This window comes from Felis catus, chromosome E2 (genome assembly GCF_018350175.1).
Source record: "Felis catus isolate Fca126 chromosome E2, F.catus_Fca126_mat1.0, whole genome shotgun sequence".
Lineage (NCBI taxonomy): Eukaryota > Metazoa > Chordata > Mammalia > Carnivora > Felidae > Felis > Felis catus.
Window position 1 is genome coordinate 8,680,683 of NC_058382.1, and position 408,123 is coordinate 9,088,805.

Here is a 408,123-nt window from a genome sequence, read left to right on the forward strand (position 1 = left end):
TTTGTGAGTTCGCCCCGCATCTGGCTGTGCTAACAGCACAGAGCCCGGAGGCTGATTCAGATTCTGTATTTCCCTCTCAGCTCCCCCCCCGCCCCCACTGTGTGTGTGTGTGTGTGTGTGTGTGTGTGTGTGTGTGTGTGTGTGTGTCTCAAAAATAAACATGAAAAATTAAAAAAAAAATAGTAATAATCCTGGGGCACCTGGGCGGCTCAGTCTGTTGAGCTTCTGACTTCCGCTAAGGTCAAGATCTCACAGTTTTGAGAGATGGAGCCCCACATCAGGCTCTCTGCTTGTCAGCCTGTCAGTGCAGAGCCCACTTCGGATCCTCTGCCCACCCCCCCCACCCGCCCCTCGTACTCTCCCCAAAATAAATATTCTTAAAAAATAGTAATAACCTTTATTCCTCGATCTGCAGACTGAGCCACTGGGTGATTGATGGTGCTATTTATTTACTTTTATGTTTTTATTTTATTTTTGAGAGAGAGACAGAGCACAAGCAGGGGAGGGGCAGACAGAGGGGGAGACACAGAATTGGAAGCAGGTTCCAGGCTCTGAGCTGTCAGCACAGAGCCCGATGCTGGGCTTGAACCCACAGACCATGAGATCATGACCTGAGCCGAAGTCTGACGCTTAACCAACCGAGCCACCCAGGGGCCCCGGTGCTGTTGATTTAGAGAGGGGAGATGTGGGTGGAGGGGGTTATTGAGGAAGATTCACCTGTTGATCGCAGGTTTGGACATTGCAAAGATGTCTGACCCTCAGGTGCCGTTGTGGCATTGGAATATATGGCAGTCACGGAGAAGTCTGGGGCTGGAACCCTAGATCTGGGAGTCTTTGGGTTAGAGATGGTATCTGGAGCCATGAGACTGAATGAACTCATGGTTGGTTAAGCGTCCGACTTCAGCTCAGGTCATGGTCTCACAGTTGATGGATCTGAGCTCCACGCCGGAGCTCACAGTGCGGAGCCTGCAGGGGATTCTCTCTCTCCCTCTCCCTCTTTGCCCCTCCCCCATTCGCACTCTCTCAAAATGAATAAACTTAAAAAAAAAAAAACTGATTAAAAAAAAAAAAGTAAGAAGGGCCCCTGGGTGGCTTAGTCGGTTAAGCGTCTGATTCTTGGTTTCAGCTCAGGTCATGATCTCACAGTTCCTGAGTTCGAGCCCCACAAGGGGCTCGGCACTGACAGTGCGGAACCTGCTTGGGATTCTCTCTCTCCCTCTCTCTCTCTCGGCCCCTCCCCTGCTCACTCTCTCTGTCTCTCTCAAAGTAAATAAACTTAAACCAATTTATTTAATTAAAAAAAATTTTTGTTAAAAAATAAAAAATTCTTGGGGCGCCTGGGTGGCTTGGTCGGTTAAGCGTCCCACTTCAGCTCAGGTCATGATCTCACGGTCCGTGAGTTCGAGCCCCGCGTCGGGCTCTGGGCTGACAGCTCAGAGCCTGGACCCTGTTTCAGCTTCTGTGTCTCCCTCTCTCTCTGCCCCTCCCCTGTTCATGCTCTGTCTCTCTCTCTCTCTCTCTCAAAAATAAATAAACGTTTAAAAAAAAATAAAAAATAAATAAAAAATAAAAAATTCTCATGTAAGAAACAAACTGGGAGACTCGGGTGTCCAGGAAGCCAAGAGGGCAAAGGCTTCAGGGAGGCAGGGTTCGAGTCCAGTGCTGCTGGGGAATGCAAAAGATCCCGGCTGAAGTTTGGCAACTGTGGGAGACCTTAACAAGGCAGTGGGAAATCCAAAGAAGACCTCTGGTGGGGAAAAGTCTTTAGAGAGGTTTTGTGGCAACAGGAGCAGAGAGAGACAGTAATACCAGAGGAGGGAGGTGAAGTCAAGGAAGATTTTGTTTAAAAAAAAAAAATAGTGGGGCGCCTGGGTGGCGCAGTCGGTTAAGCGTCCGACTTCAGCCAGGTCACGATCTCGCGGTCCGTGAGTTCGAGCCCCGCGTCGGGCTCTGGGCTGATGGCTCGGAGCCTGGAGCCTGTTTCCGATTCTGTGTCTCCCTCTCTCTCTGCCCCTCCCCCGTTCATGCTCTGTCTCTCTCTGTCCCAAAAATAAATAAACGTTGAAAAAAAAAATTAAAAAAAAAAAAATAGAAAAGAGGGGTGCCTGGCTGGCTCAGTCCACAGAGCACGTGACCCTTAATCTCAGGGTCATGAGTTCAAGCCCTACGTTGGGTGTGGAGCCTACAAAAAAAAAAAAAAAGACATTAAGAAAGACTTGCGATGCAAAAAATAAAAGTCTTATGATGCAATTGTCTCCTGATGGCAAAAAAAAAAAAGTTAAGCATCCACTCATCATACAACCCCAGCAAGCCTATCCTTTTTTTTTTTTTTAGTTTTTTTTTAATGTTTATTTATTTTTGACAGAGAGAGACAGAGTGCAAGTGGGGGAGGGACAGAGAGAGAGGGAGACACAGAATGTGAAGCAGGCTCCAGGCTCTGAGCTGTCAACACAGAGCCCGATGCGGGGCTGGAACTCATGGACTGTGAGATCATGACCTGAGCCGCAGTTGGATGCTCAACCGAGTCACCCAGGCGCCCTTATACATGGATTTCTGTTGCGGCTTTATTCATAATCACCCAAAACCGAAATGGAACTCAAATGTCTATACTGTGGCTAAGTAGACAAATGAGCATCCGTCCGTGTCTTGGAACACTACAGTCACAGACACAAGAGGAATGGGTCTTCAATGCATTTTGCCAAGCGAAGGAAGCCTGATTCACAAGGCTACACGTCGTATTTGACATTCTAGAAAAGACAGTGCTGCAGGGACGGAGGGAGAGAAAACAGCGCAGTGGTTTCCGGGAGCCGGACGTTGGGGACCGGTTGACTAGGAAGGGCAAAGCGCAGCCTTCGAGGAGTGATAGAACGATTCTGTATTTTGATTTGTACTGGCAGTGACACGACTGTATACATTGGCCGGAACTCACAAGCATACACTGTGAAGGGTAATTTTTATTGTATGTCAAGTCCACCTCACTAAGCCTGACTGAACAACAACAACAACAAAAAGGCTCCCCCATTCATTAATTACAGATGGAAAAAAATAATGATAATGGAGAAACCCAGCAGATACTACCGTAACCAAGTGACCCAAATTCATCTCACCTGCAGTAAGACGTAGCCTGTGTCTACACCATATGAGGGGAAGAGAATTGCACCTCTGTCCCCGTCGAGAAAAACCCTCCATAATCATTATCTAGTCAAGATAAACCACCAGGTAAACAAATTGAGGAACAATCTACGGTGTCAATGACCAGTATTCTCACACTTTTTGTTTTTAATGTTCATTTACTTTTGAGAGAGACAGAGACAGAGACAGAGCACGAGCTGGAGAGAGCAGAGAGGGAGGCACAGAATCCGAAGCAGGCTCCGAGCTGTCAGCACAGAGCCCGACGCCGGGCTTGAACCCACGGACCGCGAGATCATGACCTGAGCTGAAGTTGGACGCTTAACTGACTGAGCCACCCAGGCGCCCCTAAATGACCAGTATTCTTAAAAAAATGTTGAGTTCAAAAAAAAAAAAAAAAAGAAAGAAAGAGGGGCGCCTGGGTGGCCAGTCGGTTCAAGTCGGTGAAGCATCCGACTTCAGCCAGGTCACGATCTCGCGGTCCGTGAGTTCGAGCCCCGCGTCAGGCTCTGGGCTGATGGCTCGGAGCCTGGAGCCTGTTTCCGATTCTGTGTCTCCCTCTCTCTCTGCCCCTCCCCCGTTCATGCTCTGTCTCTCTCTGTCCCAAAAACAAATAAACATTGAAAAAAAATAAAAAAAAAAATGTTGAGTTCGTGGGGCACCTGGGTGGTTCAGTCAGTTAAGCATCCGTCTCTTGATGTCCGCTCGGGTCATGATCTCACAGTTGGTGAGGTAGGGTTCAGGGCTGACAGCCAGACCCTGCCTGGGATTCTCTCTCTGTCGCCCTCCCTCAAAATAAATAAATAAATATTAACAAAAAAAATGTTGAGGTCATTAGCAAAGATAGTAAGATGCCAATATTAGAGGAAACTGGGTGAAGGGTATTTACGAACTCTTGTGCTATCTTTACAACTCTTCTGTAAGTCTAAAAATATTTCAAAATTTATTTTTTTTTAATTTTTTTAAATGTTTATTTTTTGAGAGAGAGACACACACACAGTCAGGGTAGAGTGGAGGAGGGACAGAGAGAGAGAGGGAGACACAGAATCCAAAGCAGGGTCCAGGCTCTGAGCTGTCAGCACAGAGCCCAACGCGGGGCGTGAACCCACGAACTGTGAGATCATGACCTGAGCCGAAGCTGGACGGACACCCAACCAACTGAGCCACCCAGGCGCCCCTCAAAGATTTTACTTTTAGGGGCGCCTGGGTGGCCCAGTCGGTTAAGCATCTGACTTCGGCTCAGGTCATGACCTCACGGTTTGTGAGTTCAAGCCCCATGTCGGCCTCTGTGCTGACAGCTCAGAGCCTGGAGCCTGCTTCGGATTCTGTGTCTCCCTCTCTCTCTGCCCCTCCCCTGCTCATGCTCTCTCTCTCTCTCTCAAAAATAAGTGTTAAAGAACATTAAAAAAAATATTTTATTTTTAAATAATCTCCACACCCAACTTAGGGCTCGAACTCACAACCCTGAGATCAAGAGTCACACATTCCACCGACTGAGCGAGTCCGATGCCTTTCCCCTCCTCTCTTTTTTTTTTTTTAAGAATATTTATTTTTATTTTTGAGAGAGAGAGAGAGAGAGAGAGCAGGGGAGGGGCAGAGAGAGAGGGAGAGAGAGAATTCGAAGTAGGTTTCATGCTGTCCGCATGGAGCCCGAAGAGGGGCTCCAACTCACGAATGAACTCATGAGCCATGAGATCATGACCCGAGCTGGAAATCAGGAGTTGGATGCTTAACCGGCTGAGCCACCCAGGTGCCCCCTTTCCTCCCTCTTTAAAGCTGGCATTGTAGCATCCTTTCCATCTGACCTTGACTCCTATCCTCACATCTTCTGTGAATCTGACCTTCCCACCCTCCTCTTATAAAAACCCTTGATTTCATTGGGCCCACCCAGATCATCCGGGAAATCTCCCCAACTCAAGAGCCTTGATTTAATCGCATCCACAAAGTCCCACTTTTGCCATATAAGGTCACGGATTCAAAGGTCCCTGGGATTAGGAGGTAGACATCTTTAGGGGTTCTGGTAACTTCTGTGTTTTCAGTAGAATGAGTGAGGTGATCAGCTTACTGAGGGTGAGGAGGGCCAGGGTGCTATGGGGGATTTAAGAACAAAGATGGGTAACAGCCATCTTGGGGAGGCAGAGGGTATACTGATGAGGGAAACGTACCAGGGTCGCAGGCAGGGCTGGGGATGTAAGGTCCAGCCCCCGTCAAGGCCCCCCCAGGGCCAGGCACAGAGTAGATGAGAGAAGGATTTACCAGAAGGATTTGGAGTTCGGCTACAACGGTGCCTTGGAGGGGGTCATAGGGCAAGGGAGTTTAAGACATAGGAAAGTGAGGGATTTTATCGGTGGCCCATGAACAGTGGAAGTAGGAGAAAGAGGGAAATGAGGACAAGGTGGGGGAGCCGGAGATAATGAAAAGGCAACAGGGTCGGGGCGCCTGGGTGGCTCAGTCGGTTGAGTGTCCGACTTCGGCTCAGGTCGTGATCTCACAGTTCGTCGGTTCGAGCCCCGAGTCGGGTTCTGTGCTGACAGCTCAGAGCCCGGAGCCTGCTTCGGATTCTGTGTCTCCCTCTCTCTGCCCTCCCCGACTCACGCTCTGTCTCTTTCAAAAATGAATAAACGTTAAAAAAAAAAAATTGAAAAAAGGAAAAGAAAAGATAACAGGGTCAATGTACTGTGATGTGCTGGCAGGCTCAAAAGTTTCTCAATTCAGTTGACGGGAAAAAGGAGAGCACGGGATGATGAAAACAGTTTGTTTGGAGGGTATGTCGTTACCGGCAATGACAAGGACGAGCATATGACCATGAGCGCGGGTGGCACGTTTAGAGGGTGACAGATAAGGGGTGCAGAGTTTCTTTGCGGGTTACCAAAAATGTTCTCAAGTGGACTGGAGGGATGCGCAACTCTTAGGAATACGCAAAAAACCCAGCGTCACACAGGTGAAATGGGTGAATTTTATGGTATGTGAATTGCGGCTTCATAAAACTTCCAGAAAAAAAAAAAAAAAGAACGCAGATGGCTTGGGGTAGGCGAGAGAGCACGATGGGTGACATGATGGGCTCTGTGTACCGAGAGGCCATGATTCTGTTATCTATTGCCACAGCGTGTCTGACAAACCACCCAAAGCCTGCGTGGTTGAAAACAACAAAGATCATTTATTACAGTCCCAGGTCTGCGACCAGGGCAGGGTTTGGAGGGGGGTGGGGGGGGTGGGGGGCTGAGGGAGGTCTTACCTCTGCTCCCAGAGCATCAGCGGGGCAGGAGAACGTGGCCCTTCAGATGGCTCACTCAACAAGCCTGATTTATTATCAACTGTGAGTTTAGCCTCGGCCGGGAGCCAGGAACCCAGGGTCCTCTCCACGTGGACCTCACCATCTGGCCTGGCCTGGGCAGGTGTCCCAAGGGAAAGAGTGGGGCTAAAAGTTGCCCGTTTTTTTTTTTTTTAATGTTTATTTACTTTTGAGAGAGAGAGAGAGAGAGAGAGAGAGAGAGAGAGAGAGAGAGAGAGAGACAGAGTGCAAGCAGGGGAGGGGCGGAGAGAGAGGGAGACACTGAATCCGAAGCAGGCTCTAGGCTCTGAGCTGTCAGCACAGAGCCAGATGCGGGGCTCGAACTCAGAACCACGAGATCGTGACCTGAGCTGAAGTCGGAGGCTTAACCGACTGAGCCACCCAGGCGCCCCTATGACAGTAGTTTTAGGAGGGATAGGAAGCCAGGTTCTCAAATCTCCCATGAAAGAGTAGGAGTGGCCAGAAGGGAAGGGGTGAGTTCAGTAGGGAAGGATGGGAAGTGTCCGTGGATAGCTTAAGCTTCAAAAGAGCTGAGGGAGGGGGTGCCTGGCTGGCTGGGTAGAGCACAAGACCCTTGATCTTGGGGTTGTGAGTTCAAACCCCATGGTGGGCGTAGAGCTTACCCAAAAAAAAAAAAATAAAAGTCAGAGGGAGGAAGAACGGTCTAGAAACGGCAAGGCGGAGCACCTGTGCGTTAAGGAGGGTGTAAGGCATGGCTGCAGGGAGAAGGGTTCAGTTCACAGAGTTCAGAGACCCACAGAAAGGAGTCTCCTTGTGGGTCTCTGAGAATGACAGAGACATAGTCGCAGAGAGAGGTAAGACAGAGACCCAGAAAGAGGGACACAGAAATCCAGAAGGATGGTGACATAGCTTCCCAGAAATTACACACGGAAGAGGGCCTACATTCGGAGGGAGTAACCTCAGTGCTTCTCTGCACTTGCCCAGCAGAGGGCGCGCGGGACCCCATTCCCTGGAGTCCGGGTAACCTATCCCCACCACTTCCCCCCAAGCCTATTTTTACGCGGTGTCATAGGATACCGGTGGCTGGAAGGCCATCGTCTGTCTGTCCTTTGGTCCCTTCGAGTGACCCTGCGGCATCTCCCCAGCCCACCCCCCACCTGTTCCTGGCAGGCTCGGCCTCTGTTTCCACTATCCAGGGTTACAGCTCAGGCTTCCCTGGGTCTCGGGATGTCTGACCGAGAAGACGGGGGGAGACCTCGGCGAGGGAACCGGGTGTGGGGCGCACAGGCTCACGGTTTGCAGTTGCTGGAGCGTCTCCAGGACGGGGCAACCACCAGGCCGGTGGCAGAGCCGATCTACAGTTTTAGTCAGAAAGAGATTCAGAGAGAGGACTCCAGAGACTCGGAGTCCTCCAGAGGCCCTGAGACAGAAACTCGCCATAACTCCGAAACACAGGGAAACAGACCCAAAGGGGAGCCCCCCCCCCCCCCGGAAACCCAGGGACAGAGAGACACAGAGTCCTAAGAGATTATGAGAAGAGACTCCGACGGAGGGGGGAGACAGATAGCAAGGGAGATAGCGATAGACAGACACACCCCTAAGATACAAGCGTCAAAGACGGAGATCCAGACAGACCAAGATACAGATTACTGACAGAGACCCCCAAGCACTGAGTCTTCAGAGATAACTGACCCACTGAGATACTCAGAGATACACCCCTTGACAGACACCCAAAATGAAGACATAGCCAGACGCAGAGATGTAGAAGATAACAGAAGGAAAGACGTGGAAGTTTGTGACTTCAGCACAGGGGCTGGGCAATTCACAAAAAGAGACGAGAGACACACACGGCAACCCGGAGAGACGAGGGATAGAGGTCCCGGACGAGAGCGAAACCCAGGGAACGGGGACCCGAAAGCGGATGCGCGCGGAGAACGCAAGCTCAGCGCGGCGGCGGCTGGGGGGGAGGGCGGGCGCCCCGGCAGAGGGCGCGCGGCCGCCCTCTGCCCCTCCAGGGTCAGGCGCCCCCTCCCCCGCGCCCTGGCCGGACGGCCGGGCTATTTTTACGCGTGGACACCGGACACCAGCCTGGGGCGGCGGCGGCGGCGGCGGCGGCCGAGGCGGGGCCGGGCCGGGTCGGGCGTCGGGGCCACACGTCCGTCCGCGGGTCGCCGGGGCTGCGCGCGCCATGGAGCCGCGGTGCCCGCCGCCGTGCGGCTGCTGCGAGCGGCTGGTGCTCAACGTGGCCGGGCTGCGCTTCGAGACGCGGGCGCGGACGCTGGGCCGCTTCCCGGACACGCTGCTAGGGGACCCGGCGCGCCGGGGCCGCTTCTACGACTGCGCGCGCCGCGAGTACTTCTTTGACCGGCACCGGCCCAGCTTCGACGCGGTGCTCTACTACTACCAGTCCGGCGGGCGGCTGCGGCGGCCGGCGCACGTGCCGCTCGACGTCTTCCTGGAGGAGGTGGCCTTTTACGGGCTGGGCGCGGCGGCGCTCGCGCGCCTGCGCGAGGACGAGGGCTGCCCCTTGCCGCCCGAGCGCCCCCTGCCCCGCCGCGCCTTCGCGCGCCAGCTCTGGCTGCTCTTCGAGTTCCCCGAGAGTTCGCAGGCCGCGCGCGTGCTCGCCGTCGTCTCCGTGCTCGTCATCCTCGTCTCCATCGTCGTCTTCTGCCTCGAGACGCTGCCCGACTTCCGCAACGACCGCGACAACCCGGGGCTCGCTGCGGTGGCGGCTGCCGGCCCGGTGAGGGGGCGTGTCCTGGGTGGAGAGGGGCGGGGCTTGGGAGGAGCTGAGCGGGGTCCACGGGGATCTGGCCAATTACAAGACGGGGGTGAGGGGCACTGGGAGGCGGGGCCTCTCGGGAAGGTGGGGCCTGGCTATGGGCGGGCGGGGCATTGGGGGGGCTTGTTGGAGGAGTGGCCAATCACAGGTGGGGCAGGAGGCTTGAGAGGTGGGCAACCCAGGGACCGGGCCTGACCAGGGGAATTTACCTTTAAAAGCTGGGCTGGGGGCCGGGAAGGGATAGCTTAATGGAGGCGGGGCCTGAGGATATGAATAGGAGGACCTTCCTATCACTGGGTGGGGTTGAGGCAGGTGAGAAACGGGCTGGCCGAGGGCGGGAAGACAGGTACGTTAAGAAATGAAGCAAGGGAGGAGAGACTGAAGAATCAGGGGTCCGTGCGGCTGGCAGCAAGCAAGAGAAGGATGGGCTGGAGGGAGCTGGAGACAGAAGAGTGAGGCCTGAAGGCTGAGGTAGGAGCAACCCAGCACAAAAAAAAGTCAGGCTGAGGGCCATGAGGGCAGGGTTTGGTGTTCAGAGAAGGCCTTTAACCATTAGAGTCTGGGCTGGGGGTAGAGAGGGCAGAGCACGAGGAAGTGGGACCAGGGTGGCGACACTCCCCATCTGGAAAATCAGTGCTGCGGTGGGACTTTGGGAAGGAAGAGACTGAGTCTCACTCAGGCACCATTCTAGGAGGCCCCACCAGTGAAGGATCAGGGACCCTGCAGTCAGCCACGCAGGGAGGATCCCCAGGGTTCTGGAAAGGAGTCTAGGACAGCTGGGGCACTGGAGGCCTGGGAGCAGTGACCACTGACCAGTTTGCACAGAAGCAGTTGGACATTTAAACCATAAATGTGGCCGTTCTAGTGTGTTCCAGTCTTGGTGTGGTCCTCTCTGACCCCCTTCCTCCCTGCAGTTCCCTGCTCGGCTGAATGGCTCCAGCCCAGTGCCTGGAACCCTGTCTCGCATGCCCTTCGATGACCCGTTCTTTATGGTGGAGACGTTGTGCATCTGTTGGTTCTCCTTTGAGCTACTGGTGCGCCTGGCGACCTGCCCAAGCAAGGCGGCCTTTTTCAAGAACGTGATGAACCTCATCGATTTCGTGGCCATCCTCCCCTACTTTGTGGCGCTAGGCACCGAGCTAGCCAGGCAACGGGGCGTGGGCCAGCCGGCCATGTCACTGGCCATACTACGAGTTATCCGACTGGTGCGCGTCTTCCGGATCTTCAAGCTGTCCCGGCACTCAAAGGGCCTGCAGATCTTGGGCCAGACACTACGGGCCTCCATGCGTGAGCTGGGTCTCCTCATCTTCTTCCTCTTCATCGGTGTGGTTCTCTTCTCCAGCGCGGTCTACTTTGCGGAGGCCGACCGGGAAGATTCCCATTTCACCAGCATCCCTGAGTCCTTTTGGTGGGCGGTGGTCACCATGACCACAGTCGGCTATGGAGACATGGCACCCGTCACTGTGGGTGGCAAGATAGTGGGCTCTCTGTGCGCCATCGCTGGTGTGCTGACCATTTCCCTGCCTGTGCCGGTCATTGTCTCCAACTTCAGCTACTTTTACCACCGGGAGACAGAGGGCGAAGAGGCCGGAATGTACAGCCATGTGGACACGCAGCCCTGTGGCCCACTGGAGGGCAAGGTCAATGGGGGGTTGGTGGACGGAGAGATGCCTGAGCTACCACCTCCACTCTGGGCCCCCCCTGGGAAACACATGGTCACCGAAGTGTGAGGGACTGTGGAGGTCAGCAGGACCTCACGTTTCCTTGGAGGGAGGGAGGGAGGGGGAGAAGGGAAGGTAAGGGGGAGGGGGTTGGGTAGAGGAAGAACTAGGTTAAGTGGTAATGAGTTGGGGAACACTGAGTCTTGTTGGGTCTTGAGTTGCGGTTTGGCAGCTCCTATGGGTACTTCCTTAAGTGACCGTGAATGGCAACGAGTTATACTGAGTTGATGGAGAGACTCCATTGGTTTAAATTGCTTTGGGTTGTGCAAGACTTACGGAGCCTTTTGTGGTAAGTGTTGACATAGATTTGATCCCATGGTTGTGTTTTTTAGGTCCTCACTGGGCTGGGCTGTGTTGTTGAGTCTAGGCGAATCTTGTCCAACTGCATTGTGCAGGATTCTGTGGTTTTATGAGTCCCCTGGGGCCATTTTGGGTCAAGTGAGGTGGTCATCCACGGCATCGTTGGGACTGACTGCATGTTCATGCATGGTGTTGTGGAGTTGAGTTGAGACACGTTGGAAGTTGTGTGGCTTTGTGACTCTTGTAGGGCTATGTCATTTTAGATTCTGTGAACTTGTGAGTCATGTAGAAATCCAAAGAGTCAAGTGGTCGCATGTGAGCTTTCCAGGTCACGTTAAGTTGGGTTGTAATGTATGACTGTGGGAATCTTTCAGGGTTCTGTTGGGTTGAATTGTGTAAAGTTACATAGCTGGAAGTTTAGGGGGCTACACTGAGATGAACCGTATTGAATTGTATAACCACGTGAGTCTTGTAGGGCCGTGCTGAGTTGAGTTACACCAAGTTGTGTCATTGTGAGTCCTGTAGGAATGTTAGGTTGAGGTGGACTGTGTGTATGGGCTCCATAGGGCCATGTTGGTTTGTTCTGCATTTACTGGTAGCACCAGGACCCAAGAATAAGAGCACTTGGTGGTGGGGGGGGGAATCATGTATCAGGGAGCAAGTGTGGGGTTATGGAGTCTGAGAGACGAACTGAACTGACATGCCTGGTGTCACTTACCATAAGGGGCAGGGCTGGGTTCTGGATCCATGGATTCAGTTGTTCACGCAGAGGGCCTCTGGGGGAGCTAGGGAGATGCAGATGCTCCCTCCATTTACCCTACACCTGCATCGTTTTGCCATTCAAACCCTGTCGATCTGTCTGTCCTCTCCTATAGCTTTGCTTCCAAACACGGAGATCAGAGCCACAAGGGGAGAGAAAAGGGGACAAACTGTATGTACTGCGTATAGACATGTTAGGGGGACAGAAACACAAATGAGGGGACAGAGACCTGGGAGGTAATGGAGACTCAGAGAAAGAAAGAGATAGAAACCCAGAGAAGAGGGAACAAAGACCCGAAGAGAGAGGAAGAGAGATTTAGGGAGAAGGAGACAAAGACCCAGAGAGAGGAAACGACAGAGACTCAGAGGAAGGGGGGGGGGCAGAAAATCCAAAGGGAGAGGGAGACAGAGATCAAGAGTGGGAGACAGAGATGGGGGGGGGGAGTGTCAGGCACCCAGAGAGGGACAGACATCAGACTTAGAAACAGACCGGAGCGCCCCCAAGAGAAAGGTAACCAAGAAAGAAAAAGGCAGAAAAAGTCAGCGCCTCTGAACCCAAGAGATACACACAGTCTGTCTTCCACAGAATCACAAAGATCTCAAATCAGGGCGCACCACCCCATCCTCCCACAGCTGAGGAAGGCTGTCAGACAAACGGGGGGGTCCACTCTATTTTCCAGGGGAGAAACCAGAGTCTTAGATCACGGGGGTGGCTTCCTAAGGTCTCGTGGCACATCCCCAGGGTCCAGGACTGGGGGCAGGCTGCCTGACCCCACGGCCGCATCAGCCTGCTGGAAGGCACGGGTCCTCCTTGGATCCTACAGCCTCGTTTCTCACAAAGTACCCGAGGCTCAGAGGGGAAGGTGTTACCCTAGGTCACGAAGCCAAACATTTTCAGAGGACTTTCGGTACTCAAAGGGCATTTGGAGGAGGAGGACGCAGGATGCTTCAATCGCTAACACATATAGGGCTTCCTATGTGCCAAGCATCATTCAAAGTACTTTACTTGTATTAATTTATTAAAACCAGTGGTTTACAGAATGTTGTTGTTGTTATTTTTAGCTATTGCCACCCCCCCCCACTTGCAACTTACCTAGATTCAATGTGAGGCATCCGAGGGGATCTGGTCTGAGGGACACACACCTCTATGGGGTCCCTCTTGGCAACTCAGAATGCAGCTAAGAAATTCAGCGTGGGTCGGGGGAGGGCCACCTGGGTGGCTCAGTGTATTGAGCATCCAACTCTTGATTTCAGCTCAGGTCGTGATCCCAGGGTTGTGGGAACGAGCCCCACGCTCAGTGTGGAGCCTGCTTAAGATGCTCTCACTCTCTTTTCCTCCCTCTGCCCCCCCCCCTCCCCTGCACCTGTGTGCACACTCTCCCTCTCTGAGAGAGAGAGAGAAAAAAAAATCAGTTTGGAAACCCCCGATTTAACCCAACCACCTTTTTATACAGAGCGATGGAAGAAAGTACAGATTATTGTGGGCAGGGTTTGATAAAGATAGAAAATAATAGAATGTTTAGGTAGTCACTTCTCTCTGAGACGGAGAGAAAGACACGTTTGGAGACAGAACTGGAGAACAGACCTCCTCACAGTGACAGACGCAGGGCGGAGTCCAGGACCCAGGACAGAGACCCAAAGAGGCGAAAGCCCATGCAGAGAGGAGCCAAGACTCGGAGAGAGGACACCCAGGGGGAGGAGGGAGAGCAGACAGAAGGAGGGCAGTGACCTGGGAGGGGGTCAGAGGCCGGGGTGTGTGTGTGTGTGTGTGTGTGTGTCGGTGGGGGGCGGGGGTAGGGAAGGGATCCATAGAAGCTGGAAGGCAACCACGGAGGAAGGGCCAGATATCCAGAGGGAGGGGCACAGAGAGTGTTTTACTTTTCTTTGAAAACTCACCTGTATTACTCCATCAGAGGCTGGAAGTTACTTAGAGTCTCTCTGGTAGGGGGTGGGATATGTTGGGTGCTTAAGGAAGAGGTGGAGAAGCCGGGAGAGGTCATGGAGGTGACCGGAGGGGACATTCGAAGGCTGGGAAGTGCCCCTCCCCCCCCCCCAATAAACAACTGTAGGCGCCTTCTATGTTGCCTTGGCTAGGCTGGGGAAAAGGAGGGAACACCCTAATCCGGGGACACCCTTCCTGCCACCTTGCCATGTTATATTTAGGCCGGGGAGGGGTATGGGATGACCCCCCCCCCCCCAGATGGGCATCAGCTTTCCTCCTGAAATAGCTCCCGGGGAGGGGTGAAGGGCTCTGCCGGTCCCAGGACTCCGTCTGACCTCAGTCTGTCTTAGGGTCTCTCTCTTTTCAACGGGGTCTCCGTCCCCCTTCTGGGATTCTGTCCTCTTCCCTCTCTGGGTCTTCTCTCTCTGGGTTTCTGTCCCCCCTTTCTCTCTGTTTATGTGCCCTTCCCATGTCTCCCTTTGTCCCTCACTATTCATTTTCTTTCTCTGGGCAGAGGTCATCATCGTGTTCCCAAGTCATACCCTTGGCTGTCTCTGTGCCCTAGAATACCTTGAATTTCTCTTATCTGAGCTCAGGACAGACCCTCTCCCCAGTCCCCACCCAGGAAATTCCAGCAGACAGGACTCTGTGGGAGAGCTCCCCCATATCCACTGTCTCCCTGGGCCTCGGGCCTTATCGCTGCCCAAGTCCAGCTGGTTAATGTCTAGCCTGGAGCTCCTGGGAAAGTGGGGATGAGAGCAGAGGGGGGGAATCTGCCCAGGGATTGACACTTAATTGGCAGCACAAGGCAAGGGAATCTCAGGCCCAGACTCCTGGCTCTAAGGAAGGAGGGAGCTGCTGGTCCGGAGCCTCGGGTCTGCGGAGGGAGGGGGCTGGGGGTGAGGACTCCTGGGTCTGAGGGAGGAGCGCCTTGGGCGTCCCGACTCCTGGGCCTGAGGGAGGAGGGGCTGGGGACCTGAATCCCGGGTCTGACGGAGAGGGGGCTGGGGGTCAGGGCTCCTGGCTCCGCGGGAGGAGGGGGCTGGGGGCCGGGACTCCTGGGTCTGAGGGAGGAGGGGGCTGGGGGGGGGGTCCCGGCTGCCGGGGCTGAGGGAGAAGGGGGCTGGCGCCTGGCCTCCCGGGGCTGAGGCGGGCCAAGAGCTGAGCGAGCCAGGCCGGGCTCCCGAGGTCTCGGCACGCGTGTGGAAGGCGGGATCCCCCGGCCCCTCCTCCGCCGTCGGGCGCCGCCCCGCCCCCGCCCCCGCCCGGGCCCTCCGGAGCGTGTGCAGCGAGGAGCTGGCGGGCGAGCGGGCGTCCCCGCAGCCAGCGAGCGGGAGGAGGAGCCGCGCCGCGCCAGGGGCAGCCGAGGAGCCGAAGAGGGCGCCCCAGGTGAGAGCCTCGGCGCCTCCTCCCCCGGGATTCCGGCGTCCGGGTCGCCCTGCCCCCGGGTAGGGAGGGACGGGGGCGGGGCCTTCGGGGGCGGGGCTTGGCGGAGGAAACTGAGGCAGGAGGGAAGTGCTCCAGCCATGCAGCCGCTCGCCCCCGTCGGGGTCTCGGGAGACCAGACCCCCCGGCCTAAATCTTCTTCGGGAGGAGGGGCCTGGGAGTACGTATTCGGGGGTCCCTGGGGAGGAGGGTCCTAAACTCCAGAACTCCCGGGTCCGAGGGAGGAGGGCGCTGGGGGGGGGGGGTGGGTCTGGACTCCTTGGTCCGAGGGAGGAGGGCGCGGGGCTCCCGGACCCCTGCATGTGAGAGAGGGAGCTGGGGATCTGGACTCGTGAAAAAGGGGAGGCAGCTGGGAACCAGAGCTCTAGGGTCTGATCAGGGGAGGTGGGAGCTGGGAGCTAGGACTTTCTGGTCTGAGGGAGGAGGTAGCTGGGGATCTACACTCCGGCTCCAGGTTGGATCAGCGTGGTTGGGTCCCTTCACACCCCTTTTTCCATTTCCCCATCTCCGAGCCAAAGCAGGCAGCCACTCCAGGTATGTGCAATAGAAGTGTCGGACGGGCCCTGGCCTGTCCTGTGAGGATAGAACATTCCAGGAAGCAGCCTCAGGGACCCAGGGCTTCTTGAGTGTGGGCCCTCAGGGACCCGGGGGTCCAGACGAGCACCGCCCCCGCCCTGTCTGGGAGATGAATGGGCCGTGGAGGATGTAATCTTTTCCAGCCTCCTCTACCCCTCCCACCCCTCCCCCACCGCCCTCCTCCTCGCCCCTCCCCACACCTCCCCCATCTGCTTCCCATCCCAGCCAGGAGCCATCACCTGGTCAGGGAAGGGGCCCCAGGGAAGGGGGCGCGGCCTTGACTCCTGGGTACCCTACACTTTAAGAGGAACACAGAGAAGGGGAGTGTTCGCGTCCCCTCCCCCCACTTGCCCATATAACTTGCCTGTTCCCTTCTTCCCCTAGGTGGCTGCCCCTACCCTCTCCTGAGATGTCAGGAAGGAGGGGACCACCTGTGTCCCCCACCGGGGCCCCCCAGAGCCTGGGGGCCCCCAGCCCTGGAGCCTGGAGGTGGAGGAGGTGCTGACAGGTCTGGTAACCACCTGCTGCTTCCCAGTCCCCTCCACACCACTCTTTCCCAGAGCCAGAGACTTCCAGAATAGTGCAGAAAAACTGAAGCCTCCACGCCCTCACCGCTATCTCCCAGCCCCTGGCCGATTTCTGGGACAGGGAAACTGAGGCCCCGCATAGCAGAGGAAATGTCTCGCCTTCTCAGTGGCAGTTTTGAGCTGAACTTGGGTCTTGCTAGGATTCCAGAACATGGCCTGTCTCAGCATTTTGAGACCTCCAACCTCCTCTAGGCTGCGGGACTTAGGGTTCTTCGGGGGTGTAGAGGTAGGAGGCAGAATGGAGTTGTTCCGACGGGGCTCAAGTCCTACCTCTGGTATTTGCTGGCTGTGTGGCCTGGTATAAGTCACTCACTTCTCAGCCTGTGTTTCTCCGTTCGTTGATTTGTTGGCTATTATTAGCAAGAGTAGTAGAACCATTATGATTAATCTAGAAGCTGGGCAGTATCTAAGTCCCAGAGTATAAGGTCCCCCTCCTAAGGTTCTAGAACAAGGGCCTCCCCCTGGTTCTGGCATCCAGGTCCGCCTGGAGCTCCCAACTGCTGTCCCCCGTCCCCTACTCAGTTTTTACCCCATCTCTAATGCCGGCTCTCCCCTCCGTCCTCAGGTGCTCAGCGAGATGCTCGTCAGCCCCTCCTGCTCCCTCCCCATCCTCCTCCTTTTCCTCCTCCCCAGCGTTCCAATGGAGCCCCACCCCCCACCCTTACCACTGCCCCCCTTTCTAGCCCCTGAGTGGGACCTCCTGTCTCCCCGAGTAGTCCTGTCCAGGGGCACCCCCGCCGGGCCCCCTCTGCTCTTCCTGCTGGAGGCCGGGGCTTTTGGGGAGCCCGCAGGCCGCCCTGCCAACCGCAGCCGGCGAGGGGCGAGCGAGACAGCACCCGCAAGTCGCCGGGGAGAGCTGGCTGTGTGCGATGCGGTCAGCGGCTGGGTGACAGACCGCCGGACGGCCGTGGACCTGCGTGGGCGTGAGGTGGAGGTGCTGGGCGAGGTTCCCGCGGCTGGTGGCAGTCCCCTCCGCCAGTACTTCTTCGAGACCCGCTGCAAGGCTGACAGCACCGAGGAAGGTGGCCCCGGTGGGGGAGGAGGGGGCTGCCGGGGTGTGGACCGGAGGCACTGGGTATCTGAGTGCAAAGCCAAGCAGTCCTACGTGCGGGCACTGACCGCTGATGCCCAGGGCCGCGTGGGCTGGCGATGGATTCGAATTGACACTGCCTGCGTCTGCACGCTCCTCAGCCGGACTGGTCGGGCCTGAGGCCCATGCCCAGGAACTGGGCGGGCAGAGGAAGAAGACGGCTGGATCCCGAGGGACCTCAGGGGTGGCCTGACCGCTCCGGGCCTCAGTTTGGGAACTTGTGAAATGGTCACACAATCACAGCTTTCTGATTCTGAGAGCTCAATCCGTGCCAGACAGGTGGTGGAACCAACTGGGGTTTTGAAGGATGAGTAGGAGTTCTCCTGGATGAACTTGAGGGTAATGATGATGATAATAATAGCCCAATTTTGCCGAGTGTCTACTGTTTATCAGCGCTAATACACAATTTGTCAGATCAACTCTAGTGGATTCAACCATCAGAGGCCCTTGGCTTCTCGGTGGCTAACCACTTGATCTCAGAAGACATCTTGCTCATCCTGGAGAGAGTGACGAGGAAGTGATCTGTCAAGAAGTGGGTGGGGGAGCATACAAACTGGAACACATAGGCAAGTAGCTGGGAGGTCGGGTTTGAATGAGAAATCTTACTCGGTCACATGGGGCAAGTGTTGGCTTCGAACGTTCTCTTTTGAGGTAGTGAGCCACCTGTCACAGAAGGAGCAAAAGCAAGGTTGACTGACCGGAGGTCAGGAGACTGGAGAATTTGGCCCTACTGGGGAGCTGGAGTCAGGTTTCTACTCCCTTTTCTGTCCCAACTTGTACCCATATTGGGAAAGAAATAGACCTTAGAAGTGTCCAGCTTGAGTGTGGCACGAGGTTCTGACCAATTGACCTGACTCCTGGCTGGAATCAGGGGTCATGTGGACAGTGAATGGGCCAGGAAAATCCAAAAGGAGAAGTGGCCCCAGAGGCCTGAATGAGGGGGTCAGTGGGACCCTGTGCCAGGCTGCAGAAGGTAGCCTCACTTTTCCCCATCTGAAGAATGGGTCAGTGGGGTTGAAAGAATGGGAGCCGAGGAGGCAGAGGCCTTGACGAAATGGCCTGTAAAGTGAGGAAGTACCAAGGGAAGTCAGGGGTAACCCTTCACATATCACCAGTCCATATCTTAAGACTTAACACACACACACACACACACACACACACACACACACACACACACACACTTTTAGAACCAATTTTCCCATCCCCCACCAACCCAGACTGGGCCCCTGGGAAGGGTAGGGGTGGCAGGGCCAGGCGGGGACTGGCTGCCTCTGTTTCTACATCTCCGTGTTTCTAGATCTGTGGTTCCCCACCCTCTTTTTTTTTTTTTTTTTTTTTTTTTTTTTTTGCCACCTCTCTCTTCCTGTCTCTTGTCTCTGGCTCAGTAGCTCTCTACCTCTGTTTCTCATTCAGTGCCTCTCACCCATTCTTGAGTGCATTTTTCTTTCTCCTCAAAGCTCTCTCCACATCGCCTCCCTTCCCCTTTTTGCTAAGTATTTCCCTGTGCGTTTGCCTGTGGGTCTCTCCCTCTTCACCCACCCCCATATCCAGGTGGAAGTTTTCAACCAAATCAAAGGCAGGCAGGACGCACGAAGCCAAAGCCCAGGCTGAGTCCTTCAGCAGACCGCGGGGAGGGAGGGAGAGCCCTGGGGAAGTCTGGAAATCGTTACCCCTGAGGTAGGCAGGCCTGGCAGAGGGAGGAGGGGGCTGAGTGAGCTGGGACCCTGTAGGAAAGGGGGGGGGGGTGTCTCTAAGATTCCCTAAAACTCTGATCTATTTCCCCTTCCCCTCCGCCCCCTTTTCTGGCCATCCTCCTCTCTCTGGGACTCTTCTCCACTTCTCTTGCGTTTCTGTGCCCCCTCTCTCCAAGTCCCTGTCACTTGTTGCCTGGGTCTCTTTCTCATTCTAGCCAACCATCCACACACCTGCAGGCCCTCCATTGGCTGGGTTCAGGGTGGGCGGGTCCTGTCACCTGGGGCAACAGCGACAACAAGCCTGCTCCCGCTGGGCTACCCCGGGGGGTGGGACCATGGCTGGTCCGACCCTGGCTGTGCGCTATGGTCTGCCATGGTCCCCAATCTCTGGGACCGAGGTGCCTGGATCCTGGCCCAACTGGCATCTCACCAGCAGTGGTGTCGCCCACCACATTATCCCATCTGTTCCCTTTCCCCCGCCCACTGTGCAGGTAAGAGGACCCTAGGTTCCTGGCCAGGAGGAGACTGGGAGCCCAGACTCCTGTGTCTGAAGGAGAGGCCTGGGGATCCGGCGGATAGGGCGCTGGGGTTCCTCTCTGACTGAAGGAGGAGGGAGGGTCCCAGAGTCCTGGGTCTGAGAGAGGAGGGGCCAGCGAACGTGGACGCCTGGGAGGAAAGGGTTGAGGACTGCCGGGGAGAGATCGGGGCTCGCGGGCCAGACTTGAATCCTTTTAGCCGACGTCCTTGTCCCCAGTCCACGGTCGCGGAGCCCCTGCCCCCGGCCGCAAAGCAGGATTTACACATCTGGGATTTTGACGAGGTCATCAGCAGATGGGAGACCACCTATGGCTCGGCTTCCGTGCCCAAGACCCTCGGCGGGCCCTACGCACAGCCCAGGGCCCCAGAGCCTTCCGACCCCACGCGAACTGTGGGGATCAAGGGTTTAGGAGAAAAGGTGAGGTGCGGGGATGCAGAGGTCCGCGGGGGGGGGGGGGGGGGAGGAGGAGGTCAGGGGTGGGGAACGCGCTGGAGCAAGAGGCACCCTCACGTTGGGTCCCCGCGTCGCCTTCCCGCAGCTCAGACGCCGCGGCTGGCGCCTCCCGCTGGTCACAGAGCACCAGTGCAGTGAGACGAGGGCTCAGTACACCGGCCGGCCGGGCCCGGACCGGAGCCCCACCTCCTACGTCGGGCCCCAGCCCCTGGAGCTTGCGGACCACCACCGCGGAGGCCCTTCCCAGGTAGCGGAGAGGACCCGCTGCCACCTTGGGGCAGAGCCTGTAGCGCCTGAGGAGGGGCCGGAGGGGCTTTGAAGCTTGGGACCAGACTAGGAGAGCCTGGGGCGGGGAATTCTGAGTCTGGGGTCGGGGTTAAATGGTCTGGAATGGAATCGGGTTACAGAGCCTGGGGGTGGAGCTTGGACGTCTTGAGGTGGGGCCAGAAGGAGGAGGGGACTGAGACCGAAATCGCAGCTCTGAAGCCGGGGCCGCGACCAGTAAATCCCGGGGCGGGGCGGGGCAGGGAGGGGGTTCTGAGGCGGGGGGTCGGAGCGAGGTAGCGGAAGGTGCGTGGGGCGGGCCTTGAATATTCTGAGACCAGATCGGGTCGGGAGGCGGCGCTAGGCTTCCTTAGAGAGAGGATGAAGCGAAGAGGTACGTTTGTCCTACCTGCGACTGAATTCCAGGGGCGGGACGTGGAAGCTGAGTCTGGGGGCAGAGCTGGGAAAGTTTTGGGGGGCGGTGGGGGGGGGTGGCGGATGGGCCTTGTGTTCGACGACCCGCAAGTGTTTGGATTTTGGAGTAACCCTCATAAGGGCTCTGATTTGGGGGAGCGAAGATAAAGCGTTCTGGCTTGCGACTGGTCAGGAAGGATTCGGATTCATCCAAGGAAGAGGGATCCTGAGCCTGGGACCCCGGGCTTGGGATGGGTATGAAACCTTGCTTCATCCCTCCTCCCCCCGATCCTCCCTCCGCAGGCTTTAATCCCTTGGACAAAGAACCCCGAGCTGTCCGGCCACCCTTTCACGGTATCTGACCAGGGCGTCCTGGACCGCCATCAGCTCTATCTGACCACCTCGGCCAAGGACTTCCGGGCCTATCCGAAGTGAGTCTGGGTCCTCTCTCGGCACCGCCGCCGGCACACCTAACCCCGGCGTCGGCTCCCCCTGTCCGACTCAGCATCCTCATCAGCTCCAGCACGTTCGCGAGAACCAGAGGTTCAGACCCCAGCCCCTACCTCTTTCAGCGCCCAGGTATTCCTAGTGTCAGCTCTCAGGAATATGAGACCTGCGGCTCGTCCTACAAGCGGTTCTGGACCGGGGGCGGGGCTCCAAGGGTCTCGGGCGGGACCTGCTTTGGTTCCCAGATACTTTTCCCCAAGGATTCGAAAATTCTAGATTCCCGGCCCTTAAGGACCTCGAGGGCCCAGGAATCGAGGCTAGGCATCCCCGACTCCCATCCTTCATAAGGGGTCCCCGAGTCCTGCAAGTGTGTCCTCGCCTCGGAACGCAGAGTTCGCGTCTACAGGCTCCCCAGGAGCCGAGGTCTGAACCTCAGCCTTGTCCCCAGGATCCAACGGTGCCTTCCCTCTCCTGCCTTCCCCCCCAACAGGAAGGAGTTGTCTGGATATCCCCGCAAGGACTCGCTGACCTGCTGGAGCTTTCAGAAGACGCCTCAGGTCTGGGGACGGGACCCACAGCGGCCGCCAGGGATCCGCGTGCCCCACGTCCGCCCGGCGACGCTAGCCGTGCCGCACCGTGGGGCGTTGTCTCTGGCTCAGGAGTCCTACAGACCCCCGCTGCACCCGCTCCTCCGGCTCGATCGTTTCTGCCCTCTGGAGCTGCCCTGGGGCGGCCCCCACTGGAAGCCGGTGTCGGGCATCTACAGCGTGCCACAAGCCTACCGCACTGAGAACTCCAGCTACGGCAGCACGAAGCTGACCCCGATCTGAGTCGGCAGCGCCGGCCCCGCCCAGAACACGCCCCCGGGCGGGGGCGGAGCCGAGTCTGGAAGACCCCGGCTGGGGGGCACACTGGGCGGGGCTATGGTCGGGAAGCCCGCCCATCACGCGGGAGGGAGACGGAGGCCAGGACCCGCCCACTAGGCGCGAGCCGGACGAATCCCACCGGAGACTGACTAGGGTGACCGGGTCGGGGACGAGGATGGATGCTGAGCCTGGAGAATATACTTTGGGGCTGGGGGCTCGCGGGCGGGACACGCCCTCTACGACACAGCGGGCGAGTTTACCTTAGTCAACGACAGAGTTAAAATAGCCTTAACCGTGCTCATTGCTGGGTTCGGCTCCGGGGGCCCGAGTGTGCGGGAGATGGGGCTCCCGCTCTACCCCTCGTGGAGGGAAGACACGTCTGCGTACAGGTGGGACTCCGCCCCTGAGCACAGAATCCAGTATTGAAGCCACGCCCCCTCCGGGGTTAGGCTGTGGCACAGGAATGGCTTTCAGCGTGTGGCAGATGGAGTGGGATTGAGGTCTGAGCCGATCACCATTCGAGGGTCCTTGGAGGGACAGCTCCAGCCTTCCCCTGGCTCCCACTCTGAGGAGCGGAGGCGGGGCTACGCCATCGGGGGCAAGGCCAGGGTCTCCCCATAGCCTATTTCCTATGACCCCAACAGGACTTCGCTGGCACCTGACATAGCATCTGACGACTGAGTCAGTGAAGTCAGCTTCACCTTGGGCGCACCGAGAAGCAGGAGCCACTCAGGGCGTGGGGGGCAGGGGCCACTCCACTGAGCCACTCCCGCACACTTCCCTGACCTTTTCCGTTTCTCGCCCCCGGAAGGATTAGTGTCCAGGTTACCCCATCAGGCCGCCACCCCCAGTGGCCTTGCCGCCCCCACAGCCTGCAAGTATAAGACCAGGTAAACATCATAGGGGAGGCACCCAGAATGGAGATGCTCCAGGTAAGGCTGTGGGGTCCCCGAGGCCCTTTGCAACTCCATCCAGGTCACAGCTGGCACAGAGGGAGAGTCCTGTGACTTGATGGAGGAGGCTTCTTTGTGGAAGGGTGTGGACAGCCAGCAGGCTTCCGGCCAGGAGGAAGCAGGTGGAACAGGGCCTGAGGGTGGGAATCTGCGGGGTTGGGACGATCTGGGGCTTCTGGGGCTCCTGAGTATCGGGGCAGGGGATCCAAGTGGGATGAATGGGCCCTGAATGGATGACGTCAGGCAGGGGAGCTGGGCCCCTGAACGGGTTCGTGTGAGGGATGGGAGGGTAAGGGCCCAGGGTATTGGTGTCTGGCAGGCCCTGAGACGCTGGCCTTGTCCCAGGGGCTGCTGCTGCTGTGGCTGCTGCTGAATGTGGGTGGGGTGTGGACATCCAGGGAGCCGCTGCGGCCGCTGTGCCGGCCCATCAACGCCACCCTGGCTGCTGAGAACGAGGCCTGCCCTGTCTGTGTCACCTTCACCACCACCATCTGTGCCGGCTACTGCCCCAGCATGGTGAGCTGTGGGGGTGGGGATGGACGGGCGGGGGCCTGGAATGGGTGCTGCCACCTCGGCTCCAGAGTGGATCACTGAGGACCAAGCCCACAGAAAATGGGAAATGGCAGCCTGGACAGAAGGGTGGCCTGCCCCCACCTCCCGCAGGGGCTGGGCACGAGGGAGGGAGGAAGAGCGCAGAGGGTCGGCTGCAATGCCCAGCCGGACCTGTGGGGGGCGGGGGGATGGGCACAGCGGGGCGGAGCTCGAGGGAGGGCCTGACCACGCCCCCCTCATCCCCGCCCTGGCCTCCAGATGCGAGTGCTGCCCGCGGCCCTGCCCCCTGTGCCCCAGCCCGTGTGCACCTACCGTGAACTGCGCTTTGCCTCCGTCCGGCTCCCCGGATGCCCGCCTGGTGTGGACCCCGTGGTCTCCTTCCCCGTGGCCCTCAGCTGTCGCTGCGGGCCCTGCCGCCTCAGCAGCTCCGACTGTGGGGGTCCCAGGGCGCAACCCTTGGCCTGTGACCGCCCCCCACTCCCGGGCCTCCTGTTCCTCTAATGACCCCTCACCCCAATGCCTGGAGCCAGCAGCCGCTCTTTTTTCTACCCCTCCCAATAAAAGCTTCTCACACTGCACTGCAGTTGTCTTTTGTCAGGCTTAGGGTACGCGTATGAGTATGTACACACACACACACACACACACACACACACACACACACACAGGCTCAGAATGGGTCCGATATCAGAACCATTTTATACAAAGTCACAGTGTCAGAACTCCAATAGAAAACAGAGTGGGGAGGCGGGGAGGGCGAGGGTCACATCAGCTCAGGAGGTGTCCATGGTTTCGCCTTCTGTGAGGAGAAGGAAGGCCATGCGGTCAGGGGGCTGGGACTGAGCCCTCTGGGACTGGGGGGGGGGGCGGGGGGGGAGGGGCAGGGGCAGCAGGGGACACTCACTGAGCTCATTGAAGAGAAAGGCATCCTGGTACTCCTTCATGTACTGTGTAGAGCGCGACTCGTCCAGAAAGAGCGAGTAGACCCGCTTAATGTCATCTACCTGGACTTCTGTGCCCTGAGAGGGGATGACAAGACCTCAGTGCCCCCTCGCCCCCCCTCCCCCACCAGATTGGTAGGTCACGGTGGGGACGGGGGGGGGGGGGGGCTGGGGTTAGCACGCATCCCTCCTCGGCCACCTCCCCGCTGTGGGCCCAACCCCTCCGGTCCTCAGTCTCTTCATCTGTAAAATGGACCGAACGGCATTAACTTCTAGCTGCCAGACATTTACTAAGCACCTGCCACGTGTCAGGCCGGGAGATACAGGTATAAACTCGACAGACCACAGTTCCCCCCCCCCACCCCCCGCCTTTGCAAATGTATGTTCTAGGACTAAAGGCGACGACCCACTCTCAGCCCTTGGAGCAGTGAGCGCGCCGTTCACTTGCTCAGGCTGGCCCCCCGCGTGCTTACTCGGCGGGCTGACCTTGCGCTTCCGGCACACCAGGCTGGCGGCCGTGATGAGCTGGATGGCGTAGCGCAGCGATGTCTCCAGCCCAATGCGGGTCAGCACCGTGTAGGCGTCCTCACTCATCTCTACGTCTTCCTCCTCGCACCTGCCAGCAGGCGGGGCGGGAGCAGGGGTGAGCCGGGGCTCCCCCCCCCCCCCCCCGGCCCTGGGCGCTGCTGGGCGTCCTGGGGTCGCGTGGAATCTAGGTCCTTGGCCTCCAGACCCTCCCTGTCCAGGGTCCTACCCCCCAGGGTCAGCCACTGGCTCGTGCCCTCCCTTCTCTACTGTGGCCCCCCCCACCACCCGCCCCCAGATCAGAGGCCACTGCTTGGATGCCCAGCCCAGCCTAGCCGCTTGCAGGCCCAGAGGCCTCCCCTCCTCAGACCTCGCTGCCCCCACTTGCCAGACAGGGTGGACGCCGGCCCTGCCGCCCAGGCCCACGGCCTGGTCCCGCCCCGGGACGCCAGGCGGCCCTGTGCATACCGGATGCGGAGGATCTGTTTCGTGTCCTTCTCACTGTAGGGCGAGGTGGAGACGATGAGCAGTCGGTCCAGGAGGTCGATGGGGATGCCGTGGGGGCTCTGGTAGCTGGTACCCCGGATCCTGGGGAGGAGGGGGAAGGGAGGGCTGTCAGGACGATGCGCCCAGAACCCAGCGCTCTGTGCCCTCTACTTGGAATACCCCACCCCCTCCCCTCCACCGCAGCCCACTCACTGGGCAAATACCACTTAACCTTCAGCTCACGGCTGCACCACCCACCAGGCAGCCGTCCCTCGACTGCGTCACCGCCCCTGTAGAGCTGGGGTGGCTTTAGCTACGTGTCTATGTCCAGGATTACTGGATCAAGGTCCTACTCCCCTGCGGGACGCCCAGCTCCATAGGGGGAGGGACTGCACCGGTCCTGTTCCCTGCTGTACCTGGCCCAGCACAAGCCCGGCACATGGCAGGTGCCAGGGAACTGAGTGGGGCCTCGTTATTCGTGACAGTTACGTTCTGAATAGGGGGGCAAACGCTCATTAGCAAACGATGAACCCCTGCTTCTAGGGGAAATCCAGTCAGGTTCTTGTGGGCCTATGTGGTCACGATACTTTTGTCGACCAACATATAACCTGGTTCTATGTGTTCCCGCATTTTTTTTAATGTTTATTTATTTTTAAAAGACAAGAGACAGAGCACAAGGCGGGGAGGGGCAGAGAGAGGAGACACAGCATCCGAAGCGGGCTCCAGGGTCTGAGCTGTCAGCACAGAGCCCGACGCGGGGCTCGAACCCACAAACTGTGCCATCGTGACCTGAGCCGGAGTCAGATGCTTAATCAACTGAGCCACCCAGGCACCGCCGAATTCCTGTTTAAAGACATCTTATTTGGGGAACCTGGGTGGCTCAGTCAGTTAAGCATCCAACGCTTGACTTCCTCTTGGGTCACGATCTCATGGTTCATGAGTTCAAGCCCGGCGTCTGGCTCTGTGCTGACGGTGAGAACCCTGCTTGGGATTCTCTCTGTCTCCCTCTCTCTGTCTCTCTCTGCCCCTGCCCTGCTCACTCTCGCTCTCTAAAATAAACTTAAACAAACACGCCATCACCAACAAAGAGCATAAAGTGTGACAACGTGGCAATAAATAGATCACAAAAAGAACACACGTTTGCAGCATGCGAGCTGAGACTAGAAGGCAGAATGTCACCTTGTCGGACCTGAGTCTGGGGCGTCCGCAACAGGGGACTCAAATTTTTTGCCACTCTGCGCGCGTCTGCACAGGAGCACAACAGTGCCACGGATCCTGACTCGGGAGTTACAAGTAAATTTCAGGGAGAGTACGCAGACTCCCAAATAGGTCACGTGCAAATAACGAGGAGCAAGTGGGTTTGCTGCCTGTCTCAGAAGGCGTCCTGTGCAGACAAGGCAGACAAGAGAGCACCAGGGCCAGGGGTAGTGGCAACACCCGAGGGCAGACGTTCCAAGCTTTACCAGAACCTGGGGCACTTCGTGTGTCCGGAATTTTTCCGTGGCGTCCTTAGGGCCCAAAGAAATATGAAGTGCTATTACGCAGTTTGGTCTAAGTGACCTAACTGGAGTGATTTATGCAGTGTCCAACACGGGTCACCGTGCTTCCCTCAAAAACTTAAAACGTCCCGCAGCACTTGTGCGTTTTCTGCAGCGCCCCGGGGATGCCCTGGCACACAGCTTGGGAACCGTAGCCGCAAAGGGTACAGAAACAGAAAGACAGAAAGAACAGGGTCCCTCGACTTCCTCGTGGAACGGAGTTGCCTGCCTACCTTGTTTAAGGTCCCGGCAGGGAGCTCAACAAACAGGTCCTGTTTGCCCTGTGGCTACACCCACCGCCCGGGGCACCCCGTTTCCCCGGGGGCCGTCGAGGGGGCTCACCGGGTGATGCCTCGGTTGGTGGCCATGATGAGGACCGGCGCCATGTCACTTTCCAGGGCCCGATTGAGGAAGGAGAAGCTCTCAATGTCCAGCATGTGCACCTCATCGATGAACAGCACCTGGGAGCCACTGAGGGTCAAACCCACCGCCCAGGCCTCTCTGCTCCCGGCTCCCCCGACCGCAAGCCACCTGCCCTCCCCCAGTACTCACTCCAGGGATGATCTCCGCCTTGCCCTCCTCACGCCACTCAGCCACCTTGGCGTTGATCTGCTCTCGGACTTCTGACTTGATCTCCCCGGTGTCGCCTGTGGGAAGCGGGAGTGTCAGGGGACAGGGATCCAGGGCCGGAGGGCGGCCAAAGATAGAGACGGGACGCCAGGGACAGAGGGAAGAGAGACCAAGACCGGAGTGGCAAAGCGACAGAAGGGCCGGGAAACGTCCCAGAGAGGAGGAGAACCAGAGACAGAGACCCCAGGGAGAAGTGATGGCAGGACACGCGTGCCCCCCATCGGGCAACCCTAAGGGGCCCCACCTGAGAAGAGAGCCAGGAAGCCCTGGGTGCGGGAGTTGATGACGTCGATCTCATGCAGGGACACCGTGTGCACCACCTCCTTGCGTTTCTGGAGCTCCCCGTCTGGACACTGCACAAACTTGGTCTGTGGGGCCGGGAGGGGTGGGAGAGACAAGAGCAGAGAAGAGCATGAAAGGGGGGCCCGAAGGGGCCGTCTGGGGGTGGGGGGTGGGGAGACCGGATCCCTGAAATGGAGCTGAGGATCCAGAAACCCCAGGTCCAAGAGGCAGTCGCGGCTAGGGCATTCGAGAGCACTGAAGGACCGGGGGTTCCTGGAGGACCTCGGCCTTCACGAGCAAACCGCTACGTTGGAGGGCCCTGGCTGTCCCAGAGGGTACAGGGAAGAACCAGGAGTGCCGGGGACATGTGGTTCTGGGCCATGGGGGTGAGGGAGGAGATGCAAACATCCCAGAGCCTGGAGCGAAGGGATCCCCAGAGCCCTGGCCCACCTGGGAACCCATGGCGTCATAGTCGCGAGCGCGTGTGAAGGAGCGGCCCAGCTTGGAGATCTTGCCCGTGGCCTTGTCGATGGTGATCACATCCCTGCGGAGGGGGGGAAGGGCAGGAGTGAGGACAGGAAAGGGCCCAAGCTCCCCTACCCCGGCCACCCAGCGTAGCCCCCGCCGCTTACCCGGCCTGGACCTTGTCCTTGGTCAGGGACTCGATCATCTTGGTGCCCAGGTCGTATATGGTCTCCATCTCCGTGGTCTTAAGGGTCAGCTTCCCTACCTTAGAGCCCTGAGAGGGGGGACATGCCAGCCAAGGAGTTTCAGAGGGGGCCCAATGTCTCCCCAACACAGCCTCAAAATGGGCACGACGCAGGGATGCTTCTGGGGGTGGTGGATATAGTCACCGTCATGACCGTGGTGATGGCCTCGTGGGCACACACGTATGCCAAAACTTAACACCCTGCAAACTTTATTATTATTTTTTATTTGCTTTTAACATTTATTTATTTTTGAGAGACAGAGACAGAGCGTGAGCAGGGGAGGGGCAGAGAGAGAGGGAGACACAGAATCCAAAGCGGGTTCCAGGCTCCCAGCTGTCAGCACAGAGGCCGATGCGGGGCTCGAACTCATGCACCGTGAGATCATGACCTGAGCCGAAGTCAGACGCGTAACCAACTGAGCCACCCAGGCGCCCCGTCCTAACACCCTGCAAACTTTCGATGTGTGCAGCTATTGTAAGTCAATTGCACCTCAGGAAACCGATGACTAAAATCCCAGGAAGCAAACACCCAACAACCTACCTAAAAGATCAAATCCATAAAAACAACACGGACTAGGGGTCCCACGACATGGGGGTCACACTCTCCCATCCTTTGTTTCATATCCAAATAACAGGTGTTTTTTGTTTTTTGTTTTTTTTATTGATCACAAACCCAGAAAACAGAGCTAAGCTAAACACAGCTAAGGAAACAAAAACGCCACACTCCCTCCCCACAAGATAACACAGTCAACATCTTTAAGGCTTTTCCAGCAGATCCACCTGTCTCTTCTTTCCAGTTCTTTCTGCAGGGACAGGTGGCAGGATAAAAGAGTTGGGATTAAGGAGGGAGATAAAGGTGATTTCGGTTTTACGCCTTTATTTTTATTTTTAAAGATTTATTTGTTGGGGCGCCTCAGTGGTTCAGTCAGTTGAGCATCCGACTTTGGCTCAGGTCATGATCTCACGGTTCGTGAGTTCAAGCCCCGTGTCAGCCTCTGTGCTGACAGCTTGGAGCCTGGAGCCTGGAGCCTGCCTTGGATTCTGTGCCTCCCTCTCTCTCTCTGCCCCTCTCCCGCTTACTCTCTGAGCAGGCTCAGTGCTACCAGTGCAGAGGCCGATGCAGGGCTCGAACCCACAAACCATGAGATCATGACCTGAGTTGAAACCAAAAAAGAGGTGCTTAACCGACTGAGCCACTCAGGCACCCCTGGTTTTACATTAAAAAAAAAATTTTTTTTTTAACGTTTATTCATTTCTGAGAGAGAGAGAGCACAAGCGGGGGAGGAGCAGAGACAGAAAGAGGGAGATACAGAATCCAAAGCAGGCTCCAGGCTCTGAGCTGTTAGCACAGAGCCCTACGTGGGACTGGAACTCACAGACCATAAGATCATGACCTGAGCTGAAGTCGGCCGCTTAACTGACTGAGCCACCCAGGCGCCCCCCCGCTGTTGTAAACTTTTAAGGAGAGGATGTATTCATGTATTTCTTCTGTAATAAAAATTGAATTTTTTTTCATTTTTCTTTTAATGTTTGTTTATTTTTGAGAGAGAGAGAGAGAGAGCGAGCACAAGCAGGGGAGGGGCAGAGAGAGAGAGAGAGGAGACACAGAATTCGAAGCAGGTTCCAGGCCCTGAGCTGTCAGCACAGAGCCCGACGTGAACTGTGAGATCATGACCTGAGCCGGGGTCGGATGCTTAACCAACTGAGCCACCCAATAAAAACTGACTTATAAAGAACCATCTTGGGGGCAGGACACCTGGCTGGCTCAGTCGATGGAGCCTAATCTTAGGGTTGTGCCTTTCAGTCCCATGTTGGGGGTAGAATTTACTTTAAAACAAAACAAAACAAAGAGAACTCTCTTGGGACTAGTTTTCTCTATATTCACACACCCTCCTACCATATTTCTTAAATTCAAAATGTAATTGCCGATGGATGGGACTAATTTAGAAGACTGCAGACAGGTGTTAAAAGTGCAAGTCAACTGGGGCTCCCGGGCGGCTCAGTCAGTTAAACGTCGGACTTCGGCTCAGGTCACGGTCTCGCGGTTCGTGAGTTCGAGCCCCGCGTCGGGCCCTGTGCTGACGGCTCCGAGCCTGGAGCCTGCTTCGGATTCTGTGTCTCCCTCTCTCTCTGACCCTCCCCCGCTCATGCTCTGTCTCTCTCTCTCTCTCAAAAAAAAAATTAAGATTAAAAAAAAAATTAAAAAGTGCAAGTCAATGTAATTATACATCTTAAATCTATTTCCGCTGAAAACTATGAGCAACCAAGAGACGGTGTCCACAGTATAAGACACAGAGACAGAAGGTGACTCTGTGTGAGGTCAACAGGCTTGAGGCATGTCTCAGTGTCCTTTTGTTTAGCATGTTTCTCGAAACCGTCACTTAAGCGTGTCAAAGAGAACGACAAACCAGAGACAACGACAAACTCAAAAACACTGTGTCATGTGAAAGAAGCCAGCCACGAAAAGTCACTTATGCTGCAGGGCTCCACTTACAAAAAAGAAATTTTGCTTTTGATAAAAAGAGAGAGAGAGAGAGAGAGAGAGAGAGAGGGAGGAACAGAGAAAATCCCAAGCAGGTCCCGTGCCGTCAGCACAGAGCCCGATGTGGGGCTTGATCCCACAAACCTTGAGATCATATCCTGAGCCGAAATCACGAGTCCGATGCTTCACCAACTGAGCCACCCGGGAGCCCCTTCATGGTGGTTTTAAGGGTATTTGCCTTAGAAGAACTTACCAGACTACACACCTATTTTACGTGGTTCTTTATATCCGTTTTCTTTTACGACAAAAGTGTTAAAATTCTTAGCTTCATAAAAAGGGAGCGACTACGGATGACGGGGCGCCCGGGGGGCTCAGTTGGCTAAGCGTCCGACTTCGACTCACGTCATGATCTCCTGGTTGGTGAGTTCGAGCCCCCGCATCAGGCTCTGTGCGGTCAGCTCAGAACCCGCTTCGGATCCTCTGTCTTTCTCTCTCTGGCTCCCCCTCCGCCACTTGCGCACACACGCTTGTGTGCTCTCTCTCTCTCTCTCTCTCTCTCTCAAAAAAAAAAAAAAAAAAATTAAGAAAGAGAAAAGGCAGCGAATCACAACTACCAATCATAGCTACGTAAGCTGGATAGGAAAACTTTTTGCTCTAAGCTGTACAGATGCCACAGAACAGGTTCTTAGGTTGAACCATTAAGGATTCACGGTGAGAAACTTCCAGAGATTCTCTGTCATGACACCACTTGGTTTAACTGCTCACGGTGTCGCTCACAGATGGGATAAACCGTCAACTCAACTGACCCCCTACCGTAGGCACGCAGAGGGGTCCAACCCGCAGCTCAAGAACATTCCATGGATGCTGACCTCAGCCAGGACCGGCCGCCACCCGACCCTTCAGCCGACTCACCGTCCCTGTCGCTGGCCGATCGATCTGGATCTCCACCACCTCGCCTTCGATGATCTCGGTCTCCTCCCTGGGCAGAGAAAGGGCGTGATCAAGAGAGCCCAACGCTCGGGCCCTCAGGAATCGCTAACTCCCATGAGCCCTTGGGCACAGGACAAGCCGAAGAAGGCAGGGGTCATCCGAGGCCGCCGGAAGCTGGCTTCTTGCCCTGCACCGGGTCCTGGGCTTACTTGATGCGAACCCCGATAGACCGCCGGAAGGCCTGCGTCAGCGCCTCTGTCTTGCTCATCTCCAGGGAGAAGATCTCGCTGCCCGCGATGGCTGTGAATGGGGTGTCAGGGCCCAGGGCCTGTGCCATGCCTGGGGAAGAGGTGGCCTGGTTAGGTGGGGGCAGCCTGGCACCAGGTCCCCAAAAGCTACTCGGGGTCAACCCAGCTCTTCTCGCTCCTCGGGAAGGAGGGTAGTTGAGGTGGGCTCGGCGCTGGGGGTGGTCAGGGAGACGCAGAGGAAGCCAGTGACGACTTAGAGCCGTCGCACTGCCCGGGGGGCCAACCTCCTGACCCTATAATCTGGCCAAGCCCCTCTCCCAATCTCCAGGATCTGTTTAGCCTCCAGGCTCAGGGGTAATGAGCAAGAGTAGAGGCCAAAAGAGGGCTGAAAGGGTAGTTAAGGGTGGGGGCTCGAGCCAGACCCAGGTTCGAGTCCTGGCTCCACCACGAGGCACGGGAACCACCACGAGGACGGGTCTCCTCTCCGGCTGGAGGACAGTGGGGCTGTTCTTACAGCCACTTCAAGCACCGAGCCACGTCTCACAGACAGGAAGTCACTGAACCTTTCTGACCAATGGGAGGCGGGAACCCTTCTTGGTCCCTTTTTCGTGGGCCGCGCTCGGTGCCTGGACAGCCTGTTCCCTATTGTCTGTCCCAGGGACTCCGCGGCATCCTGCAAGTCTTAGCTGTGCTCCTGATTCATCTGGAAAGTCTCCCCTGCTCCCTCCTCAGGGCCAGGAGTCTCTTCTGTCCATCACAGCACACTGTGTCCCGAGAATGGAAACTCCCGAAAAGTCAAGGCTTCGGTCTTACTCATCTAAGTGTCCTCAGTGTCTGGCCCAGGGCCTGGACCCCCATTTTATTAAGGAAGCAATGGCCCACATTCAAACACAAGAAATGTTTTAATGTCTCAGCGTGTTGCAGTGGAGACGTGTTGTGGCCAGACGATTAAGCTCTAGTCAATAAGACAGAAGCAAAAGTGTGTGGGAGCCCAAAGGCAGCCGCTTAAAGGGAGTGACGTTTAAAGGGAGGGAAGTACACCCTCACTGCAGGTCCCCTTTCTCCTACATGGGAGCACGGGCGCAAAGGCTGGAGCTTAGGCAACCCTCTTGGAACATGAGGTGACCCTGACATGGCAGCGAGTGCCTAAATGGCCTACATTCAGACTCTTCTATGTGAGAGAACGAACCAGAGAGTTTAAGACCCCGCCATTTTGGGTTGCCGGTTAAATGTGGCTGAACCCAAGCTTGATTTACACAGGAAGGATTATCTTCCTGTGTAAGAGACCAGAAAAGCTCCTGCCCCGAGAGGCCTCTCACCCATGGCGATGGCTGTCTTCCCCGTGCCCGGCTGGCCAGCGATGAGGACCGCCCGCCCGGCGATCTTCCCTTCCCGGATCATCTCCAGCACAACCCCAGCTGCCCGCCGGGCTGCGAGCTGCCCCACCATGCCCTGGGAAGCCTGCAGGGGGGGAGGCGAGAATACACCAGGTTACCTCCTATTGGGCTGCAACCCCTTTTCCAGCCCCTCCTGCCTAGTGACATGAAAGGGCACGGTGTTAGCTAGGACTTGGGGAAAAGGGAAGAAAGCCTTTTCCTCCCCAATATCTTCAGACGATTCAGACGCTAGGGGCACCTGCGTGGCTCCGTCGGTTAAGCGTCTGACTCTTGGTTTCGGCTCAGGTTATGATCTCATGGTTCTTGAGTTCAAGCCCTGTGCCTGGCTCTGTGTTGACAGCACGGAGCCTGCTTGGGATTCTCTGTCTCCCACTGTCTCTGCCCTCTGCCCCTCCCCCCACAAATAAACAGTAAGATAAAAAAATAAATTAATTAATTAATTAAAAAAAATCTCTACGTGGGGCTGAATTTTATCAGTAAGTAGCCAAAGTTCCGGGAGCTCCTAAGTCACCCCAGGGGCCTAGGTGGCCCTCCCCGCCTGAGGCCTCCGCGGATCAGCTTTCCCATCCCACTGCCCTCAACCTTACCTGCCGTGGCTCCAAGGCGTCATCCAGCCCCAGCCCCCGGATGTGGGAGTGCGCGCCTGCGTTGGGGGAAAGAACCAGGAGACACGGTTACCAGCCGGCTCGTGGTGACGTGTGGCCCAAGGAGAAGGGCTCCTTCCCTCAGCCCTGGTTTCCTCCTTGGCCAAATGGGGGGCCCGAGTCTCCCCCTCACTGGGAGGATGGCTGGTGGTGGTAAATGCTCAATAAACTGGAGCTGCCCTTAGGATACGGCACAGCAGGACCAGAATCACCGAGACCTGGTTAACTACATCATCAGATCAGGAACTAACCGTGACAGCGAGCGGTCACAATTATTTTGTGTTTATAGCCTAATGGCCTCACAGGGTTCTTATTTCGTTCCATGTAAACCCCGAGAAACAGTGAGTCCCAGCGATGATCACCCCGGAGTGCTTCTGGGGTTCAGTCACCGCCTCAGGCCCTCGACATGAACTTGAGGGAACCCAGAGACATTAAACTCCTTGCCCGAGATCACACGGCCAGTAGGAGGTAAAGACGTGGGATTTCAATGGTGCACACCAGACCCGGGCTGGGAAACTACAGCCTGGAGGCCAGTCACTTGTTTTTGTAAATCAAGTTTCACTGGGGGCGCCTGGGTGGCTCAGTCGGTTGAGCGTCCGACTTCAGCTCAGGTCATGATCTCACTGTCCACGAGTTTGAGCCCTGCATCGGGCTCTGTGCTGACCGCTCAGAGCCTGGAGCCTGTTTCGGATTCTGTGTCTCCGTCTCTCTCTGCCCCTCCCCTGTTCATGCTCTGTCTCTCTCTGTCTCAAAAAAATTAAAAAAAAAAAAAAAAAAAGTTTCATTGGAACACGGCCACGCCCATTCACTTACATACTGCCTGTGACTGCTTCGCAACAGAAGAACTGAATATTTTCCCCAGGGAAGAGATTTACTGTCTGGCCCTTTAAGAAAAGATTTGTTGACCCCAGCACTAGACCGTAAGCACCTTGAGGGCAGCTTGTGTCGACTGGGTCCTCAGCTCCAATAGCGCCTGGGCCTTGGACGCTGAACACAGTGTCAGCACCTGCGCGTTACATGCATGTGCTCGTGGAATCTTTTATTGAGTGATGAGGTTAACTACCTTTGCTCCATTTTGCAGATAAGGACACCGAGGCAGAGAGCAACTAGCCTCTTGCAACGGAAGTGGTCCCAGCAGCGGGCCTCCAGAACCCACGTTCATGGCCACGAGGGCCTTTGCTTCTAGGGCCTCCCTTGTAGGCACTGAGTGAACGGACATGAAAGAATGAGAATGGTCCTGGGGCGCCTGGGTGGCTCAGTCGGTTAAGCATCCAGCTTCGGCTCAGGTCGTGATCTCACAGTTCATGAGTTCGAGCCCCGCGTCGGGCTCTGTGGTGACAGCTCAGAGCCTGGAGCCTGCTTCGGATTCCGTGTCTCCCTCTCTCTCTGCCCCTCCCCCCGCCAAAATAAATACACGTTAAAAGAATGAGTACAGCCTCCTCCGTGCAGGTAAAGCACTTTTTGGAGGCTGCACCCTGCGGGCCCCGCCGCACCCCAGCTTCGTGCTCCTGCCTTCACAGCTTCCTCGGTGCGTGAGCCAGGACCAGTGGCTTGGCTGCTCGGAGTCTCGGTTTCCTCAGCTAAAAATGGGATAAGGGTCGCCACACACCCTCTCCGGGGATAGTGAGAGAATTCGGCAGGAACTCACGCGTGCGCTGGTTAGCTGTGGAGCGCCCACTCTGCCGAGGCCCCTGCTGGGGACACAGCCAGAAACGAGCCAGAGCTGGTCCCCGCCCTCGCGGAACTAATGGCACGGCGTGGGAGGGGTGCACGGGCCGACCCCAGCGAGCGCTCAGCAAACATCCGCTTTTACGATTTCCTAGCAAAACGTTGGTACGCCCAGGAGCCTAACCGGGCTAGGCCCCCACGTGCCTTGCCGAGCCCGCTCTGCAACTCGGGATTCTCTGCATCATCATCAGACAGGGGGACAGGGTGGGAGGCAGGCCACCCCCCTCTCAGGGTTCCTGGGCAGGGCTCTGTTGAAGGCAGGCAGGGTCTAGGTCCCTGTTCGTGACCCACACTCACTCACCGATACGTTCAATCCTCGTCACGTCTCGGATCTCTGGGACCTTGGTCGTGGCTGTCTGGGAGCGGAGGAAGACACATCAGAAGCGCGCTCGCGGTCCCCGTTTTCGCCAGCTCCTCTGTCCCTCCCGCCCACGGCCTGGGAGGAAGTCCTTTTCGTGCCTCTTCCCCGTGGGCAGGCCAAGAGCCCCCACACCTGTCACTCTCATCCTTCTCGTTGGTCACCAACTAAATGCTGGTTGACTGACCACAGTCCACCGAGTTCCAGAAAGACAAGGACCGTGTCTGTCTCGTTCACACCTCTGTCCCCGGGGCCTCAGCCCGTTGTTGGGTGCCCAGGAATTACGTGGTTAAGAAAGAAGCCCCCCTCGCTCTCCCACAACCCTGATAACGGACACAAGCGCGGAATAGCAAGCTGGACGTGGCCTGGCCCCCGACTGCCCAGCCCCCTGTGCCACGCTGCCTGGATCTTTGTCACTAGGCCTTTGCACGTGCACATCCCAGAGTCCTTTGCCCAGGCCCGACTAGTTCTGGGGTCTCTGGACATCCGGACAGAACAAAAGGTCTCCTCTGGGAGCCTGCTATCTCGCTGTGCGATCTCACACATAGGAGGGAGACTGTCAGATCAATGTTCTCGGCTCCAATAGACGGGACTCCCATGAAGGGTACAGCCCACATCTCGCTTGTTCACTTGGGGTGCAGTGTTTGCGGGGTGGGTGAATGATGTGCTGTACGGAAATGCTGAGCTCATTCAACAAGCCAAGTACCAAGTCCTCTGGGATCGCCAGCTCTCCGAAAAGAGAGGCCGGCCACCATCTCTTGTCCTATAGCGGAGAGAGAGGAGTAGATACCTCCCCGGGACAATTTGAGAACGCCCAGAAGATTCACACAAGTGTCCACGGCAGCCTTATCCACAAGAGCCATGTACGCTTTTTTATTTTTTATTTTTTTTAATTTTTTTTTCAACGTTTATTTATTTTTGGGACAGAGAGAGACAGAGTATGAACGGGCGAGGGGCAGAGAGAGAGGGAGACACAGAATCGGAAACAGGCTCCAGGCTCTGAGCCATCAGCCCAGAGCCCGACGCGGGGCTCGAACTCACGGACCGCGAGATCGTGACCTGGCTGAAGTCGGACGCTTAACCGACTGCGCCACCCAGGCGCCCCAACATACGCTTTTTTAAAGCTTATTTATTTACTTGGGAAAACCCAAAATGTCCGCCAACAGATGCATGGATAAACAAAACGTGATACGTCCATGCTTGGAATAGCATTCAGCCATAAAAAGAAAGTTCTGGGGTGCCTGGGTGGATCAGTCAGTGGAGCGTCTGACTCTTGATGTTGGCCTAGGTCATGATCTGACGGTTCGTGATTTCAAGCCCCACGTCGGGCTCTGTGCTGGCAGCATGGAGCCTGCTTGGGACTCTCTCTCTCTCTGTGTCCCTCCCCTGCTCTTTCTCTCTCTCTCAAAATGAATAATCTTAAAAAAAAAATGAAAACATCATGCTAAGCGAAAGAAGCTAGACACAAAAGGTCACAGATGGTGTGCCATCCTTGGCCTGAAACGTCCAGGATGAGCAAACCCACAGAGGCAGGAAGCACATTAGTGGTGGCCTAGAGGCCTAGAGCCAGAGGGTACGGGAGGGCTGGGGGATCGTGGCCAAGAGGTACAGGGTTTCCTTCTGGGGAGGATGAAAAATGTCCGGAAACTGATGGAGGTGATGACTGCACAACTGTGAACGCACCAGAGACACTGACCTATATGTTTAAAGTGGGTAACTTGTACAGCAGGGGGATGATATTGCAATAAGGCTGTTAAAAAAAATCTGGGCGGTGGGTCTTAGGCTGTATTATTTGCAGACACTGGAGTGTCTCACAACTTCTTTCCTTTTTTTTTTTTTTTTTTAAACCTTATTTATTTAAGTAATCTCTACAGTCAACGTGGGGCTCGAACTCAAGACCCCGAGATCAAGCGTTGCCGCTCCGTTGACTGCGCCAAGCACACGCCTCTCACAATTTCTAATAAGGAAAGGAAAGCCTAAGAAGCCAACCTGTTGATCCAGTGCCTCGGTCACCTGCCTCCAACACCTCTTCCCTCCTATAGGTCTCTCTTCTTCCACCAGGAGAGGAGACTGAGGCATCCAACCTAGTGGAGCCTCCAGTCTCCGGAACCGAGTTTAGACCCCCACACATCTCCACACAGCCCATCAGACCCCACTTGAGGCAATAAATGGACGTGGATCCAGAAATCCCAACCCCCCCCCTTTTTTTTAGCATTTCTTCTTCTTATTATTATTATTATTAATGCTTATTTATTTTTGATAGAAACAGAGCACAAGCCAGGGAGGGGCAGAGAAGAGGGAGACACAGAATCCGAAGCAGGCTCCAGGCTCCGAGCTGTCAGCACAGAGCCCGAGGCGCGGTTCGAACTCACAAGCTGTGAGATCATGACCTGAACTGAAGTCAGACGCTTAACCGACTGAGCCACCCAGGCGCCCCCAGAAATCCCAACCCTTAACGATCCCAACACAAATAGACTTGCGTCCTACAAGGCCTTCCGTTTCACGAGAAGCCTCTCCTACGCTGCGCTGTCCACTGACCCCATGGAAGCAGAGATCATTTAAAAAGCTTTAAGTTTATTTATTCATTTCGAGAGAAACAGAGAGAGTGAGTGGGGGAGGGGCAGAGAAAGAGGGAAAATCCCAAGCAGGCTCCACACTGTCAGCACCGTCAGCAGAGAGCCCAATGCAGGGCTTGAACTCAAACTCACCAATCGTGAGATCATGACCTGAGCAGAGACCAAGAGTCTGACGCTTAACGGACTGAGCCACCCGGCGCCCTAAGCAGAGGTCATTTTAAAACTCAGCACCCACCATCCCTTTCAAACTTCCAACAGTTCATCCATGTTCCTGGGAACTGGGTCTCAGGAGTGTGGCCATTATCTTTCCTCTTCTTCCCTACCCACCCCCTTTTGCCGTGGCAGCAGCCACAGACTCAAGTCCCGCCCCCATCCCTCCGGGTCGCTATGGGAACCCAAGTAGCTGGAAACCCAGTTCAACCCCCAAGCTAAGGCCACATCCCTTCTTCTTCCAGATGTTTCTCGGGCGAGTACTTGGTGCCTGGGCCAGTGCCGCTGGCGTCTCCATTACAGAGCTCACATGCACTCATTCATTCAAACATTCAAGTGATAACTTAACTGAGCATCCACACGGAGTATGAGGTGCTGCAACAGGAAAATGGCCAAAACAATTCCATGACGAGATCCCACACCTCTGGAACCCCATCCCCACGGACACCCTCCAGGTTCTCAACACCCTTGTGGCTCAAGGCTAAGCAACTTCACGCTCTCAAGCACACAGGACAGGTCCCCACCCGGGCTTTCTCCTATAGTCAGGTGCCATTTATACAACCCTCATTAGACTCCAGGGCAAAAGACTGGAGAACTGGCTGCTGATTGCACTCAGAAGATGGGAAGCTGGAGTTCCCATAACACGATGTAGTCAGATCTGATCACCGAGCCCTTGAACATCCACTTGAATCCAGGATAATAGGAGTCCAGTCCCCAGCCCCTCCTCCCTCAGCCTCAGGAGTCCGGGCCCCCAGCACCTTTTTCCCTCAGATCCAGGGGTCCGGGCACCCAACACCCTCCTCCCTTAGATCCAGGAGTCCAGTCTCCAGCCCCCTCCTCCCTTAGACTCAGAAGTCCGGGCCCCCAGCACCTTCCTCCCTCAGATCTAGGGGTCCGGACCCCCAGGCCCCTCCTCCCTTAGATCCAAGGATCCAGGTCCTCAGTCCCCTTCCCGCTCCGACTCGGGAGTGTGGGTTTTCCCCTCCGCTCTCCGCACGCCGCACTTACCACGGTTGCCATGATGCTCACCAACCGCCAATATCCTAGCGGAAACGGAAACGCGCTAGAAACGAGGCGTTCTGGTCCCTCTAGACGGCTAAGGTCCTCCAAAGATCTCGGCGTTCCTTCATAAATATGCAAACTCTCCTTGTGTGGGCGTGGCGTCACTTTTCAGGACCCGCTCTTCCGCCGAGGCTGAGCTGGTAAATGGGTGCCCGGAACTCCTGGGTCGGTTCCCAACGCCTCCTGACCCCTCCCTTTACCCAGGCCTCCTTGCCGAGGCTGATTGCAAAATTCTTAAGACTTCTTTGGGCAACCCCACGTCCCCCACGCTCCCTTTCCTCCTTATTCCACCCTCTCCTCTCTCTGCTAACGCTGGAGCCTCAGGTTTAGGATTGACAGAGCTGAGGGCCAATCCGCTAGCGCAGCGGCAAGCCGCGCCCCCTGAGGCTCTCATTGACCGCTGGGGGGGGCGGAGCAGAGCAAACCCTACCTTGTCCACCAATGAGGAGACGCGGGCGCTCCCTCCCCCGGGCACGGACCAATGGCTCTGGCCGGGGGGCGGGCCCCGCCTCCTGGCGGCCGCAAGATTTCACTGCAGGGGCCCCGCCGGCCTCAGTGACGCTGCGGCCGCCTCCAGCCTACGGCCCAGAGCTCTGGGGCGGGGGTGCGGTCGTGCAATAGGAAGCCGAGGGCGTTGCAAGCTTCCCGTCGGGCACCAGCTACCTGGCCCCGCGCCCTGCCCTTTGCATTCCCCAGACACCTCGGGAGCCCCCACCTGTGGACCCTGGAGCCCCCTTCACGCGTCGGCCATGCCTCTAAGCCGCACTTTGTCCATGTCCTCACTGCCAGGACTGGAGGATTGGGAGGATGAATTCGACCTGGAGAATACAGTGCTCTTCGAGGTGGCCTGGGAGGTGGCCAACAAGGGTGAGCACGCCAGGCGATGGGTCCTGGACCAGGAGGGCAGTCGGGGATGGGGGCGCGAAACTCTAGAGTCCTAGAGGACGGAGTTACTTGGCATGATACTCTTGGATTCTGGGCAAGGAACCTATGACTCCTGTGTCCTTGGGGAGGGCCGGGGTAAGTCTCCTGTACCCTGGCGGGGTGGGGATGGGTCGCCTGACTGTGAAGATGAAAGGAAGCTGGAAGTCCAATTGCTGGGTCCTAGGGAAGAGGGGGCCAAAATGAATGATTCCTAGGTCCCGGAGGGAGGCTTCCCAGAGACCAGAGACCTGGGTCCTGAACCGGGAAGGAGATGGGGGGTTGGCACTTTCTAGTGCAAAACTAGGGAAGTGGCTGGGTTTCAGACCTGTGGCCCTGGGGGAAGAGTCTGGGGATATAAACTCTGGATCTGGGAGAGAGCCAACAGGGAGATAGGATGCATGAGTCGTGGTGGCAGAATCTGGGGGCTGGCCACTTGCGAGTAAAGATGGGAAGGGCCGCAGACTCTAATTCTTAGATCTTAGGGTGGGAGAGAGTTGGTCTGAATGCCTAGACTCTGAAGGAGCCGAGGGTGTGAGCTCTGTTTCTAGGAGTACAGAAGCCTGCGGCCTGAGACACATGCGTACTGGAATGAGGGAAGGCTGGGAAGTCCTAAGTTGGTCAGGGGCTGGGCCCTAGGATGGGAGTGGCTGGGGACCTAGATTTCTGCGTCCCAGGCTCTGAAGGTCCTAAAGTTCTGGGTTTGGAAAACCAGCTGGGGTTTTGCTTTGCTGAGTCTTGGGAGAGAATGGGGCTGAGTCTCACCCCATGGCAAGCAGCCCTCGAACTGGGAGCCATGTATCCCCAGGGCCCAGGCTCCAGTAGGTAAGGAGGCTGAGAGCCCAGACTTCTGGGTCTGGAGTGGAGTTATGGGCAGAGCGGGGCCCTGCACGTGTGTTCTCAGTTGGGGAGAGGAAACTGGGGGACAGGTCAGCAGAGTCCCTGGGGGCAAGGAATGACAATTCAGGCTTCTCTTGGGCAGCTGTGGGAAGCTGAATCGGGCTATGGAGAGAGATTCTCCCCTACCGTGACCTAGAGCCTGACTGAGATTATAAACCCAGCTCCCAGAAGCTGGGAACTCAGGGACCTGAGTCCTGCTGATCCTTGCCAGCTTCTGTCATCCTTGGGACCCCGGCCCCTAATTCCCTCAGACCCAGGAGCCCGAGTCCCTAGCCCTTTCATGTCTCAGACTCCGAAGTTTAGCCTGAGCCCCTTTCTCCCCCTGAGTCCCAACCCCAGCCCCATTCTCCCTTAGACCCAGGAGTACTGCCCTGGAACTCCTATCCCATCATCTCTCTGACTCAGAAGTGTGGGCTCTCAGCCCCCTCCTCCTTCTAAGCCAGAGGTGTGGGGCCCCAGTACCTCCCATGGCCCCCTACCCTGCCCCAGGTCCCAGACCCGTGGACCTCGGCTGGGGCCTGCCCTCACGCACTTGGGCCCACAGTGGGCGGCATCTACACGGTGCTACAGACGAAGGCGAAAGTGACAGGGGATGAATGGGGTGACAACTACTACCTGGTGGGACCGTACACGGAGCAGGGCGTGAGGACCCAGGTGGAACTGCTCGAGCCCCCAACCCCAGCCCTGAAGAGGACGTTGGACTCCATGAACAGCAAGGGCTGCAAGGTGGGACATGGCCTGGCCGAGGGGAGGGGAGGTGGGTGCCCAGAGTCAGGGTGGGAGCGGCAGGTGGAGAAGGGACGGCGGGGAGAGGGTGGGTAGCCCCACGGGGAGAGGGAGGCATGGACAGAAACATGGGATGAGCCAGAACTTTCCCAGATAGACACAGAGGAGGTAAGATTGACAGACAGACAGACGCAGGACCCCATGAAGTGGGTGGGTGAACCCCAAGCTGAAGACATTGGTGAACGGACAGACCGACAGCAGGTGCATAAGAAAGACTGAGAGATGGCTCCCAGAGGCCAAGATCCTCAGACCCACAGAGAGAAAAAGAGCGAGACGGAAAGACAGACAGCCAGGTGGAACCCGGGGGGAGATGGGCTTGGGGTGAGGCAGGAGTGCCAGAGTGGGGGTTCTGGAGCCTGAAGTTCAAAATCACCTTCTCCACTTCCTGCCTGTGTGACCTTGGCTAATAAACCTACTAATAGCACCTACCTTGTTCGTTTTGGGGGAAAGGATTAATTGTTAGTTAATAAAGTCCTCAGCCCGGTTCCTGGCCTCAGTTAGTACTGTGTATGAGCTCTTGTGACCACGGCCATCGTCATCATCGTTATCATAAACAGCCAAGCCGGCAGTGAGGTGGACAGGCCGACCAAGGGAGAGAGATGGATGGAGAGAGATTGAGTGTTCCAAAAGGTGGCGATCGCCCCAGGGGCAACAGCAATAGAGAGAGAGGCAGCCTGAGATTTCCAGGAGAAGGAACTAGGAGGGAGAGGAGATAGAGTACCGATGGAGGGAAGAGAGACAGGGGGCAGAGTTTCAGAGGAGCAGACCCGGGACTTAAAGATAGGAAGGGAGAGTCCCAGAGCCCCGGCTGAGGACTGACGGATGAGCACTGAGAGGCGGCTGCCTCCGGCGGAAAAGGCCATGATGTAGCAGGGTGGAAGGACAGACAGGTCTGGGAGGAAGAAGTACAGTGGTTCCTTCATTCATTCACAGCCTCTAGTCTGGGGTGGGGTCTGGAGTCCAGAGAGGCCGGGGACCATGTCCCTAAGGAACCCTAGATCGGCCCAGCCCTCCCCCATGGCAGCTGCTCCCCACGTGCTGGGGGCCTAAGAATAGCGCCCCCCCCCCAGCAAAAGGGCAGACGACAGCTGGGAGGGGGAGGGGTATCAGAGTCAGGCTCCCCAGGCCGGGCAAAACCAGGTCCGGGAGGCGCAGGACTGCTTGCCGCCCGCACAGGGCTGTGGCAGCTGGCCCAGAACCTAGGCCATCATCTCAGGAGGAAAGCAGCCGCCCGGAGAAATGTGGCAGCAAGGTTTAGAAACATGGCAGCGGGGCAGACAGCAGCTGGTGTTAGAAAGGTAGCTGCAGAGTCCAAAGGGTAGAGGAAGGAGACAGCAGGTGACAAATTTATAGTGAAAGCATCGGAAGCAAGGCAGCGGGCGCGGAAGAATGTGGCAATGAGAACAGTAAAAGAAGCATCCAGTGGGAGGAATTAGCAGCAGAAGGAAGAAATAACGGGAGAAGGCGACAGGCGGGTTGGCAAGACGGAAGTGGCAGGAAACACAGAAACAAGGCAGCACGTTGGAGAAATGCTAAGGGCGGGAAAGCAAGGCAGCGGGGGACACAGAGACAGGACCGTGTGACATTCATGGTTATAGGTAAGAGAAAGGAGGCAGTGGGTTGGGAACCAGGGTAGCGGTTATAGAAAGGAAGCAAGGTTTTCAGTTAGCAGTAATCGCTCCTCTAATAAACCTCATTGGCTACGATACCGCCACTGCGCAAAGCTAGAAAGGAAGCGAGGCACAGGGAAAATGTAACAGCGATGGACAAAGAGTGTGGTGGGAATAACTAGCAGCACGTGGAGAAATACGGCAGCGGGGGAGAAATTAGCAGCAGGTACCGAAACAGGGTGGAAGAACTGAGGCTTTAAGCCCCGACTGCTGCCTGCGGGTGGGCGAGCCACCGAGGCTGAGCCCAGGGAAGTGTGGCCAAAAGCCTGAGTCTTCCTGTGGGCCCCCCCAGGTGTATTTCGGACGCTGGCTGATCGAGGGGGGCCCCCTGGTGGTGCTCCTGGACGTGGGGGCCTCAGCCTGGGCCCTGGAGCGCTGGAAGGGGGAGCTCTGGGACACCTGCAACATCGGGGTGCCTTGGTACGACCGTGAGGCCAACGACGCTGTCCTTTTTGGCTTCCTCACCACCTGGTTCCTGGGTGAGGTAGGCCCCATTGCTGGTCGCCATGTCACTCCTGACCCGGGCCCCAACCTAGGATGGCCGTTAGTCCCTGCCAGAGGGGGCGGGGTAGGAAGGGGTGGCCGGCCGGGGGCCTTGGGGTGGCTGGCTTCTCCCAAGGCATTCTGGGATTGTAGGTCCTTTTCCAAGCCCTAGCTCTGACCTTTGGGAACACAGACACCCAGGGGCCCAGAGGCTCAAACTCCCAACCCCAGCTTCATTCATTCTAATTTTCTCAGTAGAGAAATTTTGAACTGTTAGCTTTGGGGGGTGCTGGCCGGGCTAGAGGGCTTGCACCAGGACATTCTGGGAGTTGTAGTTCTGTAGTCTGATAGTGGCTGGACTTAGCTCTCAGAGGGGGCCCTGGACGGTTGGGGGGTCTCCAGCCTATATGAGAACCAGGGATCCTGGTTCTGACCCCCTTTTAGGTTTTAAAAGGCTGAAGAAACTTCACATCTCCTGCCCCAGGGAAACCAGTTTACGAATGGGCCAGTCGTAGGGCATTCTGGGAGTTGTAGTCCTTTAGTCAGTATTGGATGCAGCTCCACTCTTGATTGAGACAAAAGGCTCTCCAGGAATTGCGTCCGGGACTTGGGGACACTACAACTTCAGACCTTCCACTTCAGCCCTGCTGGCACTTAGAAGGTGGGGCCAACCTCTCCACCGCCCCCGGCTCCCATCAGCCTTGAAGGATGGGGTCAGCTGGCCTGGCGACCCGGAGATGTACAGTTCCTTGTTCTAGGGGAATTGCAGTGGGCTACCATCCACTCTGTGCAAGAATGACGCTAGATTTACCTCTCCCCTGCTTCCCTGTCCACCTTGGGGATTGTTGGTTGTCCGCACAACACACGTGGAGACACAGTGGCCCTCTTCCTGTTGCCCCATAGTTCCTGGCCCAGAACGAGGAGAAGCCACACGTGGTTGCACACTTCCACGAGTGGTTGGCGGGCATTGGCCTCTGCCTGTGCCGGGCCCGGCGGCTGCCCGTGGCCACAATCTTCACCACCCACGCCACACTGCTGGGACGCTACCTGTGTGCCGGTGCCGTGGACTTCTATAACAACCTGGAGAATGTGAGCCGGGAACGTGTGGCAGATGGGGGCTGTGAGTGGTTCGGGACAGCCCAAAGCTGTCCGGGAAGCCCAGGGGCGGGGGGATCAAGCTTCCTCTTCTCCCGTGACCCAGGGGTCCAAGTCCTCCACCCCCTCCTCCCTCTGACAAAGGAGTTCAGCTTCCAACCCCAGCCACCTCCGGGACCCCGGAGTCTGGGCTGCCTGAGTCTTCTCCCCAGTTCTTCTAACCTGACTGCCCTCCCTTCCCACCCAGTTCAATGTGGACAAGGAAGCAGGGGAGAGGCAAATCTATCACCGCTACTGCATGGAGCGGGCAGCGGCCCACTGCGCTCATATCTTTACTACTGTGTCCCAGATTACTGCCATCGAGGCTCAGCACCTGCTCAAGAGGAAACCAGGTAAGGAATAGGCTGGGGTCCCTAGACATGAATGAGGCAGTCTGTGCTCAGGCCGATACTTAGCTGGTTTTTTTTAACTGTAGAGAGCAAAGAACTACACCCCCCAGCCAGCCCTAAGTTGATGACCTGAATAGGGAGCTGCCTGGTTATACGCCCTAGAGGCTAATGGGAGGTGTAGTTCCTTTGACATTCATTTCAAAATGGTAAAGTTACCTTATCGGCTAATGTAGTTACTGGTCTTCTGAAAGGGAATGGAGTTTCACTGGGTTTTGATTTTGAGAAGAGTGGTGTTGGAATCCGTTATTCTTTTTTTTTTTTTTTTTTTTTAAGTTATTTATTTTGAGAGAGAAAGAGTGAGAGAGCATGGACAGGGGGAGGGACAGAGAGAGAGAGAATCCCAAGCAGAGCCCGACGCGGGGCTCGATCCCATGAACCGTGAGATCATGACATGAACCCAAACCAAGTTGGATGCTCAACCGACTGAGCCACCCAGACACCCCTGGAATCAGTTATTCTTTTCGGGTTATAGCACCCATTCTCAATGGGTGTATTGTGAGAACTACAATTCCCAGGAGGCCTTTGGCTAGCCGGCTCCTTCTACTCCTGGAGCTGATGGTGGTTATAATTTTTCATTGATGTATTTTAATTTCAAGGAGGATAGGAAATGATCGGGACCCTAAAAGAGGCTTGAAGGTTGAGGGTATATTCTGGGAGAAGCAGGATGGGGATGTTTAAATCATCCCCAGTATAGGGTGGGATAGGGGAAACAAAAGAACTACAACTCCCAGAAGCCCCAAGGTAGTTCATTTCCCTGTGTGGTTAGCCATTTGCAGGGGCTGCTGGGAGTTGTGGTCGTGCTTGTGAACATAAGCAAGTGACTTGGGGCAAGAAGGCCTCTGAGTGGCAGGGCAGCGGGGCCACCAAGGGAGCTTCTAAAACTAAGAGATTGTGACAGGAAAGGAGTCTTTCCTTTGTTTATTCATTCAACCACACTGACGCGTATGAATAGATGAAGATATGAAACATGGACCTTCTCCCCACAAATCCCAGATATCGTGACCCCCAATGGACTGAATGTGAAGAAGTTCTCTGCCATGCATGAGTTCCAGAACCTCCATGCTCAGAGCAAGGCTCGAATCCAGGAGTTTGTGCGGGGCCATTTTTATGGGTACGTGGACCAGGTACCTAGGTCTTGGGAGAGGAAGGGGTTGGGAACCCAACTCATGAGTGTAAGAGATGGGATAGCTGGGGGCTCAGCCTCTTCCATTCCTGAGCACCAGAACAATGGTGGAGTATTCAAGTATTGATCCCCATCTAGGGAGAAGAGAACTTCAACTCCCAGGAGCTCCCATGATGCCTCTGTACTGCCTAAGACGCTCTTTGCCCCTGTAGCTTCTGGGGTTTGTAGTTTCAAGGCCAGGGCTAGCGGGTCCCCACCCTTGGCTTCACCAAGGTGGCTTCACCACCATGCCTTATGGCTTTTTTAGGCACCTGGACTTCAACTTGGACAAGACCTTGTATTTCTTTATCGCCGGCCGCTACGAGTTCTCTAACAAGGGGGCCGATGTCTTCCTAGAGGCCTTGGCCCGGCTCAACTATCTACTCAGAGTAAGGCCTGGGCTTTGAGAAGACAAAAAGAGGAAAAGGAAATCCGCACATAACTGGGGAGGGCGGGGGCGGGAAGTAGGGAAACCCCGTGTGTGAAGGGAAAGTGTAGAGACCCAGAAAGAAGACCAGAGTCCCAGTGGGGATGATGACTCTAATTCTCCTTGACCGGAAGGAGCATGGCAGGGCCATAGTGGTCTTGATGGGTGGAAAAGGGTAGGTGGCTTCAGCCTTCTCGCGGGTGATCCTGACCCCCTCCCCCCACCCCACGCCTTTTCCTCTGCCCAGGTGAACGGCAGTGAGCAGACAGTGGTCGCCTTCTTCATCATGCCGGCTCGGACCAACAATTTCAACGTGGAAACCCTCAAAGGCCAAGCTGTGCGCAAGCAGCTTTGGTCAGCAGCCCTCGGCCCAGGATCCCTGCCATTCCCGCTCCCAGCCATGCCCTTCGGGAGGCTCAGTTTTGTTATCTGGAACACGAGCGGTTTGCCCCCCAAAAACTCGTAGTGAAGTCACTTGCTTAAGACGCCTCTAGGTCAGGGGCAGTAAGGAGTCGCACACAGGACAAGTGTGACCGTACAACCAGGGCCCTGACATCAAACTGGCGAGGTCCCACTTGGGCCACTGACCCTTGGTGGCTTTGTGATAATTTCCTCATCTGCAAGAGCCATGCATTAGCCATCAGATAGTCACTGAGCACCTACCGTGGACCAGGCGCTGTTCCAGGCCCTGGGGACGCAGCTGTAAATGAGGACGATAAAATCCCTGCCCTCACCGAGCTCCCATTCTAGAGAGTTCTATAGAAAGTGCTCTGGGGTGCCTGGTTGGCTCAGTTAGAGCATGTGGCTCTTGGTCTTGGGGTTGTAAGTTCGAGCCCCGTGTTGGGTGTAGAGACGACCGCTTAAAAATAGACTCTTTAAGACAACAACAACAACAAAAAGAAAGTGCTCTGACAAGAAAATAAAGCAGGACTGGAATGCGAGACAGGACATGGAATGGACAGGCCACACTGAGAAAGTTGCCATGGGGTAGAGACCAGTAGAAGAAATGAGGGAGGGAGCCCTGTGTGTATCTGGGGAATAGCATTTCAGGCAGAGGAACACAGATGCAAAGGCCCTGAGGTATGTCTGAGAAACCACAGGGAGACCAGCGCGGCTGGAGCAGGGCGCTTAAGGGAGATGGGGTAGAAAATGAGGCCAGAGCTATGAGAAGATTAGGATTAGAGGAATGTCATCGAGGCTGCAGGGTGTCACTAGTTGCTAGCTTCACTTGTGCACATAAAATTTCCTCTCTCGGAACATCGTTCTCCCTTTTTATAACATGGGGCTTAGCATGGCCACCACCAGGACTAGTGCACGTCCTAATAATAGCTGACATTTCTGGAAGGTTTGCTGTGTGCCAGGCACTGTGCGTTGTTTGTCGTGACTTCATCAAGTTTTCCCTGCAGACCTCTGAGGTCGGTTCTATTTTTATCCCCGTCTGAGAGATGAGTCACCAAAGTCAGAGAGGGAAGGCCACCTGTCCCCCGCCACACAGCTGATGAGGGGCACAGGGGATTCGAGCCTTTCAGGGCCTGTCTCCCAGGTCCCCGTCCTCCAGCTCCAAGTCCCCAGGGCCTCTCCGCCCAGACCTCAGTGTAGCAGCTGACAATAAATGGCAGGTGGCATATATGTGATGCTGTGTCTCTGCCCCTTCTAGGGATACGGCCAACACCGTGAAAGAGAAGTTCGGAAGGAAGCTTTATGAGTCCTTGCTGGTGTGAGTGTCCCTCCCCCAGCCCCGCATCCTCCTGGGCCCTGACTCCACGGATCACCCATTCCCAGATGCATACCCTGTCACCTTGCAGGGGGAGCCTCCCGGACATGAACAAGATGCTGGACAAGGAGGACTTCACTATGATGAAGAGAGCTATATTTGCCACGCAGGTACGGTCTGGGGCCCCGAACAGAGACATGGCGATGCCCAGCACCCGCCCCGGGGGCAGCTTGCTGTCTTAGCTCTGACCCCAGAGATTGCTGGGGGCTCCGCGTCACCGGCACCCTTATCAGGGAATCAATTGATTTTTTTTAAGGCTTATTTATTTTTGAGAGAGAGAGAGAGAGAGAGAGAGAGGAAGACAGAGCGGGGGAGGGGGAGGGGCAGAGAGAGAGGGAGACAGAATCCGAAGCAGGCTCCAGGCTCTGAGCTGTCAGCCCAGAGCCCGACTACACTGGGCTGGAACCCACCAGCTGTTAAGATCGTGACCTGAGCTGAAGTTGGATGCTTAACGGACTGAGCCCCCCCCCCGCCCCCCCCCCCCCGAGGCGCCCCCCCCCCCAGTGACTTATTCTGCTACAGGGGCTGCTAGGAGTTGTACTTTTTTTTTTTAATTTGTAATTTCGTTGAGCCACCGGGGTCAAAAGATGAAAGAGAACTTTAGGAAGTCAACAAAGCCCACAGGAGGAGAATTACAAGCCCCCGCTGTCCCTGGGTCTTGCTGCTGACTAGTTTCATACTCATTAGAGCCAGAAGGTTTTAGCTAAAACACTAGCCGTTACCTGAAGAGCATTGAAAACTCTCAGCAGCTGCTGTTTTTCTTATCCCATAGGCCGTGTGTCTTAGTCCCCAGACATTCCTGGCAGTTGTAGCTTCTTTAGATTCCGGAGGTTAATGGAATTCGGTGGATGGGAAACCTTAGAAGAATGTGGCAATAACAAAATGAGGACTACAAGTCCCAGCAGCCCCTGCTTCAGGCATGCTTCCCTTGCCCCAGAGGCTCCTGGGAGGGAGAGTTCTTTGATTCTCTGGGGTCAGGAATCTTTGGTACCTGTGGTCAGGGTGGGTGAGCCACTTCCCGGCGAATGGAAACCTAGGTACCCACGCTGCACAAATGAGGTGTGATGTGCTTTGGGCCAAACTACAATTTCCTTTTTTCTTTTTTTAAGTTTATGTATTTATTTTGAGAGAGAGAGAGGGAGAGAGGGGATCCCAAGCAGGCCCCGCGCTTCCTGCACGGAGCCTGACATGGGGCTCGAAGCCAGAAGCCGTGAGATCATAATAAAGAGCCAAAATAAAGAGATGACTGAGCCACGCTGTGACCCCAGATTACAATTTCTAATAGTCCCTATGGCAGTCAGCCTCACTGAGGATGTGTATGCATTGCCACGGGGCTGCTGGGAGTTGTAGTTTCCTGAGCCCCTGGAGCTGACTGAAGGCGAGTAGAACTTTTAATGAGATGGAAGAGTTACAAATAACTACATATCCCAGCAGCCCGTGGGATTTCCTAGCTCTCGCCCCTCCAGTCACTCTTGGGAATTGTGGTTTCTCTGGGCCTTGGGTGGGAGCGGAAGTGGAGGGAATTACAGGATGGAGAGTAAAGGGAACTTGGAAAGAAGGCAAGACAGGCTTTTCATAAGAGAACTACAACTTCCAGCAGCCCCTGAAGCTTGCTGCCATATTGACCAAGTCTCTGCCCCCCATTGACTTGGGGGAATTTTAGTTCCTTTGGGTTTCTTTGATGATGGAGCCCAGAGTACAGAACCCAATAACTACAACTCCCGGTCGTCAGGGGAGGCAGGTTAATGCTGGCTTTGCCTCAAAGACAAATGGGAATTGTAGTTTCTTTTCAGCTCATGGTGTGTTTTTGTTTAGTTGGTTATTTTTTATGTTTATTTATTTTTGAGAGAGAGGGAGGGCTGTCTGGCTGTCAGCCCAGAACCCGATATGGGGCTTGAACCCATGAACCGTGAGATCATGACCTGAGCCGAAGTCGGACACTTAACCGACTGAGTCACCCAGGTGCCCCTCAGCTCATGGTGTTCAAACAGAAAAGTGAGCCTTTACAGAGAGAGCCAAGGAGGATATCTATGACTCCTCTTTTTTTTTTTTTTTAAGTTTATTTAGTTATTTTGAGAGAGAGAGTGAGAGCGCAAGCAAGGGAGGGCCAGAGAGAGAGAATCCCAAGCAGGCTCTGCACTGACAGTGGAGACCCAACTCGGGGCTCGAACTCACGAACCAACTGTGAGCTCATGACCGGAGCCGAAATCGAGAGTCGGCCATTCCACCTACTGAGCCCCCCAGGCGCCCCAGATATCTACAGCTTCTAATCTCTTGGGCTTGTGTCCCCACAACCTGGTGGGAATTGTGACCTCCTCCCGGGTCAGCGTGGCTCACAGGGAATGAAGGAGCCCTCTGTCCCTTCTCTGACCCCCATCCCTCTTGTGGCCCCTGCAGCGACAGTCTTTCCCCCCTGTGTGCACCCACAATATGCTGGACGACTCCTCGGATCCTATCCTGACCACCATCCGTCGAATCGGACTCTTCAATAGTAGTGCTGACAGGGTCAAGGTGAGGGCAATGGCCAGGCTGGGTCAAGCATGGAGGGGTGGGGGGTGGAGGTAGGGGGAGCTGGGCCTCACGTCCCCCGTCTCCCCTGGTTTATTAAGGGATCGCTATGTTTAGAAAGGGCCTTAGCACTTTAAGCGGACAGACTTGGATTCAGTGCTTTGTCCTACCGCTGACTTGTGTGACTTTAGACAGGCTTTTCGCCCTCTCTGGGCCCCTCTGGGATCCCAGGGAGTTTGGGCTGAGCTCTTCTTTTTCACTGCTAGGTGATTTTCCACCCAGAGTTCCTCTCCTCCACGAGCCCCCTGCTCCCCGTGGATTATGAGGAATTTGTCCGTGGCTGCCACCTGGGGGTCTTCCCCTCCTACTATGAGCCTTGGGGCTACACGCCGGGTGAGTGCAGCATGGTGGTCGGCTCCTGGTCAGACGGGGCACCAACCCCGGGCACGGCACTTGCCCGCTCTGTGCCCCAGGCTCGCCTTTGCAAAACCGGGACGATGGCCACAGTCTGTTGGCCTGCAGCATGTGTTTCTGTGACACGGTCGCTCGTGTGATGTGTGACTAGAGGGCTGAGGTCACAGGTCACACGTGATTTCCCCCAGTTTGCTGCTGATTGCCCCCCTCCCCCCCGATATCAACAGCTGAATACGTAGTTCATCAACACGACTGAATGGGGCCAGGTCTCTCAGAGGTGTCCCCAGCGCCCATTCGCTCCGCCGTCCTCTTTTACGAAGGCGTTGGCTCCCTTTATTATTATTATATTTTTTACATTTATTTATTTTGAGAGAGACAGAGACAGCATGAGGGTGGGAGGGAGGGAGGGAGAGAGAGAGAGAAAGAAAGTCCTGAGCGGGGATTCGATACGGGACTCAAACTCACAAAACTGTGAGATCATGACCTGAGCTGAAACCAAGAGTTGGATGCTTAACCAACTGAGCCACCCACGTACCCTGGCGTTGACTCCCTTTAGACACAGGCTCCGGGTTGGGGCTTATTTGCACTTGTCCCTCATTTGGGGACATTTTGCCGTGGCCCCAAACTCAACCCTTCCTCACACTCTTCAATCAAGATTGGTTTTGAGGCTAAGTAAATATCACAGTTGCTGTAGTATTTCTTTTTTTTTTTTAAGTTTATTTATTTTGAGGAAGAGAGAGAGAGAGTGTGAGCAGGGGAGGGGCAGAGAGAGGGAGGGAGAGAATCCCAAGCAGGCTCCATGCTGTCAGAGCAGAGCCTGACACAGGGCTCAATCCCAGGAACGATGAGATCGTGACCTGAGCCGAACTCAAGAGTCGGATGCTTAACCGACTCAGCCACCCAGGCGCCCCCATAGTATTTCTTAACTTACGAGCAATTTAACAAACCTTTTTAAACTGTGCTTGCATAATAATTGGGGTAATGATTTTGCCAGTTTCATTTCGGCCATGGTTACAGTGATGCATAGGTTTTGTGTGCTTGGCCCCAACCCTCTTTTTCTCATGAAGCCCTGTTACATTTGGTGCCTGTGTTTGCAGGTTATGGAGGTTTTTCGGAACACTTACGTGAGAATTATTTTTTTTTTTAATTTTTTCATGTTTATTTTTGAGAGAGAGAGAGAGGCAGAGTGCAAGTGGAGGAGGGGCAGAGAGAGAAAGATACAGAATCCAAAGCAGGCTCCAGGCTCTGAGCTGTCAGCACAGCGCCCGTCACAGGGCTCAAACCCACGAACGCCAGATCATGACCTGAGCCGAAGTCGGACGCTCAGTGGACTGAGCCACCCAGGCGCCCCTACCTGAGAATTGTAATAAACTACGTGAACCATTTTTCAGGTTTGTTTAAGGTGTTCAGTGAGGCAGTGATGAGAATTTTTCGTGTTTCCTGTCAAAACTACGTCTGGCACAAGAAAGTATCTTACAGGTTGTGAGGATGGAGTAAAATGGTACACATTGGCAACCAGTACATACTTAGTAATTTACATCCTATCACCTAGCTCTAGATTTGTCCTCATTCTGAAGTCCTGGGACGAGTAAATTCCCTTTTCTGAGCCTCTTCGCTTCCCCTGCGAGAAACAGACTGTAATCAAACGCACTCACGTTCTAGTTTTGCGGGCTCAGTGATTTGCTCAAGTTGTCAGTAGACGGCGCTGTTGGGGCGTCTATTGCGATTTCAAAGCGCAAAAGGGGAAAGCTTAAGTAGACCTTTCTCACTCCTTCCCGCAGCTGAGTGCACGGTTATGGGCATCCCCAGTATCTCCACCAACCTCTCCGGCTTCGGCTGCTTCATGGAGGAACACATTGCAGACCCCTCAGCTTACGGTCAGCGCCCAGACCGAGAGCCGAGACTCTTGGATCCCGGGTGGGGGAAGGGAAGGGCTCCTGGGCCCCGGGATGGGGAGAGGGGTCCTGGTGCCACAGAGTCCCCGGGAGAATGAAGGTTTCCTTCGTCTGATTTCTGAGCTCTGCCCCGTCCTGGCCCCCACAGGCATCTACATTCTGGACCGGCGGTTCCGCAGCCTGGATGATTCCTGTTCGCAGCTCACCTCCTTCCTCTACAGCTTCTGCCAGCAGAGCCGGCGGCAGCGCATCATCCAGAGAAACCGCACGGAGCGCCTCTCAGACCTTCTAGACTGGAAATACCTAGGCCGGGTATAACTGCCTTCTTCCGGTCTCTGATTTGTCAGCTTCCAAGGCTGGCGCAGGGGGCCAGGGGTCCCCTACGCGAAACACTTGCGCTCCCTTTAAGAAATTAACCATCTTTTGCTGGTAGACCGCATTGGCCAGCGTTACCTTACTTGCATGAAGTGCGTGGCCAAGAGGTACCTGACCTAAGACCTCTGCCCCTGTGAATGGGGGCGTGGCTCAGAGACTGTCCATTCACAGCTCTGCTTATCGGCTTCAGGGGTGGAACCAGAAAGATAATTGGTATAGGGGCCGACTGGAAGGTGCCAGAAGGTGCTCCTCTGCCTAAAGAGTGTGGGCTAGGGTTTGCCACCTTCTACCTCTGCTGGGGGCGGTGTCTGGTTCCCTTCTGCTGACGCTCCCCCCCCTTCTTTTCCCCAAGTACTATATGTCCGCGCGCCACATGGCGCTGGCCAAGGCCTTTCCAGAACACTTCACCTATGAGCCCCACGAGGCTGACGCGGTGAGTGGACCCCGATCTCTCTGATGGGCCCGGAGCTAGAGGGCTGGGGTGGGTGCGCGTCCTTCCGGGAGTGGGAAGGCCCCGGGGCAAGCTGTCGGGCCCTCCCACACCCCACCTGCTCACTCCGGGTTTGTGCCCACACCCCCGTAACGCAGACCCAGGGCTACCGCTACCCTCGGCCGGCCTCCGTGCCGCCATCACCCTCGCTGTCGCGACACTCAAGCCCTCACCAGAGCGAGGACGAGGAGGAGCCACGGGACGGGCCGCCCGACGTAGACGGGGAGCGCTACGATGAGGAAGAGGAGGCCGCCAAGGACCGGCGCAACATCCGCGCCCCAGAGTGGCCGCGCCGCGCCTCCTGCGCCTCTTCCACCAGCGGGAGCAAGCGCGGCTCCGTGGACACAGCGCCCTCCAGCTCAATCAGCACTCCCAGCGAGCCCCTCAGCCCCGCCAGCTCCCTGGGCGAGGAGCGCAACTAAGTCCCGCCGCCCCACACTCCCCGCCCATCCTGCCTCCCTCGTCCAGAGGGCGGACGCAGAATGGCACCGTTCCGAAACCCCACTCCACATCCCGAACCCGCCTTGGGGTCCGCAGCCCCGTCCCCTCCGCCGTACACTCCAGCCCTTCTAGCTCCTCTCTGGGAATCCCCGACACTCCGGAATCACAACGCCGTGCCTTTCCTGGGTTCCAGAATGCATACACTGTGCCCCGGAGCCCTTCGGGCCTGGCCTGGGCCTCCTCCCTCCCCGGGAGGGCCGGGCACCTGCCGTTACCCTGCCATGGTGCCAGGGGTTTTAGGAAACCTGGTCTGTTGTCACACAGGCAGGAGGCTCCTGGAGCCCTTGTGGCTTGCTGATTTTTCAGCACACCGAAGATGCCATGCTCAGCTGTGGCCTGGGGGCCACCAAGCTCTGGAAACCATGTGGTGTCCCTGTTAATGGGGCAATCAAGTCCACAGCTGGGGCACTTTCAGGGACTTAACTGAATCCAGAAGGTCCTCCATTTCAACTCCAGAACTCGGGCTCCAGACCAGGGCACTCGCGTCCTTACTCTGATCTTAGCCCTTGTTGGGGTGTCTGGCTCTGCCTGGAGGGCCCCCCCCCCCACTCCTGCTCTTTTTCTCCATATTTTGGCCAAGGGGAGGTGGGGGGTGGTACAGAACCACTTGACTTCTCATTCCTATTGGAGAACATGCAGTCTGGGTCTAGATGCCTTTCTGGCCTTTTTTGAACCAGACCCTGTACCTCCTTCCCGGAGAGTCTGAGCTCTCCCCCCTATCTTGAGATTCCTGTGCCCTCCAGGGAATCCCCTTGCTGAGGACTGAAGGGGCCCGTCTTCCCCTGCCACAACCTCCGACCCCTAGGCCCACCGTAAAACCACTGGGTGCTAGGTCCCGGCTGCCAAATCTGGAACCTCACCACTGTGCTGCTTCCCGGTCCCTTTCCCCGGTCTAGAATGGAACCCACTTGGTTCTAGAACTTTCATATTTACCTCGAGGCTCTTCCATCCTTAAGCTGTGTCCTGCCCCCCAGCTTTGGTGAAAGGGAGGGGCCCTTCACGCGTGCTGTGCTGTGTCTGACGCACTTGCTTTGCAAGTTGGGAGGGCAGAAGAGGTGTGATTGATGTGTGTCCAGAGATGAAAAAAAATACATCTATATTTAAGAATCTGAGGTTTGGTCCACTCTGAGGGCTTGCTGGGCCTCGCTGCCGGCCCCTCCCTCCTCTTGGCTTCTCTCTTTCCCTCCTCTTCCCCTCCTCCCGCTGCCGCACTACTGGGTCTCTGATACCCTGTCTCACTCCACTGCAGATAAAATATTTCCATCACTGCAAAAAGTTCTGTTGGACAGAACTAGCTTAGAACGTGTCCCCAGGGCACTGGTCTCTGGACTTCAGCCCTACTGCCCCCCTGGATGGCTCTATTTCTGGGAAAACGGTTTTTTTTTCACTTCTCGTCTTCACTAGAGTGCATCTCCAAGCCAATCACATTTCGGGGAGTAGAAAACTAGATTCGCACGTGTGACCATCCTTCCCGTTAGCCACGGTGTTTGTGATGGACGCAGAAATCCCTTTCCCCTGCCAGAATCACGAGTGGCCACCGAAGTTGGGAGACAACAGGTGTGGTGTCAGAACAGAAGTCCAGGAGCCACTTCCTGTTAAGATTCTACCAGAAACGGAAGGGTCGGGGGGGGGGGGGGGGTCATAGTTTTGTAGCTTGGACCCAGTAGCTGCCTGCTAATCCTCCTCAAGCTTGTTCAGTCCCCGTTTGGAGAATTTAGCCCTAAGTTTCACATCCCATTTCTGTGCGGAGCCCCACACCCCCAGCTCCGCACCTCTTGCACACTCTGTGCTCCCGCTGCTGGACATTAGTCATCAGAGCCCGTTTCTGGTTACTGTTTATCGTCTCTAAATGCCTCCTTCCAACTACCAACAGTAGGTCTTGCTAGACTCCTTGGGAGTCTGGGCTCTCCCCTGTAGGAGGGGCAGTTGCCAGCCCAGCAAAGCAGAGAACCTGCTACCCCACCCCACCCCCTGGGGAAGATCTGGCGAAGAACAGCAAAGACCTGGGGCCAACAGCACTCCCTGCGGGGGCGGAACAGCTAGAAGCCTTGCGAAAATCGGTACCACCTCATATCACACACGCCCCAAACCACCAGTTGCTGCAAAAAAGCTTTATTGTTTTCATTTGGTCCACGGCTTGGGAGAGGGCTCCAGGTTGGTTAAAAAGCTGCCTAGTGGCTGCAAGGAGAGACTCAGGCACAAGCCCTGACATCTGGGGGGAATGCCAGAGGGACCCTCTCGAAGGCTGCTGGGCTCCAGAGACTTCTAGTCGTGCTTGAGGGTGAGTCTTTCGAAGAGATACTCGCCCAGCTCGGCCTGGGGGCCGGACAGCCTGCGGAGATTAGTCAGATGGTCGCCCATCTTCTTAATGAGTTTCACCTCCTCATCTAGAAAGTGATTCTCCAGGAAGTCACAGAGCTGAGGGACAGGGCAGGAGAAAATATGGTCAGTTACACATTACCGGTGCGACGGAGGGGGAAACGAGGCTCCAAAGGAAATTTGCCCAATTACATGTGGATGAAGGGGGTACTCACATGGGGGTCTGCGCGGGCAGAACCCAGGGCATGCAGATCCAAAAGGCCCTGGTTCAAGTTCTTCTCCAGAAGCAGGGCGGCTTCCATGGCGTCCAGGGTTTTACCCCACTCATCTTGGGACGGCTTCTGTACAGAGGACAGAGGGCTCAGGACTCGCTACATACGTGGCAAAGCCGTCCAAGATCTCGCATCTTATCACCCCCAGTCTCCCACAACCACCCATGCGACGACACCACGTTGCGGCGTGGACAGCTACGGCTTTGGGAACCCGGGGGCGCCTCCATTTTGAGCAGCACAAAAGCGAACACAATCGCCCAGAAGCCCACGCGGTGCCTAAACCGCTACGCGCGCGCGCGGGCTGCTGGGATATGTAGTCCGCCGCCCGCGCACTATTTACCTGCACGTCCAGGAAGAGGGCGCGGCCGCCGCGCTGGTTTTGCATCTTCAAGAGGCGCTCGGCGCCCTCCCGCTTCTCCTCGGCCAACTCGCGGAAGAAGTGGCCCACGCCCTCCAGAGCCACATCGTCACGGTCGAAATAGAAGCCCTGCGGGAAGAGATGGCGCGAGCACGGGTTACAGGGCAGAAAGGCCGGCCAGGCGCCCCGACTCCGCCCCCCGACTACCCAACGGGACAAAGAAAGCCAGCGCGTGCGCAGAGGGCCAGAGGTGCGCACTTGGGGGAAACTTGGGCTGGGGGCGTCCTGGGGACCCTCACCAGAGAGAGGTAGGTGTAGGAGGCCCGCAGATGCATGTTGACCAGGCGGTTGACGGCGGCCTCCACCTCGGTGGAATAATTCTGACGAATCTGGGAGCTCATGGTTGGTTGGTAATGAGGAGCTAAGTTCAAAATCGGGTGTTGGCTGGTCCCGGAGGCAGAGGATGGGCAAGAAGATGGCTCCGAAGGTGGCGACTGGAAAAAAGGTTGGAGGGTGGTCGGAGGCAGGTAGAAGGGGCGTCCCTGGGTCTGTTCCGTCCAAACACTGTTGAAGCAAGAGACAGATCCGCAGGACCGCCGGGCGCACTGCAAAAGGCCGTGGCCAGGGCGGCTTCTTTTATAGCGCGCGGGGCCGCGGAGGTGGGGCGCTCAGGGACAGCGGTCAGCCAATCTGCGGTGTCGGGAGGCGGGGCTTGGAGCCTGCGCTTGACCAATCCGAGTTGATAGGAGTCCCAGACCCCCGCCCAGAGGTGGGGAAGTCACGCGCCAGTGCGCGAGGCTGTTGTGAAATGGGGAAGTGGGGGTGGGGAGGTTACGGGGTGCAAGGGTCCTGGGGCTGGTTCTGGACAGTCAGGGGATTGTGTGTGGGGGGGTCTCTCTGGTGGGTGGAAGATTAATGGGGACACTGGGAGCCCTGGAAAATTATGATTCTGGGGTCTTGGGAGTGTCTCAGGAAAGTAGATTGGATTCTGGGGTTGTCTTAGAGCATGGATCTTTCTGGCGCCCTGGAGGTTCCTCAGAGGTGTGGATACCTCCAGATGACTGGGGGTTGCTCTGGAAGATAAGGGGTCTCTGGATCATTACGAAGTTTGGAAGTCGGTGCGGTGAGATACTTCTGGAATCTTCAGGTATCTCTCTGATAGATGGGTTGAGAGAGGGACCTGGAGCCCTGGAGTTCACTAAAAGATTGGGAATTTCTGTAGCCCTAGAGCTGACAATGGAAGTTCATATTTTCTGGAATCTTCCCCTAAGAGGTTTGGGGGTCTTTAGGCTCATGAAGTGATCTTCAAGATGAAAAGGACATTGTTCTTGGGATCCTCCCCCTTTAATCCCCCCTGTAACAGGGGAGAGGGATATTTCTGGAAGCCTAGTAGGGGCTTTTCTAAGAGGTAGGAGGACTTGGAGAGCCCTTTGGAGCCTTTGAAAGATTGGGCCACTTGGAATATCTTGGGGAAATGACACTCAAACTTTGGGTCTCTCTGAGGCTGCATTTCCTGGAGACTATTCTGAGGGCAGCCAGACTTGAAATTCCCTTTGGCTCTGAAGCAGTCTCTCTTGTCCCTGTCTTGCCTCACACGCGCTTCTTCAAAGTCACAAAGAGAAGCCCTGCATCCTAGGGACCCAAGGAGGGTCTGGGGACCTGTGGATGGGATGTGTCTTTGACCAATGGACGTTTAAGTGTGTCAGTTCCAGGCTGGTGTCTGGAAGCAGATTGGCTCAACCAGGACCTGCCCTCAAGGAGCTCCCCGTCCTAGTTGATGGGGGGGAGGGGGGGAGACAAAGACAGGAACTTGAACCTATTGCAGTGCCCTAATGGAGGTAGCAGGCAGGCTGAGCAGGGGAGCTAAAGCTACTGAGGCCTGCTTTGCAGAGGGGGCCCGCTCCAAGCAGCCCAGGCAAGGTGTCCTCTGACCAAGGGGACGCTGGACCAGGCTGGTATCTGGGGTCCTCAAGGGGCCCCTGGGCCAGTGGCCAGGAGAGCAGCGGTGCTGAGTCATGCTGAACTCAGCGGTAAGGGTCTCAGGCAGAGAGACGGGGTGGGGCCACTGACTGACCTCACGTCCTGCCAGACTGCTGACTGGCGGGGACCCCGGGAACTAGGCCTGGCTGGGATCCAAGTCTGGCCCCCTCCCCCCAGGGTGCCACCTCGAGTGTGCTTTGTCTCTGCATCTTACGGTCTTTTCGAGTTCCTCCGGCCTGTGGCCATATTGTCTCCTCTCTGGGCGGTGACTCAGTCTCCCTTCACTATCTTGTCTGACAGCTCTCCCCTGACTTGGTGTCTCTGGGGAGAGTCTATGGGGGAGGGGCAGGTGCTCCAGGCACACAGTCACAATGGGGCCTGAGTTACTCATTCACCAAATTTCAAACCTCAGCCTAAAGACCTTTAGCCTCCACCAGGCCCCACCTGCAGAGAGGGGTGACTTTGGAAATGCTCACAGGTAGAGGGAGAGGAAGGGGGGAGACAAAGATGATCTGAAGAAGGACCCAGATCTTGGGGGTGAGGGGTAGACAGGGGATGGGGGAAGAGGCCCAGAGACAAGAGGACAGAAAGACCCAGAGAGAAGGGACAACAGACGCTGTGACTAAGTGATTTCAATCTCTGATTTCCTCTTCTGTGTCCAATCTACTAGGCCATTTTGCAGTATCTGCACCCGGGCCTGTTCTCCGGGAGGGCCCCCCCCCCCCAGCCCATCCAGCCTTGTCCCCTCCTCTCCGGCCACTCAGCACAAGCTCAGGCCTTGACCTCTCCCTTGGATCTTCTGGGCCCAGCCTTCTGACCTCGGGTAGCTTCCCCACAGGGCTCTAGAGCCCTCTCCTGGCCCACTGAGTCCTGCCACCTCCCCCCCGCCCCGCCCCATTCTCCACCTAAGTGTGCGACTTCCTCTGGTCCCATATGGTGGAAGCTTCCGAGGCCTAGTTCCCCAGGGCCTGCTGCCCTGTCCTACAGCCTGGACTCCACTGCCTGAGGGCTTGTCTTGCCCACTGCTGCCTGGAACACAGCACCACCATAGACCTCAACGCAAGTGATCTTCGGTCCCCTCCCAATTGTGGGCTTTTGGAGGGCAGAGCGGGGACCTAATCCCTCACTAACCCAGAGGGCACTGGGCTCCCTCAAAAGATTTGCCGGCACATGAAGTCTGGTCTCCTGTGACAGCCAGGGAGAGGGCTCAGTGACTCAGACTCCGAAGTGAGGCCTGAAAGAGGTTTATTGCCCCCCACCAGACCTCTCCTCCCCCACATCCCCCCCCCCAATAATTACAAAAGTAAGAAAAATGCCCATGGCCCCCAATTCCCACCCCTCCCGGAAAAATGCCATAATTTATGCAGAAAAGACACAGTCCAAGGCAGCTGGTGGCCTCAGCCCATCTTTTTCCAGATGGTGAGTGACGCAGTCAGCACTCCGGCCACAAAGATGGTCACTGTCTGCCACGTGGGTGTCCCAAAGTAGGAGAGGAGGCCGTCCTGCAGACAGGTACATGAGTCACTTCAGCAGCTGGGCCAAGGGGGAGCCCCTGCGCCAGCATGTGAGGAATCAGGGAGGGAGAGGGGCCTGGGAAAGGTCAAAGGGCATGAGTGGGGGTAAAAGCCTAAGATTAATGGATACTAAAGAGTTGGGGTCGTAGGGTTATCAAAAAACTTGACGGATTCCAGGGGAAGTGGAGGCACCAGGGAGAACAGGAGATACTAGTTAGGTCAGGGGTCACCGAGAGGTCAGGGGTCACCGAGAGGTCATGGGGTCACTGAGAGGTCAGGGGCGACCAGATGAGTCAGGAATTGATCAGATGTGTGAGGAAATGCATTATAGACCCCATCTGATGATCCAGAATCAGGGAGGACAACACTGTGTTGGGCTCAGGAAGACTCAGGGGTCTCAGAGTAGTAGGGGTGGGAGGAGGTTAGGGGCCTCACCCAACCACCCTGGTCCTGGATCCAGCCCAGCAGCCGCTCTCGAAGGAAGTCCAGTGTCCAGCCCATGATGGTCCGGATCAGCTCGGGCACCTTGGTACACAGGGCCTGCAGGGAGTGGAATAGGCCTTAGGGATTCAGCCTTGTCCTCACTGTTGGGACAGTGGCCCGACGCCTTTCTCAACTCTGCCTCCCCTCCTGCCCCACTGCAGTCTCTTTTCCACTCATAATCAGAACGAGCTTCGTAAATTGTTAACTGGATCTTTTTACTGTCAACTGCCCTGCTCACATACCTTCCATGGCTCCCCAGGTGGTAAAGACCAAAAGGCATAGCTCAGCCCACAAGGCCCTGTATGAAGGCTCTGACTTGATCGCATTCCATTTTTCCACTTCTTTTCTGTGTCTCATTTACCTTCTTCCACATCTTCATTCCCACCAACTCTTCCCTGCCTCAGGACCTTTGCACATGCTGATTCTTCTACCTAAACAGGCTTTAACCAAGCAAATTTTTACTCCTCCCTCAAAGCTCTAATGTCAGGTCTGATGTCATTCTCCAGAGAGGGGTTTTCTGACCTTCACACTAGGTAGGACTAGCCATCCCCCCCTGCCCATGACTCTCCAACAACCTGAACTTCCCTTTCCCACCCTCTATCTGGCTGTCTCTTCCCTGTTGTCCACCTCATATCCAATATTCAAGCCCCATCATTAATCTGGCAAACACATTAAGAAATCTGCCCCCCCCCCACCTCCACTGCAACCACTAGAGTCAGGGTTAGTCATCATTCAGCAGGACTATTACAGGTGCCCCCTTCCCACATTTCCCAGGTTTTGCCCCATAATCTTTCTTTTCTACCCACAATGGCCAGAAAAAAATTGTCGGGCTTCTGCTTCCCCCATATTTTATCGTGACAGACTTCTGATAGAAAAGTTAACAGAATTTTACAGTGCATAGCCACATACCTGGAGCCTAGATTGTACAATTAACATTTTGCTTGCTAGAACAGTCCTTTAGATTTAGAAGTCAGGTCACCCCACTCTCCTGTTTCTAACCACCCAGTCACTCGCATCTCACTCAGAGCAAAGCTAACATCCTTGCAATGGCCCAGCGGACCCCTCACAATCTGCCCTCATTTCCCACCCATTCCCCCTCCTCCCTGCCCTCAATGCATCAGCCTTGGTCCTGCCTCAGGGCCTTTGCACTTGCCGGGGCCCGTTATCAGATGCCTTTTCCCCAGTCTTCACAGATCGCTGCAACTTTGGCTTTGAGGTCATCCCCTCTCAGAAGTCTTTCCCGACCACTTTGCACAATTACATCACCAAACTCATCAGACATCGTGGGCTCCACGAGAGCAGGGACCTAGCCTGCTTTGTTGGGTGCCGCTTCTTGGGTCAGGCACATAGTAGGCCCAATAAATGTCTGCTGCACGAGTAACTGAAGGAGCCAACGCACCAGCCCGTAGCCCTCTCCATTCCCTTTGCGCTTAGTGGGCTGCCACAGGGGTTGACCTCACGACTCCCAGGTCCTCCTAGGTCTGAGCGGAGCATCCCTGGGGGCTCACTGCCCGGCAGCCGCCCACCTTGAGCACCAGTTTGCTGGCAAAGTAGAAGAGGGCAACGACCCGGCCCCAGTTGAAGTTGCCATCGGAAAACATCTCCGCTGCCACTCGGAAAAAGACCTCGCGGGGGGAGTCTGTGTCCACAGCTGCGATCATCCTGCAGGAAAGAGGAAGGCCAGTGCTGCCGAGGGAAGACCAGGCAGGGCGTGGGGGAGACTCTGGGATTCACCTCACACCAAAGACAAGGATGCCGAGGCCCAAGTTAGGCTGTCATGAAAAAGAACGGGCCAACGTGGGGGAAAGGGACGAGATGGACATTCAGGAAAGTGGGGAAAATGACTCCCTGAGGGAGGGTTTCAGTAGCCTAGAGGAAGGGCGGGCTTCTCAGCCAGGGAGCTGGGTAGAGTGGTGGGGCCCTGGACGCCTGGGTCCGAGGGAGTAGCAGACTGTGGATCCGAACTCCAGGCCCAGGGGAAGAGGGGCCTGAGAGCCGGGGCTCTGGGGAACGTGAGGGAGAAGGGGACCAGTGGCTGGATTCCTGGGGCCCAGGGGCCACACCTCTGCAATTCCATGTTACTGTCCAGTTCATCTCCGATGCGCTTGAGACACTCGCTCAGCTTCTTGGTGGACGCGTCCTGGGGCACCTGCTCCAGGGCCAGCTCGGGCGTCTCTCCCCCCATTCGCCCTGCTCGATCTTGGATGAAACTAGAGTGGGAATGGAGTGTGGAGGGTGCAGAATCAGAATGGGGCCTCACTCCTCCAATCCGCTCGGCAATAATCACACCTCAGACTCACCCCTGAAGCAAAAGGGCCCCTGTCTTCATGATCTGCTCAGAGCTGGTGGGCCCTAGAGGAGAAAGGAGGGAAGACGTGCCTGGACTCTTGGGTCCTAGGGGATTCAGGGAACTAGGGTGGCTCATGATCTCTGAGGGAGGACAGCACTAGGGGGTCCTGCATTTCTGGGTCCCTGGTAGATACAGTGCCTAGGGGCCCGGGCAGCTGAGTCCCTGGTGGAGATAAAGGCAGGGAGCCTCGGCCAGTATCCTGCGTTCTTCCGGCGGAGGAGGTTGAGGGAACACTTCATGCATCCAGACCCCTGGCCTGAGGGGGCAGAGGAGAGACCCGCCCCTCCCACCAGGAAGTGGTGCCGGCGACAAGCCCGGGCCTGCCCCGGGGCTTGGGATTCTGGGGTCTCCAGCTTCTCGGGGGTCCGAGAGCGCCAGGCAGAAAGGCATCGGGACGCGGAGGCCAGAGAGCCGGGAACCCCCGGGGAGGGAGGGGGCTGGAAGCTGGCAGCGCCCGATCCGGGAGTTTCTGCCCCGGAGTGCTTGGAGATCGCATGGCCCCAAGACCGGCAGGAGGGATCGTGGGGCCGGCCGGCGAGGGGGCTCGCCCTCCTCCCGCCCGTCCGCCTCCCGCCTCACCCCCGCCTCTGGGCTGCTCCCCGGACCCGTCCATCACCGCCGCTCCCGCCGCCGCCTCTCGCCGGGTCCGCCCGGGCGGCCGCAGCACGCCCCTGGTCACGTGAGCGCCCCGCTGAACGTGCGTGCTCTCACGTGACCGCCCCGCAAAATGGCGGCCCGCAGGCTGTCGCCCCGCAGGGCTGTTGGGTCACGTGACGGCACCTGCCTCACCTGCTTGGGGAGGCCGGGCCCCTATCACGTGACTATCTAATCTGCACCTACAGGTAAGAACCCGTCGTGGCGCCCTTCCACCCGCCACTCATTCAATGGCAGCTGTAACTTTCATTCATTCATTCATGCAGTATTTTTGGAAGTTTCAGGTGACTTTAAGACCTTCCCAGGGCAGAAGCAACATCGGAGGCCCAAAATCTCACTCACTGAGGCAGGACGTTTTAGACGATTAGAGTCTGTGAGCTGTTTTTGTGACAAGGAATATGAAGTTCAAAAAATGGCAAAACTAACCTGTGGTAGCAGATTGGCAGGGTATGAGCAGGGAGGGGCCCCAAGACAGGCACCCGGGGTGCCTGGAAGATGCTGTATCTTGATCGAGATGATGATTACTCGGGGATACACGTGTTGAAAAATTCATGGAACTGTGCGTATGCAATGTGCACTTTACTGCGTAGAAATGATATTTCCTCTTAAGAGGACAAGAGAATTCGGATTAGAAAATAGGTCGGGGTCAGATAATGAAGTGGGGGGAGCATACAAGAGAAGGGGTCTCTGTCCCAAGGGTGGCTGGGAGCCATAGCAATAGAAGATTATAGGAGCCCTAGTACATCAGCCCAACACCGCCAGGAACATAGTGTGACAAAGTCAAGTTTATTGACCCATTGCGATGATGGAGACCGCACAAGAGAGAAACCATGGAGCATTTTGACGAAGGAAAAGGTAGAGTTCTCACAGAATCTGCAGGAAGGGCAGGGCAACACCAGGTGCAGACTGTGAAGAGGAACCGGGTGCTCGTGCCCTTGGAAACTACAAGGTGAATCTAGATATGGAGTGGTCCCTAAACCCGTTGTGTGAGGCTCTGCACCAGGATTGGAAATTGAGGCTGCTACTCTGTTTCAAATGCCTACAGGCAAGAGTGGGATGTTTCATTTTTACTGAGGGAGCGGATTCTAGGGAACAAAGTTTCTCTGTAAGAAAGCATGTCCTTGGGGGAAAGTGTTTCCTGTTAACTTTGAAGCGAGCTTTATCTTTGCCTGTTATTTCCGCCCAATGAATGAGCCCTCCCTTTGCCTTAATTACAGAGAAAAGAAGAAAGGGCTTTTTGATGCCCACCTCTCAACAGTGCAGCCTTTGAGCAGGAGGGAGAAAACTTTTTATTTTATTTTTTTGAGAAGGTGAGAGCACGAGTGGGGGAGGGGCAGAGGGCGAGGGAGAGAATCTCAAGCAGGCTCCATGAAGGGCTTGATCCCACAACTTGACAATCCTGACCGGAGCCAAAATCAAGAGTTGGGATGCTTAACTGACTGAGCCACCCAGGGGCCCGGAAAACTTTTTAGCTAGTTCTGAAGTCAAAACTGTTTATAATAACAAGGATGCTACTTTGGAACTGTGAAACCCTCTTCCAAGATGGTCCCCAATGACTTTAGTCCCCAGGTATATTCATGCCCCCTGTGTAGGGCCCTCCCACACTGAATAGGGCTAAACAGTGTGGCCAGTAGGGTATTGTGGAAATGACAGTGCGATTTCCAAAGTTAACTCATGAGTCACTGCAGCTTCAGGGTGCCTGGGTTAAGCGTCCGACTTCATCTCAGGTCATGATCTCATGGTTCATGAGTTCGAGCCCCGTGTCGGGCTCTGTGCTCACAGCTCAGAGCCTGGAGCCTGCTTCGGATTCTGTGTCTCCCTCTCTGTCTGCCCCTCTCCCACCTCTGTCTTTCTCTCTCAAAAATAAGTAAGCATTAAAAAAAAAAAAACTTTTTAAAAAGTGTTTCTGTGAACAAGGAAGAAATTGCAGTGCCTTTCCTACCAGCCTCGCAAGTCATGGAGCATCCGTGTGGCAAGGGTTACGAGTGAGTCATGAGAACCCTCCATTTTCAGGGAAGAGGAACTAGACTCCAACTCTCTCTCTCTCTCTCTCTCTCTCTCTCTTTTTTTTTAAGTAGACTCCATGCCCAGCGCAGAGCCCAATGCAGGGCTTGACCCTGAGATCGAGACCTAAGCTGAGATCAAGCAGACTCCAACTCTTAACGGGGGAAGTAAGCAGGGACAGGACATATCTTTGGAAACTGGGAAGTGGCACCCCAATTCAGCTGCTCTAGCAATGGCTAATGTAAGAGTGGCTTAAATAACAGTGAAGTTGATTGACCTCTTGTGTAACAGTCCGAGAGAGTATGCAATCCCTGGTGACATTAACAGGGAGTGAATTTCCGGTGTCAGGGACTGCCTGCTTAATTTTCTCTGTCAACTTGACTGGGCCACAGGTCGCCCAGATATCTGGTCGAACATTCTCCGGGTGTTTCGGGTGCGATTAACATTTAAATTGGTGACTTGGTAAAGCAGACTAGGCTCCCTGCTGTGGGCGACCCCATCCGATGAGATGAAAGGCCCATCCTCCTCAGAGGGAGAAAGAATTCTTTCTGCCTGATTGCCTTCGACCTGGGACATGGGCTTTTTTTTCCTGCATCCAGACTCTCACTGAAACATCAGCCCTTCCTGCATTTCCAGCTGCCTGCCTTCTGATGAGACCTACACCATCAACTGTCCTGGTACTCAGGCCTTTGGACTCGGACTGGAACTAAACATCGGCCCTCCTGGGTCTCCAGTTCACCAACTTGCCCTGCGGATCTCAAGGCCTGCCTACCTCCATAATTGTGTTTTTCTTCTAGCCTTCTAGCTTGTGGGTCCACCATCTGCAACACGTGGTTTCCATCTCGCGGGAGAAGAGGACACGCCAATGCCCGACACAGCTCTACTCCAGTCCCAAGAAGGGAGAGGTTGAAAGGGAGGCCATCCTCTTTGCCTAAAAAAGGCCATAACGCAGATGCTGCACACATCCCATTGGCCAGAACCCATTCACGTGGTAAGACCTAGTTGCAAGGGAGCCTGGGAAATGTAGTCTTTAGCTGGGCAGCCATATGTCCAGTGAAAACTTTCCTATCGTCCATGATTGAAGGGACATCTAGCAGTGTTTGCCACACAAAAGATTGAAACCAAGCAAACAGAGGGCTGAAGCCAATGTAGTGATACCTGAATGACGTGTAAAGAGACTTGCAATAGAAAACGCATTTGATTGACATCTAGTCCCTCTCGTTTGCCCACAGTGAGAATTATTCGTGCAAACCCAACGTATCCATCTCAATCTTCTAGAACCTGGCAGAATTGAACTTCCTGGACTCTCTGTGACTCACCAAGGTCACGTGACTAGTTGTTGCCAATGAATTTCACGAGGTTATGTATGTTGTTTATGTGTTAGGGCGCGTTTTTTTTTTTTAACGTTTATTCATTAGAGAGAGAGAGAGAGACAAAGCATGAGTGGGGGAGGGGCAGAGAAAGAGGGAGACACAGAATCCGAAACAGGCTCCAGGCTCTGAGCTGTCAGCACAGGGCCCGACGTGGGGCTCGAACCCACCAGCTGTGAGATCATGACCCGAGCCAAAGTCAGACGCTCAACTGCTTGAGCCACTCAGGCGCCCCCATCAGTTAACATTTTTTGAGAACCTACTGGATGCTGGAGGCTGTTCATATACTATCGCATTTATTCCTCCCCAGAGTGTGGTTGGTAGTATGTCTCTTCTTTACCGATGAGAAGACGGGGGCAGGGAGGAGCTGCGGCAGAGTGCAGTTGGGGACACCTCCTACCCACCCACTCTTCCTTGCCCAAGGTCACAGAGTCTATGCTAGGCAAACCAAGGATCTGCCCACAGGTGTCTGCTCCAAAAACTTGTGAGAAATGTGGTCCTGACTCTGCCTTCCTCCCCTTCCCCACATCCTTCTACCAGATTTACTCACTAGTGACCCCTTTGATGGGTGGGCTTGCTCCAGCTCCCACCAAACCACCATTGCTAAGATTTCTGTGGCAACCATGCCTTTATTTATTCGGGGCCTGCATCAGCATTTGTCTTGGGGGAAGGTGACCCCAATGGCCTTCCTCGCTTCCTCAAGGATGTCAGCCAGGAGTTCACTTTCCGCCAGGGGAATCACGGGACTCTCCTTCAGGCCTGGGGGAGAGTACAGTTAGGGACCCCCCCATGCACGCCTCAAAGATCGAAAGAACTACCATCCCCAGAATCCCATGAGGCACAAAAGTAATACATGGGTTGTGCAGATGGATGCCCCAGGGGATCCTGGGAGTTGTAGTTCCAGACAGCTATTGAGAGTGGCCAAGGGGTGAGGAGTGGCCCACTCCCCTACCAGGCTTGCCTCTCTCCGCCCTGCCACCCTCTCACCCCTCCTCCACATCCTTACCCTTTCGTAGGCACTCCCGGACATGCTTGGCCTCGTAAGTCATGCCCACTCCATGCATAAAGTTGAACTCCTTGCCTGGGGCTGGGGGCAGCGCAAACTCCTTATGCTCTCCCTTCACCACCAGCTCTGTTGGGCACCAGCAGGGGCTGAGGATCTGGGGACAGGTAAGAGGTGGCTGCCTGGGGGGCTCCAGCCTAATGATGCTTAGGGGCCTCCCTCTCACACCTGGCGGCTAGAGGTTGGTTACCCTCCAACCTCAAGAGGGCCTGCCCCCCTACCCCCTCACTGGGGGATTTGTTCAACAGCATGACTGTCCCACTAGAAGCCTGTCTGTTCATCTCCCCCGGGGCAAACCCCTCTCTCACCTGATGCTTAGGCCCAGTGAAGACAGCTTATCTGTGTGCGAATCCCCTCTCCCAGGAGGAGACTTAGATAATCCAGCACCTTCTTATCTCCTGGGTGACTTGAGTTTTTGGCCCCAGAGCCCTGGGAAGCCTCCATTATTTCCATACCCAAGTCTAGGCCCAACTGGAAATAGAGATGTGGCCAGGGCAAGGTCCAAATTTTGCAGTTCAAGTCTGGGGCGAGGCCCAAACCCTTCTGCTAAGAACAGGATTTCTTTCTAGCGACAGGGCCCCACGAAGCCCAATGAAGCCGCTCTTTGGTCAGGCGCAGATCCCGTCCTGGAAGCAATCTCAAAGGCCACAGCTGCCCTCTAAGCACGGTCGATAACGGTTTCTCCTCAGGCCTAAGGGTTTCTGACGGACTAAGTTCGCGGTCAGGAGGGAGCCCGGAGAGCCAAACCCATCCCAAAGCCTGGTGGTCAGGGATGGATTCCTCAGCAGTGCTGGGGAAAAGGCTCGCAGCCAGCTCCGGCAGCCAGAGCGGGCCCACTCCTGTTGCCAGGGGCCACGGTTCCCGGTTCCCAGTTCCCAGCACTTGGGACCAGTCCCCACTGGCTTGGCCAGTCCCACCTCACCTGGGCCGTGCCCTTGGTACCGCTCACAGAGTTCACATTGGAGAGCTCAGCAGTGATGCTGCAGGTAAAGCTGCCGTGGACCCCTCCTGGGTACTGGAGGAGCACAGTGACGGTGTCGTCCACCCCTGCGGGAGGCACAGCACGGGAGAAGGCCTGGCCTCAGAGCCTGCCTAGGGCGCCCTGGGCAAGAGGTCTCATCTCTAAGGCAGCCGCGAAAAAGCACCAGGCGAAGTGACAGAAGCCAGACATAAAAGTTGGCCTGCTGTCGGGCTCCACTTGTGTGAAGTGTGCAAGATTGGGTGGACCCCGAGACAGGGAGGAGATCGGCGCCCGCTTAGGGCTCAGGGCCATGGGAGGACTCGCTGTGGGGATAGGTTTTTGGGTGTTGTTGTTTTGTTTGGAGTGATGAGAATATTCTAAAATGGATCCTGTTAACTGCGCAACTCTATGGATATACTAACGCCATGGAATTCTACATTTGGAATGGATAAATTCTATGGTGTGCGAATTCTATCTCAGGAAAGCTGTTAGCAAAATAAAAGAAAAAGAGAGGGACGGAGACTTAATGTGTCAGAGCCTCGACATCATCCTCTGCAAATACCCGTTGTATAGGTTTGGGAGAATCCGTTTCTTCGGCTCTAAAATGGGGATAATTGGGGCGCGTGGGGGGCTCAGCTGGTTGAGCCTGGGACTTCGGCTCAGGTCATGACGTCACAGTTTGTGGGTTCAAGCCCCACATAGGGCTTTGCACTGACAGCGTGGAGTCTGGATTCTCTGACTCTCTCTCTCTCTCTGCCCCTCCCCGACCAATGTGCGTGCGCGCTCTCTCTCTCAAAAATAAACACTTAAAAATATTTAAAAATAAAATAAAATGGGGATAATAGAGGGGGGCACCTGGGTAGCTCAGTCGGTTAAGCGTCCAACTCTTGATTTTGGCTCAGGTCATGATCTCCCGGATTGTGAGTTCCAGCCTCCACACCGTCAGCGTGGAGCCTGCTGGGGGCTCTCACTCTCTCCCTCTCTCTGTCCCTCCCCCACTTACTCGCTGTCTCAAAATAAATAAATAAACTTAAAAAAAATAAAAAATTTTATTTTTTAAAGTTTTTATTTATTTTTGAGACAGAGAGAGACACAGCATGAGCAGGGGAGGGGCAGAAAGAGAGGGAGACACAGAATCTGAAGCAGGCTCCGGGCTCCGAGCCGTCAGCACAGAGCCTGACGCGGGGCTCGAACTCACAGACTGTGAGATCATGACCTGAGCTGAAGTCGGATGCTTAACCGACTGAGCCATCCAGGCGCCCCCAAAATTTTTTAAATAAAATGGGGATAATTGAAACTGTCTCATCCAAGTTATTACAGGTATTACATTAAATGACGTAAAATGCACAAAGCACTTAGAATGCTATTTAGATTACAGTAAGTGCTACATAAGCATTAGTTGAAAATTAAATACAGCTTGTGGAGTAGCAGCCTGGTTCGGGAACACATCACGCACGCCATAGATGGAAGAACCTACTGACCTAATTCTCTTTGGTTCCAGATAAGCCCAAGTCCTTATGCTGGATCGACTCTGTGAGCCTGGATAAGTCACTGTCCCTGTCTGCAACTCAAGTGTCCTCATCAGCAAAATGGGGGCAACTATAATATATCTATCTCAGGGGGATCATCCTTATAATAACCCTAATGCAGAAGACGCACTTGATAAATGGAGTCTGTCATTTATTTATTTATAAATTCTATAAAAAAAATTTTTAATGTTTATATTTGAAAGAGAGAGAGAGAGAGAGAGAGAGCTCGAGCATGGGAGGGGCAGAGAGAGAGACAGAGGCAGAATCCGAAGCAGGCTCCAGGCTCTGAGCTGTCAGCACAGAGCCTGATGCGGGGCTCAAACCCACGAACCTTGAGATCATGACCTGAGCTGAAGTCGGACACTTCACCAACAGAGCCACCCAAGCACCCTTATTCTTAAATTATTGTGTTGAACTTTATTTATTTATTTTTCAACGTTTTATTTTATTTTATTTTATTTTATTTTATTTTATTTTATTTTTTGGGACAGAGAGAGACAGAGCATGAACAGGGGAGGGACAGAGAGAGAGAGGGAGACACAGAATCGGAAACAGGCTCCAGGCTCCGAGCCATCAGCCCAGAGCCTGACGCGGGGCTCGAACTCACAGACCGCGAGATCGTGACCTGGCTGAAGTCGGACTTCAGCTGGCTGAGTCGGCGCTGAGTCGGCGCTTAACCGACTGCGCCACCCAGGCGCCCCTTTATTTATTTATTTTGAGAGAGACAGAGAGCCTGAGCAGGGGAGGGGTGGAGAGAAAGGGAGAGAGAGAATCCCAAGCAGCTTCACACTGTCAGCACAGAGCCCCACATGGGATTTGAACGCGCGAACCGTGAGATCATGACCCGAGCCAAAACCAAGAGTTGGACGCTTCACTGACTGAGCCACCCAGGTGCCCTGATAAATAGAATCTGTTTTTAGAGCTACTAGTTAGCCTAAAAGTTGGCCAGATACTAGCCTGAGAAGGTTTTCTAGGGTGTGACCTTCACCCATATATATTTTCCTGGTTAGTCATTGCCTCCTGGGGTACTGTTTGCAAAGATGGCCGCAGAATTCCTCTCCTTACCCTGTGAGGGCCCCTCTGCAGTAGGACTTTGTAGCTCCTTCCATCAGGAGGTATAGTCTATTGGCTCACCTCTGAAATCAGGTGACGTTGGGCCATGGAACAGTAGCAAACAAGGGACAAAACAAAAGTTTGAAAAATGCTTGCACGCTGCGCCCTGCCTTCTGTTGCACCGACAGCGTGCACGAGGCCGAACCAGCTAGCTGAAAAGACTTCGTTGATGAACTCTTTATGACAACCCTAGTACTATCTTCCTTCCTCCCTTCCTTCCTTCTCCACTCCCAACACGAGTCTCAAGCCCAAGACCTCGAGATCAAGAGTTGCATGCTCTACCGACTGAGCCAGCCGGGCGCCCCTACGACCACCCTATTGTCGACATTTGACCAGTAACCAGGACTCAGAGCCGTTGAGTCCCTTGGCTAAGATCACACAGCAATTCCCAGTGCAGAGCCTGCCCACACTCTCAACTCTGATCCTCTTTGACGTCAGGAAGAAAGTTCCTCCAGCTGTCTAACCTGACCGTCATGGGCCAGGAGACTTATTCCCGGCTCAGGGCTCCCAGCGAGAGAGGATGACTCTTACCCCCATTGTATAGTCCGGGATAGACGGTACCTGTTTCATGGCGCCTTCCCATGGCTACAATCTTCTCTGGCTTCTGCCCACCGAAGACCATAGAGATGAACTGGATACAGTAGATGCCGATGTCCAGTAGGCCACCACCAGCCTGGGCCCAGTCTAAAGCCCGGGTGAGGTGGGTGAGGTCCTTCCCAAATTCTGCCCGAGCCACCCGGAGTTCCCCCAGAGTTCCCTGAGACAGAGTGGACCTCAGAGCTTCAGTGGCAGGAAAGAAGCGGGTCCAGATGGCCTGCACACCACAGGGGAGAGAGCAAGACCATTGAAAAGAAAGGAAGGGCGTCAGGACCCAGGAATTAGCCAACCAGTTCCTCTCCCTTCTGCAGCCCAATCTTGAGAGGGTCCCCGCTCCTCCCCACTATCCAAACAAGACCCCTCCCCCTTCCTTGCACAACCCATCCGTCCCCGAGTTGTGCCCCTAACTCTCCCTGGCTCCACCTCGCCTCTCCATTCCCGTAGGAGCAGCTCTAGCCTTATCTTTTCTCATCTGGACCATCACTCCAGTCCCCCGATGTTATAGACTCAACTGTGCCCCCCGCCCAATTCGTGTTGAGGTCCTAACCCCCCAGGACCTCCCAAGGTGAATGTATCCAGAGACCAGGTTTTAAAGAAGTAATTAAAGTTGGAATGAGGTCATCACGGTGGGCCCTGATCCAACAGGAAGAGGTTAGGACGGCGACACACACGGGGAAGGCCACATTTAGACACAAGGAGAAGACGGCCATCAACGAGCCAAGGAGAGAGGCTTCAGGAAAAACCAACTGTACTGATACCTTCCAGCCTCTGACTTCTTCTAGACTTCTAGCCTCCAGAAGTAGGAGGAAATAAATCTCTGTTGTGTAAGCCACCCAGTCTGTGGTGGTACATTGTCTCCCCCCTCCGGTTCGGACCACCCCCGACCTGGCCCCAGAGGCACCTTTCCTTCTCCTAGAGTTGCCCCTGTCCCACCCCTGCCCATGGCTCCCCAATGCCTAATATCAATTCCCATTTACAGAGTATGTATTAGGGGCAAGACACATACTTTGCATAATGATTCCTCCCAATCTCCCTGCCAGGTAGCTATCATATGTCCCTTTTATAGCCGAGAAAACTGAGGCCCGGTTGGGTCAAATTACTTGCCCAAGATCACAGAGCTAGGAACTGGTGAGAAGTCTAGAGTCCTCTGACTCCAAAGTCTGTCCAAGGTCAAGTTCACACTAAATAGGTGACATCTGCCCATTCTTGTCCTCTTTAAGTCTTAACTCTGCGTTTCCTCTCTGGCCCATTTCCCTGTGCAATTTACTTTTCCTTTAAGGCTCAGGTCAGCCCCTACCTGCACGAAACTTCCTTGACTATCCCCTACACTGGGCTGGTGCCCCCGTGCTGTGTCAACCGCCCGGTGCTGTATCCACGACAGTCCGTGCAACTGGGCATTGGGAGAGCCCACTTCTGTGACCGTAGCAGATCTGCAGCTCGTGGAAATCTGAGCCTGTATCTCACACCTAATGAACCCCGGCTCCTAGGGTTGGATCTGAAATGTATTAGGTGCTAATAAAAATGAGGAAGCAATAAATTCAGAATCTTAGCACTGTCCAGGCACAGTAAGAACCAGAAGCCCTGAGTAACCCTATCAAATCTTGACCGTCTATTTCTGAGGCATAGGGAACTTCGCAGACTAGGAGCAATATTGGGGACAGGGCAGCTAGATAGAACCTGGGGAGGTAAGAGGCAGCCGTTGCTACTACTGGCAGAACCTACCGCGAGGTAGCATTTAAGAACCAAGAGACTCCTTAACATGAAAATAGCTTCTAGAGGTCATTTGGCGGCCATCTTAACTGCTGGCGCTATCCGTTGCCATTTGGCAGCCATCTTAATTACTGGCATTCTGCAAGCTGTCAAATGGCCCCTGTAAGTAGCCGTGTCTGATAAGGGCGAAAACAAAGGCAGTTTGACCTTGAGAGTTGGTAGGTGTGCCCTCGGCCTTCTGCCCACTATCCTTGGAAATCCACCGAAAGTAAGCCCATTGCTCTTCTGTGCCATTTTCACGGCTGGCATCTCTCTTTGAAAAGCTGAGCAAAGATCTTTCAGGCTGCCATGTTTGCTAACGGCCAAAAGCAATGGCTCTCACGCCTCACAGATGTTGCTAGTAGGTTTCATGGCATCGCTCAGCCACGTCCGGGAAAACACACCAATCCCAGTGCACTTTGTGGACAACTTAATTCTTGACAACCCCTGCCTTTGTGTTCTTCCAAAAACGTCCACTGGCAACCATGTTTAGTAATGGCGACAAGCGCTACATTGGAGGTTGGAAGGTCGCACCCTCACCTCCATAAGGAAGAGACCTCGGGACCGGGCTTCGGCAACCATTTCTCGAACTTCCGCAGCGTTCACGCCCATGGGCTTCTCACACAGGACGGCCTTGCCCGCTGCCAGGCATAGTAACACCGCGGCCTTGTGCTGGGGATGCTGAGTGCCAATGTAGGCCACCTCTAGTTGGAAGGGAGAAGGTCAAGAGATCAGAAGCCCTGCCCACCCCGGACTTCCAGGACCCGCCCCCAACATCCTGAGACCTTGGGCAAAGTTCTACGCCAAGAGGTAGATACCATTATTTTGCCCGTTTTACAGATGAGGAACCTGAGACGGGCAAGCAGGAGGGGACAATGCCAGCTGAGGCAGCTTGACTCCGGTCAGGCTGCTGTGCAACTACACTGTCTTGCCTTTCCATCCAGGCCATTGCAGAACACAGCAGCCCTGGCCCCAGAGCTTACTTAAAGCCTGAAAGGGCTCTCTTAGAAACTCAAGCCCCTCCTGGACTGGTCCCTAAATGCAATTTCGTACCAGGCCGCTAATCCCAGACCAAGCCCGTTCTTACAGTTCTGCCTGCCAGCCCCAGATCCTTCCAGAAGCACACAGGGATTGGCCCATCCCGCAGAGCCTTGCTTATCCTACGGAGCAGCCTAGCTAGAGGCAGCGCCGCGGGGCCTCGGAGGCCCTTGTCACTCACCCACATTCGGGTCTTTGGCCAGCTCCTCATAGGACCCATAGGCCTTGGGGATGTCATGTTTCCGCGCAAATTCCTTCGCCCGGCTCAGGTCGCGGGCTGCTACCGCCACCACCTGGAGGGGCGCTAGGGTCAGACTAGAGGGACTGGGGAAGGCGCAGGCGCGGGGCAGGTGGCTGGGAGAGAGGTGATGGAGAAGGCCCCGGGTAAGAAAAACTCTATCCCCCAGGGCGGAGGCGGGGAGGTACGGTCCTGGGGAAGGAGGTGAGGGGGGCTGGACACGGGTCCTGGGAAAGAGAGATCTGGGACAAGCGATTATTTGACCCCTTAGTACCTAAATTTCTTCTCTTCACAGTAGCTCAGAACAAAACCCTCCCAAACTGGACGAAACTCCAGTTTCGGACAGAAGTGGAGAAAAGACTAGGGAACCCTAACTCCCTCCTCCCTCAGACCCAGGAGCCCCGGCTCCCCGGCCTGCTCTTCCACAGGATTCCGGAGGGAGTGTGGACCTGGTGCTCGGAGCGAGGCAGCGTCCGCAGCGCCGTCGTGAAGTCGCTGGAGATAAGGCCGACTGACACGATGCCCCAGCGCAGCGCCATCGCAAAAATGCTGAGTCCCAAAGTCCAGCCGCCTCTTGTTGCAAATTGAAAGCCCGACACCCCGCCCACAGGGGGGCGTGGTCATGTCTCCTCCCCCGTTGCCCCTACGCCACTTCTCATTGGCCACTAGGCCTGCGCGCCCCTCCAGTCCCAATGCAAAGGAGGAGGTCTTTTAAATGTAGCATCCCCATTGGAAGAGCGCACCGTTGGCTCCGCCTTGCAGGGGGTGGGATCAGAAATGCTTCATACCTCGCAGAGGGCGACTTCTCACCACCTGACATAATGGGAGGTGCTTTTTTTTCTTTTTGCTTGTGTAAACTCTATGCCAGATATAGGGCCCAGGGATCAAGAGTCTCATGATCTGGGGCGCCTGGGTGGCGCAGTCGGTTAAGCGTCCGACTTCAGCCAGGTCATGATCTCGCGGTCCGGGAGTTTGAGCCCCTCATCGGGCTCTGGGCTGATGGCTCAGAGCCTGGAGCCTGTTTCCGATTCTGTGTTTCCCTCTCTCTCTGCCCCTCCCCCGTTCATGCTCTGTCTCTCTCTGTCCCAAAAATAAATAAACGTTGAAAAAAAAAATTATAAAAAAAAAAAAAAAAGAGTCTCATGATCTATGGACTGGGACAGCCAAGCGCCCCAAGAAGGGCTTTTTTTCTTGTCAACCTTCCACCCTTAGGGGCTGTCCCTATTCCTCCTTCTCCCAACTCTTTTGCTCAGAAAGCTGCCCACCCTTAGGAATTGTTCAGAGGGAGGGACAAGATAGTAATAGAAAAGATAAGAACCACTAATGTTTCTAGAACACATGTCGTGGCCCAGGCCCCCAGCTCCAGGCTTTACTTTCGTCATAAAAAAATAAAAATTAAAAAAAAAGTTAATTTATTTATTTAGAGAGAGATAGGATAAGCGAGCTGGGTAGGAGCAGAGAGGGAGACAGAGAATCCCAAGCAGGCTCCACGCTGTCAGTGCAGAGCCGGAAGCAGGTTTGGATTTCACAAAGTCGGAAATCAAGACCTGAGCCCAAATCAAGAGTCAGATGCGCAACCGACTGAGCCACCCAGGTGCCCCTTACTTCATTTCTAATTTCTCACCACAGGTCTGCAAACTACGTTCTACTGCTCCCTGTTTACAGAGGGAGAAGCAGCCCCAGAGAACCATGGGATATGAGGGCTTGCAAATTGGCTGCTTCCAAAAATCATAGCTTATTTTTGAGAGAGAGAGAGAGAGAGAGAGAGAGAGAGAGAGAACGCATGGGAGAGGGGCAGAGAGAAAGAGAACCCGAAGTGAGCTCCAAGCTGACAGCAGAGAGCCCAATGTGGGGCTCGAACTCACCAACCGCAAGATCATGACCTGAGCCAAAATTGGACGCCCAACCAACTGAGCCACCCAGGCGCCCCAAGACTATAGTTTTAGAAACCAGGCTATACTGCTTCTTAGGAACCCTGGAGCCAGGCTGATGGGTCCCTTCTTGCCACTGCCTGACTGTATTGCTTTGTACAATTGCTTTCCCTCTTGGAGCCTCAATGGCATCTACCTGCTGCAAACTGTAGTAAATTATATTCTTCAAGTCAACTGGCAGAGACTGGCCAACTTTACCCACAGCAAATCCGTCCACTTCTCTTGCCTTGTCGACATTCAATTAAGATCTGACTTCCACAGACTCAGAGGTTCCAAGTACACACAAACTGCTGAATAAAAATATTAATGGATCGCACCGAGTACGTGAGATCACTGCTGTGATGAAGAAGAAAAAAATACGGGAAGATGGTCTTTGAGACATTAGTCCACCAGCTCCCCAGGTTGCCTGCTTCCTGAATAAAAAACTTCCCTTTCCCACCATCGCTTGTGTATCGAGTATTGGTTTTGTAGCAGCGAGCGGCCAAACCTGAGTTTGGAACCTATTCTCTATCTGGTAACAATGGTGAGAGAGAACAGACCAGCGGTGTCAAGGGGTTAAAGTTTGGGGAAGCGTGCTGTTAGTAGCGGGTAACAGGAGGGAGTGTCCCTTGTAGGGATGAAACATTTCTGTATCCTGATTGTGGCAATGGATACTGGAATATTCACATTTGATAAAGTTTCATAGAACTGTATACCAGACATTTTGAAAGTGCATGTAAACCCAAAGAAATGCTGGAAAAATCCAAATCAGATCTGTACCTGATTAAACAATGTAGCCATGTCAATTTCTGGCTTCCACAATGCACTGTATTTACCTAAGATATCATCCACATGGTGGGGTTTGAGGGGCAAGCTAGGTGTAGGGTACGAAAGGACTGTCTGTACTAGTTCTGTAAGTTCTTAAACAGTTTCAGAATAAGATGTTATGACTTAAAATTGTTGGCAGTGAGTTCGTGTGCCCAGAGGAATCATTTTTGCAATACCTGGTCAAGAAAAAAATAAGGGTATCTTCATGGTCCAGTGATCTCTGTTGTGGGTGGAAGATACATACCCGTGAGAAACTGTCAAACTTGCGCTTGAGATGTAAGCACGTTTACTGCAACATCGAGTGTCACAGCTCAAAACTGGGAACGGCCATCAGTAGAAAAACGTATGACTAAATGGTGGGAAATTTAACAACAGAAAGAAATCTCATCGCAAGAAATCTCAAGAACTTAAACTTCACTGAAAAAAAAAAAAAATCAAGGGACATCACAGAGATATAGCCCATGCACTGAACCGTGTCGGCTGTGTTTAACTTAATTCATAATTGAGTTTGGAAAAATCACCGACCTGGGACGGGAACCTGGTGCTCAGCAGGTCAGGCACCTTCTATTCCTGGGAGGCAGGCCACGAGTGTTAAGCACATGACTGCATTTCTGGGACCCAGAGCGAGAGCCAGGAGATTAACAAAGGGCGTAAGACAAAGTGAAATTTAAAGCAGAGCATTAAAGGGCGCCTGGGTGGCGCAGTCGGTTAAGCGTCCGACTTCAGCCAGGTCGCGGTCTGCGAGTTGGAGCCCCGCGTCAGGCTCTGGGCTGATGGCTCGGAGCCTGGAGCCTGTTTCCGATTCTGTGTCTCCCTCTCTCTCTGCCCCTCGCCCGTTCATGCTCTGTCTCTCTCTGTCCCAAAAATAAATAAACGTTAAAAAAAATAAAATAAAATAAAGCAGAGCATTAAAATAAACAAATAAATAAATAAGCGAAATAGAGGCAGAGCATCAGTGAATAAAAAGTTCATTCTCTCTCCCTTTTTTTATGTTTATTTCTTTATTTTGAGGGAGAGAGAGTGGGAGGAACAGAGAGAGAGAGAGAGAGAGAGAGAGAGAGAATCCTAAGCAGGCTCTCCACTGTCACATCAGAACCCAATGCTGGGCTCGATCTCATGAACCGTGAGATCACTACCTAAGCTGAAACCAAGAGTAGGAGGCTTGACCTACTGAGCCATGCTGGCACCACGAACCCATTCTCTTGATGTCTGCTGACAAGGGCTGCTTGACTGGGCTCAGGCTGCCACACTGTGGGGGCTGTAATCTTAGAAAGACACCCACCTCCTAGCTCTCTTATTCTCTTTATAGAGTCAAGAGAAACAGTGGTGTTGGAAGTGTGGCAAATGCAGCCCGAGCTTGGGCACCAGCACTTTCCGGGACTTGCTGGAAACATCACGTACAGACCTTGGAGGAAGTTGAAGTCGTGACCCTGTCCCAGTCAGCTCATAGCCAGGAGTTCCAGAGAGAGCCTCCAGGATCGTTCCACAGACAGTCCTCCCGACAGAACACACATATTTGTTGAGCATCTAATTTGTTCTGGGTCCTGAGGACACATCAGAAATGAGACAGACTCTCTCGGTCTTCACTCAGCTATCAGTCCGGTGGAATTGATAGTGTGGGGAACAGCATGACCAAGAGCTCTAAGGTGGAAAAGAGCCGGTTGTGTTCCAAGAGCTGAAACTGGGCCAGTGTGGTTGAAGAAAAAAGACGGTGGGCAAGTGGGATGGAAAACAGGATGAGGGGGCGCCTGGGTGGCGCAGTCGGTTAAGCGTCCGACTTCAACCAGGTCACGATCTCGCGGTCCGTGAGTTCGAGCCCCGCGTCAGGCTCTGGGCTGATGGCTCGGAGCCTGGAGCCTGTTTCCGATTCTGTGTCTCCCTTTCTCTCTGCCCCTCCCCCGTTCATGCTCTGTCTCTCTCTGTCCCAAAAATAAATAAACGTTGAAAAAAAAATTTTTTTAATAAAAAAAAAAAAGAAAGAAAACAGGATGAGGGACGCAGGCAGGGGCGGAGTCATGAAGGGCTTGGAGAGGACACGAGAGGGCTCTCAGCAGGAGCAGGGGCAAAGATCTAATGTGGGCAGCTTTCTTGTTTCAGCACGTACCACTGGCCTGACTCCCATATTCATTCAGCAAACATTTTTTACTCTTGACTTGGCCCTGTGCTGGTTGATGGTGGGTACCCAGGGATGGTGGGTACCCAGTGAGTACCAGGGTACTCACTCCACTTCCTGCTGCCCTCCAGTCGGGGAAAGAGACACGCCCACCCCCTAAGCCCCCCCCCCCCCCCCCCCCCCCCCCGCACAAAGATGTTCACGCTCTGATCACCAGAACTTGTGAATAACGTGACCTTAGGTGGTAAAAGAGATTTGGCAGTTGGGACTGTTAAGGCTCTGGGGATGGGGAGATTATTCCGGCTTTTGTGGTGGGCTCACTGTAATCACAAAGATCCTGGCAGGGAACTCAATCAGAGAAGATGTGACAACAAAAGAGAGTAAGGGATTTGATGGGGCACCTGGGTGGCTGGGGGCGGGGCGGGGGGGGACGGGGAGTCGGTGTTAAGCGTCCGACTTTTGATGTCGGTTGAGGTCATGATCTCTCGGTTTGTGAGGCTGCTTGGGATGCTGTTTCCCTCTCTCTCTGCCCTTCCCCCGCTCATGATCTCTCTCTCTCTCTCTCTCTCTCTCTCAAATATAAATAAATATTTTTTAAATCTTTGAAAAAGCTGTGCTGCTGGCTTTGAAGCTGGAGTCCGGAAGCGGCCATCAGCCAAGGAATGCAGGCGCCTATAGAAGCTGGAAAAACAAGGAAACAGATGCTCCCCTAGAACTTCCAGAAGGAATGCAGCCCGGCAGACATCTTGATCTTAACTAAGGAAGACGCATTTTATACTTCTGACCTCCAGAACTGCGAGATGATACATTCCTGCTTTAAGCCATGAAGTTTGTGTTACTTTGTTGTAGCTGCAATAGGAAACTAATACACAGCTCCAGACCTTGTAACCAATACACAACCCTGGACACCTGCCATATGGTGGAAACACTAGGCAGTGTAGAGGCGGGTGGGGGGAGTGGGGCTACCCTTAGCTCAACCTGGGGACCAGGGAAGGCTGGGCAGATTGATGCCCGAACTGATTTTTAATTTTTTTATTATTATTTTTTAATGTTTTATTTTATATTTGAGAGAAAGACGGAGACAGAGACAGAGAGTGAGCAGGGGAGGGGGCAGAGAGACCCCCAACCCCCCAGAATCTGAAGCAGGCTCCAGGCTCCATGCTGTTAGCACCTCGCCTGGTGCAGAGCTCGAACTCACGAGCCGTGAGATCATGACCTGAGCTGAAGTCAGACACTTAATCAACCGAGCCACCCAGGCGTCCCCCAAACTGATTTTTTTTTTTTAAAGTAGTATTCATGCCCAGCATGGAGAGCCCAACACCGGGCTTGAACCCATGACCCTGAGATCAAGAGACACTTAACTGACTGAGCCACCCGGGTGTCCCTGCATTTTGAAAGATTTTGGTGGAGGTTTAGAAGGAATAGAAGGAGAGATGGCATTCCAGAGGAAACAACTCTTTCCAGCAAGAGAAAGCTGGATCATTCAGAAGTGAGAGCCTGGGGGCGCCTGGCCGGCACCTTAGGTAGAGCCCGCGAGGACTCTTGATCTTGGGGTCATTGAGCTGAAGCTCTTTTAAGCAGAGCTTACTTAAAAAAAAATAAAGTAAGTGAGAGTCTGGAACCCAGGATGGGAGTGGGTAAAATGAGTGAAAGATAAACCTGGAGGGGTCAACTGGGCCATTTGGGAAGGGTCAGGAGCTCGCCCGGCAGGCGATGGAGTGTGAAGGTGAGAGCAAAGGAGGTGAGGAATAGGGTCTTACTTAAGTGTTAAAAAAAAAACACCGATGAAATCAAAGGTCACACAGAAACTGTCAACCACGTAACAGACGGGTGGGCAGCATGGCAGGAAGAGAGCAGAGCATTTATTCATTAATTCATTTATTTAAAAAATTTTTTAAAAATATTTTATTTATTTATTTATTTATTTATTTATTTATTTATTTTGAGAGAGAGAGAGAGACAGAGCGTGAGCAGGGGTGGGGCAGACAGAGAGGGAGTCACAGAATCCGAAGCAGGCTCCAGGCTCCGAGCTGTCAGCACAGAGCCCGACGCGGGGCTCGAACCCACAAACCACGAGATCATGACCTGAGCCGAAGTCGGTCACCCAACTGACTGAGCCACCCAGGCGCCCCAAAAAAATTTTTAATATTTTATTTCTTTATTTATTTATTTTATTTTTTTTTTGAGAGAGAGAGAGAGACAGAGCGTGAGCAGGGGAGGGGCAGAGAGAGAGGGAGTCACAGAATCCGAAGCAGGCTCCAGGCTCCGAGCTGTCAGCCCAGAGCCCGACGTGGGGCTCAAACCCACGAACCACGAGATCATGACCTGAGCCAAAGTCAGACGCTTAACCGACTGAGCCACCCAGGCGCCCCTATTCATTAACTCATTTAAAAAAAAATTTTTTTTTTTTTAAAGTGATCTCTGTGCCCAACATGGGGCTTGAACTCACGATCCTGAGATCAAGAGTTCCATGCTCTGATTGAGCCAGCCAGACACCCCTCATTAACTCACTTATTCACCAGATTTTTGTTTTTTTTTTTTAAGCACAGATTCAGTGCCCAAGAGAACTTAACATGATGCTTCAGAACATGAACTTTGGATCCAGCCTGCCAGTGTTCCAATCCCAGCCCTGCCACTGGCCAGAAGCCACTTGGCTTTCTCTTGTTAGCTTCATCTGTAGAATCGGGTTGATGAGGGTAATTACCTCGCAGGGTTTTTACGAAGAGGAAATGAACTGCTATTTATAACGGGGGCTCCCGGGGGCTCCGATGGTTAAGCGTCTGACTCTTGGTTTTGGCTCAGGTCATGAGCTCACCGCTTGTGGGTTCGAGCCCGGCCTGAGGCGCTGCCCTGGCAGCTCGGAGGCCGCAGCCCGGAGCCTCCTTTGGATTCTGCGTCTTCGGATTCTGCGCAAGAGGAGTGGAGCCCCACATCTACTACAGCGGAAACTAGGACATTGGGAGAACGTGGTTCCCTGCAGGCCCCGGAGCCACCCTACCTTGGGACGTCTTGTGTTGGGAGATAATACTTTCCCTAGGCTCAGTGCAGAGCCCTATGTGGGGCTCGAACTCACAAATGGTGAGATCATGACCTGAGCCAAGACCAAGAGTCAGACGCTTAACGGACTGTGCCATCCAGGCGCCCCTTTTCTAAGCTTTGCGGTCCTTGTGACTGAGATCCTCCTGAAAGGTGTGTGTGTGTGTTCACACTGGACACATCAGGAGAGGACAAAAAGATGCCAGGATGTGGCCGCTCAGATATTATGCTTGAATTGAATTTTAATGAGGAAGACTTGAGGCGCCTGCTTGGCTTAGCGGGTTAAGCATCTGACTCTCGGTTTCCGCTCAGGTCATGATGTCACGGTTTGGGAGTTCGAGCCCCACATCGGGCTCTGCACTGACCGCAGGGAGCCTGCTTGGGATTCTCTGCCTCCTCTCTCTCTCTGCCCCTCCCTGCCTTGTGCTGTCTCTCAAAAATAAATGAACTTTAAAAAGAAAATAAAACAGGGGCATCCGGGTGGCTTAGTCGGTTAAGCGTCCGACTTCGGCTCAGGTCATGACCTCGCGGTTTGCGAGTTCGAGCCCTGTGTCGGACTCTGTGCCGACAGCTCGGAGCCTGGAGCCCGCTTCGGATTCTGTGTCTCCCTCTTTCTCTGCCCCTCCCCTGCTCGTGCTCTGTCTCTCTCTACCTCTCAATAATAAATAAACGTTTAAAAAAAAAAAGTTAAAAAGTAAAATAAAACGACTTAAAAAAAAAAGAATGAGGAGGACTTTAGCAGGTGAATTGGGGATGGGGCTTCAGAGGGAACAGTATATGCAAAGACACAGAGGCATACGTTGTTCCAGAAAGTGTATTTGGATGGAACCGGAGGATAGAGCAGAACTGGGAGCTGTAGGAGATAAGGCCAGAAAAGGGGGGGGGGGAGGCAAGGCCTCCCACATGAGGCCGAGGGGCTGGAACCTGATCCTGGGGCAGGGTTGGCTCCAGGGCCCTTCTGGGGCTGTGGGGGGAAGGGGCGAGGAGCCAAGCAGCCAGGGTGGAGGTGGAGGTGGCTGGAAGCCAGGGTTGCTAGTTATCAGAGCTAATCAGCCCTGCTTAGGACTCTGCTGGCCTTCACACCCAGCCCAGGGGAAGACCCCGCCTTTGAGGCATCGGTGGTCCCACAGAAGGGAGGGAAATCTCTCGAAGGACCACCCAAACTGGGCGGCAGGCAGAATTCCAGCCGCTGTGGGGACGCAGGGTGCCAGCCCGAGTGGCCACAACCTGGGCAGCTGAGGCCTTACCATCTAGGGAGGCAGGCATGAAGCAGACCCTTCCCGGGAGGGAGGGGGCTTCTCTAAGTTGGGGTGACCCAGTGAGGGCCCCGGGCAGAGCTGAGAAGGTAGGTCCTTGGAGGGGATGGGCAAGAAGGGGCCGCAGACTGGGAGGCTGTGAAGGAGGAGGTGAAACACGCTGAGAGACGCGGGCTCAGGAGGCATCATGTCACATGCCACTCTCCCCTCCCCTCCCCTATAGGCCACCGGCATATTGCTGGCCCCCAGAGGGGGTGGACTGAGACTCCTCATCTCCCTCGCATCAGCTGCCTCAGTAGGAACCCAGAGTGCCGTGGGGGGTGGGGTGGGGGGTGGGGAGGAGTCCCAGGAGGATCACAGGTGCTGGGTATCCAACCGGGGCAGCTCGGGGGGCTGATCGGGAACCTTCTTTTCTGAAGGGTCTACATCCTTCTGGTCACCGGCCGGCGCTGGGACAGGAGCATCATCTGGAAACGGAGGGAGGAAATGGTGGCGGTAGACATGTCAGTGTCTTTCTCCCGCGGACACCGACTGGCTCCCGCCCCGTGCGCCCCGGGGCCCACCAGAGCACCTGTGTCCTGGCTGAACTTGAGCTGTCCCTCAGGGCCAGGGGCTGGGCCGTTCTGGCTTTGCTGCTGCTGTTTCCTTTGTTCCATTTGCAGAACGGCCTGCAAGGGGTGGGGGAGATCGCACAGGCTAGAGGATAAGGCGGCAGCTTGCTAAGTGGGGAACCAGCCCCTTCTCTATGGGCATCTTTTTTTTTTTTTTTTCTCTCACTGAGAGTTGAGCTTCATAACAGTTAAAAAGACCCAGTTCTCCCTCCTCTGGCAGGGCTCGGGTCAGACGCTGGGACAGGGAAGCCTTCCCTGAACCCTGGCTGAGTCTAACCTCCTCCTCTGTCCTTGGCCTCTTCCTCCTCCCTTCCTGCTTACAGCCCCACTGCCCTTATCCAATATGGCAGCCACAGAGCTGTCAGGGATGGGGACGACGTCTGCCCTTACTCAAGATGGCGGTCACCACCTGAGGCTCTACCAGTGATCAACACGGGAGCCACAGGCCTTCCCAGCCTCTGAACACATACGGATAAAGGCCACCAGACTCAGAGGATGGGCCCAGCCTCCCTGGCCGGTCACCTGCTGCAGCTCTCTCTTCTGGGCCTCCAGGCGGCCCTGGGAGCGCCCTAGAGCCTCTGTCTCCTGGCTGAGGCGCTGAGCCTTGGCATTCAGCTCTGCCTCCCGGGCGGCCAGCTCCTCCTCAAAACGCCTTAGTTCCTCCTCTGTGTAGGCAGGGTGCATCTCCACTGTCTGCCGGAGAGGCGACAGGGGCCATCAGCAGGGCCATGCCGGCCTTGGCCCACTCACGTTCGAGACGGCGCCACTAACAGGAGGTTTGGGCAAGGCTGGGAGGCCTGGGCCACGCGTGTGGATGGAGGAGACTGAGTGCAAGCCGGAGAGGGGGATAAAGACCCAGAGAAGTGGGGGGAACAGAGACCTAGAGGGGGCACTGAGACAACCCAGAGGCAGAAGGAGGCAGAGACCCATGGTAGGCGAGCAGAGGCCCAGACAGTAAGAGGAGTGGCCAGAGAAGGGTCAGGGCCGGGGGCCAGAGGTATTCAGGACCCAGAGAGTTCCTCAGGTCCTCACCTCCCAGCCTTCCCCGGTGTCCCCGAATTCCTTCCTCTGGGTGGATGCGAGGAACTCCTCCAGGGTCACGAGGCGGTCCTGGTTGGTGTCCACCTACGGAACCAGGGTGACAGAGCTGGGCCTCCCTCCAGCCCTGCCCCCTCCCGCCCCATCCATGGCCCCGGCCCCCTCCTCTCACGTTCTTCATCACGTGCTCCCTCATGCGAAGCCGCTCCTCCTCCATTTCCCTCATGTCATCTTCTTCATTCTTTGGGTCATACACCTTCTCCAGCTGCAGGGTCAAGTGACAGGCAGGACATACTGAGGGGTCCAGGACAACCTCTTTCCTTGGCTACTCCACCTCCTCACGCACACAGACAGGCAACTTCAACTTCCAGCAGCCCTCGGGGCACCTGGCCACGCGCGGCAGCCTCTTTTTGCCGTGGGGGCTGCTGGGAGTTGTCGTTTCCCCTGGATTCACCTCCAGGGGCACCCGAGGGGACGCAAGGCTGACTGGGCATCTTCTGCACCCATGGCTTCCAAGATGCTCACCTCCTTGGTGAAGAGGGCCTCCAGCTCCTGCTCATCCAGGACACCATCACTGTTGATATCTGAGGGGGAGACAACAAAATATCTTGGGGGACTGCGTACAGGGTGGGTACAGGTGGGGCTAGAGAAGGAATTTGGGGTTGGTGTGGGCTCCGTGTTCAGAGGTCAGGTGTCCCTGGGTCCCCAACGACAGAGTGATGTCCTTCCAGCTTCAGCACCCCATTGGCTCACTGCTTGGTCAGCCAGTTCCCTACCAACCAGGGTCCCAGGAATGGAGTAAATGAATGTGGGCTTCACCAGGACTGTTCTTGGGGCAGTTGTCACACAAGACAACTTGATCCCTAACGCCTGGTGATCTGGGTACAGGATCAACCCCCTTGCCCAGGATCCAGGGTGTCAGAGGCCTCTGCCTCCCAGAGAACCAGGCCAGAGGAACCCCTACCTGCCTCTCCGCGTGTACAGCTACAGGGCTCCCGGCTTCTCAGCCACGCGGGCCATGTTCACTGTCTCCCCTCCTCTGCTTACTCAGATCAGCACCCACCCTGGTCCTTCAGAGATGGCCAAGAACCCTGACCTTGCAAATCCAGCGCTTAATTTTTTTTAAAGATTTTATTTTTAAGCAATCTTTACACCCAACGTGGGGCTCAAGCTTAAACCCTGAGATCAAGAGTTGCACGCTCCACCGACTGAGCCAGCCAGGTACCTTGCCAATGGTCAATTTTTAACTCACATTTTACTGGACTTTCTGCCCTTGGCCTCTAGAACATCAAACGTTTTCCTCCAGATGCCCCTCGTTCTCCTTCATTGGCTCCGTCCTCCTCCTGAATGCTACATATTGGTGCACCCCAGGGCTCAGCCCTGGGACCTCTTGTCTAACTAAGCTTCAAGTCCAAAAGTAGGCTTCATGCCCAGCACGGAGTCCAATGCAGGGCTTGAACTCACGACCCTGAGATCAAGACCTGAGCTGAGATCAAGAGTCAGACGCTCAACCGACTGAGCCACCCAAGGCGCCCCTGAATTTAAATTGATTAAGATAAAAATTTCAGTTTATCAGTCCCACTTGTTACATGTCAAGCATTCAGTAGCCACACGTAGCTGGTGGCTGCCATATTGGATGGGACGGGACATTCTCCATCATTACAAAAATAGTTTGATTGGCCAGTGCTTCTTTAGATGGGTTCCTCCAATCCCTGGGCTTCCAATGCCATCCACGAGCTGCTTCCACACCTGAATATCTGACTCCCAACTCTCATCTCCACGTGACTGTCCAATCGACATCTCCAATTTGACCTGAACGGACATGGTTCCCAACTTCCCCTGCCAAAGATGCTTGCTCTTCCCCATCCATCCTTCCAGTTGCTAGGGCCAAATACCTTGGTGTCACCCTTGACTCTTGCTCACTCATACTCCTCATCCAGTCCATCTGTGAATCCCACCAGCTTGACCTTCCAGATAAATCCAGACTCCAACCATTCTTCCCTACTCCCCATGATGCAGCCACCAGCATCTCCAGCCTTCTCCTGGCTTTGGCCCTGACCCCGCCAGCTGGACTCTGTCAACCCTTAAGGCAGATGGTGTCAGTCCTCTGCTCAACACCCTTTTGCAGTGTCCGATCTCAGAGAGGATAAAATCCAGATTCCTTAACCCAGCTGGAAGGCTTGGAGCAAGCTGGCTGTTACCTTGGAGACCCACGTTCACTCTTCCCTGGGTGTCTGCTGTTCCCACCACCTAGAACACTCTCCCCCCCAAATGTCTGCAAAGCTCAACCTCAGTTCACTGAAGTCTAAGTTCAAACGTCAACTCTCTGGAGCTGCACCGCCCAATAGAGTAGCCACTGGGACACGTGAAATTTAAATGAATAACAATCACATACAATGAGAAATTCAGTTCCTCGGTCATTGCAACAGCCCGGTAGCCAGATGGGGCACTACACGCTCCAGGCCCTTTAATGGGCAGCTTATGTACAAATTCTAGAGTATCTCACACTCCCTGGTTTCTCAGATTCACTGGAATACGGCGTGATCTATTTGCCTGATCACCGGCTCTGTGAGAGGGGGGACCTTTGTTTTGTTCGCAGTAGTATCCATGGGGTCTCCGTGAAGCTGGGTCTTTAGAGGGAGCTTAGTAAATGTCTGCCGAATGAATCAGCCATGCCCTGTTAAGCCCTGCTGACCGCCTGCAGCCTCTGGGACAGGGTCCTAGGCACATCTGAGGTGGCCTGGCAACCCCAAGCTATGTTTCTAGATGGGAAGAGAATGAAGGGGAAAGTGCCTTTAAACCACCATGGGGAAGGTGCTTCCCAGGTCCCTGGAGGCCTGTTTAATTAGGGAACGGCCCACTGTTGGCAATAGGGCTCCTGGCGGGGACTGGGGCTTCTGGGCTGCTGTGGGAAGGGGGGACCCAGGCCTAGCCAAGCCTGAATTGCTTACTTGGTGGACATCAGCCAGTCCCGAGGACAGAGAAGTCTGGTGTATCCCAGAAAAGAGGCCTAGCTCTTCTATGGAAGATCCTAGCAATGGGGAGGGGTGCAGCCTTCTAGACCAGCAGGAGAGATGGGCTCAGGTCTCTTTGGCCTGCCTAAGCCCCAGTGTCGGAGCTCCCTCCTTAGTATTCAGGCCCCAGAAAGGCCAGAGGCTCAGGATTCAGCCTGGGTCTTGGGGCTCCCTCCCCACCTTACCATGCAATATGAAGAAGGTCTTGGGGTTAAACCTGTTGGGGTCCAATCCATCCAGCTCCTCCCACACCTCCTTCAACTGGGCTTGGCTGCCCTGTGGAAGGGAGAGCCAGGGGCTCATGAGCAAGAAGTCTGGGTCCCCCCCCATCCCTCAAATGTCATTTTCTTCAAGCAAGAAAGCCAAAAAAAAAAAAAACAAAAAAAACTCCCTAAAACTACAACGCCCAGCAGCCCCTGGAGTGACTGGGCATATTTAAATGGGCTTTTGGCCTCGGGGCCTGCTGGGAGTTGTAGTTCTTTAGCTACTTGTTCATCTTATGGCGCTTGGAGAGTTGAACTCAGCTGTGGGGTGGGTACAAAAGGGGGTCCTTACAGGTACATTGACTTTGGGATGCTCTCGGTGCCGGCGCTGTTGCTCTTCCAGCTTCTTCTCTGCCTCCTTTCGCTGTTCCTCTCCCAGTGACTCCAGATAACGGCGTCTCTCATGTTCCTTGAGCATCTCGTAGCGTTTGAACTCTTCGTGATGGGCTGCGTCATACTGGGCAAGGTCTCGGGTAGCCTGGGGAAAGGCAGACGGTCATTCTCATCTCACTGCTGTACACAGGCCCTAAATTTCAACCTCCAAATTCCAAGCCCTCAGCCTTGAACCTGGGCAAGGGCCGCCCCGACCTCCATCCAGTCCTGAGTTCCATGTCCTGAGCTCAGTTCTTGATCTCTATGACCCACTCTTGCCTCATGACATAGCCACCTCTATTTGTTCAAAAGAGATTAGGATGGGGGCGCCTGGGTGGCGCAGTCGGTTAAGCATCCGACTTCAGCCAGGTCACGATCTCGCGGTCTGTGAGTTCGAGCCCCGCGTCAGGCTCTGGGCTGACGGCTCAGAGCCTGGAGCCTGCTTCCGATTCTGTGTCTCCCTCTCTCTCTGCCCCTCCCCCGTTCATGCTCTGTCTCTCTCTGTCCCAAAAATAAATAAACGTTGAAAAAAAAATTAAAAAAAAAAAAGAGATTAGGATGGTTACACAATAATGATTGTTTTTTTAAGTTTATTTAAGTAATCTCTACACCCAACACAGGGCTCGAACTCACGACCCCAAGATCAAGAGTCACACACTCTTCTGATTGAGACAGCCAAGCACTCCTACACAAATAATAACTTTAACCCACCTCTTTCAAGTCCTCCACAATCTCAAGATCTCGGAGGAACAGGGCACCTGGCTGGCTCCATAGGTGGAGTGCGTGACTCTTGACCTGGGGGTTGTGAGTTCAAGCCCCACATTGGGTATAGAGAGAACTTAAAAATAAAATAAAGAAAGGGGCGCCTGGGTAGCTCAGTCAGTTGAGTGTCTGACTTCGGCACAGGTCATGATCTCACGGGTCATGGGTTCAAGCCCCGCATTGGGCTCTGTGCTGACAGCTCGGAGCCTGGAGCCTGCTTCGGATTCTGGGTCTCCCTCTCTCTCTCTGCCCTTCCCTCTCAAAAATAAATAGACATTAAAAAAAGAAAAGAAAAGAAAGATCTTGGAGGAATAAGCAATAAGGAACAACATACGAGGCAGACTATGGAGAGCAGCACAGCTAAATGGTAAAGAACCCTGGGTCTCCAATTGTTTTGCCCAGGGTTCAAATCCAGGCTCTGGTGTGTGAACAAATTCCACTAGGCTGTGTGATCTTGGGCAAGTTACTTAGCCTCTCTGTGCCTGTTTCCTCCTCTGTAAGATGGAGATAGCGATACCACACTGGGTCGAATAGTATCCCCCACCCCCCAAATTCATGTCTACCCAGAATGTCGGAAAGTGAACTTATTTGGAAATAGGACTTTGTAGATGTAATTAGTTACAATGAGGTCCTACCAGACGGGTGTCGGCTCTAAATCCAAATGATTGGTGCCTTTATAAGAAGGGCACAGAGAAGATGCAGAGACACAGGGAGAATGCCATGTGACAATGGAGACAGAGGCTGGAATGATTTGTCTACAAGCTGAAGAGTGCTGGTAGCTTCCAACAGCTGGAAGAGGCAAGGAATAGGTTTCCCCCTAGAGCCTTTAAAGAGAATAGCTCCGCCAAAAACAAGGTTTTAGCTCAGGGATACTGATTTTGGACTTCTGACCTCCAGAACTGAGAGAGGATACATCTTTGTTGTTTTTTAATTTTTTTAAAAAATTAAAGTCATCTCTACACCCAACGTAGGACTCGAGAACTCATGACTCCCAGATCAAGAGTCGCATGTTCTAAGGACTGAGCCAGCCAGGTGCCCTACATTTCTGCTGCTTTAAGCCACTGAGTCTGTGGCAATTTGTTACGACAGCCACAGCAAACTAACACACCCGATAAGGTCCTTCCTGGCTTCTGATCTATACTATAAGATGATAATTTCAAGTTGTTTTCAGCTACGAAGTTTGCGGTAATTTATTTGTGGGCAGGGCAGGAAACTAACACAGCTGTTATGTGGGGAACAGAGCACTGCAGGGTTCTCAACCTGGGGAGACTGGCCCACAGGACACCACTGTCAAAGGCTGAGGGTATTTTTGGATGCCACAACGGGGGTAGGTCTACAGGTGCCTAGTAGGTAGAGACCAGGGATGCAGCCAAACATCATACAACGGGGCGGGGGGGGGGGGCGCCTAGGTGGCTCAGTCAGTTGAGGGTCCAAGTTTGGCTCAGGTCATGATCTCGCAGTTCATGGGTCTGAGCTCTGCATCGGGCTCAGTGCTGACAGCTTGGAGCCTGGAGCCTGCTTTGGATTCTGTGTCTCCCTCTCTCTCTGCCCCTCCCCTGCTTGCACTCTGTCTCTCTCTCTCTCTCTCTCTCTCTCTCTCTCTCTGTCTCAAAAATAAATATAAGCATTAAAAAAAATTTTTGTTAACATCATACAATGCACAAGACTTCTCCCACAACAAAAATTATCCAGCCCCAAATGTCAAGAGTGCTAGGTTGAAAAGTCTGGCTGGTGAACTTGGAAGGCAGAAGCAAGGAGCCCAGGGAGGAACTGGCGATGAGAAATGATGGGAATTAAAACTAGGAGATGACTGAGGGCCTGGAGAAAATGGACAGTTTCTGGAATGTTCTAGAAATATGTGGCAAAAACATCCCTCAGGGATGGAGTCCAATGCTGCATGGACTCAAACGGCTGCTGCTATTATCTTCACGGCCACTAGATGGAGCTCCAGTAGGCCAGAAAAACAGGGCTCAGGCCAGGAGGAGGGTGGGGGCTTTGCACTGGGGGTGTTGGGGACTTGCAGAAGAAAGGCGAGGAGGGGAGAGGCAGGGGCAGGTCTGGGCATCCCCTTCCACTCCCCAACCCCGTGGCCCTTGGCCTTCCTCATGAGGCTGGGCTCGAGATCCCATTTCTCAGATAAGGTCTCTATTACTTCTGTGCCTGGTGTAGCAAATTATCATAAATTTGGAGCCTTAAAACAATACACATTTAGGGGTACCTGGCTGCCTCCGCCGGTAAAGTGGAGGACTTTTGATTTCAAGGCTGTGAGTTCAAGCCCCACACTGGGTGTGGAGAAGAAAGAAAGGAAGGAAGGAAGAAAGAACAATAGGGGCGCCCGGTGACTCAGTCGGTTAAGCGCCCGACTTCGGCTCGGGTCATGACCCCACAGTTCGTAGGTTCGAGCCCCAGGTCAGGCTCTGTGCTGACAACTCGGAGCCTGGAGCCTGCTTTGGATTGTGTGTCCCCTTCACTCTCTGTCCCTCCCTCGTTCACGCTCTCTCTCTCTTTCAAAAATAAACATTAAAAAAAAGAAAAAAGAAAAAAAAGAAAAAGGATGTGTAGGGTGTGACGTCTTTGGTGCGGGGGGGCCACTGTTCTGCCTCCCACAAGGACACAGAGGAGACAGCCCCACGCCCCCCACCCTCACAAGTCATAGGGGAAGGACGAGCCAAGGAGGGATTTGAATCGGGGTCTGAATGGAGCCAAGCCCACCTGCCTGTATCTGTTTTCCCAGAGAGAATCTGGGGAGGCCTTTTGGGCACCACCCGGCCCTCTGCAGCCACCGGCCTCACAGAACACCAGGCAGGGGTGAGCGGGCTCACGTCCCAGGCTCCCTTCCCTGCTCCCCTTCCACAAAGCCTCCTTCAGTCCCTCTGCCTGTCGGCCCCTTCACGGCTACCGTCTGGATCAGCAGCTCTAGGTCCCGAGCCTCGAATGTGTGCTGATTCTGAGGGTCCAGGTGTTCAAACTGCTTCAGGAGGCTCAAGTGATCCAACTGTACATCTGGATGAGGGAGAGGTATTAAAAAAACAAAACAACAACGACAAAAACTCAAAAAGAACACCCCGTGGAACGTTCTTGCTTTTAAAATCCCTACCCTGGGCTAGATGTGCTCTAAAGGAAGTCAGCTTAATATAACAATAACCATAATAATAACTAACACGTATCGGGGCGCCTGGGTGGCTCAGTCGGTTGGGCGTCCTGACCCTTGATTTCGGCTCAGGTCACGATCTCACGGTTCACGAGTTCAAGCCCTGCATCAGGCTCTGCGCTGACTGTGCTCTGCCTGCTTGAGATTCTCTCTCTTCCTCGCTCTCTGCCCCTCCCACGCTTTCTCTCTTTCTCACTCTCAAAAATAAACATAAAAAAAAAAAAAAAAAAAAAAAAAAAAAAAAAAGAGAGAGCCCAGAGAAACAATGTCCCGGCACAGGGAAATGCATGGAGCCAAGGTCCAGAGGTGGCCGGGGTGTGTTGTTAAAACTAAAAAACACTGACATGAGAGGATGGGGGAGAGGGCGCCTGTGAAGGGGGGGCAGAGGAGCAGGGATGGCTGCGGGCTTGGTCCTACAAGCACTGGGGAGCCATGGTGGGTTCTAAGCAGAGGAAGGACAGGACTTGGGTTAAGTGCCGTGGCGGGCTGGGTAACGGCCCCCACGATGCCCACGCCCTAATCCCAGAACCTGTGAGCACGTCACATGGCAAAAGGGACTTTGCAGCCGGGATTAAATCAAGGATCTTGGGATAGGGAGACCACCCCTAACTACCCAGGGGACCCTATGGCATCATAAGGGTCCCTATACGTGGGAGGCAGAGGCAGACCCGACCACAGGAGAAGACCGCGAGACTGAACACAAATGCGACACGGCTGGCTGGCTCTGAAGATTGAAGAGGAGGCCACCCGCCAAGGAAGGCCGCGGGAGCAGCTGGACAAAGCAAGGCAGCAGGCCCTCCCCTAGAGCCTCTGGAAGCAGCGCAGCCCTGCAGACGCCTCGATTTTCGCCCCGTGACACTGATTTTAGTCTGATCTCCAAACCCGTGTGTGTCGTTTGAAGCCACTGGTTGTGCCAATCTGCTACGGTGGCCACGGGAGACCAACACGGGTGTTAGCAGCACCCCACTGGCTGCCGTGCGGGAAACAGAACAAAAAGCCAGCGCGGCGGCAGGGGCCCGGGGAGGAGGCGACCACGGGGCTCCAAGCAGGGCCCGAGGGGCGGCAACGGACGTGAGAAGCGGTCAGATTCTGGAGATGCCCCGAGCTGGTGAAGGGTTAGGGTTAGTAGTGCGAGGGACACAACAAGCCGCCAATTCACAGGCGGGATTTTTTCCCATTAGTGACGAGGGGACGTCTGGTTTCCTGGAGAGCAAATCGGGACTCTGAAACTGTACTAATTAAAACAGCACGACAGGGGCGCCTGGGTGGCTCAGTCGTTAAACATCTGACTTCGACTCAGGCCATGATCGCACGGTTCATGAGTTTCAGCCCCGCGTTGGGCTCTGTGCCGACAGGGCCTGCTTGAGATTCTCTCTCTTTCCCTCCCTCTCCCTCTCTCTCTCTGCCTCTCAAAATAAAGAAATTAATTACAGTAAGTAGCAAATAAAATACACAAATAAAACCGAAGGACGGAGAAGGCGTGGGTGCATAGTGTGGAGGAGGCTGTCGGGTCAGCTTCGAGATCTGGGACCCGCCTGGTACCCAGCACACGGTAGGACTCAAGGCATGTTTGGAGGATGGATAAATGGAGGCAGACAGAAATGAAAACAAAGTTCAGTTGTCCCGTTGACCCTCAACGCCATCCGCGCCATCCGCCAATGCCCGCCATCCCCATCCCGTAACATGGGAGCCTCAGGGGGTGTCAGGAAACGAAAGCAGGGGCGTGGGTGAATCTCCGTAAAAGGGCCACGTTCTTACACTTAGCGACAGGCGGGAAGCTGTCCGAGCGGCACCAGAACACCACAAAGCTATGGGAAGTATAGCACCACGGCCCGTCATGGCCAAAGCGGGCAACCACCGAGGAGCCCATCAACCGATGAATGGAGAAACCCCGGTGTGGTCTATGCACACCGTGGAATATTACTTGGCCCTAAAAAGGAACAAAGGGCCGATACGGGCTACGTTTCGGCTGAACCTTGAAAACATTATGCTAAGTGAAAGAAGCCGGGCGCAAAAGGTCACAGATGGCATGATTCCATTTCTATGAAATGTCCAGGAATAGGCGAATCCAGAGAGACAGGAAGTAGGTTACTGGTTGCAGGGGCTGGGTGGGGGGTGATAGCTGAGGAGTTCGGGGTTTCTTCTTGGGGGCGATTACAACGTCCCAAAATTGACTTGGGTGATGGTTGTATATACCTGTGAATATACTAAAAGCCCATGAATTGTACCTATTAACTGGGTAAACTATACGACATATGAGTTATATTTCAATAAAGCTATTAAAAGAAATAGTGTGGGGGGGTGCCTGGGTGGCTGTTGGTTAAGCATCTGATTTCGGCTCAGGTCACGATCTCAGGGTTTGTGAGTTCGAGCCCCACATCAGGTTCTGCGCTGACAGCTCAGAGCCTGGAGCCTGCTTCGGATTCTGTGTGTCCCTCTCTCTCTCTCTGCTCCACCCTGCTTGTGCACTCTCTCTCTCTCAAAAATAAATAAATAAACATTAAAAAAAAAAAAGAAATTGGGTGGGATCTTGGAATCTAAAACTGCCTCTCTCCTCCAGGTACTTTTTTTTTTCTTTCTTTTTTCCAACCAAATCATTAGACTATAAAATATAGTCTCAGATACAAATGCCTACAAATTAGAATCACGCCAGCTGGGGAGATAGAGAATAACAGAGCAAGGAAAAATACAGTGCACCCTTTGAAACTTCCCGACTTTGATCACTGCATTGTGGGTATGCAGGACCATGTGGCCGTTCAGAGGAAAATCACACTGAAAAAGGGGGGAGAAAGAGATACAGTCTGCAAGGAACTAGCGAATGTCGCTGAAAGGCAAATAGAACAAAAGCTAATAACTGGAGAATCCAGGTCAAGGGTATTCAGGGACTTTGCGCACTATGCTTGCAACTTTTTTTCTGGAAGTTTGAAGTTACATCAAAATTTTGAATGACCATGGTTGTTTAAAATAAAAATTAAAAAAAAAAACCAAAAGACTGAAAACAAAAAACCAAAAAACCCGGTGGCTCAGTCGGTTGAGTGTCCGACTTCCCCTCAGGTCATGATCGCGCATGCATGGGTTTGAGCCCCGCATCGACAGCTCAGAGCCAGGAGCCTGCTTCGGATTCTTTGTCTCCCTCTCTCTCTGCCACTCCCCTGCTCATGCGCTGTCTCTCTCTGTCTCTCCAAAAACAAAACATTAAAAAAAAAAAAAATTAAAAAAAAAAACAAAACGAAATAAACCCACCAAGCAGTTATGTTAGCGGTAGAATGTTCTAGAAAGAAAACCCGATCCCTCTTCTATGTGTATTATGGGGCAGGGAGGCCATCCCACCCTACCTGCCCCTGCTTACTGGGCTCCTGCTCGGCGTCCATCTTGGCCTTGAGGAGCATCCGCAGCCGGGACACCTCTTGCCGCTTCAGCTCGTCCAGCTTGGTGCGGACATGATGGCTGACAAAGTCCAGCTCCCGGCTCAGCTTTCCACTCTGCCCGAATAGGGACGAGACACTGGTCAGGCTGGGAGCCTGGGAGGGGGCACACTGGGCGGCCTCATCCTTTCTCTGCCCTCTCTGGAACCTTCTACCAGCTTTTGGATGCCTGGAAAGCTTATAGACCCATACCTGCCCCCAGAGCCTCCGACATAAAATCCCAACCCCTCAGCCTGGCATTTGAGGCCATGCCCACCTCTGTAGCCCCATCTCCCGTCATCCATCAAATCGCACTTGCTTCCAGCCACACTAACAGGGCATTGGCGCCTACACTCAAGGCTCCTTCCCACCTCTTGGCCTTTGCACATGCTGGTTGGTCCCTCTGCCTAGGATTCTCTTCTGCCACCACTTTTCAAGTCTAAGCAGATCCTCACTGCTCTTCACAATTCAAAGGGCGGGGGGCGCCTGGGTGGCTCAGTCGGTGAAGCATCCGACTTCAGCTCAGGTTATGAACTCATGACTCGTGAGTTCGAGCCCCCTGTCGGGCTCCGTGCTGACAGCTCAGGGCCTGGAGCCTGCTTCGGATTCTGTGTCGCCCTCTCTCTCTGCCCCTCCCCCACGCACGCTGTCTCTCTCTCTCAAATAAATAAATAAATAAACAAACTTAAAAACAAACAAACAAAAACCCTCAAAGCAGATGGCACCTCCCTTGGAAAGAACCCCCCCCACTAATTCCCTGCCCCCCAACACACACACCCCTGAATAGGGTGCCTTCCCTGAGCCCCCTCTACTGTCGCTGCAGATTATGTCTGTTTCCCAGAGTCGACCCCACCCCTCTCCGCTCAAGGCCCCCAAGCCTCCCCAGTGCCCACAGGACAGAATCCCTGTCTCAATAAAATCTCAATTTATTGAGAGAGACAGAGTGCAACTGGGGGAGAGGGGCAGAGAGGGAGGGAGACCCAGAATCCCACGCAGGCTCCGAGCTGTCAGCACAGAGCTCGACACGGGGCTCGGACCCACAAATCCTGAGATCGTGACTTGAGCTGAGGTCGGACGCTTCACCGACTGAGCCACCCGGGCGTCCCCGACTACTTCATTTGTACACACAGTTCCCACTGTCTGAAATGCCACCGCCCCACCCCCCCACCGCAACTCTACACCACAGACCTTCCCACTGAGACTTTATACCTCACTTGGGGGCATCCATTTTCTAGAAACCATCTCTCACTTGTCAGACTGGCCTTGGCCCTCCCTGAGGCCTCCCCAGCACCCTCTACCATCTGTCATTGCTCAGCCCGCTTTCTCAGTCACTCGAGACTCACACGGTCTCTCCAGCCCGCCTGGGGCGTGGCCCTCGAGAGGCAGCAGTGACAGTCATATTAACCTCAGCCAGTGAAGCATCTACTATGGGTCAAGCCGTGTGCTGGACTCCTTGGGTCTGTCCCCTAATCCTGCCTACAACCTCATTTTACAGCTGGGTAAACTGAGGCCCGGGCGGAGACACCACTTGTCCCAGGGCTCTCAAACAGTGACTGGTACCAGATCATGTCTCTCCACATCCTTTTCCTGCTCTGGACCTCAACACTGGAGCGGAGAGGCGCCTGGGTGGCTCAGTCGGTCATGCGTCCGACTCTTGGCGTCGGCTCAGGTCATGATCTCACGGTTTCATGAATTCGCGCCCCACGTTCGGCTCTGCGTGGACCCCACGGAGCCTGCCTGGGATTCCGTCTCCCTCTCTCTCTCTGCCCCTCCCCAGCTCGTGCACTCTCTGACTCTCTTAAAATAAATAAACTTAAAAAAAAAATGAGGATTACCTCAGTTCCTCGGGAGGCCTTACGCAAGCTAGAGGTGGTGCTAGCTAGTGCCCCCAACATGTCCAGGGTTTGAATTCTTCCCGAGCAGAACACACGACACTGAACATTCCGGGGAACCAGCACTCACACGGCAGGTCCAAGGACCGCTACCCCGCATGCCTCAGCCCTTTGTGCGTCTTACCCTCGGATGATCCTAACCGAGCCCTGTCATGCAGGTTCTAGTTCTAACCCTCGGTTTTACAGACGGGGAAACCGAGGCACCGCGAGGGGCGGTCACACAGCGTGTAACGGAGCCTGCGCCCTCTGCAACTATGCTTAACCCCACGTTCTGTGGCCCCTTGAGAGAATCCACTCCGTTCCTGGACTCGGTCCTCCGAGCGTGCACCCTTCCTCCTCTTCCCCGCCCAACCTGGCTCGCGCCCAGCCGCACCTTGATATCCTCGGCGTTGGCAGCCTGCAGCTTCTCGCGGAAATGCCCATCTGTCTCCAGCACATTGATGACTTCCTGGAGATACCGATGGTAGTAGAGGCCTGTGTCCTAAGGCAACAAGGACGAACATAGCAGCCCAGCCTTCACCCTTCTCCGGCTCCTCCCTGCAGGTAGGACCCAGGCCCCGCTCCCCTGGGCACCTGCTGAAGGACCCAGAGACACCCTGCTTGGAGCAAGGGGCAGGCCTGCGCCGTGGCACAGAGGCTCTGGGGCCAGCCGACCCCAGTTCCAATCCCCATCTGCTCTGTAACCCCAGGCAAACGGCCCGATCTTCGGGGCCACGGCTCTCCTCTCTTCCCAGGCCTGCAGTGGAGACGAAGTGAAAATCACGTGGGTGGATACCCAGCCCCAACACCGAGCACGGAGTGGGTGCTTAGAGTGGACACACCAGTATTTGTTTGCAAGTGAAATATACCCTCGTTCATCATTCATCAAGTGCTCACCGAGCCCCTACCGTGTGCCAGGCACTGGTACAGGGGATATAGCAACTGAACAAGACAGACAAAAACCGCTAGGCTCCTGGACCCAGACCTGCCCCGTGTAGATGGCCAGCACGCTCTTCTCCCGGGCCACACTCTTCCATTTTAAAATAGGCAATAAGGGGCACCTGGGTGGCTCACTCGGTTAAGCCTCTGACTTCGGCTCAGGTCATGGTCTTGCCGTTCACGGGTTTGAGCCCCACATCTGGCTCTGTGCTGATAGCTCAGAGCCTGGAGCCTGCTTGGGATCTGTCTCCCTCTCTCTCTGCCCCTCCTCTACCGGCGCTCTGTCTCTCTCTCAAAAATAAATAAACGTTGAGAATAATAAATAAGATGAACATTAAAAAAAGAGAGAGAGTACCCACCGAAACTCTGAATAATCTACCCCCAGGCTCACTCTGCTCTGGTCACACTGGCCACCTCCATGCCCTTCTACTTGCTCTGCTCTCCCCACCACACAGCCTTTGCTCAGGCTGTTCCCTCTGCCTGGAATGTTGTTCCCTGCACTTCAGATTTCAGCTCGTGACCCTTCCTCCTTGACTACCACACTGATGTCCATTCTCGGGGAGGCCCAATGTCTTCCTGGTCTGTGATGGCCCAGGGCTTGTGTTAGCACTGTGTCTGGCCCACAGGAGGTGCTCAAGAAACGTGTGCAATGAATGAAGGGAAAGGGAAGTCAAAGGTGCCCTTCTGGGCCTGCAAAGATTTCACCAAGCAGAGGCCTAACTCACAAGGTCTGGACTGCCACACAGGAGCACGGGATGATATGTTCCAGAGACAGTAACGTGCTCTTTACTGATAGGTGCTATGTGCGGATTCAGGCCACAAATCAGGGCACTGGCCTTGAGGATCTTTAAAGTTCCAAATTCCCTAAGAGAGAAGGTTTCCTAGCATTTGATAAACACATGTTGGAATTAACACATGGGCGGTTTACCCGTCCCTTCCCAGGAGCTCCATGAACTGAGAACACCTCAGTTGGCTAACATCACCTGCCCCAGGTGCTACTGGGAAATGTAGTTCTTTTTTTCCCTCCATTCCTGCTTGAGAGCAGGGGGGCTTAAAACAACAGAGGTTTAGGTAGGGGGTAATGCAGATTTGCCACTTAAAATCTGACCTGATTTCCCACACCTCAGGGCCAGGGACTTAGAAATATGCAGTCCCCCCCCCTCCCCAAGTTTTTCACCACGTCAAAGCCCAGGCGACTGCAAAGAATGTCAGGCAAACTTCAAGCTGCGTCCCTGGGGGAAGTATCCACCCAGGGGCGACGGGGATCCGCGGGAATTGTAGTACCACTTGCAAACACCTGGCTGGAGAGGAGGGCAGGGCCACTCACGGGGCTCTCGGTCGCAGGGCTCTCCTGCTGGGGCGTCCCCCGCTCCAGGGGCACCGCCAGAACAGCGCGCAGCAGCAGCAGCGGTAGCAGGACTGCGCGGGGCCCGGAGGAAGGCATGACGACGTGGCCTGTTGGGGGCAGAGGGGTGGATGTCTGTCCCAAGTCGCCTACTCCCCTGGACCCAGGAGTCTGGGCCCCCAGCATCCCCCCCCCCCCCCCCGCCATCTAAGAGTCAAGACTCAAAGCGTCTCGTTTCCCGAGACACAGGATTCCGAACCTCCAGTTCCTCCTTCCTTAGACCCAGGAGTCCTGGCTCCCAGCACCCAGCCTCTTCGCTCAGACTCAGGAATCCGGGATCTCAGTCCCCTTCGCCAGAACCGAAGGTTCAGAACCACCCCCCGCCCCCCCCGCCCCCCCGCAGCCTCCTCTTCTGTCAGGATCTACAAATACTGGTGCCCAGTCCATCCTCCCCGAAACCCAGTTTTCCAGCCTTCTGGGCCCCTTCCTACCGCTCCTCCCAGGACCCCATCTGGGACCCCCCAGCCCCTCACCTTTCCCTCACCGCAGAGGGCGTTTTCCCGGGCTCGGACCTCCGGTGCGTTCGGGTGATTTCCCCCCTAGACCACGCCCACTTTCCCGCAGAGGACCCGCCCTCGGCGGCCTGATTGGTCCGCGCTGGCTTCAGTCCCCTTGGTCCCTGTCTAGGGGCCCGCCCCTTGTGGAAGTCGCTAGCCTGTTCTCGAAAGGCTCTCCTCCTTTCTCGGAAGCTCTTACCTCTTGACGCCGCATTTCCTGCCTTTTAGGCGAAAGGAAAGCGGAGGGTTTCAAAGAGAACTACATTTCAAAGAGAACTACAATTCCCTGCAGGCAGGGGAAAATGAGGCCACTTCCGCGGGCCTCTCGGCCCCTTCGCCTCATGGCTGTTGTAGTTTTCCCATTTATTTTTCCCCCAGGAAGTGGCTGCGAGTTACAGATAGGTCGGTAGCTGTTGGCACAGGTCATATTCTAAGTTTTAGCATATAAACCGAGAGAGAGAGAGAGAGAGAGAGAGAGAGAGAGAGAGAGAGAGAGAGAGAGAGAGAGAGAGAGAGAGAGACCCTGCGATGCTGTCTAGGGTCCCTTTAAGGAGCACCTGCATGCCCTTCCAATTCAGAACCCCTGGAGCAGGGTTGCCCGGCTGCAGCTGGAGGCCAGGGTTCATTGCTTTGTTGGAAGTGGAGTGTGGTGGGCCAGGAGGGAGGGGATTAGGGCAGGTCCCAGTGGGAATCCCCGTCCCTCCCTCTGAGCCCTCTTTCTTTGCCTGCTTACTTCCCAGAGACCCAGAGAGTAGGTCCCCAGCTAAAAAGAGGGTCAGGTATGTTTAGAAATTGGCCGGAGAGGCAAGGTATGGAGGCGTGAATGTGAAAAGCTTCTCTGCAGGCAGGAGGAGGGGAATTTCCAGGATTCCAGGCAGGTGGGTGCCGGAGGCCTGGGGTCGCTGAGGGTCGAGTGTTGGGGGTCCAGGGTCCTAAGTTCCCATGCCTGGGTATAGAAGAGTTAGCTCTTTGGGGGAGATAAAACCAGATTCCTGTGCCCCTGAAAGTAACGAAAGCTGGAAACAGGCTGCTGGGTCCCTGGAATGCCGGCTGTCTGGGTCCAGGAGAAAATTTAAAGCATAAGATCAGGTGTTGGAGGGCAGAACATCCACTGGGATGTTGGATCTGTGTCCTGACGCCTCACTCTTGCTTCTCCAGGATGTCTCAGGAGAATGACACATGGACGAAAGAGTGAGTGGGGAGAACAGGATGGGGAGAGCAGGGAGGGAAATGGGGGCTCAGGAGGAACTCAGAGTTTGATAATGCCCACGCCCATTTAACTCTGGCTTCTTAACCTTGTTGGTGGGTCCGGCACCATCAGCCTAGCAGTAAGGGGCAGGGGGCCTGGACTCCTGAGTCCTGACAAGGAAGGGCTCGGGGTCTCTGACTCCTGGATTCCAGACAGGCCAGTGCTGGGAAAAAAGTTTCAGAACTCTTCTGTGACCTCACAGAGTGCTCAGCACCCTAAGTTGGGCCTGGAGAGGGAAGGGAAGGAGAGGCTCTTGGACAGTTGGGGGGCGGGGAGGGGAAAAGTGGGGGGAGGTGTTGCCCTGCTGTTGCCACCATGAGCCTGCACCTCTCTCAGGTTGCTGGGGGATGAGCTGACCGCCATGAGGCTGCAGAAGCTGGAACAGCAGGTACTATGCGCGGGAGTCCTGCCAGCCCCTCTTCCGTCTTCCATAGCTTCCAGGAACACCACCCCCAGGACTTGCTCTGGGACTCCTGGCCCTCTTTGTCTCCCTCCAAGCCTCAAGTCTGCAAGCGGGAAATGAGAAAATAGGAAGTTGGGCTTCTAAAGAAGCAAACCTTGGTGACGAGAGTCCAAAATTTCTAAAGAACTAAGGTTCTGGAGGGCAGGACTGCTAGGGTCCTGGGGGAAGAGGGGATTGGGTGCGAGGACTGCTGGATCTGAGGAAGGAGGGACTGAGAGCCTCCCATGCATGCCTCCCCTTGCCCCGGGCCCTCTTTCACCCCCGTCTTCCGGTCTGGTTCCTGGTCGCCACCCCCTCACCCCCTTTTCCCACTCCTGCAGCGGCGGCTTTTTGAGAAGAAGCAGCGGCGGAAGCGCCAAGAGCCCCTCATGGTTCAGGCCAATCCCGACGCTTCCCTGCGACCCCGGCTACCATGGAGGCGGAAGGAGCGCCTCGCAGGGGACCGCGGTGAGGCAAAGTTCCCAGTGTCGGGCAGGAGCCTAGGCCTAGAGGGAGGGGTCTGCGGGAATTTGGGACGGGGCCTAAAGGGCTCAGGGTGGAGGGGCGGAATGGAGTCCAGAAGAGCCCAGTGCAGGCCCCTCGGGGGCCCAGGAGCAGGACCCGTGTGAGCTCAGCGGCGGGATAGCCAGAGCGCGGGGCAGGGCCCGGTACAACTGGAGGGTGGGGCCGGAGAGAATCCTTTGATTGGGCTTCTTGGAGCTCTGGGGCGGGGCTTGAAAAGCCCTAGGGACTTGATTCGGGAGCGCCTGAAGGCTGGAATTAACAAAGCCTGGGGGGCGGGGCCTGGATAATTTAGAGACAAGTCCTGGAGAGACTGAGAGCCCCCAGTGGGATTGTGTGCCCGCGCTGAGTCCGCAACAATTTAGCCGTAGAGCTGTGCTTGCTTGAGCCTTAGGACGGAGTTAGCGTTCTGAATGGGTCTCAGGGGTTTGGGTGGTCAATCAGAGACAGTGCCTGGGAGTCTGTGAGGAAGCAGCCCTGCTCAGAGGACGGAAGTTTGTACATCGTGTTAATGGGATGCGCTGCACCTTCTCCCAGGCCTTGGGAACCCTTTCCTCCAGGAGAACATGCCAGAGGCACATCTGTGCTCTGGCCTCCACAGTGCCCTGGGCTTCACGATCTGCCGTGGAGATGGCAGCGGCGAGTGTGACCCACTGGTTTCGCCGACAAAAGCAGGTAATCTCGAGTCCTTGGACCTGCCTATATCCTAGAACTACACTCCCTCAGAATTCAGGACTCTGGAACCTTTCTCTCCAAAGGACCCAGGAGTCCAGCCCACTCTGGGCTCTGTCATTCCTCACAGCAAGGAGTCTAGGTCCTGAAACTCCTTCTCCTCCAACACTCAGGAATCTGAATCTACAGGCCCCCTCCCCTGCCCAGCCCAGCCATCCTTGTCTCTAGTCCTTGTCCTTCTCCTGGCTTCCAGACAGTTCCGATCTGGAGTTGGAGGAAGTGTCCATGGAGGATATTCCTGTTTCTCCACCTCCTTACAAAGAGCCTCCCGGGATTCGCCGCAGGGGTTGGCCAGCCCTCCAACGACCTGGTAATTTCAGGGACACTGGGTGAAATCCTCTTCCCTTTTTTGTAACAGCATTATTGAAATACATTTCACATACCATACAATTCATGCATTTAAAGTTTACCATTCCGTGGTTTTTAGTATATTTACAGAGATGAGCAGCCATCGCCACATTCAATTGTAGAACATTATCATTGTCCCAAAAGAAACCCTGTACCTTTTAGCAGTGACACCCCCCTCCCCAACACACACACCTCATTTCTCCAGCCCTAGGCAAACACTAATCTGCTATCTCTTTAGATCTTCCTATTCTGGACATTTCCTTTAAATAGAATAATATGGTATATGAACTGTGGCTTCTTTTACTTAGCATGTTTTTAATGTTCACTTTTGTTGTAGCATTAACAGTACATCATTACTTTTTATTTCTTGATATCGTATGACAATTCCTTCTATTCTTATAGACCAATGATTCAATATGACCAATTGATTCGTATGACCAATGATTCAACAACAGGACTCCTTTTGAAAAAAAATTTTAATGTTTGTTTACTTATTTTGAGAGAGACAGAGAGAGCAGGGAAGGGGCAGAGAAAGAGGGAGGCACAGAATCTGAAGCAGTCTCCAGGCTCTGAGCTGTCAGCAGAGTCCAACGCAGGGCTCCAACCCATGAACCTCGAGATCATGACCTGAGCCGAAGTCGGAGGCTTCACTGACTGAGCCACCCAGGTGCCCCAATAACAGAACTTTTAATTATCGTCCCAAACTTCATCCCTCCGCTCCATTTTAGCTCCTAGTCTCTCTGATGCGGTCTTTGGGAGAAGGGAAATGGAGGACTTTAACCCCTCTCTATTCTTAGATCCAGGGATCTAGAGACTTCTCAGCCAGCGTAAGTACCCATGTACATGGGGAGAAGGAAGATCTGGCAAGTGTGAGGAGTCATACAAAGAGGCCAGAAACCCAGGATATCTGGCCTTTTCCAGGTGACCTTGTCCCAAGTTCCTGGGACCCGGGTGTCCTGAGCCAGCCTTCTTCTGGCTTCTTCCACCCCTTAGGGGCCAGTGCACAGGAGGAGAGCAAATTCCAGGATGTTGGAGACGAATATGAGGTACCCAGTCCAGGACCAAACACTGGAATGAATGGTGACGGGGGACATGGAGACTTGTTAGCAGGAGGGCTAACCTGGGACTCTAGAGTGAGTGGGTGTAAAACTCTGCAGCCCAATCAGAGGCCCTTTTTACTGGTGGGCGGAACCTGTTATGATTGGTCTAGTAGTTTCTCTCTGTGTGTACCATTTATGAAATCAATCTAGAGGATTTAAATTTATGTAAGCACATACATTAAAATCCAGCCCACCAAAAAGTAGCGAGCTTTGGAGAGAAAGGGTGAAACAGTGATAGGGAAAAGCTAGTTGGCACTCGCTCTGGTATTGATGAAAGTAAGTTAAATAGTTTCAAGTGGGTCGCTCTGGGCCATATTATGTTATCTAGACCGAATCAACACTGGTTTTAGTCGAAGGGACGGTGCTTTCAAAGGGATTCTCCAAGCGGTAGGTGGAGTGGGCGTGGCTTCAGCGGGACGTTATTAGTGGTAACCAATGAGGACTTGGCTGGGTGGGCCCCTTGGAGGTACTGGCCAATCAGCAGGTGACCGGGATGTTTGGCCAATAGGCAGAAGACATGGTTGAGGGAGGGCGTAACCCTGAGCTGGCGTGGCCAATCAGTAGTTGACAAGCCTGGGGTGGGGGCGGGTCTCAGCTCTGTCCCCTAACTTGAATTTGGCGCGTGGGCTAGGGCAAGCACCCGGAAGAGAAGAAAGAGGAGTCGGAGTCTACAGTGAATTCCTCAGGAGCGGCCGAAGAGGAGGTGTCGGAGGACCCGGAAGGCGAGAAAGACGCAGGCAGCAGTGATGTAGGAAGCTCGTCCTGCTCGCCTCCCCGCGCCCCAGGCCCTCAACTGGGAGAAGACATGGAAGCCTATGTCCTGCGGCCAGCGCTGCGCGGCCGCATAGTGCAGTGCCGCATCAGCCGCGACAAGCGCGGCGTAGACAAGGGCATGTTCCCTTTCTACCATCTCTACCTGGAGGCGGCCGACGGGCGGAAGGTGCGGTCTGACAGCCTCTGGAACGAGCTCCACCTCCCAGGGACAAGCCCCGCCCCTTTCTGAGCCTTGTCGAGACTTAAACGATTCCAGGCCTTGCTCGTCTTTGAGCTAGGACTTGTGAACGCCAACGCCAAGCCCCGCCCTTCGCAGAACTTTCTGTGAAAGGCTCCTTTCTCAGTGGCCTTAACCAAGCTCATTACTAGGCTTCGTCCCCTCTTGAGATAAGCCTGCCTTTCTCAAAGTCTCAGCCTTGGTCTCAAAGTCTCTTTGAGTCTCAAAGTCTCAGCCTCCAAAACTCCACCCCTTACATACCCTCTCAAGGTATTGGCCCCATTGTGTTTGGCCCCTCAAAGAGCCTTCTTATCTATCAGGCCCCACCCATGCCTGGGATAAACCCGGCCCCCTCGGGAACCAAGCCCCTCCCCCAGAGCCAGACCATGTCCCTCTCAAGCTGGCCAGGTCCCCCTCAGTGTGGTGGTCTCTCTTCAAAGTACTCTCCCCAAAAGAGGCTATTTCCCTTCTCGGTAGTGCCAGACTTGCTCTTCCCCGGTGAAATGCCTACCAAAGTCCTGCAGTGTTCCACTTGAGGCTCTTCCCTATTCTCCAAAGCGGCCCAGCCTTGCCACAGTTGGGCTGCCCTCTGCCTGGGCTCAGCCCTGACCCAAGTCCCAGTTGCGGAACGGATGAGGGGGAGATATTAAGATGTGAAGCACCGCTTCGGGACCTAGCAGATGACTTCGTTCAGAGAGAACTACATCTCCCAGCAAGGCTTGAGATATTTATTGCTCCATTACCCTCTCCTCTGTCATGGGGACGTGGTGTTTCCTTGTCTTAGACCCCTGACCCTAGCCGGATACCAGAAATCAATCCTGATGGGCTGTTTTTCCTATCCACAGCACTTCCTCCTGGCTGGACGCAAGAGAAAAAGGAGCAAAACCTCTAATTACCTCATTTCCCTGGACCCCACAGACCTGTCTCGGGATGGGGACAACTTTGTGGGCAAAGTCAGGTGGGCAGAGCCCTGATATGTGTGAAAAACGGGGGCGGGGGAGGGGCGGCGGCAGGGGAGAAGGGCAAGTGAACTACATTTCCCAGAAGGCCACAGAGCACAAGTTCCACCTGTTCAAGGACCTTTTGTCTTAGACTGATGGGTTCTGTTATTTCTTCACGTGGTAGCTCCAGGGTGGTTGGGAATAGGAGAACTAAGGGCTTTGGAGCAGAGGTTGACATTTAGGACAAGTTCTGGGGCTGCCTGGGTGGCTCAGTCTGTTAGGCCCTCGACTCTTGATTTCGGCTCAGGTCATGATCCCATGGTTGGTGAGATCTAGTGCTGAGTCAGGCTCTGTGCTGACAGTGTGAAGCCTGCTTGGGATTCTCTCTCTCAAAATAAATAAGTAAACTTAAAAACAAAAAACAAAAAACATTTGACTTCTGGAGAGGCAAGGTGGGGTAGGACTCCTAAGTTCCTGTGGGAGAGGGCTGTAATGTATGGATGTAATGTAATGCATGCATTCTTGAATCTTTGGGGGAAGAAGGTTCCTAAAAGGCCAAGGCAGGAGGCTAAAAGTCATGGCTTATCAAAGAAACAAAGGGGCTGGGACTGTGGATACATGGAACACAAAACTTAAATCTCAAGCAGAGGGGGGCGCCTGGGTGGCGCAGTCGGTTAAGCGTCCGACTTCAGCCAGGTCACGATCTCACGGTCCGTGAGTTCGAGCCCCGCGTCGGGCTCTGGGCTGATGGCTCAGAGCCTGGAGCCTGTTTCCGATTCTGTGTCTCCCTCTCTCTCTGCTCCTCCCCCATTCATGCTCTGTCTCTCTCTGTCCCAAAAATAAATAAATGTTGAAAAAAAAATTAAAAAAAAAATCTCAAGCAGAGGGTTAACGGGAAGAGTTGATGACATGGGAAAGCACTCAAAGTACAGCAAGACAGTAAACAGTAATTATTATTTTTACTCTGACCACCCCCCCCCCCCCTCCTGGAGCAGATCTAATGTCCTGGGCACCAAGTTCACCATCTTTGACAATGGAGTGAATCCTGAAAGGAAGAATTTTGTCCCGGAGACCACTCGGATCAGAGAGGAGCTGGGGGCTGTGTGCTATGTGAGTTTCCTGGAGACAAGAGAGAATGAAGCAGGATGGTGGGGAGGAGGAAGAGCCAGGCCAACTGGAGCATAATTCCCACAGGAGACCAACGTCTTGGGATTCCGAGGGCCCCGGAAAATGACTGTGATCATTCCGGGAATCGATGACCAGAACCAGAGACTCCGCGTCCAGCCACAAAACGTGAGTTGGCTAAGGCTGAGACTGTCTGGGTCAGTGGGAGAGGAAGGTCTGGGTGACTGGCCATAGGTCCTAAGGGAGAAGGGGGCCCATGGCTTGCAGAAGGTCATATGTGAAGCCAGAAGGACTTTGTTAGACTTCTGTGTTTCCCAGAGAAGAGAGACTAGAGACTCAAAAATCTTCATCCGGAGGAAAAAGGCCCATTGGTGGTAGGTTAAACACTCCCCCGTACTTTATCTTCTAGGAGCAGGAGTCACTACTGTGTCGCCTCCGACGGGGAGCTAGCCAGGGACTGGTCCTGCTACAAAACAAAGCCCCTTGGTGGAGCTACAGGAGCGGCGCCTACGTACTCAATTTTCACGGTCGAGTCACTCGGGCCTCGGTCAAGAACTTCCAGATCGTGCATCCGGATGACCGTGAGCTCCTAAGAACCGTTTTACCTGGGCGGGGGGGTAAGGGGAGGTTGGAGGGTGGCATGAGCCGACAAGAACTACGTCTCCCATCAGCATTTGAGCGATTGTCTAGGTTGGGCCGAGTCCATGCTGTTGCAAAGCCTGTTGGGAAATGTAGTTTTTTTTTAACGGCCCTCGGTTTCTGGGCTTAGCGGGTGCACCGCCCAGCCTTTGTGTAGTTCTGGAAGCTCAGAGGACCGCGGAAGGGAATTGAGGGGGGGGGGGGGGGGGGGGCTGGGCTTAGATCCTGACTTCCTCCTCAGCCGATGCCCTCGTGCTCCAGTTCGGCCGCGTGGCCCCAGACACGTTCACCATGGACTTCTGCTTCCCGCTTTGCCCCCTCCAAGCCTTTGCCATCTGCTTGTCCAGTTTCGATGGAAAGCTGGCGTGTGAGTAGTCCAATGAAATACCATAGCCTCGTCAGCTTCTGTTGCCTGCTCATTGGGGGAAAGGGCCCCAGTGCGCCTTCTTTTGCACCACCTTACTATTAACACCTCGTACGCTGCCTGGGTGCCCAGTCGTGTGATTCAGGGAGTGGGCTTTTCAGCAGCACCTGCTTTCCCGGGACTCAGAGTCGTGGGAGATGGGTCTTAAACAACAAAAAATCAAAACGCATCTTAAGAATCTCGAGGACCGATTCTGGAATCGCCAGAGGGGGTCGGGGGTGGAACATCAGGCGGGTAGGCACCGCTTATACAAAGGTCTGAAAGTGGAAAGAGACTTGATTGGCTTGGGAATATGAAAGCCTGGGGAAGCAATGGAGAGGGGCCAGGGCCTGAGGCTGGACAAAGGACAGGATGTTTGGGCCATTCTCCTTTGAACTGCTGAACAGATCTGAGGTCAGAAAAGACTTCTGAGTTGGAGGCAAACTTGAATTCAAGACACATGCATGGGTGAGAGAGTAATTACAATACTGGCTAACACCTGTATAACATTTGTTATTTGGGGGCGCCTGGGTGGCTCAGTCGGTTAAGCCTCCGACTTCGGCTCAGGTCACGATCTCATGGTTTGTGGGTTCAAGCCCCGCGTCGGGCTCTGTGCTGACAGCTCAGAGCCTTGGAGCCTGTATCAGATTCTGTGTGTCCCTCTCTCTCTCTCTGACCCTCCCCCGTTCATGCTCTATCTCTCTCTGTCTCAAAAATAAATAAACGTTAAAAAATAAATAAATAAAGCTCAAAAAAAAATTTGTTATTTGGCAAGGATTATTTTTGCCAGTTTTTTTTTTCAATTTATTTTTTACTTTTTTAATGTTTATTTAAGAGAGAACACGTGTGAGCAGGGGAGGGGCAGTGAGAGGGAGAAAAAGGATCCAAAGCCGACCCTGCACCCAAAGGAAACAGCCCGATGCGGGGCTCGAACTCACAAAACGTGAGATCGTGACGAGCCGAGGTCAGATGCTTAAGCAACTGAGCCACCCAGGCGCCCCAATTTTTATTTACTTATGTTTTAAGTTTATCTATTGTTTTGAGAGAGAGCACAAGCAGAGGAGGGGCAGAGTGGGAGGAAGAGAATCCCAAGCAGGCTCCATTGCCAGCACAGAGCCCAACATGGGGCTCAGTCTTCTGAACCACGAGATCATGACCTGAGCTGAGTCATTTGCTTAACCAACTGAGTCAGCCAGGCACCCCTGGCAAGGATTGTTTTCCATATGAACGTCTTGGGGTGTCTGGCTGGCTCAGTCATGAGAGGGTATGACTCTTGATCTCAAGGTTGAGTTCAAGGCACACATTGGGTGCAGGAATTACTTAAAATCACTAAGAACTCCTTTGGGGCCTTACAATCCTGTAACATATGTGCTACTGTTAGTCACAGTCTCTGGAACAGGGCTTATAAATATGAAATTGGACAGCTGGGAGCCTCAAGCAATTCACCATTTTTTTTTTTTTAATTTTTTTTTCAACGTTTTTTTATTTATTTTGGGGACAGAGAGAGACAGAGCATGAACTGGGGAGGGGCAGAGAGAGAGGGAGACACAGAATCGGAAACAGGCTCCAGGCTCCGAGCCATCAGCCCAGAGCCTGACGTGGGGCTCGAACTCACGGACCGCGAGATCGTGACCTGGCTGAAGTCGGACGCTTAACCGACTGCGCCACCCAGGCGCCCCACAATTCACCATTTAAATGGCCAATAGGAGGATGGGTATATTCCGGGGAGGCATGGAGGACTAGAAATGACCCCCCCCCCCATTTTTTTGAACGTTTATTTATTTTTGAGAGAGAGAGAGTGTGAGCGGGAGAGAGGCAGAGAGAGAGGGAGACAGAATCCAAAACAGGCTCCTGGCTCCGAGCCATCAGTACAGAGCCTGACACGGGGCTTGAACTCACAAACCGTAAGATCGTGACCTGAGCCAAAGTCAGATGCTTTACCCAGAGCCACCCAGGTGCCCCTGAACGCTTGTTTTTTTGAGATTACTGAGTCCAGCTCCTAGCCCTCCTTGGGGAGATAACTGTCCCAAGTTTATTTGAGAGAGAGAGAGAACGGGTGGGGTAAAGGCAGAGAGAGGGGACAGAAGATCCGAAGCAGGCTCCATGCCAACACCAGAGAGCCCGATGCAGGGCTTGAACTCACCAACAGGGAGATCATGACCTGAGCTGAAATCAGACTTACCTGGCTGAGCCACCCAGGCGCCCATCCCAAGTTTAATAAAATTTAGGCAGAGGCCAAAGAAAAATTAACAAGACCCACCAGCCCTTAGTTCAAAAGCCTTAGGACAATGGGGCGCCTGGGTGGCTCAGTAGGTTAAGCGGCTGACTTCGGCTCAGGTCATGATCTTACAGTCCGTGAGTTCGAGCCCCGCGTCGGGCTTTGTGCTGACAGCTCAGAGCCTGGAGCCTGCTTCAGATTCTGTGTCTCCGTCTCCCTCTCTCTGACCCTCCCCCATTCATGCTCTGTCTCCCTCTGTCTCAAAAATAAATAAACGTTAAAAATAATTAAAAAAAAAAACACAAAACAAAACAAAAAAACAAAAGCCTCAGGACAAGAAGCAAATTTGAGTGATGATGGGAAATACAGTTTATTCTCTATTGAGTACTCCCCTTTATCCCGAGGGTAGTGGAGATTGTCAGTTCAGATACACACAGTGGCAGGGACATTGCTTGCTACAAATCACAAAGTTTTATTTCTTATATAAAACAATATACAAAAAATAAATAATATACATGAAACTACATGATCTTAGCCACGCCTCCCACTGAGGTCCAAGCCGGGAGACAGGGACAGAGGGGCGAAGGGAGATGCCGTAACAGGGCTCAAGGCTGTGGCCTGGACGGAGGACAATGGTAAGATCTGGGTAGGAGCAGGTGTGGCGGCCAGAGGCGGCGTAGGGTTCCCAAAGCGTGCCCAGGCCCTGGCCCGGGCAGCAGGAGTGAGACAGGGGCCCAGCTGCTCCTGGGCCTGAGCAATGCGACGGGCGAAGCGACTTCGATCTCGGGCTAGCTGCTCCCAGGGTCCCCGGCGGGCGGCCCGGGCTGGTCCTGCCCAGACAGCCAAGAGATGGACAGAGACCTTCTCAGAGAAGCGTACCTGAAGGGGGACCAGCACAGACACAAGACACACATGTCCACAGGGAGAGGGGCGGGGGGAAGGGACCGGGAAAAGAGAGAGAGAACCAAACAAAAATTAGTTACACAAGAATGCTTGTGGTCTGGTTAGTCACCTGCTAGCCATTCACCCACCAGATCCGGCCCCCTGCAGATGGAGGCGGTTGGTTCCCTGATGCTGACAATGAACCACAGCTGCCCCCTCTCCTCACAGGGGCCCAGCCTCTTTGCAAAGGATTGCGTTACCTTGAACACAGCCCTCCCAGCGGAGTTCACATGCAACCCTCTGCAACACACAGGGGACCCAGAAGTTGGGGCGTTCAGCCCCTCCCCCGCCCCAGCCCAGGAGCTCCAGGAAGGAAGATAAGAGTTCCAGCTCCTCCCTAAGACTGGAGAACTTGAGCCCTCAGCACCCACCTTTCTGGCCTTTACGGGAGGCTCAGGGTCAGGATGCCGGGTGGGGGTTTCCGTGGACTTAAGTCGCCTCTGCAGTCGGACGGGTAGCTGAGGGGGAGCCCAGGGAGGTGGTGGCCTTTCTCCAGGTAAATAGATGGCCACTCGGAAGGGGCGGGGCTCGGCTTCTCCCTGCTGCTTAGCAACTTCCCTTCCTTCTGTGTCCTCTCCCGGCCGATACATCCAGCCCCTGAGGAGGGCGCTCTGAGCCTGAAGGGAGGGACTCAGCACCGAGTCAGTGGCTTCTGAGTCATCATCCTCCTCATTCTCATCTTCCTCTTCTGTGTCCTCTCCTGGCCGATACACCCAACCCCTGATGAAAGTATTTGTGGATGGGATGGAAGAGGGACCCTCAACTTCTCCCCCCTCCTCAGCTGCTCCTAAGTCACTGAATTCATCTTCCTCCTCCTCCTCGTCCTCCGTGTCCTCTCCTGGCCGGTACACCCAGGCCCTGACGAAGGCACTTGTGGATGGGATGGAAGAGGGACCCTCAACTTCTCCCTCCTCCTCAGCTGCTCCCAAGTCACTGGATTCATCTTCCTCCTCCTCCTCCTCCTCCTCCTCCTCCTCCTCCTCCTCGTCCTCCGTGTCCTCTCCTGGCCGGTACACCCAGGCCCTGACGAAGGCATTTGTGGATGGGATGGAAGAGGGACCCTCAACTTCTTCCTCCTTCTCAGCTGCTCCCGAGTCACTGAATTCATCTTCCTCCTCCTCCTCCGTGTCCTCTCCTGGCCGGTACACCCAGGCCCTGACAAAGGCATTTGTGGATGGGATGGAAGAGGGACCCTCAACTTCTCCCTCCTCCTCAGCTGCTCCCGAGTCACTGGATTCATCTTCCTCCTCCTCAGACTCCTCTCCTGAACCACGCTCCCAGGCCCTAGCGTGAAAGCCTGAAGGTGAGGGGAAAATGGAGCTCTTTGTGGCTTCTTTATTTTCTGTTCTTCTTTCCTCTGTCGCTTGACCCTCTTCCTCCCCAGCACGATACCCCCGAGCTCTAGGCTTGGATCCTGGAGACAAAGGAAAAGCAGGTGCTCTGGCAGCTTCTTTCTTGATAGCTCCTCCTTCCTCTTCCTCCTCCCCTGGACAACACTCCCAGGGTGATGGAGGAAAAGAGAAAAACGTGACCATTTCAGTTTCGGCAGCTCCTCCTTCCTCAGACTTCTCCTCTCCGGGAGGGTCCTGCAGGGCTCTTACTGGAAGGGTAGGGGAGAGGGGAGCAGGCTGGCCACCTACAAAGTCACTTGCTTGCTCTTGAGGGACACTGGTTGTTTGATCCTCTTCATCATCAGCATCTGAAAGTCCCCAGGCTTCAAGGAGAGAACTACTGGCTTTTAGATCGTGGCAGGCCCCCCGGAATGCGCCTCCATCGTCCTCAACTGCTTCACCGTCTCCAGTCTCCCCTTGAAAGTGCCTGCCCTCCGGGGCACCGTGGATGCCCACAAAAGTCTGAGCTGCTCCCTCCAGACCAGCTTCTCCTTGATCGGCTCTGGCTACCGGTTCCAACAGCCAGGGTTCTGGAGGTCCTGGGCCCCTCAGGTGGCTCCAGGCCCTGCTGAGAAGGCCCATCAGCGGGGACAGGAGGAAAAAGGGGTGGGTACCCCTCCAGGGGGCAGACTGATGGGGCGCTTGGCCTGGGGCCATCGGTCTGTGCTGGGACAAAAGGAAACAAAGCTCAGAAGCCATTTAGGGGAGAGCATCATGGGATGACTGTGAGTCACAGCCATGGAAATAGTGACACAAACAGCAACGTGAGAGTCCCTCCCCCACATTCCTTTCTGAGCCCTGCCACTCCCCTCTCCAGCAGAGCTAGACGGTTCCCACCTCCTCCCCACCTCCGTTCTCTCAATACCCAGGAGTCTGAGTCCCCACTTCTCCCATTTTTCTTAGGCCCAAGAGTCCAAGCCCCCCAGCCTCTTCTCTCAGACTAAGAAGGCTCAGTTTCCAGAACTGAGAATACAGGGTCTCTACTTGCTTCCCTTGGGGACAAGGTCCTAGCCCCTGGTTCTCTTATCCATCCTGAGGACTGACATATCGGGCCCTCAAGACCTTCCTCCCTCTGAGACTCAAACGTTCCGACCCCCTGCATGGTTCCATCACTGGGGATCCAGGAGTCTGGCTTCCAGAGCCCTCCTCCCGCCAGGCTCAAGGCTCCAGGCTCCCAATCCTTTCTCCTTCCTAAGTCCGAGCCCTGGAGTCCGTCCTGGCCGCACCTGTTCCCAGACGCAAGAGTTCAGGCTCCCAGGCCACCCTTCCTCGGAACTCACGAGTCCCGGCCTCGAACCCTCCCGTCTACGTACCTAGAAGTCCAAACTCCCTCCTCATTACTGACCCGGAGTCTGATTCCCAGCCCTCAACCCCTCAGGGCCCTGGCGTTCCGACCCCTCACTCACCGACTCCGGGCTGCGCGTCACCCTGGGGGCAGGAGGGCCGGCTCGGGCTGCCACAAGCGATCGCGGATCTGGATGGCTCGGGAGGCCAGCGCGTTCATCTCGCCCTCCGGTGTCGGGCTCTGGGACTCACGTTGTCACCGGCTACTGCAATCGCTGTCGCTGCAAAGGAGATCTGGCGTCCGGCAGGTGCATGAGCGTGATCCACAGCTAAGCTTCTAAGAACTGACGCAGCCCGCAAGGCTTTTATAGTCCGACGCGACCGGGCGTGCAGACGTCACGGAGAGGCGGGGTTTCGAAATCTAGACGTAAGGGGTGGGTAAAGGAAAGTTGGAATTCTCGCGGAGATTCCGGGTTCTGTGACGACACGGGGACGTTTCCCAGCGTGACCACGCCCCGAAACAGGCGAGCTGTCAATCAAACGCGGCGAAGGCGTAAGCGGCCGGGCCGCTCTCCCAACTCCTGCCGGGGTGGCAAGACGCCTTCCCACCCCTTCCCAATTTAACCAGCAGGCCCCAGTCTAGAGTCTTCCACCTTCGCAGCCGGTCCGTTTCCTTCCCGGTGAGGGAGAGCATCGGTTCCATTTCACAAATGAGAAACTGAGGCTGGGGAACGAAGTCGCTTGCCCAAAACGGTCATGGCAGAGCCTAGACTTGATTGTGAATGCAAACAAGCATGTAAGCACCCTGAAGTCAGGCATTTGACTTTGCTCACTGCTTTTTTTCCTCAGCGCCTGGCACAGAGTAGGTACTCAACAAATACCTAGTGAGTGGATTTTTTTTTTTTTTTTTTTTAGTTTTTTAAAAGTTTATTTACTTCGAGAGAGAGTGCACCTGGGAGCAGAGGGCGTGGCAGAGAGAGGAGAGAATTCCAATATCGAGGTGCCCCAAGCAGGGCTCGAACCCACGAACCATGAGATCACGGACCTGGGCTGAAATCAAGAGTCCGAGGCTTAGCCGACTGAGCCACCCAAGCGCCCCTGGTGAGTAGATTCTAACCCCCAAATTCAGACTCCTTCCTGGTCTCAAGCACAAGGCTCCGCACCTGGATTTCACCCACTTAAAACTCATACAAAAGCTCACACACAGACTGAAATTCCGGCTGGGTACCATCAACTGAACCTCATGGGAATGGGGTCTCCTGCCACAAGTTCCAGGCCCAGGGACACCGTCCCAGTTCCTTGGCCCCTCCCCCCTACCTGGTCCAGAATTTTGCTCCTCCAAATCTGCCCAGGAACCATGTCTCCCTCCCGAGGGGGGCATCCTCAGTCTAGAACACAATTCTCACCTGGATCTGGGGTAGATGTTTGACCGTGGCCGCTTGACCCTGCCCTAGCCACTACCCAAGAATCCGGGGTCACTCCCTCCTCCCTGGAAAACCTGGACCCGTCCACTCAAAAACACACTTCCGGGATCCCCGGCTCCATGAACAACTCAGGAGTCCTGACTCCGGGCTCACACCTTTTCAGGTACCCCAGAAGTCTGAGCCCCCTCTAGTTCCAGGATCCCAGCTCCCTTCAGGGTGCCAATGAATGACCCGGGCCCTGGAGTCCAGGCCACAGCTCCTCCTCTCCAAACTGTTAGGAATCCGGCCCAGCAGGGACCCAGGAGTCAGGGGCGGGGTGGGGGGGGGCAGCCCCTCCCCTTAGCGGTGGGGGCAGCCGAGCCAGGGGTCAGGCTGGCGGGGGGGGGGGGGGGGGGGGGGGGGGGAAGAGGGGCGGGGTCAGCCGGGATTGGAAGGGGAGACAGCAGCGTGGGCGGCTGGCGGACCAGCAGAGAGGAAAGAGAAACGGAGAGGGAGGAAAAAAGAAGGGGAATCTGAGGGAGAGAAGGAAACAGCGGCGGTGGGGACTGGGGACGGGGAGAGAGAGAGAAAGAGGAAGAGCTTGAGTGTGAGGGAGAGAGAGGGGGAGAGAACGAGATGGAGATCTAAGGAAAAGAGACTCTGTGAGTCAGAGAAGAAAAGATCTGGAACGGCAACAGAAAGACTGGAAGAGAAAGTGCTGGTGGGGGGGAGGGGGGAGAGGGGGTGCGGGCAGGGGAGAGAATGAGCCAGAGAGAGACTGGAAGAGACAGATTAGAGACAGACAAGCTGGGGCCAGAGACAAGGTGTTAGGAGCCTAAAAAAAGGCAAGAGGGACCAGAAGTGACACAAAGCAAGAAGTGTGCGAGTGAGCAGGTGAGAAGGCAGGTCTGAGAGGCAGCACCCAAGAGCCGGAAAAGGAGGGAGACTGCAGCTGGGTGCCCCAGCGCCCGCACGGCCCTCTTACCCCCATCCTTGGGACCCCGGAGCTGGTAAGTTCCCTGGCTGGCCTGGGAGGGACTGCCTGGGTGTGCATTCCTGGCGTCCGGGCTTGGCAGGGATGGCCTAGGGGGGCTTGGCCGGGATGGCCTAGGGGTGCGTGTGGAGGGCTGGAGACAGGTAGCTGGGGGCAGCCGCGAAGAGGCAGGGAATGGGGCTCCCTAAGCACAGAGAGGGTCAAATTCCTGGCGAGAGTGCAGGGGGCAAGAATAAAGGAGCCCCTATTCCCTGTCTTGGGCGGCAGACAGCTGCCCCCCTCCCCGCAGCTGCCAATGCCGCCCACCTCTCTTGGCATCGCTCTTGGTATGCAGTCCCGGGCCAGGGCCTCCCCCAGCCCCCCAGTCCCCAGACAACAGGCTCTTTCTCCTCAGCCTCCTCCGACCTGCGAGCTCCTGACCCCGTCTCTGTCCCCAGCCGGGTCAGCTGCAGAGACACGCACACAGCCCCTTTCTTTCTCTCCCCAAGCCCTTGATGGAGGAGGGCAGACCCCGGAGCAGCCTCAGCCTGGCCAGCAGCGTCTCCACCATCTCCTCCCTGGGCAGCCTGAGCACCAAGGTTTGAGCTTCTTGGAAGGGCCGGGGAGGTAGGCGGGGCTCTGGGCTGCCCCATCCTCTTTTTTCCCAGCCCTGGTTCGGTGCCAACTCAAGGGATTCTGTTGTTAGGAGCCAGGAGCCTTAGCGATGGGATCTGCCACACCTAGTAAGGTCCCCAGTTGCCCACTAGCCCCAGCTAGGAATTTAGAGACGCTCCCAGCTGTCTCCACCCCTCCTGTTTTCCCAATTCAAAGCCAGAGTCACAATCTCGCTTGACTTGGTTGCTAAGTTAAGGCTACTCCCCAGCCATGAGGCTCTCCCCAGGAATTCAGGCGGTGACTACCCTTGACTGGGACTGAAAACTCCCTGTCCCAGCTCCAGGCATCCAATCTACCCAGTTCTGAAACCCGAGAAGGAAAAGACCTTTCTCAAGAGGGCTGAGATAGTTGCCTCCCCAGTCATCGCCCCAGCCCCAAGTTCAGGGACACTAATTTCCTTGTCCTCTGCCATTCTCTTCACTCATTTAGACTTTACCAAGCTCAGAATGTAGAGATTCAATCCCAACTCAGTGCCATCCCCAGGGCAGGGCATCCTGGGGGACCCTGGCTATGGATGCTGGAGATGCCTGGGTGGACAGGAGAAGGGGCTCCTCTCCTATTGGGAGGGACGGATTTGGAACCGTCTGTCTCTGGTCATGGGTGCTCAGGGATGTCACTCCCTGGCACTGAAACATCCTTCCACTCAGCTGACCCATCACCAGGGACTCTGCATGGAGATCTTTCTTGATTATGGGGACCTCCCAGGCAAGATCTCCAATTCAGATCCCAAAGACTGCACTACATCTCTGGCTCAGTTAGACCCTTGATCCCCAAATTCCTTCCTCGTCAACCAGTAGTCTCTTCCTTTCCCCCAAACAGCTCCGTCCGCCCATTAAAAGCGTCTGTTAGCTCTGTAACGCGCACATCCAATTCTGATCTCAGAATTCAGTCCCCTCCTTGGGTGGTTTCTAAGGGCGGCTGAGGTTGGGTCTTGGGTTGCCTGACTCCCAATGCACCGCCTCCCCCAAGCCCATCCAAGGCCCCATTCACATCTGTCCTCCTTCTCTCCTCAGAAGCCTACCCGGGCAGTAAGCAAGGTGCACGCCTTCGGGAAGAGAGGCAATGCACTCAGAAGGGACCCCAACCTCCCGGTGCACATCCGAGGCTGGCTTCATAAGCAGGTGGGGTGAGCGGGTGAAGGGAAAGGACACCGAGTGATGCTAGAGGCTGTCCCCCTGGCTGTCCCCTGTTTCTCTTCTTCCAAGTCTCCAAATGTGTTTTGTTTTTCTTTTATTAAAAAATAGATATTTATTTAGTTTTGAGAGAGAGAGAGCACAAGTGGGGGAGAGGCAGAGGGAGAGGGGGACAGAGGATCCAAAGCGGGCTCTGTACTGACAGCTGCGAGCCCGATGAGGGGCTCGAACTCATGAACTGTGGAATCATGACCTGAGCTGAAGACTGAGCCACCCAGGCGCCCCACCCCTCGTTTTTTTCTAACAATCCTTCCCCCCTTTTTCTGTCATTGTTCTATGCACCCGTTCACTCAGCAACCGCTTCCTGAATATTTACAAGGTGCCAAGCCCAGATAAGACAAACAAGTATAGTATATTCAGGATGGGGCAGGGCAGAGACGGATAATACATTAGCTTGTTTCAGATTGTAGGAATTGCTTTGAAGAAGTAACACAGGAGGATGTACTGAAAAGTGACAGAGGGGGGCGCCTGGGTGGCTCAGTCTGTTAAGCCTTCAGCTTAGGCTCAGGTCCTGATCTCACAGTTCGTGAGTTGGAACCCTGCATCGGGCTCTCTGGTGTCCGTACAGAGCCTGCTGCGGATCCTCTGTCCCCCCCTCTCTCTGCCCCTCCCCAGGTCTTGGTCTCTCTCTCTCTCTCTCTCTCTTTCTCTAAAATAAATAAAAACCAGGGCCCTGGGTGGCTCAGTCAGTTAAGCGACTCTTTTATTTAAATGTGTTTTTTAGGTAATTTTATTTATTTATTTACTTACTTATTTAGAGAGGGAGAGTGCGTGAGCGGGGGAAGGGCAGAGAGAGAGGGAGAGAGAGAGAATCCCAAGCAGGCTCCGCACGGTCAGCGCAGAGCCCGATGCAGGGCTCGAACTCACGAACCGTGAGATCGTGACCTGAGCCGAAACCAGGAGCCGGACGCTTAACCGACTGAGCCACCCAGGCGCCCCAAGCGTCCGGCTCTTGAACTCAGCTGAAGTTTTGATCTCAGGGTTGTGAGTTCAAGCACCAAGTCGGGCTGTGCACTGGGTGTGAAGCCTACATTAAAAAGAGAGAGAGAGAGAGAGAGAGAGAGGGTAAATAATTGGAGATTTATTCTAGGTGTGACTGTAAGCTCTGTTTTGAGCGGGGGGCTCCCCCAATCTGGCTTCTAATTTCAAAGGATCATGCTGGCTTCTGCGGGAAGAGATTGAAGAAGAGAAGAGGGGCAGGAGGTTGGAGAGAGAGTAGTTCTGGCAGAGGAGATGGGGAGATACAGGATTAGGGTTGTGGCTCAAGCCACCTTCCTGGCCTCTCTGTGCCTCAGACTCCAGCGTAATCAGACCGAGTCGAGGTATGTAAAGTGCCTGCCCACGTGTTGTATAGTATCTCGTTCCAGCCTTCCAGGAACTTCTCAATCCCCAGTTGACAGATGAGAAGACACAAGTGGCCTCGCCAGGAAATGACTAGTCTGATGGCATAGTTTGAGAGGGGTGGAGCTAGGAACCAAACGCAGGTCCGACTGTCCAGAATCTATGGTCGCTCGACCGCGACGCTCTGGCTTCCGGCTCTCCAACTCAATCCATTGCATCAAACGCGTTTCTGTTGCGCCCTCTCTATGGGTCCCCGTCCCCAGGTGTCACTGTCTCCGTTCCCACATTTCCTCTCCCTACTTCGCATCTCCTCAGGCCTCCCCTCCTGCTCTGTTTCCCCAGGACAGCTCCGGGCTGCGCCTCTGGAAACGCCGCTGGTTCGTCCTCTCCGGCCATTGCCTCTTCTATTACAAGGGTCAGTGCCCTGACCTGCGTGGGGTGGACGGGCCCCCCCACCCCCCACCGCCTCCGTTTCCTCTGGCCTCTTGGCCTCCAGATCCCTGTGTGATCCCTGAGCCCAGCCCCTCGTTTGCAGACAGCCGCGAGGAGAGCGTCCTGGGCAGCGTCCTTCTGCCAAGCTACAGTATCAGGCCAGATGGGCCAGGAGCCCCCCGAGGGCGGCGCTTCACCTTCACCGTGAGTCCGTCCCTGGGGTCACTAAGGCACTAGGCAACGGGGGCAGTCATTGGGGCATCCGTTATTGGAGATAAAAAGTCTTGACCAGGGTCCGTGGCATCCTCCTTTCTAGAGGTCGCGGGCGTCCACGTCCCCAACTGTCTTTCCCCGCAGGCTGAGCACCCAGGCATGAGGACCTATGTTCTGGCCGCTGACACGCTGGAGGACCTGCGGGGCTGGCTGAGGGCGCTGGGCCGGGCCTCTCGCGCAGAGGGGGACGATTGGTGAGTATAGGTCCTGGCCGTGGCCCTGACCTCCAATCTGGGTCCACCTAATCCCCAGCCCCTCCCCTTTAGGCGCTGCCTCGTCAATGTCCAGTCACTTGTCTTGTAGCTCAGGAGACTCCGCCCTTCAAGTCCCACCCCCAGGGAAATTCATCTCCTCCAATCAGCAAAGTCTTTCTCTTCTAGCCCCCACCCACCACTTTGTCCAGCCCCCGCCCATCAATATTCCACCCTCCCTGGTTGGCTCCCTCGGAAGTCTCCATCCCTAAGGATGCCACTTAAAGAATGTCAAATATAGAAAGACCGTCACTGCCCCAGCCTGACCCACCTTTCAGGCTGGAGACTCATAGTCGGGGACACTGGGTCCAGAGACCCGGATGGACCTTGTTACACTCCCCCCTCCCCCCTCCCCCCCCACTAGTCACTGCCACACTCTGGGCCTCATTTTTCCCATCTGCAAAATGGGAACAATGATTTATACTGCACCACCTTCGCTTTATTCTGTGTATGTTCCCGTGTGTGCTCGTCCGTGAAGTGGGAATAAGGGTTGTTATGAGGCACAAAGGAGTGTTGTCTTTTTCTGTACCCACTTGTTAGCGGGCGACCCAGGTCACCTGCACTTCCCCAGCCGGGAGAGGGCCCTGGCGGCCCCGGTGGCCCCCCGGAGGTGAGCAGAGGGGAAGAGAGGCACAGCTTAGAATCACCGGAGGTGGCTCGGCTGTCCAGAGGTCGCGGACGACCTGGGCTGCTCACTCCCAGCCCCACAGCCGACCTCCAGTCTGGACCTCGGATCCGGAGGACTAGGAGCCCCGAGTGAGTTGACGGAGTCTGGGACAAGAAGGTTTTACAGGGCCGAGCATCGAGCATCGGAGGGGAAGAAGAAGGGGGTGGGGGGTGGGGGGGGGAAGAAAAGGGAAAAAAAGAAAAAGAAAAAAGTTGGGGGCGTGGCCTAAGAGGAGGGCAGGGACTGGGACTGCTTCCCGGTAAGGCTTAGCGCTTTCTTTCTTGAGTAGGTGGGAGTTGCTGGAGTTCTTATGGGGTCAGAACCCATAGGGGGCAAGTCCTAAGGAGGAGATGCCACAAAGGGGGAAAATATTCATGCTCTGGCTAATAGAGGGGAGTTCTACTCCAGAGGGACCGTCAGACACATTGGAAGGAGACGCACACATGATGACTGGGTGGGTAGTGGGGTGAAGGGGCTCTAGTTGACCTAGTTCCCCTATTCTCTCTTCCCAACAGCCTGTTCACACCCCTCTCTCGCCCTCCATCCCCTCTGAGCCTCCCCCGGCCCCGTTCTGCTCCTGCGCGCAGACCCCCTCCGACCTCGGGTGACATAGCACCTCTTGCCAGACCCCATACCCCTCTGAGTCGCATCGATGTCCGGCCTGCCCTGGATTGGGGCCCCCAGCGCCAGACACTCTCTAGGCCCCCCACTCCCCGGAGAGGACCTTCCTCTGAGGCTGGGGGAGGAAGACCCCCCAGGAGTCCCCAGCACTGGAGTCAGGAGGCCAGAACACAGGTCAGCAGAGAGGTAATGGGGAGGGGGACTACATTTCCCATATGGCTACAGGCTGTCTTTCCAGGCTGGTCTGCGGGCCATGGCCCCTTGAGCATCATGGGGATTGTGGTTCAGCATAATCACAGCTGGGTTCAGATGTGAGGGAAAGTGAACTTCATCTCCCATCAGTCCTCAGGGCTGTCTTTTCGGGCTCGTCTCTGGCCATTACCCCTTAAGTATTATGGGGATTGTAGTCCAAAATACTGTCCTCCAAGACCATGCTGGGAGAAGCAGTGTGGATTACATCTGTCTTGTGTCTCCAGTTTCTTTCCAAGATGTTCACTTGCTATTTTTCTCTGAGCATCATGGGATTGTAGCCCAGAATATCTACAGTTCACCAAAGATGTGAGAGTGAGAGTAGATTACAACTTCCTTTGGTCCCTGGGGCTGTTTTGCCAGGCTTGTCCCATTAGTATCATCCTATGTGTCCCCACGGTGGCACATAGCTGGAGGACAGGTAGTTGAGAAAGTTGTGGGGCTCAGTTCTGAACCTCAGTGAGTCTCCTGAGTCACATCAATTCTGGACACATCTACTCTAATATTTGTTACTAAAACATGCCAATTTCTAACCATCTCTGTTTCGATATTCCTCCCAGGCCCCCTCTGGCTCCACGTATCTCCAGCTCCCCCCGAGAGCTCCCGGGACCCGGGCTTCCATGGTTTTATTGGTAGGTGTCCTGGAGCACCTTGAATCTGCCAGAGCCCCCTTCCTTGCTTTCTTTGCTATGGAGAATGTCATCTCCCGGACTTGTGTGCCTAGAGAAGACTGGGTATTTCCAGGTCCCTTGGCAGACTCTTCTGTTAGTTTCCTAAGACTGTTGCAAACTGGGTGGCATGCATATAGAATATCTCTCCATTCATTCATATCATCTTCCGGGTATATATTTGAGTTTTAAGTTTTTTCCGCAGGGATCTTGTGTGCTCTTAGTTAAGGTAATTCCTAAATTCCCGATAGTTTTTATAGCTATTTGAATGGTATCTTTTTCTTTTTTCTTTTTTTTTTTTTAACGTTTATTCATTTTTTGATAGAGAGACAGAGCATGAGGGGGGGAGGGGCAGAGAGAAAGGGAGACACAGAATGCAAAGCGGGCTCCAGGCTCTGAACTGGCAGCACAGAGCCCAACGTGGGACTCGAACTCACGGACCGTGAGATCATGACCTGAGCTGAAGTTGGACGCTTAACCAACTGAGCCACCCAGGTGCCCCCCCCCTTTTTTTTTTAAATTCTCTTTTCTATCTATGGATGCTATAGAGATATATGATTGATGTTTGGAACTTCATCTTTCCTCTGGGATCCTTTCCGAATTCTCTTATTTATTTATTTATTTATTTATTTATTTATTTATTATTTTTTATTTTTTATTTTTTATTTTTTTAAGTAATGTCTACACCCATCGTGGGGCTTGAACTCACAAACCCCAAGACCAAGAGTCACATGCTCCACTGATTGAGCCAGCCAGGCGCTCCTGAATTCTCTTATTCTGATCACTCTTTGATTTTGTTGGTTTCTCTGGGTAGGTGAGCATATCATCTGTACATAATAGTGGCTTGACTTTTCCCTTTCCTATCCTTACACTTCGTTTTGTTTTCTTTTTCTTTTCTAATAGCATCCGTCAAGATCTCTACTAGTGTGTGAAACTGTAACAGTAGTAGGGAGCACCCTTATTTTATTTTCTCTTGTGAAAGAAATGTCTGTGTGGTGCCTGGGAGCGTCCGACTTCGGCTCAGGTCATGATCTCACGGTCTGTGAGTTCCAGCCCCGCATCGGGCTCTGTGCTGATGGCTCGGAGCCTGGAGCCTGCCTCGGATTCTGTGTCTCCCTCTGTCTCTCTGCCCCTTCCCTGCTCGTGCTCTGTCTCTCTCTTTCTCTCTCAAAAGTAAATAAACATTAAAAAAAAAAAGTTTTTAAATAAAAAAAAATAAAAAAGGAATGTCTGAATTTTCTCCCCGAGTCATAACATGGCTATAGCTGTTTGGTAACAGAGCCCATTGGATCTCCCTAAAGCCAAGACTCTGGCGGTTGGTCTACTGAGGTTTGCTAAAGCTTGGAACAAAGCTAATAAGGAGAAAGGTGTCTGTCATTAGAAACAGGGCTTGATTCAGCACTGAGCTGCAACAAAGACCTGTCTGTCCATGTGACCCCTGGCTTTTCTCTTTCTCCTCAGCCGGGTCCCCCCCTAGACTCAGCTTTTCACCAAAGCTTGGAGACAGATGTAAGTCCTCCCTGGCCCAACCCCTGCCGAGTTCACAGAGGCGGGAAGGGAACGCTTTAGACGGTGGCGGTGGTGGTGGCCGTGGCCGCAGGGAGGACAGGGGAAGAGCCAGATCTGGTCCAGAAATAGCTCCTGTCCTCCTCTTTCCAGACTCTGTTGACCAAGTTGTGTGGGCAGGACCGGCTCCTGAGGAGGCTACAGGAGGAGATAGACCAGAGGCAAGAGGAGAAGGTATGAGGCTCTGAAACGGGGGAGGACTCTTGGCCTCTCCACCCATCTCTCCCTTCCCGAGCCCCAGCGTGCCCCAGGATTTGGGAGGACACCGTCTCTCTCTCCCTGGGGCTGTACGTGGATTCAGAAGTTGAACCACCTTCCGTCTCGGTGCAGGAGCAGCTAGAAGCAGCCTTGGAGTTGACCAGGCAGCAGCTGAGCCAAACAACCAGGGAGGCCGCGGCTCCAGGGAGGGCCTGGGGGCGCCAGCGCCTCCTGCAGGACCGACTGGTCAGTGTGAGGGCCACTCTGTGTCACCTGACTCAGGTGAGCGTCTAGGAAGGAGCATGCCCTCCCAGGAGGCCTGAGGATGCTACAAGTTGTCAGTGAAGGGAACCTGCCAGCAGAGGCTTATGGGAAGGTGGTTCTTGAGCATTCTCCTCTTTCCAGGTTTTAAACCAGTCATCTTGACGGTCTTAGAGAGTGAGGGGCAAACAGCCAACAAACAGCAGACTTAATTTAGTGGTTTGAGAGGGTGAATTTGACATGGGCTTCCTGGTTTTGAATCTCAGCTCCTGCTGTGTGACCTTAGAAAAGTTACTTGACCCCTCTGGGCCTTAGATGCCTCTCTCTCTCTATCTCTCTCTCTCTCTCTTTTTTTTTTTTTTTTTTTTTTTTTTTTTTGAGAGAGAGAGAGAGAAGATGAGTAGACAGAGAAGGAGAGAGAGAATCTTAAGCAGGTTCGACAGCCAGTGCACAGCCTGACCCGGGGCTTCCTTTCACAAACAGTGAGATGATGACCCGAACGGAAATCAAGAGTCAGACGCTCAACCAGCTGAGCCACCCAGTTGCCCCCTCAGATGCCCCTTCTATGAACTTGAAATGATAAAAGTAGTATTTAGTACATACAGTCGTTGTAAAAATTTCTTAAATACATACATATTTAAACATATAGTCTATATATATAAATATATAGATTATATATGTTATATATATATGTTATATATATATAACATTAAATGAGTGATGATTTAACACTTCTATATTATGTAATATATTTTCTATATATATCATGTATATATCATATATTTGTGAATATTTAAAAGTTAGGTGGGGCGCCTGGGTGGCGCAGTCGGTTAAGCGTCCGACTTCAGCTCAGGTCACGATCTCGCGGTCGGTCCGTGAGTTCGAGCCCCGCGTCGGGCTCTGGGCTGATGGCTCGGAGCCTGGAGCCTGTTTCCGATGCTGTGTCTCCCTCTCTCTCTGCCCCTCCCCCGTTCATGCTATGTTTCTCTCTGTCCCAAAAATAAATAAAAAACGTTGAAAAAAAAAAAAAGTTAGGTACCTGGTAGATGGTAAGAAATATTTAAATGTTAGCTGTAATTATTGTCATCTGTAAAATGGGGACATTAATAATACCTACCTCACAAGAATTAAATAAATGAGAGCTAAGTGTGGTGCCTAGTACATGGTAAGCACCTAATAAGAATTAGCTGTGATGATAATGATTCTTCCTTGGGGGTGCTTAGAGACCCTGGGGGTCTCTCTCTCTCTCTCTCTCTCTCTCTCTCTCTCTCTGTCTTGACTGTCCCAAGAATTTATTAGATCTGTAGACTCTTCCACCCTAGGGGAGTTCAGAGGTAATCAGAGAATTTAGGGAAACCTGTTACTTGTCTACACTAGCAGCTCATTGGAATGGCAGGTTCCTTATAGACTCTGGGGAATCCTAGTAGTCTGAGCAAAGGGGCTCTTGGGAATTGTAGTCCATATGTGTCCTCCCCCCCCCTCCCCCCCCCAATCTGGGCACTGGAGACCAGGCCTTCCTTCCTCCTCCTCGGGCTGGGAAAAAATGGAGTGGGGAAAGATCTGGTGGGTGGGCGTACTAACCCTGTGTTTCCCTGTTTTGGGCACCTGAGGAGCGAGAGCGGGTTTGGGACACATACAACAGCCTGGAACAGGAACTGGGCAGCTTGAGAGAGACTCTGGAGTACCTGCTGCACCTTGGTTCCCCCCAGGTATACATACCCCTGCCCCAAGACCCCACACTCCACCCTCGGCTCCTTGTCCGCCATTGAAACCCTTTTGGCATTTAAGCCCCTCCCACTTCGTTTCAAACTCCTCCCCTTACATCCTTTCCTTACATTTTGAACCCTTTATTGTAGTTAAGACCTTGCCCTTCGTTTTAAGACACACCTGTTTGGAATCACTCTCTCTTCTGGTTCTAAATCTCTCCTCTAGTTTTGAAGCCCTGTCCTCTGGTTCAAAATTTCACCCCTCAGCCCTGCCACATCCTGTGTCCTGACTTTTGCTGTTTCATTTATCCTCCGGAATTTCTAGTTTCAAATCCAATCACTTGGTTCAAGCTTCACTACTTTTTTTTTTTTTTTTAATATTTATTTATTTTTGAGACGGGGGGGGGGGGGGGGGGGGACGGGCAGAGAGAGAGGGAGACACAAAATCCGGAAGCAGGCTCCAGACTCTGAGCTGCCAGCACAGAGCATGATGCGGAGCTTGAACCCACGGATCGTGAGATCATGACCTGAGCTGAAGTCGGAGGCTCACCCAACTGAGCCCCCCAGGTGCCCTATTTTTTTAAATGTTTATTTATTTTGAGAGAGACAGAGAGCGCAAGCAGGGGAAGGACAGAGAGAGGGAGGGAGAGAATCCCAAGCAGGCTCCGAACTGTTAGTGCAAAGCCCCACTTGGGGCTGGATCTCACGAACCACGAGATCACGACCTGAGCTGAAATTAGGAGTCAGATGCTTAACTGAGCCACCCAGGTGCCCCTAAAGATTTTATTTTTAAGTAATCGCTACATCCAACATGGGGCTTGAACTCACAACCCTGAGATCAAGAGTCACATGCTCCTCCAACTGATCCAGCCAGGCTCACCCCCTACCCTACTTCTTCATTCTAAACCTAATAATCAAGTTTCTAGATCATATATCTTTAGTTTAAAACGTTGACTTCTAGTATTAAATGCATATTCAGATTTAAGCGCTGCTCTCTGCATGTTAACCCCCTCCCCCTTCTTCCTAAAATCCACTCTCACTGCTAACCCCCCTCCCCACTGGTGTTAAAAATCACTTGGCACCAGCAGTATATGCAAAGAACCAAATTAGGTTTATTACAGGAATTCAAGGTTACTTTAACACTTGAAAATCAGTCCATGTATTTTTGTAAAAAGGAGAAAAGCCTTCATCTCAAGTCTAGCAAATAAAGGTATGAGGAGCAGAGAAAAAGAAGTAAACCTATTTTCATTTAGAGATGACATGATTGTATATATGTAGAAAATCCAGAATAATCTCTGGATAAGCTAGTAGAATAAACAAATTCATCAAGGTCACTGAATGCAAGGATAATACGCATAAATCACTGGTCTTCCTGTATGTTAGTACCAAATGAATAGAGAATATTTATAAACAATAGTGTTTGTAATTGACATAAACAAGTAAAATATCCAGGATGAAATCTAATGAAAGATATGCAAGGCATCTATTCGGCACGCCATAAAACATCACTGAGAGAAATTAAAGAAGACTTATATAAATGGAGAGATATACCATGTTCATGGATAGGAAAGATACCATAATATAAAGATGTAGTCTCTCCAGATTAATTTCCCCAGTGGGGATTTACAATCCCAGTACAAATCTGGAAGGTTTCTGTGTAGAGATTGACAAAATGACTCTAAATTGTATCCATCAGGGCAAAAGACTAAGAGTAGCCAAGGCAGCCTCCAAAAACAAAGCTGGAGGACTAAGGCAAGTGAATGTCATGTCTGTCTGCAAAGCTACAGTTAATAAGACAGTGTACTAGTGTCACAAGTTTAGACAAATAGACAAAAGGGATAGAATAGGATATTCAAGAGCAGATTCACATATATTTATATGCTCTCAAACTTATAATGGAGACAACTGCAGAGCAGTATAGAAAAGACAGTGTTGGGGCGCCTGGGTGCTTAAGCATCTGACTTTGGCTCAGGTCACGAACTCACAGTTCATGAATGCAAGCCCTGCGTCGGGCTCTGTGTTGACATTTCAGAGCCTGGCACTTGCTTCAGATTCTGCCTCCTTCTCTCTCAGCCCCTCCCCTGGTTGCCCTCTTTCTCTCTTTCTCAAAAATAAACATTAAAAAAAAATTTTTTTTTAAAAGAGTAAGATAAAATTATCCGAGTAACCTCACTTTGTGCAGAAATCTCTGTCCCCACCCATTGCCCCGTTCTCTCCCACTCTCTCTCTCAAAAATAAACATAAAAAAGTTAAAAAAAGAAAAGAAAAGAAAAGCCAGTGTTTGTGATAAATTGTGATGGGTCAAAGGGATATCTGTATGGAAATGGGTATCCACAAATAGAGCCTCCACATGCACACATCATGCGTTTATGACTCCATAAATACAGCCTCGCTGATTTCAGACCCATCTTTAACCCTCCTGGCATTTTCCCACCTTTTGAGTAGCGGATTTCTCTCCTCCCCCCCAGGACAGAGCGTCTGCTCAGCAGCAACTATGGATGGTGGAAGACACGCTGGCAGGTCTGGGGGGCCCCCAGAAACCACCCCCCAACGCTGAACCTGACTCCCCATCCCCTGCACTCCAAGGCGAGGAGTCCTCAGAGAGGGAGGTGAGACGCACAAGCCTCTCTCCCCGCCCCCAGCTCCCTGTCCCATCTGCCCTGGCCCAACTCATCACCCACTCCCCTTTTTCTCTCTCCCTTTCTTTCTCTCAGCTAACCAACCCCAGGCAAGTATCCTAGGCTCTGGAAGTATCTAGGATACTGTGCTGATCAGCAGAGAGCCCTACATGGGGCTCGAGCTCATGAACCGTGAGATCATGACCTGAGCCCAAGTCAGACCCTTAACCTACTGAGCCACCCAAGCACCCCTCCCCTTATGTTGAATAGGGATAATAATTGCCACCTTACAGGAGGGGATTCAATGAGATAATGCGAATAAAGTGCTTATCACAGCACCAGATGCATAATCAGTATAAAACCTTGCACTTAAAATGCCTTGCTATGTGCCAGGCACTGTTCTAAGTGCCTTACATGCATGGATTCAATCTTCAGACATGGATTCAAAGGTGAAATATGGCCCAGAGAGGGAAAGTAACTTGAAGAAGGTTGCACAGCTCCTAGGTGGCAGAGCTGAGATGTGAAACTAGGACGTCTGGCTCCTGGTTTTCAGTCTTAACTCCTACTCATGCTGTGTCTTGATGGCCGAGTGCCTGAAAAATGACAATGACAAGCATTATTCTCCTTTCCCGACCGTGCCAGAGCCTGCCTGAGTCCTTGGAACTGAGCTCATCCAGGTCCCCTGAGGCTGACTGGGGGCGGCCGCCCGGGGGTGACAGAGACCTCCCCAGCCCTCGCTCAGGTGAGTGTCCTGGCCCGGGTGGGACTTGCTTGGCATTTCCTGTCCTCACCAAGTCCCGTCCTGTCCTCCCAGGTCTTGGATCTCCGAGGGTCTCCCGGGCCTCCAGCCCTGAGAGTCGTCGTCCTGTTTCCCCACCGCCAGGAACCAAGGTAGGCAGCCCATCCAGCCTCCTCGGGTCCATCTTGTAACCCTTTAATTTTTTTTTTTTTTCAACGTTTATTTATTTTTGGGACAGAGAGAGACAGAGCATGAACGGGGGAGGGGCAGAGAGAGAGGGAGACACAGAATCGGAAACAGGCTCCAGGCTCTGAGCCGTCAGCCCAGAGCCTGACGCGGGGCTCGAACTCACGGACCGCGAGATCGTGACCTGGCTGAAGTCGGATGCTTAACCGACTGCGCCACCCAGGCGCCCCATCTTGTAACCCTTTAATCTGACCACCCCCCACTCTGGGGAGACAGCTGCGAGAAAGGAGTTCTAGGGCCACACCCCAGAGCAGAGAGAGAGATTGGTTGAGTGTTGGGATTGAATTCTGTCTCTGCTGCTTCTAAGCTGTGTGACTTTGGGTCAGTTATTAAACCTCTCTGCCTCTATGTTCTCATCTGCAAAACGGAGCTAATAGGAGTACCTACCGCCTAGAGCTGATGTGAGTATTCAAACTAAGTGAATGCCCACTAGGTTGAAAATAGTGCCTAGATGTAGTATCTCATTCATTCATTCAACAAATGTTTATTAAATATCCCTTTGGCTGTCCAATAAGGTAGCCAGTCGCCACATGTGATTATTTAAGCCTAAATGAATTATAATTTGGGGCACCTGGGTGGCTGAACTCTGTTAAGCATCCGACTCTTGATTTCGGCCCAGGTCATGATCTCACGGTGCGTGAGTTCCAGCCCTGCATCAGGCTTTGCATTGACCGCACGGAGCCTGCTTGAGATTCTCTCTCCTTCTCTCTCTGCCCCTCCTCCTCCTCTGTCTCTCAAAAATAAATAAGTAAACACTTAAAAGAAATCAATGAATTGGGGCGCCTGGGTGGCTCAGTCGGTTAAGCGTCCGACTTCAGCTCAGGTCACGATCTCACAGACCGTGAGTTTGAGCCCCGCGTCGGGCTCTGGGCTGATGGTTCAGAGTCTGGAGCCTGCTTCCGGTTCTGTGTCTCCCTCTCTGTCTGCCCCTCCCCCATTCATGCTCTGTCACTCTCTGTCTCAAAAATAAAACTTAAAAAAAAAAAAGAAAGAAATCAATGAATTAAAACGAGGGGCTGGCTCAGCTGGCTTAGGCAGTAGAGCGTGTGACTCTTGATCTCGGGGTTGTGAGGTCGAGCCCCATGGTGGGTGTAGAGATTACGTAAAAATAAAATCTTTTAAAAAATGCACTAAAATGAAGTAAAATGAAAAAATTCACTTGCACTCACTGCATGTCAAATTCTTAGGAGCCACACTTGGCCAGAGGCTACCCTGTTGGACAGGGCAGATACAAAACATTGCCACCATCACAGAAAGTTCTATTGCACAGAGCTGTTCAGGCGCTGAGGGCACAAACGTGAACAGAACGAGGAAAAAAAAATCCTTCCCTCAGGAGTCTGACATTCTAGTGGGAAGAGGCAGATTATAATTTACTGTACATTATTTTATACGTTATAAGTGCTGAAGAGGTAAAAGCAAAAAGGTCTGGAATGCCGGAAGAAGGGGTGCAATTGTAAATGGCTTGGTCTAGGGTAAGCCTCATGCAAAGGTGACGCTTCTGCAGCTACCTGAAGGAGGTGAGGGAGCGAGCCTTGGGGATATCTGGCGGAAAAGCATTACAGGCAAGGGGAACAGCCTTTGCAGAGGCTCTGGGGCAGGACTGGGCCTGCGGTGTTGCGGAAGCAGGTAGAAAGTCAGTGTGTCTGGAACCGAGTAAGCCAGCGACTGGGGAGAGGGGGAGAGGGCAGGAGAGATGGGTCAAGGGCGTGGATCGCGCATGCGTGGTCCTGTGGCCCTAGGTGAGCCCGGAGCCCCGGAGGGTTCTGAGCTGCCCGAAGCGGAAACCGGCGCCCTCTGACGGCCGTGCGGGGAACAAGCCGCAGGGCGAGCGCTGAGGCCGGGACCCAGTGAGGACAGTCCAGGCAGGAGAGAATGGTCATTTCCACTAGGTTAGAAGGAGTGGAGATGTTGAGAGGGAGGCAGATTCTTGTCACACCGGTTTTATCCAAAACTGTCGGGACCAGATGTAATTCAAAATGCAAACATTTGCAGATTCCAGGCTGGTAATATGCATATACTGTGTATTCTATAATATCCCCCCACAGCGCCACCCTTAATCAAACACGTTACATTTCTCTAGAAATATGTATGAATGTTCATACTTAAACGGGATTTGGTTTATAAATAACGTCTGAATTTAAATGTCAAGTTTTTAAAAATATACCAACGAACAACCGAATGAGCGATTGAGTTCCGTGGAATAAAAATTGATTATAGGGGCCCCTGGGTGGCTCAGTCGGTTGAGCATCCGGCTTCAGCTCAGGTCCTGATCTCACAGTCTGTGGGTTCCAGCCCCGCGTCGGGCTCTGTGCGACAGCTCGGAGCCTGGAGGCTGCTTCACATTCTGTGTCTCCCTCTTTCTCTGCCCCTCCCGGGCTCCCGTTCTGTCTCTCTCTCTCTCTCTCTCAAAAATGAGTAAACATTGAAAAAATTTTTTAAAATTGATTATAAATACCAGGCACTTTAAAAAAAAAATTTTTAATGTTTTATTTATTTTTGACAGAGAGGGAGAGAGAGACAGAGCATGAGCAGGGGAGGGGCAGAGAGAGAGGGAGACACAGACTCCCAAGCAGGCTCCAGGCTCTGAGCCGTCAGCGCAGAGCCCGACATGGGGCTGGAACTCACAAACTGCAAGATCATGACCTGAGCCAAAGTCTGTCACTTAACCGACTAAGCCGCCTAGGGGCCCCAAACGTTTATTTATTTTTGAGAGACAGAGAGAGAGAGACAGAGTATGAGTGGGGGAGGAGCAGAGAGAGAGGGAGACACAAAATCCAAAGCAGGCTCCAGGCTCTGAGCTGTAGGCACCGAGCCCGACGCGGGGCTTGAACCTACAAACCACAAGATCATGACCTGAGCCGAAGTTGGCCACTTAACTGACTGAGCCTCCCAGGCGCCCCTGGGGTGTCTCATTTTAATTGAGCAAATCGGTTGGTCACTTAATAAATCCACACTGTTGAAGGTCAGCAATGAACTGTGTAAGGGCTGAGGGCAGGCCTCCCCAAGATGGGCCACTTTAGCATGAAGATTATTCTGAGCTAAAGGCAATCGAGACCCTGGGGGCCCAAGAGAAACAATGGTGCCTCCCTTAACTACATAGAAAAATCGAAATCGGAGCTCTTTCCCAGAATAAGGGTTATTGGCTGAGATAAGTTTTATCTGAGTGGCCCATCTGTATGGCAGGACAACCATCTCATTACCAAATATCTCCTCCTCTTCTCGTCTCTCTGTGAAGTGCGTCCCTTCCCTCTAGAGTCCCAGGCCCCTACCCCCTTGTCCTTGGTTCGGAATGATATGCATACCTCATTTTGCCTGACTGCCTCTGGAATCTCCACGTCCGTGCGGACTCCCCGTGCGTCCGCTGTTACATTTGGATTTCTCCGCTTAATCTGTCTTGTGTGAATTTGATTCTTGGCCCGGCTGGACGGACCCTTGAAGGGGCTGGGGATTCTTGCTCCCTGAGAACTGACCACGTATTTCGTCTTTTTCTCCACCCCCAACGTGGGGCTCGAACTCACCATCTTGAGATCAGAGTTGCCCGGTCTTTGGACTGAATTCACCAGCCAGGGCGCCCCCTGCAGGGCCATTTGAAACATTCTCGGAGCCCTAAATCTGTGCTTGGATTTTTCTTCTGAGCTCTTAGAAGTCACAGATATTTCTTTTTTTTTTCTTTACTTTTCTTTTCTTTGTAAGTTTATCCATTTATTTTGAGAGAGAGAGAGAGCCAGGAGCGCGAGCGGGGGAGGGACAGAGGGAGAGAGAGAGAGAATCCCAAGCAGGCTCCACACCCAGGACAGAGTCTGACACGGGGCTCAATCTCACTAACTGTGAGATCATGATCTGAGCCAAAATCGTCGGTCGCTCGACCAACTGAGCCACCCAGGTGCCCGTTACCAATATTTCTGTTGCTTCTTTTCACCGTAACCCACGGGGCCGTCTTGGGCTCCTTCGTTTATCTTGGAGATCAGTTTAAACCAAAAGTCATAAATAACAAAAAGCAAGAAAGTAGCCACGGATGGCAGGGGCCCGCATGACAGAGGATGTGCTGAGACTCAGGTGACGATGCTGTACGTCATAATACTAGGTGGATATCGGCACCAAGTTTAAGAAAACGTGTCCGTTTTTAGGTTTTTTGTTTTTTTGTTTTTGTTTTTGTTTTTGTTTTTGTTTTGCAGTGGCAGGGGAGGGAGGGGGGAAGTAGAATTGCGCATAGGAGATTTTTGGAACTGATCTGGAAGGTGGAGCCAGTAAGATTTCTTGGCACATTACAGGTAGGGTATGAGGAGTCGGGGAGTGACGATTGGGTCCTTGGCCTGGGCCTCTGGGGCAGTGCAGTTACCATGCAGGAGATGGTGGAGGGAAGGTGAGGAATCCAGGTTTGAGTATGCTGATTAATCCCGAACTTCAAGTTTGAGATTATTCAAGTCATCGGCGCTGTTGTGGGCCCTGGGCTCGTGTGTACTGGGTTTCGCTGGACGCTGTGATTGCTGAGCTGAATCAGGCCACATCTCAGGCTTTGGGGAGCCTCAGACGGGATCACGATGAGAAGAGAGGGAGGCGTGTGCGTGGTACAATGGCAATAGATCAGGGGCTCTGGGGGACACCAGCGGGCAGCTCCCAGACTCAGCCTAGGCGTGTTGCGGGACGGTTTCCTGGAGGTAGAGAGACCTTCAAGAGTAGGTTAGAATTTACCAAATGGGGAATTTACTAGGGAAACAGTTGGTACAAATGCTTCTAAAGCCAGCATCTCTGCTAGCCTACAGGAAGCCTTTTTGTGAGTTCGGAGACAGGCACGCACCCCCTCTGGGAGGGCAGAGCATGACTTGGTCGGTGGAGGGCTCAGCCCTTGGGCAGTGAGCAACACATACATCTGTACAGGGCCGCTCAGGAGCCCAGAACTCTGGCCTCCAGAACCCCATCCGCCAACTGCAGGGTGGTCCAATTCAGAGCAACGAACATCTCCTGTGGGAGAAGTCCCTCACAGCCTGGGACACTCCAGAGGTCACTGCCTGGAGGTCATGGCCCAGAAGCTCGGATGGTATGTCTCCGGGTCAGAGAGCTCTGCTTGGGGTCTTATAGCTGCAGCTTTGTTGTGTCTTATCTGTGGCTAGCTCCCTGTATGTGTCTGTGTCCACACGGCCCCCTTTCCTTAAGGACACACGTCTGCGGCTGGAGAGCCCCGTCTGCCTGTCTCCTGCCCGGAGAAGCTGACAAGTCCTGACAGCCTTCCTGCATCTCAGTCCCTCTCTGTCCCCTCCGGTTCAAGCTGGCAGTGTTCCTGCTGAGATGATTTCCTGGATCCCCATGTCACATGCCTAATCTCTTAGCAAACGGGTTGTCTGGCCACACCCTTGGGGTTCTCTCCAGACTTCTAGTTTCTTTTTAGCGCACTTTTCTTCCCTCCCCCCCCCCCCCCCCCGGCCTTTGATTTAGCTCTGTCCTCTTGCGTTGTTTTTTTTTTTTAATTTTTTTTAATGATTTTATTTATTTTTGAGCAGAGCATGAGTGGGGGAGGGGCAGAGAGAGAGAGGGAGACACAGAATCCGAAGCAGGCTCCAGGCTCTGAGCTGTCCGCACAGAGCCCGACGCGGGGCTCGAACTCACAGACCGCGGGATCACGACCTGAGCCGAAGTCGGACGCTTCACCGGCTGAGCCACCCAGGGGCCCCTGTCCTCTTGCGTTTTAAGCTCTTCAGGCTAGAAGCCCATGATCAAGGTGTGAGCAGGGCCGTGTTCCCTCTGAAGGTGCCAGGATCTGTTTGAGGCCCCTGTCCTAGCTGCTGCTGGTTCCTTGGCTTGTGGGGGCTGACTCCAGTTACACGAGGCGTTTTCCCTGTGTGTGTTGTTCATCTGGTTTTGACGGCCAGAGAGAGCTCCCCAGATCCTTTCAAAGGCCAACCCAAGTCGATCCTCTTGACAATTTAGTTAATGCATCTCCTTCTTGGGGCGCCTGGGTGGTTCAGTCTGTCGAGCGTCTGACTCTAGGTTTCGGCTCAGGTCATGATCTCATGGTTCATGGGATCGAGCCCCACATTGGGCTCTGCACTGACAGCACAGAACCCACTTGGGATTCTCTTTCTCCTCTCTCTCTGGCCCTCCCCCAACTTGTTCACTCTCTCTCTCAAAGTAAATAAGCATTAAAAAAAAAATTTTTTTTTAAATACATCTCATTCTTCCTTTTGTTGTGTCTAAGTTGACTCAAGAGTTGTTTCTTGGGGCGTCTGGGTGGCTCAGCTGGTTAAGCGCCTGACTTCAGCTCGGGTCGTAAACTTGTGGTTCGTGAGTTCAAGCCCCACGTCAGGCTCTGTGCTGATGGCTCAGAGCCTGGACCCTGCTTCGGATTCTGTGTCTCCCTCTCTCTCTGTTCCTCCCCTACTTGCACTCTGTGTGTGTCTCTCTCTCAAAAATAAAGACTGGGGCACCTGGGTGGCTCAGTCGGTTAGGCATCCGACTTCGGCTCAGGTCATGATCTCGAGATCCATGAGTTAGAGCCCCGTGTTGGGCCCTGTGCTGACAGCTCAGAGCCTGGAGCCTGCTTCGGATTCTGTGTGTCTCTCTCTCTCTGCCCCTCCCCAGCTCGGACTCTGTCTGTCTCTCTCTTTCAAAAATAAATAAGCACTAAAAAAAATAATACATAGATAAACAAACAAATAAATAAAGAGTAAAAACAAAACAAAACAAAAACAAAAAAAAAAAACAGAATCTCGACTACTCATGCAGAGAAGCTGGATATGTCCAGGAAGTGTGGGTGCTTGTCGGGCTGGGGGTTTGGATTCAAACAGGGCAGCTGATGGAACTGAGGCCAGAGAGGCCAGTTGGGCCTTAAACATCCTGAGGGTGCTCGGAGCCGCGGGAGGACAAAGTCTGCTCTCGGCGCAGAAAGATCGCCCTGAATCTGGTGGGGACCTTAACGGGAGACGGCAAGACTGGAGGCCGAGAGAGGTTCAGGGAAGAGATTAAGGGGAGCACCAAGGTTGGGGCCTCACGCGTTCCTCGTCTCCCCAGGCCCCCCTCGCCCGGCCTCGGATGAGTGCCCAAGAGCAGATGGAGAGAATACGCAGAAACCAGGAGTTTGGACGGCCTCTCCCTCGCCCTGCTTCCCCCCGGCACCTCACTCTGGGGAGAACACTGTCCCCAGCCCGACGCCAGCCTGACAGAGAACAAAGGGTGAGGGGAAGAACGGAGGGCGCAAGGTGGGGTGGTGACGGATCCTCTCCTTCAAGTTTGAGGCTCAGTTTCCTTCTCTGTAAGATGGGGATTTCTCTCCCGCTTTACCCAGAACTGGGTTTCCAGACTCACCCCTGATCTGTGTGCCCATGAGATGGCTCCCCTAGTGGGGTGGGGGTGCGGCAGGGGAGGCAGAGACAGTGTCGCTTCACCAGTGTTGTTCTTCCTCCAGAATGGGGGTCACAGGTCTGGACTGTGGGCCCAGGTTTTCTTTTTTAGTTCCTCTGCGTGACCAAAGCCGGGGTGGGGGTGGGGGCAGGGGTTGGGGAGGGAAGTGAGCAAGTAAGGAGATGATTATATTCATACTGTTGCAATGGGGAGAGCATTCCAGAGCTGAAGAAAGGATCAGCACGATGTGTGTGAGACTCTTCTAGGAGGAATTAGACAAGTCCTAGGTGGGGCATTTTCCAGCTGGGATTGTTTTTGTAATCAGAAGGTGTCTCAGCCAGACACCAACAGCTCAGGGGTGTTAGAGGGGGTTAGAGGGGACCAACAGCTCAGCTACTCCATTATGAGGCGTAAGTTGTGAATTTGGAGGGTCTGTTTCTGGCCTTGTCTTGTCATAGGTGAACAAGAGGGTGGTCATTTGTCAGTCTTATGTAGGTCATATGGAGAAGGGTGCTTTGCAGTAAGCCATTTCCCCGAATGCAAATGGCTGGGGGCGGGGGGGGGGGGGTACTTTCTTAACCCTTGCTGTTTTCCAGGAGTGCATGTAAAGTTAAACATTGTCAGTGTCTCTGGGGCAATTTCATTCCCTCTCTGAGCCCCCTTCATTTCACCCTCCAAATCAGACCATGAGGACTTCCAGGTGAGGAATTTTAATACCCCGATTCCTTTGCAGCCTGCCCAGGGACACTCAGGAGCCCCCAAATGGCTCAGAAGCTCTGGATCCTGGAGCAGGTAAGGAAGTGGAAAGTGAGGCAGGAAGCAGAAAATCAATTTGCCAAAGGCTGCTTGCTGTCTCTTGAGTACTAAGATATACAGACTGCAGAAGCTTTTAGAGATGCTTGAATTCCTGGGCCACCAGAAAGGCCAGGATCCACAGTGAGAACTGGAGTTTCCCAAACTGCAGAACTGGATAGATATGAAACTCCTTTTCTCTGTTAGGAAAGCGGGTGAAATTTAACAAGGAATAGACTATGAATCCCATAATGCAAGCTCTGTTTAAAGTCCTTTAGAGACATGTGCTAGGGACTACAACTCCTGGGAGGACAGGCATGGCCCTGTGGTACTGGCTAATTGTAGACGCCCCCCCCCCCCTCCAAATCTCTTTTTTTCTAGTCCGAGGACCACCACCCCTTATTTGCCAACATCCGAAGGTCACCGGGAGAGAGTCCTCAGCCTCTCTCAAGCTCTGGCCACTGAGGCTTCGCAGTGGCACAGAATGATGACAGGTGAGGAGGGGCTGGGGAATCTTGGACTCCTGGGTTTTAGGGAAGAGGGAGCCAGACAGAGCCTGGAATCCTTGGTGCAGGTCGGGAGGGGTCTGAGAGCTGCTGGAAATCCTTTGTCTTGATGAGGAAAGTGCCCTTGAGGGCTCCGAAGTTCCAGATCCCAGGAAGGAGGGGACAGGGTTTCAGGACTCCTGGGTCTGGGGGAGGAGAGGGTGGGGACTGGACTCCTGGGTCTGAGAGGAAAGGCCTGGTGGTCTGGACTCCTTTGTCCCAAAGTTTGCCATTCTCATCCCCCCAATCGTGCTATGCAGGTGGACATTTGGACTCCCAAGGAGACCCTCTTCCCCCCGCGCCACCGCCTCCGTCAGATCCCACCCCCCAGGTGACCTCGCCCCCGAGGTCTCCAGTGGCTAATTCCAGTAATTCCAGCTCGGCTGGGTGCTCCCACCCGGGTAGTAGGCGTGGCGCAGGCCCCGCCTCCTGGGAGCCCACGTGGGAATCCGGGACCGCCCCTCCCGCCCTGACCCAAGAGGAGGGGGCGTGGCCTCTGCGGGTCACTCTGCTGCAGTCCAGCTTCTGACCTGCCCCACGCGAGCGCCGCAGCCAATCAGGACGTGAGGGCGTGGCCTCGAGGTACCGCCCGGAGATCTGGAGCCACTCAGGGCGCAGTGGGGGCGTGGTCTGGTCCCCAGGGTGGCCTGAGAAGTGTATATCGCCAAAGTTTGATTTTTCCCAATACTTGTCCAAATTCGGATTAAAACTTTGAACTTTTAGTCAATAGCTTTCTCTCTGTCTGTCTGGGGTTGTGACACTGGGGTCTCTCAGGGGCAGAGCTGGAGTCGTGGACTCCAGCGTCCCGAGGAGTGAAGAGAGCAGGGGCCTCGAACCTGTTGGTCTAGAAAAGGAGGCAGCTCCAGCCTGGCTTTCTGGGTCTGAGGGAGGAGGGGTCTGGGGCCAAACTTCCAGGCTTCTGCCCTTCCTGGCAACGCCCCCCCCAGGGCCGGGCTTCCAGGATCCAACCCCTATTTATGGGCTGACTCCACGGCCTCAACCCTGACTCTGGAGGTGGAAAGAGGCACCGAGCGAGTGACAGCGAGAGAAGGACAGAGCAGAATGGCCACGGGAACGCGCTATGCCGGGAAGGTGGTGGTCGTGACAGGGGGCGGGCGCGGCATCGGAGCCGGGATTGTGAGAGCCTTCGGTGAGTAGGGGGTCTGACTGTGCGGGAACGTTGGAATCCGGGAGAGGAGAGACCCTGGGAACGAGTGGGGGTGGGGACCTTCAGTACTGGAGTGGAGATTTGGATCCTATAAAAACTCATTTTGCAACGCTAATGAAGGAGTAGGCAGTGTTAGCCTGGGGCCTGAGGTTTTGGCAGGACTCCAAAACTGGTTAGTCCCCTTCTCTGGGTCTCAGTGACTGTAACTACGAAGTCGGTGGTTGGAGAATGTCGCTTGCAGCTTTGGGGTTTATTCTGGAACCCAGGGTTGGGGGCTCAGGAACCCCAGCAGGCACCTGGAGTGGCCAGGGAGAATATGGGTCAAGTCTTCTGCCCTTTGCTCTAGAGGATCGTCATGAGACTTTGGGGTCACGAGGGGGAACCGCTGGGAAGATAGGATAGGCCCCCCCACTCCAAGTGGCCACCAGAGGGCAGCAGAGGCCTTTGCCAGGTCTGTGCTGGAGTAACCTGTTCTCCTATTCTCAGTGCAAAGCGGGGCTCAAGTGGTCATCTGTGACAAAGATGGTGAGTGAGCTTCCCTCAGTCCTCACCTCCTCCCTCAGACCCAGGAGTCCTGACCCAGCCCCCTCCTCCCTCAGACCCAGGAGTCCAGGCCCCAGCCCCTCCTCCTTCAGACCCAGGAGTCCAGGCCCCCAGCCCCTCCTCCCTCAGACCCAGGAGTCCTGCCCCCAGCCCCTCCTCCCTCAGACTCAGGACTCCTGCCCCCAGCCCCCTCCTCCCTCAGACCCAGGAGTCCTGTCCCCAGCTCCCTCCTCTCTCAGACCCTGAAGTCCTGACCCCCAGCCCCCTCCTCCCTCAGACCCAGGAGTCCTGCCCCCAGCCCCTCCTCCCTCAGACTCAGGACTCTTGTCCCCAGCCCCGCCTCCCTCAGACCCAGGAGTCCTCACCCCACAGACCCTCCTCCCTCAGACCCAGGAGTCCTCACCCCCCAGACCCTCCTCCCTCAGACCCAGGAGTCCTCACCCCCCATACCCTCCTCCCTCAGACCCACGAGTCCTGTCCCCAGCCCCTCCTCCCTCAGACCCAGGAGTCCTGTCCCCAGCCCCCTCCTCTCTCAGACCCTGAAGTCCTGACCACCAGCCCCCTCCTCCCTCAGACCCAGGAGTCCAGGCCCCCAGCCCCTCCTCCCTCAGACCCAGGAGTCCTGTCCCCAGCCCCTCCTCCCTCAGACCCAGGAGTCCTGTCCCCAGCCCCTCCTCCCTCAGACCCAGGAGTCCTGTCCCCAGCCCCCTCCTCTCTCAGACCCTGAAGTCCTGACCCCCAGCCCCCTCCTCCCTCAGACCCAGGAGTCCTCACCCCCCAGCCCCTCTTCCCTCAGACCCAGGAGTCCTCACCCCCCAGCCCCTCCTCCCTCAGACCCAGGAGTCCTGTCCCCAGCCCCTCCTCCCTCAGACCCAGGAGTCCTGTCCCCAGCTCCCTCCTCTCTCAGACCCTGAAGTCCTGACCCCCAGCCCCCTCCTCCCTCAGACCCAGGAGTCCTGCCCCCAGCCCCTCCTCCCTCAGACTCAGGACTCTTGTCCCCAGCCCCTCCTCCCTCAGACCCAGGAGTCCTCACCCCACAGACCCTCCTCCCTCAGACCCAGGAGTCCTCACCCCCCAGACCCTCCTCCCTCAGACCCAGGAGTCCTCACCCCCCAGACCCTCCTCCCTCAGACCCAGGAGTCCAGGCCCCAGCCCCTCCTCCTTCAGACCCAGGAGTCCAGGCCCCCAGCCCCTCCTCCCTCAGACCCACGAGTCCTGTCCCCAGCCCCTCCTCCCTCAGACCCAGGAGTCCTGTCCCCAGCCCCCTCCTCTCTCAGACCCTGAAGTCCTGACCCCCAGCCCCCTCCTCCCTCAGACCCAGGAGTCCTGCCCCCAGCCCCTCCTCCTTCAGACTCAGGACTCTTGTCCCCAGCCCCTCCTCCCTCAGACCCAGGAGTCCTCACCCCCCCCTCCTCCCTCAGACCCAGGAGTCCTCACCCCCCAGACCCTCCTCCCTCAGACCCAGGAGTCCTCACCCCCCAGCCCCTCCTCCCTCAGACCCAGGAGTCCTGTCCCCAGCCCCCTCCTCCCTCAGACCCAGGAGTCCTCACCCCCCAGCCCCTCCTCCCTCAGACCCAGGAGTCCTGTCCCCAGCCCCCTCCTCCTTCAGACCCAGGAGTCCTGCCCCCAGCCCCTCCTCCCTCAGACTCAGGACTCTTGCCCCCAGCCCCTCCTCCCTCAGACCCAGGAGTCCTGCCCCCAGCCCCTCCTCCCTCAGACCCAGGAGTCCTCACCCCCAGACCCTCCTCCCTCAGACCCAGGAGTCCTCACCCCCCAGCCCCTCCTCCCTCAGACCCAGGAGTCCTGTCCCCAGCCCCCTCCTCCCTCAGACCCAGGAGTCCTCACCCCCCAGACCCTCCTCCCTCAGACCCAGAAGTCCAGGCCCCCAGCCCCCTCCTCCCTCAGACTCTGAAGTCCTGACCCCCAGCCCCTCCTCCCTCAGACCCAGGACTCCTGTCCCCAGCCCCTCCTCCCTCAACCCAGGAGTCCTGTCCCCAGCCCCTCCTCCCTCAGACCCAGGAGTCCTCACCCCCCAGCCCCTCCTCCCTCAGACCCAGGAGTCCTGTCCCCAGCCCCCTCCTCCCTCAGACCCAGGAGTCCTCACCCCCCAGACCCTCCTCCCTCAGACCCAGAAGTCCAGGCCCCCAGCCCCCTCCTCCCTCAGACTCTGAAGTCCTGACCCCCAGCCCCTCCTCCCTCAGACCCAGGACTCCTGTCCCCAGCCCCTCCTCCCTCAACCCAGGAGTCCTGTCCCCAGCCCCTCCTCCCTCAGACCCAGGAGTCCTCACCCCCCAGCCCCTCCTCCCTCAGACCCAGGAGTCAGGACCCCCAGCCTTTCTCTCCCTGCAGAGTCTGGGGGCCGGGCCCTGGAGCAAGAGCTTGCTGGAACTCTCTTTCTTCCATGTGATGTGACTCAGGAGGAAGATATGAGGGTGAGCTGTTCTTGTCCCTGCCTGGTCACAAAGTCTCGGCTCAGCCTCATATCAAGGCTTTCCCTGATTCTGCTGGCCATGTTCTGGGTCTCCTGGGAAGGTTCTCCTTTGTATCTTCCTTCTTCAAGGCTCACGTCACACCAGTCACGTAGATCAGAACAAAAACATCCCTCCCGGTGGATCTCCAGCTGTGAGAGTTTTTCCCTTCTGCCTCTGGAGTTTTTAAGTTGACTTATTTCTTTTGAGAGAGGGCGAGAGCACGGGCACGGGAGGGGCAGAGAGAGAAGGAGGGAGGATCCCCAGCAGGCTCTGCACTGACGTGGGGCTCGAACCCAAGAACGGAGAGATCGTGACCTGAGCCGCCCAGGAGCCCCTCTATCCCTTCCCTTTAGTCAGTGTCTCTCCGATGTCCCCACCGCCAACCCCCACCCCCGTCCCAACACCCCTCCCCCAGGTCTCTGGAGTCATGGACCCAGCCCTCTGCTCTCTGGCCTCCCTGGCTTCCTGTCTCCTCTTCTCCTGCCATCGTTAGTGACTTGGGGGAGTCCCCCACTTCCTGTCCCCTCGGCTGTGACTCCAGCTTCCCCCTCCCCACCTTGCCTTTGGGAGTCCGGGCGTGTCAAGCCTGGGCGCCAGTGCTGCTCCCTCACAAGACGGCTTTGTCCTCAGGACCTCATTTCTGAGACCATCCGCCGATTTGGCCGCCTGGATTGTGTGGTCAACAACGCTGGCTACCGTGAGTTGTGAGGCCCAAGGCCATTCTCCGCTGGTGTCAGCCCGCTCCCTGGCTTCCCGTCCCTTCCTCCCGTGCCTCAGTTTCCCCTTTGTCTTCCCCATTCCCCTCTCTGTCCACTTGGATGGGGTGGTGTCGCTCTGGAACCCTCGATGCCTGGAGTTTTCATCCCGGCTCCGTTCTCTCCCTGCCGTGTGCCCCCAGCCCTGTGCCCTCACCTCTTCAAGCCTCAGTCCCTAGATTTCTAGAATGGGAATGCCGATAATGATCATCACCATCGTAGCGCTGTTGGGAGTCAGGTAAACCACCCAGCCTCGTAATTACGAGAACCATCTGGGGCAAACAGCTTCTGTCTTGTAGCCTGACGTCATCGTCGGCCCTTCCCTCCGCTGACGACTGTAAAGACACACTCATGCGTGTCGTTGTTAGGTCTCAGTCTGGTGGCTTTGAAGGTAAAATGCCATGGGCTTAATGACTACCTTTCATAAGGATCCCTCATGTTGGCAAACCAAGACTCAGAGAGGTGAACTGATGACACTGAGGGCACACAGCAAGGCCATGATAAGAGAGACGCCTCCCCCCCTGGCCCCTTCCTTCCCCTCCCTCCCCCCACGCCTTGCCTGGCTGAACAACTTTAAGCAAGTGGCTTACCCTCTCTGGGCCACATTTGCCGCCCTATATTGTAAGGATCAAGATGTCAGATAACCAGTTCATCCTCTCTCTCTGTGCCCTTTGTGCAGTCAAGAGATACTTACCGAGTGCCTCCTATGTCCCAGGTTCTTTCCTAGGGACTAGGGAGTTAGCAGTGAACAAAAGAGGCAAAACATTCCGGCCCTCGTGGGGTTTACCTTCTAAAGTAAGAAAACAGACCGGAAAAGACACGGTGAATCCTCCTTGTTTGTGGACTTCGTGTCTGTGAACTCACCAAGCCACAAGAAGAGCTTCTGTGCCACCCCAGGAACCTTCTAGGTGTTCGTGGAAGTGGCAAAAACTCAAATTGCCTGCAGTGCGTGTACCCAGTTGAAGCCAAACAAGGAAGACCTGTGCCCTCTGGTTTCCCATCTCAAACAGAGAGATGCCCAGGGGACAGACACGGGTGCAGCGCACAGAGCTGGCTGGCTTAGAACCCCAGTTTTGGCACCTGTGTGCCAGGCAGCCTCAGGTCAATCACTTAGCGCTTTTTTTTCCTCGCTAATATTTATTTACTTTTGAGAGAGAGAGAGAGAGAGAGACAGAGGGTGAGCAGGGGGGCAGGCGAGGGACAGAGGGAGGGAGACACGGAATCCGAAGCAGGCTCCAGGCTCCAAGCTGTCAGCAGAGAGCCTGATGCGGGGCTCGAACTCAGGAGCTGTGAGATCGTGACCTGAGCCGAAGTCAGCCACTCAACGGACTGAGCCACCCAGGCGCCCCTGGGGTCTCTTTTCTAAGAGCGCGAATCCCATTCATGAGGGGTCCATCCTCAAGGCTTAAAATCACCTCCCCTAGACTTCACCTCCAAATGCCACCTGGACGGCTCAGTAGGTAGAGCATGTGATCTCTGGGTCGTGAGTTCAAGCCCCATGTTCGGAGTAGAGCTTACTTTAAAAACAAAACAAAGCAAAGCAAAAAAACCAAAAAACAAAAAACAAAAACCGATTGAGGGCCTACAGAATGGCAGGGGCTGTGTTAAACAGGATCCCGTGTGGATTCTCTGAAGATGTTTGAGCAGATCCCTGAAGGAAGCAAAGCCACGAGCCCTAGGCCCCGGGGGAAGACAACCCAAGAGCCCGTCAACTTTCCACCCGCCATATTGAGTTTTCTACCCAGCATCCTGGGTTTTCTTCCCCTCTGTGCCTTCATCCCCCTGTCTCCCAAAGCCTTTGGAGCATTCAGGGGGCGTTCCTCCCACTGCCTGTCTTGCCACCCTGTTCCCACTCCCCTATCTCTCTAACTCGTTGTCTTCTGAACATTGATTTTTCTGTCCCTCTAACCACTACCCCTCCCCCCACCAATTCCTCCTATCTATTTAACAACTACATTTTGGTGCAAAGCGTCGGGCACAAATACTGACTCAGGACACATTTTAATTTAAGATTTTATTTATTTTGAAAGTGAGAACCAGTGGGGGAGGGGAAGAGAGAGGGAGAGAGAGAGACTCTCAAGCGGGCTCCGTGCTGGCAGCACAGAGCCCAGCAAGGGGCTTGAACTCATGAACCGTGGGATCGTGACCTGAGCCGAAATCGAGAGTTGGTCGCTTAACCAACTGAGCCACCCAGGCGCCCCCAAACTCGTGAAATTTCTAAGCCCAAGAGCTACATGTTATCCTTGTTCTGTAGATGAAGAGACCGAGGCACAGAGAGGCAAAGTGACTGGCCCGAGGTCACACAGCCAGGAAGTGGCAGGGCTCATATTGGAGCCTGCGTCTGCTGGCCTGAGACTGCTTTTTGATGAATTGTTATGCAACCTTCGTTCCTTTTCAAGATCCCTGACCCTCTTGTCTGCCACACTGCCACCCTGTGACCCCTCCCTCCCATACCCCTATTTCCCTTCCCTGGTTTCTGTGTCACTCCCTCATTCTCTCTCTCTGTCTCCCACCCCTACCCTTAGATCCGCCTCCACAGTGGCCCGAGGAGACCTCTGCCCAGGGCTTCCGGCAGCTGCTAGAGGTGAACCTGCTGGGGATGTACACCCTGACCAAGGTGAGGGCTGCAGGCCCGGGTGGCCTCCTGACGATGAGATTGTCAGACCCACTTTCCCTCAGAGCAGAGCGTTTCCTCTGCCTCGGTTTGATCCGACTCCAAAAGGACTCCGTTCTTTGTAGAAAATAGGTGGGTGCAAACCCCCGTTAGAACTGACCGCGTGGCTACGCAGCCCGGTGTCCTTGAGGACCTTCCAGAACCTTCCTTTTAAATTTTCATTTTTATTTATTTATTTTTAATTTATTTATTTTGAGAGCGAGAGAAAGGGAGCAAGTAGGGGAGGGACAGAGAGAGAGGGAGGGAGAGAACCCGAAGCAGGCTCCGCACTGTCGGCACAGAGCCCGATGCGGGGCTCGAACTCACGAACCGTGAGATCGTGACCTGAGCCGAAACCAAGAGTCGGACGTTTAACTGACTGAGCCAGCCAGGCGCCCCAAGGACCTTCCAGAACCTTCCAAAGTGGTGTGCGGATAGCCTTGAGGGATGTTAGGAACATGGGGGAAGGGGTTGAGACGGGGAGTCTGTGATAGGCGGTTAGAGCTCTGTCACCCTATGGAGAGCAGTGGGTCACAAAGAGCTTTTCTGTCTACCGTCCTGCCTTCTGAATCTTCCCATAGTGGCCTCCTGCTTTCCATCTCAGTTCAAACCCCACCTCTTCAGACCCTCCTGTCCTTCCCGGCCACCCTGACTTACATGGCACCCACGTGTACATATTCATCCTGTGCAACAGCTTATTTTTTTAAGTTTACTTATTTCTTTTGAGGAAGAGAGAAAGCATGAGCGGGGGAGGGGCAGAGAGAGGGGGAGACACAGAATCCGAAGCAGGTTCCAGGCTGTCGGCACAGAGCCCTCCACGGGGCTCGAACTCCCAAGCCGTGAGATCATGAGCTGAGCTGACATGGGGCGCTTAACCGACTGAGCCATGCAGGCGCCCCTTGTTTTGTTTTTTGTTTTGTTTTGTTTTGTTTTTTCGGGTATGTGTGTACTCTTTTAGACAGGGTGGGGTGGTCAGAAGACTTCTTTGAGAAGTGACATTTAAGCCAGACTTCAGGAATGTGTGTGGGGCAGAGCAATCCAGCAGAGGAAAAGCCAGTGCAAAGGCCCTGGGGTGGCGCTGATCAGGGTATAGGAAGAGCAATGTGGAGGCCAGTGTGACTGAAACAGGGTGAGCAAGGGGGAGAGGGCCGGAGGTGAGGGCAGAACGGGGGCCAAAGGGCCTAGATGATATCGAACCTTGTCAGGCTGGGTGAGGACTTGACTTTGACACTTGAGCCTGAAGGCAACGAAGTGAGCGCCGTAAGCGGAACTGGCGCCCTCTGGTGGCCGCATGAGGAACAGGCAGGGGCGAGGGCGGAGGCCTTGGGCCCAGCCAAGGGGTAGGCCGGTGATTCGAATCCCACCAGGCTTGTGGCCGTGGATTTGATGAGAACTGGTCTGCTTCTGGATCCCTTTCGAAGCTAGAATGTCAGGATTTCCTCGCAGACCAGATGTGCGGGTGGGCTTGAGACCGAAAGGCGTGGGGTTTGGGTTTTTTTTCCCCCACCCCTACCCCCACCAACTGGTAGGACTGAGCTGTCATCCACTGTGACCCGGAAGCCTGGGGAGGAGCGGGGGGGGTGGGGGACCTTTTGCGTGGGGCGTGGGGCAGGGGGGTGCCCACCCGATGTCTGAGTGGGATTCTCGGGCCTGGGGTGAGAGTGGAGGCCTGGAGGCTGGAGTTGGTCAGAAAAGCCGGTGTAGACAGACAGGGGAGGAGGCCCGGGAGTGGGCCAGGGGTCACGGGTGTGGGGAAACTCGGGCGCGACCTCCAGGTCTCACCTGAGGTCTAGGCGAAGTGGTTCCGGGCTGCTGGGCGTCCTTGCTTCACCCATGAACCCTCGTTCCTGTGCCTAACTTCCGTTTGCCACTGAGATTGCCACCCCGGGACAATTAGACACGCATGAACATCAGCCCCGTAAAGGGCATATTGTATATACGGCGAAACCTTGGGTTGCCAGTGACTCGTCCCGCGAGTGTTTATTTATTTGCTTGTTTGGAAGACGAGCAAACGTTTCCAATAAATTTTAACTTGATAAACGAGCGACGCCTTGCATTACGGGGTCGCGCGTGACGCGGAGCACGATCACGTGATGACGACTGAGCCGCTGGTGCTCGAAACCCCCCTTTGGTATTCAGGTGCCTTGGATCACAAGCCTGTTTCTGGAACGGACTAGGCCCGCGGCCCAAGGTTTTACTGTATATAGTATCTCAGTATATAGTATCCAGTTCCCAGCGTTTCCAGAGAGAGAGATTTCCCACAAACGGCCAGATTTCCTGTTGTTCTTGAAAGGGTGGCACACGGGACCCCCAGGGGGCAGAGCGACAGTGTGCTACATGGGGCGCGGCTCTCCGTGGTACCCCAGTCCCCACCTCCCCCTCCTGAGCGCTCCGACTCTGTTTCCCGTGAGCGGCTGGTACAGAATCCTCATGGGGGAGTCAGCGGCCCAGATCTGAGGCCCGCCTGCCGAAGTTCCCGACACTTCCTACCTGCCGCGTCTCTCTGTGCCCCAGGTTTCTCACCTGCAAAATGAGGCTCGTCGTGGTACACGATTCGCGGGGCTGTTCTGCGAACCAAGCGAGGGTAAATTGAATAACCCGGAGCCCTTAGAACATGCCTGGCACCGAGTTTACCGCCTGCACATTTTTATTGCTTATCGCGAACATCACCCCGTTCTGTTTCCTGTGGCCAATGTATCTAACTCAGGTTGAGGTCACTGAGATACATGTTGGGCAAATGAAGCCTGGCAGAAGCGAAAAGGCGAGGGTTGAGCTAAGCCCTGAGTGGGAGGGAAGGAAGCGGAGAAGTAGGGCACAGAATGTTTTAGTCACAAAGGAAAGAGTGTGCAAAGGCCCTGGGGCAGAAACCACTGGGATGTGTTTCAAGAACGAAAGACAGTCCTCTCCGTCTCCACTACCAGCTTGGCAATTAGAAGCCTTTTATTAAACTGTTCTATCCATTGCCCCTGCCATCCCCTACCCAGACATCATATAATTTCATCAGTGGGAACTTCATAAACTCTACCAACGGATTAGAATGTTTACTGATTTTTGTTGACATAATTTAAGACTTACAAAATATTGTCAGTACACCCAGACTCCCAATTGTCAATATTTTATCCTGTTTGCTTTATTTTCCTACCTCTCCTTGAGGGTAAATCGCAAGCATGATGTCCATTTACCCCTCAGTATTTTGGGGTCTATTTCCTAAAAACTAGAACATTCTCCAGGCGCCTGGGCGGCTCAGTCGGTCCAGCATCCGACTCTTGATTTCGGCTCAGGTCATGAGCCCAGGGTCGTGGGGTCGAGCCTTGCGTTGGGCTCTGTGCTGAGCTCGGATCCTGCTTAAGATTCTCTCTCTGTCTTTCTCTCTCCCTCCCTCTACCCGCTCACTCTCTCTCTCTCTCTCTCTAAAATTAAAAAAAAAAAAATAGAGTAGTATAGGGGCTCCCGGGTGGCTCAGCTGGTTAAGCATCTGACTTCCGCTCATTCATCTAGTTATTCACCAAATCCTGAGCATTCGGGAGGTGTCGGGCAGCGTTGTGGGTGCTGGGGACGCACCGCGTGGTCTTTGCCCGTGTGGAGTTTACGGTCCCGAGTAGTCCGGCGTCTGTGCCTAAATGCAGAGATGAGTTTCTATGGGTGAGTGTTTCGTGCTAGGAAGGAGACACGTCTGGGTTCTGGGAGGTGTGTGACAGGGATCCTGGCTCCTTCTGGGTCAGGGTGGGCTTCCCGGAGGAAGTGAAAGGCGAGCAGCGTTAAATGGGGGGTGGGGGGGGGGTGGCCCTCCAGGTTGGGAGCAGCGGGCAGGGAGAGGCCGGGCAGGGAGAGAGCCTGGTGCCGTCGAGGGGCTGAGTGGAGGAAGGGGTTGTCGGGGAGCAGATCACAGGAGGCCTGAGGGCCATGCTGAGATGTCTGGTCTTTATTTCAGGATCAGTAGGGAGCCATGGGAGGTATTTGAGCAAGAGAGTGATGTGATGCCGTTAATACTAACAGATCGTTCAGGTTCAGAGATCACTCTGGGGGCACCTGGCCGGCTCAGTCGGTAGAGCTTCCAACTTGACCCCAAGGTCGTCCGTTCGAGTCCCACATTGGGTGTTGAGATTACTTTTACTATTTTAGTTTTTATTTTTATTATCTTTTTAAGTTTATGTACTTATTTGGAGAGAAACAAGAACCACCAGGGAAGGGCCAGAGAGAGAGGGTGACAGAGAATCTGAAACAGGCTCTGTGCTCACAGCACAGAGCCTGGTGCAGGGTTTGAACTCACAGACCGTGGGATCGTGACCTGAGCCGAAGTCAGAGGCTTAACTGACTGAGCCACCCAGGCGCCCATAAAAATTGTTTTTTGAAGATCACTCCGGCTCTGGCATGCAGATCAAGTCAGAAAACAAAGTGTGGCGGGTAGGAAAACAGAAATCAGGAGACAGTGGCAGGACACCTGGGTGGCTCAGTCGGTTATGCGTCCAACTGTGGCTCAGGTCATGATCTCACGGTTCATGTGTTTGAGCTTAGGCTCTGTGCTGACAGCTCAGAGCCTGGAGCCTGCTTCGGATTCTGCGTCTTGGTCTCTCTGTGCCCCTCCCTTGCTCGTACTCTCTCTCTCTCTCTCTCTCTCTCTCTCTCTCTCTCTCTCTCTCAAAAATAAATAAACATTTTATTATTATTTTTTTTACATTTTTTTTTCAACGTTTATTTATTTTTGAGACAGAGAGAGACAGAGCATGAATGGGGGAGGGGCAGAGAGAGAGGGAGACACAGAATCAGAAACAGGCTCCAGGCTCCGAGCCGTCAGCCCAGAGCCCGACGCGGGGCTCGAACTCACGGACCGCGAGATCGTGACCTGGCTGAAGTCGGACGCTTCACCGACTGCGCCACCCAGGCGCCCCAACATTTTAAAAAAATTAAGAAAAAAAAAAAAAGGAGACAGCAACATTTGTGCAAGTAAAAAGAGGTGGCCTTCAAGGCCCCTAACATGGTCTGGCCCCTCTTCCTCCTCCGACCTCACTTCCGGCCACAGTGGCCTTGTTGAGCGGAACAGGCAGGTCTGTCCTGCCTCGGGGCATTTGCATATGCTGTTCCTTCTGCCCGGCCCAGACTTCTCCAAGACCTCCCCGCAGCTCCTGCCTGAACACCCTTTTTGCAACCGCACCCACCCCAATAGTCTCATTCTCCTCATCTTGCTTTGCTTCTTGTTCCTTATCCCTGATCACATTCTAGCACATTCCATTAGGCACTTTTATGTGTTTGCTGTTACCTCCCCCCAGAATTTGGGCTCCACGAGGGCAGAAATCGCTCCCCATCGCGTTTCCTGTGGTATCCCCGGCACCTACCACAGGACCTGGCACGTACTAGGGGCCCAGTGAATGTTTGTTGAGCGAATGAATGAGGTGGAGAGAATCGTATGGGTTAAAGAGGTCCTTAGAAAGCGCAATGGCCAGGCTCAGTGACGGATCGGATGAGGAACTTTGGGAGAGGGAGGAGGCTCTGGAAGGCCCTCAGGTCTCTGGCTTGAGAAGCTGGGTAGGAGGGGACCCCATGTCTGAGGCTGGAAGTGAGGGAGAGAGGCAGATTCTTGGCGACGATGGAGGGGGTTTTGCACTGGAGACAGACAGACGGAGATGCCCAAAGGGGGCAGGTCAGGAGCTCCGGAAGGCAGTTCCGATGTAAACGGGAAACCAGCAAAGTGGGGGCTCCCCTGGCAGAGCTCGGAGAGCAGACCCAGGAACCCCAACATTTAGGGGAGATGGGAGTCAGGCCAGAGCGTGGCTGCACAGCCAGGCTCTCCTGGGCAGGTGTCCAAAGGGAGGCCATTAAGGTTCCAGCTGGTCCTTGATACGGCTACACTGATGCGTGCTAGGTGACCTTGGTTGGGAGCGGAGTGGGGGTGGGGGATATGGGCCAAGGAATGTGTGGGAGGGTTGAGCAGGGGTCACAGGGAATGTGCCACAAATATTTATTGAGCGTTAGCTGTGTGCCCAGTGCCACAGCCCTCAGGGACCTCGCATTTGCCAGGTAGGGGTGGGGAGGAAGTTCAATACCTACGTGGAGAGTGATAAGGTTTACAAAAGAAATGGGCAAAAAAAAAAAAAAAAAAAAAGAAAGAAAGAAAGAAAGAGGCAGGGGCGCCTGGGTGGGTCAGTCCCTTGTTTGGTTGGTTGGTTGGCTGGTTAACGCGTTGACTCTTGATTTAGCCTCAAGTCATGATCTCAGGGTTCAGGAGTTCAAGCCCTGTGTCCGGCTCTTCGCTGACCGTGTGGAGCCTGCTTGGGATTCTCTCTCTCTTCTCTCTCTCTCTCCCTCTCTGTCGGCCCCTCCCCTGCTTGCGCCCTCTCTGTCTCTGGCTGAAAATAAATAAACTTAAAAAAAAAAAATTGAAAAAAAAAGTAGGCAGGGACGGGGCCTGGGGTAGGGGTTGGGCAAGCCTCAGGGCTGAGGGAGGGAAGGTTCTGAGGCTGATGAGAGAGCGTGGAGAAGGAAAGGATAGAAGTGTGGGTGGTGCCTGAGAAATTGGGAGGATCAGAATTCCGCCCCCCCCCCCCCCCCCCCGCCCACCCCTGCCCAGGGCCACATACTCCTGGCACTTATGCTCGTAGTATCTCCAAGTTATTTTCCTTTTGTTTCTCACTCTCTCTCTTTTTTTTTAATGTGCATTTTATTTTTGAGAGAGAGAACATGAGGAGGGGAGGGGCAGAGAGGGCGGGGGACAGAAGATCCAAAGAAGTCTCTGCACCGACAGCAGTGAGCCCGACGAGGGGCTCGAACTCACGAACCGCGAGGTCACGACTTGAGCCGAAGTCGGGCGCTCAACCGACTGAGCCCCCCAGGTGCCCCTTCTCTTAAAGTTCTTACCACTCAGAAATTCTTTTTCTTGGTTACGGGTTTTGGTCCCTGACTACTCACTGCTGGGCCACAAGTGCTGGCCCTGACATCATCACAGTGACAGTCCCCTCTGTCCCCTGGTCAGTCTCCTCACCTGGAAAAAGGAGCTATGGATAGTCCCTCCTTCTAGGGTTGTCCTCAGGATTAAATGAGTCAATACGTGTGAAGAGCTGACAACAGGGCGGGGCACGTAATAGAGCCTCAATAAATTCATTCATTTCATGCAAAAGATATTTGTTGAGCAACTATTATGTGACAGACACCTTAGCACTTCAGTTCTGAGCACACTGGAATGGCTGGTCACCCTAGGGGTGAGTCCCCTGGCTATGTCAGGAAAAGTATTCCAGGCAGAGGGAACAGCAAACGCGAAGGCCCTGAGGTTGGAAGGCTCAGGGCGTGTTTGAAGCTACAGTCCTCAGAATAGGTGGAGGCTGTTTTTGAGGGAGTGGAGAAGGTTTGAAAGGGCTGGTCAGGTGGGGCATCTGGGGGGCTCAGTCGGTTGAAGACCGACTCTTGGTTTCAGCTCAGGTCATGATCTCACAGTTCATGAGATCGAGCCCTGCATCGGGCTCTGTGCTGACAGTGTGGAATCTGCTTGGAATTCCTTCTCCCTCCCCCATCTCTCTCTTTCTGTCCCTCCCACTCACCCACTCTCTCACTCTCAAAATATTCATTTTTAAAATTTTTTTAAAGGTTATTTATTTTTAGGGGCGCCTGGGTGGCTCAGTCGGTTGAGCGTCCGGCTTCGGCTCAGGTCATGATCTCACGGTTTGTGAGTTCGAGCCCCGCGTCGGGCTCCGTGCTGACAGCTCAGAGCCTGGAGTCTGCTTCGGATTCTGTGTCTCCCTCTGTCTCTACTTCTCCCCCGCTCATGCTCTCTCTCTCTCTCTCTCTCTCTCTCTCAAAAATAAATAAGCATTAACAAAAATAAAGTTTATTTATTTTTGAGACAGAGACACAGAGACAGAGCATGAGCGGGGGAGGGGCAGAGAACGAGGGAGACACAGACTCCAAAGCAGGCTCCAGGCTGTGAGCCATCAGCACGGAGCCCGCCGCGGGGCTCGAACTCACGAACCGTGAGATCATGACCTGAGGTGAAGTCGGTGGTTCAAGAGACTGAGTCACCCAGGCACCCCTTTAATATTACGTGGCAGGAACAGGTCTTGCCTCCGGCCAGCTCAGCCGTCAAAGGAAAGAGAGGGGAAGGACAGAATTTGAGTTTATTCAAGGTCATGTGTAGTCCAAGAGCTGAGAGACAGAGAGGGAGGGAGGAGAGGGAGAGAGAATTAGTTTAGGGGCCTCCAAGGAGGTAGGGAGCTTCATGAAGTGGGGGGCATGTCACGAACCCCCCCCCCCCATCACATTCGGACCACAGGGCTTCCCCTCATGGATAAAAGAGTCTCCTCTCATTTTTGCAAAATATGCGGCCATCTTGCATTTTCCTGTCTCGATGTGGACAGGAGTCTGAGTAACACACAAAGACCCAGAATGGGGAGACAGAGACCTAGAGAAGGGGGGACAGGGATGGGAAGGAGGACAAAGACACAAAGGATGGGGGAGAGAGAGAGGGAGAGGGGTAGTAGAGGTGAGGCAGAGAAAAATGCCTTCCAGGCATGGAGAGACTCCTTAAGCACTGAGACCCTGGGGCAAACCAGTGAAGGTGCTCTCTGGGGTTCTGGAATGCTGTCCCTACAAGGCACAGAGACCCAAGCAGTGAACATACCAGAGCAACGGCCATTGTCCCAGACATCAGGGTGTGTTTCAGTGTGGCTGGGGGCAGCTCTAGGGGCTCAGGTGACTTACTTGGCCTTCTGTCTCCCCAGCTTGCCCTCCCCCACCTGCGGAAGAGCCAGGGGAACATCATCAACATCTCCAGTCTGGTCGGGGCCATTGGCCAGGTCCAGGCAGTTCCCTATGTGGCCACCAAGGTACCCTGCCCCTTCCTTCACTCCCCACCAGGGCCTTCAAGGACTTCAGCCCTGAGGCATGACAACCCGCAGCCAGTGCCTCCCAGGAAACAGAGCCTGGGGCATCCCATAGAAGCCCTCGGGGAAGGCATGGCTACCCCATTCTGAGGCCCCAGCTTGACACCCCCTGGTTGGAGGTGAGAACAGGAGGAACCTCAACTTCCCTGGACTGAACTCTCCCCCACATCACCTTCCGCAGGGGGCGGTAACAGCCATGACCAAAGCCTTGGCCCTGGATGAGAGTCAATATGGCGTCCGGGTCAACTGGTGAGCAGCTCCAATGGGCGGAGAAGGCAGGAAGTGAGCCCACGAGGCCGTGTTTGTGGCACACTTCCCTGATCCCCTCTTCTCCCTCCCCACAGTATCTCCCCGGGAAACATCTGGACCCCACTGTGGGAGGAGCTGGCCGCCGCCACGCCTGACCCCACAGCCACAATCCGAGAAGGCATACTGGCCCAGGTAGGAGTGGGGGGGCCAGAGCCATGTGGTATGGGAGGCTTCGGGTGTCGCAGTCAGGCGGGGGCTTCCCTTGATCTCCTTTTTCCCTTGTCTCTCCCCAGCCCCTGGGTCGCATGGGCCAGCCAGCCGACGTGGGAGCGGCAGCCGTGTTCCTGGCCTCTGAGGCCAACTTCTGCACTGGGACTGAGCTGTTTGTGACCGGGGGTGCAGAGCTGGGGTACGGGTGCAAGGCCATTCCCGGCACCCCCTTGGAGCCCCCCACCAACCCTTCCTGATTTCTCACGTTTCCACTTGGGCCTTCCTAACTAGGACTCCCAAATTTCAGCCTCGACCCACCTGCTTCTTAGATTGCACACCCCAACTCTAGACATTAAGTCCACTAACCAACGTGCCAAACCACCCCCCGCAGGTTCCCATAAAAGTAGTTTGCAGCCAGAAGGAAGAAGGCTTCATGTCATTGATCTGCTCTTTTGAGTTCTGCCACGCCGGGAGCGCGTCCCGCCAACCCCCGCCCCCCGCCCCGCCCCTTGCAGCCCCACGCGTTCCCACGAGTGGTCTTGCCCCCAGGGACTACGACTCCCGGCAGGCCTTGCAGCAGGAGCCCGTCCCGGAGGGCTCCTGAGAAAAGTATTGCCGGTCGGCTTCACCCCTGCTAATAAAAAGGCCCGCAGGGGAGAGTAAATTAAGCTCTATTAGGAGATAATGGTAGAGGAGGCGAAACGAAAGGGCCTCCTCTTGGTTATTCTTGGTCCTCAGGGGAAAGGAATTTTGACCTCGCCGGCTGAGGAATAGGAGGGTGGTGGGCTCCACAAGTTCTGAGGGAAGAGGCAGCTGGGGTTCAGACTCCTCTGAGTCAGAGGGAGGAGGGGCTGGGGCCCGAACTCCTGGGTTTGGGGGACGGGGAAACTTAGAGGGCGTGGACTCCCTAGCTAAGGAAGAGCGGGCCCTGGGTTCCCGCTGGGGCGCGGGGCGCGGGGCGCGGTAGGGGGTTAGTCTCCCCGGCCAGGGGGTGGGGCTGCATAGCTGCTGCGGATTGGCCGCGGCGGGGGTGTGCGGCAGTCGCTGATTGGCCGAGGCGAGCCGGGCGCGGTCGCGGCCCCCGGGCCCCGGGCCCCGGGCCAGGTGGTGGCCGAGGAGGACCGGGGCGGAGGGAAGCAAACGGGACTCTGAGGAGGAGGAGGCTTGGGAATTTGCCGAGACCTGTGGCTCTTAGGGCCGGGGGACAGAATTTGGGGGCAAAATATCCCAGGGTGGGATTACGGAGGCACAGCGGCCCAGGAATCGGAGTCTGAGGACACAGCGCGAACATTTCGGTGTCACAGTAACCCGGATGCAGGAGTTGGGGGAAACTCTGACCACGGATGGTTTTGGGGCCACAGTGGCCGAGGAGTTCGGTATAGGGGGCACTGATGCAGGTTTGAATCGCTAGGGATTAGGTGGATCCTGGTGCGCTGTGATTAGCTAACTCTGTCCTTCGGGGTCCTGTGGGTGGGGAGACACTCATGAAGGGGCATAACCAGGGAACCCTGCCTGAGGGGCTGTTCTTAGAGGCTCACTGACGCGGTGGGGGATTAAAATTTTCCGGGCCTCGCTGATGACAGGGACTGGAAGGAGGCATGATGAACCACGTGCGTTGGATCTCCTAAAAAGTTACAAAGAAGACACATTTTCCCTTGGAAAGAAAAAAAGTATATTCAAATATGGGTTGACTGCGGGGCGCCTGGGTAGCTCATCAGGTTGGGCAACCGACTTGGGCTCGACTTGGGCTCGGGTCATGATCTCGCGAGTCACCAGTTCGAGCCCCGCATCGGGCTCTGTGCTGACAGCTCGGAGCCTGGAACCTGCTTCGGATTCTCTCTCTCTCTCTCTCTCTCTCTCTCTCTCTCTCTCTCTCTCTCTCTCTCTCTCTCCTCCCCTGCTCACGTTCTCTTTCTCTCAAAAATATATAAACGTTAAAATTTTCTTGAAAAAAAAATAGGGGTTGATTGCAACCCCCTCATTCATCCCTACCTGCTACCCTCTTCCGAGGCCTTTTTCCCAAGTCCTTTCTCATTTACGTGATCTATTTACAGACGTTTACAGCGAGAGCTTTTCCTTATCACCCAGGGATCGAGATATGCGGAGGTTTCTTTGTGTTCCTGGCCTTTCCTCTCTCACCTCGAACTGCTTATCCTCGTTAGCGTTCCGTGACAGTACCTATTAAAATGCATGAAAGCGAAAGAACGAACAGAAACAAAACTTCCACGTACGTTCTGGTACCCCAGTTGCGTGGCTGGAACAGAAACTGGGTGGGGGTGGGGAGGAGGGCGGATTTCAAAGGACTCCCCTTCGCCTCGCGGATTCCAGCGCATGCGCTCTCCCGCAGGGCCCAGCTCCCCGTGGGCGCCCTATAATCGGGGAGGCCCGGCCGGCCTGGGGTGTCAGAGGAGGGGCCCTCCCGCGTCGGGGGGCGTGAGCGGGGCGGGGCCGGAACGTCTTTCTTCTGGGCGGCGCCCCGGGCGGGTACAGTTTGCCCGCCGCACCGACCATGGCCGCAGCCGCGCTGGGGCAGGTGGGTTCGCGGCCCCGGGCCGGGGCAGGGTTGGGTGGGGAGAGAGGCTGGGGGAAACCCCTCCGGGAGGCCCACTTCCGGGAGGCCCACCAGCTCCCGGCCCGTCCGGCTTTGCGCCGCTCCCTCGGTGCTCGGGTTCCGCTGCGGGGCGCCGAGGAGGAGGGGGCCCCGTGGCAGGGAGCACGAGGCTGTAAAAGGACAGGGTGGTGGGACCGGGACGCCGACCGGAGTATGTGGGGGGAAACACGGAGGAGGGCAGAGTAATGGGACAGGCTCTGGACTGGGGTGGGTGGGGGGGACTAAGGAGGGAATAGTCAGCGCGTGGGGGCGTCGGGAAAAGACACCCCGAACCCCGAGGGCTGGGGGTCGGACGAAGGCACAGATCTCAGGTCTGGACTGGGAATTGGGCCCAAGGCCCGATTTTCTTGGAATTAAAAGGTTGAGATCTATGTGGAATGTTGTGTCCCAGAAACCTCTTATCTGAAAGTCTGCGTCCGGGTTGGAAGTCGAGGCAGCTTCGCACTGTCAAAGTGACAGATCGTCCTGGCAAGAATGGGAGGGGCTGTTCTTCCTGATAAGATGCCAGTGAGCAGAGTTTTGGAGAGTATGATTTTAGAGAATCAAGTTTCTCGGCGAGGAGAGAAATAGTAACAACTCAAAGAAGGGATCTTTAGAACCCGGGACGGCTGCTGCTTAACCTTGGGGAAAGTGTTTTTCACGATTAAGTCTGCACCTGACTCTGTCTGGGACTCTTATGCCAGCGCGGTGGATAGATAGGGCAGATTTTTACGTTTCGGAGTCTTTGGTGACGGATGCTGGGCTGTGACAGGGACAACTGGGGCTTTGATGGGGACATTCCTGGGCTGTGGTGGGAAAGGCCGGGGCGGTGATGGGGACAGTTTGGGAGAGTCTTGAGCTATCGTGGGACAGACCTGGTCTGTGATGTGACAGTCCCAGGCTACAATGGGACGGTTCTCCATGTGATGGGATCAGTCCTGGGCCATGACAAGGACAATTTGGGGGCTTTGACTGGGAGAGTTTGGGGCTGGGGTAGGGACAGTCTCTGGCTGAGACAAGGACAGCACTGCATTATGAGGGGGACTCTTCCTGGGCTGAGATGTGGGGGGCCGTCTGAAGTGTGAAAGACAGGGCTGAACTATGACAAAAGACAGTCCTGGGCCTTGCTGGGAGGACAGTCCCGCCTGGGGACAGTCCTAGGCTGTAATGGGGACACAGGGGAGGCTCCATCGCGTTGCAGAGCCCTGCCCTGTGCCCCTCCGCTCCCCCCCCTCCTTGTTTCTTAATTCAGCCCCCACCCTTTTACACCCTTTGTCCCGACAGCCCATCTACCATCTGAGGGTATCCCTTGGGTCCGATCCCCGTGGCGTGGGGTGTCAGAAGGTGGAGCACCTTCCCTGAGCTGAGCCGAGACCCCTGTGCCTGCAGAAATGTCCTGGGAAGACGAAGACAGCTTCTCTCAGGACAACAGGGTCTTGATGGCCAGTGCAGATTTATAATCTGGACGCTGTCCGGCCCCTTCTCTGTGCCCTGTGGGAGAGGTAGAGATATCTCTACCTCCTGGGTATCTCTGTCTGTAAATATCCCCGAGACAGCTTGTTTCCTGGTGTCGGCTTCGCTCGTTTCCCCGGGTCTTCTTTCACTTTGTGCTGTCACCTGAAGCCTGGTCCCTGTCCACTTCTTCCTCCTTCCCCCAGCTTCTCTATATCTCACCCTCGGAATTTTGCTGGATTTCTCCAGACTTGACTTGACGTGAGTTTTGTCTCCCTATCTGTCTCTCGTATCGGTCTGTCTTTATGATCGAACCTCTTTTGGCATCCCTTGTTCCTGATTTCTTGTCCTTCTCAGTTTTGTCTTCAGTTTGTCTTTTTAAAGGCTTTATGTGTAAGTAATCTCTCCACCCAGCGCGAGGCTCAACCCTCCAGCTCACCAACCCGAGATCAAGAGTCCCGCGTTCCTCCGGCTGAGCCAGCCAGGCGGCCCCTGAGTTTTGTTTTCTGTTTCCGTCTGTCTCTTTCTCATTCTTGCTCTTCCCTCTCTTTTATTTTGTTTTTCTCCATGTGACTCCTTCTGAGGGCCACTCTCCTGCCCAGAGACCGCTGTCTCCACCCTGGGTGGCCATGCTGTCTCCATGCTGTGCAGTCCGGTTCCCTCCGGGACGGAAGCCTGGCCACAGACTTGTGTGGGCGACACAGCGCCACCTAGAGGCCATGCCGCAGACCCACGCCCTGCTCAGCCCGGGGGGCTCTTGGGCCCCACGCTCTCCAGCCCCACTCCTCTGACTTCAGGGCCCAGACTTTAGGACGTGGCAGCCCAGCACCCCCCATTTCCCCAGGACTCACCTACTGACCAGTGACTGCTGCCATTCATGCTCACGTCCGCTCACCCAGCGCACAGGGCAGGAGCAGGCTACGTCCGCTGTTGTGGTGGCCCGAACCTCATGACCCGGCTGCTTTCCTGTCAGGCTGGGAAGGAGGCACTGTGAGGTCAAAGAATACTGGGGAGAGGCCACCCTGATGGGCACAGACAGACCTGCTCTCCCTTGTTTGCCTCAGGCAGGACCACAAGTGTTGATCTGAGCAGGGTCTCTGTCAATGACTAGGGGACGCCCCCCAGGCCCATGTGGTCGCCTCAGCCCTGGGATCCGTAGGGAATTAGAATCATTGGTGTCTGAGGTATGGGGTTGGGAGCCTCAGGTAATCTGAGGCCTGAGAATAAGGCCTTGGAGTCCTGGGTCTGAAGGAGAAGGAGCCTGGGGCCTGGACTCCTTGATCTGGGGGAGGAGGGGCCTGGGGTCCTGGACTCTTGGATCTGAGGGAGGAGGGGGCTGGGAGCCCGGATTCCTGAGTCTGAGGGAGGAGCAGGCTGTGGGCCTGGACTCCTGGGTCTGGGGTAAGGGGAAGCTGGAGGTCAGGACTCCTGGGTCTGAGGGAGGAGGGGACTACAGGCCTGGGCTCCTGGGTTTGGGATAGGAGGGGGCTGGGGGTCTGGACTCCTGGATCTGAGGGAGGAGGGGCTGGGGACTGGGTCTCCTGGGTCTGAGGAGTCCAGAGTTCTGGGTCTGAGGGAGGAGGGGGCGGGGGGCCCAGCTTCTGGGTTCTGGGGAGTTATGGCCTATAGGTTCCTCAGTTTTCTAACTCTTATCAGGATTTGGGTCCCCCAGGGAGGCCTTCACTTACCGGTGCACTTTCCCTCAGTCGGTTGTCTTCTGTCTGAGCTGATTTCAGGGCTGGGGACAAAGTTCCCCGGGGGTGGGAGGTGCCTGTGTTTAACTTTGCCCTGGCAAGGAGGGAACAGGAGCTGATTCAGCTTTTTCTAGGGATTTCCCTCGCGAGGCAGGGAGGGGACTTGGCCTCCTTTGGGATTCCCTCCCACTATACGCTGATCTGAGAGGGGGGCAGACTTGGCCAGGGCCACATGCCCCGTCTAGAATGCACCGGGCCTGGGATAGAGCAGGCCAGAGGGACCTCCCAAATGCAGGAAGTGGCAAAGTGAGCGCCAGGGTCCCCTGCTCGCTCTCTCTCTCTCTTTCTCTCTCTCTCTCCTGGCCTCACTACCTTTCTTACTTCTGTCCCCCCCCCTCCAGATTTGGGCCCGCAAACTCCTCCCTGTCTCTTGGCTTCTGTGTGGCCCCAGAAGATACGCCTCTTCCAACTTCAAGGTGAATGGACGGGAATATACTTTTGGATCTCAAGGAGGGGCTGGGGCCTGGACGACTTACTGGGTCTGAGGGAGGAGGGGACTGAGGGCGAGGACCCTTAGGTTTGAGGGAGGGGCCGGCAGCTGGATTTGGGCATCTCCAAAAGGGTCCAGGGTCCAAAGGTGAAGGTGGTTGGCAACCGGCTGGCCTCATAATCCGCCATAAGGCTGTGGGAGAGATTGGATACTGCATGTCCCAGAAGCCTCTGGGGCCACAGGGGGTCTCTTCTCTCTAGGTCTTAGCCCCAGAGATTCATGGGGGTTGTAGTTTTTCAGTTGGAGGTTGGGCCCAGAGTTCAGGATACCCAGGTCCCCCGTCTCTTCTCAGGCTGCAGACCTGCAGCTGGAAATAACACAGGAGCCTCATGAGAAGCCTGACCCCAGCAAGCCCCTGGTGTTTGGGAAGAATTTCACTGACCACATGCTGATGGTGGAATGGACCGAGCAGAAGGGCTGGGGCCAGCCCCGTATCCAGCCCTTCCAGAACCTCATGCTGCACCCAGCCTGCTCCGGCCTCCACTACTCGCTACAGGCATGGCGCCCGACCTCCGTCCCCGTCTTTCTGCATCTGTTCCCTCTGGCCGGGTGCACCGCCCTGGGTTTGTTTTCCGTGTGTCCCTTCCTTCTCAGGTCCCTCGTATTCCAGGCCGAGCCCCGAGCTGGGTGACGCTGGGTTCCCCGAGATGAACAGACCCAGTTCTCTCCTTTGAAACCCCCGTGTTTTGGTTACAGCCCAGCGTGATCGTGATGGCGGGTGGGGGTGGGGAGGCACCTGAGGCATCGTGGAAGCCAGAGGAGGCACCGATCCTGCCTGTAACTTGAAAGAAAGTAGGGTCTCTTCTGGCGGAGGGAAGCTTAGAGGGTGTTAGCAGGAGACAGAGCAGCTAGTACAAAGACTCGGGACAAAGGAGAGCCCGGCGTACTGGGGGGACTTGGGGACTGGAGTGAGGCAGGGGAGGCTAAGGATACCCTCAGGGCCACAGAGGAGCTGTGGGGCCGGCACCTTGTCGAGGGCCCTGGGAGCCACGGAGGGCTCGAGCGCAAGCAGGGGAGGGTCAGAGAGACACGGCGACAGAATCCGAAGCAGGGTCCGGACTCTGAGCTGCCAGCACAGAGCCCGACGCGGGGCTCGAACCCACGAACCGCGAGCTCACGACCTGAGCCGAAGTCGGACGCTTAACCGACTGAGCCACCCAGGCGCCCCTCAAGGCATTACATTTTAATTAAATAAATTTACTTTGGAAGAAAAAAGAATGCGATAACTGCCCCCCCCCTCCCCACTTCATCGGCTAGCACACGTGTCGATCACTGTCTCATTTCATCAGGACTCCATTTTTTGTCCCCCTTTCTGTAAGATTTTTGAAGCAAATCCTGGAAGTTGTATCATTACATCCGTAGCTGTTCCAGTGCTTCTCAAACACAAGGATTCTTTAAAACCAGAGCTTCCACACCGTTGTTGTTCCCGAGAAACTGTACCATGTAACGTGGAAGGGGTTTAAGTAGGGTGTTGTCTCTGCACCCCTGTCCCTGGATCTCTCTGGCTGTTACTGGTGTCTCTGTCTCTTCTCTGTCCTTCCTCTGTTAGTCTCTCCCCAGCCCCGTCTCTGCATCCGTGTCCATATCCTTGTGTATCAGGCTCTGATTTGGTGTCTCTCATGGCTCTCTGAGGTGGTCTCTGAGCTGAGTCACCTACGCCCCTGTCCCAGCAGCTCTTTGAGGGCATGAAGGCGTTCAAAGGCAGCGACCAGCAGGTGCGCCTCTTCAGACCCTGGCTCAACATGGACCGGATGCTGCGCTCGGCCCTGCGCCTCTGCCTGCCGGTGAGGGGCCGTGGCTGGCCCCCGGGGGTGGGGGTGGGGGGTGGGGCGCAGGGGTTCCCCCTGACTCATGGGAATCCTGCCCAGAGTTTTGACAAGGTCGAGTTGCTGGAGTGTATCCGCCGGCTGGTGGAAGTGGACAAAGACTGGGTCCCTGATGACACCAACGCGAGCCTCTATGTGCGGCCTGTGATCATTGGAAATGAGGTGGGCCTGACTCCAGCGCGGGATGGATGTGGGGCCGAAGGCGGGGGGTCTGCTGAGGGGCAGCGGTGGGAACTCCAGGGGAGAGGGAGGGGCTGGGCTGGGGGCCTGGACTCCTGGGTCCCTGATGCCCCCTTCTGCCCACTGCAGCCCTCACTGGGTGTCGCCCGTTCCTCGCAAGCTCTCCTGTTTGTCATTCTCTGCCCTGTGGGCCCATACTTCCCTGGAGATGCCGTGGACCCTGTCTCCCTCCTAGCCGACCCGACATTCATCCGGGCCTGGGTGGGTGGGGTCGGTGACTACAAGGTCGGGGGGTAAGTAGTCCCTCCCCCAACCCCACATGTCGTGTGCCCTGGATTTCAGAGGCACTGGGTGTCGATTTGCGTCTTTGGATGTCCACTGTCCTTCCCCTTACTTCACATACCTGGGACAGCTCTGCTTGCCCGTGGGATGCGATGTTGGCACTGGGGGGGGGGAGGGGGCTCTAGAGGAGAGGGTCTGTGCTAAGCATTGTGGACAAGTCAGCTCAGAATTAGGAAAGGGTGGGGTGCCTGGGTGGCTCAGTCGGTTAAATGTCCAACTGCCGCTCAGGTCATGATCTCATGGTTTGTGAGCTCGGGCCCTGCATCAGGCTCTGTGCTGACAGCTCAGAGCCTGGAGCCTTGCTTCAGATTCTGTCTCCTCTCTCTGCCCCTCCCCTGCTCATGCTCTCTCTCAAAAATAGATAACTGTTAACATAAAAAAAAAAAAAAGTATTAGGAAGGGGTTGGTTGAAAGGCAGCGGGGAAACCAGGATCGGCCCCCTGGGAAGCCTCCGGAAATGATGTTTATACTTAGCTCATTGGTGTCTCCCCCACGCAGGCTCCCCTGAACACCCAAGCTCAGCCAGCACCCCACCTCCCGACCCCCATGCTCAGCTCTCACAGTCCCCTGGGGCCTCCAGTGGTCATCCCCCCCCTGTGTGGGCTTTCTGTGTAAATCTGTCCTGCCAGGGGCCTTGGCCTTGGCGGGGAGGGTCTCCCACGTGGTGATCCCGACAGAAGGTGGGGTACAGGCGTGTTGGGAGAGCGAATGTGGCCCCAGCTGGGAGTTTCACTCAGGTCCTTTCAACCTTGTGAGGTCTCCTGAGGGCCAGGCCCTGTGCTGGGTGAAGCTGGGGACACGGATGAATCAGGTCCGGGCCCTGCCCTCCAGGGCCTCCCAGGCTGGTGGGAGCCCCTGCGTGTGCTGTGATGGAACCGGCTGGGGGCGTCGTAAGAGTTCACAGAGGAGGTGGTTGCCCCTCAGCGGAGTCTGAGGAAGAAGACAGCTCCCCGGTCAACCCCGTTGCCCTCTCCCAGGAATTACGGGCCCACAGTGTTGGTGCAGGAGGAGGCGAAAAAGAGGGGCTGCGAACAGGTCCTCTGGCTGTATGGGCCTGACCACCAGCTCACCGAGGTGGGCACCATGAACATCTTTATCTACTGGACCTACGAGGATGGGGGTGAGCCCTCCCCTGACCCAACACAGGCCCTGGCGGGAGTGGGCTATCGTCACTCCTAGCAGATCGCAGATCTGGGGGCGGGGTAGGGGTTGGGGGGGTTCGGATGGCTCCTAAGGGGATGGCAGGGTGTGAGGGGACACCCCCATCCTTATACTTGCCCCAGTGCTGGAACTGGTGACCCCCTCGCTGGACGGTATCATCCTGCCCGGAGTAGTCAGACAGAGTCTGCTGGACCTGGCCAGGACCTGGGTGAGGGCGCAGCGTCTGCGGGAATGATGGGATCCTGCGGGGCTGCGGGCCAGGACCTTCAGGGGGAAATGGGCGGGGGACGCCGTGGCGCACTGGCACCCGCCCCTTCTCTCCGGCTGTGTCTCCTCGGGTCTCTTTCTCGCCCTTCTTGGGGAGGCGGGGGAGGCCGGGCTCCGTGGCAGCGCAGCCCCCCGGGCGCCTGTGTATCGCCCCGCAGGGTGAGTTCCGGGTCGTAGAGCGGAAGATCACCATGAAGGAGCTGTTGCGGGCGCTGGACGAGGGACGGGTCCGGGAAGTCTTTGGCTCGGGCACCGCTTGCCAGGTCTGCCCTGTCCACCGGATCGTGTACCAAGGCAAGGTGAGGTGGGGCTGCCGTTGGGGACGGGAGGGAAGAAGGCGGCGCGCGGCCCGGGCCTCACGGCGCTTTCTCCTCCAGCACTTACACATTCCCACCATGGAAAATGGGCCTGAGCTTATCCACCGCTTCCTGAAGGAGCTGAGGGCCATCCAGGTGAGGTGCACCCGCCGGGAAATGGGCTGGATGGGTGCTCCGCAGGGAAGGTCACGTCCCATGAGCCTCCTTCCCCCCACCCCCCGCCGCAGGCCGAAGAGCCAATAATGGCCCCTGCCATCGGCCTCTGGGCCCCGGACGGTCTCCTTTTCCGTGAGCCTCTGTGGCCTAGAACACTCTTTGGCGGGAAACGACCCTTTCCTGGGAGCCTCTAGAACCCGGGCTTGAGAACTCGCCTTCCCTGCCCTTGTGCCTCCAAGGGGGGCACTTCCGGTGGGGACACTCCCTTCCCATGAACCTCTGGGACTTCCGGTGGGTATTTGGCCCAGAAGCCCGCCCCGCGTGGTGGCCCTGGAGCCCTGGGCTCTCCTTTTGGCCTGAGGACTCTCCTACCAGCCTCTGGACCTCAGCCCCCACTGTGGCCCAGGAATATCTCCTCTCCTAAGCCCCCGGAGGTGTTTCCATTTCATCCCAGCCGAGAGAGCTTTCCCGAGAAGCTCCGGGCCCCTTTCCATGGCACTCGACCTAGAACTACATTTCCCGGGAGCTTCGGTAAAGTCCTGTGCCTCGGGACCTGGAACTACACTTTCTGGGCCTTCCCTGCCGGAGAGGATTTTTTTCCCCTAGAGCCTTCGGGGGCCTGACAGCGACCCTTGGCGGAACTACATCGCCCTCCCCTCGAGCCTCTGCGCCATCTCGGCCCCGATTCCCCTTTCCCTATAGCGGCAGGCAGTCTTCCGGGAAGTGGACTACATTTCCCATGGAGTCGTGGGGGCGCAACTCCACAACCCTTTAGCGTGGGACGCCCCAGGGCTTGCTGGGAGTTGCAGTGTGGCTTTCCTCTCACGGCCCACCTCTGTCGTCCCGCAGTACGGAACGGGAACCCACGAGTGGATGCTCCCGGTGTGACGCTAAAGACTGACCTACCTCCCCTCGGACCCACTGACCCGTAGCATCTAGTCCTCGCCGGAACCTCGCCTCCCTACCCTTGACTCACCTCAAGTGCAATATGAAATAAAAGGCCAGGGGGAGCCGGGACGCCTGGGTCTCTGGCGCCCCCGCGTGGTCTCTACACTCCCAAAGCCATAAGGGCCCTACCCAGGCGTCTGGGCCCCAGCCCCGCCTCTCAGGCCTTTGCGGGGGGGATCTGGACTCCCCGCTGCTCCGTTTCCTGGGGTCGAGGATGCACTTTGGCCCCCCAGCTCCGCATCTCTCCGTTCTCAGGCCGGATCTCCCGGTGCTGCTGTTGATTTTTTTTTTTTCCCTCTTTTATTTTGAAATAAAATGCCAAAGAACAAAACATCCGTTTGTCATCCCCGATGATGCACCTCAGGGACTCCAGGGTTTCAACCAGGAATCCCCGTCCTGGGCCCTTTTCATTTGCAAAGACCCAGCGATGGGAGCTCCCAGTGTCCTGGCCGTTTCTCTGACGTGGAAGCTTTTTCCGCCTCCTCATGAACTGAGTTTGGCCTCTTGGCCCAAGAATTCGCGCTTCCTCTATCTACTTCGCCATCTTTGGGACAGCCCCACTGTACATCTAGTCGCTAGGCCAGATGCCTCGGCCCTGCCCCTCTTCCCCTGCCAAAGCCCATCGGACTCAAGCTCTGTCCTCCTGTCCCCAAATCGGCCCTGTGGGTCTCCTCTGGGCCCCCTCGGCCCCGCTTCAACGCAGTTCTCTTCTGCCTGGACCCTGGCCCTAGCCTGCGCCCTGGCATCCACTTTGGCCCCCGGAGGGTCTTTGTGCATCAAGAGCTGCCCCTCCCCTGCTTGCTCTCTTCCAAGGGCTTCCCAGCACCCATGGCCAGTACTGCAGATGGTGGGCCCTGGTGAGTGTGGAGTGAGGCAAGGTACAATACCCTTGGATGGGGTCAACGTCAGAAGTCTGTCTATAAAACATAGTCACCATTACCTCCCTGTGTCGTGCCTCGTAGCCAGATCTTGGCTCTTTCACATACATACTTTAATTATTTATGTGTGTAGGTGTAGAGGGAGCCAGACGTTAGGACCAGGCATATCCAGCTGGTCACAGATGTGTCATCTGCCGGGTGTGTGACCTTGGGCCTGTCGCTTTATCTGTGACCCCCTTGGCTAGAGGGAGACCCACGGGGGACTATTGAGCAGGCAAAGTCTGTGGCCTATCCAGCAACCATCAGCTTTGGAATAAAATTCTGATTTGTTGATAACCACTGGCAAACCCTCTCACCCCCTTTTGTCAATGATTCCTCGGGAGAAGGTCCAGGGTGCAAGGGGAAATTCTCATGGTTCGTGAGTTCGAGCCCCGCCTCGGGGTCTCTGCTGTCCTCACTAAGCCCACTTTGGATCCTCTGGCCCCCTCTCTCTCTGCCCGTCCCCTGCTTGTGCTCTCTCAAAAATAGACCTTAAAAAAAAAGAAAGGAACACAACACTTCTCTCAAAAAAATAAAATCTTAGCTATTCGTTTTTTAGCTGTATGAATTTCGGCAAAGGGACAGCCTCTCTGGGTCTTAGTTTCCCCATCTATAAAATGGGGGTGAGGAGAGTACCTTACTCATAAGTTTGTTGGGGGGGGGATTAAATAGGATAGTTGTGCCTGGCACACTGGAACCAGGCAGGGCTTGGGAGGCTGGGGGGTGGGGGGGTGGGGGAAGGGCCCTGAAGGACTTTTTTTTTTTCTTGCCAGAAGGATCTTTAGGCCCACTCAGGAACCGGGGGAAGGGAATTAATCAATGCCACAAACTTTCCTACTGTGTGTTAGGCCCTGGGCTGGGACGGGAGACCCAGCAGAGTCTAGATGAGGACAAGACTGTCCTCTTGCCAGTCATATTCCAGTGGGGTAGGGGTGGGTGACAAAGTAAACACAACACCCTGGTAAAATCAATATTATAAATTATATAATTTCTATTGTATAGTATATATATATAATTTAAAAAAATTTAGTAAGTAAAGTCTAACCCCAACTTGGGGCTCGAACTCATGACCCCGAGATCAAGAGTCTCATGCTCTACTGACGGAGCCGGTCAAGCGTCCCTATATGTAATATTTTTATATAAATATATTAACACAAAATATAAATATATGCTATGTATTTATTTAGTGCAAAGTATGTTTGTAGAGTAGAAAGTATATATATTATATATTATTAAGCATGTTTACATACTTGTATATGATGAAGTATGTTTACGTACTGTATAGTATGAAGTATATTTATGTGTCTTCTGATATCTATATATCAGGAGGAATACTATGTACCTTTAAATGTATATATTTATTATAAAACATGGAAAACTTGCATGTGTGGTGAATACAAACAAGTGTTATGGAACAAAACAAAGCAGGGAAAGGTGTATAATTTTTATTTTATTTTTTATTTTTCATGTTCATTTATTTTGAGAGAGAGAGAGAGAGAGCACGCGCGGAGGAGGGGCAGAGAGAGAGGGAGAGAGAAAAATCCCAAGCAGGCTCCGCACTGTCACCACGGAGCCCCATGTGGGGCTCAATCCCAGGACTGTGAGACCATGACCTGAGCCGAAATCGAGAGTCCGTTGCTTAACGGACTGAGCCACCCAGGCTCTCCGAAGGATAATTTTAAATATTGTGGCCCGGTGGGGCGCCTGGGTGGCTCAGTCGGTTAAGCGTCTGACTTCGGCTCAGGTCATGATCTCACGGTTTGTGGGTTCGAGCCCCGCATTGGGCTCTGTGCGGACGGCTCCGAGCCTGGAGCCTGCTTCGGATTCCGTGTCTCCCTCTCTCTCTTGGCCCCTCCCCTGCTCATGCTGTCTCTCTCTGTCTCTCAATAATAAGTAAACGTTAAAATATATATATATATATTATATACATATATTATATATAAAATATATATAAAATATAAAATATATATATTATATATATATATATATATATATATATAATATATATATATATATATAGTGGACCAGAGAAGCCTCACCGAGGCTTTCTAAGTGGCACTTAGAAAACCTTTTGATTATGAAAATTTGGAATGTACGGAAAAATAAGAAGAATCATAAGGTTGCCCTCTATATTGGTGTTCAGCAATCTGCCACATTTTGCCTCATTTGCCTCTTTTGTTTAATGTTTCTGTATTTGCTGAACCATTTTAGGACCCATTCGAGCCATCTTCCCCACTCCACCCTTCAGCCTGTGTCTTCCAACAGTGAAGACATTTTCCCTACTATAAATCACTTTCCCACGGCATAATGAAATTAACAACGATTCCCTAATATCATTTAATTCCCTTAATATCATTTAATTCCCGGTAGAAGGTGTATTTGGAGCAGCCACCTGAAGCGGGTGAGGGATGAGCCAAGTGGGTACCTGGGGAAGGGCGTTCCCAGCCGAGAGAACAGCCAGTACAATGGCCCTGAGGCTAGCGGAAGCGCCAAGTGTTTTAGGAACTAACGGTGAGGCAGGCGTGACCGGAACGGAGTGAGCGAGCCCTGGGGAGAGAGGGGGGTGTGAGGGCAGAGAAGGAAGGGGCCAGATACTTCAAAGCCTTGCGGGCATTTAGGCTTTTCTAGGAATGAGCCCGGAGCCAGGGACGAGGGTCTTGCAGAAAAGGAACTCAATCACCCATCAGTGGGGAACAGGCGCCCTCTGGCGGCCGTGTGGGGAACAGGTCGAGGGAGGAGAGGTTGGACGCGGGGACCTTTCAGCGCCGCGGGCCCTGAGCAGTCCAGGTGGGCGGGCAAAGGCCGCAGGACCAGGACGGGGGCAGCAAAGAGTGATCGGGTTCTGGTGCATTTTGAAGGTCAGACCAACGGGTCAGACGGGATGTGAGAGATCAGGTATGAGAGGAGAAAGAGAAAACAGGACTGCTTTCCCTTAACGGCCTTCTGTGAGACGTTTTGCGTGGTTATAGTTTGCTCATTGAATGTACCTCAATTTACTACCCGTTCCACTGGTAATGAACTTCTGCGTCCGTGATCCCGACACCAGTTCCGATGGGTCTTCCAACCCATTCGCCAACACCAGCCATTCGCCAACACCAGCTGGGCGTCCTACAGTTGAACTCCATTCCTGACGCTATTTATCTGGAGAGTCGCAGATCCTGCAAGTTAAGGGTTCGGTACCAGAAGCCCTGGCCCCCTCCCCCCAACTTGAGATACTCGTTCCCAATCCAGGTTGTCACCTGTGCTTCTGACCCGTAAACCACAGAGCAGAGGTTAGCACAATCCCTTCCTTGGGTTGGATTAATTAGCTGGAGTGGTTCACAGAACTCAAAGAAACATGTTACTTACTAGATTACTGCTTCATTATAAAAGGATACACACCCCTCACCCCAATTAAAAAAAAGAAAAAGGATATAACCCAGGAACAGTCAGATAAGGCATGGGGAAAGGGTATGGAGCCTCAATGCTCTCTCCAGGGGCAACTTTCCCCAAATTTCCAGGAGCTCATCCCCCTGGGGGCTCTCCAAATGCCGTCCTTTCGGGTTTTATGGTGTCTTCCTTACACAGGCAGGGCTGATTCAATCACTGACCACTGGTGACGGATTCAACCTCCAGTCGTTCTCCCCTTCCCCCGTGTGGTCAGAGGGTGGGGCTGAGAGTTCTAGCCCTCTAACCACTTGGTTCGTTCCCCTGGCAACCAGCCCCCGCTCTTAGGTGCTTTCCAAAGTCACCATACAAAGGCAAATGTGGTTGAAAGGGGTTTAAGAGTATCAAGGCACCTTGAACACTCTACAGCACGTCGGAAATTGTAAAGGTTTAGGAACTCTGCCAGAAACAGAATGGAGATCAAATACACATTTCTTTTTATAAATCCCAATATTTCAGGGTGCGTCCCGGTTTGGGGCTTTTATGAATAGAGCTTATGAATACGGCCGGGTTTAGCATATACTGATCAGCCATCGTCCACTGGCTGAATTAATTCACACCCCCAAGGGCGCCTGGCTGGCTCAGCCGGTGGAGCATGTGACCCTTGATCTTGGGATTGTGGGTTCAAGCCTCACTCTGGGTGTAGAAATGGCAAAAATACAATGTGTAGGGCCGCCTGGGTGGTTCCATCTGTTAAATGTCCAACCTGATTTCGGCTTAGGTCATGATCTCAAGGTTCATGAGTTCAAGCCCTGCGACAGGCTCTGTGCTGACAGTGTGGAGCCTGCTTAGGATTCTCTTCCTCCTCTCTCTCTGCCCCCTCCTCCCTCCTGCTCTCTCTCTCTCTCTCTCAAAACAAGTAAATACATTTTTATTTTTTTTTTAATTGTCTTAATGTTTTTAAATTTTTTATTTATCTTTGAGACAGAGAGAGACAGAATGTGAGCAGGGGAGGGGCAGAGAGAGAGCGAGACACAGAATCTGAAGCAGGCTCCAGACCCTGAGCTGTCAGCACACAGCCCGACCTGGGGCTCGAACCCACAAACCACGAGATCATGACCTGAGCCGAAGTCGGACAGACGCTCGACCAGCTGAGCCAGCCAGGCACCCCGGAGGTGGAACTTTAAACTGACCAGTAGCACTTGGTGACTTTACTGTGTGCATACAAAACTTTGATTTAAAAGTAAATGTGAAAAAATAAGGGAGTAAAGCAAACCCCATCAATCCAATAGAAGGAAGGAGTGGGAAAAAAAAATAATACGCTGAATAGGCTCCAAATAGCTCAAAGATTTCAATGTGAAATACAAAACCATGAAAGAAAGAGGAGTCAACATTGGAAAGTTCCTTTATAACCTGGGTGTGGAGAAAGCGTTTTAAACTGTGACTCATAATCCAGAAGCCAGAAAAGAAAACACCAATGCATTCAAATGGGGGGGAAATAGGATCCGACATTCTTCTTTCTTTTTTGTTTCTTTTTGAACAAACAGCCCTCAGGCCCTTGGGTGGAGCAGGCGAGGCCAGTTTGGGGAGGATCAGTGGCCCAGAATGGAGTGTCCGGACCTTAGTGGGGTGGGGAGGGCTCAGCACAGTGGGGATCAGGCAAGGTGTGTGTGCTGAGAGGGGTGCTGGACTGGCTGTCAGCACAGAGCCTGATGTGGGGCTCGAATAACCAACAGAGCCACTCCAGCGCCCCCAAAATTCTCCTCCTCCTCCTTCTTTAAAGAACAATCTTTGCATGGCAAGCAAAACACCTTAAGCGAACTCAAAGTCGAATGACACAAGGGGGGAAAGAGTGGCAACTCCTAATCAAAGTCTTAGTTTCTAATACGTAAAGAACTGTAGAAGTCATTATGAGAAAGACCAACAATACAATAGAAATATTATATATATAATTGCCAAATTATTTTACCAGCCAAATGGGTTTCTCTGGGAGTCCCCGAGAATTGCAACTAGAGACGAGCAAGCCACGGCGAAACTGCAGGACAGAGAAGAGGAAAGGAGGGGGTTGGGAGGGCTGTTAGAAACAAAATGTCCAGCTGGTTCCAGTTGGGTCAACGATGGAAGACGGGCGTTAGGGGGTGAGCGTCAGGCTCTGGGCTGATGGCTCAGAGCCTGGAGCCTGTTTCTGATTCTGTGTCTCCCTCTCTCTCTGCCCCTCCCCCCGTTCATGCTCTGTCTCTCTCTGTCCCAAAAATAAATTTAAAAAAAACGTTGGAAAAAAAAAAGAGAGAGAGAGAGAAATGACTACGATACTGTAATAGAATACAAAATAATAAAGAAAATACAAGATATAAAGAAAAATAAACAAATTCACCACCACTTACCTTTGGAAACCTTCGTGGCTGGTGTGAGGGAAACAAGAGAGAGGAGGGATACTGTGGAGGACAACTTGCACGATCACTAATGCAATCAGTTATCTCTTGGCTCAATGGAATCTTTTTCTGCACGGGGACGATTGTCTATGCTCACACGGGTGTTGACTACAGTAAGTAGTCATAAACTCTTGTCATAGACTGTATTTCATGTAACTGGCAATAAGACAGCAGAGGAAAGGGTCTATATCTGCAGGCAGCCTGACCTAGAATGAGGCAAAGCATTCTTAAGCCTTCTCTTGGCTGGAAAAGCAAAGGGCTATCCATAGGTGCTTTGAAGTGACCAAAAAGAAAAAAAAATCACCAGTGACAGTTGTGGGCACCTTCCAACATTCTGAAAACTCGCTGGTTTCTGCCAAACGGCCTGAGACTGAGCATCTGAGCACAGAAGATGATCACCCACAATCGCTCAGCGAGAGAGAGAGAGAGAGAGAGAGAGAGAGAGAGAGAACCATTGGTTGAGCTGTGCTCATGTGACCTTCAGCATCACGTACTACTCATATTGCAATCAGGGTGGTGGGTTCAAACTCCACCCTGGGTGGAGAGATTACTTAAATAAATAGTCTTTCAAAAAAAGAAATCTTGGGGCACCCAGCTCACTCAGTTGGTAGAGCACGGGACTCTTAATCTCGGAGTCGTGAGTTCAAGCCCCAAGTTGGGTGTCAAGCTTACTTAAAAATAAATCAGGGGCGCCTGGGTGGCTCAGTCGGTTGAGTGTCCGACTTCAGCTCAGGTCACGATCCCACAGCTCGTGAGTTCAAGCCCCGCATCGGGCTCTGTGCTGACGGCTCGGAGCCCAGAACCCATTTTGGATTCTGGGATTCGGTGTCTCCCTCTTTTCTCTGCCCCTCCCCTGCTTGTGCTCTCTCTCTCTCTCTCAAAAATAAAATAAATAGACATTTAAAAAATTAAAAAAAAAATCTGGTGAACAAAAATGTTTCCCTGACTTCTGTGAGCCACCGTAGCAAATTAAAAGCATCCAATCTGGATTGGAACCTCCAATCTGAAGGGGGGGGGGCGGTATCACCTCTTACCCCCACAGAAGACATGTGCTTCCTACATCCAAGAGCCCATGTCTTTAATCAGTTCTGGAAGTGCTCAGCTATTCTCGTCTTCAAACTCATCTCTCCTCTCAGCTCTATACGTTCCTCTAGAAGTTTATTGGAACCTTGTGTTCTACCTTCCTTGTCTCCTTCAATTTTCCATCCATTTGTCTCTTGGAGGAACATACCGAGCCCTACGTGGGGCTCGATCTCGCAAACCATGAGATCGCGACCTGAGCGGAGATCAAGAGGCTGACGCTTCACCGACGGAGCCCTCCCAGGCATCCCTGAATGTGTTCATCTTCTAGTTGCCAGTATTACAGACCCTAAGCTTTTTCAGAAAGATATGTTGTCATTTGGGGGCGCCTGGGTGGCTCAGCTGGTTAAACATCCAATTTCAGCTCAGGTCACCATCTCGCGGTTTGTGAGATCGAGCCCTTGCATCGGGCTCTGGGCTGGAGCCCTCTTGGGATTCTCTCTCCCCCCCCCCCCCCCCCCCCTCAGTCCCTCCTCACTCTCTGGCTCTCTCTCCCACTCTCCCAAAATAAATAAACATTAAGGGAGGAAGGAAGGGAAGAAGGAAGGAAGGAAGGAAGGAAGGAAGGAAGGAAGGAAGGAAGGAAGGAAGATAACACTGTGATTTCAAAATTGACCAAAGGCTTTCAGTTGACCTGAAACAGACCAGGTCCCTGGGTCTGCTCAGGAAAACGGAAACCACCCTAGGTATTTCAAATACAGGGAATTTGTCTGTTTCTTTATTTATCTGTTTCTTTGGAGCGAGAGCAGGGGAGGGGCAGAGGGAGAGAATCCCAAGCAGGCTCCACGCTGTCAGCTCCAACTCACGAGCCCTGAGATCACGACCGGAGCCGAGATGGAGAGTCAGACGGTGAACCGACTGAGTCACCGGGGCGCCCCTCAAATACAGGGAATGCGTTAAAGGGAATTGGTTATGTGAGTGCGGGGAGAGTGCAAAAAGAAACCATGGTCCCGGAGGTGGGTAGAGGTAACAGCTGGGGCTCCTGGGGCTGTAGAAAGTTGAAGGAGTGGCCCCTGCAGGATAGAAGTCAGACGTGTGGCCCAGGCAGCTGGTACCCTGCCTTCCAGGAAGGGGCCCCCTATGGAGGTGGCACCAGGTCTGAGGGGTGCAGCTGGCTGGTGCTGGAAGCGTCTAAAGTGGCTGGACGCTGGATGCAGCCTGGAACTGGAGTGGCTGGGAAAGAAATTTCTCGGCAACCGCCTCCCGCCCCCTAGTCTCCTGCCAGGGGTCACAGAGCTGGAGGGTGAGCTTCTTGGCCTCCCGGGAACTGGCGGAGGGAAGAGTGTGTGAGCAAGAGAAAGTGCTCCTTTCACAGAGAAGGCTCCAGAACAAACAGCGGCTAAATCACGTCTGCCTATGATGATAGGACGATTCTTAGAGAATGTTTTTCGGGCTGTGCTATGAGGATTTGCCGCTCTGAGCGAACAGCCGTGGGAAGTAAATCGGGATCACCCAAATCAGTTTCCTAATCTGTGTGAAAGTGACAAAGTCTACCCGTCCCGGAATCTGGGCTTGGTGGGAATTAACTTGGAAGGTAGCAGGGCTCGTGTCCTAGGACTGAATCTTCAACCCCCAAATTGTTGGCTTATGGACGAGTGAAGCCTCCCTTTCTTTCTTCTTCTTCTTGTTTTTTTTTTTTTTTTTTTTTTTATGGTTTATTCATTTATTTTGAGAGAGAGAGAGAGAGCGCGCAGAAGCATGGGATGGGCAGAGAGAAGAGACCAAATTCCAAGCAGGCTCCACACTAGCCCGATGGGGGTTCAAACTCACCAACTATGAGATCATGACCTGAGACAAGATCACGAGTGGGACGCTTAACAGACCGAGCCACCCAGGCGCCCCAAGCCTACGTGTTTGACAGGTAAGAAACATCACAAGGAAGAGGAAGTATCAGGACCTTTAAATCAAAATCAAAATCTTGATCAGAAGAGAGGTACTGAAGAAACAAACACCTTTATATCCATGACACTGACACTTTAGAAATATTTTTTCAATGTTTATTTATTTTTGAGAGACACGGAGGGACAGAGCATGAGCGGGGGAGGGGCAGAGAGAGAGGGGGACACAGAACCCAAAGCAGGCTCCGGGCTCCGAGCTCCGAGCTCCGAGCTCCGAGCTCCGAGCTGTCAGCACAGAGCCTGCCGCGGGGCTCGAACTCATGAACCGCGAGATCATGACCTGAGCCCAAGTCGGACGCTTAACCGACTGAGCCACCCAGGTGCCCCCGTGACACTGACACTTTTGTGTCAGTTTCATGTAAAGAAACTGATTGATTTGCTGATCACTGTACTCTGATCTGTCCTTGAGATACTAAAGGCATTTGGAAGGATCTGGTATATTCGACTTTCAAAACGGCCGACCAAGATTGCATTAATGTTTGTCTTCCCTTCAAGGCACTTAACTCATTTAGGGGAATCTGAGATGCCAGACTTGTGGAAGCCCATTGATCACATCTGCAGTGTTCAGATGTTTGGTGAAACCTAAAATTGTGAAACGCACAGCTATTTTTAGCTGTGGACGTAGTCAGTGAATGTTTAGAGGAAAGGGGATTGCTTAAAAATTCATTAATCATTACCAAAGAAACCCAAATAGTTGTGAATATTTGTGTCCATCCTTAAAAGCTCTTCTGACATTAAAAGACCCCACCACGATCTTTTCAACCGACGAGGAAGCTGGGATCCCTGGACATCCCCATGCAAAAGAAGTTGGGCGCCATATACAAAAATTAACTCTAATTCAATCAGGGCCCTAAACCTAACGACCGAAACTGTAAAGATCAAAGAAGAAAACATAGAACGGGAAAAGCTTCATGACGTTGGGTTTTGCAATGGTTTCTCAGATATGATGGCAAAAAACACAGACAAGAGTAGGAATAGAAAGGGGCGCTTGGCTGGCTCAGTCGGAAGAGCATGTGACTCTTGATCTCAGGGTCATGAGTGTGAGCCCCACGTTGGGTGCAGCGATTACTTAAAGAAAGAAAGAAACACACTTAAAAATAAAATCTAAAAAAGTAAATAAAGTTTTTGCAGGGTGGGGTAGGGCGAGGCAAGGCTGTCTAGTTGTGTTCAGTGTGCCTGCCAATATACACGCCCTGTGCCTGGATCCCTCCCGTATTTTGTGACTTTGGACTAGGAACTCACGCAAGGCTTCCTCCGTGCGATCGGAGTTGAGTGACGCCTCTCTAGAGAAGCATTGCTTTTCCTTTGGCAGAGGACCCAGGGACATCACTAGTCCACCCGTCATTGCATTAATTTCTCAGCGTCCCAGTGCCTCAACCACCCAATTCGATCTCAAGCCCATGCCACATGAGATTGGTTGGAGTGGTTCTATAATTTCCAATATGGAATCACTTTCTTCCACTCTGGGCCCCAGCAGAAATAGGAAAATCGCCTCGAAGCTTTCTTTCTTCCTTTTTTTTTTTCTTTAAGTTTACTTATTTATTTTGAGAGAAAGAGAGAGAGAGAGAATCCCAAGCAGGCTCCATGCTGTCAGCCGAGAGCCTGATGTGGGGCTCCATCCCACGAACCATGAGATCATGACCTGAGCCCAAGTCGGATGCCTAACCAACCAACTGAGCCACCCGGGCGTCCCTCTTCTTAGAAGCCTGTCCACACACTTAGAAGGATGTTTGGAAAGACGCCAGGTAACAACAAGGGCCACAGCATGGAATTTTTTCTCACGGGCGCAGCTTTTAGCGGATATAATTTTGAACTAATGGAAAAGTTTTGAGACTTGTGCAAAGAGCTCCATGTATCTATCCGTTGCTAAGTTCTTCAGTTCTCGCTGTTCCCGTCCCCCCCCCCCCCGCAACCCCCCGCGTTTTGCTTTATCATCCGCTCGCTATCTCTCTAGGTTATTATATATTTACATTTCCAGGAACATTTGAGAAAACACTGGAGATACCATGCCCCTTTGTCCCTAAGTACTTCAGCGTGTACTTGTATTTGCTAAGAACAAGGACGTTCTTTTTAATAACCGCAAGGCAATCATCAAAATCAGAAAATTTCCTGTGGATCAATTACCACTATCTAATGCACTGAACTCATTCAAATTTCATCAAGTGTCTTCCTCACCACCGGGATGTCACCTGATTGCTCAGAGAGCTGCCTCTGGTGTCCATTAACACGAGCATTTCCTCCTGGCCTTGTCCTTAACCTTGACTTCTTCCAAGAGAGTCAAGGCAGGTTGTTTTGCAGAAGGTCTCCTGATAGGAAAATGTTTCCTCCCTCACGATTCGATTCGATTCAGGTTAGGCAGCACAAGGCTGGCTGGATCTTCCCACCTCCCACCTCCTGCACCCCCTACCTCCACCCCCACCCCCACCCCCGTACCCCCCCCCAAAACAACAACAGAAACAGATGCACGTAGAGCAACTACGATAGCAGAAATTCACCAACAAACATTTTGCACAAACCCCGGACATACAAGTGACTGGGACCAAAAAGGAAGCTAGCAAGACTGGAACTTTCCCTGCAGGGGGCACTCCATCCAACTCTTGATCTCTGAACTCCGGTCACGATCCCAGGGTCCTGGGATGGAGCCCCGTGTTGGGCTCCGGGCTGAGCGCGGCGGAGCCTGCTTAGAATTCTCTCTCCCTCTCTCTCCGCCCCTCCCCTGCATGTGCGTGCACACTCTCTCTCAAAAATAAAATAAACTCATGGGGCGCCTGGGTGGCTCAGTCGGTTAAGCGTCCGACTCTTGGTTTCGGCTCAGGTCATGATCCCACGGTTCGTGGGTTCGAGCCTTGAATCGCTAACCGTGAGGGGCCTGCTTGGGATTCTCTCTCCCCCCCCCCCTCTGCCCCTCTCCTGCTTGTATTTGACATACAACACTGTAAAAATTTAAGGTGCATAAACATGTTAATCTGATACATTTACGTAGCATAATGTGATTGCCATTGTAGTAATTATGAACACCTCTATGAGGTTTCATCATTATCCTTTCTTTTTAGGGGTTGGACTAAAGGTCTATTCTTGTGAAAACTAGCGTAAGGAAACCCCAGGTTGATTTTGGCAGGAGCTCTGGGGGTAAAGGAGCTTGGGTACTGGCAGGAGGGGAAACAGAGGTAGATCTTTCTACAAAATTTTGGAGAAGTGGATATACTAACAGGTAATTTCTATTTGTTTATTTATTTATTATTTTTTAAAATATTTTGTTACTTTTTTTAATGTTTATTTTTGAGAGAAAGCGAGAGCGCAAACGGGGTAGGGGCAGAGAGAGAGAGGGAGACAGAGGATCCGAAGTGGCCTCTGCACTGAGAGCAGGGAGGCCGATTAGGGGCTCGAACTCGCGAGAGCCGTGAGATCATGACCGGAGCCCAATTCAGACATTCCACCGACTGAGCCACCCAGGCACCCGAAAGATTTTATTTTCAAGCTATCTCTCTATATACCCAATGTGGGGCTCGAACCCATAACCCTACGATCAAGAGTCTCACTCTCCTCCAACTGAGCCCTCCAGGAGTCCCCGAGATGGTTATGTTCTTAAACGCCGTATGGAAAGAACAAAGAGTTTAACTTTAAGAACTCTGAGCCCGGGACAGCGATCCCGGTCCACACCCCTCCTAAACGTCCTGACAGGTGAGCAAGACCAGACGAATGTAACAGACTGCACAGGTGTGCACCAAGTTCAAGAGCATCCCCTGGAAATTCAAGTTCACCTGGAACCTGTGAATGTGGCCTTATTTGGAAATAGGACCTTTGTCAGTGGAATCCAATCAAGATGAGGTCACGCTGGATCAGACCAGGTCCTAAACCTGACGTGACCGGTGCCCTCATAAGAAGAGGGTAATTTAGGGACACCTGGGTGGCTCCGTCGGTTGAGCGTCCAACTTCAGCCCAGGCCATGATCTCACGGTTCATGGGTTCGAGCCCCGCGTGGGGCTCTGTGCTGACAGCTCAGAGCCTGGGGCCTGCTGCGGATTCTGAGCCACCCAGGCGCCCCCCCTCCCCCCACCCCTTTCTTTTTTTAATTTTGACACTAACCTGCTTCTAGCGGAAAGGAGAGACAATGCGATTGGGAGTTAACATCCCCAGGTGGGGGGAGAGGTGTTTGCTTGTTTAACACATTTTGCAGGAAACTGTAGGTTTCCTGTCTGGCTTCCCTCTTCCAGGGTCCCGCCCCTCTCTGGGTATCTCTGACACCCCCCCTCTCCCCACCGGGCCCCACGTTTGTCCCTCTTCTCCTCCTCCTCCTCCTGGGTCCTTGACTTCCTCTCTCTGGGTGTCTATCTTAGGACCCACCCCCCACCATTCCACTACCTCTTCCCTCCCCGCCAGGCTGGCCAGGTCCCCGTTCTCCAAGACTGTGGAGGCTTGCAGGGGTGGGGTGGGCGGGAAAGTGATCAGGGCAGATGCCCCGAGGTGCTTCCTGCTCCCTCGCAGGGGGAGACTTTCCAGAGTCAGGTGGACTCCTCTGACCCAGGAACATACATCCCACGTGAAGCTCCCCCCCCAGCCACGAAGCCGCTCTTTCCGGCGACTTTTGTGGCGTTTCGGATTCTGCTTCCGGTGACACCTCTTTCCCTGCCGGAGCCAGCCCAGTGCCACCAGAGCGGACAGCCACACTTGCCACGAGATGCAGAGAGCTTCATTTCCTCCAGTCACTGAGTCCCTCCTGGGACCTGCTGGGACCTGCAGTTATATCCCCTTTCCACTGAGATGTTCCTCTCATTTGAACCTTGGAATTAAAAATGAAGGGCCCTGGGGCGCCTGGGCGGCGCAGTGGGTTAAGCCTTCCACTTCGGCTCAGGTCATGATCGTACAGTTTGAGCCCCGTGTAGGGCTGTGTGCTGGGCTCTGTGCTGACAGCTCGGAGCCTGGAGCCCTCTTCGGAGTCTGTGTCTCCCTCTCTCTCTGCCCCTCCCCCACTCATGCTCTGTCTCTGTCTCTCAAAAATGAATAAACGTTAAAACATTTAAAAAAAAAATATGAAGGGCCCAAGACGCCGTGGGAGTGGGTCAGACTCCTGGACATCAGCGCTGTCCGTGAATCTGGGCTGTTGTCTACATTTCTGTCCTCCCTTCTGTCCCACCCAGGAAATCGCTCAAAGAACAACGTGGAAATCTACGCTGCGGGCGGGGAGAGAGAACAGGCAACCCGCTCACTGGGACTGCATTCTGTGACAGTCATCACACTCCAAGTCCATAAGCACCTGGACGGATGAATTTAGATCCTCAAGCCCTCTTCTAGAGAACCAGGACCTCCAGCCTTCAGTCCCTCCAGTCCCTCCCTCAGCACAGGGTTCCCAGTTCCTCCCTCAAACACTCACACACGCGCACCCTGACCCTCCTCTCAGATTCTTTATTATCCCAAGTAGGCAAAATAAAAAAATAAATAAGATAAATATCAAATAACCCAATAAATAAAGAGGAGGCCCCACAGCAAACAGCCCGTGGCTTCAGGAAGCGTAGCTGGGACTTCGGCCCTGGGAAGCCCCCACCATGCTCAGAGGGTCCGAGGAGCCCACGTCCGGGGGCTCGGGGGCCAGGATCCCTGGAGGCTCCGGGGGTGCCGGAAGCAGGCCTGGCAGCGGCAGGAAGCGGGCAGGTGCCCGGGGGGCCAAGTCCCGGTATGGGGAGTTGTGGGGGGGCAGGCGGAGTGGGAGCCCGAGGGTCTCCGAGTGGTAGATGTTGTATCCGTCCTCCAGGAGCAGTTCCCGGAAGCTGCAGGCTGCGGGGTCAAAGCGGAGCTGAGGGGACAAGAGAGGACGTCGGAGATACGGGATTCCTCTGCACCTTCCTGCTGCAGGACCCAGGAGTCCCGGCCCCCAGCCCCTCCTCCGGGACACAGGCAACAGAAGCAGGCTCTCCCTTTACCCCTGGGCAGTCCTGCAAGGCCTACCTCCCTGGCTTCACTTCACAGAGACCAATATTCCAGCCCAGGGACCAGTCAAGGCTCTCTGAGTCCAGACAGAGGCGTCTGGCTTCCACCCAAGGGGTCATGGTCACTTTACAGGCCATGGGTCCCCTGAGCAGCCCTGTGCCCAGCGTGAAGCAGGCAGCTAGGAGCCCATGCGGCCCAGCAAGGGTCACAGGTCACAGGACTCAGGCGCTCCGTCATTCACGGGCCTCGTGACTCGGAGCTGGTGTGTCCCTGCCTGAGCCTCAGTTTCCCCTTGTGCACAAATGATGAGGTCAGCTCCCGCGTGCAGGGGAGGTGGCGAGGCGGGGGGCCACGCAGGGAGCACAGAACCAAGCCCGGCTCAGGCCCAAGGTGCGAGAGGTGGAACCCTGGGTGGTGAAGGTGATACGGAGGGGGGAGCACGAGAAGGGGGCGATCCCAGAAACTCACCGATCCATACAGTGTCCCATCTGGGCCCTGGCACAGGAACCTGGACGTTTTGACCCCCAAGATTTGAATTACCCCCGGCTTCAGGGCTTTTAGCTCCAAGAGACCTGAGAGGAGAGAGTGGTCAGGGGCTCAGAGGACCTCTGCCCAGGCCCGTCTCTCTTAGACCCAGGGGTCTGGGCCCCCCAGCCCCTGCTCCCTCAGACCAGGCTCTGTCTATGCACTCACTCTCAGGGCTCCGGCGAGCGGTCCCCACCACTGTGCCATCAGCCTTGATCTCGAGGTGGACCTCTGTCTCCTGGGCGTCGTCCGTGTAGAGGAACCGCTGTCGAACTTGGCCCCCGAATTGGAGGAGGGGGCTGGAGTCAGGGATAGGGTGTGCCTGGCAGGCTTCCGGCAAAAGGACCCCCAGCATCATCAGGACCCACAGTCCCAGGCGCTGGGACCCGGCCTCGTCCCAGCCCATCACTGGCTCACGTCCTCAGGTGAGATCCGGGGTCTGGGGCTTGAGGAGCCGAATGGTCTAGATTCTGTCCCCGTTGTCTGGGACAGGAGATTCACGGATTGCACCTTAGTGAGCCTCAACGCCTGGGTCTTCGTGTCCGCGGATTCCCAGCTGACAGAATACCCCGGTCTCTTAGAATGGATGCAGGCACTCCAAAATTTATATCCAGACAGACCCGCCCAATCACCTTCCCCACACCTGACCCATGATATTTGACCCACTTGGCAAGAGCTAGGATTCCACCGTGGCCAGATCAGCCTGAGCCGGATGATGCAACCGGGGGGGGGGGGGGGGTGGTCCTTCCCGCTGGGGCCCTGGACTCCCGGGTCTGAGGAATCAGGGGGACCGGGACCTGCTGACTGGGACTTGGCTGAAAGGGGCTGGGGGAGGAGAGGGCTGGGGGCCTGGAAAACTGCCTCCCTGGCTGATCGACGGACACCGTGCCCCATAACCGGGATTGCGGCATCCTGCCCGAATTTCTGTGGGTTTCTGGGGGGGTGCGGGCAGGGAGGGTGTCACACACACGGACGTTCCTCGATCATCAGGAGAGCAGCAAAAGCCACGTGACCAAAAGCCTCTCGCCTCAACCTCACCAACCCCAGCCCAGAGGTTCCTCGGGCACCTAATGAGCCAGAGGAGAGCCTCCCTCTCCTCCCTGATGTAATCCCGGGACCTCTTTCACCAGAGTAGCTACCCCAGGCCCAGAAAGGTGTTCTCAAAATAGCCTGGGGTGGGGAGGGTGGGTGGAGGGTGAAAGTCTGACTCAGCGCCTCTGGGGTGGGGGTGGGGGGGGGCAGAGCCAGGCTCTGGAGGGGGGAAGTGAAGAGACCAGAGCCCAAAGGGAATGGGGGGGGGGTTCCTGGAAACTGTAGGACAGAGACGGACACCCTCCAGTGCGGAGGTCTGAACGTCTCCAGCAGAGGGGGCTGGGGCTGGAAATCCTGGGTCTGTGGAAGGAGGGGCTTGGGTCTGGAGACATCACGGTCCACCCTCTGGAGAGGGGAGTCAAATTCCTGGGTCTTTAGCTTTGATTTATCGAATGACAATGATCACACGGCTCCAGCCCAAGGAAGTGGGGGGGGGGGGTGGCGGAACCGCCCGGTCAATGGAAGCGGCTCCAGGTATACACCGCGGAGCCGAGGCCCTGGACCCCCAACCTGGGGCCCCAGCCTCCCGGTGAGGCTGGGCATGACAGGCCCGCTTCCCCTCCTCGCCCTCGGGGAGACGCTGTCCCCGGGACGCGCCCGTCTGGAGAGGAGCCGTCGGACCCCGGATCGTAGGATTCCTCAAAAGGAGAGGCTCAGCAGTTCGCAGGTGCACCGTGCGGAGACGGGGAATTAGCGGCCCCCGGTGTGCGCGGGGACACCCTTTCGGGCCGGAGGCGCCCACGTTCGGGACCCTGAGAGCCGGAGGAGGTTTCCATCGGCTCCTGGAGCAGGCCTGGCAAACAGGTTCTGCCTCCCCACCGGGAGGACCCGGCCGAGGGCGGAGGATCTTCGCCCCCGCCCGGGCCTGGTGTCTGCGCCCTCCCCAGCGGCTGGGGCGTGGCCCGGCTCGGAGCATCCAGATACTCTGGGCGGCCCTTCAGCCCAGGCTCGGGAGAAGGGGGAGAAGTCGATGGACCCGAATACCTGGGTCCGGCCTTGCGGCTGGGCGCCGGGTCTCCAGGCTGTGGAGGCTGGCCCCGGAGAGCCCGCCCGCGGGCCGGGGCCGAGGAGGAGGGGGCCGGGCGCGGGTCCCCGGGTCTGGGGAGGGCAGGGGGGGCGGGGGTTACCAGCTTAGCCTGGGGCGCCGGGGCGGGGGCGGGGCTCCGCCTCCGACCTACCTGCCCAGGTCGGGAGGGGCGGAGGCTGGGAGTCTCGGAACCGCGCCCATCTCCTTCCTCCCTCCCCCGAGCCCTAGGAGCCAGTCGGGGGAGGCGGCATGGAGGGGAGGGCTGCCGAGCCTAGGATCCCGGAGTCCTGGGTTCCGGGGGCGGCCGGATGTGGGCTGCACCTGCGGTCGGCGCGCTCCAGCCTCTCTAAGCCCGCTGTGGCTCTGTCACCCGCCAGGAGCTCAGGTGAGTGGGACCGGAGGATGCCTGGGACCCAGGAATCGGGGCCTTCGGTCCCAGGAGGCGCAGCCCCAACCGCTAGCCCCGTAGGACCCCAGGAGTCTCCACCCCCCCCCCCCAACTCCTGCTCGTCCAGAGGCCGAGATCCCTCATCCAGTCCCCGACCTCCAGCCTCTCATGTTCCACCTGGCCCCTCTCTTCCCGTCACCCCCATGGCGGAGTCCTCACCCTCCCTCCACCAGGCCCACCCCAGAGAGGAGTGGGTGGCACATCGCCCAACTAAAGTGGGACCTCCCGGCCCGGGGAGCCAGATTCCAAGGTGCGGATGTGGCAGGCTGGCTCCGAGACCCGTTGCTATCTTGGAAACACCAGTTTTCGACATTCGCCGTCCCCATCCCTGCAGTTCCAAGCGCCCACCTCCCTCCCCTCCCTCAGATCCAGGCCCCTGATCCCCTTTCCCGGGGACCCAGGAGTCTCAAGCCTTGGTTTCCTCGTTCCCCCAGGCCCCTGCCCACGGACACTTCCTCCTGGGGCTCCGGGGCCCCGCTAATTCACCTTTCCTCCCGTGCAGCCATGTGGGCCCCCAGCCAACGGCAGCTCTGTGTGGCTTTCCTGCTAGTGTGTGTCCTTTCAGCCACCTTGTTCCTCTACGTCCACCGAGACCTCTTTCCCAACGGCCTGGCCCTGACGGCCCTGTGTCCAGGCCGCCGCCCGGTGCCATCCCCTGTGGCCATCCTCTGCCTGTCCCCCAACACCTCCGCCTGCCCCAAGCCCCCCGCCTCCCTCTCGGGAACCTGGACCATCCACCCAGACGGCCGGTTCGGTAACCAGATGGGGCAGTACGCCACGCTCCTGGCCCTGGCCCAGCTCAACAGTCGCCGGGCCTTCATCCTGCCCGCCATGCACGCCGCCCTGGCCCCCGTGTTCCGCATCACCCTGCCGGTGCTGGCGCCCGAGGTGGACAGCCGCACGCCCTGGCGGGAGCTGGAGCTCCACGACTGGATGTCCCGGGAGTACGCCCGCCTGAGGGACCCCTTGCTGAAGCTCACCGGCTTTCCCTGCTCCTGGACCTTCTTCCACCACCTCCGGGAGCAGATCCGCAGGGAATTCACGCTGCATGACCACCTTCGGCGAGAGGCCCAGGGTCTGCTGAGCCGGCTCCGCCTGGGCCCCACCGGGGACCGCCCTCGCACCTTCGTGGGCGTCCACGTGCGCCGCGGGGACTACCTGCGGGTCATGCCCCACCGCTGGAAGGGGGTGGTAGGCGATCGCGCTTACCTCCGGCAGGCTATGGACTGGTTCCGGGCACGGCACGAAGACCCCGTCTTTGTGGTCACCAGCAACGGCATGGAGTGGTGCCGGGAAAACATGGACACGTCCCGTGGGGATGTGATCTTTGCGGGCGACGGGCAGGAGGGCTCGCCGGGGAGGGACTTCGCGCTGCTCACGCAGTGCAACCACACCATCATGACCATTGGCACTTTTGGCTTCTGGGCCGCCTACCTGACCGGTGGGGACACCGTCTACCTGGCCAACTTCACCCTGCCCGACTCCAACTTCCTGAAGATCTTTAAGCCCGAGGCTGCCTTCTTGCCCGAGTGGGTGGGCATTAATGCAGACTTGTCTCCCCTCCGCTCCTTGGCTGGGCCTTGAGCAGCGGGGAGACTTTCTGGAATAGCTCGGGCCAGCGTTCTGGGTCTCCGGAGGCCTAGCGGCTTCTGGAGAAGCTTGTGGTAGCCCCGTAGCAGGCGGGCACCCATTTCTAGAGTAATCCTAGTTGGCTAGACTTGGAGAAAGAGGACTTGGAGAAAAAGAAACCTAGGGGCTCTCTGTAACTGCCTGGACGTTCTAGAACCAGCAGGGGATCTTTTCCTGAGGGCTGGCAATGTCCAGAGAGGCTCGCGTCAGTTCTGGAAGGCAATGCCTTACCCACTGTTCCCAGCACGGATCCAGGGTACTTCTGGATGGCTTCACCCCAAAAATGGAGAACTCCCCGCCCCCCCCCCCCTTCTAATGTTGCCTCTGGTCTTTTCTAGAAGAGAAGGACAATCCTCAGGACTGAAAGAACTTAGGGGTAGTCCACAGCAAGCACTCATCCACTCCTCTGCTGTGTTTCTGGAGTGGTTCTAGAGAGGGCCAGGTCTCAGGCCTGTGGAGAATCCTGCAGGGCTTCCCCAGAGGGGATGAGGTTCTGGAATTCTAGGAGGATCTCAGGAAGGGACACTCAGAAGTTCAACACCTCAGCCACTGTCAGGAAGACTGGCAGAACACAGAGTATCTGTCCTGTGAGGTGGGAAATCTGTCCAACCTCTCAGCCTCTGAGAAAAAGAAAGACAAAGGCCCGTTTTGGAAATTTAAAAAGAAAAAAATATGTTTTTTAATGTTTATTTTTGAGAGACAGAGACAGAGCGTGAGCAGGGGAGGGGCAGAGAGAGAGGGAGACACAGAACCTGAAGCAGGCTCCTGGCTCTGAGCTGTCAGCACAGAGCCCGACTCGGGCTCGAACTCGCAGATCTAGAGATCATGACCTGAGCTGAAGCCGGGGGCTTAGCTGACTGAGCCACGCAGGTGCCCCTTGAATTTTTTTTTTTTATGTTTATTTTTGAGACAGAGGCAGAGAGCAAGCAGGGGAGGGGCAGAGAGAGGGAGAGGGAGACACAGAATCCAAAGCAGGCTCCAGAGCCTGAGGTGGGGCTCGAACTCACGAACCGCGAGATCACGACCTGAGCCGAAGTCAGACACTTAACCGACTGAGCCACCCAGGCGCCCCAGAGACTCTATTTTGAGCAGATAGACTAAAACGTGGGACTGTTCCTCCACAGGTCGGGGAGAGGTATGGATGCTGAAATACAGCAGCTCGTGGAGCAAAGCCTTCCAGAAACCTAGAGACTTTTTTTTTTTTTTTTGTCAAAAACTGCCAAAGACAGGCACTTTACAAGTCGGCTCTGAGTTAAGGTTACCTTTCTTCTCAAGAAAGTTTCCTTCTCTGCAGCTGGGCTGTTGGATGTAACAGGATCGATTTTCTGGAATTCAGCCAGCATAAATAAACGTCATGAATGTTTCTTTTGGGCTTGCAGAAAGCTACAGGTATGGGGACCCTTGCCAACCTGGGCTTCCTCTGATTTCACAGAACCACTAAACCCGGTTTCGGGCTTCAAGGGCTCTGTAGGCGCCTGGGTGGCTTAGTCAGTTCAGCCTTCGACTTTGGCTCAGGTCATGATCTCGCGGTTCGTGAGTTTGGGCCCCAGTGGGGTTCTGTGCTCACGGCTCAGAGCCTGGAGCCTGCTTCGGATTCTGCGTCTCCCTCTCTCGCTGTCCCCACCCCTCCACCCCCCGCTCGACCTCTCTTTCTCTCTCTCGAAAATAAATAAACATTAAAAGAAGAATGAAAGGATCTGAAGGTCTGAAAGTATACGGGCCCCGGGCTGGCCTGAAACCCAGGCCAGAGCACAAGGTCTGGCCAAGGAGAATGGGATTCTTGACTCAGATTCCAGGACCCCCTTGGTGCTTTTTTGTAGGGGATGAAGGTACCTAGCTTTATTACAGACAACTCTGATCGCATCCCCTACCTACCCAGAAGAATCCAAGCCCCCTTTTTTTTAGTCGTCTCAGGGAGTTTTGAGGGATCATTCACTATTCAGCTGCCACAGGTGGGACAGAGGGAGATATGAATTAAAAGTCCACACCACCAAATCCTGTCTCTGCAGGTGTTGTGGAGTCCACTGTGTGTGTGTGTGTGTGTGTGTGTGTGTAAGAGGGGAAATCCAGAACTGCTCACGTCTAGGGGTATTGTCCCTGCTGGGAACTGGCAGCCTCCTGTTCTCAGGCTCATGTGAGTCGCGGTTCCTGTTTTGTTTTAATGTTTATTCATTTTTGAAAGACAGAGGCAGAGCATAAGCAGGGGTGGGGCGGAGAGGGAGGGGGACACAGAATCCGAAGCAGGCTCCAGGCTCGGAGCTGTCAGCACAGAGCCCGAGGCGGGGCTTGAACTCATGAACGGTGAGATCATGACCTGAGCCGAAGCCTGACGCTCAACCCACTGAGCCACCCAGGCGCCCCGCGGTTTCAGTTTTTATGGTGGTTTGATTCTTGATGTAGAAAAGGAGAGAGAGACCTTCCAGGACCCATAGGTCTGAGCCCCAGGTTCTTAGTATTGGCCCTAGGCCTCTTTCTTCTAGAACCCTGGCATCGAGCCCCTCAGCTATGGAGAGAAGGAGGAGAAGGGAGTGAGTAAAGTGTGGAACTCTGGCCAGGGAGACACCCCAGGGCCTCCTGGGAGTCGTAGTCCTGCGGCTAGAAAGGGCCACTTCCCAATTCCGTGGCTTGACACCAAATATTCCAAAAGATCCCAGGCATCTAGCCGAAGCCTGGGTTCAGAAACTCGGGGACGAGAGGAAGCTGAAGGCCAGATGCCCTCGCCTGAGCTGACCAGATGAAACTTCTAGTCTGAGAAGGAGGCCTCTTGGCGATTTCCTGGAACCATAGGCGGAGCCTTCCTTTGTTGCCGTCCAATCGGACTCAGAGTTGGGTTTGTGGGCGGGGCCAAGGAAACTCCTGGGCGTGTCTCCAGGGAAGTCGCGCCCCCACGTCCGAAGCTAGAAGGGGGAGGCTGTGGGAATTCCTTGTAGATCGGGGGAAACGGTGACTCGGACTCCAGTCACAAAGCTCTCCACATCACGTGACCAACCTCACCTTCGCCCCAGAAACGTCCTCAATTTTAGCCGTGGCAAATAAAGTGGAAGGACGTGACCTGCTCGTCCCCTCTAAAGGCCCTCAGCCTGGATTCGGCCCTTCAGCGAACTCTAGTATTCCAGGGTGCAACATTCAAGGTCAAGGTCGGGCAGCGGCTGTCTAGGGTGCATCGGGACTCCGGACTCCTCGGTTTCCTAACCGAGAAGGGGGAGCCCTGCAAATTGGGGGGTCTTACTCTCGGGGAAGGGGTTCTTTCCCGTTACTGATCACCCCTTCCGTGTGGGGTGGGAGGACCCTCCCCGGGTTCTGTGCGGGCTGAGCGCTGTGGCCGCAATGGGTCCCCAAGTAGCCCTCCTGGTGGCGGCGCTAGCCGGCTGCCTGCTTCCTGCCGGGGGCTGTGTCATATGTGATCAGAGGGTCGTGGCCGCGCTGGACGCCTTGGAAAAGGAATACCTGCCTACCCACATGGCGCGCGAGCGTCAGGGACAAGTGATGGAAACGATAAGACAAACCGTGAGAAATTTCTGGGACCTGCCATATTTAGAGGATGCCTTTATGGGGGTTATAGGTGAGGGCAGGGTAGAGCGTGGGAACCCCGGGTCGTGGAAAAAGAGGAGTCTGGTGCTAGGATTCCTGGGAGCAGGGGCGGGGTGGGGGGAGGGAGGGAAGGGCCGGAGCCAGAGTCTACTGGGTTCGTGATGGAGAGGGCTGAGATGCAGATTCCAGGGCTTTCCGAGCCCTAGGAAATACTGTGTTCTACCCCTTACCCTGCAATTTTATGTAAAAAACTACAACTCCCAGAAGGCAACAGACAGGCAACCCTTTACAGCCCTAGCCTTGCCCAGTAGCCACATGGGCATTGTAGTTTTTAACACTAGCTGAGCCAATGGGACCACAAGGCTTCGAATCTGAGGTTCTATCTCCCCTCCCCGCATCCCCCGTGTCCCTCCAGATGAGGCCACAATGGAAACGTCAGTGTTGGGTTTTCTGAGGAGTATGACACTTATCACAAACAGTGACATAGCAGGTAAATGGCAGAGTGGCCAGGGGAGGGGCTTCGGAATCCTTTGGCTCTGGAGCCAAACTGCCTAGGTTCAAACACCGGCCCTGTCATCCCCTGGCTGTGTGGCCTTTAGGGAGGGATGTCACGGCTTTGTCACCTCCAAACTGGGTCATAACGGTGCCTGCACCCAGGCCAGTGACTTAGCCCAGTGGCCAGCATGGTTAAGTGGTCATCCAATTTCACTGCCCCTCCCGGAGATGGCCCTAACCTGGAACGCCAGCCTCTTCAGACGGGTACCTGTACCTCCTCCTGGGGTGGGTGGGGGGAGGGGTCGCACTCTGTCACCCTGCTCTTTCCCAGATGACACTTTCGTGAAGGAGTTCTCCTGGATGTTGACTCTGGAAAAGGCGGCCTTTCAGCGCAATGTTGCTCGGTTCCAAAGAGAGGGTGAGGGAAGATGGGGTCCCTCAGGGACCACAGCCCCTTCCTCCACCACTCCCGGGGTCCCTGTCCCCAGTCCCCTGCTTCTCTGTGTCCAGCCCCTCGCCTCTCCCAACAGGGTCCTCCCTCCAACCCAAGAGCCCAAACCCCAACCTATTCCTTCTCCCCCTCTCTCGTGTCCTTTAACTTAGAAATCTCATAACTTTTTTTTTTTTCTTCCTTCTGAGGCAGATTTCTGTCCCAACAAATGTGGTGAGTCCAGATTAGGGAAGCTGGTGTTCTATCCCCCATTCTGGCCCCGGTTAATACCCAGCCTTTCTCCTCCTGCTTTGGGTCTCGATGGTTCTTCCTTCCCCACGTCTGAGAGGTTCCTGGTCCCCAGTGGTCCTTCTGCACAGCGGATTTCCTGGACAGCGGGTCCTATTGCATGTGGGCTCCTCGCTGAGCCCGGTTAGATCCCTCTTCCCGCAGGTCTGCCTTCTAGCCCCGCCCCTTGGGCTGACCTCTCGGGATTAGGCGCTGGGCCCCGCCCCAGCCCTTGACCCTGCCCTCTCCTTTCAGTCTCTTCTATCGGGATAAATGCAACCTTGATCCTGCCCCTTCAGGTATGATGTTGCAGCCTCTGATCTGGTGCAGTAATTGTAAAAAGCAGCTTCACGTTTGTCGCAAGTCCACAGATTGCGGTGGTGAGAGAGCTGGGGCCGGCTGGGGGGGGGGGGGGGGAGGGGCGGGGTTGGCGCAAGAGGGGCGGAGCCAGAGGAGAGCCGGGGTCTAGAGAGGCCAAAGAAAGGAGCCGGCCCACCAGAAAAGTGGGGGCCAAGACCAAGTGCGAGGGAGTTGGGGGAGAACCAAGACGCATCCCACCGTAACCGCCTGTCCCCAGTGCGCCACATCAACGTCCACGGAAAGGAAGACTTGGTCCTGGACTGTGAGCTCCACTGGCATAAGTTATCTCAAGGCCTGACCTATTACAGCTTTTACAGGGTGGGCCCTCCAACCCCATCAACCCCACGTCCATTAGGCTTGGTTGAGCGCCCACCCCGGTATCCACGAGCTTGTTCCCACAATCCCCATGACCCATGACCTACAAGGTTTGACTTCTACAGGTCCCCGGGGACCCCATGCCCTTACCAGTGACCCTGGACTCCCATCTCCCCCACTGAGAGCCCGTGATGCCCTCACACCTGTACTGCCCCAAACCCTGAACTCCCCAGGCCTCTGTGACCCCTTGAGCTTGGGTCTAGGTTTGGGGGAGCAATTCTGAGACCTTGGTGTACAAGGGGAAACAGCCCACCCTGACCAAGCCCCTGGTGGGGCCAGAGGATGCAGGTGACTACCGCTGTGAGTTGGGCACCGTGAGATCCCTCCCAGCCACGGTCATCCATTTTAAAGTCACAGGTCAGAGCTGGGGAGTTGACGGAAGTGTGGGAATCAGGGTCCTGGGGTTAGGGGACAGTCAGCTTGGGGCATGGCCTATGGGGCAAAACTTCCTGTCGGGGTGTCATTTCAGGCCACGGGGGTGTGGCCACCCGCCACGGTGGCCGGGGTCCAGGCAGATAGGGTCGCGATTGTCTCCTCCAAGGCCCGGGTCTTGGGGGAAGGTTGGAGGGGAGGGAGCTTGCCTGGGCCACGGGGGACCTTGGTGGCCTCCCAAGGCTGTTCTTTCTCTCTCCTCTATCAGTGTTGCCTCAAAGAATCATTGAGGAGACACCGACATCAAACTTTGAAACCGAGGAGCAGCTGTCCCCAACCCTCCCGCCTTCAGAGCACCCTAAGCCCGAGAAGGTGCTGAGAAGCCTTCTGGTAGGGCTGCTGATCTGGGGCTTTGTGGTGCTGATCATCAGCTTTGTCACCGCGTGAGCCAACCCTGATGAAGGCGGGGCACGAACAGAGGGACGGGGTCTCCAAATCCCAATGCAGAAGGGGGTCCTTTAAGGGAGAGGCCTTAGAAAATGGTAGTGATGATCCAGCCTGGGTCTTTGCTGGAATAAGACCAAATATAGAGAGGCGAGGAGGGCTATCCCTCAAGACCTAACCTGGTTCCACTATCTGCCCCCCGCCCTTCCCCAGCGTACTTTGCTTTCTGCCCGGGAACGTGATGGATTCCATAAAGTCCTGGTTCCTCACTAACAAAGTAGCCGCCCTGCAGAGCCAGGTTCCGAAGGCACCGAAAGAAAACGACACAGCACCAAGTCACAAATAAAGATTTATCTGGTTGCCTAAATACCGGATTCATTTCCTCGGGTCTGATCCTCATTTTAGCTTTCCGAGAGGAGAGGTCTGGGGCTCGCCTCCTGTCCTAGAAGGAGAGCCCGGGAACCCGGGTCCCTTGGTCATGGCAGGGCCCCCTGGCTGAGATGTAATTCCCCAATCGAGGAGTGGGGAAGGGCCAGCCCTACCCAGATCTCCTCCCCCAGCCTCGCCCCCTCACAGGACGCCCCCTCCCGGCTCTTCCAGCCCAGTTGCCTCTGGCCTTTTCCAGTCCCCCAGCCAGGGCTGGGAGCCGGGGCAGAGGGGTCAAGAACCAACCCGGGTCAACGAAGACAGGGCGCCGAGGTGCTGGGGGGACCCGAAGCAGAGTAAGAACCGCGGGACCAGGGGTCCACACCCCTCCTGCGTCAGACCCAAGAGCCGGTCCCCAGCCATCTTCCACGCCAGTTCCCAGGAGTTAAGCTCCCATCTTTCTCCTCCACCCAGACTCCTTAGTCTGACCCCAGCCCCCTCCACCCCAACGCGACCACACAAGGGCCTCATCGGGGAGGCCCAGATGAAAGTTCTAGTCAGAGAGGGGTCGGTCTGCGAGATCCTGGAACAATAGGCGGGGCCTCCCTTTGTTGCCGTCCAATCAGACTCAGAGTTGGGTTTGTGGGCGGGGCCAAGGAAACTCGCCCAGAGTGTCTCTTGAGAAGTCGGCGCCCCAAGGAGAAAGGAAGAAGAGGGACTCTGTGGGATTGAGGCGACCTTCGAGTCTGACTCCAGTCATAAAGCTCTCCACGTCACGTGACCAACCTCACCTTCGCTCCAGAAACGTCCTCAATTTTAGCCGTGGCAAATAGAGTGGAAGGACGTGACCCTATCGTCCCCTCTAAAGGCCCCCAGCCTGGATTCGGCCCTTCAGCGAACCCTAGTATTCCAGGGTGCAACATTCAAGGTCAAGGTCGGGCAGCGGCTGTCTAGGGTGCATCGGGACTCCGGACTCCTCGGTTTCCTAACCGAGAAGGGGGAGCCCTGCAAATTGGGGGGTCTTACTCTCGGGGAAGAGGTTCTTTCCGGTCAGCGATCACCCCTTCCGTGTGGGGTGGGTGGACCCTCCCCGGGGTTCTGCTGGGGCTGAGCGCCCTGGGGAAATGGGTCCCCAAGTTGCCCTCCTGGTGGTGGCGCTAGCCGGCTGCCTGCTTCTTGCCCGGAGCTGTGTCACTTGCGATCGAAGGGTCGTGGCCGCGCTGGACGCCTTGGAAAAGGAATACCTGCCTACCCACCTGGCGCCCGAGCGTCACAGAGAAGTGATGGAAAAGATAAGACAAACCGTGAGGAATTTCCGGGACCTGCCAGATTTAGAGGATACCTTTCTGGGGGTTATCGGTGAGGGCAGGGTAGAGAGTGCGAATCCAGGGGTCGAGGGAAAAGAGGGGTCTGCGTTCTAGGATGGTTGCGGGAGCGGGCAGGAGGGAAGGAAGCGAAAGACTGGAGGGAGACTGTACTGGGTTCGTGAATGGAGAAGGCTGGGATGCAGATTCCAGGCCTTCCCCAGGGCAGACCAATACACTTTCCCCTAGTCCTTACGTGGCAATTTTATGTGGGGAAAAAAAATACAACTCCCAGAAGGCAGCGGGCGTGCCAGCCATTTACAGCCCTGGGCTGGTCCAGTAGCCTCATGGGTATTGTAGTTTTGAACACCTGCTGAGCCAAGAGACCTCAAGGCTTGGAATCTGAGGTTCTAGCTCCCCTCCCCGCATCCTCTGTGTCCCTCCAGATGAGGCCACGATGGAAACGTCAGTCTTGAGTTTTCTGAGGAGTGTGAGACTTATCAGAAACAGTGGGGCAGCAGGTAAATCCACACAGGGGCCGCGGGAGGGGCTCCAGAATCTTTTCGAGAAATGATTGTTGGTGAGGACAGGTCTGGTGGTGGCTCTGGAGGCCACCTGCCTCGGTTCAAATTCCGGGCCGGTCATCCCCTAGCTCTATGGCCTGTAGGGAGGGACTTTGCAACTTTGTCACCTCTCAAATGGGTCCTAACAGTGCCTGCAGGCCAGGCGCCGCTTAGCTCAGTGGCCCGCATTGTTAAGTGGTCATTCAATGTCACTGTCCCTCCCTGAGATGGCCCCAAACCCTAACCCTCTTCAGATGGAGGCAAACTTCCTGCATCTCCTCCTGGGGTGGGCGGGGGAGGGGTACCACTCTATGTCACCCTGCTCCTTCCCAGATGACACTTTCGTGAAGGAGTTCTCCTGGATGTTGACTCTGGAAAAGGCAGCCTTTCGTGGCTACGTCACTCGATTCCAAAGAGAGGGTGAGGGAAGATGGCTTCCGTCAGGGACCACGGCCCCTTCCCCCAACAGGCCCAGGGACCCTGTCCCCAGCCCCCTGCTTTCTATGTCCAACCACTCACCTCTCCCGACCCGGTCCTTCCTTGGACCCAGAGATTCAGACACCCGGGTCCTTCTTCCCTCCAACCCAAGAGCACAACCCCCAACCTATTCCTTTTCGCCCCCTCTCATCCCATTAACAGGAATCTGATAATCCTTTTTTGTTTTTGTTTTGTTTTTTCTTCCTTCTGAGGCAGATTTCTGTCCCAACAAATGTGGTGAGTCCGGATTACCGGAACTGGTTTTGTATCCTTCATCCTTGCCCCGTGAATACCCAGCCTTTCTCCTCCGGCTTTGGGTCTCGGTGGTTCTTCCTTCCCCACGTCTGAGGGGTTCCTGGTCCCCAGTAGTCCTTCTGCACAGCGGACTTCCTGGATAGCGGGTCCCCTTCTCTGGGCGCTCTTTCCTGAGATTGGTTACACCCCTCTTCAGGGAGGACTGCCTTCTAGCCCCGCCCCTTGGGCTGACCTCTAGGGATTAGGGGCCTGACTCCGCCCCAGAACTTGGCCCTGCCCTCTCCTTTTAGCCTCGCCTCTCAGGGCGAATACAGCCTGGATCCTGTCCCTTCAGGTACAATGTTGCAGCTTCTGATCTGGTGCAGTAACTGTAAAAAGCAGCTTCACGTTTGTCGAAAATACAGAGATTGCGGGGGTGAGAGAGCTGGGGCCAGCCGCAGGGGTTGGCGCAGGAGGGGCGGAGCCAGAGGAGAGACTTGGCCTAGAGAGGGCGGGGACTGGAGCGGAGGGTGGAGACAGAAAGGGGGGCCTAGACAAAGTGGGTGGCACTGGCGGGAGGGCAGGAAAACCTTGAAGAAGGGTCCCACCGTAAATCCTGTCCCCAGTGCGCCAAATCAACGTCCATGAAACGGAAGACCTGATCCTGGACTGTGAGCTCGACTGGCATAAATTATCTCAAGGCCTGACCTATTACAGCTTTTACAGGGTGGGCCCTTTAACCCCAAGTCCATAAGGCTTGTGTGAGCGCCGACCCCCTCATCCACAAGCTTGTTGCCACAATCCCCATGACCCATGACCCACCAGGTTTGACTTCTACGGATCCCCGGGGACCCCATGCCCTTACCAGTGACCCTGGACTCCCATCTCCCCCACTGAGAGCCCGTGATGCCCTCACACCTGTACGGCCCCAAACCCTGAATTCCCCAGGCCTCTGTGACCCCTTGAGCTTGGGTCTAGGTTTGGGGGAGCAATTCTGAGACCTTGGTGTCCGAGGGGAAACGGCCCACGCTGATCAAGCGACTGGTGAGGCCAGAGGATGCGGGTAACTACCGCTGCGAGTTGGGCACTGAGCGATCCGGCCCAGCCACGGTCATCCATTTTGAAGTCACAGGTCAGAGCTGGTGGTCGGCAGACGTATGGGACTCAGGGTCCTGGGTATGGGGGGCAGTCAGCTTCAGCGAGCGCCCTGGGGGGCCTAACTTTCTGTCGGGGTGTGGTTTCAGGCCAACGGGGGGTGGCTTCCTGCCCAGGGTGCGGCCGCCTCTCACAGTGGCCTGGCTTCAGGCAGTGAGGGGCGTGTTTATCTCCTGGGAGGCCTGGGTCCTGGGGAAGGGTGGCGTGGACAGAGCTTGCCTGGGCCACGACCGGCCCTCCCAGCACTGCCCCTTCTCTCTCCTCTGTCAGTGTTGCCCAAAAGAGTCATTGAGGAGATCCCGAAATCAAAGCCCGGGACCCAGTATCAGCGGTTTCGATCCCTCAAGCCGTCAGAGTGTCCGAATCCCAAGGACGCGCTGAGAGGCTTTCTGTTCGAGATGCTGATCTGGGGCTTTGTGTTTCTGATCCTCGGCTTTGCCACCTCGTGAGCCGCCTCCCGGAGAAGGCGGGGCTTGGGGCGAGGGGCGGGGTCTCCAACGTCCGAAGGTAGGAGGAGGTGTTAGGGGGAGGGGCTTAGAAAAGAGGGGCGTGCTTACCCAGGGCGGCGAAGCTTGGGTCACAGAAAGGATCAGATATAGGGAGGCTGGGAGGGGTGTCCCTCACTCAAGAACTAACCTGCTTACACGATTGCACCCCACCCTTCCCCAGCGTACTTTGCTTTAGGTCTGGGACCCTGATCGATTCGGTCAAGTCCTGGGTCCGTACCGACAAGGCAGCAGCCCCCGAGGACCAGGGTCCACAAAGTCGGCTGTCACAGACCCAGCTATCACAGACCCAGGTGTCACAGACCCAGCTTCCCAAGGTACCGAACGAGGAAAAGGCCACAGCACCAAGGCTTAAATAAAGATTTATCTGGTTGTCTAAATATCGGATTCCTTTTCTCCGGTCAGATTCTCAGTTTTGGCTTCCCGAGAGGAGAGCTCTGGGGCGGGTCTCCTGTCCTAGAAGGATAGACTGGGAACCCGGGTCCCTTCGGCGTGGCAGGGCCACCTGGCTGAGATGCACTTCCAGAATCAAGGAGTGATTCCCGAATCAAGGGCCAGCCCTACCCAGATCTCCTCCCCCAGGCCCAACCCCTCACATGACAACCCGTCCACACTCTTCCAGTGGGTTTCCCCTGCCTTTTCCTCTCCCCCAGCCAGTGCTGGGAGCCGGGGCAGAGGCGAAGGCTGAATAGGAACAGTGGGGTCTGAACTAACCAGGCCGACGGAGCCAGGGCGCCGGGTGCTGTTGGGGCCTCAAGCAGGGACCCAGGGGTCCGCACGCCTCCTCCATCAGACCCAAGACCAAGTCCCCAGCCATCTTCCACGCCAGTTCCCAGGAGCTAAGCTCCCATCTTTCTCCTCCACCGAGACCCCACCCCCTCCACCCCAACGCGACCACACGGGGGCCTCGTCTGGGAGGAACCAGAAAAAAGTTCTAGTAGAGAGGGGGCGGAGGGCGTTATCCTGGAACTATAGGCGGAGCCTCCCTTTGTTGCCGTCCAATCAGACTCAGAGTTGGGTTTGTGGGCGGGGCCGAGGGCACTCCTGGATTGTCTCTAGGTAAGTCGGGGGGCCTGTGTGGAAAGCTAGAAGGGAAACGCTGTGGGATTTCCTTGCACATTGAGGCGATCTTCAGGTCTGACTCCAGTCATAAAGCTCTCTGCATCACGTGAGCCACCTCGCCTTCGCTGCAACAGCATCCTTAATTTCAGTCGTGGCGTAACAGAGCCGGAAGGACGTGGCCGGCTGGTCCCCCTGAATGCCCTCAGCCTGGATTCCGCTCTTCAGCAAACCCTAGTTGTATTCGAGGGTCAACGGACAAGTTCAAGGTCGGGCAGCGGCTGCTCAGGGTGCATCGCGACTCCGGACTCCTCGGTTTCCTAACCGAGAAGTGGGAGACCTACAACTTGGGGGTCTTAGTCTCCGGGAAGGGGTTCTTTCCCCTTAGCGATCACGTCCTCCTCCGTGTGGGGTGGGCGGACCGTCCCCATAAAGTCCAGAGAGTCCTGGTGGGTTCTGCTGGGGCTGAGCGCCCTGGGGAAATGGGCCCCCAAGTTGCCCTCCTGGTGGTGGCGCTAGCCGGCTGCCTGCTTCCTGCCCGGAGCTGTGTCACGTGTGATCGAAGGGTCGTGGCCGCGCTGGACTCCTTCGATAAGGAATACCTGCCTACCCACCTGGCGCCCGAGCGTCGCAGAGAAGTGATGAGAACGATAGGAGCAACCGTGGGAAATTTCACCAAACTGCCAAATTTACAGCGTTCCTTTATCGGGGTTATCGGTGAGGGCAGGGTAGAGCGTGGGAACCCTGGGTCATGGGAAACGAGGGGTCTAGTCCTAGGATTGCTGGGGCGGGGGGAGGGGGACGGGAGGGAAGAGCTGAAGGCAGAGTCTACTGGGTTCAGGCATGGGGAAGGCTGGGATGCAGAATCCAGGCCTCGCCAGGGCTAGGAACACACTTTCCCTACCCCTTACCTTGCCATTTTGGATAAAAACTACAACTCCCAGCAGGCAACGGGCGGACAATCGCTTTACAGCCCCATCCTTGCCCAGTGGCCACATGGGTATTGTAGTTTGTAACGCTAGCTGAACCAAGAGAGCTTAAGGTTTGGAATCTGAGGTTCTGTCTCCCCTCCCCGCATCCCCTGTGTCCCTCCAGATGAAGCCACGATGGAAACGTCAGTCTTGAGTTTTCTGAGGAGTGTGAAATATATCACAAACCGTGGTTTAAGAGGTAAATGCACACAGATGAGGGGGGGGGGGGAAGCTCCAGAATCTTTGGCTCTGGAGTCAACCTGCCTAGGTTCAAATCCCCCCACCCCCGGTCATCCCCTAGCTGCGTGGCCTTGGAGGAGGTTTTCCACGTCTAAAATGGATCATAACGGTGCCTGGACACCAGCCCTCGCTTAGCTCAGTGGCCGGCGTGGTTAAGTGGCCATTCAATTTCATTGTGGCTCCCTGAGAAGTCCCCAACGGGAATTGGCATGCCCTTCAGACAGACACAAACTTCCTGTACCTCACTCCTGGGGTGGGGAGCGGCGGGGAAGCACTTGACGTCACCCTGCTACTTTCCAGATGACACTTTAGAGAAGGAGTTCTCTGAGATGTTGACTCGGGAAAAAGAAAGCTTTCAGAGCTACGTCGTTCGGTTCCAAAGAGAGGGTGAGGGAATATGGGTTCTGCGGGGGACCACAGCCCCTTCCTCCACCAGTCCCAGGGTCTATGTCCCCAGCCCCTGCTTTCTATGTCCATCCCCTTACCTCTCCTGACCACGCCCTCCCTTGGACCCAGACCTCCAGGCACCCGGGCCCTTCCTCCAACCCAAGAGCCCAAACCCCCACCTATTCCTTCTCCCCCTCTCTCATGTCCTTTAGCTTAGAAATCTGATACCATTATTTTTTTCTTCCTTCTGAGGCAGATTTCTGTCCCAACAAATGTGGTGAGTCCAGATTACGGAAGGTGGTTTTTTATCCCTCATCCTTGCCCCGTGAATACCCAGCCTTTCTCCTCCTGCTTTGGGTCTCGACGGTTCTTCCTTCCCCACGTCTGAGAGGTTCCTGGTCCCAGTAGTCTTTCTGCACAGCGGACTTCCTGGGCAACGGGTCCTATTCCATGTGGGGTCCTCACTGAGCCCGGTTAGATCCCTCTTCCGGCAGGTCTGCCTTCTAGCCCCGCCCCTTGGGCTGACCTCTAGGGACTAGGCGCCTGATCCCTCCCCAGCCCTTGACCCTGCCCTCTACTTTTAGCCTCCTCTGTTAGGATAAATAGAGCCTTGATCTCTCCCCTCAGGTACGATGTTGCAGCTTCTGCTCTGGTGTCACATATGCAGAAAGCACCTTTACCTTTGTCGAAAGTCCACAGATTGCGGAGGTGAGAGGCTGGGGCCAACGGGAGGGGTTGGCGCAGGAGGGGCGGAGCCAGAGGAGAGATGGAGTCTTGACAGGGCGGAGACTGAAGCCTGCCTGTTAGCAAAGAAGGGCCTGGACCCAGTGGGAGGGAGTTGATGGAGGGCCTGGAACCATGAGGAAGCACCCCACCATAACCCTCGTCCCCAGTGCGCCAAATCAACGTCCATGAAAAGGAAGACTTGGTCCTGGACTGTGAGCTCGACTGGCATAAATTATCTGAAGGCCTGACCAATTACAGCTTTTACAGGGTGGGACTTTCAACCCCGAGTCCATTAGGCTTGTGTGAGCGCCGACCCCTGTATCCACAAGCTTGTTCCCACAATCCCCATGACCCATGACCTACCAGGTTTGCCTTCTACGGATCCCCGGGGACCCCATGCCCTTACCAGTACACCCTGGATTCCCATCTTCCCCACTGAGATCCCGTGATGATCTCACCTCTGTTCTCCCTAAGGCCTGAATTCCCCAGGCCTCTGTGATCTCTTGAACCTGGGTCTAGGTTTGGGGGAGCAATTCTGAGACCTTGGTGTACAAGGGGAAACGACCCACCCTGACCAAGCCCCTCGTGGGGCCAGAGGATGCAGGTACCTACCGCTGCGAGTTGGGCACTGAGCGACATGGCCCATCCACGATCATCCATTTTGAAGTCACAGGTCAGTGCTGGGGAGTCGACAGAAGTGTGGGGTTCAGTTTCGTGGGGTTTGGGTACAGCCATCGTCAGGGCGTGGCCTGCGGGTTAAAACTTCCCTGTGGGATGTGGATTCAGGCCATGGGGGTGTGGCTTCCTGTCGTGGGCGTGGCCACTGCTCACCCGGACCATGCTTCCTGCAGTTAGGGTCCTGATTATCTCCTGGGACCCTCTCAGGTCTGCTCTTTCCCTTTCTTCCGTCAGTGTTGCCTCAAAGAATCATTGTGGAGACAACGTCCAAGTCTTCAACCTTTGTAACCCAGCCTTCAGTGTTTGTAACCCGGTCATCAACCAGTGGAACCCTGGCTGAGATCTGGCATGACCTGTCCCTAACTGTCGGGAGGGCAGAGTACCCGAAGTCGGGGAATAGGCTGAGAGGCCGTCTGATAGGGCTGCTGATCTGGGGCTTTGTGGTGCTGATCATCGGCATTCTCACCGTGTGAGTCGCCCACTGAAGAAGTCAGGGCTTGGAGCGAGGGGCGGGATGTCCACCCTCCAAATGGAGGAGGTTGTTCTCTTGGGGATGGGGTGGGGCTTACCTCTGCCGACTAAGTTGGGGTCATTGCGAGAATAAGATCCAATATAGGGAGGCTGGGAGGAGTGTCCCTCACTCAGGACCTAATCTGGTTCTGCTATTTGCACCCCACCCTCCCCCAGCGTCCTTTGCATTCGGCCTGGGAAGGTGATCGATTCCATGAATACCTGGTTCTCCGCTGACAGGGCGGGTCTTCCATAGGGCTAGGTCCCAAAGAGTCAGCCTTCACAGGAGCAGGTTCCGAAGGTACCGAAGGAAAAGGCCACAGTACCGTGGCACAAATAAAGATTTATCTGGTTGTCTAAATACCGGACTCACTTCCTCTGCTCTGATCCTCACTCTTGGTTTCCGAGAGGAGAACTCTGGGGCTGGTCTCCTGTCCTAGAAGGAGAGCCTGGGAACATGCGTCCCTTCATCATGACAGGGCCACCGGGCTGAGATGTAATTCCGGAATCAAGGAGTGGGGAAGGACCAGCCCTACCCAGATCTCCTCCCTCAGGCCCGTCCTCTCCCAGGATGCCCCCTCCCAGCTCTTCCTGCCAGGTTTGCTCTTGTCTTTTCTGGATCCCCAGCCAGTACTGGGAGCCTGGGCAGAGGCAAAGGCTGAAGGGGAACAGCGGGGTCAGGAAGCAACCAGGGCCAACGGAGCCAGGGCCCCGGGGTGCTGTTGGGACCTGAAGCAGGGTAAGAACCAGGGACCCTGAAGTCCAGACCCCTCCTCCCTCAGACCTAGTGTTGAGGGAGCATAAGTGAGGCTAAGAGCAAAATAGAAGCTAGCACTCCCCACCCCCTGGTGGGATATAGGTGACGTTGCTCAGACACTCCTGAGGTACTTTGTCTTTTCTTCCTTTACTCTCATTTTAGGGGCTTTTCGCGAAGTATGGTCTTACTGGAACCCTTTTCATGTGGATTGCTCAGGCTGCAATCCTCTAGCCCATGTCTACTCTATGGGGAGGAGAAAGCCTGTCTTTTGGCTGGATGTTACTACCCTGGGTGGGGTGGTAATGAGACCCAGAAACTTGGTGCCCTCTCTTTATTCCTGTCCTCAGGCAAAGTTGTCTGTCTTGTGCATGGGACAGCCACCTGTCCAAGTAGCCAAGTGGACCAACACGGCTGCCAATCTTATGATTCCCGTGTGAGGTATCTTCCTCATTGGTCTAAGGTGATCCCCTCCACATTTCTGGTCTAGCTGCTTCTAGCCTCGGAACCTCCCACGGAGAGCTGGCGGAACCACTACTCGATTGAAAGAACATTGAACCGGGGACCGTTTCTTAGGGAAGTTGGCTGTGAAGACCTTACGTGTTGGAATATCACTTAGATCATGGTGGATTTCTGCCTTTACTGTTTTCAATCAGTGTCCTCTATTAACTGCTACTTAAATTACCAAATTGGGTCATTCCCCCTTGCAAAATTTCCAGTGTTTTCCACGGGCTCTAAATGACAGTTGACTGTCCTTCTCAGCCAGGCAAATTTGGTCCATACGTCAGACACCCATCTGTAGTCTGGGGGAAGCGAAGGGATGCTAACATCCCTCTTTTAGGAGCCCTTAATCGGCTAGTCGGTGGTCATAGAGATTTCGTTTGAGGGTTGTGTCGGGTCGCTTTGGCACCGGGAACCTCTGACGTTTCCTGTGCCTGGGACACCACCGGGGAGCCGGGGGGTGGGGCGGTTGTCAGGATAATAGAGGCTTTCTCTCTAGGAGAAGCATGGGAGCTCCTCCTCTGTCTCCAAGGAGTCTCCCCTGGGATGTCTTTTAACCCACTGGAAACAATTTGGATTGCAAAATTTAGGAAAGGATTGATCTCCTGTAATACTGCATGGCGTCCGTAGGATCTAGCAGTTAGATCTCTTCTGCAGTAAACAGGGCAAATGGACAGAGGTACCCTAGGTCCAGGCCTTCACAGCTCTAAATCACGACCCAGACCCAAAGGCTTCTTGCAGAATGTGTTTGCCAAAGTGTATTTGGCTGGTAAACTCCCTCCTGACATATTGGATGTCTAGATAGGCCTCCCCTAAGTGAATCCAGGCTGTTGGAGGAAACACAGGCCATTTCCAACCAAGGGGACGCTGACTCTTTCTCTCTGTTCCTCCTCCTAACTGGTGTGAGGGCTTCTCCCTCATGCATTTCCTGGGTTAACGGCTACAATTGGAGGTAATTGTGATTAGTCTCCCTCGGGTCTGGGACTTTACGGAATATTCCCAAGCAGCTGCCGAAACTCCATTCATTTTAGGGAAATTCCCTATCTTCTCCAGCCTGACACGGACCGCCTAATTCTTCTTTGGTGGAAAAAACATGCCATCTGCTCATCTGTTCAAGTTGACAGGCTTTAGTACCAGGAGACCCCCCTCTCTCCGCTCTCTGGGCCTTTATCTACCTTTAGGCTTCTTGGCCAAACCTCACCCCTTCAGTCTTATCCCCCTCCTGCTGTTTCTGCACCACCTTGGGTGAGACCTACACAACTGTCTTCTATACCACCCTCAGTGCCTCAGGCACCATTGGCTCCTCCCTCAAGGTCAAGGAGCGAAGAGCACCCCCTTGGACCACCCACTTCCGGTTTCCCCACCAGTGTCCCAAGTTTAAAAAATTGACAACGGGGAACATATTATCTTGTAAGTGGATACCGGTGGAACTTATTTGGAGTTTAAACTAATTTAAGTTTGTTGATTTAATTTAATTAAGATATACATGTCTTTAGGGTTATCAGCATTAAATATGAAACGTATTCTATCTAGGTTTATTAAAGGTCAAATAAGCTCATGTTGGGGGCGTCTGAATGCCTCACTCAGTTGAGTGTCCAACTTTGGCTCACGTCATGATCTCACGGTTCATGGGTTCGAGCCCCATGTGGGGCTCTGTGCTGACAGCTTGGGGCCTGGAGCCTGTGTGTCCCTCTCTCTCTGCTCCTCCCCTGTTCATGCTCTGTCTCTCTTTCTCTCTCTCAAAATAAATGAACATTTAAAAAAAGTACACTGGTATAAGGTCGAAATTCTGCTTTTCTCTCTGTTCAAAGTCAAAGTTTTCTTGGATTGCTGGTCTGCCCTTGATAAGAAAATGCAAACAGGGGCGCCTGGGTGGCTCAGTCGGTTAAGCGGCCGACTTCGGCTCGGGTCATGATCTCGCGGTCTGTGAGTTCGAGCCCCGCGTTGGGCTCTGTGCTGACAGCTCAGAACCTGGAGTCTGTTTCAGATTCTGTGTCTCCCTCTCTCTCTGCCCCTCCCCCGTTCATGCTCTGTCTCTCTCTGTCTCAAAAATAAATAAATGTTAAAAAAAAAATTAAAAAAAGAAGAAAAGAAAAGAAAACGCAAACAAAGAGTTTTTTTCTCTTTGGGAAAAAAACCAAGGCTTTAGGGTTCCTCTTTCATCAAGTCTTTAATTACTTAGTTAAAACTTCTCAGTGTTAAAGGAGCTAAGTTTTGCTAACAACTGTATAACCTTACATGTTTGCCTTTGGGATCTCTTGTTGCCATCCTGGTTAAATAATGTAAAGTTTGATGATTTGTAATGATCTGTAATCCTATTTAGGATGTGCTTTGTAGCTTACTGAGGTTTTAGCAAACTTTCCCGCATTTAAATCATAAATGAAGTCTTTTTTTTTTTTTTTTTTTTTAACCAATTAGGCATTTTCTGGCATATTAAGTTACTCTGGAACCACTTTCCAACAAATAATGGTATTGCACGGGTAAATGCTAGAACCGTTCAAATATATATATATATATATGTGATTCCTAAACTTTTAATATCTTGGTATAAGGTCTTCCTTTGGTACTCTATCAAAGTATTATGTGTCTTTGAACACTGGATGACCTTGCTAACTGCATCATAATGAACTCTCATATCATATGGTGAACATGTCCATTTCTGACATTTTGTCATTTATAGTTGTGGTTCTGATACTCATCTTCAAGGAGATTAATCAAAAGGATTTTTAGGACAAAGAGAGATATTTGACATCTCCAAGATGAGTACTTAAATGGGTGAGAAGCTGCCTTCAAACTGGACAAGAATTAGGAACAGTGGACTAAATGAAGTGAGGAAGAGGTTCGAGTTTTGTGACTCTCGTTGGAAATATTGCCGGTCCTTTAATGTTTGCTCTTCCAGATGAAGGGAACTTTCTCTTAAGGTACCTATGACAAAGGGAAATGTGATAGAGTATTCATTTGTGTACACACTGAAGCATTTAACTTTTCTCTCTACCTAAACCCTCTACAATTCAAAGACTCTCAGTGAATATCTGTTCACAACAATTAGAATCATTTGCATAAGTTCAGTAAGAATCTGTTCTGCTTGCAACAGGATGCCATTGGAAATACGGTTATTTTAGCAAGGCTTTGACCGGAATGTCCTGCTTGAGAGACATGAGTAGACTCAGACATGACCATACAGCTCTAAGAAACTAAGGTTGACTTTATGAAACAGGGAGCCATAAAGCCCTTTGGAAATGTCGGCCTGAAACCTTGCTCACAGAGTTCCCAGCAGCCTTACCAGTTGCGTAAAACATGTCACTTCCTGGCAGGTGTAGGAACCTCAGGATAGCTTGGGGACCTCGTGAAGAGGAATTCGCCCAATTCCACAGGTATTGCAGCCATGTCTGATGGCAAGTGCTTGGCTTGGCTTCTGGCCTGTAGAGGCTACTAAAAGTTCAATCTAGAGATTCCCTATAAAAGGTTCCAGCAAAGCAAACTTTAAAAGATCCTTATACTCGATCGCTCTTCTTGCTCAGCTTATCTGAATAAGTAGGCCAAGTTTATCAAACTAGATGTGTTTTACAAGCGAATTAGGCTGGATTTGGCCATCTCTGGAAATGAGGGTTACTAGGGAGAAAAATTAGGTTTCAACAATAGACCTTAATGGATACTAAATTCTAGCTGATTTTCTTTAAATGTTTGCCTAAGCTGGACAACTTGAGGCACTTCAGAGATATTGTCACAATAGCACAGGTATGGACAATCTTTTTGCTTCTTATTCTGTGGGGATAATAATATGACTCAATGGGCATAGGATTATTTGAACAACGGGAAAATGGGAAGGACTCCCCTAGCAATCATACATAAAAAAGACTTTTCTCGCTGTAAACCTATCAGTAGATAAAGGCTATAGAGCTTTATGAAATTATTCACCTGAATCTAACGTATCCTTCCTAAACCTGACCCGGTGATTACTAGAAACTCACACCATATAAACCCAGGAGGCCTTGTTTATTTAGAGGATTAAAAGTCTAATACAGCAGGGGATTTAACTCCAAAATAAAAGTGCCCCCAACGAGTCCTATTATATACTCCCACTGCAGTACAGTTAGAGGGAAACTCTTCATGAGCCCCTGTATCTAAATAAAACCCGTACCCCCTTTACAGGAAGTCAATGAACAAACTAATGTGCCTTCATCTTCCTGTGAACCTGTGCAAGACCTCGAACCTGCCTTATGATGGTTGAGCCTTTCCTTTCTCATTCTCCTTTCCCCAATTTATACTAACGATTCCTTTGTACAATGGGCATAGCATTAGTGCTGAACCCCAAAGTCAGACAGCTTGCTGGATACGTAGAGTTTTGCCCATGTCAAGCACATCTGGGTTACCATGGTGGGTCTCCCCTTTACAAGGTATTGGTTGGCACTCTGTATGTACTTGGATTTCAAAAATAGCATAGAAAGATACGATGTTTCAAAAGAAGTCTATCACTAATCAAAATGTTCCTTTCTGGTCCAGGAGCGATGTCTTGGAATTTACCAGGACATAACTGGACTTTTTCATATCCTCAGCCTGTGAAGGTAGTAGCTGATTTTACAAACCCACAAGGTAATACCCACCAACGAGGGCTTAAGTTACAAATCCCCACTTATCAGCATACTGTGGATGGCATATGTCAAATTTGGGATGCATATTTATGGCTCACACTCACCATGGGATCGCTCAGTCACAAAGGACAATTTTATGCAGGGAACAAAGAAATGATACATATGATACGTAGTACTTACCTATGGCCCTGGCTTTCTCCAAGATGGATAGATAGATCACTGCACCTTAGAATTTGCCTGGATTCATGGGCGCATTATTAAAACCATCGCTGCCCCAGCTGACCTTCCAGATTTAAAACAAAAGTGGGCAGGACCTGTTTCCGCTGTCATGATCACTTGGCATCCATTTTTGTCCCATGTGTAGGGTTAAAAAGTGTCATTTGGCATGTGAAAGCCCTCGATAACTAGACCGTAGGGGCATTCAATAACTCACCAAACAGCATCTGGTTACTCAACACTGAGGTCGCGTAGACGCGCAACACAGCTCTGTAAAATAGAAGAGCATTAGATGTTTTCGCTGCTGTACAAGGTGGAAGTTGTGCTCTCATAAAAACAATGCTGTGTATTGTTCCAGATGACCACAAATGTAGTTCTGGGTTTCTACCTAACATGAGTACTCAAATGGGTGCTTTAAACAATCCCTTTCATGGGGCACCTGGGTGGCTCAGTCGACTGAGCATTCGACTTCGGCTTGGGTCATGATCTCATGGTTTGTGGGTTTGAGCCCCACATCGGGCTCTGTGCTGACAGCTCAGAGCCTGGAGCCTGCTTCGGATTCTAGGTCTCCCTCTCTCGGTGCCCCTCCCCCACTCACACTCTCTTTCTCTCTCTCTCTCTCTTGCTCTAAAAAATAATTAAAACAAACAAACAAACAAAAAACCCCAATGACTCCCTTTCCTTCAGCGATTGGTTAAATTCTTGCACTAGACCATTTTTGGCAACTACCAAAGGACTTTTATTGGAGTTTCTTTCTTGTTATTCAAATTGTCCTGCTGTATCTCATCCTGGTCCCAAGACTCCATCACTGCATTAACTTCAAGCCAACAGACAACCCTTTCTACACGAGGAGGTTCCTGTATGTTGCCCACGTCGGATTCAGCTGCCTCCATTTTGGTAACTACGCTCATAGGCCCTCAACTGATCCATATTGACCCATAGTGTAATGGCACCAAGGTCCGCACAGAGAGTCGTGACACCTAGGCGTTTCTTTCCAGGAAGCAACTTGATTCATCTTGCCAGCACGGCCTCAATGGGTTGGTACCCCCAACAAACTGACCCGTGAGTGCAGCGGGGTATGGCCTTTTATAACAATTTCTAATTCTTTGCTTTCCATACATGGTAACATACGGACGTACAGCCTGATTGGGCGGTCTATGTTATGGAGCCCTGAGGAAATTCAGGACTATGTGCCCATAGCCCGGTTGCCCTTCCTTGTCTCCTCCTTCAGGCTCTACCCTCCTACTGCCTGCTTCCTGCCCGGAGCTGTATCATGTGTGATGAGAGGGTCGTGGTGGCACCGGACTCCTTGGATAAAGAATACCTCCTTACCCACATGGCGCCCAAACGTCACAGACAAGTGATGAAAACAATAAGAGAAACCGTGAGGAATTTCAAGGGCCTGACAGATTTAAAGCCTCCATTATACGGGGGCTGTTGGTGAGGGGAGCTTAGAAAGGAACCCTGGGTCCTGCAAAAGGAAGGGTCTGGGGGCTAGGATTGCTGCAGGAGGGGGCAGGCGTGGAGAAACGGGAAGCGCTGGAGGCAAAGTCTACCGGGTTCGGAAATGGAGAAGGCTGGGATGCAGAATCCAGGCCTCGCCAGGGCTAGGAATACACTTCCCCTATAGGCCTTACCTTGCCATTTTGGATAAAAACTACAACTCCCAGCAGGCAACGGACGGGCAATCGCTTTACAGCCCCATCCTTGCCCAGGAGCCACATGGGTATTGTAGTTTGTAACGCTAGCTGAGCCAAGGAGACCTTAAGGCTTGGAATCTGAGGTTAGAGCTCCCCTCCCCGCATCCCCTGTTCCCCTCCAGATGAGGCCACAATGAAAATGGCAGCCTGGAGTTTTCTGAGGAGTGCGAAACTTATCACAAACCGTGGTTTAAGAGGTAAATGCACACATGGGCCAGGGGAGAAGCTCCAGAATCTTTTGGCTCTGGAGTCATCCTGCCTAGGTTCAAATCCCCCCACCCCCGGTCATCCCCTAGCTGCGTGGCCTTGGAGGAGGTTTTCCACGTCTAAAATGGATCATAACGGTGCCTGGACACCAGCCCTCGCTTAGCTCAGTGGCCGGCGTGGTTAAGTGGCCATTCAATTTCATTGTGGCTCCCTGAGAAGTCCCCAACGGGAATTGGCATGCCCTTCAGACAGAGGAAACTTCCTGTACCTCACTCCTGGGGTGGGGAGCGGAGGGGTCGCACTCCCTGTCACCCTGCTTCTTCCCAGATGACACTTTCGTGAAGGAGTTCTCCGCGATGTTGACTCGGGAAAAGGAAACGTTTCGGCGCAATGTCGCTCGGTTTCACGGAGGTGAGGGAAGATGGGCTCCGTCAGGGACCACAGCCCCTTCCTCCACCAGTCCCAGGGTCTGTGTCCCCAGCCCCCTGCTTCTCTACGTCCAGCGCCTCACCTCTCCCGACCGCGCCCTCCCTTGGACCCAGAGCTCCAGGCACCCGGGTCCTTCCTCCCTCCAACCCAAGAGCCCAACCCCACCTATTCCCTGGCTCCCTCTCTGGGGATAATGAAATCTCATTATCATTTCATCGTTTTCTCCAGGTGAGGATTCTTGTCCCAACAAATGTGGTGAGTCCAGATCATGGGAACTGGTTTTCTAACCTTCATCCTTGCCCCGTAAATACCCAGCCTTTCTCCTCTGGCTTTGGGTCTCGATGGTTCTTCATTCCCCACGTCTGAGAGGTTCCTGGTCCCCAGTAGTCCTGCTGCACAGCGGACTTCCTGGGCAACGGGTCCTATTCTCTGGGCGCTCTTTTTCCTGAGACTGGTTACACCCCTCTTCAGGGAGGACTGCCTTCTAGCCCCGCCCCTTGGGCTGACCTCTAGGGATTAGGGGCCTGACTCCGCCCCCGACCTTGGCCCTGCCCTCTCCGTGGAGCCCCTTCTCTCGGGGTGCCGAATTACAACCTTGTTCATGCCCCTTCAGGTGTATTGTTGCAGCTTCTGAGGTGCTGCGATTCTTGCCTGCTGCACAGGTACCCTTGTCCACAGATTGTGGAGGTGAGAGGGCTGGGGCCAGCGGGAGGGGTTGGCGCGAGAGGGGTGGAGCCAGAGGAGAGAGGGAGTCTTGACAGGGCGGAGACTCAAGCTGGCACCCTAGCAAACATAGGGGGGGCCCAGACCCAGTGGGAGGGAGTTGAGGTAGGACCGGAAACCTTGAGGAAGCACCCCACCGTCACCCCCTGTCCCCAGTGCGCCAAATCAACGTCCATGAAAAAGAAGACTTGATCTTGAACTGTGAGCTCCGCTGGCATACAATTGCTCCAGGCGGGTTCCATTACAGCTTTTACAGGGTGGGCCCTTCAACCCCAAGTCCATTAGGTTTGTCCGAGCCCCCGACCCCTGTATCCACAGGCTTGTTCCCACAATCCCTGTGACCCATGACCTACCGGGTTTGACTTCTATTGATCCCCGGGGGACCCCATGCCCTTAGCAGTACACCTGAATTCCCATCACCCCCCACTGAAGTCTCCTGAGGATCTCACCCCTGTACTACAGCAGGCCTGAATCCCCCACACCTCTGTGACCCCTTGATCTTGGGTCTAGATTTCGGGGAGAAATTCTGAGACCTTGGTGTACAAGGGGAACTGGCTCACCCTGACCAAGCCCCTGGTGAGGCCAGAGGACGAAGGTAACTACCGCTGTGAGTTGGGCACCGTGGGAGTGAGCACACTCTAGGTCATCCGTTTTCAAGTCTCAGGTCAGTGCTGGGGAGTTGACTGAAGTGTGGGATTCAGGGTTGTGTGTTGGGGGGACAGTCAGCTTCAGGGCATGGCTTCAAGCCACTGGGACGTGGCTTCCTGCCCTGGGGGTGGCCCCCAGCCACCTTGACCAGGCTCTCTGCAGTTAGGGTCTTGATTATCCCCTGGAAGTCCTGGGTGCTGGGGAAGGTTGGCGCGGAGATAGCTTGCCTGGGCCATGACTGGCCTTTGGGACCCAGTCAGGTATGCTCTTGGGTCCTCTCCTCTACCAGGGTTGACTCAAAGAATCACTGCGGAGACAAATTCCAAGTCATCAACCTTTGTAACCCAGCCATCAACCATTGGAACCCAGTCACCAGCCATTAGAACCGAGGCCGAGGAGGAAATCTGGGATGACCTTTCCCCAACCCTCGTGCACTCAGAGTGTTCAAAGCCCGAAAATGTGCAGACCGGCCGTCTGATAGGGCTGCTTCTCTGGTGCTTTTTCCTGCTGATCATAGGATTTTTCACTGGGTGAGCCAACCACGGAAGAAGGCAGGGCTTGGGGTGGGGGGCGGGGTCTCCACCTTCCTAATGTGGGAGGGGTCTTGTGGGGTTTAGAAAACTGGGAGGGGCTCACCTACATGGGCGAAGCTTGGGTCATTGCTAGAAAGGATCCAATACAGGGAGGGTGGGAGGGGTGTCCCTCAGTCAGGACCGAATCTGTTACCCCATTTTGCACCCTACCGTCCCCAGCGTACTTTGCTTTCGGTCTGGGATGGTGATCGATTCCATAAAGTCCAGATTCCGCACCGACAAGGCAGCTGCTCCACAGGACCAGCTTCCACAGAGTTGGCTGTCACAGAACCAGCTGTCACATGACCAGCTGTCACAGAGTCCGCTCTCAGAAACCCAGGTTCCGAAAGCTGAGAAACTTCCGAAGGAATAGGCCACAGTCCCAAGGCGCAAATAAAGATTTATCTGGTTGTCTCTACATCAGGTTCATTTCCTCAGGTCTGATCCTCGGTTTTGGTTTCCCCAGAGGAGAGGTGTGGGCTGGTCTCGTGTCCTAGAAAGAGAGATCGGGAACCCTGTCCCTTCGTCGTGGCAGGGCCTCACTGGCTGAGAGGTCGTTCCAGAATTAAGAAGTGGGGAAGGGCCAGTCCTACCTAATTGTCCCTCCCCACCCCCACCCAGGTCCGGTCCTCTCCAAGGAACCCTGTCCCCACACTTAGCATGGGTTTCCTCTTGCCTTTTCCTGTCCTGCAGCCAGTGCTGGGAGCTGGGGCAAAGCCTGACAGGAACAGTGGGGTCAGGAAGCCACCAGGGCCAAGGGAGCCAGGGTTCCGGGGTGCTGTTGGGACCTGAGGCAGGGGAAGACCCAGGCATCCGGGGGTCCACACCCAAGAGCCCGTCTCCAGCAGTCTTCCATCCCAGCACCCATGAGCTAAGCTCCCATCCTTCTCCTCCACCCAGACTTGCGAGTTCACCCCAGCCCCCAGCACGGCAACCCCACCACTGAGGGCCTAGTCTGGGGGGACCAGATGAACTTTCTAGTCTGAGACGGGGCTGTCTGCTTTGTCCTGGAACCATAGGCAGAGCCTCCCTTTGTTGCCGTCCAATCAGACTCAGAGTTGGGTTTGTGGGCGGGGCCAAGAAAACTCCCGGGGAGCGTCGTCTCTAGGGAAGTCCGGCGGGGGGGCGGGCCAGGTAGTAACGTAGAAGGGGGAGGGTGTGGGAATTCCTTGTAGTTCGGGGTGAAAGGTGACCCTGGCTCCGGTCATAAAGCCCTCCACATCACGTGACCAACGTCACCCTCTCCCCAACAACATCCTTATTTTCAGTCTTGGGAAATCGAGTGGAAGACGGTGGCCTGCTCGTCCCTTCCAAAAGCCCTCAGCCTGGTTTCGACCTTGACAACATTCAAGGTCAAGGTCGGGCAGCGGCTGTCTAGGGTGCCTTGGGACTCCGGACACCTCGGGTTCCTAACGGAGAAGTGGGAGCCCTGCAAATTGGGGCTCTTCGTCTCAGGGATAGCTTCTTTCCCCTTAGCGATCACCTCCTCCGAGTGGGCTGGGAGGACCCTCCCCGGGAATCTGTGCGGGGCTGAGCCCTCCGGCCTCAATGGGTCCCCAAGTAGCCCTCCTGGTGGCGGCGCTAGCCGGCTGCCTGCTTCGGGCCCGGAGCTGTGTCATTTGTGATCCAAGGGTCGTGGCCGCGCTGGACGCCTTGGAAAAGGAATACCTGCCTACCCACCTCGCCCCCGATCGTCACAGACAAGTGATGGAAAGGATAAGAGAAACCGTGAGGGATTTCGGGGACCTGCCATATTTAGAGGATACCTTTATGGGGGTTATCGGTGAGGGCAGGGTAGAGCGTGGGAATCCAGGGTGGAGGGAAAGCAGGGGTCTGGTGCTAGGATTGCTGGGGGCGGGACAGGAGGTAAGGGTTGGAGGCAGAGTCCGCTGGGTTCGTGAATGGAGAAGACTGAGATGCAGATTCCAGGCCTTCCCCTGGGCAAAGGAATAAGCTGTTTCCCTAGTCCTTACCCTGCAATTTTGTAAAAAAAAAAAAAAAAAAAAAAAAAAAAAAAAAAAAAAAAAAAGAAAGAAACAAACAAAAAACCAAAAAAACCCCAAAAACCAAAAAACAACAAACCCACAAAACAAAAAACCAAAAAATCTCCCAGAAGTCAACGGGCGTGCAATCCTTTTACAGCCCTGGCCTTGCCCAGTAGCCTCATGGGTAGTGTAGTTTTTGACACTAGCTGAGCCAATGAGACCTTAAGGCTTGGAATCTGAGGTCTAGCTCCTCTCCCCCATCCTCTGTGTCCCTCCAGATGAGGCCACAATGGAAACGTCAGTCTTGAGTTTTCTGAGGAGTGTGACACTTATCAGAAACAGTGGGGCAGCAGGTAAATCCACACAGGGGCTGCGGGAGGGGCTCCAGAATCTTGTATAAAAATGATTTTTGGTGAGGACGGGTCTGGTGGTGGCTCTGGAGCCCACCTGCCTGGGTTCAGCTTCCCGCCCAGTCACCCCTTGCTGTGTGGCCTTGAGGGAGGAATTTCCCAGGTTTGTCCCCTCCAAAATGGGTCCTAACAGTGTCTGCATGCAGGCGTCACTTTGCTCAGCGGCGGCATTGTTAAGTGGTCATTCAGTTTTCACTGTCCCTCCCTGAGATGGCCCCAACGTGGAATGCCAATCTCTTCACACAGAAGGAACTTCCTCCTGGGGTGGGTGGGGAGGGGAAAGCACTCTGTCACCGTGCTCCTTCCCAGATGGCTCTTTCGAGAAGGAGGTCTCCAAGATATTGACTCGGGAAAAGGCAACCTTTCAGAGCCACATCCTTCGGTTCCAACGAGAGGGTGAGGGATGATGGGCTCTGTACGCGACCACAGCCCCTTCCTCCAACAATCCCAGGGTCTCTGCCCCCAGCCCCCTGCTTCTCTATGTTCACTTCCTCACGTCTGCCGATCCGGTCCTCCCTGGGACCCAGAGATCCAGACGTCCGGGTCTTTCCGCCCTCCAACCCAAGAGCCCAACCCAAAACGTAGTTCTTCGTCCTTCCTCTCAAGTACTTCATCTTTGATCTGATATATATATATATATATATATATATATATATATATATATTTTTTTTTTTTTTTTTTTTTTTTTTTTCTATCGAGGCAGATTTATGTCCCAACAAATGTGGTGAGTCCGGATTATGGGAGCTGGTCCTCTATTCCTTATCTTCTCTGGGTTAATACCCAGCCTGTCTCCTCCCGCCTTGGGTCTCGATGGTTCTTCATTCTGCACGTCAGAGAAGTTCCAGTTCTCCAAGTCCTTCTGCACGGCGGTCTTACTGGGCAGCGGGTCATATTCTACGTGTGCTCTTTACTGAGCCTGGTTCCAACGGTCTTCCCAAGTACTGCCTTCTAGCCCCGCCCCTTGGGCTGACCTCCAGGGATTAGGCGCCTGAGTCCTCCCCAGACCCTGGCCCCGCCCTCTCCGTGTAGCCTGGCCTCTGGGGGCCAATACCGCTTGGTTCATGCCCCTTCAGGTACGATGTTGCAGCGTCTGATGTGGTGCAGTAATTGCGTCCAGGACAATTACATTTGTCGAAAGTCCAGAGATTGCGGGGGTGAGAGAGCTGGGGCCAGCTGCAGGGGTTGGCAAGGGAGGGGCGGAGCCAGAGGGCGGTGTGAGTCTAGAGAGGGCGGAGACTGGAGAAAAAGCAGGGCGGAGCCCACGTGGAGCGAGTTGAGAGAGGGCCAGCAACCTTGAAGAAACACCCGACCTTAATCCCCTGTCCCCAGTTCGCCACATCAACGTCCATGAAAAGGAAGACTTGGTCCTGGACTGTGAGCTCCACTGGCATAAGTTATCTCAAGGCCTGACCTATTACAGCTTTTACAGGGTGGGCCCTCCAACCCCATCAACCCCACGTCCATTAGGCTTGTGTGAGCCCCCACCTCTATATCCACAGCCTTGGTCTCACGATCCCTCTGACCCATGACCTACCAAGTTTGACTTCTGATCCCCGGGGACCACATACCCTTAGCAGTATACCCTGGACTCCCGTCTCCCCCACTGAGAGCCCGTGATGCCCTCACCCCTGTCATTCCCCAAGCCCTGAATTCCCCCAGGCCTCTGTGACCCCTTGAGCTTTGGGCCTAGGTTTGGGGGAGCAATTCTGAGACCTTGTTGTACAAGGGGAAACGGCCCACCCTGACCAAGCCCCTCGTGGGGCCAGAGGATGCAGGTAACTACCGCTGCGAGTTGGGCATTGAGCGATCCGGCCCAGCCACGGTCATCCATTTTCAAGTCACAGGTCAGAGCTGGGGAGTCCACGGAGGTGTGGGAGTCAGGGTCCTGGGTTTGGGGGACGGCAGGCAGCGTGGGGGCGTGGTCTTCGGGTTAAAACTTCCCTTCGGGGTGTGGATTCAGGCCACGGGGGTGGGGCTCCCTGTTCTGGGTGTGGCCACCGCTCTCATTGACCCGCCTTCCAGCAGTGAAGGTCATAATCGTGTCCTTGAAGGCCCGGGTCTCGGGGGAGGTTGGTGTGGAGCGAGCATGCCTGGGCCAGGGCGGACCCTTGGGGCCTGCTCAGGTCGGCTCTTTCTCTCTCCTCTGTCAGTGTTGCCTCAAAGAATCTTTGGGGGGATAACGTCCGAGTCTTCAACCTTTGTAACCCAGCCATCGACCACCGAAACCCAGTCACCAACCGTTAGAACACAGTCCCCAGCCATTGGAAGCGAGGCTGAGGAAATCTGGGGTGACCTTTCCCCAACCCTCCGGCCCTCCGAGTGTTCAAACCCGAAGAACGTGCAGACAGGCCTTCTGATAGGGCTGCTGCTCTGGTCCTTTTTGCTGCTGATCCTGGGCTTTGTCACCGGGTGAGCCAACCGCTGAAGAGGCAGGACGCGGAGAGAGGGGCGGGGTCTCCACCTTCCTACTGCAGGAGAGGTCCTGTGGGGGATGGGGCTTAGAAAACTGGGTGGGGCTTACGTAGGTGGGCAAAGCTTAGGCCGCTGCTACAAAATGATCAGATATTAGGAGGCTGGGGAAGGTGCCCCTCACTGGGGACCTGATCCTTTACCACGTTTTGTGCCCCGCCCTCCCCCAGCATACTCTGCTTTCGGTCTGGGAGGGTGGTCGATTCCATAAAGTCCAGATACCACACCGAAATGGCAGCTGCCCCGCGGGACCAGGCTCCATAGCGTCAGCTGTCACAGAGCCACGTTCTCAAAGTACCGAAGGACAAGGACACAGGACCAAGTCACAAATAAAGATTTATCTGGTTGCTGAAATATCAGATTCGTTTCCTCGGGTCTGATCCTCAGTTTTGGTTTCCCGAGAGGAGAGCTCTGGGGCCGGCCTCCTGTCCGAGAAGGAGAGACCCGGTGGCGGGGTCCCTTCGTGGTGGCAGGGCCACCTGGCTGAGATGTAATTCCAGCATCGAGGAGTGGGGCAGAGCCAGCCCTACCCAGATCTCCTCCCCCAGGCCCATCTCTTGACAGGACGGCCCCTCCTCACTCTTCCAGCCGGCTTTCCTCTGGCGTTTTCCTGTCCCCCAGCCAGTGCTGCGAGCCGGGGCAGAGGCAAAGCCTGAACGTGAACAGCGGGTCTAGGAACCAACCAGGGAGAACGGAAACAGGACGCCGGGGTGCCGTTGGGACTTGAAGCAGGGTAAGAATCGGGGACCCGGGGATCCTCACGCCTCCTACTTCAGACCCAAGAGCCAGTCCCCAGGCATCTCCCATAACAGCACCCAGGAGTTAGGCTCCCATCCTTCTCCTCCACCCACACTCATTAGTCTGAGCCACCCCTCTACCCCAACCCGACCACTCAAGGGCCTCATCTGGAAGGAATACATGAAAAGGTCTAGGGTGAGAGGGGGCGGTCTGCATCATCCTGGAACCACAGGCGGAGCCTCCTTTTGTTGACGTCCAATCAGACTCAGAGTTGGATTTCTGGGCGGGGCCAATGGAGCTTCCTGGGAGTGTCTCTAGGGAAGTCGGGGGCCCAGTGTAGGCAGGTGGAAGGCGGCGGCTGTGGGATTCCATTGTACATTGAGGCGATCCTCGAGCCTGACTCCAGTCATAAAGTTCTCCACGTCACGTGACCAACCTCACCCTCGCTCCAACAACATCCTTAATATGATTCATGGCAAAATAGACTGGAGGGAGGTGGCCGGCTCGTCCCTCTAAATGCCCTCAGCCTGGATTCCGCTATTCAGTGAACCCTACGTGTATTCGAGGGTACACCCTTCAAGCTCAAGGTCGGAGAGCGGCTGTTCAGGGTGCATCGGGACTCCGGACTCCTCGGTTTCCTAACCGAGAAGTGGGAGACCTACAAATTGGGGGTCTTAGTCTCCGGGAAGGGGTTCTTTCCCCTTAGCGATCACGTCCTCCTCCGTGTGGGGTGGGCGGACCCTCCCCATAAAGTCCAGAGAGTCCTGGTGGGTTCTGCTGGGGCTGAGCGCCCTGGGGAAATGGGTCCCCAAGTTGCCCTCCTGGTGGCGGCGCTAGCCGGCTGCCTGCTTCCTGCCCGGAGCTGTATCGCCTGTGATGAGAGGGTTGGGAAGCAGTTGGACGCCTTGGAAAAAGAATACCTGCGAACCCACCTTGCCCCCGGGCGGCACAGGGAAGTGATGGAAAAGATAAGAGAGACCGTCGACAATTTCAAGGACCTGCCAGATATACAGTCTACTTTAAATGGGGCTGTCGGTGAGGGCACGGCAGAGCGTGGGAACCCTGGGTCCTGGGAAAGGAGGGGGTCTAGTGTCAGAATTGCTAGGGGCAGGGGGCGACGGGAGGGAAAGGCTGAAGGCAGAGTCTACTGGGTTCGGGCGTGGAGAAGGCTGGGATGCAGAATCCAGGCCTCGCCAGGGCTAGGAATACACTTCCCCTATAGGCCTTACCTTGCCATTTTGGATAAAAACTACAACTCCCAGCAGGCAACGGGCGGGCAATCGCTTTACAGCCCCATCCTTGCCCAGGAGCCACATGGGTATTGTAGTTTGTAACGCTAGCTGAGCCAAGAGAGCTTAAGGCTTGGAATCTGAGGTTCTGTCTCCCCTCCCCGCATCCCCTGTTCCCCTCCAGATGAGGCCACAATGAAAATGGCAGCGTCGAGTTTTCTGAGGAGTGTGAAACTTATCACAAACCGTGGTTTAAGAGGTAAATGCACACAGATGGGGGGGGGCGGGGGGAGAAGCTCCAGAATCTTTGGCTCTGGAGTCAACCTGCCTAGCTTCAAATACCTGCCCAGTCATCCCCTAGCTGCGTGGCCTTGGAGGAGGTTTTCCACGTCTAAAATGGATCATAACGGTGCCTGGACACCGGCCCTCGCTTAGCTCAGTGGCCGGCGTGGTTAAGTGGCCATTCAATTTCATTGTGGCTCCCTGAGAAGTCCCCAACGGGAATTGGCATGCCCTTCAGACAGAGACAAACTTCCTGTACCTCACTCCTGGGGTGGGGAGCGGAGGGGTCGCACTCCCTGTCACCCTGCTTCTTCCCAGATGACACTTTCGTGAAGGAGTTCTCCGCGATGTTGACTCGGGAAAAGGAAACGTTTCGGCACAATGTCGCTCGGTTTCACGGAGGTGAGGGAAGATGGGCTCCGTCAGGGACCACAGCCCCTTCCTCCACCAGTCCCAGGGTCTCTGTCCCCAGCCCCCTGCTTCTCTACGTCCAGCGCCTCACCTCTCCCGACCGCGCCCTCCCTTGGACCCAGAGCTCCAGGCACCCGGGTCCTTCCTCCCTCCAACCCAAGCACCCAACCCCCACCTATTCCTTGGCCCCCCTCTCTGGTGTCCTCTACCTTTGAAACCTTATAATAATTTCATTCTTTTCTCCAGGTGAGGATTCTTGTCCCAACAAATGTGGTGAGTCCGGATCATGGATACTGGTTTTCTACCCTTCATCCTTGCCCCGTGAATACCCAGCCTTTCTCCTCCGGCTTTGGGTCTCGGTGGTTCTTCCTTCCCCACGTCTGAGAGGTTCCTGGTCCCCAGTAGTCCTTCTGCACAGCGGGCTTCCTGGATAGCGGGTCCCCTTCTCTGGGCGCTCTTTCCTGAGATTGGTTACACCCCTCTTCAGGGAGGACTGCCTTCTAGCCCCGCCCCTTGGGCTGACCCCTAGGGATTAGGGGCCTGACTCCGCCCCCGACCTTGGCCCTGCCCTCTCCGTGGAGCCCCTTTTCTTGGGGCGAATTACAGCCTCGTTCATGCCCCTTCAGGTGTATTGTTGCGGCTTCTGAGGTGGTGCGATTCTTGCCTGCTGCACACGTACCCTTGTCGAAAGTCCACAGATTGTGGAGGTGAGAGGGCTGGCGCCAGCGGGAGGGGTTGGCGCAGGAGGGGCGGAGCCAGGAGAGAGGGAGTCTTGACAGGGCGGAGACTGAACCAGGCCTGTTAGCAAAGAAGGGCTTAGACCCGGTTGGAGGGAGTTGATGGAGGGCCTGGAAGCACGAGGAAGCACCCCACCATTACCCTCGTCCCCAGTGCGCCAAATCAACGTCAATGAAAAGGAAGACCTGGTCCTGGACTGTGAGCTCGACTGGCACAAAATTGCTACAGGCGCGACCCGTTACAGCTTTTACAGGGTGGGCCCTTCAAGCCCAAGTCCATTAGGGTTGTGAGCCCCCGACGCCTGTAGCCACAGGCTTGTTCCCACAATCCCTGTGACCCATGACCTACCCGGTTTGCCTTCTACGGATCCCCGGCGACCCCACGCCCTTACGGGTATACCCTGGACCCCCATCTCTCTCCTGAGATCTCGTGATGTTCTCGCCCCTGTACTTCCCCAAACCCTGAATTCCCCAGGCCTGTGTGACCCCTTGAGTTTTGGGTCTAGGTTTGGGGGAGCAAAGCTGACAGCTTGTTGTACACGGGGAAATGGCCCACCCTGACCAAGCAACTGGTGAGGCCCGCGGATGCAGGTACCTACCGCTGCGCGTTGGGCACTCCGGGAGTGAGCCTATTCTCGGCCCTCCGTTTTGAAGTCACAGGTCAGTGCTGTTGACAGAAGTGGGGGATTCAGTTTCCTTAAAACGAAGTGGGGGATTCAGTTGGATTAAAACTGCCTGTCAGAGTGTGGTTTCAGGCCACGGGGGTGTGGCTTCCTGGCCTGGGGGTGGCCCCCAGCCACCTTGACCTGCTTTCTGTAGTTAGGGTTGGGAGTATCTCCTGGAAGGCCTGGGTGTTGGGGACGGTTGACGTGGCGAGAGCTTGCCTGGGTGAGGACGGGCCCTTGGGACCCTCTCAGGTCCGTTCATTTCCTCTTCTTTATCAGTGTTGCCTCGGAAAATCATTTCGGTGATGGTGACATCTCCCAAGTCTGCAGCCATTGTAACCCAGCCATCAACCATTGGAACCCAGTCACCAACCAATGGAACGCAGTCACCAGCCATTGGAACCGAGGCTGAGGAGGAAATCTGGGATGACCTTTCCCCAACCCTCGTGCCCTCAGAGTGTTCAAAGCCCGAAAATGTGCAGACCGGCCGTCTGATAGGGCTGCTTCTCTGGTGCTTTTTCCTGCTGATCATAGGATTTTTCACTGGGTGAGCCAACCACGGAAGAAGGCAGGGCTTGGGGTGGGGGGCGGGGTCCCCACCTTCCTAATGTGGGAGGGGTCTTGTGGGGTTTAGAAAACTGGGAGGGGCTCACCTACATGGGCGAAGCTTGGGTCATTGCTAGAAAGGATCCAATACAGGGAGGGTGGGAGGGGTGTCCCTCAGTCAGGACCGAATCTGTTACCCCATTTTGCACCCTACCGTCCCCAGCGTACTTTGCTTTCGGTCTGGGATGGTGACCGATTCCATAAAGTCCAGATTCCGCACCGACAAGGCAGCTGCTCCACAGGACCAGCTTCCACAGAGTTGGCTGTCACAGAACCAGCTGTCACATGACCAGCTGTCACAGAGTCCGCTCTCAGAAACCCAGGTTCCGAAAGCTGAGAAACTTCCGAAGGAATAGGTGCAGTACCAAGGCGCAAATAAAGATTTATCTGGTTGTCTCTACATCAGGTTCATTTCCTCAGGTCTGATCCTCGGTTTTGGTTTCCCCAGAGGAGAGGTGTGGGCTGGTCTCGTGTCCTAGAAAGAGAGATCGGGAACCCTGTCCCTTCGTCGTGGCAGGGCCTCACTGGCTGAGAGGTCGTTCCAGAATTAAGAAGTGGGGAAGGACCAGTCCGACCTAATTGTCCCTCCCCACCCCCACCCAGGTCCGGTCCTCTCCAAGGAACCCTGTCCCCACACTTAGCATGGATTTCCTCTTGCCTTTTCCTGTCCTGCAGCCAGTGCTGGGAGCTGGGGCAAAGCCTGACAGGAACAGTGGGGTCAGGAAGCCACCAGGGCCAAGGGAGCCAGGGTTCCGGGGTGCTGTTGGGACCTGAGGCAGGGGAAGACCCAGGCATCCGGGGGTCCACACCCAAGAGCCCGTCTCCAGCAGTCTTCCATCCCAGCACCCATGAGCTAGGCTCCCAGACTTACGAGTTCACCCCAGCCCCCAGCAGGGCAACCCCACCACTGAGGGCCTAGTCTGGGGGGACCAGATGAACTTTCTAGTCTGAGAGGGGGTTGTCTGCTTTGTCCTGGAACCATAGGCGGAGCGTCCCTTTGTTGCCGTCCAATCAGACTCAGAGTTGGGTTTGTGGGCGGGGCCAAGAAAACTCCCGGGGAGCTTCGTCTCTAGGGAAGTCCGGCAGGGGGGCGGGCCAGGTAGTAACGTAGAAGGGGGAGGGTGTGGGAATTCCTTGTAGATCGGGGTGAAAGGTGACCCTGGCTCCGGTCATAAAGCCCTCCACATCACGTGACCAACGTCACCCTCTCCCCAACAACATCCTTATTTTCAGTCTTGGGAAATCGAGTGGAAGACGGTGGCCTGCTCGTCCCTTCCAAAAGCCTTCAGCCTGGTTTCGACCTTGACAACATTCAAGGTCAAGGTCGGGCAACGGCTGTCTAGGGTGCCTCGGGACTCCGGACACCTCGGTTTCCTAACGGAGAAGTGGGAGCCCTGCAAATTGGGGCTCTTCGTCTCAGGGATAGCTTCTTTCCCCTTAGCGACCACCTCCTCCGAGTGGGCTGGGAAGACCCTCCCCGGGGATCTGTGCGGGGCTGAGCCCTCGGGCCTCAATGGGCCCCCAAGTAGCCCTCCTGGTGGCGGCGCTAGCCGGCTGCCTGCTTCGGGCCCGGAGCTGTGTCATTTGTGATCCAAGGGTCGTGGCCGCGCTGGACGCCTTGGAAAAGGAATACCTGCCTACCCACCTCGCCCCCGATCGTCACAGACAAGTGATGGAAAGGATAAGAGAAACCGTGAGGGATTTCGGGGACCTGCCATATTTAGAGGATACCTTTATGGGGGTTATCGGTGAGGGCAGGGTAGAGCGTGGGAATCTAGGGTGGAGGGAAAGCAGGGGTCTGGTGCTAGGATTGCGGGGGGCGGGACAGGAGGTAAGGGTTGGAGGCAGAGTCCGCTGGGTTCGTGAATGGAGAAGACTGAGATGCAGATTCCAGGCCTTCCCCTGGGCAAAGGAATAGGCTGTTTCCCTAGTCCTTATCCTGCAATTTTGTAAAAAAACAAACAAACACACAAACCCAGAAACAAAAACAAAAACAAAAACAAAAAAAAAACTACATCTCCCAGAAGTCAACGGGCGTGCAATCCTTTTACAGCCCTGGACTTGCCCCGTAGCCTCATGGGTAGTGTAGTTTTTGACACTAGCTGGGCCAATGAGACCTTAAGGCTTGGAATCTGAGGTCTAGCTCCTCTCCCCCATCCTCTGTGTCCCTCCAGATGAGGCCACAATGGAAACGTCAGTCTTGAGTTTTCTGAGGAGTGTGACACTTATCAGAAACAGTGGGGCAGCAGGTAAATCCACACAGGGGCCAGGGGATGGGGCTCCAGAAACTTTTAGAGAAATGTTTTTTGGTGAGGACGGGTCTGGTGGTGGCTCTGGAGCCCACCTGCCTGGGTTCAGCTTCAGGCCTGGCCACCCCTTAGCTGTGTGGCCTTGAGAGAGGAATTTCCCTGGTTTGTCACCTCTAAAGTGGGTCCTAACAGTGTCTTCACGCCAGGCGCTGCTTAGCTCAGTGGCCCGCATTGTTAAGTGGTCATTCAATGTCACTGTCCCTCCCTGAGATGGCCCCAAGGTGGAACGCCAGCCTCTTCAGATGGAGGCAAACTTCCTGCATCTCCTCCTGGGGTGGGTGGGAGGAGGGGTACCACTCTATGTCACCCTGCTCCTTCCCAGATGACACTTTCGTGAAGGAGTTCTCCTAGATGTTGACTCTGGAAAAGGCAGCCTTTCGTGGCTACGTCACTCGATTCCAAAGAGAGGGTGAGGGAAGATGGCTTCCGTCAGGGACCACGGCCCCTTCCCCCAACAGGTCCAGGGTCTAAGTCCCCAGCCCCTGCTTTCTATCTCCAGCCTCTCACTTCTCCCCACCGCGTCCTCCCTGGGACCCAGAGATCCAGACATCCGTGTCCTTCTTCCCTCCATCCCCAGAGCCCAAACGCAACCTATTCCTTCTCCCCCCTCTCATCTCCTTGAACAGGAATCTGATAATCCTTTTTTGTTGTTGTTTTGTTTTTTCTTCCTTCTGAGGCAGATTTCTGTCCCAACAAATGTGGTGAGTCCGGATTACGGGAACTGGTTTTGTATCCTTCATCCTTGCCCCGTGAATACCCAGCCTTTCTCCTCCGGCTTTGGGTCTCGGTGGTTCTTCCTTCCCCACGTCTGAGAGGTTCCTGGTCCCCAGTAGTCCTTCTGCACAGCGGACTTCCTGGATAGCGGGTCCCCTTCTCTGGGCGCTCTTTCCTGAGATTGGTTACACCCCTCTTCAGGGAGGACTGCCTTCTAGCCCCGCCTCTTGGGCTGACCTCTAGGGATTAGGGGCCTGACTCCGCCCCAGAACTTGGCCCTGCCCTCTCCTTTTAGCCTCGCCTCTCAGGGCGAATACAGCCTGGATCCTGTCCCTTCAGGTACAATGTTGCAGCTTCTGATCTGGTGCAGTAACTGTAAAAAGCAGCTTCACGCTTGTCGAAAATACAGAGATTGTGGGGGTGAGAGAGCTGGGGCCAGCCGCAGGGGTTGGCCCAAGAGGGGCGGAGCCAGACTTGTGACGGGGCCAGAGGGGGCGGAGACTGTAGCCCGCCCACCAGAGAAGGTGGGACCGCCACCAAGTGGAGGGAGTTGAGGGAGGACCAGGAACCTTGAAGAGGCAAAGGAGCACAACCCCTCTCACCAGTGCTCCAAATCAACGTCCATGAAACGGAAGACCTGATCCTGGACTGTGAGCTCGACTGGCATAAATTATCTCAAGGCCTGACCTATTACAGCTTTTACAGGGTGGGCCCTTTAACCCCAAGTCCATAAGGCTTGTGTGAGCGCCGACCCCCTCATCCACAAGCTTGTTGCCACAATCCCCATGACCCATGACCCACCAGGTTTGACTTCTACGGGTCCCCGGGGACCCCATGCCCTTACCAGTGACCCTGGACTCCCATCTCCCCCACTGAGAGCCCGTGGTGCCCTCACACCTGTACTGACCCAAACCCTGAATTCCCCAGGCCTTTGTGACCCCTTGAGCTTGGGTCTAGGTTTGGGGGAGCAATTCTGAGACCTTGGTGTCCGAGGGGAAACGGCCCACCCTGACCAAGCGACTGGTGAGGCCAGAGGATGCGGGTAACTACCGCTGCGAGTTGGGCACTGAGCGATCCGGCCCAGCCACGGTCATCCATTTTGAAGTCACAGGTCAGAGCTGGTGGTCGGCAGACGTATGGGACTCAGGGTCCTGGGTGTGGGGGGCAGTCAGCTTCAGCGAGCGCCCTGGGGGGCCTAACTTTCTGTCGGGGTGTGGTTTCAGGCCAACGGGGGGTGGCTTCCTGCCCAGGGTGCGGCCACCTCTCACAGTGGCCTGGCTTCAGGCAGTGAGGGGCGTGTTTATCTCCTGGGAGGCCTGGGTCCTGGGGAAGGGTGGCGTGGACAGAGCTTGCCTGGGCCACGACCGGCCCTCCCAGCACTGCCCCTTCTCTCTCCTCTGTCAGTGTTGCCCAAAAGAGTCATTGAGGAGATCCCGAAATCAAAGCCCGGGACCCAGTATCAGCGGTTTCGATCCCTCAAGCCGTCAGAGTGTCCGAATCCCAAGGACGCGCTGAGAGGCTTTCTGTTGGAGATGCTGATCTGGGGCTTTGTGTTTCTGATCCTCGGCTTTGCCACCTCGTGAGCCGCCTCCCGGAGAAGGCGGGGCTTGGGGCGAGGGGCGGGGTCTCCAACGTCCGAAGGTAGGAGGGGGCGTTAGGGGGAGGGGCTTAGAAAAGAGGGGCGTGCTTACCCAGGGCGGCGAAGCTTGGGTCACAGAAAGGATCAGATATAGGGAGGCTGGGAGGGGTGTCCCTCACTCAGGACCTAACCTGCTTACACGATTGCACCCCACCCTTCCCCAGCGTACTTTGCTTTAGGTCTGGGACCCTGATCGATTCGGTCAAGTCCTGGGTCCGTACCGACAAGGCAGCAGCCCCCGAGGACCAGGGTCCACAAAGTCGGCTGTCACAGACCCAGCTATCACAGACCCAGGTGTCACAGACCCAGCTTCCCAAGGTACCGAACGAGGAAAAGGCCACAGCACCAAGGCTTAAATAAAGATTTATCTGGTTGTCTAAATATCGGATTCCTTTTCTCCGGTCAGATTCTCAGTTTTGGCTTCCCGAGAGGAGAGCTCTGGGGCGGGTCTCCTGTCCTCGGAGAGACTGGGAAGTCAGTTCCCTGTGTCAAGGCAGTGCCCAACTAGCTGAGATGTAATTCCAGAATCAAGGAGTAGAGAAGGGCCTGCCCTACGCAGATCTCCTCCCCCAGGCCCGGTCCCCTCACAGGACGCCCCCTCCCAGCTCTTCCTGCCGGGTTTCCTCTCGCCTTTTCCTGTCCCCCACCCAGTGCTGGGAGCCGGGGCAGAGGCAAAGGCTGAACGGGAACAGCGGGGTCAGGAACCAACCAGGGCCAACGGAGCCAGGGCCCCGGGGTGCTGTTGGGACCTGAAGCAGGGTAAGAACCGCGGAGCCAGGAGTCCAGACCCCTCCTCCCTCAGACCCAGTGGCCAGTCCCCACCCATCTCCCATCCCAGCACCCAGGAGCTTAGCTCCCATCCGTCTCCTCCACCCAGACTCGCGAGTTTGAGCCCCAGGCCCCTCCATCCCCAACCCCACTACTCGGGGCCTCAGGAGTTGGGGTCTTACCCATCCTTCCTTAGGGCCATGCTATCTGGTGAACGGAAAGAGGGCGGAAGCCCCCGCTTCGGGAAGCTCCACCTCCCCGTGGGCTTGTGGATCAATTCTCCCAGGAAACAGCTGGCCAAGCTGGGACGCCGCTGGCCTAGCGCCGCCTCTGTTAAGTGAGTGCCCACCTCCTCCAGGCCCCTGTCCCTCCTCCACCTACCTCCCAATTGTCCTCGTTTCTGATCCAGTCTCTGCACCGGGTAGGGCCAGGGGCCCCGAGCGTTGACTGCAGTTCCTTTCCGGAATGGGCAAGTGAGGTGGCGGGCTGGAGGAGACAGACAGTGGGCCACAGTGCTCTCAGAGTCCGGTCGGGGAAGAGCCGGGCCTGGATAGGGGCCCTCGCTGGATGGACAAGGCGATGGGGATACAGGGGCAAGGGTTTGATTCCCCTTCCTTCCTCCCCTCCCTGCTTACCTCTTGCAACTTCCTTAGGTGCCACTCGCCTTCATTTATTTCTCTCTCTCTCTCTCTCTCTCTCTCTCTGACTCTGGCCTCTGCCCAACTCCGTATCTGTACACTCGCGTCTCTCCCCCTTCTGTGGGTCTCTGTCTCCCTCTTTATCTCTGTCTCTGTCCCTCTCTTTCCCTGGGTTTCTTTTGCTCTTTCGGTCTGGATCTGTGTCCCCTCTCAATGGGTCTCTCTGTCACTCTCCGGGTCTCTGATCCCTCCGTCTGGGTCTTTGCCCACCTCCTTCCTTCGTCTTCTGCCATCGGCCTCCATCCTGGCCTGTCTCTCTCGGTCTCTTTGCCGCCTCTCCGCTCCCCTGGCGGGTTCCCAGGTCTTCTTCCTCGGACACGGGGAGCCGCAGCAGCGAGCCGCTGCCCCCGCCGCCGCCGCACGTGGAGCTGCGGCGAGTGGGCGCGGTCAAGGCGGCCGGGGGAGCCTCCGGGAGTCGCGCCAAGCGCATCTCCCAGCTCTTTCGGGGCTCGGGGACCGGGGCCACGGGGTCCGGCGGCGCGGGAGGCGCCGGGACTCCGGGGGGCGCTCAGCGCTGGGCCAGCGAGAAGAAGCTGCCTGAGCTGGCCGCGGGCGTGGCCCCCGAGCCCCCGCTGGCCGCCCGCGCCACGGCACCCCCGGGGGTCCTCAAGATCTTCGGCGCCGGGCTGGCGTCGGGCGCCAACTACAAGAGCGTGCTCGCCACTGCGCGCTCCACGGCACGCGAGCTGGTGGCCGAGGCGCTGGAGCGCTACGGGCTGGCGGGGAGCCCCGGCGGCAGCCCAGGCGAGAGCAGCTGCGTGGACGCCTTCGCGCTGTGCGACGCGCTGGGCCGGCCCGCGGCGGGCGGCGTGGGCAGCTGCGAGTGGCGGGCGGAGCACCTGCGCGTGCTGGGCGACTCGGAGCGACCGCTGCTGGTGCAGGAGCTGTGGCGAGCGCGGCCCGGCTGGGCGCGCCGTTTCGAGCTGCGCGGCCGCGAGGAGGCGCGCCGCCTGGAGCAGGAGGCCTTCGGGGCGGCGGACAGCGACGGTGAGCCGGCGGGGGCCCGACTCCGGGGGCGGGGCGGGGCCTGTCCTGGAGGCGGGGCCAGCGGTGGCTGGGCGGGGCTTGGGGCCGGGGGCTAAGGGGGCCGGGATCTGTGGGGCTGGAGAGACCAGGGGTAGGCTGGAGGCGGGGCCCCCGGGAGAAAGGGAGGGGGGAATGGGAGGAGCCTAAAGCCCCGGGTCAGGTCGGGGGCGGGGCTGGGGCCAGACCGGAGTTATTGCCAGAGTGGATGGGCGGGGCTTGTGATGGGGGGTGGGGGGTCCCTGCTGAAGAGGGTAACCCAGAGCCAGAGGTGTTGAGTCGTGGTGGTCGTCCGCGTGGCTAGAAGGCCTCTCGGGAGAGGCAGGGCCGACGTAGATTAAGCCTCTTTGGGGGAGGAGCCTGGAGAGTGAAGAAATGGTGGGCTTGTTTGGGGCAGAAAATGATCCAAGCTTTAGGAGCGCCTGAGTGGCTCAGTGGGTTAAGCCTCCGACTTCGGATCGGATCATGATCGCTCGGTCCGTGAGCTCGAGCCCAGCGTCGGGCTCTGTCCTAACAGCTGGGAGCCTGGAGCCTGCTATAGATTCTGTGTCTCCTTCTCTCTGCCCTTCCCCTGCTCGTGCTCTCCCTCTCTTAAGAATAATTAAAAAAACAGATCGAAGCTTCAGAGGATCTGACCTTGGAGCAGGTGGATCTAGGCTGGGTTGGCTGCAGACTGTGGGTGGGAGATTTGAGGGTGGCGCATGGGAAATGAAGACGTAACACCATCAAGGGCTTACATGCTGGCCTGGCCTTTGAGGAAACGTTCCTGGAACAGGAGGTGGTCCCCTTGGTGAAATAGTAAGTGCAGAGCAGGGCCCGGCAGGGATGGAGCCGGCTCTAAGGGGCTGCTCACAGAACCTTCTAAAGCTTTTCTGTTTCTGAGCCTCCCATCGGGGAGACAGAGTGGGGTAGCGGTCAACCTCCTGAGCTCTGAACTCTGGCTTGGATTCCGATCCGTTCTTTGTCGGTTCCGCTCTGCAACACCCTAGGGGAAGATGAAATAGGAAAATGTATAAAAGGGTTTTAGCACAGGGCTTGGCACATAGTGGTCGCCTAATAAAGAAAGGCAATTACAACCATCACTGTCTTCCCCCCCCCCAAAAAGCATTGGTTGAGCGCCTACTGTGGGCCACACATTATTTAGGGCCCTGGGGGAATACAGTGAGCACATGACAGATGAGGTTCCCCCCCTCTAGATTTCGTGGCCTAGTGAGAAACAAATCACTAGTTCGTTCCTTCCGTTCACCATCACCCACTATGTGCCGGGCACAGGGAACAGCATATACAGAAAACTAAATGTGCGAAGCAGCCTCACCTCTCTGTGGTCAATTTTTTTGTCTCTTTATCATCTCGGCTCTGCGAGCCTGTCTCGGGCTCTTTGGAGTCTCTTGCCTCATCCCTCTCGGTCTCTCCGCAGGCACGGGTGCCCCCTCGTGGCGGCCGCAGAAGAATCGCTCCCGGGCGGCGTCCGGAGGGGCGGCCCTGGCCAGTCCGGGCCCGGGGTCCGGGTCAGGGCCCCCCGCTGGGTCCGGGGGCAAAGAGCGCTCGGAAAACCTGTCCCTGCGGCGCAGCGTGTCGGAGCTCAGCCTGCAGGGTCGCCGGCGGCGGCAGCAGGAGCGCAGGCAGCAGGCACTTAGCATGGCCCCAGGGGCAGCCGACACCCAAATCGGACCTGCTGACCCTGGCGACTTCGATCAGTTGACCCAGTGCCTCATTCAGGCTCCCAGCAACCGTCCCTACTTCCTGCTGCTCCAGGGCTACCAGGACGCTCAGGTAAGGCAGCCCCTCCTACCCCGGAGAGAACTATGCTCCGGCCTTCTGTCCACCTTCCTTCGTCTGCAGGGCGACAAAATTACAACTCCCAGAATCCCCTGGGTCGCGGTAGTCTCAGGTTTGCGGGAAGGCGTGGGCCCAGCAAGGTAGGGTTCCAGGGTAGGAGAGGTCATTGTGGGAGACAGGGGATGGGGGGAAGAGGTGATAGTCGTGGAGGTTGGTGGCTGAAAAAGATTTTGCTGGAAGAACAAGTGGGGAATGGTTCATTTCATGCAATGTTGGGGGAACACACTGCCTTTGTCTGTCAAGGGGGAATGTGAGAGCCTATCGTAGAAAAGGGATCTCCTTGTAAGCGCCTATTTCTTGATGAGGAGTAATTGAAGTGTCTATCTTGTTTGGGAGGAAGATAAGTTCATTGATGTATGGGATCTTGTTCTGGGTAAGCGTATATTTTCTTGGAAGGAGCAGACTAACCCGCTTTTTAAAGGTGATGGTTTACACTGGAATGATTTGACTCTTGTTAGGGGGCGTAGGGGGTACGATGCTTCTGTTTTCTATATTTGGGTGACAGTAGAACTTTGCTTGAGTGTTAGGCAGCAGAGAGGGAGAAAGGATTAGCAGATAGTAGAAAATGATTCGTGGGAAATTGTTTCATTAATAGAAACGTAACGTACTCTTGGAAAGACTCATTTGTGTGTGTGTGTGTGTGTGCGTGTGCGCGCGATGATTGGGGGAGCCATGTTTGTGGTGTCGCCCAACTTTGAGTAACAGCAGTACAGCCAAGTTCCACAGGTACTGCTGGGAATCAATGGGAAAGCCCACTCTAGAAGGTAGTGGAGCTCAGCAAATAGTCCCATTTGTGCTGTCAGAGTGATCCAGTTGGGTTCGGTGGCCTGTGTGTGGGTGTGTATGAGTGAGAGGTTAAGACTATTGAGAGAAGGGCTTGCGTGGAAGAATTCATTCCTCCTTACTGGGGCAAGTTCCTTACAGGGAGGGGTTTGCAGACAAGGTTGGAGAATAGGAGAGCCTGTTTTGGGAAGACGGGGGACATTGGGAGCATCCATTCTTTTGAATGGGGTTCATGAGAAATTCCTTTCTAAGAAAGAGGCTTCTATGGAAGTATTCCTTCCTGGGGAAGAGGAATCAGAGGTGAATCTCGTAGGGAGGAATTTATTTGCACTCATCTATTCATGAGTGGCTATAACCCGGGAGTTCATTGGGGGCACTGTGGAATCCCTTCTGGGGTTAAGTAATTTTAGAAGAGGGTTCCATGTATTTTGGACCATTCCATTGCTTCAAACAGGGATGGATAACAGGAGATTTTACCTTTGGAAGGTGGTCATACTGGAAAGGTCCATTTTCTAGAGGCAGATGAACAAGTCCATTGTAGGAAGGGGTCTCTTTGGAAATGTCCATCCATGAGGTAAAGGTAATACGTGAGTTCAGGGAGGATGACTATCCTCCCAGTGTGAATAGAGAACAGAGAGTCCATTTTAGGAAGAGGGCCAGACTGAGCTCTTCCATTTTTGTAGGATGGAGATGGGAGAGTCATTTAGGAAGGGGTCTTCTGGAATGCACCTCTTCATTTGGTGGATGAAATGGGACACTCCATTATAAGAAGAGGGTCTCCTTGAAAACATCTATTAATAAGGTGGGGTTACTAGAAGAGCCACTATATGGAGAGCTCCATGGAGATGTTCTTTGTTGGGATGAGAATACTAAAAGCATCCATTGATGGAAAGGAGTATCTTTGGAATCCTCTATCATGGGAGTGGGGGTAGTAGGTGAGTCCATTGTAGTATTATTTCTCCTTGGAAGTGAGTTCAGCATGGGGTGGGGGGAAATAAGGGTCCTTTGTAGAAAGGGGGTCTCCCTGGAAGTGTATGTTCATGGGGTGGAGATAATGGAAGAAACCTTTGTTCAAAGGGGGCAGTCTCCTTAAAGATATCCGTCCCGTGTCTTGGAAATATTCAGAGAAGCTCTTATTAGAAGGGGAAATGTCTTTGGAAGTCCCCATTATGGTGGTGGAAGGACTGGCAAATGGGGCCAGCGTCAGAGAAATGGGAGGGTTCACAGGAGAAAGATGTCCTTGGAAAGTTCCATTCTTTGGGGGGCAAGGTAATGGGCAGTCCACTGTAGTCATGGGGGTGTGGTGCTCTTGGAAGCACCCCTTCTTTGGGCTCTATATCATGGGAGAGTGCATTGTGGGAATGGATTTCCTTGAAAGGGTCCATTCAGAAGAGGTGAGAAGAGGGCGGCGTCTCCTGGAGAAATGTCTCCTGGAAAACATCAATAATTTCAGGGAGGGCAATTACAGAACTCATGTCAAGAAAGGGGTTTCCTGGGCACCTGGGTGGCGCAGTCGGTTAAGCGTCCGACTTCAGCCAGGTCACGATCTCGCGGTCCGTGAGTTCGAGCCCCGCGTCGGGCTCTGGGCTGATGGCTCGAAGCCTGGAGCCTGTTTCCGATTCTGTGTCTCCCTCTCTCTCTGCCCCTCCCCCATTCATGCTCTGTCTCTCTCTGTCCCAAAAATAAATAAACGTTGAAAAAAAATTAAAAAAAAAAAAAAAAAAAGAAAGGGGTTTCCTTATACGCAGCCAGTCTTCCAGATGGGTGTTCTGGACCAGTCCATCACAGGAAGTGCCGTTGAAGAGTCCACTCATGGTTTGGGGAAGCAATTGCTGAGGCTTTGGGGATCCCAGGAGATCTCCTTGAAAGCGTTCATTCTAAGCGAGGTGGTGGATGGGAGAGTCCTTTGTGGCCAAGGGTCCCCTTTGGAAACATCCGTTCCTCACGGAGCTGTGTCTCTCCTGTATCTTCACCTTCCCTGCAGGACTTCGTGGTGTATGTGATGACGCGGGAGCAGCATGTCTTCGGCCGGGGCGGGAACTCCTCGGCCCGTGGTGGGTCCCCGGCCCCGTATGTGGACACCTTTCTCAATGCCCCCGACATCCTGCCGCGGCACTGTACGGTGCGTGCGGGCCCTGAGCCCCCGGCCATGGTGCGCCCGGCCCGGGGTGCCCCGGTCACGCACAACGGGTGCCTCCTGCTGCGCGAGGCCGAGCTGCACCCTGGCGACCTGCTGGGGCTGGGCGAGCACTTCCTCTTCATGTACAAGGACCCCCGCGCTGGGGGCTCGGGGCCCGCGCGGCCGCCGTGGCTGCCCACCCGTCCGGGGGCCTCCCCGCCAGGCCCCGGCTGGGCCTTCTCCTGCCGCCTGTGCGGCCGGGGCCTGCAGGAGCGCGGCGAGGCGCTGGCGGCCTACCTGGATGGCCGCGAGCCGGTGCTGCGCTTCCGGCCCCGCGAGGAAGAGGCGCTGCTGGGTGAGATCGTGCGCGCAGCAGCGGCCGGCGCCGGGGACCTACCACCGCTGGGGCCGGCCACGCTGCTGGCGCTGTGCGTCCAGCATTCAGCCCGGGAACTGGAGCTGGGCCACCTGCCGCGCCTGCTGGGCCGTCTGGCCCGGCTCATCAAGGAGGCTGTCTGGGTGAGTGCCTCCAACCGCCGTCCAGCCCCCGTCTGCTCCCCTAGGGCTTCCCCCAGCCTCTCGTCGCCCCCTGCCGCCGGTTTGGAAGTCGAGCAGGATGAAGCCACCTCTTCCCTGCTTAGGAGGGGCCTGGGCTCTCCAGTAAGGGATCTCGCGGGGTGCTGGGAGTGGTGGATTCATCCGCGGTGCTGGAAGAGAAGGTAGCAAAGAACCACCTTTGCGGCTCTGGGATAATGGGAGAAACGATTCTGGGAGCTCCTGGGATGAGAAGTCAGGAGAGACCGTTGTGGGAGGTGAGGCGGGCAGCCCGCTGGGCCCGAAGCTTTGAACAGTAGTGGGCAAGACCGTGCTTGGAGGCGAGGGAGGACAAATCCATCGGACCTACAGATGGAAGTACCTGGGAGAAATCATCCAGATTTCTGGATTTGGGGGGGGAGGTTAAAGTCGCCATCCAATGGAGCTAGGGCTTCTCAGAGCGAAGGTTAAGGAAGGGCCTGGGCGGTAAGAAGAAACTTCTATTCGAGCAGAAGTGGGCCTGAGGGAGGTAGACCGTCTGCAATCATAGGGCTTTGTATTTTATTTTATTTTTGTAAGTTTATTCTATTTCTTTTGAGAGAGAGCGCGCGCACGGGCGCAAAAGGGGGGGAAGGGGAGAGAGAGAGAATCCCAAGCAGGCCCTGCACTGCCAGCGCAGAGCCGGGTGTGGGGCTTGAACTCGGGAGCTGTGAGATCGTGACCTGAGCTGAAGTCGGAGGCTCAACCAACTGAATCACCCAGGCGCCCCTAGGGCTTTGTGTTTTAAAAGGTATGGAGAGGTGAGGGACGGACGCCGGGGTGGCTCAGTCGGTCAAGTGACTGAGTCCTGTTAAGGAACTGACTCACAGTTCCTGAGTTCAAGCCCCACATCCAGCTCTGTGCTGACAGCTGGGAGCCCGGAGCCTGCTTCAGATTCTGTGTCTTCCTCTCTCCCTTCCCCTCCCCCACTCGCACGTACACACTCTCTCTCTCTCAAAAATAAATAAACATTAAAAAAGAAAAAAAAAAAAACCGTACAGAGAGGTGAAACCATTCTGAAACCTGGGGGTTAGGGTCCATTTGAGCGTGGAGAGGCCGTGTCAAAAAGGTGCTTCCAGAAATACCAGGGTATTAACTCATACGTCTCTCTCCCTCAATTCCACGCGCCTTGATTCTGAGCTTACTGTTCTACAGGAAAAGATCAAGGAAATCGGAGACCGCCAGCCAGAGAAGTAAGAGAAATTCTGGGAAGAAGGGTTATAGAGGGACGCAGGGGTGGGGCTCTGCAGGCAGGCTCTTCCTCGGCCCCCAACTTTTCCAGCTGTGAAATGGGGATTGGCCTCTGTCCTCAGTTGGATCCAGAGCTCGGGGTTTGGACACTATGGTGGGGGTTGGGCAGAGACCACCCCACCCCCATGACTAATGGACTGTCCCGTTAATGGGTCCTTTTCTCCTCCAGCCACCCTGAGGGAGTCCCCGAGGTGCCCTTGACTCCCGAGGCTGTGTCCGTGGAGCTGCGGCCACTCATGCTGTGGATGGCCAACACCACGGAGCTGCTGAGTTTTGTACAGGAGAAGGTGCTGGAAATGGAGAAGGAGGCCGACCAGGAGGGTGAGCTCTGACCCAAGCTCAGGCCTGTCCGGGATCCCTGTCATTCCCTCTACTTGGGGACTTGGGCTCCTGCCTGTCAGCCTCTGGTTCTCTCTCTTACCCCCAGGTCTGTCCTCAGACCCACAGCTCTGCAATGACTTGGAATTATGCGATGAGGCCATGGCCCTCCTGGATGAGGTCATCATGTGTACCTTCCAGCAGTCTGTCTACTACCTCACCAAGGTTGGTCTTGTCCCCTGCTGCCTGTTTGACATAACATCACTTCCTGTTTGCATTACATCGTGTTGCTCTGACGTCACTTCCTAGTTGACCTTGTGAGATTTCCCGCTTCTCTGACATCACTTCCCGTTCACCCCCGGGCTTTGCTGTTCTGATACCCCTTCCTGTTGGAGCCTACATCACTTCCCGCCTTTCTGGCTTCTTCTCCTGTCTCTGCATCTGTCCCCTCTTGACAAGTGAACTTTACTACCTGGTCATATCACCCTTATCATTTTCTCAAGCTCCTGTTTTCTTTTTCTTTTTTTTTTTTAAATGTTTTTATTTTTTTTTATTTTTAACATTTATTTATTTTTGAGACAGAGGGAGACAGAGCATGAAGGGGGGAGGGGCAGAGAGAGAAGGAGACACCGAATCGGAAGCAGGCTCCAGGCTCTGAGCCATCAGCCCAGAGCCCGACACGGGGCTCAAACTCACAGACCGCGAGATCGTGACCTGAGCTGAAGTTGGACGCCCAACCGACTGCGCCACCCAGGCGCCCCAAATGTTTTTATTTTTGAGAGAGAGAGAGACACAGAGCGCCAGTGGGGGGTGGCCAGAGAGAGAGGGAGACACAGATTCCGAAGCAGGCCGTCAGCACAAAGCCCAGTACGGGGCTCGAACCCACAAACCGTGAAATCATGACCTGAGCTGAAGTTGGACGCTCAACTGACTGAGCCCCCCAGGTGTCCCTCAAGCTCCTGTTTTCTAGGTCCACTCTTCAGTGACTGGTAAACTAGAGAGAAGATAGATAGATAGATATCAAATAGTGTCAGGCACTGTCATTTAAACTAAAAGTCCTCTGTAATCAGGCTTCGCTTCCTGTTTGCTGACTTCATTTCCTATAGCTCCAAATTCACTCCCTTTTCCAAGCCACAGACCTTCTCCCTGGAGTGCTAGTCCTGAGGACCCGCTTTCTCCCCCAGGCCCCCAACCACCCTTGACCTTGATATTGCCCCGTGGAATTCTCAGGGTTTCAGGCTTACCGTGGGCCTGAGTCCCTGTCTGTAAACGGAACGGGGATCTTTGGGGACTGATCAACGTAAAGATGTTCCTTAAGCAGCCTTGATTTGTGAAGCCCTTTCCTCCAAGGCTTCGCTTCCTGTACATTCCTGCCACGTGTGGCTTTGTTTCTTCTTCGGCTCTGACCTCATTTCCTGTCCTTGGCCCGATCTCACTTTCCACTGGCTCACTGCCACTTTACTCCCACTTCCTGACTCTCTATTCTTTTTCTTTCCTTTGGGAATTCTGGATAAATCATTCTCTGACCGAAGGGGGCCTCTTTGTTCAGCGTCCTTTGTCCTCCGCGAGCTGCCGTGTGGAGAAATACAAGTCCTGGGGTGCCTGGGTGGCTCAGTCAGCTGGGCGTCGGACTTCAGCTCAGGTCCCGATCTCATGGTTCTTGAGTTCGAGGCCCGCGACGGGCTCTGTGCCGACAGCTCGGAGCCTGCTTCGGATTCCGTGTCGGCCCCTCTCTCTCTGCCCTTCCCCCACTTGAGCTCCGTCTCTTTCTCTCTCTCAAAAAGAAATAAACACTGAAAAAATTTCAAGGCTTGAGGTGTCCCAGACCTGATGAATGCCAGAAAGCCACCTGGAAAGTAGGGATTTGCTCACAGAGGCCTTTAGGGTGTTGAAGATAGAATGGGCTCTAATTCCCAGAAGCTCTGCCCGGAAGCTTCCAGGAAGGTGTAGTCCAATCACTTGTTTCCATCTCTGTATCTTCTTAGACTCTGTATTCAACGCTGCCTGCTCTCCTGGATAGTAACCCTTTTACCGCTGGGGCAGAGCTTCCCGGGCCCGGCGCAGAGCTGGCGGCCATGCCTCCGGGGCTGAGACCCACCCTGGGCGTGTTCCAAGCAGCCCTGGAACTGACCAGCCAGTGTGAGCTGCATCCGGACCTCGTGTCTCAGACTTTCGGTTACTTGTTCTTCTTCTCCAATGCGTCCCTCCTCAACTCGCTGATGGAACGAGGTGCGGGTCAGATCGGGGAAGGGGCAGGGACGAAGGGGCGGGAGCCATCGGGACCCAAGTCAGTTCAGAACATACCACAGGATCAGGCCTCATCTTTAGAGAGTCTGGAGGCCAAGCTCCAGATCCCAAGCTGAAAAATAAGAAGGGTCCAGGAGGCAGGAGGGCAGAGTCCACGCACCCATTCCCCTTCCTAACCTTCCCCACAGGTCAAGGCCGACCTTTCTATCAATGGTCCCGAGCTGTCCAAATCCGGACCAACTTGGACCTCGTCTTGGACTGGCTGCAGGGGGCCGGGCTGGGCGACATTGCCACTGAATTCTTCCGGAAACTCTCCATAGCTGTGAACCTGCTCTGTGTGCCCCGCACCTCCCTGCTCAAGGTGATTCCCGATCCCTGACCTCTGACTCCCCAACCACCCCCCCCCATCCATCCTCTGTATTCAGCCCACCCTTGACATCCCCTTGGCCCTCACGTTATCCCCAGTCCCAGCGCAGACACCGTGGGTGATGCACTGGCAGTTAGAAGCCAGCCCCAAGCGTCCAAAGTGCACCTGAATCGCAGTGGGACTTCCGAATAATAGTTTCCAAGGCCCCCTCCCTCAGTCATGCTGGTTCCAAGGAATGAGACAGTCAAAACATTCATTGAACGTAAACTAGATACCAAACACTGTCAAGCACTGTTCACTGAGTGCTGATTAAGGCTCATGAAATAGGTTATTCATTGACCGTTTGTAACAGACAAGGAAACTGAGATTCGGGCAGGATAAGTTCCTTGATTTCTTTTGTTGCTATTTCTCAGACTTTTACAGAGCGCTTAATAAGCACCCGGCCGTGTTCTAAGTATTTTACGATCTTGCCATATTGAAACCTCAGAACAACCCTATTAGGTGGTGCCTAATCCCTCCACCCCCAATTTACAGATGAAGAACTTGCCAGAGGTGATGAGTAGTCAAGCCAGGATTTTTGAACCCAGGCAATCTGGGTCCACCGCAGTGATGACTTGGTTGTCATCTCAGTTCAGTAGATCCAAACTTTATTTTAAATTTTATTATTTAAAAATTTTTACATTTATGTCTGCACAGAGCCCGACGCGGGGCTCGAACTCACAAACTGTGAGATCATGACCTGAGCCGAAGTCGGAAGCTTAACCGACTGAGCCACCCAGGCGCCAAACAAATCACTTTTCTTTTTTTTAAAGCCGAGAGCACCCCCTTTCTCACCATCACTTTGGTGACAGCCTGGCTTCGCAGTCACAATCTGGCTGCACAGACATCACGGCCGACCCCCTACATCGGTACCCTCTGGGGGGGCCTTCCATTCAGGCTTTCTCAGCTGTCCCATAACGACCACCGACTTCTCACCTCATCTTCCCACCAGGCTTCTTGGAGCAGCCTACGAACTGACCACCCCACGCTGACCCCTGCTCAGCTTCACCATCTGCTCAGCCACTACCAGCTGGGTCCTGGCCGTGGGCCACCACCTGCCTGGGACCCTCCCCCTGCAGAGCGAGACGCTGTGGACACAGGTGAGGCACGGTGGGGACAGAGGCACGGGGGCTGTCAGCTGTTTTCTGGCCTCAGGACCTAGGAATCCATAGCCCCTTCCTCCTTCTGACCCAGGATCCTGGACCCTTAACCCTTTCCTCCCTCGAGACCCAATAAGTGATGGGCCTCAACTCCCTCCTCCGCCAGGATACGGGATTTCAAGCCCCAACTCCTCCTTTTTCCCCCCAGGGTTCAGGCCCCCAGCCCCTTCCCCCGACAACCTACCCTTCTCACCCAGGGGCTCGGGTTCCAGGCCCCTCCACGAAGGAATCCGTAAAACTAAGTTCCCAGACCTTCCTTCCTCAGACCCAAGAACCCAACTACCTCGCCCGTTTCCCAGGCAGCGGTGGCCTCTCTTTCTTTGTCTGAACTACAACTCCCATGATGCTCGGGGGACTCCCAAGACTCGTGTTTGAGTGGGTCCCGCTCCGGGAATTGCTGGTTGAAGTCTGTCCTTCCCTCGGGCGTGACGCAGCCTCTCCCTAACACTGCTGCCTCACGCCCATTTTCAGAATTTGATGCCGTCTTCTTCTGTCTCCTAGGGGACATCTTCGAGAGCTTCTCCTCCCATCCGCCCCTCATCCTGCCCTTGGGCAGCTCGCGCCTGCGCCTCACGGGTCCCGTGACGGACGACGCCCTGCACCGCGAACTGCGCAGGCTCCGCCGCCTCCTCTGGGATCTTGAGCAGCAGGAACTGCCGGCCAATCACCGCCACGGACCTCCCGTGGCCACGCCTCCTTGAGGACCAATAACCAACGAGCGCGCGACCCTTGAAAATTCTTCGGCTTCTGCTCCCCGGAGCCCGCCTGAGCTCAGGGCTCTCTGGGAGTTGTAGTTCTTTCCCCCGCGTGGCATGCCGGGAGTTTGAGTTTTCGGGTAGTAGAGGACGGGACAGTGGGAAGACGGGCTTGGGAGGTGAGGGCGAAGAGCAAGCAATAAAGGTATCTGTGGTGTTGGCACCGCCTCGCTTGTTAAGACTTGGGAACGCTGGCGATGATGATTTTCTGCGGATTAGAGCACCAGGTTCCTCGACTGGAGCGTTGAGTTCTTGCCGAGGCCCCGGGGGTATTTATAGCCACGGCCTCAGCTTGCCCTGGGGCTTGTAATCCAAACCGGGAGCCCTGGGGCCTCGCAACGCATTTCAGGACAGAACCCTAAGCTGGGTCGGCCAAGTATCAGGCCCTCGGTCCTGCCAGCGGGAACCAGCCATCTCTCCCTCGGACCCCAAAGGCCATACTCCAGCCCTCTTCTCTCTCAGACCCGGGAGTCTGGGTCCCCCGGCCATCATCTGGACATTTCTGCCCGTCGGTCACACTGCCGAATCCCAACACCCCTTGTCCTGGCTCTGGCCTCCCTCCTTCCTCACATCCAGAAGTCCAGGCCCCAACCCCCTCCTCCCTCGGACCCAGGAGTCCAGATCCCCAGCCCCCTCCTCCCTCAGATCCAGGAGTCCGGAGCTCCGGTTTGAACTTTCCACTCCCCTAAATCCGACTCCCGCTGCTGCGTCAGGGAAAAAATAAGCGACAGGTGGCACCTGCCCGCAGGGCCGGGTCGCGACCACCTGCTCCCGCTGCTCACCCGGCGCCCCTCTCCAGGCACCTGCTTCTGTCAGTCCGCCTGCCGCTGCCTCGCCTGAGCCCCACAGCCCCAGGCCGCGGAGGAGGGAGAGACTCGGGGAACCCCGACGTTCGCCCCCCCCCTCAGTGCCACCCAGACCGTGCTCCCGCCCCTTCTCAGGGTCACGGGCGGAGCTTCTGTCTGCCCCGCCCCATTTCACAGGCTCCTGCTCGCCCTACAAAGGGGTGTCCTGGGCGGTCCCGGGCTGGTGGGGCGGAGCCTACGGCCTCCAGCCTTGACCTGGGGACTCAACCCGCCCCGGAGCACTACTGGCCGGAGCCCACCTGGTGAGAAGCCCCTGGGGTGGGGCTGGGGGGAACCTGCCTTAACCCTTCTGCCACCTCTCCGGTCCCGGTCCCTTCCTCACAGACCATAGTGGCTGACACCCACCCACTCCCTGCTTAAATGCAGGTGGCAGAGACCCGGAGCCTAGCAGGTCTCTTTCCCCTCTAGATCAAGGGTGTTGGATTCCAGTCCCTTCAGAGTATTGAGCTCTGTCTCTTCACCCCCTTTTCTTCCCTCTCCGTTCACAGACCCGGGGGGCGGGGCGTGGGGGGGGTCTCCTTTCAGAGATCCCGTCCGTTCCTCCTCGAGGCTCCAGGAGTTGGGGCCCTCAACCCCCTTCTCCCTCAGACCCAGGAGTCTGGGCTCCCAGCCCCTGGATCCCTCCCACCCCCCAGGATCCAGAACTTATGGTTCAAGTCCTCTCCTATCCCTAAGCTGTTTCCCTGCTGCGTTCGCATGCGGGGACAGCCTCCTGACCTCCACTCTGACCCTGCCTCCTGTGGGGGCTCTACCCTCGCCTCAGTCCAGGTCACCATCACAGCCTTGGCAATGACCCTCGCGGCTTCCTCCCAGCGCTCCCAAATCATTCGCTCCAAGTTCAGATCTGGTGAGAGGATTCTCTCTGTGCATGTAGGGAAGGAGTCTTCTGGGCCCTGGGATTGAGTACTCTTTTTTTTTTTTACGTTCATTTATTTATTCTTGAGAGAGAGAACAAGTGGGGGAGGGGGTGGAGAGAGAGAGAATCCCAGGCGTGCTGTCAGCGCGGAGCCAGACACAGGCCTCAAACTCACGAACCCGTGAGATCATGACCTGAACTTAACCGACGGAGCCACCCAGGTGCCCCCTGGGATTGAGAACTCTTAACTCTGGGAGTGTGTATTGGGGGGGGGGGGGGTCAGGTGGGAAGGAGGCCATGGGACCCACGAGGCACGTGTCCTCTGTACAAAAGGTCACTGGTGCAGAAAGGAGGCCCCAGCAAAGGGCTTGAGTTTTTGGTGGCTCAACTAGCGTGCAAACGGCCAATACAATGTTCACGTAAACACTGAGGAGCAGGTGGGCGGGTAGGGGTGGGTGTGGAGAGTCGGGTACTGCGAAGGAACAGGAGCTGAAATTGACAGGTGTGCAAAGTGGACGGGGTACACAGACTGGGGACTTTGGCGTGAGCAGCGTGGGTGAGGGGACAAGCGAGCTGCCAAGCGGCGAAAGCGTCACGGGTTGTGTTTTAGGTCCCAGTGCAGACAGAAAGCGGGCAAGTGAGTGGCGCCGGATGTCAGTTCCTGCACACGCGCGCGCGCGCGCGCGCGCGCGGAGGGTGAAATGCGCGTGTGAACGAGTGTGCTTCCGTGGTGGCTGGGTGGGTGCGAAGACGCCAGTGACCGAAGAGCCAAGGGGGTGCCGGGGAGTGCACGTGGAACGTGACGGAGCGGGATCCTTGCTCCCAAGCTGGAAGCCAGATCCTGAGTGTGCGGGGAAGTGTGTCAGTGTGGCTGGGTGGGTGCCAGGACAGGGTGAGCCAAGATGGAGAGGGCCACAGGGTACGAGTGCACAGAAGTGGCGTGCGTGCCAAACCAGGGCCCGGGGAGCGGCGTGTACAGAGGGGGAGACTGTGGGGAGGCCCAGGGGCACACAGGAGGGAGTGGGCTTGCGCAGATTCGAGCACATGGACCGGAGGAGGTGAGGGTGCAAACGGGTCCGGCTGGCCAAGATGGCGATGGTGCCTTGAGTTGGGTGGGTACGTGCTCCTGAAGGGGGGCCGGTGGAGCTGGGGGGCAGGGCCGCCTCCTGCCTGCACGCTGGCTGGCTCCTGGTCGCAGAAGGGCTGCGGCTGGGAGCGAGGAGCAGGCGGGAGGCCCGGGAAAGGGACCGGGCTGACAGCCCACCCACCCGCCTGCCCCGGGGAGTGTAAGGGGGCTGGGCGCGGCGCCCCGCCAGGCCAGGCTCCTGGACACTCCCTTCCCGCCTTTCCCCTCCCACCTCTCTCTTTCCTCCGCAGTCCTCCAGCTTCGGATCCACAGACGGTATCAGGACCCAAGTAAGTGTGGGCCCTGCAAGGGAGGGGATGGTGGCCAGACTCCCCTGGGGCCCAGCGGCCAGATCTCCTGCACTGGTTCCCGAGCCTCAGTCCCTCTGCCAGGGATACACTGAAATCCGATCCCGTCCTTTCCCGAGGACCCAAGAACACAGGTCCCTGGCCACCCTACCCCCTAAAGCTCCGCTTCCCGCTTTCTGGCTTTTCCCGCCCCAATGAAACGCGTGAATCCAGATCCCGTTTCTTTGGAGAAGACAGGCGTCCCAGACCCCGCATTTGGCACACATTATGCATCTCAGGATGTGGCTTTCAGCTTCTCTCTCTCTCCTCAAGAAACCAGGAGTGCTGGCTGTCCCAGCAGAACCCCAGAAAGCTGCGATTCGCAGCCATCACACCCCTTGGTGACTAAGGACGCGATTCCTGCCTTCCTTGAGAATATACAAGTCTGGCTCCCTAGAACCTCTGCCTTGCAGGCTCCTGGGGTTTCACTCCTTGGCCCCGCCCTCTCACGCCCGCGGTGGGGGGCTGTGGCCTGCAGGACCCTCCTTCCCACACAGCCTTGTTCCTCCCTGCCTGGCTTGCTATCTGCAGGCGTCTCGGGGTCCCTCACCACCTCTTCAGTCTTGGATCCAGATCCATGGGTCTCAGCCACGGGCCCTGCCCTGGCCCCAGCCTCGCCCTCGGGTCCCACTCCTTTCCTCTTCAGTCCTGGGGACCTGCTCCCTGAATCAGAATATGGCCCTTGGAGGTCCCTGAAGGTGAGTCTCCACCGAGTGAAGGGAAGTACCCCTGAGAGTCTAGCATTGGTCCTCTTTGCGGCTGCCCTTTTTGGCTCCTTTCTGGCGGGGCTGAGCTGACTGATGCTCGCCCTACTTTGCATGAGGCTCTGGGGCAGGAGAGGGGGCACAGAGCTGAAGCATGTGACATCACACCTGCTTTTACAGGAGTCTCCTAAGATCTCCCAACATTGGAGAGAGCCCAAGCCAAAGGGGAACTTGACATACCACCAGTACATGCCCCCGGGGCCGAGACAAGGGTCCAGGGTCGACCCCCAGGCCAAAATGTTGGCTCTGGGTCCCCCTGGACCACCTCTGTGGGAAGGGACAGACTCCCAGCGGCCACCTCCCAGGTATGCATCCCGTTTTCGCTCTCTGCCGGAAAGTCAGGCCCGCAGCATCTTGGACTCAAACCCAGAGTCCAAGAGCAGGGGAGTCTAGCCCCCAGCCCCTTCCTCTCCCAGTTTCCTGGTCCCTCTCCCGTCAGTTTCCAGGAGTCTTGGCTCCAGACCCAAGACACTGAGCCTCCGGAACGTTCCTGCTCCCCATGCACAGGGACTAGCCTCGTCGGAGACCCAGAACTTTGGGCCCTCTCCTTCCTCTTCACACCGCCCCCCCCCCGCCCCAGGTCTTTGAGGACCCCCGGATGCCCTTTCTCTCTCCGCCCCGTCTAACCTCTGTTCCCCCACCCCCACGACTACCACCAGGATGAAGCCCATCCCCCTCACTCCCTCCCCGCCTGGAGTCCCCAGCGCCTCGCCCTCTCCACACAAGTTGGAACTTCAGACCCTTAAACTGGAGGAGCTGACGGTGAGTATGGGGAGTACTTCCCAGGCTGGCCCTCTCCTTCGGGGGTGGGGAGGGTTGCCCATAAGTCTGAGCCCCCAGTCTCTGCCCCATTGGAGACCCCGTCCCTCTTCTCGTCCCTCTTCTCGCGGTTTTGCAAATATCCGGCCCCAGCTCCCGCCTCGCCCCGGAGCCCTCCCAGCAAGGCCTCTCCCCGCTCCCCCACCCCAGGTCTCAGAGCTCCGGCAGCAGCTGCGCCTGCGGGGCCTCCCGGTGTCGGGGACTAAATCGATGCTCCTGGAGCGCATGCGCGGCGGCGCCCTGCCCCGCGAGCGGCCGAAGCCGCGACGCGAGGACAGTCCCGCGAGCGCTCCCTGGCCGCGCCTCAGGCCCAAGGCTCTGGGAGCAGTCCGGCGGCCGGGCTCGGTGAGGGCGGGGCCACGCGCGTATGGACCAGTGAGGAGAAGACGGAGCGGGACGGGGGCGGGAGGTCTAAAGAAGAATAGCCAATGAATTGTGGGGGCGTGGTTAAGAGCGTAGTGGGCGGATCTTAAGGGAAGAGAAACCAATAGGGTTGTCGATGAGTGAGCGCAGGGCCGGGATGCGACCGGCTGGGGGTGGGGGGGTGGAGCCACAGCTTGCGAGGGGGGTGGGGTTGCGTCCAGTGGGCGTGGCTTATGGGAACTCTTCCCCGCGGTTCTAGCTCAAGTCAGGCCGGAGCTGTCACCCTCCGCCTCTTCCACGTGCCGCGGAAACCCAGCCGACTGCGCCGGCTCCCGCGCGGGCTCCGGCGCTGACCCCTGCCTCGGCACCGTCCACGGCGGCCCCGAGTCTGGAGGAGGAGCTGCAGGAAGCCATCCGCAGGGCGCAGGTGAGAGGGAGCTGGTTAGGGGTCTCGATCAGGATCGGGACGGGTCCCAGGCTCACGCCGCTTCTGCCCGTCCCGCAGTTGCTTCCGAACCGGGGCATTGATGACATCCTGGAGGATCAGATGGAGTCCGATGGTAAGAGTCGAACTTTTTTTTTTTTTTAATCTTTTTTAATGTTTGTTTATTTTTGAGAGACAGAGAGAGAGAGAGAGCACGAGCAGGGGAGGGGCAGAGAGAGAGGGAGACGCAGAATCCGAAGCAGGCCCCAGGCTCCGAGCGCTTAGCACAGAGCCCGACGCAGGACTCGCACTCACGGACTGTGAGATCATGACCTGAGCTGAAGTCGGACGCTCAATGGACTGAGCCACCCAGGCGCCCCGAGTCAAACTTCTTGATGTGGGGGAAGAGGAGACTGAGGTTCTGGACTCCTAGTCCAAGGAGGAAGGGGTTGGGGTCTGGAGTCCTGGGTCCTAGAGGTTGGGGACTTAGACGTCTGGAAACGAGGATTAACAGAGTGGCGTCCGGATCTCTGCCTGCCTAAGTTCACACTCCATTCCTTCTGCAGACCAGCTGCCCCCCATCCCCCTGGACTTCCCCGGCTCCTTCGACGTGCTGTCCCCCTCCCCAGACTCTGAAGGCCTCTCATCTGTCTTCTCCTCCTCGCTCCCGTCCCCCACAAACTCCCCGTCGCCCTCTCCCAGGGGCCCCACGGATTCCTTGGACTGGCTGGAGGCTCTGAGTGGGGGTCCTCTGCTAGGCTGTGGTCCCCCAGCCCCCAGCGTCTTCTCTGCTGACTTATCTGACCCCAGTGGCACCCGGCTGTGGGACCTGCTGGACGATCCGTGGTGATGGATTCTGGGGCTTCCAAGGAGGGGACACTGGTGGGGATGGGAAAGTCACAGAGGCATACTCCCAAGGGAGGCGGGGGACAACCTGCAGAGCCCCTCCCACCATGGACACAGAATCAGAGAACACTCTCATCCCCACGTGGCCCCTGAACGGCTGCTGACATGCCGTCGGCCAGACTCTTGTCTGCCTGACCTCCGTATGATCTCCTCCATGGCTGTGTGGTCCGTGTCCTTTGCTGCTGGCCAGGGCCAACAAACTGCTTGCTCCTTCCTTCAGAGACCTCATGATGTCTTTGTTCCCACCTTCTTCCCCCCCCCCCCTCTGTGCCACCTGCTAGATGGTTCCCTGGGGCTGGGGAGTCTGGAAGGTGGTCTGTGCTTACGGGATGGAAGGAGAAGGGCAAGGAAGAGTCGGGAGGGAGAATGGGGAGCCGGACCCTTGGCTTCCGGTTGGAAGTGCGACTATCAACGTGTCGTGTCTGAGGTCAGACTCCCTTGGAAGAAGAGCCCGAGACAAGACTCATGTGCCCCCTGATTCATGAGATAAATGCTCTGAGGAGCAACCAAAAGGGAGCAGAGGACACTGGACAGAGAAGGGGGAAGATTCGCAAGAGTGTGACGGCAGGTGAAGTCCCAACCTCAACTGGGCCCCGTGGGGAGCTTGGGAGGATAAATTAAGCTTCAGTCTGTCCTACCCTGAGGCCAAGGGAGTTAGGCTTTTGAAGCTGAGGGAGATCCGCACCCCCCCCCTTTTTTATTGCTGAATAACAAGCCATCCCCAAAGTTAGAGTCTCAAAATAATAACTATGATCACTCACAATTCCACTGAGTGGCTCAGCAAGGCGATTCTTTGGGGTTGCAGTCTTTTTTTTTTTTTTTTTTTTTAAGAGAGAGTGGGAGTGGGGGAGAGTGGCAGAGGAGGAGAGAGAGAGAATTTTTTTTAACGTTTATTTATTTTTGAGAGAGAGAGAGAGAATGCATGTGCGAGTCAGGGAGGGGCAGAGAGAGAGAGAGAGAAGGAGACAGCGGATCGCAAGCAGGCTCCGCGCTATCAGCTCAGGGCCCGTTGCGGGGCTCCAACCCACATCATGACCTGAGCCAAAGTCGGATGCTTAACCGACTGAGTCACCTAGGTGTCCCAAGAGAGAGACCGTCTTTTTTTTTCATTTTCATTTTTTATTCATTTTTTCTTTTCATTTTTTTTTTTCACTATTTTTGAGAGAGAGGGAGAGCGCGAGCAGGGGAGGGGCAGAGAGAGAGGGGGACGAAGGATCCGAAGTGGTCTCTCTGCACGGACAGCAGAGAGCCCGATGGGGCCTTGAACTCATGAACCCTGAGATCATGACCTGAGCCGAAGTCAGAAGCTCAACCGACAGAGCCACCCAGGCGCCCCTATTTATTTTTAATTTAAAAAAATGGTTTTTTATTTATTTTTGAGAGAGAAAGAGAGACAGAGTGGGAGCAGGGGAGGGGCAGAGGGAGAGGGCGACACAGAACTCAAAGCAGGCTCCAGGCTCCGAGCCGTCAGCACAGAAAACCCACAAACCATGAGATCATGACCTGAGCCGAAATCGGAGGCCCAACCGGCTGAGCCACCCAGGCGCCCCTTACATTTCTCTTTTCTAATGTTTGTCTTTAAGCAACGTCTTTTCAAGCGTAGGTTTTCGTATTATTCAGGTGTGGCGGAGCCGGGCAGATCAGGACGATCTGATCCTTGGTTATCCTCCTTGAAAAGACCGTCTGTTTTTCTCACGGATCCCGAGAGAAGGGGGCGTGCCAAGCCACACCAGGCCACGTGGGCAAGGGCCAGGGTCAGTCAGGAGGCCGAGTGGGGGAGGGGGAGGGAAACCCCGGGCAAAAGTCTTTACTGTGGTTTCCCAGGGAAGGAACCGGAGAGGCAGGGTAAGCAGCCTCAGGGTTGTCTAGTTTGGATAAATTTCAGCTGGCTCCGGGGTGTGCCCCCCCCTTCCCTGGTTGTCTGGAACCTGATCCTGGGGTGTTTAGGCTGGGGAACACTGGCCTGGAGTACAGGCGCTCATAAAGGAAGCAGTTGTGAGTCTGGGCTCGGGGTTGGTTAGTTTGCATATGAAAAGCACACTCCTGGGTGAGTCTTTTACTATCTCCAGGAAGTGGCTAGCCCTGGGAAGGGCAGTCCCCTCCGCACTGTCCACAAAGCCGCAGAGGCCAGAGCACCAGAAAAACAGGAAATAAAAAGGCAGAATGGATGCATAAAGCACGCAGAAGCTGGGGGCTGGGTGCCCAGGACCGGGAAGAGGGATCTGTCTGCGGGCGCCTGGGCCGCCACCAGCCGTGTCCACTGCGGGTGGAAAAGGACCGTGAGATCAGTTACGTGCGACGGGACCCGGAGCCGGCGACGTCCCCTTGCCTTGCTGTCAGTTTGCTCCTGTGGCACTCCAGCCCAGTGCGGATGAGAGGTGCGCCGAGAGTTCCCACGAGCTGGACGTGGCGTGGGAGCCACGCTGATGAGTGTCCCCCACCGTTCTTAGCTGCTGATCAACAATTCTAGTTCGCCAGTGTTGGAAACCCTGGTGGGCGTTCAAGAGTCACGACAGGACAGGCGAGGGGACTAGCGCTCGCGACCGCGAGGGGAAGGCGATCTCTGGTGTCTTCCGAGCAATCCGGGAGGATCTGTCCTCCTCACTTTGCAGATGAGATCGCGGAAGACCAGAGGAGGGGGGTGCGGCCCGCCGTGTCACACAGACGGGGAGGTGTCAGAGAGGGGCTTTAAATCTGATTCATGAGTCCACAGCCTGTGCCTGCGTTGAAACAAAAAAGAGCCTCGCTGTCTGCTCTGGGGAGGTTCAGACATTTGCAAAGAGAGAGTTTCAGTGCAGGGTGCTGGGTATTTTCATGGTACTCCTAGAAAGTACCAGGAGCCGAGGGGAATGGGTAGGGTGGCCAGAGGACCGGTGTGGAGGACTGTGGTCCTTGCGGAGAAGGTGTGAAGGGCGTGGCCACGGGGCAGTGGGGGTGGGGGGAACCTTGTGAGGTCGGGGCTTCAGGAACAAAAGGTGGGTGGCAGCTGGGGGCTGCAGGAGCCTTTGTGTCCGGCCGAACACTGGTGGGAAAGGGGTGCCTTCAGTCCTGGAAAGATCCAGAAGGGGTGCGGCGGGGCTTCTCCCATCTGCCTGCACAGGCTTGGGTAGAGTGTGCATGTTTACCCCAGAGCCGGAGAGAGAGGCTTGGGCCCCACGCTCCCCACTGCCCGTCACTCAGCCTTTCTCCAGACAATTCTGTTGCTCTCTCCTGCCCCCAGCGAGAGAGAGGGCTGGACCAAAGTGGGGCACAGGAAGGTGGGGAGCCTGAGCTGCCCCAGGGGAGCCCCTGAACCGCGTTATCGTCCTATACCATCTCAGTAGGCACGGGAGAAAGGCCAAGGATATAGTCAACAGATTGCCAAAATTATCAATTTATCTTAAAAAATGTTTGTTTGTTTGTTTGTTTGTTTGTTTTTGAGAGAGAGAGAGTGCACATGAGCGGAGGAGGAAGGGGCAAAGAAAGGGAGGCAGGGGATCAGACACGGGCTCTGCGGTGACAGCAGAGAGCCCGACTGGGGGCTCGAACCCACGAACTGTGAGACCATGACCTGCGCTGAAATCCAGAGTCAGTCACTTAAAGGACCGAGCACAGGCACCTCTGTGATTTCACGTAAAAAAAAAAAAAAAAAAAAAAAAAAAAAAATGGAGAATAAGGGTGGTATGACGTCATCGACGGTGCAAGATACAGGATAGGAGGCAACTGAGACCGATGTGTGTGCTCAACAACCCCCCCCCCCCAAATTCTATACTAGACTATCCATCAGCTATGTTATGAGCCTACTGCAGTTAAGAACTGGGAATCAGTGTGGGCTCTCTAGGAAGATGTACAGGTTACTAGTTTTTCTGTTTATTAGTTTGCCCAGTTTATCAGTTTACTGGGGTTTGGTGCGTGTGTGTGTGTTCATTAAGAAACCAGGGCGCCTGGCTGGTTCAGCTGGTAGAGCATGTGACTCTTGATCTAGGGGTTGTGAGTTTGAGTCCCATATTGGGTGTAGAGATCACTTTTAGAAAAGTAACATAAGGGGCGCCTGGGTGGCTCAGTCGGTTAAGCGTCTGACTTCGGCTCAGGTCATGATCTCACAGTTGGTGAGTTCGAGCTGACAGCTCGGAGCCTGGAGCCTGCTTCGGATTCTGTCTCTCCCTCTCTCTCGGCCCCTTCCCCGCTCGTGCTCTGTCTCTCTTTCTCTCACCAATACATAAACATTAAAATTTAAAAAATAATAATAAAAAGAAACCTTTGCCCACCTCAAGGTCATTTATTCTAGAAGCTTTGTGCTTTTAGCTTTCACATTTTGTCTGTGATCTATCTTGAGTTAATGTTTGTGAATGGTGTGAGGAAGGGATCAAGGTTCACTTTTTCTATACGGATACTGGATTGCTTCCATTTCTTGAAAAGCTCTCTTTTTAGAGACAGAGTGTGTGCTCAAATGTGGAGAAGGGGAGGGCAGAGGAGGTGAGAGAGAGACGGAGGGAGGAAGAGAGAATCTGAGGCAGGCTCCCCGTTCCGTGCAGACCCTGATGCGGGGCTAGAGCCCAGGACCCTGGGATCACGACCTGAGCCCAAATCAAGAGTCAGATGCTCAACTGACTGAGCCACCGAGGCGCCCTGAAAAGCTCTTCTATCCTCCCACTGAACTGTGTTGACGTCTTTGTCATAAATCAAGTGACCGTAAAAAAAAAAAAAAAAAAAAAATCAATCAATCGATGAAGTGACTGTATATATGTGGTCTATTTCTGGGCTCTTTGTTGGCTTCCATTTGTCTGACTTTTACGCCAGCACAAGTTTGTCATGGTAACTTTAGCTTTATGGTCAATCTTGAAATCTGGTAATCTCACTGGTCTCTTTGCCTCACTTCTGCCATCACTTCACGAGTCCACTGTCAAATTCATTCTTCAAGGCATATGTTTAATAGACATTTTATAGCGTACCTTTCTTATGGCTGTGGTATAGAATTACACACCTACGCTTTTTTTTTTTTTCCAAGTAGGCTCTATGCCCAGCGTGGGGCTTGAACTCACAACGCTGAGAGCAAGAGTCCTCTGCTCTCCCGACTGAACCAACTAGGCGCCCCTGTTTAGTTAGGGTTTTTTTTTTAATTAATATATTTATTTTTGAGAGCAAGAGAGCGGGAGAGGGGCGGAAGGAGAGAGAGAGAGAATGCTTTTTTTTTTTAAGATTTATTATTATTTTTAATGTTTATTTTTGAGAGACAGCATGAATGGGGAGGGGCAGAGAGAGAGAGAGGGAGGGAGACACAGAGTCCGAAGCAGGCTCTAGGCTCTGAGCTGTCAGCCCAGAGCCTGAAGCGGGGCTCGAACCCATGAACTGCGAGATCACAACCTCAGTTGGCGCTTAACCGACTGAACCACACAGGAGCCCCGAGAGAGAAAGAGTGTTAAGCAGTCTCCACAATCAGCACAGAGCTCTATGAGGGGCTTAATCCCAGGAACCGTGAGATTATAACCTGAGCCCCCCAGGCACCCGTAGTTTTTAAGAGACTTTTGCAGATGTCCAGGCAGAGGTGATGGTGACCTGGACAGAGTAGCGACGGTGGAGAGGGACAGAAGGTCAGATTCAGGGTATATTTTGAAGGTCAAGCTGACAGAACTTGCAGGTGGATGGGGTGTGAAAGGAGGAATCAAGAAGAAGTTAAGTTTGGGTTCAAGTAAATGGACAGTGCCATTTACTGAGATCAGGGATGGGCCGGGGAAGGTTCGGGTGGTTGAAATGGAGGGGAGATGTCCTCATGGCCATCGTTGGAAATGACACCTAACCATGATGTTGTTTTAATTTAGCAGCATGTGGAACACGCGCCACCCCCATGCATTTAAAATGTGCATTAAAAGGGAGAATGCCAAATTTATAAACAAATTCATTTAGGATTGTTTTCAGTTTGCTTATTTATTTTGAGAGAGCGAGAGCGTGCGCGAGTGAGCGAGGGGCAGAGAAAAGGAGACAGAGAGAGAGAGAGAGAGAGAGAGAGAGAGAGAGAGAGAGAATCCCAAGCAGGCTCCACACTATCAGTGTAGAGCCTGATGCGAGTCTCGATCCCATGAACCATGAGATCATGGCCTGAGCTGAGATCAACAGTTGGATGCCTAAGCAACTGAGCCACCTGGAGCCTGCTTCAGATTCTGTGTCTCCCTCTCTCTCTGCCCCTCCACTTGCACTCTGTCTCTCTCTGTCTCGCTCGCAAAAATAAATAAACATTAAATTTTTTTTAATATTATAAAAAATAAAAAATAAAGACCGAAACCCAATCCAAAAACCATCACCCATTCAAGCTGTGTAAAATCAGACCGGAGGGACGGGGGTCTGCTGGCTCATTTGGTAGAGCATTCAACTCTTGCTCTCGGGGTCATGAGTTCGAGCCCCATGCTGGCGCCTACCTTATTTTTATTTTTTTATTTTTTATTTGTATTTTTTAATGCTTACTTTTGAGAGAGAGAGAGAGAAAGAGAGAGAGAGAGAGAGAGTGTGTGTGTGCGTGAGCGGGGGAGGGGCAGAGAGAGAGAGAGAGGGAGACACAGAATCCAAAGCAGTCTCTAGGCTCTGAGCTGTCAGCACAGAGCCCGACGTGGGGCTCGAACTCCCAGACCGCGAGATCATGACCTGAGCCGAAGTCGGCCGCTTAACCGACTGAGCCACCCGGGCGCCCCGAGCCTACTTGAAAATAAATAAAGTAAAATAAAATAAACTACCGAAAAATAACAAATAAAAATTTAAAAATGAGACTGGGAATTTGAATGAGTTCATAGAGTTATTGAGGCAGAGAGCTATTAGCATACTAAGTATCGTGGCACCCCATCGCATGAGCCCCAAGTCAAAAGAAAAGGGTTCCAAGAGAACCCCCTAGAGAGACCTTGAAGGCCTGCAGGATGTGAGGTAGCTATTAGAGCACAGATATTCTGGGGTACATGGATGGATTGTTCTTGAACTTGGGTGTGGCCACTTGATTGGCTTCAGCCACTGAAATAGTGGTAAACGTTTTTTCCCTATGTACTGATTTTTGGAGCATCTTCCTCTCTCTCTATATATATATTCTTTTCTTTTTTTCAGAAGGAGAGAGAGAGAGAGAGAGGGTGATGCACAAGCAGGGGAGGGGCAGAGGGGGAGAGAGAGAGAGAGGGAGAGAGAGAGAGAATCCCAAGCAGGTTCCATGCTTAGGGCGGAGCCCAACGTGGGGCTCCATCCCACGACCCTGGGATCATGACCTGAGCCAAAATCAAGAGTCAGATGCTCAACTGACTGAGCCACCCAGGTGCCTCCCAGTCTTTATATTCCTTTATTACTTCCTTTTCAGACCGACTCCCTTACAAATACGGTGGCCTTGTCTGTATTGTGTGACCTCTCTGCAATTGACCCGCGGTGAGTGCTGGGCTCAAACATCACTCTGATTGAGGCATCGGATTGTCTCTTTCCAGGCTGTGAACCTGTGAACTCCAGGCCCGAGGAGTCTCTGTTGAGCCCTTGGAGTATAGACCTCTCTACTTCCCCCGTTACCTCTTTGGTCACAGGTGGAATCCTGGGGGATGCCTACGCGGAAGGACTTGAAGTTGACCTCAGCTAAGACCGCTCACTGTTAGCACCTACCGTGGCCTCGGAGCGAGCCTGGGCCCCCTCACAGCATGGTGGCTTCCGACACCCAGATGGCGGCCGGATGAGGGAATGTTCCAGGCGGAAGTCCAAGCTGTCCTGGGGGACCGGCCACACACGCAGGCGATCCGGACGTCGGCCGCTAGTTTCTGTCAACCCCGCCTTCGCTAGCGGGGATCCGAGCGAGGTTCCACCGCCACGAGTGTTTACGGAGGGAACAGACGGACCCGCTTCAAGTCCACTGAGCCATGCTGCGCTCCGAGTTCTCAACAGTAATCATCCCAGGCCCTGGGAAGCCAGGGCTGCAGAAGTGGGGCCCCGGGGGTGTTGGGACGCACGCCAGCGACTGGCCAGCAGGGCGGCGCTCTTTCGGAAACCGGGGGAAAGGTCCCCCCACCCCCACCCCCACCCCGTTCCGGGCAAACTAGAAAAAAATGAGCCAGGCCAAGGACACAGGGCTTGGAGAGGTGGTGGTCCGCTCTATTTGAGCCGCGCTTGCCTCCTTGGCCAGACGGCTTTGCGGGGCGAGCAGACAACCGAGTTCAAGGCTTCCCCGTTTTCCGTACGTACACTGCTTCCTTCCTCCTCGGTAAGAGCGCCCTGCTTTTCCTCCTGTCCGCCGCCACATCCTTCAGAGGAGGCTGATCAACACCCCGGCTGAAGGGGGCAAAGATTTATTGATTTGCAGCTAAGCCAATCCCAGGGTCTTATTCGCCTGGCCTTGTGTTGGGGTCAGGCGGGCATGTGATACACTTCCGGCCAGTGAGCTATGGGGGGGGGGGGGCAGTTGCAGGAGGGCTTTGGAATGCGTCCCTCACTCTTCAAAAGGGACCGAAGAACGGACCTCTTTTTGGCTGCCTCGTGAAGAGGTTGCCCGCATGTGACAGCCGGTTATGTGGCAGCCGTTTTGGGACCATGGGGGTGGGGGGGTGGGGGTGGGGAGCGGTCTGAGAGATGTTGATGGCAGTTGAACAAGATGGACGGAACTGGGGTTCCCGGTGACATCGCCGAGCCGCTGCCTCGACGAACCCCAGCGATGTGCCGCCACCGCTCTTGTTGCGTGGGACACAGAAACGTGCTATTTCAAGTCGGTGGCGACTTGGGTTTCTTAAGGCCTCTGGAGCGTCCTGGTGCGAGAGGGAAGGGTCCTGGCCCACGGAACAAGACGCCCCTGGGGCCTCGGGCAGCTGGTCTCGGGGGAGCCAGCGAAGGAGGGGGGGTGCCGAAGGCCGGCCACCATCAGTGGTGGAGCAGCGGGGACAGGTCTGCCGAGATCCCAATCCACTCGGGCAGGAAGGCCGCCTCGGGCTTAAAGAGTTTGAGGAACGGGGAGTCCGGGAGGGTGTAATTGGCCAGGTAGATGGTGTCCCCGCCCGCCAGGTAGGCGGCCCAGATCCCGAACGTGCCGATGGTCATGACCGTGTGGTTGCACTGCGTGAGCAGCGCGAAGTCCTTGGCCGGCGAGGTCTCCACGCCGTCGCCGGCGAACACGACGTCGCCGCGGGAGGCGTCGATGTTCTCGCGACACCAGGCCATGCCGTTGCTGGTGACCACGAAGACCGGGGCGCGGTGGCGGGCCCGGAACCAGCCCAGGGCCCGCTCCAGGTACCCCCGGTCGGCGACCACGCCCTTCCACACGCGGGGCATGACGTGCACGTAGTCGCCGCGGCGCACGTGGACGCCCACGAAGGTGCCCGGCCGCCGCCCGCCCACCTGCAGCCGCCGCAGAAACGCCTGGGCCTCCTCCCGCACGTGGTCGTGCAGGGTGAACTCGCGCCGGATCTCGTCGCGCACGTGGTGGTAGAAGGTCCAGGAGCAGGGGTAGCCGGTGAGGCGCACGTACTCGCCCGGGATGTGGCGGTAGCGGTCCTCCATCCAGTCGTTCAGGGGGTAGTTCCGCCAGGGGATCCTGCCGGCCGCGGTGTGGTGCAGGACGGGGAGGCTGATCCGGAAGATGGGCGCCAGCGCGCTGTGCATCTCGGCCGGGATGAAGGCGGGCCGCCCGTTCATCTTGGCCAGGGCGTACAGGGTGGCGTACTCCCCCATCTGGTTCCCCAGGCGCCCTTGGGCGTTGATGGTGAACATGCCGCCCCGGGGCCGGGGCGTCGTCGAGTTTTCCGCGGGCGCCCACACCAGCGTCTCGATCTGCCAGCTGGGGCGAATCTTCGCGAGCCGCTGCTGCAGGTGAAATATGGTAGAGGCCGTGAAGACGAAGAGGAGGATATGGCCCATGGAGAAGAAGAAGGGCGCCTGGACGCTGAACATGGCTGTCGGGGAAGGGAGAGCCGGGGATGTTAGGCCAGGGGGTGACGGCCCCGGAGGGGTGCGCGCAGACACGCGGGGGGTGGGGGGAGGGTGCGTGCGGGGGGGGGGTTCACTCTGTGTGTAGATGAGCGTGAGTGCTCAGTTACGTGTATGGGGGCAGGTCTCGGGAGTGTGTTTCCATCGGGTTCATTCGTTCCTGCTTATCCGGGTCGAAAGGAGTACGCCGTGTGCATTCACCCGAGTATGCATACGGGTATCTATACGTTGTGCACGCATACGGGTGTGTGTGAATATGTGTGCATACAAGGGACAGGTGTGCGTTGTGTTGTGTGAGTGTGTATATGCTATGTACATATAGAAGTGTAATATGTATACAGTGAGCATATATATACACACACACACACACACAATGTAAATACACGTTGTATGTTTCGATGTGTTTATAGACTGAGTATACTTCCATGGGTGTGTATATACGGGCAGGACAAGTGTATAGACCTTCTACCGACCGGGATCCGGTTTCTAGAGATGTCCATTCTTGCATGCCCTGCCTATCCATAGTCCCTTTGAAAGGAAATTGCCCAACCCATCACAAACTCCACCACCTGACCTGCCTGCCCTCGTCGCCACCGCCAACTGAACGGAAGATAAACGCCTGGTTCCACGGTGGCTTTGCCATCTGTTGGCACAATTGCAACTTGTAAGGCTGGTTCTGAAAGACACGTTGGCCAGGGGCCCCTGGGTGCCTCAGTGGGTTAAGCGTCTGACTCTTGATCCCAGCTCAGGTCATGATCTCACGGTTCGTGAGTTCGAGCCCCCTCATCGGGCTCTGGGCTGACAGTGTGGAGCCTACTTGGGATTTTTTCTCTGCCCCTCCCCTGCTCATAAACTCCCCCCCCCCCCCAAATAAATAAATAAATAAAAAGGTAAGTTGGCCAATTCTCTCTCTTGAATATTTTTACCTGAAGGTCAGAAGGCAGTTGGCAGGTGAGTGTTTGTTTTTTCTCCCCTCACACCAACTGGGTGTGCAACAATTCAATTCCATTTTGACGTTGCCTTCCTGGACTTGGGATCCGATCCAATGGGTTTAAGAGTTCCGTCTCACTTCATATACCGATGCCAAGTCCCGAGCCATTCGTACCTCTGACTGATCAGTTTTGAACTGGGGGTGCCCACGACTCCCTCCTCAGGGTTGATAATGTGCCAAAATGGCTCACAGAACTCAGAACTCATCTGATTATAAAGGCTACGAACGCATAACCGGAGAAGAAGTACATAAGGTAAGATCCGGAAGGGCCTTCTGCCGTCCCCACGGAGGTGAGGTGGGCCGCCTTCCTGGCTCTTGGGTGGGCCTGCCAAACTCAGAGCCTCTCCGAAACCCATTGGTTAGGGGTTTTATGGAAGTTTCACTATGGAGGCATGCAATGGTTCGAAGAGGGACGCGGTTAATCAGGCTCTTGGCCTGGGACCCCCTAGAACTAAAATAAGGCCCAGACGGGACAGGGGTTTGGAGATACAGTCATGGAGCGGAAGCAAAAGAGCTGAAAGGAAAGGGAAGCAGGGAGTGAACTGGTTCTGACTCCCCATTATGACTGGACGCCAGGAAGGAATAGCAGAACAAGCATTGCTCCGCATTATCACGGTTAACGCTTTATTGTTGAAGATCGCCCCCAGAAGTGATTGATGGGCTTTGCCATTCTGCAGTCCAGCTGGAACCACACCTGCAGCCTGTTGCCACAGTGGAAGTCCAGGTTTGGTCACTGATCAACCTTGGGCTTGGAATCACGGGAATGGGGATATATGGGAGGAGTCAAAGGAATGAAGCGCCTTCTGGTCCCCCAGCTCTCCCAGAGACTTCCCTCTCCCTCCCCTGTGAATATGAGGTTCCCACCCACTCTTTTTAAAACTCTTCCTCATGAGCAGGCTTTCATCAGAGCGTATCCTGGAGACTCTGCACAAAGGTAGATTAGATATGAAAGGTTTCTGGTTGGTTTGGTCCACGGCTTGTGTTCCTTGGTCAAAGTACTGAAGCAAGTGGCCATTAAGAAGAGAACACTGGGGGGAAATCAAGCAGGGTGTGACCTGGTTGAAACTGGGAAGGTGCCAGAAGCTATGTAGATATGGTCCTTTATGGTTAATTATATATAGCTGATAAAAGTTGGCACTGGACCTAATGTAGCAATATCCCTGTTTCTTTTTTTTTTTTTAATTTTTTTTCAACGTTTATTTATTTTTGAGACAGAGAGAGACAGAGCATGAACAGGGGAGGGGCAGAGAGAGAGGGAGACACAGAATCTGAAACAGGCTGCAGGCTCTGAGCAGTCATCAGAGAGCCCGACGCGGGGCTTGAACTCACGGGCCGTGAGATCATGACCTGAGCCGAAGTCAGACGCTTAACCGACCAAGCCACCCAGGCGCCCCAACAATATCCCTGTTTCTTAATCGCTGCTACCCTCATAGCCCATTAAGATGATATGCATTATCTTTCTCTTTTTTTTTTTAATGTTTTTATTTATTTTTGAGAGAGAGAGAGAGAGAGAGACAGAGCATGAGCAGGGGAGGGGCAGAGAGAGGGGGAGACACAGAATCCAAAGCAGACTTCAGGCTCTGAGCTGTCAGCACGGAGCCCAACGCGGAGCTCGAACTCACGGACTGTGAGATCATGACCTTTGCTGAAGTCGGATGCTTAACCGACTGAGCCACCCAGGCGCCCCATATGCATTATCTTTCTAGAAGAAAGTCAGGCTTGCCAACTAGATGCCTGGATTTGGGTTGAACCAACTCAGCTGGGGGTCTGTCTGGGCCCCTTGGGTCACCGGATGTTGAGCCTAGCCAGAAATGGACTCCTGGATGATACAATCTCCTCTGGCCCCCTTCAACTTGAAAGGCAAGGAGCCAGGGAGGCTGGGTTTACTGACTAAGGTTCATTGCACAGCTCCGCAGATGCTCAGTCTTACTGCTCAAAAGTTCCGGATCAGGCCCCTTCCTCATTGCCACCGAGTGTAAATAAAGCCTCTGTTCCCTAAGCCCAACACGGACTAGGCTTCACACAGTGACAGAGAGGACGCATGACTCAGTGGACACACTCTGATCACAGGCTGTTGACGGCAGGCTCCCACGCTCATTAGCTGTGTGACTCTGGGAAGCAACTTCACCTTTCTGACCATTAAAACAGTACCTTTTGATCTTATCACATACAGGGGGCGCCTGGGTGGCTCAGTCGGTTAAGCATCCAATTCTTAATTTCAGCTCAGGTCACGATCTCACGGTTTTCGGGAGTTCGAGCCCCACGTCGGGCTCTGTGTGGACGGTGCAGAGCCTGCTTGGGATTCTCTCTCTGCCCCTCCCCCCTGCTCGTGCTGTTTCCACCTCTCTCAAAATAAATACATAAACTGATTTAAACAGTTTTTGAAAGATGATCACATTCAAAGCAAAGAGCCCTTGGGGCGCCTGGGTGGCACAGTCGGTTAAGCGTCCGACTTCAGCCAGGTCACGATCTCGCGGTCCGTGAGTTCGAGCCCCGCGTCGGGCTCTGGGCTGATGGCTCGGAGCCTGGAGCCTGCTTCCGATTCTGTGTCTCCCTCTCTCTCTGCGCCTCCCCCGTTCATGCTCTGTCTCTCTCTGTCCCAAAAATAAATAAACGTTGGAAGAAAAAAAATTTTTTTTAAATAAAAAAATAAAAAAAAAAAAAGCAAAGAGCCCTGCTCCGTGTGGCTGAGATGGGAACAGACCTACAAGAGGAATGAATTTCGTCCTGAGGTTGTAAATTCTGGGATGAGCTAGGGTGACCTCATGCCATCAGATGTAGATACGGTGGCTTGAGCTGACCGTGGGGGCTGTTCCTCTGAGGAGTGGGTGAGTGTGTGTGATTCTACTTGCCCTGGTTAATGTTTGATTTTTTTTTTTTTAATTTCTGGGTTAAAAATATTTTTTTTTAATGTTTATTTGTTTTTGAGACAGAGAGAGACAGAGCATGAGCAAGGGAGGAGCAGAGAGAGAGGGAGACACAGAATCCAAAGCAGGCTCCAGGCTCTGAGCCGTCAGCACAGAGCCCGACGCGGGGCTCGAACTTGCAGACTGTGAGATCATGACCTGAGCCGAAGTCGGACGCTCAACCAACTGAGCCACCCAGGCGCCCCCATTTCTGTGGGTTTTGGGGTTTTTTTTTAGTGTTTATTTATTTTAAGAGACAGAGAGAGAATGAGAACGAGCAGGAGAGGGGCGGAGAGAGAGAGGGTGAGAGAGAATCCCAAGCAGGCTCCACGCTGTGAGGGCAGCGCCTGACACGGGGCTCGAACCCGTGAGATCATGACCTGAGCCAAAATCAAGAGTCCCATGCTTAGTCAGTTGAGCCACCCAGGCACCCCTGATTTTTTTTTTTTTTAATGGAGTTGGGGGTATGAGATGAAGCATACGTGTGATGGCAGTCAAGGGGTAGACTGTATGAAGGTAGTACATTTTTGCCCACTCAACCCATAGACCTTGTGTGCCATGCGTTGGGTTGTGTCTGTCTCCAAAAGGCATACTGGAATCCTAACTCCTGATACTGCAGAATATGGACCTTACGTGGACACAGGGTCTTTACAGAAGTGACCGAGTTACAATGAGGTCATCCTAAGGTGGGCCGTAATCCAATAGCAATGGTGTCTTTATTAAAAAAAAAAAAAAAAAGCAAAACGCAGCCAGTAGGGCATCATCTGACTTTGGTCCAAGGCGGCCCTTGTGTGGGCATGGGCGCGGGCTCAAGAGACGCGTCTGTATCCAGCAGAGTCTCTCCCTTGGCGATTTGAAGTTAGAAACACAGGGAGGGTGGCTGGTTGGTTGTGGGCCCCACAGCTGAAGGGCCTGTGAGAGCCCGCGTGCAGCCATGTTGAGCCATATCCAAGAGGGACCAGAGAAACCCATGAGCACAGTGAACTGGACCCTGAGATGAAAAAGGTTGAGGGAGAGATGGAAAGCATCACTGTGCCCCCCTGATGGCTCCCTGGCTCCGGTTTCGTCAAGGCCACTGGCCCTTACATTCCTGTCCAGATCCCAACCAGATTCCTCGAGACCCGGCCCTGACTCTGGGGTAGAAGGAACTCTCTGGGGACTGGGAAGCAGGAGGAAGCTGGGGACAGAGGGGACACCCAAGTAGGAGGAGGGAGAGTGGCCTCGTGCCTTCTTCCCACTTCTTCTGGGTGCTTCTCTCTTCCTTTCTCCAAGTAGCTTGTGAGCCTTTGAAGAGCTCCTCTGTCTGGTTGCGAATTTGCCAAGCACGGGACATGGGAAAAACACGGGCCCAGGGAAATGCTTGTGGGGAGGCAGGATGGAAGGAGGGAGGGAAGAGAGAAGGAAAGAAGGAGGGAAGAAAGGAAGGAAGGAAGGGAGGATGGAAGGGAGGAAGGAAGGGAGGAGGGAAGAGACAGATGTAGAAAGAGACCGGAAAAGAAAAAGACAGGGACAGAAAGAACCGGAGAGAAATACAGGGACAGAGCCAGAGAGAGCAGGAGGACAGACAGACAAGGAGACACGGAGACACAGAGAGAAAGACGGAGGCAGGGAGAGAGAGACAGACAGGAATAGAAAACCACAGGAGAGACAGGAGAGAGAGAAAGGGATCTGCCGCACTCAGTGCAGCTCTGACCTCTGTCCCAATTCTGTGCCTCCAAGCGAGTCACTCTCGGGATCATTCAGACCCGGTCTCTTGGTCTCAGACACAGCTCCATGAAGGAAGGAAGGGACAGGGTCGCTCTGATTCCCTCTCTGTCCCCCGCAGCCCTCGGAAACAGGGCTGGACACACAGTAGGTGCTCGGGAAATGTGTGTAGAAGGAACGTGGGCCTCCGCCTGTCAAGGATACTGGGAGAATGACAGTCAGGATCACACCTCTTCGTCTCTGGGCTGGCCCTGAATGTGCCCTCGAAATTTGTTTCCCTCAGACAGAAAGACAATAAGGCCAGCTTTGTTTGGGTGAGAAGGAAGGCAGAATGTTCTAGAATGGTGGCTGCCGTCTCTCAGCTTCCTTGGTGGTTCCCTCCTTCCTCACTCGGGACGGGGGATCGAGCCCCACCTCCCGCTCCGTGCTGGAGCCTGCTTAAGGTTCTCTCTCCCTCCCTCTGCCCCTCTCTGCCCCTCTGGCTCTCTCAAAAAAAAAAAAAAAAAGAGGCTCAGAGACTAGCCAGAGAAGGGCCTGGGGGGCAAGCCCGGGCCAGGGCTGGGACGGGGAGCTGGGCACAGGGAGACGGGGAGAGCAGCTGGCCCCTCTGACATCTGTGGGGAGAGTTTGGGGAATGCCAGCAGCCAGCTTCTGGAAAGTGGGATCCCAGGGGGATCGGAAAGTCCGTCTCTGGGTCTGTCCTCAGTCCCTGTGTCTGTCCTCAGTCCCTGTACCGGCATCAGGCCCTTCAGGCCATCATCCAAGGAGGGGGGGGCAAGAGGAAAGGTCAAGAGTCCTTCCTTCATCCGTTTGGAGGCAGGAGGATTAGAGAACAGAAGGAGCCCCAACTTCGAAGGAGGAGCCCAGCCCGCGGGTCCCTCGGGAAAATGGGGCTACTGCTATCTGTCCAGAAGGCCTTTTAAGCGCTCTCTCTGGCTCTCTCACCCCAGGCTAAGCCTGGCCCACTGAGTCCTCTCCCCTCTGGAGCCTGGCCCCTGGTGCCAAGCCTCCCCCCATCTGTCCCCACACCCAGAGCTGGCCTTGCGCCTCCCCAGCTCACCGCCCTCCCAGGGCTTTCCACCTCCACCCAGCCAGGCTTCGCCACCAAGAAATAACCCTGTCTGCCCCCACCCCCACCCCACCCCCGAAATTCGCACTGTAAGCACACCTTTGGGGAAGAGCTTGGGGCACGAATGTGAGGCCACCACCTGGAAGTCCTCGACTTGATTCCCAGGACTGGAATGGAAGGGGGGGGGGGGTCGGGAGCCAGGGATCCCTGGGGCCACGGTGGGCCTGGAGGTGCGGGCGGCAGCAGCCTTGGGGACCCTGAGGACCCCTGGGTCCTGTGGGTGGGTCCTGCGACCTCGAGGTCGCAGGAGGTGGCGGTGGGGGGTGGCGGGGAGAGGCGAACAGGAAACTCTCGCACAGCAGGCCCTGCCCCGCACGGAGATTCTTAGGTAAGCTCCAGGAAACTGGTGACGGGAGGGAGGGAGCTGGTGGCCTGGGGCTGGGGAGGGGAGAGTGGAGGTGATGAGGGAGGTGCGGGCTCTGGTGGTCGATCGGCAGGGAGGGGAGGGGAGGGGAGGGGAGCGGAGCGGGGCGGCGGCTGGGGCTCACGGGGCGATGAGACGACTGGGGTGCTGGGTGCAGAGGAGGTGGGCTCCTGGGCGGCGAGGGGTGGACCCTCTGCTGGCGGAGACCCCGGGGCGGGGGCGGGGCATCCCAGAGGGGATCCCTGAGTTCAAGTGCGTCCCAGCACTCGGCCCGTGCGCGCGCTCTCGCCAGCGCGCAGCGGGTCGGGGGGAGCCTCTCCCCCTACACCCCCGCCCCACCTCGCCATCTCTCACCTGGTTCCGGCCGCAGGAATCCGGGGGCCGACGACGGGGCTGCTCGGCGAGCAGATCGGGGTGCTCCCTCGTCGGAGACCGACCCTCCACTCAGAAGTCTGAACCTTCCAGCACCCGGGTCCGGAAAACCCCGCCCAGGCTCTACCTGGCCTCCCCGAGCCGTAGGGGGGGGGGGGGTTAGGGAGCCAGGTGTGCCCGGCGCCCCACCTCCCACCCCACGTGACTGCTGGGACGCTGGCCCGGGAGGCCCCTCGGGAGGAGGCCGGCTGAGTCCAGCCCGGCCTGGCTCGTCCGGACTCAGCCCTGCCAGGGTCCTCCTGGGTTTCTTTATTTGGGCCCCAACCGCAGCATTTACGTGGTCTGCTAACCTCCTTCCATCTTCGCCACCGGGTGAGTTCCGGGCGCTCAGCGGCCCTGTGGTGCAGGCGGAGATTCCAAGGCCCCGAGACGTGAAGTAACTCGCTCAAGGTCACCCCGCTAGGAAGTGAGAGGAGCTAGGTTTCGAAACCGGGCTGGCCAGAATCTCGGATACACCCTGGCGAGCACCGACTCTTCTCACTCTCCCTGCTCTCAAAGAAAGATTCTCTTAGGAAATGAAAATCCCCTAAACGTACATCACAGGGCCAGGCTGTGCTTGTCTGCGGCCGCCAAAATCAAGTGCAAGATCGAGGAGGAATTTTCCAGGGGAGGGAGGAGCCCCCAACAGTCCTAACACTGAAAGGCAACAGCTCCTCCGGGCTCCTGAGTGAGTGGACCGGAGGCCCCACCATCCATGGATCTTACCCTCTGCCCCTTCCCTGCAAAACACGAAAACCATCTGGGGGCGCCTGGGTGGCTCAGTCGGTTGAGCGACCAACTTGGACTTCAGCTCCTGATCCCGAGGTTTGCACGTTAGAGCCAGGTTCGTCGCTGACGGGGGGAGCCTGCTTGGGATTCTCTCCCTCCCCCCCCCCCCACCTCTCTGCCCCTCCCTGCTTCATGCTTTCTCTCTCTCAAAGTAAATAAAACAAACCTTTAAAAAACTCTGAATCGGATCAAGCCTCTCGGTGTGATCACCGGTTTTCAGAAAAACAGGAGGATACAGTCGCCAGTGAATGGACACCGCGAGGGTGCACTGAGCCAAGTCCGGAACGTGGGACGGTCCACAGGACATATGACCCGGCTTCCCCAACACTGGAAGAAAAGGAACAAGCAAAGAGGAGGCTTGTAAGATATGCAAAGCAGATTCTGGGCTCCGAAACACAGAAACAGATTTTTGACCTATGTGCATCTCCGACAGGATGTTTAAAAGTCACGGGGATGTGGGACACGTCTCTATGTAACATGTATCAGCATTTATCCTTAGTCACTAAATGCCGTGGCCACATCGGACAACCCTTGTGACAACTAAACCTGCCCCAGGGATGCCCAGAATGTCCCCCCTCCCCCCTGCCCCGGACAATACTCGCAAATTGAGGACAGGCTGTTCTACGTTCTACCCCCTCAGGTCTCCTGTTTCAGGACCAGGGGCGGGCTGGGAAATGCTTAACAGCCGGCTCCCTGGGGCAAAAATAATCCCTGGTTGGTAGCATGTGGTGTAAATGGTAAAAATTTCGATGGTATAAATACCACCCCCCTCCCCCACCCCATGGCCAATGTCAAGCAACCAACATCGCATCTTAGAACACAGACTTGCAGAGAACATTGTTCTCTGATACCCCGCGTACAGACACAATACATGTAAATAACCCCAAGAGACAGATGATAGGAAAACCTACGAAAATAATCCGGGCAGGAGGAATTTCGAGCTTTGGTTTGATAAAATGTATTCGATTGTGATACATGCTCAAAAGTGTATTTGTTTTGTTTTGTTTTGTTTTGTTTTGACTGAGAACCAACTTAACCAAAAAAATTCAAACTTAAGGGGCGCCTGGGTGGCGCAGTCGGTTAAGCGTCCGACTTCAGCCAGGTCACGATCTCGCGGTCCGGGAGTTCGAGCCCCTCATCGGGCTCTGGGCTGATGGCTCAGAGCCTGGAGCCTGTTTCTGATTCTGTGTCTCCCTCTCTCTCTGCCCCTCCCCCGTTCATGCTCTGTCTCTCTCTGTCCCAAAAATAAATAAACGTTGAAAAAAAAATTAAAAAAAAATTCAAACTTAAAAAAAAAATTTTTTTTTGGATGTTTATTTATCTTGAAGGAGAGAGAGAGCGGGAGCAGGGGAGGGGCGGAGAGAGAGGGAGACAGAGAATCCGAAGCAGGCTCCAGGCTCTGAGCTGTCAGGGAAGAGCCTGCTTCGGATCCTCTCCCCTGCTTCCTCCCGCCTCTCTCCCACTTGCTCTCTCTCTCTCTCTCTCTCTCTCTCTCAAACATAAACATTAAAAACAAAATTTTTAAAAAAGGTTATGTGTACAGTCTATTGTAGTCTTTTTGTTTGTTTGTTTTTAGAGAGAGAACACTTTTTTTTTTTTTAATGTTTCTTTTGAGAGAGAGCGAGTGAGCAGGGCAGGTGCAGAGAGAGGGAGAGAGAGAGGATCCCAAGCAGGCTCCACACTGTCAGCACAGAGCCCGATGAGGGGCTCGAGCCCACGAGCCTCGAACCCTGAGGCACCCGGGGGCCGCTTGTGTGATTAGTTCTACGAAATTTCCAGAGTAGGCAAATCCACAAGCAGATTCGTTGCCGGGGGGTTGGGGAGGGGGAAATAGTGATTCCTGACGGGTACCGGCCTCTTTCCGAGGGAGTGGAAATGTTCTGTGATGGGATGGTCTGCCTCTCACACATGCCTGAGCCTGGCCTGTCCCAGGAGCCTCCGTTTATGTTCCTCCCACACTGCCCCTAGGCCCAGGTCCCAGCATCCCCTGTGTCTTGCTGTGACCTCAGACCCCAAGGCTTAGAAAGCCAAAGAGAGGGGCGCCCGGGTGGCTCAGTCGGTTGAGCGTCCGACTTTGGCTCAGGTCACGATCTCACGGTTTGTGGGTTCGAGCCCAAGTGGGGCTCTGTGCTGACAGCTTGGAGCCTGGAGCCTGCTTGGGATTCTGTGTCTCCCTCTCTCTCTCCCCCTCCCCCCTTCCCCCCCCCCCGCTCATGCTCTGCCTCTCCCTCTCTCTCAAGAATAAATACACATTAAAATAGTAGTAATAATAATAATCATAATAAATAATAATAATACAGAAAGCCAAAGAGAAAAACCCAAGGTCACACACAGAAGGTGACACAGACAGTTTGTAATCAAGTCACTGGCTCCCAAACCCCTGGGGCACCCTTCCCCACCCAACTCCTTTGCAAGCTGGGGGGCCAAGTTCAGGCTGACACTTCCTGAGCCACCAGGAACCCCCATAATCCTCTGTTCCTGGTCCCTCCCCAGGACATACTTTTACGTTCATTTTGCACCTTGAATAGTAATGAGACTAAAAATATCTGTAATGGCTGTAGGTCCCCTCAGGGCAGGAACTCTATCGATGTTCATTATTGCTCTACAACCATAACCTGCTTAGTCCTTCCAACTGTGTGAGGTGGTCCCTAGCAGCTGAGGCCCAGAGAGGTGCAATCACTTGCCCGAAGCCACCCAGCCTGGAAGTGGCGGAACCAGGATTGAAGTCCCGAACCCGAAGCCTTTTTGTCTATTTGTTTTGGCAGGCAGGCAATGACCGGTGACAGTGACTCTAACCCCCTGTCGTGGGTACCAACTGTAGACAAGATCCTGCACAAATACCTGCCACATTTCCGCAAACACTGATACACGTCCCCTTGGCATCCAGCCAACATGCCCTGAGGAAGCCCAGCCTGTCCTGCGGGAGACAGGCCACACAGAGGATGGCCGACAGTCCCAACCAAGTTCCCTGCGGAGCGCAGCCCTATGAGAGACCTCAGACGTCACACGGAGCGGCGAAACACCCAGGCGATCCACGCAATCGTGACAAATAATAAATTCGGCACTTAACGCCATTACATTTGGGGGGTGGCTTGTTACGCAGCATTAGCTGACTGAAACACCTCCCGTTAAGGTGACAGTTCCCTGAGAGCAGGAACCATGTCCGTTTTGCTCCCTCGTGGGTCCCCACTGTCTAGGACGTCTCCTGGAAGATAGTAGGTGCTCTATACATATTTGTGGAAGGAAGGAAGGAAGGAAGGAAGGAAGGAAGGAAGGAAGGAAGGAAGGGAGGAAGGGAAGGAGGAAGGAAAGAAGGAAGGAAGGAAGGGAGGAAGGGAGGAAGGGAGGGAGGGAGGGAGGAAGGGAGGGAGGGAGGGAGGGAGGAAGGGAGGAAGGGAGGAAGGGAGGAAGGGAGGGAGGGAGGGAGGGAGGGAGGAAGGAAGGGAGGAAGGGAAGGAGGGAGGGAGGAAGGAAGAAAGGAAGGGAGGGAGGGAGGGAGGAAGGAAGGAAGGGAGGGAGGGAGGAAGGAAGGGAGGGAGGGAGGAAGGGAGGAAGGAAAGGAGGAAGGAAAGAAGGAAGGAAGAAAGGAAGGAAGGAAGGAAAGAAGGGAGGAAGGGAGGAAGGAAGGGAGGGAGGAAGGGAGGGAGGGAGGAAGGGGTTTTCAGACCTCCATCTCCTGGGATGTCTATGAGACGTAGGTGCAGCTGACGACTGCCCACCAGCCTCTATGCGTATGATAACGTGTTGGTGGGGGTACGTCTACCTCATTCCATGACCAGGGCCGGGGATGCCAGAATGAGGAGGAATCTTCATTACCTGGCCAAGAATGTTCCCGCCCCCCCGTGACTTTGGAACATTTTGCCAGACCTCTATGTAGGTAAACAGCTTGCTGATGAGTATCTGAGTCCGGGATGTGTTGTGGTTATTAACCGCGGGGTTAGAGGGGCCCCGGGCTGCGTGTGGGATTTGTGGACGGGGCGCTTGTGGTGACCACACACAAAGGGGCATGGGGATTGCAGAGGGGAGGGTGAAACGCTGGAGCTCCCCCCACCTCCCGCCATCCATGGGCTCCGCATCAGTCAGGAGACACTCAGTGTAAGCTAAAGGGCGATTTCAAACCTCCTTCCAGCCTCCCCGTGAGGGCTCTGAGCGGCTCCCACCATTAAGGTTACCTGTGGCCTCTGCCATCAGACTGGGAGCCCTGTGGGGTGGAAGCCAGGGCCAGGCCACCCCTAAGCTTTTCCCCGGGGCACAAAAAGAGGTGTTGGTAGGGGTACCCGGGTGGCTCAGTCAGTTAAGCGTCCGACTCTGATCTCAGGGTCGTGAGTTCAAGCCCCGCGTCGGTGGGGAGCCTACTTAAAAAAATAAATAAATAAAAGGGGGCATTGGTGGAATTTCTTCAAAACGTGTTATGGAATTGAAATTCAACAACATGCACAAAAGCAGACAGGCCAGTACAACAAAGCCCCAAGCACCCAGCAGTCAGTTTTCAACTTGTGTTGCCGGCCTCCCTTGGTCTGTAGCTCAACTGGGCCTTCTCATTCCATCCCTGAACATTTCAGGGTGTTCCTCTGACTGGTAAGAATACTTAAAAATGAGGGGCGCCTGGGTGGCTCAGTCAGTTAAGCGTCCGACTTCGGCTCAGGTCATGATCTCGCGATTCTTGAGTTCGAGCCCCGCCTCGGGCTCTGTGCTAACGGCCCAGAGCCTGGAGCCTGCTTCAGATTCTGTGTCTCCCTCTCTCTCTGCCCCTAACGCACTCACACTCTGTCTCTCTCAAAAATAAACATTAAAAATTTTTTAAATAAATTAATTAAATAAAAATTTAAGTGTAGAACAAACACCATGCTGTTACCAGCCCTACAATTAAGTCATTTCTGAATATCATAATATCCAGTCAAATTATAATTTCCCTGATGGTCTCAAAGCTGTCTTTTTTCTTTCCTCTTCTTCTTCTTCCTCCTCCTCCTCCTTTTATTTTTTATTTTTTTAATGTTTTCTTATTTTTTTTTTTTTATTGGAGGGGGCACCTGGATTAATGTTTACTTACTCTTGAGAGAGAGAGAGAGAAAGAGCACGAGCAGGGGAGGGGCAGAGAGAGAGGGAGACGCAGAATCTGAAACAGGCTCCAGGCTCTGAGCTGTCAGCGGAGCCCGACGTGGGGCTCGAACTCATGATCTGTGAGATCATGAGCTGAGCGGCTGTCAGACGCTTAACCCCCTGAGCCACCCAGGCGCCCCTTTCTTCCTCTTCCTTTTAACCACCACAAATACACCCTCATGCAAAAATGGAAATCCATGGGTCCCTGCTCTGGAGCCCCCCCCCCCCCCCCCCCCGGGATGGCACCCTTTCCCCTGCGTGTGGTAACAGCTAACAGTCACTGCGCATGTCGCTGCGCCGGGCGTGGTTGATCTTTTAATCACAGTTTGGTTGAGCTCTCATTCTCAAACTATATAATGTAAAGCAGACAAATCACTTGACGTATGCGCTTCGGTGGCTTGTATTCCGTGGCCTTACGGATCAGTGGCTCGTAAACCAGAGTGGCTGTAGAGTCGTGCACACGCCCCCACTATCATTCTAGAACGTATTCATCCCCCCCAAAAGGAAGCCTGCACCCATTAGCGCTCACTAGCCATTGCCTCTCAACCCCCAGCCCCAGACAACCGCCAGTCTGCTTTCTGTCTCTGTGGGGTTGCCTTTTCTGGACATTTCATACAGTATGTGGTTGATTGGCCCGCTACGGTTTTATTGATTTATTTAATATTTTATAAAATGTAATATACATATAATATACATCATATATATTTTTTACAAATATATATATAGTATATATAAATATATATATTTCAAGTTTATTTATTTATTGTGAGAGTGGAGGCAGGGAGAGAGGAACATGGGGGAGGAGAGAGAATCCCAAGCAGGCTCTATGCTGTCAGCACAGAGCCTGATGCGGGGTTCGAACCCACGAACTATGAGATCATGACCTGAGCCGAAATCAAGAGTCAGACACTTAACTGACTGAGCCTTGCAGGCACCCCCACCCCCACCCGTGCTCCGGCCAGGTACTGTTTCAATCCTCAGAGAGATGAAGTCCTTTGCCAAGGGTCACACAGCCAGCGGGTGTGGGAGCCTGACATCCTCAGCCTGCGGCCAGAGCGTGTGCACTTAACCACCGAGCTATGCGTCCCCTCTGAGTCACTACGTGTAACACATTCCAAGTTGGGAACAGAGGCTTTATTTTCGATGGCGATGAGAAAGTGGTCTGATCTCCAGCCCGTGGGCCATAAGGCTGGGAATCTCAGGGGCATTAGCTGAGCTGTGAAGTGAACCTTAGTCTGCAACCCCCCACCCCCACCCTGGTCCTTGCATTTGAGTCCCAGGCTGCCAGAGGGGAAGGTGACACCCGGGAGTCCATTTCTGGTTGGGCTCAACCCCTGGCCCTGTGACCCAAGGCGCCCAGACCCGCAGCTGGGTTGGCTCAACTCAGGTATAGGCGTCTGGTTGATAAGCCTGAGTTCCTTCTGGAAAGACAGCTTTCTGGGCTCTGAGGGTTTCGGGGATGGCAGACGACAAGCAGGGATGTTGGTGCTAGGTCGCCCCCTGTGGTGTGCCTGTATAGCCTCTACCCGCTTCCCGCATTCAACCAGGTCACACCCTGCTTGGCTCACCCCCCAGTGCTCTCCCCTTATGGCCACTGGGTTCCGTGATCTGACCGGGAACACCGGTCCTGGGCCACAGCAGCCTGTGTCTCTAATCTGCTGGTGCACGCAGTGAGGGGCCTGGCACCAGCTCGTGCTTGTCCAAGCCATTCAATAAATAAACCGGAAGCACCGTATCCGTTTCCCAAGGGTGCTGTTAACCACACACTGTGTGCCTTTCAACAATGGAAAATCATTCCCTCCCAGTCAGGGGCTAGAAGCTGATCTCTGCCTCCATCATCACATGGCGCTGTCCCCTCCTGTGTCGGTGTCACCTGCCACGTCGGAGGCAGGGCCCCCACCCTACCCCAGCGTGACCTCATCTTAACTAATTTATCTGCAAAGATCCTAATGTCCAAAGAAGGGCACATCCGGAGATCCTGGGCGGAAGGCTTTCCGCCCACCCTTCTGGGGGACACAATTCGACCCGTAACAAACACATACTGCGTGCTCCGTGCTGTTTGGGGTACTGGGCTTGCTGGTCCCTGCCCAGGGCTTCCCCCCATCCCCTGTGGTGGGGACAAGGTGGGAGGTCTTTTGAGCTCAGGGCGGAGCTCAGCAAATATTTGTTGATTGAATTTGTGCCACTTATGGTTGACAGCTCGCCAGTTTCTGCTTTGGCCCTTACGAACTAAAAGTCGTTTATTTCCTTTTCCAAACAAGGGAACAGAGCTGGGTCCCCTTAGCATTTAGGTGAAACAGATGCAACTTGGAGTCTCGCTGTGCTTCTCCACCCAGCTCCCCGGAAGCGGAAGCGAGCTGCAGCGTCTGTTCTGCCTCCCAGCAGGGCTCCTTCCCAGCAGAGACGACCCCACCCGGGAGATAATGGATCCTCCGAATCTGCCCCCAGTGCCAACATCGTCCCCAGGGTGCTCGAGAGAAGAGATAGGTGGGAAGCGGGCGCCCGGCCGCCTGTGGCTTTCCTCTGGGTCCCCGAAGTGAAGCTGGCGGGAAATACCACTTCATTGTTTTCTCTTCATGGTTTTCATTATTTTCTTCAGAACCAACTTGATTCTGACTGAGGACAGGTCATCGTGCCACTAAGCTGAGTGACTTCGGCGTCACAGCCGCGTGGGTGTGGGGAGCGCTTTTGTGCGCTAGCAAAATTCTGGAGGCATCGCGCAGGGTCCCAACGCAGAGGGAACAGTCATGGGGGCAACGGGAGAGGGGTTTCCAAGGACGGTTTACAAAGGTGTGGGGAGGATGTAGGGAAACCGACAAAGAGATGTTACAGCTCCCGGGGCGGGGGCATCGACATGGGGTGCAGTTATCACCCCAGGTCGGCAGGGACGGAACTGGAGAATAACTACCCCAGCTTCGCTCTCCTTCCTCCCCTGATTTCTGGACTGTGATCCCACTGGCCTAAGCCAACCGGAGCCACAGGGCGAGGGAGCCCCTGGAAACGGTCTTTATTAGTCAGTGGTGACTGCGGCAGCAAAGAACCCCGGACTGGGAGCTGAAACAACGCACGCTGCCTGAAGGCTGAAGGTCAGGGCGCCTGCCGCCCCCGAGCCTGGTGAGAGCGCACTTCCCGATTTGCAGTCCGAGAGCCGAGCAAGGTCATCTTTCTCGCGTCTCTTTCTTACCAGGGCACCGATCCCGGGGCGCGCCCGGTGGGGTTCGGTCGGTTAGGCGTCCGACCTCAGCTCAGGTCATGAGTTCCAGCCCCGCATGGGGCTCTCTCAGGGCAGAGCCAGCTTCAAGTCTATGGTCTCCCTGTCTCGCTCTCTCCGCCCGTCCCCCGCGTGCTCTCTCTCAAAAGTAAATAAACCTTAAAACAACAACAACAGGGGCATCAATCCCGTTACACCAGGGCTCCTCGCCCATGAATGAATTGTCTCCCCCGCCCCCCCCCCCGAGGCCCCGCCTCCTGACACGAGCACGGTAGGGGGTTAGGGCTTCAACACAGGAACTGGGGAGGGACCCAAACACTCCGTCCTCAGCAGATGCCTGCAGGGCGGAGGAGGTTGGAGAGATTTGGAGGAGCGGTAGGAAGGACCCTGGCACGGCCGTATTCTAGTGAAGGGGGACACACGGCCTCCGTTCACTTCTGTACTTTGCAATTGTCGCAGTTGGTAGTGGGCCACAGGTCACGGCTGAGATGCCTCTACCCTTCTGGCTTGAGTCTCTCCAAAGGGGACAATTTGGGAAAAGATCCAGACTCCGGCAAATGATCCTGAGGAGGAGGGACTGGCCTTGAGAGGACGGAAGAAACACACGCCATGGGAGGTGCCTGGATGGCTCCGTGGCCTAAGTGTCGGGCTTTGGCTCAGGTCTCGATCTCTCTGTGAGTTCGAACCCCACATTGGGCTCGCTGCTGTCGGCTCAGAGGAACTCACTTTGGATCCACTGTCCCCCTCTCTCTGCCCCTCCCCCCGCTCCCTCTCTCAAAAATAAATAAGTAAATAAAAACATTTACAAAAATGAGGGCATCATCCCTTATGACTGGCGTCCTAACGAAGAGGAGGAAATTTGGACACAGACCTGTACAGAGGGGAGACAAAAAGGCAGGGAGAAGACGGTCATGTACAAGTCAGGAACACATCCTCCCTCACGGCCTTAGAAGGAACCAACCAGGGGGCGGCCGGCGGGGCTCAGTGGGTTGAGTGTCCGACTTCGACTCAGGTCATGATCTCGGGGTCCCTGACAGCTCAGAGCCCGGAGCCTGCTTCGGATTCTGTGTCTCCCTCTCTCTCTGCCCCTCCCCTGCTCACAGTCTGTCTCTGTCTCTCAATAATAAATAAACATTAAAAAAAAAAAGAAAGAAAGAAAAGGAACCAACCAGCTGACCTTGCGGATCGGACTTCCAGCCTCCAGAGCCATCGGACAATCCGTGTCTGTGGTTTAAGCCACGACGTTTGTGGTGCTTTGTTATGACGACTCTAGAAAACTAGTGTCACCACCCCCCCCCCCCTCCGCACTGGCTGCCTGCAGTGATCCCCCTGCTCTGGGGGATCCTAACCTGCTGCGGTCCCCTCTCACAGTGCACCAGGGCTGCACTGTGTGATCGATGGAATATGGCAGAAGTGGCCGTGTGCGGCTCGGGCGGGCTGGGCCGTGAAGGCATGGCAGTTTCCACCTTGGTCTCTTGATTTCTCTCTAGGGAGGAATCCAGCGGCCTTGAGGCTCACGCAGCCCCACAGAGGCCCACATCTCGAGGATATGACCAAGAGCCAAGAGCCCAGGAAACTTCTAGCCGTGGAAGCCGATCCCCCCGGGCCCAGGAGGACCTTCAGATGACTGCCTTTGCCGACACCTGGCAGGCAGAACCATCCGGCTACACGGCTCCCGAATTCCTGACCCACACACACTGTACGAGGTGATAAATTACTGTAGTTATTTTAAGCCACTATGTTTTGGAGTAAATTTGCTAAGCAGCAGTAGACGGCTCACATAGAACCTCCCTCCCGGCTCCCCTCCCCTTCCTCTGGAACCTTCTTCGGCTTTTCTTTAGTATCCCCGACCCTCAGCCCCAGACCATGATGCCTCCATCTGGACTGAAGGAAGTAAACTGGGGTCAAAATGGCTCTGGGGAGATACAATGTGATTAATATGTGAAAACAAATTTGTTCAACCTCAGAAGCGTGCTAAGAATTGGGGATTCAGGGGCGCCTGGGTGGCCCTGTCAGTTGGGCGTCCGACTTTGGCTCAGGTCATGGTCTCACGGTTTGTGGGTTCGAGCCCTGCGTCGGGCTCTGTGCTGACAGCTCGGAGCCTGGAGCCTGCTTCGGATTCTGTGTCTCCCTCTCTCTCTGCCCCTCCCCTGCTCGTGCCCCGTCTCCCTCTCTCTTTCAAAAATAAATAAGCATTGGGGCGCCTGGGTGGCGCAGTCGGTTAAGCGTCTGACTTCGGCCAGGTCACGATCTTGCGGTCCGTGAGTTCGAGCCCTGCGTCAGGCTCTGGGCTCATGGCTCGGAGCCTGGAGCCTGTTTCCGATTCTGTGTCTCCCTCTCTCTCTGCCCCTCCCCTGTTCATGCTCTGTCTCTCTCTGTCCCAAAAATAAATAAAAAACGTTGAAAAAAAATTAAAAAAAAAAACAAAAATAAATAAGCATTAAATATTTTTGTTTTAAAAAATCAATAAACTTTGAAAAAAAAGATTTTTTAAAATTAATTATTATTATTTTTTTTTACTATCCAGAAAGGAGTGATACACCGATAAAAGATACTGGGATCTGCATACTTCTAAACACGCTGAATACCAGAAAACCCGTATTACGATCATTTCATCCAACTTTTGTCCACACAGGGGTTTCTCAGAGTGGCTTTGAGTCCTGGGAGCGTTGTGAGGCGCCCACCCCCATTTCCGGGGACTTCTCTGCTCCACCGAGGGCGTCTCCCTGAGATTTACCCTCTCAGATCCTGGCTTCCCTCACATCCTTGCAGGATAAGGCCTCAGGAAACCCAAAGCCCGAATTCTTAGCTGCCCTTGACTTGAGGGCAGGAATGGCTTCACCAAACCAAACCCTCTCAGGAGGCAGGGGCAAAAAAGTTTGGGCTTACGCTCAAAATATGTTTCCGTCTTAAAGCGGCACAACGGTTCAGGGGACGCCACGCACGCGCCCGTTCGCGGCCAATACTCACCGCGTGTTTTCAAGGCACCGAATGGACTTGCTGGGTTCTTGCGAGGAGCCGCTGAGGGAAGTCCTGTATTTTGTTCTGCACGTGGCCCGCAAAGGCACAGAGAGGTTAAGTCACTTGTTCGAGGCCGCCCAGCTCAGAAGCAGAGCAGCCGGGAGGCAGGCCGTGGGTGCCTGATTCTGGGCCCGCCCGCCGACCCGAGGGCCAGGGAGGCGCGTGCGGGGCTAGGGGCTGTTCTCTCTGGCCTGGCCAAGGTCAGCAGCGATGCCCATCCACTCCGGCAGGAAGGCTGCTTGGGGCTTAAAGATCCAGCGGAAGGGGGAGTGCGGGAGGGTGAAATTGGCCAGGTGGATGGTGTCCCCGCCCGCCAGGTAGGCGGCCCAGATCCCGAACGTGCCCACGGTGATGACGCTGTGGTTGCACCGCGTGGGCAGCGCGAAGTCCTTGGCCGGCGAGCCCTGAAGGCCATTGCCGGCGAACACCACGTCGCCGCGGGAGGCGTCGATGTTCTCGCGACACCAGGCCATGCCGTTGCTGGCGACCACGAAGACCGGGGACCGTCCCAGGGCCCGCTCCAGGTACCCCGGGTAGGCGACCACGCCCTTCCACACGCGGGGCATGACGTGCACGTAGTCGCCGCGGCGCACGTGGACGCCCACGAAGGTGCCCGGCCGCTGCCCGCCCACCTGCAGCCGCCGCAGAAACGCCTGGGCCTCCTCCCGCACGTGGTCGTGCAGGGTGAACTCGCGCCGGATCTCGTCGCGCACGTGGTGGTAGAAGGTCCAGGAGCAGGGGTAGCCGGTGAGGCGCACGTACTCGCCCGGGATGTGGCGGTAGCGGTCCTCCATCCAGTCGTTCAGGGGGTAGTTCCGCCAGGGGATCCTGCCGGCCGCGGTGTGGTGCAGGACGGGGAGGCTGATCCGGAAGATGGGCGCCAGCGCGCTGTGCATCTCGGCCGGGATGAAGGCGGGCCGCCCGTTCATCTTGGCCAGGGCGTACAGGGTGGCGTACTCCCCCATCTGGTTCCCCAGGCGCCCTTGGGCGTTGATGGTGAACATGCCGCCCCAGGGCAGAGATCTGGGGAGCAGGACGACGCGGCCCGAGTAGGCCCAGGGGCCGGGCACCACGGCCAGGCGCCAGTGGCAGTGGAAGACGGTAGACGCCACGACGATGATGAAGAGGAAGTGGACGGTGGAGAAGGAAGCGCAAGTGGCCCAGGATCTCGCGATGGCTGCGGGGAGGAGGGAGGACCCGGTCAGGACCGGCGGGCAGGCGCACGTGACTCTCACTCACCCTGGAATCGTTCATTCCTCACACAACGCATCCCAGCCGGTCTAGCGGCGTCCAGAGCGTCCTGACCTGCTTTCTGTTCTCTTCTGTATCTGTGGTTTCCCTGTGGCCATTCCAGCGGCCACAGCTCAGGAGTCTCATGGGCCGGTGTGGGAGGAAGCCCTGGATTTGGGGGGGGGGGCACTCTTCATCATCTGGCTTTTGTCCTCCGCTGCTCCAGGCATCCCATCTCTCTCCCCGCCAGCTCCCCTCAAACGTCAGGGTGCCGTGGGCCTTGCCTCAGCTCTCTTCCTCCTCCCACATTCCGGGGCTCCTCACTTTATTAATCTGACCCCTGTGGGAAATCTGAGCACTCCTGGGCCCTCCTCAAATGTCGCTTGTTCAGCGTGGGTCCCCAGCAAGGTCAGCTGGCTCTTCCACAGCAAGGCTAAGTGTGACCTCACATTCCACCGGGGTGTACGAGAAGTGCCCTGCCCACTGCTCTGGTTTCCAAAGGGGGAGCCCTTCTGCTCACGTGCCTCCTGACAACTCTGTCCCAATCCTTATCACACCAGCTGCCAGCTCGGGGCCGGCCTGGGGGGTCCTACATGGAGGACTCAGGTCTCAGGCTCTAGCCAGCTTGTGGGGCCGGCCAGGTCCCAAAGGCAGAGGGGGTGAGCGGAGCCGGGACTAGAGCCTGGGCTACCGGGGAAGAGGGAGCCGCTCAGGACAAAGGTACCCACCACCCAGGCGTGTGACCCGTGCAACGGCCCCACGGCCTGCACTCAAAAGGACCCCGCGCTTCACCTGGCTGGCTCAGTTGGTACAGCGTGCAACTCTTGATCGCGGGGTTGTGAGTGTGAGCCCCGTGTCGGGTGCAGAGTTTACTTGTTTTAAAAAAAAAAAAACCGGGGAGGGGGGTGCTGCACTTGGTTTAGTGCTCTGGTCTCACCAGCTACAAATTATCAATAAATGTGAACAAAGCCCCCCTGTTTCCCTGTTCCACTGGGCTCTGCAAATCAGGCAGCCGGCCCTGCAGCCACCCGCTTCCAGGAATCTCAAGAGCTCCCTCTCCTGGCTTTCTCTCAGCCTGAACAACTAGAAAGCCGCAGAAAAACAGCGAATGAAGGCTGCTGCTTCTGTGGTTCCTGCCACACACCAGGCACTGGCCCCAGACTTACCATCTCAGTCCACATTTCCTTGTTGGCCACTTTCCTCCAGTTGGGTGGCCAACCCCCCACCCGAATTGAACTCATCCGGGGACAAAACATGGCCTGAACTGACCCGCGGCTATTTGTAGACTTTGCTCAATGTGATGTCCGTGTGTTTTGCTACAGAAACAGTAACGTTAGGAGTGGCTGGTTGGCTCAGTCGGTTAAGCGTCTGACCTCGGCTCAGGTCACGATCTCCAGGTTTGTGAGTTCGAGTCCCGCGTCGGGCTCTGCGCTGACAGCTCAGAGCCCGGAGCCTGCTTCGGATTCTGTGTCTCCCTCTCTCTCTGCCCCTCCTCCGCTTTCACTGTCTCCATCAGTCTCAGAAATCAATACACTAGAAAGGAAGGAAGGAAGGAAGGAAGGAAGGAAGGAAGGAAGGAAGAAAGAAAAGAAAGAGTTGGATTATGGGATGCTGCCCAGATCCCGCAGGGGAGCTACTTAACATACAGTCTAGGGACCCCATTACAGTGCCAACACACAGGTTCTGAAACGTGTCTGGTCTAAAGAGTTTCAGAGTTTCAGAGAGGAAACCGAAAGCCTGTCTTCGCTCATTTAATCCTCTTGATCTCCTTCGAGGAAGGCACACTGTTATGCTCATTTAACAGATGAGGGCACCTGGGCACAGGGAGGTTGAGAAACCTGCTTTAGGGGCGCCTGGGCGGCTCGGACTCTTGGTTTCGGCTCAGGTCGGGATCTCATGGTTCGTGGGTTTGAGCCCCGCATCGGGTTCCGCGCTGGCAGTGGGAAGCCTGCACAGGATTCTCTGTCTCTCTCTCTCTCTCTCTGTCCCCCCCCCCACACACATTCACTCTCTCTCTAAATAAATAAATAAATATTAAAAAAAAAAAAAAAGAAAAGAAAAGAAAAAGAAACCTGCTTTAGGTCATGCAGCTAGGAGAGAGGCAGAGCGTGAATCTGAACCCAGGCCGTGTGGCTCAGGAATCTGTGCTGTCAGTTACTGTCCTGGATTTTTCGAGAATTCCTCAGGGAGAGCCCTCAGCCGCACACTCTCAGTCCAGCTAGACGTGGAATGTGACCTGCCTTGCCTTGTGGGGCCTCTGCCGTGTCTGGGCCGCCCAGGTAGGGGCCAAAGATCTCCGCAAGCCCAGAGCTGTGGGTCCCACACTGCTGGGCTGAGCTGTGCCCTGGGGGTGGGGGTGGGGGGGGGTTCTGCTTCCTCCTCTCTGGGGATGAAAGTGCCCAATACTTGAGGAACCCCTTCTCCTAAATAAATAAGTAAATAAGTAAGTAAGTAAGTACTATGAAAACCAAAAGCGAGGAAGAAAGCCTCCCTCCAGGTCACATTACTTTAAGAAACTTCTTGTCCCTGGATGGGGAGGAAAGTAAAATGCGACCTAAACTTCCTGGAATTTTCTCTGGCAGCCAAACTAGCCTTTTGCGCTGGCCTTGCCCTCTGCCCGCGTCGCTCCAGCCCCCACGATGATGCTCGGGTGGCTTGCGGTATGTCCCCACCGCTTTCGGGTCTCAGCCCAGATGTCCCCTCCGGACCCCCCCCCCCCCCACCTCCCTGCTCGCTTTTGTTCCGCAGCGCTCGCCACCTTCCTCGCCACCTTCCGCCATCCTCTGGAGCAGAATTACTTACTACTTGTCCGAAGCGATTGCTCTTCTCTCTGGACTGTAAGCCTGACTGACAAGGGCGGGGAGGTTTGTAGGAGTTCGCGGTGGTAGCTTCAGCGGGGTGTCTGCACACAGGAGGGACTCTGGGGCGCACTTGCGGGATGGATTCGTGCAGTGACGTTACCCTGTCGCTCACACCGCCGTCCCAGAACCGGTAGGCGCCCTGTGATCTAGGGGTGTCTCTGCCCCCGATCTCCTTCTCTCGCAGTTAACTGCTCCTCCAGGCTTAATTTCAAATCCGATGTCCTTGTCCTGGCTCCCGGCTCGTGCTGGCGGGTGAGGGCCACCCGGAACGAGAATCACACAGCCCCTTGGCTGTGCTCTCCCGACCCCAGGACAGGGTCCCGCCAGCGGACCCCCAAATCCCCGTCAGGGTCGGGTCCACGCGGCGCCGAAACGAAGGCACTCAAGGGCGCGGCAGCAAATATCTGTGCCCTATCCTCTCGAGACTCCCCCGCCCCAGCTTTTCTCAGCGGGAAGTGAAGTAGAGCCTTATTTTTCTAGTCAAAACCATCGGGTTGTCAGTCACATCAGCATGACAATTTCCGTGAGTGAAGTGTTGAGGCCTCACAGGAAAGGCCTTTCCGCTTTGAGCTGGGGTCCCTGCTTCCTCCCTCCAACGCTAGGTCCTAGGTCGAGGGACTCTTATCCCCTCTCCTCCTTCCCCACCCACCATCTCAGAAAGCGGCCCAATTCTTTGGGTTTCCCGGTGGCTGTCCAGATCCCCCCCAAAGCACCGATTTTTGGGGTTTGAAAATGACTGACCTTCATCCTCAGTTCACCCACAGCTGACAGAAGGTTCCAGAGGGGAGGAGGCTCTGGCTGGGGGTCCCCCTTCAGTGTGGGCCAGGGGCCGCCCTGAAGCCGCCTGGCCGGTCAGCCCCTTCCCTTCCCCATCGATTGCACCACCACGTGGTGGGCTCAGCCCAGCGGACCGCCTGCCCTTGGGAGTCCTGGGGCAGGGGTCTGAGTGTGAGTGCGGTGGGGACCCGAGACCCGGGAAAGCCCACCTCGCCGGCTGTCCCATCCTACCTGCCTTGAGCTTCCTGGGCCAGCCTGCTCGGGGCTATCCCCCTCGGGCGATGTCCTTGGCGCTCCACATAGTCCTGGGTGGCGGGCCGGCTGGGGTCCCTGTGGGGAGAGCGTGGCTGCGGTTGGCGAAGGGGATTGGGGCGGGGGGGGGGGGGGGGGGGAGGTTGGGGGGAGCGGTGGTGGTGTTGGATTCTGCGGGCTCTGCTCTGAGCTCCCGCCCAGAACCCCCACTAGCCTGGGGCCTGGCGACAGACAGCCACTCTGCACTCACTCCTGAGAGCCCACGCCGCCGCCGAGCTCCCGCGGGACGGGAGAGCACGGGAGGAACGAGGAACGCACCGCAGAGGACACTCTTCTTGGGTGCAGGTTTGGCCAACATCAGGGGCAAAGGGCAGGGTGTGTGCAAAAAAGCCAGGGAAAAGTAGCCTGGGTTCCAGGCGGACCCCCACACCGCCCAGCCAGGGGGGCCTACTGTGGGTCCGGTGGAACACAGCTAGGCTTTTCTCCTTATGGTGGGGGGGGGGGCGCGGGAGGTATGTTCTAGTTCCCAGACGGGTAGGGACAGGAGGCTGGACATCTGGGTTCCCAGATGGCCAGGGGCTGGCTTCTGGACCCCTCAGGAACACCGGGGGACTCACGGCCTGGCCGTCCAAGGTGCTAGGGTCCAGAAAGTGGTACCCCGTGAACCACCCAGGTCAGAAAGGAGAGGTAGGAGGTGGGGGCCAGGCCCTTAACAAGGCTGGCGGTAACGGACGGGGCAAATGCCGCTGCCGCCAGTGAGCAAAATGGCGCCAGGCCCCTCGGGAGGGGGACGGAGGGGGCGGAGGGTGACGCCGGTCATCTGGGGCAGGGGGACGTGGTCTCTGCACATGACAACTGCAGTGGGGACACCCGGGGCTGTGAAAGCAGGCTGGGGGAGGATGGGACCCCACCTGCACCCCCAGACGCCTCACAGACTCCCAGGCTGGGAGCAAGCTAAGGGCGTGGACAGTGGGGCCCAGAAAGGCTCTAAGACCCCCCAAACCTGAGGAAGTTCCTCACTAGGGGCTGCCAGCCCTGGAGCGGGAAACCAGGGGGGCATTTCAGCACCCCAGTCCTTCCCAGCTCTTGCCATCCCAGGGTCTGGACTTCGGGCCCCCTTGGACGCCTGGGCATCTGGCCCTGCCCTGTCCTGCCTCTCTCTCTGCCCGCTTCCTCAGCACCTGCCACCCCCCACATCCTTTCTAATCTGGGGACCTTAGGGGGGGCGGACAATGTGGGAGCTCTGCTCTCCCGACCCTGAGGCCTAGGATGGCAGGCGGGAGTGGGGAGGGCTGAGATTATAAGAAAGTCCTCAGAAATCCAAGTACAGGGTTCTCCCACGGTGAATTCTAAGGGGGACTCGTGCACCAGCTTTCTTAACCCCGCTTTTTAGCTCCAGAGTGACCTAGGCTTCTAGTCCCCGGGTGTCCCCCCTCCGGTTCCTCAGCATACTTCTCTGGGCTTGGCACCTGGGTGGGAAAGGGTTAAGGCAGGGTGGAGGCTGGGGGTGGGTGGCAGTGGAGGCCGCTGGGTTGTTTGGCGATAATCCCCCTCCGTGCCCTGGGTGTGGAGAACAAGGTTAGGGCCCCACGTGGGAAAGGGCCTCTGCTCTGATCCTCGTGGGCTGGGGGCCTGGCCTCCCGCTTCTGATCCCCTGCCGAGCTCCTCCCCCAGCCCCCTCCCCTCCCCTCTCCCCCCCCCCCCCCCACGGGCCAGGCAAGCCAGGCTGTCTGCTGTCTGTTCTCCTCCTGCTCCCTGGGTATCTCCGAGCCTCAAGGTCTGCCTGTCTGTCTGCCTGTCTGCCGGGGCCCCAGGCTCCCGGGCACTCCATCCCCTCCATCCCCTGTGGATCTGGGTGCCCAGCCGCTCTCCATCTGGGCCTTCTGGCCTCCCCTTGTGTCCGGTCCTCTCTCCTCATGGCTCCTTCTCTGCACCTGGCCCTTCCCTTACACTTGTGTCCCCTCCTGTCTGTCTTCGGCCGTCTGTGCCTCTGTCCCTTTGTCTCTGAGTTTCATCTGTCTCTCAGTGCCCCTCCCCCTGGTGCCCTCTCTAGGATTCCCCCTCTGTCCCCACCCCTGCCCTCTCCCCAGGGCCCCCTGCCCCTCGACACTGACGATAGCTCTGGGGTGTTAAGCTACGGATTAGTTCAGGCAAAATTCTCAATTTTGCTTGCGTTCTTTTCCCTTTGGGTTATGTAAACAGTAATTCTCCCCAGATGGAACTATTTTCCTCGCTTAGAAGCAGCCGGGCAGGGGGGCTTGGGCAGGGCCGGGGGTGGAATGCTAGGGTTCCTCAGAGAGCCTGCGGGGAGCGGGGGGTGACCGACGACCCTCGGCCTGGTCACTCCTCTCCTCTCCTCCTCTCCAGGTACTTGCTCTGCTAGGACCATGCCCGTGACCTTTGCCCTCTTGCTCCTCCTGAGCCAGGCCACCGCAGACCCGTGTTACCATCCAGGTGGCCGCCCCCGCTTCTGCCTCCCACCGGTGACCCAGCTGGCCGGCCTGGCGGCCTCCTGTCCCCAGGCCTGTGCCCTCGCCCTGGGGGCGGACCTCAGCCCCCGGGCCACCTGCAACGGGAGTCTGACCCTGGCCCTGGGTGGCCCCTTCCTCCTGACGTCCGTCAGCCTACGCTTCTGCACGCCAGGATCCCCGGCCCTGGTCCTGTCTGCTGCCTGGGCCACCGGAGGCCCCTGGAGATCACTGTGGCGCAGACCCGCCTGGCCTGGGGCCTTGGGGGGGCCCGAGAAGGTGACCTTCCGAGCCCCGCCGGGCCCCAAGTCCAGCGTGGTGGTCAGTCACCTCCGCGTGGAGTTCGGGGGCCGGGCGGGGCTGGCGGCAGGTGGCGTTCGAGGCCGCTGCCAGTGCCACGGCCACGCTGCCCGCTGCGCCGCCCGCGCCCGGCCGCCCCGCTGCCGCTGCCGCCACCACACCACCGGCCCAGGCTGCGAGAGCTGCCGCCCGTCCCATCGAGACTGGCCCTGGCGGCCCGCCACGCCCCAGCACCCCCACCCCTGCCTGCGTGAGTCCTGGGCCCCCCTCTTCCTGCCCCCACCCACCTCTCGGCCCCCGAGGCTCTGGCAGTAGCAGCCGGTCCCTGGTCCCTGCGGGCAGTGTGCTCGCCCCTTGCGAGCCCGAGCCGGGCTTGCTCCTTGCTTCACCCCCACTGCTCCTGAGCGGATCCCCCGTTCGCCTCCCCCACAGCCTCCCCCCGCCCCGCCCCCCGCAGGCTCCACCTGCCTGCCACTCTCTGCCACCCACTGGGAGCTCCAGTCTCTCCAGCCTCTGCCCCCCACACCATTATGATGCCGCTGCTGCAGGTGCTCCGGTGATATTTACCCAACGGTCGTGGGGAACAGGGCAGCGGGACTTTTCCCGAGTCACCAAACCAACCACGTGGGGGAAGTATTTATTCATGAACACATATGTACCCATCGCCTGCTGGGTACCAGGCAGGCTTGTCATCGGGTCCCTTGCACGGATGAGGAGGCTGAGGCTGGAGGGGAAGAAGGCCCCTGCCCAACACACACAGCTAGGGAGCGGCAGGGTCAAGAATCTGAGCCCGGGAAGTCCCGCTCTGGGGTCTTGGCTCCTGTCAGGTGCCGTCACGCTCGGTGCCCCAGGGTGGCAGACGGGCACTCGGGCTCAGCGGCGGGCCGGCCGGCCTGGGCTCAAATCCCAGCTCCTCTGCTCCATGGCTGTGTGACCACAGGCAAGTGACCTGACCTCTCTGTGCCTCCGGTTCCTCCGCCTGTCAAGCGGGGCTGGTAACAGCACTTCTACAGGCCGTGGTGAAAACCCAATGAGTTGATATGCGTAGAGTCCTTACGATAAAGCTTAGCATATGGTACCTGGCGCCAAGGAAGACCTCACTGCGGAATCGCCAATGTTACCACTCCCCGGATGAAGAGGGCGGGGGCCCGAGGGGCCGCCCCACTTGCTTTTAAGTCTCGACGCTAGCAAGCGGCGGTGCTGGGACTGGACTCGGGAAGACAGACCTTCCTAGATGACGGGCGATCCACCGGGCCATCCGGCTAGCCCGGCAAGCTCCAGGCCTGCTCCACACCTTCCCTGCCTCCACCCTCCCTCGGGTTTTTCCAGGCGGGAGGTTCCAGGGTCTGGGCCCTGCCCTGCCCATGTGCCAGCTGCCCCTCCTCAGAGACAGCCCCCTCTCTTCTGCCTCGGGCCTCTGCCGCCCTGGCTGATGCTGTGCGTTTGTTACCAGGCCCCGCACCAGGCCCCGGGAGGAAGCTCCACTCCGCCCTACCAGCCAGATCTGAGCCCTGAGGGGGGACTCACGTTGTCTGGGGGCGGGCCGGGGGTCGTCCTGGGCCCGGACAGGGCCTGGGAGCGGGGGAGGCCTTCTGTCTGAGGGTCACCACACGGCCCCAGGCCGAGCGTGGCGCCGGCACTCTGAAGCCGACGGTGTCGTGAGGACGCAGGGTCTGGGCGCACAGGGTGGGACTAAGTCCTGTGGCAGAGCCGCGGGTTTGACCGACGGGGGTGATCTGAACCCCTTCCCGTCACCGGAGTTTTCCGGGCGCAAGTGAGGTGAAGTGATCACCCTCAGGTCAGAAGGAACCAAAGCCAGATTCTTCCCACTGATAATCTAAAGAGCGCCAGCCGCCTCCAGGCTCATGGAAACCCTGGGGGAGAAGGACTGAGGTCCCCACTGGATGGGAGGAAGCCACGGTTTTGAGAGGGGCCTCATTTTCCCAAGAACGCACGGCTGCCTCAGTTTGCTCACCTTCCTACCGCTTCTCCACGTTCTCGGGCCTTGCCAGCCCAGGCCCCTCCTTAAATCTCTCCAAAGAACGGCCCGTGAACCCCTGAGTCAGCATCTCGCTCGCCAGAACCACAGATCCCTGGGGGTGCGCCCCGAGAAGCTGTTTCCTGGTAACTGTGAGAAGCAGTAAGCTTCGACGCCCACTGCCTCCCTGACCAGAGCCCCCCAGGAAGACACACACCGCACAGAATCCTCACGCGGGGCGCGGGCCACACTGGACCCTGCTTGCGCGGTGCACAGACTCGAGCCAGAAGGCCTGGGTGCCGACCCTGCCCCTGCCACCCCCTCAGCTGTATTACTTTGGAAGCCGTGAACCTCACAGAGCCGTTCCGAGAACGAAATGTGCAGCACCGGGCGCGCAGAAACTCCCCACAGGCAAGGGCAGGCTCTGGGTTAGGCCCCGGGTCAAGAACCTCACATCCTTTTGGTTTCCTTTAAGCCTCCGGAAGTAGTAGACATCGGAACTGTCATCTTACGGCAAAGGAGGCTGAGCTGCAGAAAAGTCATTTGCTCGAGGAACACAGTGGGGAGCGGACGTGCCGGGTCTGACTCCACAGCCCGTGCCCGCAGCGCTCCGTGCTGAACCCCAGCGTCTCAGGGACATTCGGGCGGTCCATCGGGCCCCTCGGGGTTACCCACTTCAGTCCAGTGCACCCCAAGATGAGAACGAGGAGGTTCGGGGAGCCAGGCTTACCCCGGGACCCCCCCCGCCATCTCTTCTTTGTACCCGCTCTCACACTTTATTTCTTCTCCTGCGGGCAGTGGGGAGCGAGCCCGGGGCCCAGAGCAGCAAGGCCGGGCCTGACGCGCGCCTGCTCCGTCCTCTTTCTAGCCTGTTCCTGCAACCAGCACGCCCGACGCTGCAGGTTCAACTCGGAGCTGTTCAGGCTGTCTGGCGGCCGGAGCGGGGGCGTCTGTGAGCGGTGCCGCCACCACACGGCTGGGCGCCACTGTCACTACTGCCGCCCGGGGTTCTGGAGGGACCCCGGCCAGCCTATCACCAGCCGCAAGGCCTGCAGGGGTGAGTGTAGCCTGGAGCGGGGCCTAGGAGGAGAGGCGGGCGGGACCTGACTCCTGGGTCTGAGGGAGGAGGGGGCTGGGCGATCGGGAAGGAGCACCCGGGGCCCAGACACTCCAGATCCCCGGCCCCTCTCCTCACGCAGCCTGCCAGTGTCACCCTATTGGGGCGACGGGTGGCATCTGCAACCAGACCAGCGGGCAGTGCTCCTGCAAGTTAGGGGTCACCGGCCTGACGTGCAACCGCTGTGGTCCTGGCTACCAGCAGAGCCGCTCTCCCAGGATGCCCTGCCAGCGTGAGTCATGAGGGGCAGGGCCGCCTGTCCTAAGTGGGACGGGAAGGGGACCTCTCACATCTCCAGCGGGGCAACAGACGCTGGGTCCCTGGGGGGAGGTGGGGCCTCAAACTCCAGGCCCCTCAGTCTTGGGAGGGAGAAAGCCGGGAGCCCGGACTCTTGTGTCCCAGAGCGGAGGGGGCTGGGAGTCTAGATTCCTGGATCCGAAGGAGGAAGGGACTAGGGACCAACTCCAGGTCCTGGAGGAGGAGGGCGAAGGGCGCTTAAGGGAATAGACACGGGGGGGTCTGGATTCCTGTTGGGGGGGGACCCCTAAGGTTAAATTTCTCCTCTCTCACAGGAATTCCAGAGGCGACGACCCCCCTTGCTCCTACCCCTGGCGCTTACAGCTCCGGTAAGGCTGGTGTGGAGAACCCTGGCAGCAAGCGGGATCGGGGATGGGCTGCTTGGGCCCCCAGGTGGGGGATCCAGGGGTGGCCCACCGAGCCCAGTCCCCAGGGCTGGGGCACGCCCCCCTCCGGTGTCCGTCAAGATGGCACGCGGGGCTGGGCAGGGGGTAGAATGCTGTGGTCCAGGCTTCGGGAGCCCACTGCAGATGGCCTGACCCTCCCCAGACCCTCAGTGTCAAAACTACTGCAATGTCTCGGACACCAGGGTATACATGAGCCTTTGGAGGTATTGCCAGCAGGACTACGGTGAGTGCTGGGGAGGAAAAAAAAGGCTGGGGGCTGGCCAGGTGTTCTGATGCCCGCCTCTTTCTCTGGGCTTCCCAGTTCTCATCTAAAGTGGGAAGGGGGGGGGGCTCTTAAAGGACCCTTCCTGATCTAGGACCTAACGGGACAGAAGATAAATGGGGGGGCAGGGGCAGTGGAGTGGGGGGCGTTCCCTATCTTCCTCTGTCTCCTCTTCCCCCACCTTCTCGGCCTTCAGACTTTCGCTGTCTCCTTCAGCTGGACATCTTTGAGGGAGACAGCTGGCCTCTTGGGGATGGAAGGAGAAAGGGGAACTGGTTGAATGGATGGTCTTGCCTATCTTCGACGCTTTCCGCCTCCCATTGGGGTCCTAGATTCTGCGCCCTAGCCCCACTCTCGCAGAGACGCACCCCGAAGTGCCATAATCCATCAGGCCACACCAGCCCCGTGACCTCAGAGATCTCTTAGATACTCAGGAGTTCAGCCCAGCCCATGACTTTCCTCGATGGTGTAAGACCCCCCAGGCCTCTCCTCCCTGAGGATCATCATCCTCTTGGTCCTAGCCACTAGTGTCCTAGGACTTGGAAGGTGGAAACTTCTCGTCCCGCCTCCCACAGAGATCTTCTGCCCTACAGACTTAGCTTGCCAGCCAGGGTCCTTCCCCTGACATGTCTCGCCTCGGCCCTTCAGCGATTACATGTTTCTGAATCACCACCAGTAGGACCTCAGGGTCTAGGTTCTGACCTCCTTCTGGCCCCCAAATTCGTCCCAGAGCGCCCCACCCCCCACCCCAGCAGTACCCTTTCCCAAGGGCTCTGCTTCTGACGTCTTTCACGCTGCCACATTAGAGACCCTGGACCTGCCTCTTCTGCCTTGCTCCCGGCCACACCCACTGTAGGGTCCCCTTAGTCCTCTCCTACGCCCAATTCGGGCATCTGCTACTCCCAGTATGAACCCCAAAGGGCCCCACCTGGCATGTCCCATGCTCCTGGGTTCCTCTCTCAGTCTGGCCTCCATAGTTACAACCCTCGAACCCCACCTGGCACTCCCTAAGCCCCACCGTCCTCTCCCCCACGCCGGGCCAGACCCCCAGACAGCCCACCCTCAAACATTCAAGGTCTCTCTCCTTCCTAATGGTATCCTGGGAGCCCTCCCGGGGATCCTGCCTCCCTCCCCACCAACACCGACCCCACGCCACCCCAGGGGCTCCCCCCACACCCAGCCCGGGCCTGACGGCAGCCCTCCCCGCAGTTCTCCGCGCCCAGGTCCTGGCGTCAGAGGCGGCGGGCCCGGCGTGGCAGCGGCTGGCCGTGCGCGTGCTGGCCGTGTACAAGCAGCGGGCGCGGCCCGTGCGTCGCGGTGGCCAGGACGCTTGGGTCCCCCGCGCCGACCTGGCCTGCGGCTGCTTGCGCCTGCGGCCCGACACCGACTACCTGCTGCTGGGCAGCGCGGCCGGCGGCCCCGACCCCGCGCGCCTGGTCCTCGACCGCCACGGCGTCGCGCTGCCCTGGAGGCCACGCTGGGCCCGGCCTCTGCGGCGGCTGCAGCTGCAGGAGCGCGCCGGGGGCTGCCGCGGCCTGCGACCCCCCACCCCGAGCCCGGGGCCCGAGCCCTAGAGCCCCACCTGCTCGGCCTCCGCAGACGACGACGACGACGACGACGACGGAACTTGGGAGCGACCGCGAGCTGAACCTTCCACTTCGATGGCGCGTCCCTCAGCGAGCCAATCAGGCGCCGTGGAGCCGCTGACGTCACTGGCACGCGCCAGGCTGGAGGGACCCTTCAGCGCAGGCGGCAGGCCGGGAGCCCGGCTTTTGGCCTCTTGCGAGGACGTTTGGCCTGTGATCTGGGCAGCCAGTCCCCTAAATAAAGTCTCAACTCTTGGGGAATTTTGGCCACAGACACCTGATATGTGCTGGGAGGGCCTGGGAGGGGCAAAATGAGGAAAACGTGCGGAGCTGAAGTATGGCAGTGCCCCCTGACAAAATGCCAAACCCAGCGAAAGGGCTGGAAAGACATCACTACGTATGTGCTGGTCAGATTTGTGTTGCTTGACGATTGGCCACAAGCCAGTGGGAGGGAGGGTGGGTTGAAATGGCGGGAGATGCGCCAGAGGAAAAGGACAGCAGTGCCGGGTTTCCAGAAAGTTCCACCTTTAGGAACATTGTGTTTCTGATGGCCCCTAGGATAGTCTCTGAGAAAGGAACAAAGGGACTTGGAGTGAATATCCAAAGAGGGTTCTGACTGAGGTTCATCTGGTCTTGAAGTACAGCCTAAACCCTTTCTGGAGAGAATAGCCAATTGGGAGGCACAAAGTGGTATGGGTGTCACTTGGTGTTAAGCAGAATTTTTTTTTTAATTTTTTTACATTTATTTATTTTTTGAGAGACATAGAGTTACAGAGCACAAGTTGGGGAGGGGCAGAGAGAGAAGGAGACACAGAATCCGAAGCAGGTTCCAGGCTCTGAGCTGACAGCATAGAGCCTGACGTGGGGCTCAAACTCATAAACCATGAGATCATGACCTGAGCCGAAGTCAGACGCTTAACCGACTGAGCCACCCAGGTGCCCCGCTGCTAAGCAGAATTCAACAGTTGGGTCCCTACGGGCCACAGGGGTGGAGCTAAAAAAAAAGCAAGAAGCAGTAAGTACCATGGAATGGAAGGTTGTCATAGCCTAGAACTTTCCTCGCCACCTCACCTCTGCCCCCTGCAGCCACAGTCAAGAACAATTTCAAATTTGGGTGATCCTTGCAGGAGAGTCACCGAGGGAATGCTCTGAGGGAGTCTCAGAGGAAGGGATGTGACTTACCGTCCACGGGGCCTGGAGAGCAACCCTGTTCCTTCCCTGAGAAGAAAGAAGGCCTCTCAGCCAATGGAGAGTCAGGATGGGCCATGATGTCATTGGGTGCTAGGAAGAGAGAACGGGCCCTCCAGCCAACAAAAAGGAAGGAAATGGCCCACTCCACCCGCATGTCCTGTCCATCTGCAAATCCTGTACCCTCCATCCACTACATATGTTCGTAATTCGGCCATTTTTACCATGTCCACTGCCACCACGTGGTCCAAGCCCCTACCATTGTTCTCCTGGGTTATTACGGTAGTGTCCATGCTGGTCTCCCCTCTCCCCCCCTACTTAGAGTTTTCTTCAGACAGAACCAGGATGGTGGCTTTAAAACCCAAGTCAGGGGCACCCCGGTGGCTCAGTCGGTTGAGCGTCCGACTCTTGATCGAGATGGAGCCTCACGTTGGGCTCTGCGTTGACAGCACAGGTCTTGATGTCAGGGTCGTGAGTGCAAGCCCCAAGACGGGCTCTACGAGGGGCGTGAAGCCAATTACAAAAAACAAACAAACAAGAAAAATCTGGATGTAGTCAAGCCACCTGGAACCTCCTGGCTTTCCTCTCCATCATCCATAGAGTGCATCAGGATGGAAGAAGGTAAAGAGAAAAGGCCAAAAGTCCCACACAGCTGACTTCTAAGGGTTATTTTCCAAAAACTGCTATACAATCCCTCTGTTCTTATCTCATTGGCCAGAATCTGGTGATATGACGACACCTAGCTGCAAGAGAAGGTGGAAAAACAACTTTTAATGCTGTGCTGTCTTGGAGCCAGCTAAATAGGGTGGTTTACTATCAAAGAAAGAGAAAAAGAAAGAATGTTTCGGACAATCGGCCAGCCTGACTTTAGGCCAGACCCTTAGCCAATCAGAACCCAGAACCCAGAGTATGCTATGACATCATGAAGTGCTAGGTAGAACAGCCTTTTTTTTTTTTTTTTTTTTTTTTTTTTTCAGGCAGAGCAGCCTTTTGGCAATTCAGGAAAAGAGAGGCTGAGATTCAAAGGAGTCTGGTCATGGCATTGCATTCCGCCTCCTGCCGTCCTGACCTTGGATTTACATCTGTTTTGTTCCATGTTGTAACCACAGCCCCTAGAACACAATAGGTACTCAAATTATTTGTTGAATACATAGGTTGGTCCTATTATTATCCCCCTTATACAGATGAAGAAATTGAGGTTCCTGGGGCTGGTGGGGGGCGGACTCCATGTTGAGGTGAGGGCAGAGATTCAAACCAGGTGTGTTTAGGTTTGGCCAGCATTCCTTTTTTTTTTTTTTTTTAATTTTTTTTTAACGTTTATTTATTTTTGAGACAGAGAGAGACAGAGCATGAACGGGGGAGGGGCAGAGAGAGAGGGAGACACAGAATCGGAAACAGGCTCTGGGCTCTGAGCAGTCAGCACAGAGCCCGACGCGGGGCTCGAACTCACGGACAGTGAGATCGTGACCTGAGCCAAAGTCGGATGCCTAACCACCTGAGCCACCCAGGCGCCCCAAGGTTTGGCCAGCATTCCTAGCCATCTCTTCCAAGAGTCTTAGCAACTGTCACACAAGCAGCAGGTCTTCAAACTTCGTTCTTTAGAGCCGAGCTGTGTGATACAGTAACCACTAGCCACATTGGGCTACTTAAGTTTAAGTTGATTAAAATGAAATAAAATTTAACCTTCGGTTCCTTAGTTGCATTACCCACAGCTCAAGTGGCTGATGGCTAGCCTCCTGGAGACAGCAGATCTAGAACATGCACTAACCGCACAGAGCCTGCTTGGGATTCTGTCTCTCTCTTTCTCTCTCTCTCTCTCTCTCCCTCTCTCTCTGCCCATCCCATGATCTCTCTCTTTCTCAAAAGAAATAAACTTTAATGTGTGTGTGTGTGCGTGTGTGTGTGTGTGTATTTATTTATTTTTTTTTAATTTTTTTTCAACGTTTATTTATTTTTGGGACAGAGAGAGACAGAGCATGAACGGGGGAGGGGCAGAGAGAGAGGGAGACACAGAATCGGAAACAGGCTCCAGGCTCTGAGCCATCAGCCCAGAGCCCGATGCGGGGCTCGAACTCACGGACCGCGAGATCGTGACCTGGCTGAAGTCGGACGCTTAACCGACTGCGCCACCCAGGCGCCCCTGTGTGTGTGTATTTAAATGCCCGGTGGCCACAGCTCCCTCAGGAAAGGAGAGCCCAAAAGACAGAGAGAACACAGATCTGGAAGAATTTGCTGGGCTCCCCCAAGAGAGCGGAAGCTGCGAACAGCTCTCTCTCCCTGCTCTCAAGGCGAGGAGGTGAAGAGAGGCTGTGGGAACCATCCAGGCCTGGAGAGTCCTGGCCCTGTCGCCTCCCACCCAGGGGTCAGGGAGGCAGGAGATGAAACTGAGGACCGAGGTGAGCCCCATATGTTCCCTATGACCCAAACTTTGTTCCCAGCGACCGAGACAAATAGGCGTGAAATCCACATCTGGGACCCACCTCCGGCCTGGCCATTCCCTCCGCCTCCGGGCAGCGAGCCCAGTCTGTCTGTGTGCTATCGTGGAGGCCACACAGGTGGCTTCCAGAACTCAAAGGAGCCTCCTGCCCACCTCACCATTGCTGATGGCTTCCTAGAAGAGTAGACTCCTGCAGTATCTAAGAGACTGAGTAAGAATTTGCCCAGCAGAGAAGACAAAAAGAGAACCCCAGTTAGAGGCAACGGTTGGTGCAAAGTTCTCGAAGCCAGAGGGCCTTGTGTGGTCAGACCAGAGAAATTAGGCTGGGGATTGGCGGTAGTCAAGGCATATGAGGCCTCTAAGGCCAGGCTGAGGGCCTGTGTGTTTTTTCCGTGGGGCCCTGGGGAGCCCTGGGAGGTCTATGAGCTAAAGAAAGGGGAGAGCCAGTCCTCTAATCACTGAGGTGTTCAGTTCACTGGGAGAGCCCAGAGAGGGCTGTGAACCTAGCCCGGAGATCAGGAAACGTGTCTTAGAGAAAGTGATATTTGAGATAGGCCTTGAAGGACAGATGAAGGATTTGGTCACAACAAGAAAGGCTGAGGGTCGGACACTCTGTCCAGGGGTGCTGGGCATCAGTGGGACCTCTGTGACTAGGGCAGAGGCAGGGTGAGGTCTGGGATCCGTAAAGGGTAGGCCGGAGGCAGAGGGAGAGCCAGGAGGGGGAGGCCAGCAGGGAGAGGAGGAGTTTGGACCTGGGCCTCAATTATGGGGACAGACAAAGGGGAAAATGTCACCTATACCTGGAAGACTTCCTCTCTCTCTCTTTTTTTTAAAGTTTATGTATTTATTTTGAAAGAGAGAGAAAGAGAGCGGGAAGGACAGAGAGAGAGAGAGAGAGAGAGAGAGAATCTCAAGGTGGCTCTGCACTGTCAGCCTGGAGCCCGATGTGGGGCTCAAACTCAGGAACCATGAGACCATGACCTGAGCTGAAATCAAGAAGCCAGGAGGCCCTGTAAGCCTTCCTCTCTCTCTCTCTCTTTTTTAAAATTTATTTATTTTTGAGAGACAGAGAGAGATAGAGCTCGAGTAGGGGAGGGACAGAGGGCAAGAGGGAAACACAGAATCCGAAGCAGGCTCCAGGCTCCGAGCGGTCAGCCCAGAGCCCGATGCCGGGCTCGAACCCATGAACCGCGAGATCATGACCTGAGCCGAAGTCGGGTGCTCAATAGACTGAGTCACCCAGGCGCCCCCGGAAACCTTCCTTTTAGTCCCCCCTCCCCTACACAAAAATGTTTTCTCCACCATTTCTCTCATTTCTCTGCCACTGTCTCTATTTTGACTCCGTTCCTTCATTTATTCCTTCATTCAACATACTCTCCTGAGGTCTCCCTGGGAAATACTGGGATGGAGACCTGAGTCAGACCCAGGACTTGCCCTGCAGGGGGAGGGTGTTGTAGGGGAGAGACCTACATACAGTCACATCGGTGTGATGTGTGATAATGGAGACAGCTTGGGGCTTCCCCTGTTAGATCAGAGAAGGCTTCCTGGAGGAGGTGAGGCCCTTGCTGGACCTTGCAGGAAACCCAAGTGTCTCCCAAGCAGATAGGAGGGAGCCAGAGTCTCAAGGGGAGAGGCATGGGAAGTTTGGTCTCATTCAATCATGTTCAATTCCTCTCCCGAGGAACAGCCCCATGTGCCCTGTGTGGGGCGATGCTGGGGACCCAGAGATGGGTCAGGCCTGGGCCCTTGAGAGAGGACACACAGGAGACAGTCCCTCCTCTAATGGGATCTGTGCTCTAACGGAGGAAGCACAGGGCATTAGGGATGTGCTCAGTAGGCACTGACCCAGCCTGGGGCATCAGGGAGGGCTTCCCGGAGGAGGAGAGCCAACTCTTAGGTAGAGCCTACTCTTCCTGACGTGTCAGGAAGTGAAGTGTCCTGTCTGTCTCTCCCTCCATGTATCTCTGGCTCCGTCATTGCCTGTCTCCGAAAAGTTCCAAGACTTTCTCAGTATTTCCCCCCACCCGTGAGGTCGGCTGCCATAACCAATGACCACAAACTGTGCGACTGAAAAAACAACAGAAATTTATTCTCTCACAGTTCCGGAGGCGCGGAGGCCCAAATCAAGGTGTCGGCAGGGCCACGGTCCCTCTGAAGGCTCCAGGAGAGGATCCTTCCTCGCATCTCCCAGCTTCTGGTGGCTCCTGGCATTTCTTGGCTTGTGGCCACATCACTCCAATCTGTGCCCCTGTCTTCACGTTGTCATCTCGGATCTCCCTCTGCCTTTCTCTCATAAGGACACTTGTCATTGGATTTAGGGTCCAGGCAGATAAGGCAGGAGGATCTGCTCTCAAGGTCAGTAACTTAGTCACAGCTGCAAAAACCTTTTGGCCAAATTAGGTCCCATTCACAGGTTTGAGGCACCTTTCTTTCTCTTTCTTTCTTTCTTTCTTTCTTTCTTTCTTTCGTGTGTGTGGGGGCATCATCCAACCTACTATATCTTGGATGAGTCGCTTCTCTCTCTCACCAGCCTCAGTGTTTCTATCTGAATAATGGGACTAATTTTTTTTATATTATTATTAAAGCATGGGGACAGGACCGAAGGGCAGGAAGAGCTCTATAATGGGGCTAATTTTAACCCCACCTCATGGGGCAGCTTTGAGGGTTGAAATAAAGCCTACAGGGTGCATGGCATGGCCTGGTGTCTAGAAAACTCCAGTCAGGGCGGCTTTTCTCCATCAGATTTGGGTCCCTCTTCCACACTTCCTGACGCTTTCCCCACTTTTCTGCATCTATGCCTCCACTGTGTTACCTCCGTTCCTCTTTTTTCTTTTTAAGTTTATTTACTCCTTTTGAGAGGGGGGAGGGCAGAGAGTGGAGAGAAAGAGAATCCCAAGCGGGCTCCGCACTTGACAGTGCAGAGCCCGACGCAGGGCTCGAACCCACCAACTGCAAGATCGTGACCTGAGCTGAAATCCAGGCTCGGATGTTTAACCGACTGAGCCACCCAGGCGCCCCTCCCCCCCCCTCTCGTCTTTGTTTTCCTCCTCTGCTCCTCCACTTCCTAAGTGGAGAACTCTGGGCAAGTCACTGATGGCTTCTGACCCTTGGTTTCCTCCTCTGTAGAATGGGCCCACAGCCTCTACCCCACTGGGCGGCTGGGGATTACACGAGCGAGTTCACAGGAAGTCTCAGAACTCTGCCTGGGATGTCGTAGCTGCTTTATGTGCTGGCTGTTATCACTGTAACTTATTATTATTGTTGTTGTTGTTGTTGTTACCGTGTTATCACTATTGTTTCCTTTGTCTTGCCTCTTTTCCCTGTCTCCATAGTTCCCTCAAGCATCTCTCTCCACGTGTCACTGAGTTTCTGAATATGTGTCTCCTTGACCTCAAAGCCTCACGGGGCTTTCAGGGTCCATCTCTCCCCGTTGTTCTGTCTCCCTCTTCTTCTCCCTCTTCTCTCTCGTGGATTCTCTGATGCTTCGAGAGGAGGGGCCTAATCTCTTCGGCGTAGTGAGACTTAGCGACTCACTTCTGAGGGACAGAAGAAAACAGAAGTGATGGAGTGTGGTTTTGGAGATTAGGTCATAGAAGACCTCTCTCTGTCTCTCTCTCACAATCACTCACTCTAGGGAAGCCAGAAGTCACGTTGTGAGGCCCACTGGTGGCGAGCCCAGGCCCTCCTGGCAACCGCCGTGTAGGAGAGCTTGGAAGTGATTCTCCAGCCCCAGTCGACCCTTCAGATGACGGCACCCTGGCCCATAGCCTAACTGGACCCTCATGAGAGGCCCTGGGCCGAACCACCCAGCTAAGCCACTCCCACACTCTAACCCCTCAGAAACGGTGAGACAACAGATGTTTGCTGCTTTAAGCCACTGAGTTTGGGGGAGATTTGTTCCCCCCATATCCATTGTGGCAATGGATAAGTCATACATACCTTTCTTTCTCGCGTTTTCGCTTCATTTCTGACTCTCTTTGGGCGTCCCTGTCCCCTCCATCTCTAGGTCCTTGGAATGTCCGTTCCCAATTCTCTATCCGAATGTCTGTCTTTCTCCCTCGACTCTCTCCCTTGACGTCCGTTGGATTGTTTCTGGGTCTCTCTCCCTCCGTCTGGGCCCCTGGGTCTCTGCCATCTGGTCCTTTCTGGCTCTCTCTCTTTCCCTGCAGTGTTTCTACTCAGGTGCCTGTGTGTGTGTCTGCCTCTTTCTCTGTGTTTCTCTGTCTCTCTCTTTAGTGTTGGCTGTGTCGCTCTGGATCTCTTTTCTATTTCTGTCTCCCCCCCTCTGGCCTTGCCTGGCATCTCGTTCTGGCATCTCCGACCTGCTGGGTGGATGGGGCTCTCTGTTGCTATAGCTAAGTGTGTATGCGTATTTCTTGCTCTGCCTCCATCAGTCTCTCTCTCTCTCTCTCTCTCTCTCTCTCTCTCTCTCTCTCTCTCACTTTCCGCGTCTTTCTACCTGGATCTCTCTCTCAGCGTGTGTCTCTGTCTCTCTCGCCCTCCCTCCTGACCTCCCCATCTCCAGCCGGCGGTCTCCCCCCCGCCCTGGCGCCCCGCGTCCATCTCGGGCTCCCTTTCCCTTCCCAAGCCTCTGCAGTTCTCCGACCTCACCTCCGGCTCTCTCGCCTCCGCCTCCCCGGCTCCTCCTCCCGGCTCTCGGTCCCTCTCCAGGTCTCTGCCTCCCCCTCCTGGTCAGCCGCCCGCACCGCACCCCGATCTCCCAGGGGATCCCTCAGCCCGGTTAAGGCAGCCCCCAGCCGAGGCCGCGCGGGGCGGGGGGCGGGGGCTGCAGGCGCCGGTGCGGGCTCCAACCCGGGTCCCCGAGAGCCGGGGGACCTCGGATCCTCCGGCGCCAGCGGGACCATAGGCACCGAGACTTCGGAGGACTGTCAGCGCCACCTTAAGCTCCCCCCCCTTCCCCCTTCTGCGGAGGATGGGAACTGCCAGCTCCGGGCCCTAGGTGTCCCGGCCAACCCCCCCCCTCCCCGCCCCGCCCCCATGGCCCCGGCACAGTTGGAAGCTGGGGATCGGCCCCCAGCGACCCCTCCATCCTGCCCCTTGGGCATCCCCCCTACACCAGGCCGAGGAGCGTTCGCTGCTGTGAGATCGCCCGCCCCCCCAGCAACAACGACAAAAAAATTAAATAACACCCAGAGAGAGAAGAGAGGGAGGGGGAGGAGGGAGCGGGGACGAGGGAAGAGAGAGACGGAGAAGAAACAGGAGAGGCAGGAGAGGAGGAGGTGGGGAGGCAGGGAGAGAGAGAAGCTGGAGACAGAGAGAGACCGGGAGGAGGAAAGCGAAGCAGGATGGAGACATGGGGTTAGGTGGCTGGGGGGAGGGGGGGGAGCTGGAAGAAGACAGAGCGAAGAGGGGGGGGTGTGGATTAGAAACCAGGAGGTAACCCCGGGGAGAAGCAGGAGGCAGAGAGAGGAATAGGAAGATCAGGAGGTAGAGGGAGGCTGGAGGGTTGGGGAAAAGAGAGAGAAGGAGGAGAGGAAGGGAGAGCAGGGAGAGGAGGCGGGAGGGGATTTGGGGGGTCTCGGTCCTCCCCACCACCGCCTCGGTGTTCGGGGAACCGGTCTCCCTGTGGGGAGGAGAGGCAGGCTGGCAGTCCTGGAGGGACTGGGTCCCACAAAGAGGGGCCAGAGGAGCTGAGAGAGGGGGCCGGGACGTTGGGAAGGGGTCGTTCAGAGGCCTCCCGGGGATGGGGGTTGCAGCTCGACTGAGCGCCCCTCGAGCGCTGGTACTCTGGGCCGCACTGGGGGCAGCAGGTAAGGCCCAGTGAGGGGGGGTTGGGGCAGGAGCCCCTGAGGGGGGGGTGCCCAGGAGAGGGGCTCAGGCTGCTCTCTCCGCAGCTCACATCGGACCTGCACCTGATCCGGAAGACTGGTGGAGCTACAAGGATAATCTCCAGGGAAACTTCGTGCCAGGTGCAGCCAGGGCGGGGACCCAGGAGTCCGGGCTGCTGGGTGCCTCCTCCCTCGGACCCAGGAGCCCTCTCCTCACAGGACCCGGGAGTCCCAGCCCCTTCCTCCCTCCCTCAGGAGTTGGGCCCAGCCTCTGAACCCGGGAGCTCACCACGGGACATTATATATGTGCATTTCAAGTAGTGAGTGGGAGTGAGTGGAAGGAAAGAGTGTGGGGGTGGAGGAGAGCGCGTGTCCCTTTGCAAGGAAAGAGGCAGGTAGGTCCCGGCTGTTCCTGGGAACCAGTGGGTCGCCGGCCGGTTCCCCTGCCTTGGCCAGCCCTGTCTTGCAACTCCTCTCCCCGATACATTCATTATCCAGCTGCGGGACGCGGGAGACTGAAAGAACTACGACTCCCATGGGCGCCTGGGCGGGCCGGCAGTGGATGGGTAGGCTGGCTGCCCTCAGGCCTGCTGGGAGTTGTAGTTCCTTCCCCCAATGGCTTAATGACTTCAGATCGGTTTCATCCAGGAGGGTGCTAGATGGTCTTAGGAAACTCCTCCAAGATTCTTCTAGGACCCAGGATTCTGGATCCCAGCCCCCTCCTCCCTCAGACCCAGGAGTCGCCGGCTCCTGCCCTTCCTCTCCTGGGATCCGGGAGTCCAGACCACAGCCTTGTGGGCAGATCCCAGCATTGGGATCCAGTCCCTATTTCTGACTCCTTTTCCTCCCTGCCCCATCCCTGCTTCCAGGGCCTCCCTTCTGGGGCCTGGTGAATGCCGCCTGGAGTCTGTGTGCTGTGGGGAAGCGTCAAAGCCCCGTGGACGTGGAGCTGAAGAGGGTCCTTTATGACCCCTTTCTGCCCCCACTGAGGCTCAGCACTGGGGGAGAGAAGGTAAGGGGCCTGGTGGGAGGGGTTACCCAATCCCCTGGGGGTGGGTCTCTGAGGTGGAAATCTAGCCTGGGGTAAGGAGGGGCACACACTGGGTGGAAAGGAGGCTCCTTACGCTCGAAAGTGGATCACCTGTTCCCCCCTCCCCAAACATGGCTCGCTAGTGTTTCCACATCTGTAAAAGCAATTGTAAAACAAACCGCTCTCGGTGCTAGGCCCCGTTTTAAAAGCTTGATAATAAGTCTTCTAATCCTCAGAAACCACACCATGAAACAGGTGCTATCACTGTCCCTATTTTATGGATGCAGACACTGAGGCACAGAGAGATTGGGTTACTTGTCTGAGGTCACACAGCTAGAGTGCCATCCCTGGGATCCAAACCCAGGCGGTGTGGTCCTAGCCTCCAAGTTCTTGCCCACTTTGCAGTGCCATTTCGTTTCTTTTTTTTTTTTTTTTTTTTTTTAATGTTTATTCACTTTTGAGGGAGAGCGAGCGAGCATGAGCGAGGGAGAGGCAGAGAGAGAGAGAAAGACAGAAAACCTACAGCGGGCTCCAACGTGGGGCTTGAACCCACAAACCAAAGATCATGACCTGAGCCTAGCTCTGTGTGTGTGTGTGTGTGTGTGTGTGTGTGTGTGTGTGCGTGTGTGTTTTCAATTATTTAAATAAAAATACAAAACATCCTGTCATTGTCCACAAGGTCCTGCACCTATCTCCAGATAGGTCCTGGCTCCTATCTCCTCTCCTTTGCTCACCAAGCTCTGGTCCCACTGGCCTCCCTGCTGTCATGGAAACAGGCTACCTTAGGGCCTTTGCACTTGCTGTTTTCTCTTCCTGGAATGCCCTTCTCTCTGCTCTTTGCAACTAATTCCTGCTTTATCTTTTAGGTCTCCACTCAAATGTCCCTTTCTTGTGATGGCCTTTCCTCATCCCACCCTACCCCACCCCCGATCTAGGCTGGGTTTCCCATTACATCTTCCGAGAGCTTTCAGTTCTTTACTGCATGAGCATAAGATGTAATTCATTAAGCATTTACTTATGTGATTCCTTATTTATTGTGTCTGCTCCCTTAGCATGCAAGTTCCATGAGGCCCAGGGTTTTTTTTTTTGTCTACTTGTTATGCTCTCCTCCTAGCATCCATGGCACATAGTAGCAGCTCAATAAATATTTGTTAGTGAAATAAATCCAGCGATCGTGAGCACCTGCCACGGACCAGAACAGAGCCTGCAAAGTCACTGGTGTTGAAACTATGCTGAATGATTAAATGACTCTCGGAAGCAGGAAATGTAGGCGTGGAATGCGGGAGCGAGAACATCTCTCTTCGTCCCCGTCCCCGTGACGGCTTCCACCTCATTCCACCTCTCCCGCAGCTCCGGGGAACCCTCTACAACACCGGCCGCCATGTCTCCTTCCTGCCTGCACCCCGGCCCGTGGTCAACGTGTCTGGGGGGCCCCTCCTCTATAGCCATCGACTCAGTGAACTGCGATTGCTGTTTGGAGCGCGCGATGGAGCCGGCTCTGAACACCAGATCAACCACCAGGGGTTCTCTGCGGAGGTGGTGGCCACTGACCTCTGACCTTTGACCTTCGCCCCAAGTTGACCCAATTGCTCCCCCACCTTACCTTTCTTTTGAGGCCTCACCCCATCCTCTTTCATAGAACAGCCCCCCGAGCACTAAGCTTTAACCTGACTTGAGACCTCAAGGGCCCAGAGCTGTACCCGTTCTCTCCTCCCCTTCTGCTGGGGGACCCCCACTCTGTGCTTCCCTCCCAGGTGCAGCTCATCCACTTCAACCAAGAACTCTATGGGAACCTGAGCGCCGCCTCCCGGGGCCCCAATGGCCTGGCCATTCTCAGCCTCTTTGTCAATGTGAGCCCAGGCAAGAGTCTGAGGGAAGGTGGGGTCTGAGCCAGAAGGAGTCTGGGAGGCCCAGGCTCCCGCGTTCTGGGGAAGGAAGGGATTGGGGGCTCGGGCTTCTGGATTCCTACTTCCTCACCTCGTACCCCCACACAGGTGGCCGGCAGCTCAAACCCCTTCCTCAGCCGCCTCCTTAACCGTGACACCATCACCCGCATCTCCTACAAGAGTAAGTCCCTGGTGCATTGGTGGGGGACTGGGGGAGCAGGGTGTGCACAGGACGGGAGCTCAAGAAGGGCACTCCTCTTCACTCTCGCCCGGTATTCCCGCAGATGATGCCTACTTTCTTCAAGACCTGAGCCTGGAGCTCCTGTTCCCGGAATCCTTTGGCTTCATCACCTATCAGGGCTCTCTCAGCACCCCGCCGTGCTCAGAGACTGTCACCTGGATCCTCATCGACCGGGCCCTCAATATTACCTCCCTCCAGGTGACCCACTGTGCCCTGCAGCCCCTTTGGCCTGGCTAACCCATCCCCTGGCCTGGGCATCCTCCCTTGGCCTCACCTACTTTCCTCCCTTCTTCCTTGTCCGACTGTTGGGAGGGTCAGACAACCTTTGGGGGTGGGCTGGGGCTGAGCAAAGCCCCGCCCACCCGCTCGAGGGGCGGAGCTTCCCCTGAGACCATTCACCCGGACCGTTCCTTATTCACTCTCAGTTTCCCACCCCCTCCCACGGCAGATGCACTCCCTGAGACTCCTGAGCCAGAATCCTCCGTCCCAGATCTTCCAGAGCCTCAGCGGTAACGGCCGGCCCCTGCAGCCCTTGGCCCACAGGGCCTTGAGGGGCAACAGGGACCCCCGGCACCCCGAGAGGCGCTGCCGAGGCCCCAACTACCGCCTGCATGGTATGGTCCAGTCTGCACCCCCCTCCCCCGCACGTCTTGGTCTAACCCGCCTATGTGTTCCCCCCCCCCCCTTGTTTTCCCAATGTGATACAGTCCTACCCACCCCTCTGCCGTTTCTGTTTGGTCCAGCCTCCTGAGCTCGCGCTCGCTTTCTCCCTTCTACGTGTGTGTCAACATGGTACAATCCACCTCCACGCCACAGACCGTTGCTGGTCCGTGATTTGTCTTTTCCTCTTCACCGCTTGCAACCTGCAACTTGTATATAACCCGAACCCGAGCCACCTGGCTTCCCTGTGGTACGATTAACTACTGGGCCGTGGTTCCTATTGCTATGGCTTTCCACAATGGTACAGCCCGGATCCCTTCCCTGTTTCCATGTGGTACAATCGCATCGTGTTCCATAATCCGACACACACCCCCTTCCTGGAAATCAACATGGTACACTCCCCTTCCCTTTCTGCTGCCTCCCTGTGGCTCAGCCCTGCGATCTAAAGGCCACCTCTCCGGCTTCTCCACATGGTTTGGCCCAGACCCCCCCCCCCCCGCCCATGAATACCTTCACATAGTTGAGTCTGATGCTGAAACTGGACATCCCTATTCCACCCTCCTGCTGCCTCCTGCTGGTTCAACCCAGTGCCGGTCCAGAATCTGACCGTTTTCTCCAGCTTGTCGACCTGGTACATTCCGGGTTCCCCCTTCGCAGCCTCCCTGTGGTCAGAGCCCTACGCGGCTCAGCCCCCGCCCCTCTGCAGGGTCCAGCCTGTGGTGCCCTAAACTAACTCTCCCCCACCGGTGTCGTCTGTCTTACAGTGGATGGTGCCCCCCATGGTCGCTGAGACTCCCCATCGAGGATTGCGCCTGTCCTTTCCAAGTCTCCCCACTCGGGGAGGGGAGTCACCCCCAAAACAAAGCTATTAAAGGGACAGAATACTTCCTGTTTCTTAGTGGTCTGATTCTAGGCGCGGCGGGGAAACATTTGGGTATTGGAGAACAGCAGCCTTCTTCTAGAAACCAATCTCCCTCTTCCTAAACCGCACCACTCGGTTTTTTGGCTTCCTGTTTCCCCAAACTGTCATTTAGATTAGCGGCTCCTTTAAGTGGCGCCTCTTTCATTCCCCCCCAACTCACCCTCCCCGTCGGGCAGCACGCGCAGAGCCATGTGCTTCCCCCTCCCGCCTGCCTCATTGGCCCGAACTGGGTCACGGTCCCGCCCCCAGTGCCGTCTCCCATTGGGCAAATGTAGGTCAGGGTCCCGCCTCCCACCTAAAGGCGCAGCAACTTCACGCACTTAGCCCCTCACGCGCCCTCCCGGGCCTTGGCGGATGCTGGGGTCCCATTGGCCGCGCGTCTCGAGGGGTCAAGACGCGATTGGCCCGTGCGTTCAGCCGGAGGGAGGCACGCGGCTGGGGTGCTTGGCCCGAGAGACAGGCGGGGGCCGAGAGGAGGGGTGTGCGCTGTGGCGTCGGGTGTTTTGGTTTGGCTTTTTTTTTTTTTTTTCCGCGAAAGAAGTTTGCGTTGGCCACGCCTCAAGGCGGCCGCCTCCTCTTGCCCCCTCCCCCGCCCCTCCGCGCACACCTCTTGGTGCAGATTGCAAAGCGCCTTCCGCTGAGAGAGCTGCAGATTTTGCAAGAGCCTAGCTCGCCCACCTTGCTGGAGCGCCTTGTGTCCCCCTGAACTCTGGGTTGCAAAGAGCCGGTTGCCTGATTTGACCACCCCCTCACCCGGACTGCATGGTCTCCTGGGACCCTCTTGAGTTGCACGTTTCTGCACTGAGGACTGCGAATCCCCGTCACTCCTAGGATTTGCAGTGTTCTGGATACTGGAGGCTTGCAGGCTACGCTCGCCCGCTCCTGGGCAGGCACTCGCCCGAACCACAGGAGTGTGCCACTGACTGGCAGGCCAGCTCTTCGCCTCTCCATGAGCCCGTGAGCTTACGGGCAGGTGCCCGGTGATGGCGCGGCCCGTGAGCGACAGGACCCCGGCCCCACTGCTGCTGGGCGGCCCAGCCGGGGCCCCCCCTGGCGGGGGAGCGCTGCTTGGGCTGCGGAGCCTTCTGCAGGGGACCAGCAAGCCCAAAGAGCCATCCAGCTGTGAGTTCTAGCCCCCGCCTATCCCAACTCGGACACCCAACTCCCTTAGGGATTCAAATGCTGGGGCGGGGGGGGGGGGGACTAACTCCTATCGTGCCGAGAGTCCATTCTCAACCTTAATCTACTCAGTTACTAGGGTGTTTAGGACCCTAGTTCCCTCGGCACCTAGGATCCAAAAGTACCTGCTTAAAGCCCATCCACCAGGAGGACCCAGGAGTCCCCGTGTCCTCTTCCCGGAGGACCCAAGAGTCTAGGCCCCAGCCCCCCCGCTTCTTCTGGGTTATGAGAGTCCGGACCCCTGGGGTCCAGGAAAGAGGGAGGGGGTGTGTCGGATGCTCACACGGTATTGACACGGGCTTGGGCGGGGCCTCCTGGGGTCACATGGAGTCTGGGGATGAGGAATGTGCCCCAGGAATAGAGCCCCTTCCTGCCCCTTGCAGAGTGTGGGGGTGGGGAGAAGCGGCTACAGTGAGCAGGGGGGTAGGTTACAGAGAAATTACAGAGCCGTCATTTTTTTTTTCTCTCACCTGCCCAACCCTCCACCTGCCTCTTTTTGAACTTCGGCCCTCCTTCCGTGGCTCTGTACCTTCCCTGGTCTCTATCCTCCCCCCTCTTTCTGAGTCTCTCTCCCTCTCTCGGTCTCTGCCTCGCTCTCTGTCTCTGCCGCCCCCGTCTGTGCCTTCTCTCTCTGGGTCTCTTTCGCTCTCTTGAGTCTCTGTTGCTTCCTCTCTCTGGGTCCTTGCCTTCCCTCTCTGATCTCTCCCTCTCCCCCGTCTCCCCCCTCTTTCTCTGGATCTCCGCCGTGTGGGTCTCAATCCCCCCATTCTTCCTGTCTTTCTGTGTCGGGGTCTCTCCTCCGTCTCTTCCTTCCCACCCCACGCGGTCTTTTTCCCCGCCCGCAGGTCTCCTGAAGGAAAAGGAGCGCAAGGCGGCTCCGCCGGCATCCACGGTCCCCGGGCCGGGCCTGGAGACGGCGGGCCCGGCGGATGCCCCAGCTGGGGCGGTGGTGGGCGGCGGATCCCCGCGAGGGCGCCCGGGGGCCGCGCCTGGCCCGGGTCTGTTGGCGCCGCTGCTGTGGGAGCGGACGCTGCCGTTCGGCGACGTGGAGTACGTGGACCTGGACGCCTTCTTGCTGGAGCACGGGCTCCCGCCCAGTCCGCCGCCCCCCGGTGGCCCATCACCGGCGCCCTCGCCCGTGCGCACGCCCGCACCCTCCCCGGGGCCCGGCTCCTGCGGCTCAGCTTCCCCTCGTTCCTCGCCGGGGCACGCCCCCACCCGGGCTGCCCTCGGGGCCGCGGGCGGCCACCGCGCAGGTGCGACGGCGGGGGCGGGAACAGGGCCCCGGCTGGGCGGGGCTTGGACTTCAGGGGCGGGGCTGCGACCCGGGGATGCGATGGTGGGGCTGGGGTTGTGCGCCCAAATTCTGGGTCCTTCTAGGCGAGAGATGTTTGGAGAGAAGTCCGGATTCTGTGTCCCTTAATGCATCAGGGTACTGGGTCTCCTGGATCCATTGGAGATAAGGGACTTGGAACCCCAAATTCCAGGAAGTATGTCCAGTAGGGAGATAGTGTGGATTTTTCGGTGGGACGTGGGGACCCAGGGTCCGGATACTCGAGGAGCCGGGACTGGGATCCCAGAACACCGGAATTATTTACTGGGGAGTGAACTGCACTCCAGAATCCGGGCCCAGAATCGGTGGAGTGTGGAAGGACCATAACTCGTAGGTCCTCTACAAGGGAGAAAGCAAGGTCTGGGCACAGACTTCTGTTCCACCATGATGTAAGGGACTGTCTGCCCTGGTTCCTGAGTCCGCCAGTGGAGACGGGCTAGCACCCCGGATCCTCTAGAGGGGAGAAGGTCGGGGATCTTCATTCTAGATCTTACATTGAGGCTTGGACCGAGTCTCCTATGTCCTGGGAGAGGAGGGGCCGAGGATCCCAGAATCCTAGCGTGTATCCCAGTGGCGAGGGAGAAGGAGGTCGAGGGGGCCGTTTCTCAGTGTGTTCCCCAGAGCGTAGGAATGCCTGGATCTTTGGAGGTTGAGAGGTTCGAGCTAAGAAACCCCAAAGAGCCTAAGGAAAAGTGTGCTCTCTCGGGCACTGGGGGGTCCCAGGGGCGGTCTGCAGGTTGGGGATTCCCGGACACACCTGCCCCTGGCCGGACCTCCGGGCGGAACCAGGGCCCTCCCCTTCCCAGCCGCACATTCCCGCGCCACGTGAGTCCTCTCCTCTCTCCTCCATAGTCTTGACTTCGCGCACGCGCGGTCACGCGGAGGGGGCGGGGTCTGGGGAACTAGAGGGCGCCCGTGGCTGCAGGGGGGGCGGGGCGGGAAAGCAGGCGCCCGCACGTGACTGGCCCTGAACCTGTGTCCTCAGCTGGCCCTGGCTTGGTCGCTCTTAAAGGCACAGGCCGCCCCTGTCCCCTCTCTTGAACCGACCTCCAAAAACCTGTCATTTCCTCTTTTCATCCCTAACCCTTCGAAGCCAGCAGCTCTTAAGAAGCTTACCTGAAGCCTTTTCAGTGCATTGGATTTCTTTTCCTTGAGCAGCCCCCCGGGGGGGGGGGGGGGCTAGGCTTTGGTCAGGGATTCAGTAAGCAGGACTCGGGCTAGACTATGGGAAGGAAGCTGACGCTGCCAATCCGAGGGCCAGAGGTGTTAGAAGCAATAGACCAGACTCGTGTTATTTAGGGTAAGTCAGTTATAATTGGGCTCATTTCTGTGTTTGTGAAAGTGGAGTCGGTTCCAAGATTTCTAAGCTACAAGGTAGCCTAGGGACCCTTCATAGTTTATATTAGAGAGGTTGATCTCTGGCAGACTTTACGGTAGGCCTCATAAGGGCCTTCCTCGGGGTGGAAAAGATACCTGAGCAGGGGGTAGCCTCTGCGAGTACCAAATATATACACACTCAGGTGGCACATTCTGTTTCCCCAAGGCCTGACCTCTCGGGACACACCCAGCCCTGTGGACCCAGACACCGTGGAGGTGCTGATGACATTTGAACCCGACCCAGCAGATTTAGCCCTGTCGAGCATTCCTGGCCACGAGACCTTTGACCCTCGGCGACATCGCTTCTCAGAGGAGGAACTTAAGCCCCAACCCATCATGAAGAAGGCTCGGAAGATCCAGGTACCAGAGGAGCAGAAGGTGAGCACTGCTAGATGTAGGATGTAGGCATGGCCTTTGCAGGCCCTACGGCCAGGGATGGCCCTTTCCTCCCAGTCAGGCCTGGGCTTCTCATTGGGGTTAGCTCTCACGGTTCCCTTAACCTACAGCCAAGGATCGGGCAGTCGTGCGAAGCCGTGGGGTGCGACGGGGCTGAGGTTTGGGCTTGAGATTTGCGAAGATGGTATCATTATGGGATGCAGTCTCAACCAGCCTTGCTGGGCCCAGTTGTGCAGGCTTGGGGCTGGGACCAGGCCCAGTTACTAAGGACAGCATTCCTTAGCAGCAGGGTATCAGTCTGTTTCTTCTGAGCCGCTAGCCCTGCTGGGGCTGGTCCTTTGGTCTCTGATTTGGGGCATCGTTCAGGGTGCTTGCGTCCGCCTAGGATGCAGACTTTGACAGCCCGTCTGGGCCTTGTTTTCTGGGCCTGGACTGCTCCCTGGTGAGAGACCTCAAGCTCCCATCAGCAGCCAGAGCTGCCTTCTGATTTGGGGCAGCGACCGCTTCTTTCCAGTCTTCTCCCTGTGGCCAATTCTGGGGCCTCCCCTAGTTAAGAGGTGTCCTGGCTGCTCACCAGACTTCACCTCACCCTTGTGTAAGACGCGACTGCTCGAAGCACCGAGGATTGGCCTGTAAACCCAGCCTGGACCGGCGGTTTCTCTTGTCATGGGGCCTGGGCCGGATTTACCCTAGTGAGCAGGGACGAGGCTTTAAGGAAACGGATGTGAGGTCATCTTTTGGAGCTCTGGGTGGCCCTTGTTACTAAGGGGTGGGCCTCCTCAATCAAATTCTAGGACCAGAGAACCCTAAGTGTAATGGTGTGGGGAGGCCTCAGGATAGGCCCTTTTGCTAAAGTCCAGCCCTTCTGGCAACCAGGACCCGTTGGGAAGAAGGCAGCTCTCTGGCCTCTATTCAAGGCCAGTAGGTCAGAGACTGGCTACAGGCATTGGGACCACTTAGACATTACCTTTGTTTGCTGGGGAAACAACAAGGAGGTTGCCTTGACAACCAGGTCCAAAGGCCCCCAGCTCTGGAAAGATTTATGGGACACAGAACCCCATCACTGGGGAGCCTAGGCTTTCCTTAGCAACCAGGATCTGGGCAGGTGATGCATAAAGCAGTGCTTTTTATGGGGAGAAGCCCTCCGACCCTGAAGGCCCCATCCCGTTGCTAGGGAAAGAGCATCCTTAGCAACCAGGGGCTACCTGGAGGCCCTTTGTTGGGTGAGGAGCAGTGGGGTCTGCTCTGCACAGTGGAAACATGAAACCAAATTGCTTTGAGTGTGGGTGGAACGATCTCACACCTTAGCTGTTGCTAGGGGCTTGCTCTCCTTAGCAACCGGATCCCTGGGTACCCATCCCAGGAGAGACCTGGTAACCTTTAAGCCCCACTGCTGGGCAAGAAACCCCCCCAGAGGGTCTCTTAGATGCCCTCCGTCCTTGAAGGCACAAGGAAAGCTGCTACCCTTGGCCCTCAGTGCCTTCTCAAACCCCACCCCCAGGACGAGAAGTATTGGAGCCGGCGGTACAAGAATAACGAGGCAGCCAAGCGGTCCCGAGATGCCCGGCGGCTCAAGGAGAACCAGATATCGGTCCGGGCGGCCTTCCTGGAGAAGGAGAACGCCCTGCTGCGGCAGGAAGTGGTGGCTGTGCGCCAGGAGCTGTCCCACTACCGCGCCGTGCTGTCGCGCTACCAGGCCCAGCACGGAGCCCTGTGAGGCCGTCCCCTACGCTTGCCCGGCGGAGCTCTTCCCCGCCTCGCTCAGACTTGCGCCCCGACGCCCTTTTCCCTCCCCGCCCTGTGGCCCACAGGCCGGCCAGCTGGGTGCCCCAGGGACGTGATGATGCAGATAAATACATTTATATTTTTAAGAAAAAGCGAGCCTCCCCCCTCCCTCGCGGGGGCGGGGAGGGTCCTCTGTGTTGCCCCTGCCACTTCGGGGACCCCCCCCATCTTCCCACCGCCTCCGTTAACACACCCTGAATAAATCTTGAGAACCCCAGAGCCAGCTGTTGTGGGGGGAGGAGGCAGCTCCCTGGCCCCAGTTCGAGGCCATCGGGTCACGCTGGCCGCGGTATGTGGGCAGGTCTGGGCTTGGAGCCACAAAAGGCAGCAGCTACCGGAAGCACCTAGGGTTGGATCCCTCCCACGGGTTGCGTGGTGCAGCAGGGACGACGGTCTGAGAGGAATGCAACGACTGCCTTTATTGCATAGACCTTTTCAATTGCTCTGAAGATTGGGGTCGGGACGCACAGGAGACAGAAGACAGGAGACGGTCGTTTCCCCGCCCCCCACCGGCAAGGGGGTGAGGAGGAACATTAGTGCAAATCCGAGCGTCGGCCCCGGGGAACCTGCCCCTCGTGGGCTGATTGGCCAGTTAAGTGGAGGCACCGGAATGGATGGGGCGAGACCCGGGCCCTGACTGGCTAATGAACTAAGGCCTTCCCCAGCCCGCACATGACAGGTCCCGTCATTGGACAAGACGTAAGACAGTCCCCGCCCTCAGTCGACCTGGCGTCCTACGAGCCGGAAGCGAGGGTTTGGGCTGAGCCCCGCCCTCATCGGTCAGGCACTACCCTCGGGGCCAGCCCGTTTGGGACCATCATGAGCCTCCGGAATTCGGCCACACTCCAACTTTACCTCTGGTCCCCTGGGGGCGGGCGCAATCCTGAGACGGGGCTGGGGCCCCTGCGTGTGGGACCCTCGCCCTAACTCTAGCAGCTAGGCCACGCCCTTAGGTCAGGCTCCGCCTCCTTGGAATGTTGGCCCCGCCCCCGGCGGGCCGCAAGCTTCGTTGGGTTCAAGGCTCCCGACGCGGGCAGCCGGGAGGCCCAGTGAGCAGCGTGCCGAGGCCCGGATGCATCTGCGCCTGCAGTGGCCCGTACTCCACCTGCTCTCCGTCCACAGTGAGCACGCCCCGAGGCGTGAGAGGCTCGAGGCGGAAGGCACGGGCCGCGGCGTAGCCCAGCTGCGGACAGCCCAGGCTGAAGTGGCTACCTCGCTCCATGGCCAGAAAAAGGCGTAGCAGCGCAGCACGGGAGATGCCACCACGCACCCAGCACAGGTGCACCAGGCCGTCGTCAAAGCGCGCGTGGGGAGCTGCCACCAGGTCTGCCCCCAGGTGGCTAGGGGAGATGGCCAGCATGAGCACAAAGTCCCCTTCCAGCGTCACCCAGCCTGGGGGGAGTGGGGTGCCCAAAGGAGGGAGCAGGTGGTCATGCGGACCCCTGGTAGAGACGGCTCCCGGAGAGCCGGGGGTGGGAGGGGGAAGCCCAGAGGATGCTAACGTTTCTGGGACCCCCTCGGTGATGGGTGACAGTAAAGCTGCCTTAGGGGAGCTAGGCGGTGAGGGCAGTGGTGGGTCTGGGGACAGGGGGGCATCCCCAGCCCCACCCCAGTCCCCGGCCAACTCTGGGCCCCCGCCATTGAGGGACAGGATGGGCAGGGGTTCAGGCGAGCCAGGGGAGGTCAGGGCGGGCTGGGGCAGGGGCAGGGGCAGGGGCAGGTCAGACACTGAACGATGCAGGGGTGAGTGTGCCACAGGTGGGGCCGGGGCCGGGGCCGGGGCCAGGGTCAGCTCTGACTTGGCACGGGGCAGGCCACGGGCAGGGGTGGGTGAGGTGGGCTCCACGGTGGCAGGGAGGTAGGAGAGGCGTCCTCGGTAGGTGTGCAGTGTGGCGAGGCCCAGCACCGTGCCCAGTGTGAAGCGGGCACTGCCCAGGGCCCTGAAGCGCTCGCTCTGGATATCCACGTCTGACACGAAGCCCCAGGCCACAGACAGGAAGGACAAGCAGCGGGAGCCGGAGGCCAGCGTCACAGACATCAGGTCCAGCGGGCGGCTGCCGCCCCGGCAGAGTAGCAGCGAGCAATTGAGCAGCAGGTCCACACCCAGGGCAGGCTCAAACCTTCACAGCCAGAGACGGATGGACACGGTGGGAAAGAGTAGACGGGCTTGGGTGAGAGGCACAGAGCACAGGGTAGCAGGAGAAAGGCACAGAAGGGGTGGGAAGCGGGGGGGGGGGAGGGGTGGTGGCCTGGCCCGCCTGCAGCAATCGGGCCCCCTCGGGATGGACTCTTCTTACTGAACCAGGCTCCCTGTCACTTCATTCCATGAGCGTTCCCCGAGTGCCATCTGTGTGCCAGGTACACTTCTGGGCACTAGGGACACAGCTGGGAACAATCCGGCAAAAATGTCGGGGGGGTGGGGGGTGTATGGGGAGCACCCCAGTCAGACTGATTGGCAGCGGGCTGGCGGGCAAAGGGGACTTGGGGACATTAAGTGCCAGGCCGCAGGAGGACTCATCCCTCCCCTCACGGTATCAGGCTCACCTACGACGCAGGACCCCACCTACCCCCCATGCTGGTTCACAGCTCCGGCCAAGGCATTGCCTGAGCCACACGGGAGGATGCCCACGGGCGTCTTCACAGCCTCTTCCCAGTCAGGGCGGTCCAGGAATCCGTTCAGCACCTGGAGGGCGGGAGACCAGACACCTGGGTCCCGGGGCCAGGCCAACCCCGCGCCCCAGTGCTCAAGCAGGATGCCCCCGCCCTACCTCAAACAGCAGCCCGTCTCCGGAGACCGTGACAATGCCGTCCCACTCACTCAGCCTCAGCCCCTGAACCAGCTCCCGGGCGTGGTTCTGTCGTTCTAGCGTGGGGAAGTCGGAGGTGAGCCAGGCTGTTCGGCTCTGTCCCGCCACCACGCCCCAGGACTCAAGGCTCAGGAGTCCTAGCCTCCCCCCCAACCCCAGCCCCTACCTCCATCCCATCCTGACACAGCCCTTACCTGTCTGGATGAGGTTGAAGGACAGCCCAGCTTCGGAGATCATGGGCAGCACGTGGGTCTTACACCACTGCCAGGCCAGGCCCCGCCCCCCAAGGGGATTGACCAATAGGAGCAATCGGGGTGGCTTTGGCAGAAGCTCGGGGGTTATTTCTGCAAAGAGAGGGGAAGGCGTCTACATGGGCCCCAGACCCAGGCCCCTCACCGCAGAAGCAGTAAACTGCAAACAGACCCAGGGGAACTGGTGGAGGGCTGGCACAGGAGACTGCTGGGAAGTCAAAGGTGGGTTTTTTGGTTTGTTTTTTTTTTTTCCTCTGGGGCTTCGGCTGCTGAGGCTCAGGTATGCACCTTCCGCACCCCCCGTCCCCCAAAGGCAGGACTTGGGTGTCTAATCCCAATGCCCTTTGGACCCATGTGTGGGGGGAGGAAGGAGAGCTGTGGTTTTCACTTTCCTCTTCCTCAAACACCTGGAATCCAGGATCAGGTTATTGCACCGTGCAAGGCCCCCTCCCCGTTCCCGTCCCCCAGGGCCCCCAGCCAGCCAGCCAGCAGGATCCTGGAAGTCCAAGGCAGACTCACCAGCTGGAGACCCTTGAACTTCTACCTTCCTGTGCCAACTGAGAAGCCTGGGGGGAGTGGGGCGCTCTGCCCAAAGGTCTCTGGCCACCCTCCACCCCCAAAGGCTGGATTAGATGCCACCTCTGGGCTCCTGGGCTGCCCTAGGGGACCTCTGTGAGTGCCTGTCCCTGGGTGGTGACTAATCATGTCTCAGTCTGCTGCTCGCGCCAGCCTGGGAACCTCTGACTCATCTGTGGTCAGGGCCCATGGAAGGGGGGAGGGGACACCGACAACCACTTATGGGAGCAGCAGACACCAATCGTGTTTTCTCTGCCTGTGGTTTTCTTCCTTCTGGGGCCCGTCCCTGTCTATCACTCTTTCGATACAGACCGAGAGAGACACAGCACAGACAGACACACAGTAGAGACAGAGATGCCCACAGAGGGAGACCCACGGAGACACCGAGGTGGCCCTAGGGACAGAGCGGCTGTGTAGTGCCTCACCCCCGTCCCCAGGCAGCGGCAGTCCACGGAGCAGACACATGAGGGCAGTGGCCCAGCGCTGGGCCTCAGCGCGGTTCTCCTCGTAGGTGGCCGCCCCGTCGACCCGAAAGGTGCGGGCGGCTCTGCGCCGGCCCCCGCGCCGGCCCTGCGGATAGGTGTAGATGCAGAAGTAGGCCGCCGCTGCGTCCGAGGGGCTGCGGCTCCGCAGGGTGCAGCAGCCGGACACCTCGGCCAGCGGGACCAGGCCGCCCCGGGGCCGGGCTTCAGGCTTTGGGCGCAGCCGCTGTACGTGTAGGGCCTGTGGTGTGAGAGTGAGGGCGAAGCGGGAGCCGCGGGCCGGGAAGGAGCCAAACTCGCCATGCAGGAGCGGGGTGCTGGCGGCCAATGGTGGCGGCGGTGGGGGGGCCATGGCCTTGGCCCTGTCCGGGGCGCTTCTAGGCCTGTGGCCCCAGCTCCAGGTCAGCTCCTGGTCTGGCCTCTGTGGGGAGGGAGGAGGGCAGGAGTCAGAGTCCAAGACCCCTATGGCTGATAGAGAAAAGCAGGGGCGGGGCCTGTGGACAAGGAGACAAGGGGGGCGGTGACAGACGAGATGGGAGCATCAGAAACAGACAGGCTCAGACAAGGGTGGGGGGAGACCTTGAGGACACAGGACAGAAGTCAGTTGTATAGGAAGGCTAGCATCCTGGAGGGTGGACAGCCGGGCATGCAAACACTCATTCACTTATCCCCCAAATAATTATTCAGTGCCCTCTATGTTCTAGTCACAGTGCCAGGCCCAGTGAACACAGCAGGGAACAGAACAGACAAAAATCCCTGCCTTTGTGGAGTTTATAGTCTTATCAGAAGACAGAAAAACGAGACGAAGAGGTAAAATATACAGTATGTTGGATTAACAAGGGCTTTGGAGAAAAATAAGGCAGAGGAGAGAGATCATGATGGTGGAGATATAAAGAAACAGACACGCAAAGATAGAGAACACCATGCGCACACACACGCGCGCACACACACACACACACACACACATGCTCACACGGTCATCTCCAGATGGAGAAAGTAACAAGGGAGAGACACTGGGACCCAAAGAGAGGGAGAAGTTCTAGAAGCCAGACAAACTCTGAGAGAAGGAGACCACCAGCTTCAAGGAGCAGACAGCTCAGATGATGAAAGATACTTAGGAGAGTCAGAGTTTAGGGGCCCCAGGAGGTCCTCTGAGGATCAGAAAGACAAAGGACAGGGCAGATAGGAGGGGCGGGGGGGGGGGTGTCGACAGCTGGAGAGATCAAGAAAGGGGTGTGACACGGAGGAGCTAAGGAGTCAGAGAGTTAGAGAAGCCACATGCAGGCACCTGAAAGGGGCAGGGGCCAAGAGCTGGACCCCGAGCACTGACCTGGGCGTCTGGCCGCCTGCTCTCCAGGGAGGGGGTAGGAGCCGGACCTGAGGTCCCCTCCCCACAGACCTTCCCCCTGCCCTCTGCCCAGCTTCTGCCACCTTCCAGCTCACCTTTGTCCCCCACCGCCCCGCCCACCCAGCCACCTGCTGGTCCTGCCCTCTCCTTCCTGGGCCCAGAGCTGCTCCAGATGCACCCCCATCTATGGACTCACCCTCAGAAGTCACCTCTGCCCCCTGCCCTGGGCAGCTCCCTCAGGCTCCACCCCTAACTTGAACGGATCCCTCCCCTATCCGTTAGCTCAAATCAGGCTTAAGTAGAGAGTCCTAGATCTCCCCCAGTCCTGGGCCTGAGCCTCTGTCCCCAGGTCCTCAAGTCTCAGGCCCGGTCTCCATTCTCTCCAGCCCCTGCCTCCTGGTCCCCCAGACCTGGGCATGGGTCTCCATCCATAAATTCCCCGCAATCCATAAGCCTGAGTTCCTGTCTCCGGTTCCTCCGGTCCAGGTCCTGTATTCCCACCCCATTTCCAGAACCCAGTCCCAGACCTGGGTTTCCATTCCTGGATCCCTCAATCCCGGTTCTGGTCCTGCGTCTCCATCCCACACCCCTGGTAACCCAGTCCCGGCCTGCGTCTCCGTTCCTCTTGGTCCCGCAGTCCCCCAGACTCGGGTCCCTGATCCTACCCCCGCACCCTCCTCACACGCCGAGTCCTCCTCCGGGCGGCCCCTCAAGTCAGCACCAACCGCCCCCATCAGACCCAGGGGTGGGGGGAGGGTGTGCATCGTCTCAGCCAATGGCCGCGCAGCCGGCCTGAGCCGCACCAGTGAAAGCGTGCGGGAGGCGGGGCCAGCCGGCTCGCGAGCTTGGCGCAGGGACTAGCGGAGGGACAGCTCGAGAACTGGGCGGGGTATCGCGCTCCGCGAGATCAGCTGCCATAGTAGGTGAGGGCACACGCGCAGCAGAGGGGGGCGTCACGACTCCATTGACAGCGCCGCTGACGCCATCTTTGTGGAGGGCAAGTGGTAGGCCTGTCCTGTCCATTGAGTTTATAAAAGAAAAGGGACGTGAGGAAGATCTCCGCCTGCAGATTAGAGACTGACCCTAACACAGGTAACAAAGACCCAGAGATATGCAACGGAAGTTAGTAAAAGAGACCCAGAAAAGCAGAGTCAGAAGCAGTAAGAGACTTAGAGTGCCCTCTGTTTTTCAGATAGTTACAGAAAGACAGGCGCTAAGAAAAACAGAGATATATACAAAGAAACAAAGACAATAGAATTGAGAACATGCAAGGCTAAGGCCACAAGAAGACCCAGAAAATGATGGACACAGAGATGGAGACAGATAGTTCTGGAACGAAAGCCAGGGAGAAGAGGCTCATTAATTCATCTATTTACCTTGGATCCAAACCAGGATGGAGGCAGCCTGACATGGACATCTGCCCACTGAATGACCCAGTAACATGGCAAGACAAAGAAACAAAGAGAGAGAGAGATGGGGAGAACCAGTATCTGAGACAGACCTCTAGGTCAGGGATGAGGGAGGAAGACGATGTTGGAGGACCAGAGGCCCAGAGGAACCGAAATCCACAAGTCAGAGAGCAAAAATGCTGGGGCGCCTGGGTGGCTCAGTGGGTTAAGCATCTGGCTTCAGCTCAGGTCACGACCTCACTGCTCATGAGTTCGAGTCCCGCGTGGGGCTCTGTGCTGACAGCTCAGAGCCTGGAGCCTGCTTTAGATTCTGTCTCTATCTCTCTGCATCTCCCTTGCTCGCTGTCTCTGTCTCTCTCAAATATGAAATAAAACATAAAAATAAATTGAACAAAAAGAAAGCAGAAATGTTGACAGAGACATAGAGAAGCAAAGAAATTGTGCAATGGAGAGAAAGACATGAATAGTATCAGGAGACCAAAAAAACAGAATCACAGAAAGACACATGCAGAAGGAGACAGGGACAGAACTTGCTAAAAGTGATGAATGGAGGAAGTTCGTTTACTGTCAAACAATGTTCCTTGTGTTTAAACCCAGAGTAGCAACAGCACCAGATAATATACGCCAAAGAATGATCCAGAGAGCGACAGGGGACAGAAAGATGGAGAGACAGGGAAACACACATCTTAGTTGGGGAGAAAGGCAGGCACACCAGACAAAGAGGCTGGGACTCAACAACAGAGACCAAGTCACAAACGCAAGGGCACAGCAACACGAAGAAAATTGTGTCCCATGGTATGGTGATCTTCACGTTCACGTGGACCCTTCCTTACCTGATCCCCCTGCTCCTCTGTTTCAAGGTGTCCATTCATCTGCTGGCCCTCTGCTTTGTTACCACATCAGCAAGACCCTGGTCCCGGGCAGGAGGCCATGGGAGGGTGGTATGGGCAAGGAGTCAGGCCTGACAGTGCGGGCCTGGCCTCTGGCCCCGTGGAGGACAGGTGAATAAGTAGGAGGATCAAGGGCAGGCCGACCGGAGGCCAGGCTGGATGTGCTGGAGGCCCAACAGGCAGGGCTTCCCTGAGGAAGGAGAAAAGAGGGGACAGGTCAGCTTTGTCACTGCCCCAGCCAGTCTGTCCGGTCTTACACAATAAGGGCCGATAATAGGAATGGAAGCTAATTTGTATTGAGTGCTCATGTGTAAAGCATGGTACTAAGCGTTTTTTTTTTTTTACTAACTTATGTAATTCTGGAAAATATGTGCCAAGCCTATTTTTGTAGACAAGCAAAGTAAGGCGCAGAGAGGTTAAGTGACTTGCCCAAGGTCACACTGTTAGTAATTCGCAGAGCCGGGATTTGAATTTGGCTACAGCTGACACGACCCCATCTCACCTTCTTTTCTGTGTCTCTGCTTCTCCCTCAATCTCCATCTCCCTTCTCTTTCTAGGTCTCCATTTCCCTCACCCTCGGTCTCTGTCCACTCCCCCTCTGGGTCTCCAATCCTCCTCCCCTCTGAGGCTTTTCCCCTCCTTCAAAGTCTCTCCTCCCCCTCTCTTTCTGGAGCCTTTCAGCGATTCCCTCTCCACCCCCCCCCACCCCCCCCCAGGCCCGGGGCTTCTGTGCGCCCCCTCCGCATTCCAGTACCGTGCAAAGCCCTCGCACTGATCGCGCTGGGTCACCTGAATCTCTCCGGCTGGGAAAAGCAGCCCCAGATGGCAGAGGCTGAGGAGGGGGTCAGAGAAAGAGGAGGGGGAGAAACGGCATCTAAAAATGGGAAATGCGGGATGCTCTAGACTGGGCTGCAGCAAGCGGATCTCGGGTTAGATCTCAGGTAGGACTTCCCCGAGCTAAGGCCGCACCAAACCAGCGCGGCACGAGATAAGGGAGGTGAGCCAGATAAGGAAATGCCTGAAGCGTGGGGTCAGAAGTTTCCCGAGGTTCCGACAGGCCCCGCCAGCTCCGCCTCCTCACCTCCAGTACTCGGCCCGCCGGGTCCTCCCGGAGCCACAGAGAGGCCGTCGGCGTCGGGCCAGAGCGTCACCGCGCGGCGCGTTCTCCCAGCTCTGCGCCACATCTCTCTCGCTCCCAGATCCCTTTCTTCCGGAAAACTATCGAGAACAGGGACTGGTGGGGCCAGAGAGGCCCCCGCCGGGCTTGGCCCCTCCTCCTCGACGTAGCGCTCGTTCCCCGTTGGTGGTTCGTCCACTTATTCCGGAATCGCCCCTACGGCCGGGGAGGCGATTCGCCGTGAAGGGGCTCGGCTCGAGTGCCGCGCCGCGTCGTGCCCGTGTGACGTCACGGAGGCGCCACTCGCTGAAGGCTTTCCCCGCCCACCCCGGCGCTGTTCTCTCTTTCCGGACCTGGCTGAGCGGGAGGCGCCATCATGGTGAGCGTGCTTTGAAGAGCCGGGGGCCCCGGCTATCCGCCGCCATCCGTCTCGGACTGGGGCTGGGGGAATGCCGGAGGGGAGCAGGGATGCCAGGGGAGCTCGGAGGGGGCGACCGCCGCGGTGGGGGAACTGCTGGGGAGGCTCGGAGACCAGGGATAGGTCGGTCATCTCAGCCTCCGGCCCCCTCCCTTGTCCTTTTGTTATTATATGTACAATTAAGTAGATGGCCGTATTGAAACACAAGGAGGTTAAGTGACGTGACCGGGATCACCCTGCCAGGAAGTGGCAGAGCCAGGGTTCCGACCCAGGCGCTGGTCCCACGTCCGTTCTTAATCTCTTGTCTCTGCTGCCTCTACCTGGACCTGTCATCCCTCCTGGCCTGGCACGTTGGGTTCTGGGGCGGGAGGTTTGGGGGGGTGGGGTGGGGGTGGGGGGTCTCTGACCGTCCAATGCCTGGGTTTCGTGGCCAGGCAAACCGCTGAAGTCTCAGCTCCTTGTCCGCCCCGTGATCTTGCCTTCCCTTTCCGTACCCCCATTTGTCGGTCTGTTTGTTGGGGACACAGTAATCCTGTGTGACCGATGTGAGTTTGGAAGAGTTTGTCCGAAGAACGCATCATAGATGATTGCATACCTTAAATGTTGGAGAAAAGGGAGCTACGGATAACCAAGTAGTTCTTTGCAATTCCTAACTTGGTCTATTAAAAAAAAAAAATCGGGGCGCCTGGGTGGCTCAGTCGGTTAAGCGTCCGACTTCAGCTCAGGTCACGATCTCACGGTCCGTGAGTTCGAGCCCCACGTCGGGCTCTGGGTCTCTCTCTGTCTCAAAAATAAATAAACGTTAAAAAAAAAAATCTCGGGGCAGAAGTTGGGGTACGGTGTAGTGGAAACGGTGGCTTCTTCAGTTTTCTCCGTAAAAGTGGGAAACTCCCTCCTAAGGTTGTGGGGTTCGGGGAGGTAAGTGCGGGAAAGGTTCTCCTATTGGTTGTGCGTTGAGTGAGTTCCAAATAAAGATTCTCCGCCAAGTTGTTAGGTAGAGTCTGCCCTTGGCTTCTGTCGTCAAAAAATAGATTTTAAAGAATTTTTTAAAAAAATCTTTTTTTTGAGTTGGTGTGACTGCTGTGTGAAAGCTTTTCATAGGGGTCATTTGAGGCCCAGAAGATTGTAAGTGACTCTCTGCATGTCACCTAGGGGTGGACCGGGGATTTGTTGTCTCTTCAGAGACTGGGGTCCTTGCTCTTCCTCGGAGATGAGTAATCAACTCATTTTTGCGGGCGAATAATCTGCCAGATCAGAGTTGGGTCCGTAATCTCTGCTTTATTAACTCTGCAGGGAGTCGACATCCGCCACAACAAGGACCGAAAGGTTCGGCGCAAGGAACCCAAGAGCCAGGACATCTACCTGAGACTGTTGGTCAAGGTGAGTTTGAGGCCTGAGACCCTTAGGCAGCACCACCCCAGAATTGTGACTTCTAGAACATTCTAGTATTGGTCCCCAGGCTCCTCCAGGGGTCTGCTTGGCAAGCTTGTAACTGGTTTTGCCCGGGGTTCCGGAAGGTTCAGTGTTCTCAGCGTCTAGGCTGTCTATATCTGGGGATTGGGGAGGGGGCTTGGAGGGTCTCCTTGGGGCCCAGTGGGATGGGGGAAAGCCCTAAAAACCTTGCTAGCCCCAAACATCATTTCTTTTGCCATTTGCTGGAAGGTTGGAGGGGGGGGTGTGGGCTGCCCTCGGTTCTCATCCTTCCTTTTCTCTTCCCTCCAGCTGTACCGGTTTCTGGCCAGACGGACCAACTCTACCTTTAACCAAGTTGTGTTGAAGAGGTTGTTCATGAGTCGCACCAACCGGCCACCTCTGTCCCTTTCCCGGATGGTGAGCGGCTGACTCGAGGAGCGACTGGATCCTGTCTTAGAGCTGGGCTCTGGGTGGGCGGGGAGGCCTGGAGCCTGGCCATCGGCTGGTTTACTTCACCCAGCGGTGGGCACAGAGCTCTGACCCTTGAGGCTGAACAGCGGCGGGTACTTGAGTGGTTCGGCCTTGTTTTCTTGTAAAGTGGGGGCACTTACAGTGGGTTCGTGTGGTTTCAGGTCTCATGACGCAGTCCTTAAGCGTCAGGAGCGATCTGTTGAACAGTCTGCTTGCGTGTCGTGTCTGGTGCTTTTCCCAGGCTAGACCAGCGAGGAGCTAGTTGGGACGTGGGGCGCGGGTGGGTTTGGCCCCGTCAGGGCACACGTGTCTCTTGTGCCCTTGGGGGCGCCTGGAGCAGTGGGATGGGGTTTAGACACCAGAAGGAACTTGCTTCACGTGCATTTCTCCTCCTCCAAAGATCCGGAAGATGAAGCTGCCTGGCCGGGAAAACAAAACCGCCGTGGTTGTTGGGACGATAACCGATGACGTGCGGGTCCAGGAGGTGCCCAAACTGAAGGTGGGTGAGGAGGGCGCTCCCGGGCATGGTGGGGGGGGCGAGAGCAGACTCCGGGGCCTGGGTGACCTGTCTCAGGTCTGCACTGTGTGAGGCAGGCGTCACACCTACCCGTTTGAGCAGCTTTTAGGATTGAAGGGGGATGATCTTGGCGTTCTTGATGGTGGGTGTCCCTGGGCACGTCCCTTCTGGGTCCCTGTTGGCAGTGCCGGTTCTCAAGTCGTGTAGCCTGGCTTCCGATCTAGATTTCTCTGGCAGTTTGTGGCCTGTGGACAACGTCTGGGGTCTTTTTTACCCCCGTTTCCTTATCCGTAGTAACTTGAGGGTGTTGCAGTGTTAAAGGCAATTTTAGAAACAAATTGGCCTCAGAGGCGCCTGGGTGGCTGAGTAGGTCAAGTGTCCCAAGTCTTGATTTTGGCTCAGGTCGTGATCTAATGGTTTATGGGATCAAGCTCCGCATTGAGCTGTGTGCTGGCAGGGTGGAGCCTGCCTGGGATTCTCTCTTTCTCTCTTTCTCTCTCTCTCTGCTCCTCCCCTGCACGTGAACATTCTCTCTCAATATAAATAAACGTTTTTTAAAATGGAAAGAATAGCTGTTGTCAACTCAGGAAGCTCACTCTAACGGTATTAGCAGGCGCCGCAAGCAGTGGGGTGACTGCTGGGCCAGGGCCGCGGAGAGGAAGTCCCAGCAGCCGTGGGTGGCCGTGCCAGGGGTCTGACACTCCTGTCCTGCGTGTCCCCCAGGTGTGCGCACTGCGTGTGAGCAGCCGTGCCCGGAGCCGCATCCTCAAAGCTGGAGGCAAGATCCTCACCTTCGACCAGCTGGCCCTGGACTCCCCCAAGGGCTGTGGCACCGTCTTGCTCTCTGGTGAGTGGGGTTTAGTGGCTCCCGTGGCTACTTCCGGGCGCCGGGTCCCTGCCTGATCCAGTCCTTCCCTTCCCCTTCCCCAGGTCCGCGCAAGGGCCGAGAGGTGTACAGGCATTTCGGCAAGGCCCCAGGGACCCCACACAGCCACACCAAGTGAGTATACCCAGCCTTTGCATCTGGCCCTAACTTTTTCCCTGGACCCCGCCCGGTGGGTCTGGGGGCCTTGCCCCGCTTCCAGCCCCTTCTGTTTCTCACACCAACCCAGCATCAGGCCTCCGTAGAACCACCCCCCACCACCACCACCACCAACCTGGTCTTACTGCTTCTTCCTCAAGACTTGGCTTAAAGCTGCTCCTGTTGAGGCCCTGCAGAGCCAGCATATAAATGCAGGGCCTGAGTCTGCACCTCCCTCACGGAGCCTGCCTCTTACCCTGCCCTTGGGGCAGCTCAGATGAATCCTTCCTGGGTGCCTGATGCTAACTGCACTCCCGGCCTTCCCCAGTCCTTCCCCCTCACCCCCCACCCCATCCCGTGTCCGGTGCTGCTCTGTAGCTGTCCGTGTCCCATTGGGGCTGGCCACTCCTGTGTGGGCACGGTCTCACCCTCTTCTCCCTCCCGCAGACCCTACGTGCGATCCAAGGGCCGGAAGTTCGAGCGCGCCAGAGGCCGCAGGGCCAGCCGAGGCTACAAAAACTAACCCCAGACCCTGCCTTGTTATTAAAAAGATTTGGACTGTTGACGTCTTCTTGTGTGTTATTCCGGGGATGAGGGACAGGGGGCGGGACACGGGAGGGGATCGGATCGGATCGGATTGGAGTCTGGGAGTAGGATGCGCGCCCCTCTCCGTGGACACCAGTGGCGGAGGAGCCCTTCCCTCGGAGGCGGAGTCTAGCTCTACCCGCAGGCGCCCTCTGGAGGCTTCGGTGCGTGCTTGTCGGGATCTTGCACGTTGGACCCTTGAGGGCCCCCACGGCCAAAGTCCCGCCCCCTCAGTGAGCCTGGTGACAGGTGTTTCCGCACCTGTTCCCTCCCCCGGATTAACCGCACCCGCCCCTCTAAACCTGAGCTCGTCCCAGGCTCGGCCTGGTGGGCTGGGTGTGGACCCGGAAGTGCTGAGGGGGCGGGATCGCGGTGGGGGAGGGGTACGTGGGAACAGGTGAGTTGCTCCCCTTTAACCGAAGCTCGAGTCAGCTGGGGTCTGGCGGGGCCCTGGGCCCTGGGCCAGTGGCCTGGTGAGTGTGTTCCCTGGGCTGGGGCCTTCCCGTACCCGCGCTCGGCCTTCCGCAGGGACCTGCATCGGGCCCTCCTCTGTGTTTACACAAGGGGCTGGGTTCCCCGGATCCCAGGCTAAAACCTGATGAATGAGGTGAGACAGCCGGAAGGACGGCAGAAATAGAGGCAGGAGGTCTCCAGACCCCTGTTCTGACCTCCGAAAAGGCAAGGCAAGGAGGGAAAGGGGATGGGGGTCCGGACACACGGGGGGAGCTCTGGATGGGCGAGAGGGAGTCCTGGTTTTATTCCTCTTTATCTTTGTAGGCCTGGTCGCTGTGGCCTGGAGGAGGGAAGCTGCCTGGGTGCCGTGATTGGAAGGAGGGGCCGCTGGTTTGCAGGGATCAGGGGTCCACAGCCCAAAGGTTGGGTCAGGAGCCTCAAAGGAACAGCATGAGAGGGAGACAGGACAGGAGACAGAGTGGTCCTTGGCCAGGAATATGTGGTTAGCTAGCAGGAGATAGCAGGATTCGGGTAGAAACCCCGGCAGGGCAGCTCGGCCAGGGATCAGCAGAGATCAGAGGGCAGCCCGAGAGCACTCCGGCTGGGAGACAGGCGGGCAGGGGCAGCCAATCCAAGGAACGGTGGTTGGTCAGGCCCTCCAACCAGATGGGCCGGTTCCATGGTGATGAAACCTCCTGGTGAGCGGATCCTCCGCTGTGGCAGCCCGAGTGGGTGTGAACCCCCAGGAGCAGGGTCCCCAGTCCACGGAGACCGGTCTCGTTCCCTGGCTGGATAAGGGGGATGCCCAGACTTCGGGCTGGAGCCCATTCTTCCTAAGCTGAGCGAGCAGGTCCAAAGGGGAGGTGCGTGGAATGATCCGGCCGTGAGAGCCGCTGAGCCAGCCGCGAGTTGTCAGGAAAAACAGATTCTGCGGGACACGGCCGGGTGGTCAGATACGGACATTGTTGGAAGCAATCGATGCCTGCCAGATAATCCAAAGGAGAGCGTCAGTTCGACGCGCTATTGGTCAGGGGCACGTAGGCAGCCCGCTCTGCCTTTAGTTGGGGACATTTGGGTGGTAGGAGACAGGCAGGCGGCCTGTCGCCTGGAGATGGTGGGGCAGTCGGCCGGCTCTCTGGCCAGGACAGGTGGGCCATCAGCCTGACCAAGGCTGAGCCAGCAGACCGGTCATTTGGGGCATCGCGTGGCCAGCAGGCCGGAAGTTGTTGCGGGGCGGAGCATAGAGGAGGAGTTGAGGGGTCCCGTGGCCGCGTAGAATCTGCCTGGCGGGAGACCCCCAGATGGTCAGTGCCCCAGAGACGGCCAAACCCTCCGCCGCCCAGCCTCACGGCCGTCCCGCCCCAGCAGCCCCATGTCAGCCTCCCAGCTGGCAGCGCTGGAAGGAGTGGAGTCAGAGGCCGGGGGGCCGCCCTTGACCGAGGCCAGCCCCGGCTTCCTGTATTCTGAGGGCCAGCGGCTGGCGCTCGAGGCCCTGCTGAGCAAGGGCGCGGCGGCGTTCGAGGCCTGCGTGCAGCGAGAGGGGCTGCGGCCCTTCCTGAGCGGGGAAGAGCTGCGGAGTCTGGCGGCGGCGGCCGAAGACTGGACAGCGTCCAAGCAGCGGCCCGACTGGGCGGCGGAGGGAGCCGCCGCCACCGATGGGGACTCGGGCAGCCTGACCTACTGGCCCGGACGGTCGGAGGAGCTGGTGCCCACGCTGCGGCTGGGCTGGCCGGAGGACCCGGCCTGGAGGGGAATCACCCGGGTGCAGCTGTTCACCCAGCCACCCGACGAGGGCCACCCGCCCCTCAAGGAGCTGGTGCGCCAGGAAATCCAGGCCGCCCGCAAGGTGGGGGCTCGGGGGGCCCGGTGTCCACTCCCCAGACCCGCGCGTCCTCACACGCCAGCTCCCGCCCCTGGGAGTGCACGTCCCCTAGGCCCCATGGCATCTTGGTCCTGCCCTCCTGGGACTTGTGGGTCCACATGGCTCCGCCCCGATGACTCAGGTGTCCGTATCCCTCACACCTCCTCCTCACCCTCTCTCCTGGGTACCCCTAGGCATCCACGACCCTTGAGACTTAACTATAACCCCCTGGCTCAGTCACCTCCTCCACCCCAGATTACCCCCTGCAGCCCCCCCAGGTGGCCTACTCTTTTTTTTTTTTAAATACATATTTTATTTTTAAGAGAGAGAGAGAGTGAGCAGGGGAGGGGCAGAGAGAGAGAAAGAGAGAGAGAGACAGAGGACCCAAAGCAGGCTCTGTGCAGACAGCAGTGAGCCCGATTCGGGGCCCGAACTCACGAGCTGTGACGTCATGACCTGAGCCCAAGTCACAGGCTCAACCACCCAGGCGCCCCTAGCCTGGTCTTTGTGCCTGCCAGCTCCCACATTTAAGTGCTTTGCGCAGGTTAACGTTTAATGACCCTCAGGAGGGTCCTGTGAGGTTGGGACGCATTTTAACCAAGTGAGGAGATGGGGAAACTGAGGCACGGGAGGTTAAGTGTCTTCACCGGTGAGTGGCCGAGCGGGGATTTGAACCAAGGAGTCCTGGCCAGTGATCAGGAGTCATCACTGCTACGTATTTCCAGGTGCTCAGCACCCCAGTCCCCAGGGGAGCACCCCAGTCCCCAGGGCACCCCCAAGGACCCAGCTGTGCAGTTGGCCACAGGTGCCCTGCCCGGGCATCCAGCCCACTGAGCCCTGGAGCGGGGGGGGGGGGGAACCATGCAGTGTGTCACAGCTCAGGGGACATCATTCACCACTGCAGCTGTGATTAGGATGACAGTTTTCCAGGAAAGCCAGGGTTTTCCTCATCCACGTGTAGGCGCTGTATGAGCAGGAGTGTGGGTCTGGGCGGGGGGGGGGGGTCTCTCCCGCAGTCCCCTGAACATCCCATGGAAGCCAGGCCCTTCAACTCCCACCCCCAGAGCACCTCACCCCCAGGGCCCCGCCCCCCCACTCCCAAATGTCCCCGGAGCTCCAGGCTCCATCCACAGCCCTTTTCCCCACCCCTCCCCCCAGCTAGTGGCCGTGGTCATGGACATCTTCACTGACCCAGACCTGCTCTCGGACCTGTTAGACGCCGCCACACGCCGCTGGGTGCCTGTCTACCTGCTCCTGGACCGCCAGCAGCTGCCTGCCTTCCTGACACTGGCCCGGCAGCTGGGGGTGAACCCCTGGGCCACTGAGGTAGGAGCCCGGTGGGGGGGGGGGACCAAGTCGCCACCTCCTGGCGCTGGGGCAGCGGGGGCAGATCCTTCCACGGGGTCCTAGCTCATCGAGGCAGATGCCAGCTGAGAGGGTCTGCTGAGACCTGATGCCCGAGGCATTGGGGGAATCAGGGGCGGGCTTTCCCACACGGTCCCCCTGAGTTAGGGGTACCTCCAAGAGACCCCCCCCCAAGGCCGGATATTGGTGACTCTGGAGAAGCTGGACCCCCCCCCCCCAAGGCCGGATATTGGTGACTCTGGAGAAGCTGGGACAGAGTCCTAAGCAGGGGACTCCCAGGCCCTGTGCGGTGAGCGGAGGCGTGCGAGGCGGGCCTGAGCAGGGGCGTGCCCCCTCCGTTCCAGAACCTGGATATCCGGGTCGTGCGAGGCTGCAGTTTCCAGAGCCGCTGGCGACGGCAGGTGAGTGGCAACGTGCGTGAGAAATTTGTGCTGCTGGACGGCGAGAGGGTCATCTCCGGATCCTACAGGTACGGCTGCCCCTCGTGATGCCACCCGGTGTCCTGTCCCCATCTCCCAGTGTGCTCAGAGAGCAGCTGGCGTCCCTTTGACCAGCCTAGCCTTGCTTTCCTGGTCTGTGAAACGGGTCGAAACACCCTTGCTGGTAGAGGAGGTGGGGGGGGGGGGCAGAACCAGCTGGGGGTGGAGCCAGGCCTGCCCAGGGGGCCGGTTTAGTGGGGGAGGGTCCTCTCTTTAACCCTGGGTGTCCTCATCTGGAAAGGAGGCCCGCAGTTTGTGTGTGGGTTTCCAAACCAGGAGGACCTGGCTTGGGGTCCTAGCTCCGCCCTGAGTGAGTTGACTCCGCCCCTCCACGCATCTATTTAAAAAAAAAAAAAAAAGAAAACAGCCGGTGTGCAAAGGGCCTGGCCCTCGGACGGGTCCGTGACCCTCCTCTCTCCTGTCTTTGGGATCTGACCCGACCCTGGATCCTGGCTCCTTGACCTCTTAGCTCGGTGACACTGAGCTCTGTGCCTCCCCTGCTCTGAACCTCAGTTTCCCCATCGGGAAGGTGTGAATAATCACAGCACCTACCTCCGAAGGTCACAGTTCGGGGAGGGTGCGGGGTGCAGGGACTCTCGGGTCAGAGGGCCTGGGTTCAAACTGTAGCTCCACCAGCTACTCGCTGTGTGACTTTGGGCAACGGACTTCACCTCTCTGTGCTTGCGTTTCCCCCGCTGCACAGCGGGATGATGTGGTTAGGGCCCGCGGAGCAGGGTTTCTTCTCGACAGAGACGGGGCTCACGTGCGGGACAGCTGGATGATTCTGTGTCGTGGGGACTTTCTTGGGCCCTGGAGGAGGCTGAACTGAATCTCTGGTGTCTCCCCAGTAGATGACCATAGCACCCACTCTGCCCTACTATGAGAAGCCAAAGTGTCTCCGGACATTGCCGGGTGCCCCCTGGGGGGGGGGGGACGGGCAGACATGCGCGGTCGGGTCGGTGACCATTGGCCTAGGCTAGCGGGTTTTCAATCTTGGGCCTGCCTACGGCAGAATCAAAACGCGGATCTTGGGGCCCCGCCCCCATTCAGCCGGCCTGGGATGGGACCTGAGAAGCAGCATTGCTAGCAAGTTCCCCCCGCTGGTTACCCATGCTGCCCGTCCGAGGAACCCATTCTGGGACCCGCCACTGTGGAGACTGGGACCTTTCGGAAAGAATCTACCTTCCCGGCTTGGCCTGGGGGGATTCAACGAGATCACAGTGCCTTGGCACGTCACATCGGCCGCCTTCCGTGAACATCAGCTGTCGTTTATTATTGTCGTTATTCGGGGTTTTTTGGTTTCGTTTTGTTTTGTTTTGTTTTTAACCCTATTTCATCGACTCTAAGGTGCCACCGATGACAAGCAGCATCCTGATCAAAACGCGAAAAGAGATGCGTCTTAGAACCAATGAAATACAGTAGGGGGACAAGTCAAACCCATCGAGCGTGGCTCCCCGCCACCAAATCAGGTCTGAGGACGCTTCGCCGAGCCCCCGGGTCCGGGTGGACGGCCCTAGAACGGACGAGGCCAGGGCCACGAGAGGTTGTCCAGGGCCTCTGGCCATTTAATGAGGGGGAGGGGTGGAGGCAGGAGGCTCGGGGAGCAGCGAGGCCGGGAGACCAGTCCCAGGCCCTGCCCTTCAGGTCGGTCACAGCAAATGTGGGAACAGCAGCAGGCCCAGCGCCAGGCCGGCGGCGGTGACCCCTTCCAGCTGGCCACTTTCGGGACCGGGGGCCCTGTTACACATGTGGCCGGAGCAGCAGGTGGTGGTGAGGGTGTAGGTGACGCCCATGTAGGGGACGGGCTCCTCGTGGCCGCAGGAAGTGGACTGCACACAGCCTTTGTTGATGATGAGGCCGAGCCCCGGGGCCACCCCCTGGCCCGTGAAACAGTCCTCGTCTTCGCCACAGCGCATGTGGGTCCCGGGGCACTGCGTGGAGTCGGTCAGCTCACAGAACACACAGTCCTTGGCGCCCGTGGCACCCGGGGGCAGAGCCATCACCAGAAGCAGCAGCCAGCCGGGGACCATGGTGGCCTGGCGGGGGTGACGGTGCCCAAGCCAGGCCGTGGGCTTCCTGGGCCTCCCGGAACCGCTGAATGAGGATCCTGAGTCCCCCCCCCCCCAACCCTGCTCCGCGACTTTCACCCCTGGGCTGGCCTCCCGGGGTCAGCACTTGGAGTGTCCTCGGTTCCCAACGCTCCGTGTCTGTCTCAGGAGCTCCGTCGTGACCGCGGCTCTCGAGCGCTTGGGTCTCAGAAGATCCCGGGACAGAGACAAGCCAGCAGGCGCGATCCTGTTCAGGGCGTCTCTGTTCAGCGGAATGGGGTGACCTCACAGACCCCTCAGGGTTCCCACTGGCCGCTCCAGGGGTGAGGTCACAGGTGGGGGGGAGGGGTGTCACAATCTGAGGGCAGGACGGCCCCCTGACCTGCCAGGGAGCGAGGGAGGACACTGCCACCCTGCCAAGGTAAGGACGATCGGACCCACGCTCGCCATCCTGGGGGCTGAGTCGTCGCTCTCTGGGTGCTGGGTGCTGTGCCCGCTGAGGCGCACGAGACACAGCCCGCAGTGAGCCCATTTTCCAGATGGGCAAACCAAGGCTCAGGAAGGGAAAGCGACGTGTCCAAGGTCCCCTGGGCCAGGATTGCAGCCAGGTTCGTGTGATTCCAAAGAGGGCATTTACTGAGCACCTGCTATGTGCCAAGGCCTGAGCCAGATGCTTTAAACGCCACCATCGTGACAACAGGGGCGATGGGGACACCACTGACCACAGCCAGCAGGCTTTTAGAGCTGGCCACCATGCCCGGGGCTCAACCCCCTGTTCCCTCGTTCCAGTCTCCCTACATTTGAGCTCCGTATGACAGACGAGCAGACAGAGGCACGGAGCGGCCACACAGCAAGTGCTTGACAAATGGCGGTCGTTATATGGGAAGCAGCCGAGCCCGACAACAGGACTTGTGGAGTCCGAAAACACATCCCATCTCTTTCCGGATGGGGAAACCGAGGCACTGATGCAGCCTTGGTTGGGGAGGGGGCAGAGTCCCTTAAGATAAATTTAAGTGTCTTAACTCACGTAGCGGTCACGTCAGTCCTCTGGGTAGGTACGTGAGTCGTTCCCATTCTACGGAGGGGGATGTCGAGGCCAGAGAGGTTGCAGGATTTGCCTGAGGTCACACATCCTGCCCTGGGACCAGGTGGGGACTGGTAATGGAGTCCGGGCGGGGCCCGTGGGGCTGCACGGAGAGCCTGACCCCTCCCTGCGTGCCCCCCAGCTTCACGTGGAGCGACTCCCGCCTGCACCGAGGCCTGGTGACCCTGTTGACCGGCGAGATTGCTGCCGCCTTCAGCCGAGAGTTCCGGACACTGTATGCGGCCTCCTGGCCACTCCCGTCCGCGCCCACCTCGGGCCCCTTCGTCAGCATCGTGGGGGGGCTGCAGCTGGCCCACAACCCCCACCGTGTGGCCCGCCGCCGCTCTGTGGCCCCCGTGTCACCGCCACCGCCCGATGGCCCGCTGGCCCAACGCTTGGCCGCCTGCCGAGTCTTTGACGGGGACAGGCAGGAGACCCGGGCCACCCCAGGGCCGGCGCTGAGCGACATCCTGAGGAGTGTCCAGCACGCCCGGACCCCCAGCGGCCCCCCGGCCCGGCCCAGCCACTCCCTGTGGGACCTGAGCCGCCTGTCCCAGCTGTCCGGCTCCAGCGACGGTGACAACGAGGTGAGACCTGGTGGGTGGCCTGAGAGAGAACAGGAATAGCTGGAAAAGGGTGGAGGCAACCGGGGCCGAGTTCCAGTCTCTCCCTGGCGCCTCAGTTTCCTCATCTGTGAAATGGGTGGGTCCAGAGCTGTAGTAACACCCACCTCAGAGGGGTGTGGCCCTACCGCATGCCAGGCAGGGGTGAGCGCTGGGCGGCCCGGGGCAGAGACCCCGGGAGCCACCCTGGGTGCAAATCCGGGCACGACACGCCAATTGTGAGAGCCGGGGGGGGCGGAGGGGGGCAGAAATTTGCCTGAACCTCCATGTTCTCGTCTAGCAAATGGGCCCAGCAGTGGTCCCCATGCTCAGTTCGGCGGGAGGGAGTCAGTGAGGGGCGGATGAACTAGAACAATCATCATTCCGGTAAATCCGCGAAGTGGAATTTATTTTTACTGAGTTCGTGGCCTCACCTCACCCCAGGTCAGTGAGCTACTAGTCTTCTCACGTTCATTGTTACAGGGGGGTAAGCTGAGGCCCACAGAGGTCAAGTAACTTGCCCAGAGTTCCAAGCAACCATCTTTTGGGGGCACCTTGCCACACGCCGGGCGCTTTCCCAGGGGTGGCTAGATGGGACCTTTGCCACAACCCTCTGGCGGGGGGGGGGGATGTTATTACAAGTCTGCACCCGCCCATTTCGCAGATGAGGAAACCGAGGCACCAGGGAGAGATTGGAACTCGGCCCTGGTTGCCTCCCGGGTGAAGCTTTTAAATGCTCTGCCCCTGGCTTCCCAGATTCGAGCGTCGTGGGGGTGCTGGGGAGGGGATTTGGGGAGCTCTGAGGGGGTCTTGGCGCCCCCCCCTCCCCAGCTGCTTAGACACCGGGGTTCCAACACAGCCTACACTAACTCTCTGGGATCCTGGGTGGGGAGCCTCAGTGCCCCCAGCTGTAAAGTGGGCTGTCGAGAGGGTAAGAGCGGAGCCGGGATGGGGAGGGGGCCGTGGATGCCGGCAGAACTGGGGCACAGTTTCTCCGTGAGCTGTGCGCCCCCGTCAGGCTCAGTTTTCCCATCCGCGAAGTGGGAACCAGTGGGGACCTTTTCGGAGGGGGAGGGAGAAATGTCCCGGGAATCCCTTCCCTCCCTCGTTTCCGGTCCAGGGGAGAGGTGGGGATGGGCACAGCAGGGGCAAGGTCCTCGCCTCCACCCGGTCCTGAGCCACCCTCACCCAGAATCACCTCCCTCGGCAAATATTTACTCCCCTGCTGGCAGCTTCCTGTTTCTCCTCAAGTCTAGAGTTGCAGGGGGGGATCACGGCTCCCGGGCCCCCCCCCCCCGAGGCCTCCCTGCACACACACGCCTCCCCTTGCCTGGACTCGGCCCCCAGCACCTTCTCTCACCTCCCTGTCTTTCCCTCCACAGCTCAAGAAATCCTGGGGTTCCAAGGACACCCCCGCGAAGGCCCTGATGAGGCAGCGGGGCATGGGAGGGCCCCCCTGGGGTGAGACAGAACCCCGTCCTCTGGGCCGGTCCCAGCCCCCAGGCGGCCCCCTGCCCCTCCTCCCAGCCCGCCGCCTCCGCCATCTGTCCCCGACCAGAAGGAGGTTTGGTGAGGATGCCACCTCCAAATTACAGGAGCCCCGAGGCACCCAGCAGCCAGACTGGGCTGCCCAGGCAGGACTCAGGGGGCGACCCTGACGGGAGCCAAAGCCACCCTGGACGGGCCTGTCGACGGTCACCTCCCAGCCCCCCGTCCCCCGTCCGTGTGGTGCCTTGGACAAGGCTTCTGGCCTCGGTGTCCGGGAAGCGGCAGGGATGTTTCCCCCTTTGTTCTAGAACTCGGGCAAGCCCAGTGCTCAGTCTAGATGCCAGTGTCGCAGTTCAGAAAATGGGCAGAAAGTGTCGACCCGCTGGCATCCCGGGACAGGGCATATCCAATTGCGGCCAGGCTGGAACTTGTCTGAGGACGGGCCTGGCCGAGTGGCCCCCGAGCCGGCGTCGCGTGGGGGCGAGGGTGGGGCGTCCCTGGGACAGGGTGGGGAGCCTCCTGGACCTATCAGGCTCCGGAGCTGTGGGTAAACTGAGCTTAGCAGAGGAGAGGAGAGAATCCAGTCCAGGGAGTGGGGCTTAATAATGAGGGACAGGAAATTGGTGGGGACCCCTGCTGGGGGGGCCGGTCAGGGCCCTGGGCGCTGGGACTGTTTTCTGGGTGCCAAGGGACGAGTTGTTGGGGCTCCCTTTACCTCTGCTCACAATAAAGCTGCTTTATGCCAGAATCCTGCATTTTCACAGCCTAGCCGCAGACCCAGGAATCCAGTCCTGGGCCCTTCCTCCCTCAGACTCCCTGGGGGAGCCAGGCGCCCAGCCTGGGGGGGGTCCCCCCACCCCGGCGGCCTCCTCCCCTCGCGCGCCCCCTGCCGGCCGTCCACCGGCGCGCCGCCTCCAGAGCGCATCGAGAGTCGGGGGCAGGAGCGATGCGTTTATTCTCAAGGTCACAGGTCCGGGGGGTGCTCGGAGGCCTGGGCTGGGGTGGGGCTGGGATCGGGGTCCGGGCTGGCGTCCTCGGGGTCGTCCCAGGGGAAGGTGGGCAGCCCCCGCATCTGCTCCCGGTAGACGCGGTCGAAGGCTTCGCTCTGTGCCACCGTAAAGTGGTTCTTCCAGTCGCCGCACACCCCTGGAGGGGAGGGAGGGGCGGCGAGGGGAGGGAGGGGCGGCGAGGTGAGGCCGGGCGGGGTCATCCCCCGCGCCCCACATCCCAGCACCCTCCTGCCCACCTCCGGGCACCTCCCCGCTCCCTTTTCATCTCCACGTTTTTGCCCTTTTACCTCCTACTGATGGCTGCCTCTCACGCTGGCCCCCAGTCACCTGGCCAGACCCCTGGGCACCCGTATTGCCCCCTCCTTCCCTTGGCTCCCCCCCCCACCCCGCCTCTCCTTTCAGTAGACCTGTTGCCTTCCTCCTGCAGCTTTACCCCCTGACCCCTTAAATCGCTCTGCCCAGAACCTCCCCCTCCCGCTCGAGCATTTCCTGGCTCCCTGTCCCTAACCTCCCTGGCTGGAAACGGGCATCCTCACTCCGGGGCTCCCACAACACCCACGCTACCTCCGTGATGGCTCCGCCCATTGGGAATGTACCCGCACGCCCGTGCCAGGGAACGCGTGGAAGGGTGGCTTCCTCGGTTTCCCTCCTTAACCCTCCTGGCGACCCAGCAGGCGAGGGGCGTGACCTCTGCCCCTTCCACGGGCGCAGGGGGCCCTCGGGGCCGGCCTCGGGCTTCTCACCTGGGGCCAATGTCATTTGGATGGCAGTATTTTGAATTACATGACGCCCCCTAGTGAGGGGTGGGGGTGGGGCACCCTGTGATAGGCTGAATAATCACCCCCCCCCCCCAGATGTCCACGTCCTGGTCTTTGGAACCTATGAATATGTGACCTTACAAGAGGGACTTTGCAGGTGTCATTGGTTAAGGATGGAGGTTTATCCAGGCAGACCCACAAGGGTCCCTATAAGAAGAGGGGGAGGGGCGCCCGGGGGGGGGGAGGGTGGCTCCGTCAGGTTGAGTGTCCGGCTCTTGATCTGGGCTCAGGACACGATCTCATGGTTTGTGAGATCGAGCCCCCCCCCCCCCATGGACGGTGCAGAGCCTGCTTGGGATTCCCTCTCTCTCTCTCTCTCTCTCTCTTTCCCTGTCTCTCTCTGCCCCTCCCCTGCTTGCTCCCTCTTGGTCTCTCTCAAAACAAACATAGGGAGAAAAAGAAAAAGAAAAAGAGGCGGGAGGCTTAGAGTCTGGGATTGGAAGACTGCCACCCTTCTGATCGGAAGACCCTGGAGGGGCGAGGAGCCCAGCAGTCCCTGTGGGGCTGGAAACGGAAAAGGCAGGGAACAGATTCTCCCCCCTGGAGCCTCCAGAAGGACCCGTCCCCCTGACACTTTTGATTTTTAACCCAGGGACACTGAGTTGGGACTTCTGACCAGAGCCGTAAGGGAATAAACGTGGGTTGTGTTAAGCCGCTAAGTTTGTGGTCTTGTAGCAGGAACAGGAAGAAGACACTCCCTCCCGCCCTTCCCGTAATCCGAGCGCTAGAATGTTTCTGGGCTGAACCTTAACACTAAGAAAGATTCACTAAGACTCTATATAGCCTCAGGACGGTTCAGTCCTGGCTGTGGCCTTGGACAGGGCCGTTTTGAGCTCTCTGGATGCCGGGCCCTGTGCTAAGCCCTGGGGGGGTAGGGGGGGGTCCCTCATGACCTTGTGAAGGCAGTGCTGCTCAGAGTGACCCCACGTTTCAGCTGGGAAAACCGAGGCCCAGAGAGGTGACATGACCGCGCCAAGGTGCACAGCCAGGCGGTGGCCGGGTGAGCCTTGGAACCCCAGAGCCCCCGCACCTTTCCGGAGGAAGGCGCCGTGGCGTTGGTCCAGCAGGCTGGGGGGCAGCAGAGTGAAGTTGGACATGGCGTTGGCCTTCATGGCGCCGAAGGCCGAGTGCGCCACGACGGAGTCCAGCGCCTCCTTGCCCAGCGGCCAGCCCAAAAACTGGCATATGTCCTGCAGGCAGCTGTGGAGGTCCTGCGGGGGCCGGGGAGGGGGGTCAGGGAGGCCGGGCGGAGGGAGGGGACCCCAGGCAAGGAAGGAGCACCAGACCCAGAATCTGGATGTCCGAGTCCCCGACCCAGAGCCGTCTGGGTGGCTCTGCTGCTTTGCCTCAGTTTCCCCCACGACCAAGCCGAGGGATGGGGCGATGGCTTCCGAGAGTTTTCGCAGGCTGGGGGTTTCGGAGGGTTCCGCGGGTGGGAGGGAAGGGGCAGAGCCGGGGCAGAGGTCAGTTGGGCAGCTGGTGCACAATCACCCCCCACTCAGGTTAGAAGTGGGGGAAGGGGCGCCTGGGTGGCGCAGTCGGTTAAGCGTCCGACTTCAGCCAGGTCACGATCTCGCGGTCCGTGAGTTCGAGCCCCGCGTCGGGCTCTGGGCTGATGGCTCGGAGCCTGGAGCCTGTTTCCGATTCTGTGTCTCCCTCTCTCTCTGCCCCTCCCCCGTTCATGCTCTGTCTCTCTCTGTCCCAAAAATAAATAAACGTTAAAAAAAAAAAGTGGGGGTCAGCCTGTCTGTGCCCCAGATCTGCACCTCCCCCCCGGGTGCCCATCCTGGAAGAGCAGCCTCACTCACTGGGTCACAGGACCAGATTCCCAGCCCGGCCTCCCCTCTCTCACTCCCCCTCCGCCCACACCCCTGTCAGTCTCCCTCTGCTCCTCCCCTCCTCTGTTCTCGGCGCCCTTGCACTGGGCCTGCCTTGTCCTCTCCCCATGGACCCACGACTCGAGACTCGGCCTCCTCCCTGGCCTCCCTGCCTCCAGGCGCCCACACCCAAAGCTGCTCCCGGCCCCCCTGTGGCTCCCCAGTGCCCTGGGACAGGAGTCCCCGCCCCCAGGCCTGGCTTTCAAGGACAGAAGTGGTCTGGCCTGGCCTGGCCTCTAATTCCAGAACTTAACCATTCCCTGCATTTTCCTCCCTGCAGCCTTGGCGGGGGGTGGCCGAGAATGCCCCGTGGCACCCTCCCCCACCAGGCAAACTTCCCCACCCAGATACAGCTCAAACATCACCCTCCTCCTGACAATGATCGATCGTTCAGGCCACATGGATTGAGGGGCGCCTGGGGGGCTCAGTCCGTTGAGCGTCCGACTTCGGCTCAGGTCACGATCTCACCGTCCACGGGTTTGAGCCCCACATCTGTGCTGTCAGCACAGAGCGCACTTCGGGACTTCTGTCTCCCTCTCTCTCTCTCTGCCCCTCACCCTCTCTCTCTCTCTCATATCTGTGCCAAGCCCGCCAAGAGCCTTGCAGACAGGTGTCATTACCCCGGTCAGTAAATGGAGGCCCAGAGAGGGGAAGACACTCGTCCAGGGTCACACAGCTAGGGAGGAACTCAGATTTCCGTGACCGAAACCCACGCTTCCCTCCTCTGTCTCGCCGCCTTCCCTGATACTTAGTGCCCAGGACAGTTAGCCTTCTCGTCAGCGCCGCCGGCCCCACGGCTCCGGATTTCCAGGCCATTCCTGGTTTTGCAACCCTACATCCCTTTATCTTCTTGAACCACCGGCGTGTCCCAGAAATTCTAACACGTGTGCAGTTCCTCACACGCTAGGGGCAGCCCAGAAGCTCTGCCAGGCTGCATGGCCCAGTTTTGGGCTTTGGAGAAAAAAGCTCGATGAAACAACAAAACAAAACAAAACGAAGCGGGGGTGGGGTGGGGTGGGGGAGGGGATGGGGGGTGGCGGTTAACGCCAAACATCTTGTCTGGACCTTTCCATCAAAAGACGTTTACCGGGGGGCGCCTGGGTGGCGCAGTCGGTTAAGTGTCCGACTTCAGCCAGGTCACGATCTCACAGTCCGTGAGTTCGAGCCCCGCGTCGGGCTCTGGGCTGATGGCTCAGAGCCTGGAGCCTGTTTCCGATTCTGTGTCTCCCTCTCTCTCTGCCCCTCGCCTGTTCATGCTCTGTCTCTCTCTGTCCCAAAAATAAATAAACATTGAAAAAAAAAAAAAAAAAAAGACGTTTACCGGGGTGGGCAAAAGACTCAAGGCAGGTTGTCAACTGTCCCCCAGCTTCCTCCTCCATAAAACGGGGGTACTAACAATATTGGGGTGCACCCTTTACAATTATATTTTTTGCAGATCCAAACGGGTCCAATATGGGCAGCTGTAGGTGGTTCTAGGTAATCTGTGACTCGCCTGTCCACACGCTGAGGATTAAGTGAGGTGTTTGGTGCGTGGTATTTTCGTTATTGCCGATCCCACAGGTCCTGCCTCGGGACCTAGTCGCTTTTACTTTGCGCACTATATTAACACTTTGGGGTACCTTGTCAGATGGTCGTGCTATGCCGGGGGCTCCCTACGGCAACCTCACGAGCTGGCATTTTCCCGCCCATTTTAAGGATGGGACGTCTGAGGCTCTGAGAGATTTGGGGGGACGTTAACTGCTTTGTCGGACACAAACATTCAGGTGCTTCCCCCTCCAAAAAGTACCGGCAGAGAGCATCCAAAAAAAAAAAAAAAATACATGAGGAGCGCCTGGGTGGCCCAGTCGGTTAAGCGTCCGACTCCCGTCTGACGGTTCGGGAGTTCGAGCCCCGCGTCGGGCTCTGTGTTGACAGCTCGGAGCCTGGAGCCCGCTTCCCATTCTGTGTCTCCCCCTCTCTCCAACCCCCCCCCCCGCCAAATAAAATAAAATCCATGACGTGTACATACAAGAAGGAAACATGTCTGGGGAGCTTGGGGAAGGGGCATGTAAGGGGACCCTCTCGGGTGCCCAGCTTCTGGAAACATCTTTGTTAAGGACCTGGAACGGCCGGGCGTGTTCGCTGGGGGCTGTGCCCCCAGAAGCCCGGCATCCTCCTTGCAGCGGGGCAAAGCAGTGGGCATTCTGGCACGGCCCTTCTTCCAGGGAACTCTCCCTGATTGCCCCAGCCGGAAGGCATCTCTCTCCCAGGTGCCTGCTCCGGGGACGTCTGGTGGGGTCCGGACAGGATCCCCGTCTAACTCCAAAGGCTCAGGGCCCACCCCTGGCTCCCACCTCCTCAGAGAAAAGCCAAGGTCCCTGCTGTGTCCCCCACCCCCACCCCTACCCCCACTCAGGCGGCTCTGGCCACATCCTCCTTTGCTCCCCTTGGAAACACATCAAGTGTGTGCTGTCACCTCAGGGCCTTTGCACTGGCCGGGTTCCCTCTGCCTGAGACCCCCCCCCCCCCACCAGCTATCCCCCTGGGTCGTCCTTGACCTTCAGATCTTTGCTTAAGTGTTATCTTCTCCCGGAGGCCTCCCCAACCGCCCTATTTAAAATTGTGCCCCCACACATTCCTTATCTTCCTTCCCGCCTTGCCTTTTCTCTCTCCTCTCCAGGTGCCATCTGTTTTCTTTGTTTGCCCATGGCCCCTCTCCTGCTCCCTGGCTCAGGACTCTGCTCTGTTCACCGCTGTGCCCCCAGTACCTACCTGGTGTGTTGGGGGAAGGGAAGGGGGCGGGAGGAGGGGTGGGGGAGGGAGGTGCGCCGGGTGGGGGTGGGGGTGGGGGCGCGGGATCACCTGCTGCAGTTCCTCGTAGGTGATGAACAGGAAGTTCTCTTTGCCCTTCATCCGAATCCAGCCCTTAATGTGGTCGAACCAGGAGCCAAACTGCACTACGGGGCGGAGGGGCAGGCGGATGAGGCCCCGGGCAGCAGGGCCACCCCCGCTGGGGGACCAGGGGGGGCCTGACTAGCCCCCCACGTGGCCCCGGGCATGGTGCCTCGGGGCTGGATGCCTCCCCCAAGCCCCCCCCCCCACATCTGGCCCCCGGAGAGAGAACCTTTGTCTCTCCATCTCTCTCTGTTTCTGCCCCTTTTCTGCATTTCTGTCTCTGTTTGTTTCTTCCCTTCTCTGTATCTGTGTGTCTGTCTGTCTGTCTCGGTTTCCTTCTGTCTCCTGCTCACTCTGTGCCTCTCAGTCTCTCTCCGCTTCTTTCTCCCCATTGCTGTGTCTGTCATCTGTCATCGTCGCTCGGTCTCTTACATACCTGTCGCCTTCACTGTTAATCACGCCCTGTATCGCTGCCTCTCTCTCTCCTTCTTACCTTCCCTTACCCTTCCCTGCCCCCTTCCTGTCTGGGCCCAAGAGGGGCACCCCTTCTGGACCCCCACTCTGCCCCAGTCCTCACCTTCGCCTTTGAGAAAGTTCTGCAGGAACTGGTCAGGTGTGCCGGGGTCCTTCAACTGCCCGGCGATCTTGGAGTAATGATACAGCGAGACCACCACGTCCCGGGGGTTCCGGCCAATGTAGATCACCTGCGTATGGGTGTTGGGGAGAGGGGAGAAGGTGTCGCACACAGGCAGGACCCCACCCCAAAGACTGCATGCCCCCAAGCCTTCTCTGTTTCTGGGCTTGCAGCAGGAAGGCCTCAGGGTAGACTTCTCAGGGGACTTTCCTGCCAACAGTGGCTTAGATCAAGTTCATCGCATCCCAGAGGATGGGGAGACCTCCCTGCAGCCACATTCCAGCAGGACACGGGGACTGTTCCCGGACCAGGCGGGGTGACAGGTTGGCTTCAAGGGAATTAAGACCGGAGGACGGGGGTGGGGGGGTTCCGGGTGGCTCAGTCGGTTGGGCGTCTGGCTCTTGATTTCAGCTCAGGTCATGATCTCTCAGTTGGCAAGATGGAACCCCACATTGGGCTCTGTGCTCTCAGCATGGAGCCTGCTTGGGACTCTCTCTGTCCCTTTCTTTCTGCCCCTCCCTACCCCTCTCTAAATACATAAAACAGGAGGAGGAAGGCATGGGGGGCTCAGGATGGGGTTGATCAAGGTGAGAGGCACTGACTGACCCTCTTCGCCTCTGGGCCTGGTGTTCAAGGCTCCGACTCCCTGGCTCCTAGCTGATTACCAGCTTCCTATTCCACAACCAAGCCTGAGTCAGCCCCACCAGATGGCTCCTTCCCTGGCCACCGTCTCCTTCCCCACGACCACGGTCAGCCACCCGGGCGGTCCGCCCCGACAAACACCCCGGATGCCAAGGCTCGCGTGTCATCCCATGTCGCTGCCGGGAGGGTCAGGCAGCTCTGCTCGGGGACAGACACCTGGACGCTGACCCACACGCCTCCTTCCGCCACTGACTTTAGCCTCGGCCCTTTTGCTGGGATTCTCTGCGGCCGTGGGTGCAGCAGCTTGGCCGAGATCTGGGCCTTCTCGCAGCAAAGCCGTGAGCCTGACTGGGCGGGGGAGGGGGTCCCGGGGGGCCTCGTCTGTCTACACTCGCTTCCTTGGTGATGCGACCAGTCTCCTGCCTTTAATGGCCCCGTCCACCTCTGTGTCGACCAGCCAATTCCAGAGACGCGTGTCCTATTGAATCCTGATTCGGTTGCCTCACTGCCTACTGGCGACCCTCCACCTGGACGTCCACGGGCCCCGACAGAGCTCCCGCCTTCCCCCGAGCCTCTCTCCCGGCCTCCCCAAGTCAGTTGACACCAGCATCATCTTCCCAGTTGCTCAAACCAAACGCCCTAGAGTCACCCTTGACTCATCTGGTTCACACCCACGCCCCATCTGCCAGCAAATCCTACTGCTGCTTCCACCTTCAACATACAACCCCAGCTCAGCCTCTTCTCTTCACCTCTGCGCGGGCCACCCCTTCCCACTCCGTGGGGCCCACCGTTGCCTCCCACCTGCGCGCTCTGCCCTCCTCGCCCACCCCTGCGGGCTGTTCGTGAAGTCATCACCTTTGCCCACGAGGAGATTTTTCTTCCCTATTCTCTCGGCCTGCCACCCTTTAGAACGTGGGCTTGCGAGGCAGGCATTGCTGCGCGTTTATTTACTGCCGTTCTCGATCAGGCACATAGTAGGTGCTCCGTAAATACCGTGCTGAATTCACCCCTTAGTTATGCGCTCCCCCACCCCCACACGCCTCCCTCCTCCTGCACCTTGGCCTTGGAGGTGAAGAAGGCTTTGGCAAAGAGCTGGATGGGGAGGTGAGAACTCATGAGGCGGGGTCTGGGCTGGTCCGAGAGGCTGAAGGCACCCAGGATGGTCTCACACCAGGGCGCCCGCTTCCAGATGGGCACCGAGCGGATCCAGGATGGGTCCCCGTCCTTTAGGATTAAGCTGAGGATCTCAATCATCCAGTTGGTTCCTGTCAGGAGAAATTGGGCCAATCAATCAAAGGGCGGGGACGGGTGCAGGGGAGAGGGGCGGGGAAACAGAGTCGTGTTGGGCTTTACAGCGCCATTCACTACGGAGGTTGACCGCCCAGAGCCTCACGGCTGGCGGCGAGGCGAGGAAGTGACAGAGACCGGCTGGCTGTCCACCGGACCCCATTTCCTTTCCCCACCAGGGAGATGAGGGGACCCCACTTCTCCGGCCTCTCCGGCAGCTACATGTGGGGCCGTGTGACCGAGTTCTGGCCAAGGAAGTGCAGGTGGCAGCCATTTCCAGGGCTGGCCCATAAACACCTCCTACGTGTCCCCCCCCCTCCCCCCCCCACTCTCTCTCCTTCCCTCTCTGCTGGCTGGATGCGAGGACCCAGTGGAAACTGGGGCTCCCGGGGATGGCAAGCCATGAGATGGAAGGAGCCAGAATGCCTGAGGCAGCCTGGATTTCCCCCAACTTCCCTCCATCCCTCCACCAACTGGAGTTTGAGGAAACGACACAGAAGCTTCTAGCAGGCCTTCGTGTCTGAGATTCCGCGGCTCGCGGATGAGGACAGAAGCATCGTGTCCAAACACAGAGGGAGCTGGAATTAAATCCAGGCATCTGGACTTAAAATCTCAGCTCTCTTCACTGCCCCTTCTCGGGAGGAGCCCCTTGATCTCTGTGGGGGGATCTCATCAAATGGCCCAGTTCACACGTCCGGATTCCACGAGGATATAGGCAGGTCAGATGAGAAATAGAAAAAAATAATAATAATATTGACAATCACCTGTCATTAGTATCATATTGCCCTGGATTCTCTGTAGGTTGTTTTTTTTTTTTTTTTAAGTAATCTCCGTGACCAACGTGGGGCTCGAACCCACGAACCCCAGGTCAAAGAATCACACGCTCCGCCGACTGAGCCAGCCAGGCGCCCCTCTAGTTCCCTGGATTCTAACAATAACCCCGCCCGGGTTCTTAATGGGTTGCCTCTCGCCTCCAAATTCATTCTTGGTTGCCCTGTTTTGGAATATTGGGGCCGGACCCTGTGAACGGTTCTCCGGCAGCGGCCAGTAGAGGGCGCTGGAGGAACCCCGCAGGAGGACAGGGTTCCCTTCCAGGTTCTCCCGGGCCCTTCCCTGCTGCTCTCGTGACCGGACAGCGGCCAGCAGTGCCGCGGGCCCCCAGTGACCCTTTCTCCCTCCACCACCGCCACCCCTCCCCCCGGCAGATTTCCTTGGGTGCTCTGCTTCAGCCCAAGGGGACTGGCTGATCCCTGTATGGGCTCTTCCTGTGTCCCCTGGGGCTCTCTTCACCTCTTGGTAGTTTAATCCTCCCTCACTTGTTTAAAAAAAAATTTTTTTTTTTAATGTTTATTTGTTTTTGAGACAGAGACAGACAGGGCATGAACGGGGGAGGGTCAGAGAGAGAGAGAGAGGGAGACACAGAATCCGAAGCAGGCTCCAGGCTCCCAGCGGTCAGCACGGAGCCCCGCGTGGGGCTCACTCGTGAACCAAGAGATCGTGACCTGAGCCGCAGTCGGTCACTTAACCAACTGAGCCACCCAGGTGCCCCTCAACAGTCTCATTTTGAGGATTTACCCAAGATAAATGAAAACACATCTGCATGCGTGGAATTGCACACAAAGCCTCATAGCAGGTGTATTCATTCATACCTACCCCAATCTGGGAACAACCCCAATGTCCTTCAAGAGATGAATGGATATACCACAGTCTATCCATAGAATGGACTACTTCTGGGCAGTAAAAAAAAAAAAAAGAAAAAAAAAATTCCAAGAGTTTGGATGAATCGAAAGTAGAATATGCCGAGTGAAAGAAATCGGTCTCCAAAGATGCACACAGTATGAGCCCATCTGTGTGACATTCTGGAAAAGGCAAAACTCTGGCGGGGGGGGGGGGGGGGGGGGTAAGCCGCCATGGTTGCCGGGAGCTGGCGGTGAGGGAGGAGCAGACCATGAACGGGTGTGAAGGGATTTGGGGGGTGAGGGAGCTGTTCTGTATCTTGGTTGCGATGGGGGTTGTATGACCGTATGTGTCTCTCAAAACTCAGAACTCTGAGGGAAATGGAAATGAATGGCCATGTTCCTAGAAGCATTACTCCTGACCGTCAAAGAGCGCAGACAATGCAAGTGTTGATCAACTGACCAATGAATAAACAAAAAAGCGGTAGGCCCAGGGGGCGCCTGGGAGGCTCAGTCGCTTAAGGGTCTGACTTCAGCTCAGGTCATGATCTCACGGTTCGTGAGTTCAAGCCCCGCGTTGGGCTCTGTGCCGACGGCTCGGAGCCTGGAGCCTGATTCAGATTCTGCGTCTTCCTCTCTCTCTCTGCCCCTCCCCCACTCATGCTCTGTCTCTCTGTCTCTCAAAAGTCACTAAACATTAAAAAAATGAAAAAAAAAAAGGGGCGCCTGGGTGGCTCGGTCGGTTAAGCGGCCGACTTCGGCTCAGGTCATGATCTCGCAGTCTGTGAGTTCGAGCCCCGCATCGGGCTCTGTGCTCACAGCTCAGAGCCTGGAGCCTGTTTCAGATTCTGTGTCTCCCTCTCTGTGACCCTCCCCCGTTCATGCTCTGTCTCTGTCTCAAAAATAAATAAACGTTAAAAAAGAAAGAAAGAAAAATAGTACGAACCGTACTTGGCCATTAACGGGAACAAAACCCTGACCCGCGCTACCACATGGATGAGCCCCCAAAACATGCTTAATGAAAGAAGCCAGACGTGAAGGCAAATCCATAGAGTCAGAGAGCAGGTTAATGGCTGCCTAAGGTTTGGGGTCGGGGAGGTGGGGTTTGAGGAGTGATGGCTGATGGGTATCTTGTTCTAAACGTTCTAAAATGGATTGTGGTGACGTGTTGCACAAATCCGTGAATACATTACTGCCATAGAATTGTACACTTTATTTTGTAAAGATTTTTTAATGTTTATTTTATCTGTTTATTTTATTTATAAAAAATTTTTTAATTTTTTTAACGTTTTATTTATTTTTGAGACAGGGAGAGACAGAGCATGAACAGGGGAGGATCAGAGAGAGGGAGACACAGAATCCGAAACAGGCTCCAGGCTCTGAGCTGTCAGCACAGAGCCCAACGCGGGGCGCGAACTCACGGACCGAGAGATCATGACCTGAGCTGAAGTCGGCCGCTTAACCGACTGAGCCACCCAGGCGCCCCCTAATGTTTATTTGTTTGAGAGAGAGAGAACACAAGCGGGAAGGGGAAGAGGGAGAGGGGAGAGGATCTGAAGCGGGCTCTGGGCTGACAGCAGAGAGCCCGGTGCGGGGCTCGAACTCGCGACCCGTGAGATCATAACCTGAGCCGAAATCAGACGCTTAACTGACTGAGTCACCCACGTGCCCTGAACCATACACTTTAAAATGGATAAACCACACGGTACGTGAATATCTCAAAAGGGACCCCTCACAGAACTCTATCGGAGAGCCATATTTTGAAAATTTTCAAACACATTCTGACAAAGACATGAAGTAGGGATGTTTCATCCTCCGGGCGCCCCCCCCCCCCATTCCCAGCCTCTTCCACTGCCCCCTGCACCACAGCCTCATTGATCCCCTCTTGTTCCTTCGATTCCCTCAAGCCTCCCCCGACCCCCGGGCCTTGGCGTGTGCCATTCCTCCGTCGTCTAGGACACCCTTTCCCACTCAAACGCCTCTGCGGCTTCCAGATCTCCGCACGAACATCTTCTCCCCCTCAAAGCCTGCGCTCATCCCCCAGACGGTCTCTTGTTACCTACATTCAACGCTCTCTGCACCTTTCCTCGAGGTTACCCCCCCCAACCCTAATTATATAGTCAAAGGAGTGAGCGCGGGTTTACATAAAGCCTGTCTCGCCCGAGAAACTGACAAATGTCTCCCCAGTTCACAGCCGCGTCTGCACCCGTGGCAGAGAATAAGCAACGTTTCGGGGAGGGAGGGAGAAAATGAAGATCGTCCCTCCCTCCGCCCCCACTTCCTTCCGCAAATATTTACTGAATGGGTGCCAGGCACCGACTGAGGCTCCAAGAATACAGCCGCGATCCAGGCACACTAAGCTGTCTGTCCTCCAAGAGCTCATGTTCTAGTGGGGGGGGGGGGGGAGATTGGAGGCTAAATCAACAACCAAAAACACAGCCAAGTGGCCGGTGGCGACAGGGGCTGAGAAGAAGAGTAGAGGCGAGTTCAAGGGGATAGAGCGGGACAGGGTGGGGACAGGTGCTGCAGCCCCGGAGGCCCCGGGAAGGCTTCCCCGAGGACGACTTGGTTGTGGGGGCGGAAGAGCGACACCTAGCGGAGGGGTCCGCCAGTGCAAACACCCAAGCTCCAGGTTCTGAGCGGATTCAGGCCTTCCCCCCACTGTTTCCTCTGCCTCCTTCCCCTGGGTGCTCCCTTCTCAGCCTCTGTGGCCACCTCCCCACCCCCACCCCCAGCAACCCCTCCCAGCAGGTACCTGACTTGGGGTAGGTGATGATGAAGATGTCGTCGTCCTGCACATCAGCGTTCTCGACCATGCGGATGCTCTCGGGTGAGTAGATGCCCACGGGGAAGGGGATCCCCTTGTACCTGAAGTATTCGCCTGACAACTTCTGGCTGTTGGAATATGGGGGAGACACCGTGAGGACCGGGGAGGAGACGAGGACTGAGGTCACCCCCGGAGGCGCGGTGGGGGGGGGGGGCGGAGGCAGAGAAATCTCAGGGCAGGAGGGACGGTGAGCAGGGAGACGGGGGAGGGGTACCCCCCTAGCTAGAGAATCCTGGCGACAAACTTTCCCTGAACCTCATTTCTTCATCTGCCAACTGGGAATGGTTTACCAGAACCCCACAACAATCCTATGCGGTGACAGTGATTAGCATCCCCCTTTTAGGAATGAAGAGAGCGAGGCACAGAGAGGTTGGGTGACTTTCCCAAAGCCACACAGCCGGTGGAACATGGAACACTTCACATCTGCATAGTGGGGCTAAGTGCTTTCCTTATATTGATTCTTTGGCCCGACCCTCGAGGGAGAGGCGAAGTCACCCCCTCCCCCTGCCATGTTACCAACGAGGAAATCGAAGCCACAGAAATTACGTGTCGTGCCCACTCTTTTGTGCAAGGCCACAGGGCTGGCAAAGCCCACTTATGAAACCCCATCCAGGGGTCACCATGAGGCTGAGATGCCCTTTTCATTTTTTTTTAGGTTTATTTACTCATTTTGAGAGAGAGAAGGAACGGGTGCAAGTGGGGCAGGGACAGAGAGAGAGAGAGAGAGAGAGAGAGAGAGAGTCCCAAGCAGGATCCCCACTGCCAGCCCAGAGCTCAACGCGCGGCTTGAACTCATGAAACGAAACATCGTGAACTGAGCCAAAATCAAGAGTCCGGTGCCCAACAGCCTGAGCCACCCAGGTGCTCCCAGGATTTTATTTTTTTTTAATTTTTTTAAAGAAATTAACACATGTTGGGACGCCTGGGTGGCTCAGTCGGTTGAGCGTCCGACTTTGGCTCAGGTCATGATCTCGCGGTCTGTGAGTTCGAGCCCCACGTTGGGCTCTGGGCTGACGGCTCAGAGCCTGGAGCCTGTTTCGGATTCTGTGTCTCCCTCTCTCTCTGCCCCTCCCCCGTTCATGCTCTGTCTCTCTCTGTCTCAAAAATAAATAAACGTTAAAAAAATTAAAAAAAAAAAAGAAATTAACACATGCTTTATTTATTTTCTTTTTCAGGATTTTTTTTTTCAACGTTTATTCATTTTTGGGACAGAGAGAGACAGAGCATGAACGGGGGAGGGGCAGAGAGAGAGGGAGACACAGAATCCGAAACAGGCTCCAGGCTCTGAGCCGTCAGCCCAGAGCCTGACGCGGGGCTCGAACTCACGGACCGCGAGATCGTGACCTGGCTGAAGTCGGACGCTTAACCGACTGTGCCACCCAGGCGCCCCTTCAGGATTTTATTTTTAAGTAATCTCTACACCCCAAGGTGGGGCTTGAATTTACAACCCTCAGGCTCAAGCGTGGCACCCCTACCGAGTGAGCCAGCCAGGCACCCCCCCCACCCCTGCAATTGAAACAGTGTTACGCTTCAGCCCCTCACTTGAGCTGCCTTTCCGGAAAAAGCCCCACCAAGCGACCACAGGGCCATACCCGGAAGTAACATTTTCCCGGGTGAGCTGTTTTAAAAGCAATCCAAGTACCCCACTGTGTCTTTCCACCCGGAGCTTCCCCCCGGGGGGTCTCCTGCCCCTGGCAGGGGAGAGGGGGTGGGCATTTGGGGGACCTGGCACAGAGCCAGCTTTGGATCCTCTGTCCGCCCCCTCCCCTGCCCCTCCCCTACTTCGGACCCTCTGTCTCCCTCTGACTCTGCCCCTGCCTCACTTGGGTGCCCACGGGCTCTCTCTTTCAAAAATAAATAACCATTAAAAAAAACCCAATAAGGTGACACAGAGGTGGGGATACTTTTTACTGAGTTTCCCTGGGGGTATTTATCAGGTCAGCAGTCAGGGAGCCTGGTCGCATTCGTGCAGGCCGGCTGGGAATTCCCAGAAGGCGCCTCGCCGCCTCACCTGTCCTAGGGCATCTGGCGTGAAAGTATGTGCGGGAGGAGGAGACACAGGTTCAAAGGGGATGAAGCCAGAAGCTACTCTGTGTCATTTTTCTGGAACGTTTAGGAGGGTCTGTCAGCTTTCAAAATGAGACAAGTTGCTGTCACTTGCTCCCTCCCCCTAAATCAACATCCCTCCCCGCCACCTAGGCTTGGAGTCGCACACATTGGTTCCTCGCCTTAAGGAGGACCCCTTCCGGGCGGTGTAAGCTTCCCTCCCCCCCGCAGAACTCGATCTGAGTTCTGAGCCGCGACACCGTGCTACTTTGCGTTGGTGTCCCGCTATAATACACGGAGGACAATACATTGAAAATGGGGGGTGGGGGGAGTACGTGTGTAAGTAGGTTACACTGCCTGTGGGTTGCATTTCGGGATAGTAAAGAGGCTGTTATATAGATACTCTTGTTATATAAAGAGGGTTGGGGTCCACACAGACGAAAACTCGGAAACACAAGGGGCTGAGCCAAAGATGAGCCACGAGCGTCCAGACCCCATGATTTCAATTATGGGAAGTTCAAGTACAGAAAGTAAGGTAGAAGGTGCTAGAAGGCAGGCGGCAGTTATCCTTGGGAGGAGGGGCTGACAGGGTGGGGGCAGATGGGGGTCTGGTGGCGGTAATGCCTACCTTGCAAAATTCCTTGAGTTGTTGACCAAAGATCCGTGTTTTACTTTAACAAAGTATTCAGTGAACGAATAAACAAAGCAGTAAAGGGGGGGGGGGGACCTTCCCATGAAAACACCTGTCTTAATTTTATTTTTAACTATTTATTTATCTATTTACCTTAAAACCACTGTTGTTTCTTTTCAAATGTTTGTTTATTTTTTTTTGGGGGGGGCAAGCAGGGGAGCGGCAGAGAGAGAGAGAACCCCTGCTAATTTTGTTAAAAACTAAGGACAGTGGGAAAATATAATGCGTCAATAGAAACAAAAATATTAAAATGAAGCCCTGCATTCAATAAATCTGGGCGAGAATTACTGTTTGGGGGCTTTCTTCAGATTTTGGGGGCGACTGGGTGGCTCGGTCGCTTGAGCGTCCGACTTCGGCTCAGGTCATGATCTCACAGTGCGTGGGTTCGAGCCCCGCGTCGGGCTCTGGGCTGACGGCTCGGAGCCCGGAGCCTGCTTCGGATTCTGGGTCTCCCTCTCTCTCTGCTCCTCCCCTGCTCACACGCTGTCTCTCTCTCTCAAAAATAAATACAGATTTTTAAAAAATTTAAAAAAAAGAGATTTTATTTTTTAAGTAGTAATCTCTACACCCAACACGGGGCTCAAACTCACAACCCTGAGACCCGGAGTCCTCCATCAGCTGAGTCAGCCGGGCCCTCCTACAATTAATCGTGGCCAGACACGGTAATAGAGCTAACGCTGGGCATTGTGTGTGTCCAGAGGAGGGGCACACAGTAAGCCCTCAGCACCTTTTAGTCACTTTACTGCTCAGTGATGACGTCATTTCCCCCCCCCAAGGTTGAGTGTGGGTGTGGGCTTGGTGATGTCACTGGTTGCTAGGCAGATGAGCCCAATGCGTGGGCGCTCCGAGGTGGTCAGTTACCATCAGGCCGACTGGGGGCCAAGTGCCTGGGCCTTGGCTCTCTCCGTGCCTTGGGCGGCGGATCTCACCTCCTGAGCCTCGGTTGCCTCATCTGTCAAATGAGGATAATGGTAATCTCTACCCCATGGTTTTAATCGCACCTGAGGATTCAGAGGGATAATCCAGGTTAAGCGCTTGGCTTCTGATAACCACTCCGGAAATGAGCTCCCTTTAGTGGGCAGTGCTATTTCAGTCTTTGGTCTGACAGCAACTTGGAGAAATTTCCTCCCCAGTTTACGCGACAGGAAAACGGATCCTGTGCCTGTCAGGAGTCCCTGAAACAGTCTGTGACTGCATACATGAATAAATATGAGGGTGTCCCCCTCCCCCAGACCTCCCCCCTCTCCCAGCGTTCACAACCTGCAAATCGAGGGTCGGCGCCCCACCCCAGGAGGCCCTGGGGGAACATGGTTGGTGCTCAGCCAGTATTTGACTAACTGAATGAATGTGGGGGTTCCTTCATTCACCTGAATGAAGGAAGGGATCTCCCTAGAAACAAACGAAGTCAAGTCAAAGAGCTTTTGTTATGACCTCTTCCCTGCCTCAGTGGTTCTCGGTACCCAGCCCTTCAAAAATCCCCTGTCGGGCCTTTAGAGATGCCCAAAGTCTGCCTTCTTTGCAGGCCTCTTTCCGAACCTCACGCCCGTGCCCTCTGAGCCCAGAACAAGCAACCGCTCAATAAATGAATCGGTATCCGATAAATAACTGAGGCATGAACGGGGTAGGGTTGGGATGTCCCTCCGGGTTATGACGGCTACAGATAAGAAAAGGAAGATTAGGAAGGGGAAGTGGTTTGGCCGAGACCATAAAGCAAGTTCCAGGCAGGGCTGGGATTTGAACCTCAGCCCTGCAGACGGTTTTCTGTTCCAGTCCCCCCTTCCCCACGCACCCCACCCTCCAGCCGAATCTCCCCAGCGCGCTGAGCATCACTCCCCCTTCCGGTCCTCGGGATCTGCCAGTCCTCCAGCCAAGACTTTGGTCCCCTGTCCTCGTCTGCGCTAGAGTGTAGAGGCCACGGAGCCCCCACCCGATTCCCGCGTGGCCGGACCTCACTGGGTGTCCTAGAACAGGTGCCGTGTGCCTTCTCTCCCAACCTTGTAAATCAAACCTGGCCCCGGGGTGACCTTTCCACTCGCTGGGTGACGAGCCCGCCGGGTCCCCACACCACGTGCCCCACACCAGGCACACAGCAGTCGCTCGATGGGAGCAGAGGCATGGGGGTAACTATTGAGCTGGGTCAGAGGCCGGCAGGAGAAACAGACAGTGGGCTCCACGGCCAACACGACGGGCAGCTGGCCAAGGACCCACTGGGCCTCCCAGAAGATGCCTGGCCTGCCCTGCTCCGGAGACCCCCCGCCTCCCTCCATGGACACGAGAGTCTAATGGCCCAAGGCATTGGCCCTGAGGCCTTCTACCCCACCGTGTGCCAGGCGCTGGCCCTCCTTCTCTGTCCCCACTGCCCCCATCCAGCTCTGGTCTCCTCCTCGCCCCCCCCTCCCTGGGCCCTCAACCTAGCCTCCTCAGTCTCGTGGCCTCCAGTCCCTCCCGCCTGCCCATCCCGCACCTGGCCGCAGCCCCTCAGCCCAGAACTCAACGCCCTGCATAGCCTGGGTCTGCCCATTTCTCTGCCCTCCTCAGACCTCTGACTTCCCTCTGCCGCCAGCAGGGGAGGAGGCGGGGTGGGGGGGGGCACTCATAAAGAAATTCTTTAATTTTTAAAATTTTTTTTAACATTTATTTATTTATTTATTATTGAGAGACACAGCGTGAGCAGGGGAGGGGCAGAGAGAGAGAAAGAGAGAGAGAGAGAGAGGGAGACACAGAATCCGAAGCGGGCTCCAGGCTCCCGAGCGGTCGGCACAGAGCCCGACGCGGGGCTCGAACCCACACACCGCGAGATCATGACCTGAGCGGAAGTCTGGAGGCTCAACCGACTGAGCCACCCGGGGGGCCCCACTCACGAAGAAACTCTCAGCCGAGGACACACAGACTATCAGACTTCTAGAATCCCATGAAGCGGGTATTGAGAACAGAGGGAAGGAACAGAGGCCCAGAAGGAACAGAGGCCCAGAAAGGTTAATGCGTTTCCCTAAGGCCACACAGCCGCCTTCCTAGGTGATCTCGGTACCCGTCAAGGCACCTTCACCCCCTCCCTCTGCCCCGAGGCCACAGTGCGTCCGTCACATTCAGTACTTTATCCCCGGTGCCTGGCACACGACCCATGCCATGAGCACATCGGTCCCCAGCTCAGATCCCCCGGGGGTGGGGTGCCTCGTCACCATCTCCAGGGGCAGAGACGGTGGGGAAGGCAGACAGGCTGAGGTTGGGTAACCCTGGATTTGAACTCAGGCTCGGCTACCAGCTAGCTCTGTGACCTTGAATAACCTCTCTGGGCTTCTGGACAAGGAGGAAGGATTAAAAGCCAGGGTCACCGGGTCACCTCCTTGCTGATCCCGCTGCTTCCAGCGCCCCGCCCCGCCCCCCACCGTGGTCGGTTCTCAGAATTGGTTAGAAACTAACTAGGCTGTTGACTCTCCCTCCTCAGAAATCCTCCCGGCCCTTCAGGCCCAGGCCTGCCCCACAGCCCTTGCACTGACTGATCTGTCTTCCATTCGGGGACTAGCACCCTCACCTCCTGCCTGTGCTCCAAGATCACCCCTGCACTTCGTCCCTGAGGCCTCGGCCACCCGCCCTGTTTATAGCTGAGCCTCCCCCTTCCCCTCCCCCTGCCTCGTTTTCTGGAGCCCTTGAGAGGCTCCCTCCCTCCCTCCCTCCCTCGAGGCTGAGGTTTACGTGTTTCTTTCATTGTTGATTGCCTTCCTACTGGGGAGTAAGCTCCGTGAGACCAGGGATTTTAGGCGTTTGTTTTCTTTTGTTTCCCCCTGTCTCGATTCCCAGTGTATCCCAAGCACCCGAATACCCAGGGAAGCCCTTCAGTCAACACTCGTTGAAGAAATAAAAATAAGGCTGGGGCGCCCCGGGGTGGGGGGGAGGCTCAGTCGGTTGGGTGTCGGACTTCGGCTAGGGTCATGATCTTGCGGTCCGTGAGTGAGTTCGGGCCCCGTGAAGGGCTCTGTGCTGACAGCTCAGAGCCTGGAGCCTGTGTCCGATTTGGTGTCTCCCTCTCTCTCTAGCCCTCCCCTGCTCACGCTCTGTCTCTCTGTCTCTGAAAAATGAATAAACCTTAAAAAAAAAATTTTTTTTTTTTAAATAATGCTGAAAGCGCCCCCTTGGCACAGCGATCCCCACGACGTGATACGCCTGAATTCATTTATTCCCTCCACAAAGCTAGGAGGTGGGGGGTATTTCTATCCCCGTGTTACAGATGTGTTATGGAGGCACAGAGAGGCAAAGTCACTGGGCTGATGTCACACAGCTACGGAGGGCAGAGCCGGGATTTGTACCCAAGCGGGTGTGGCCCCTAACCACCAAGGGCCATGAGGTACCCCCTGAATTCGATTCTTTCCAGGTGTGCTCTTTCCGGGCAGGGGCTGTAGGGGGTTCGGGATGGGGGGGGGTGGTCAAGGAGACATGGGTTTGACCTCACATAACCTCTCCAAGTATGTCTTCACCTGCCTCCCCTTGGTCACGGGAGTATTTAACTCCTTGGGGAATATTATTATCATACTGTATTGCATTATATACTGTATGTTAAAATATCTCACTGAACTGTACATCTTTTTTCGTTTAATTATTTATTTTGAGAGAGAGAGAAAGCACGAACAGGGGAGGGGCAGAGAGAGAGAATCCCAGGCAGGCTCTTTGCTGTCTGCACAGAGCCTGACACAGGGCTCGAACCCACGAACCTCGACATAATGACCTGAGCCAAAGTCGGACCCTTAATTGACGGAGTCCCCCCAGGGGCCCCTCCCTGAACTATCTTAAGGTAAGCAGATTTTAAAGCAGATTCTCTTTCGGGGCGCCTGGGTAGCGGGGGGCTCTGTCGGTTAAATGTCCAATTCTCAAGTTTCAGCTCAGGTCATGAGCTTGAGGTTTTGTGAGTTCGAGCCCCAGTTCGGACTCTGTGCTGACAGTGTGGAGCCTGCTTGGGATTCTCTCTCTCTCTCTCTCTCTCTCTCTCTCTCTCTCTCTCTCTCCTTCTGTCTCTGTCTCTCTCAAAAATAAATAAATAGGGGCGCCTGGGTGGCTCAGTCGGTTGAGCTTCTGACTTTGCCTCAGGTCACGATCTCGCGGTCCGTGAGTTCGAGCCCCGCGTCGGGCTCTGTGCTGACAGCTCAGAGCCTGGAGCCTGCTTCGGATGCTGTGTCTCCCTCTCTCTCTGCCCCTCCCCTGTTCATGCTCTCTCTCTCTCTGCCTCAAAAATAAATAAACGTTAAAAAAAAAAATTAAAATAAATAAATAAATAAATAAATACCCCCCCCCCACATTTTAAAACGGCTTCTCTCCCTCTCCTGCGTGTTCACCCAAGAGCAACGAAGTCGTATGTTCACTCCAATATCCGCACTCACACGTTTATAGCAACACTGTTCCCAATCGCCCCAAAGTGGGAACACCCCAGACGTCCTTCAGCAGGTGCGCAGGCAAACGGGGACGTCCACACTGTGCGGCGCTACTTGGCAAAGACGAGAAACAGCCACTGAGAACGACCACCCGTGGATGCGTCTCGAAGGTACCGCGCCGAGTGAAAGAAGCCAGACTCGGCCCCCACCCTGTAGAATTCCATCCATGTGACAGTGGCCCCCGAAGACGTCCGCATCCCAGTCCCCAGAGCCTATATGAGCGTGTTACATTTGCAGGCAAAGTGGGATCTGACAGCTGTGGTTACGGGAAGGGTTTCGAGATGGGGAGATTATTGGGGGCCGGGGAGGGGACCCTAAATGTAATCACAAGGGTCCTTCTAAAAAGGGAGACGGCGGGGGGGGGGGGGGGCTGAGAGAGAAGCCAGGATCATGGAAGCCGAAGGGAATGAGGAGAGAGCTTGGAAGATGCATTTGGAGGCAGCAAAAGGAGTCCAGAGCCAAAGACCACACAGGAAGCCTGTCGGGGCTGGCACAGAAGGAGAATTCTCTCCCAAGAGCCTCCAGGAGGGACGCGCTCCTGCCGACACGGGGATCTCTGCGCAGTGGCACCGAATCCAGACTTCTGACCCGCTCGCAGCCACAGGGGCGTGTGGTTAATTGTCGCAACCAACAACGGGAAACCAACAGGACGTTTTCCAGAAGGCAAAGCTGTACAGAGACGAGATGTGGGCGTGGGGGTAGGAGCCGAGGTGGGGATGGGGTGGGGGGCGGTGAGGGCATTCAGGGATGCGGAGGGCGTGACCACAAAGGGGGCATGGGACCCGTTCTGTATCCTGAGGCTGGTGATGGTTACACAAATCTATACAGGCGCTAAAATTCGTAAACCTAAACACGCCCCTCCCCCCCCACAAATCGACTTTACTGTATGATCTTCTTTTCTTTTCTTTCCTTAATGTTTACTTATTTTTTGAGAGAGAGACAGAGACAGAGCGAGAGAGGAGCAGGGGCAGAGAGAGGGAGACGCAGAATCCGAAGCAGGCTCCAGGCTCTGAGCCATCAGCACAGAGCCCGACGCGGGGCTCAAACTCACAGACCGTGAGATCATGACCTGAGCCGAAGGTGGAGGCTTAACTGTTGGAACCACCCAGGCACCCCATCTTTTCTTTTTTTTAGTACTCTCTACGCCGGATGTGGGGCTTGAACTCCCAACCCCGAGATCAGGAGCCCCATGCTCCAGGGACTGAGTCATCCAGGTGCCCCTGTATGTTTTTCTTTAACGAGCCTCTTTAATATAAATGCTTAAAGTCCACTATCCAGTCTTGTAGCAAAACATCCCTTTGGCCAGTGTCCTTCTTGGCTATGCAGGACACTTTTCCAGGGGCCTTCCAGTCTGATGTCCAAAGACAGCTCTCCATATCCCCGGAAGCTTTAGGCCTTCTTGCCCGGGACGGGGTCAAATTGCTCCATTCAGCCCGCGAGGATTTATTGAGCACCTACGGTATGCCAGAGGCTGGGGCACAGAGTAGGTGGACAAACAAACAAACAAAAAGCCCTATTGTGGTGTGTGTTTGAGTGGACAAAAATGAACCCCGAACGTTTTAAATGTGGTGTATCGGACGGTGATGGGGGCGGGGGGGGGGTAGGCGGGGATTAGGGAGTGTGCGGAAAAGGCTGCGATTATATATAGATATATTTTAAGTGTATTTATTTATTTTTGAGAGGGGAGGAGGGGCGGAGAGAGAAGAGAGAGAGACAGAGAGAGAGAAACCCAAGCGGGCTTGCCCTGTCAGCAGGGAGCCCAAAGCAAGGCTCGAACTCACCCCTGAGATCTTGACCTGAGCCGGATGCTTGACCGACAGAGCCACCCAGCACCCCCCTCTTCCAAGGTGGCGATTTAAGATCAAGGGAGTCAAGGGAGGGTCCTCTGAAGGGACCGGAGAGAGGCCTGGGAAGCAGTATGGGGGAGGGGGGGGGCAGGAGGGCGGGAACGGTTTGTGCAAAGCGGAGGAGAGAGAGGGGGCTGCTGGGATTTGGGGGGCTGCAGGGGCACCGCCCCCTTCCTGCGAGCGGCCCCACCCTTGAGGAATGCAATCGGGCCGCAGGATGCTTCTAGCAGCCAGCCTGCCAGCCTGCTGACTCATGGCGGGGGCCTGTGACCAACCTGCCTTTCTCTGGGGGAGCCCTGCCAGACTCCCCGAGCCCGAACTGGGTTCACCGTGCCTCATTCCCAGGGCACACCGTGCGGTCTCCAGCCCAGCCCCATGCCTTTGCCTGGGCCCTTCTCTGTGGCGGGAGCGCCTTTCCTCACCTCCTGAAATTCCAGAAGCTTGGAGCCCATCTGGGCAAGCCTCCCCATCTCCTCTGGGCACCTCCTTCTCGGTGCAATGACTCACGCCTTGGCCGCAGTCCAGAGAGAAACCAGGCGCTTTTCACTTGCCCGCTCTTGGGGTTGGGGGGCGGGGGGGGATTATAGAGTCACCTCTTTGGGAGATCACTTGGCAACATTTTAATTATGCAGACCACCCCCTCTAAAGCGGGAGACAACCCCCCCCCCCACTCCAGGCGCATTGTTATATTGTTATTCGGCTCAGCATCCTGTTTGCTTCTTTCGCAGCCCTTTTCATACTTAGTAACTAATTTCTTTGGCTATGGCCTTCTTAAAATCAGTCAGGCCCCACTAGGAGGGGGAGGAGGAGGGAGCGGAAATTCCCCTTCTCCCGTGTCCCACCTCCAAGAATCAGTGATGTAAAACATCGTGTATGAAAAGAAAATCCCACTGGGGCGCCTGGGTGGCTCAGTGGGTCAAGCGTCCGACTTTGGCTCAGGTCATGATCTCGTGGTTTGTGAGTTCGAGCGCCGCGTCCCTGTCTGGGTCTGTGCCCACAGCTCGGAGCCCGGGGCCTGCTCCCGATTCTGTGTCTCCCCCTCTCCCTGCCCCTCCCCTGCTTACACTCTGTCTCTGTCTCTCAGAAATAAACACTGGGGCGCCTGGGTGGCTCAGTCAGTTAAACATCCGACTTCGACTCAGGTCATGATCTCCAGGTACATGGGTTCGGGTCCCGCATGGGGCTCTGTGCTGACAGCTCGGAGCCTGGAGCCCGCTTCGGATTCTGTGTCTCCCCCTCTTTCCACCACTCCCCCGCTCATGCTCTGTCTCTCCTCTCTCAAAAATAAATGAACATTAAAAAACTTTAAAAAGGATCATTAGGGCGTCTGGGTGGCTCAGCTGGTTAAGCATCCGGGACTCTTGATTTCGGCTCAGGTCAGGATCCCTGGGGACATGGGATCCAGCCCTGTGTCAGGGCTTTAGGCTGAGAAGAGTCTCTCTCTCTTTCTCTGCCCCTCCCCCTCCCAATAAAAAAAATAAAAGAAAATCCCGCGAGCACATATGGGACCGGTTCCAATGAAACGTTCTGATGTGTGCCTCTTCCTTCGAAATGCATCACAATTAAGGACGGATAGTGGTTTGGGTCTGGGGTAGTTGTGAGACTAGAATTTTCCACGTCCTGGCTTCCGTGCATCTTGAATCCTGAATTAAATCATAGTGGCAGTGGCTGCTGTGTGCTCGCCACCCCCCACCCCCACCCCTGCCCTTGGCTGGTGGGACCAGAGACATCTCAGGGGACTTGGAAGCCACCGGTGGAAGCACCTGACCCCAAATATGTGACCACATGGCCCAAAGCACTTGGGGCTGGATGGTGACCCCTCCTTGAATTTCTACTGGGTTAAGCACCTCACGTGGGTGGGGCTTGGGGGGGGTACATTTAAGTCTGGCAGACTTGCTTAATGAGGCACATGCGTATTTGTCTTTCTCTTTAGAAAATCTAAGTGGAGGAGGTGGGGAGGGGCCACCTGGGTGGCTCAGTCTCTTGGTTTCAGCTCAGGTCACGCTCTCACCGCTTCGTGTGTTCGAGCCCCGCATCGGGCTCTGTGCTGACAGCTCAGAGCCTGGAGCCTGTTTTAGATTCTGTGTCTCCCTCTCTCTGACCCTCCCCTGTTCATGCTCTATCTCTCCCTGTCTCAAAAATAAATAAAACGTTAAAAAAAAAATTTTAGAAGCACAGGCAAACATAGGCACAGGGTGAGCGCTCAGAGCTCCTCAGAGCGCTCAGGCTCGAACTCACGAACGGTGAGACCGTGACCTGAGCCCCTGAGCCGAAGTCAGACCGGACGCTCAACCGACCGAGCCACCCAGGCGCCCCTCTTTTTTTTTTTTTTTAATGTTCATTCATTTTTGAGAGACAGAGAGAGACAGAACATGAGCGGGGAAGGGGCAGAAGAGGGAGACGCTGAATCCAAGCAGGCTCCAGGCTCCGAGCCATCAGCACAGAGCCCGACGCAGGGCTGGAACTCGCGAACCGCGAGACCATGGCCTGACCCGAAATCGACGGCTCAACCCACTGAGCGCCCCCCCCCCAGGCACCCCAGAAATGTCTTAATCTTAAGGGAATTTTGACAAGCGCACATCCTCACACAGTCCGAACTCCCATCAAGATATGCAAGAGTCCACGGCCCCAGAAAGTTTCCTCCTGTCTCTTCCTAATCTGTCCCCGCCCTTGCCCGAGTGGTGACCTCTGTCCTGCATTTACCTCATAAATTGAGCTGTCTGGTCTTGGCTGTTCTAGAACATTCATCTTATGGAATGCACTCTGGCACCTGCCTTCTTTGCTGAGCATAACGTCCTCGACATTCCCTGGTGTCTGCGTGTATATTCGAATTTTTCCCTTTTTTGCAGCTGAGTAGAATTCTGCATGAATCAATCCCCGCGTGATTCTCCATCCATCCCCCTGTTCACGGCTGTTTCTAGATCAGGCTGTTCTGCCTAAAGCTGTTGCAATGTCCTTGCCTACGTTCTCATTTCTTGGGGCAGACAACCAGGTATTTTCTCTCTCTCTCAAACGAAATAAACTTAAAAACTTTTATATCAGCTTTTAAAGGGTTTTTTAAAAACGCGTGAGAGACATCCCTTTGATATATTACTTTTATAATAATTATAAAGAAAAATCTAGCTAAAGAAATGAATCACTCCCTTCAAATTCTCAGAGTTCTTTGTACTGTATCCCCGGCTCCGTCCCTCAAGGGCCAGCAGACTCATGGCGCCCCCACCGGCCCCCACCTCTCCCAGGTCCCCACACCAGCACGACCGGTGTTGTTCCGTACCCACCATCGAGTTCTCATTGTTCCCTATATACTCTATGCTCCAGCACACCTCGGATGTCTATGTGTGCTGTGCCTTTAGCCAGAGGCTCCTTTTGACTTTTCTCTCTCTCCTTTGTCTCTCTCCCTTGCAACATACATCCAACGGGAACTTTCTGTGATGATGGAAACAGCTCGCTCCGCGCCGGCCAGTATGACCTCTGCTTGTCTGCGTGTGGCTACTGAGCCCTTGAAATGCGGCCGTGATAACAGGGGCCCTTTTAGTTCTATTTGATTAGTATTGATTTCAACCGCAACCCTGACACTTTACTCGGTTGTGAGAAAACTTTCTAGGCAGGTTTGGAACAACTCGGGCCTGGGAATTGACTTTTCAGTAGCTGTTAACGGGGTGAGGTCTATTTTTGTTTTTAATGTTTATTAAATTTGTTTATTTTTTATCCAAGTGTTTATTTAATTTTTTTTTAATGCTTATTTATTTTTGAGAGACAGAGAGAGGCAGAGCGTGAGCAGGGGAGGGGCAGAGAGAGAGGGAGACACAGAATCTGAAACAGGCTCCAGGCTCCGAGCCGTCGGCACAGAGCCCGACGCGGGGCTCGAACTCACAGACCGCGAGATCATGACCTGAGCCGAAGTCAGCAGCTTAACCGACTGAGCCACCCGGGGGGCCCCACGGGGCGAGAGCTACATGCCCATCAAGTCTTTCTGATGGGAGTTTGGCATCTCCTTGGAGAAAAAAAAACCCGCTCGGCCTCAGAGACTTAGTATGAAAAGAAGAATGGAAAATATTTCATCCATAGTTTGTTCTATCGGTTACATGTTGAAATGGTAACATCTCAGATACAGCGGGTTAAGTAAAATACAAAATTGAAATTAGTTTTGCCCGTGCCTTTTGCCACTTTTTTTTTTTTTTAAACGTGGCTCCTAGAAAATGTTTACCTGGGGGTTCACGCTGTGCATCTGTGGGACAGCGTTGGTCTGGAGGGTGGACAGACCACAGACTCATTGGTCCCGTGTGGGTGACGGCCTCTTCTTTCCCTCTGAGGTCCCCTCTGGGGGGCTTGGGGCGGGGGGGAGGCCCTAGGAGCAAAGCTCAGATGTACGACTCCTCTCTGGGCCTCAGTTTGCCCACCTGTAAGATGAGAATCCTCACACCGGCCGCCTCACAGGGCTGTTGGGAGGTTGGAGGGAGCTGACCCACACAAAGCCCTCAACCGGCCTGGCGCATGGGGAATGTTCTGGAAGGCTGTAATTATTACCGTTCTTCACCCAGACCCCACCCTTCCTGGCAGCTGAGTTCCTGGCTCAGGAGGGGTCACAGGATTTGGAGAAGGAAGAGAGAAAACCGCAGAAACCCTGACTCAGCAGAGAGCGCCCGGGTCTGACCCGTCCCCAGGCATCACCCCCTCTGCACCCATTTCGCAGACGCGCAGCTCCTAGCGCCCCCGTCTGCCCCGCGGGTCCCAGCCAGCGAGCCATGTGGCACATCCTTGTCCGCTGTAGCAAAGTCCTCTGGGTCAGGCCTCACCGGCAACACCAGCATCTCCCTCCTTGCCTCGGCATTCAATGCTACCAAGGGCCCGCCGGGCACCGCTCTCCCTCCCACCTTCCGCAAACCAAACCGGGCTGCTCAGTTCTTTCCAAGAGGGTCCTCGGTCGCTCCCATTTTCCGGCCCCTAAAGAGCACGTGGGAGTCTGGGGAGGGGGGTGGCTGTGAGCGTCTCCCGAGGCACCTTCTTTACTCGCGGTGGCCCGGAGTCCCCTCCCCTCTCTGCCCAAATCCGGGGCCCAGATTCCACCCAGGCGACAAGGCCCAATGTCTTATTATTTGTTTATTGCTCGGGACCTTTTTATTAGCGGGCCCCTTCTCCTTGGGCCAAGCAGCTCTGGGGACCGGCAGGGCTCTAGCCATAAAAGCTTTGGGGTGGCTCAGCCCTCCCCAGGGAAGGAGAGGGCGGGATTGTAAAACCTGGCCTGGGGACCTCAGCCATAAAGAGGCAGAGATCAGAAAGGGCCTTGCAGGAGGCTCTCCAAGATCAGAGGGAGGGAGGGGTGGTAACCACAGGTCCAAATGCCTGCTTGGCTTCCCCTGGCCTTGACTCCCTCCAGGAGGGGCTGGCCCGGAAATGTGGCGGAGCACAGGAGGCGGCCTACTAAGCCTCCGGTCTGGGCTGGGGCCCGCTTCCCCTTCCTCGTCTTGCTCATCCCAGCCAGGGCCTGTGAGTCGGGCAGGCTCGGTTCAAATCCTGGCTACACCCTACTTGGCAGCTGTGTGACCTCGGGCAGCTCGCTCAACCTCTCTGGGCCTCCGGTGTCTCAACCATAAATGGGATGATAAGAGCTAGTCATCTGCGTGGGTTAATCTCACTGGTTGTGAAGGCGAAGGGGCTGAATGCGTGGCAGGCTCCCGGTGCGGTGAGCGCATAAGCAAGGGCGAAAAGGGACGAACGTCCCCTGGGCCTGTGTCGCCTTGGGCGCCACGGACCGTACGCTGAACACAAACTGCCCACGCGTCCTGCCTGCCTCCCGCTTTTAACATTTCCCTTGGCAAATTCTTACTTTGCCCTCAGGACCCCCTTTGGGTACACGGGACGCCCACACAATTTATAAGGCTTGATTTCTAACAAACCCCGTGAACGAGAACATTCTGAGCAGCGTGGCCTTGCGGGTGTCTCTGGGCTCCTCAACCGCTATCCCGATGAAATCCTTGTCCATTGCTTTTGGTTTCTTGGTTTTAGTTCTTTTAAATGTTTATTTTATTCGGGGGTGAGGGGAGGGGCAGGGGGGGGGGGAGACACGGAATCCAAAGCCGGCCAGACTCCCAGCCCTCAGCCCAGAGCCCGACGCGGGGCTCGAACCCACAAACCCACGAGACCATGACCTGAGCCGAGGTCAGATGCAGCTGCTCAACGGACTGAGCCCCACCCCCGCCGTCTGCCCCGCCCCCCCCCCCCCCCCCCCCCCCCCCCCCCCCGTGGCTCGTTTTTTTAAAGAGACTTTTGTCCTGAGTGCCTGTACTCCGACAGCGAGATATCGGCTTTTTGGGTTTGGGGGGGGGGCGGTAAAAAAATGGAATCACGCTGCAGCTGGTGTCCTGTGATTCGTTCCTTTCGCTGGACATGAGGAGCCACTCGTGTGGCGGTTGCGTAACAAGGGTCCCCGTGGGAAGGTCCCGCTGCCCTTTGCTCCCCTGTGATCCAGACTTGCCTGCTGTCTGCCCCTCCTCTCCCCTGCTCACCTGCCTTCTGGTCCTGCCTCATCCTTGCTCGGGGCTTGCCTCATCTTTCCTCCATTCATTCCTTGACATCCTTCTCAGAGACCTGCTGGGGCCCCGGGGAGGCCCAACTCTGTCCCTACCCGCGAACTGTCCACGGTTTGATGCGTGGGATGCCTTTGAAGCTGGAGGTGTGGTCAGGGACCAAGGATCCGAAATTGGGGGAGAAAGACTTCGCGGGAGAGAGGTCGTCCCCGGGCAAAGGAATGTTTGGAAATACGCAAAGGCCTGAAGGTGGGAGGTCCAGGGCCCGAGAGTGAGAGCGGGTGTGGAGGCAACCAGGTGGGGCTCAGGCACTGAGGAAGGTGGGGACTGTGCGGAGAGGAGCTCCCACGGAAGAAGCAGGGCGAACGGCGAGACCCCGGCCCTACTCCTCCATTTTACAGCCAGCTCCGTCTTGATCTCTAGTATTTCTGCTCCAGAGTAGGATTTCTCTGGGACAGAGAAATCTGTGTCTTAAACGTTGTAGACACCATCAGCATGGGCGCTAGGGAGCCACAGAGGGAACTTGAGCTGGAGAGGGCTACGGGTGGCTTTGGAGATGAGAAAAGACTTCTCCGGGAATCCTCAGAGGAAATGAACGTGCAAAGGCACTGGGGCAGAGAAGGTGAGGCATGTGGCCAGGGAATGTGAAGTCCTGGGGTACAGGCAGGAGGCCTGACCACCAGGGCCCAGAAAACCTTGGGACTGGGGGGAGGGGAGGGGCAGCTCTGGGAAGGACCGGAGACAGGGAGGCTGGGGTGAGACTGGGGGTGGTGGGAGAGGAGGCGTGGGGGGGGACACGCAGAAGGAGGGTGTGGGTGGAGAGTCCAGGGACAGGATGGTGGGGCTGGACGCTGACACGCCTGCGGGAGGGAACAGCAAAGCCTGGGGTGACCGGGACCCATGTGGACATCCCCAGATGGAAACCCAGGAGGAGGCACGATTCCGGGGAGCCCCTGAGCCCCTGCCCCACGCTGCGGATGGTGTGTGTCTTAAGCCCGGGAGGGGCCCAGAGGGGATGGTAGGGGCCCCTGGGAGACACATCCTTCTGGGCCCAGGGCTTCCAGAAGCTCAGAGAAGAAAGTCCGAGGGGCTAAAGGCACTCGCTCGGGCCTACACGTGGCTCACGGGCGACGGTTCGTGACCCCCACTTTTCAGACGGGAACCCTGAGGCTCAGGAGGGCACGTGACTGGATCAAGGTCACGCACTGAGCGAGGGCTGGCCATCTGCCGGCCCTCTGGCTGTGGGGGAGCAGAGAGGAGGGAGGCTCCCAGGTGGAGGGAAGCCGGGGGCTCTCGGGGGGGAGACAGGGCAGAAAGCCAGAGGGCCAGGAGAAAGGGACAGGAGAATGCGGAGCAGAAAATGCCAGGCCTTGGCCCGCAGCAGGGCGGGGACAGCCCGGAGCACCTCAGCCCCGGAGACACAGAGCCCAGAGCCCCTGGGAGCCTTGTCTACATCACACAGCTCTCAGAATTCAAGTGCTGGGATCCCTGGAGCCCAGGGAAGCTCCTGGCTGAGGGCAGGGAGGGCAGGGGAAGGGAGGGCAGGGTGCAGCCTGGGATGGCTGGAGGGGCCCAGAAGGCCAGCGGACAGACTTGCCTGGCCCGCCCGCCTGGCCTGCCAGAGAGTAAGATATCAGGGGTCGGAGATCATGTAGGCAGCGCACCTTGTGATCTCGGGCTGGCTGCCTGCCCTCTCTGAGCCTCCACTCGCCCATCTGAAGACGGGGCCACAGGCAGGGGGCGCGGGGGGTGGGGCGCGGGTGTGGCCAAGGCTATGGAGGACAGGAGGAACCGCAGACTCCTGGGGCAGACCGATGGGGTTCGGGTTTGCTTCCGGCCGCCCCATCACGGCCGTGGCACTTTCCCTCTCAGCCTCAGTTTCCCCATCCGGAAAGCGGGTACCGGTCGAGTGTCCGACTCACCCCCAGGAACAGAGGAGTCATGCTCCGGAGGTGGGGAGGGCTGTGTGCTGACCTCTGCCTCGAGGGCCGGGCCGAGGAGCCCAGGGCCCATCCTCCGACCCTCCAAGCTTCCCCCCTGGGGACCCGGGGACCCGGGGACAAGGGCTCTGGCTCTGGGACCCAACTGCATCCCGGACCCCGCCCACCCCTGCCGTCTCCCAAACAGAGCAGGGACCACATCCTGAGCCCCTGTGAGGGGCAGCACCCCCATCTGAGGGTCCCTTGGAGTGTCCGGGAGGAAAAGGCGACATCAGACCCTCCTGTGTCCTGACTGTTTGCTTTGAGCCAAATCCCTACCCTCACCCAGCCCCGCATCAGGAAGACGCCTCCGAAAGAGAGACAAACTGAGGCCCCACAGCGGTCAGGGCCACCTCACAGGTCCCAGCTGCCAACTCGGCACAGTCCGTGCCCCACTCCCTTCCAGGAGGGACCTGCATCCCAGGGTGGAAGGGCCAGCTGGGTCCCGCCAGGCCAGGCGGGAGGCAGCAGGAGCCTGGCAGCCACCGGGGCAGAAACGGACCTGGGGCTCTCCCCCCAGGCCACCTCCTCCAGGCGGCGGGGTGGAGGGGGGATCTCCTGGCTCGCGCCCGGCTCTGGGCCTCACCTGATGTCCGAGATGTCCTCAGAGCCGTCCCACAGGGCCGGGATCCGGGGCTCCGCGGGCCCGTCCATGGCAGGCGGCGGGTGAGGGCGGGGAGGGGAGGACGCGCAGGGAGCCGGCGGCGCGCGGGGACCGGGTATGTGCAGCGGTGACGCCTGCCACCCGGGGCGTCCGCCAGGTGCCTACCTCCGCGCCCAAGGGGAGGGGCAGCACCCAGCCGGTTCTCCAAGCTGCTACCCACGCCTCCGACAGCGGGGAGAGGCTGGGAGAGAGCCGCCCTTCTCCGAGGGTGGGGAGGGGAGGAGGGTGATGGGCACATCTGAGGAATGTCGCCCGTGGCGTGGCGGGGCTGGGGGGGGGAGGGGCGGGGGGCAGAGTCCGAGGCGTAAGTCCAGCGCCACAAGGGAACCTCCCGGGCTGGTGGTTCTGGGCATACCTCTCTGGAGCCTCGGTTCGCTGCGGTGACAAAAAGGACAGTCCCATCGAAGAGAGTTCATTCATTCATCCACACTTGCATTCATTCAAGAAATCTTTACTGAGCGCCCAGGGGGCCAGGCAGGCGCTGTTCTAAGGGCTGGGACCCTGTGAGGAACCACCTGCTCTGTTTGGGGGAGGTGGGAGAGGGCAGGGGTGGGCGGGGTCCGGGATGCAGCTGGGTCCCAGAGCCAGAGCCCTTGTCCCCGGGTCCCCGGGTCCCCAGGGGGGGAGCTTGGAGGGCCGGAGGATGGGCCCTGGGCTCCTCGGCCCGGCCCTCGAGGCAGAGGTCAGCACACAGCCCTCCCCACCTCCGGAGCATGACTCCTCTGTTCCTGGGGGTGAGTCGGACACTCGACCGGTACCCGCTTTCTGGATGGGGAAACTGAGGCTGAGAGGGAAAGTGCCACGGCCGTGATGGGGCGGCCGGAAGCAAACCCGAACCCCATCGGTCTGCCCCCGGAGTCTGCGGTTCCTCCCGTCCTCCATAGCCTTGGCCACACCCGCGCCCCCCCCCACCCCACGCCCCCTGCCCGTGGCCCCGTCTTCAGATGGGCGAGTGGAGGCTCAGAGAGGGCAGGCAGCCAGCCCGAGATCACAAGGTGCGCTGCCTACATGATCTCCGACCCCTGATATCTTACTCTCTGGCAGGCCAGGCGGGCGGGCCAGGCGAGTCTGTCCGCTGGCCTTCTGGGCCCCTCCAGCCACCCCAGGCTGCAGTGTTGGGCCCCTCCCCTGCCCTCCCCTCCCCTGCCCTCCCTGCCCTCAGCCAGGAGCTTCCCTGGGCTCCAGGGATCCCAGCACTTGAATTCTGAGAGCTGTGTGATGTAGACAAGGCTCCCAGGGGCTCTGGGCTCTGTGTCTCCGGGGCTGAGGTGCTCCGGGCTGTCCCCGCCCTGCTGCGGGCCAAGGCCTGGCATTTTCTGCTCCGCATTCTCCTGGCCCTTTCTCCTGGCCCTCTGGCTTTCTGCCCTGTCTCCCCCCCCCCCCCCGAGAGCCCCCGGCTTCCCTCCACCTGGGAGCCTCCCTCCTCTCTGCTCCCCCACAGCCAGAGGGCTGGCAGATGGCCAGCCCTCGCTCAGTGCGTGACCTTGATCCAGTCACGTGCCCTCCTGAGCCTCAGGGTCCCCGTCTGAAAAGTGGGGGTCACGAACCGTCGCCCGTGAGCCACGTGTAGGCCCGAGCGAGTGCCTTTAGCCCCTCGGACTTTCTTCTCTGAGCTTCTGGAAGCCCTGGGCCCAGAAGGATGTGTCTCCCAGGGGCCCCTGCCATCCCCTCTGGGCCCCTCCCGGGCTTAAGACACACACCGTCCGCAGCATGGGGCGGGGGCTCAGGGGCTCCCCGGAATCGACCCTCCTCCTGGGTTTCCATCTGGGGATGTCCACATGGGTCCCGGTCACCCCAGGCTTTGCTGTTCCCTCCCGCAGGCGTGTCAGCGTCCAGCCCCACCGTCCTGTTGCTGACTTATTTTTGTTTTTGTTTTTATATCTCTTTAAATGTTTATATTTGAGGGAGAAAGATAGTGCACAAGCAGGGGAGGGGCAGAGAGAGAGGGAGACACAGAATCCGAAGCAGGCTCCAGGCTCCGAGCTGTCGGCACAGAGCCGGACACAGGGCTCGAACTCACCAACCGTGAGATCAGGACCTGAGCCAAAGTCGGACGCCTAACAGACTGAGCCACCCAGGCGCCCCCTGTGTTGCTTTTTTCTACAGTCCTCGTCATCTTCTGATGTCTAAATGTTTTACTTCTTGGTCTTACTGTCTGTCTCCTCATCAGACTGTCAACCCCATGAAGTTTCTATGTTTGTCCCCTCTTGTATCCCAGGGGAGGTGCCTGGAAAAGTTGGCTGAATCTCTTCAGAACAGGGGGGTGGGAAATGCAAGGCCTGGTTGTAGAGGGGGAGGGGCCCAGACTCCTGAGGAGGGAGCAAGGGGAACCAGAAGCCAGAATCACATTTACCCAGTGACAGGAGGGGAGGGATGGTAATCGGGATCACTGACCCCATCACATGGCTCTGGGGGGCCTAGAGATGTGAGCGACAGGAAAGAGTCTTGGAGGTCAGGGTGGGAAGAAAAAAGTGGAAAACCCAGTGTCAGCTGGTCTTCCTAGGAGAAGCAAGGATTATCCGTCTATCCTTTGATTCATTCATCTATCCATCCCCCAACCACCAGTCCATCATCCCTCCATCCATTCATCCATCCATCATCCCTCCATCCATTCATCTATCCACCCCCAACCATCCATCCATCATCCCTCCATCCATTCACCCATCCATCATCCCTCCATCCATTCATCTATCTACCCCCAACCATCCATCCATCATCCATCATCCATTCATCCATCCATCATCCCTCCATCCATTCACCCATCCATCATCCCTCCATCCATTCATCCATCCATCATCCCTCCATCCATTCACCCATCCATCATCCCTCCATCCATTCATCCATCCATCATCCCTCCATCCATTCACCCATCCATCATCCCTCCATCCATTCATCCATCCATCATCCCTCCATCCATTCACCCATCCATCATCCCTCCATCCATGCATCCATCCATCCATCATCCCTCCATCCATTCATCCATCCATCATCCCTCCATCCATTCATCTATCCACCCCTAACCATCCATCCATCATCCCTCCATCCATTCATTCATCCATCATCCCTCCATCCATTCGTCCATCCATCATCCCTCCATCCATTCATCCATCCATCATCCCTCCATCCATTCATCTATCTACCCCCAACCATCCATCCATCATCCCTCCATCCATTCATCCATCCATCATCCCTCCATCCATTCATCCATCCATCATCCCTCCATCCATTCATCTATCATCCCCAAGCCATCCAACCATCCATCCTTCTAACTAATATCTGGGGGGGTCCTCCTCTGCAGGACTTGGCCTTGCATCCACAAACAAGAAAGGTAAATAAACACGGCTTAGAGCTGCACCATCCAACACGAGAACCACCGTCCACACGTGGCTATTGAGCCCTAGAAATGTGGCTTGTGTGACTGAGGAAGTGTCCAGTTGTATTTAATTTTAATCAATTTACACAGTAACCTGAAAAACAGAAACAATGTAAACTACTTTCCTCTTAAATGCAACATTCATGCTTTGGTAAGATGACGTTTCAATTTCAGCCTTGGGCACGGAGCATCGGAATTGAGACAAAATTTGTAAAAGATCTCATAAGTAATTTTTACTTGATTACACGTTGAAGTGATGGTATTTTAGATACGTTGGATTCAATAACATTTCTCCCTAAAATGAATCTCGTGGATTTCTCTTCGCTTTTTATTTTTCTGTTCTTTTGTAAAATAAATTTTACTTATTTATTTGGAGAGAGAGCTAGAGAGAAAGAGCAGGGGAGGGGCAGAGAAAGAGAGAGAGAGAGAATCCTAAGCAGGCTCCGCGCTGTCAGCACAGAGCTCGAACTCACCGACGGTGAGATCATGACCGGAGCTGAAGTCCAAGAGTCGGCTGCTTAACAGACAGAGCCACCAGGTGCCCCTCTCTTCACTTTTTAGAAGAATGTGGCCACAGGAAGGTTTAAAATGACGGGTGTGGCTAGCATACGAGTCCCGCTGGCCTGGGGCAAATTCAGCCTGGTGGGTATGCTGCTCGCAGACGTGGGCCCCTTTGGGAGGTCAGGGATGGCTCCCCAGGGACGAGGATGTCACAGCAGGGAAGTGGCTCCCCGTGAACTACCAGGTGGAGGGCCTGGTGGGGCAAAGGCTTAGATGCTGGAGGGACGATGACAACGACGACGGGGAAACTATGTTCTTCATCCAAAGAGGGAGCATCTGAGGATAAGGGGGGCGTGTCTGGGCCCTGGAGTGGGAGCTGATACTTGTCTCCGGGGCTCAAGGGTGGCGGGGAGGGGGTGCCTGGGCGGCTCAGTCGGTTAAGCATCCCACTCTTGATTTCGGCTCAGGTCACTGATCTCAGGGATTCGGGAGTTCGAGCCCCAGTGGGGATCGGGATCTGCGCTGACAGGGCGGAGCCTGATTGGGATTCTCTCTCTCCCTCTCTCTCTCTGCCCCTCCCATGCTTGCTCTCTATCTCTCTCAAAATAAAGAAAAATCAACTTAAAAAAAAAAAGGATAGCAGGGAGGGTGGGCCGGGCTGGTGGGTCAGGACGTGCGCTCTGCCCCGACAAGCCCCCAGGGAGATGAACAGGTCACCTGTGTGTGCCACTGACCATCGGGGGGTGGGGGGGTCTCCAGCTTCGGGCATCAGGGAAGGTCTCAAAGGTGCCCCCCTGTTCTGGGCCCCCCATATCGATTCCTTGGGGCTTCCCCAAGCCCCCACCAGGGCCCCAGGAAGCCCCAGGCTGTGCCATTTTGCTCTTGCAGCTCAGACCTGGGCAAAGGGAGGTCACTGGGTCACGAGGTCAGGTTGCCACAGAATCGGGGCCATTGTCACCTCCAGAGCCTGACCTTTCCATTAAAACCCAGTAATTGCCAGGAATTCTGGGAGAGCTGGAGACCAGGCTGCTCAGAGGCTGGGTTCCCCAGAGAAGGTGGAGGCTGGGGGCAGGGCTCCCAAATCTGGGGAGTCACGAGTAAAGAATCGGAATGAGGTGGGGAGGGGGACAGTGCAAGGGGCTGGGGGCCCACACTCCTGGGTCTGAGGGACGAGGGGCTGGGGGCCCCGATTCTTCCTTCTGAGGGAGGAGGTTGGGGGGGGGGGCGGCCGGGACTCCTGTGACCTAGACAGAGACGAAAACTGGGACAGCTGGACTTGGGGAAGGGATGGGCCATGGGCGAGGGATGCCCTGGTCCCCAGGGCTACGGAGGGCCCCTTTGGGAAGGAAACAAGACATCACACGGGGTGCTAGGAGGGCAGCTGACATCTCCAAGGCAGCCCGTGCCCCGCCCCCAAGCTTTCCCCTCTAATCAGTGGGTCCATCTCGGGGTGTGCGGCGTTGCAGAAACCTCCCTGGGTGCTCCCCACCCCGATTGCCCCATGGAGGAGCCCGCCCCGGGGCCGATACTGCAGGCCCCGCCCCCACCCCGCACGGCCACCCGGGCGCCCCGCCCACCTGCTCCTGGGGCTGCGCCGGGGCGGGGTGGGGGCGGCCACACCTCGTCTCCCCCGGGGGAGGGCACGGCTGGGGACCCTAACTCGGCGTCCTGGAGCGAGCCAGAGACCCAGGAGCTGGGGGGGGGGGCGCTGAGAAGCTGGGTCCTTACCAGCGGCCCCATCACAAAAGAAGGGGGGCGGGGTGGGGGGGAGGTGGGAAGGGGCACAGGTGTAGAGAGAGGAGGGATCCCGAGAGGTCAAGTCCGGTGGTGGCAATGGTGACAGATCACGGCTTGGGAGCCTGGACTCCTGAGTCTGAGGGAGGAGGGGACTGGGGCCTGGACTCCTGGGTCTGAGGGAGGAGGCGCTTGGGAGCCTGGACCGAAGGAGGAGGCTCTAAGGTCCCCCGCCTCTGGGTCTGGGAGGAGGTTGGCATGGGGAGGTTAGGTGCCTGGGCCCTGGGGCTGGGACACACAGGGTCCCGCGAGCCTTCTGGGTGGATATGGAAGTGTGGGGTCCCCGGGGACCCGCGTCTTCCCGTCCTCCCAGGTGCTCCCAGCCACATCCTCACCTGTCCCCAGGGCTCTGCCCTGCCAAGATGCCAGGACCAGCCAAACCAGCTGTGCCAGTCGGGCATCCCTGTGCCCCCCCCCCCCTTTCCCTGCAGTGGCTCAGGAAGACCTGAGCCCAGCCCGAGGGTGAGGGCAGCGAGTAGGTGGATGGGAGGCAGGGCTCCAGAACAGGATGCCCCCACTGCTGCATCACCCAGCCTGCCAGACTCGTCCTGTTCTTCCCGGCTCCTTCCCCGCCCGCCTGGGGCAAGGGGCGGCGCCCCCACTTCCTTCTGTGGATGACACTTCCTCTTTGGCCCTCAGTCCCCCCAAACCTGCCCCACCAAACACCTCTCCTGCCCCTCCCGGTCCTGTGTTCCATTCATTCCTTCGGCAGCTCCTACGGAGCGCCTGTTCAGTGCCAAGCGCTGTTCCAGGCGCTGGGGAGGCCGCAGCGGTGGGCCCGCCCAATAATGACCCTGCACCCCGGTCCCGGCACAGACAGACGTGTGACCTCACGCGGCTGTGCAGACCCGATCGAGCCAAGGGCCTTGAGATGGGGAGATGATCCTGGGTGTTTTAAAGTGAAAGGGGGAGCCTGGAGGGTCAGAGTCAGAGAGAGATTTCGGGATGGTGGCCGCTGCTGACTTTGCAGCCGGAAGAAGGGGCCGAGAGCCGAGGAGTGCAGGCTGGAAAAGGCCTTAGCCTCTGCGGCGGATTAGCCTCTGGAGCCTCCACCCCGCAGACGCTTTGATTTTAGCTTAGTAAGAACCGCTTTGGTCTTCGGATCGCCAGAACTGCAGGATAAGAAACTTGTGTCGTTTTAAACCACGAAATCTGGGGTCATTTGCTACAGCAGCAGTAGGAAACCGCTGTGCGGGTGCCTGGGTGGCTCAGTCGGTTGAGCGTCTGACTCTTGACTTCGGCTCAGGTCACGATCTTGTGGGTTCGTGAGTTCCAGTCTCACATCAGGCTCGCTGCTGTCAGCGCAGTGTCCTCTGTCCCCCTCTCTCTCTGCCCCTCCCCTGCTCTCTCTCTCTTTCTCTCTCTCAAAAATAAATAAAAAAACCTTAAAAATAGGAAACTATAGAAGTAGAAAGAGGATAGCAAACAGCTAAACATTACATAAATGGAAGGGAGGGACAAGCGCTAGGAAAAAAACAAGGCAGGCGAAGAGGCTGGAACATGAACTAGGGACCGTTGTAGGTGGGTGGTCCGGACCAGCCTCTCAGAGGAGGTGATATTTTGCAGAAGCCTGAAGGAGGTGAGGGAGAGAGCTGGGTGGATAGCTCAGGGAGAGCACCGCGGCGAGAACAGGCAGTGCAAAGGCCCTGTGGTAGGAGCGTGCCTGGGGCAGGCGAGGAAGGAACATGGGGAAGCCAGTGTGGTTGGAGCAGAGGGTTTGAGGGAGGGAGCTGGTGACCTACACAGTGCCTTCGTTGGCAATTGGAAAAAGACAACACCCCTTTCTCAAATGAATTTTTTTTAAGTATGTGTGTATCGTCAAATTGCCTTCATCATGGTATGTGGTTGCCCTGCCGGGAGCTTTCCAGATAAACACGTGAAGACAGTGCCTCGGAGGAAAACGGGCAGGGTGAAGCACTGGGAGATCGGGAGTGGGCCTTGAGTTGAATTGCAAACACGGGACTGGAACTCAGGAACCGTAAGATCATGACCTGAGCCGAAGTCGGACGCTTAACCGACTGAGCCACTCGGGCACCCCTCTTCTTTTTTTTTTTTTTCAAGTTTATTTATTTCTTTTGAGAGGGACAGACACAGCGCAAGTCGGGGAGGGGCAGAGAGAGAGGGAGAGAGAGAGAATCCCAAGCAGGCTCTAGGCTGCCAGCACAGAGCCTGATGCGGGGCTCGAACTCACGAAACTGGGAGATCACGACCCGAGCGGAAACCAAGGGTCGGACGCTCAACCGACAGAGCCACCCAGGCACCCCTTGAATTGCAATTTTTTTTTTTTTTTTTTTTTTTTTTGGAATTGCAATTTTAAACCTAGGCGGTGGCATCTGAACGAGCCCTTGAAGGGGCCGAAGGAAGGAAAGGCAGAAGGCTCAGCAAAACGGAAGCTCAGAGGCAGGAGCAGGCCGGTGGACAGGCAGGATGGCAGGGCGGGGGGAGCTGGGTGCCATCCCGGCTTTCCTCTGTGACCTGGCACTGATCCCGCACGCTGCCTCCCCTGACGTGGCCGGCTCTCTCGTGGCTCAGGGACATGCCTTGCACAATGCAGAGACACAACCAGGGACACTGTTAGTCATACCAAGAAACACACTCATAGTTTTGTTGTATTTGTCAAAGACTGACGTGGCCCTTACTCAGTGCCCAGCTCGGTGCCAGGAAATCTATCCTCATGATGACCTTATAAGGCCTGCACTCCCATTTTACAGATAGGGCAACTGAGGCACAGAGAGCGAATGGTGCTTGTCCAGCATGGCTCTCAACCTGACATCAGCTTGGCTTGAGGGAAATACGTTGGTTTTTTTTTTTTTTCAACGTTTTTTTAATTTATTTTTGGGACAGAGAGAGACAGAGCATGAACGGGGGAGGGGCAGAGAGAGAGGGAGACACAGAATCGGAAACAGGCTCCAGGCTCCGAGGCATCAGCCCAGAGCCCGACGTGGGGCTCGAACTCCCGGACCTCGAGATCGTGACTTGGCTGAAGTCGGACGCTTAACCGACTGCGCCACCCAGGCACCCCTTATTTTCTTTTCATTAAAAATTTTTTAATGTTTATTTATATTTTTGAGAGAGAGAGAGAGAGAGAGCAAGCGGGGGAGGGGCAGAGAGAGAGGGAGACACAGAATCCTAAGCTGGCTCCAGGCTCCGAGCGGTCAGCCCAGAGCCCGATGCGGGGCTCAAACCCAGGAACCTTGAGATCACGACCTGAGCCGAAGTCAGATGCTGTTTAACTGACTGAGCCACCCGGGTGCCCCTGTTTTCTAATTTTTAAAAAATTACTACTATTTTTTTAAAGTAATCTCTGTCCCCAGTGTGGGGCTCGAACTCACGACCCCGAGATCAAGAGTTGCGGGCTCTACCCACTACGCTGGCGGGTGCCCCTCAAGGAAAAAAGTTTTGCACGTTTCCTGGCCCACAATGAAAGCTGAGTCAACAGTACCTTGGGGTCACAAGTTGTCACCCCAGCTGCCCATCAGAATCCCCTGGAAGGCTTTTAAAAGCCAGTCCCAGGGCACCTGGGTGGCTCAGTCAATTGAGCGTCCGACTCTTGATTTGGGCTCAGGTCACGATACCAGGGTCGTGGGATCAAGCCCTACGTTGGGCTCGATGTTGAGCAAGGAGCCTGCTTGGGAGTCTCTCTCTCTCTCTCTCTCTCTCTCTCTCTCTCTCTCTCTCACCTAAAAAAAAAAAACACAACAAAAAAATCCAGTCCCTAGATCAAGGGGGTCAGAAGCCGCGGGAGATGCTACTGGGAGCAGTGGGTGGAGGTTGAGATGTGCCTCAACGTCCCACAGTGCACAAGATGGCCCCACGACTGTTGTGTGATCCCAGATGTCGGCAGGGCCCGGGTGAGAAGCCCTACTAGAGACACCCCTTCCAGTTTAGGGGAGACACAGAGGCGGGAGGGTAGTTCAAGCTAAGGGAATCTTCAGAGAAGGGGGTGGATCCAGGGGGCGCCTTGGGGGGCTCCGTCGGTTAAGCATTCGACTTTGGCTCAGGTCATGATCTCCCAGTTCGTGGGTTCGAGCCCCGCGTCAGGCTCCGTGCCGACAGCTCCGAGCCTGGAACCTGCTTTGGATTCTGCGTCTCCCTGTCTCTCTGCCTCTCCCCCGCTCATGCTCTGTCTCTCTCTCTCTCTCAAAAATAAAGATAAACATTAAAAAAAAAAATTAGAAAAAGAAAGAAAGAAAGAAAGAAATGTATCCAGAAGGTGGTCTGTCCCATTTGGGACAATACACCAGGCTCTCGGGCTCTTCAGCTCGGGGAACAGCAAAAGAAAAGGGCCATGTAGCTTATGCATTTCACAAAACTCTCTAAATTAAGGTTTTTGCATTTCACACTATGTAAACTTCACCCCGTTTGAAAAAAAAGATGCGACTGTGGACCAACCCCGAACTCGAGGGAAGCCTATGCTTGTTGAAGGGTTGGGGTGAAATGTACTGATTTCTGCAACTCACTTTTATCTTTTTTTTTTTTTTTTTAATTTATTTTTGGGACAGAGAGAGACAGAGCATGAACGGGGGAGGGGCAGAGAGAGAGGGAGACACAGAATCGGAAACAGCCTCCAGGCTCCGAGCCATCAGCCCAGAGCCTGACGCGGGGCTCGAACTCACGGACTGCGAGATCGTGACCTGGCTGAAGTCGGACGCTTAACCGACTGCGCCACCCAGGCGCCCCTGCAACTCACTTTTAAATGAATCAAAAGATTAGATGCATGTTGTGATATTGTGATCTATTGATTCATTCATTTAAGGAGGGGGCAGACAGAGAGAGAGAGAGAGAGAGAAAGAAAGAATTTTCAGCAGGCTCCACGCTCCCTGACTTGGGGCTCAATCCCACAACCCTGGGATCACGACCTGAGCTGAAATCAAGAGTCACACGCTCCCCTGACTGAGCCAGCCATCCTCTAGCGTGGGATTTATAATAAGAAATATTCATGGGGCGCCTCGCTGGCTCAGTCGGTGGGGCGTGCGACTCTTGATCTCAGAGTTGTGAGTTCGAGCCCCACGTTGGGTGTAGAGGTTCCTAAAAAAAAAAAAAAATTAAAAACTTAAAAAAAAAAAAAGCATTTGTATTTGGTCCCTGTTCCTGGCACAGTTCCCAAAAGCCTTGGGATTCCCTAAGCAATACCCAAATGAAGGCGTTTCAATACTCATCATAAGCGGCTTTCGACCACACTTGAGCATATGCTAATGAAGTGACTTCCGGAAAGGGCCTAAGGATGGGGCATGGTTGCTGGGGAGATTGATGGGAGGAACTTTCATCCCACCCTCTCACCTCTGGGGAAGAGAGAGAGAGGGGCTAGAGGTAGGATCAGTGGCCAAGGGTCACCAAGGAGTTCATCAATCATTCGTACGTAATGAAGCGTCCGTAAAACCCCCAAAGTTGGTGAACACACGGAGATTGGGGAGAGAATCTGGCCTGGAGAGATCATGGAAAGGCCCACACCCTTTCCCCAAGCCCGGCCCTACGCGTCTTTTCCATCTGCTGTTACTGAATTATATACCCTTTTATAAAAAACCGGTGACCTAGTGAGTAAAATGCTTCTCTGGGTTCCGTGAGCTGCTCTACCAAAATAATCCAGCGCAAGGAGGAGTCATTGGAACCTCCGATCAGCGAGTCAGAAACGTAGGTGACATTGACCTGGACCGTGAGTGTCTGAAGTTGGGGGAGGGGCAGTCGGCCTTGCAGGACTGAGCCCTTAACCCGCGGGTTGTGACTGTCCAGGTAGATAGTGTCCGAATTGAAATTGGAATTGATGTCAGAAGATCGCATACCCACTAGAATAGCTACAATTTAAAAGACCAATGCTGGCGAGGATCTGAGGCACTCAGAGCTCTCTTGTACCGTCGAGGGGGTACAAAGTGGTCCAGCAACATCGAAAAACAGATTGTCAGGGCGCCTGGGTGGCCTAGTTAAGCGTCCGACTTCAGCCAGGTCACGATCTCACGGTCCGTGAGTTCGAGCCCCGCATCAGGCTCTGGACTGATGGCTCGGAGCCTGGAGCCTGCTTCGGATTCTGTGTCTCCCTCTCTCTGCCCCTCCCCCACTTGCGTTCTGTCTCTCTCTCTCTCTCAAAAATCAATAAACATTAAGAAGATTTTAAAAAAGAAAGGAAAACAGTTTGTTGGTCTCTTACCTAGGCAAACATACACTTCTATGACCCAACAGTGCCAGTATTTACCCAAGAAAAGCGAAAGCACGTGTCCACACCAAGACTTGGACCCAAATGTGCACGGCAATTGTGTTTGTTATAACCAAACACTGGAAACAACATAAATGTCCATCAACAGGTGCACGGGTCAGACCGACTGGCCCATCCAGACCACAGAATATGCCTCCATACTGAACAAACTACTGACACGTGAAATAATATGGACAAATCTCAAAATAATCCTGCTGAGCAAAAGAAGCCAGACCCAAAAAAAAAAAAAAAAAAAAGAACATTCCATATGATTCTGTTTATATAAAAGTCTAGAAAATGCAGACTGATCTCTGGTGACAGAAAGCAGGTGGGTGGGCGCCTGGGGACACAGATTGGGTAGGAAGGGGTAGGAAGAAGGAATTACAAAAGGGCAGAGGACACTTCTCGGGGTGACAGATGTGTTCGCTGTCTCGAGTGTGGCCATGGCTTCACAGGGGTGGATGTGATGTTAAAACTGACCAAGTTGCGGGGCGCCTGGGTGGCTCAGTCGGTTAAGCGGCTGACTTCGGCTCAGGTCATGATCTCGCGGTCCATGAGTTCGAGCCCCATGTCGGGCTCTGTGCTGACAGCTCAGAGCCTGGAGCCTGTTTCAGATTCTGTGTCTCCCTCTCTCTGACCCTCCCCCGTTCATGCTCTGTCTCTCTCTGTCTCAAAAATAAATAAACGTTAAAAAAAATTAAAAAAAAAAAAGAAGAGGCTCTGCCTCTTTAGAAAAAAAACAACAAAACAAAAGACTGACCAAGTTGCACGCTTTCCAGCGTGCACAGTTTATTGCCCGCTAATTATACCTCAGTAAAGCTGTAAATCAATAAATGAAAACCAACTCATTGAACTGTGTACTTTAGAAGCTGAGCCATGTACTTTTTTATCGTCCGGGATTGTGTGGTTGCAGGTACCTGGTGCCTGAATCAACCTGACTTGCACAAAAAAGACCAACACACAAACTTGCAGCCAACAGAAAAGTCCTGGAAGTCGAGTGCGCCCGGCACAGTGATGAAAGACGACTCTACTGTCTTACCAACTTCAAAGTTGCTAAGAGACTAGATCTTTACTGTTCCCATTACACACACACACACACACACACACACACGCGCGAAAAAGAAATGATAATAATGTGACGCGATAAAGCTATTAGCTAACGCAATGGTGGAAATCACGTTGCAACATAAAAATGTAGCAAATCAACACGTGGGTCCGCCTGAAACTTACACAATGTAATGTAAATTACATGTCAGTTGCATCTCGGCTTAAAACTGGTGGGAGAGATAGGTCATAAAGCAAACAGAGTGAAACATTCTATACTGAATCGAAGTGGGGGGGTGTGGGGTGAGTATCCCTTTGATTTTTCCGCGTGTTTGAAATACTTTAGGGGCGCCTGGGTGGCGCAGTCGGTTGGGCGTCCGACTTCAGCCAGGTCACGATCTCGCGGTCTGTGAGTTCGAGCCCCGCATCAGGCTCTGGGCTGATGGCTCTGAGCCTGGAGCCTGTTTCCGATTCTGTGTCTCCCTCTCTCTCTGCCCCTCCCCCGTTCATGCTCTGTCTCTCTCTGTCCCAAAAAGAAATACTTTATATTAAAATGGGGGTGAGGACACCTGGCTGGCTGGCTGGCTCAGTAGGTTAAAATATCTGACTCTTGATTTCTGCTCAGGTCATGATCTCACGGTCTGCAGGATGGAGCCCTACATCAGGCTCCGCGCTGACACCTCGGGATTCTCTCTCTCCCTCTCTCTCTGCCCCTCCCCCACTCGCTCGGGCGTGCTCTCCCATGCTCTCTCTCAAAATATATAAACATGTAAGAAATGGGAGGAAGGGAAAACTGTTTCTCCACCCATAACACTCTGACACCAAAGGTGTTGGGCGTCCCCCCTCCCCCACCCCCTGCACCAACCAATTCTCCATCTCTCTGGACACCAGCTGGGTGTCCAACACTCCAATTCGATTCTGACACTAACTACCCAGAGTCACCGCGGACCCCACGGGTTAAGGGCTCAGTCCCACAAGACTGGCCCCCACTTCAGATGCCAGTCCCAGGTCCCGGGCTGTCACCCGCATTTCTGCCCCACCAGCTATAAAGAGCGGGTTCCCTCGACCTCCTCCTCAGGTTGGGCAATTTGCTATGGCAGCTCGCAGAACTCAGGCAAACATTTTTCTTAGGTTTATCAGTTTATTGTAAAGGATTTTATGAAGGATACAGACAAAGAAGAACACAGGGCAATGTCCAGAGGGTCCGGAGTGTGGGAGCTTCTGGGCTGTGAGGTTGGGATGTGCCACGCTCTCCCGGGGTGTGGATGCACGCATCAACCCAGAAGCTTCTCGACCAGCTGTGCTCAGGGTTCTGTGGAGGTTCTGCTACAGAGGCATGATTGGTTAAAGCATCGGCCACTGGTAATTAAGGTGGTTTCTCTTCCCAGAGATTGAAAGTTCCAATCTTCTGATCCCAGGGTTGTCTCCTCTGGCCTCCATCACTCAGGAAATCCCATGGGCTTTAGAAGCTCTTATGTCAGGAAACGGGCCAAAGGGCAAATACGTATTTCTTATAGCTCAGTCTCACAGCGGGACTTGCCAAGGGGAGAAGAATCTAAAAGATCGAGCAACCAGACATAACACGTGACCTTTGCTAAGCGCCTGGTTCGTTTATTTATTTTCTTTCCTCTTTCTTTCTTTCTTTCTTCTTCCTTCCTTCCTTCCTTCCTTCCTTCCTTCCTTCCTTCCTTCCTTCCTTCCTTCCTTTTAATGTTTATTTATTTTTGAGAGAGAAAGACAGAGACAGAGCTTAAGTGGGGGAGGGGCAGAGAGCGAGGGAGACACAGAATCCAAAGCGGGCTCCAGGCTGTGAGCTGTCAGCACAGAGCCCGACGTGGGGCTGGAACCCATGAACCGTGAAATCATGACCTGAGCCAAAGTATGACGCTTAACCAACTGAGCCACCCAGGTGCACCTCTCTCTCTCTCTCTCTCTCTCTCTCTCTCTCTCTCTCTCTCTCTTTTTTTAGAGAAAACTCTAGGCGCCTGGGTGGCTCAGTCAGTTAAGGGTTGACTCTTGATTTCTGCCCAGGACATGACATCACAGTTTGTGGCTTGGAACCCCACATTGGACTCTGTGCTGACAGCTCAGAGCCTGCTTTGGATTCTGTGTCTTCCTCTCTCTCTGCCCCTTCCCCTCCCCAAAGATAAATAAATAAGCATTAAAAAAAAAAAAAATCTCTACCCCCAACATGGGGCTGGAACTCACGACACTGAAATGAAGAAAGCCAGGCACCCCTGGGGTCCTGGTTCAAACAAACCAGCTTGAAAGACCAGTGGGGACACTTGAATATGAAGCAGGAACTCAATGTTAAGGAACTACTATCCTGCCTTGTGGGTACCCCGGGGGCGGGGGCGGGGCTGTCTTTGTGTTTTAAGGTCACACATGGAAGTATTGAGGGGTGAGACGTCATGGTCTGGGGTTTGCTTTAAGACACCTCAGCACTCAGACTACAATAATGCAGGATTTCATAAATCGCGTTGACTGGGAGAAGCCGGGTGCCAAAGAGCACACACTGTGTGATTCCATTTATAGAAAGTTCTAGAAGGAGTGGGACGTCTGGGTGGCTCAGTCAGTTGAGCGTCTGGCTTCGGCTCAGGTCACGATCCTGTGGTTCGTGAGTTCAAGCCCCGAATCGGGCTCTCTGTCAGCACAGAGGCTGCTTTGGATCCTTCTTCCCCCCGACTCTCTCTGCCCTTCCCCTGCTTGTGCTCTCTCTCTCTCTCTCTCTCTCTCTCTCTCTCTCAAACACACACACACAAACATATAACTGGGGGCAGGTGGCAGTGCCCAGGGACGGGGGATGTACAGCTGTGACCCTTCAGCACAGGATTCCAGGCAAACCCGTGGAGAGGCACCAGGTTTGGTCAAGGGACGGAAGCAGGTGCAGCAGGAAGCCTGAACCACAGTCTCTCTACTGGGGTTTTTTGCAGGCAGGCCCGTTTAGGATGGGCTGGTTCCTATCACTCCAGTGGGCTTTGGGGTCCAGGGATGGTTTCTAGCCCCCTGGTACGGTCCTGGGTGATTTGGGGCATGGGCAACAGTGGTTCGGTATGAGGGGTAGATAATAGGGGTGTCTGGGGGGCTACGGGCTCGGGATTGGTTGGTTCGCATCCCAAAGGCGAGCTAGTAGGCACATTGTTGTCTTTAAGGATCAGCTAGCTCGGACGGGGGATGGTCTCCCCTGGTCTGTAAGGCACCCCAAAATGTCAACCAGTCACGAGACACAGGAAAACGTTTCGACGATTAGTTCGCCTGTACGTGTGGTGGCTCGCATTGCAAAAGGGACTTCGTGGGTGTCATTAAATTAAGGATCTTGAGATGGGGCGATTATCCTGGATTTTCCAGAGGGGTGGGCCCAACACGATCACAAGGGTCCCTGTGAGAGGGAGGCACAGGGCGATCTGACACACACAGAGGAGGACGTGGCGTAGTGAAGAGGGAGGCAGAGACTGGAGTGACGTGGACAAAGACGTAGACCCTTCCCTGGGGTCTCCAGGAGGAACCAGCCTGCCTTGATTTAACCCCGTAACACCCGTTTCTGACTCCCGGCCTCCAGAAAACAGAGCTTGTGCGTTTTTCGTGTTCAGTTATTTATTTTGAGCGAGAGCGAGAGCGAGATTGAGATTGAGATTCCCAGGCGGGCTCCGCGCTTTCAGTGCAGAGCCCCGCTCGGGGCTCGAACTGAAGGACCGAGAGACGGTACCCTGAGCCCAAACCAAGAGTCAGATGCTCGGCCACCCAGGTGCCTGGGATAAGTGTGCGTTTTCAGTCAAGGGGGTCTGTGGTGCTTTGTTATAGCAGCTGTAGGAAACTAACACGGTCTATTTCAGGGTTGAAAGAGAAATGGGGAAACCCCCCCCCCGGGAGCCAAGGTTAATTGTGATGCTCCCAGCCTCTGGCATCAGGGACCCTGTCATCTGCACTGGGGTCAAGGGGCTCAAAGCCTCTTCCTGTGTAAAGTCACTGGCAGGATGGGGGGAACAGGGCATCTGTGACCTGTATCCCCTTCCTCAGACTGGAGCAGGGGTGGGTGGGGGGGAGGTGAGACTCTGGACACCAGGCCAGGTCACCCTTAACACACTGGGGACTCACCAGAGGGGGATACAGGTATTTTTTTCCCCCCCATGGGACCAGAGGTGTCTCGACCGGGTTTCCGGAAAACGGGGTGCAAGCTACATTTTTTCGTTTTTCATGAAAACACGGGCTCAAAACGGAACGCCTGTCAGTGACGAAGGAGGAAGAGAGCGCCCGCCTCATGGAGGACCCACGTGGCGGGGTCTACAGACAGGTGGACACCAGCCCTGTTCCTTCGGAATTTCTGCCTCCCCGGATCTCCCTGGAGAAGCCCATGAACGTGAACCCAAGGCAGAACTGGCACGGATGCCCATCGCCGTGTTGTTATCACGGCAAGGGAATTGGCCACGACCCGGGGGCCTCCGGGAAGAAAAGAATTAAATGGGCCCGGACTTTGCGAATGAACGAACGGGGGGGCCCTGCCTGTGGCTCAAGTTGCAAACCGGTTCTAGCGACAGACTCAGCCCTTGGAGGCGTGTAAACTGACAATGGGACGAGACGTTAGGGAACAACTCATACAGCACCGTGTGCAACGCTTAGGTGAAAACCCTCTACGGAAGCATATATTTAAAAAAAAAATTTTTTTTTTAAATTTTTTAATGTTTATTTATTTTTGAGAGAGAGAGAGAGAGAGAGACAGAGCATGAGCAGGGGAGGGTCAGAGAGAGAGGGAGACACAGAATCTGAAACAGGCTCCAGGCTCTGAGCCGTCAGCACAGAGTCCGACGCGGGGCTCGAACTCACGGACCGCGAGATCGTGACCTGAGCCAAAGTCAGATGCTTCATCAGACCAGTGAAACATCATCGATACTCACACTTCTTTCTTCCTTTATGCTAAATGTACGATAAACCCTCACCTTCCGAGTCCTGCATTCAGACTGTAGGCTCTGTCTTCCGCGGATGCGCGAGCACGAGCACAGAGCCAGAAGGTGACCTGGGGACGCCTGGATGGATGTATAAATGGCACCAAGATCGCCGAGAACAGAACAATGTGGTCCTCCAGAGGCTGTCAGAGATGTGCCATCAGCCAGCGGGGAACATTTCAGCCACAGCTTTGAAAGCTAGGTCGAGTGTCACAGACAAACAGTCAGTCATTTTAATTGTTTTAAAGCCGGCTCCACACTCAGCATGGGGCTTGAACTCACGGCCCCAAGATCACCGGCTGAGCCAGCCAGGTGCCCCTGACATTTAGTTACTTTAGTTTAGTTTAGTTTGACTTATTTATTTTGAGAGAGAGAGCGCAAGTCGGGGAGGGGCTGGGAGGGAGGGAGGGAGAGAGAGAATCCCAGGCAGGCCCCGCACTGTCAGCACAGAGCCCCACACGGGGCTCGAACTCACGAACCGCGAGATCATAACCTGAGCCGAAGTCGGACACTCAACCGACTGAGCCCCCCCCCTCCCCGGTGCCCCAACATTCAGCTATTTTTTTTTTTTTACATTTTATTTATTTTTGAGACAGAGAGAGAGAGAGCATGAACAGGGGAGGGTCAGAGAGAGAGGGAGACACAGAATCTGAAGCAGGCTCCAGGCTCTGAGCAGTCAGCACAGAGCCCAACGCGGGGCTCGAACCCACGGACCGCGAGATCATGACCTGAGCCGAAGTCGGACGCTCAACCGACTGAGCCACCCAGGCGCCCCCCCAACATTCAGCTATTTGAAACCCTTGTGATATGAGTCCCAGATTGCAACAGACAACCTCCAAGGACGCCCCCAATGATAAGGAAGTGACTGGTGTCAGGTCTAGGGCACTTAACAAGCCCACCTAAGCGTCATCAACCCCCACTCAACTATTTATTATTATTGTCGTTATTATTATTATTATTATTATTATTTTAGTTTTTATTTTTGAGAGAGAGAGAGAAAGAGAGTGGGGGAGGAGCAGAGAAAGAGGGAGACCCAGAATCAGGCTCTAGTCTCTGAGCCATCAGCACAGAGCCCGACGTGGCGCTCGAGCGCACAAGCCGGGAGATCATGACCGGAGCGGAAGTCAGACAGGCAAGCGACGAAGCCACCCAGGCGCCCGCCACTAACAGGTGAGGCAGGAAAACCAGCAGCAACTCTAAATTTCAAAGTGGTGAAGAGGGCAAACAGCGTTTCAAATATCGGTGGCAGCTGGGATGTGAGTTGGAAACATCTGTGATTTCTCCTCGCTGGAAGAACGGACTCCCGAATCAACAAAGTCACAGGTGATCGCCAGTGCTGCTGTGACCCGTCCCCTACCTCCGTAATTGTACGAGTTATCTGCCCCGTAACAAAACACTGCAAAACCCAGTGGCTCGAGACGATAGCCGTCACTGAGTTTGCTCCTGAATCTGCAATTTGGGCGGGGGTCCATCGGTGGAGACAGCTCAGCCTTGAACCCTGGGGCAAGTCCTCTGGGAACTGGGGGTGGGGGTGGGGGGTGGGGGGGATCCCCTCTTTGAAGATGGCTCCCTCACTTGGCCGGCAAGTTGGTGCTGGCTCTTGGCTGGCCAACTCAGCTGGGGGTGGAGGTTGGGGGTCCTCACGTCCTCTCCGTGCCGGGCCTTCCTCATGGATTCTTGAGCTTCCTCCCGGCATGGAGGCTGAATTCTAAGCGAGTCTGTCCCCAGAGAGCAGGGCGGAAGCACACGGAGTCTTTCATGGAGTCTCAGCACTCACATGACATCGCTTCCTTCCAGCCCTATTGTCTGAGGTCGTCACCCAGGTTCAAGGGGGTAGGACACAGCTTTCATCTCCCCGTGGGGAAAAACATGTGAAATGGGAGGTGCTGGGGAGGTCATCTTCGGGAAATACGATCTACCGCCCAAATCGGGCAAAATGCTAGATTTCAGTGGGAGGTCCCTGCCAAGAAGGACGTGATTCTTTTTTCTTGCCCAAGGTCAGGGGCTCCATGAATTTGATCTACGAGCCTGTCATGGGTCCCTGGACCCCACGCTAAGAACCCCTGAGCCAGAGTTAGGTGAGTTCGGGCCGGCAACTTCTAGGAGGGTGGTTGAGGCATGATCTTATAAACATCAGCTCTAGAGAAGGTTGTTCCTTTGTTCAACAAATATTTATTGAGCTGACAGCTAGGAGCCTGGGGCCTGCTTCAGATTCTGTGTCTCCCTCTCTCTGCCCCTCCCCTGCTTGCACTTGGTCTCTCTCTCTCCCTCTCTCTCTCTCAAAAATAAATTAACAGTAAAAAAATTAAAAAGATCTCTCATGATTGGCCTCCCTTAAGATACAGAGACTTCATATTGTTACCAACGTCAGTTCTCTCCTTCTTTAGTCATAGAACTCCAATTTTATCGGAGACAGAAATATGCCCACTTAAAAAGACAGCCTTCCCCAGCCTCCCTTGCAACCGGTGGTCAATGAGATATGAGCGAAAGCCGCGGGGTGGAACTTCTGCGCAAAGTCCTTAAGAAGGACACGGGGAGCTGGCATGTTCCCTTTTGCCCTGCTCTCTCCCAACGCCACCACCTCCTTCCTCCTGCCTGGAATATGGGCGTGAAGGTTGGCGCTGCAGCAGCCATCTTGGACCACGAAGCAACCTTGACGATGGCAGCCTCATCCATAAGGTTGGTGCAGAAAGTTGGAAGAAGCTGGTCCTGGTGGCTCTGTGGACTCCCCCGTATCATCTCCAGACGGCTGCCTTCCAGACTTCTTTAATACGAGTGAGAAAGAAGTACCCATCTTACTTAAGCTGCTGCTACTTCTGGACTAACAGGAGCTACACGATTCCTAACCAACGCACCTGTCGCACTGTCCCATTTGATGTACGAAGACTTTCTTCCTGTAAAGGTTCCAGAGATCTGTTGTACAACATAGTGCCCACAGTCGACACTACGGTATTGTGGGGCGCCTGGGGGGCTTAGCCGGGGAAGCGTTCGACTCTTTGTTTCGACTCAGGTCGTGATCTCAGGGTTCCTGAGTTCAAGCCCCGCGTCAGGCTCCGCGCTGACAGTGTGGAGCCTGCTTGGGATTCTCGCTCTCCCTCTCTCTCTCTCTCTCTCTCTCTGCGCCCCTCCCCTGTGCTCGCTCTCTCTCAAAATAAATAAATAAATTCAAAAGGTAAATCCATACAATTTCAAAACAATGCGGTCTTGTGGACTTAGGACTTTGATCGCGGGGCACCTGGGTGGCTCAGTAGGTTAAGTGAACCGACTTCGACCCACGAACCGTGAGATCATGACCTGAGCCACAGTCGGATGCTTAACTGAGCCACCCAGGTGCCCCCGGCCTTCCAAGGCTAAAACGGAGGAGCAGGCTGTATGCCCCGACCCTGGTCACCCCGGTCAGGGGCCCCTCCCCGTCCCATAGATGCTCAGCTCCTTGGCTCAGCGGAGAAGACTTTCTGGGAAACTCACCCCTGGCCCCCCCTTGGGCCCTTCTCCCCTGTCGCCCCAGCCTCACCCCTCCAGTCACTACCCACACGATTCCTGAGTGCCCGCTGTGCACAGGCACCAGGGAGAGAGCCGGAAACAAGATAAGGCAAGAGCCTGCCCTAGTGGGCCGCCTAAAGTCAGGCAGAGCTAAACACAGTGAAGAAATGGGCTAAGGGCCGGGGGAAGGCGAGGATTGGGTCTGCAGCTTTGGAGGCCTGGGAAGGGCACACGTGGGCGGAGGCCTGATTGGAGCAAGGAGGTCAGCCAGGTGGAGATTTAGGGAAAGGGCAGTCCCTAGAGGAAAAGAGCCCGTGCAAGGGCCCTGGGGCAGTCTCCTACTTACACTGTGTGATTCAAGGAATAAGAATGACACCTGTGTGGCCGGAGGTGGGTGAGGGAGGGGAAGAGGGCCAGAGATGAGGGCAGAGAAATATTTAAAGGCTGGCCATTTAGGGCCTTGTGGGCCATGGGAAGGAGCCAAAAGGCTTTTACTCTGAGTGGGATGGGAGCCACAGAAGAACTGGGAACAGAGGGGGATGTGAGCTTGGGCGTTGGCAGGCTTTCCTGGCTGCTGTGGCAAGAAGAGACTGCGTGTTTGTGTGTGGAGGGGGCAGGAGGGACGGAAGGCTACTGTGATAGTCCGAGCAAACCGTTGCTGGTGGGGGCAGAGACGGTGAGAGGTGGTCAGGCTCCGGGAATTTTTTTTTTTTTTAATGTTTATTTATTCTTTGAGAAAGAGAGAGAGAGAGAGAGCATGAGCAAGGGAGGGGGCAGAGAGAAGGAGACACAGAATCCGGAGCAGGCTCCAGGCTCCGAGCTGTCCGCACAGAGCCCGACGCGGGGCTCGAACTCACGGACCGCGAGGTCACGACCTGAGCCGAAGTCGGCCGCCCAACCGACCGACGGACCGAGCCACCCAGGCGCCCCTCTGGGAATCTTTTGAAAGCACAGCCAGCTGACAGATCAGGTGTGGGGGTGTGAGAAAAGACAGGACCTGACAAGGACTATGAGGCTTTGGGTGCAAGCCACTGACACGGGGAGGCAGTGGGTGGGGCGGGTCGATGTCTCCCGAACGTCCCAAGCTGTCTCACACCTCCGGGCCTTTGTGTGCCCCCTCCTCCTGGCCTGGAATGCCCTCCCTTCTGCACTCCCCACCCCCACCCTCAGCCTCACCCCTGCTTCTGTTACAGCTGAGCTCAAATGCCAACCTCTCCTGAAGCTTCTCTTTAAGACTCTGGCTCAGCACCGAGTGAGGTGACTGGGGAGGGGCCGTGGCCTTAATCCAGCAGCAAACGCATCAACAGGAAATGACCTTGAATTCTTTTCTTCCTTCAGCAGATATGTACTGGGCCAGAAACTCCGGCAGGCACTGGGAAAAGAGCAGGGAACAGGAGAGACAGATCCCTGCCCTCATGGGGGCTCTACGGGGAGAGAAGACACTAACCGAAGTAAAGAAGGGAAAGATCTAGTGTGTCACATGGTGATGGAGAACAGAGGGATTCCGTGGGGGGGGGGGGGATGCAATTAGTCATAAGGCAATCAGGGAGGGCTTCGCTGAGGAGGTGACATTGGAGCGTAAACCGAAAGGCGGTGAGGGAGGAGACAAGTGGATACGGAGGAAGCGAGGGCGGCAAGTGCAAAGGCCCTGTGGTAGGACTGAGCTTAGGACATGGAAGGAACCTGGAAGTTTGTATGGCCAGAGCACATGAGTAGGGGAGGCAGAGAGAGTAGGAGCGGAGGTTCAGAGGGAATGGAGGGGGCTGGGACAGCCTTCAGGGCGTTGAGGGCCACTTTGACCCTGAGTGAGTGGGAGTCACGGAAGAGTTCTGAGCAGAGGAGGGACGGGATCTGATTCAAGTTTCAGCAGGATCACCAGAATCCCAGCAATAAAAATGGACGTCTGTCGAGCAGTTCCCATTAACCAAGAAACGTGTGAACAGCTTTGCACAAATGATGTCGGCGGAAGACCCACCGGTCTGTCCAGCTGTTCGATGCCTGCTGTGAGCATTCTAGACGCTTCCCTCTCCCTCAGCCCCCGTGCCCAAGCCATCACCAACATCGGTACAGTCACCTGCCCAGACAATTTTAAATGTTTCTTTATTTACATCTAGAGAGAGAGAGAGACAGAGAGAGAGGGCACAAGCAGGGGAGGGGCGGAGGGGAAGAGAAAATCTCAAGCAGGCCCCACGGGCTCGACCTCGCGACCCCGGGGACCACGACCTGAGCCGAAATCAAGAGTGGGGCGCTCACCCCACCGAGCCACCCAGGCGCTCCCCGACCCAAACACCGTTCAAAGGCGCTACTGAGACAGAACTCAGACGCCACACAATTGGCCCACTTGAATCGTACAAGTCAGTGTTTTGTGAGTAATTCACCGAGCTGTGTAAACACCACCAGAATCCATCTGAGCGTATTTGCATCACCCCCCCCCCGCCCGCCCCCCGTGAGAAATCCCTGATCTCTCCCCCCCCAACCACGCCCCCCAGCCCATCCCAAGGCAACCACTCATTTACTTTCCCTCTGATTGGCCTCTTCAGGACCTTTCCTGTAAAGGGAGGCCCACAATCCGCGGCCCTTTGGGTCTGGCCCCTTGCCCTCAGCACCGTGTTTTCAATGTTCATTCGTGTTGTCAGCGCCCGTCGCTAATCCACGCCCCTTTGTGTGGCCGAATAATCCTCCATTGTCTGGATCTGTCACACTTTGTCCACCCCCCCCCCCCCCCCCGGTCCTCCGCGGGCTGGCGGACATTTGGGTGGCTCCCACATTCGGGCTGTTCTGGATAATGCTGCTGGGAACGTTCGGGAACAGGTGTTTGGGTGGACAGGTGCCAGTCCTCAGGGGTCATTGCCTAGCAGCGGGACGGCCGGACCGGGAAGGGATTCTGTTTTCACTCCGGAGGAACCGTCAGACGGTCCTCGGAGGCGGCTGCGCGGGTTCCCCCCAGCCGGGGGGGGGGGTGGTGGTGGTGAGGTCCCCGATGTCCACGCTGGTGGTTGTCCTCAAGCCCCTTGCCCCTCTGCACTCCCAGCGCCGGTAGTGCGCGAAGCACCTGCCCCTTGACGTCCCCCGGTCCCCCCGGGGTTCCCGGTTTCCACCCTGTCTTTCCCCCGCGCCACCGGCAGGGGGAGCCCGTTAGCCCTCCCCTCCTCCCCTCCCAGGGCAGATCCCGTCCCTCCTCTCAGAACTCTTCCATAACTCCTCGCTGGCTGAGGATAAACCCAGACTCCTCGCCGTGCACACTCCTCTGACATGACTCCCGTCCCCACTTCCCTACCCACTCAGGCCCAGCCGCCTTTCACTTCGCGATGCCCCAAGGACTCTCCAGCCTCACAGCCACCCTCCGTGCTATTCCCTCTTTGCCCTGCTCTCTTCCTAACTCTCCGGCCCGGACTTCACTGTCACCTTCCTAGAAAAGCCTCCCCTGACTCCTTCCCAGCCTGGATCGCACCCCCTCATCCTCACCCTCAACGCATTCAGCACCATTTGGACTTGCTAGGCCATCTGAGTGACCGTTTGCCCCGTGGCCACCGCCACCCAGGGTGGGTTTCCACGAGGATGGGCGGGCATCAGTGCCTGGCCCGCGAGGAGAACAAACTAAATATCTGTTCCCACCTCACCCCCCTCAACAACCCCCTCCTACCTTCCTCTCTGCATGTACGGTTCCCTCTGCCCAAACACACCGTTCCCTCTACCTTTTCTCTGGCTGACTCCCACGGGGCTTCAGTTTCATGTGACTTTCTCTCAGGGAGTATCTATCTCAAAGGTTTATTTCTTCGAATGTTTCATTATGTATTTGGAAGGGGGGAGGGGCAGAGAGAGAGAGAGAGGAAGAGAGAGAGAAGCTGAAGCAGGCTATATCTATCAATATTTACCATATTAGAAGTTGAAGCCAATAGGGGAGTCGGTTGAGCATGGACTTGGGCTCAGATCACGATCTCAGGGTTTGTGAGTTCGAGCCCTGCACTGGGCTTTCTGCTGGCAGCACGGAGCTTGCTTAGGATTCTGTCTCCCTCTCTCTCTGCCTCTCCCCCGGTTTGATCTCTCTCACTCCCTCTCAAAAATAAACAAACTTAAAAAAAAAAAAAGAAATTAAAACCGATAAGTGATTTAAATGGAGTATTATTGCATTTTAAAATAACAATAACAGGGGCGCCTGGGTGGCGCAGTCAGTTAAGCGTCCGACTTCAGCCAGGTCACGATCTCGCGGTCCGTGAGTTCCAGCCCCGCGTCGGGCTCTGGGCTGATGGCTCAGAGCCCGGAGCCTGTTTCCGACTCTGTGTCTCCCTCTCTCTCTGCCCCTCCCCCGTTCATGCTCTGTCTCTCTCTGTCCCAAAAATAAATAAACGTTGAAAAAAAATTAAAAAAAAATAACAATAACAGAGGCGCCTGGGTGGTTCGATCAGCTAAACATCCAACTTTAGCTCAGGTCATGATCTCGCGGTTCATGAGTTCAAGTCCTACTTCCGGCTCTGTGCTGACAGCTCAGAGCCTGGAGCCTCCTTCGGATTCTGTGTCTCCCTTTCTCTCTCTCTCTCTCTGCCTCCCCCCCCCCCACCCATGCTCTGTCTCTCCCTCAAAAATAAATGAACATTAAAAAAATTCTTTTAAAGAACAATAACAATAATCAACCCTTTGCAATTACCACGTAAACCCATGTTAATAAAAATAGTAACTTTTCCACACAAACAAAAGCATGAGTGAGAAGAGAGGCACTGTTTTGACCATTCTGCAGACATCTGTAATGTCTGGCTCAACAGAAGACTCGTCCCTTGCGTTTAGTCACGATATCGCACACCGTGTGGCTTCTGGAAAACTCCAGCGCACACTCACGAAGGATGGAGTGAGAAAGGCAGGCAATGTGTCAGTGTCAGTGTGAAAATAATTTGGGGGACAGCCGGCTGGCTCAGCCGGTAGAGCACGCGCCTCTTGGTCTCGGGGTTATGGGTTCGAGCCCCACGTTGGGTGTAGAGCTTACCTAAAAAAATAAACTTAAAAAAAGAAAGGAAGGAAGGAAGGAAGGAAGGAAGGAAGGAAGGAAGGAAGGAAGGAAGGAAAGAAAGAATTCTGAACTCTCTGGTCCCCTGACAGGGTCTCGGGGACCCCGAAGCACACTTTGAGACCTGTTGGCCTGCTGGTCCATGGTTTTGACATCAATAAACCTCCCAAAGCAGAAACTTGGATCTTCAGTTTGGAGGCAGAATTCGACCTAAACAGACACACAGTCTTAAGTTACTTCTCCCTGGTAATGGCACGGTCCGTAGATTTCACCACTGAAAGGGACGGCAGCCAGACTACCCCAGACCACAACGGGGCCCTTCAGGAGGGACAGTGTGTGGATTCCCACGGCCTTATTAAAATCTAAAAATTCCCATGGGGCGCCTGGGTGGCGCAGTCGGTTAAGCGTCCGACTTCAGCCAGGTCACGATCTCGCGGTCCGGGAGTTCGAGCCCCGCGTCAGGCTCTGGGCTGATGGCTCGGAGCCTGGAGTCTGTTTCCTATTCTGTGTCTCCCTCTCTCTCTGCCCCTCCCCCGTTCATGCTCTGTCTCTCTCTGTCCCCCCCCAAAAAAAAAAAAAAATCTAAAAATTCCCAAATCCAGGATCACCTGGCCCCAGGGCTTCAGGTGAGGGATCCGTCAGAAATAGAAGTTCCGTGCATGGATGTTTCCCACAACCCCCAACCCCCAGCGATCAGACACTCTGCTATGTTCTACCTTATTCTGTTTTATGTTCCCACAGAACTCTGGAGGTCACCCCCCCCCCCCAAAGCTCACAGCTCACAGCCTGGAAAACTCTAGCGGAACTTCCGGAAGCCCCTGTGCCAAGCCCCCTCTGCAGGGCTGGGAACGGGTTTGACTTGCTCCTTGCTTGCAAGCCCGAATTGTGGCGTAGGGCCTGGCTCTGTACCCAGTAGGCATTTAATAAATGTTTGCTGGGTGAACAAAACAACACATATCGAGCCAGGGACAGGGTTGGGACGGCAGCCCCGTCTGTGCCGCTCCCTAGGACTCCAGAACCCTGTCCTCGTCGTTCCCAAAGACCCAGGCAGCGGACCGCCGGCTCCCGCTACGGCTTTCTCTCCGGGAGGCGATTAACCCGAGCCGCCCTTCTGGATGAAACCGGAACTACACTTCCCACAAGCCTCGGGGCTGGGACTACGCTTCCCATAAGCCTCTGCTCTCGCCAGGTTCTGTGCCCTTCAGCCACCGGGGCAGTTAATTGCCTCTTTTTAGAGCTTCCCCCACCCCCCTCCCCCCCAGCGCCCACTGTCGTTCTCTCTCCCCCGCGTAATGATTAGTTCACCGTCCAGCCGTGGTTCCGGGGCCCTCTAACCCCCACGCCTCCTCGCGCGATGAACGTGCCTCAGTTTCCCCAGGGAGACAACCCCCGCCCCCGGCCCCCCGAGAGGCAGCCTCTCTCCCCCCACTCCCCACCCCCCCCAATCCCGGACTCCTGATGGGGAGGGCTGTGCGCGGCGGGGTTCGTGAGCCGCCAGTCCCTGCTGCTCCCCTGGGGGGGGGTCTTGGGTCCCCGCTGGGAGGGGGGGGCGGGGACGGGGCGGGCGCGCAGGGGAGGGGGTGTCTGGGTCGCCTCCGCGGTGCGCTGCGAGGCTGCGTCTGGGCTGCGCAGCTCCCGCCCGGCCTCACGCGGGAGGGACGCGTCGCAGGTGCTCCCGGACGGCGGGGACGTCCGCGCGCGGGGTGGGAGTCCGTGCTTCCGGGGTGTCTGCAGCTCGGGGGGGGGGAGGGGCCGTGGGGTGGGGTGTGGGCCCCCCGACGACGCCTTGGCCTGGCACGCGATGTGTGCGTCCTTGTCTGTTTTGGCTGCGGACCGAGTTCCAGTACCCAACTCGGCCACTTCCCGGCTGGGCGCCTTGGGGCTAGGGGACCGCACCTCGCTTGGCCTCAGTTTCCGCATCTGTACGATGGGGACGTCAGAGGGCTGGCGTTGAGGATGAAAACGTCATACGTGTAAAGCGCCGAGAACAGTGCCTGGCGCAGCGCAAACGCTCAGACGAATAAATAAATAAAATAAAACCCTGATTATGTGTCCTTGGTGCGAGGCAAGTGTCTCCGGCTACGTGATGGCTGCGTAACCTCACAGGAGACGTGGGTATCTGTGAGGTGCGCGTCTCTGTATATGTAAGCGCATGTCTGCATCTTGGTACGCGTTATGCGTCCGTGTGTGTGTTTATGTGTGTGCTGTGTGGACAGGACGGGGTAAGGTGTCCTTGTAACCTCGTGTGAAATGCAGTGTGTATATGTGTGATGAGTCTGTCTGTGTGTTCAGGGAGGCGACCCTGTATTTGATGTGTGCCCACGTTGTGTGTCCGTGCGTTTATGCAGAAAGTGTGTGTGACTGAGCACGTTGGGCTATGATATGCGTCCGGAGGCGTCAGCGAATGATGGACCAGACTTGCGTGGCTTTGTATACCTGTGTGATGCTTTGGATGTGTTGTGTCTCCAGCCGTGTCCGAGTTGCGACTGTCGGCGTGTTTCGGGGTGTGTGCCACGTGGGTCTGTGTGAGAGCCGTGTGTCCCTTTCGTGTAGCTGTGAGGATGTGTGTGGTGTGCGTTTTTGTGCCTGGGACACACAGGTCCCTCCGCGCACCTGCTGCGTGTCTGTGCGTATTCGCGCGTGTGATATGTGCATCCATGTTAGCGGGCGGCATTTGTGTGTCCACAGGTCTCTGGGAGAGTGATGTCTGTGTGTGTGTGTGTGTGTGTGCGTGAGAGATGTGCGTGGCTGTGTGTCTGTGTGCGTGACGCCGGTGTCTACGGGTGTTCTTTGTTGCCCGTTTGTGGGACGTCTGTGTGTTGTGGCCGTGTGCCTCGGCATGTCACCGTGGCGTCCGCGTGGATCTTTGTCTGTGGCGTACTTGGTGGCGCGTGCGGGTCTTGGCGATGCCCTGCTGTTCCCGTGTGGCAGGGCGCATCTGTGCCGGGGGCCGGCCTGCCTGTGCCTTCCCCGTGCAGCCCGTCGTCCCTGCGTCTTTGTGTGTGACGTGTACGTGTCCCCGTCTGCCGATGGCTGTCCACCTTTGTATGGGATGTGCTTGTCTAGGAGGGTCTCTGCGACGAGTGGCAGGCATGTGTGGGCTGCGTGTACCTGCCTGACAGCTGCATCTTGGCGTGGAGCACACGTGTCCGTGCTGGTGGCGGTCCCGGCGGTGTCCCGGCCAGGCACCGTGGGCCCTGCGCCCCCCGCAAGGGTCTGCTGGTCCCTGTCTGTCCCTCCTCCTCCCCTCCCTCCTGGCAGCCAATGCAACTGGGGAGCCAGTTGCCATGACGACGCTCCATCCTCCCTCCAACCTCCCTCCTCCCACCCTTCCTCTGACAGGCTCTCTGCTCCCCCAATCCTGGCTGCCCTCGGGGGCGGGGCCCTCATTCTTCCCCCCCCCATCCTACCCTCTCCCCCCCCACCCCAGCAACCCCGGCTCCCCAGCTCCTCTCCTCTGTCCGCCTCTCCATCCCTTCATCTGTCTGTCCCTTCAAAGAGGGGGAGGGGGGTACCTGAGCCAGTAAGCAGCCCCTCCCTCCCCCTGTCCTGCGTCTCCTGCCCCTCTCCTGGGCCGGGGGGAGGCCAGGGTCGCGCGGGTCCCCATGGCTGGGGGCTGAGGGCCCGCCCCCCCCTCCTCCCCAGCCGCCACCACCTCCACCTCCCTTCCATCCTTGACAAGATGCCTGCCCCCGGCGCCCTCATCCTCCTCGCGGCCGTCTCCGCCTCCGGCTGCCTGGCGTCCCCGGCCCACCCCGGTGAGTCTGTCTGGCCATCCGGCTGTCCGGCGGCCCCCCCCCCCACCCCGGCCTGCCCGGCGGGGTGGGGGTGGGGGGTCTGTCCGCGGCGCTCCGGCTCCGTCACCTGCCTGCGCGTCTCCCCGCAGCCGAGCCGGGGCCTGGGGAGCCGCGGGGACGGTGCGTCCGTCAGCAGGGCCTGTGGGAGGAAGGCTGGGGGCTGGGTGGGGAGGGGGTCCGTTTGGGCAACATGTGTGTGTGCACACGCATGTGTGTGTGCAGGTGTGTGCCGGGAGCCGGGGAGGACGGGGCCGCTGGGGAGAATTGGGGGCAGCGGGGAGGCATTTCTAAGGGGGACACGGCATAGGAGGCTGGCTCTAGCTTTGGGGGAGACCCGGGGCTGGCGGGGTTCCCTTCTCAGGGGCTTGGGCTGGGGGCAGAGGACATGTGTGCGCTCCGCGAGTGCCTGGAAGACACAGGCCTCAACGCCCGGAACTAGGGGGTTCCAGCGTGGGACAAGAATCTTCTCCCAGCCTGCAGTTGGGGGCTCATCTTCTTGCCCAAATACGGGGGTAACGAGACTGGAGCGTATTTTAAATTCTGAGCGCTCCAGACTCCACCGTTAGACGTCTTTCCCTCAGTCCTCACTGGAATTCATCCAAGCCCGCGGTGAGGTGATTGGGGCGGCGGGGCGGGGGGGTGGGGGGGGTCCCAGCTTGGGGCTAGAGGAGGGACCCCACCCCCAACCCAACCACCTGAGAAGGCCTCAAACTACAACTCCCACAATGCCCTGGGCCATCCGGCTCCTCTGCCAAGGAGCCCCTGGTTGCGGAGCATTATGGGAGTTGTAGTCAATGCCGGCCAGGCTGGAGGTGGGGGGGGGCATGGAGGCTGAGAGCTTGGGGGCTTGAAGCCGGGACCCCAGCCCAGCCCTGATGCCCACAGATGGATTCGCCCTGGGCCGGGCCCCTCTGGCTCCTCCCTACGCCGTAGTCCTCATTTCCTGCTCCGGCTTGCTGGCCTTCATCTTCCTCCTCCTCACCTGTCTGTGTTGCAAACGGGGTGATGTCGGCTTCAAGGTGAGGGGCATGCGGGGGATTCACGTGGGCAGGAAGACCCCAGCGAGGCCTTGTCCCCCCAGGCCCAGTCGTTGGTGGGGGAGAGGGGCAGTGAGTCTGGGAGCACCTTCTGGCCTGGAGTTATGGCAAGAACCGGAGCCTTGGGAAGAAAATCGGGGGACAGCTCTAAGAAAGATGGGAAGGCATCCTGACCAGAAGGATGATGGCGTGTCTCAGCCCCGTGTTCTCCCCACCCCTCACCTCTCCCGGCCCCAGGAGTTTGAGAACCCTGAAGGGGAGGACTGCTCCGGGGAGTACACTCCCCCGGCGGAGGAGACCTCCTCCTCACAGTCTCTGCCTGATGTCTACATTCTCCCGCTGGCTGAGGTCTCCCTGCCGATGCCTGCGCCGCAGCCTTCACACTCAGGTACGCTCGGCTCTCCACACCTTGACTAGGGTCCCGTGGTCCCAGGGGACAGGGTGGAAAGCCCTGAGGGTCTCCCCTCAGGGGCCAGGGAGCTGAGGTCCCAGGCAGCCAAGGGGAAAAGCAGAGGTGGCAGCCGCAGGATCTTGGAAGCAGCCTCCAGGGAGTCAGAGATCATCTTGGTGGAAGCCATCGATTAACCCCAAGCCGGATGTGGGGATTCTTGTGGGGCCATCGCTGGTGAGGTCAGCCTAGATCTCAGTCTCAGAGGCAGCCAACGGCAGGCTGAAGCCATGTCATAGGATCTTGAAAGGCCAAGGGGAAGGATTGATTGGATGCTGGGAGCTCGTGGGCAGCCAATGAGGAGGCTGAGCTCCCAACAAGGAATGTTGGGGCAGCCAATGAAAAGAGATTGGTATCTGCTTTGACCTCGGTCCACACTGAGTTGGGGGAGGGGTGTCAGTGGCACTTAGGAGGGGAGAGAGACTAAGGGGGGCTCCCCTTTTTGCACCCCCCCCCAGACATGACCACCCCCCTGGGCCTTAGCCGCCAACACCTCAGCTACTTACAAGAGATTGGGAGTGGCTGGTTTGGGAAGGTGAGTGGGGCTGGGGGTGGGAGGCCGGGGGGGGGGGGTCCGTACAATTCAGGGCTGTGCTCCTGTTCTGTGTCCATCCCCCCTGCTCCCACCACTTGTCATCTGTCCCCTGCCCCTCAGCCCACCCAGTGCCCTCACCTCTGTCCGCCTCTCACCTGCTCCCACCTACCCCATCGCCCCCACATCTGTCAGTCGGCGCCTCCCTCCTCACTCCATTGACCACTCTGCCTCGCCACCTGGCTCTCCACGCGTCCGTCTGTCCATCTTTCCATCCGTCCCTGCATCCATCGGACTCTGGGCCCGTGAGTCTCTCACCCTGCGTCTGATGGGGGACACGGGTGGTGGCATCTGAAGGGAGAGGCTGGAACGGAGGTGGGGGCGGGGGGGACACTTGGAGCCAGGCACTCGGCCGGAGGCGGCCCTGGGGACGGGGCTGGGGAAGCTGCAGGCACTGACCCCCGGGTCCCCCTTGACCAGGTGATCCTGGGAGAGATTTTCTCCGACTACACCCCAGCCCAGGTGGTGGTGAAGGAGCTCCGAGCCAGCGCGGGGCCCCTGGAGCAGCGCAAGTTCATCTCGGAAGCACAGCCATACAGGTACTGGGGGCTTTTCAGGGGACGTGGGCCCGGGAGGCCCACAGATATGGGTCTGGTAGCGTTTGGGAGTGGGCGGAGTATGGCTCGGGGTCAAACCTGGCTTGAATCCCGGAGGTACTTCTTCCTGGCTGTGCGACTTGGCGGACAGGATCGCCCTCTCTGAGCCTCAGTATCTTCATCCAGAAAGTGAGTCCAGGAAGCCCACACATTCTCAGGGGGGCCTTGAGGAGCTCTGTTGCGCCACCCCCCACCCCTGCTGTATGGTTAGGTCTGGAAAGGCAGGACCCTGTCTGACCCGCCCTTGCTTGGTCTCCCCTCCACTCTAAGGGCTTCTAGAAAAGCACTAGATAAACATTTGCTACATAAATGCTTTGCGAGGTAGCAGTTGCCCTGTCATGGAAAGGATACGTATACAGAGGCCCTTCATCAGACAGTTGTAAAAGTGGGGTGTACCCTGAGAGATTCAGACACTGGACTTTATCACCTTCATGTTCTAAACCTCTCATGGCTCCCTATTGCCTGCAGGACAAAGTCCCACTCCTCTGTACAGCCCACAGGCCTTGCAAGGCCTGCCCCTGTCCCCTTCCAGCCCCTGGCCCCCCTTGCCCCAGCCACCCTGACCTCTTGCTGATCCTTTCCCATATCAGTCTCTTTCCTGCCTCAGGACCTTTGTCTTTGCTGTTCCCTCTGTCTAGAATATCATTCCTGGCTCACCCACCCGCAGCCCCAGATGGTGGGCTCTTTTCCCGTCCTCAGGTCTCTGGTCAGAAAGACCTTCCCTCACACACACACACACACACACACACACACACTCCCACATCAGGAGCCCCCCCCCCATGATCCCTCACGTTGATTCATGCGTTTCCTTCATAACACATATCCTAGTTTGTCATTGGTTTCTTCCGTTTGCTTGCTTGTGTGGCTGCCTCTCCCCAGACCCATGCTGGCAACCACTAGCCACATATGGCTGTTTACATTTATCTTAAATAAAATGAAATCAAGTTAAAAACTCATTTCCTCAGCTACACTCACCACACATCTCCAAGGGCTCCGTAGCCGCACGTGGCCAGGGGCTCCCCTGTTGGGCAGCTCGGATCGAGAACCTTCCCGCCTTCACGGAAGGTTCAGTTGGCGAGGGCAGGGCAACACGGGACAGCTCCGGGGTCCATCGGCCCTTTGTAGACGTTGGCGGAGGGAGCCAGAGTCCTGAGATCAAATCCCAGCTCAGCCACCGTTACTAGCTGTGGGGACCCTGTGCGAGTCGCTTCCCTCTCTGGGCCTCCATTTCCTCTTGGATTAGATGGGAAAAATTATCCTGCCCCGCAGGGTTCCGGGGGTGGGGGTGGGGGGTGGATGTGATCGCAGAAGTGGCCCGCCTTGTCCCGGATTAGCAGGTCTGCGCGTCCGTCAACATCCGCCATCCTGAACCTCGCATTCAGGCCTCCAGCCGTTTTTCAAGTCCCCGGCACGGGCGCTCTATGAACACGTTTGTCTCCCGATTCCCCGCCAGACCCCCGTGGGAAAATAACCCAGCACACACCTACCCGGAGCCAGGCCGTGGGCTGCAAGCCCGGAATGTTTTAATCTCCCTGCGGACCACCCCCCCCCCCCGGCCCCCGCCCCGGCAGAGTAGCGGGGTCAAACCCTTCACTGCGCACCTTGTTACGCAGCCCCTATCTAGGCACTGGGGACACGGCCACGTGAACAAAAAGCCCCCAAATGTCTTGTCCTAGTGGAGCGCACCCCCTAGTGGAGGAGAGAGGCAATTAACAAAGGAAGAAAAATTTTCAGAAGAAAATGTCAGAGGCTGACAAGTGCCACCAGGAAAGACGGCAGCGCGTGACAAGAGAGGGGGCTATGGATGGTCACGGGAAAGGGGGTGATCTAGTCAGTCTAGGAGGACTCAGTCCCACAAGCCTTGGGGGAAGCATGTTCCGGGCAGAGGGACGAGCCCGCTGCAAAGTGGTGAGGCCCGTCCGAGAATCAAACCAGAGAAGGGGCTGGGGGAAGGGGCTGGGGGGGGGGGGGAGGGTAAGGTGAAGAGGAAGGAGGGCCAGGAGGCACCTGGGGGTCTGGCCTGAGAACTGGGGGGATAGTGGGACAGCCCTGAGATGGCCCCCTGGGGAAGGAGGGTGCGTGCGGAGGGGGGTGTGAGTGTGGGTGTGTGGCCGGAGACCCGAGGTGAAGCAGCCGAGACCAAAGGGGTCGAAGCAACGTGTTGGTTCATGGGAGGCTGGGGTGGGACAGAGGTCGGCGGTGGGCGGGAAGGGGCCGTTTCCTGACCCTGCCCCCTCCCCGCCCTGGCCCCAGGAGCCTGCAGCACCCCAACGTCCTCCAGTGCCTGGGCGTCTGTGTGGAGACACTGCCCTTTCTGCTGATCATGGAGTTCTGTCAACTGGTGAGGGTCTGCGGAGGGTGGGCAGAGGGGAGGCGGGGGGGGGGGGGGTCTGGACGCGCTGGGGGCTGCGAGCCAGCCTAGGGTCCTAGGAATCTTTCCCAATAACATGTGTGGCTTGAAGGCTTACTGCAGACGAGCACTCCCTCAGACGGCCTGCGGCCAACTAGCATGCGAGCTGGGTTCTGTGGCTAGGTCCTCTTAAGTAGCGGGGGAAACTGAGGCTCAGAGGGGCCGCCCACTGAGTGCAGAGGTCGCCCCCCTCCTCGCCTCGAATCGGCTGGATGTGTGGGGGTCCTGGAAGGGGGTGGTGGTGGTGGTACTGACTCCACCCTCCCCTTCCTCCCAGGGGGACCTGAAGCGTTACCTCCGGGCCCAGCGGCCCCCTGAGGGCCTGTCCCCTGAGCTGCCCCCACGGGACCTGCGGACACTGCAGAGGATGGGCCTGGAGATCGCCCGCGGGCTGGCACATCTCCACTCCCACAACTACGTGCACAGGTGGCTGCCGGGGAGGGGAGGCTATGGGGGTGGGAGAAGGGGCTCAACGACCGGAGAAAGCGTGGTGGGGTCGGGAGGGGAGGAGCTACGGAGGGGCGGAGTCAGGAGAGGGGCGGGACCATAGAGGCCAGGGGGAGGAGCCATGGAGGGGAGGGGTGAGAGGAGGAGAGGGGGCGGGGTCGGGAGGGGAGGAGTCATAGAGGAGAGGGGGAGGAGTCCTAGAGGAGAAGGAGGAGTCAGGAGGGGAGGGGCCCTGGGGAGGAGGCGGAATCAGGCGAAGAGGTGGGAGGAAAAGCGGCAGGGGGCGGGGCCTGGAAAGGGGGCGGAGTGTGGGCGAGGCGGAAGGTCTGGCCCAGGCGCTCCCCCTTTCTCACCTTCCGTCCCGGCCCCGCCCCCAGCGACCTGGCCCTGCGCAACTGCCTACTGACCTCCGACCTCACCGTGCGCATCGGAGACTACGGGCTAGCCCACAGCAACTACAAGGTGCGGGCTGCCCTCCATCGGGGCGGGGGGGGGGGTCGGGGGGCGCGCCCCCCTCCCCCACGCCTGACCCCGCTCCGGCCCGCCCCCCCCAGGAGGACTACTACCTGACCCCCGAGCGCCTGTGGATCCCGCTGCGCTGGGCGGCGCCCGAGCTCCTTGGGGAGCTGCACGGGACCTTCATGGTGGTGGACCAGAGCCGCGAGAGCAACATCTGGTGAGGGGGCCCCCGGGCCGCGCGGAGCCGAGGGCGGCAAGGAGGGTGGGAGGGTCACGGGGGGGGGGGCTAGGGCTGTGGAACCCCCCAACCCCCCGCCAGGCGGGGCTGGGCAGGGCTCTGACCTCCCTCTGCCCTCGGCTCCCCGCAGGTCCCTGGGGGTGACCCTGTGGGAGCTCTTCGAGTTTGGGGCCCAGCCCTACCGCCACCTGTCAGACGAGGAGGTCCTCGCCTTCGTGGTCCGCCAGCAGCACGTCAAGCTGGCCCGGCCCAGGCTCAAGCTGCCCTATGGGGACTACTGGTGAGGGCAGGGCCTGACCCCGGGCCCATGACCCCCCATCCCACCCCCCCCCGC

The 408,123-nt window shown here is 56.0% G+C and overlaps 34 protein-coding genes, 7 long non-coding RNA genes, 1 other non-coding gene and 1 pseudogene across 124 annotated transcripts in view; 25 read left to right on the forward strand and 18 right to left on the reverse strand.

Annotated features, from left to right (window-relative positions):
- Positions 1-7,480: 7,480 nt before the first annotated feature.
- KCNA7 (potassium voltage-gated channel subfamily A member 7) lies at positions 7,481-10,929 on the forward strand. The gene is made up of 2 exons (XM_023245393.2): positions 7,481-9,125; positions 10,079-10,929. Exons 1-2 carry the CDS (start codon positions 8,304-8,306, stop codon positions 10,892-10,894), a joined length of 1,638 nt encoding a protein of 545 aa, XP_023101161.1. The 5' UTR covers positions 7,481-8,303; the 3' UTR covers positions 10,895-10,929.
- A 4,201-nt stretch (positions 10,930-15,130) lies between these two features.
- NTF4 (neurotrophin 4) lies at positions 15,131-18,004 on the forward strand. Of its 2 annotated transcripts, none has more exons than XM_023245586.2 (3): positions 15,131-15,275; positions 16,293-16,416; positions 17,061-18,004. In XM_023245586.2, the coding sequence occupies exon 3, from the start codon at positions 17,073-17,075 to the stop codon at positions 17,703-17,705; it is 633 nt and encodes a 210-aa protein (XP_023101354.2). In that variant the 5' UTR covers positions 15,131-15,275; positions 16,293-16,416; positions 17,061-17,072; the 3' UTR covers positions 17,706-18,004. The 2 variants fall into 2 exon arrangements, with proteins under 2 accessions (XP_023101354.2, XP_006941078.3); XM_006941016.5 differs by lacking the exon at positions 15,131-15,275 and adding an exon at positions 15,351-15,492.
- Positions 18,005-19,304: 1,300 nt separating this feature from the next.
- On the forward strand, positions 19,305-22,558 carry LOC109494735. 2 transcript variants are annotated; one of them, XM_019819243.3, is made up of 5 exons: positions 19,311-19,770; positions 20,034-20,234; positions 20,356-20,517; positions 21,252-21,379; positions 21,886-22,558. In XM_019819243.3, the coding sequence occupies exons 1-5, from the start codon at positions 19,615-19,617 to the stop codon at positions 22,223-22,225; spliced, it is 987 nt and encodes a 328-aa protein (XP_019674802.2). In that variant the 5' UTR covers positions 19,311-19,614; the 3' UTR covers positions 22,226-22,558. The 2 variants fall into 2 exon arrangements, with proteins under 2 accessions (XP_044903026.1, XP_019674802.2); XM_045047091.1 differs by lacking the exon at positions 20,356-20,517 and having other exon boundaries at positions 19,305-19,770.
- A 620-nt stretch (positions 22,559-23,178) lies between these two features.
- LHB (luteinizing hormone subunit beta) lies at positions 23,179-24,344 on the forward strand. 2 transcript variants are annotated; one of them, XM_045045417.1, is made up of 3 exons: positions 23,179-23,193; positions 23,482-23,730; positions 24,025-24,344. In XM_045045417.1, the coding sequence occupies exons 1-3, from the start codon at positions 23,179-23,181 to the stop codon at positions 24,265-24,267; spliced, it is 507 nt and encodes a 168-aa protein (XP_044901352.1). In that variant the 3' UTR covers positions 24,268-24,344.
- A 99-nt stretch (positions 24,345-24,443) lies between these two features.
- RUVBL2 (RuvB like AAA ATPase 2) lies at positions 24,444-40,822 on the reverse strand. 3 transcript variants are annotated; one of them, XM_023245201.2, is made up of 15 exons: positions 40,456-40,821; positions 36,605-36,659; positions 34,519-34,574; positions 33,854-33,995; positions 32,496-32,625; positions 32,269-32,335; positions 28,798-28,904; positions 28,616-28,709; positions 28,128-28,251; positions 27,806-27,900; positions 27,596-27,714; positions 25,698-25,817; positions 25,191-25,320; positions 24,668-24,782; positions 24,444-24,562 (listed from the first exon to the last, which is right to left on the reverse strand). In XM_023245201.2, exons 1-15 carry the CDS (start codon positions 40,465-40,467, stop codon positions 24,537-24,539), a joined length of 1,392 nt encoding a protein of 463 aa, XP_023100969.1. In that variant the 5' UTR covers positions 40,468-40,821; the 3' UTR covers positions 24,444-24,536. The 3 variants fall into 3 exon arrangements, 2 of the variants coding, with proteins under 2 accessions (XP_023100969.1, XP_044903025.1); XM_045047090.1 differs by having other exon boundaries at positions 36,605-36,655; positions 40,456-40,820; XR_006590764.1 differs by having other exon boundaries at positions 25,178-25,320; positions 40,456-40,822.
- A 227-nt stretch (positions 40,823-41,049) lies between these two features.
- GYS1 (glycogen synthase 1) lies at positions 41,050-57,466 on the forward strand. Its single transcript, XM_003997522.6, has 16 exons — positions 41,050-41,376; positions 42,875-43,056; positions 45,079-45,270; positions 46,173-46,358; positions 46,612-46,756; positions 47,807-47,924; positions 48,244-48,364; positions 48,650-48,756; positions 50,060-50,119; positions 50,208-50,286; positions 52,574-52,687; positions 52,951-53,077; positions 54,880-54,975; positions 55,142-55,305; positions 55,721-55,801; positions 55,957-57,466. The coding sequence occupies exons 1-16, from the start codon at positions 41,259-41,261 to the stop codon at positions 56,278-56,280; spliced, it is 2,214 nt and encodes a 737-aa protein (XP_003997571.2). The 5' UTR covers positions 41,050-41,258; the 3' UTR covers positions 56,281-57,466.
- LOC123382458 lies at positions 44,759-44,842 on the reverse strand (annotated as a pseudogene).
- Positions 57,467-58,498: 1,032 nt separating the features above from the next.
- FTL (ferritin light chain) lies at positions 58,499-59,709 on the reverse strand. Its single transcript, NM_001048150.1, is given in 4 exon segments — positions 58,499-58,777; positions 58,894-59,019; positions 59,291-59,437; positions 59,608-59,709. Coding segments are annotated over 4 exon segments (528 nt in total). The 3' UTR covers positions 58,499-58,624.
- LOC109494736 lies at positions 59,425-69,656 on the forward strand. Its single transcript, XR_002738637.2, has 2 exons — positions 59,425-59,558; positions 68,368-69,656. It is a non-coding gene; the product is annotated as an uncharacterized LOC109494736 (long non-coding RNA).
- On the reverse strand, positions 62,678-66,291 carry BAX (BCL2 associated X, apoptosis regulator). Of its 2 annotated transcripts, NM_001009282.2 has the most exon segments (6): positions 62,678-62,790; positions 63,238-63,342; positions 64,812-64,947; positions 65,349-65,495; positions 65,586-65,637; positions 66,215-66,287. In NM_001009282.2, coding segments are annotated over 6 exon segments (579 nt in total). In that variant the 5' UTR covers positions 66,249-66,287; the 3' UTR covers positions 62,678-62,685.
- A 616-nt stretch (positions 69,657-70,272) lies between the features above and the next one.
- Positions 70,273-78,561, reverse strand: DHDH (dihydrodiol dehydrogenase). Its single transcript, XM_003997525.5, has 7 exons — positions 78,401-78,561; positions 77,895-78,006; positions 77,216-77,379; positions 74,891-75,143; positions 71,649-71,773; positions 70,670-70,823; positions 70,273-70,422 (listed from the first exon to the last, which is right to left on the reverse strand). The coding sequence occupies exons 1-7, from the start codon at positions 78,488-78,490 to the stop codon at positions 70,313-70,315; spliced, it is 1,008 nt and encodes a 335-aa protein (XP_003997574.2). The 5' UTR covers positions 78,491-78,561; the 3' UTR covers positions 70,273-70,312.
- Positions 78,562-86,634: 8,073 nt separating this feature from the next.
- On the reverse strand, positions 86,635-104,547 carry NUCB1 (nucleobindin 1). Of its 5 annotated transcripts, none has more exons than XM_003997526.6 (13): positions 104,398-104,546; positions 103,847-103,974; positions 101,975-102,082; positions 99,655-99,787; positions 96,054-96,157; positions 92,313-92,498; positions 91,943-92,033; positions 89,269-89,327; positions 88,916-89,008; positions 88,738-88,830; positions 88,228-88,398; positions 87,666-87,762; positions 86,635-87,561 (listed from the first exon to the last, which is right to left on the reverse strand). In XM_003997526.6, the coding sequence occupies exons 2-13, from the start codon at positions 103,961-103,963 to the stop codon at positions 87,449-87,451; spliced, it is 1,365 nt and encodes a 454-aa protein (XP_003997575.1). In that variant the 5' UTR covers positions 103,964-103,974; positions 104,398-104,546; the 3' UTR covers positions 86,635-87,448. The 5 variants fall into 5 exon arrangements, with proteins under 5 accessions (XP_003997575.1, XP_011287965.1, XP_006941079.1 ...); XM_011289663.4 differs by having other exon boundaries at positions 103,817-103,974; XM_006941017.5 differs by having other exon boundaries at positions 103,817-103,974; positions 104,409-104,432.
- A 468-nt stretch (positions 104,548-105,015) lies between these two features.
- TULP2 (TUB like protein 2) lies at positions 105,016-112,911 on the forward strand. 4 transcript variants are annotated; one of them, XM_006941020.5, is made up of 13 exons: positions 105,017-105,299; positions 105,580-105,612; positions 106,007-106,058; positions 106,454-106,580; positions 107,172-107,309; positions 107,560-107,676; positions 108,708-108,760; positions 109,446-109,754; positions 110,651-110,763; positions 111,742-111,856; positions 111,941-112,039; positions 112,281-112,452; positions 112,752-112,911. In XM_006941020.5, the coding sequence occupies exons 2-13, from the start codon at positions 105,581-105,583 to the stop codon at positions 112,883-112,885; spliced, it is 1,461 nt and encodes a 486-aa protein (XP_006941082.1). In that variant the 5' UTR covers positions 105,017-105,299; position 105,580; the 3' UTR covers positions 112,886-112,911. The 4 variants fall into 4 exon arrangements, with proteins under 4 accessions (XP_006941084.1, XP_006941082.1, XP_006941081.1 ...); XM_006941019.5 differs by having other exon boundaries at positions 105,020-105,299; positions 108,636-108,760; XM_006941022.5 differs by lacking the exon at positions 107,560-107,676 and having other exon boundaries at positions 105,016-105,299.
- Positions 112,912-115,583: 2,672 nt separating this feature from the next.
- PPP1R15A (protein phosphatase 1 regulatory subunit 15A) lies at positions 115,584-119,098 on the reverse strand. Of its 5 annotated transcripts, none has more exons than XM_045045538.1 (4): positions 118,871-119,098; positions 117,054-118,125; positions 116,445-116,891; positions 115,584-116,010 (listed from the first exon to the last, which is right to left on the reverse strand). In XM_045045538.1, the coding sequence occupies exons 2-4, from the start codon at positions 118,119-118,121 to the stop codon at positions 115,663-115,665; spliced, it is 1,863 nt and encodes a 620-aa protein (XP_044901473.1). In that variant the 5' UTR covers positions 118,122-118,125; positions 118,871-119,098; the 3' UTR covers positions 115,584-115,662. The 5 variants fall into 5 exon arrangements, with proteins under 5 accessions (XP_044901473.1, XP_044901471.1, XP_044901470.1 ...); XM_045045536.1 differs by having other exon boundaries at positions 117,045-118,125; XM_045045535.1 differs by having other exon boundaries at positions 116,445-117,026; positions 117,060-118,125; positions 118,871-119,097.
- Positions 119,099-119,205: 107 nt separating this feature from the next.
- Positions 119,206-144,222, forward strand: PLEKHA4 (pleckstrin homology domain containing A4). Of its 12 annotated transcripts, XM_045045531.1 has the most exons (21): positions 119,206-119,544; positions 119,664-119,849; positions 121,634-121,723; positions 122,813-122,920; positions 124,676-124,748; positions 124,869-124,969; positions 125,123-125,232; positions 125,830-126,045; positions 126,472-126,763; positions 127,387-127,458; positions 128,956-129,003; positions 129,154-129,234; positions 129,391-129,540; positions 131,130-131,228; positions 133,694-133,834; positions 134,486-134,585; positions 134,658-134,734; positions 141,834-141,995; positions 142,897-142,955; positions 143,337-143,449; positions 143,761-144,222. In XM_045045531.1, the coding sequence occupies exons 3-21, from the start codon at positions 121,640-121,642 to the stop codon at positions 144,027-144,029; spliced, it is 2,355 nt and encodes a 784-aa protein (XP_044901466.1). In that variant the 5' UTR covers positions 119,206-119,544; positions 119,664-119,849; positions 121,634-121,639; the 3' UTR covers positions 144,030-144,222. The 12 variants fall into 12 exon arrangements, with proteins under 12 accessions (XP_044901466.1, XP_044901467.1, XP_019674804.2 ...); XM_045045532.1 differs by lacking the exons at positions 119,206-119,544; positions 119,664-119,849 and adding an exon at positions 119,883-120,335; XM_019819245.3 differs by lacking the exons at positions 119,206-119,544; positions 119,664-119,849 and adding an exon at positions 120,722-121,161 and having other exon boundaries at positions 121,540-121,723.
- Positions 144,186-160,840, forward strand: HSD17B14 (hydroxysteroid 17-beta dehydrogenase 14). 2 transcript variants are annotated; one of them, XM_045045539.1, is made up of 9 exons: positions 144,204-144,650; positions 145,155-145,193; positions 147,561-147,643; positions 148,313-148,379; positions 150,963-151,054; positions 159,796-159,900; positions 160,139-160,206; positions 160,302-160,398; positions 160,500-160,840. In XM_045045539.1, the coding sequence occupies exons 1-9, from the start codon at positions 144,563-144,565 to the stop codon at positions 160,671-160,673; spliced, it is 813 nt and encodes a 270-aa protein (XP_044901474.1). In that variant the 5' UTR covers positions 144,204-144,562; the 3' UTR covers positions 160,674-160,840. The 2 variants fall into 2 exon arrangements, with proteins under 2 accessions (XP_044901475.1, XP_044901474.1); XM_045045540.1 differs by lacking the exon at positions 145,155-145,193 and having other exon boundaries at positions 144,186-144,650.
- On the reverse strand, positions 154,502-166,995 carry LOC102899994. 4 transcript variants are annotated; one of them, XR_002738681.2, is made up of 5 exons: positions 166,147-166,569; positions 165,310-165,432; positions 162,409-163,137; positions 159,696-162,040; positions 154,502-154,706 (listed from the first exon to the last, which is right to left on the reverse strand). It is a non-coding gene; the product is annotated as an uncharacterized LOC102899994 (long non-coding RNA). The 4 variants fall into 4 exon arrangements; XR_006590155.1 differs by lacking the exon at positions 154,502-154,706 and adding an exon at positions 159,030-159,220; XR_006590156.1 differs by lacking the exon at positions 154,502-154,706 and having other exon boundaries at positions 161,072-162,040; positions 162,648-163,137; positions 166,147-166,563.
- On the forward strand, positions 162,810-172,230 carry BCAT2 (branched chain amino acid transaminase 2). Of its 2 annotated transcripts, none has more exons than XM_023246024.2 (11): positions 162,810-162,949; positions 166,554-166,628; positions 166,995-167,198; positions 168,373-168,486; positions 168,571-168,690; positions 168,838-169,001; positions 170,028-170,170; positions 170,334-170,419; positions 170,637-170,777; positions 170,856-170,930; positions 171,801-172,230. In XM_023246024.2, the coding sequence occupies exons 1-11, from the start codon at positions 162,926-162,928 to the stop codon at positions 171,837-171,839; spliced, it is 1,185 nt and encodes a 394-aa protein (XP_023101792.1). In that variant the 5' UTR covers positions 162,810-162,925; the 3' UTR covers positions 171,840-172,230. The 2 variants fall into 2 exon arrangements, with proteins under 2 accessions (XP_023101792.1, XP_023101793.1); XM_023246025.2 differs by having other exon boundaries at positions 168,376-168,486.
- Positions 172,231-186,975: 14,745 nt separating this feature from the next.
- FGF21 (fibroblast growth factor 21) lies at positions 186,976-188,634 on the reverse strand. The gene is made up of 3 exons (XM_003997528.4): positions 188,211-188,634; positions 187,986-188,089; positions 186,976-187,383 (listed from the first exon to the last, which is right to left on the reverse strand). Exons 1-3 carry the CDS (start codon positions 188,446-188,448, stop codon positions 187,093-187,095), a joined length of 633 nt encoding a protein of 210 aa, XP_003997577.3. The 5' UTR covers positions 188,449-188,634; the 3' UTR covers positions 186,976-187,092.
- Positions 188,635-190,295: 1,661 nt separating this feature from the next.
- FUT1 (fucosyltransferase 1 (H blood group)) lies at positions 190,296-192,977 on the forward strand. Its single transcript, XM_003997529.4, has 2 exons — positions 190,296-190,546; positions 191,112-192,977. The coding sequence occupies exons 1-2, from the start codon at positions 190,411-190,413 to the stop codon at positions 192,191-192,193; spliced, it is 1,218 nt and encodes a 405-aa protein (XP_003997578.3). The 5' UTR covers positions 190,296-190,410; the 3' UTR covers positions 192,194-192,977.
- A 243-nt stretch (positions 192,978-193,220) lies between these two features.
- TRNAR-UCG lies at positions 193,221-193,305 on the reverse strand. The gene has a single exon. It is a non-coding gene; the product is annotated as a tRNA-Arg (tRNA).
- A 1,276-nt stretch (positions 193,306-194,581) lies between these two features.
- On the forward strand, positions 194,582-198,900 carry LOC101085336 (izumo sperm-egg fusion protein 1-like). 3 transcript variants are annotated; one of them, XM_006941027.5, is made up of 9 exons: positions 194,586-195,800; positions 196,185-196,259; positions 196,596-196,682; positions 196,908-196,928; positions 197,282-197,362; positions 197,560-197,660; positions 197,921-198,074; positions 198,358-198,532; positions 198,747-198,900. In XM_006941027.5, the coding sequence occupies exons 1-9, from the start codon at positions 195,566-195,568 to the stop codon at positions 198,877-198,879; spliced, it is 1,062 nt and encodes a 353-aa protein (XP_006941089.3). In that variant the 5' UTR covers positions 194,586-195,565; the 3' UTR covers positions 198,880-198,900. The 3 variants fall into 3 exon arrangements, with proteins under 3 accessions (XP_006941090.3, XP_006941089.3, XP_006941091.3); XM_006941029.5 differs by having other exon boundaries at positions 195,003-195,800; positions 198,358-198,479; XM_006941028.5 differs by lacking the exon at positions 196,908-196,928 and having other exon boundaries at positions 194,582-195,800.
- LOC109494738 lies at positions 198,870-204,210 on the reverse strand. 2 transcript variants are annotated; one of them, XR_002149764.3, is made up of 3 exons: positions 203,853-204,210; positions 199,206-203,647; positions 198,870-198,975 (listed from the first exon to the last, which is right to left on the reverse strand). It is a non-coding gene; the product is annotated as an uncharacterized LOC109494738 (long non-coding RNA). The 2 variants fall into 2 exon arrangements; XR_006590739.1 differs by having other exon boundaries at positions 199,206-203,657.
- Positions 204,211-204,679: 469 nt separating this feature from the next.
- LOC102900416 (izumo sperm-egg fusion protein 1-like) lies at positions 204,680-208,070 on the forward strand. 3 transcript variants are annotated; one of them, XM_045047035.1, is made up of 9 exons: positions 204,680-204,914; positions 205,293-205,367; positions 205,709-205,795; positions 206,052-206,072; positions 206,423-206,503; positions 206,689-206,789; positions 207,041-207,194; positions 207,407-207,668; positions 207,887-208,070. In XM_045047035.1, exons 1-9 carry the CDS (start codon positions 204,680-204,682, stop codon positions 207,963-207,965), a joined length of 1,095 nt encoding a protein of 364 aa, XP_044902970.1. In that variant the 3' UTR covers positions 207,966-208,070. The 3 variants fall into 3 exon arrangements, with proteins under 3 accessions (XP_044902970.1, XP_044902971.1, XP_044902972.1); XM_045047036.1 differs by lacking the exon at positions 206,052-206,072; XM_045047037.1 differs by lacking the exons at positions 205,709-205,795; positions 206,052-206,072.
- LOC123382418 lies at positions 206,084-207,434 on the reverse strand. Its single transcript, XR_006590742.1, has 3 exons — positions 207,134-207,434; positions 206,476-206,613; positions 206,084-206,238 (listed from the first exon to the last, which is right to left on the reverse strand). It is a non-coding gene; the product is annotated as an uncharacterized LOC123382418 (long non-coding RNA).
- A 3,038-nt stretch (positions 208,071-211,108) lies between the features above and the next one.
- Positions 211,109-222,600, reverse strand: LOC109494739. Its single transcript, XR_002738622.2, has 5 exons — positions 222,230-222,600; positions 218,237-218,544; positions 215,948-217,786; positions 213,990-214,042; positions 211,109-211,889 (listed from the first exon to the last, which is right to left on the reverse strand). It is a non-coding gene; the product is annotated as an uncharacterized LOC109494739 (long non-coding RNA).
- Positions 214,446-227,983, forward strand: LOC105260116 (izumo sperm-egg fusion protein 1-like). 2 transcript variants are annotated; one of them, XM_023245682.2, is made up of 9 exons: positions 223,678-224,688; positions 225,067-225,141; positions 225,483-225,566; positions 225,822-225,848; positions 226,202-226,282; positions 226,467-226,567; positions 226,819-226,972; positions 227,257-227,524; positions 227,747-227,983. In XM_023245682.2, the coding sequence occupies exons 1-9, from the start codon at positions 224,454-224,456 to the stop codon at positions 227,937-227,939; spliced, it is 1,218 nt and encodes a 405-aa protein (XP_023101450.2). In that variant the 5' UTR covers positions 223,678-224,453; the 3' UTR covers positions 227,940-227,983. The 2 variants fall into 2 exon arrangements, with proteins under 2 accessions (XP_044902967.1, XP_023101450.2); XM_045047032.1 differs by lacking the exons at positions 223,678-224,688; positions 225,067-225,141; positions 225,483-225,566; positions 225,822-225,848 and adding exons at positions 214,446-215,669; positions 216,007-216,090; positions 216,337-216,363.
- On the forward strand, positions 217,356-218,469 carry LOC111558074. The gene is made up of 3 exons (XR_006590740.1): positions 217,356-217,495; positions 217,769-218,009; positions 218,232-218,469. It is a non-coding gene; the product is annotated as an uncharacterized LOC111558074 (long non-coding RNA).
- LOC102900001 (izumo sperm-egg fusion protein 1-like) lies at positions 219,334-223,642 on the forward strand. 2 transcript variants are annotated; one of them, XM_045047033.1, is made up of 9 exons: positions 219,336-219,834; positions 220,315-220,389; positions 220,756-220,842; positions 221,150-221,170; positions 221,520-221,600; positions 221,776-221,876; positions 222,137-222,290; positions 222,597-222,855; positions 223,504-223,642. In XM_045047033.1, exons 1-9 carry the CDS (start codon positions 219,600-219,602, stop codon positions 223,640-223,642), a joined length of 1,152 nt encoding a protein of 383 aa, XP_044902968.1. In that variant the 5' UTR covers positions 219,336-219,599. The 2 variants fall into 2 exon arrangements, with proteins under 2 accessions (XP_044902969.1, XP_044902968.1); XM_045047034.1 differs by lacking the exon at positions 220,756-220,842 and having other exon boundaries at positions 219,334-219,834.
- Positions 227,984-228,555: 572 nt separating the features above from the next.
- Positions 228,556-233,237, forward strand: LOC101082892 (izumo sperm-egg fusion protein 1-like). The gene is made up of 12 exons (XM_045046931.1): positions 228,556-229,331; positions 229,758-229,832; positions 230,103-230,170; positions 230,244-230,301; positions 230,573-230,593; positions 230,946-231,026; positions 231,212-231,312; positions 231,564-231,717; positions 232,011-232,185; positions 232,410-232,563; positions 232,897-233,004; positions 233,210-233,237. The coding sequence occupies exons 1-11, from the start codon at positions 229,097-229,099 to the stop codon at positions 232,996-232,998; spliced, it is 1,224 nt and encodes a 407-aa protein (XP_044902866.1). The 5' UTR covers positions 228,556-229,096; the 3' UTR covers positions 232,999-233,004; positions 233,210-233,237.
- On the forward strand, positions 233,214-246,364 carry RASIP1 (Ras interacting protein 1). The gene is made up of 11 exons (XM_045047023.1): positions 233,214-233,350; positions 234,013-234,698; positions 236,152-236,507; positions 239,341-239,994; positions 241,204-241,241; positions 241,469-241,620; positions 241,739-241,842; positions 243,603-243,846; positions 244,053-244,225; positions 245,223-245,370; positions 245,932-246,364. Exons 1-11 carry the CDS (start codon positions 233,214-233,216, stop codon positions 246,129-246,131), a joined length of 2,892 nt encoding a protein of 963 aa, XP_044902958.1. The 3' UTR covers positions 246,132-246,364.
- On the reverse strand, positions 234,769-236,189 carry LOC123382417. Its single transcript, XR_006590741.1, has 3 exons — positions 236,050-236,189; positions 235,472-235,719; positions 234,769-235,094 (listed from the first exon to the last, which is right to left on the reverse strand). It is a non-coding gene; the product is annotated as an uncharacterized LOC123382417 (long non-coding RNA).
- Positions 246,365-246,516: 152 nt separating the features above from the next.
- Positions 246,517-261,347, forward strand: MAMSTR (MEF2 activating motif and SAP domain containing transcriptional regulator). Of its 6 annotated transcripts, XM_045047028.1 has the most exons (11): positions 246,517-247,293; positions 247,815-247,898; positions 249,285-249,323; positions 249,654-250,078; positions 250,265-250,449; positions 250,804-250,906; positions 251,114-251,308; positions 251,586-251,753; positions 251,832-251,886; positions 259,963-260,027; positions 260,177-261,347. In XM_045047028.1, exons 2-10 carry the CDS (start codon positions 247,841-247,843, stop codon positions 260,004-260,006), a joined length of 1,272 nt encoding a protein of 423 aa, XP_044902963.1. In that variant the 5' UTR covers positions 246,517-247,293; positions 247,815-247,840; the 3' UTR covers positions 260,007-260,027; positions 260,177-261,347. The 6 variants fall into 6 exon arrangements, with proteins under 6 accessions (XP_044902963.1, XP_044902961.1, XP_044902962.1 ...); XM_045047026.1 differs by lacking the exon at positions 259,963-260,027 and having other exon boundaries at positions 260,084-261,347; XM_045047027.1 differs by lacking the exon at positions 259,963-260,027.
- On the reverse strand, positions 259,926-296,446 carry FUT2 (fucosyltransferase 2). Of its 23 annotated transcripts, none has more exons than XR_006590731.1 (6): positions 286,215-286,349; positions 282,132-284,945; positions 271,017-271,177; positions 270,005-270,481; positions 268,147-268,360; positions 267,151-267,444 (listed from the first exon to the last, which is right to left on the reverse strand). XR_006590731.1 is itself a non-coding variant. In XM_045047052.1 (5 exons), exons 4-5 carry the CDS (start codon positions 283,184-283,186, stop codon positions 261,495-261,497), a joined length of 846 nt encoding a protein of 281 aa, XP_044902987.1. In that variant the 5' UTR covers positions 283,187-283,359; positions 286,215-286,314; positions 287,282-287,380; positions 295,714-296,132; the 3' UTR covers positions 259,926-261,494. The 23 variants fall into 23 exon arrangements, 13 of the variants coding, with proteins under 13 accessions (XP_044902987.1, XP_044902985.1, XP_044902984.1 ...); XR_006590733.1 differs by lacking the exon at positions 268,147-268,360 and adding an exon at positions 269,326-269,393; XR_006590730.1 differs by adding an exon at positions 269,326-269,393 and having other exon boundaries at positions 267,151-268,360.
- On the forward strand, positions 287,451-295,978 carry NTN5 (netrin 5). 3 transcript variants are annotated; one of them, XM_045047030.1, is made up of 8 exons: positions 287,451-287,647; positions 289,670-289,756; positions 289,946-290,320; positions 292,917-293,105; positions 293,248-293,397; positions 293,738-293,791; positions 294,012-294,092; positions 295,341-295,978. In XM_045047030.1, the coding sequence occupies exons 2-8, from the start codon at positions 289,690-289,692 to the stop codon at positions 295,703-295,705; spliced, it is 1,281 nt and encodes a 426-aa protein (XP_044902965.1). In that variant the 5' UTR covers positions 287,451-287,647; positions 289,670-289,689; the 3' UTR covers positions 295,706-295,978. The 3 variants fall into 3 exon arrangements, with proteins under 3 accessions (XP_044902965.1, XP_023100932.1, XP_023100933.1); XM_023245164.2 differs by having other exon boundaries at positions 289,670-290,320; XM_023245165.2 differs by lacking the exon at positions 287,451-287,647 and adding an exon at positions 289,024-289,079 and having other exon boundaries at positions 289,670-290,320.
- An 8,448-nt stretch (positions 296,447-304,894) lies between the features above and the next one.
- CA11 (carbonic anhydrase 11) lies at positions 304,895-309,841 on the forward strand. Its single transcript, XM_003997530.6, has 9 exons — positions 304,895-305,113; positions 305,198-305,272; positions 306,001-306,143; positions 307,512-307,697; positions 307,916-308,011; positions 308,156-308,228; positions 308,332-308,486; positions 308,737-308,902; positions 309,713-309,841. Exons 1-9 carry the CDS (start codon positions 305,047-305,049, stop codon positions 309,736-309,738), a joined length of 987 nt encoding a protein of 328 aa, XP_003997579.1. The 5' UTR covers positions 304,895-305,046; the 3' UTR covers positions 309,739-309,841.
- Positions 309,842-310,400: 559 nt separating this feature from the next.
- On the forward strand, positions 310,401-316,157 carry LOC101086361 (D-box binding PAR bZIP transcription factor). 2 transcript variants are annotated; one of them, XM_023245972.2, is made up of 4 exons: positions 310,401-310,992; positions 311,895-312,305; positions 313,926-314,137; positions 315,657-316,157. In XM_023245972.2, exons 1-4 carry the CDS (start codon positions 310,854-310,856, stop codon positions 315,870-315,872), a joined length of 978 nt encoding a protein of 325 aa, XP_023101740.1. In that variant the 5' UTR covers positions 310,401-310,853; the 3' UTR covers positions 315,873-316,157. The 2 variants fall into 2 exon arrangements, with proteins under 2 accessions (XP_023101740.1, XP_044901376.1); XM_045045441.1 differs by lacking the exon at positions 310,401-310,992 and adding an exon at positions 311,088-311,472.
- A 178-nt stretch (positions 316,158-316,335) lies between these two features.
- SPHK2 (sphingosine kinase 2) lies at positions 316,336-324,931 on the reverse strand. 9 transcript variants are annotated; one of them, XM_006941032.5, is made up of 7 exons: positions 324,785-324,931; positions 323,647-323,893; positions 320,000-320,477; positions 318,942-319,091; positions 318,709-318,803; positions 318,508-318,623; positions 316,336-318,060 (listed from the first exon to the last, which is right to left on the reverse strand). In XM_006941032.5, exons 2-7 carry the CDS (start codon positions 323,683-323,685, stop codon positions 316,956-316,958), a joined length of 1,983 nt encoding a protein of 660 aa, XP_006941094.2. In that variant the 5' UTR covers positions 323,686-323,893; positions 324,785-324,931; the 3' UTR covers positions 316,336-316,955. The 9 variants fall into 9 exon arrangements, with proteins under 9 accessions (XP_006941094.2, XP_006941095.2, XP_006941093.2 ...); XM_006941033.4 differs by lacking the exon at positions 324,785-324,931 and adding an exon at positions 324,493-324,778; XM_006941031.4 differs by lacking the exon at positions 324,785-324,931 and adding an exon at positions 324,458-324,778.
- Positions 324,932-325,072: 141 nt separating this feature from the next.
- On the forward strand, positions 325,073-329,223 carry RPL18 (ribosomal protein L18). The gene is made up of 7 exons (XM_003997532.6): positions 325,073-325,199; positions 326,532-326,618; positions 326,961-327,068; positions 327,523-327,621; positions 328,363-328,486; positions 328,570-328,639; positions 329,108-329,223. The coding sequence occupies exons 1-7, from the start codon at positions 325,197-325,199 to the stop codon at positions 329,181-329,183; spliced, it is 567 nt and encodes a 188-aa protein (XP_003997581.1). The 5' UTR covers positions 325,073-325,196; the 3' UTR covers positions 329,184-329,223.
- A 105-nt stretch (positions 329,224-329,328) lies between these two features.
- FAM83E (family with sequence similarity 83 member E) lies at positions 329,329-347,543 on the forward strand. Of its 5 annotated transcripts, none has more exons than XM_045045439.1 (7): positions 329,329-331,544; positions 332,718-332,885; positions 333,269-333,393; positions 336,678-337,122; positions 344,990-345,084; positions 346,059-346,161; positions 346,474-347,543. In XM_045045439.1, the coding sequence occupies exons 1-6, from the start codon at positions 331,071-331,073 to the stop codon at positions 346,156-346,158; spliced, it is 1,407 nt and encodes a 468-aa protein (XP_044901374.1). In that variant the 5' UTR covers positions 329,329-331,070; the 3' UTR covers positions 346,159-346,161; positions 346,474-347,543. The 5 variants fall into 5 exon arrangements, 4 of the variants coding, with proteins under 4 accessions (XP_044901374.1, XP_044901375.1, XP_044901373.1 ...); XR_006590128.1 differs by having other exon boundaries at positions 346,012-346,161; XM_045045440.1 differs by having other exon boundaries at positions 346,012-347,543.
- Positions 334,946-335,733, reverse strand: SPACA4 (sperm acrosome associated 4). Its single transcript, XM_006941036.5, has one exon. The coding sequence runs from the start codon at positions 335,431-335,433 to the stop codon at positions 335,053-335,055; it is 381 nt and encodes a 126-aa protein (XP_006941098.1). The 5' UTR covers positions 335,434-335,733; the 3' UTR covers positions 334,946-335,052.
- On the reverse strand, positions 339,564-371,546 carry SULT2B1 (sulfotransferase family 2B member 1). The gene is made up of 7 exons (XM_023245236.2): positions 371,367-371,546; positions 352,199-352,338; positions 347,537-347,745; positions 345,782-345,908; positions 345,172-345,266; positions 341,484-341,664; positions 339,564-339,771 (listed from the first exon to the last, which is right to left on the reverse strand). The coding sequence occupies exons 1-7, from the start codon at positions 371,432-371,434 to the stop codon at positions 339,590-339,592; spliced, it is 1,002 nt and encodes a 333-aa protein (XP_023101004.2). The 5' UTR covers positions 371,435-371,546; the 3' UTR covers positions 339,564-339,589.
- Positions 371,547-400,906: 29,360 nt separating this feature from the next.
- Positions 400,907-408,123, forward strand: part of LMTK3 (lemur tyrosine kinase 3) — an 18,241-nt gene continuing 11,024 nt past the window's right edge. Inside the window, 10 exon segments of the mRNA XM_045046176.1 lie at positions 400,907-401,523; positions 402,448-402,581; positions 402,837-402,987; positions 403,506-403,582; positions 404,060-404,178; positions 406,489-406,576; positions 406,923-407,071; positions 407,470-407,554; positions 407,647-407,768; positions 407,920-408,069. Of these exon segments, the coding sequence (XP_044902111.1) occupies positions 401,448-401,523; positions 402,448-402,581; positions 402,837-402,987; positions 403,506-403,582; positions 404,060-404,178; positions 406,489-406,576; positions 406,923-407,071; positions 407,470-407,554; positions 407,647-407,768; positions 407,920-408,069 (1,151 nt within the window). The 5' untranslated portion in view covers positions 400,907-401,447.

Bases quoted from the DNA above. Each gene is read 5' to 3' on its own strand.
- RUVBL2 (XM_023245201.2), bottom strand. The intron at 28,252-28,615 runs GTGGGCCAGGGC...CCGGCCCCACAG, and splicing joins ATGACGCCATGGGTTCCCAG to ACCAAGTTTGTGCAGTGTCC. The intron at 24,783-25,190 runs GTCAGCCCGCCG...ATCCCCTCTCAG, and splicing joins TGGTGTGCCGGAAGCGCAAG to GGCACAGAAGTCCAGGTAGA.
- RPL18 (XM_003997532.6), top strand. The intron at 327,069-327,522 runs GTGAGCGGCTGA...CCTCCTCCAAAG, and splicing joins CTCTGTCCCTTTCCCGGATG to ATCCGGAAGATGAAGCTGCC. The intron at 327,622-328,362 runs GTGGGTGAGGAG...CGTGTCCCCCAG, and splicing joins AGGAGGTGCCCAAACTGAAG to GTGTGCGCACTGCGTGTGAG.
- NTN5 (XM_023245164.2), top strand. From the start codon at position 289,690: ATGCCCGTGACCTTTGCCCTCTTGCTCCTCCTGAGCCAGGCCACCGCA. The intron at 293,398-293,737 runs GTGAGTCATGAG...CCTCTCTCACAG, and splicing joins TCCCAGGATGCCCTGCCAGC to GAATTCCAGAGGCGACGACC. The intron at 293,792-294,011 runs GTAAGGCTGGTG...GACCCTCCCCAG, and splicing joins CCCTGGCGCTTACAGCTCCG to ACCCTCAGTGTCAAAACTAC.
- KCNA7 (XM_023245393.2), top strand. From the start codon at position 8,304: ATGCGCGCGGAGAACGCAAGCTCAGCGCGGCGGCGGCTGGGGGGGAGG. The intron at 9,126-10,078 runs GTGAGGGGGCGT...TCCTCCCTGCAG, and splicing joins CGGTGGCGGCTGCCGGCCCG to TTCCCTGCTCGGCTGAATGG.
- PPP1R15A (XM_011289661.4), bottom strand. From the start codon at position 118,121: ATGGCCCCAGGCCAAGCGCCCCATCAGTCTGCCCCCTGGAGGGGTACC. The intron at 116,011-116,444 runs GTGGGTGCTGAG...GTCCCCCTTCAG, and splicing joins CTCCCGTAAAGGCCAGAAAG to GTACGCTTCTCTGAGAAGGT.
- LOC102900416 (XM_045047035.1), top strand. From the start codon at position 204,680: ATGGGCCCCCAAGTTGCCCTCCTGGTGGTGGCGCTAGCCGGCTGCCTG. The intron at 206,790-207,040 runs GTGGGACTTTCA...ACCTGGGTCTAG, and splicing joins CCAATTACAGCTTTTACAGG to GTTTGGGGGAGCAATTCTGA. The intron at 207,669-207,886 runs GTGAGTCGCCCA...ACCCTCCCCCAG, and splicing joins ATCATCGGCATTCTCACCGT to CGTCCTTTGCATTCGGCCTG.
- NUCB1 (XM_011289663.4), bottom strand. From the start codon at position 103,963: ATGCCTTCCTCCGGGCCCCGCGCAGTCCTGCTACCGCTGCTGCTGCTG. The intron at 102,083-103,816 runs GTGTTTGCAAGT...TTGTTGCCTTAG, and splicing joins CTGCCCTCCTCTCCAGCCAG to GACACAGGCCTCTACTACCA. The intron at 89,328-91,942 runs GTAAGGTGGGGA...TCTCCCCCTCAG, and splicing joins GACCTTCTTCATATTGCATG to ATATCAACAGTGATGGTGTC.
- PLEKHA4 (XM_045045531.1), top strand. From the start codon at position 121,640: ATGGAGGAGGGCAGACCCCGGAGCAGCCTCAGCCTGGCCAGCAGCGTC. The intron at 122,921-124,675 runs GTGGGGTGAGCG...CTGTTTCCCCAG, and splicing joins GAGGCTGGCTTCATAAGCAG to GACAGCTCCGGGCTGCGCCT. The intron at 143,450-143,760 runs GTGAGGAGGGGC...CGTGCTATGCAG, and splicing joins GTGGCACAGAATGATGACAG to GTGGACATTTGGACTCCCAA.
- LOC105260116 (XM_023245682.2), top strand. From the start codon at position 224,454: ATGGGTCCCCAAGTTGCCCTCCTGGTGGCGGCGCTAGCCGGCTGCCTG. The intron at 225,567-225,821 runs GTGAGGGAAGAT...TCTTTTCTCCAG, and splicing joins TGTCGCTCGGTTTCACGGAG to GTGAGGATTCTTGTCCCAAC. The intron at 227,525-227,746 runs GTGAGCCAACCA...TACCGTCCCCAG, and splicing joins ATCATAGGATTTTTCACTGG to CGTACTTTGCTTTCGGTCTG.
- SPACA4 (XM_006941036.5), bottom strand. From the start codon at position 335,433: ATGGTCCCCGGCTGGCTGCTGCTTCTGGTGATGGCTCTGCCCCCGGGT.
- NTF4 (XM_023245586.2), top strand. From the start codon at position 17,073: ATGCTCGTCAGCCCCTCCTGCTCCCTCCCCATCCTCCTCCTTTTCCTC.
- MAMSTR (XM_045047024.1), top strand. From the start codon at position 247,841: ATGACCCTCGCGGCTTCCTCCCAGCGCTCCCAAATCATTCGCTCCAAG. The intron at 249,324-249,653 runs GTAAGTGTGGGC...TCTCTCCTCAAG, and splicing joins CAGACGGTATCAGGACCCAA to AAACCAGGAGTGCTGGCTGT. The intron at 251,309-251,585 runs GTGAGGGCGGGG...CCGCGGTTCTAG, and splicing joins CAGTCCGGCGGCCGGGCTCG to CTCAAGTCAGGCCGGAGCTG.
- FGF21 (XM_003997528.4), bottom strand. From the start codon at position 188,448: ATGGGCTGGGACGAGGCCGGGTCCCAGCGCCTGGGACTGTGGGTCCTG. The intron at 188,090-188,210 runs GTGAGTGCATAG...CTCTCCTCTCAG, and splicing joins CGCTCGCCGGAGCCCTGAGA to GTCTCTTGGAGCTAAAAGCC. The intron at 187,384-187,985 runs GTGAGTTTCTGG...TTGTCCCCTCAG, and splicing joins ATGGGACACTGTATGGATCG to CTCCGCTTTGACCCCGCAGC.
- LOC101086361 (XM_023245972.2), top strand. From the start codon at position 310,854: ATGGCGCGGCCCGTGAGCGACAGGACCCCGGCCCCACTGCTGCTGGGC. The intron at 312,306-313,925 runs GTGCGACGGCGG...TGTTTCCCCAAG, and splicing joins CGCGGGCGGCCACCGCGCAG to GCCTGACCTCTCGGGACACA. The intron at 314,138-315,656 runs GTGAGCACTGCT...CCCCACCCCCAG, and splicing joins AGGTACCAGAGGAGCAGAAG to GACGAGAAGTATTGGAGCCG.
- HSD17B14 (XM_045045539.1), top strand. From the start codon at position 144,563: ATGGCCACGGGAACGCGCTATGCCGGGAAGGTGGTGGTCGTGACAGGG. The intron at 144,651-145,154 runs GTGAGTAGGGGG...TCCTATTCTCAG, and splicing joins CGGGATTGTGAGAGCCTTCG to TGCAAAGCGGGGCTCAAGTG. The intron at 147,644-148,312 runs GTGAGCTGTTCT...CTTTGTCCTCAG, and splicing joins CTCAGGAGGAAGATATGAGG to GACCTCATTTCTGAGACCAT.
- BAX (XM_011289649.4), bottom strand. From the start codon at position 65,470: ATGGGGGGAGAGACGCCCGAGCTGGCCCTGGAGCAGGTGCCCCAGGAC. The intron at 64,948-65,348 runs GTGTGGCCCCTG...TCTTTCCTGCAG, and splicing joins AGTAACATGGAATTGCAGAG to GATGATCGCAGCTGTGGACA. The intron at 62,791-63,237 runs GTGAGGCCCCTA...ACCTGTCTGCAG, and splicing joins TCCAGGACCAGGGTGGTTGG to GACGGCCTCCTCTCCTACTT.
- LOC101085336 (XM_006941027.5), top strand. From the start codon at position 195,566: ATGGGTCCCCAAGTAGCCCTCCTGGTGGCGGCGCTAGCCGGCTGCCTG. The intron at 196,260-196,595 runs GTAAATGGCAGA...GCTCTTTCCCAG, and splicing joins CACAAACAGTGACATAGCAG to ATGACACTTTCGTGAAGGAG. The intron at 197,661-197,920 runs GTGGGCCCTCCA...GCTTGGGTCTAG, and splicing joins CCTATTACAGCTTTTACAGG to GTTTGGGGGAGCAATTCTGA.
- GYS1 (XM_003997522.6), top strand. From the start codon at position 41,259: ATGCCTCTAAGCCGCACTTTGTCCATGTCCTCACTGCCAGGACTGGAG. The intron at 48,365-48,649 runs GTAAGGCCTGGG...TCCTCTGCCCAG, and splicing joins GGCTCAACTATCTACTCAGA to GTGAACGGCAGTGAGCAGAC. The intron at 55,802-55,956 runs GTGAGTGGACCC...CCCGTAACGCAG, and splicing joins AGCCCCACGAGGCTGACGCG to ACCCAGGGCTACCGCTACCC.
- FUT2 (XM_045047041.1), bottom strand. From the start codon at position 262,520: ATGTTCAGCGTCCAGGCGCCCTTCTTCTTCTCCATGGGCCATATCCTC.
- LOC101082892 (XM_045046931.1), top strand. From the start codon at position 229,097: ATGGGCCCCCAAGTAGCCCTCCTGGTGGCGGCGCTAGCCGGCTGCCTG. The intron at 229,833-230,102 runs GTAAATCCACAC...TCCCTCCCTGAG, and splicing joins CAGAAACAGTGGGGCAGCAG to ATGGCCCCAAGGTGGAACGC. The intron at 231,313-231,563 runs GTGGGCCCTTTA...GCTTGGGTCTAG, and splicing joins CCTATTACAGCTTTTACAGG to GTTTGGGGGAGCAATTCTGA.
- SULT2B1 (XM_023245236.2), bottom strand. From the start codon at position 371,434: ATGGACGGGCCCGCGGAGCCCCGGATCCCGGCCCTGTGGGACGGCTCT. The intron at 345,267-345,781 runs GTGAGGACTGGG...TCCGCCCCGTAG, and splicing joins GAACTTTCTCAAAGGCGAAG to TGCAGTTTGGCTCCTGGTTC. The intron at 339,772-341,483 runs GTGCGGGGGCTC...CCTCCCCTCCAG, and splicing joins CGGCGCCTTCCTCCGGAAAG to GGGTGTGCGGCGACTGGAAG.
- LHB (XM_045045417.1), top strand. The intron at 23,731-24,024 runs GTGAGCTGTGGG...CCTGGCCTCCAG, and splicing joins CCGGCTACTGCCCCAGCATG to ATGCGAGTGCTGCCCGCGGC.
- SPHK2 (XM_019819270.3), bottom strand. From the start codon at position 322,168: ATGCACACCCTCCCCCCACCCCTGGGTCTGATGGGGGCGGTTGGTGCT. The intron at 319,092-319,999 runs GTGAGGCACTAC...CTCTCTTTGCAG, and splicing joins GCCGCTGCCTGGGGACGGGG to AAATAACCCCCGAGCTTCTG. The intron at 318,061-318,507 runs GTAGGTGGGGTC...CTGGCTGTGAAG, and splicing joins GCTGTGAACCAGCATGGGGG to GTTTGAGCCTGCCCTGGGTG.
- BCAT2 (XM_023246024.2), top strand. From the start codon at position 162,926: ATGGCCGCAGCCGCGCTGGGGCAG. The intron at 168,691-168,837 runs GTGGGCCTGACT...TGCCCACTGCAG, and splicing joins CTGTGATCATTGGAAATGAG to CCCTCACTGGGTGTCGCCCG. The intron at 169,002-170,027 runs GTAAGTAGTCCC...GCCCTCTCCCAG, and splicing joins GGTGACTACAAGGTCGGGGG to GAATTACGGGCCCACAGTGT.
- RASIP1 (XM_045047023.1), top strand. From the start codon at position 233,214: ATGCTATCTGGTGAACGGAAAGAGGGCGGAAGCCCCCGCTTCGGGAAG. The intron at 241,843-243,602 runs GTTGGTCTTGTC...GTATCTTCTTAG, and splicing joins CTGTCTACTACCTCACCAAG to ACTCTGTATTCAACGCTGCC. The intron at 243,847-244,052 runs GTGCGGGTCAGA...CCTTCCCCACAG, and splicing joins CAACTCGCTGATGGAACGAG to GTCAAGGCCGACCTTTCTAT.
- FAM83E (XM_023245235.2), top strand. From the start codon at position 331,071: ATGTCAGCCTCCCAGCTGGCAGCGCTGGAAGGAGTGGAGTCAGAGGCC. The intron at 332,886-333,268 runs GTAGGAGCCCGG...CCTCCGTTCCAG, and splicing joins TGAACCCCTGGGCCACTGAG to AACCTGGATATCCGGGTCGT. The intron at 337,123-338,519 runs GTGAGACCTGGT...TTCCCTCCACAG, and splicing joins CCAGCGACGGTGACAACGAG to CTCAAGAAATCCTGGGGTTC.
- LOC109494735 (XM_019819243.3), top strand. From the start codon at position 19,615: ATGGCTGGTCCGACCCTGGCTGTGCGCTATGGTCTGCCATGGTCCCCA. The intron at 20,518-21,251 runs GTAGCGGAGAGG...CTCCCTCCGCAG, and splicing joins ACCGCGGAGGCCCTTCCCAG to GCTTTAATCCCTTGGACAAA. The intron at 21,380-21,885 runs GTGAGTCTGGGT...CCCCCCCAACAG, and splicing joins GACTTCCGGGCCTATCCGAA to GAAGGAGTTGTCTGGATATC.
- LOC102900001 (XM_045047033.1), top strand. From the start codon at position 219,600: ATGGGTCCCCAAGTAGCCCTCCTGGTGGCGGCGCTAGCCGGCTGCCTG. The intron at 219,835-220,314 runs GTGAGGGCAGGG...GTGTCCCTCCAG, and splicing joins TACCTTTATGGGGGTTATCG to ATGAGGCCACAATGGAAACG. The intron at 222,856-223,503 runs GTGAGCCAACCG...TCACTCTTCCAG, and splicing joins ATCCTGGGCTTTGTCACCGG to CCGGCTTTCCTCTGGCGTTT.
- DHDH (XM_003997525.5), bottom strand. From the start codon at position 78,490: ATGGCGCTGCGCTGGGGCATCGTGTCAGTCGGCCTTATCTCCAGCGAC. The intron at 77,380-77,894 runs GTGAGTGACAAG...CCTTCCAACTAG, and splicing joins GGCCAAAGACCCGAATGTGG to AGGTGGCCTACATTGGCACT. The intron at 75,144-77,215 runs GTGAGGGTGCGA...TGTGGTGTGCAG, and splicing joins GAGGTCTCTTCCTTATGGAG to GCCATCTGGACCCGCTTCTT.
- FUT1 (XM_003997529.4), top strand. From the start codon at position 190,411: ATGGAGGGGAGGGCTGCCGAGCCTAGGATCCCGGAGTCCTGGGTTCCG. The intron at 190,547-191,111 runs GTGAGTGGGACC...CCTCCCGTGCAG, and splicing joins GTCACCCGCCAGGAGCTCAG to CCATGTGGGCCCCCAGCCAA.
- CA11 (XM_003997530.6), top strand. From the start codon at position 305,047: ATGGGGGTTGCAGCTCGACTGAGCGCCCCTCGAGCGCTGGTACTCTGG. The intron at 306,144-307,511 runs GTAAGGGGCCTG...CCTCTCCCGCAG, and splicing joins TCAGCACTGGGGGAGAGAAG to CTCCGGGGAACCCTCTACAA. The intron at 308,229-308,331 runs GTAAGTCCCTGG...GTATTCCCGCAG, and splicing joins CACCCGCATCTCCTACAAGA to ATGATGCCTACTTTCTTCAA.
- TULP2 (XM_006941019.5), top strand. From the start codon at position 105,581: ATGTCTCAGGAGAATGACACATGGACGAAAGA. The intron at 110,764-111,741 runs GTGGGCAGAGCC...CTCCTGGAGCAG, and splicing joins AACTTTGTGGGCAAAGTCAG to ATCTAATGTCCTGGGCACCA. The intron at 112,453-112,751 runs GTGAGCTCCTAA...CTTCCTCCTCAG, and splicing joins GATCGTGCATCCGGATGACC to CCGATGCCCTCGTGCTCCAG.